The sequence below is a fragment of the Pongo pygmaeus genome, chromosome 1 (genome assembly GCF_028885625.2).
Source record: "Pongo pygmaeus isolate AG05252 chromosome 1, NHGRI_mPonPyg2-v2.0_pri, whole genome shotgun sequence".
Taxonomy (NCBI): Eukaryota; Metazoa; Chordata; class Mammalia; order Primates; family Hominidae; genus Pongo; species Pongo pygmaeus.
In genome coordinates this window covers 47,581,954-48,151,424 of record NC_072373.2, presented here as the reverse complement: position 1 = coordinate 48,151,424, position 569,471 = coordinate 47,581,954, and the positions used below count along the sequence as shown (strand labels likewise).

The 569,471-nt window shown below is 48.5% G+C and overlaps 10 protein-coding genes, 2 long non-coding RNA genes, 1 other non-coding gene and 1 pseudogene across 41 annotated transcripts in view; 6 read left to right on the top strand and 8 right to left on the bottom strand.

The window, feature by feature from the left end:
• Nucleotides 1-8,930: 8,930 nt before the first annotated feature.
• TNNT2 (troponin T2, cardiac type) lies at nt 8,931-34,122 on the bottom strand. Of its 2 annotated transcripts, XM_054462578.2 has the most exons (13): nt 34,114-34,122; nt 21,932-21,948; nt 18,080-18,145; nt 17,689-17,724; nt 16,753-16,786; nt 15,527-15,587; nt 15,107-15,223; nt 14,209-14,286; nt 13,206-13,316; nt 11,822-11,931; nt 11,196-11,286; nt 9,540-9,580; nt 8,931-9,172 (listed from the first exon to the last, which is right to left on the bottom strand). In XM_054462578.2, exons 5-13 carry the CDS (start codon nt 16,776-16,778, stop codon nt 9,127-9,129), a joined length of 681 nt encoding a protein of 226 aa, XP_054318553.1. In that variant the 5' UTR covers nt 16,779-16,786; nt 17,689-17,724; nt 18,080-18,145; nt 21,932-21,948; nt 34,114-34,122; the 3' UTR covers nt 8,931-9,126. The 2 variants fall into 2 exon arrangements, with proteins under 2 accessions (XP_054318553.1, XP_054318543.1); XM_054462568.2 differs by lacking the exons at nt 21,932-21,948; nt 34,114-34,122 and adding an exon at nt 19,720-19,749.
• On the bottom strand, nt 31,179-49,849 carry LAD1 (ladinin 1). Of its 2 annotated transcripts, none has more exons than XM_054462542.2 (10): nt 49,357-49,849; nt 39,092-39,235; nt 36,254-37,097; nt 35,628-35,732; nt 34,718-34,761; nt 33,243-33,315; nt 33,001-33,138; nt 32,577-32,663; nt 32,215-32,289; nt 31,179-31,856 (listed from the first exon to the last, which is right to left on the bottom strand). In XM_054462542.2, exons 1-10 carry the CDS (start codon nt 49,434-49,436, stop codon nt 31,851-31,853), a joined length of 1,596 nt encoding a protein of 531 aa, XP_054318517.1. In that variant the 5' UTR covers nt 49,437-49,849; the 3' UTR covers nt 31,179-31,850. The 2 variants fall into 2 exon arrangements, with proteins under 2 accessions (XP_054318517.1, XP_054318527.1); XM_054462552.2 differs by lacking the exon at nt 49,357-49,849 and adding an exon at nt 49,216-49,346.
• Nucleotides 49,850-59,071: 9,222 nt separating this feature from the next.
• On the bottom strand, nt 59,072-71,629 carry TNNI1 (troponin I1, slow skeletal type). The gene is made up of 9 exons (XM_054462599.2): nt 71,572-71,629; nt 67,715-67,744; nt 67,048-67,051; nt 65,151-65,192; nt 64,451-64,582; nt 62,974-63,063; nt 61,301-61,477; nt 60,267-60,376; nt 59,072-59,201 (listed from the first exon to the last, which is right to left on the bottom strand). Exons 2-8 carry the CDS (start codon nt 67,723-67,725, stop codon nt 60,269-60,271), a joined length of 564 nt encoding a protein of 187 aa, XP_054318574.1. The 5' UTR covers nt 67,726-67,744; nt 71,572-71,629; the 3' UTR covers nt 59,072-59,201; nt 60,267-60,268.
• A 6,903-nt stretch (nt 71,630-78,532) lies between these two features.
• LOC129019601 (peptidyl-prolyl cis-trans isomerase NIMA-interacting 4-like) lies at nt 78,533-78,942 on the top strand (annotated as a pseudogene).
• Nucleotides 78,943-112,549: 33,607 nt separating this feature from the next.
• On the bottom strand, nt 112,550-116,206 carry PHLDA3 (pleckstrin homology like domain family A member 3). Of its 2 annotated transcripts, XM_063647370.1 has the most exons (3): nt 115,335-116,178; nt 114,105-114,197; nt 112,550-113,236 (listed from the first exon to the last, which is right to left on the bottom strand). In XM_063647370.1, exon 1 carries the CDS (start codon nt 115,778-115,780, stop codon nt 115,397-115,399), a length of 384 nt encoding a protein of 127 aa, XP_063503440.1. In that variant the 5' UTR covers nt 115,781-116,178; the 3' UTR covers nt 112,550-113,236; nt 114,105-114,197; nt 115,335-115,396. The 2 variants fall into 2 exon arrangements, with proteins under 2 accessions (XP_063503440.1, XP_054318495.1); XM_054462520.2 differs by lacking the exon at nt 114,105-114,197 and having other exon boundaries at nt 115,335-116,206.
• Nucleotides 116,207-130,246: 14,040 nt separating this feature from the next.
• Nucleotides 130,247-187,119, bottom strand: CSRP1 (cysteine and glycine rich protein 1). 2 transcript variants are annotated; one of them, XM_054462407.2, is made up of 6 exons: nt 186,834-187,119; nt 142,943-143,055; nt 136,914-137,082; nt 135,596-135,725; nt 131,998-132,091; nt 130,247-131,505 (listed from the first exon to the last, which is right to left on the bottom strand). In XM_054462407.2, exons 2-6 carry the CDS (start codon nt 143,052-143,054, stop codon nt 131,429-131,431), a joined length of 582 nt encoding a protein of 193 aa, XP_054318382.1. In that variant the 5' UTR covers nt 143,055; nt 186,834-187,119; the 3' UTR covers nt 130,247-131,428. The 2 variants fall into 2 exon arrangements, with proteins under 2 accessions (XP_054318382.1, XP_054318393.1); XM_054462418.2 differs by lacking the exon at nt 186,834-187,119 and adding an exon at nt 153,813-154,071.
• LOC129019581 (small ribosomal subunit protein eS10-like) lies at nt 164,984-180,233 on the top strand. Of its 2 annotated transcripts, XM_063647358.1 has the most exons (5): nt 164,984-167,379; nt 168,215-168,338; nt 176,067-176,117; nt 176,932-177,013; nt 178,126-180,233. In XM_063647358.1, exon 1 carries the CDS (start codon nt 166,769-166,771, stop codon nt 167,264-167,266), a length of 498 nt encoding a protein of 165 aa, XP_063503428.1. In that variant the 5' UTR covers nt 164,984-166,768; the 3' UTR covers nt 167,267-167,379; nt 168,215-168,338; nt 176,067-176,117; nt 176,932-177,013; nt 178,126-180,233. The 2 variants fall into 2 exon arrangements, with proteins under 2 accessions (XP_063503428.1, XP_054318447.1); XM_054462472.2 differs by lacking the exons at nt 176,067-176,117; nt 176,932-177,013; nt 178,126-180,233 and adding an exon at nt 172,078-172,158.
• NAV1 (neuron navigator 1) lies at nt 185,822-472,226 on the top strand. Of its 20 annotated transcripts, XM_054461881.2 has the most exons (33): nt 185,832-186,156; nt 235,117-235,227; nt 269,938-270,691; nt 276,502-276,605; nt 295,226-296,017; nt 357,766-357,868; nt 363,333-363,698; nt 425,931-426,069; nt 426,522-426,819; nt 427,682-428,375; nt 428,913-429,359; nt 430,828-430,869; nt 431,947-432,095; nt 433,983-434,153; nt 435,256-435,308; nt 436,072-436,095; nt 436,207-436,284; nt 439,312-439,395; nt 439,974-440,085; nt 448,883-449,004; nt 453,267-453,463; nt 453,732-453,924; nt 454,017-454,185; nt 454,477-454,574; nt 454,755-454,850; nt 455,259-455,418; nt 455,835-456,070; nt 456,917-457,071; nt 457,217-457,288; nt 457,779-457,975; nt 458,452-458,570; nt 462,373-462,570; nt 465,091-472,226. In XM_054461881.2, the coding sequence occupies exons 3-33, from the start codon at nt 269,970-269,972 to the stop codon at nt 465,184-465,186; spliced, it is 6,486 nt and encodes a 2,161-aa protein (XP_054317856.1). In that variant the 5' UTR covers nt 185,832-186,156; nt 235,117-235,227; nt 269,938-269,969; the 3' UTR covers nt 465,187-472,226. The 20 variants fall into 20 exon arrangements, with proteins under 20 accessions (XP_054317884.1, XP_054317865.1, XP_054317856.1 ...); XM_063647264.1 differs by lacking the exon at nt 235,117-235,227; XM_054461900.2 differs by lacking the exon at nt 295,226-296,017 and having other exon boundaries at nt 185,844-186,156.
• Nucleotides 378,355-378,457, top strand: LOC129023198 (U6 spliceosomal RNA). The gene has a single exon (XR_008496703.1). It is a non-coding gene; the product is annotated as a U6 spliceosomal RNA (small nuclear RNA).
• LOC134737677 (uncharacterized) lies at nt 402,111-409,319 on the bottom strand. The gene is made up of 3 exons (XR_010122788.1): nt 408,902-409,319; nt 408,386-408,531; nt 402,111-407,049 (listed from the first exon to the last, which is right to left on the bottom strand). It is a non-coding gene; the product is annotated as an uncharacterized LOC134737677 (long non-coding RNA).
• LOC134737676 (uncharacterized) lies at nt 433,116-467,338 on the bottom strand. 2 transcript variants are annotated; one of them, XR_010122787.1, is made up of 3 exons: nt 467,200-467,338; nt 436,366-436,543; nt 433,116-433,198 (listed from the first exon to the last, which is right to left on the bottom strand). It is a non-coding gene; the product is annotated as an uncharacterized LOC134737676 (long non-coding RNA). The 2 variants fall into 2 exon arrangements; XR_010122786.1 differs by lacking the exon at nt 433,116-433,198 and having other exon boundaries at nt 435,857-436,543.
• A 2,152-nt stretch (nt 472,227-474,378) lies between the features above and the next one.
• On the top strand, nt 474,379-535,049 carry IPO9 (importin 9). Of its 3 annotated transcripts, XM_054462081.2 has the most exons (25): nt 478,563-478,675; nt 480,242-480,352; nt 496,759-496,820; nt 497,032-497,118; nt 497,873-498,074; nt 501,592-501,680; nt 502,499-502,585; nt 504,072-504,191; nt 504,300-504,400; nt 504,601-504,659; nt 505,260-505,411; nt 506,575-506,673; nt 507,922-508,028; nt 508,331-508,470; nt 512,921-513,080; nt 517,783-518,009; nt 519,719-519,867; nt 520,829-520,957; nt 521,821-522,096; nt 522,394-522,560; nt 524,062-524,195; nt 525,488-525,610; nt 526,072-526,176; nt 526,391-526,467; nt 527,186-535,049. In XM_054462081.2, exons 5-25 carry the CDS (start codon nt 498,014-498,016, stop codon nt 527,294-527,296), a joined length of 2,673 nt encoding a protein of 890 aa, XP_054318056.1. In that variant the 5' UTR covers nt 478,563-478,675; nt 480,242-480,352; nt 496,759-496,820; nt 497,032-497,118; nt 497,873-498,013; the 3' UTR covers nt 527,297-535,049. The 3 variants fall into 3 exon arrangements, with proteins under 3 accessions (XP_054318018.1, XP_054318036.1, XP_054318056.1); XM_054462043.2 differs by lacking the exons at nt 478,563-478,675; nt 480,242-480,352 and adding an exon at nt 474,379-474,650; XM_054462061.2 differs by lacking the exons at nt 478,563-478,675; nt 480,242-480,352 and adding an exon at nt 474,423-474,601.
• A 4,814-nt stretch (nt 535,050-539,863) lies between these two features.
• Nucleotides 539,864-543,551, top strand: SHISA4 (shisa family member 4). 2 transcript variants are annotated; one of them, XM_054462344.2, is made up of 5 exons: nt 539,864-540,280; nt 540,657-540,828; nt 541,667-541,800; nt 542,647-542,814; nt 543,047-543,551. In XM_054462344.2, exons 1-5 carry the CDS (start codon nt 540,208-540,210, stop codon nt 543,091-543,093), a joined length of 594 nt encoding a protein of 197 aa, XP_054318319.1. In that variant the 5' UTR covers nt 539,864-540,207; the 3' UTR covers nt 543,094-543,551. The 2 variants fall into 2 exon arrangements, with proteins under 2 accessions (XP_054318319.1, XP_054318311.1); XM_054462336.2 differs by lacking the exon at nt 541,667-541,800 and having other exon boundaries at nt 539,866-540,280.
• A 5,331-nt stretch (nt 543,552-548,882) lies between these two features.
• The window catches only part of LMOD1 (leiomodin 1), a 50,208-nt gene continuing 29,619 nt past the window's right edge, over nt 548,883-569,471 (bottom strand). Inside the window, exon 2 of the mRNA XM_054462166.2 lies at nt 548,883-552,003. Within this exon, the coding sequence (XP_054318141.1) occupies nt 550,378-552,003 (1,626 nt within the window). The 3' untranslated portion in view covers nt 548,883-550,377. The remainder of the gene's footprint in view (nt 552,004-569,471) is intronic.

The window sequence follows — 569,471 nt, the reverse complement described above, 5'->3', positions numbered from 1 at the left end:
AGATGGGGTTTCACTGTGTTAGCCAGGAAGGTCTCGATTTCCTGACCTCGTGATCCACCCGCCTCGGCCTCCCATAGTGCTGGGATTACAGGCGTGAGCCACCGCGCCAGGCCTGAAAGGAGGTTATGTAGTCAAACCTCACCCAAGGAGTCAAACCCTAAGTGAGGAGTGTATCACCTTAAGTGAGGTTTGACTACAAAAAGCTTTAATTTTTTCTCAGTTACTGCTACCAACTGGGAAAGCCCCTGCCTTGTGGACAGTGAGTGCTATTAAAGGTTTCAAAACTGTATGGCCACTGCTGATTCCTACAAGGTCACATTTTGGTTATTAAGTCTCTGCCCTCATCCATTTCAAACTCCAATCTCCTATTCAACTCAAAGCTCCCCTTCCCTCCCTTCTCCTGCTCAGCACGGACTAGACTTGGGGACAAACTGGGAACAGGGCTGTGCTCTGCCATCTTATGGGTCCCTGTTCCATGGGCCCCTCTCCTGCTGGGGTGGGCATGGGGCCAGGGAAGGAGCTGACTCCTTCCTCAGTACCCAAGGCTGTCCTGCTGTCTGCCTTGAGTAGGTGTCCCTGCTCCTCCAGCTGATTGTTATTTTATTTTATTATGTCATTGGTTGCAAGACTTTCCTAATGAAGGAAGCAGTGAATTGACCTCTATCCTGGTGCAAACTCCAGGTTTCATGTGGCTTGTCTTCCTGAGTGGCGGGGTCTAGGTGGGCGTGTCCCTGGGACCTGCAGACTCCTTGTCCCTTTGGAAGGAGGGCAACCAGAGGAGAGCCACAGTGGGGCCTTTTAAAGTGTAGGGCCCAACGCCTGACTCCCAGTTGCCAGGGTCTAAGGCTGGTGCTGGAGAGAACGGCGTGGGGTGGGGGTGGGGAGTGGATCAGAACCTGGGGGAGGGAGGGGACTCATGTAAACAAACCCCACCTACAGTGCACTCTCTCCAAGCCCCCACATTCTACCCCTATATTCCAAAACTGCCTTCTGCTGGCATCACCTCAGATCTTCAGTCCCCTCTGTCCTTCTCCCACACTACCAGCCCAGGTCGCCAGCATAACCCCACCGTCCCCATGAGAACAGCCTCCTAACTAGTCTCCCTGTTTCCCCACCTGTGCTCCAACCAACAGGTCACTCCACAGCCAGAGTGATCTTCTAAAAATGTAAGTCAGTGCATCCTCCCCTTGCTTAAAATTATCAAACACTTCCCATCACACTCAGCGTAAAATCCAGTCCCCTTGACATGGCCCCCAAAGCCATGATGCAGCCCTCCCTCGTCCTTTCAGTCCATCCATCACACCAAGTTTTTTGCACCTGCTGTTCCTTCTGCTCCCAGCATCTTCTCACTCGCTTCCTCTGGCCAATGCCTATGAATCCTTTAGTTTTCAACTCAGTGATAGCTTCCACAAGGTTGCTTTCCCTCATCCAACACCTCCATTTAAGTTATGTCCAACCTGTTCTCTTTCACAGCACACTGCTGTTTTCCTCTGGGTTTCTCTTTTTACAATTTGAGACTCAGGCACTGCATATGTATATCTATATCTGTATATACATGTGTCTATGTCTATGCATATATGCATGTATGTGTCTACTTTATCTATCTACCTTCCTCCCATCTATCTACCTATCTCTTTTCTATCTATCTGCTATCTATCTATCCATCTATCCATCTGTCATCTATCTCTATCTCCTATCTATCATCTATCTATCTATCTATCTCTCTATCTATCTATCTATCTATCTATCTATCATCTATCCATCTATCCAGTGATCTAATGTCTCTTTAATACTTTTCTCCTCTTGTTTATGAAGGTAGGAAACAGTCTTGGTCTGTCCTCAGGTATAACCCTGATAACTAGCCAGTACCTGGAATAGAGTATGTGCTCAATAAATATGTGTTGGATTTACACAATGACTGAACCAATGTGTCAGTGACCCCTATTTTCTAATAGAAACATTGGTAATCAAGCAGATTTAATGCTTGCTTCGATATGATGTGAGCGAGGTAAACGTATGACCCTTCCAAGATCAAAGTTCTTCTTTTTCTAAAGTTACCGTCCTATGGACTTGTTACAGTGCTTTGAAAACTGTGAAAGACAATGCAACTCTAATGTGATTAATTTGCCATATTTTCCCTCTCTGACAATATTTGATATTTAAAAGATCAAACCTTAAACAAGATCATCTAATTTGAGAATGATTTTTCTCCTGTATTCATTCCCATGCATGGAGGCCACTGGGATCTACGGATGAACAACCCAGGGCCCCAGGTCCCAAGAAGTGCCCAGGCTAGACGTAGGGGAGAGATGAGGAAACCACCAACCGCTACTGAGTGGGATGAGGGCTAGGTGAATTCACAAGCCACTTTATATGAGCAAGAGGCAGTGGTAAGGTCTTACATTCCTAATTCCAGATTTCCCAGGTGAGTGATCAAATTTTTGCAATAGACAAATTTGAACATTATTTCACACAAGTTTTTCTATGATAAGGATTGATGCACTCGTACTTTGCATTATATAATCAGAAATTATTCAAATATTTCTTGGCTAAAATACAGAAGGGACTTCTTGAAACTATGCTTTTCTTTGTTTCTATCAGATGCCTGACTTAATTTGGTAGGAAGTGTACCATTCAAATAATTTTAACATTGTAATAAAAATACAGTAATCAGGATCCTGCCCTGTATGACCTTGGATGAGTCACGTAACTTCTCTGAGCCTCAGTTTCCTTGTGTATAAAATGGAGTTATTATATAGGACCTAATTTTGCACGTTACTGTAATTAGAGAGTGGACGTAAATTACATAACATAGTCTATGGCACACGATAGGTGCCTAATATATGGAGGCAAATATCATTTGTTAGTATTATCATGTAGCTGGCTTATAAATAATGCCAAGTGTCTCCCAGCAGAAACCACTACTCACCACATCTCCTGGGCCTGAACAGGTGGGAGATGTGGGGCCCGAGGGGTCTCTGTGTGAAGTTCAGAGGGAAAAACTGCTTTGTCCATTGCCCCTAAGTAGAAGTGAAGCGACTTTCTGCCTTTATCTTCATCAACCTGCATTCCTAGCTGGCATCATCTTCTGGGAATTGGCAGGGTACAGATGGGTGGGGAGAGGACGGGGTGAGGCAGCTCATCCTAAACAGGTCTCCCTGTCCTACATTTAGCAAGCCCAGCACAATCTCAGCACCTCTCAGCCTGGGAATCACACCACCTCTCCCACTCCGCCCACCGCTTTCCTGAAGAGCAGCCCCAGCCTAGCCCCAGGCTTCTTCAGGTTTGCATTGCTCAGGCCTGACTTTATGGGGAAAACTGCTTTGGGATTGGGGTGTGCTGCAGGTGTGGCCAGTGTGGCCAAGGCCAGCACTGAGGGCAGGGCCACAGGGCGGAGCTGGGGCTACTGCCCCCAACCCCCGCCGCAGGTCAGGGAGCTCTGCACAAGTATGGAAACATTTTTCTCCTGAGTCTTCATTTGAGAGCAATTTAAATTCCTGTAGATGCTGGGGTGGGAGCTGAGAACCTGGGATGAGCAGGTGGGTGGGGCTGAAGCCCTGGGAACAATGCCAGGCAGGGAGGCCTGGGCTGGGCACCCAGTCCTGGTTTCTGTGAATCACAGGAGGCCCAGAGTGAATGGGCCTTCAATGTGCGGCTCTTAAGGCAGCACCAGAGGCATCGCTGGTGCTCAGGAAGCCACAGGTGCTCAGGAGAGAGTCCCAAAGTCTTCTTGGAGAAACAGGGACTTCACCAAGGCCCTGAGGAAGGGGGAGGGTAGTTGGATAGGCAGAGAGAGAAAGAAGGGCAAGAAAAAGCCATGCAGAGATGGGAGAGCATAGGACATGTTGGAGAAACAAAAATAGCTAACTCCATTTGGCTGAAAACTAAGGCTGGAGGTAGACTGCAGAGGGTCCCTAAAGCAACTCTGCCACCTCCAACAACCGCCAGATAGGCCCTGCTGCCATCTAGACCCAGGATTCTGCCCACCCTGAGGTTTACTCACTATCTTTGCAGAGTCGAGGGGTAACCCACAGACAAGGTAATGACAGGTGCTTCCATGACCCACAGATCCCCCCAACTACTCTGGGACACAGATACGGGGTATAATTACTCCCAAGAAGGAGGAGGCTGGCTGATGATTCTCTTGCACCCTGGGTAAAGCCCCACTCAACCCCACCTCTACTGTTCCCTCCAGAGGCTGCCTCCACGTGCTAGACATAGCACATCTCCTCCTGTCAGGTCCCAGGTGGGCAGCTGGAAGGGAGCAGAGAGGGTCAAGCTCCTGGACTCCTGCCCTGTGCCCTCACCCCAAGTCAGCTCATGGGAGGCTCTGATTCTGGCCCAAGCACTGCAGTCTGGGGAGATTTGGGATGCTCCTCAATCTACAAGATCCACATGTTGGGAAGAATCCTGGCTCTGGCGTCACATGGGCCTGGATTCAAATCCCAGCTTTGCCACTTACTAACTGAATGGCCCTTGGCATGTTGCCTAAACTCTCTGTACCTCGGTTTCCTCATCTGCAACATGCGGTGTGATCTGGGGACTGTGGATGGTTGGCTGGAGAGAACATATGTAAGGTAGCTGGTCCAGTGCCTGCATGGGGGGCGCAGAGCGAGAAACACATGAAGGGTATGTGTGCAGGGGGAGAAGATGAGCTGACCCAGATCAGCAGCATTTTCCCCAAATTCACACTTAGTCTTCCTCCTGGTAGGGATGACAGGGCAGACTGGACTTTCAGAGGAGAAGCCAAGCCCAGAGAAGCAAGTGAGCGTCCGTGGCTACACTGTGGGAACATGGGGTCCAGCCTGGTCTCCCCTGCACCCCCAGCCTGCCCCATACCCAACAGGAGCCTATTGGAGAGCCTGGCCCTGGGACCTATCCCTGAGCCCAGCTATTTCCTCCAACCAGGGCGGGTTCCCTGGAAGCTCAGGCCCTGCCCCACCTTTCCCAGAAATCAAGCTGCAGAGTCGGGAGTGGAGCCTGGCCTGGGAACAAGTTCTGGCACCTCCATCCAGACAGTGGCACACGCTGAACCACCTGCCAGGAGGGACAGTCCGTAGCAGCAACTCCCGCCCACCTTCAACCCCTGGTGGTCTATCTGGTCAGGGAGAAGGCCAGGCCGTGGAAACAAGGAAGAAAGAGGAGCCATTGAAGGGTTCCCTAAAACCACACAGGCAAGGAGGAGCCAGCCCAGACCCAGCATGGGTGAACTCTTCTTCTGCAGACCTTGAGCCCTTGAGAAAGGCTAATAACGTGTTCTCATCCAAAAGGCAGTAGCAGTGGCTCGTGCTGATTACACACTATGCACTAAGCACTATGCTAGTTACTGCATGTTTATTTCATTTAGCCTTCATAACAATCCCCATTGTTTAGATAGGGGAACTTGAGCACAGAGAAGGTAAGGAATTTGACCAAAATCCCAGAGCTGGGAAGGGGCAGAGCCAGAGTTTGATGGGAGAAAGTGAGGCTCTAGCTTCAGAGCATGGGGGCTCCAGCTGGAGGAGCTGGAGTCCCAGGCGAAGGAGCCCTGGGGGAACACCTTGTTCTCTCCCAGTTCTACCTCTAAAGTGGGTATCACATGAACAAGCTCTGCCCAGGATGCGAGCTTGTTTGGAGAACGAATCTGATGACAGGATGGCAGAAGAGTCTTCACCTCTGACTCAGGGCTGAGAAAAGCCTGCAAGTAATTTTCCCTGAGCGTTTGGTGTACACGGGGTGCTGAGAGAGGCCCATGAGGCAATGGGATCATGGATCGAAAGTACAGTGAGATGGGATCTGAGAGGCATAGAGGGAGGTCCCTGTAGGGGACAGTGGAGACAGTGGTGGTCAGGGTGTCTGGGTGGGCATCAACTCACCCCGCTGCATCCAACTCCTCAGTGGTCAGGAGACCCAGGCCGGCTCTGGGCCACTGCTGCACCTTCAGTGTTTGGTTCAGGACCATCATAAGCACAAGAATGACGGAAGTGGTGGGTGAACTGAGGAGGGCGTGTGGAGGCCCTATCTGTGAAGCTATCTCAGTGTATTCTGTGCACACATCCATGATCTTTCTGTTCCCTAGGAATATTATGGGGAGAGCACAGGACCACTTGGTCTGAAGCCCCCACCCTTGCCTTTTGAAATTGGCAGGACTCCCTGCACTGGGCTGATAGACCAAGTGTGCCCCATGCACCCTGACACTCACTTGCTTTCTCCTCTGTCCTGGAATAGGACAAGGTCCCCTTCCCAGGCTCCACTTATGGACTAGTGCTCCAGGTTCCATGCAGACCAGGTGTCTGCAGATCTCCTGCCTAGAGGCAGCGCTTGGGTTAACCTGTGGTGTTCCTCTTAAGATGATGGGATGGGGACCTCAACTGGGTGAGGCCCCCATGGGGGCAGTGTCCGGGACACTCCGAAGTTCTTTCCTGAACACCAGGTGACCTTAGGAGAAAAGAGATTAAGTGGGACCTGGCCTTAGGGGCTGTTCAGAGTCGGAGGGCAAGGGTGTCTCCTGTGCCCACCTCTGGGCACAATTTTTTTTTTTTTGAGCGATTCCCCTGCCTCAGCCTCCCGAGCCCTACTACAGGCGTGCACCACCATGCCCAGCTAATTTCTTTTTTTGAGACGGAGTCTCGTTCTGTCGCCAAGCTGGAGTGCAGTAGAGACAGGGTTTCACCACGTTGCCCAGGATGGTCTTGATCTCCCGACCTCATGATCTGCCTGCCTTGGCCTCGCAAAGTGCTGGGATTACAGGCATGAGCCACTGCGCCCGGCCTGGGCACAATTTTTAAAAGAGAGACCACATCTACTAGAGCAGGGGTCCCCAACCTCTGCACCGCGGACCAGACTCTACCAGTCTACAGCCTGTTACGAACCAGGCTGCACAGCAGGAGGTGAGCTGTGGGTGGGTGAGCATGACAGCCTGAGCTCCACCTCCTGTCAGATCAGCAGCAGCATTAGATTCTCATAGGAGTGCGAACCCTACTGTGAGCCGTGCATGCGAGGGATCTAGGGTGCAAACTCCTTATGAGAATCTATTGCCTGACGATCTGAAGGGGAACAGTTTCATCCTGAAACCACCCCCACCCACCCACCCCTAATTTTCTTCCCCACCCCACCCCCCTGTCCATGGAAAAACAGTCTTCCAAGAAACTGGTCCTTGGTGCCAAAAAGGTTGGGGACCGCTGCACTACAGAAATGATCACAAGGACCCTGCTGGGAGAGGGGGAGCAGGAGACAGGGCCCCAGACACACGGCCCATCATGACCTCCTGTTGCACCAAGGAGACACTGAGGCGAAGGAGGTGGAGCCAAGGCAGCAGGTGGGGGTGGGGTTGCAGTGCCCTTTTATGGGGAGAGGGGCTATGGCACTGCCCCAGCTGTCCTATCCGGCAAACTGGGATAGTAGGGCTGGCACGTGCCAGGAGCTGCCAGTGGGTCTCCCAGAGCCCATGCTGAGAGCCCTCCTTGGGACTGAGGCCTGCATCCTGCTTCCCTGTCCATTTTGGGGGCATTTATGATGGAGCCTTCTTGTCCCCACCAGAAGATGCTTGGATTCTGCTAATAGCTATGTCTCTTCAAACACACCATGCTGGCTCTTGCTTCTCAAACTTTCTGTGTGCCATTCCCAGCCCCACCCCTGACCTCTTCCCCTTGACTTCCCCCCCCCCGCCCCACCCTCTGGTACTCAGCCTAGACACTCTTTCCTCCAGAAAGCCTCCCCACCTGCCAGGGCCAGGTGTGGTGTGTGGCTATGCCTCTCCCCAGCATTGCACCCCCCATCCTCTCCTGTCACCCAGGGCTGGGACCTCTGCTTGCTGTCTCCCTGCTGCTGGATGTGAGCTCTGTGAGCTCCATGAGCGATGAGCTGGCTTAAATCACAGCACCCCACACTCAGCACAGTGTCTAGCACATAGTTGGTGCTCAGGAGGTATTTGAATGGCTGACTGACTGAATGAATGAATGAATAAGAAATGAGGCTGAGACCCCAGGCTAAGCCCCTCCCTGTGGCCCAAGGACCATTTCCTCTTCATCTCTCACTACATGGATCCCAGTGCTTGGCACACAGCACAGGATAACATGTCTGCATTGTCTCCTGGGAGCATGAGAGCCACGCCTGCAGGAAGAGACCCGTCTAACAGAGTGTGGCATTGGATGGCATAGCTGTGACAGCGCATGCTCTAGCAAGCAGAAATGGATTTGCTCTGGCTGGGAGACCACAGGAAGCCTTTCCAGACACAGCTCATGAGGCACTTGCTGATGGGTGGCAAGTGAGGAGCCAAGGGAAGGAATCGGGAATTGGGAGAAAGTCCATGCCTGACAAAGAAATGGAGGGTCAAGAGAATGTGTCGTCTCAGGCTTTCCTCTGGAGAGGAGGATGGTGCCCTCTCATCGTTTCGTTGTCTTTCTGCCAACTGAAATCCATGCCACCAAGCTGTCCTCTTCAGCTCAGGACCCTGTGGTTTAAGCCCTCGAGGATGTGCAGATCATGGGAGGGGAAACTGAGGCACCCAGACTAACCCACACCTCTCAACAACTCAGGCCTGAACAGCTGCCCAATAAAACCAGCCTTTCTTCCTTCCTCAAGAGCTCCCTGTCCCTCAGATGCCTGGTTCCTAGGGCCCTGGCTAGGAGGAGAAAAAGAACGGGAACCATCCAAAGAGGCCTGCATTGTTCTCCAGTGAGTGACTCACACAGGGAACACTCCATCCCCCTCAACAGCATTTTTCCCATGTGCTGTTTTGGTGACTCCCAGGAGCTATGATCAGAAGCCCTTTCCACTGCTCCTGCCTCCTGGGCTGCACCCTGGGCCCTCCACCCTCTCGCCAGCTAGAGGCAAGCAGGGAGACCAGACAGGGGAAAGCTCCTCGGAGCTTGGCAGACACCGGGGACCTGTGAGACCAGGGTCTCGCTTCAGTTTCTCTCTCTCTGAAGGGGATGTGACAGAAATGCCAGTCAGTGTGTGGTGGCTTTTTATTACCGGTGTGGAGTGGGTGTGGGGGCAGGCAGGAGTGGTGGCTCCCACCTAGGCCAGCTCCCCATTTCCAAACAGGAGCTGCCTGGGGTGCCCAGGAGGGCCCGGGAACTGGGGGAGTGCAGGCCGGAGACAGGTGCGAGTGAGGAGCAGATCTTTGGTGAAGGAGACCGGGCTCTATTTCCAGCGCCCGGTGACTTTGGCCTTCCCGCGGGTCTTGGAGCTGCAGGGGAAGCAGGACGCAGTGACATGGAGACATAGGCAGGGTAGTAGGTCACCATGGGGCTGGGGTAGGACTGGGGTGCCAAAGGTGAGAGGAGCAGGCTGGAGCTGCCTCCAGGGGCAGAATAGCGCAGCAGCCTGAGGCTGGAGAGAAGCTTCTCTGCCCCACGTTTCACCCCCACCAGCAAGCAGAGGCCACAGGGAGAGAAGCACGAGGCCCCAGAGGAGCAAGAGAAGGAAACCTGTGGGCTGAAGCAGAGGAGGAAGGGCTGGGAGCCTGGGGCTCTCCAAGGAGGAATGGGATAGCTGGAAGGCAGGGAAGAAGGGGGCAGCGGGTGGGCTAGGCGAGAATGACCTCGGACACTTACACTTTCTGGTTATCATTGATCCTGTTTCGAAGAACATTGATCTGCAAGAAAAGTGGGAAGGACAAAGAGCAACACTGGAGCTGATTGGCTCAGGTCCCAGGTGGCCTGGGGATGGGGAGAAGGGGGCTGAGTGCAGCGGTGCAGGAGCAGAAGGAGAAGCATCAAAGAGTAGGAGGGGTTAGGATAGTTAAGGGTCAGGAGCGGCCCGTGTGCCACAGGCAGAAGCCAAGGAGAAGCTTCCAGGATGCCTCATGGGCCTCTCACTATGGGGTCCCAGGGCCATAGTAGGTTCAGGATATGAGAGTCCCATAAGGAGGGCCTCTGAGAGCCGGGCACAAAGCTGGCGGCTGTGTCATGGAGCTCTCCTAGCAGCCCAGCCCCAGACCCCTCTGGGGCACCCCTGCCCAGCTGCCCACCATCCCGGAAGCTGTGCCCTTTGAGGAGTAGCATCCCCATGCACCACCCCTGCAGGGCGCTGCTCCAAAGTTTGGCAAATCTGTGTCCTGTTGGCCAGTGCAGAGTTCAGTGTGGAACCAAAAGAAAAGAAAAAAGTGGAAGGCACAGGACTAGAGAGGCCATAACAATGGCTGACACCTGCTGAGCATTTAGTGGGTGCCAGGCTCTGTCCTGAGCACCTTCCCAGATATGAACCCATAGGGCTGCTATGAGGGTGTAGTAAGTTAATACATGGGACATGCTTGGAACAGTGGTTGGAATACTATAGTAATAATAACAATTAGTATTATCTCTGTAACCCTCACAATCACCCTCTGAAGTAGATTGTAGTGTTACCTGTGGAAATGGAGGCAAGGAACAGTGGACTAACTCACCCAATGTCACACAGCCAGTGAGGGGCACAGGTAGAAATTCAACCCAGGCATTATGGCTCCAAAGTCCATGCCATTGTCACCAGGCAATATAGCCTCTCTCCGTATTGGGAGGTGGGAGTGCCCTGTAGCCACTGCAGCCTGAGCCTGCCCAGGGAGGGGCTTCTTGCCCAGGGAGGAGTGGTTTGGCAGGAGCAGCAGAGGAGACCCTCCAGGGGAAGCTGAATTCTTCCCTTAGTTAGCAAAGAGGCCCTGGGACCGGGGCTTGGGGGTGGTGGGTAGGGAAGGACTGGCGCCCAGGTCTGAGCTCAGGTATGCAGCATCAGCGTCCTCTAAGCCATTTCCTTGCCTGGTGTCTGTTCGCCTAAGACCCTCATTAGTGCACACAGGACCCCGAAAGACTGTGGGCTTGAGGCTCAGCCTAACTCTGCCCACACCAGAGCCTTGGGTGTATGTGGGGAGAAGCACCTCTCTGTTGGCAGCCTTCCCCTTCCACTGGGGGTCCTGGCTTGGTGCATCCTGGTCCTTGTATCCAGCTCAGATCACTGAGCTGCTGCCTCGACGTGTTGGAGACCCCCAGGTTTGGAACCCCAGGAAAGTGTCTCTGCTCAGCCCCAGCGAGCTCTCAGACACTTCCAGCAAGCAGTCGTCAATGCGGTGGACATGGAACACTGCTGAAGGCCAGGCAGCAGGGGCAGATGCAGGAGCTGAAGGGGGCTGGTGGGGAATAGGGACAGGGACCCAGGGACCTGCAGCAGTATTATGGGACCCAGTGAACCAGGAGGAGCGTGAGATGGAGATGCTGGGCGGGGACAGCATGGCGGCCCACCTCATATTTCTGCTGCTTGAACTTCTCCTGCAGGTCGAACTTCTCTGCCTCCAAGTTATAGATGCTCTGCCACAGCTCCTTGGCCTTCTCCCTGCAGGAGCAAGGGTGGGAATGGGGAGGTCCAGTAAGGAAGGGCCCTCCTGGGCCTCCGTCCTGGTCCCGGCCCAGCCCCCTGGGTCCCAGCCCTCCTTCCCATCTCCAGGCCTGCCAAGGATACCCCAGCCCACCCCCTGGGCCTGACCCAGCCTGGGGACCAGACGGCAGCACCCAGTGCTCAGGAATGGACACCAGGGGCTGCCAGGGCAAAGTTCCAAGAACAAGCGGGGATCAGGAGAAGCCCTTCTGGCGCAGGAGAGCATCTAGTTCAATCCCCTGTCCTGACACCCGTGTGCAGGTGGGTAGATGAAGCTCAGAGGGGTGGGGCACCTGCTCAGCAAAGCCCAGAAAGCCCAGAAAGGAGTTGGCCCCACCTGCTGGGGCCCAGCTCTGGTCCCACCAAACTTGCCATGGGAAAATATGTGAGGCAGTCACGCCCTCTGGTGGCTCACAGCAAGAAGTGCCCACGGCCCGACCCCTCCCAGAGCAGATGCCGGCAGTGCCCCAGGACCACTCCTCCCAGCCCCCACCTCAGCTGATCTTCATTCAGATGATCGATGGCCAGCACCTTCCTCCTCTCGGCCAGAATCTTCTTCTTCTTTTCCCGCTCGGTCTGCCTCTTCCCGCTTTTCCGCTCTGTCTGAAGGGTGTGGGAAGCAGAGAAAACTGGCCAGACTGCCCCCTCCCTGTCCCCTAACCCTCCCCAAACCCTCTGGGGGTGAAGCAAGGCCTGCAGGAGGGCCAGGTTCTTATGCTCTTCTTCCTGCCACACCCCACACTACCAACTACATGTATTCCCTGGGGAAACTGAGGCAGGGGCAAGGAGGATCACGTCAGTCTCTTCCTTCTTTGCCTAACTAATCTCTTTCACCTCTCACCAGCCTTCCCCCTCCCCAGCCAGCCCAATCTCTTCACTCCTCCCCTCCAGTAAGGCACCTTCCCCTCCCAGGGAGCTCCCCAAAACTATGGGGAGGAAGAAGGCTTGAGGTTTTTGGTACCCACCTGGGCCTGCTAAACCGGGAAACCATGAGAGAGAGGCCCAGAGAAAAAGACCCAAGACCGCAACAGAGACACAGAGAGAAGGCGGGAAGACAAAGGCAAGGAGAGACATGGAAGAGAAGATTCAGACACTCGCTGTAGTCAGCTGGGTTTACTAGGACGTGGGTCTGGGGGTTACAGCAGGGGCTGTTTGATAGCATGAAGACTTTGATGCCAAAGTCTTGGCTGGTGTGGTCACCATGGGGGCAGAGGCAGGGGGTGGCCTGGTCCTGAGCTAGGGACTAAGCTGGAAATCCAAGAAAATGTTTTGATTCCTTCACTACCTAGAGAAAATCAATTTCGCATATCCCTCCTCCCTTGAGAATGGAGAATCTAGGAGGAATGGGGCACAAAAGTTAGGGATCGAGAGTGAGTTTCCAGGAACAAACAACCTCACATCCATGTGGCACATAGACACTTCCCATGGTAGCTCATTTGAGCTTCTCAAAGCATCAAGGCAGGCAATATGAGTGCCAGTTGAAGAAACTGAGGCTCAGAGGTTGCAAAAGGTCACACAACTGTGTGTGGCAGAGCTGGGTCTCCAACTAGAGCTCTGACTCTAGGCACAAGGCTCTTCCAGCTGCACCCAGCCTCCTTGGGGGCTCCTGAGCACTGCTGGGGCCAGGCATGGGGGGCACCATTAGTGCCCCAGGCTCTGCCTGTAGCCCCCTACCCCAGCAGGCCCCTCCTAGTGCAAGCCACAGTCGGGCTGAAAACCAGCTCAGGGGCTGGGCATGAGAAGACCTCAGTCTTCCACCCACAGCAGCTGGAAATCTCTTCCTGGGATCTGACCTAAAGTCTACCTGCTGCAGTGGACACCTCATTCCTCAGGGCTATACCAGGATCTCCTGGCGACCCCTGCTGCTCCCCACCTACCTTCTGGATGTAACCCCCAAAATGCATCATGTTGGACAAAGCCTTCTTCTTCCGGGCCTCATCCTCAGCCTTCCTCCTGTTCTCCTCCTCCTCTCGTCGAGCCCTCTCTTCCTGATTTACAGCAAGGAGGAAGAAAGCAAATTAGGGGAAAGGATTGGAAACCCTGATTCTGGGCTGAAGCTTGTGGTCTTTATGGGTGAGTTCAGCTTTCTCTCCGCTGGGCAAGGAGCTTTCTGAGAGGGTAGCTCCCAGCACAGAGCTGGCCCACAGGAGTCCACTGACTGAGAAATGACTGCGTGAATGAATGAGGTCCTGATTCCCAAACCAGAGGTCTCGTCATCCCCTCAAGCTGGGAGTGCCCCTGGAAGACCTGTTGCTCTGGAAATGCCTTCAGCAGCTGCACAGGAAGAGAGCTACAGGGCCTTCAGTTCCCACGAAGTCTGCACTGGGGAAGGGATGAGGGCTGGAGAGTCTTATAAAATAACACGTTCATAAGGACGCAGGCGTTTCTCTCTTGTTTGCTGATGTATTATCAGAGCCAAGACAATGCCCGGCACTTCCTAGGTTGATATTGATATTGTCTCTTTTTTTTTTTTTTTTTTTTTTTGAGATGGAGTTTCACTCTTGTTGCCCAGGCTAGAGTGCAATGGCATGACCTCGGCTCACCACAACCTCCACCTCCCGGGTTCAAGTGATTCTCCTGCCTCAGCCTCCTGAGTAGCTAGGATTACTGGCATGCACCACCACACCTGGCTAATTTTGTATTTTTAGTAGAGACAGGGTTTCTCCATGTTGGTCAGGCTGGTCTCGAACTCCCAACCTCAAGTGATCTGCCTGCCTTGGCCTCCCAAAGTGCTGGGATTACAGGCTTGAGCCACCGCACCCGGCCAATATTGTCTCTTGACTGATTTCATTCATGTCGATGAATAGAGAGGGGCCTGGGGGCCCAGCAGGAGCTGGGAGCATGGGGGACCTCCATGGGCCTGGGCTGGGGGTCACTCACAGCCAGGCGGTTCTGCCGCTCCTTCTCCCGCTCATTCCGGATGCGCTGCTGCTCGGCCCGCTCTGCCCGACGTCTCTCCTAAGGAGAAGAGCAAAGCCCACCCAGGTGTGCATAGGGAGAAGGTGACATCGCAGGTACAGAAACCTGCATGGATGGAGTGGCAAGGGAATTCCTGGGGGGGGGGGTTCCTTCTAGAGTCTTGAAGCAGTGGTGCCCGGCCTCCAAGGGCCTCCACTTTCAACCAGCTCCACGGACGTGCACACCAGGGTACCTGCAGTGACCCACCTCCAACATTCCTCGTGGTGAGACCGCCCTCCACAATTGGGAAACATCAGGCAGGCTCCTCCTGAGCTCTGCCCCCACCTCCATCCCACCCTGCCCTGGCAGCTGCTCTGTGCCATATGCTTGGATAGATGGCCAAGTCATTGCTCCAGCCAGAGCAGCATGTCTGTGGGAAGGCAAGTTTGATGGGGAGAAACAAAAGCAATCAAAGCAGCCTCCACGCTCTGCAGGAGAAGGATGTGGGATTCTGCAGGTCACACTCCCCTTCGTCTGTGGGGGAAGAGAAGGCAAGGGGAGGGGTGGCGCAGCAGGCCTGTGACCAACCAGTCCACAGCCCGGGCCTGGATTAGGCCCTGGGGGAGGCCTGAAACAGATCAGACTCAGCTCTGGCAGTCAAGGAGCATCCAGTCAGATGGGGAGGGAAGGCAGGGACCCAAGAAACCAGTCAGGGCTGCAGGAGCTGTGCAGAGTGCTGGAGGGCCTCTGAAGGAGAGCTCACACCTAGCTGGGTTTGAGACACCGAGGAAGGCTGTCTGGAGGAGGTGGAGCCTCACAAAAGGGAGGGAGGACAGACTGGGCAATCAGAGAACGTTAGGTGGGCAGACTGGACACCTACGATCCTGTCTTTGAGAGAAACGAGCTCCTCCTCCTCCTTCTTCCTGTTCTCAAAGTGAGCCTCGATCAGCGCCTGCAACTCATTCAAGTCCTTCTCCATGCGCTTCCGGTGGATGTCCTGTGGGTGGACCACTGCAGCTCAGAGGCTGCCACTCCAAAGAGTCCAGGGGAGAGATGGGTGGGCTAGACACCCCCGCAACACAGTGCAAAAGACCTCTGGCAGGGCCTGGCATCTGGCCAGGGAAGGGGTAACTATGGCCTGAACCCAGGACCATGCTCATGGGCGGGCACCCAGCCTGGCTGGTGCTGCACCCCATCCCACCTGTGCTCTACCCCAGCCCAAGGTCACAAAATCTCTGTCACTGAGGGCCCTTGGGACTATCCCCAGCCCAGGCCTGCTCAACCCACAGCCACCGCTTACATCAAAGTCCACTCTCTCACCATCGGGGATCTTGGGAGGCACCAAGTTGGGCATGAACGACCTGTTGGAGAGAGGAATAGTCAGTGAGCATCAGCCCCATTCTGGACCCAGGGACTGAGGGTGTCCAGGACAGGCAGGGCCCTGCTCCTTCCTAGAGAATCTTCCAGGACTGCCCCGACCAACCACAGCAATGATAGTAACACTGACGTCAACAATGGCAGTCCTCAGCCTTGCTCAGCACCTGGGAATGCACAAAGGTCTTTCACATATGCTATTTCACTTCATGCTCATGATATGCCCATGAAGTAGGTACCATTAATCTCAGGAGAACTGAGGCTCAGGGAGGTAGAATGACTTGCTCAAAGCCATACAACTTGGAATCAAAGAGGCTGTGACAAGATGGCATGCTTGTTGGACTCCAAATCCCCTGGTGGACCCCGCAGAAACTCGCCATGAACCTGGGAGTCTTGCAGTTTGGTCCTGGTCCCAACACATACTGAGACCCAGGGGGTTCTCTGATTCTTCGTGTCCCCATCTGCCCTCAGGTGTGTGGAGCTGAAATGAGATACCACAGTGCACAAGAGGCCAGGAAGGGAAAAGGCACTGGGCAAATAAATGGATCTGGGATGTCTTGGGCTGATTTCAGAAGGCCCCACTGAAATGGGAAGAGCCTGTGAGTGGGCAGAGGTGCCATGGGTCAACCTCTGCTGGCGGGTTGGCATCACAAAAAGGGAAATGCTCCCTATCCCCCAGTCCCCCCAGCATACACCACCTTCAGGTGGGCTTCACCTGTGTGGCACCAAGCTGCCCTGCCCTCTCTCAGCTCTCTGAAGCCGCCATGCCTATGCTGGCACGGTTTCATTGTTTGGCTCCCCACAATTTGCTTCCCTTTATCCCAAGGTCCCACCTCAGTCATGGAGGAGGGTGTTCTGGCCATACTGTGAGAGAGGAGAGTGTCTGTTCAGGGCCCTTCCTTTAGAAGAACATAGCCCTGTCCCTGCTAGGGTGCACAATTGGTGATGGAGTGTTGGGTGGAATTCAGCCCTCACTCACTCCCTTAGGAAGAGACGCTTGTGCAGTACACAACTTGTACAACTGTACTGTGGTGGTCTGTGCCCACCAAACCCCCAGCCCGTGTCCACTGCCCCATACTGCACCCTGTTCCATCGTCATCCTCTCTCCCTGAGCCTCTGCTCCCGGCTCTACCCAGGTGCATCCCCACTCACCTGGGCTTTGGTTTGGACTCCTCCATTGGGCCATCTGGAGGAGACAGAAGCACACAGCCATGGGTCAGGGGGCCCCAGACATGGTCCCAACTCCACCCTCGATGAGCTAGACCTCTGTGGATTTCCATTTCCCCATCTGCACAGTGAGTCCCTCCCGGCTCCAGGGAGCCCTGATTCCAGGAGCATCCAGGAGAATGAAGGCAGCGGGGGCTGCAGATGCCACACTCCCTCTCCCATAGAGTTCTGCAGGGCACACACTCACGCAGTATGGAACTTCACACAGAGCCTTCTCTCACTCACCAGTTCTGGGCAAAGCAATTTTGCTTCTCTTGTGCTTCACAGTGAGGAGGCCTTTGGAAAGGTCCCCAGGGGTCCTGGCCCTAGAATCCCCTCCCAGGTCTTTGCCTTCTTCGTTACCCCCTGGACTTCCTGGTGGCCACAGGGCAGAAGCTGATGACATGATTCCAAGCCCCAGCTGGTTGTCCCCTCCCCTTTGGAGAAGTGACTGGGACCACCTAGAACCCTAGTGAAGGCTGCAGCATGACTATGACTGCAGCAATGACCCAGCATGACCATCTATGCATTGGGATTTCATCCTACGGACACCACATCCTACAAGTGATTTCACCTAAGCTCTAGGAGCTTCAAGTGTGGATATGACTTCTGGGTCCCATTGCTCTGTCCAGACCAGGGGGCTGGACAATGGTCCCCTCTCCCACTGGGTGCCACCAATGCAGCTTCTCTGGGAGGAGAAGGGGCAAAGTTGAAAGCTCAACATCTAAAACTTTGGAAGTGCCACCAAGTTCTGTCCTCTCCTCTCCCAAACCCTCTCAGTGCACATCCACTTCCCTGGAAAGAGCACTGTGGGCATTCTCCTCCAAAGCTGCTGTGAGGGGTTCTTTTACCTCCCTTGTACCTCTCTCCTGATATCCTTACCTTCAGCCTCCTTCTCTTCCTCTTCTTCTTCATCTTCTAAATGAAACATGAGAAATCAATCAAGGTCCTTGTTCTGAGCTCAAGTCCCCCCCTCCACCACCAGCAAGAGCCTCCCCCACAGATAAGTCCTAGCCAAGATGCACTCTGTTGGTTTTTGGGGCCACAGAGCTGTCTCTCACACACACACTCCCCTGGACCCAAGACTGCCTGACACAAGAGAAGCGCTGGGTCAACGTTTGTTGATTGGGCAATCAATGGTTGAATCTTAGTCGATAGGAGAATCAGGTGCACATGGGAAAGCCTGTTCTGGGGGGTTTCTTACTGCCTCAGGAATGGCTCCAGGGGCTCTCACCACCCCCTGAGGCCCCTGCACCCTCATCCAGAGACTTACCTTCTGCCCTGGTCTCCTCAGTCTCAGCCTCTGCTTCAGCATCCTCTTCCGCTGCCTCCTCCTGCTCTGGAGAAGTGAAGCAGACAGAGTGAAGAAGCAGGCCCCACTCTATCAGGCAGAACCCAGAGCAGAGAATGGGCAGCGAGGAGTGGGGATCGGGGTCAAGACGTCTAGGTCCAGATGAATTTGGGGGCAACCAACGTGCTGGGGGGCTGCCATTCTTGGTTTTGACTGTCGGCTACCTCCCGCCACCCAGCTTAGCCCCACTCATCCCGGCAACCTCCCTGATGATGGGACTCCACCTCATTCCCCAACTTTCCAGCCCAGAAGTTCCACCCTGTGTCTGGCACCACAGAACATGCCCTGCTTAAGCTGAGGTGTCCGGAAGCTCCTGTCCTGAACCTAGTGACTCTAGACACCCTCAATCCACATCTCAAAGAAACCAAAAGAGTACGACTGTGTGGCTGGATGGCACACCCAACATCTGGATCTTCATACTATCCAGACAGTGGGCAGGATTTTTCTATTTTCATCCATTTATTTGGCAGGATGTGGCCCCCATCTCAATCAGGCACTTGGAGTAGACAGACAGACAAACAGATAAGGGAGACAGGATGCCGCCTGGCCTGGGCTGTGCCTGTAGGAAGCGTTCTGTGATGCCTGTTCACCGATGCACTGGGAAGTGGGTGCCTCTTGGCAGAGGGAGAAGAAAAAGCCTCAGGCAGGAGGAAGACACCATCATGGGAGAAGGGTTGGCCTTCATTTCCTCTGTCCTCCCTTCCCAGGTCTGAGTCCTCTCTGAAACCTGGAGATGCCTTTTATTTGATCCCTGCAGGAGTCTTACCTCAGAATGATCCTTCTAGAAAGTGTGAAAGCAGAGGGCTAGCGAGGAAGGATATGGCCATTGTGGGGTCCACCTTTAGGCCACCTCTGCCACCTCATCTGAAGTGTCATTTCTCTGTACAATACACCCCACCCCACCCAGTGGCCCTGCAACATCCCAAGGATGGGAAGCTTACTGCCTCCCCAACCCACCTACTGCATCTTGAGATACAGCTGTCAGAATGCACTTTCTAAAATTAAGCGCTGGTCTCACTCCCTTGCCTTGGTCCTGTGCTCCCCATCAGCAGGGCGCATCTGAAGGCTGACGTCATGTCCTTCCTGCTCTGGCTATTTCCAGTCTCCCCGGCTGCTCTCCAGAGGACTCTGTCCCCAGAACCCCCAACCAACACCTGGCCACCCTGTCTGGCGCTGTCCAGCTCCTAAGGAGGGCCCAGCACGGAACACTGGGATGTGCGCGGGGGCAGGGTGGTGCTGCTGTCTTCCAGATGCTGGACCCCCTCTATGGCCACATTTGGAGCAGCTTGGGAGACCAGCTAGCTTGGGTCCCTCCCACTGCCCAACCCAGGGGAAGGATCCAGGAACCAGGAAGAGGAGCCAGTGACCCTGAAGTTCAGGCATGATGAGCAGCTTGGAACTGTGATCCTGGCCCCTGGGAGGCAGGGGAGGAAACGACTGACCCACTCCATCCCTGCACCCTACTCACACCCCCCAGCCCCCAGAGGAGGGCCCCTGGACAAGGAGGCTGCACTCGGGACAGCAGGCAGCAGAAAGCACCACAGAAGGAAAGGCTGTACTACCGTCTTCGTCCTCTCTCCAGTCCTCCTCTTCTGAGGTTCAGGGAGTGGCCGCAGCAGAGGGGAAAAGCAAGACAGGTTAGTCTGGGAGCAGAGAGCCCGGGGCAGGAGCAGCCGCCCAGCGCAGTGGTTTTAAGAGTGTGGGCTTTGGAGTTAGGCCAGCATTCCAATTCCCAAGCCACTACTTTCCAGCAACAGGGGCAACTCTCAGTTACTTCCCTGAGCCTCAGGTGCCTCATCAGTAAAATGGGAATCATTCTACTCACTTCTCAGCCGTGGTGAGGACTGAATGACCTAGCTTGCATAGAGCGCCCAGCAGGTGCCTGGCACAAGAGGAGCATGCGATCTGTGGTAACTGCAATGCCTCTAGACGACAGAGCCTCGGCCTCCTTCTTACTAAGACAGAGGCCCCTAAAGAGCAGAGAGTGGGGGACAATTCACTTCCATCAAATTTCCTGCCCTCAACGAGCCTGCCCATGTTCCTGCTCTGAATGAGGCTCTTGGGTATCCTGCAAACTATGTCCAGTTTCCAGGAGTCACACTTTAGAAAGCCTCACTGGAGAGCCTGGCCCCAGGGTAGATTTGCCCGGCCTGTTGAGAGGATGCTGCCCCATCTAAGAAGGGTCCAGCATTATAAACCTAAGGAAAGAGGCTGCATCTGCAATAGTTGTTCCATGTACAAATATCTGCCCAAAAAAAACAGTTCTAGCAAGTGGAACAATTCCTCTCCTGGAAGAAGGACACCTGGCATTATCTATCCTGCAGGCTTAGTGGACACCCATCTAGACGTTGCTCTCTCTTGATCATTTGCAGCCAGATCCTCAACTGTGTGGGAAGCGGGTCTCGTCTATTCATGGCAAGCAAGGCAGATGCTACATGGCTCAGGCCCCAGCACAGTGGAGAATGACTCTGTTAACTCACAGCCAAATTCTACTGTGTGTGGCAGGCAGATTGGTCCCAAGTCCAGAGATCTATGTCTCAAACTCCACCACCCCAAACCCATTATAAGGTAGTGGAAAATCCTCCAAAACAAAGGAAGGGCTATCATATCAAGAGTCTGTTCAGGGAACACAGCAGAATTTGGAGCCAGCTAGATTTTTTTATTCAAAAATATATTTCTGATAGCTTCTGAAGTATCTGGTGTTCCTTAAAAACCAAAAAAGACGCCTGTGGCCTCCTTCAGTTTCTCCCATGAATTTCTCTTCTGTCTCCTCTTTGGCCAGACACCCCTGGAACAGCCCTAAATGTGCAAGAGGGTCCCCATTTTCCCTAGGAGCCATGGGGAGCAAGGGCGGGGCCACCTGGGCTCCCTCCTTGGACCTTCATAGAGACCCTTCTCCTAATATCTACACGCCACATGCTGAAGTGATACCTGAGCCACTAAAAGGCAGGGTCCACCTGCCTGGGGTGCAGGGGGAGGACTGGAGTGAAGCCTCTGAATCATTTCCATGTGCCAAGCTCTCAGGAAGAAGGGAAGGTGAGGGCGTTCTTTCAGGGAGATGTGGGACCCACAGCTGAGGAGGGCAATGGGTTAACCGATCAGAACAGGAGCAGCAAGAGGGGCCTCTGCAAGCTCAGAATCATGACAAAGCTTCATGCCGAGATAAGACGTCTCAGATCACTGAGCAATTTCATACTCACAATCGCATTTGAGAAATTACTAAATGGAATCTTTTGGGGCGTATCATGGCATTGTGGTTATGGTTTTTAAGTAGTGCTTATCTCTTAGAGATACTGTGTAGTGAAATCTTGAAGCATGAAATGACATGGTGCCTGGGAACAATTTTGGATGTCTGCTCCAAAATAACTGGTGGAAGGCAGAGTATAGAGGAAAGAAGATTGGCCCTAAGATGATGATTGTTGAAGCTGGTAACGGGTACATTGGGCAGGGGGAGCATTATTATTATTATTGCTACCTTTATATGCATTTAAAATTTCCCATGATAAAAGGGAGAAGAAGCAAAAAAAATTGAGAAAAGTGATCATTGTGTTTAAAGCAAATGGCAGACAGAAGAGACAGGTTTAAATCCTTTGCCTCAAGACCCAAGCAACCCAGGTAGGACTGATTCCCATTTTAGAAGGCACTGTTGTTGGAGGATCTTGCTCAGCTGAGAGTGAGGAGCAGGGACAGATGAGCTGCTTTCCCAGGGCTCCCAGGATTTCCACATTGCTGAGCCTGCCCCTTTATGGCTCTCCACCTGCCTAAGGTACATACCTTCAACAGCTGCTTCTGCTCAGAAGAGAAGTCCAAGCAGCAAGAGAAGAGAGAAGAGGTGGGTCAGTTTCGAACCAGGCTGTCTTTGATCCAAATGAGTACACACGTTTACGCTTACCTTCCTGCTCCCTGAGAGCAACAGGAAACACTGTCAGTAGCTCGCACACAAGCACATGCAAACACACATGCCTGCACACACATGCACACACACGTGCCTGCACACACATGCACACACGCGTGCCTGCACACACATGCACACACAGGCTTGCGCACACTGGCCTTTCCCCAAAGATAATCCCCCTTTTTTTTCCCTTGTTGCCTAGTGGAGTCCACGCTGCTCTGCCCACCTTGCAATGACACCCGCTAGCCTGGCCTGCCCTTCTCATGCAGGACTGCCTCCTACCATTCTCTGCAAGCCTCCGCCCCAGCCAGCTTGGTCTCACCAGCGTTCCCTCACTTACTCTTTCCATCTTTGCCCAAGCTGTACCCCTTTCTAGAAAGTCCTGCCCTCTCCCAAATCTCTTATCTCTCCAAATTCTACACAGGTAGGACCTGCCTTCTCCACACAGCCCCCTGACTATTCCAGCCCCTGATCTCCCTCTCCTCAGAACTCCTGCACTACCAACAGCCCGCCCTCCACACCGGGCCCAATTTGCTAATTTCTTCCCCCAGTTTATGTCTTAACATCTCAACAAGAGAGTAAGTTCTGTAAGGGCAGTAGCCGTGCCTATACCCCTGTCTCCTCCCTGGTGACCACTATCCTCCGTAGTTATCGGATTGGCTGTGTCCCACCCCCTGGTTTCCCTCTGGGACAGGACTGTGGGCAGGGCACTGTCAGGAGAGAGTAGGGATCCAAGACGGGGTGATAACACTGGGTTCTGAGCTGGGGTTTGGGGGGCATAATCAGCTCTGTGCCTCTGGAGAGTCATTGAACCTTCCTCAGTCAGTTTCAGGAGACCCAACATCTCAGCTTCTCTGTTCATGGCCCCTAGCCAAGACTGGCCAAGGACCCTGATGACCCTGGAGCTGAACCTCTGTGCTTCCCAAAGTCCGTCGGCCTGTGCTTTGCCTGGGATCTACCACCCAGGGGTATAGGAGTGGAAAGGAAATGGCTATATCTCTCCTCGGGGTGCCCAAAACACACACAGCTACTTCTACCCAGAATCCTAGGGACAGCTGGGAGGCTCCTGGACCAAGTGTCAGGGCAGCGGGGGGAGAGGGCCCCACTCAGGCAGGATGCTCCAGATACTCACTCCTCCTCGTACTCTTCCACCACCTCTTCCGTGTCAGACATGGTCTCTGCTCTTCCTCCAAAAAGAGAAAAAAGTCAGTGCAGGTACAAAGGGAAGCCTGCCTTCCTCAGAAGAGCTCTGGCCCCCATTGTACAGAGATCAGAGAGGCCTGGGGTGAATCTAGTTCCACCCCTCATGAGCTGTGTGACCTGTAACAAAAAGCCTGTTTCCTCCCCTGCTGGGGGAGATAGTGACACCCACATGGCAGCAAGGCCACCTGCTGATGTCCACTTCATTCTTTGCCCCTGAACAGGCAATACTGCCTGGGATGCTGCATTTCCATTTGTGACACTCAAGACAATGTCTGCAGTTTCTCAACCTTTCCGTCCACTCTGCCTGCCCCCACTCCACAGAATCTGTTTAGCACTGCACAAATCTTCACTGCAAAAAGGCTCACTGCAGCCTCAACCTTCTGGGCTCAAGCGATTCTCCCACCTCAGCCTCCTGAGTTGCTGGGACTATAGTTGTGCACCACCATGCCCAGCTAATTTTTGTATTTTTAATAGAGCTGGGATTTTGCCACATTGCCCAGGCTGTTTCGAACTCCCAGGCTCAAGGGATCCTCCTGCCTCAGCCTCTTGAAGTGCTGAGATTACAGGCGTGAGCCACCGCACCCATTCCATGTGTGCTGGACAAAAGTGAGACCTGGACAAAAGGTCTTTGGGCACCCCAAGAGACCAGCCTGGACAAAAGAGTGAGACCTTGTCTCTAAATAAATAAATAAAAGCACACAGGAGGGATCCTTGTGGTTTGGGATCTTTTCAGTATGTCGACTGTGGCAATGGATACATGAACCTACACAGGTTAAAGTTGTTTAGAGTTTCACGTACACATGGTGCAATTGTGGACAAATCTGAATAAGATCATAGATTGATTGTATTGATGTCCAATCTTGGTTTTGATATTGTAGTAGTTTTGCAAATGTTGCCCTTGGGAGAAACTGGGCATGGTGTGTAAGGGCTCACTATTAAAGAGAACTGTGTATTAGTCTTTAATTATCTCAATGAAAATTCCGATTAAAAAAATGTTCCCCCAGGGAACTCATTCTGAGCTCATCTTCTCACTGCACCGGGAACAGATAATCTAGATTCAGATCCTCTTCCATTAGCTTGCTGAGGGTGTTTAGGCGAGTCTTTTTAACATCTCCAAACCTCAGTCCTTTCTCTGTCTCATGGAGATAAAGTGTACACATCCTGGTTACTCAGGGTCTTTACGAGGCTCCAGTTGACATTAACAAAAGGGGAAGGCATTAGGCAACGTCAGGTGTTACAGTGCGCGTGTAATCACAGGGAGGGGGCAGAGAGCAAGCACTTGAGTGTGAGACTAATCTCGTTTTGAATGCTGGCTCCAGCATGCGTTTGCCTGCGACCTTGGCAAGGTCACTTAACCTCCCTACATCTCAGCTCCCTTTGCTGTGAAATTGCTGCTCTTCTCGGGTAGGTGTGAGGAACAGAGCTGGTGTGAAGTGTAGGCATTCAGCTAATAACTACTATGACCCAACCCTCCTGGGCCATGACAGTGCACTGCTCCAGGGACACAATCATGTTGTTTGAAACGTGAACAGCATCCTCTGTTGTAGTGCAATATGCCAGCCCCACAGCCTTCCTGATGTTGGCTTCCAAGGGAGAGAATAGACAGGGTGATGTGAGAGCGAGGCTAAAGTGAGGCAGGAGAAGAATCCAAATGATGCTCAGGAACACCCTCCAATGCTTCTCCTCTGCTGCCCGCCTCCTGCCCCACTCACACCTGCCAGCGCTGCAGCACCAATTTCAGACCCAAGCCTCAGGATGAGGACAGAGGCACATAGACAATCCTGCTCACTCCCTCAACACCTCTCCCTGCACATCCCCCCATAGTGGTTGAGACCAACCCTAGGCAATCTTCGGTGGACATCCAGCAAGAGTCAGGGCTCTGGTTGGGTGGGGTGATGTCCAGAGGCTGAGCCATTCCAAGGGAGCTGCCACTGCCCAGCTGCCCCTCTAGGTGGAGACTTCCTCAGACTCAGCACCCACTGCAGCCCTGGATTGACTGTCTTTAGACCCTGTTCCCATTATGTCCAGTTCGGCTGGGTTAGAAACAAGCATGGCTGCAGCGGAGTGGTCCTTCCCTTGCTCCCTCTACTGGAGGAGGGTGAGGACAGTGAGGGAGGAGCCTTGCTTACAGGGAGCTCTGGACCGCAGCTCTGAGCCACTTTTTTGCCCCAACCCCCAGGGTGGGGTGGGTGGGTGAGAAGAAGAGACATCAAATGTGTGAGGTGCTATAATGGGGGATCAAGCCTCATTCTGCTGAAAAAAAGACTCAAACCCCAGAGGGTCTCCAAATAGGTCTTAGGACGAGCATGGCCAAAGAGAATAGCCTTCCTAACCCTGGGATGGGTGGGGGTGACAAGTGTTACCCAAAGCCCCAGGGGAGCGGCCAGAACTAGTGACTTGAGAACTTGAGGAGCTCCTACCTGAGCCCCAGGAGGAGCCTGTCCCTCAGTGGGAGGGAGAAAATTCTCAGAGGAACCGTGCATGGCCAGCCTGGGCGCATAGCTTCTAGCTTTCTCTCTCCTCTCCTACCCTCCCCTTCCACCAGTTCAGAGCCACTGGGCATGGTGCTGGGGGCTCACAGGAGGACAGAGCAGCTTGGACTCCTCTGCCTGTTCCTGGGGGCACCATCCAGCTCCCAAAAATAGCATGCAGACATGGAGGATGGAGGAGGGTTTTCAGCCAGCCCAGAGGACACCACCATGCCAGTGGCTCAAAGGCAGGACCTGATGCAGGGGAAAGAGGTGGGCTGAGACTGGGGGCTGCAGAATGGGAGAGAGTCAAGAACCTGGCAGGGCAAGGGACCAGAATGTCCTGAAACACCTGCGTCCTCACACCCAAGTCCCACCCACTTCCACAGGCAGCTTTCTAGCCTAATACGTTCATAGCCAACACGCGTTGGAAGCCTAACATGTTCACAGGGTCACCTTTCTTGGGGAGTAAAGCAAAGACAATAGAAGGCATAAAGCATACTGACCTTGGGGTCAAAAAATCTGGGCTTAAAACCCAGATTTTGCTGTGTGGCCTTATTTAAGTCACCTAGCCTCTCTGACTTCAGTTAACCAACTACAAAACAGAAGAGCCTTGAGTTCTGTCCTTGTAGAAACAGTCTCTGAGTTTCTGAGAAACACAGGCCCCACCCCTCAGTCCTTGTCCCCAGCACTCGACTGGGATTTTCCTAAGCCAACAGCTGTTAGTCCACCAGGAGAGTGGGGGTAAGGGGATGGGGAGAGGGCAGGAGGAGTGGAACTGGGGGTCAGAAAGTAGGAGGCAGCCGGCAACCTGATCCTCTCAGATTCCACTTTTGCAGAGAGAAGGAAGATTTGCCCTCTAAGACATGGGTCAGAAAAGGAATTTGGAAGGGCAGGTAGCTTCCCAGCTACAGCAGGCCAGGAATGTGCTCTGAAATTCCTTACACACCAGGCAACCCCCTCCCTGAATAGTCCTCAGCCTGCCCAGGAGAAACTAGAAACCAAGGGAATCTTTCTCTACCACTGCTGGGCACAGAGCAAGGCCTGTCCCAAGATGGGGTGTTGGGGTGGGATGGGACAAGGGTTACACTTACGGGGACCCAGGTTAAACCCTTTAATGCCAACCAGCTGTGCTCACACCCTAGGACAGGTTCTCCCAGTGGGGCCTTTCCCCATCTGCCCCGCAAGTGCAGCTCAGCTCAGGGTCCTCTCTGGGAGGGAATGGCACTGAGTCAGCGGCATCAAATGGAATTCCCGTGTCGGCCTGGAGAGGCGCTGCAGAGGACCCTGCACATCTGGTCATTCTCAGTGCTTCCAGGACAGTTTCTGGGTTCCTGGCCTTGAGAATATGACCAGGAGACTCACCTGACTGACAGGGCTGCAGTCTCACTCTGCTCTCTGGGGCTCAAGAAGGACCTGCCTGGAAAGGTATAGGTGACCCTCGGCCTGGAACAAGTAATTTAGGGGAGTCTCTGTTGGTTAGAGCCTCATTGTATTTAGAGCAGGCAGAGGCCTAGCAAATATTTAGCCCACTCTACAGATGAGAAAACTGAGGCCTGGGGAGGGAAAGTGAGTCATCCAAGAGTTTACAACTCTACATCTTTAGTGGCAGGTCCAGGACTCCAACCCTAGTCTCCAATGGCTACCATGGGATTCTCTCTTTCTCTCTGCTCTATTGTACCAATCTTGGAGCCCAGTCCTGGCAACCCATCCTCTGAAGTGTGGCCTCCACCGGGAGGGGCCATGGACTTTTGTGGACACGGGTGGACTCTGGGTAAATATGCCAGGGCCCAAGACCCTCACATCTCCCCGTCCATTCTCTGCTGTCCTCTTCCCCAGAGCCCTGCCCGAGACTTACCTCAGAACAGCAGCTGCCGACAGATCCTGGAGGCCTCTGCTCAGCCTCAGCAGGGACTGGGTGAGGCAGAGGATGGAGAGGGCTTTAAGCAGGCATGTGGGCTGGGGCCTGGTGAGCCAGCCCTGCGGAGGGAGGAATGCGAGACAGGGGACGGGTGGGGCAGGGGGATGGCGGTGGGGGTGGGGGTTGTTGGCTGCTATTTTGGCAGGTGCCAGGGACAAGGCTACAGGAACATGTACCCCACACCATATAAGCCCATGTGGTCCTCCAGCTGCTCAGATAAGCTATTTAAAACCAGAGCAGATATGCAGGGAACAGTCATGCAACATAAACCAGCTGTCCCTCTTGAGAATCCTGATAAAACAGAGGCCAGCAACCCAGGCCTGGGAGGGCGGGCTGGGAGCAGGGTTAGGGGGGCAGAAGGCAACCTCCAAGACACTCCATAAGTCTAGGAACCAGAATCTTGGAAGGCAGAGGGCAAGAGCTCTGTGCTGCTCCACTTGAACTGATGCTGGGGGTAAAGACATCTTCCAGGCTACTGGCTCCTAATGGGCTGAGCAGCTTTGGGCAGGTTGCCGGCTCTGCCAGCCTCAGTGAGGACATCTGCAAGGTGGGTCTTCTCCATGACTCCCAAAGCCATGTGGCACACCCTCCTCACAGGGAATGGACTTAAACTGCTACAGGAGGCCAGATACAAGGTAGAACTTCCAGTCAAGAACCTTGAACAGGCGCTCGTTGTGTGAGAGGGGTGATGCAGACTGTCGAAGGTCATCCCCTAACGGCTTTAAAATCAAGCAGTGCAGGACTATGATCTGCTAAACCTACTAGATTGCAGATGCATAGGTCAGGCCCAGGGGTTTTGCCTGCTTGCCTGTGTGTGGCCATGCACATGCACTTGTATGTTCAGGGCTGGCCCATTGCAGGGTTCGGTAGATTATGAAAATGAAACAGACAGGAGGAAAGCAAGCCAGTGGGCAGCTGAGCTGACTCTCCCCTCCATCTCTCTCTCTGAATCTTCGCAGCCTAGGTCCTGCTTGGCTCTGAAGCCGGAATGGTCCTCCTCTGGACCAGGCCCTCCCCTCCCCCATGAACCCCCTGGCACTTAAAGATCTTGCCCATATTCATGATCCATACTCCTCTGTTTCTCCGTGGGCAAAGAAAGCAATCTCGCTATGCTCTGCCCCCTTCTCCCATCACCCAATCATGTGTCCCGCCTTCCCAGTCCTCCAACTCTTCTCTCAATCCCTCTGCCTTGGGAGCTACTATGCTGCCTCCACCACTAATGTCCTTGAAAGGGTCCTCTGCACAAGGGACTTCCATTTGCTCCACACCCATGCTGCTGTCAGACTCTTGTCCCATCACTCAGCTGACTCCATCCCCTCCATAGTTCCCTGTGGCGTCTGAGTCCAGTGGCCTTGATTGCCCTGCCACATGGGCCTCCACACTGCCAGCAGATCTGTGGCAGGGCAAGCTGAAACCAACCACCTGCTGGCCAGCATCGTGGGACTGAGGAGGACCACAGGGAAGCAGGGGGACTTTGTAGAGAGACAGGCAGATGGAGGGGACAGATTCCCGAGGGACAGTGAGGAAGGAGCCAGGCTGTCAAGAAAGTGGGAAGAGCCCCATCACCTCTCTCTCTCCCATTCTAGCCCACGAAGCAGGGCCCAGCCTTGCCTTGGGTCCTGGCCTGGAGTAACGTAGAATTCGGAGTTACTTTTCCCAAACCCTTTTTTAACTTGAGGGTGGGTTACTGTTCCTTGTAAGCCCAATAACCTTTCAAACAGGGCACAGTTTATTTGCATGGATGCCTAGAAGAGGAATCTGGGCACCTAGATCACTACAGAGCCCCATGGGAAAAGCCCAGTAGATCCTTGGTGTCATAGGCCACACGTGTACGGCTTCGAATTGTTCTAAGGCAGGAGCTTCGTTCAGAGTGCTGAGACAGCCATTCAGATAAGGAAATCCAGCCCCCATGCAGCAGCCAGCCATTCCCGGGCATAGTAGGGTTACTCTTAGCCCATTTTATATCCCTGTCCTTGCAAAGGGATGTAAAGAGAAAACAAAGCCAAAGTGGAATGGGAAGCTTATGCTGAAACAGTGCATGTATATTTGAGGATCCACAACAGGACGGGCCACTTGTGGGGCACAGGGCCCCTGTGGCAAGAGAGCAGGAGGGTGCAGCCAGGAGTGGTGAATGGGAGCCCTGTTCTGTCTCCAGAAGGTGCCCAATGTCACCCATCCAGAGGCCTCCCCACCCGCCTGGATGCCCAGTCGCTACCACTCATCTATCCCCAGCTGAGGTCATCTTGGGCACACCCTGGTCTCTCTGTTTACTGGCTGCGTCCCCAGTAGGAACGAAGGCAGGGCCCTCACGTGTTGGATTCACACGGGAGGGGGCTGCGCTGTGGCACCCCCTGACATTTCCCCTAGCAGCCAGCCCTCAATGGGCACCCTGGGGGAGGGGGGGTGCAGGCATAAAGGGCCCTGCTGAGGCTGCAGCTGCAGGAACAGGCCCCTCAGTGTCTTCCTAGGCTCTTACTCCAGAGTAAGGCCCTGCCAGGTGAAGGCCTCCAGGAGCCTCTCCTCTGTGTGGGGACAGTTTTTCTTACTGGAAAAGTTCACCTATCATGGCATGAACATGTGAAAGTCCTCTGAGGTCATCTGCTTGAGGTTCAGAGAAGGAAAGTGGCTCAGGGTCACACCTGAGGTCTGGGCAGAGCCAGAGCTGTTTAGATGTCCCGAGGCTTAGGCAGGACTCAATCCGTTCCTCGGCCCTGCCCCAGCCTTGTCCTCCAACTCTCGGCTGTGAAGTTGGAACACTCACAAAGCCCCAGCACTAGCAGTGGGTGGGAGGTGCTCGGGGCAGGGCCCCCAGGTCCCGATATCCCTCACTCAGGCACAGGACACTCACTGGCCAGAGGTGGGTCAGCCTGGGGCACTGGGACCTCCGCACAGATGGCACTTTGAGGGCCTGTCCCCTGGGGCACAGATCTGAGGAGCCCTCACCCAGAGTCAGAGAGCAGGGGTAGGGCTCATCCCCCACACACTTGGGGAACTGGACCGGTGATACCCTTAGGAGCCGTGTTAAGGGTCATGTTCCAAAAAGACCTGGAGCTTCCCCAGGCATGCAAAGGGGGAGTGGGCAGAGGGCTCTGCACCTGGCCGCATCCCCAGCTGATTCTGGGTAAAATTAGGGCAGTCAATCAAGACGGAGAGGTCTAATGATTTAAATTTTTGAAAAGTTGTAAACCACAGCTTTAAGGGGTTAACAGGGCACCAGGCTGATGTTCCTAGCTTGGTTGGTTCTAGATTCTCTGATGGTTCATCATTCTCCTAGCTTATAGGGGCCATGATGTCCGGAGCATGGGGGTGGGGGTTGGAGGGGGCTTGTCAGGGAGGAGGGTAGGCCTGGCCTTGTATGTGGCAGTTCCCCAGTCACCAAGCTAGGACTGCTGAGTGGCAAGCCACCACCTTAATGTGAGAAGATGTGGGATGAGGAAAATGATCCTCCTCCTCACACACTTCAGATGACGTCTGCTAGAAAGCAAGGCCTCTAGAGAGGAATTCGCTTTTAAGGTCTCATCAGTCACTTACACCTGAGAGTAAATGAGTTTATCAGATCCTTCCTGAGAACAGGTTTTTCAGAGAAAGGGTAAGTGGTTGCACACAAAAAGGCACTTAGCTCCCGGCCACGGCAGCAGGCCAGGGAAGGGAGGGGAGAACCAAGCCAGGGAGACGGGGCACAGGGAAGACGCACGGCAGCTCCTTCTCCATCTGGCCAGAGTGGGCCTCAGTGGCTGGGAGAAGGCCCCAGGGACAAAGATGGATGGGTCCAGGCCTCAGTGAAGGGGGACATCATAGACACAGAGGCACTTGCTGGGAGCTGATGAGACAGATGACTCTGGAGTTCTTGAGGGGTGCCATGCCGTGACCTTGGATGTGAGCAGGAAGGAGCAGAGGTCTCTGGGCAAGACATAGGCCCCATAGTGCTGATGTGCACTTGTGCTGTGCCCTGGGCAGAGGCTGGGTCCCAACAACTGTTGTGCCTGACGTGGGGTAAGAAAGTCCCAGCCCCAAGAGGCTGGGCTAGGAAGGAGCTGGTTGAGTCTTGCAAATATTCCTGACCCCAGGGGCCCTGGCCAAACAGATCCACAGGCAAAAAGGGAACAGGGGCAATGAGAGGAAAGGGTGCTGCTGTGAGAGGCAGGGGCCTGGCATGAGGGAGGTCCCTTGAGACAAAGACTTGCAGGTCTGTCTTGGCAGGGCTTGTCACACCTGTGGGGCAAAGAGCTGTTAGCACAAGGCAATGGGGTATCAGGGATGGAAGGGGAAGGGGGCCACTGGATAGGAAGGCATCCCTTTGCCCAAGCCCCACACCCACAATGAGTCAGAGCCCTGCAATCTACCAGCTGAAGGGGCAGGGGCTCTGCAGAGCTGCAGGCAGCACAACCAGCTGAGGGCTCAACCTTGCTCTCACGGTTGGCTCAGACCAATCTGCATGAGCAGGGATGGGGGCATTCTGCGTGGACTGTGCTATTGCAGGCCAATTAGTGTGTGCACACGGAGGCGATGGGGTCTCCCACAGTACACTATGGCCCTCCGCCGTAGGGCCAGGCTCCTCCCCACCATTCACCTCAGCGTCCAGCGAGGAGTCAGATTTCTGTCCCCACTGAGTCCTCTCGGTAGCGGATGACGCTTTCTGTGCCTCCTGATTGAGGGTATCAGGGTGGAGACCAGAGACTAAGACCAGGCTCCAAAGGGCTCGGGATCCCCCAGGCCCAGCCCCCAGCCCAGGATGCCCTTTCTTTTTCCAGAAGAGAAAAGGAACCCAGACCCAACACTCCTCTCTGCCAGAGTCTGACCCACACGCCCATCTATTCCCCACTGCTTCCACTCCTGAAATGACTCCTCCTCTCCCGGCTGTCCCTCCTGTGTCCCCAGTCATCCCACAGGCAAAGGCTCCACAGTAAGAGATATCAGGGAGGGTGAGGATACCTGGGGGTCCTGATCTCCAGACTCCTGGGTCCTGCTGATCCACAGGTTGAGCCTTGATGTCACAACCCCTGAGAGCCTCAAGTTCTCCTAAAAAGAGAACCTCCCATCTCAGGGTTTAGGGCCCTTGGCAGCAGCGAGGCATGTTCAAAGGCCCTGGAATGGGATAGGACTCTCCCTCACTCCCCTATGCATCCAGCATGTGCCACATATACCTGGGACAGCCCCCTCCCCTTCCCCCAGGGAGCTGTGTGCCCAGCTAAGGAGATGGGCTCAGGAACGTGAATGGGAACTCAAGTGAAGGTTCTGCCAACATTAATTCACACATGAAAACACAGTTTTCTAGCATTGCCACAGCCAAGATTTGGGTTTTGGAGATGTCAGGGCTAATCACCCTAAGGACCCTGGTGGGGCCTGAGCCCCTCACCTTCCGGCTGGAGGCTGGTTCTGCTCGGCTCTGGCCTGCCAGTTCCTTCTCAAAGAGGTGGCGCTTGCTGGCTACACCCACAGGAGCCACAAATAACTCAGTGCAAGGCAAACCCCGAGACTTGACAGATTCTGATCTCTGGGAACCAAGAACACCAACAGCTGACCCATGCTGGGGAGGGGCAAGGGCATGCCCACTACTCATCCTGTACCCTCCACCCCCTGGGAGAAGCCCCCACCCACCCGTATGGCCGTGTGGTATCTCTCCAGCTTCTCTCCCAACTTCACTGTGTTGTCTGGGAGCTTCATGCTGGCACTGCAGGATGGAAGATGAAACAGGCGAGCCAAGTGAGACACCCAGGGAGACCAGGCCTGCCCCCAGGGCCTGAGGAGCAGCCCCATCACATGTTTTCATTGTGGCCAAGAGAACGTGGCCCTCCATCACACAGCAGGCTGTGTTGATTTGGCCAAGGTGAGGAACTTACAGACTCCAGGGATTTCCCTCCACTTCCAAGAAACGTCCCATTCAACAGGACATCGCTTCTCCTCCATACCTTGTCATTTCCACTGCAAAACACCTCCTGAAGCAGGCCCTTCCTTTCCATCTTCCCCATCACAGCAATCGCCACCTACCTGCTCTCCCGGCCTGCCACCGTGAGCTCTCCACATGGCTGCTCCTACCTCAAATCCGATCCTGTCCTTCCAGCTCAGACCCCACAGGCCTTGGCACAGCACACAAGACTGTAGTGATCTGGGCCCTCTCCTTCCCTCCCCCACAGTATGCCTGTGTGCCAGCCAGCTGGACACCATGCTCTTCACTCTGCCTTTTCACATGCTGTTCCCTCTATGTAAAATGCTATTCCTCCAGTTTTACACGAGCAAACTTCCTACTAGTTCATGGAAAATCAATTGCTCCATGACACCTTCCCCAGCTCTCACAGGCTGAGCAGGTGCAGCTACTCCTGAGCTCCTAGCCCTGGGTTCATATTCCCTTGTCCCTGTCCCTCCCTGGTTGGCCAGTATGTAACGGTCTCATGTTTGAGAGAGCTGCTATAGGTTTGCTGGGTGGGTGTGAGTTGCTTGAGGACAGCAGCTGTGTCATTTGTCTTTGTACTCCTGCTCCTCCTCCCCCACCCCAGCCCCCAGGCCTAGCCTAGTGTAGCAGGCTCCAGTAAATGTTCATGGGGAAGATGAATACAGCATGAGTGGATGACATTCCTAACACATAAGCACATCTGCTTCTCAGATCCTATTTCAGTTTTGCTTTTTTTTCAAAGCATAGTCCTCAGGCTACTTGCATCGACACTACCGAGCCCAGGAATCCTTGTTAAACCTGCAGACCCACAGCCCCCCAACCAGGCCTGCTGGAGCAGGGGCTTCCCCTCCCTTACACTATTCATGGTCTCCCTCCCAGAAAGCCCCCTTTCCCTGTCCTAACCTCAAGTTTAAACCCTCATCCCACTTTGGGGCCCCACCCAAGCCCTGCCTCCTCCAAGCAGCTCTCCCTGATCCTTCCCCGTCCTTGTTCCATCTCATCCTGCCTGAGTCCATCCTGTTAATCCCATCCCACTGCCAGATCTGGAGCCCTGGGCAAGGACTGCACCTTCCCCTCATGTGCCCTACTGCACAGCCTGGCACAAGGAGGGCGGGTGCAGGTACTCAGAAAATAGCCTGAACATGGCCAAATAGGAAAGAACCAGAGCCTCCAGGCCTCCCACCTGCGAGTTAGGGTTGTTTCCGAGTTTTCTTTCTTGGGTTTCATCTGAAATGAGAAGGAAAGGCATTGTTGTGTGGGAGTCCCCGGGAAATCGGTGGCCCCCTTGAGTGAGGAGCCCAGCTCTCAAGATATGTCCTCCTCCTCTTCAGACCTCCCACCCCTTCTACCAGGGGTCAGCCCCACTAAAGAAATATGTGGACAAGCCTACGTTAAAGATCCTTGTTTGTATCTGGAAGACACAGGTTCCCACCCACTAATAGGGGTCAGAAGCCTTTCTTCAGGACTTCCTTTGCAGGGCACCTGTAACCACCTGTTTCCTATCTGCCTCCCACTGCCCATGAGTTCTGTGGGGGCACCAGTCACTATCGGGCCACCTCTTCAGGGCCTGGCACACATTAGAGGCATGATACCCAATGATTGAGTGAATGACCCAGTGAACAGAAGAACCAAGAATAAACACCAGGACAAAGCAAGATAAGATTTCCCCAATCCACATAGTTTGTACTATTGGGACAGTGGCAGAGCAGGGAGCAGTAGGAGAGCCTTGCTGCTTTCTGTTCCTCCCCTCCTCTCCTAGACAAGTCTCCTAGGTGAGGCCAGGAACTGATGAAGGCAGGTGTGGACCTCCCTGCAGCCCAGGGCCAGCCCTGCCTGTCCGGTCTTCATGCAGCCCTGGCCTTGCCCACTAGGTGGGGCTGCTCATGCTTACTGGCACCTACCTTCCAGGTCACTAACCTGCTCTCCTCTGCTGAATACAACCTTGTCTGTTCAGGGCCACCCGTGGGAATCCAAAGCTCCTCTCTATCTGGGGGACCTTCCTACCTAACCTACGGCTCCTATGTTGTAATGGACCCGGGCTTCCTCCACTTGCCCTCCAGTGGCTCGCAGACCAGGGTGCCCAGGGCTCTCACCTGAAAGGAGATGGTCCTGGGGCTGGAGCGTTTGAGGGAGCTGCTGTAGGTTCGCTGCGTGGGTGAGGACGTATCTGCCTCTTCCTCCTTGCTGGGGATTTTCACCTGGATGGAGCAGGGGGAGTGTCACATAAGAGGTCTAGGGCCCATCAGGCTGGGGCAGCCATAGACCCCACGGCTCACCCCAGGAGCTGCAGGAAGAGGGGACAATGAGACAGCCCTGTGCCTTCTCTCCTGCATCCCTCATCTGCTGTGGGAGTGGCTCATGGACAAAGTCCCCTGGGGCCAGGGCACCAGGCAGAGCTTTCCAGGGGAGCTTCTAGAAGGATCTGAGGCTCCCCACTAGTCTGCCGGGGTCCTGGAGCTGGATGAGGATATGGCGGGGGGCACCAGGTGCTCCCTGCCCCACAGCTGGTGCCCCTTTAAGCTCCAGCAGCCTGCCCCATCTCAGCCTCCCTGCTCTGACCGTGGCTAGAAGCAGGCAGGGAAAGAAGAGACTTCCAAGGCCAGCATGCAGGTGAGAGGATGGAGGCAGCCAGGGAACCAGGGACTACCTGGGTGGGACTGGTCGGCAGGGCCAGCCAGGTGGCAGAGTAGAAGGGTGGGAGGGACGGGACACTGCCAACCTGGAGTGTGATGGGTGGGAGGCGGGAGGCCACAGTCGGAGGGTCTGAAGCCCCCTGCTCTGCCAAAGAGGGCACGTTCTTCCCAGGGAGGGCCCTTCCTCTCTGCTCCTTGGTGGTGGCTGGGCTTCCCCCAGAGGCTGGCGGCTCCTGCGCCAGAGGCTGCTCTGAGGCTGTGGCCCTCTTTGGGGCCGGCTTGGCGTCTGCAGATGGGCTCTTCTCTGAGGCCAGTGCCTTCTCAAAGATGGATGCTTTCTCAGACACCAGCCTCCTTCCTGAGCCCAGTGCCATCCCTGGGGCCGGCGACTTCTCAGAGACACTGGTTTTTTCTAGAACAGACTTCTTCTCTGAGCTGTTTCTTTTCTCTGACACTGCTATCTTCTCCGATAGAGATGTCTTCTCTGAGGCCAGCACCTTCTCAGAGATGGAGGTTTTCTCGGAGACCAGACTCTTTTCAGGTGCCGTCTTCTGTGGCATGGAGGATTTCTCCAAGACTGGGGACTTCTCTGGAACCCCTTTCTTCCTCCCTTCTGGCTCCCTGCCCATCAAGCTCTCCTCCTCCAGGGCCCAGGGGCCCCGCTGTTCCCGACTCAGTCTCCGGCGAGGTGGGATTTCCAGTTCCTTCATGGGGACTAGGGGTTTCTGTGTGGCCTGCACAGGGCTCAAGCTGTCCCTCCCCTCCTCTGCCTCCAGCCTCTCCTGGATAGGGGCCTGTGCAGCCTCCACCACCTGCCGCCTCTGCCTCCGCTCCTGCCGTGTTCTGAGGATGCTCTGGATGTCCTCATCCTCATCTTTGGAGGCTGGGGGCAGTGGCTTGGGCACCTCTGCTTCTTCCACGCTCGGTAGTCTGAGTCAGAACATGGGAGACAGAATCAGAGGACAGAGGTGGAAGAGACCCTAAGTATACCTAACCCAATGGAGATGCTGCCAGGGCCACCAAGAAGGAGGTGAGGATGTCAGGCCCTGGCATCCCCAGCTCACCACCACCTTTATCCACTCGATATATTGCACTTCCAAGGTATCATCTGAACAAAGCACTCTATGCTTTTTAAAAAGCTTATAAATTCCTATGAAGTCCAATGACTCCATGTTCATAGTCAACAGACTCTGAATAACTACTTTAATATGTGCCAGAGCCTGCGTGGGGCATTGGGGATCAAAAGGAATAAGCACAGTCTCTGCCCCTTAGATCTTAGATCAAGACTAGAGATGTCCAGGGATTTTGTCAAGGTCACACAGCTAATTGGTGGGGGAGCTGGGAGCAGAACCTAAGGCTTCCGATGCACCATTCCACACTCCTGTCAGTCTTGTGGGTGCAGCCGAGACTAGGTGACAGCCACAGGTACTGGTACAGCCCAGCTCTGGACATCCTCCAGAGTCTGCTGCTGGGCAAGGCTGGGGGAGGGGAGGACAGGAGAGGAGAAGGTCATCACAGCCCTGTTCTCCCTTCTCAGGGGACCCAAAGAAACAAAAGTAACATGAGGGAATTGTCCATAACCCACAGCACCTGGCCTCCAGCAAAAGGAGATTATTTTCCTTCCTCACCACCCTGCTCTCCATGTGCTTTCAGGCAAGTTAACTTACTGTTGGAGCCTCAGTTTTCAAATCTGCAAACTGGGCTTGTTAGGAAGCAAAATGAGACTCATGAGGGTGCCCAGCACAGTCCTGGCATGTAGGTGGCATTCAGCAAACCCCAGGCTCTTCCCCCGCCTCATAATCCCAAAATCTAGATGGCAAAACTAGCCCCAAGTTTCTTCTCCTCAGAAGTAAATTATAGGCTGGTGCAGTGGCTCACACCTGTAATACCAGCACTGGGAAGTTGAGGGAGGTGGATCACCTGAGGTCAGGAGTTCAAGACCAGCCTGCCCAACATGGTGAAACCCCGTCTCTACTAAAAATACAAAAATTATCCGGGCGTGGGCAGGTGCCTTTAATCTCAGCTACTCAGGAGGCTGAGGCAGAATAGCTTGAACCTGGGAGGCGGAGGTTGCAGTGAGCCAAGATTGCGCCACTGCACTCCAGCCGGGGTGACAGAGTGAGACCCCATCTCGAAAAAAAAAAAAAAAAAAAAAAAAAAGGCAGCCGGGGGCACCATGGCTCACGCCTGTATTCCCAGCACTTTGGGAGGCCAAGGCAGGTAGATCATGAGGTCAAGAGATCGAGACCATCCTGGCCAACATAGCAAAACCCCATTTCCACTAAAAATACAAAAATTAGCTGGGTGTGGTAGCTGGTGCCTGTAGTCCCAGATACTCGGGAGGCTGAAGCAAAAGAATTGCTTGAACCTGGGAGGCGGAGCTTACAGTGAGCTGAGATTGCGCCACTGCACTCCAGCCTAGCGAGACAGCGAGACTTTGTCTCAAAAAAAAAAAAAAAAAAAGAAGTAAATTATAGAGGGTCAGGGTTAGAGGGAGGCAGCCTAGATAATGGAAGGAGGCAGGAGCTCGACAGATCTGGATGGACATTCTGGCCCTGTCACTGTTGAGGTACGTGATCTCAGCAAGTCACCTAAGTACTTTTCAACCCTGTTTCTTCACCTGTAAAATGGGTTAACAATACCTCTCTCTCAGATACATTGTGTGGATTACGTGAGCTATGGCCATAAAATGTCCAGCACAGTATTGGCTCATGGATGGTCAACAAAAAGTAGCAAGCATTGTTATGAAGAGGATGGAAGCTGGCAGGACTGAGTCTGGGGAAGGTGGGGAACTTGAAGTTCATCATCACACCGTTCAGCCTCATTTCCTGGGCCCCAACTCCCTAAGCAGACTGAATATACTGCACTTAGGATGAGGCAACCAGTTCATCCCCATCAATCAGGATAGAAACCTGAGCACCTACCTCTCAGAAGCAGAGGCCTGCCGGTCTCCATTCTGGCTGAGCCTGGGAGCCTCATCATCCGTGGTGGAGCTCAGGTTGCGGTGCCGCCGCCTGCGCTCACGCTCCTGCTCCTCCTCATCCTCCAGAGTCCTCTGCCGGGCAAGGCTGGGGGAGGGGAGGGGAGGAGAGGGTCAGCACAGCTGGGGAAATCCAGGACCCTCCCGAGGCAGGCTCCTCTAGGGCTGGGAGAAGAGATCAAATGCCCTTCTAGGCCTGCACTGGCTACAAGCAGCTCAGAAGTGCTTGAAACGTGGCTGGTGTGAACCAAGGCATGCTGTGTGAAATACACACTGGATCTTGAAGACCAGTGAAAGGTCTCATTAAAAACTGTGTACATTGGCTAGGCGCGGTGGCTCATGCCTGTGATCCTAGCACTTTAGGAGGCTGAGACAGGCAGATTGCCTGAGCTCAGGAGTTCGAGACCAGCTTGGGCAACATGGCAAACTCCATCTCTACTAAAAATAAAAAAAAATAAAATAAAAAATGAAAAAAAGATTAGCCGGGCGTGGTGGTGCACACCTGTAGTCCCAGCTACTGAGGAGGTTGAGGCATGAGAATCTTTGAACCCAGGAGGCAGAGGTTGCAGTAAGCCGAGATTGTGTCACTGCACTCCAGCATGGGTGACACAACAAGACTCTGTCTCAAAAAAGAAAGAAAAAAATTGTGTATATTGATTGTGTGTTGAAATGGCAATATTGTGGATATACTGGGGTAAATGAGCTATAATATTAAAATTAATTTTGTTTTTTCCTTTTTTTTGAAAGAGGGTCTTGATCTATTGCTCAGATTGGAGTGCAGGGGCACAATCACAGCTCACTGCAGCCCCAACCTCCCAGGCTCAAGTGATCCTCCCACCTCAGCCTCCCGAGTAGCTAGGACTACAGGTGTGCACCACTACACCTGGTTAATCTTTAAATTTTTTGTAGAAATGAGGTCTCACAATGTTGCTCAGGCTGGTCCTAGACTCCTGGGCTCAAGCAATCCTCCCACCTTGGCCTCCCAAAGTGCTGGGATTACAGGTGTGAGCCACTGCACTGGGCTGCTTTTTACTTTTTTTAATGTGACTACTCAAAAACTTAACATTTTAGGCCAGGCACGGTGGCTCACACCTGTAATCCCAGCATTTTGGGAGGCTAAGGATGGTGGATCACCAGAGATCAAGACTTGGTGAAACCCTGTCTCTACTAAAAATACAAAAAAAAAAAGAAAAATTAGCTGGGCGTGGTGGCACATGCCTGTAATCCCAGCTACTCAGGAGGCTGAGGCCAGAGAATCACTTCAACCTGGGAGGCAGAGGTTGCAGTGAGCCGAGATAGTGCCATTGCACTCCAGCCTGGGCAAGAGTGAAACTCTATCTCAAAAAAAAGTAACATTTTAAATGTAGGTCAAATTATACGTCTATTAAATTCCTAGTAAAGCTGCAGGCTTTGGATTAGACTGGGGTTTCTCCAGCTCAGCACTGTTGACACTGGCCAGACAATTCTGTGGCCAGGGTTGTCCTGGATCACAAGGATGTTTAGCAGCATCCCTAGCCTCTACCTGCTGGGTGCCAGTAGTACATTCCCCAGCTGGGACAACCAAAATGTTTCCTGACATTGCCATATGTCTCCTGGGGGGCAAAGTCACCCCAGAGAGGAACCACTGGGTTGAACTGTACTCTGGACCCCAGGATGGGAATGGGGGGCCCTCCATCCCCATTCCCACCTGGGGGTGACCAGGAACGTGGAAGGGTGGGCCTGGTCCTGCCTGAAGGAGACAGATGAACTTGCCAAGTGCCTTTCTCTTTTTGGTCCTGGGATTCTTAGGTAATATCCATCAGTGGACAGTCATGGAGATATTTCCTCACTCAATTCCCCATGGAATTTCTTAGCTTTGGGGAAGGGAAGACTTACAAACAAAACCATTTACACATGGAAAAAACTCCAATATCGCCTTCCCTTCACTTCCCAGGGGCTCTTGGAGCCTCCCTCACCTTTCAGATGGAAAGAGCTTCACGGAAAGAGTTGAGCCACGGAGCTCCACAGATCTGGATGAAAATCCAGACAACTTTCGCTTCTCTGGGGAGCAAGGGGACCCCACACCCTACTTTTGGTTCCTGCCCCAGTCACCCTTCATTCATGGGGCCACGCAGGCATTCTACAGCCAGCCAGCCAACCCCACCAGTCTATCCATCTACTACTCGCCCACACACCCATGTACTCAGCCACCCACCTGTTTCCACCATCTTTATCCACCTGCCCTACCTACCACCTCCCACCAGCCCATCTTCCATCCGCCCCACCCCTTCCAGTCCAACCAAAGAGCAAATGAAAACTGAATGACTATGACAAGCCAGCACCATGTCAGGAACTGTGTGGGCGTCACAGAACATGGCAGGGTCTCTGCCCTGGAGATATTGACAATCCAGTGAAAAAGATAAGTGTGTCCACCAATAACTCCCCCAACCAAAGTACAGAAGTTGTTCTGCAGAGAGAACAAATGCTATAGGCCAAGATTATCAGAAAAGGCTCATGAAGAGATGAACTGGGCTGTATCTCAGTGAACAAACAGGCTTTCGATGGGGTGGGGCTGGCAGTCCAGGCAGAGGGAAGGTACCGAGGTTCAGGGTTTGCTGGGGACAGGAGGCTGAGCTTCACCCCGGGAGACAGGAGCGGGTGTGAGCAGGGGAGTACCAGGCTGTGAAAGTCAGCGGGGGGAGCCCTTCTCTGTGGTTCCCCCTGCATTGTCTGCAAATCAGGTTAAAAGGTTCTAGAAAAGGCCTCTGTCTTCCCTCCCAGAGTTATAGCAACGACTGCAAGGCTTCCCCTTGCCACTGCCAGATGCCAAACTCTCTACCCTTTGCTGTCCCAGCCTCTCCTGCTGCCCAGCCCTAGTTCCTACTGAGCCTGTCTCCTCTGCAGGGAGTCTTTGGTAAGGCAAGGTCAGGTGATCTGGTTTCTAGTCCTCCTGTCCTTTGGCAAGTTACTTCCTTTTCTCTTCCTCAGTTTTCCCTCCTAAAATGAGAAGGATGAACCACATGAACCGCTCCGATTTTTTTCTAGGTCCAGCATCCCCTGGATTGAGCCAATATTCACTAAAAAATTACTTTTGAGGACCTACTATGGGCCAGGCATGATTCCAGGGGCTGGGAACAGCTGGGAATGAGATCAACAGGGTCTTCCCCTTCACAGAGCACACATCCAGCATGGGGGAGTCAGACCATGAGCAAGGAAACGAACCCATGAACAAAATGACACCAGCTAAGTGTCACTAGGACAAGGGAACAAAGTAAGTGACATGAGAGAAGGTGGCTGGGTGGGGAAGCCCCCTCGGAGAGTCCTGGTTCATGAGGAGGAGGCAGCAGAGCCAGATCCGGCAGCCAGTGTTCCAGGAGGAGGATCCAGCCAGTGCAGAGCCTGCATGTGGGTATTCAGGGGAAGACAGGAAGCCAGGGCCAGAGTGGCCCACAGGGAAGTTGGAGAGGGAGGCAAGGCCAGAGCAGAGGGCCTTGGAGACCAGGGAAAGGACTTGGGTTTTATTCCAGGTGTGCTGGAGAGTCCTGGAGAGTGGTACACAGAGAAACAACATGATGGGATCGCTCTATTTTTAATCTCTCTGGCTGCTGCATGAAAAAAAAAAAACATTGAAAGGGCCAGGGGAGAGGGGAAACAGAGGACCCATCAGAAGGCACCTGCAATCGCACAGGCGAGAGCTTCAACCGTGGTGGCTTGAACTGGGGTGGGGACAGAAAATATGGGGAAAAGTGATAGATTCGGGACATGTTCTGAAGATACAGCCACCAGGGTTGGCTGTTGGATTGGATGTTGGGTGGGAGGAGGGGGAGGGAAAGAGAAAAATCAAGAACTGCTAGATTTTGGGCCCAAGCTATTTCTGGAGCTGCCATTAATAACATGGGGAAGACCGGGGAGGAAGGAGTGTGGTGGGCTGTTGGGTGGTAGTGGGGAGGGACAAGAAGGAGATGAAGAGCTGTGCTTCTGGCTTGTTCCAAAGGAGAAGAAACCAGTGAAAAGCAAAGATCAAGACGCTGCAGCCCGGGAGCTGGAAGGAAACCAGAGGAGGGTATTGGCATTTACAGGGGAGTGGGGGCCCCCGTCAGATGCTGCTGCGAGGGGAATGAGACCAACACAGAATTGTGAGCAGAGAGGCACCAGATACCACAGGAAAAGCAGATGCCAGGGCTGTGCCAGAGCCTGAGCAGGCTGCTGGGGGTAAATGGAAACCAAAAAAGGAATTAGTGAGTATCAACAACTCTTTTGAGAAGCAAATAGCATGGGACAGTAGTGGCTGGGCGCAGTGGCTCATGCCTGTAATCCTAGCACTTTGAGAGGCTGAGGCAGGTGGATCACCCGAGGTCAGGAATTCAAGACCAACCTGGCCAATATGGCGAAACCCTGTCTCTCCTAAAAATACAAAAATTAGCCGGGCATGGTGGCAGACTCCTATAATCCCAGCTACTGGGGAAGCTGAGGCAGGAAAATGGCTAGAACCCAGGAGGTAGAGGTTGCAATGAGCCAAGATCACGCCACTGCACTCCAGCCTGGATGACAGAGTAAGACTCCATCTCAAAAAAAAAAAAAAAGATGGGACAGTAGCTAGAGGAGGATGTGGGCTCAAAGAATGCTTTAAGTTAAGGTATAATTTACATAAATGTACAGATCTTAAGTTTTTCTTTTTTTTTTTTTTTTTTTTGATGAGCAAACAAAGGAGAGAGTGGAGAAGGTCTGAGAGGGTTGAAAAGAGTGTGACTGGCTGGGCATGGTGGCTCACGCCTGTAATCCCAGCACTTTGGGAGGCCAAGGTGGGAGGATCACTTGAGCCCAGGAGTTTGAGACCAGCTTGGGCAACAAAGTGAGACCCCCATCTCTATATAAGCGAAGAGTGATTGAGTTGTCCTGCAGTGAGAGAAACAACTGCAGGATAAGGTGTCTCATCTCTAGTGCCCAGCACGGTGCCTGGCACCCAGCAGGTGCTCACAAATGTGGAAGAGCAAGTAAGTGTCAATTTCAGGGGTGCTGGGCTCTCCTCCTCCCTAGAAATTACAAAACTTCTGCCTCGATGCCGAGGCACACAAAGGGGGAACAAAGCCCACTCCTCCCCCAAAGGCAATCTGCCCAGCTGTCTGCCCAGGGAAGGCGAGTGCCTGCCCATCACCCCAAGGGGAAAGGAGGTGCCTTTGGAGGAGAACCTTCCAGACCCTCCCAATTCTGCCAGCAGGGCAGCTCTTCCTGGTGAGAACCTCAATCCCTCCTCTGTTAGTCACACCTCTACTTCCTCAGGGGAGATGGAGAGGGGCCCAAATCAAACTTTCCCCCTATGGCCTTGGCCACGGAACTTAAACAAGACTCCCCTGGGCCTCTGCATGACTCCTGTGAGCTCTGGGTATTTGTAGATTGAACATTCGTCATTCATTCATCCTTCATTCACTACACACAAACAGATGCTCTCTTATGAGGCAGGCTCCAAAGTCCCATCTCTCCTCGGTTTTCTTATTCAGATTTAGAAATGCCAACTTCTGCTGGCTTACACGTGAGGCCACATCTCCATCTCCCTCCCCTGGATGCACCCCGTCCCTTGTCCACAGCCTGGAAACAGCTCTTGCCCTCCAAAGCTGAGGGATCCAAATACTGGGGAAAGTGACCCACAAAGCCCAGAGTGCCTCTCCCCTGACCACACCCACAGCTGGCTGAGCTGGAGCCTCCAGGATTCCTGGGTCTTGAGCCACACAGCTCCCACATGCCACCCTCAGCCCTTGGGGAAGTGGCCTATTTGTCTATCCTCCTGTGGGGCCCTGGATGGTGCATGAGCACTCAGAGCCTGGTCTCCTGGGGGTCTCCAGGGCTCAGCTGCAGGACTCAGAACCCAGGGATCCTTGAGTGTCCCCAAGCTTTACACTAAGACCCCACAGCTCACCCAAGGTGACGTGGCCACCACCCCTGCTGCTTGGGAATCATGGGGCTGCCTTCAACCCTGACACCTGGCAAAACATGAGTCCCTTCAGCAGCACCACCCCACCCTGGGGAGAAATGTTATCTCCAATAAGCACAAGTTATGAGGATAAAAATGGAAGGGAGGGAAGGGCAAAGGCCAGTCCCCAGGAGGGGACTCAGTGGGTACAGCTGTTGAAACCCCAGTAATAAATAAAAAACTGAGGGCTCAAAACAGTGTTGGGCACTTCTTGAACATGGTGAATATGAATAAACCCATAACTAAAGGAATAAGGGGGGAAGTGAGCACACTAACATGGAAGTGCTTACTCTAACACCAATCACTGTTCTAATACCCCTGGCATTCATCTTTACAACAGCCACTGGGTGCGGTGGCTCATGCTTGTAATCCCACCAATTTGGGAGGCCAAGGCGGCCGGATCACTTGAGGCCAGGAGTTCGAGACCAGCCTGGCCAACATGGTGAAACCCCATCTCTACTAAAAATAGAAAAAAAATAGCTGGGTGTGGTGGCAGGCACCTGTAATCCCAGCTACTCAAGAGACTGAGGCATGAGAATCACTTAGAACCCAGGAGGCGGAGGTTGCAGTGAGCCGAGATCATGCCACTGCACTCCAGCCTGGGTGATAGAGCGAGACTCTGTCCATCTCGTATATAAAGAAACTGAGGCTCAAAAGAGTTAACAACCTTCCCACGATCGCACAGCTACTAAAAACAAGAAACCAAGATTTAAACCTAGGTCAGCCTCTCAAAAGCATCTACCCTTAACCATTATACCAAGTGCCAGAAAAGGTATGGCCAGGGAGGGCTGGCCCTAACCCAGAGTGAGCTCAACAGCTGAACCTTCAAGGGAGGGAACAGAGGCCCAAGAGGGCATCTGAAGGTGTGGTATTCCCTACCCCAGGACAGGCTGGGGCCCAGGGCAAAGCCTGGGAGGGCAGAGGTTTGGGGAAACCCCGTGGCCCATGCAACATTGACCTTCAAGCCCCAGAGCCAGGCCCAGGGTGAAACCTGCAGGCCCGAACAGCTGCGGAGGCTCAGCTGCTCCTACTAGCTGAGGCCACAGCCCCAGGCAGCTGCCTTCCACTCCTTTCCTCTTGACAACCCTTTCCCCCACCTCCTGGCCTTCATCTGGGGACACACATCCCTCTCGGTGTCTCCATGTAATGCTGCTATCCTCCTCCCCACTCCAGACTTCAACTCCATCCTTTGGGGATGGGGGTCCTCCTTTTCTCTTAAATAATTCTAAAGGACATTCTGCCCTGTTACTCACGAGAGGTTGTTTTGACCTCTCCCCTGGGAATTTTCTTCCTGAAGTCTAACTTCCATCTATTCTGCAGCAACTGATGGCAGGGATTTAAGTGAAGTGGTTATCAAGTCATGTTTAGCAGTAGAACCCATTTTCCCAAATTGAATCATAGATAGAAGCCCATTATACAACAGATCAAGCCTCAGCTGCTCTGCTTAAAGCTGGGAGAAGGAGAAAAGGCTGCCCCAGATGCATTTTGTGGAACCCTGGGGCTCAAGGAGTATAATTTGCAAATCTTGGGGGCTGGGGTTAGGGAAGGGTGGACAGAGGAGGGATGGGGGGTCATGACCATGACCTTGGCCAGTGTCCTGCACCTGAGCAGGGCAGGCCTTAAGTTCCCCTTCTGCATGGTCACTGTGGGGGGTAACTCACGTCTCTTCCAGCCCCAAATGTCTAGCGAGCGGTGTCTGGAGAACCCAGGGCAGCGATTGGAAGTAGGAGGGCGGCTCAAGGCCCAGGCAGGGAAATGATTAACCACTGGCTGTTCAGTCCCAGGCACTCTCAGATCCACCCCTCACCCCCTGCAGACAGGCCTGGCCCAGCCTCACTGGTCACCAGGCCAGTCCAGGGAGAAAAGGACAAGGCCTCTGACCAGGGCACCCAGCCAGCCAGCTCACCACTGCCCCCGTATCCCAGGGCTGGAGGACTTGAATCTCTGCTCCATGCCAAGGATGGGCTGCAGGCTGGCCCCCAGCTACCCACCCACCTCTCCATCTACCTCCCCACCTGGGACCATGCTGTCACACCCTAGCACGGTCCTCCCCAGCCCAGGAGGCTCTGTTGACAGTGACTCACAGCCCTTTCCTGCCTGCCCGCTGAGGCTTGTTCACCCAGGGAGCGGAGCGGGAGCGGTCCTCTGTTCCAGGTGCCTCATCAGGGTGACTGTTGGCAGCAGCTGCGTCTGCCCACAGGGCTCTATGAGGGCTGGGACCCGGCAGGGAGGGCAGGCCAGGGGCCCCTGTGGCAGGACTGGTTCCCCAGAGCTTCCCTGGCACTTACCCTGGACATCTTGTGGGAACTTGGCTGTAACCACATGAGTCCATGTCCATCTGAACAGTGGACAAGCTTAGGCCAGACCTTGCTCCCATTTTCAAAGTTCCAGTGCCCCAGCTGCCTCCCCACACACACACACACACACACCCCCATGCATATCCAGGCATGCTTTCAGACACAAAATCACATATATCCCACCAGACTATGAATTTCTGAAGGAGTGTCTGGTTTGTATTTTTAACCCAATGCACAGTACTGAGGTCTTCAATAAACAATTCAACTGAACATATGCAGACTGACAAGCTCAAGACTCAGCAACATAAGAACCAACTCCCCACACAGATGTGTCATCTCTTCATAGGCCATAAACACACTTGTCCACAAGTATGCCACACACACACACATAAGCATACATTCATAGGCACAGGTAGGCCCACATCTAGAAGCAAAGACACTCCCACATCAACCCCCAGGCACACTGACCCACATGCAAAGTCCAAGACCTTGACTCCTCAGCCGCACCCTCAGCACAGACCTTCCTCTATAGCAGCCTGGGTTTCTTTTCCAGAGCACTGAGTTCCCTCCATTCGTGGGGCTTACCTTTTCCCCTCTCTAGAGCCCATGGGCTGCCCACAGTGCTTCAGAGCACTGTGAGGTCTTGAGGATCTGGGGAGGTGGCCCCCCAGTCCCAGGCGATGAGCCGCTATGGAGAGGCTAAGCCTGAGACAATGAGGTAGTTCTGGAGCCCTTATTAAGGGAGGGCAGGAGGGGGGTAGAGGACATACTAGAGCACTGGAAAAACCTGTGAAAGATGCCTTGATGGGGAAAGCCTACAGGACCCAAATGGCTGGAGGGTCTGCACCTGGCAGAGATAGCCCTGGCTCAGGAAAGGCCAAGACCCAAATGCCCACCTGGGAGGAGCCAAGAGGCTAATATCTACCTGGCTAGAAAGGGATCAAAAGAGCAGGCTCCAGCTCTGGGCTACCGCAGGAGCCTCAGTTTCCTTAGGGACAAGATGGGGGAGGGGGGCGCCCAGTGGAGGAATGAGGTGAAAATGCTCACAGGGGGCCTTCTTGGGAGAGGTGCAGGGTCGCTCCAAGAGAAGTCGCTAGAGGTCACCAATCTCCATGAGGGGTGCTGCCTTCTGAACACCCACCTTCCCCAGGCCTCTCGGACCCTGATGGGAAGTCCAGCAGGCAGGGATAGGATGCCTCATTCCTTGACCCTTTAGGAGACCAGTGTACAAGTAAAGATTGCAGCAGTAAAGATTGCAGCAGCACAGATGAGGATGGCAACTATCTTAAGGTTCCCAGCCCAGATGCCACCCCAAAATGCCATGCTGAGATTTTGAGTGTCCTTAGTGGGAGATGGGTCTGCTTCCCTCCAGTCCTCTTCACTGACCCCTCCAAGACGGCTCTCCCTGCTCCCCCTCCCAAGAGGGGCTGTGGGACACCTCCCAGGGGTCCTCTCCGCAGGAGACATACGGGGGCAGTGAGAGAGGCTTCTCTCAGAAATGAGGCTTGGAGGTTACTCCTGAACACCTCCACAATCCCCCAAAACGTTCCTTCCGGCTTCCACTTTCCACAGGGGGGCCATACCCCAGGGGGCGTCCAGACTGGGGACCAGCCTTCCCCCAAGCACCCCCAGGGGAGAAGACCCACCCTGTAACCTCAGGGGTCCCGAGGTTGGCCCCAGTCCTGTCTCCCGCGAGTCGCAGCAAGACCAGGGTCCAGCCTCAGTGTCAGGGTCCCAGGCGGGGAGGAGGCCGGTGCCGGGGGAGAGGAGACCCAAAGGCTCCCCGCGGACCCCGCTCCCCTCCCGGCTCCCTCCGGCGCTCACCTGGACAGCGCGGACCAGTCCTTCCTGCTGACAGCCATGCTGCAGGAGCCCCGCGTGGCCGCCCGCGCCCCGCCGGCCGCCGCCTCACCTGGCGCCCCTCCCCTGCCAGCCCAGGTGGGGTCACATGGCCGCTTATCTCACCCCCGCGCGCCCCGGCCGCGCTCCGATTTGCCGACCCGGGAGCGGCCTCTGGGATGTGGGCGTCCCAGACAAAGCCGCATTGATTGCAGTCCAGGCTGGCCCGGCCGCGAGGCCGCAAGCGCTGGGTGGACCGTCGGACGGATCGCGGGACCGACCGACGGACGCCCCGGGCCGGCGTGGGGCTGGTCGGCTGCCCGGGGCGAGGGCGGGAGACTTCCTGCTCAGAACCAGTCCGACCAGCTTGGCGCTGGGCCGCCTCCCCGCGCTGTGTCGCGGCCCGGGGTGCCGGGGAGCTGGGCTGCGGGGCGGGGACCCCTGCCGGGAACCCGACTTAGCCCGGAGAAGCTCCAGAGCAGGAAGCCGAGGGGAAAAGTTAGCGCAGGTACTGTAATCTCGGGTCTAGAGCGCCCGCGCCTTCTGGGCCCCTTCCCGGGGAGCGCCCTCCCCACTCCCAGGCTTCAGAACCCACCCTGGCCCACCGCCCCAGTAGGCCTCGCTGAGATGCACACGAAACACACCCCTGGTAGAGCCAGCCCCACCCAAAGGGAGAATCTTAGACTCAATTCAGCAAACGTCTGTGAAAGCACAAATATGTCAAAGGCACTGTCCTTGCTCCCTGATACTGGACTTTGGGCTAGAGGGGCAGGGTTTATAATAAGGGCAGACGAAGCTCAGTTTTTCTTCCCCGAGGAAAGATTAAACACAGATATCTAGGACTCGAATTCTGGAGCACAGTGAGACATCTCTGGCACCCCAGGCACCACCTGGCTCCCTTTAGGTGCCCATCTGGGCTGGTGCGGGGCCAGGTGCTTTCTATCCAGGAACCAGCCTCAGGTGGGCTAAGAGAGGGTCAGGCGTTGAGCATGGGGAATCTTATCTTCCCTGATGGATCTGAACTGCAGGGTCAGCGCACAGTTGCAGTTCCTGCCCTGAGAGGAAGGAGGCACAGCCCCAGCGCCAGGATGAGAATATCAAAAGGGAGCCTGAGCCGGAGCCAGAACTGCCCTCATGCTCCTGGGCCTCGCTGCCCAGCCTCAGCCTCTCTTTGTTGCTCATCTCAGGCCTTCCAGCTCTGAGATCTCACGGCAAAGGGCAAGCTAGCTGCTGGGCAGAAGCCTGGAAACACAGACACAGCCAGCCTGTTGAAATTTCCCCCTCCCAAAGTACCCCCTCCTCCAGGAAGTCTTCCTTCTTGGCAAGGGCGGGACGAGGTCCAGGACATGAGAACTGGACTGGTAACTTGCACACTTGAGCTCTAATTCTGACATTTGTGAACTGTGTGACTTGGGACAAACTCCCTCTGTTTCCTCATCTGTGGAGTGGATGTTATGATACCTTGCTCTGCTTCCTTCCAGGTTGTGGAAATCATATGAGTTCCCTGCTAGTGACATCGGGGTGCACAGATGAATGTCGACAAGGCCCCAGGGAGTTCTGAACAGAGGCCAAGGCAGGCCCTGGAGCTGTTTGCTGTTTACAGGAAAAGAGAAAGAGGGGACCCCAATAGTCTAGGTCCCTGGATTCTCTGACCGGGGGCCTGACACTGTCAGGGAAGCGGCTGTCTCCCTGGGGACCTATTGAACGTTCTTCCCATGGCTGCTCAGTGCTGACACCTCAACACAGGAAGAAAAATACTCCTATGAAGTCATTTGAAGCCTGGTCATGCCAGGGACACTTCATGAAGCCAGGGAACAGTCCTGTCTCTAAAAGCCCAAAATCTAATAGCCTCTCTACAGATATAAAAGCCCAAAGACATGGAAAGTTTGTATGCAGACAACCCTAAAAAGTAAGGAAAAGTGAATGACATATATGTTAGTGCCCAGAAAGTCCCTTGAGATCAGACATTGTACATTTATGGGATACTTTCTAAGTACCAGCTACTGTACTTGGTGCTGGATCAGTGCATCCATTTCCTAGGGCTCCCGTGACAAAGTGCCACAAACTGGATGGCTTTAAACAACAGAAATTTACTCTCTCACAGTTCTGAAGGTTAGAAGTCTGCCATCAAGATGTGAGCAGAGCCAGGCTCTCTCCAAAGGCTCCAGAGGAGAATCCTTCCTTGCTTCTTCCTAGAGCTCCTTGGCATACAGCTGCATTACTCCATGCTTTGCCTCTCTTGTCACACAGCATTCTGCCTGTGTCTCTTGTTTGTGTTCAAGTATCCCTCTACCCTAATTTAGTATGACCTCATTTTAGCTTGATTATGCCTGCAAAGACCCTATTTCCAAATAAGGTCACATTCACAGGTACCAGAAGTTATGAATTGAACGCATCTTTTTTGGGATGTGTTCTACCCATCATCATTCATTCTACCCACTATAATCAACAAGCGGCTTTGACATTCAGTGACACAAAGATAAGGACTGGGTTCCTGACCTCAGGACATTCTCAGTCTGTCAGTGAAGACACACACATGCTGGTGAACACACACACGTACACAAGCACACATATACCCCAAGCCTCATTCAAGTCAGACTGTGATTAAAAATGGAAATTGTGTCATCAGGAGGGACTGGGGAAGTCTTCACACAAGAAAGAACATCTAAGTTGGGCCTTGAAGGGTAAGTGGAATTCAATTGTCAGAAAGGGCGTATGGGCATCCAGCTGTAGGACACAGCATAAACAAAGACATTGGGACATAAACATGAAAGGTGTGTGTGGAACAGAGAGAAAACTAGGCTGTGTGAAGCACTGAGCCCCTTCCAAGGCTGAAAGGAAAGGTTGGAGACAGGTAGTAAGGACTTTGTGTGTTGTGCTGAAGAGTCAGTCAGTCTTGGCCGGGTATGGTGACTCACGCCTGTAATCCCAGCATTTTGGGAGGCTGAGAGGCGGGCAGATCACTTGAGGTCAGGAGTTCAAGATCAGCCTGGGCAACATGGCAAAACCCCATCTCTGCTAAAAATACAAAAAATGAGCTGGGCATGGTGGCACATACCTGTAATCCCAGCTACTTGGGAGGCTGAGGCAAAAGAATCACTTGAACCTAGGAGGCAGAGATTGCAGTGTGCCAAGATCATACCACTGAACTGCACTGCACTCCAGCCTTGGCAACAGAGCAAGACTCTGTCTCAAAAAAAAAAAAAAAAAAGCCTTTATCCTGTGGAATAAAGTTGAATATAGAAAATGAGAAGGATTTGGAGGCAGTGTGGCAAGAGGTCACACTGGAAGGGAGACTGCTTAGGGCGCTATTTTTTATAGTCAACAAAAGAAATGAAGGCCCTGAGCAAGGGCACCAGGAGGATGGGGAGGAGAAGGTGTTGGCAGGAGTTTTGGAAGGCTAGATGGCCAGGACTGAGTTGATTGACTATGGCTTGTGAGGGAGGAGAAATCTAGGTGACTCCCATCTCCCTGCTGGAGGAACTGGGTGAATGAGGTGCCATTGATGGGACAGGGATGTGAGAGCAGGAGATCTGGGGAGGGGTGACTTTAGACCACCAAGAGTTTCTCAGTCTCAGCATTATGGCCATTTCAGCCTGATAATTCCTTGTCGGGGGCTGTCTGTGCATTGTGAGATGGTCACCAGCATCCTTGGCCTCTACTCATTCGAATTTAAGGTCCCTGAAGACAGCTGGATGGAGCTGCCCAATAGATGGTTGGGTGTTGGAGCGGGGGAGCTCAGGAGACAGCTTTGCATTGTGTTTTCCGTAGCACGCAAGGGCCCTTGCTGAGTAGGAAGGAGGGAATGACTCCTTGTGAGTGGAGAGGTTGGAGTTCAAGTTATCTGTGCCCATGCCCTGGCTCCCCAAGCATCTTGTGGGTGCCTTGAGAAGAAAAAGAATGTCTTATTTGCCTCAGTATCCCCTCAACACTATGCCTGGCAGAGTTGGTGCTTAATAAAGGTTTAGAGAATTGCACTAACTTGATTTGGAAAGAACAGGAAAACCCAAATAGCCTGAGAGCCTCTGCCAAGGGTAACATTAGGAGGCTGGGTCAGGAAGAAGCTGATATCAGGTGAGGTTAAGTATCCAGGATCTCTGGTCTCCAGGATCTGCCGAAACCAGGATGTGGAGCATCAGCAACTGTCGTAGTTGTTGATGGGAGTGTAAGTGGTACAACTAGCAAAGGTGGGGATGTCATTCTTGTTGACCCAACAGTTGCACTCTTGGGTAGAGAAGCTCTTGAACATGAGCGTCAGAAGTGAGACTCATGAATATTCAAATCAGCACAATTGGTAGTGGCAGAAATCTAAATGTCTATCAGCAGGAAAGGGAATGAATGGTGTTTTCATCATTTCATCATGTCATGGCGGTGAAAATGAATGAACTACAATTATCAATAGGGATGAATTTACAACCTTAACATTGAAGGGGAAAAAGCAAAATGCATGCACTTAAGTAAGGTTTACAAAAAGATCCAAAACTCAATGATGTATTAGGAATTCATAAATATGTAGTAACATTATGAAGAGAACCAAGAGAATAACAAACACAAATTGAGGATTGTATTTACCTTTGTGGAGAGGAAGGGGTTGTGATTGGGGAGGGACGCATAAGGGCTTCAAAAGTATCTGCGATAATCTAGTTCTTAAAATGAGTGGTTGGCAGATGGGTGTTCACTTTACGATTCTTTATACGTACATTAAAAACGTATGCATGTGCTGGTTACTTCCTCCAGGGACATTCCACCAGGCAGGGCTTAGCACAACTGGGAATTCCCTGGTCAAAGTCAGGGAATTTCAAGATTTTTCAGCCAGTGGTTGGGCAAGGGGTCATCTCTCTCGTCCCCTCCCTCGAGGTTCTGAGGAGCCTCAGAACAGACGTTCAATCTCTGGAATCCCCCAGAAAAAAGACTCATAGGGCAGCTTCCCCTTTCTCGGACAGGACAGAGTGGAGATCCAGGGGGATCCCCAGCCCCAACCAGCTGGCTCGAGGTCACATCCTGATATTTCAGTTCTGTTCCCATTCAAGTGTCTCAGCTGAGCAACTGCCATGCTTGTGGCACTCTTAGGGGAAGGGAAGAAATGAATGAAGTGATAAGACCCACGCCCTAAAGAATCCAGGGCAGTAAGCTCCCTGGCTTTCGGTTTTTACAAACTAATAATATTGTTTAATATAAATACTGACATTGTGCTGCCACCATTTTATTTTGTGAAGTAAGAGCATTAGAAAACAATTGCCACCTACTGTCCTCCTATTCCATAAGTAAGGGCTAATTTAATACTCCAGTAATAAAACAAAGGCATGCACGCTTTCAGATCAGAGGAGGGTCGTTTCCACTGAATACATTTAGCTTTATGAAAATCTCACTACATTTGTGGCCTTGGTTTCCTCCTTATGGGGTGGAGCAGTTGAAATTTGGGTCACAAAGAGCCAGTCAGGAGAAGAGCATCTGGGAGGCACTAGTACAGGAGACAGACAGGTGTCTGTGACACTCAGGGCGGCAGACAGGTCATCACCCTGCATTCTGCATGCCCACGCACACACACCACGCTCACCCCTTCTGATGAACAGGCACAAGCTTTCACACACACACTCCTCCCCCAGGGGCTCCCAGGTTGTAACGCCTCCCCTGACTGCCAGGCAAAGCCATACCTCTCTCCTGAACCCAGGGCAAAGGGCCAGGCTCACCCAGCCTGCGTCAACCAGTGAGAGAGGCCAATGGTTGGCACTGGAGCCAGTTGGGGTGCTGAGTTGAGGCCAGAGATGGGCAGCCTGTTCAGATCCCTGGGCCTTTGCCTCTGGCCAGGAGACCAAAGCCCTGTCCACATCCAATTTTCTCAGACTGGAAGTCTGGGGACCTACTTCCTAGCTCCAGTTAGGTTTGTGACCTTGAGCAAGTCACCCTCCCTCTCTGGTCCTTCAGACATTGACCACAGTGCTCTGGGCCAGTGCTATGGGGTTTTCGAGGCTCACCCTGCTCAGCCTTGGTCTCAGGGGACCCACAAGCCAGCCTAGAAGTGTGTCTTGGAAGGAAGAGAAAGCCCTTGCCCCTCACCTTTGATGAAGGACCCGCAGGCAGACAAGCTTTGGGGATGTCTGAGGGAAGAGACCTGATGGCGGTCAGGAGAAGAAACTGCCATTAGCACTGGTCCCAGTGAACTGTCCTGGGCTTCCGCAGCTTGGTCACCCACCTGGAACGAAGCTACCCCCCCCGCCCCCGGCTGCCCAGCCCACAGCCTTGTGGGGAGCATGACTCACTTCGTGGGGGGCCATTGTGGCTAATGTTTAACTCTGCCTCTCCTTCAGCAAGGCACTTTAGCCCCAGCAGCCCTTAGTGCTGGGCCCCGCCCTGATCACGCCTGCTGCTGAGTGGGCTCAGACACACAGCTGAGCTTGGCTTCCTTGCCCCGTGGGGACCGGGCACCTCGTGGGGAAAGGTGGGGGCAACAGCTGGTCTCCCAAGGGCTCTGGGACAGGCAAGGGTGTAGCAGGTGGCATCCTGCCCTGGTCATTCCTACCAAGCAGAGAGGAGCACCAGACCCATCTCCACCAGCTGCAGAGAGAGGGGGTGCCCACCCAGCCATTGTGTGCTGATTAGTAGTAGATATCCCCCAAGTAGCACCCCATCTCTCTACCCTCAGCCAGGGCCCCATGTTGGAGGAAGGCCTCACCTTAGCCCATCTGTATGTCACTTGCATCTCCTTTTAATGTTTCCCCTTCGGTGGGGATGTGGGGACTCCCCGGGTGCATATGCAGGACCCTCGACCCCCAGCTGTGTCCTTCAAGAAAGTGGCTGGTTGGGCTCTGTTAAGGCCAGTCTGATCTCAGAAAAGGGCAACCCCAAGGCAGAGTGACCTAGGATCCAGTCTCCAGTCTGCAGCTAGCAAACCCTGTAACTTAGAGTGAGCTACTTGAACTCTCCAGGCCTCCATTTCCTCATCTGTAAATTTGAGCTAACAAATGTACCATTTTTGTGAGAATGCAATGATATAACTCAGATAAAGCATTTAACATCACATATTACTATTATTGAAATGCTGTTATTAAAATAGTCGATAAGAGTATGGATTCTAACAGACTTCTTGGGTTGAATCCTGGGCCCACCTCTTATTAGCTGTGTGATCATGAAAAGTCCCTAATCTCTCTGTGCCTCAGTTTTCCCTACTGTACCATGAGAATAGTAGCCGCACCTTTCTCCTAGGGTTGTTGTGAAGGTTAAATGAATTAAGGTGCACACACTGGTGCCTGACACATAAGTGTGCTACATGTGTGAGCTGTTACTCATGGCAGGCCCCAGCTCCCAGCTCTAGTGGCGTTGTGTCCAGGCTGGGTGGTGTCGACCCTCCATGGTAAGAGAAGACTGGAGTAGAATCAGGGCTCTCCAGAGGCCAGGCCTCTCACCCCCAGGCCCCATTCTTGGCTACAACAGCCCCTTCCATAGATCCCTCTCCCACCCCCAAGCTCTCCTTCCCCTTGTCCACAGGGCCTCTCAATCCTTGCACTCCAGATGTGTCTATGCCTATATTTGCCCTTGCTCCATCCTCACAGGAGATGATTAGGTCTGTTGCTGCCTGGAAGCAGAAGGAGGAACCCGATGACCTCCAGGAACCCTCCGGTTGGTTCTTCTGCCCCTCCTAGAGGGCCACAGGCTTAGGTGTGTTGAGTGGGCCCCACCTCCTCCTCCCATGGGTCTTCTGCACCCACGTGTTTGCTTTGAGTCAGGCCCAGAGCAGGTCTCCTGCCTTTACGTGACTGAGTGGATACCCCAATCTGCCAGGGCCCCAGGTTAATAGTTGACTGCAAAACTGTGATTTGACTCTGGAACTTGGGGCCAGGCTCTAGGGAAGGGCTGGAAAGAGGTGAAACAAGGAGACCGCTTTGGACCCAGGCCAACCGGAGGAGCCCTGTGAGGCGGGGAAGAGTGGGTTTCTGTGGCTGCCTGGGCATGAAGGCATGAAGCCTAACCCCATCCTCTGTGGCCTGGACCAGCCCTGTCAGGTTCTCCAACTTCGTGCATTGAGGCTGGGTGTGTCCGTGCCTACGGGTTTCTGTGTGTGATTGGGGTTGTGCTTTTTGCACATGTCTGCCTCTCTGCCCACTGACCTATTTATAGCAAGAACCCTGGGCAGAGTGCTGCTTCCCCTAAGGTAGCCCAAGTTGCTGGTTCCCAGTGCCATGCTTTCTGAAAGGGGCTGGCAGGCCAGCAGCCCAGAGAACCAGACCATGCCCTGGGGAGTAGCTGGCACTGCACTTTATACCAATTTCTGGCATTTATGGCAGATAGTACATGGGATTCGGGGGCAGAATGGGGACTCAGTAGGGTGGGTAAAAGGGTTGCTGCTCTGATAACTCAGCCCTTCCTAGGGCCAGTGCTAGGGTGGACGAAAAGCCAAGGGACCCCAGGTCTGGGACCAGCCACTTCCCTTGCAGGCTTAGCTCAGAAGTCACCATCCCACTGCCCTGAAAAGTCAGAACTTGACCGGATGAAGTTGCTCACGTCTGTAATCCCAGCACTTTGGGAGGCCGAGGTGGGTGGATTATGAGGTCAGGAGTTCGAGACCAGCCTGACCAACATGGTGAAACCCTGTCTTTACTAAAAATACAAAAATTAGCGGGGTGTGGTGGCGCGCACCTATAATCCCAGCTACTCAGGAGGTTGAGGCAGGAGCATCGCTTGAACCTGGGAGGCAGAGGTTGCAGTGAGTCGAGATCGCGTCACTGCACTCCACCCTGGGTGACACAGCGAGACTCCATCTCAAAAAAAAAAAAAAAAAGAAAGGAAAAAAGAAAAGTCAGAACTTTGGTCTCTGCTTCACAGGAGCCACTCTCATGAGTAAGCTGGGGGAAGAGGAGCTGCCCCAGACGCCCATTCCACCCCAGAAGGCCCTATGCTCTCACCAGGCTTTGGACCCAGAAGTTAGTGGGATAGAGAAAGGACCTGATCCAGAGGACAGATAAGTGGCCACCCCATCTCCGGGGAAGAATCAGTCCTGGGGGATAGGACCAGTGCAGGAGTGTGAAGGGGAAACAATTGGGAGGAGGGTGGGTGAAGGTGGGGAGAGCAGAGGCCGGAGGGACAGGAGAGCCCAGGAGAGAAGGAAGGAGTCACCTGGTGGCCAGGCCTGGAACTGCAAGTATCTCTTCTGTGAGGCCTCCTGCCCTGTGCAGCAGGACTAGGTGAGGGATTGAAAGTGCCCTGACCTCTCAACCCAGCAGACATCAGGGAGAGTTAATCCAGGTTTGCAGAGGAAGGAGAGTATGAAACCCAGCAGGAGAAGCGGCTCTTAATGGACAGGCCTTTTCTGATGGCCAGAGTCAGGGGCAGGACGGGGTCATTTCTCGGAGGTCAGGGCTCTGGTGAGCTGAGCATCCTGGGTGGTGAGTGTGTGCTGTGTGACGTCACAGGGACTGGGCAGAAGGGGCCCCAGGGGACCCTGGCAAGCAGCCACCAATTCCTTAGCCCTCCCTTCAGATCCCGAGCTCCGGACTGCAGACAGGGTGACTGGAGCCCAGCACAGCCCTCTCTTCACAAGCCCCAAGTCTTCCCTTTCTTCTCAGTGCTCACAGCCAGAGCTGCAGAAATGACCAGGAAACTGGGTTTTTAATGAAGAAGCTGTGATGCCTGTGGACACTGTACACACATAGAAGGGGTGTGGCACAGGGCTGGAGGAAAGGTGTTCTCACTCCCTCCTCCTCCTCCACTTGTTACACCACAGGGTGGCTGAGAAGCCCCAGGTGCCTCATGGGTGGGTGGAAGCCCACCCTGCCAGGGTGAGGTCTTCAGACACGCATTTTTCCTGACTCTTGGATATCTGTTTAATCCCAGTTCCAGAGAAGGGCATACAGGCTGGAGGGAAGAAGTGGGGGAAAGGGGGGAAGGGATGCTCCAGACACAGGCAGAGAGATGAGTGAGCTGGGTTGGAGAAGAAGCACGAAGCAGGAGCTCAGAGCGCAGCACAGCAAGCTGGCCTGTAGGGACAAAGAGGTGAAGCCATCAGTTCCCGGGGACCTGTGTGCAGCACATGAACCCCTGACTTACCTACAGCACATGCAGTCCCCAGGGCTTCTCAGCCCTAGCGCACCCCTGACTGGATCTTCATTCATAAGGGCTCCTATAAAACCTCAGCTTCTCCGCCCTCGGGCACAGTTCCTCCCCTTTTGGGACCCCTCACACTGCTCCTCCACACTGCAGCCCTCAGCTCTTACCTAGCCTTGCCGTGCTACTCTGTGGCTGGTTAATTCCCACCTCCATGCTTCTGTTGCACCATCAGCCCTTCAACGTGCCCTTCGCTTTATCAGCTAACACTCGCCCATCACGTCCTCAGAGAGCTGCTCCTCTCCAGAAAGCCTGCTCTGACCAGTGCTGTCTGGTGGATGCCTGCCCTATTGCATTCTCTCAGCACTTCCGTAGAGGGTTTTACATGGCCTGATTTCCTTGCTTTGCCCAGTTTCTCCAGCTGTTTCCTCAGTTGGTGGGAAGTCTTAGCTTCTGTGAGTGGTAGTTCCTTGGGAACAGGTACTGTGAGTGCTGGGTACTTCGCAGGGAGCACAAATAAAGGACATCGCCAGGAGGTATTTAAAAGTGCATAGATTCTCAGAAAGTCAGAGATGAAGGGATCCCAGGAACCCTCTAACCTAGTGGTTCTCAAACTCTCATGTGCATCAGAATCACCTAGAAGTCTGGCCTCACCCCAGAGTTTCCAATTTAGTGGATCTGGGGTGGGGGCTGATCATTTGCATCTCAGGTGATGTAGATGCTGCTGGTCCCAGGGCCACACTTGGAGAACCACTGATTTGATAGAGCCCCCAATTTCATAGATAATGGGAACAAAAAGGGCCGCCAAACAGAAATGACATGCCCAAGTATCACGGTGCTGGAGCCAGGACTGAGCCCAGGAGAGCCGACTCAAATCAGTCTCATCGGTGCCTTTGTCCCTGCACCACACTAAGTACAACCCGCCTGCCCGTTGTGGACTCCCTCATTATCCTCTAGACTCTGATGGACCCCAGAGAAGGGAGATGGTCTCTAGGTACCTCTATTGTGAGGTCGGAGACTTGGCGGCATCAAACATCTTCTTCCGGCCTTCCATGCCAGACATGGCCTCCACGTTCTTCCTCCAGTCACCCACCTCCACAGGCCGCTCCTGTGGACAAGTGGCACACACATCAGGGACTTACCAGGCTGGACGGCCCCCCAGCTCAAGAGAAGCTGGGTGATAGAAAACCAGTCTCCTCGGATGATAAGAAATCCTGACGCCCCTCCCCAGCTGGTAAGGTCCTAGGACTCAGCCAGGCAGGTGGACCACGGGCCAAGCTGAGGCCCCACAGGAAAAAGGAAGCTGTGTGGCTTGGGAGCACTGGGTGAGAGTGGCAGCTATGGGGCTAGTTCCCACCTCAGTGCACCTCAGCAAAACCTCCTCCAAGGCTCCATGCCACCCTCCTGGTCTGGCACTCAGCAGGCTCAAGGCCACCTCTTCCAAGAAGCCTTCCCCTGAGAATGCGGCTGCTTTTCCATTTCCTCAGTATACTGTCTGGCTTATCTCTTCTCCTCTGAAGCTTCTTGGGCCAGAAACTATGTTCCTTCATCCCTGTTCCTTATAGAGCCTATCAATTTGGGGCACATATACTGTGAATTCAACCAACTTTGAATAATTTGTTGCTTGGTGGTTGAACTCAGTTCTCTAATGTCTGTGCTCGTGTGTGGCTACAACCAAGATGAGCTGCTGTCTCCTTTCCCTGTGGTGACCAGGCAGTCATCTCCACCATTACCCTAAATCTCCACATTATCTTCACACTGGGAACAAGATTTTTACTTCATTTCTCAGTCTGGGGTCTACCTTTCTTTATGTCCTAGTTTCTTTGTCAGACTGGGAACAGCCTGAAGGAAGGGAGCAAATCTTCTTTCTTTCTTCCCACACTGGTCTCCCAAAGCATTCTAGAACGTTCTGTCTGTCAAGCTGACTGGTCTCCAACAGGAGCTCCTGGGCCCGCCTGAGGCCATGTGAGGGGTTGACAAGGGGAAAGCTGGTAGGGCAGAGGGTGGAAGGTTCTGAGGAAAGGAACCTCACCTTCTCTGTGTCTTCCTTCTTCACAGACTTGAGGTTGGCCCGCAGATCCATGGACACCTTGTGCTTGGAGCCCAGCAGAGCCCGGAGCATGGCGTCAGCCGAGACACGGACCCGACGCAGGGGCGGGCGCTTGAACTTCCCACGGAGGTCCATCACCTTCAGCTTCAGGTCCTTAATCTGCAGGTGAGAAGCGCCCGGGGCTCACTGGAGAGGGAGCTAGCCACAGGGCACCCTTCCTGAGGACCTCAGACTGCTAGGGTTCCAGCCAGAGATACACCTTAAATTGTCCACCCTTGAAGCCAGACCTATCAGCAGTCACCAACCTTTTTGTCACCAGGGACTGGTTTTGTGGAAGACACTTTTTCCACGGAGAGGTGGGGGGTTGGTTTCAGGATGAAACTGTTCCACCTCAGATCATCAGGCATGAGTTTGATTCTCATAAGGAGCGTGCAACCTAGATCCCTCTCATGCACAGTTCACAATAGGGTTCATACTCCTGTGAGAATGTAATGCCACCGCTGATCTGACAGGAGGCGGAGCTCAGGCGGGAATGCTCACTGCCCACTGCTTACCTCCTGCTGTGTGGCCCAGTTTCTAATAGGCCACGGACAGGTACTTGTCCACAGCCCAAGACTTGGAGATCCCTGCTCTAGGACAGTCAGACCCACCCATCCCTTTGCAAATAACCACTGCACATTTGCTGATAAACGGATGGTTAAGTGGACAGATAAAGCCTATTAGCCGTTGCTAACACTGTAGCCTTGAATAAAAGGGGCAGCTCCACCAGACTGAGACTTGTCTGGTTTGGAAGCCCTATTTGGAGTGCAGGGCTGCTTCCTCTTGTTCCTGCAGCCTCATCTCTACTTCTAACTTATTCCTCCCCAGTGAGCCTTCAAAGCAGCTCACAGCCTTGATCCAGCAGGGTGATAAACTTACAGGTCCTAGACCCCTGGAGGAATTCCCGGGGTGTGATCTCTAGGGGGAATTCTTAGGAGCTTGATGACCCCGCATATCATTCCTGGTGGGCAGAAGTGGGAAGGAGGGAAGTGCTTGTGTTCCCTCCCTGCCCCCTCCTCACTGCTTGGACAAATGCCCCAAAGGAGCCCTGTCCTTCCCCGCTCTGCCCCTCCCCACTGGAGCAGGGTCTGGATGGAGCTAATCCTCCCACACCCCATGCTAAGGGAGCACAGAGCACTGGAGTGGAAGCCAGAGACCAGCACTGGTCCCAGGACCACCACTGTGCAACCTAGGACAAGTCCTTGGCCTCTCTGATCCTGAGTGTTCTCCTCTGCAAGGTGCAGATAATAGCCCCTACTTCATCCACAGGCCTACAGGGAGGATCAAAGGCTATAACACACATGAAAGCACTTCACAAAGGTAAGATGTTATTAACAGGCATATGATTATTTGTGTGGGTGGATAAAGAAAGCAGCTTCTGTTAGGCTGATGAGCCCACATGGCAGGTAGGGAGGAAGTTTGTACTTTTCACGTGTGATTATCCACTCTACCCATCTCCAGCCCTATGGGGCTAGGACGGAGAAACCAAAGCTTCCTGCTTAAGTGGCCCCTTCCCAGGCCCTGTGGAAGGAGGGGACCTCCCATGGCAGCTGCATCCGTGCCCATGCCCCTGCCCAACCCATTATGGCCATGCCCCTTCCATTCCTTAGACTCACCTCCCTGGTGTTGTGGAGGCATTTGGCCTCAATGTCGTATCGCTCCTCATCCACCACCTCCACCTTGGCGTGCAGCTCCCGGCACAGGTCCTGGGGGCCGAAGATGGATCATGCAGGTGTGAAGAAGAGGGGAAGAGACATCAGTTTCCAACCCTTGACCCTCTCCCCAGCCCCTTTGCAAGACCTGGGATCCAGAGAGGAGCTGACAGTCTCCTCCACTCTGAGGCTCATGACGGGCAATAGCTCAAAGGGTATGCCCTCTGTTCTCCTGTCTGAAAGTCATGGTTTCTTAAAAAATAGTATTCCTTCGCTTGAACCCAGGAGGTGGAGGTTGCGGTGAGCTGAGATCACACCACTGCACTCCAGCCTGGTGACAGAGCGAGACTCCGTCTCAAAAAAAAAAAAAAGAAAAAAACTAGTATTCTTGGCTGGACACAGTGGCTCATGCCTGTAATCCCAGCACTTTGGGAGGCCAAGGTGGGTGGACTACCTGAAGTCAGGAGTTCAAGACCAGCCTGACCAATATGGTGAAACCCTGTCTCTACTAAAAATACAAAAATTAGCCAGGCATGGTGGTGTGCACCTATAGTCCTAGCTACTTAGGAGATTGAGACAGGAGAATCACTTGAACCTAAGACGCAGAGGTTGCAGTGAGCCAAGATCATGCCACTGCACTCCAGCCTGGGTAACAGAGTGAGACTCTGTCTCAAAAAAAAAAAGTATTCTTTCATCATGGCTCATTGCAGCCTCAACCTCCTGGGCTCAAGTGACCCTCCCATCTCATTTTTTTAAATTTTGTGTAGAGACAAGGTCTCACACTATGTTGCCCAGGCTGGTCTCAAACTCCTGGGTTCAAGTGATGCTCCTGCCTCAGCCTCTCAAAATGCTGGGATTACAGGCATGAGCCGCTGTGCCCAGCAAAATAAAATAGTTTTCTTATGATAAAAGTAATGCTTTAATTTTAGACATTTTGAAAACTATGTATTAAACAAAAATAATAAAAATTAAAATACCTAGTAATGCCACCACCCAGGGATACTTAGTAACATTCTGATATATTTCCTTCCAGTCTCTTTTCTCTATAATCACTGGTATTTAAACAATTCACCAGTGATCTGAAAACATTAAAGACCAAACTCTAGAAAAGGATAAAGTCCTTGGAGAAGTGGGGCTTCTCCCAACCCCGGCTGCTTCCCCACTCCATGTCACCACACTGGCTGATTGTGAAGCTGGGCCACCCAGCCCAGGCAAGTCACGCCTCCCCTCTGAGGCTCAGTTCAGTGCCCGTAAAATGGAATCTAATGTTCCCACCTCACAGGTGGTTGTGAAGATTAAATGAGACCATGTAAGAGAGGAGTGCCCTGTAAATTATGGAGCCTTGAGCTGGTGTTAGTTCAGGCTCCTGCCGCCTGGTCCTTGGAGCCACCCACACAGCGCCTCCAGCCCCGCCCTGCCCCGCCCCGCCTGCCAGGCTCACCTGCAGGGCGCTGAGGGACAGGCCACGGGTCTGCAGCGTGGGGATGCGCTCTGCCAGGTAGCGCACCTTCTCAGCCTCGCGCTCCTCATGTTCCTGCTCCCAGCATTCCTTGGCCTTGGCCAGCATCAGGCTCTGGACAGGACACACCTGCTGAGCTGGGGGGCCTCACATCTCCCACCCGGCATCAGGGAATGAGAGGAGGGCAGCCACAGCCTGGGCCAACTCTGAGACCACTGTCCAGTGTAGAAGTGTATGCAGCAGCCATGGACAGGCCATGCATGAGGGTACACCAAGTGGCTGCACACAATGTTCCTCAAGCCCTGGAACTTGTTTTCCCTGGACAGTCTTCCTCTTACCCACTTACTGTCTGTTTTGACCCACAAAGCTCCAAAGAGAGAAACACATATGAAAATAAAGGAAGTTCCTCTGCCTGCACGAGTAGCTTCCCACTCTGAAGCTGGTCACCACCTACTCTAGGGACCACAGGCGGGTGCCAGAATCCATACTCGAGGATCCCACCTACTGACCACCTGAGCCTGGCACTGGCTCCAGCAATGCTGGACTCCTTCTGCTCCTCATCATCCTCACTCTGGCCTCTTTCCTTTCTCCTTTCCATAACCCTCCACATCTCTTCAGAGTCTGCTCTGCTGTCCCTCTGCCTCCCACTGGGCATCCCCCTGCAGCCAGCCCCCAGCCTCACCTTCAGCAAGAGTTTGCGGGAGGCAGTGATCTTGGGTTTTCTCTGTGGGCAAGAAGAGAGAGAGACAGGTGGTGAGGCAGAGGCTGCAGAACAGGAATTCTGGTCTAGGACAAGACAAGTGCCAGCCAGGATTCTCTATCTTTATCCAGAATCCTCTGCTCACCCTATGGTGCCTTAAAAGCTCATCTTTGTGATTTAACCTCTGCAGTTCAGAGAAGGCTGCAGTCAGCTACCTTGACCTAGGGGCTGAAGCCTTAACTTCCCACTCTGATTCTGCTGCTGCTGAAATCTTGTATGATACTATGAGGGCCACATGGCTTCTACAGGCACCTCCTTCCTCATCTGTAAATAAGGATATTAGGACCCCCTCCTTACTTAGTTCACAGAGTTATTGCAGATGAAATGAGATCATGGATGTGCAAATCCTTTGAAAATCGTAAAAGCTATGTATGTTTTCACACTCCAGGTAGTAATAGGGCAATACCTTGATGATCTGTCATGCTGCATAAATAAGCTGTGAATTTCCCAAATAAATGAAACGTATCTATGTAGACCACAATACTTTAAAAAATGTTAACACCACCCATACAAATCTTTCTAAGATATAAAACCACGGTTTTATCTTCTTATCAAAAATCCTAAACATGTTCTTGCTTACTAGTCCTGGCCCTGTGACGGTGGTCCCTCAGGGTTGGCAAAGGTGAGTAGGGCTGCTTGGCCCCCAACTAATGAGACTGTTATGCCTTTTGAGCACTAGCGTATCTTCTGGGCCATAGGCGGTCACTTCTCATTGCCAGCAGGAAGCATCCTACCTAGACTTAATGTGCTGCGAGCTGGGAGAGCATGGCTCTGAAACGTTATTCCAGGGTGTAAAGCAGAAGTGATTAGGCTTTGAGAGGGAAGTTCTCATGAGAGACAATGGATGAGTTTCAGCAAATGGAATGTGTAACTTCTATTCTGACTGTTCAGAGTGGTTGGTTTGTCTTTTCCTCTCCTAAAGATTTTTGTTACATTTCAGATAAGTGCAATTTCAAAAGAAAGAGCCTATGACTCTAAGCATTACTAGCATGGTTTACACACTGTAATGTACACATGGCAAATGTTTGACTGCGATCTTGTTTCCCCACCAGTTGGTGAGCCAATGGCCACCTCGTTTGACCATCAGTGAGGACTCACTTTAATATGAGCCTCAGCAAAACTTAAAAATTCATATGAATGTTGAAAAGTAACATGTTCAATTCTTACTGAGAATCTCTGTACCAAATGTCCCCTCCATCAATACTGCTAATTCTCACTGTTGCCATCCCTGGGCCTACATCCCTATCCCTGCCATCCCCATCCTTGGACTATACATAGGCTGTGATCTCAGTAGCCTGGTAAGTCTAGAGTGTATAGAATGGCCAATGTCAGGGTTTTCTAACACCTGAGGGATTTAAGGACATCTCTTTGCTCCTCACTCAATGTTCAGCCATTGGGCAAGGGCGGAATAACCCAATGACTATCCCTTACCCTTCCAATATAGCTTTGCACAGGATCAGCTCTGCATGGAATAGGATGGTCCCCCCAGGACTGGACCAGCTCTCAGAATGGGTGAGGAAGAGCTTGTACTCAGCAAGGATGCAGAGTCACACCCAACCCTGCTGCAATACCAGTCCTTCCAGTGACATGGTACACTGGCACAACAACTCCCTGGACACTAGGAAGACCCACATCCAGAATCTTCGCCTGACGTTTCCATCTCCTGGGAATTTGTTCAGCCACTAAGTACCCTACACCCCCTGGACTCCCACCAGGCCTTAACACAAGCTCTCCCCTCTCCTTAGATGCCAACCCCACCTTCCCACTTTTACCAGTCATTAGAGTTAACCAAGACAGAGATACCCCAAATATCACTTACCTCGCTTCAGGAATCCATCACAGGAAGGACAGGGAAAGAGCAGAACACAGAGTGAGTACGAACAATGAGGATTACATGTGCAGCTGCGGAACCTCACAGAACAGCTTAGGGGAGGAGGGGGCCGGTGACAACAATGAGCCAGAAAGTCATCAGGCATCAGGCAAGGGGAGCGGTTTCAGTTCCGGCAGAATAAAATAAAAATCCAACAGCCCTTTGAACTACGGGGCATTCTTATTGAGAGGTACTGGGCATCGTAAGTTGGGGACAAGTGGTGGAAGGGGAGGGAAGCCTTAACATAGGGTTCCAGTAATGTGAAAGCATCCATCCATTGGGAATTTGGGTAAATTCCCAAAGCTTTGTTCACCTACTGCGCCAGTGTTAAGTGGTGGCCTGGTACATGCAATTCATGTGCTAGATCAAGGCAGGAAAACTCTGAGGCACAGGCCAAAAAGGCACTCCCAGGGCAACCTGGGAGTGAGTTCTGCTCAATGGCTGGGAGGACACAGGCAGCACGGGGGAAACCATCAAGTGCTGTCCCTGTTTGAGGACCTGGTCTCTTAGGGAAAAGCTTTGGGGGTTGAAAACATGGTGCCTCCACTGTGGGGCTGAAGTCTGTGGCAAAGGGACTTGCCTTCCTGGGGCCCCAGATGGCGGTGAGACTACTTACACTTCCGGCATGGTGGCAGTGGGACAGCACCTAGGGGGCACAGAGGAATCATTCATGAAGGAAAGTGGAACCCCTGCCCCCGCCCAGCTGGGCCTTGGGAGCCCAGCCTAGGAGACAGAGTCAGAACACAAAAGGAAGAAATCAGACACATTGGATTCCAGCAGGTCAAGATGGGACAGGGTTGGAGGGCAGGGGTCAGCCAACTACAGCCCATAAGCGTAACCTGGCCCCCAGCCTGTTTTTGCTTAAAGAGTTGTAAGCTTTTTTTTAAGAATTTGCAACAGAAACCTTATGTGAGCTACAAAGCTATCTGGCCCTTTCCGGATAAAGCTTGTCAATCCCGGTGGAGAACAGAATGGAGTCCATAGGAAATATGTTTGGAAAGTGACAGCAGCTGGGCGCAGTGGCTCATGCCTGTAATCCCAGCACTTTGGGAGGCCAAGGCGGGCAGATAATGAGGTCAGGAGTTCAAGACCAGCCTGGCCAATATGGTGAAACCCCGTCTCTACCAATAATACAAAAATTAGCCAGCGTGGTGGTGCATGCCTGTAGTCCCAGCTACTCAGGAGGCTGAGGCAGAAGAATTGGTTGAACCCAGGAGGCGGAGGTTGCAGTGAGCTGAGATCGCGCCACTGCACTCCAGCCTGGGTAACAGAATGAGTCTCCTTCTCAAAAAAAAAGTAATCATAATAATAAGTGAGAGTGTAGCTCACTCATGAGGGCCTTGAAGGACAGGCTGAGTTTACACTTTATCCTGTGGAATAAGGGTAGTCATTGAAGGGCTCAGAGAGAGGAAGGCCTAGAAAGTGAACGAACAGAGTGGATGCTGGAAAACGGGTAGCTGCCACATGGCACAACTCCATCCACAGATGGCAATGCAACTGGCACCCCCAGGGTGGGGCAGTGGGAGGCCCTGAGTGGGAGAGGATAAGCCTCGAGGCAGGGGAAATCCTGTGTTCACCCTAGTCTGTCTTTCCCCTCTCTGGGTTGGTTTTCCTCTCTGCAAAATTAGGGGTTAAATCAGTGGATTTCCTCTTGATGTTTATTATTAATTAATAATAATTAATTAAAATAATATTTAATTAATATTATTTGGTTGAATCCTTTGTTCTAACCAAATCTTACTTGGAAGTAAAATAAATTCAATCAGTAAAAGCAAAATGGCATTTTGCCTATCGGAAGGTGGAGGGTGGGAGAAGGGAGAGGATCAGGAAAAATAACTAATGGGTATGTCTCTCATACCTGAGTGATGAAATAATTGATACAACAAACCTCCATGACATGTTTACCTGTGTAACAAACCTGCACATCCTGCACATGTACCCCTGAACTTAAAATAAAAGTCAAACGAACAAAAAGACCCAAATGGCACTGGTTGAAGGGGGCTCCCATAGCAGCCCTGCGGTCTTCTGTGAGGACGCTTGGCTGTGGAATACAATTTGAAGCCCCCTGACCAGGTGATCCTGGGGCCCAGGCCAAAGAGGGGGTCCGTGAGGCTGCAGAGGGAGATGTTCCAAAACCAGACATAATTCACCGTCTTGCCTGGGCCTGGACACAGAGCATTCCAATGCACGGGAAGGGAGGGATAGTGCAAAAGCTCAGGGAAAGGAAGGGGAGAGCTGAGGTGGAGAGCAGGTGTGCAGGGGCACACAGGAGCCCTGAGCCAGGCTGTGAAGTGAAGGATGGGAGAGCCTAGTATGTGTGGAGTGGGCAGGAGTTTGGACTTGGTTCAAGAACCTGGTTGGGGGCTCTGGGAAGTGGGGAATTAAAAGACACTTGTAAAGTGCCTGCCAATAATTGTATCCCAGAGCCACCCTTTCCTCTGCCCTAATTCTCTCCTTTCCCTTTATGCCCATGAAGCACTGTCCCGACCCCAGTGAACACAGCTTTGGCCACCTCCCCTGAATCTCCCAACGGGTCAGAAAGCCTTCTGGGCCTCCCTCCACCTCTGCCTCCACCACCAGGGGAGGGTAAGGCTGGGGTGGAGGAGGTGGAGGGGTACTGTGACCCCAGAGTCTCAGCTGTCATGCTGGGGCACAGAGGGAGGGGTATGGGGACAATCCATGAATTCCTGAGATGCTTGGCTGGAATTAGATTTTATAGGCAGCTGCTTATTCTGAGGGCTCTGCTTCTCCGAAGACACTGAGGAAGTCCAAAGGAAACACCAGCTGGCGAACAGCCACCTCCAGGCCCATCTGTCCATCATCAGCCTCCAGGAATGCCAGTGTCCAGAGGGCACCAGGTCTGCGTCTGTCTCCCTGGGATATGCCTTGTCCTTGGTGGGCATTAGGCAGTGATCATGCCTCCCTGTCTCCCTCAGAGAACCAACTGTCCCCAGTGTGGGGCCCTACCTTCCAAGGCCAGTTTACACCTCCTGCCAAGCTCCGGGGCCTGCCCCCAGCCTGCCTCACTGACAAATGCCAGACCAAGGGGTCCCACGTCAGGCAAGAGGCCTCAGCCTGTGCTCTGACACCCACCAGACGGGGGCCCTTGCCAGGCTCTGTGGAAGACAAGCAAGGACTGATAAATCAGGATGAAGATAGCAGCCACTGGAAGGCTTGGAGAGCCAGGATTCCATCTCCTCCACAAGCAGCAAGCAAGGAGATAATGAGAAAATCCTCCACCCGAGGGAGGGAGCAAAGAGTCTCTGGTGGTTGCCTCAGAGCTGGGTTTCCCCTTCCTTGAGGCTTTGCAGCGTGGAAGGGACTATCAGACTATGAGATTGAGTCTGTGTGTATAAATGTGTGTAAGTGACTGTGTGAGAGCGTGTGTGTGTGAGAGACAGAGTATATGTGTAGGGGAAATAACTGATCTCTTTGCACATCCAATGATCACGTCCACAAGTATCTAGTTAGTCTCATGTGCTTCCCCCTGCTCCCCGCCCCCTGACCTTGGACCCCCGTTCAAGGGCATCCCTGTCTTCCTTGACTGACGGTTAACACTCCCAAGCCCATGGTACTGGGCTGCCCCCATCTTGAGCTCTGAACAGCAAAGCCTAATCTCGGAGCTGCTGTGGGACTGTGACTCCCAAACCTGGTGGCAGGTGCTGCCTTCAGCCTCCACCTGAGTCAGGGACCGCCACACGGCCCCCTGCCCCAAGCCTTGGGTTGCCCTGTACATACTGCTCTGGCTTAGGTGTTTACTGGCTCTTGTGCCTCAACCCAAAATGCTGCCACCATTGCCTTCCTTCAAGAGGATCCCCAGTATCTACTGCTGCTCCTCAGAGCCAGGAGCTCCGAGCAGGAGCGGTCAAGAGGGGTTGCCGGTCTGCCCTCCCCTGCTCTTGTGCTACAGTACAGAGGGATGGGCAAAGGGAGCTAACAGCGTTGCTCAAAGACAAAGAACACAGAAGCAAGATGGTTTCCTTGGTCAGCAGGGAGCTCTGGCCCTGCCTTCTAGGCTCCCTGGGAGTCCTGCGCGCCAGGCACCCTCCTTCTCTTCCGCTGCAGGCATTGCTGACTTTGAGCACTCACCCGGCTCTCTGATCCCAGGGGCACCCCTTCCCCTGGGTGCTCTCTCCCTCCCACACCCTGCTGGGCATCCTGTGTGAAAACATCATCCCTTAGGCTCTGCCTTGGGGCTCCTAAGGAACCTCATGGAAGATTCTGCTCCTTGCTCGCAGCCTCCAAATGGCCAGGAAAAGGTTTCACCTCTCACAACAGTTTTGCAGGAGAGATGCCATTCTGTGGGACAAAATGCTGTGGGAGTATTTTAGGAATGTTCTACCAACAAACCAACTGCACAGGCAAGAAACGGTTTTCTCCAGCTCCAAGACCTCGCTTTCTCCTTAAACAAAAGCCCCAGGTTCTCTGCCTGGGATCAACCTACATCTGAAGTTCTGGGCTGCAGACGCTTACCTTGTTCAGTCCTCGTGGAGCTGGGCTGGCCTGTGCCTCACCGTAGACTGCAGACTGTGAGGGGCAGAGCCGAGGGGAGGCTATGAAAACTGTGTCCAGCGGCAACTGGCCGGTAAAAATAGAACAGACCCACTGCCCCCTCCTGCTGCCCCTCCTCCCTCCCACCCCTCCCACCACACACACACGCACCTCACAGGGCATACGCGTGCTGCGATGCACACAACAGGCACATAGGCGGAAAGCCATGTGAATTTGTGGCTCAGGAGCAGAGGCAAATCCTGTGCACATAGTTGCCACCAACTGAGTGAAACCAGCACCCACCTGGGGAGACTCGAGCTGCAGAAGGGGAGAGAATGAACAGCCAGACCAGGTGTGGGGACTGAGCAGAGATGGGACCGGGATGGGGAATGAGGGAGAGCAAAGGGCCACAGTGAAGGCCCAGAGGGGCAAGTAGCAGCTGGGGAAACAGGACCACTGGGCTAACCCTGCATCTCTTGTAAGGCAATATGGAAATGAGGCCCCCGAACCCATGCCCCAAAAGCCCAAGAGGGCTAAAGACTCAGCTTTCAGGGATTTTTCAGTGGCTCTGGTGCACCTGGGACAGGAGGGTGCCTGGCTGTGGGGAGTGATGTGAGCAGTGTTACAGGCTGACCCCAGTGAGTGTTTCCAGGGCTGAGCAGAATGGCAGTGGCAGCAGGGCCCACCTTTACGCTCAGGGAGGTCTGAGGGTCTGCAGACACTCTGCATCCCCCTCCAGATGGGTTTCCTGGAATCTAGATTTCCCAGGTTCCAAAAGACGCCCGAGTCTCATGCCTGGAGCTCAGTGAGACTAATTCACCTCTCCCCTGCCATAATCTTCATCTCCAGCCAGAAGCCAACAGATCCCAGGGGACTGGAGCCACAGGGGCTGCACCTGTTTACTGGGTATTTTTAGGATGGTTGATGAACACATAATACCCACCCTATAGTCAGAGAAAGACAATGCCTGCTATGTTAATCCTGTGGCTATTATAGTCTGTCATCTCATGGGTTGGGGCAGGACACCGACCCTCTCAGAGGCCAGAGAGAGGCCTCGCAAGTAGGAGGTTAGGGAGCCCCAGCCATGCTCCCCATATGAATAGGGAGAGAGTAATGGGCAGGGGTGTCCTAAGGAGACACACCCCAGTGCCCACAGAGGTAAAGGCCCTGCCCTCTCTACACCGACATTCTGCTGCCTAATAGAGGTTGCTCTAATTCTGTTCTGGTTGGGTCAACTTTGAGGCCTCTATGTGAGAAGGCTGCCAGGGAGAAATGACAGGGTCTGGGGAGGCATAGGGGTTGGGGACATAGGATTCCAAGTGGAGAGGCTGGGATGGATAATGAAGGCGGGCTCCAGCCAAAAGGAGCAGCTAGAGGGAAGAAGGAATTTAGGGGCTTTGCAGATGAGCCTACTGGAGTTTATTGCCTTGGCTTATTATAATTTATACAATAACTTTCCATTTATTTATTTATTTACTTTTTGAGACAGAGTCTCGCTCTGTCACCCAGGCTGGAGTACAGGGGCTCTGTCACCCAGGCTGAAGTACAGTGGCTCACTGCAACCTCCACCTCCCGGGTTCAAGTGATTCTCCTGCCTCAGCCTCCTGAGTAGCTGGAACTACAGGCGTGCCACCATGCCTGGCTATTTTTTGTATTTTTAGTAGAGATGGGGTTTCGCCATGTTGGCCAGGCTGGTCTCAAACTCTTGGCCTTGAGCGATGCACCTGCCTTGGCCTCCCAAAGTGCTGGGATTACAGACATGAGCTACCATGAGCAGCCTATACAATAACTTTCTTAAAAGGCCTTGATATTCTCAAAAAATGAATTCTCTGCATGAATTATCCTGCTTTTTGAAAAGGAAAAATAAAAGAGGACAGTTCAACAAATAGAAGAACAAAGCAGGGTGAACACAAGCCAAGAAAGTAGGTGGCCCGATGTCTGCAGCAAGACGTGGAGAACATAATGCAGCCAGGGGCCCTCCCTGGGCAGGAGCCATGGAGAATCTTAGACTCGGAGTGATTCATCTTCACACTCTGTTGGACAGCATGGGGCCAGGACCCCTCACCCCAGTGTCCCAATTCCATCCCCACCATCCCTGCACACCACGTGGAATCCAGCTTCCAGCTCACCCTCTCAGATCCACCCTGACCTTCAGCCCCAGTTCACACACTGACTTCTCTAGCGTCTCTCTCCTGCAGTCTCCCAAAGGTGGCCTTCAAAAGCAAGAATGCAGTGCCCTGTTGTCCTTGCCCCTGACCCCCATCTTCCTTCATGTATGGAGTGGGTGCAGAGCAGGCCCCAATGATTCAGGCCACCCACACCCAGTTGAGGGGCCGCCACTGGAGGTCTCAGCCCTGTGGCCCACTCGCTGCCCCAGCCAAGTGCGCCTCCGCAGCCTTTCTCCTCCCCTCCTTGCCTACAGAAAAGGTCACCGCTTCTCAGTGCACATCTGCCCTGGGGCCAGGCTTCCTATTCTCCCTGCAGAGCAGGCACAGCTGTCCCAGAGCTGAGGTTCTGTCTGACACAGATGCTCACTGGTCAGGGAGGACCCTTCCTAGACACAGAGCCAGAGAGAGTGCTCCTGGCCCTGGAGAGCCCCAGGCAGCACCCTTTGCGCTAGGCTGAATAATGGCCCCCATAGGTGCCCATGCCCTAATGCAAATGTGAATCTGTTACCTTATATGGCAAAGGGACTTTGCAGATGTGATTACATTAAGACACTTGAGATGGGGAGATTATCCTGGATTATCTTGGTGGGCCCAATCTAATCACAAGTGTCCTTCTCAGCTGAGTGAGGCATGAGGAGCAGGGTTGAGAGAAGGAAAAGTGATGAAGGAAGCAGACGTCAGAAAAGATGCTATGCTGCTGGCCTTGATCATGGAGGGAGGCTATGAGCCAAGGAATGCAGGCAGCCTGTAGAAGCCAAAAAAGGCCAGGGAACGGTTTCTCCCCTAGAGCCTGCAGGAGGAAGCAGGCCTCCCACCACCTTGCCTTGCAGCCCAGGGAGACTGACTTCAGACTTCTGCCCTCCAGAGCTGTAAGATAATAAACTTGGGTTATTTGTGCTGACTTGTCACAGCAGCAATGAGAAACTAATACATTCTTCAGTGCCTTGATGGGCCCTGGACTTCACGGTTCCAGCTGTGCTTGGGACCAGTCAGGAAAACGGTGAGCCTGGGAGGGTCAGTGAAACAAACCAGCCCAGGTTTCACAGCAAGGCAGCCCAGGTTTCACAGCAAGGCAGCCCTGAGGAAGAGTGGGCCAGAATCCAGCCCCACCATGGCCTGGCCTTCCAGAAAGCCAGCTCTGATCTTGCCGAGAGCATCGCAGGACGCCAGAGCAGGAAGACTGTCCAGTCCAATCCATGTACCCGTGGGGAAATCCAGGCCCCATGAGGAGAGGCCACAGGGTGAGGGGTTAGGTCTCCTAACTCCCAGCCCAGTGCTCTGTCATGCTGCCCACAAAGCAGAGACACTTCCCTAACCTTAACTTTAGCCCAATTCTAATCCTAACACTAACCCTCCTTTTAACCCCAATATAATCCCTGTCCCTGTCTTTATCCCTAACCTACTAGAACCTTCACCTTCTTGCTCTCTACTCTCTTGCTTGGTTTACTGAGGTGGCCGCTTGCCCTCTCAATCCATTCTGCACACAGCATGCAAAATGCTAAAACTGACCTTGTTCTAATTCCTAATCCAGCTTCATCTCCAAGCCCTACTCTAGACCACATAAGTTTCCCCTCCTGGCATTGGCCCTAGCCTTATTGCAGGCCTTCTAGACACTAAGCTGAATTCAGGTTCGCTGCAGAATTGATCCAGCTATGCAGCATCTTCTCTGAACCTTGGCTTCCTTATTTGTAAAGTGGGTTAAGGGTGTGCAGGGACCTGAGGCTGAGCCTGGCTTCCACGGGGTCCCCCTCCCTGGGACAAGGCTGCTGGCTTTCCCTTAACTTCTTTTTAAAAATATTTTTTAATTTTTTATAGAGGTGGCATCTCCTTATATTGCCCAGGTTGGTCTTGAACACCTGGGCACAAGCAATCCTCCTGCCTTGGCCTCCCAAAGTGCTGGGATTACAGGCATGAGCCACCATGTCTGGCCCCTTTATCCTCTTTTAAAGTCCAGGGAGAGGCTGAGGAAGCCTTGACCAGAATCCAGGCCTCAGGAGAATGGCCTCTGTGGTGGGTACCCTCTCAGATCTTCTGTGACCGCCCAGCTCAGTGGAAATGGATGGAAGAATTGACAGGAGAAGGAATGAGAACCAGAGCTGGCCAGATCGCGGGAGGAAGGGGCAACTCAGGAAAGAGGGATGGTGAGATGGGTGTCGGTGAGAGGAGAAGGCCTGGAGGGGTTTCCAGCCTCTAGTGCCACTGGCTTCCAGTGTCATCCTTGTCCCTTCCAGGGCTGGGGAGGCCACAGGGCAAGGGAAGGAAGTGTCTGGCCAGAGGAGCTAAGCCTTGTAAGGCTGTGGGTTGTGGAGTCAGGGCCTATCACCTCAGAGGCTGACACCTGTCAGCCCTGGCTGCCCTGGCTTGGTTTGGGAAGCACAGAAGCCCAAATTAGCAAGTGACAAAGCCCAGACCATCTGTCTTCCTGGCGGCCCCTCCTGACACGGGCTCTCCCGCCACTACTCAGGGGCATTCGCTTCAGTGACAGCCAACCCCAGGCCCCTCCCCGCCTTCTCCGCCCACCCCCTCTTAAGCCCATCGTGGTTCCAGGGCCAGTTTTCTGTGGCTGAGTTCTGAGAGGGGGCAGGGCTGGGGGCTGAGGGGACTAGAGCAGAAGGAACAAAGAAACCAAAAGCTGTCACCCTCAATTTTTCACCACAAATCAGCCTCACATGAAAGTTTGTGGCATTAGAGACATAGCATAGTGAGGTGAGTCAACACATGACTTTGGAAGTAGACGGCTCTGCCACTCACCAGGAACACTCATAGTGAAGCTTAGCAACGTATCCCTCTGAGCCTCTACTTCCTCATCTATAAAATGGGGATAATAATTGTGTCCACCCCGGAAGTTGCTGTGAGGCTCCAATGAGGTGCTCTGTATAAAGGCCATTGCAAAGGCCTGGCACAAGGCAAATGCTGAACAAATGTTGGTTCTTAGTATATACCCCTTGAGGCCTCACACTAATGTTCTGAGGTAGGCACTATTACTTACCCTACTATACGCTGTGAGGAAACAGGCTCACAGCGGCTCAGCAATCACCCAGGGTCCCACAGCAAGGACGAGGCAGAGCTGAGAGCTGCACCCAGCTCTCTGGTGCCAAAGTCCGTGCTCCCGCAGATAGTAAGTGTTCAGTAAACAGAGGCCGTCGCTATGACTTTAATGTCCTTATCTTCAGCCAACACTGTGGTTCCCACAGGAAACTTGGAATGGACCAGTGTTGTGACCCCAAAGCTGTGTATAATTCATCCCAACATTAAACACAGTAAACGGGCTGAGCATGGTGGCTCGGGCCTGTAATTCCAGCACTTTGGGAGGCTGACGCAGGCAGATGGCTTGGGCTCAGGAGTTTGAGACCAGACTGGGCAACATGGCAAAAGCCCCATCTCTACAAAGAATACAGAAATTAGCCAGGTGTGGTGGCGCAAGCCTGTGCTCCTGGCTACTTGGGAGGCTGAGGTGGGAGGCTTGCTTGAGCCCAGCAGGAGGTCAAGGCTACTATGAGCTGAGATCGCATGCCACTGTACTCCAGCCTGGGAGACAGAGTGAGACCCTGTCTCAAACAAAACAAAAAAAAACATAAGTGATGGTTTGAATGACTGATTCTTGATGTACCTAATTGTAAGAGGTTTGGCTGTGTAGTAACAAATAATATTAGCCACTCTTTTCAGCACCGAGACACCATGAGAGGAGGCTCTTATTCCCCTCCAGGGAAGCCTGGGTAGGGCTAGAGATGGGGTTAGTGGAAGTGAAGGAGAGGCAGGGCACAGGGAAGAGGGTGAGGGTCTTGTGAGTCCCTGCAGGCCCCAGCACTGGGCAGGTGGGTGTGTATCTCTCACACTCTGCACCCTCCACACACCTCCCCATGCCCCTGACCCCCTCCCACACCCACCACCCTCTGCCAAACCTGTTGCTTCACTTCTCTCTTGAACTACCTGCTCCTTGAGCTTAGCATTGCCACACCCTGAATTCTCTTCTGGCCCATGTAGTTTCTCCCATCAGCCCAGTGTTAGAATGAAGGAGGAAGGCCCCAAGACCACCCCACTCCCACCCCAGGTTCCCTTTTCCTGTGCTGCCGCTGAGCCTCCACACCCTGAGCCTGGGACTGGCAGTGCCTTGACAGGTCTCCGCAAAACAGGCTGCCTCTCCAGGAATCCCCATAATAAGTCGGTGGGGCTGACCCTGTATGTCCAGGGATGGGGGGATGTGGAGGACAGTGATGGAGAGTGATCTAGCAAATTGGGTGTAGACCCCTCCCTAGAAACTAATTATTTTCAAGCTGGCACGTGAGCAGTTAGCAACCCTGGGAACTGGGACACCAGGTCACTGCGTCTCTCTCCCAATTCTGCCCCATGCTACCCACCCACCAGGTTCCACCCAGCTCTCCTGCACAGGACCTTCTGTCTCCGATGCTCACTTGGTTCTAGACATTGCCTCCCCTGTGTTTTTGGGTGCACAGTTCTACCTTCCCTCTGAAAAGGCTGTCCCCAGGGGCAGCTGATGGGGCTTCTCCCCTCCATCTATTCGCTCTGGACCCAGCATGGTGTGCAGCAGAACAGGCCCCTCCCCACTCCCCCGCCCACCCTCAGTGGTTTTCAAACCCTTATAGGGCATCCGAATTTTGGGGAGGGCTTGTTAAAACACAGATTCTGGGCCTCACCTCCCCAAATTTCTGATTCAGCAGGTCTGGGATGAAGCCCAGAAATTTGCATTTCTAACAATTTCTCAGGTGGTGGCCTGAGGACCTCCCTCCCTTTAAGAACCACTTAGGCAGCTGAGACTTCAACAGCAAGTTTCCAAGATGCCACCCAAAGGAACAAGTGGCTCTGGAAAAGGGTAAAGTGGGAGCAGCCTCTGGGAATGGCAGTGCTGGCAAGAAGGCTCAGGGTCCCAAAGGCGGTGGCAGTGCAGCTAAGGTCAGACACATTCTGGGTGAACAACATGGCAAAATCACGGCAGTCATGGAAAAGTTAGAGTCTGGGATAAGATTCAACGAAGCGATCTCACAATACAGTGAAGATAAAGCCAGGCAAGGGGGCGACTTGGGTTGGATGACGAGGGTCCATGATGGGGCCATTGCAGGAAGCAGCATTTGTCTTGCCTGTAAGTGGGATGGATAAGCCTGTATAACATCCACCAGTTAAGACAAACTTTGGATATCATATTATTATGGTTAAAGGAAGAAAATAAAATCATAGAAAGACTAAGAAAAAAACACCTAAAAGCACCCCTTCTAGGCAGACACAACACTTTCATCTGTGCTCACCCTCAGCAGGGCCCCTGAACTGGGCATGGGCAGCCCCGGCCCTGATCCATCCCCCATGCTTCCCTCCCCACCCTATGCTTCAGACCCAGAGAGCTCTGGAGCCCCCCAAACACTCTTTGTCAGGCACCAACCCAGGCCCTGGGGTACAATGATGAACCTTGGCTCCTGTCCCCGCCACACTCCTCAGCATGGTGCTGGCCTCTTGGATGGTTTGGGCAGCTGGACACAGCCCCTTGACCTTCCTGATCCCCTCATACCGTGCTCACTCCATTCCCATCTTCCCATGCAGCAGATGGCGAGGGACAGAAATTATTTTCTTCTTTGCCAGAGGAACGCACTTAGTGCCAGGGCTAAGAGAGGAGACTGAGTCCGTGGGGACGGCATCCCAGCCTGCCGTCCTTCCCTGGGGCCTGCTGGGGCAGCCTGGCCCACTCCAGCACCAGGCCCATGTGCCCAGCTGCCTGGGCAACACCCTGGCTCAGGCACCGCCAAGCCCCTCCTCACTCAATGGCCCCACCCTGAACCCCTTCTGCTCCCTCTCTCTTCTCCCTGTCACACAAAGGCCCAGCCACAGCCGCTGAGCCAAACTAGAAATCTGAGGGTCACCCCCTCTGCTCCCTTCCCTTCCTCCTCGCAGCCAGGGGAGCAGCAAGCCCTGTCCTGCTCCCCTTGAAGCCTCCTAACCCGCCCTCCTCCACAGACCCACACCACTGTCTCTGCTTGAGCCACTGCCTTCTGCCAGCTTCATGGCAGCAACCTCCTCACTGCTCCAGCTGACTGCTCCGGAAGCCTCTCCATCCCACTGCCACCCGAACCACCTTCCTTCAATGACAATATGAGGATAAAATGCAAACCTGTGGTCAAGTCACATGCGCTTCTGTGATCACACCCTTACAGCTTCCCTAGCCCCTATGCCCCCTGGTCCCAGCTGCACAGAACTATTCAACATCCCCAGATCACCAGAGGCTTCTCCAAAGGCCCTTCTCTCCCAATCCACCTATCCTCCTACCCTCCTCCAAGTCTCAGTGGAGCACTGACTCATCCAGGAAGTCTACTCTGACCACCCGACTGCATTAGGAGCCGCTCCTCCAGGCCCCATAGCCCTGTATGTCCCTCTTTCTCTACATGGCATCCACAATATCAAAGTCATCTATTTACTCATCTGGGAGAAACTTGAGTGTCAACACTATGTCTTATGCAGTTTTATATCCTCAGTGACCACCACAGTGCCTGACACATAGTAGATGCTCATTAAATAAACGAATGGACAAGTAGCCAACACAGAAAGGCACCTTCTGGCCAGACACAGTGCAGGAAATTGCCTCTCATGGCTCAGGAGGGATCTTTGCTTGTTTCTCAGGGTCCTGAAATAAGGCTAAGGGACTCATGGCTCAGGGTACAGGGAAACGGCCGTCTGAGAAGCCATCTCTTTCAAGTTCTTGGCACCTGGAGTGTCTGGGCACCAGATGCCCCCTCCCCCAGAGAGAAGCAGCCGCAGCCACTCACTGACCTTGATGAAGGTGATGAACTGCTCGCCCCTCCAACAATGTGCTCGGACACACATAGAAACAACAGCTGGGCACTGGGCCTTTATTGATGTTAAACTTAGGCCCTGGGAGGTCACCCTGAACTATGACCACCCCCTCCACCCCGTGCCCAGGCTGGGGCCAGAAATGTCAGGGGGAAGCAGGTGCCAACACAGACAAAGAGCCCTGCCCTTGTTTCTGGTGTGTATCCCCACCTCCCTGGCTGCTTCCTCCTCCCGCTCCATTCTCCTCCAAAGCCCCATACCTCCACAGACCCCAGCCCTCCTTCTTCCCCGCTCTCACGTCCTTGCCCCTACCCCATGACTATTTTGAAGGAGGCTTGGGGAGGAATTGAGCAGGGTGGGACCTTCTCAGTCAGCAGATCTAATGAAGATCCTTCCAGACCCTAGCCAGGATAGGACAACCTCTCCAAAACTCTGAGGCTGGGCTGAGCCTCTTTCTGAGGATAGGGCTTTCATGGGGTCTCACCCTGTTCACACTGGGGCAGGGGGAGGGGCAAGCTGCTACCCTCTTTTCCGTGCAAGAAAGAGGAGGCCTCCCTTTGCTTCCTTATACATGCGGACTCCCAGCCACACTTCCACCCATCTCTTTGCTGCTCATCAGGGCTCAGCTATAGGAAAATTGGTAACACAAAGCCCAGCTCCAAGGTGCTCACTGTCAGTCCAGCGGGGAATGGGACTGCAGACATATAACTACACCCAGAGTGCACCTGCTGCAGCAGAGGCTGGAAACCAAACAGGGGCCTTGGGAGCTGGGGGTGGAATGAATTTCCACAGCCAAAGCAGGAGGTGGAGAGGGATTAGGCCCCCTTAGACAGACCCATCACAGACTATCCTGGGTTTGCGATGTGGTAATGCTTCTTGAAGAGTGGTCCACCGACTCCTGGGGGTACCATGTTTGTCTTTGCATTGGGTTGGCATGTGGGCTGATAGTGTGAAGGCAATGGTGGGTAAAACTGGTGCCTTATTCTTTCCCATGTTGCAGTCATTGGGGCCAAAAAGCCAGTTTTATTTAAGCATCCTTGATGAAACAGAAAAAAAAGTTAATTGTATTAAATTAAATATGTTTAGAATATAGAGCACTTCTAACATAGACCAAAGTATATGGAATACATATCTACATATCTATGTAAGCTATAAGTGCTGTATTCCATCATAAAACATCTTTTTTTTTTTTTGAGACGGAGTTTTGCCTTTGTTGCCCAGGCTGCAGTGCAATGTCACAATCTCGGCTTAACGCAACCTCCACCTCCAGGGTTCAAGCGATTCTCCTGCCTCAGCCTCCCAAGTAGCTGGGATTACAGGCATCCACCACCACACCCGGCTAATTTTGTATTTTTAATAGAGACAGCGTTTCTCCATGTTGGTCAGGCTGGTCTCGATCTCACAACCTCAGGTGATCTGCCCACCTCAGTCTCCCAAAGTGCTGGGATTATAGGCGTGAGCCACTGTGCCCAGCCAAGGCATCATTTTTACTTGAGAAAAGGACTGATTGAAAAACTATTGTCTGGATGCAGTGGCTCACGCTGGTAATTCCAGTACTTTGGGAGGCCGAGGTGGGAGGATTACTTGAGCCCAGGAGTTTGAGACCAGCCTGGGCAACATGTAAGACCCCATTTTTACAAAAAATACAAAAATTAGCCAGTCATAATCGTGTGCACCTGTAGGCTCAGCTACTTGGGAGGCTGAGGCAGGAGGATCACTTGAGCCTGGGAGGTCAAGGCTACAGTGAGCTAAGATAGCACCACTGCACTCCAGCCTGGGCAACAGAATGAAATCCTATATCAAAAAAAAAAAAAAAAAAAAAAAAAAGGAAGGGAAGGGGAGGAGAGGGGAGAGGAGGAAAGGGGAGGGGAGGGGAGGGGACTATTGGCTGGATGCAGTGGCTCATTCCTGTAATCCCAGCACCTTGAGATGCCAAGGTGGAAGGGTCACTTTAGTCCAGGAGTTGGAGACCAGCCTGGGCAACATGGAGAGACATCGTCTTTACAAAAAAGTGCAAAAATTAGCCAGGCGTGATGGCACATGCCTGTAGTCCCAGCTACTCAGAAGGCTAAAGTGAGAGGATCACTTGAGCACAGGTGGTTGAGGCTACAGTAAGCTGAGATCAAGTCACTATACTTCAGTCTGGGCAACAGAGGGCCACCCTGTCTCAAAAAAAAGAGAGAGAGAAGAAAAGAAAAAGAAAAACTGTTAATTGGACTTGACTATTTTCTCAAAAATGAACAAAGTAAGCCTGTAACTTTTTTTTTTTTTGAAACAGAATCTTGCTCTGTCACCCAGGCTGGAATGCAGTCGCCCAATCTCGGCTCACTGCAGCCTCCACCCTCCAGGTTCAAGTGATTCTTGTGCCTCAACCTCCCGAGTAGCTGTGATTACAGGCATGCACCACCACGGCCAGCTAGTTTTTTGTGTTTTTAGTAGAGACGGGGTTTCACCACGTTGGCCAGGCTGGTTTCAAACTCCTCACCTCAGGTGATCCTTCAGATCCTCCCAAAGTGCTGGGATTACAGGCATGAGCCACCGCGCCCAGCCTAAGCCTGTAACTCCAAGGAAAACAGTTCAGAGTACTTGTTGCCAATTATAAAATTCAAGCTTTCCAACAAAAATTTGAATCTTGAAAAGTTCTATCTGCCATCATGAGCTTGACAGGTTCCCAAACGCATAATGACTTTTCAGATAAGATCAATGGTGATATTAAGGATGTAATTGTTTATCATTGTTTAATGTATGAAATGCGTCAACATTTGGAAAATATGCATAACTTGGAACATCAATATCCTCCAAATGACCAAGGCATAATGTCACAAAATCCAGAGTATTAAAACTTTATTGATAGGTTTCAGATTGTACATTGTAGCTAACCCTTAAGAAACTCCCACTTATCGAGTTTTGATGTAGTACCCAAGAATATCCACAATTCTCTGAAAAAGCTATTAAAATACTTCTCTCAGCCAGGCACAGTGGCTCACTCCTGTAGTCCCAGCACTTTGGGAGGCTGAGGTGGGTGGATCACAAGATCAGGAGTTCAAGACCAGCCTGGCCAACATGGTAAAACTTGTCTCTACTAAAATACAAAAATTAGCTGGGCATGGTGGCGTACACCTGTAATCCCAGCTACTCAGTATGCTGAGGCAGGAGAATCACTTGAACCAGGGAGGTGGAGGTTGCAGTGAGCCAAGATCATGCCATTGCACTCCAGCCTGGGCAATTGAATGAGAATCTGTCTTGAAAAAAAAAAACTTCTGTTTTCTGACTACATATCTATGCAAGACTGGATATTTTTTGTTATATTTCTAACAAACATTGATTGCAAAGCAGATATGAGAATCCAACTGTTTTCTATTAGGCCAGACAAGTAAAAGGATTTGTAAAAATGTAATAAAATGCCACTCCTCACTAGGTATTTCTGCTCTGTAATTTTATCACAAAACCTTTTATTTATAATAAATAATAATATTTTATTCGTATTTTTTTACATTATAATGTATAATATATTGTTACACTATTTATGACATATAATAAAATAAGTTAACATGTAAAATGGACTTATTATAATTACTAAATGAATTAATATATTTTAGGCTGGGTACAGTGGCTCACACTTTTAATCCCAGCACTTTGAGAGGCCGAGACGGGCAGATGACTTGAGCTCAGGAGTTCAAGACCAGCCTGGCCAACATGGTGAAACCCCTGTCTCTACTAAAAATACAAAAATTAGCCAGGCATGGTGGCACATGCCTGGAATCCCAGCTACTCAGGAGGCTGAAGCATGAGAATCGCTTGAACCCAGGAAGCAGAGGCTGCAGTGAGCCAAGATTGTGCCACTGCATTCCAGCCTGGGCAACAGGGCAAGACTCTGTCTCAAACATATATATGTTGACCTTTTTTCTCAGTTTTAATTTCTGATATGGAGAATATTGATAGATTTAACTGACTTAAACAAAAGGTCTTTGGAGTCCTTAACAAAGAGTGTAAAGGGGTCCTGGGTCTCCGTCTGTTGCCTAGAGTGTCACAAACTCCTAGGCTCAAGCGATCCTCCCACCTTGAGCACCTAAAGCACTGGGATCCCAGGTGTAAGCCACTGCGCCCGGCCAGGGGTATAAATGTTTCATTCAAAGTTGGTGACCTGGGGCTGCTACATTGAGACCTGACTTTACACCCTTTATTATTAATCTGAGAATCAAATTCTATGTTTTTAGCAGATTATCATTGTTATTATCCTGATTTACATTATCATCTACAAAATAACATAAAAGATGAAATAATCAAGAAAACATAAAGTATGATTTTTAATTATGTCCAATGGCAGCCAATAACAGGATTCAACCAATAATTTTTTTTTTTTTTTTTTTGAGACGGAGTCTCTCTCTCTGTAACCCAGGCTGGACTGCAGTGGCACAACCTTGGCTCACTGCAACCTTTGCCTCCCAGGTTCAAGTGATTCTTCTCCCTCAGCCTCCCAAGTAGCTGGGACTACAGGCGCCAGCCACCATGCCTGGCTAATTTTTGTATTTTTAGTAGAGACAGGGTTTCACCATGTTGACCAGGCTCATCTCAAACTCCTGACCTCAGGTGATCTGCCCACCTCGGCCTCCCAAAGTGCTGGGATTACAGGCATGAGCCACCGCGCCCAGCCCAAGAATTTTTAATATCCAAGTTATTGTGTGTAAGATCAGTCATTGCTAGTGAGCTCCAGGTATTTTGTGGTTTAATAAAATGCCCTGAAGGCACTGCATGAAACAGTGGCATTATAAAACTGTGATTTTTGTTTCAGTCCTCTGTGTGGGTTATGTGAGAAAACCCCGGCATTGGCTGACCTAGTCCCAGGAGCTGTATTTCTATTCCTGGAATAAAGAGATAAGTTCTTCTTCTTGCCACCAGAGGGAGCATTGGTGAGCCTTGGTGCGTGCGTGCATGCGTGTGTGTGTGTGCATGTGTGTGTGTTTGTGTGTGTGTGTGTAGAGAGAGAGAGACAGAGAAACAAAGAGAGAGAGAAAGAGAAAGAACGTGTGGGTGATGCCTGAGATCGCTTGAGTGTGAAACTTTCAGAGTGGCTGATTGTATGTGAATGTCCCTCCTCCCTCCACCCACACGATAAGCAATCAAAAGTGTTTCCAGTCCCAACCTCTTATTCATCACTCCCTGAACCTTCCCTGCACACTTGTTCACAGCTAGGTGATCTGGGTGGATTCCAGGGCTAAAGCTTGGAGAGCAACAAATACAGTTCATCTGAGAGAAGCGTCTTGCAACGCAGTTACTGTAACCCCAACATAGTTGCTTTGGACCTGTCTATCTTTCTTAAAGTGAGGTCTCCCTGTAATCCCAGAATTCCCTTGAGGATCTAAGTGTTCTATGGTTCTTAACTTTTGGAAGGGGGTTCAAGCTTCCTTTGAAAACTTTTGCAGTCCAAAAGCATTCACACACATCATTTTGAAAAGCCAAAAGCTATTCCACACCAATTCCAGCGGGCTCAGAGACCCTCTGGAACCCATTCAAGGACACACATGGGAAGGAGGCCTGACCAGTAGTGTGTGCACAAGTGTCTCTAAAGACTTCAAGCTGCTTCATCCCAAGAAGAGACACCAGCTGCAGTAGCCCCTGCTCCTGTCTGGGCGTGGCCAACAGTGACACTGAGAAGCGGAGAGAGCTTGGAGAGAAGGCAGCTGACCATAGAGGGAGGTGTGGAGCCAGGAGTGAGTGGATGGTCCCTGATGCCTCAGGAGACCGAGGTATGAAGAAAATTCCCGTTTCCACTACTGAAGGTTATTGAGGTTACCAGGGTGCCTTGTGGAGTCCAGGGAGCCAAGAATCTCACAGCCTGTAACAAAATGATATTCACTCCCAACTCCAGGTGCAGCCACCTCAGAATAATTCAGGGGGTTCAGCCTGGAGTGAAGTATACTCTTGCTATACCCTCCCTGGTATCCTCTCCACCTACCTTGATAAATGTGAATTTTTTGTGATTCAGTCTAAAATCCAGACAGAAGGGAAGCCTGCTTTTCCTGCCTTGTTGGCCACATGAATATATAAAAACTCCCCAAACATTTGTAATACGTGCAATAACATGTGTTTTACTGTTATACTGAGAAGGTAGTGATGAATTCTCTCACAGGGGACTCAAGAGAAGATTTGCAGGGGGCATAAGCCCGGAGCCGGGTTTTGTAGGATGTATAGGAGTTCATCAGGCAACCAAGGAAAAAGGGCACTACAGACCCAAGGAACAGCCTGGCCATGGCACGGTGGCATAAGAAAGCATGGCGTGTGGGGAACTCTAGCAAGTTTACTCTTGCTATGGAAGAGACGAAGGTTAAGAATAAGCCCCAAGGGGCATGGATGTGTTCTTTTTTGTTTTGTTTTGTTTTGTTCTTTTGAGACAGAGTCTCACTCTGTCATCCAGGCTGGAGTGCAGTGGTGCGATCTCGGCTCACTGCAACCTCCCCCACCCCAGTTCAAGCAATTCTCCTGCCTCAGCCTCCCGAGTAGCTGGGGCTACAGGTGCCCACCATGCCTGGCTAATTTTTGTATTTTTAGTAGAGATGGGGTTTCACCATGTTGGCCAGGCTGGTCTCGAACTCCCGCCCTCAGGTGATTCACCCTCCTCGGCCTCCCAAAGTGCTGGGATTACAGGTGTGAGCCACCACCCTCAGCCATTGATGTGTTTTAAAGGGAGGCAGAGGAAGAAACTAGAAGAGGAGAGAAAAAGAGACAGGGCTAGAATAAGATTAGTATGATGTCACAGAAGTCAAGGGGAGACAGAGTCCTGAAGGGACTATTAATATAGTTAATTAATGTGATATTATTAATTTTATTAATAATTAATATAACACTAAAGTCCTCAAAACCCTCTCTGGAAAAAAGCATAGGCCACAGATCCTATCTTGGTTTGTGTTTCTTTTTCCTAAGCGTGTCCTCAACCTTGGCAAAATAAACCTCTAAATCGACTGAGATCTGTCTCAGGCACCTGTTGGTTTACAAAACATACAATGCAAACAACAGAACAAAACATCAAAAAACTATGATTAATATTTCCAAAGACAGAGAGATAATATTGCATCCATGAAATGGGAAGAGAATCCATACAAAAAAAGGAAAAAATAACATTCAGAAAACAAAAGGAACTCTTTCTCATTCCTTTTTCTTTTTTTTTTGTTTTTTGAGATGGAGTCTGGCTCTGTCGCCCAGGCTAGAGTGCGGTGGTGCGATCTCGGCTCACTGCAAGCTCCACCTCCCGGGTTCACGCCATTCTCCTGCCTCAGCCTCCCGAGTAGCTGGGACTACAGGCGCCCACCACCACACCCTGCTGATTTTTTGTATTTTTAGTAGAGACGGGGTTTCACCGTGTTAGCCAGGATGGTCTCGATCTCCTGACCTCGTGATCTGCCCGCCTCGGCCTCCCAAAGTGCGGGATTACAGGCGTGAACCACCGCACCCGGCAAGAACTCTTAATAATTAGGAATATGACAACAACAATAACATGTTAATTGGAAGGGCTAGAAAATAAAGTTGAAGAAAGATTCCAGAGGCACAAAAAAAGGATGGAAAATAGATCAAGAAAGATAAGAAAATTCAAGATCATCCAGGAAGTCCAATATTTTACTACTTGGAACTCCAGAAAAACAGAACAAAGAGCTGGAAATGGAGATAGTTACCAAAGAAATTGAACGCACAACGTTCCAGGGGCTAGGGCTCACCAAGTCCCAGCTCTATTAATCACAAAGACCTAAGGCACGGGAGACAAAGAGAAGACATTTGAAACTTCCAGAGAGAAAAAGGGGTCACATACAAAAGATTCAAAGTTGGATAGTTTTAGATTTCGCAAGAGCAACACAGGAAACTAGAATACAATAGAAAAATCTCTTTAAAAAATTTTTTTTTTCTTTTTTTTGAGACTGTCTCCCTCTGTCACCCAGGCTGGAGTGCACTGGAACAACCTCGGCTCACTGCAACCTCCGCCTCCCGAGTTCAAGCAATTCTCCTGCCTCAGCTTCCTGAGTAGGAAGGATTACAAGCACGTGCCACCACGCCCAACTAATTTTTGTATTTTTAGTAGAGATGGGGTTTTGCCACGCTGGCCAGGCTGGTCTCAACTCCTGACCTCAAGTGATATGCCCACCTTGGCCTCCCAAAGTGCTGGGATTACAGGCGTGAGCCACTGCACCTGGCCCAAAAATTCTAAGAGAAAATAATTTTCAACTAGAATTCTATGTATGCCCGCTAAATTATCAATTAACTGTCAAGGTAGAAGACAGATATTTTCTGGCCAGGCATGGTGGCTCATGCTTGTGGTCCCAGCACTTTGAGAGGCTGAGGCAGGTGGATCACTTGAGCTCAGGAGTTCAAGACCAGCCTGGCCAACATGGTGAAACTCCTGTCTCTACTAAAAATACAAAAATTAGCCAGGTATGGTGGCACATGCCTATAATCTCAGCTACTCTGGAGGCTGAAGCAGAAGAATCACTTGAACCAGGAGGCAGAGCTTGCAGTGAGCTGAGATGGTGCCACTGCACTCCAGCCTGGGCAACAGGGTGAGACTCAGTCTCAAAAAAAAAAAAAAAGAAGCAGAAGAAAGATAGTTTCAAATATGCAAAGTTTCTAAATTCTCTTGCCTCTTTTCTCAGGAAGCTACTAGAGATTGGGTTTCACCAAAACGAAGGAGCAAATCACCAAAAGGCAGGCATGGGGTTCAGGGAATTTGGGATCCTGTAGGTAAGAGGCAAAGGGAATTCCCAGGACAATGGCGAGGGAAGCTCCAGGATCACTAACAGCTGTGTATGAGGCCCAATAAGTAACTAGCACAGATTAGAGCGGGAGACTGGGGGCGGGTGAGGGGTATGGAAGAAAAAAAAAAGAAAAGAGAGAAGAGAGAAGAATGCTCATAACTTCCTCACAGGTTTGGATCTACTGAGTCCTCTAGGCCAAGAGGAAAAAGAGGCTAATTTAGTCATGAAACATATATAGACAACTAAGCAAACAAAAACACGGCAAAACTTAACTTCAGAGAAAACCAAAAATCATATAAATAGGGAAGGTTAATCATAATATACTACATGGGATGTAAGAAAATTTATCTAATCAAAGTTATATAACTATTTTTAACTGAACCAAAACTTGAGATGAAACTAAATGTATTGAGAGGATGGGGTATGGGTTTGTATGGGGGCTGGGGTGAGGTTTGCACTGTTCTCGCCTTCTGTCACAAGAAGTCAGTTTAGATAGTATGTATTTATTTTTTTATTTTTATTTATTTATTCATTTATTTATTTATTTATTTATTTATTTATTTATTTTTAAGATGGAGTATCTCGCTCTGTCGCCCAGGCTGGAGTGCAGTGGCGAGATCCCAGCTCACTGCAACCTCCGCCTCCCAGGTTCAAGTGATTCTCCTGCCTCAGCCTCCTGAGTAGCTGGGACTGCAGGGGCCTGCCACCACACCCAGCTAATTTTTGTATTTTCAGGAGAGACAGGGTTTTGCTATGTTGGCCAGGCTGGTCCCAAACTTCTGGCCTCAGGTGATCCCGCCTCGGCCTCCCAAAGTGCTGGGATTACAGGCATGAGCCACCACACCTGGGCTAGATAGTATTTAAACTGAAAAATCTACAAAGAGCACTATCAGGCTGTTGTTGGAAATACACATTGGAATATCAGAAAAATTAAGTGGCTGCCTTTGGGGAGAGTGGGGCACAGGAAACTGCTGTTTTCATTATAAGAAATCTGGCACTTTTTCATCTTTCTAAACTGTGGCCATTCATTGTCTTCATAAAAATTAAAATCAGCTAATAAAAAGAAGCATGTGGGCATATGTGAGGAAGTGAGAGAGTGAGCTTCTTTTTCAAGGAGGTTGGATTTTAAAATATGTAAAGATAAATAGAACAAATATCTGAGGTGGACACGGGGTCAAAGGAATAGTTGTTAGGATGACAAAGAAGTGAGCATGTTTATAGCAAGGAGAAGGTGCCTGTGGAGAAAGAGCTAACAGGAACAGAGGATTCTTCTTTAAAAATAGAAAAATCCATCCTAAAATTTATGTGGAACCTCAAAGGACCCTAAAACCCAAAACAATTGTGAAAAAGAACAGCAAAGCTGGAGGTCTCACAGTTTCTGATTTCAAAACTTAGCTACAAAGCTACAGTCATCAAAACAGTGTGGTACTGGCATAAAGACAGACATATCAACCAATGGAATAGAATAGAGAGTCCAGAAACAAACCCTCACATATATGGTCAAATGATTTTAGACAAGGGTGCCACAACCCTTCAGTGGGAAAAAGGCAGTCATTTCAACAAATGGTGCTGGGAAAAGTGGATATCCACATGAAAAATAATGAAGTTGGACCCTTACGTAACACCATATGCAAAAATTAACTCGCAATGGACCAAAGACCCAAATATAAGAGCTAAAAACTATAAAACACTTAGAAGAAAACGTAGGGCAAAACTTTACGACACTGGATTTGGCAATGACTTCCTGGATATGACACCAAAGGCACAGGCATCAAAAGCAAAAATAGACAAATTGGACTTCATAAAAATTTAAAACTTTTGTGCATTAAAACACACTACCAACAGAGTGAAAAGGCAACCTGCTGAATGGGACAAAATACTTGCAAATCATGTATCTGATAAGATATTAATATCCAGAACATATAGAGAACTACAACTCAACAACAAAAAAACAACCAACCAGATTAAAAAATGGTCAAAGGACTTGAACAGGTATTTTTCCAGAGAGAATATATGAATAGTCAATAAGCACATGAAAAGATGCTCAACTTCACTAATTGATAGGGGAAATGCAAACCAAAACCACATTCCACCTCACACTTATTAGGATGGTTCCCATCAAATACACAGGAAATGACAAGTGTTGGTGAGGATATAGAGAGATTGGCACACTTGTGCACTGTTGTTGGGAATAGAAAATGGTACAGCCACTGTGAAAAACATTATGGCAGTTCCTCAAATATTAAAAACAGAATTATCATACGACCCAGCAATTCCACTTCTGGGTGTAAGAACTGAAAGCGGGATCTTAAAGAGATATTTGTACACCTGTGTTCATAGCATCATTAGTCACAATAGCCAAAAGGTAGAAGCAACCCAAGTGTCCATCAACAAAAGAATGGAGGCTGGGCACGGTGGCTTACACCTGTAATCCCAGCACTTCGGGAGGCCAAAGTGGAAGGATCACTTCAGCCCAGGAGTTCGAGACCAACCTGGGCATCATAGTGAGGTCCCACCTCTACAAGAAATTTAAAAAAAAAATTAGCTAGGCATGGTGGCTTCTGCCTCAGCCTCCCAAGTAGCTGGGACTACTATAGTAGGGAAGCTGAGGCAGCAGGATCATTTGAGCCTGAGAGGTTGAGGCTGTAGTGAGCCATGATTGTGCCACTGCACTCCAGCCTAAGTGACAGAGTGAGACCTTGTCTAAAACAACAAATGAATGGATAAATAAAATGTGATATATACATACAATGGAATACCTGTACACCTGGGCAATAGAAAGAGGCCCCATCTAAAACCAATAAGCGAGTGAATAAACAAAATGTGATATATACATACAATGGAATATTATTCAGCTTTAAAAAGGAAAGAAATTCTCACACATGCTACAACACAGGTGAACTTTGAGAACATTATGCTAAGTGAAATAAATCAGTAACAAAAAGGCAAATGCTGGCCTGGTGTGGTGGCTCATGCCTCTAATCCCAGCACTTTGGGAGGCTGAGGCTGGCAAATCACTTGAGGCCAGGAGTTCGAGACCAGCCTGACCAAAATGGTGAAGCCCGTCTCTACTAAAAATACAAAAAAAAAAAAACCAGCCAGGCGTGATACTGCATGCCTGTAATCTCAGCTATCCAGAAGGCTGAGGCAGGAGAATCGCTTGAACCCAGGAGGCAGAGGTTGCAGTGAGCCAACATCGCATCCCTGCACTCCAGCCTGGGTAACCAGGTGAGATTCAGTCTCAAAAAAAAAAAAAAAAAAATAGAGATAAATGCTCTATGATCTACTTATAGGAGATTCCTAGAGTGGTCAAATTCGTAAGGCAGAAAGTAGAATAGGGGCTGGGGGAGGGGGCATGGGGAGTTATTGTTTAATGGGTACAGAGTTTCAGCTTTGCAAGATGAAAAGAGTTCTGTGGATGGACAGTGGTGATGGTTGCACAACAATGTGAATGTACTTAACACCACCAAACTCTACACTTAAACATGGTTAATATGGAAAATTCTGTTAAGCATACTTGCCATAACAAAGAAAAATTGAAAGAGAAAGGAAAAAAGAAAAGAGTACCAGTGGCCAGATTGGCTTCAACAGGAAAAGAAACATGATCCCTGAGGCAGAAGGGGAATGAGGTGTGGATAGAGAGAAGCCGGGAATTTGCATGGAATCAGGAGGTTAAGCGCATCCAATCCTTGGCTTTCTCAGGGAAAGAAAAGGTAAGGGTGTTTGCTAAAATGCAGGAAAAGTGCGGGCCAGGTCGGGTGGGGTGAGGATGGGGACGCACGCTCACCCATGCCTGTCTTAGGGCTCCTCTGAGTCAGGGATGAACATAAAATATATGTCTGGAAACCAAAAACAACTTAAAAACCATTCAAATCTTAACTAAAGTCCCTTTCCCCTTCTGAAAAAAAAAGTCAAAGAGGCAATTACATTCATGATGCCCAGCCTTCTCTCTGCCTCTGGATCTCACACACCAGAGCAGCTTTCCCTGCATCTTCATCTCATTCCTGCTCCCTGCACCTGGAAGCCTCTCTCCCAGCTGTGCCCCTGCAAACCCTGCTTCCCCAGGCCCAGAGCCCATGAGAGGGAAGGAACGGGCTGAGGCAGGCAAGACCTAGTTCCACAGAGACACTTAGGGCCAGGGAAGGATTTGATGGCTGTCCGGGGCCAGGGAGTCCAGACAGTGACCTTGGTGCAGGCATCTGAAGCCTGAGAGAGGGGAAGGGGCAGGAGGGCAAGAAGCAGCAGGCTCTAGAAGATGAGGGGTCTCACCGCAGAGCAGGCTCTGAGAAGGATAGATTGGATTTGAACAGGCAGACCGGAGGAGTGTGTGAGGACAGGCAGGTGCCATGGACTGAATGTTGTGACCCTGAAACTGTAGAGGATCACTGAAATTGTGACCCTCTACAGTTTTGTTTTGTTTTGTTTTTTTCTGAGATGGAGTTTTGCTGTTGTCACCTAGGCTGGAATGCAATGGCACAATCTTGGCTCACTGCAACCTCCACCTCCCGGGTTCAAGTGATTCTCCTGCCTCAGCCTCCTGAGTAGCTGGGATTACAGAAGCCTGCCACCATGCCCAGCTAAGTTTTGTATTTTTAGTAGAGACGGGGTTTCACCATGTTGCCCAGGCTGGTCTTGAACTCCTGACCTTAGGTGATCCACCCATCTCAGCCTCCCAAAGTGCTGGGATTACAGACATGAGCCACCCCGCCCAGCCTCCCTCTAAAGTTCATATGTTGAAATCCTCACCTGCAATGTGATGGTGTTAGGAGGTGGGGCCTTTGGGAGGTGATGAGGTCATGAAGGTAGAGCCCACATGAATGGAATTAGTGCCCTTTTGAGAAGAAACATGAGACAGATTATTTTTCTCTTGATTATGTAAGGATACAATAAGAAGACAGCCATCTGCAAACAAGGAGGAGAATCCGCACCAGACAAAGAATCTGCCGGCACCTGAAGCTTGGACTTCCCAGCCTCCAGAACTGTGAGAAATAAATTGTTGTTTAAGCCACCGGGTCTATGTTGCTCTGTTCTATCAGCCCCAGCTGACTAAGATAGCAGAGAAAGGCAGAGGGAGCTATGCAAGCAAAAGTTTGAAGGGAAGAAAGCAGAGGCATGGTGAGATCTTGCAATCTCTCTCTGTGGTCAGAGCATAGGAAGCTGGTAGAAAGGGAGGCAAGAGAGGAAGGCTGACGTCATCGGAAAGGCTTTGAATCCCGGCTAAGTGATGTGGACCCACCCTACAGGCAAAGGCACCCTCTGATTGATTTTAGGGGATGCAGGATAATCAAACCTGAGTTTTAGGAAGGTAACTGTGTTGATAGCAGGGCAGGGACTGCAGGCAGAAAGGGAGGTAGGAGGAGTCAGGGTGATTCAGGTAAGCGGCAGTGATCCCTGGCCCAGGGTAGAGGCAGAGGTGTACTTATCAGATATTTATCACCCACCTGATCTCAGTCAATTTCCTTGGGGATCTCAATGCACTCATTCACACTAAAGTGTAAGTAAGAAGACCTGGCTTTTACCTCCCCTGGAGCATTTATGTTTTACCAGGACAGAGTCTCGTGGTGGAAAGACAGTGGAATTTGAAGCTTTCTGACTGTTGTGCTACTAATATGGTTTGGATGTGTGTCTCTGCTCAAATCTCATGTGAAATTGTAATCTCCAGTGTTGGAGGTGGGGCCTGGTGGGAGGTTGGATCATGTGGGTGGATTTCTCATGAATGGTTTAGCACCATCTCCTTGGTGCTATCCTCGTGATAGTGAGTGGGTGATGCGAGTGAGTTATCGCAAGATCTGGTTATTTCACAATAACTCCCTGGTTATTTCACAAATAACTCCCTGAGGCCCAGAGAGGTTGCTGAATCACCTAAGGTTACACAGGTGCTGGGGGCAGTGTGGGTGCTGATCCCAAGCCCTGGATCCATGGACCCCTTTCATCAACTGCCTGACCTGCCTGTGTTGTGCCATCTCCTCTCATAATCTTTCTCTCCGCCTGCACCCAGGGACCCTGGGAACAGTTTAGGGAGTGGGGAGCTGGGGTCGGAAGAGTCATCCTGGGGGATGGAATCTGACTGCTCCTTAAGCAGCTCGGGCAGACATCTGGGTGGGTGAGTGCAGCTTAGGCCACCAGGGGGCGGCCCCACCCTCCCCGCACCCTACATCCGGCAGCTCCCAGCACACACACGGCGCGCCTCGACAGCCAGAGTGGTCCAGGGAAAGGCGAAAGAACAATGGAGTAATTGATGCAAATGCACCATGAAAGACAAATTGTTCAGATGAAGTGCATTCCGGGCTCCTGCCAAACGCCCAGGGTGTGTGGAATTTCAAGGAAAAGCTGAGTACATTTTGGCCGTCTGGCTGGGCCACTGTGCCCCCTGACCCAGCTTCCAGCCTGAGCCACACCTCCCTTCCCTGGAATGTTGCAGGCTTGGCCTGGGCTCCCAGGGGCTGACCCTGGCATGGGGGTGGGGAGGCAGTGGGAAGGGACGGAGCAGGTGGAGTAATGGGAGGACCCTGACCTTTACTGCAAATAGGACCCTGGCACCCACTCTTTCAGATGGCCTTCTGGCCTCTTGAATAAATTCACCACACATACTCCATCCCCACTCCCAGAGCTGCTGTGAATGTTGGCACTTCCTCTTACTCCCTGGGTGGCCTCAGGTAAAGCCTTCCTTCTCTTTGAACCTCTGTTTTCTCATCTGTAAAATAGGGGTAATCATCTTTTGCATTTATACCCCACAGGGTTGTGAGGATCAAATGAGAAAGGTCAGGAAACTTCTGTTCCTTTCTGTTCAAAGAAGACCACTTCTCAAGCTCCACAAGAAGCCATCCAGAGCAGCCAATCTCCTGCCTCCCCCAGACTCCAGAAACCCAAAACTTGCTACCCAGCCCCACCCCTGGCTCCCTGGAGACCTCTGGGTGACCCTGGCCCCAGCACTGGCCCTGTAGAAAGACTCTCAGCCTCCCTCCCACCGCAAGATCTGAACTTCCGACCACCCCCCAACGCAGGGAGGGTGGAGCAGGATCTGAAGCTGAGGCCTGCACAAGGGCCCCTTGTCCTGCTGGGCAGCCTGGCACGATCTGTCCTGTCCCAAGGAGGCTCGCTGGGACTATTGTCTTTGTGTTGTGGCTTGGGGGAGGGGCAGATCACGGTTCATCAGGGCCAGGCCAGAGGGACCAGGCTCACACTCCAGCCCATCTCCTGGAGTGGTAGGTTTTGATACCTTCCTCCCACATCCACAATGGCCAGACATGTGCCAGGATTTGTTCTGGATCCTTCCAGGCTGCTGGGTCCCATTGTTAATCAAGGTGCCTCCGCACCCTGCTTCCTGCCGTTGCCCCCCTGAAAAAGCTCAGTTCCCATCTTCTATCTTGATAATCCCCATCCCATCCTTGTTCCTTCCCTGTCTTTTTTATATGAATTATTTACTAAATCATGCAATGCACCTAACAGAGTACTGACCCACAATTAACTTTCAACAAAATGCTAGTACTGCCCAGCTACCATTCCAAGTCACTCAGGATAAGGACTTGATTTTATTATTATTTTATTTTATTTTATTTTTTTGAGATGGAATCTCGCTCTGTCACCCAGGCTGGAGTGCAGTGGCACTATCTTGGCTCACTGCAACCTCTGCCTCCGGAGTTCAAGTGATTCTCCTGCCTCAGCCTCCTGAGTAGTTGGGATTACAGGCACTTGCCACCATGCCTGGCTAATTTTTGTATTTTTAGTACAGACGGGGTTTCACCTTGTTGGACAGGCTGCTCTCGAATTCCTGGCCTCAAGTGATCTACCCACCTCGGCTTCCAAATGTGCTGGGATTACAGGCGTGAGCCACCACGCCTGGCCGAGGATTTATTAGTAAAACTCCCAAGCCTTTGCTCTGGACCCCATATTCCCATTTTTGCTGCCTTTCCCTCCTGTTGGCCCTACTTCTTCTACAGTGCCTTCAGCGTCTTCCTACAGCTGTGCCGGGGCCAGTTTTCAGGTCCCACAGACCTGAGCTCTGATCCCAGCTCCCACACTACACAATCTGCAATTTTGAGCAAGTTACATATTAAATTTCCCTGATTCTTAATTTCCTTATCCACAAAGTGAGAAAGGAGTATCTCTGCTACGGGGGGCAAGTAAGATCAAATAAGATAGTGGTCATGAAAACCTCATGAAAATTTATTACCAGGCCACACAGCAGAGATTTTATTACAATCATCAACGTGCTAATGGATGGCCTTCCCACCCACCTGGAGATAAGAGTATCCTCTTCTAGCTTCTTGGAGACTATAATAATAATTATCCCTATTATTATTAGGTGTGTAATGACCTAACTTTACTGAGCATTTTCACACCCTTCAAACTATAACAACATTCCCAAAGAGATCCTGTGTTAGAAGAGGTAGGGGAAGAAAAATAATTTTGGAAAGCTGGAAACTTCCAGCATCACTCGGGTCGTTTACAAATAATTTGTTATCTGCCAAAGATAACCAAGGTCCTCACTCCCTGGACACTTACAGTCTAGCGAGGAGAGGGCTCACTAAACAGCTAGATTTCAGTAGCCCCGCCCTGGGGCCAGTGTACAGTTATTTCCAGCGGGTCCAGCGTTCATCCCAAAGCCCAGTATAGTCTGGGGCTGGACAAAGGCCTTTCGGATGCTGGCGACAACCAAAGAGGAGGCTCATGCACCCCAGGCAACACCCTTCCTGCCCTGGTCCTGACAACCACACCAAGGGTTAACTAGACCCAGCCCTTCCTGGCTACTGGCAGGACAGGCAGGCTTAAGTCCCCTCAATAAACAATAGTGGGGCCACTTGCCAGCACCACACACATGAGCAAAAACTCTGCTTGGACCTGAAGAGCCCCCTCACCCCACCCCTTCCCAGCTGCTCAGGCCCAGGGAGGGGTCCGCAGTTCTGGAAAGGGTTAAGTCTGCAGGAGGTGCCTGGGACCCAGCTGTTTCCTGTGGGCAGGGGCGGGGGATTTACAGCCTCCCCCACCGTGGGGCTGCCAAGCGTGTGTTGGGGAAGGATGCCTCTGAGTCCTTGCTCTGAGTCCAGACTCCCCTGTCATGCAGCCAGGGCCTCCCACACAGGCGCCAGCAGAAAAGAGGGGGCAGGAAAGAGGAGCCTCAGGATCCAGGAGAAAGCAGGCTGGGCTCTGCAGAACAAAATGGGCAGATGGGGAGCTGGCCCTGTCAGTCCCGGGCCTCACCTCATTTGGAGACAGTAGCCTGTGGTAGGGAAGTTGGTCTGGGAGTTCAGGCACTAGGCTTCCATTTCAGGTGAAAATGTGATGTTATGCTGCTCTGTGCCTCAGTTTCTCCCCTGCTGGGCACACCCTTGGTGGCAGCCCCCACAAAGTGTCCACTTTCTTTTTTTTTTTTTGAGACAGGGTCTTGCTCTGTCGCCCAGGCTGGAGTACAGTGGCACAATCTCGGCTCACTGCAACTTCCGCCTCCTGGGTTTAAGCACTTCTCCTGCCTCAGCCTCCTGAGTAGCTGGGACTACAGGCGCATGCCACCATGCCCGGTTAATTTTTGTATTTTTAGTAAAGACGGGGCTTCACTATATTGGCCAGGTCTCGAACTCCTGACCTTGTGATCCGCCCGCCTCCGTCTCCCAAAGTGCTGGGATTACAGGAGTGAGCCACCGCGCCCAGCCAGAGTGTGTCCACTTTCTAATCCCGGGAACCTGTGGATGTTACCTCATATGGCAAAGACTTTGCAAATGTGATGATGTTAAGGAACTTGAGATGGGGAGATTATTCTGGATGAGCTGGGTGGGCTGTAAAGTTCATCACATGTCTTTATTAGAGGAAGGCACGTGGAGATTATAGACAGCAGAGGAGAAGACAATGTGACCACAGAGGCAAAGGTGAAAAGTACTATCCCGTAAGCCACAGGACACCTGGAGCCACCCAAAGCTAAAAAAGGAAGACATTATTTCTCACCCAGAACCATTACAGAGAGCACAGCCTTGCCAACACCTTGACTTTGGCCCACTGATTCTGATTCCAGATCTTTGGCTCCAGAACTGCAGGAGAAGGAATTTTTGTTGTTTTAAGCCACCAAGTTTGGGGTAATTTCTTATAGCAGCCCCAGGAATCCAGTACCCCCTCCTCGCCTGATAGAACAGAGGAGAACATGTACCCAGCCCTGGCTCCCTCAGGAAGGGGCTCTTTTTCTATGTTGTGTTGGAGAATTTCCTTTTGAAGGAGTTTATCTGCCCTGCCGTGGGATAGCACTTTTAATTGGTCAAAAATGACACTCCTAGCCGGACTTGGTGGTGGGCGCCTGTAGTCCCAGCTACTCAGGAGGCTGAGGCAGGAGAATGGCGTGAACCTGGGAAGCGGAGCTTGCAGTAAGTGGAGATTGTGCCACTGCACTCCAGCCTGGGCGACAGAGCAAGATTCCATCTCAAAAAAAACAAAAAACAAAAAATGACACTCCAGGCTGGGCGCAGTGGCTCACACCTGTAATCCCAGCACTTTGTGAGGCCCAGGTGGGTCAATGACCTGAGGTCAGGAGTTCAAGACCAACCTACCAACATGGTGAAACCCCATCTCTACTAAAAATACAAAAAAAAAAAAAAATTAGCTGGCATGGTGGTGCATGCCTGTAATCCCAGCAACTTGGGAGGCTGAGGCAGGAGAATTGCTTGAACCTGGGAGGAGGTTCAAGTGTAAGTTGCAGTAAACCGAGATTGCACCATTGCACTCCAGCCTGGGCAACATGAGCGAAACCCGGTCTCAAAACAAAAACAAACAAACAAACAAAAAATGACATTCCAGCCTCAGAGCAGTCCAGGATGCCCTGGGGTAGGAAGGTAGGAAGTCCTATGCTAAGCAGGCCAGCTAGAGAAGGTGCATTGCCCAAACGGGAAGCAGAAAAACCCAGCTCTTCTTCCACCAGCTCTCAGTCTTTTGGTGACTCGTGTGGACTCCAAGACCACGGGGCTGAGCCCTGAGCACCTTCCCTGTGATAGCCTGGCCCCCTCCCACAGCCCAGGGCACTCTGGTGCCTTCTAATAGCCAGTAATCTCAGGGTGACCTGCTCCTATTTTTTGAGAAGGCAAACTGCCAAATCTGGGGAAAGGTGGGGAGGTAAAGAGGAATAGAGATTCTATAATCTCAATCACTCAGCAAACACTGAACTCTTACTGTGTGCCAGGCACAGGGTTAGGCACTAGAGATAAATGGTAAAGAGAAGGTGGTTCCTACCTAGAGAGGGATATAAACAAGTAAACCAAGGCTATACCAGTAAGAGTGTGTAAAGGGTAATGACAGATGTATGCAGAGGAGGGGCACTTGGCTCTGACTAGGGGTAAGAAAAGAACCCTGGCAAGGCTTCCCAAAGAAGATTCCATATTAGTTACTTATTGCTGTGTAACAAATTATTACAAATTTAGTGGCTTAAAACAACACACACATATGGTCTCACAGCTTCTATGGGTCACAAATTAAGGCATGGCTTGACTGGGTCTTCTGCTTCAGGGTCCCTCACAAGGCTGCATTCAAGGTGTCTGCCAGGATGGGGTCTCATCTGAAGGTTCGAGTGAGGAAGGACCTGCTTCCAAGCTCACAAGGTTGTTGGTAGATTCAGTTTCTTGTGGGCTTTGACCAGAGGCCACCCTGGCTACCCTCAGTTCGTTGCCAAGTAGGCCTTTAAAACATGGCAGCTTGAGGCTGGGCATAGTGGCTCAAGCCTGTAATCCCAGCACTTTGGGAGGCTGAGGTGGGCAGATCACGGGGATCAGGAGTTTGAGACCAGCCTGGCCAACACGGTGCAACCCCATCTCTACTAAAAATACAAAAAAAAAATTAGCCAAGCATGTTGGCATGCGCTTGTAATCCCAGCTACTTAGGGGGCTGAGGCAGGAGAATCACTTGAACCCAGGAGGCAGAGGTTGCAGTGAGCCAAGATCATGCCACTGCACTCCAGCCTGGGTGACAGAGTGAGACTCCATCTCAAAGAAAAAAAAAAAAAAAAACGGCTTCATCAAAATGAACAAATGAGAGAGTCAGGATGAGCAAGATGGAAACCACAATCTTATATAGCCTAACCACAGAAGTGGCATCCCATCCCATTCTATTGGTTAGAAGCAAGTCACGAGGCCAGTTCACTCTCAGACGGAAGGGACTACACAAGGGGGTGAATTCTGGGAGACAGAGATTATGGGCAGGGGCATCTTAGAGTCTGCCTGTCACCATGACTCCAGAATTCAGTCTCAAAGGAGCAGGAGGCACTAGCTAGGTAAACACAGGAACAGAAGCTCAAGGAGACCACAGAGTTCTATGGGAAAGACCACAGCAGAGAGGGCTGCCACCACAGAGAGCAGCCCAAGGAAATCAACAATGCTCTATCTGCCTATAGCCCGGGTTTACTTTTTGCTTCATGCTTATTTGTGTTGTATTTTTGACCTTGTTCATGTATATAGCATTCCTGCAGGGAGGGAGGCTAATAGTTCCTATTCTATATTTATGAAAACTGACCCCCAGACCAGTAGAAGTGTGACCAGAAACCAACTGCCCATGGAGCTCTCTTGTCTAGTGAATATTTGGATATGAATGAGACCTACAAAGAAAATCACCAGACAAGCAACAGTCTGAGGAAGACACAGGAAATGGAGGAATGAGGTTGCCCTTGTTGCAGATGGCACTCCCCAGGACCCTGGCATGTGAGGCTAAGTGGATGTGTATAAGCTTGCAGGGCGTGTGTGTGCATGTGTGTGTGCATGTGTGTGTATGTGTAACACCATTCAGCAGGCTTCATTCAATAAATTTCCACCAAGCACCTGCGCCCTAAACCACAGGGACCAGGACAGCAGCCATGGTTTTTCTGTACCCTGAGTTCTTGATGAATATCACTGCCTGAGATCATTAAGCATCCTTCCCTTGGGCTGGCAACTTCAGAATCACTATGGGGACTTATTAAAAATACTGAAACCTAGACCAGCTCCAGAAGTTCAGATTCAGTGGGCTGCAGGTAGTGACAGTGTTCTGTGCTTTTAACAGCCACCCAGGACAGTCTGACCATCTGCAGGATTTGGAACCTACTGACCTACTTCAACCTCTTTGCTTTATAAGTGAGGAAAGTGAGGCCCAACAAGGAGGGAGTTGCCCGAGGTCACAGGGCTGGGTAATGGACAGCCTGAATGAGGGTGCAGGCTGCCGGCATTCCTGCTGAGAGCCACTTAGGTGTCCTCTCAGTGCATTCCCCCCGACTGCATACCTGCCGGATTTCTTCCTGGCTCCACTCATCTGAAGTGTGACAGGAGCTCCCAGGAGCCCAGCTAACATCCACCTACAAACAGAAAACACTTGCCCTCACAGCCGATAAGCCCCCAAGACAGTATACACATACACACACACAGGTGCACACACTCACACTACCCACATGCAGAATTTCATGTTCATTCTTTCCACGAGTCTTTACTGAGCATTCACCCATTATATGCCAGCCACTGGCCTGAGAATCCAGCAGTGAGCACAATAAAAAAAAAAAAAAAAATACAGGACCCTGCCCTCCTGCACCTTCCAGTCTAGGGCAGGGAACCAGGGGGCTGCTTCAAGTCAGTTCCAGAAGCAGGCTCTGCCCAGGCCCATGAGCAGCTGAGCAGAAGAGCAAGGGCTAGGCTGCTGGGGTCAGGGTGGACCCCTCACCAGACTGTGCAGGCAGAAGACCTCTCAGCTTTGGATCTGGAAGCTCAGAAGGCACTGGGAAAAGCAAAGTGGACCCAGGTCCTCCTACATCCTTCCAGGCACCCTGGATTTACTAGTACCTTTATTTTGAAATATCTGTCCAGCAGTGGGCACTAGCAGAGGATCCTGACTGCAAACATGACTTGCAGGCTAAGCTGACAGGAGCTGCCAGATACCTAGCAGAGGCCAGGAGACACAGCAGGGAGGAGATCCCCTCGCTAAATTCCCAACTGGCCAAGATGCCTGCATTCCACAGCCTTCAGCAGAGGGCCCTAGATGGGAACATCTGTCTTTCTTTTTTTTTTTCTTTTTTCTTTTTTTTTTTTGAGACAGGGTCTTGCTCTGTCACCCAGACTGGAGTGCAATAGCATGATTTGGCTCACTGCAACCTCCGCCTCCCGGGTTCAAGCGATTCTTATACCTCACCCTCCTGAGTAGCTAGGACTACAGTGCGTGCTGGGCTAATTTTTGTATTTTTAGTAGAGACGGGGTTTTGCCATGTTGGCCAGGCTGGTCTCGAACTCCTGACCTCAGCCTCCCAAAATGCTGGGATTACAGGCATGAGCCACCACGCCAGGCCAGGAACATTTGTCTTTCTAACTCCAGGCTGGGTAGTGAGATTAGGGACCCCAGCTTAACCATGGGGAAGACACTTTACTTCTCAGAGCCTTAGAATGACCATCCTTAATCTATCAGGAAATACTCCCACCTCTTCCAACCTCACAGGGCTGTTGTGATAATGTGATGAGGTCACACCAGAAGGTTCTTTGAGTCAGAGCTCTGGAAAGAAACACAGCACTGATGAGGAAGCTTACAGAACTGAAAGGTGAAGGTGTGGGGAGGGGTCTTCCAGGAATCTTCCAGGGAGGAGCCTATGTTTTGTCCCACTGGAAAAACAGACCGGGCAGGATCCATGTGGGAGACCACCCAGACTGTGAGAAACATTCGTTGGTTATGTGTGTTTTGGAAATGGGGTAAGAGCACAGAGTGACCTAAAGTCCCCTTTGCATAAATAGCTGACAATTCCAAACCGCAGCCCTGACCACCCCAGTCAAGTCTAATTAATAGATGCTGTTGGCTTTTTAGAGCTATTTTCACAGCTCAGTTCCCCTATCTGCACTGTCTCAGTTAGCATGGAGGCCCACTTTCCTCTCAACAGAGTCAGCCAAGGGTTTTCCAGGGCCAAACTTGTGTGTTCTCCTTCTTGCTTGGTTGGTGACATGCTCTGTGAATGCAGACAAGTTGTGCAACCTACTCTGTCTTCCCTGGCAGGGGAGCAGGGCCTTTGTGTGTGTGTGAAGGGCCATGAGCCATCGGAAAGGAGTGCAATTAGCGGTGAGGAGAATGACAGAGCAGCACCACCCAATGACAAGGGGATCTTGACGAGCCACGCCTGCTCTCTTTATCCTCAGTTTCAACTAGGAAGTTCAAATGCCAGGGAGGTGCCATGAGGTGGTGAGAAGAGCGTTAGGATCCAGCGTCGGGGGCGGGAATCCACTCTAAGCCACTGGCTGGCTGTGGAATCTCAGGCAACTGCTTCAAATTCTCTGAGTTTCAGCTTCATCATCTGTAAAATGAGGACACTTGTGTGGAAGGAACATCAATCTAGCACAGTCTGAAATTTAGACTATTATGCATGAAGGCTAGAATTGGGATTAGGCAAAAGCACTCAGTAAGTGTTACTAATTTAAATTGTTAATTACGCACAGTTTTCTAAATAGGGATTAGGCAAAGCACAGTTACTAGGAGGATGATTATACTACTGTAATAACAAACATTTATTGTGCACTATCTATCTGTGTACTTTATCTACTTTACAGGCATTCTCTCAATTCTCACAATGATCCTAGGAAGTGGGGCTATCATCATTCCCATTTTAATGGCATGCCAAGTAACTTGCCCAAGTCATGTGGTTAGTGTGAGACACCTTGGGGATTCACGCTCAGGTCTGTGATTAGAGCTTAAGTTTTTAACTGCTACTGGCAGGCCTCCTTGTACTTCAGTATCTCTCCCGCAGTGGGCATTTCCTAACTAGTTGCTCTCATTTCCTCCCACCTCCTCTTTCCATTACAGCCTCTGGTCATCAAGCTCTCATTAGCCCTACTCCTAACTCACTTCCTGCCTCCCAGGGTCTCCCTTCTCCATCACTGCCACCAAGGATCACCTCTGCCCACCCCACAGGGGGACCCAGCCATTCCACCTAAAGAATTACCCGGAAGATGGCCGGGTGCAGGCTTACGCCTGTAATCTCAGCACTTTAGGAGGCCAAGGTGGGCAGATCACGAGGTCAGCAGTTCAAGACCAGCCTGGCCAACGTGGTGAAACCCCATCTCTACCAAAAATACAAAAATTAACTGGACGTGGTTGCGGGTGCCTGTAATCCCAGCTACTCGGGAAGCTGAGGCAGGAGAATCGCTTGAACCTGGGAGGCGGAGGTTGCAGTGAGCCGAGATCATGCCACTGCACTCCACTCTGGGTGCCAGAGCAAGACTTCGTCACAAACAAAACAAAACAAAACAAAAACAAAAAGGAATTACCCCCAAAGAAACAACAACCGGAGACAAAAATGGAGATTTAAATATGCAAATGGTCACTGAAACCTCATATGTAAGAGAGAAAGAATGAAAAAGAACATGAATGTCCAACAATAAAGGATTGATTTGCTATATAAATAACAGTAAAGAGAACAGAATAACATACAGGCATTGAGAGGCATGTAATGGTATGGCCTTATAACCACAATATATCGACACATTAAAAACCAGAATATGGGGGCCAGGTGCGATGGCTCACTCCTGTAATTCCAGCACTTTGGGAGGCCGAGGTGGGCAGATCATGAGGTCAGGAGTTCGAGACCAGCCTGGCCAACATGGTGAAATCCTGTCTCTACTAAAAATACAAAAATTAGCCAGGCGTGGTGGCACGTGCCCGTAATCCCAGCTACTCAAGAGGCTGAGGCAGGAGAATCGCTTGAACCCGGGAGGCGGTGGTTGCAGTGAGCTGAGATCACGCCACTGTACTCCAGCCTGGGACAGAGCAAAAAAGCAGAATATAATAGAGTACACAGAGTATGACCCCATGTATGAAAAGCAATTACATATTATATGATTGCATCAAAATAGATGTAGAAGAAAATACACCAAAATGCTAACAAAGACTATCTCTGAGGGATAGAAACATAAATGTGACTGTTCTTTTTCTGTGTTTTCACATTTTTCTTCAATTAACATCTTTTTATAATAAAAATAAGGGGTACATGCATGTCTGTGTGTGTGTCTGTGGGTGTGTGTCTCTGTGTGTGTGTGTCTGTGTGTCTGTGTGCATCTGTGTGTGTGTGTGTCTGTGTGTGTGACAGACCTCTGTGATGGGCTCCCTGTTGCCTACAGAAAGAAGCCCAGACCCCCAGCCCACTTCTTCCGCGGGTGGCTGTTGTTCCTCAGGTTCTGTGCACACCATTTTTGTCTCCTGTCCCACCTCACCTTTTCTGGTCCTGGCACCTTCGCACATGTGATTTCTTCCACTTGGAACACCATCCCTCCTCTCTCTGACGGTCAGAATTATACCCTCCCTTAAAAGGGCCAGCTCAAATGTTCCCTGCACCTCCATCCTACCTCCTATAGTTCTGCCTGCACCTTACTGTCTTCCTCCTTTTGCACGCTGCCCTGTCTCAGTTACCTTGGGAGCTCTTTAAAGCCAGGGTCTGGGTGGGATGGGCTTATGCCCCTGTGCAGCAAATACTCACTCATGTTTAACAAAGCACTGAAGTTGGGTTGAGTTAAAGTGAGTTGTAGTTGGCTTCCAGTAGGGCCCCCAGAGCTGATTGGAGAGCCCCCGAGAGACCCCTGGCTATCTTTCTTCTTTGCAGCTGGGGGCCTGGGTCTCTCCTGAGATGGTAGGAAATGCTGATGATGTCTGAGTCACTGATGGGTGATGATGCCCCAGGGCTGTAGCGCTGTTGCCCACAGGCTTGTACTCTGTATGGTCCCATTCAATGGGGCTGAGTGCTGTGGGCAGAGCTGACTGGTGAGATCATGAGGATGGGTTGTGCAAGGTCTCCTGTCCCTGGGGCAGTGGGTAGGGTGGCCAACTACCACAGTTTGCCTAGGACTGAGATGCTCCTCCGGATGCAGAACTTTCAGTGTTAAAACTGGAGAATTCCAGGCCAACCAGGATGGTTGGCCAGCCAGCAAGCAGGGCATGAGTGCTGCCTCTAGGCCTCTGGGACCAGGATTGCCGCCACACAGGATCACAGCTTCTGATCCCTTGAGCGTTTGTCCCTGCAGCCTAAGGTGACCCTGTGCCCAGGTCCTTAGACAAAGAGCATCTCAGGCCAATACAGCAACAAAGTTCTGAACCTGGAACATCATTCATTCCCCCGGAGTTCTCACTGCTCCTTCCTAACCAGGAACGAGTCCATCTGCTCTTCTAGACTATTTTCACCCCAGGCCTAGCTCTCGTGAGCATGCACAGAGCCTCCCAGCTCATGGGACACATCTCTGGGTCCTTTCCTGTAGTTAATCTCCACCCTTGTTTCAGGACTTGGCTCCAGTCATCCTCTCCATGAAGCCTCCCCTACCCCCAGCCCACAGACCATTCCCTTCTCTGCCCTCTCGGGGCTTGATCCTCGCCAACTCTCTCTCCTCTGACCTCCTTTCTCCCAGCAAAATGCTGGGTTCATTCACTTACTCATTTACTCACAAACAGTAAGAATCTATTTGGTGTTGGGTTAAGAGCACTTACCTAGAGTCCCACTGTCACCACATTGACTCCTGGCTCCCCCACTTAGCTGCTATGTGACCCTGAACCAGCCACTTAACTTCTCTGGGCCTCAGTTTCTTAATGTAAAATATGGGAGTCGTGATAATCGCACCTACCTCACAGGGTTGTTGAAACATTACATGATTTAAGAATTGTACAGGCTGGGCATGGTGGCTCACGTCTGTAATCCCAATACTTTGGAAGGCTGAGGCAGGTGAATCACTTGAGCTCAGGAGTTCAACATGGTGAAACTCCATCTCTACAGAAAATACAAAACCAGCTAAGCATGGTGGTGCATGCCTGTGGTCTCAGCTATTCAAGAGGCTGAGGTGGGAGGATCACTTGAGCCCAGCAGCAGGTCAAGGTTGCAGTGAGCTGAGATCATGCCACTGCAGTCCAGCCTGGGTGACAGAATGAAACCCTGTCTCAAAAAAAAATTTTTTTTTTACAGTTCTTGGGTCAATATCTTGCACAGAGTAAACACTATATACCACTTGTCATTTTTATTATTAGAATCTACTATTTGCCAGATACTCTGAGGCACCAGGAATATACAAATAACAAGTGCAGAAACTGACCAGTCTAGTTGGACAGGCAGACGCATAAACCAGCAATCACAGGGCAGTGTGACTAATGGAGGAGGTATGGCAGCACAGAGAGAAGTGAGCAGTTACTCAGCCTGCCTTGTAGGCAGGGCAGTCAGAGAAGCTTCTCAGAGGTGGTGACATGAGAGAGAGCTGAGCCAGTAATACAGAAGCATGTAGCAAGAGTGGGGGTACACTGGCCTGGCAGTGTGAGGCAGCTTTCCCAGGTCCTGGAATGGGGGTGGATTGCATGCTGGGGCCGGGCGTGGAGCATGTAGAGACAAACATTGGAGAGATAGCCCTGATAGTGGAGAGGAGACCCTTTTGAGGAGTGGGCCTCCTCCCATTGCAGTGGGGAAAGCACTGGCAGTTTTAGCAGAAGAATGAATTGAATTCTGGACAGATCACTTCAGTGAACCATGGTGAACCCACTGAGGCAGGAGACTGAGGGAGGTGAAACCAGGGCTCTCTGTGCAGCCTTACAGTATGTTCCTGCACAGCCAGTCTTGCCACGGTCCTTGGGTCCTGGCCCTGGTGTGACAGCTGCCCACAGTACCTATCCATCCCCAACAGACTTCAGGATTGCACACGGTAACACCCTGTCTATCTGCCCCTACTCCTTCCTGCTGCAATTCCAGCTCATGGACTCTCACTCTGGCTCTCTTCACTGGTCTCCATTCTCACCCTTGCAACAGGCTCACTTTTGCTAAAGCCTTAGCTCCCAACCCCAGCTCACCCTGACCCCAGCAAGCCCATCCCTTCTCCCTCGGTCTCCCCACCCCACCTCATCGGACTCCCAGCTGCCTGGCTGAGACTTGCCCTGTCTCATGTTCCCATGGATGACTCACATATCGGGCGGGGGTGAGGCCACGCTGGGGCTGCCGAAGCACGGGGAGAGTTGGTGGCAACAGCCCTTCCCTGGCCTCACAGGCCCAACTGAGCAAAGGTTTTCCATCTCATGCATGTCTGCTGGCACTATCAGAGCCTTTTTGTGCCCCCAAAGAGGTCTTGACCCTACTCTGAGGTCTAGCCAAGCCTTCCCGGGGTAAGGGCCTTTGCTCCTTCTTGGAAATTCAAAGTCATGAAAACCAGAGCAGTGAGAACACCCATGAACCCAGGAAGCAGGATGGCCCCTCCTCCATCAGAGAGGAAAGACTCCCCAAAGAGGTCATGGATCTTTTTTAAAACCTGGTCTTAGCCGGGCAAGGTGGCTCACGCCTGTAATCCCAGCACTTTCGGGGGCCGAGGCAGGTGGATCACAAGGTCAGGAATTTGAGACCAGCCTGGCCAACATACTGAAACCCCATCTCTACCAAAAATACAAAAAAATTAGCCAGGCCTGGTGGCGGGCACCTGTAATCCCAGCTACTCGGGAGGCTGAGGCAGGAGAATTGCTTGAACCTGGGAGGCAGAGGTTGCAGTGAGCCGAGATCACGCCATTGCACTCCAGCCTGGGCAACAGGGCAAGACTCTGTCTCAAAAAACAAAACAAAACAAACAAAAAAGAAAAAAACCAACAACAACAACAAAAAAACCTGGTCTTGAACCCCAGACCTCTGTGCTGTGAGGGCTGTTAGAATCCTCAGACAGCTCCCAGGCTCTTACAAATGATAGTAAATGATCACCCCATTGCAACCACCAGCCCCTACACTGCTGCATACCTAGAACTGCGTTCTAGGGTCTGTGTCAAGGGCTCTAACAGCAGCAGACTCTTCAAGGGGCTGGGACTCCCCTAGCAAGAGAAACGGAAGCTGGGTTTGGTCAAGAACCAAAGCATACTTTAAACCAACAGGGCTGGTGTTCCAAAAAAGCAGAGTGCCAGAAACTAGAGCCTGCTTCCCCCTCCACCCTCCACCTGCCCTCTGCCCTTGATGTCTCATACTAACTATGCCCTCCACTGCCCTTTGCAGCCAAGCTCTGAGAACGACCCCTAGTGCTGGACAGAGAAAGTATTGCCCAGTGCTCCCCTGGCCCCTGGTGGCCAGTTCTATGGGCACCAGTTAGCACTGACTGATGTCACCAGAACCTGGCTCCTTGAGGCAAGGACTGGATCTTGTCTTTCTCCTCTGCATCCCCAGAGTTGAGTACAGTGCCTAGCCTGTAAAGGCATTTAATTTGCTGGATGTCTTGCCTTTCAATCCCATCTGTTCACTAACACTCCCCTATTTCGTTTTTGTTGTTGTTGTTGTTGTTTTGAGATGGAGTCTCGCTGCCGTCACACAGGCTGGAGTGCAGTGGTGCTATCTCCACTCCCTGCAACCTCCACCTCCTGAGTTCAAGCGATTCTCCTTCCTCAGCCTTCCGAGTAGCTGAGATTACAGTCGTGCACCACCACACCCAGTTAATTTTTGTATTTTTAGTAGAGAGGGGTTTTCGCCTTGTTGGCCAGGCTGGTCTCAAACTCCTGACCTCAGGTGATCCACCCGCCTTGCCCTCCCAAAGTGCTAGGATTACATGTGTGAGCCACCGCGCCCGGCCCACTCCCCTATTTCTGAGTGCCTGGATACGTCTTTTCCTTATGCCTGAACCCCCACCATCAGTTACCCTCCGGTTTGATTGAAGAGCAAAGATGCTATTTTTTTTTTTTTTTTTTTTGAGATGGAGTCTCGCTCTGTTGCCCAGGCTGGAGTGCAGTGGCGCGATCTCGGTTCACTGCAAGCTCCGCCTCCCGGGTTCACGCCATTCTCCTGCCTCAGCCTCCCGAGTAGCTAGGACTATAGGTGCCTGCCACTACGCCCAGCTAATTTTTTTTGTATTTTTAGTAGAGATGGGGTTTCACCGTGTTAGCCAGGATGGTCTCCTGACCTCGTGATCCGCCCGCCTCGGCCTCCCAAAGTGCTGGGATTACAGGCGTGAGCCACCGCGCACCGCCCAAAGATTCTATTTTAGAGCCTATTTAGAGGCTGCTGTTATGTAAGATGGCAACCCACTTCTCTGCAGCCACGCCCACCCCCCAGATAATGCCGCCATTCTCCCCACCTTTTTTCCAAAGCCCATGGCAGGCATCACCAATTGATCACAGCATTCTAGTTGAGCCCTGATCTTTCTCAGCACTGATTAGGGTTGCATAAATAGATGCTATTTGCCTTGGTGGGATTAAGCCACCCACGGACAACTGTACAATTGGATACAATAAGTGATGTATTTATAAAAGTTCTGTTGCAATTATCACATTCTCATTCAACTGTGTGATGTAGTTCACACATCAGATGAGCAAGTTGAACCTCTTGTGGACTCTGAGGGACTGGGGCACAGGACAGGGAAGTTTTTATTGGAAGGCGAGAGAACTCTGAAGGGGAACAAAACAGGTTGGAAGCACAAAACAAAGGGACTTCGAATTGCTGAACTGGGCCACTGAGCCTCCTTGCTCCCTCCAGAGAGACTCTAGTAGGCCACTACTTTGTGACAGAGAAGGTCAGACATGTGAAAACAATGGAGGAAAGGCAGGCAGGGTCAACTGCTGGCCACAGCCTGGAAAGGTCCAGGGTTACCCAATCAAGTTTCTGTATAACTCCGGGCAGCTATTGTCTGTACCTGTTTTCCCGTTTTGTTTGTTTGTTTGTTTTGAGACTGAGTCTTGCTGCTTTGTCACCTAGGCTGGAGTACAGGGGTGCGATCTCAGCTCACTGTAACCTCTGCCTCCCAGGTTCAAGCAATTCTTCTGCCTCAGCCTCCCCCAGTAGCTGGGGCTATAGGTGTGCGCCACCACACCTGGCTAATTTTTGTGTTTTTAGTAGAGACAGGGTTTCACCAAGTTGGCCAGGCTGGTCTCAAATTCCTGACCTCAGGTGATCCACACACCTCAGCCTCCCAAAGTCCTGGGATTACAGTTGTGAGCCACCGTGCCAGGCCTTCACCCTGTTGAAATTATTCCTTTTAACCCTCCAGGAGGGAGAACTTACTGTGTAAATGTATAAAACCTGACAGTATAAATGACAGGGAGACAAGCTCTGCTCAGAAAGCTGAGGCTTCTCCCAGGGTAGCAGGGGCAGGTAGCCTCCTGCAGAAGAGACATCTATAGGGACTGAACTGACCAGCTTGACATCCTTTGGTCCAGAACCTATGGGCCCTCCTTCTTAGGACCACCAAGGCCCTGTCTACTGGGGTTGTAGTGTCTCTGCCCATCCAGGCTGGAGACTTCAGAATGGGTTGCAAATTGGGAGAATAAGGATAAAGAGAGAGATGCCCCAAGCCCTGGGTCTTTGTGGGCAAAGAATTTCACTCAGCAAACTGTGTAGTTACTGCCCTTTGCAGGGCATCTTCATTTGGGGAAAGACATGAAATGCTAATGGCCAAATCCCCCCTCACCCCCACCACCTCCAGGCCGAACACCGCAGTGGGGGGAAGATGCGTAGAGGTGGGGGAAGAAGTGTGCAAAGAAAGGGCCTGGATGGGTGGGGGTCCCAAAAGGACCTAAGCAGCAGGAGACCCCCAGGAGTGGGCTTTAGGCCCAGCAGCTCCCCCTTCTCAAGGTGAGTCCAGAGGCCATTCTGGAGTGGGCGTGGGTGCCAGGCCCTGGGTACTCCTTTTGGTACCAGGCTGGCCTCCTGATTCCTGAGGCATTGGCTCGGCACCCCATGGGGGACTGCCCTCTTCCAGGCCTGGCACAAAGCCAGGGGGCTAAGAGCAGTCTGCAGGACAGAGGGCAGGACCACAGCAGGGAGGGGGCTCTGATGCCAGCTCCCCCTCATGCCATATGAGGCCAGGCCTGTGGCTTGAAGCCCCTGAGCTGGGCATGTCCTGAGAGTCTGGGACCATCCAGGGGCTGAATCTTCATCCTCAGCCCTGCGTAGCCTTCTGCCCTCCTCCCAGGGCCCGTCCATTCCTTCAGCTCCAGCGCCTCCTCCACACGTCCATGCCTTCCACCTTGCCACATGGAACACAGCAATGCCCCCACAAGCCAGAGGGAACAACGAAGCTGGCAAGAAAGAACAGCAGTTAGAGCAGGGGCAACACTGGGGAAAGGAGTATCTATTATGAGCTTGGGCATTTTACACCAGCACTTCCCAGCCTTTTCCATAAACATGGAAAACATTTTTTGCATACATACTGTGGTCAAGGGAATCTGCTTCCTCCCAGGCCCCCAAGACCTGAGGGATCAGTGTGGATCAATCCTCAGCACAGGGGGTCTGCCTTATACCTCACTTCTCAGCTAAACCCTAACTACAATGTGGGAGGGCATTAACAGGACCATCAAAGCGGGGTATGGCACCAGATGGGGCCCCAGGCTCACGAGGACTCTACTGTTGAAGACGTCTGCAGGCGGGTAAGGTCGCCTAGGAGGTGGTAGTGGGGAGAGGAGGATCTAGGTTTCCACTGGAAAAATTAAGGCTAGAAGGAAAGCTAAATCCTTTCTCAGCCCTACTCCTACTTCTCACAAGAAGGGAGCGGCATCTGGGGAAGAGGGCACAGGGCTGAGAGCCAGGGCTTCTAGATTCTATTCCTGGCCCCTCCCCTGGGCCTTCCTGACCACAAATCCGCCCCCCACTCCCTGCCCTACTGCTCATAGAGGATTAAGACATCACAAATAACAACTCATGACCCCATCCTGCACCCACCCACCCTGCCCCAGTGCCCCATGCCCTCCTCCAGCTTCTCCTTCCCTGGCCCAGCCAGGCCTGACTGGCACTCAGGGACAGGTAGACAGCTAGGCCCCCACCCCTTGGCATCAGTGGCCTAGCCTCTGGTGCAGTTGCCCACCCTCCAGCTCCCTTGCTCTCCCAACAGTGAGCCCTAGGGCTCAAAACCCACTGTCAAGAATGGAGACCAGGTGTGGTGGCTCACACCTGTAATCCTAGCACTTTGGGAGGCCAAGGTGGGCAGATTGCTTGAGCTCAGGAGTTTGAAACCAGCAGAGGCAACGTGGGGAAACCCCAAATCTACAACAACAACAACAACAAAAATTAGCCAGGCATGGTGGCGTGTGCCTGTAGTCCCAGCTACCTGGAGGCTGAGGTGGGAGGATCGCTTGAGCCCAGGAGGTTGAAGCTGTTGAGGCTGCAGTGAGCCATGACTATGATACTGCACCAGCCTGGGAGACAGGTAGAGATCCTGTCTCAAAAATATATATATAGGCTGGGTGCAGTGGCTCACACCTGTAATCCCAGCACTTGGGGAGGCCGAGGCAGGCAGATCACCTGAGGTCAGGAGTTCAAGACCAGCCTGGCCAACATGGCGAAACCCCATCTCTACTAAAAATACAAAAATTAGCAGGGTGTGGTGGCAGGCACCTGTAATCCCAGCTACTCTGGAGGCCTGAAGTAGGAGATTTGCTTGAGCCCAGGAGGCAGAGGTTGCAATGAGACACACACACACACACACACACACACACACACACACACACACACACACGAGGAGCTGGATCCCTCAGGCCCAGTCCAGCCAAGCCGGCCCTCAGGCCCAGTCCAGCCAAGCCGGCCCACTGAGGCCCCACCTTGGGAGCCGGACTCCTTGGCTCTATATTCGCAACCCTTGATGGTGCCTTCGCTAACTGGGAGATACTGTCTTTCTACTTTCTACATCAATTCAATGCTCAAACTTTATGACAAGCATTCAACCTAGAGGGAAAGAGGGTCGGTCTCCACGATCTGCGTCCCCACCCTCGGTTGTCCTCACCTGCCAGAAAGCCGAAGTCCAGGAGCCCTGCTCTGCATGGAAAGCAGAGGCCCACAGCCTGGGGCAATGTGCAGGCCAACCTCCCTCTACTTCCTTCCACCTGAGTCAGGGCTGAACCAACTTGCAGGAAGGCTCATCTCACCCAGGGATCCCCCTCCCAGGGCTTCCATCTTCCTCTCAGACACCTGGATCACATTCAGGACCGGCCGGCCTGGTGCCTCAGGGGAAAGTCCGGATCTGCTGGGTTGGCCACTGGCCCAGGCCTCCCATGCCCTCAGTTGGCCCCAGGAACCTCCCCTAAGATGTCCGGCTCTGAAGTAGAATGCTAGTCCTCATTCTCTCTGTAGGGGAAAGAGAAGGGTGGGAAGGAGAGAAGAGGGCCCAGTCCCCTGGGGGCTTACCTGCCTTGACCTCAGCACGGAGGTGGTGGGTAGCATGAAGGAAAGATGGTGCGCCCGGTGGTTTAGGACACGAGGGTCCCGGTCCCGAGGCTCTGCCGGGCCCGCACTGTCTGGATGGCCTGCTGGTTTTTGAACTTGACCAGGCCTAGGGTGATCTGGGCGTTCCAGCCGGGATCTTCCAGGGGGCAGCGGAAGTCGATCTCGCCGCCCCCTTCGGTCACTAGCGTGAAGTAGATGTGGCGCCCGGTGCTCTCCACGCACTCCACGGCCTTGATGCGGGCGAAGCTGAGCTCCTTGGGCCGGCCGCCCGTGCCCTTGGCCTCGAAGAGCTGCAGCCCGCGCTCGGTGAGCACGCAGCGCTTCCGCTTCCACAGCTGCAGCAGCCCGCCGCTGCGCTTCTCCAGCACGCCCTCCTTGAGCACGGTAGCCGTCGCTGCCGCCGTCATGGGCGCCCCGAGGTTCGCGGAAAGCTCCAGGCTGCGGCGGGCGCGGCGCCCCTCTCGGCCCCGCAGCGCAGGATTCTGGCGGCCCGGGCTGGCAGGCCGTGCGCGCTGCCCACCTGCGCCCTGACTGCTCCGCGCGCCCACACCGCGGCCCTCAGCACCCAGCTGCCGGTGAGGTGGTGTCGGTGCCCCCAGCGCGCTCCGCGCCCACCGCCCCGCTTCAGCCGGCACCCGCTCCGCCGCTCTACCCCAGCTGGCCCAGCCCGACCCGCCTCTGCCGGATGCCTCCGCGCCTCCCTAGCCCGTGAGCCCCGCCGCCCGCCCGTTCTCTTGCTCCCCTGGGCTCTGTCTGCGCGCTGGGCGGCAGCTCGCGGGATGTGCCCTTACATGTTCCGCCGCTCGCCTCCTGCGCCGCCCGCCCGCCGCGCATTCCTACCCTGGCCGGCCCTCCCCTCCGCGCCGCGCACCAGCTCTGGCAGGGCCCCGGGGGCGGGGCCGCAGCGGGGGCTCAGTCACTCACTGGAGGCGCAGGGCGCGGGGCGGGGAGGGCCAGGACTGAGAGGGGGCTGCTTACTCAACAGCCCAAGCTTTCTGGCTGCCGTCTGCCGCTTCTCGGAATCGCAGCTCACCGAGGCCTTGAATGAAGGGGGAGATGGCGGGGAGGGGAGGGGGAAGGCGCATCTCCTCGATTGGAGAGAGCGCCGCTAGCAAGGGGGTGGGCTTGCTTGGCGAACGCGCAGTGGCACCAGTTGCATGTTAGGCGTCAGACAGCTGCTGGCTACTTGGCAGGCCATGGGGCCCCCAGCCTCTGCATCAAGCCTATGTTGGGTTCCTCCTCCATCGCCCGATTTCTCTGTGCAGGACCCAAGAGAGGCTGTCCATCGCTGCCTCTGCTTGGACAGTTCACCTGCTCCTACTCCTACTCTCATGCACTGCGCGGGGTGGCCTGTAGAGAGTAGCCAGTGCCAACAAAGGAGAGCTGAGGCTTGAGGTCATTCATGCCCTCCTCGTAGTGGGGGAGGAGGGAACCCCTCCGTAACCTGGGGATGCCACTGTCTGCGGTCCTCTCCACCGCACACTTGCAGGTGCCGACGCTGGACATGGCACAGCCAGTCCCAGGTGTAAGCGCAGCTCCAACCTTGCTCCTTCCGCTCCGCAGATTCTATCCTCCCTCGGCTTTCCCCAAGAATGGACTTCTCCCGCATACAGAGCTGGAAGGGAACGCAGAGGAAGAGGTCTCTTTCTGTTCTGGCTAGAATATTGGGTAAAGACAAGAGCTTTGCAGAGTTGAGTTCAAACCTCTTCTCCCTTGTTTGCTGTGTCCTGCTCACCTGGGGCAACTTTACTGATCTTCGTCAATTTCCTCATCTGTTGAATAGGAGGATTAATTTATTCTCATCTCATGGGGTTGTCCTGATGAATAAGTTAGATAACATTTGTGAAAGACCCAAGACAGGACCTGGCAACTCTGAGTCTCAATAAATGTTCTTCCTCTCCTCTCCCCACTCTTATTCCCTTTAGAGAATGATGGGGGCCCTGAGATTAAGCCAGACACTGGAAGAGGGCTCTCCTAGGTCCTCATTCTGCCCCCATCTTGGTCAGTTCCTCCAAGGCCCACAGTTTCTTAAAGGCCTATTCATCAACGTGTTAATAATAGATTCTTACGGGAGTAATGATATGTAATAATGACAGTAATAAGACCTCTTTGTACTTACACCCTGTGTTGCCATCCTCCTGCCCAAAGAGCAGAGCCTAACAGATACAGGGAAGGTCCTGTTGTGGGGATAGGAGTGCCCTCCTCTGCAGCCCCAAAGTTAGGAGATGAGAGAAGGGAACTGTCAGTGTCTCATCCATAGCTCTTTACACACACACACACACACACACACACACACACACACACGTGTGATGACAACTAACTCCTAACTCCCAGAATGCCCCTCCAGGAGAGGGAGTAGACAGTGGCATAAAAGAAAAGACAAAGACAGGTGTCTCCTGAGGCCCAGAGAGCAGCAGAGGAGGGAGCTCAAGGTGGCCACGGCCCTACCTGAGGGACCCACAAGGTCTCAGCCTGCCTGCCAGCCCTGCCCTCCCATGGCTCCTCCCCACCACTCCACAGGGGTCTCCTGGGTGCACCAACCTGGCACAGTCCTGCCATGATCCAAAGTTCTCTCCCTGAGGAAACAGGGCCCTAGATCAGGCTCTGCCCCAACTCATTTTTTTGTTTTGTTTTGTTTTTGTTTTTGAGATGGAGTTTTGCCCTCGTTGCCCAGGCTGGAGTGCAACGGTGCGATCTCGGCTCACTGCAACCTCTGCTTCCCAGGTTCAAGCGATTCTCCTGCCTCAGCCTCCCAAGTAGCTGGGATTACAGGCATCTGCCACCATGCCTGGCTAATTTTTTTGTATTTTTAGTAGAGTCGGGGTTTCTCCATGTTGGTCAGGCTGGTCTCAAACTCCCCACCTCAGGTGATCTGCCTGCCTTGGCCTCCCAAAGTGCTGGGATTACACGCGTGAGCCACTGCCGTTTTATCTCTACCAGTTCCTCTTCTCCCCACACTGGGTCTGGGACTCACTCATGCTCTTTCCAGTTCCAGGTGGATTCACAGTTGTATGGGCTTTGTACAGAGCCCTCTCACATGTTGTAGATGCTCATGATAGACAGATATTATTATCACTGTGGGCGTTTTACCGATGAGAAAAATGAGACCCAGAGAGGTCAGATAATGTAAATGGGGTCACATGGCTTTGAAAATGGCAAAGTCTAGATGAGAATGCATGGTGGCTAACAGGGCCCAGGATCGTTTGATGATACATACCCGTACTGCCCGTACATGAACATCTGAGTCCACGTAGTTCCTTTAGAAATGATCCAGTCACCCATACTTTTCTCTTCAGCTTACTGAGTTGCGAGGTAGTGGGCTTTTGGACACAGGAGAAGGGAACACTGGACAGCAAGAGTGAGTAGATAAAGAGGGGGCCATTGGAGGAAATTTAGCAGGACATACTCTACTGCTGGAAGGGTCTTCATCAGCTAAGCCTCCAGTTCCCAACACCACAACGTCTTCCTGGAGGCCTGAATGGGTCCTTGGAACCTGGAATCCTGTCCTCCAATCTCATGAGCTCTGGGACTAAGGGAGATAATTCATTCTCAATCTTTCCCTAGAACTGGCATCTTGCCTGGTAGCCACATCTGGGAGAGGCTCAGGCCCAGGCTGGATTATTTGGGCCATCAGAAGGATCAAGAAGAACTCAAAAGCCAGGGGAGCAGCGTGCAGAGAGGGCTGGTGCTGCTCCTCCCTTCCTGCTGAGGTATACCTACCCATCCCCTGGAACAGGAGCTCTGACTTAACCTCCTTGGTTAAGTCACTGGGCTGGAGCAGTGCTGGGCCCTAGAGATACTTACCCAATTCTTTTTTTTTTTTTTTTTTTTTTTGAGATGGAGTCTCACTTTGTCACCCAGGCTGGAGTGCAATGGCACAATCTCAGCTCCCTGCAACCTCCACCTCCCGGGCTCAAGTGATTCTCCTGCCTAAGCCTCCCGAGTAACTGGGATTACAGGTGCCTGCCACCATGCCTGGCTAATTTTTGTATTTTTAGTAGAGATGGGGGTTTCACCATGTTGGCCAGGCTGGTCTCGAACTCCTGACCTCATGATCTGCCCACCTCGGCCTCCCAAAGTCCTGGGACTATAGGCGTGAGCCACCGCGCCCCATCACTTACTCAATTGTCATTGACTTGTTAACTCCACATCGGGCTGATGGACAAAATGTCCCGTGGTAGCAGCCCAGAGCTGGCTCCTCCCTCTGCCCACCCCAAAGGGAAAGCGGATCTGCACCGTCAGTAAATCTAAGTCCGGCTGGAACAGGCTAGACTACAAAATGGCCCCAGGGAAGAATGTGCTGGAAATGGTTCTAGCTAGGGCTGAGCCACACCACCTCCACACCTGTGTGAGAAGGAGGAAGTCCAAGTGGAGAGGAGGGGTCCCTCTGGGTGGCTACCCAGGACAAGGTGGAAAGAAAGATGGGAATAAGGTGGGATAGAGGCAAGAATGAGACCCAGAGAGAGGCAAAAAGTAACATAGCTTTTGTTTTCTATATTTACTTAATTCTTTTTTTTTTTTTTTTTTTTAGATTGAGTTTTGTTCTTGTTGCTCAGGCTGGAGTGCAACGGCGCGACCTCGGCTCACTGCAACCTCCACCTCCCAGGTTCAAGCGATTCTCCTGCCTCAGCCTCCCTAGTAGCTGGGATTACAGGCGCCCGCCATCATGCCCAGCTAATTTTTTGTATTTTTAGTAGAGACGGGGTTTCAGTATGTTGGCCAGCCTAGTCTGGAACTCCTGCCCTTAGGCGATCCACCAGCCTCAGCCTCCCAAAGTGCAGGGATTACAGGCGTGAGCCACCGCGCCTGGCTATCTACTTAATCTTATATAAATTCTTCATAAATTGTTAGACTCAATCTAAAGAAAAGTGTTGAAGACAATTTATTAACAAAACAAGACGTACATTAACACTGCAAAAACTTTAAAACTAAGGATGATATCACTCCTTTGCTCAAAAGCCACCAGAGCCTTCTCATCTCATTCTGAGTAAAGCCAAAGTCATTGATGCTACCTGCAAGGCCCTCTAAGACCTGCTCTTCACTTTCTGATCTTACCTTCTGTGCTTTCATCTCTCCCTGGCTCCAGCCACAGTCCTCACCATCCCTTGAACTTGGCAACCATCCTTCCTCAGGGCCTTTGAACCTGCTGTCCTCACTGTCTGGAATCCTCTCTCCCAGATCACCAAATGGTTCATTTTTTCACCACACTAAGCTCTGTTCACATATTACCTTTTTAATGGGTTCTTCTCCCAACACCCTGTTTAAAGCCACAACCCCCTTCCATAGACATAGATACCCACACTGTATCCCGTCCCTGCACCTACAGGTGCCCGCCACCATGCCCGGCTAATTTTTTGTATTTTTAGTACAGACGGGGTTTCACTGTGTTAGCCAGGATGGTTCCAATCTCCTGACCTCGTGATCCGCCTGCCTTGGCCTCTCAAAGTGCTGGGATTACAGGTGTGAGCCACCGCATCCAGCCTATCTTTTTTTAATCCCTGTGGCTCCAGCACCTGGAACATTGCCTAATACACTGTAGGAACTGAACGAATAATTATCAAATGAGAAAATGAAATGGCAATGTACCTGACAAAAACTGGGAGGTGGAAAAGGATAATGCAGAGGAGGGGAAACAATCAATGCAATCTAGAGTTAATAAACTAATAAAAAGAATGTAACTGCATTATTTAAAACAACAATGGAAACCACTAGATGGTTAAAGGAGATTTTTAGGACAGCAAGACTATTTTGTATGATACTATAATGGTGGATACGTGACATTATGCATCTATCAAAGCCTACAGAACCATACAACAAGAGTGAGTTTAGACTATGAACTTCAGTTAACAGTAAATGTATCAATATTGGCTCATTCATTGTAAAAAATGTAGCACATTAATGCAAGATGTTAATAATAGGAGAAACTATGGGGGAAGGGTAGGTATACAGGAACTCTGTTCTATCTGCTAATTTACTATGCATCCAAAACTATTACAAAAATTAAGTATTTTAATTAAATACCAAAAATAAATGGTTTGCCTGTAATCTCAGCACCTTAGGAGGCTAGGGCATGAGGATCGCTTGAGCCCAGGAGTCTGAGACCAGCCTAGGCAACATAGTAAGATCTTGTTTCTCCAAAATCATTTTTTAAATATAGCCATAGTGGGGTACATGCCTGTAGTCCCAGCTACTCAGGAGTCTGAGGTGGGAGGATGGCTTGAGCCCAGGAGTTTGAGGCTACAGTGAACTATGATCACATCAGTGCACTCCAGCCTGGGCAACAGAGCAAGACCCTGTTTAGAAAAGTAAATAAAATTTAAAATAAATTGTTAACAGTTTCTCTAGGTAACAGTGAAGAAGAAAGATAGAGACTTTTATTTTTTCATTGTTCACCAATCTGTATTGTTTGATTTTTTTAAATCCTGTGCATGCATTGCTTCTCTAAAAATCTAGTTAACTGCACAGTACATAAATGTTCATGTGGTGCAGCTGTTAAAAATAAACAGATCTACAGGTCTTAGTAGGTTGAGATGCCTGAAATATGTTGTTTCGGGGGGAAACATTACAGTACAGTAAGTTAGTAAGGTATATAGCATGGCCACAATGAACAAAGCCCATCTCTGTTGTACAGGTTATATCTAACAGGATTCAATTCACAGTGATATGTTACTTATGGAATGTCCAGGATGGGGATGGGCAGTGTGAGAATGCCTGTCATTTTATGAGCATGCTTCAATATGGTTTGGATGTTATACTCATGTATTAGGCATATTTTTAAAATAAAATAAACACATAGGTATTACATAAGTTCTTGAAGTAGAATTTCAAACACAAGGGCTGGCTTCAGAGCAGGGGTTGATTTAGAGGCTTGAATGGCAGTTGTTGGCCTCCAGGCATTCCCAGGATTCCCCAAGGTGGGCACATAGAGCCTCCTGATGTTGGGTGTGTACACCAGAACCGAGCAAACCCAGAGCTGAGCATGCAGCCCCTCCTGTCTCTGTAGTTCTGGACAGAACTCCCCAACCTTGGGGAACATAAAAAAGGGGCTGTTTCCCCCACAGGACCCTGGGCACCTATTCCATTATCCCCTGGCAACTGGAGTTGGAAGGCTCATCTAGGCTGCCTCAATTTGACCCCCAATCCAGAAAGAGGTGTGTGGCATAGACCAGCACTTCTCAGACTGCAATGTGCAAACGGATCACCTGGGGATCTTGCAAACGCAGATTCCGATGGAATAGGTCTAGGGTAGGACCTGAGATTCTGCACTTCTAGAAGCTTCCAAGTAACACTGATGCTGCTAGTCAACAGAACATACTTTAGATAGCAAGGGTCTAGAGCAGCGGTTCTCAAAATGTAGTCTCAGGCCAGCAGAGTCAGCATCAGCTGGGAACTTGTTAGAAATACAAATTCTAGGCTCCACCCCAGACCTGGGTTTGGAGCCCAGCGATCGGTGTTTTAACAAGCCCTCCAGGTGATTCTGATGCACACGTGTGAGAACCACTGGTGTAGGAGAAGGAGCACTCAGGTAGGAGACAAGACACCCATGTCCTAGCCCAAGCTTGGTGGCACCTTACTTCCTCTCTCTGACCTCAGTTCCCTCATCTGTAAAATGAAGGCTGTCAAGTTCTATCTTGCAGATTTAGTGCATATTTTAAAAAAAAGAAAAAAAAAAAAAAGCCTGGCTAGTTTATGGGAGCTATGGAACCCCTGTATAGGCAAGAAAAGAAAACATCGCTACTCCTTCCTCAACCTGTTCCCTGGATTCCTCAGGCCAGGTAGTGCCTCCTCACCTAGATGGGGCATGAAAATTGGCCTGTTCACAGCCCTGCTCCTCCCGACCCTGCTTCTCCCTTCAGGCTTCTGCACCCACCCTCCAATCCACAGATCCCTCACTGCTCTCCTCTCCCTGGGAGGTGGGGGCTGGGAGACCCACTCCAGCTGACCTCTCCCTCAGACTTCTCCTGACCTGCTCGCACCCCTTTGATGTACAGCCCTTTGTTCCAGGGCTTTGGGGTTTCCTCGGATCTCTATTCTTCTAAAGGGAAACAGAAGGAAAAACCCTACCCAGGTTTCAAGTCTCTGATGACTTGGGTTTTATGGGCACCATTGCGACAGACTTCAAGTGGGCAGCAACTCTGCAGCCGACCTGCCCAGGCTTGCTCCTGGGCCTGGCTCTCTCAGTGGAAATCCCCTCCCACGCTCAGCCCTTTAATCACTTTCCAGCCCAATAACTTTCCTGATTCACCAGGAATCCCTTTCGTCTTGAGAGCACCTACTGCCCCTCTCTGATGGGGCTGAGTCTGGGCTTGAAGGCATTTGATCCCAGCGTAGGTCTTACAGAGAATGGACTTGTGGGCTCATGGTTCAGGTTGGGGCCTGCAGAATTTTCCTTTTTCCCATGCCATCTTGGCATCTGAGTGCCCATGTTGTAGGAAAAAATGGGCTGCCCTGGAATGAATCTCTTCCTTGAGGACACTTGACCAAGGGGCAAGGACACTAGGAGGAGACTGACTGATACCCAGGAAACTAGTGGCCTCAACCAATATGCCAATAATAGCCATGAAACCCTTCACATAAAAGTTGTTTTCTCTTTTCTTCTAGTAATAATGTACTTTAAATGCAAGTAATACTTGAATACATTTTTGTTGCAAAAGATTCAAAACATGACAGTATCTTTTCACCACCCTTCTAGTCCCCCAATCCCAGAGAAAACAATCACTTAGCTTGGTTTGGGTCTTGCCAGACATTTGTTTTTACTTTTCACACATCTGCTCCCAGACTAGTATAAAGCAGCATGCTCAATGGTAATGTAAGGGAGTTGGTTGAAGGATTCATAAGTCCCCTTCCAGCTCTGCCATTTTCTGCATTTGTGGGTGGCTTTTCCCTCTTCTCCTAAATAGGAGACATTCATAGGCTCTCCCTAGAAGTATGGGGGGAGGGGGAATGCACAGAGGAAAATAGGAAAGGAAAGGTCACAGTGTCAACAGCAGTTCCTTCGAGGTGAGGAGATCATGGATGAGTTTTTTACCACTTGCCTCTGATTTTCAAATGTTTCATCATGAGAGTTATAAAGATTATTATTCGTGAGTATGACTTTGATAACAGGGAAGCTCCTATGCAGTGCCATTGTCAAGATCAGGCAGAGAAGGAGGCTGTGAGTTGTCCAGCCTGAGGCTTAGGTCAAGGAGAAATTAACAAATTGCTCAAGGCAGAGGGGCGCGTGGAGGGGCTTAGGGAGGGGAGGAAGGCTCATGGCATATTCTTGGATGTGATCTACAGGAAGATTCATAGAAGGAACTTCAGAGTAAATCCCATTATGTGTGAATTAAGAATTAATTCAGGCCCTGGGCTAGACTTTAGGGACACAATGGCAAATGGGTGAATCAGAGTTCTCTACTTAACAGGGACTAGCAGAAGAAGGGGAGGAAGAGTTCACATCTTTAGGAATCCCACCCTACTTTTGCAAGAAGATATTCCTTCCTACTGAAGAAGATCCCAGACTTAAGCATTAGATCTTTGACAGGCTATGATCCTGACTTTGTAGAAACATGGTCTCCATACTTGACTCGGCCTATCTAAGGTGATATTGGTATGTGTACTAGTTAGGATGGGCTAGGTTATGCTGTGCTAACTAACTCCTCCCAAACCCAATAGCTTAATATAGCAAAGGTCTTCCCACTCATACCATATGTCCTACTTGAGCTGGCAGGGGAGGTTCTGCTCACTGAGATATACACATATCCAGGTTGCTGGAGGTTCCATCACGACACCTACTTCCACACTCTCCACAACAGGGAAAAGGGACATGAAAACTTACACCACGTCTATTAAAGAAGTCTGCTCAGATGGCCAGGCACAGTGGCTCACGCCTGTAATCCCAGCACTTTGGGAGGCCGAGGCAAGTGGATCACCTGAGGTCAGGAGTTCAAGACCAGCCTGGCCAACATGATGAAACTCCATCTCAACTAAAAATACAAAAAAATTAGCTGGGTGTAGTGGCAGGCACCTGTAATCCCCGCTACTTCAGGAGGCTGAGCCAGGAGAATTGCTTGAACCTGGGAGGCAGAGGTTGCAGTGAGCCGAGATCACGCCACTGCACTCCAGCCTGGGCGACAAGAGTGAAACTCCATCTCAAAAAATAAAAAATAAAAAAATAAAAAACAAAGAAGTCTGCTCAGAAGTGACACTTCTGGTCTCAATTAGAGGCCACAGCAAGCCACATCACCACATCAAAATTCAAGGGAGGAGGCCAAATGTAACCCCTAAATGTAAATGTAGATATTACTGTGTGCCCAGGAGTATCTGTGAACATCCCTTAAAGGACTAGACAGTGTGGTTGCCATGGGACTGCTGGGTACCCAGAAGGCAGAGCCACAGAGATACCTCTTCATTCCTCCAGTAGGGAGCAACAATCCCCCTTGGCCTGGGACCAAGCCCTTGAGCTCTCTGGAAGAGTCAGGTTGAGGTCAACAGAGTGGAAATGTAGACGGTTCAGGAGCAGGTCCTTCTGAAAAGGCACTAAGGGCTTGTCCAGGCATGGAAAATGCCCACTAAAGGCTTTATTCATGATAATCTGCTTCCTGAATTTTCATGGCCTTTAGGGTGAGTCTTTCTAGGCCCATAAACTCGGGACATCAGAGTTGGGTGGACCCCCTGAAGCTTGGCTGTTCAAGTGTGGTCCCAGGATCAGCAACATCAGCACCACCTCTCCCTGGGAGCTTGTGAGAGATGTCCAATTTCAGGCCCCACCCAAAACTAGAATCTGCATTTTAACAAGATCCCCAGGAGATTCATATGCACATTAAAGCTTGAGAAGCATTTCCTCAGAACTAATTTAGGCCAACATCTTCACTTCACAAATGAGGAGCCGACACCCAGAGGGGAGGAGGCAGGCCCAAAGTCACACAGCTGGTTCCAATCCTGGCTCCACCACTTGCCAGGTACTTGTGTAAGTCTCTTTAAAATTCACTGAATCTCGGTTTCCTCTTATATAATAAAGGGATAATATAATTACCTCTTAGTGCTTATATGAGGATCAAATAAGAAAACATCCAGACCAGTGCCAGGCACATAGTATGTGCTCAATAACTGTTAGCTATTGCCGTAGTCCTAACTCACCATTCCAGCACCAGGCCTCATACTCCCACTACATAACTGTCTCTTCTTAAGGCAAGGATGTTAGGTGTGGCACTGCAGGGATGGGACCTGGACCCAGCTGCCTGCATTTATATCCTGCTCAATTTGACCTTGAGAGGGTTGCTGAATTGTTCTTTGGTTCTTGGCTTCAGTTTGATCAGTTGTAAGTGGGTAAAATGACAGCACCTACTTCACAGGGCCATTGTGAGAATTAAATGAGTTAATACATTTAAGGTCTTCAGTCTATAGCATATATTAAGCACACAAGATGGATGAGTAATGTGAGAATTAAGTGAGTTAATACATTTAAAGGTCTTCAAACAGTCTATAGCATATAGTAAGCACACAAGTTGGATGAATAATAATGTTTCCAAAACGTCCAAAAGAAGACTAGGTTGGAGGAAGTTGCACCCTAGAAAGGCAGGGGACAGGTGTTTCTCAGGGGGAGCTGCCTCTGTTTTGTCCCTTTGACCTATTTCAAGTCCCCAGTCTGTTTCTCTGGCCACTGGACGGCCCCCAACCCCTGGCTGTGTTTTTCCTCCTCCACTGGACTCACTGGGCTCCCTGGTGCCTCCATCAGGAAGCGCTGAAAGGCCAGGGGATCTCTGGTGGGGAGGGGCGGACTCAGGCAGCCGACAGCTGTCTTCAAATCTCTGAAGCGCTGTCATGCAGGAGACGGATTAGACCTGTTCTGGATGACTCTAGGGGACAGAAATAGGAAGTTCCAGGAAGTCCTCTCTAATCATTAGAACTGTTCAGAGGCAGCCCCGGCTGCGGGGCGGGGCGGGGCGGGGTGCGGAGCTGTTGGCAGCTAAGTGGTTGAGGTTGAGCGGCCGGGTGGAGGCCGGCACCTACTGGGAGGCTGGGCTGGTCCGCAGGTTCTCAAGCCCGACTGAGCCCGGGCGAGCGTCAGAGAATCACCTGAGGAACTTGTCGAATACAGATTCCCAGGCCCCACCCAGGCCAACCGAATCAGAATCTCTAGGGGTGGGACTGGGAATCCATTTTTAAAGGCTTCCCCAAAGATTATCAGAATAAAGGCTGGGCTTGGAGGCGGGGCCAGGGTTGGGCGTGGCACGGGGGCGAGGCGCGGGGAGGGCCGGACCTTCCAGTTGTTAATCCCTGTGTTCCTCACTCCGCCACACTCACCTCCACTGATCTAAGTCGGGGGATCGTTCCTCTCTGGGTGCCCCCCTCACTTGATCTTAGCCAAAAGGTCGAGAAGCGATTGGGTGTCCCCGTCGAATAATTTCTGTGGCCCTTGATTCAGGGATCACTCCCACACTTAATAGCAGCTCTAACGCCCCCCAACCCCCGCTACCCAAGATCTCTATCCTCACCCTCCAGTCGGCCTCCTGGTCTTCCTGTCCCTCCCCAGCCTCTCAGGTGACCCGGACAATTTGCTAAGGCTCTTGGAGAAGGGCAGCCCCAGGAGGCTGGGCCTGCCGCCCATCGGGAGCGGCAGCTATTTTCCATCACATCCTAAAAAGCCCGGGGCTCGACCGCTCCTGCAGCTGGGCATAGCTCCCACCAAATACATTCTCCCGAGGTCGCCCTGGACACCTTGCTCGGAGATGACAGAAACGAGAAAAAAAATACCTAAGTGGACATAAAGACCTTGCTCACCCTGGCCGGGTGCGGTGGCTCATGCCTGTAATCCCAGCACTTTGGGAGGCCGAGGTGGGCAGATCACCTGAGATCGGGAGTTCGAGACCAACTAGCCTGACCAACATGGAGAAACCCCGTCTCTACCCAAAAAAATACAAAAATTAGCCGGGCGGGGTGGCTTATGCCTGTAATCCCAGCTACTCAGAGGCTGAGGCAGGAGAATCGCTTGAGCCCGGGAGGCGGAGGTTGCGGTGAGTCAAGATCGCACCATTGCCCTCCAGCGTGGGCAACAAGAGCACAACTCTGTCTCAAAAAAAAAGTCCTTGCTCACTCTCTGGTGAGGGTTTGGTATTCCACAGGGCCCCGAAGCGCGACAACCCTCAAAGGAGAAGTGAGCGTCGGGGATTAGAGGCGTGCGCTGTCTTGCGCAGGAGCTGAGTCTTCAGGGTCCACGGAGAGAGGAGGAGGGCGTGGGGAGCGCGGAAACGCAGCGCCTGCCTTTTGCCCTGACCCCACAGCACCACCTGGTGTCTCCTGGGACGGCGCAAGCGCCGCGCTTGCGGATGCTGGGCCCCCTCCCCGTCAGCCGACCCTCCTTCCCCAAGTGACTCCCCTGCCTGGTGTTCCTCCTTCCTTGCTGCGCTCCTCTGGCTGGCCCTTCACCGTCCAGTGAGTGCTACCTGGCCTGGCCGCAGCTAGCTTACAACCCACTGCCTTTACCCAGGTCTTATTCCCAGGAGGTGCTTCAGGGTCCCTTGCCCACCGTGGGGCTGCACTGAAAGACAGTGGCCCGGGAGCAAGACAGCTAGTGGTGCAAGGGACAGGAGGGGTCGCCGACAGGCCCTCACGAGCAGCCAGCAGAGGGCAGCCTCTCTCCAGCTTTGGGCCCCAAAGGCGCCCATCCGGGCCACTCCTGTAGGCCCCTCCCAGACAGGAGAGTCCACCTGTGTGTGTGGAACCAGCCGTCCTCCTGGCTGCAGAAACTTGTCCGGAGCACCTTTCGTGGGCCACCCCCTGTGCTGGAGCCAGAGGGGTTACTAAGATGGAGCCCTTGACCCCGATTGCGGAACTCCCAGCCAGAGCCCACCCTGGGCTGACATTCCCTGAACTCCTCCAGCCATCTTGCACTTTTCTATTGCTCTGCACCATTGATGGGTGTTATGCATGCATAGGTGCCTTTCTCAGAGTCAAGGAGGGGGCTCTGTCAAGGCCACTGTTGGAGCTAGTCATCTGGGAAATAGGTACACGAGGCCTTGTTGTTATTAAAGCATCTGCTTTTATTTTGAAAACTTAGTGTGGGCACATTTTCGAGAAGGGCTGAAGCAGAGCAGCATAGCCCCAACGCATCAGGCAGGTATGCCTAAGATGAAGGATGCCGCAACCCCCCACATGAGCCTATTTCCAAAAAAATGTGGCCTTCCACGGACTTGCTGTGGGGGCCCTTAACAGTACAGCAGGCTGAGCCAGGCCCCTCCACCACACCCCTCCTAGGCAGAAGTGAGCTTTCTAGATTTGACGTGAAAGTTCCTCTGGTTGAGTTTCCCTCTTAGGCTGGGGCTTTCCAAGCTGGGAGGAGTTCTGAGCACAGATTTGGGGCCTAGCTGAGCCCCTCCAAGTCCAAAGTCCATGCAATTCCCGGGCCCAGATCTGGGGGTGGAGACCAGAGAGGACAAGCCAGTGGTGTTTGGCTGGTCGAGTCACTTCAGACAGTGTGGTTCAGTTGGCATTGATACTGAGAAGTAATTGGTCCTTAGAAAAAGCAGGAACAAATCCACTTCGATTCATTTCCACCAGGCTGCCTGCTTTTTTTTGAGACAGAGTTTCACATTTGTCACCTAGGCTGGAGTACAATGGTGTGATCTCAGCTCACTGCAACCTCTGCCTCCCAGGTTCAAGCGATTCTCCTGCCTCAGCCTCCCAAGTAGCTGGGATTACAGGCACCTGCCACCACGCCTGGCTAATTTTTTTGTATTTTTAGTTGAGTCAGAATTTCACCATGTTAGCCAGGCTGGTCTCAAACTCCTGACCTCAGGTGATCCTCCTGCCTCGGCCTCCCAAAGCCCCTGCTAATTTGATTGCTCCCATCGAGTTCCCTCCCAGCTCCACAGACACAGGATTGGACACCAGAGTTCTGGTCTAAACAGCTTTATTGACCAGATGAGAAATCGGCTTGGGTACAGCCCATGCCTGCAGCCCTTTCAGTGGGTGGCTCCAGATAGTATTGTCCTTTCAGTTGCTGGGAGCAGTGAGGCCCAGCCCTTTCCCCTTCCTCCCACCACTATTCCTAACCTGGGGCCTGGCAGGGGTGGAGTGATGTGATCTAAGGGTCCCTGGAGAAGGGTGGAGTGGAAGAGGCAGGGTCTTGGGTTAAAGGGAAGATTCTGAGGTCTCAGGGCAAAGGGAAAGGTGTTTGGATGAAGACTGAGGCTGTGCCTACCTCCCTCCACATCTGAGGATCAAGCAGGTGTGGCAAGAACAGAGCCCTGGCCTGGGCTCTGCTGGCCATAGCCTCAGGTCCCAGGGTTAAGGCCAGAGATAAATGAAGATTTGAGCCATTGATAAATGCCAATATATGTTTCAGGTATTTCATTAGGATCCCCCCATCAAGCAGGGAACTAGATGTCTGAGAAGATCAAACAACATCCTGACTTTGGGGTCCTTAGACCTGGGTTATTCTCCTCCCAGTCCTAGTGGGAGGCTATCCATTCCACAAAGACTCAAAGGCAAGAGGCCTGGAGAAGCAGGGGCTCCTAGGACCCCGCCTGCGTGCCTCTCTGCCTCCAATAGTGACTCCCTAAGCTGGGACTCCTCAGGCTTACTCTGAGGGACACCAGGAAGCCCATCCTCTTTCCCACAGAGGAGAATCTCTGAGATCCAAAAAACCCAGACTTCCCCCCTCCTTATCTTGGTCTTGCTTCCCTCTCCCTCCAGCCTGTTGCTGCTGCTCCTCTGGGTGCCAAGATGTGTCCTCAGCTGTCTTGGCCAGCTGATGATGGACATGCAGCTCAGGAGGCTAAGAACAGAGCTCTGTGGGGCGAGGTGTGGGGAGAGGGGCCTGCTCTCACCTAGACCCAAAACACTGAGGTCTCCTACTGGTGATGGTGTCAGATCCCAGGCCTGGGGAGCCCTTTAGTGGGGTGGGACCTCAGGCAGACCCCCAAACCAAAGGGAGCCAGATGCCCAAGTTCAAGTCATTAGAGATATGTGGCAGGGCTGAGAGAGAAATAATCCTGGAGGTCTCCAAAGCTGCTGGGAAGGGAAAGGCGATGAAAAGCGCAGGAGTGGGCAGGGTGTGGTGGGTGATGGTGGCCTCACTCAGAGTGGACCAAGGCCCCAGCTCCTTGCCCAAAACCAAAGCCCTTGGGCCCGAAGTTTTTAGCATAGCATCCTGCAGAGAGAGGAGAGAGATAAGAGCATGTTCTTCCTCCACCCCCAGCCACATCACCCACCCTCCTGCTGAAGATCCCCGACTCCTAGTGCCCAGCCAGACCGCTAGGGAAGGAAGGTCCACTGGCACCCCCTCACCTCCACAGCATCCCAATCTCAATAGTAAAACAGCGAAGAGGCTCTTGGTTCTACCCTGTACCCGTTGCCCCTGCCACCAAAATTATAGAAGCACCATCTGTTGTAAGAACATTGGACTGGGAGTTAGGAAGCCAGGCTCTAGCCCTATGCCTGCCTCAATTTGCCAGATGATGCTGGCCAAGTTGCTTTCCCCCTCTGGTCTTGTTTCGTCATCTGTACAATGAAGGAATCATACTAGATGTTCAGATCTTGGATCCCAAGGCCAGGAATTAGTTTACATTCAGCAAAGGCAAAATTACTTAGCCCCCCTACCCCCTTGGGCCTCCTGACCCTCGATTAAAAGTGAAACACCCACCTTTGCAGTAAATCTCGCCATCCTTGTCTGCCAGGGTGGTTGACTCAAGGCCTTTGCCACACTTGGCACATCGAAAGCAGGCCTTATGCCAGGACTAGGCAGGGAAGGAAACAGTTAATGGCTGCCACCAGTGAATGAGGGTACCTTCCACCCCAGGCCCACTCCCTTTGATATAACCATGGTATAAGGGCTCAAGCCACCTCTGAAGTCTGCTCAGCTCGTGCTGCTGGGAGGACATGGCCCATGGTGCAAGGCAGTAGAGGGATAAGGCCAGGGACCACACGCCACCTCGCACCATCTTCCATGCTATGTTGCAATGGCCTGATGATTAGGGTCACCAGCTATACCACAAAAGGCAGGCGAGCGGGTGGGTTTAACACCAAGGTAGCTGTTTCCCCACTGGCTGGGCCAGATGAGCCTTCTCCAGACCCATCTTGCCAGTAGATCAGTGGTGTGAGCCAGGGCTTTGCGCTCCTCCTGGTACTGTCACTTAGTACTTGAACAGACCTCACCGGGAAGATCTCTGTGCCCTGTGTTGCCTTGGGGCCTCTCATAGAGACACAAAGGGTCTTCTGTGGCCCCTGGAGAAACTATACTCCTTAGGACTTTCCCTGCTGAGTTTAACGCATTTCATAGACTTATTCTCCTTCCAAAGTGATACTAGACAACATTGACTCTGGCTTCCTCTGTGCCAGGCCCTGTGCCAGGCACTTTACACTGGTGAAGTCAGTTAATGTTCACAGCTACCCAGTGAGGGACATACTGCCACCCTCCCCTCCAATAGCTGATAGCCTTTGGGCAAAGGAGGCACCTAATTCTAGAACTTCAGAGGCTGGGCTGGTCCAGGAGAATCCAATTACAAATACCTTCTCTGTGGTCATGTATCATATGTTTAAATATCTAGTCCTCATATCCATTCTGTAACACAGGGCAAACAGCTCTCCCAGAAAAAAAGTGAGGCCCGAGTTTGTACACAGTGATGGGACGTTGCACAGACAGACTTCTCCGCAGCCAGCTCCCATCAACAGCTGGGCAGGCTAACAGGCTGATGTGTAGACAGCTCTGCTTAACCCAGGAAAAGCAAGAGGCAGGCAGCAGTCAGATAAGAAAAAACAAGGCCTTTTAAGGGCAAAGACACTCCCAGTGCCCAGGCTGGCGGATGAGAAAGGAAATTCATCCCCTCAGATTTCCTGGTTGCCTAACCTTGCATATTGGCTTCTCCTCCAAAGAGCTGAAATGGGGGGACCTGGGTCTAGGTCAGTGCTAGTGCAACCTCAATAGTCACCCAGCCTTTGCTGCCTCCTCTATAAAACAGGGGCTGCTACCCCAAGCTCTCTAGGCTGGAGAAAAACAATCACACCTAGACCAACACCTCTCCTCATATTTCCTAGCCACCTCCCTGCCAAAATAAGCTGAATCCCTTTGCTCATTCATAAGCACCCAAAAGTACTCCCAGCTCAACATTTCTTGAGCGAGGCAATAGAAAGGTGGGGCTTCTCCCTACCTTTTCCACTTGAATGCAAAATTCTCTTATCCTACTCCTTAGTACAGCCCTAACTTTACCTTATAGCCTGCCTAAGTAATGGAAATAGTGATTCTTAGCTATTCTTAATAATTTTCTATTCTCATAATGAGATAGAACAAAAAACCCAACTTAATAATAATATTAATGTCTCCTGTTTTAATATCCTTTAGTCAATGGCAAGGATCTTCATTGTGACCTCATAACAATCCCTGAAAATAAACAACAACAATAATAACAATAGCAAAACTGTACTGAGGACATATCAGGCACTACATTGCATGTTACACATGTATTATCTCATTTAATCATTAAAACTGCCTTGTTGTTGGGTGTGGTGGCTTACACCTGTAATCCCAGCACTTTGGGAGGCCGAGGTGGGTGGATTGTGAGGTCCAGGCTGGTTCAAGACCAGCCTGGCCACCATGGTGAAACCCCATCTCTACTAAAAATACAAAAATTAGCTGGGTGTGGTGGCGCGTGCCTGTAGTCCCAGCTACTCGGGAGGCTGAGGCAGGAGAATCACTTGAACCCGGGAGGCGGAGGTTGTAGTGAGCTAAGATTGCGCCACTGTACTCCAGCCTAGGCAACAAAAGTGAAATTCCGCCAAAAAACCCAAAACCCAAAACCAAAACCAAAACAAACAAACAAAAAAACTGCCTGATTTGTCAGGGACCATTACTTTGTCCACTTTGCATTTCGTCCACCATCCAGGCCCACTTCAGAGCTTCAGAACTGAGGCTTAGGAAGGCTAAATTTTCCCAAGGTCACTCAGCCAATAAATGGCAAAACTAGGATTCAAAGCAGGCTGTCTACAGTCCAAGCTCTTAATCACCGTGCTAGGATTAACAATCCCTTCCCATTTTGCAGCCTTGGAAATGTGTTTGAAGAGGCTAAATGGCCCAAAGTAGCATTAACAGTAGTAACAGCAGTAAGAGCAAGGGCTTCACAGTCAGACAAACCTGGGCTTGAATCTGGCTTAGCCCCTTCCTAGCTAGCAGATCCGGGCAAATTATGTAATCCTTCTGACTCCCAGTTTCTTCATCTATACAACAGGGATACTAATCCCCATCTCTGTCTGACCATAACTGTGAGAGTAGAGAGTCTAACCTTGGCCTAAGTGTTAGTTGCTCAACATTTCTTGATCCATTCCCCTATCCCATTCCTCAAGGTCAAAAAGCCTTGAAAGCCAAAACCTGAATCCAGAAGAGCTGAAGATGGGCTCTAGGCCCAGGCATTCCATAACCTTGTTGTGTGATCTTGGCCAAGTCACTTTTCTATCTCAGGCCTCACGTGATGCTCCAGAAATCCTCTCTGGCCTCATAGCTGAAAGACATCTCTTCTGTGAGTTTCTGACTGCTAATCTGACACGGAAAATCCCAGCGGCAAGAGTTCTGCCTCTTCTCTACTGCAGCCTATCTGAAGGAAGTGATCAGCTCAATTGGGAACTGTTGGTTTGCTATGGTGATTCTCATTGTGCATTGGTGATTGGGGGCTACTGTCAGAATATCATGGGGGAAGGGTATGTGTGGCAATTCTAAAAAGTGTGAAAAAAGCCTCCTAGGAGGCTCTGATAGGTCTGAACCTTGAAAATCTCTGCCCTGGGGGTATTTGGATGGGTTTTTGGGAGTCCACTTCCCATCAAACAGAATGTATATTTTTGGGATCACAAATCCTTTGAAAATCTAATAAAAGCTATGGATCTTCTTCTAAGAAACAGACAGGTTCCCATGAAACTTTGCACATAATCTTCAGGGCTTTGTGGACCCTCTGCAGCCCATCCACGTACTCTTACTTTCTGTCCTCCTATATTAGAGATACAGATTGATCATTGCCACTCCCTATGAATTGCCCATTGTCCATCAATGCTGGGGATGTTACTGCTCATGGCTGATATGAGCTCCTTGGAGACTGGAAAGCACAGGTACATGCAACCCGCAGGGACAAAGAGAAGAGGTTAAACCCCAGTGCTCAGGCTGCCCTGAGCAGAGCTAGGTCACCAATTTAAAAGTTCTGGAATCCACATTTCAGGAAGATATCTCCCCCTATCCCTCTCATGCCCAGCAGCCGCCTTACCTTCCCAGCACCAATCACCTTCTCCGCAGCATAGACTGCCTGGCTGCATCGGGGGCAGCGCTCGGAGCCACCAATCTTCTGGGCAAATTTGGATGCATTGGGGTTGGTGGTGGGCCTGTGGCCAGGGGCTCTGCATGGAGAAGGGCATGGGGTGAGGTGACTTACACTGTAAGTACAGGTGGGGCTGGCACTGAGAGGGCATGACCCTACCTTCATCTCATGCCAGAGCAGCGTGCAGTTCTCTCTGCCAAAGTCACAAAGGCTAGGGCCTCTAGTGTCATCTCCCATTTTACAGATGGACAAACCAAGCCACAGCACAATGTTATTTCCATCGTAACATCATACTTCCCTCGGTCACCCAGTTAACCCCAGAATCATTTAACACCCCATTTGCTAAGAATCGCCCTCCTCTGCCCCTCATTCCTGCAGCTGGTCTAGTATCAGATTCTTTACAGGAGAAATCTGCTGATGAATCATTCCCACTGGGGCAATGACCTTGGCTGAAACTTCGTAATTCATGCATCATTTCCGTCCACCTCCCCAGGCCGAGGAGCAAGCCAGGCTGACTGCCAACAGCCACCGTTTACCCAGAGGCCAGGGAGTGCCGTGGGGTGAGGGGGCTGGGGTGGGGCTGATGACACCCTGTGGCATTTCCAAGAAAGGGAAATGACTTCTCCTCGTAGTGAGAGATAGCAGGGCTGAGAGTGAGGCTGGTGTGGCAACGGTGCTGCCCTGAGCCCCTGGTCTGGCTCCGACACCCACTAGCTGTGGGACCCCAGGCAAGTCACTGAGCCTGGGCTGGATTTTCTCATCTATAAAAAGAGGAGGCAACATGGTGAACCCCCATCTCTACAAAATACAGAATTAGCTGGGTGTGGTGGCACACGCCTGTACTCCCAGCTACTTGGGAGGCTGAGGCAAGAGGATCACTTGAGCCCAAGAAGCAGAGGCTGCAGTGAGCCAAGATTGCACCACTGCACTCCAGCCTGGGCGACAGGGCAAGACTCCCTTTCAAAAAAAACAAGAAAAGAGGAAATTGGACTAAGTAATTATTGGGTCCCCTCCCAGCTCTGACCCTTATACAAATATAGAACGCACGCTCCTTGCAGGGAGAAGCCCAGCCTGTTTTAGTCCCTGCTGAATCCCCAGCTCCTGCAGCAGCCTGACACATAGGCACTGCTCTATGACTGCCTTTTAAATAAGTGGTTTTCTGAGCCTTCCATTGCTTACCCAAAAATGATTGTAAATACACATGAGGCCTAATACAGGGTGGGGGAGAGAGCTCAAGAAAAAGGTTGGGAGGGGATCTTTTACTCACTCCTCGTGCTTGATACCCAGCGACTCCCCCTTGTCAGTGCTGAGGGTGCCTGCGCCCTGCCCGTAGCCATAGCCTTTGGGCCCATACTTCTTGCCGTAGCAGGACTTGCAGTAGATCTCCTCACCATGCACAGCCACAGTGGTACTGTCCAGATTCTTCTTGCAGACCACTGTGGAGGAGAAGCAGATGCGGTAAGTTGAAGCGGGGGTGAGCTGCTTGCTCATTGCAAGCTTCCTACAGCTGAAGCTCTCTGGGCTGTTTGCATACATAATATCCTGATCTTTCAGGAACTGTCTAGAAATGGAGGCAGGCGGGATGGCCAATGGGTGGGAGGACAGAGGGATGGGATCTGCATGTCCGACTCTAGAAATGCTGGCCAACACTAATTCCTCTTCCAGGAATCCATGTGTGTCTCCTTTGGTCCTCTGCACCACCAAACTTCCTCAGGCTGCAGTGCAACACAGGGTTCAGAGGCAACAGCCTAGGCTGACCCCAAGCCACAGGATGCCTGTTGAGGTTCCTCACTCTGCCCTCAACAGAGACCATATGTCCCAATGGGGGAGGAGAAAAAAGAAAAGAAGGGCAGAGTTTTCCTGCCTTCAACAGTGGAATCCAGAAGAAACTATCTGTGCATGCTGGCAGGGAGCCAATGGGAGGAGATGCAGGTGATGTGATACCCCGTAAGAAATGTTTAACATTTATTAAGTGTCCACCGTGGTGGGCTTTGAAATGCGATGCGGCTCATGCTAATCACAAGAGGATTTGAAGTTTCTAATCTCAGAAATCACTTTACCACAGGAAGAAGTGAGGGTCAGACACTGAGAAGAACTTCCTGACTCCTGGGGTAAGAGAGAGTGGAATGGGAGGAACTAGGGATTGCAATGGTCTGAGCTGGAAAGGCTGTGGGCCTCATATTTCGTCCTGTTAATCTCAGAGGGGAGCTATGCCCAGCTATCCAGAATAAAACAGTTTGGGCTGGGCGCAGTGGCTCATGCCTGTAGTTCCAGCAGTGGGAGCCCAAGGCTGGAGGATTACTTGAGCCCAGGAGTTCGAGATCAGCCTGGGGAAGATGGCAAAACCCTGTCTCTATTTATTTAAAAATAAATACATAAATAAAACGTTTAAAAATAAAAATAAAGTTAAAGCAGTTCAGAGCCTGGGGTCATGAAGAGTCAGACTGCCCAGAATCAAATCCCAGCTCTCTCCCTTTCCAGCCATTTGCAAGTTATTTTGCCTTTCCAGCCTCTGTGTCCTCATTTGTAAATGAACATAATAATGTCTGCCCCAAAAGCTGGTGGTGAGAATCAAATGAGATCTGACATGTGAAGTACTTGGCACAATACCCTGCATACAACAAGTGCATAATAAATGTTGGCTACTCTGATTAGTATTATATAAAGTTAGTACCATCAGGAGACAAGGAAGTGGGAGGGACAGGCCCTGGCTTCAAGAGCTCATTGCTTCTAACTTTCACATACTCCTCTCAAGAGATTCAACTGCATTCTATTTCTTTACTTGTCCTGTAGTCCTAATTCGGTTTGATCATATTCCTTAAATATTGGAGTTCAGCATCTCAGTTGGACGCATCCTCAAACATGTCCTGAACATAGAAACCGAGGGATACCACTGGAGAAGCCACGCCTCTTACCACCCTCAGAGAAGCTCTCAGCTCCTTTCCTTGCAACTGCCATCCTCTTGCCTTTAAAGTGTCCATCCCTCTGCCAGCTCCTCTCTCACCCTAAGCCCCAGGTTGGAGACTTCAGACTAAATAAGGACCCTCTTGTCCTGCCCTGGAGATCTCCATCTCATTCCAGCACTCTGGGCCATCCAAATATGGAACTTCCCACCATTTCCCCCGGGGCCTAGCTCCCAAGAAGGAGGGAGAGGGAACTACAGGCCAAGGGCTCCAACATTCCCTTCTAGGGTGGGAAGTCAGGAATTGGCCTGGAATTGTTTTCCTGTAAGATCCCAACTGAACTGAAAATTCCAAGACCAGAGAGAAGGCAGAAAGCAGAGATAAGAGTGCTTGGGGGAACAGAGGTGTCTTTTGGCTGATCTCTCCAGGAGGAGACCCAGGAACTCAGCCCAGGGCAGACTTCAGGGCCTGCAAGTTGACATCTTCCAGATGGCTCCCCTGTCGAGGACCTCCCTGCTCCTTTCTGCTTTGCCTTGGCCCTTCTGTTCTCCCAGAGGCCCAATCCTGCCCATCGTGGCCCTCTGCCCCTCTACCTCCATCCAGGTGATGTACTGAGAGACTCTGCAACTCACTTGTAAGATCCACCAAAGACTCAATCAAGGGGAATTTTGAAGGCAGGCCTGAATAAATTTCTACCATGTCATGGTAAGCCAATAAGGGGAAAAGAAAAAAAAAGATTGGATTTATTGGAAACACATACTTCCAGATGCCACTTTGGTGGGCCCTTGTGATGCTGCTTGGAAATACAGGGAAAAGGCAGCCCCAGGGGAGAGGTCAGAGCCCCGTTGCCCCACTCAGAAATGGAGAATGATTCTCTGCTTCTGGAAGGAAAACCAAGGCCCACAAAACAGTTCCAGGTCACGTGTTGGCCAGATGCAGGGCCAGGCCAGAACCCAGCCCCTGACCTCCAGACCTGGTTGTTTTCTGCCAGCCATGGCTCCCCTCCAGTGGGCCACACATGTGGGGCCAAGAGGGTGAAAAGTAGTAAGCCTCAGCCTGCGGGTGAGGAGACGCTGGTGTCAGAACATGTGCAAGGCTTCCATGAGCTTCCCCTGTGTTCTTGGATTCTAGGGAACAGCCCAGGGCCAACCTGTGGGGCCCTGTTCCATCGGCCACCATCACAGAGCTCTTCTTTCCTCAGGGCTGGCTGCTTAACCCACCTTCTCCAGGAGGGAGCTGGGTACAGCTCAGAGATGGGCACATAACCTCAGGGCAGGTTCCCAGCCACGGGGCTGAGCTTTCCCACCAGCCTCTGAACCACCACCTGCTCATAGGATCTGGCAGCCCCTTTCAAGACCATGGGAGTGTACTGTAGGCCCTCTCAGTCCCTGCTCCCAGGCCAAGCCCAGGGTGGAGGTCATTCTCCCCAACTTTGCCTATGACATCATTGTGTCTTCCTCCTGCCCATTCAGACCCTCAGGAAAGGGCACTGATATGGTTTGGCTGTGTTCCCACCCAAATCTCTCCTTGAATTGTAATAATCCCCATGTGTCAAGAGTGGGGCCAAATGGAGATAATTGAATCATGGGGGCAGCTTCCCCCATACTGTTCTTGTGACAGTGAAAAAGTCTTACAAGATCTGATGGTTATATAAATGGGAGTTCTCTTGCACAAGCTCTCTTGCCTGCCACCATGTAAGACATGCCTTTGCTTCTCCTTTGCCTTCTGCCATGATTGTGAGGCCTCCCCAGCCATGTGGAACTGTGAGTCCGTTAAACCTCTTTCCTTTATAAATTACCCAGTCTCAGGTAGGTCTTTATTAGCAGCATGAGAGTAGACTAATACAGGCATGTAGGTGGGCAAGCTGAGCAGAATCTGGAGCCAAGGACCCACATGGTCATGACTGCTTTTGGGGACCATCCAGGCCTGGCCAATGAGGGAGATGGCCCTTACTGCCCTTGGTCCAGACCCGGCTAGCCTCTCCCTTCCTCGGGAGGGAAAGTCCTTTGATTCAGTGGGCACCCTGAATGGGGTGAACACTTATCACCCACTTCACTGGAAAAGAGAAATGATGCTCCTTCCATTCATAAACAAATCTTTGTCAGGAACCCACTTTGTGCCAGGTGCTGTGCTAGGCATGATGAATGAGCAAGTTGTGGAGATGGCTCAGCCTGCTGGGACATGTGCAGTACTAGGGGGTCCACTTGGTGCTCTGATATCCAATAGCTGCACTGGCCCTGAGACCCTAGCGTGACCTGAGACTGCTTCCTGCGGCTGCTCATTGCATAACACCCCCGCACTCCCCCAAGAGCCCTGCTCCCCAGCCTGACTTTCTACAACTGTTTCTCATCCGCAGCGCCCCTCACACCCTGCCCCAGGCCCTGCTCCTTCCTTCCTATGCCACCCCCTGAATTCCTGACTTCCCTCAACCCTCTGACCGACTACTCCTCCATAAACAGGTCTGCAGGCAGGCACTCCCGCCCACAGCTGACCCCTTATGGTCAGTGATTAAGCAACATCCGAGAGCAAAGAGAGGGGCCCTTAGGACCCCAGCAGCCTAGACCCCCTTCCCAGCCAGCACCAAGCTCTCTCTTATTCCCTATGGAAAGATAAACGGCTTGGAAATTCCTAAGAGTAGTGAACTGCTGATAACAAGACGCTGCTGTTTCTGGCCTCCTTTGCAGGCTGGAAGCCAACAAAGCTCCACTAAACCTTGTTTACTCCCCATTCATCAGACGCAGCCCTGGAGCTGTCACTCCAGGCCCAGCTGAGCAGGATGTGGGGCCCCTGCTGCCCTGTGCGGGGTGGCCTCAGGTTGGTCTGTCTAGCGACAGGCAAAGATGCAAACATCCATTGAACAGGTAGCTCTTGGCCCATCTGTATCCTACTCTGGAGCACAAATCATGAAACTTTGCTTCATGTAATGCAGAACAGACAGGACCCCATTCTTGGATCTCCCCATCTTCAGGGGCCTCAGGCCCTGGTGAGGGCTTCTTTGCATCACACCCTCTTGCTATAGATCCCTCAGCAGTGTGCGTGTGTGTGTGTGCGCGCACGCATGTGCATGTGTGTGTGCATATCATTTCTTCAACACTCATAATTATTTTAAGTGCTTTGTTTTACAAGCTTCTTTCATTTTAATTCTTACAACAATCCCATGAGATAACTATTATTACCTCCTCCGTAATAATGAGAAAACTCAACCAGAGAGAAACTGAGTAACTTGTCCATCATCACACAGATAATAAACACCGAATCTTTTTTAACTAAGACATTCTTCTACCATCCATTCTGCTTACCATCATGGGGAATGTACCTTGACGGGCACAGTGGCTCACACCTGTAATCCCAACACTTTGGGAGGCTGAGGTGGGCAGACTGCTTAAACCTAGGAGCTCAAGGCCACCCTGGGTAATATAGGGAGAACTTGTCTCTCTAAAGATTTTTTTTTAAAATTGGCAGAGCATAGTGGCATGCATGTGTAGTCCTAGCTACTCAGGAGGCTGAGGTGAGAGGATCATTTGAGGTGGAGGCTGCAGTGAGACACTGCACTCCAGCCTGGGTGACAGAGTGAGACTCTGTCTTAGGAAAGAAAACGCACCTTGCTGAAGTTGCCTCTTCTTCTAACCCAGACCTTCTGCTCAGATCACAATGAACCAACTCATTTAGGAACCTGAGGAGAGGCTTCTGCAAGTTGCCACATCCTGGAAACATCACCTGGCCCAGGTACCGTGGGTGCAGCATCACGGTATCAGGATCCCTGGGTCGACCTGACCTCTGTCAGTTGCTTGGTATTCTTTTGTCTGATTTCTTACTCATCTAGGCTTGTGACTAGAGCAAATCTTGCTCTGGCTTCTTAGGAGTAGATACCAGGGAACTTTGCACTCCCTCTTCCTCTCATCCCAGGCTGAGTGGGAATGGGAAGTGAAGAATTGAACGGGCCGGCCTGCAAGGGGCTGAGGAAGGAGGAGTCCCACTCTTCCTCCAGACTCAGCTTCACCATGGGGTTGTGGCCTCTGTTGCCTTTGAACAAGAGATAATTAGGGTGCAAAGGGCTGAAAGTGTTTTCCTCTGAAATGGTGAAATCATGGCAGGGAGAGAGAGAAGAGAGAGCTGAGTGGAAAGTTTTCTTAACCAAGTCTTTACAGCTTGGCTTTCAGCCCCTGAACGCCTGCCACCCCGACCCGCTCTGGCCAGTTCATCCCTTAGAAAGAAGCTTCTGAACGGAACAGAGGCCCTAAAGTGCTTCCCTGCCCAGCTGCGCTTCAGCCAAATGTCAAGCTGTTTACATCCCATGGGACCAGTTCCCTAGGGTGTTGACAGGCCCAGCCTGTGGGGGCAGGCCCATCCAGAGTGTCCAAGGCAACAGCAACAGGGCCTGGGGCATACTCACTGCACAGGAAGCAGGATTTATGGAAGCTGTTGCCTTCGCACTGAACCTCTTCGGCAAAGTAAACCGTCTTCTGACACACCCCACATTTCTTGCCTCCTCCCCAGTTCGGCATTCTGAAAAGGGACACAGAAATGGGAATTAATTTTACAGGGAGATGGAAACATCTCAGATTGTCCACGACAGAAATGCAACAGCCAGAGCCAGAAGAGAGAAAGACGAAGGCAGAGTGCCTGGGGGGCCACCAGGCCTGGCAGAGCACTTTCTGCTAGCTGTGGACAGCAGCCTCACACATTCCCGGAGATTTCCTCCCCCCAATCTAATCAACAGGTTTTTACAGAGCAGCTGCTGCATTTTCAGCCCTGTGCTAGGCACTCTAAAGGATGTGGATCAGCAGAAGAAACAGGCTTTATAAAGAAGGCTGCAGCTGCAATAAAAATGGACTGCCTACCCCTACACACGTCAACATGGATGGATCTCAAAGAGAATGTGGAAGGGAAGAAGCAGACAGACCAGAGCTGGGAAAACGCAAGTCCATTTGTATGAAATTCACAAATGGGCTAAACTCATATTATCAAGGGATGGACATATAGGTGGAAAAGTTACTACAGAAAAGCAAGGGAATGATGATCACAAGCTTTTACCTTAGAAGAGTTACCTGTAAGAGAGGGAAGGGACCATGACTGGGTTGGGAGACCAGGGAGGCTGGCAAGGCACTGCTTGGCAATGCTCTCCTTCTTAACCCGGGGTGGTTGTCATATGGGGGCTCACTTTATAATTATTCTTTGAACTGTACATGTAGGTTTTGTGCACACTTTTGTATATAAGCTATAGTTCACCACAAGAAAAAAGTTTTTTTTTTTTGGTTTTGTTTTTTAAATGCAGGGCTGGGCACGGTGGCTCACCCCTGTAATCCCAGCACTTTGGGAGGCTGAGGCGGGCAGATCACCTGAGGTCAGGAGTTCCGGAGTTCCAGATCAGACTGGCCAATGTTGCGAAACCCTGTCTCCACTAAAAATAGAAAAATTAGCCGGATGTGGTGGTGCGCCCCTGTAATCCTAGCTACTCTGGAGGCTGAGGCAGGAGAATCGCTTGAACCTGGGAGGCGGAGGTAGCAGTGAGCCAAGATAGCACCACTGCACTCCAGTCTGGGCAACAGAGCAAGACTCTGTCTCAAAAAAAAAAAAAAAAAAAAAAGCAGGAGGTAGGCACACAGGGCAGAGTTATCAAACTTCAGAGTGAGGGGCTTTTGCAAAATCAGATTTACTAACACCCCCCACATCTAATGAATTATAACCTCTGAGAATGAGGTACTTGAGAGAATGAGGTACTTGAATCTGAATTTTTAACAAGCACCCCAGGCAAACAAAGCAGGTGGCCCAGACCAACTTTGAGATGCTCTAGGTGTTGGTTCAGAGCTGGGGTCCTGATGCCAGGCAGGTTTGGCTCAATCTTGATCCTGCCACTCACTGGCTGTGTGACCTTGGGCAAGATAGTCTTTCCAAACTTTGATTTCTGTATCTGTTAAATAAGGATAAAAGCTGGGTGCAGTGGCTCATGCCTGTAATCCCAGCACTTTGGGAGGCTGAGGCGGGTGGATCACGAGGTCGGGAGTTTGAGACCAGCCTGACCAACATGGTGAAAACCTGTCTCTACTAAAAATAGAAAAATTAGCCAGGCGTGGTGGCACCTGCCTGTAATCCCAGCCACTCAGGAGGCTGAGGCAGGAGAATCGCTTGAACCTGGGAGGCAGAGGTTGCAGTGAATCGAGATCGTGCTATTGCATTCTAGCCCGGGCGACAGAGCAAGACTCCGTCTCAAAAAAAAAAAAAAGGATAAAAATAGCGACTTCACCGAGTATGTCTGGTGATTAAATGAGATATGATATGTCAAAGGGAAGGCACAGTGCCTGGCACATACACGGCACACAGAAGTCCAAGCGGTGCCTCAAGTCAGTGCCCGCATGGCCACAGAGCAGCACAGAAGGTAACACTAGTGAGTGTGGAGAACAGATGGGGCCTGCTTCTCTCCTTCCATTTCACTCGCTCACTCAACAGACGTGGCTGAAGCAGGAAGACCACCCTTCCAGCTCTTTCAACAGAAGTTCATGAGGGAAGGGCTATACAAATCACCACCTACCGTGGGTACAGGCTTGGTGCTGGGGGTTGCCCAGGACTTGGTGAGTAAAGGATGCAGGGAGGTGCTGGGAAATAAAGGGGCTGGGAGTCAGAGGGATCTGTTGCCTCAGGAGGCAAAGGAGCCTAAGGAGAGAGCTCACGGAACCTGTCACATGGAAATGTTGAAAACCAGGATGTGGCAACCAGAGCCCACCCTCCTGGTAACATTGACTCTCCACCAGCAGCTGGAGAGTCAATGTCAAGGGCAGAGGGAGATACAGTCTCCACTACTGGAGAGCTCCCATTTGAGGGCGACACGGGCCTCCGCTCAAGAAGGGATCCAGGTCACGTTCACCACTCTGTCCCCATGTCCTGCATAGCACTTGGCATGTGGCTGTTCATATAGGTGGTCAGGAAATAGCTGAGGAATGAATGAAGGATGCACTAATACTGAAAGCCACGGCTTCTGGGGCCATTTTCTCTGCATGGTGAATCTCTGCAGAGCCTGGCTCCCAGTGGAGGTGCTTGGTAAGCGTGTGCAGGCTGAGAGGCAGAGCTTACTGTGGGGAAGTGGTGTTAGTGATGCTGGGGGATCTAGGTAGACCATGCCTGCTGCATAAGCCCAGTTCTCCCTTTCCCAGGTTCTGGAGCAGCTGCACCTCCTCAGGCTCCCACACATCGCTGACACGCACTGCAGGAATTTCTTTAAGTGCTCACATCCCCATCTCTGTCTTCCTCAGATAACCCATTCAGCCTGAGCCCCCAGATCCAGAGACAGTCCCCATTCCCAGCCTCTGATGTTGCACTGTTCCTTCAGCCTCTTTCTGTACTGAGGACTGCTAGCTGCCCTCGTCAAGCAAAGGTTTGGAGCTGAAAACCGTACAATGTGAAGGACAGTTAGACAGGAACAGCAATCAGCAATGTGTGTTATGGTCAACCTAATCATCGGCCATTTCCCCCTTCTTCCTTGCTACACAACCCCGATTTTATTCAGGCCATTGAATGACTGGGGAGATGCCCCTTCCCCAGATGGAGGAACAGAGCCTCTGTCCCCTAAGCCAACCATGGAGATTCGATTCCCTTGCCAGTGGCTGGATCAGGAACAGGCTGAGACCATTTCTGGCCAGTGAGATGTGAGGGGAGGTCTGCTTGAGAAGCTGTTGTGAATAATGTGTCCAGTTGTACAGACCCACACAGGCTCTCTTCTCCCTCTGATAAGGTGACTCAATGTGACCCTTGGAACTCAGCCACGGCACCCACACTGCCATGGACTGAATGCCTACTATGCATCAGATGGCTCATCTGCATCATCCCATTTCTTTATTTTTTCAAGATGGAGTCTCACTCTGTCACCTAAACTGGACTGCAGTGGCGCAATCTCTGCTCACTGCAAACTCCATCTCCTGAGTTCAAGCAATTCTCATGCCTCAGCCTCCTGAGTAGTTGGGATTATAGGCGCCCGTCGCCACCACCATACCCGGCTAATTTTTGTATTTTTATTAGAGACGGGGTTTCACCATGTTGGCCAGGCTAGTCTTGAACTCCTGACCTCAAGTGATCTGCCTGCCTTGGCCTCCCAATGTGCTGGGATTATAGGCATGAATCACCGCTCCCAGCCGTATCATCTCATTTCATCCTCATCATCCGAAGATAAAGAATGTATGCCCACCTTACAGAGAAGACAAGCAAGGCTCAGAGCGGTTAGGCAAGTTGCTTATAGTCACACAGCTGGAAGAGGTAGACCTGGGATTCTAATGCAAGCTCATCTATTTCTGAGTCCTCCGGGTCCCAGTCACCATGCTGTGGCCCTTGCGTATTGAAGAGGGGCTGCTCATGATAGGCATACAATACATCAATGCTGGCACTCTTCCTCGGCCTTCTCCTTTTCCAACCCCCTGAACCAGCAGGGGACATACTCAGGCCCCTAGGAACACCCCTAAGGGAGGAAAATTCCCCTAGCCACATGGTTGGGAGCCAGTTCCAAGCACTGTTTTGTTACAGACACAAAAGCCCTTCTCCCTCTGGGGGAGACCCACAGCTCCACACAGGCCTCCCCTTGTTTTCCCTGGCTCCGTGTCAGGGGCCCACATCCAGCAGGGCCCCAGGGAATCAGGAACATGGGCGGAGAAATGGGTGAAACCCAAGGACCTGCCAGTAAGGAAAATCTGCTCAGGACATCTCTTAGCTAGGCTGCTCTTTTGAGCCTGGTCATTTAGTTAGGGCGAGGGTAGGGGGTCTCCCCTCAAGAGCCCAGTGAAGGCACAGGGCTCTATTGCCTTGAGATGAAAAGTGATGACTCTATCCCTAGCCAGGAAGGGTTTCAGGCAGTGCCTGTGGATGAGGTCCTGTCCCCCTCTGCCCACAAGAGGACCCCTCCAGGTGACCCTGCCTGTGGGGAAGAGGCTCAGCTGGAGGGAACCCTGGTAACAGGCAGGGCTCAGTCTTCACTCCACCTCCTCCCTTTCTGCCCTTCTCTCCAACAGCCAAATTCTGCCTGTAGGGAGGCCGAATTGCCTTAAAAGGAAACCTGTTTCTCAGAGTTCATGGAGTGCCTTAGAGGGACACTTGGCTCCTTCTTAATTGCCTTCCCAGCTCTCCGGGACAGAGGCCCTGCAGAAGGCTGGGACAAGAGAAGTTCCCGAGGTCAGAGTTCAAGCTGTACAGGTCAATGGTTAGGAAAACAGGAGCTGGGATTCGATCAATACGGATTTACCCCTTCCTAGCTGAATGATCTTGGGCAAGTTACTTTCCTTTCTGAGTGTCAATTTGCTTGTCTCTAAAATGGACCATATATGGACTCCCTAAAATTCAGCTGTAAGGATTAAATGAGGAGGTATGGAAGTGATGGCCAGCACACTGTAAAGCGTCCACCCCTCTGACTACCGCTCACACGACTGGCCCAGTCATACCTCGACTCCACACTGCTAGATGTGGGCCAGCCGTCCACATGTAGCTAGTCCTCATATGGAAGGAGTGAGGCTTAAGAAGTAACATGCCAAACAGGGCCAGGAACTCCTGATTCATCTGCCAGCCCAGCGAAGGAGTCTGGGACAAGTTACTTGCCCTTCTTTGGGGTTTAGCTCCCCCCAGCTGTCTGTGATGTCCCATTTCACTCTGTTTAACATCTCAATGGAGAACAGAGCTTGAATTTTCTACTGAATGGCTGGAAACACCTGGTCAGCTGTTTTCCTGAAACGGCCGGAGGCTAGAAGCCTGTTGTGTCTGCTGCTCCATCTTCCTAGCCTGGCTGTCCCATTAGGACTGTACCCAGATCCCCAGTTAGGACCGTACCCAGATCCTCAGCCTTGAGACGAGAAAGCCAAGGTGGCAGCTCTTACAGCAGCAGCAAAAGGAGAAGAAAAAGGTCACAGACTCTCACAGTCACCCCAAATCTCGTGAAAGTCAGGCTTGGCTGGGTGCGGTGGCTCACGCCTGTAATCCTTGCACTTTGGGAGGCCGAGGCAGGCGGATCACTTGAGGTCAGGAGTTCGAGACCAGCCTGGCCAACGTGGTGAAACCTCATCTTTAATAAAAATACAAAAATTAGCCGGGTATGGTGGTGGGCACCTGTAATCCCAGCTACTCAGGAGGCTGAGGCATGAGAATTGCTTGAAACAGGAGATGGAGGTTGCAGTGAGCAGCAATTGTGCCACTGCACTCCAGCCTGGGCAATAAAGCAATACTCAGTCTCAATAAATAAATAAATAAATAAATAAATAAATAAAGTCTGGCTCAGGTGACAGGTTGAAGGAACCATCGCAGAGATGTAAAATCCCTAACTGCCAGCCACCAGTGTCTGAAGGCAAGCCCCTTCTTATCAAACCCTTCAAAACCATCCCATGTCTTTATTTCTCCAGTGGAAAAATCCCATCTCTCCCATTCCAAAATCACTTATTCCCTAGGGCCAAAGAGTGACTGATGGCACAGGGTTAAAGTCCCCACCCACTTGCTCCAGTAGAAACCTGTCAGATGTTTATCTAGCTCCCTCGCATTAGCTGAGCTGCTTGGTATCTGCCAGGTGGACAGGAGGGCTGTCATCCCTTCCAATCTGCAGCTTGGCTTTTGCCTCCACGCCCCAGTGTCCAGAGAGAAGCTGAGGGCAGAGAGAGAAGGAGGGGTCCCCGCTGGTCAGGGCTCAGAGCCAAGTCTTAGAGGTGACACCTGAGAGCTCAGGAAATCAACCTCTCCTGAAGCTCAGGGTCACGGGTAGGGGGAGAATGGCTGCCATGGAGATGCGGCAGGCTTGGCCTCAGCTTTGCACATCCCACCTCATGTTTCCTTCAGAACCCTGCACATGACCCGCCTCTCTGAGAAGGTAACCAGCATCACTGAGCTACCATCAATCCAGGCCCCATGGGCCTCCAGAACTTGACTGTCATTCTAGGTCAGGGATCCTTCTCTCTATTGAATGAGGTTTCTCTTTTCAAATCCATGTCCAGTGGCCCTTGTGAGACTGTGAGCTGACAAGGGCGGTATATGTCTCTCCCTTTCCCCACCTGCCTCCAATGCCTTCTAGAGCAGAGCTCCCTACTCTTGGAGTTCAGAAGTTTGCAGGGCGCAGTGGCCTATTCCTGTAATCCTAGCACTTGGGGAGGCTGAGGTGGGCGGATCATTTGAGGTCAGGAGTTCAAGACCAGCCTGGCCAACAGCGTGAAACCCCATCTCTACTAAATATACAAAAAAAAAAAAAAAAAAATTAGCCGAGTGCACACCTGTAATCCCAGCTACTCGGGAGGCTGAGGCAGGAGAATCGCTTGAACCCTGGAGGCAGAGGTTGCAGTGAGCCAAGATCGTGCCACCGCACTCCAGCCTGGGGGACAAAAGCGAAACTCTGTCTCAAAAAAAAGAAGTCTGAAGGTAAACACAGGTAGAAATGGAGGTCAATGACTTCTTTGTAGTATTTCAAAACTTCTACAGGAAATCCTGTATTATAATAAAGCCTCACAGACAAATTAACAGATGGGGTTTCCTTGCTTTTATCCAGGTCTGTAATGATGTTGGTTATTCTATGCTGAACAAAATAGTCTGAATGATTTTTCTTTGATTGATTTTTAAAAAGTTAAAAGACATTAGCACTTAGGCCTTAAAAACACAGGTCATTTGCAGCTGACATCCCAGGAAGCACCAACCCACGCCACCCCTGCATAAAGAAAGCCAGGCACACAGTCGGGGGTAGGGGGTGCTGGCTGCCTAGCTGGGGCTGAGCTCCTGCTGCTAATCTTCCATTTCTTCCCCTGTTGTCACCGCTGAAGACTCAGACGCTGCCTTCTGGCCCTGGGGAAGCACTGGAAATACCAGAGTCTGGAAATGCTAGCTGCCCCCGTATTTACACACTTTACCATACATGGGAATTACTCAGTGCTGGCGTCAGACACATTCCTGGGGAGCTGCGTAGTACAGGCATGTCATTACCATATAAATTCTTGACAACTAGAAACAGCAGTCAGAACCCAGGACCCCTCCACCTCACCTTCTCTGCCCTCCCCTCAAGTTTTACTAGCTCTCTCTTTCTCAAGCAAGCTCTTTTCCAGGCTTCTTTTCTTTCTGCAAACCTGGCTCTGAAACTCAAACATGCAGAGCTGGTGAAAGCATATCCATTAGTGGCTGGGAACTAAGTCCCCTCTGCTCCTACCTGGCCATGCAACAGACTGAAAACCCAGAGGTCAGGAGTTCTAACCCTGATCCATCCAAGTGAAAGATATCTTCCCTAAATAGTTTATAAGCCACTGTAAAGCACCTTGTAAAGCTGATGTGTTTCACAAATGGCAGATAGTTCCTTAGTGAGTTGATCTGGAAAAAGGAAACGTAGAGGAGCAAAGAAAAATAATAAGGTAGTGACTGAGCATACGTTTTGGAAACAGTCAGCTTATGTTTGAATGGCAGCTCCACAACTGATCAGCTGTGATCCTGAGCAAGTTTCTTACTACCTCTGAGCCTCAGTTTCTCCATTTGTAAAATGGAGAGCATCAGTAGCTACCTCATAAATTGTCCAAGATAACACATGTGAAGTATTTCTCACACTGTCTGGTACACTGCAAGTGCAGATAACTGGTTATCCTTATCTTAAGGAAAGGCCAACTCTAACACTTCAGGTTTGTGTCTCTTTTGATATTTGACAATATGCCCTGAGTAATGCCAAATGGCTGACTTGGAGGAAAAAGTCTTTTTATTCTCACTAGCACCTCTTTGGATCCCAAAATATTTAACGAATGTGTCTTCATCTAGCAAGCCAACATTTCACAATAAGCTAGGCTTACATAAATATTTAAAACTTTAACAACCTGCCAGAAAAGCCTTCCCAATTTGCTTCCCACACCAGGAGATGGACAGTGAATAAAAACTATGTTGCCAGGTACAGTGGGTCATGCCTGTAATCCCAGCACTTTGGGAGGCCCAGGTGGTGGTGGGAACAGGGAGGGGATCACTTGAGGCCAGGAGTTTGAGACCAGACTAGCCAATATAGTGAGACGCTGTCTCTAAAAAAAAAAAAAAAAACCAGGCCGGGCGCCGTGGCTCATGCCTGTAACCCCAACACTTTGGGAGGCCGAGGCAGGTGGATCACCTGAGGTCAGGAGTTCAAAAACAGCCTGGCCAACATGGCGAAATGCCGTCTCTACTAAAAATACAAACAATTAGCTGGGCGTATTGGCAGACACCTGTAATCCCAGCTACTTGGAAGGCTGAGGCAGGAGAAGCGCTTGAACCCAGGAGGCAGAGGTTGCAGTGAGCCAATGTCACGCCATTGCACTCCAGCCTGGGCGACAGAGCAGGACTGCCTCAAAACAAAAACACACAAAAAAAACCCCCCAAAAAACAAAAAAAACCTATGCCTTTTTTCTCTCACCTGCTTGTCAATCTACCCAAGTGGAAAAACTGGCTAGTAACTGTTTGCAAGGTTTATGAGTATCCAGTAGGTCAATTCAGCTGAAAGACCATTGCTACCCCACTCATTCATCAAATGTTTACTGATCACTCAGTCAAGTGTCACTACACTCCCAGGCTGCAACTCTGGCCCAGTCAGGACTCACTAGCTCCGGAGGCAGATGCACATGTGTGCAATTAAAAGAGCAAACACCTGGGCCAGGTGTCAGCCTCTGGCTAAGACAGACCAGAGGCAAAGAGGCCTCAGCACTCCTGTTTTTCCCATTTTATTAGCAGGCCAATTGCAGAGCTGATGGGCCTACTCTTTAGTTTCTCTCCTGCTTCCCCCCCATACCCTCCATCCTGGGCATCTCAGGCCTTGCAGACAGTTCTCTCCTCCCTCTCCTCTAACCCACACTACACCCTCTGCAGGATAAACTTCCTTCCTCGTCTGACTGCCTCCGCCCCGGATATCCTCTCCAAGGCAAAGAGTCATTCACTGGAAGACCGTGAGCAGGAGGAGGCTGGATTTAGGAAACAATGGGTAAAAGCTGCCCACCAGCAGCTGGAGGCTGAGGACAGTCTCTCTCAAAAGAGGTAGCCAGAAACCAGCTGGAGAGCAGGAGGCAGTAGTTGAGTGACAGCAGGGGAGGCTCAGTACCCATCCCCAAATCCCACCTGGGGAAAGTCCCCAACATGCAGTCTGAGAGGACAGAGGGAGACAACTAGCACCTCCAGCCTCCTTAGCTTCTGGGAGGAAGGGAAGGGATGAGGGCAGGACAAGAAAGACAGTAACTGAGAGATCACTCCTGTGTTGGAGGTTCTGTGTAATACACTCCCCAAGTAGCATCCCTGAAAGAAACTGAGGCATTGAGAAGTTAAATAGTTTGTCCAAGGAAACCTGCGTGTTAAGTGGCAAATCCAAGAGTCAAAACTCTGCCTTCCAAACAATCCCACCAAGACTCCAAGCCACCTCTTCATGATATACTGATATACTTTCTACCAGGGCCCAGTGGATTTCCTCGGGGCCACTGTGATAGTATCCCAGCGTGGGGAGAGCCTGCCCACTCATTCACTCTCAGGGAGCAGCGGGTGGGTGGCTGGAGCCCAGGGCTCTAGGCAGAGCCTGAGCCCACTATCGCTCCAGCAGATTCCTGGGTCCTGGTTAGGTCACAACAGCACCAGAACCAGAAGCATGCAAAATATTCTCTAGTCTGTACCAGTAGATACAATACCTGCCTCAGAGGGCTGATTGTTAGCTAACACATCGTGATTTGCTTTAAATGTGCTCAATACCAGCCCCTTTATCACTCCCCAGCTTTCAAGGACTGAGGCCACAAAACACTGACTACAGGCTCTTTCAGGTTTCAGTAACCATCACCACCTAGCACCAAGATTTGGAGTGGAGAGGTTTCCATGCAGTTCTTTCACAAGAGGGAAAACTCACACCTGCGCTCAGGGACACAGATGTCCAAGGTCTGGCCCAGATGTTTGCCCCACCTCACCCGCGGGCATTTTCTCCCCAGCAGGAGGGTGAGGGAGGGGGTGGCACGGATGCCCTCATCTCTCTGCCACACAATGAGCGTCAGTGGCGCGCAGAATCGCCGATTGTTCTGCCCGACTTGCAGGCGGTTGCGGGGAGCCGGGTCGCCCTGGGTCACGCACACGCGGAAGTCAACTGTGTCCAGGAAGCCCAGGAAAGCCCGGGATGGGGAGGGACCTAGTGCCTCCAGGAAAGAGCAGCACTGCCCGGGCTAACTGCGGTCACTTCTCACAGTTCCCCGCCTGCGACAGCCCCGGGGCCGCGGCGGGGCTGGCAAGACCGGAAGGCGCTGAGTGCGTGCCCAGGCGCCCCTCCGCGGCGGGCAGAGCCGCGCGGCCCAGGGCGCACTCACCTGGCAGCTGGCTCGGCGGCGCACGGGCGGCAGGCGCTCTCGGAAGTGGCGGCTGGGTGCGCCCGGCCTGCGCGCCGTTTTGTTCCGCTCCGGGGAAGGCGTGTCCCGGGCCACGCCAACCAGTGGGCTTTGCACACTGCACCACTCCAGGGCTGATGTCATGGCGCGAAGCCCGGCGGTGCTGCCCTCCCAGGCCCCGGGAAGGCCGGCCGGCAGGGGCGGGGGCAGGAGTCGCCAACTCTGGGGGTGCCCCGAGCTCGTGCTGCGGTCCCACTGTGCGCCCTGTCGCCGCCACCGCGGAAAACGTCTTGCACGTGCGAGGGGCATTTCAGGAGTTTCCTATCTGTCAGGTGAGAAGGCGGAGATGTGACCTTGGAGGTCAGACCCATGATAAACTTGAGCCCCTAACGAAAGGGTGTCTCGAATTTACATGTCCTGGTGGCAGAGGGTAAGGGACACATCTTGGGCGCCAGGGTAAGACAGACCCTTCCAGGGCAGGTTTGATTCTGCCCATCCACTCACTAGCTGGGCCCTGGGCCTAGACAGCCCTTCTGGGTTCAGGGTCATCTGTGAACTGTGTGTAATCTACAGGGATGTGAGGGGCTATAAGGAGATCCTGTAAGACCCGCAGACCTTCAGCAGCACCCGGCATGTAATAGACACTCAATAAATGTAACTCCCTGCTCCAACAGCTCTTGCCCCTCAGTTTTTCCCAGTTTTCCCTGCTACCCTAAGGACAACACCTGGAAAAAGGTGTTCTCCCGCAAAAGCAGCAGTTCTGAAAAGTGGGTGCCTCCATAGAGGCTTTTCTCTGGGGCTCCAACCTTCAGTAGGACAGACACAGGCTCAGGCCACTCAAGCTGCCCCTGGGGCAGTTTGCAGGGGACATTCTGTCCTCACCTCCTCACCCAGTCCCCAGCCCTTCCTGAGTACCCCGTGCAGGCATTTCAGGGAGCAGAGAAGCTTACAGCCTCCAGCTGGTCACTCTACACCCCAGGTGGCCCATAGATGCAGCTGCTACATCTTCCACCCTGGGCAGGTGTCAAGGGTTCAGGCCCCAACCGGCTTCACTTAAAGCCCTGGTTTGCTGAATCAACTTTTTGCCAGGAATAAAGTTAAGCATCTTATGATCTAGAAAATGAAGTATTTGGCCAGGCACTGTGGCTCACACCTATAATCCCAGCACTTTGGGAGGCTGAGGCAGGCAGATTGCTTAAACCCAGGAGTTTGAGACCTGGGGAAACCCTGTTTCTACAAAAAAATTTAAAAAATTAGCCAGGCGTAGTGGTGTGTGCCTGTAATCCAAGCTACTGGAGAGGCTGAGGTAGAAGGATCACTTGAACTCGGGAGGCGGGGTTGCAGTGAGCCAAGATTGCACCACTGCACTCCAGCCTGGGCGACAGAGCAAGAGTGTGCCTCAAAAAAAAAAGTGTTTATCTAGGTTTTTCTTGCTTTCTACTGTAAGTAACATCTTTCCTTTGGCCAGGTCCATCCTATAAACAAGGCCCTCCAAGATTAAAACGTCTATAAGCACACAACCAGTGTTTCTTGCAGATTGGGCCATCTTCATCTGACCCAACCAAGATATAGGAGGAGAAACCAGAAGAATTTCTGGTCATGGCTGCACTGACCAAACTAATAGTTAAACAGGTACATTAAACTGCAGAACCACCATCAGTGTCAGAGACCGAGGGCTTCCGCCCAAAGATGGTGATCCCATGGGATTTCCCCCTCTCCTTTCAATTCTCAGTATCTTGGAGAGATTAGCCTCGGAGTTTTGCCCAGGATTTTACAAAAGGGCAAACTCCTACATTTCCTTCTTTGGTCTGGGTTTGTCCTCTCTGGAGTCGTGGGACTGTTGATAGATTTCCCTGTGAGGACATGCCAACCTGTGCTGTGAAATGGCTTTAGGGTAGATCCAGAAAAAGAAGAGCAGTCACTGCAGTCACACTTGGATTTCTCCCAGATCTTAAAGCACCTTGTAAACAGAGTGGTTGTACAATGTGTCATCTAAACCAGAATGCTTTGGATAGTAAGTGGTATGTGGTAGTATTCATAACTACACTAAGGCAACGGGACTATCTCAGGCAGTCCAGGGCAGATGGTCACCCCGCTTTTCCACCCAGACTGTCAGGTCACTTGTCTTAGGAGCTGTCTATGCAGAGCTACGGATAAAGGAAACCAAGTGGGACCTGCCTTGTTTGGTGTTTTTCCAGAACCTCTCACCTTCTGACTATATTATTCTCCCAGCCTGCTGCCAGTTACTTGGGCTTGGTCTTAGATAGCACATTTGCAGATAAAGAAGACTTGAGGGATGAGGAAGGGCTTTGGGATTGAGTTGAGTCAAAGGTGATGCTGGGGTTACCCACCATGCAAACAGGAACAAGCCTGATGTTGAAATCACAGAAAAATCAGTAAACATCATCAATACTTGGGACATCCTTAAGGCAGAGATTCTCATTCTGCAGAGGTTCTCATTCTGGCTGACCTCATTTATATAACCATATCTAGACTGGCCCGAGCTGGTGAGCAGCACCCACATCTGCAGAGACAATGCAGTCAGAGCTTATCACCAATAAATTATCTGCTAGGGGTTCTAGAAGGAGGCTTGGCACACTTAGGGGCTTACCTGCTTCTCAGGACTCTCACAAATGTCTAACCTTTTCAGTATCCTTATGTTCTCTCTGTGCACTCTATTTCCCAACACCTCTGGGTTGGTATTTGATGGCTGCTAGGAATGAAGTGGGGCCTGTTACAGACAGGAAGTAGGGCCCCTGTCCTCCAGCTTCCAACTTTGTCTGCCACTTCCTCTGGCATCTTTTCTTCTCTTTCCTCCCTCATCAGCATCCTGATGCTACATCTTCTCTCTCCTCTCCTGTGGTGAAACCCTTCTTTTCCACATTGATCTCAAGTGAAGGGGACCTGAGTGTGAGGCTGAGGAAAGAGTAAGGGAATGTGTCTGGCTTAGCTCTGCTCATCATCCCAGAGAAATTAGAGATCCAGTCTGGGCTGGAGATCTTCTTGTCCATCCTTCCATCCATCTGTCCATCCATCCATTCATTCATTCACCCATCCATCCATTTGTTCATCCATCTGTCTCTCCATCCATCCATCCATCCATCCATCCGTCCATCCACCTGTTCATCCATGTATCCATCCAACCATTCACTCAGAAGACATTTATTGGGTCCCCACTCTGTGCTGGTCTCTAGGTTCTGGGAATACAAGGAAGACTATAACTTGGATCCTGACCTCAAGAAGTTTACTCATCTACTGGTCTAAAAAAAGAGAAAAAAAATCCAGCCCTAAACTTGCAGTTTGAGTCTCAGCTCTGTCATCTATGATTTAAAATACTATTGGTGGCTGGCACAGTGGCTCATGCCTTAATCCCAGCACTTTGGGAGGCCAAGGCCAGCAGATCACTTGAGGTCAGGAGTTCAAGACCAGCCTGGTCAACATGGTGAAACCCCATTTCTACTAAAAATAGAAAAATTAGCCAGTTATGATGGCATGTGCCTGTAATCCCAACTACTGTGGAAGCTGAGACAAGAGAATCGCTTGAACCCGGGAGGTGGAGGTTGCAGTGAGGCGAGATCCAACCACTGCACTCCAGCCTGGGTGACAGAGTGAAACTGTATCTCAAAAAGACAAAAAACAAATAAAATACTGTTGATAATGAGGAATAATTATAATTATTAAGCATTTACTACCTGTCAGATACTTTACACAATTGTCCCCTTTAATCTTCATGGTAGCTGTATGAAGTAAGTACTATTTTTACCCCCTGCTTTGCATGTGAGGAGACCAGGGCTTACAGCAGTAACTAACTTAGTAGCTGTGTGACCATGGCCTAGACCTCAGCTTTCCTCATGTGTGAAATGGGAGGTTGGACTAACTCAGTATTCTCCAAAATTTCCACTGAGGTACCTTTGACAGCAAAGAGGTGAATGTAAGGAACCCACAGTGTTGTCAGAATCAATCCACTCCTAGTCCTTGAAGTCTTGGGGTTTATTGTAAAAATTTATTTGAATTTTGCATTCTCCTTGGCACATAACTGTATTTGTCTTCATAAAAAGATAATGTTTAAAATGACTCACTGGCCAGGCACAGTGGCTCACACCTGTAATCCCAACCCTTTGGAAGGCTGAGGCAGGTGGATCATTTGAGTCCAGGAGTTTGAGACCAAGTTTGGCAACATGGTAAAAGTCAATCTCTACAAAATATACATAAATTAGCTGGACATGGTGGCATGCTTGTAGTCCCAGCTACTAGGGAAACTGAGGTGGGAGGATCGCTTGAGCCCAGGAGGTAGAGGTTGCAGTGAGCTGTACTATACTCCACTGTACTCCAGCCTGGGTGATAAAGTGAGACCCTGTCTCAAAAAATAAATGAATAAATAAATAAGATAAAATTACTTACTGTTCAGAGAAATGGAATTCTTAGGAAATGTATCGTGCTTGGTGGGTAGTATCTCTGTGGGCCCCTGGGAATATGACTAGGCCCACCTACCCACGTAGGTGATCTGCAAGGCTCTCCCTGGCTCTGGCGCTGTTTGGCCGTGCCTAGGCTATGATGAGGCAAGTCAAAGGGGGCTTGTGGAATAAGGCCCAGCATTTGCTTTCAGTCCCTGTATTCATGTTTTCTAAGGACGATTCGTAGAATCTCTCAGGGTTTGCTGGAGAAATGAGCTTGGCAGCCAGAGGCAAATGGAAGTCGGAAAAGGCAGTGTATACATGTTATAAAAATAAAATGCTTAGAGGCAAGAAAAGGGTAAATCCATTTAGAAAGGAACAAAATAAAAACTCCAGGGGGTTCCTGATCCAGAAACCTCTTCTGATTTTCAAGCTGAAATTTACACTGTGAAGCACAAAGAACGTTCCAGGGGAGCTTGAAAGGTGATTCAGAAATGCACTGGGGTGGCTCAGGGTTGGGTCCTTAAGGACACTGTGAAACAGTCTAGATAGGTTTTTAAATGACCACTTCCTCTTCCCCTCCCCTTGGCCTGAAATTGATGTAAGGTCACTTCCCTCCTCCTCCCTCTGCAGCCACTGCCTCTGTCCCAAACAGGCAAAACTGTGGAGTGGCTCTCACAGCCAAAGTGTGGGGAGGAGAAAGCAGGAGGAGCTGGGGACTCAGGGCAGGAGCAGGCGGCAGGGAGCTCCCGGGCAGCTGGCTGTGCATGGCTCCACTATTCTGAGCCTGACAGGCTCTAGGGAAGTGCGGCCACAGGGAGCTGGCTGAAGGCTCAGGAGAGGCTTTTCTGATAGGCCCAGTTCCAATCACGCCAGCTCCTAATCTCCTGATCAGTTTGCTTTCCTCCTGCTTTAAAATCTCTTTCTCCCTGTTCTCCTGGTCCCTAGCCACACCACCTTCACTGCTCTGATCTTATCTATGGTCACGTGGCCAATCTACTTAAAACAGTGAAGTAGACTGAAAATAACCAGACTTTCGGCAAAACTCTTTTTTTTTTTTTTTGAGACGGAGTCTCAGTCTGTTGCCCAGGCTGGAGTGCAGTGGGGCGATCTATGCTTACTGCAACCTCCGCCTCCCGGGGTCAAGCGATTCTCATGCCTCAGCCGCCCAGCCTGGGACTACAGGCATGCGCCACCACACTCAGCTAATTTTTGTATTTTTAGTAGAAAGCCTGCAACACGGCATTTCACCATGTTGGCCAGGCTGGTCTCAAACTCCTGGCCTCAGGTGATCCGCCCACTTCGGCCTCCCAAAGTGCTGGGATTACAGGCATCAGCCACTGCACCCGGCCTTGGCAAGACTCTTGACGCCTCTCTTCCATCAGGGTCGATTATATTAAATTACACTGACAGAAGAAAGGATTGGATGACTTTTGAAGAACTATTTCAACCAAAAGACAAGCTAAGGAAACATTGAGTTCACTCGACTGGAGGGTCTTGGAGGGCAGGAATTGTAGCTTACCCTCCTTTGTAGCTCACACAGAGCCTTACATGGAGTAGGTGCTCAGTATTTTATGAATGTGTGCATGGATAAATCCATAGTTTGCAAGAAACCACGAATAAGCTTGCCACCTGCTGGTGAACTTGTGAAAGACACCTCGCCGCGCCTCGGCTCCCCCAAGTGGCCATACACTGTAATCCTAAGAAAACCCTCAGCTTGGACAATCCTTTCTTTCCAAGGAGCACTTTGTTACAGGAAGTCCCAATCCAGACCCCAAGAGAGGGTTCTTGGATCTCACGCAAGAAAGAATTCAGGGCAAGTCCATAGAGTAAAGTGAAAGCAAGTTTATTAGGAAAGTAAAGGAATGAAAGAATGGCTACTCCATAGACAGAGCAGCCCTGAGGGCTGCTTTTTGCCCATTTTTATGCTTATTTCTTGATTATGTGCTAAACAAGGGGTGGATTATTCATGCCTCCCCTTTTAGACCATATAAGGTAACTTCCTGACGTTCCCATGGCATTTGGAAACTGTCATGGCACTGGTGGGAGTGTAGCAGTGAGGACAGGTCACTCTCGTCGCCATCTTGGTTTTGGTGGGTTTTGGCCTTCTTCTTTACTGCAAGCTGTTTTATCAGCAAGGTCTTTATGACGTGTATCTGGTGCTGACCTCCTATCTCATCCTGTGACTTAGAATGCCTTAACCGTCTGGGAATGCAGCCCAGTAGGTCTCAGCCTTATTTTACCCATCCCCTACCCAAGATGTGTTGCTCTGGCTCAAACACCTCTGACAACTTTATACTTATTAATAAATCCTTTTGACTCTAACTCATGATCCTACATTCTTAGCAGAGAAGTCAAAAATGTCCTAGGGCACTAGTCAGAGAAAAAGGCCTTTGAAAGCCCTGGAAGCTGTTTTGCAACTCAGGACCGTCTCTTCTCCACTGGTAGATGTTCTCTCCCCAAGATCCCTTTCCCTATCCTTCACGCATCCAGACAGAGAAAGCCGGTATTGAGCACCCACTATGTGCCAAGCATTGGGCTAGGTGCCGAGAGATATGAATGGAGAATGGAGACTTTACAGGGAGGGAAGAGATCAAGTGTGCACCCAGATGTGGGAGAGGAGACTGGCAGAGGAAGAGAACCGGGAGTTCAGACAGGGAGAGAACTCCACTGTGGGGATCAGAGAAGGCTTACATGGGAGGTGACAGTCTGATTAGCTGGGCCATAAAGGGTGGTTAGGCTCATCATGTATAGAGATGGACAGCATTCTGGTTACCTATTGCTCTGCAACAAACCACCCCAAACTTGGTAGTGTAACAGAGCAGTCATTTGTTTTTCTCTCTCATGGTTCTAGGGTTTTACCAAGCTCAGCTGATTGTTCTTGCTGGGATCTCTCCTGTGATTACAGTCAGATGAGAGCTGGCTGGATTCTGCACTGAGTCTGCCTTATTCCTGTGGCTGGAGGCTGATGCTGGCTGTCAGCTGGGACCTCAGCTGAGGCTGTTAGCCAGAACCCCTACATGTGGTCTCTCCATGGGGCCTGGACTCTCTCACAGCATGGTGGCTGGTTGCAAGGACAAGCATCCCAAGAGAGAGCAGGAGAAAGTTGTCTCGCCTTTTGAAAACTGGCCTCGCAAGGCCCATAGCAGATCTTCCCCTGTGCTCCACTAGTTGAGACAGTCACGAAGCCCCACCCAATTTCAAAGAAGGAGACAGAGACTCCATTTCCTGATGTGTGAGTGGCAAGGTTCTGGAAGAGTATGTGGAATGGAAAGTATTATTGCAACCATTTGGGGAAAATACAACTTGCTGCTGGCAGGAAGGTCATTTCAGGTGGAGATCTTCATTGATGGTACCTTCGGAAATGCATTTTTAGGAAAGAAAGAGGTTTTTACAGACTTGGCATTGCTAAGGGAAAACATAAGGTTTTAGAAGTATTTACTGAGCCATCTTCACCAAGACTTATGAGAAACATTTCTCTGAAGAGAAGATGCTGAGGAAGAGGGAGATGCCTTTTGAAGTGGACTCCAAGGGGCAGACAGGAGGCTGGGATGGATGGCAGCTCACAGCTGGCAAAGGCAGTGGACTAGCAATCATGGGTGAAGGCCTGCCAAGACTGATTTTTAGAGGGGGGAGAATTGATTTTGTGTTCTTATAGCAAGTGGCCAGGAATAACCAGATGCTGTGTCCAAGCTGAGTCCTCAAAAGCAGTAGTAGGAAGGGGCCAAACCAGAAAGCAACAGTTAACAAAAACTGTACTGTAGCAAGAGAGATAAGATAAGCACACAAGTATAACCGCCCGACGGGTTCACCTTGCCTGCTGCCTAGACAGGCCAATTTATCAAGACAGGAGAATAGCAATGGAGAAAGAGTAATTCTCGCAGACCCGGCTGTGTGGGAGACTGGAGTTTTATTATTACTCAAATCAGTCTCTCCGAGCATTCGGGGATCAGAGTTTTAATTTGGCAAGTAGGGGCTTGGAAAGTGGGGAGTGCTAATTGCTCAGGTTGGAGATGGAATCATAGAGGGTTGAAGTGAGTTTTTCGTGCTATTTTCTGTTCCTGGGTGGGATGGCAGAACTGGTTGAGCCAGATTACGGTTCTGGGTTGTGTCAGCTGATCCACCCAGAGTGTAGGGTCTGCAAGATATCTCAAGCACTGATCTTAGGTTTTACAACAGTGGTGTTATCCCTAGGAACAATTTAAGGAGGTTCAGATTCTTGGAGCCAGAGACTGCGTGACCCCTAAACTGTAATTTCGAATCTTGTAGCTAATTTGTTAGCCCTGCAGAGGCAGACTGGTCCCCAGGCAAGAAGAGGGTCTTTTTGGGAAAGGTCTATTATTAATTTTGTTTCAAAGTCAAGTCATGAACTGAATTCCTTCCCAAAGTTATTTCCACCTATGCCCAGGAGTGAACAAGGACAGCTTAAAGGTTAGAAGCAAAATGGTTAGGTAGATCTGATTTCTTTACTGTCATAATTTTCTCAGTTATAATTTTGCAAAGGCAGTTTCACAAGCAACCACAAGGCATAGCAGCTATCATTTGGGGGTAATACAGGGAGGCAGGGAGCAGTCATCATGCATGAGCAAGAGCTGGGTCAGAGATAAGACACAGCCCCAGGTTAGAAGGCAGCTTCACAGAGATGAATAGGGAGTGAGATCAAGGACCACAGCAGAGGTTGAAAGCACAAGGCCCTTGATGGCACCATGACCTGAATGTCCAGGATATTCCATGTCAACCACCAACTTTATAGGAAAGGGTGCACTAGCCAGGAATAATGGTGGTCAAGCTTGGCTGTGTGGGAAATAGGGAGTTTGCCTACCTGGCAGCTGCTGAGTGTCTCAGTAGTGAGCTTCCAGCTACACAATGTCTGGACCCTGAGACCCAAAGAGGAAGGAGACTTTGGCTTCCTTTACTATGGGCATTCTCTGACCCACCCTGGCGATGAGACTAAAGAGCTACAAGATATTAAATCTACCTTACGTTTTTCACTTGCTTATGAGCACTGGAGCTCCGTCACCTGAGCCCCCACTAAGTGCAGATGTATGTGACTTTAGAAAGGTTAGATTTACTCTTCATAGCTCAGGGTATACAGAAGTGGTCCCAATAAAAGTTTCCTTTGCTACAGGGGGCTGAGGACAATCATGAGGTTATGAACTCTTTGAGGACAGGATTAGATCTCGGTCGATATCTGTGTGCTCAGTGGCTAGGGTAGCATCTAGTTCATGCAAGGAAGGAAGGAAGGAAGGAAGGAAAGAAGGAAGGATGGAAGGAAGGAAGGAAAGAAGGAAGGATGGAAGGAAGGAAGGAAGGAAGGAAGGAAAGGAGGGAGGAAGGGAGGGAGGAGAGTCAGATAATGCAGAAAGGCCATACCATGAATTCTTAGTCATACCTGACCTGGCCACTCCAGGAGCGCCAGAAGAGTTGCTGGAAGCCCACATAGACGTATGGTACATGATAACATTTTTTTTAAAGAGATATAATTCACATGTCATATGATTTGCCCATTTAAAGTGTACATTTCAATGGTTTTTGGTATATTTACAGTTTTGTAATCATCACCACAGACCATTTTAGAACATTTTATTAACCTAATAAGAAAGCCTATACCCATTTGCAATCACTCCTTCATTTTCCTGTAACATCCCTAGCAACTGAAACTGTCTTTGCAAAAATTACAGCAATGAGCAAATTATCACAGTGAAAGAGATCCGACCTAACTGACTCCATCTTGCTTCTAATCTCCAAGCTGCCCTTGTTCATTCCTGGGCGGAGGCCAAACTAACTTTGGGAGGAATTTAGCTTATAACTTAACTTTGAAGCAAAGATGAAAACAGCCTTTTGCCTTAACACAGCCCCTTCTTACTTGGGGACCAGACTGCCTGTGTAGCACTAACAAATTAGCCTCAAGATTAATGCAGACAGTCCGGGTGCACAGTGGCTCAGGCCTGTAATCCCAGCACTTTGGGAGGCCGAGGTGGGCAGATCACCTGAGGTCAGGAGTTGGAGACCAGCCTGCCCAACATGGTGAAACCCTGTCTCTACTAAAATTACAAAAATTAGCTGGGAGTGGTGGCGGGGGCCTGTAGTCCCAGCTACTTGGGAGGCTGAGGCAGGAGAATCACTTGAACCCAGGAGGCGGAGGCTGCAGTGAGCCAAGATCGTGCCACTGCATTCCAGCCTGGGCAACAGAGTGAGACTCAGTCTCAAAAGATTAATGCAGACAGGCCACGAGATTTTGAACCTCCCCCATTGCTCCGAAAGATAACATCATTATTGTAAAACCTAAGATCAGTGCTCCAGACATTTTTCACACTGCATTCTGATGCACCAGCTGGCCCCACCCAGATCAGTAATCTAGCTCAACCAGTTCTGGGATCTCACCCAGGAACAGAGGACAGCAAGAAAAATCCCACTTTGACCTCCTGTGATTTCATCGCTGACCCAGCCAATCAGCATTCTCCACTTCCTGGCCCCCTTCCACCAAATTATCCTTAAAAATTCCAGTCTCCACATTTTCCAGGAGACTGGTTTGAGTCATAATAAAACTTCTGTCTCTCCTTCACCAAGCTCTTTGTAAATTAATTAAACTCTTCATTGCAATTCCCCTGTCTTGATAAATCTGCTCTGTCTAGGTATCAGGCAAGGAGAAGCCATTGGGTGGTTACACAAGTGCTTATCCACTTTATGTTTCTATAAATTTGCCTGTTCCCTGTTTCGATTTTTTTTTTTTTTTTTTTGAGACAGGGCCTGGCTCTGTCCCCCAGGCTGGAGCACAGTGGCGCAATCACGGCTTACTGCAGCCTCCACTTCCTGGCCTCTAGCAAGCCTCCTGCCTCAGTACCCTCTACCCCCTTGCCCAGTAGCTGGGACTACAGGTGCAGGCCACCAAGTCTGTCTAATTTTTATGTATTTTTTGTAGAGATGGGGTTTCGCCATGCTGCCCAGGCTGGTCTCAAACTCCTGGACTCAAGCGATCCGCCCATCTAGGCCTCCCAAACTGCTGGGACTACAGGTGTGAGCCACTGCGCCTGGCCTGAACATTTCACATAAATGTAACCATACAATATGTGGTCTTTTGTGTCTAGTTTATTTTATATAACTTAAGGGAAAGCTTCCTCTTTGCCCTCTGAAGGATCACTGAAAAAACAACTGATGAAAGGCAGATTAATTGGAGAAAAGGCATATAAATTTATTAACATGCACGTGGGGGAGTACTGCAGAGTTACCCTAACCTCCCAATGGGGTATAAGAGCTTACATACCATCTTTTTTTTTTTTTTTTTTTTTGAGACAGGGTCTCACTCTGTCACCCAGGCTGGAGTGCAGTGACACAATCTCGGCTCACTGCAACCTCCACCTCCTACATTCAAGCGATCCTCCTGCCTCAGCCTCTTGAGTAGCTAGGACTACAGGTGTGTGCCACCATGCCTGGCTAATTTTTGTAGTTTTTGGTAGAGATGGGGTTTCACCATGTTGGCCAGGCTGGTCTCAAACTCCTGACCTCAGGTGATCCGCCTGCCTCCGCCTCCCAAAGTGCTGGGATTACAAGCATGAGCCACCATTTCTGGCCCATACCATCCTGAGGTTACAAAATGAATGGGGACTCAGAGCATGGCCAAAAACAGGTTATAGTGGTAAGCAGGTTTTAGTGGCAAGACACCTTATGGGAGGGGGAAAAGATGAGGCCTGGCTAGCATAAGTGGTCTTGTTAGGTAGATGAAATCTCACAGGTAGCAGCCCTCAGAGAGAATTGATGGTAAATACTTCTTTTCAACCTTTAAAGGTGTCAGAGTCTCAGTTAATCATTCCTAAATCTAAAGAAGAGAAGCCCCACATCAGTGAAGATTTTATCCACAGATGCAAATCTCTCCCACCAAAGACAGCTTTGCAGGGCTACTTCTGTTTGCAAGGCCCTTTGAACAGCTGTCTCAAAATATGTCAAAGAAGGATATTTTAAGGTGAAATATTTTTATTTCTTTCACTAATGTGTATAAGTATTTCATTCCTTTTTAATTGCCAAATAATATGCACGGACATAGAACATTTTATTTATAAAGTCATTGGTGCTGGGTAAGGTGTCAGAGCCCCGCATCAAAGAGTGGTTGACTCGCTGCTCGCAATGGCGCACGCCTGTAATCCCAGCACTCTGGGAGGCCGAGGCAGGTGGATCGCCTGAGGTCAGGAGTTCCAGAGTTCCAGACCAGTCCAACATGGTGAAAACCCTTCTCTACTAAAAATACAAAAATTAGCCAGGTGTGGTGGTGCGTGGCTGTAATCCCAGCTACTCGGGAGGTGGAGACAGGAGAATCGCTTGAACCCGGGAGGTGGAGGTTGCAGTGGGCCAAGATCGTGCCATTGCACTCCAGCCTGGGCCACAAGAGTGAAACTCCGTCTCAAAAAAAAAAAAAAAAAAAAAAAGGAGTTGACTCATGGGTTGGTAGGAAGAATTTACTGACAACAGTATAGGTTTGAAAAAGGAAAGTTTTATTAGAAAGAAAGAACGCACTTTTCCAGCCCACACCCGGACCCTATAGCCACCGAGATGTTGATGCCTAAGAAGAACTGGATTGCCATTTATGAACTCCTTTTTAAGGAGGGAGTCATGGTGGCCAAGAAGGATGTCCACATGCCTAAGCACCCGGAGCTGGCAGACAAGAATGTGCCCAACCTTCGTGTCATGAAGGCCATGCAGTCTCTCAAGTCCCGAGGCTACGCGAAGGAACAGTTTGCCTGGAGACATTTCTACTGGTACCTTACCAATGAGGGTATCCAGTATCTCTGTGATTACCTTCATCTGCCCTCGGAGATTGTGCCTGCCACCCTACGCCGCAGCGGTCCAGAGACTGGCAGGCCTTGGCCTGAAGGTCTGGAGGGTGAGCAACCTGCAAGACTCACAAGAGGGGAAGCCAACAGAGATACCTACAAACGGAGTGCTGTGCCCCCTGGTGCCAACAAGAAAGCCGAGGCTGGGGCTGGGTCAGCAACCGAATTCCAGTTTAGAGATGGATTTGGTTGTGGACGTGGTCAGCCACCTCAGTAAAATTGGAGAGGATTATTATGCAATGAATAAACTTACAGTCAAAAAAAAAAAAAACTTGAAAGAAAGAAAGAAAGCTGCAGAAGAGTGCAGTGAGGTGCCTCAGCATGAGAAAAGTAAGTGTGCCACGGCAGACTTTTCCTTAGGGGTATTTATGGACCTTAAAGCAGGAGCTTAGGAGTAATGTGGACCATATTAGCCACAGAGGTCGTGATAAGTGATTACATTTGTAGATATTTTGGTGCCTTAATGTCAGCAAGGGCTGCACAACGAGTTTCAACATGCATTCATTTGGGAGATGTACAGAAATTCTAGTTACTTAAAAAATTTTTTTAAAAGCCTGGTACCAGATGCTTGCTTTAGAATAATAGGGACATCTAATTACTTCTAAATTCCTCAGATAAGAAATGTTGCCTCTGGATGGTCGGCTTGATGGTCACCAGGTGATCTTTGCTCTCCTCAATCAGTTTTTTTTTTTTTTTTTTTTTTTTTTTGAGATGGAGTTTCATTCTTGTTGCCCAGGCTGGATTGCGATGGTGCAATCTTGGAGATGGAGTTCCACTCTTGTTGCCCAGGCTGGAGTGCAATGGCGCGATCTTGGCTCACCACAACCTCCGCCTCCCGGGTTCAAGTGATTCTCCTGCCTCAGCCTCCCAAGTAGCTGGGAGTATAGGCGCACACCACCACACCCGCTAATTTTTGTCTTATTAGTAGAGACAGGGTTTCACCATGTTGGCCAGGCTGGTCTTGAACTCCTGACCTCATGATCTGCCCTCCTCGGCCTCCCAAAGTGCTGAGATTACAGGTGTGAGCCACCGCGCCCGGCTATTTAAATCTTTTACTTATTTTATATTTAATTTTTTTCTCATGATGCAGCCCTCAGGAGATCCTGAGAACATGTGCCCCTTTTTACCTATTTTTCTTTCTTTCCTTTTTTTTTTTCTTTTTCAGAGACAGGGTCTCACTCTGCCATCCAGGAGAGAGTGCAGCAGTGTGATCATAGCTCACTGTAACTTGTAACTCCTGGACTCAAGCAATCCTCCCTCCTCAGCCTTCCAAGTAGCTAGAACTACAGGTATGTGTCCCTATGCCCAACTAATTTTTGAACTTTTTGTAGAGACGGGATCTCAATATGTTGCCTAGGCTGCTCTCATACTCCTGGCTTCAAGCAATTCTCCTACCTCAGCTTCCCAAAGTCCTGGGATTACTATGCCTCGACTTTACCTATTTTTAAATTATTTGCCTTTTTGTTATTATATAAAATTTCTTAAACTGATGTTCCACAAATGTAGTATCTGGAGACCTGTGGGTTCTCAGTCAGGTTTGTTTAATGTGGCTCTTTTTTTCCTTCCTTCCTTCCTTCCTTCCTTCCTTCCTTCCTTCCTTCCTTTCTCTCTCTTTTCTTTTCTTTCTTTTTTTTTTTTTTTGACAGTGTCTTGTTCTGTTGCCCAGGCTGGAGTGCAGTGGCGTGATCTTGGCTCACTGCAACCTCCACCCACTGGGTTCCAGCGATTCTTCCACCTTAGCCTCCTGAGTAGGTGGGATTACAGGTGAGTGCCACCACGCCCAGCTAATGTTTGTATTTTTAGTAGAGACAGGGTTTTGCCATGTTGGCCAGGCTGGTCTCCAATTCCTGACCTCAAGTGATCTGCCCCCATTGGCCTCCAAGGTGCTGGGATTACAGGCGTGAGGCACTGCACCCCCGGCCCTGTGGGAGTTTCATTTTAATGGACATCTGCCTCTGGCAAAGATGGAGTAACATGTATCTTCCTGCTTAAAACAACAACAGAGGGCAAAATATATCAAACAACAGTTTTCAGGACACTGGAAATAGGCAATAAAGGAGAGTGGTCTATGAGAGATGAGAAACAAATGAGGTGCCCTCTGATTTTCCCAGCTTTCCACGTGAAAGAGCTTCCAAGCTGTGGCGCAGCAGAAGGAACCTAAGCAAAGCTCGGAGATTTCCTGAGTTGAGAAGGAGCTGAGTCTGGAGAGATCAGAAAGTATAATAAATTAGCGGTTTCTTTCTACAGGGTCAGAAAGTAAGTTCGCAGTTGTTAGGGCTGGGGTGGGGGCACAGAAGAGTGGAGAGTGACTTGTAATGGGTACCAGGTTTCTTTTTGGGGTGATAAATGTTCTAAAATTAGACTGTAGTGATAGTTGCAGAACTGTGTGAATATACTAAAAACTATTGAAATTCATTAAGTTGTATACACTAAATATGTACAGCTTTTTGTATGTCAGTTATATCCCAATTAAGTAGTTTTTTTAAATCATTGAGTTGTACATTTTCTTTTCTGTGGGGGTGGGGCAGGGCAGGTCTCACTCTGTCACCCAGCTGGGAGTGCAGTGGCGCGATCTCGGCTTATTGAAGCCTCAACCTCCTGGGCTCAAGCAATCCTCCCACCTCATTTTTTGGATTTTTTGTAGAAATGAGGTCTCATCCAGCCTGGCCAACATGGTGAAACCCCGTCTCTGCTAAAAATACAAAAATTAGCCATGGTGGCAGGTGCCTGTAATCCCAGCTACTTGGGAGGCTGAGACAGGAGAATCACCTGAACCTTGGAGGCAGAGGTTACAGTGAACCAAGACTGCGCCATGGCACTCCAGCCTGGGCAAGAAGAGCAAAACTCCATCTCAAAAAAAAAAAAAAAAAAGGTCTCATTACATTGCCCAGACTGGTCTCGAACTTCTGGGCTCAAGCAATTCACCTGTCTCAGCCCCGCAAAGTGCTAGGATTATAGGCACGAGCCACTGTGCCCAGCTGAGTTGTATATTTTCAATAGGTGACTTGTTTGGTATGTAAATTGTATACTAATAAAGCTGTTTTAAAAATTAAAAGTGAAATGAAGACATGTTCAGACATGTGAAAGGGGAAATAATTCACAACAAGCAGACCCCAATATAAGAAATATTAAAGTAAGTCCTTAAGGCGGAAGTAAAAAGAAGGAACAGAGATAAAGATGATGTCTTATTTTTCATTGGAAACAATACAAGCAAGAAGACAGCAGAGTAACATTTTTAAGTTCTTTTAAAAAATTGTCAACATAGAATTCTATATCTAGAAAAAATATCTTTTAGAAATAAAGAGTAGAAGAAATGGTAGCTACATGAGTAAAAAATACGATTTTAAAAAAATTATTTAAAACTGGCTGGGTGCGGTGGCTCACGCCTGTAATCCCAGCACATTCGGAGGCCGAGGCAGGCAGATCACTTGAGGTCAGGGGTGAAACCCCATTTCTACTAAAAATACAAAAATTAGCCAGGTGCGGTGGCGGGCGCCTGTAATCCCAGCTATTAGGGAGGCTGAAGCAGGAGAATCACTTGCACCCGGGAGGTGGAGGTTTCAGTGAGCCGAGATAGTGCCACTGCACTCCAGCCTGGGCGACAGAGAAAGATTCCATCTCAAAAAAAAAAAAAGAAAAGAAGAAAATTATTTAATACTTTTAAAAAGATAGCTGACTATTTAAACAAAAATAATAAGAATGTATTTTAGGGTTTATAACATTTGGAAAAGTAAATGCATGGTTATAATAGTATAAAGGTCAGGAGGAGAGAAATGGAAGCACATTATTGCAAGGTTCTTATACTATGCATGAAATGGTATAATATCATTTGAAGGTAGATTTGGGTAAGCTAAAGATAAATGGTATGAATCCTAAAGCAACCACTGAAATAATAAAACAAAGAGTTATAGCTAATAAACCAGCAAAGGAGATAAATGGAATTGTGAAAATAATCAATCTAAAGCAGAAAAAGAGAAAAAATTGAACAAAGAACAGATGGGACAAATAGAAAATAAACAATGGAGCCAGGTGTGGTGACTCAGGCCTGTAATCCCAGCACTTTGGGAGGCCAAGGCGGGCGGATCATTTGAGGTCTGGAGTTTGAGACCAGCCTGGCCAACATGGTGAAACCCTGTCTCTACTAAAAATACAAAAATTAGCCTGGTGTGGTTGCGTGCACCTGTAATCCCAGCTACTCTGGAGGCTGAGGCAGAAGAATCTCTTGAACCCGGGAGGCGGAGGTTGCAGTGGGCCGAGATTGCACCACTGCACTCCAGCCTGGGTGACAGAGTGAGACTCTGTCCCAAAAAAATTAAATAAATAAACAGCAAAGTGATAGACTCAAATCCAACCACATCAATAATCACATTAAATCTAAATGGCCTAAACACTTCATTTTAAAGGCAGAGACTGTTAGATGGATTTTTTTTTTAAAGTAAGACTCAATTATTTGCTATCTACAAGAAATGAACTTTAAATATAAAATCTTTAAAAGGATAGGAAGAATATACTACGCTAACATTAGTCAAAAGAAGGTTGGAGTTGCTGTATTAACACCAGACAAAGTTGATTTCAGACCAGTCTTGGCAATATGGTGAAAGCCTGTCTCTACAAAGAATACAAAAAATTAGCCAGGTGTGGTGGTGCAGGCCTGTAGTCCTAGCTACTTGGGAGGCTGAGATGGGAGGATCACCTGAGCCCAGGAGGCAGAGGTTGCAGTGAGCCGTGGTCGTGCCACTGCACTCCAGCCTAGGTGACAGAGTGAGACCCTGTCTCAAAAAACAAAAATGAAATGAAACAATAACAACAACAAGAGTTGATTTCAGAGCAAATAATATTACCAGAGATAAAGAAGGATATTTCATAATGATTAGGGGTCATTTCACCAAGAGGATGTAATAATCCTATGTTTATGCACTTTAACCACCAAACAGAGGGAAAAGCTTCCACTCCCTGAAAAATGAAAACAAAACACAAAAATTATACTTAAATCTCTACTGCTAACCTCTACTTCTATTTCACACACAGGGTACAGAACACAAATTTTGTGTGACGTATGAAGAAGTAGAAAACTATGACTCATAATCACAAGACAACAAGACCATCAGGTGATCTAGTTATGAGAATCAGCAGACAAAGGCTTTAAAACAACAATTATAAGTATGCTGAAAATTTTAAAGGAAAAAAAAAGACACAATAGGTATAGAGATAAGGTATTTCAAAAGAAATGGAAATTCAAGAACAAACTAAAGGGAAATTACAAAATTGAAAAATACAATGTATGAAGACTTACTGGATGGCTTAACAGCAAATTAGACACTGCAGAAGAAAAAAATAAGTGAATTGAATATAAGCTAATAAAAATTATCTAAATTGAAGTGGAGAGAGGAAAAAATGGTTGAAAAAAATGAACAGAGCATTAGCAAACTGTGGGATAATAGTAAGCAGTCTAACATACATGCAATTAGAGTTCCATAAGGAAAAGAAAGAAACAATAAGGCAGAAAAATATTTAAAGAAACAGTGGCTTAAAAGTTGATGAAAAATAACAATCCACAGGTCCAAAAAGTTCAACTAACCCCAAGCAGGATAAACTTTTTAAAAATCATACTTGGGGCCAGGCGCAGTGGCTTATGCGTGTAATCCCAGCACTTTGGGAGACCAAGGCAGGCAGCTCATTTGAGGTCAGGAATTCAAAACCAGCCTGGACAATTTGGTGAAACCCGGTCTCTACTAAAAATATAAAATTAGCCAGAGCCGGGTGTGGTGACTCACACCTGTAATCCCAGCACTTTGGGAGGCTGAAGTGGACGGATCACCTGAGGTCAGGAGTTTGAGACCAGCATGGCCAACATGGTGAAACCCCATCTCTACTAAAAATACAAAAATTAACCAGGAGTGGTGGTGGGTGCCTGTAATCTCAGTTACTTGGGAGGCTAAGGCAGGAGAATCATTTGAACCCAGGAAGCAGAGGTTTCAGTGAGCTGAAATCACACCATTGCACTCCAGCCTGGGCGACTGAGTGAGACTCTGTCTCAAAAAAAAAAAAAAAAAAAAAGAAAAAAGAAAAAAAAATCACACTTGGTACATCAGAGTAAAATTGCTGAAAACCAAAAATAAAGAGAAAATCTTAAAAGCAGCCATAGGGGGAAAAAGACACATTACATGCAGGTGGTCAAATATAAATGTGAGAGCTATTTCTCGTCAGAGATCATTAAGCCAAAAATCCATTAACTGGTAAATAAAGAAAATGTGCTGTATTCATACAATGAAATACTACTCAGCAATAAAAAGAAAAAAAAACTACTATAGCTATACCAAAATGAACCTTAAAAACATTATTCAAAGGCCAGGCGTGGTGGCTCATGCCTGTAATCCCAGCACTTTGGGAGGCTGAGGTGGGCGGATCACGAGGTCAGGAGATCAAGACCATCCCGGCTAACACGGTGAAACCCCGTCTGTACTAAAGATACAAAAAATTAGCCGGGCATGGTGGCGGGCGCCTGTAGTACCAGCTACTCAGGAGGCTGAGGCAGGAGAATGGCGTGAACCCGGGAGGCAGAGCTTGCAGTGAGCCCAGATCGCACCACTGCACTCCAGCCTAGGCGACAGAGCGAGATTCTGTCTCAAAAAAAAAAAAAAAAAAAAAAATATTCTAAGTGAAAAGAGCCAGATGCAAAAGACCATAAATTAGATTATTTCATTTATATTAAATGTCTAGAAAAGAAAAATCTATAGAGATAGAAAGCACATTAGTGGTTGCCTGTGGCTGAGGGTGAGATTGATTGCAAATGGGTAGGAAGGATTGCTTTGGGATGTTATAAATGTTCTAAAACTAGGCTGTGGTAATAGTTACACAACTCTTTAAATTTACTAAAAATCATTGAATCGTACCTTTACCATGGGTGAATTTTAGGCTATGTTAATTATACCTTAATAAAGCTATTAAAAAGCTGCTGAGACAGAAGCCACCAGTTTGGAAAGGATAAGAGAAAAACATGTAACGGAAAAAGGGCAATTGGCCACACTATAGAATTATTATATATCCAAAAGAAAATAACCAACAATATAATTGGAAAAAGATTAGGAAATAGGAATAGAAGGCAATTCTAATCTGAACAAACTTATGAAAAGATGCTCAATCCTATTAATAGTTGGTGAAATACAAATTAAAATCATGATAATCTACAATCTCACATCCATCTGGTTGTCCAAAAAAACAGTCTGACAATACCAGTGTTAGGATGAATATGGTAAAGTTAAAGTGTCCAGGGTCTGCGGCCATCAGTTTCACTCCTGGGTAGACTACTGGAGAAACACAAATGTACACAATAAGATCTTCACAAGAATTTCCATAGCAGCACGGTTTGTAATTGCAAAAAAACTAGAAACAATAAAATAAATAGGCCAGGCGCAATGGCTCACACCTGTAATCTCAGCACTTTGGAAGGCTGAAGTGGGCAGATCACGAGGTCAGGAGTTCGAGACCAGCCTGGCCAACAAGGTGAAATCCCATCTCTACTAAATATACAAAAATTAGCCAGGTATGGTGGTGGGCACCTGTAATCCCAGCTACTTAGGAGGCTGAGGTAGGAGAATCGCTTGAAACTGGAAAGCAGAGGTTGCAGTGAGCCGAGATTATGCCATTGCACTCCAGCCTGGGCAACAGAGTGAAATTCTGTCTCAAAGAAAAATAAAATAAAATAAATAAATTAGAGTGTAGTTGTACAATGGAATATTATACAGCAGTGAAAATGAGTAAACTAAAGCTATATGCATTAACATGGATGAACTTTACAAATTTGTTGAGTCAAAAAAGAAAATTGTAGAAGAATATACACAGCATGATGTTATTCATATAGTTAAAATGCAATGCATATAGAGTGTATAATATAGTAAAAAAAAAAAATGCATGGGAATAATTAACTCCAAATTCAGAATAACGTTTCCTCTGGGGGGAGAGAAAGGAATGCAATAGAGGAGGAGCTTAAACTATATTTGTAATGCTTTCTTTCTTTTTTTTTTTGAGATGGAGTCTCGCTGTGTCACCCAGGCTGGATGGAGTGCAGTGGCATGATCTCGGCTCACTGCAAGCTCCACCTCCCAGGTTCATGTGGTTCTCCTGCCTCAGCCTCTGGAGTAGCTGGGACTACAGGTGCCCGCCACCACGCCCGGTTAATTTTTTGTATTTTTAGTAGAGACAGGGTTTCACCGTGTTAGCCAGGATGGTCTCGATCTCCTGACCTCATGATCTGCCCGCCTTGGCCTCCCAAAGTGCTGGGATTACAGGCATGAGCCACTGCACCTGGTCATAATGCTTTATTTCTTAAACTCAGGGCATTTACAGGTGTGATGGTTAAATTTTATGTGTCAACTTGTCTGGGCCAAAAGATGCCCAGATATTTGGTAAAATATTATTCTGGATGTTTCTGTGAGGGTGTTTTTGGTTGAGATTAACATTTAAATCAGTAGAATGAGTAAAGCAAATTGCCCTCTCTAATATAGGTGGGCCTTATCCAATCAGTTGATGGCCTAAATAGAACGAAAAAGGCTGACTCTTCCCTAATTAAAAGCGAATTCCTCTTGCCTAACTGCCTTCAAACTGGGACATTGGCTTTTTCCTGCCTTCAGACTTGAACTGAAACACTGGTTCTTCCTGGGTCTAAATTCCTCTTGCCTAACTGCCTTCAAACTGGGACATTGGCTTTTTCCTGCCTTCAGACTTGAACTGAAACACTGGTTCTTCCTGGGTCTCGAACCTGCTGGCCTTTGGATGGGAACTACATCATCAGCCCTTCTGTTTCTAAGGCCTTCAGACTTTGGACTGGAACTAACACGCTATAGACTCTCCTAGGTCTCCAGCTTGCTGACTCACCCTGCAGATCTTGGGACTTGTCAGTTTCTACAATTGCATGAGCCAATTCCTTACAATAAATCTCTTTCTCTCTCCCTCTCTGTCTTTCTCCCTCTCCCTCCCACCTCTCTTTCCCCCTCCATCCCCTCCCTGTCTCTCTATAGTGTACATTCTATTGATTCTGCTTTTCTGGAGAACCCTGACTAATAGAACAGGTATGTTTGTTATATTATTCTCTATACCTTTTGCAGGCCTAAAATAGTTCATAATAAATTTTAAAATAAATAATGAATGAATAGACATTAAAATGTCAGATGCTATAGAGGGCAAGTAAAATGAGAACTGGAATATGTACGTTAGATTAGCTATTAAGAGGCCCATGATTGCCTTTGTAGGAGTGTTCAGAGTGGAGGCCTAATGATGATGGGTTGTAGAGTGATAGGGGGTATACACACCCTTGATGGAGTTTAACAACAAAGTGAAAAAGAGCTCTGGGTCTAGAGTAGGGTGCAAAGGAGAGAAAGGGTTGTGTTGTTGTTGTTGTTGTTTGAGGCAGGGTCTCACACTGTTGCCCAGGCTGGAGTGCGGTGGTGCAGTCTCGACTCACTGCAACCTCCGCCTCCTGGGCTCAGGTGATCCTCCCACCTCAGCCTCCCGAGTAGCTGGAACCACAGACATGCACCACCACAACTGGCTAATTATTTTGTGTTTCTTATAGAGATGGGGTTTTGTCACATTGCCAAGGCTGGTCTTGAACTACAGGACGCAAGCAATCTGCCCGTCTTGGCTTCCCAAAGTGCTGGGATTACAGGGCAAGCCACCATGCCCAGCCAGAGAAAAGAGTTTTAATAATGGAACCACTTCTCTGTGCTGTGGGGCTTCCATACTAATTCTGTTGGAATTATCAGAGTCCTGGTCCTCCTTTGGTTGCTGTGACTATTCCAGTAGAGATTCTGGAAGACTTGAACTTCGTCTCTGTGGGTACAAAGTGATTCTTTTTTTTTTTTATGTTTCACTCTTGTCGCCTAGGCTGCAGTGAAGTGGCACGATCTCGGCTCACTGCAACCTCTGTCTCCCGGGTTCAAGCAATTCTCCTGCCTCAGCCTCCCAGGTAACTGGGATTACAAGCACCCACCACCACGCCCGACTAATTTTTGTACTTTTAGTAGAGCCGGGATTTCGCCATGTTGGCCAGGCTGGTCTCAAACTCCTGACCTCAGATGACCCACCCACCTAGGCCTCCCAAAGTGCTGGGATTACAGTCGTGAGCCACCACGCCTGGCCTTAGTAAAGATTTTTCAAAGAGCACAGCGCCACTCTCTCTCATGGAAAGAAAAGTATTAAACCCATGATGATTACATCTTAGCCTAAGGGGAATATTAAACCCACAATAAATTAAGCTAAAACTTCACAAAGACTCTGCAAGGGGTTGGGGCAGGACAGGGGGTGGGCCAAGGAAGGGGTTGATTGTAACTGGAAAATCTTGGGCTACTTGTGGATGGTGTTTTTTTTCTTTTCTTTTCTTTTTCTTTCTTTCTTACTTTTTTTTTCCTCCTAATGGTTGAGCTTGGCTAAAGGAATGTTGCTAATGGTTTCCCAATTTAGTTTCAAGGGGATTGGCAGCAGGGTTTTCCAGGCCACAAAGGCTGAAGGGGACATACTATTAGTCTGTCTCACTCCTCCCAGAAACTCAGTCTGGGTTTTACTGTAATTTCATCTTAGTCTCGTCAAAGGCACTCCAGATGAGGAGATTCTGAGCTGGGGTATTTCTTCCTACCCCTCCCAGACAGATTGCAAGGTTTTTCCAATATTGCATTCTCCCTGGGGCTCTCCCTGGTTGGCGCAGAGAGAAAAGCGCCAGCAGGGGTCAGCAGTGTCCCACATCTGGCCGGGAGCTGCTTGCCACATGTGCTGTTTCTCCTGGCACTGCCAGAGATACTGGGGAAATTGGCGAGCACCGTTCCATTGAGGCGTTAGCATCATTACGAGCATCACGGGCTCAAGATTCCTCTCCCTGAACGTGGAGTGGGCTGGAGGAGTGGAGGGTGTGTTCTTTATAAGCACTATGTGGGGTGTGGGTGTAGAATCCAGACATCAGCAATGCCAACTCACCATCTGGTTTTCTATCGGGAGGTTTTTATGTGTATTGGCATGAGCAATATATTGTGTCGGTCTGGGTGTCAGAGGACGCGTGTCAGAGTTGCCTTGTTGAAATTTTCCCAGGGACCTGGGATTTCTGGATTCACCCGGTATCCAGGCTCTCCCGGAGCGGCGCTTTGGCTGGCCAAGGCCTGGAGCAGAGTTTGTGCAGCGCTCCCACGGCCACCCGCCCGGGCCTGCCCCCGACACATGCTCAGTGGAATTCTCCCGTGGCAGCCCAGAGTCTCCGGAACGAAGGTCTCCACGGCCAAAGCCACGCAAGAGGCTCTCCTGCTCTCATTTCCAGACGCACGCTCATCCTTGGCCTCTCCCTGCCCCAGTTCTCTTTGACTCCTCCGGTCCTCATTGCTGCTCAGCTCCAGGGCGCCTCCACCACCCAGGACAAGTCCCCTGACTTTACAGCTTACAGGCCCAGAATAACAGATGGCCAGAGGCATCCCATTCAAGACTCCCCGCCTCCTTCCTAGCTCCTCAGTCTCTCCTACCCCAATGTGGTGGTGCCCAGGGAGGGGGTCAGAAAACCACAGAGGGCCTGTGGGAGGCGTACAGCTGGGAACAAGTGTGGGCTGGAAGAGGAGCCCAGTCTGTAGCTGAGACTCCCAGGGCCCCACGACCTTCCAGGCAGCCTCCACCGCTGCTGTGACAGGCAGATGCCCGACTTTCCACCTGCTTTCTGACCTGGCTTTGGCAAGGCCTGGGCACCTGGCCTGCTTTCCCAGGAGTACAGTTACAGCAGCTGATCTAGGGAACAGGTGTGGGTTCCGCGTCACAGCTGCTGCTGAGCACATCTGTACCCACAATGAGGAGGCTGCAGCTGCAGCAGGGCCTGTCAGTCACTCATACTCTCCCCGGAGCTGGGCGGTGGGGACTGAAAGGGCCAGGGGTTGAGAGAATCTGAGATAAGCATTCACAGAGCACCTTGCTCCTAGAGATCCCAAAGTGTGACCCCTGACAAGGTTTTCCCAAAGTCAGCCTCGCTGGCACTAGCAGCGTGGGAATTAGGGCTGGCTTCTCCCCTTCTGCCTTGCTTCCCAGCCCTTGGGCCACAGTCAGCTCCTCCTTCCTGGCTAGCTCAGCTCAGCTTTTGCAGGATGGAACTCTGAATCCTGGCTTCCAGTGGCTCTCCCAGAAAACTAGGAGGGAAGTGCTTGGAAGAATGGCTCTTTATTCATGCAAATGATTTCTTGCCATTTAAGAGCCTCAAACCACAAAATCAATTAAAGAGAAAGGGGGAAGATTTGGGGGTCTGTGCCAGCCACTGGATGCAATGCTTTAGCTCCATCATCTTATTAAATCTTCCCAGCGACCTGCCACATAGCTATTATCAAGATCATTTCTGTTTCCCAGAGGGGAATTCAAGGTTACACAGTTAGGATGCAGTGAATCTGGGATTTGATTGCCATCCTGACTCCAAAGCTTGCCCTCTGACCACTGGGCCACACTGCCTCAAATCTCCCGTTCTCTGGTAAATCCAACATCTGAGCCCCATTCTCTCCCTTGCAGGGGATCACCTGCCTACCTCCACCTCATCCATTTCTCACCACAGCTGGAGTCACCTCTACAGCCTTTACCTCCAGTCATATTTGGCAATTCACCCACTTCCAGCTCCTATCATCCTCCCCTACCCTCACCAAAGTGGACATCGCAGCCTCTAAATCTGAATGGAGCTGACATCTAGCACTCACCCTCTCGCCAGCTACCTCTGGGTTCCCCCACCCGGTATTCCCTTTCCCTTCCTCACATCCAAGCTTGTTCCCCTCAGGCCCTGTCATGGCCTGAAATAGTCTTTGCCTCTGTTTACCACTCTCCAGGGTCCCTCTTCACACCTACTTCTGCTTTCCCCTCTCAAGACACCTTTTCTTGGCATTTTAAGACTATTTACTGACTATTTATTGATACAGGAAAATGCTTACAGAATGTATTAGGAGTATCTTACAATTTTTAAATAATTACGTATGTAATACATGAATAGATTCTCCTTGTAAAAAACAAACTCAAACACACAGAAAAAGCTAATGACTCCCTTGATGACTGCCAGTTTGAAGTGTTTTTCCAGACCTTAAAAAAATATACTTTCATACAAGCATGTGTACATATAGAAAGATATACTTTAATGGGGCATCTTTTGTCATAAATTGGATCATAATGTGCAAATTGTTTCACAACTTTTATTCTCTGTTTGTTTTTAGACAGGGTCTCACTTTGCTGCCCAGGCTGGAGTGCAATGGCACAATCATGGCTCACTGCACCCTCAACCTCCCAGGCTCAAGCCATCCTCCTATCTCAGCCTCTTGAGTAGTTGAGACAACAGGCATGTGCCACCATGTCTGGCTAATATTTTAATAAATTTTTTTGTAAAGGCAGGTTCTCCATATTTTGCCCAGGCTTTGATTCTCCTAATGCTCGGTATTAAGACTCTATGACTATGTATTATACATAGAGTTTACATGTGAGTAAGTTCTGGGTGGAGAGACACTATTCCTTACTAGGGCCTTAAGAGTCTGGCTGCAGCTCTGCTATCACATGGGCAAAACCAGCTACATAATTTACAAGATCCAGTGCAAAATAAAAATGTGACATTTCTTGCTAAAAATCATTATGAATTTCAAGATGGCAACAACAAAGCATTAAACCAAGCAGGGGGCCTTTCTAAGCTTGAGGCCCCGTGTGACTCCACAGGTCATATGCCCATGAAGCTGGCACTGCAGACACTAGCTGACTGTTGGACTGGCTGTGTCCTGGATTCTTTTAGTCAATGCATTCCGTGTTCTGACAATGGACATTCCTGTCTCAGCCTCCACATTGAATCTTGTCCCCTGATTCTGCACCCAGCCTGCCTCAGCCACATTCCCTGCTCCAAAGCCAGAGCGCTATGTATTCCAGCACAAGCAAAGTCCCAGGGTCCATGCCTGCCAGTCAGCATTGATCTGGAGGCACCCACAAAAATGGCAAAGATGGGAGGTGAAGAGGGTATTGGACAATGATATTCCTGTGCCTCGAGTGGAAAGTCTCTCAGGAGATAAGAGAGGACTGAAGTACCAACCAAGAAACCCAGGTTTCATTCCCAGTTCTGCCACTAGATTTACTGTGTCCTTAATTGGCAAGTTGCTTAACATCTTGGCACTGTTATCTCTTTATCTGTTAAAGGAGAGAGTTTGATTAGATTGTCTTCACGACCATTCCCACTTCCAGCTCTAAAAGTCTGTATTTAAGTGACTCTAAGAGACTATAATAATAATAGGTAACATTTGTTGACCATTACCATGTGCCATTTACATGTTGATTTAATGCTCATAACAAACCTGAGGCAGGCACTGTTATTCCCATTTTACAGCTGAGAAAATTGAGACTCAGTTTAAAATACGCACAGGGAACAAGGTAGCTTTTTGGGGTGGTGGAAATGTTCTAAAACTTGGTTCTGGTCATGGTTGCACAACTCTAGATTTAGAGTTGTGTATTTCGAGTGGGTGAATTTTATGGTATGTAAATTGTACCTCAATAAAGCTGTTGAAAAGAAATAAAGAAATGTGCTGAACTAGTACATGATCAAGCTCTCCACACTGCTATGGAGACTATCAAGACTCCTTTCCTCTGCATATATGTAGTATTTGAAAGCATGGACTCAGGAGCCAGACTCCCTCAGTTCAAATCCTACCTCTATCACTTACTAGCTGAGACCCAGACCAGACACTTGACCTCAATTTCTTTACAATTTCTTTACAATTTCTTCTGTAAAATGAAGATAAAAAGTGGTACAGATTTCATAGGGTTGTTGTGGAGATTAAATGGGTTAATATATGTTAAATGCTTAGCATAGCAGTTGGCACACAGCAAATGCTATATAAGTAGGGACTATTATTATCTTCCATACCACAGGATTGCCACAGCCAGAACCAGGCTTCTTAAAGGGGCAGGTTTTCTCCCTGCAAACCCCACCCCTATTCTCCTGGGCCCCTTAAAGAAACACCTCCTCTTCAAAGGCCTTCTTTGGAAAAACACCGCAATGGCTTTCAGTACATCTCACTTCCTGGTAACGGAGAGAGAGTGAGAAACAGCATCTTCCCGATAAGGCAGTGACTCGCTCACTCTCGTAAAACATTCATTACTCTGACAGCTTTTCCCCATGGACTCCTTCTCCCAGGTCCCTGTAAGCTCCAACAGTTAACACAGAGGGCCCTTCTTAAAGGGGGCCCAGGGCCAGTCATGAGGCCCGAGTGGCCAAGGATGGAGATGCCTGTTTTGCCCATGTCCAACCCCATTCCACTAGCATAGGAAACCCCTCACTGGTTAATGAATCAAACTAGAAAGGACAAGGATTGTTAGTGGCCAGTCAGATTTCTATCACTGAAAAATAGGTTTTCAAGCACTGAGCCCATAACCACAGTGAATGTGACTGGGGTGGGTAGGTGGGGTGGGGTTGGGAAAATGAGCTGATGCTTTCTGTTTGATAATCCCACTTCTGCTTATATGTGAGCAGCACTGCAGAAACCATTTTCTCCTTCATGATCTCACTGAATACTCACCACGGCCTTGGTAGGTGGGTATTCTTGTCCTCTGGGTGTCAACACTCCCTTTTACTGATGAGCAAACTGAGGTGATGCACTTTAGCCAGCATCAGAACCAAGGCATGGAGTCAGGTCTTCTGAAGCTGGGCCCAGTGTTTTTCCACTGTGCTTCAGAGGAGGAAGTCAGAAAGTGCCTCGGACTCCACCTCAGAAGCTCCAGTGACGCTTATTAAGTGCTCAAGAAAATAAAGCAATGTGCTATCTTCATATCCCTGCCAAGGACCTTACAAACTGCTCTGGGAGCCCCAAACAAGACAGTCCGAAGGGTAAAGACAGTCTCCCTGTGGGCCACGTGGAACGCAGGAGCTATGAGTGTGTTCAAATCCCCAAAGTCCCATGTCAGATAACCCAAGCAGAGAAACAAATTAGCATTGGTCCACAGACCTCAAGGCAGCAGGAAAACAGGCAAAGCCCCCAAAGAAATCAGGCTGGGGCTGAAAATGTCACTTGCCATACTTCCTGGGGCCCCCAAAACTCTCATCTCGTCCGAGGCCAGGTCTGATACTCTATGGGGGTGACAGCAAGCTACTGGGCTGATTTTTAAAAACCTATTTGTCAGGTTGACATTAATCCTTTTGCTACCCATCTTGTCCCAAAGCAGGATTGGCTGTAAGCTGTGGAGGAGGGGAACAGAGGGGCTGTTGGGTTTTAAGGAGCCTCAGTGAGGCCAGCAGGTCCTGGAGGCCACCTTCTTGGTGGGGAGTGGGGGTACAGGTGACTATGCCAAGGGTCTCCTGCAGTGAACCTGAATCTCCCTCCTTCCATACTCACAAATCATTTCATGCCCCAGCACCTCTCCCACTCTCTCCATCCTCTCCTCCCCACAGCCAGGTCCTTGCCTTTACCTCTTATTGATTTTCATATATAAGGAAAATCCATTTGCTAGACTCAGAGCAACTGAGTCATCACTGTGTTCAGACAAAAACTACTCACAAAGTAGACATTTGGCAGAGGCCACTTCTGGGATGGGCGGGGACCCTGTTTCTTACCCAAACAGTGCTCTGTCCAGAGTCTCTTCTGGCTTCTCCTCCCTGCCGCTCTGTCCTATCCACTTTCTCTTTCAGTAGCTTTCATATCTTTTGCCTGTCACCCCAACCAGACTGGCCCCTTCACTCCTTCCCCCTCAACCTGTCCACATGCTATTATGTTTGCCTACATATACAGGTTCACTGTTGGAAATTTGTGAGTGGGACATTTTTCTGAATTTTTATTTTAGATTCAGGGGGTACATTTGCAGGTTTGTAACCTGGGTATATTGCGTGATGCTGAGGCTTGGGGTGCAAATAATCCCATCACCCAGATTGATTGGGACATTAGGAGCAGAGTGAGGGAGGACTTGTATGAGCAGCCACTCATAAGTGGGAGAGAAATATTGATCCTGTGTACTGATGGAAGAGATCTAACCCTTACAAAATTATAGCTTTGGCTTTCTTTTCCATTCTGGGTAGCACCCAAGGAATGACATCATCCCAGCATTACCAATGTGGATGGGGGCTATGCATCCAGCCTCACAATGGGTCAAGGAGTCATTTCACCTTCTGATAGTCATTTGCATGCCTACTGTGTCCTTGGTCCCTGCGGTCCCACCTTATGAGCTCTCAAGAAAGAACAGTGCTTCTTCTTAAAGGACTAGGCTCCCCTTTGCAGGACTGGGAAGAGCAGAAAAGGATTCTAGCTAGCACATCATTGAATGCCAAATTGGGTGCAAAGTTAGTTAGAGGACTCCAACATCAAAGTAACAGCTAATGTTTACTGAGCATTTACTATGTGCCAAGCACTATTCTAAGTGTGTCACCTATAGTATCTCATTTAATCCTCCCAACACTCTTAGGAGATAGGAACCATTATTATCCCATTTTACAGATGAAGAAACTGAGGTAGCTAGAGGTTAAAGAGTTCAGTAAGTTCCCATGGCTAAAAAATCATTGATCCAGGATTTGAACTCATGCAGTCTGCCTTAAGAGCCCACACTTCTAGTCTTTATACAGAGGGTAAGGGTGTCACTCTGCAGTCCACCCCCTTATCCCATGCCAAAAGGCAGTTCACTCCCTTCATGGACAAAAATCATACAACAAATCTTTTTCCCTGATCAGTTGGGAACTTCTTGAATGTCACTGCTTGTCTGTTGTCTGGTGTCTCATCTCTCCATATTCAAAGCCACTGTGGCCTTACTGACTGGGTGGGGGCGTTCAGGGAGGACTCAAGGGCTCTCATCCTGACTCTGCTCACACTGATTTTGCTGGCAAAGAGCTCTGAGACCTCCCAGGGAGTAGGCAGTTTTGCTTTCTATCCATCAGTCCTCCAACTTGCAACCCCATGGCCCTGGGAATAAATCAGTCCTCTTATTTGCTGGCTGGAGCAGGGGAATCTGCTGGGTCCTTGGCCACAGCTACTCCCTTTCCAAAGCCTGCGTCAAAGCTCAGGTCATCTGACTTCCTTCTGCCTTCTTCCTGCAGACCCTGGAAGCCCCAGGCCAGGAGGCAGGGGGCTTGCACTGCTTCAGAGAGGTTGCAGTAGGTTCTGGCTGAGGGCCTTCGTCCCATTCACTCTCCTCAGGTCCTGTCATCTCCTCTCTCCTCTTCTTCCCCCTCCTCCCATTCCCAAGTCCCTGGAAGAAGGAGGAGGGGCATCGGCCGTCTGGAAGGTGGGGAGAAGCCACTTATTTTACTGAGCACCTACTATTTGCGGGGCACTTGCGGGGCCTCCCCCTCCTCTAAGAGTCCCAGCTCAGACAGCATGACAGTTCAGTGGGGTGGAGAAAGAAAGGAGGTGGGTGCCCGGGGTCAGAAGTCGGGTGGAGAGGCTGGCCCATCCATCTGTCCCCTTCTAAAGAACTGCGGCTGAACCAGCGAGCGGTACCCGGACGACACGTGGGGGAGGGAGGAAACCCGGCCTGGAAGTGGCGGTGGCGGGTCCCCGGGCAAAGGAAAGGCTCAATTGTGCAAAGGCTTCCTGCCCTGCCAGCTCGCGGGTCCGCCACCGAGCAGCCGCCTTTCTGCGGCCAGCCTGGGAGGCGGAACGGGAAGGCGAAGGCAGCAAAGGGTTACGGGAATAGCTTTCCAATGACAAAGTCTGGAAGGGACCCATGCCTCCGCCCCTCTGCGGGTTAAACTGGCACAGTGCAGGGGGAGGAAAGCCAGGGCAATCGGAACGGATTCTCTCCTCCTGCCCGCCCCCCGGCCGCCAGGCACTCCCCTCCTGGGCCCGCCGTGGAGGCAGCCGGCGTGTGCCTGGGGCAGCGGGTCACGAGGCTCCGCCCCGGCCGCCGGGCCCGAGGGGACGGCACTTTGTTCAGGATGCCGCCTCCCTCCTCATTGTGGGGCCGGGGCCGGCGGCTGCCCTAGTGCGGGGCCCGAGGCCGGAGTGCGCGGCGGACGCCAAGCCTGGTGCGAGGGGCCGAGGCGGCCTGGGGAGCCGCGGGAAACTTTGTGCTCGCGAGAAGCGGACCCAGCACCCGCGCTGCCCTGGGGGATGCGCGACTCTGCGCGGCTGCAACGCGGACCCGGAGCCCGGGCGGGCAGGCGCTCCGGTGAGTGGCCGGCGCGGGGCGGTCGCGCGCTCGCGGCGCTGAGGGTCTGCCGCTTCCCGTTTTGCGAGGCTCGGCTGGCAGGTCCTGCGCGGCCGAGACCAAGCCCCGGGGTAGGGGAGGTTGGTGCCCGAGGGAGGCTGTGGGCTGGGCTCGGGAGAGGCGCTGGAATAAATAACAACCAAGATGCTCGCGGCTTCCCGGGAAGGTGTGTGCCCCTTCGACCCCTATGGGACTGACTGCGCGTTTGATTCTAGAGTTGACTCTCCGGGGGGCTGCCTAACTTCAGTCCCTCTGAGCCTCAGTTTCCTTGTTGTGAAATACCCACAATTTAAAGTGCGTTGAGATCATATCATCAGGAGACACCAGGTGCTGCGTTCTTATACTCGCACCCACACGACAAGCACACACCCTACCCGCACCTCTGCCTTTCGTTGAAGCAAGAGTTAACTCCTCCCATCCCAGCAGGAGCCAGCGGAACAGCTGGGGCAGGTGACCTTGCGGGCCGTTCCAGAAAACGTTCCCCGCACCCCCAGGATGCGCCGAGAAGCGCCCTCCCGCCAATCTCCCGGAGGCCGTCCTCTCTGGCGCCCGCCCGTGCGTCTGGGAGCGGAGAAAGTGGTCCCGGAGGAGAGGGGAGGGAGGAGAACGCAGAAATTGGGTGATCACGGGGAGCTCACCTGAGCGCTCCCGAGGCTTGGGCTCTGGTCCCTGCTAATCCTCAGAGCCGATAAAAACTGGTCATAGGATAAAGAAGCAGCCAAGTCTGCAGCGGGCAGAGGGGAGGCAGGAACTGGAGAGGACGCGAGTGGCGGGTGGCGGGGGCGGTGTGTAGGGGTGACGTCCACCCGGCAGAGAGGGTTCCTTGTCCCCCGGAGCCGAACACAGGAAAATCAGCTGGTGAGTCAATGGGACTTTGTTAGGATAGTCACAGGGCGCAGCTGGCGCCGGCTTAAGGGAAGAGCTGGATCCCCCCTTGATAACATGCTGTTTATCTGGCTTCCTGTTTCAATGATTGGGATACCATTGGCTCGTTCAAATTCAATGCTGAGAAGCCTGTGGGCATGTTCGTTCACTGTGCAAAAGCAGAGGGCTTGCCTGGATTTTCATCTGTGGGCTAGCTCTTGTTTCCCCTACATGAAGTCCACGGCAACTCACTTGTAACGGGACTGGAGACTTCGCAAAAAGAATGGCCTCCCCAGGAGGAGGATCTGACGATCTGACACTGCAGAGACCTTGGCTTCCTTTAGGCCAGAGATATACATGATTCCAGCTTGCTTATGACATTTTTTTAAATCCTGCTTTGACTTTTTGTTGGTGTCTTTGGGATTGACTTAAGAAGGGAGACAGAGGGAACAGCTCTATGGATTTTGTCTTCTAAGATGAGCTTCCTAGTAGTATGTACTTTCACCATCAGTTTTTAGGGGAAGTTTTCAATCATCAGTTTGTAGTTCTCTATCTGGCTGTGTTGCTAACCACCTGGATGAGCAGAGAGCAAATAATTCCTCACGTCTCTGTCCTGGTTTTCACTTCTGTAAAGTGAAGCCAGGAAAAAATCGCTACTGTTGGAAGAATGAAGGTTTTTCAGATTTGGGCTCCAGCCCGTAGGGTCTATTTCCCAAACTTTCCAGGTGAAAGAGAACACCAGGTGAAAGGGAACACCATTTCCAGGTGAAAGAGAACAGCCCCTGATCTGAACTTCTTCAGCAGTTTATCTGATTTCCCTTGGGACAGGTCTCACATTCTGCTTTGCATTTTTTGTTTTTGTTGATTGTCAGTGTGCCATGCTTTGTATTTTAGATATTTGGGTGTTTGTGCACATGCCTATCTTCCTGTGAGTACCTTCCAGCCAAACACCCTATCTGACCACCCACAACACTCAGCACACAGTAGGCACTTTACAGATGTTTGCCAAACTAATAGAATTGGGGAGAAAAACTAAGTAGCATTCAAAGGCCTCCTATCTCACTTAAGTGCCATTTATTCATTCTTTGGGAGTTAATTTGCTCCCCCAGACCCCCTCCACCTCTTTTTCCCTCAAAAGCAGTCCATAAAAATGTTGATTTGCCCACGGGTAAGTAGGCAAGCTTTGAATATTTGGGCTTTTTCTGGGATCTGGCTTCTTTGATAAACCTTGGCCTGGGGAAACTGAAAACAAGAATGCTGTTTTGGCCAGGTGCGGTGGCTCACGCCCGTAAGACAGGCAGATCACCTGAGGTCAGGAGTTCGAGACCAGCCTGGACAACATGGTGAAACCGTGTCTCAACTAGAAATATGAAAATTAGCCGGGTGTGGTGGCGGGCACCTGTAATCCCAGCTACTCGTGAGGCTGAGACAGGAGAATTGCTTGAACCCGTGAGGCAGAGGTTGCAGTGAGCCGAGATCATGCCATTGCACTCCAGCCTGGGGGCCAAGAGTGAAACTCCATCTTTTTTTTTTTTTTTTTTTTTTAAAAGAGTGCTGTTTTTCCTTCCTTGCCTAATCTAGCCCCCTCCTGAGTCCCTGTGAACCTCTGGTATCAACTCAGTTTGGGCCCAGTAGAAAGGAGTGGCCTAGAATAGAAAAATCTCCTATCCATCTTTTACAATTTGTCTCTCTTTTTGCCTTCCTATTTCCAATCAGTGTCACTTCCCTCTTCTTTTAAAGTTCTTTTGACTTCTTGAAGGGTTTGGCCTTTAAGAAAAACCAGAATGTCAAAGTTAAAAGGATCTCCACTCCTCCCAACCCCTGCCCTTCTCCCCTTTACAGGCAAGAATCAAGGCCCACTGAAGGGAAGAGATGGGCTCAGAGCTACACAACTAGGGTACTGCAGAAGCCCACCTAGAATGCAGAGCTCCTGGCTTTTAGTTTAGGGCTCATTCCCTTTCAGCAAATCACTGGGAATTTTTATCTTCCTAGCATTTCCATCTCAGCAGATGTTACTTAGCTCTTAGCAAGAGAGAGGAACAGAAACATACTAGGGTCAAGACAGCTATCTCTGTGATGGAACCATCTATCAGCTTTTCGAGTCTCTGGAACATGGAGAGCTAAGAAATATGGCAATACTTGGCAAACACTTTGTCTTTCTGGCCCCTAGTCACACACAAAAAATAATAATTAAAAACACTTTTAGTTCCTTCTTCAACTTAAAAATACCCCTCCAACTAGTGTAGCGAAAAACACCCTCCACAGTAAACTGTTTCCTGGGCCTAATCTGTTCCCTTAACCTCCTGGGAAGGCTGACTCAGGCCTGATTTCCTCTGAGAGGCCTGCGATTTTGCTTCTCAGCTTCCTGTGACTCTTGAGACGTGAAGCGAGGCAGGATGGCTGAGACCCAGGCCACTCTGACCTGCCTGTGGATGTGGTTCAGGTTCTTACACATGTCCTGTGCAGTTCACACTACCATCCCCATCAAATCTATTTGCTCTACTTAATTTTAATATGAGATACACTAATATGCATACAAAATTAAAGGCTCTGATGCATGTGCCTCTGCCAAGGACCGTTACTAACAAGATGATTCCACTTCAAAAGACTTGCAAGACTGTTCTGATATCCAATCCTCAGATGCTCTGAAAGCTTTCATAAATGGAATTGTTTCTTAATTTCCTTTTTGGCTTGTGCATTACTGGTGCGTAGAAACACAGCTGATTTTTGTGTGTCGATCTTGTCCCTTGCAATTTTGCTGAATTTATTAGCTCTAGTAGCTTTTTTGTTTCTGAATTCTTTGGGATCTTCTATACATAGGATCATGTCAACTGTGAATAGAAATAGTTTTACGTCTTTCTTTCCAATTTGAATGATTTTTATTTATTTTTCTTGCCTAATTGCTCTGGCTAGAGCTTTCAGTATAATGTTGAGTAGCAGTGGTGAAAGCAGACATCCTTCTCTTGTTCTTGATCTTAGGAGGATTTCTTGATTTTAGCCTTTCACCAGTGAGTGTGATGTTAGCTGTGGGCTTTTCATAAATGTCCTTTGTGTTGAGGAAATCATCTTCTATTTCTAGCTTTCTAAGCATTTTTTAATCACAAAAGGGTGTTGAATTTTATGTCAAATGCTTGTTTTCTGTATCACTCGAGTTAATCCTGTGGCTTGTTTTTTTGTTTCCTTCATTGTGTTAGTGTGGTGCATTACATTGATTGTTTTTCTTAAGTTGAATCACTCTTTTATTCCTGGGATAAATCCCTCTGAATTTTTTTTTTGTCTGCAAAGTTCCATTTTTTTTTCCTTTAAAAGGACAACAAAATTTGACTAAGTGCTAACATTTTACATTAGGATGGGTTGATGTATTTAATTATACTTTTCATTATAATTAGTGTACTTTAAACATTTAACAATTATATTGTGGTAAATATGTATAACCTACAATTTACCATTTTAGCCTCTTCTAAATGTACAGTTCAGTGGCATTAAATACATTTGCATTATTGTATAACCATCACCAGCAGCCATCTCTGGAACTTTTTTACCTTCCCAAACTTAAACTCTGTACTCATTAAAGAGTAACTCTCCATTCCCCTTCCCTCCTCCCCAAGGCCCTGGCAACCACCATTTTACTTCCCATCTCTATGAATTTGTGAACATTTTTTAATAACTAGAAGTTAGGCATTAAAGGGTTAAAGGGCTTTATCTTCCTGTCTTCCAGTTTCCCACCAACTCCCTCCAGCCGGAGGGGCCACCACTGGCCCTGATGCAGAGATGAACCGATTGCTGGTCATCCTGAGACTCAGAGGGCACCACGCCCAGCCTCAGCGCCGGCTTCATTTCCTCTAGCTCAGGGGTTCTCCGTCTTGGTTGCACATTAGCACCACCTGGGGAGCTTTTAAAAATGACCAATTCCTGGGCCCATCCCCAGAGATTCAGCTTCACTTGGTTTGGAATGTGGCTTCAGTGTCTGTCATTTTTAAAAGTTCCCTAGGTGATTTTGATGCACTGTGAGGGTTAGAACTGCTCAATGGTTGAGCTGATTTACTCCCTGGAACCCTTGACTGGTCACAGCTTTAAATGACGCAATTCCCTCCCCATCTGGTCGGTAATACTGACCCACTTTACATCCCTTCCCTGATTTTAAAATCCATTTGTAAATAGAGTAAATGCCAACTTCCGTAAAATTAAACTTTCAAAGTTGGAAAGAACCTTAAGTGTCATGTAGCTTTTTCTATTCCAGATATATCAAATCCCCTAAAACATCCCCCTCAGAGGTCATCTAGCTTGGACACCTCTGTTGCTGGGGCATTCCCGCAACACTATGTTGAAATCATCTTATTCCATATTTGGACAGCTCTGTCTTTCAGAGTTCCTCCTTGTATTAATCTGTCATGGATATGACTTTCACCCATCAGTGAAAGATCCCAAAAGCTTAGTGGGCTCCACCAAAATGCATCCCTGAATAAAGTGAAGGATATTCAAAATAAGTCATGCAGAATAAGTGATTGCCTACAGAGTGTCAGCCTTTCAATATTTGGGAACAACTACCATGCATCTGTCCCCATCTTTTCTTCTCTGGTCTAAGCAGCCCCACTTCCTTCAGATTTTCACTGGATGTGTCCCCAGGTTTTTTCAAGGAAGGTTGATATATGATGTAATAGCAAGATTTTGGACCGTGACATAACTGAGACTTGAACTCAAGGTTCAGACATTGACTTTGCGCCTGAAGTCCTTAGCAAGATGAGCATTTAGGAAATACTGGCAATTGAAATTATATCCTCCACATGAGCATCATTGCTAAACTCTGTGTGACCTTAGGCAGGCCATGTAATCTCTTAGAGACTCTGTTTCTTCCCCCGGAAAAGTGGAATGAAAATGCCTTACTCCTGGGACAATGTTTTCCAACTTGCCTCAGCTTTCAGTCCTAATCTCTTCCCTCTCCTCCTCGCCACTCCACAACCCCACACCTGCAACAGTGATTCCTATGATCTGGCAATTTCAAAAAATACAGTCAAAGAGTGATTGCATGAATCAAATTAGATCATGTCAGACCTGACTCAGTCTCTGGGATGCTCAATGTGTGTGCCTAATAAATGCCAGATTTAATCTTTTTTCTTTTCTTTTCTTTTTTATTTGAGACAGAATCTCTCTCTGTGTCACCCAGGCATGTAGCTTTTTCTATTCCAGATACATGTTGGCCAGGCTGGTCTCAAACTCTTGGCCTTAAGTGATCTGCCTGCCTCTGCCTCCCAAAGTGTTGAGGATTACAGGCGTGAGCCACTACGCCCAGCCTCATCCTATTTCTTACTCAACTTCCTCATTATATGCATCACCCTTAAAATGCTAATTTCTCTTGTTTGAAGGTGTCGTGTCCAGAATGAGGTGTACCACTCCATTTATGAGCTTACTGGCACAGGTTAGCCATGGGCAGATCACCTATTTATTATTAGATAGACAAAGCAGATTTTCTTTTCAATTTGTAGATTGCCCCGAAAACCAGAGAACTGGGCTGACGCAGACGGGATAAATGAAGGCATAAAGGAATGAGAGTCTGACTGTATCTTTGCTCTTTACTGTTTGTTGTTTAGTTATTTCATCTTGTTTTGGTGTTATCTAATTTTTTGGTAGACTTCAAGCATAGCATAGAATAGGTCCATAATAAATGATTGCAAGAGTCAGTTACTGGTGCCTTTTTCCCAGTTCATTGGTGCAGATAATTGAGTTGACTGGGAAGGAGTATCTGGGTTCTGGGTAATGCCAAGATACCAACTGCTCTCTTCCTGCTTTTCCTTTAACAAAGGAGAGACAGCTGATGAGACACACGGTTAGGGGGCCCCAGCCAGGACCCACACGAAGCAGCTGCCTGCCTTGTCTCTCATCTGGGACCATTCTGTATGGCCCCTCTGGCTCTCCTTCCCCAGAGCTTCAGGAGGAGGGCTGGATTGCACGGCATACCCTGCACTATTGCATGCTGCCCGCTGGACCCCAGCTTTTTGTGCTCTTCATCACCCTCTGGGTATAGTCCGCTTTACCAAGTAGATTTAGAAGGTGTCAGCCACACTTACCCCTACCTCACTGGGTGAGTCTATGGAAGCTGCACCCTCAGGGCCCATGCCTATTTCCCAGGGGGAGGGGAAAGGGCTATATGACAGTTAAGGTGCTTTCCTATGGTGCAAGTTCCCCCCACACACAAGGTTTTATTTTAAAAACCATCAGATAAGTAGAGAAGGTGAAAGACTGACTAGTAAGATGAATGTCTACATTCACTGATTGTTGATATTTTGCTAGATTGCTCTGTATATAGCATTGATCTGTATATAGATCAATCTATATAATATTTTTCTGAGCCATTTAAAAGTAATTTGTTGCCAGGCCCAGTGGCTACACCTGTAATCCCAGCACTTTGGGAGGCCAAGGTGGGTGGGTAACAAGATCAGGAGATCTAGACCATCCTGGTCCAACATGGTAAAACCCTGTCTCTACTAAAAATACAAAAATTAGCTGGGCATGGTGGTGGGTGCCTGTAATCCCAGCTACTCAGGGGGCTGAGGCAGGAGAATCACTTGAACCCGGGAGGCAGAAGTTGCAGTGAGCCGAGATGGCACCACTGCACTCCAGTCTGGGAGATAGAGTGAAACTCTGCCTCAAAAAAAAAAAAAAGTAATTTGTTGACATCATGATACTTAACCCTTCAACACTTCAGCATGTTATTTCCAAAACACAAGGACTTTTTTTTTTTTTTTTTTGAGATGGAGTTTGGCGCTTGTTGCCCAAGCTGGAGTGCAATGGCAGATCTCAGCTCACTGTAACCTCCATCTCCCAGGTTCAAGCGATTCTCCAACCTCAGCCTCCCAAGTAGCTGGGATTACAGGAGCGTGCCACCATGCCTGGCTAATTTTTTTGTAATTTTAGTAGACACGGGGTTTCTGCATGTTGGTTGGTCAGGCTGGTCTCAAACTCCCGACCTCGGGTGATACACCCAACTCGGCCTCCCAAAGTGCTGGGATTACAGGTGTGAGCCACCACACCTGGCCAAACAAGGACATTCTTCTTTGAAGCTACAGTACCACAATCATACCCATTAATACTGGATTTAACAGAATTGTTTAATATATGGCCATAATCAGATTTTCCAGTAGTTTCCCAAATGCCTTTTTGAGAGTGCTGTATACTTTTTCTCAATCCATAGCCTGCTGAGTTAAGGCCTAAATTGAAATTTTCTCTCTCAGCAAAAGGGAAATAAAGTCATGATCCCTAAAATTGGGATAGTGATCCACGGGAGGAGAAGCACTTTGACTTATATCATTTCATGTAATCGTTCCAACAACTTAGCGAGATAGGTACTAGTATTTTCTCCATTTTACTGGTTAGGAAATTGCAGTTCAGAGAGTTATCTAAGTTGTCCAAATAGTACGAGCCATTATTACCACTCCATGCTGCATGTCATATGTAATGATAGAAAAATAAGAGGTTATATTTGTAAAAACCTGTGTCATTCACATTCCACACATTCTGTATCCTCTTCACTAGGTCTTTTTTTTTCAATTATTATTATTTTTTGAGATGGAGTCTTGCTCTGTTGTCCAGGCTAGAGTGCAGTGGCATGATCTCGGCTCACTGCAACCTCCACCTCCCAGGTTCGAGCAATTCTCTGCCTCAGCCTTCTGGGTAGCTGGGATTACAGGCACCTGCCACCATGCCTGGCTAAGTTTTGTATTTTCAGTAGAGACGGGGTTTCACCCTCTTGGCCAGGCTGGTCTGGAACTCCTGACCTTGTGATCTACCCACCTCACCCTCCCAAAGTGCTGAATTTACAGGCGTGAGCCACTGCGCCCGGCCCACTAGGTCTTATGAGGTGTTAGCACATGCTATGTTGTCCCCATTTGACAGAGGAGGAGAGTGAGGCTCTAAGGCTGGGATTTAATAATATTTATGTAGTCATGATCATGTAAATGACATTTACTGATAATCTTTAAGCAGAGCTCAATATACTTAGTTGTAGTTGCTGGGCAGGCTGTAAATAGCTATCAATAAAGGTGTAACTGCCAAGGCAGGAGGATTGCTTGAGGCCAGAATTCAAGACCAGCCTGGGAAACCTAGCAAGACTCACCCCCAATCTATACAAAACATTAAAAAATTAGCCGGGCACGATGGCGCATGCCTATAGTATGGTCCTCCTGCCGCAGCTACTGGGAAGCTGATGCAGGAGGATCGATCTCTTGATCCCAGCCAGGAGTTTGAGGTTGCAGTGAGCTATGATTGCATGACTGCACTCCAGCCTGGGTGACAGAGCAAGATCCCATCTCTTAAAAAAATAAAAATAAATAAATAAGTGAATAAAGGTGTTACTGACTGAAGAAAAGAGGTAGAAGAGGGAAAAGGAGGGTCTCTAATACTCTCCTCTTCCACTGAGGGGATTCAAGAGTCTGTCAAAGTGTTAGAAAACAAGAAACCAAATTTTAAGATCAAAGGTACAAGATAACTCATAAAAGTAACTCAAATCAAATATTAGGAGGAAGAAAAGGAGAAAGAGAGTCGGGTTTAGTGTAAGTGCTCTAAACTTGTCTAACTTCTTTGGTAATGATAGATATTGTCTACAGGTGACAAAACAGGGAATAGTTATTAGTATGTTATCTAGAGTTTACGTGGATAACCACCAAAGGAGCTAATAACAGAAAACTATTTGGACAATAGAATGGAGTTGGGAAGAGGTGGGACAGGAAACTGTTGCTTGTTATTATAAGGTCTTCTGTACAATTTGATGGTGACCACCCAAAACAGTAGTGAGGAAGGCAGGCTTTAGATTCAGATATTCTAGTTTTCTTTGTCTTTCTTTCTTTTTTTTCTTTCTTTCTTCTTTCTCTCTCTCTCTTTCTTTCTTCCTTCTCTTCCTTCCTTCCTGCTTTCTTTCTTTCCTTTCCTTTCCTTTCCTTCTTTCTTTTTTTAGACAAGGTCTCACTCTGTCACCCAGGCTGGAGTGCAGTGGAACAATCACAGCGCATTGCAGCCTCAACCTCCCCAGGCTCAGATGATCCTCCCACCGCAGCCTCCCAAGTAGCTGGTTTTACAGGCATGTACCACCATGCCTGGCTAATTTTTGCATTTTTTATAGAGACGGAGTTTTGCCATGTTGCCCAGGCTGGTCTCAAATTCTTAGGCTCAAGGGATCCACCTGCTTCAACCTCCCAAAGTTCTGGGATTACAGGCACGCACCAAGGCGCCTGGCCTTCTGGTTTCTAAATACACAGAGGTGAGCAGGTCAAAAGGCCTGGCCTTGGAGGAAGTTTTTCTGCAGAGAGAGGACTGTCTTAAGACCTGGGTGCTGGCTGCACTCAGTGGCTCACGCCTGTAATCCCAGCACTTCGGGAGGCTGAAGCGGGCAGATCACGAGGTCAGGAGATCGAGAGCATCCTGGCTAACACGGTGAAACCCCGTCTCTACTAAAAATACAAAAAAATTAGCCGGGTGTGGTGGCAGGCACCTGTAGTCCCAGTTACTCAGGAGGCTGAGGAAGGAGAATGGTGTGAACCCGGGAGGTGGAGCTTACAGTGAGCCAAGATCATGCCACTGCACTCCAGCCTAGGCGACAGAGCAAGACTCCATCACAAAAAAAAAAAAAAAATCTGGGTGCCCACTGGGCATGCTCACCCAGAAAGAGCCCCAGGACGCAGCATGCCCAGAAGGATGCACCCACACCCTACATCCCATGTGAATTGCTAAATTTTTGTTGCAATTTAAAAATATATATATAATTTCACTTTTTTTTTTTTTTTTTTTAAGAGACAGGGTCTCAACCTGTCGCCCAGGCTGGAGTGCAGTGGCACCAATGCAGCTCACTGCAGCCTTGACTTCCAGGGCTCAAGTGATCCTCCTGCCTCAGCCTCCTAAGCAGCTGGGACCACAGGCGCCTGCCACCGCACCTGGCTAATTTATGTATATTTTGTAGAGACAGGGTCTCGCTATGTTGCCCAGGTTGGTCCCAAACTCCTGGCCTCAGGGTTGCTTCCAACCTGGGCCTCCCAAAGCATTCGGATTACAAGTGTAAGCCACCATCCTTGGCCTATAATTTCACTTTTAAAAGTATTTGGTTATCAGCAATTCATTTATTAATAATTTTAAATTGGCTATTTCTTGGTAACCCTGAACATACGCAGAAATTACTGGGTCAGAAGAAAAATTTTACCTATAAGTTATTTTCAAATAGAATGCATTTTTGTGAAAGCTAAAGTTAAGTATTGAAAAAGTTGACGCAATGTTACATGTTATAGATGTTTGAGTAAATTTTGATTAACTTCAATTTTGTAGTTTTATGTTTGTATTTTGGAACCCAGGGCCTCTGAAAAGCTCCTCGGCTCTGCCCCTTCTGTCTTGGGAACATGTGGGGTGGGTGGTCTATGTATAGCCCTGAAGGTGTCTCTCGGCAAATGTTTGAGACCCACACCACTCTGGAGCAGTCACAACCTGACCCTGAGGATGGAGGTTGGCTTGACTGAAGTTCCATGACCTAAATCCCACCCTGCTATCAGAGTTCTTCCTCAGGCCTTCACTGCAAAGGTTCCTCTGGTCTACTCTATGGTCCGTGCTGAATGACTTCATATCCATCCTCTCATTTACTCTTCATGGCAACCTTATGAGGTGGGCAAGACAAATATTTCCCTTTCTATAGATGTCAAAATCGGACTCAGAGAGGCTAAGTAACTTACCCAAAGCCACATAACTTTAGGGAATGGGTTGGGGAACCCAAGTCTTCCGACTCCTGGTCTTTGTCCTTTCCAATACACTCCAGGGTCAGGTATAGCAGAAGGGGCCAGTGGACTGGTATCTTTCTTTTCTTTTTTTTTTTTTCTTGAGAAAGGGTCTTACTTTTTTGCCCAGGCTAGAGTGCAGTGATGCAGTCATAGCTCACTGCAGCCTCAACCTCTCAGGCTCAAGTGATCTTCCCATCTCAGCCTCCTAAGTACCTGGGATTACAGGAGCATACCACCACACTTGACTAACTTTTACATTTTTTGTAGAGACAAGGTCTTGCTATGTTGCCCAGGCTGGTCTGGAACTCAGAGGCTCAAGTGATCTTCCCATCTTGGCCTCCCAAAGTGCTGGGATTACAAACATGAGCCACCTCGCCCAGCGTCACAGTGTCTTTAATGGCTCATAGAACTTAACCACAGACATCATGTCTGTTATACAAATGCAGAAATCGTATTGAGCTTTTACATTTACTTTGCTATCACATTTATTTTGACAAGCCCTTAAGATTTATTTTCTCAATAAAAGCTACTTTAAAGTACATCACCAATTTTATGACTCCTGCTCATTTTTACCCAGTCAAAAAAATAATGTAAAAGTGTTATGTTTTGAGGTTCTGTTTCTCATTTTCTCATCAGAGTTGAAAATTACCATTGTGTATGAATTTAGTCCTGTGTTAGGATGGCAACCCATTAAAACTCCTCTGCTTTTTAGCCGGTCTGGAGCTAATAAGCCAGCCCCTCCCAATTTACACATCTCCTGTGAGATCCAGTGTCTCTCTGTCACTCATTACCAAGCTCCTTACTAAATGTCATCACAAAGATGCCACATCACCCCTCTTAGTCATCTCCCCACTTCCTCTCGCTGGCCATGGCCAGAAAGAAATCAGGGGCCGTAGGGAGGCCTAGAAAGTGACCACAGAATTGGGGGTGGCTGTGGGAAGTGGATGGGAATGGCCACTGCTGAGCTGGCCACAGAGACTGTGACAAAGACAAAGGCCTCTGTGTTTGGGATGGCAGGGAGGGGGCCAGAGGCCGAGTCAGGGCCAGCATACTGATAGTCTGGGAAAGGCCTCCCAGGGCAGAGGGAAGCCCACAAGGCCACTCTGAGTTGGCCGCTCTTAGCACTTGGAAGTAGCTTAGTTGGGTCCTGGTACACAGTAGGGGCTCAGCAAACATTTGTTGATTGATTACTTGGCAGGGTGGCGGGGTTGGGGGTAAGTGATACCTTTAAGCTGAGGTGGGTAAAGGGAATGTCCTTTCCCTTTCTCCTGCCCACAGGAGCGCTGTAGGTGCTGAATTTCCCTGGCTTGTTTAGAGGCTACCTCTTTGCTTCCTCGACCTCTCCCTGACATTGGGCCTCTGATGCATGTGGGATAATGCACAGGCTTTGGAGTCAGCCTGACCCAGGTTCCTACAACCTCCCTGAGCCGCAATTTTCTCGTCTGTAAAATGGGGGCAATAATACTCAGGCCAAGGAATTATGAAGATCATCCTAGAAGGTGTTAAGCACCCTCTGGCCTAGAGCCAATGTTGGTCATTCTCATGGTCCTTAATCTGGATGCCCGTGGCTCGCTGCACCCCCATGTATAAAATAAATCCTTGATCCACTGAACGTACACCGGACAGGCAAAGGGATGGAGCGAAGCCAAGGATGCCTCATTTAGCCCAGCCATGCAGACTATACTTCGGGGTAGATTTATCCCCAAATGGATGTTTACGTATCAGACGGGGGATGCTTCCCCCGTCTGAGGGTCAGATGGACGGGTGGAAGGGTTGTCTGTGGTGCTGGCTCTAAGATATATGGTCCCTCGGGCCCCTCTGGGCTCCAGACTGCAGGCCTCCAGGGGACGAGGGGGGCAGAGTGGCCTGGGGTTTTGTTTGGCAACACTGGCCTATTATCTGGCCCAGGCTGTGCTTCCAGGGCATTATAAATAGCACCCGCTTCGCTCTGGGAGGAGGAGTCGCAGATGTGGCTGAGGCAAAATATATGGGAAGGTGGGAGATTTGAAATGATGAACTCGAGGCTTGTGGGCCAAAATACAGGCTGGGGCCATCTCCATGGCAATAGGACACCAGGGAGGGCTCAGCCTGGATACCTCTGAGGTGAAGGCCTGACTCACAAAGCCAGACAGAGCCTGTGCTCAGTGGCCCATGGGCCAGGGCTGCCGGCTCTGTTTGCTTCCATCTGCCTCTTTGTAGAGAGCGTGGGCTGTTGTCTAAACTCAGCCAGAGGAGTGAACAGAGCTTGAGCCAGATTTCAGGTCTAGAGAGAGAAGCAGGAGAAAATGTGAGGGTCTATTCACCTGCAACTGGCCAGCCACTGTGTGTTCCAACTGAGAAGGAGGGAATCCTTTTCTCTTCTTTTATTCTATTCTCTTCTATTTTAATTGAGGTATAATTTACAAACAGTGGAACACACAGATCGATGTGTTTTTGACAAATGAATACGCCCATGTGACCCACACCCGATCCAGAAAGGGAACATTTCCATCAACCCACAGAATTTCCCTCCTGTCCCTTTTGTCAATGCGCTCCCACCCACTGTCTCCGTGTTCTGATTTGTATCATCATAGATTAGTTTTGCATGCTCTTGAACTTCATGTAAATGGAATCATGTGGTAGGTTCTATTTTGTGTCTGGCTTCTTAGCTCAGCATAATGTTTTTGAGATTCATCCATGTTGAATGATGTATTTTGCTTCTTTTAATTTCTGACGTATGAATGTGCCACAGTTTGTTTATGGGAGGAAACTTGAGATTCCTTTCATTGCAGTAGGATTCACATCTATCCAGCATCAATAGAGTATCTGCCAGGGTTTTGCGAGTTAAGCTGGTCGGTCCTTAGTGGATGTTTAAAGTGTTCAATGTCACCTTCTTTGTTCCCAGACAACTTCCCCATTATGGTCTTGCTGTAAAAGACCATAATGCCTTTTCTTCCCTCCATGGACTGGAGCTGCCTTTATCTCCTGGAGCTGGGAAGTTCAGATCATTTATAGAGGGGCCCCTGGTTTCCCCGTAAGACAGAATGTTATTCTCTAATCTGAATTGAGCTGACACGTGTCAACAGACAGGGGTGTCTGGCCCTGCATGTGGGAAACACAGGTCCACGTGCAAGACTGGAGCCTGTGGTGGGGAGACACTGGTGACCCAGAGCCAAGAAGTGACATGATCAAGCTGTTTTACCAGCAATATGGCCCTAATGGCAGGGACCACGTCTGCTCCGTTCACCGATGGGAAGCCAGCACATAGCACAGAACCTAGCAAGCAGTGGGCATTCCATAAAGAGGTGTGGGACCAACTAATTGCTTGGAAGAGGGAGACTTGGGCCAGCAGATGTACCGTCACATTCCTGATATGCAAAGTCTGGGCTAGGGCGGCCCTGCTGGGGAAGGAAAGGAAGAGCTGTGGGAGAGACTTTTTACAAAGGAAAACCCAACAGGACTGGATGACTGTGGAACATGGGAGGGACACAACAGACAGCAGAATACAAAAGTCGTGCAGTCTTTTCGGAAGGGCACTGGACTGAAAGCTGAGTCCCTCCTGCACCTTGTGGTGTATAACCTGGGTAACTCATTTAACCTGTCTCAGTCTTAGAGTCTGTATCCATCAAATGATCAGTTTGCTAGGGCTGCCGTAACAAAGTACCACTAAGTGGGTGGCTTAATGAAACAGAAATCTATGGTGTCAGTTCTGGAGGCTAGAAGTCTGAAATCGAGGTGTTGGCAGGGTCATGCTCCCTCTGAAATTAGTGGAGAATTTTTCCTTGCCTCTTCTAGTGTCCAGTGTTTGCCGACAATCCTTGTCGTCCCTTGGCGTAGAGACGCATCACTCCGATTTCTGCCTCCACCGCTGCATGGCCATCTCCTCCCTGTGGCCTTCACATCCTCTTCTCTCTGTGTGTGTCGATGTCTAAATTTCCCTCTCCTTATAAATACAGCAGGCATACCAGATTAGGAGCTCACTCTACTCCAGTATGACCTCATCTTCACTAATTACTTCCTCAATGACCCTATTTCCAAATAAGGTCACATTCTGAGACACTGGGAATTAGTACTTCAGTTACTTTTTTGGTGACACAATTCAACCCATAACATGCCACCTGCCATAAGATTGAATGAGGCAGTCCTTTGTCATTGTTACAGGTAAGGCAAGAATCAGGGGAGATTTGGGCTAGAGACTTACTTTTAACATTCTATGCGACCTCGTTCAAATCTCTTCTCCTCTCTGGATCTCAGTTTCCTCATCTACAAAATGAACTGTAATGTCTTCCCTAGATGTAAATCCCACAACTCCTTGACTCTGAAGCTCTGAGGTTTTGAGTCTGGGGGCCAGGGAGAGCTGTGGAGCTACTAACAGATATGGGGAAGTCAGGAGGGAAAGCCAGTCTGGGGGTCAGAAGCTTCCTCTAGGTTCCATCCCTCATTTGGGAACTCAGCCCTCTTCTCCTGGTGGCCAGGACCCTGGAAAGTCCCAAGCATCTTCTATCCCCATCCCCTGTGCCATCGCCCCTACCTTAGTGAGGCTCAGAAGGAGGGAGGGCTGCTATAAATAGCACCTTGGAATCAAAAGGCCCTCTTCCTGTGCAGGAAACACAGCGGCCTAATGGAGGCAGGAAAAAGGTGTTTCCGAAAGAGAGGCCAGAAAAGGGAGGGGCAGTGGGGATTCAGGAGCCAAATGGGTTCCCGGGTGCTGGAGGAAAGGTGCTGTGAAGGCAGATGGGGAGTGGGGGTCGGGGGGAAGATTTAGTGACAGCTTCTGGAGTACTGCTTGAGGTCGGCCTATCTGAAACCCCAAGAGAACAGCCTGTGGAAAAGGCCCAAGAGGTATGTGAGCTGGAAGACTTAGGATTTCAGGTCCGAAAGTGGGGATTGAAAATGCCACATTCATTAATTCACTCATCCATTCGTTCATTCACTAGATATTAGCCACAGCTTAGGACTGTCCTAGGTGCTAAGGACAAACAGTATAACGCTCTTTTATAAAAAATAGTCTGAGACCTGGAGCAGTGGCTCATGCCTGTATAACACTTTAGAAGGCCAAGGTGGGTAGATCGTTTGAGCCCAGGAGTTTGAGACCACCCTGGACAACATACAGAGTCCCCATCTCTACAAAAATAAAAATAAAAAATTAGTTGGGCATGGTGGTGGGTGCCTGTAGTCCCAGCTACTGGGGAGGCTGAGGCAGGAGACTTTCTTGAATCCGGGAGGCAGAGGTTGCAATGAGCTGAGATCGCACCACTGCACTCCAGCCTGGGTGACAGAGGAAGACCCTGTCTCAAAAAAGAAAAAAAAAAAAAGGTCTGGTAAGCAAACCAGTGATTACACCCCAGTTGTAGCAGCTCAGGACAGTGGAGGGACAGTGGAGGGACTGTAACCCCTGGAGGGGCAGGAAGGGCCTCTTGGGAGGTGAATTCCTCCTCCTGGGCTTGCAGGAATTAAGTCAGGCAAAGACTGGGTATGGAGGGGAGGGAACTGGGGGGCTTTCCAGGCAAGGGGAGAAAAATGCTTGGACTCTTCCCCTGTGCTGTCCTAGCCCCAACCTTAGTCCAACCTGGGCCAGCAGCAGAGGTCTAAGGACCAGCCCTGTCCCCTCCATAGAGGCTCGCCACCAGTTCTTGGGTCCCTCTCTGGAGAAATGCCCCTCTCCTCGCCAGCAAGGAGCACCGTCCTCCAAATGCCTGTGTGGAAAACGGGTCTCAAGTGCCCTCTCAATGGAGAGCCCTAGAAAATCATTAGTGTCCCCCCTGTAAAAACAGGGGCTTAATTCTACGGGCAAATATCTCAGGCAAAAGCTCAGACCAGTAGACTCGTCTCTGGTGCAAAGGAGGAAGATGAGTCAGCCAGGGTCCCGGGAACCCTGACTCCATGATCCTGCCAGACCACAGGGCCCCCCCTTAAGGCTTGGAGGGGGCTGAGATGAAAATGATCTACTGTTTCTGTTAGGAAGCCCTAGGGAAGTCCGCTTTGGTGTCAAGTTGGAGATTTCTATGCATTCCCACGGCACCAACCGTGATGGTGAAATGCTACATTTCAGCCCCCATCATTCAGCCAGATTGGATTGTAATTAGTACCTGAGGCAGGATCCCAATGCCCTCCGAGGGGCCTGGGTGAATTTCAACTTCTGTGCTCCTCCTTTTGTGAAACAATGCAAGAGATTCTGGAAGAAAGACAAAGGGTTGGGGGATGTGCTTGTCCAATGTCCTTCAGCACAGCCCACAGGACAGCCTTCAGATGTGTCCTGAGGCTTGTGTGCCCAATCACACATGCAACGAATTAGGGGCCTGCCTTGGGGCTTGATTCCAGGACATTTACTCCCCATGGGGAGATCACTTACAAAGCTGCACTGTGGCCCCAGAGGTTCCCCTGGGTTAGTCTTAGAGAGAATTAAAGTCAGAAACCACCCAGCCTCCTCCAAAACACTTAACTACCACCTCCAAATTAGCACCTTCCTCGGCTGGTAATCAAATTCTAGGAGATAGTTCCTGATCTTCCCAGTTTTCAGGTGGGTTAACTGAGGACCGGCTTGCCCACACCACTTAGGCTAGACAGAACAAGTAATTAAAGCCCAGAAATAGCTGGCTGAGATCCAGCCTGTTTAATGTAATAATGCTGAGAAATGTCAAACGTGGTTTTGTTCCAATAGGAGTGGAAGGGATGAAGAGAGACAGGAAGAAAGCACTCTATGTAGTTTCTGGAGTTGGCTGTAGAAGGACGAAAGGACTCCTCAGGGGCTGCAGAAAGGAAGCCGTCTATGTGCTGGGGGTGACTGAGCTGTGCATGGAACCCTGTGCAAGAGGCTTGGAGGGGCAGGAAGGAGGCCTGGCCTCCAAAAAACAAAAACAGAAACCAGGAATAAGAATAAGGGTGAAACAGAACTGGGTTTCTATCCTGCTGCCTCTTCCTAGCTGTGCGACTTCATGCATATTATTTATCCCCTCAATGTTTTCGTGCTTTGTAGGGGCCAAGGGAAAGCTTTCCCAGCACCCTCTGAAACTTCACTGAAAATAAACTGACGATATGTAGATAAAAGGCAGATAAACTTATTTAACGCGCATAAGCTCATGGGAATCACAGGAGAATGGTCACTCCATAACCCAGTGAGGTCCAGAGGCTTATATACCCTTCTTCATAGGGGAAGGGGAAATGCGGGCCATGTGGCCATTTTGAGGAGTAGGCAGTGATTTTTCGGGGAAATGAATGAGCCCAGTGCTCAGACAATGGTTAGTAAATCATTCTCTTTGGGAATGGAATGGAACCAAAGAACGAACACTGGTTTAGGACAAAATTTGTCTGGGCTCTAGGTGTGGTGTTTTTTGTTTATTTGTTTTGAGATGGAATCTTGCTCTGTCGCCCAGGCTGGAGTGCAGTGGCACAATCTCAGCTCACTGCAACATCTGCCTCGCAGGTTCAAGTGATTCTCCCGTCTCAGCCTCCTGAGTAGCTGGGATTACAGGCGCACAACACCACGCTGGCTACTTTTTGTATTTTTAGTAGAGACGGGGTCTCACCATGTTGCTCAGGCTGGTCTTGGACTCCTGACCTCGTGATCCACCTGCCTCGGCCTCCCAAAGTGCTGGGATTACAGGCGTGAGCCACCGCGCCCAGCACAGGTGTGGTGTTTAATTTTCAGTCTCTTCCTCTGTGATATGAGTTTTAATCTTCTACGGTTAATAAAACTTCAGGGAGGGAATCAAAAGCAATTGTGTTCCTCTCTGGGGCCTGGTTTCTAGGGAGATACGAGAATTCCAGAGAATAGCCTCGTCCTGTGCTTTGAGAAACATGGATGATTGAGAGACAGGAGTTGGGGTGGGGGGAAGTCAGAGACACCTTGAGTCTGCTTCTTTAGTTCAGCATGTCAAAAGGCCATATTACGGGGTACCGTTTTCTGAGCCCCAACACCTTCATCTGTAAAATGGGAATAATTTTAACCTAGCTCATTAGATAACTGAGGATTATCTAATGATAGGATTGAATGAGATAATGCATGTAACACCTTTAGCATAGTGCCAGGCATATGGAAAGGGGTTGTTGATAGCTCTTGGCCTTCCGGAGCCCAAGTTTCCCCTCCGTAAATTGGGGGTTATTTATGGTCCTTACGGGCCTGCTGAGAGGCTTCCATGAATTGTGGTTATAAAGGGCCTGGCTATGAAATAGATACGCAGTAAATGTTTCCTGCCCTTGAGAAGCTCGCCATCCATTTGGAGAGACCAGAAGCACACCCCTGGAGGATCTGACTCTGGGGACTCACACATAAACCACCAGGAACAGTGCTCTTCCAACAGTTGCTGCATTTAAGCCTCTTGTGGGTTGGGGGAGGCTGAGGGTCCTTAGAGTTAGGACTGGGAGCAGGATTTTGATGGAGGTGAGAAGCTTTGTCCGAGATGATGGTCGAGGCGCCCTGCATGTGGGCAGAGGGCAGCAAAATTGTCCATTGAAGCACCGATCGCTGAAGCTGGAGTGTGAGGAAAGGGAAGGCCTGTTAGCCCAGAGCTGTGGAAGGATTAGCCTCCTTTCTCCTGTGCAGGTTTCATTTAGCAGCCTTTAAGAACAGTGCAGTGTCCATCCGCTTCTCTTTGGACAGAACCCCGTGCCATCCGCCAATAGGTGCTTAATAAAGGCGGTGTAGAGGGATTCTGGGAAGGAGGAAGAATCTGGTTCAGCCTTTGTCTGCACGGCCTTGCATCTTCCTGTTGCCACCACGAGAGGGTGCAGTTGCCCAGCAGAACCCAGCCCGATCCCCACGCCCTCCTCTCCTATGCAGGCAGCTCGCAGCTCTGCATCTTGTGGGCTGGGGAAGCAGGCCCCACAGGCACGTGTCCCCTCCTTCTCAGACTGGAAGAAAGTCGGGGTGAGAGGCTCGGGCTGGGGCAGTCCTGCACTGTGCGGGAAGCCAGGCAGGGTAGGGCGGCCGAGGAAGTTCAGAGGATGGGAAGAGCAGAACCGTATTTGTTTCTCTGTGTGTTGTGTTTGCCTCCGCCTTGCTGGGTGGTATCAAAAAACTCTCCTATTCTTGATTTAGGTTCCATCTTCTATAAACCACCCCCCTCCTCACCAAAAACCAAGATTCTTGCTTTCTCTCCTGTGACTTTCATTTTTTCAGGATATAAAACCCATTAAGGATCTTGGGTGATAGGGTATGGGACAGGCTAGAATGCTATTTGATGGCAAGAGCAAAAGGTCAATAATTTTTCAGCCTGGCTGCTGCTTCTTATGGAATCTTCTCCCCTTTGGGTTATGGGCCCCTTAGCCAGCGCCAGCCTCCCCTCCAGCCTCAGCATATCCCTCCTGCCAGGCCAGAACAACTTGCCCCATTGAAGATCCCAAACTACTAGTGGTCTAGCCTTGGCCATCCTGGTGTGGTGACCAACAGGCAAGAGCCCAGTGACCCTGCACCTGGGTGGTTTGGGGTGCCAGAGAGAAGCAGAGGAGGAGCTGGAATTGGCAATGGACCCTAGGTTCCTTGCCAGAGCTCTTGCCCCACAGCAGGCCCTGAGAAACAGGATATTTAATGAAATCCTGTCTCCCAGTCCTTCAATGCCCAAGTCACTGTTCCCGTGGAAAGACACTGATGTTTGTACAGATGTGCATCTCTGTTGCTGTGTGGCAGCATTTTTATCTCCTCTGTCTGCAGAGCCCCTTCTCTGGGGCCGAGGAGCCACAGAAGGCTTTGGGATCTGTGGATCCTTGCCATGAACCGAGACCTCCCAGAGCTCCAGCACAATGACAGGAAGGCCAGGCTGCTGTTCCAGGCCAGCCCTGGGTGCCACAAAGCAGACAGTGGGCTCAGGGAACATAGTCAGCATTTCCATTGCATATGCCACCACCACAGGCTTTCCTGTGGCGTGCAGCCGTCGCTACTCTTTCCACAGGTACCGGGGAGTGTGTTCATCCAGTGACTGGCTTGGGACCAACCTGGAGCGGGGCTTTGATTTCTGAACCTTTTCTCCATGAGACCCCAAAAAGCCCCTGCCTTGACCACAGCTTGCCTCTGTGGTGGGTGGGACCCCTTGCTAGTGGAGGATGGGAGCTCCTTTGTGAGTCCTTCTCTTTGTTTTAAAGGGACAGAGTTGGCAGTCCCTCTTGCTGCTGGGACAGTGGGATATTGTCAGTCAATGAAGTAGTCCTAAGTGTAGTAATTTTTAGTGTTGTGAGAATGGTGATTTGCAACAGGAAACAAGAACTAGCTCCCAGCCTAAAGGGTGATGTGGGAAAAGAAGGTAAACGAATCTGCCCCATCACACATGGTGTTACGCAAAAGCAGGATGTGGGAGCTGCACAGATCTGAGTTCAAATCCTGGTTCTGTTACTTACTTACTTACTAGCTGGGTAACTAACCAGGGTGCTTTAGTTTCCTTGACTGTAAATGAGGTAATTGTGAGAATTAAAGATTAAATCTGTACAGTAGCTGGCATATGCTAGACACTCAATAAAAGTTAGTTTCCTTCACTTCTATTATCCATGTTTCTAGATTTTTCTTCTGAGTCCTTTTTTTCTGGACATTGGAAGCTCCCCATGGATACAGAAGTTTTTCCCTATTAGGCAGTAGGCTTCCTGCGGGCAGGGTTCTGTCTCTTCCATTAGCGTAGGATCTGGTTAAGGACAAGGCTGAGTTTGGCTGTGTTCCCTGCTCAGCCTGGGGCCTCCATGAGATTAGGAACTGTGCCTTGCCCATCAGCCTGGGAACTCCCTGCAGGCGGGGGCTGTGTTCCTCCATCAGATCCCCCATGTTCAGGGCCCTTAGGCAGTAAGCGCTGTCACAGCATGAGATTATCAATGGTTGGAACAAAGGCACCCAGTTAGGTTTAGGTTTGAGAATCAACCAAGGAGACCAAGGAGGTTCTGAAGGTATTTGTCTATTTCTTTATTCTTATTTATTTTTGGTTTTTTAGAGACAAGGTCTTGCTCTGTCACCCAGGCTGGAGTGCAGTGGCACCATCATAGCTCACTGCAGCCTTGAACTCCTGGGCTCAGGCGGTTCTCCCACCTTAGCCTCCCAAGTAGCTAAGACTACAGGCACACACCACCTTGCCTGGCTAATTTTTTTTTTTTTTTTTTTGTAGTGACAGCGGGGTTAAGAAGTCTCACTATGTTGCCTAGGCTGGTCTCGAACTCCTGGGCTCAAGTGATCCTCTGGCCTTTCAGCCCCAAAAGTGCTGGAATTACAGGCATGAGCCACCAAACCCAGCCTGAAGGTATTTTTCTAAGGTCAAGTATGCCCCCCGACCTTGGGTCCTAGTTGGTAGAAAGCATTTCCGAAGTGGAGACATCTGGATGGCAGATGTGAAGTTGGCCGGGATGGGTGAAGGTCTGGAAGGCTTCAGATTCCAGGCTCCATGACTCACTCCTCCATCACAGCAACTCCTCAGCAGCTGGGCCTCCTGAGCCCTGGGCAGGACAGGGTTGGTGGGCCAGGCCCGGGTGGGCAGTGGTCCTTTGCCTTGGACACAGCTGTATGGTCTGAAAGGATCCTGGCAGGGCTGATCACTTTCGAAACTGCTTTCTGAAAGCTCCAAGCTTCCTTCTGAGTGGAGCTTAAGGTGTCATATTAAGCAGGTCATTCTAGGACTGTATGAGAGCAGAATGTGGCATCTCTTTCAGTTTTAGCTTGCAGGGTACTTGTAGGCGGTTGGTGCTCTCTCCTGGGCATAGTGGATGGAGGGGAGCAGGCAGGGAGGGGTGGGGCAGGCCCTGCCTACAGAGCCTGTCAGTAGGGAACCAGTAAGTCACCAAAAGTCCAATACCTCAGTCGAGATCCTGGATGCTGTTGGATCACAGGATCTGTCTGAGCATCAGTTTCCTTTTCTGAAAAGTAGGGATGATAACAGCCTAGGACGGTGGGTGAATCAGTGAGGTAATGCACAGGAACATGCATAGTAAACAGTTTTTGCCAGAGTGAGTGGTTATGAGTATTTAGGGTGGCCTGAACCTCCTGACTGAAATATCCTGGCCTTTTGTCAAGTCCTAAGAGAGGATGTGTGGGGGAAGCTACAGACTAATGAAGAGGTGACCGGATCGTCAGAGGGTGCAGACATGCTTAGCAAGCTGGTGGTGCGACTCAGGGCTAGCTGCCCCTGGTCACGCTCCTCCTGTGCATCCGCAGCAGCAGGAAACATTTGTCCTCAGGAAACAGCCCCTCAAAGAGCGTCCGGACACCGGGACCCAGCCTGGATGGCAGAGGGGGCGTTAACTCGTCCCACAGGTGCCACTGACCCAACACGATTTTTTTTCTGGTGTATCTTTCTGGGAGATGTATCTTTCTGGGAGATGTTGGAACTGGGCCCAGAGAGAAGCATACGAGACCACAATCCCCAAGACACTGCTTGGTGGGATACCCCACATGTCTGCTTCAGGTGCCACAGGTGCAGCAAGGAAAGCCTGCAGGATCCCTCCACATCAGAAGTAAGAAAGAACCCAGAATCTGGAATTGGATGCCAGGAGCTTGAGTTCTGGGCCTGTTGTAACCACCTGGGGGCCCTTTGACTAACACCCCACTTCTCTGAGCCTCAGTTTTCTCATCAGCAAAATGAGGGCATGGATCCCTATTTCAATGTGTTATTGTAGGGATAGAATGAGGTAACGTGTGAAAGACCTGCGAAGGCAGAATGCTGTGGCCCTGACAAGCAGAAGGTTTGCAGGCAGGCAGATCTGGTTGGGATCCAATTCTCTTTGGATCATAAATTCCTGGCCAGGAGTGGTGGCTCACACCTGTAATCCCAACACTTTGTGAGGCCAAGGCAGGAGAATCACATCAGCCAAACAGTTTGAGATCAGTCTGGGCAACATAGCAAGACCCCCGTCTCTACAAGAAATTTAAAAAATTAGCCAGGCATGGTAGTGTGTCCCTGTAGCCCTAACTACGCAGGAGGCTGGAGTGGGAAGATCTCTTGAGTCCTGGAGATTGAGGCTGCAGTGAGCCATGCTAGCACCACTGCACTCCAGCCTGGGTGACAGAGCAAGACTGTGTCTCAAAAAAGAAAGAAAGAAGAAAGGAAGGAAGGAGGGAGGGAGGAAGGAAGGAAGGCAGGCAGGCAGGCAGGCAGGCATCCTCGGCCCTGGCACAGGGTCTGGCTCATTGTAGGTGGTCAGTTTGTAGGTGTGAAAGGAATAGTTCAGTCTCAGCTCCTCCACTTTGTAGCAGTGTGGCTTTAATTTTTCTCACCCTTAACGTCCTTACCTATTAAAGGGGAATGGGGCTGGGCACGGTGGCTCACGCCTGTAATCCCAGCACTTTGGGAGGCCGAGGCGGGCAGAAACCCCGTCTCTACTAAAAATACAAAAATTAGCTGGGTGTGGTGACACACACCTGTAGTCCCAGCTGTTTGGGAGGCTGAGGCAAGAAAATTGCTTGAACCCTTGCACCCAGGAGGCAGAGGTTGCAGTGAGCCAAGATTGTGCCACTGTACTCCAGCCTGGGCAACAGAGTGAGACTCTGTCTCTAAATAAATAAATAAATAAATAAATAGGAATTGATTGGTTTTCTAGGCTGCTGTAACAAATGACCACAAGCTTAGTGTCTTAACACAGATTTATCTTACAGTTCTGTACAGCAGAAGTCTGACAAGGTGTCACTGGGCTAATTTCAAGGTGTCAGCAGGGCTGCGTTCCTACCTGGAGGCTCCAGGGGAGAATCTGTTTCCTTGCCTTTTCCAGCTCCTGGAGGCCACTCTCAATCTTTGGTGTGTGGCCCCTTTTTCCATCTTCAAAGTCAGCAACAGCAGGTCAGGTCCTTCTCATGCTGCCATCTCGCTGCTTCTCTGCAGCTGGGAAAGGTTCTCTGCTTTTAAGGGCTCGTGTGATTAGATGGACCCATTTGCATAATCCAAGATACCCTACCCATTCCAGGGTCCTTAATCTTAATCACATCTGTGAAGATCCTTTTGCCACTTATGGTAACATCTGCAACTTCTAAATAAAAGGGAATGGGCATCTTTGGGGTCCGTTATTCTGCCTACCACAGGGAACACTAATGGTTCCTATCATACTGGATTGTTGGCAGGAATAAACATACGTTTAAAAAAGGTGATAAATGTAAGGTGACTGGCATATACTAAGTGCTCAATAAATATTTAGTGACTGCTATCATCATTACTACATAAACCATGTGGTGCCTTATAAATGCTAGTTATTGATGCCAATTTTCTAAATAAGAAAGTACAGGGCCTGGTTTCTTCTGGGCTCGTTGTCACTCTCCCTTCCTGTGCCTCGGTTTCCTCCGCCATCAGAGGAGAAACTGACCCTGCTCTTGGCAGCTCACACTCCAGGCCTAGGAGGCACACAAAGTTTCCCTTGTGCTATGTGAGGGAGGCTGCCAGCAGCGGGCATGGGGCCCGGCCCATGGCTATCCCAGGGACGTGGTATTCACTGAGATCACAAGGGAACAGAAGGGCCCCTTCTTTGGAGGGCAGAGAGGTTCCAAGTGGATCCCTGCAGGAACTGAGCCCCCTCTGTGGGAAAGAATTGCCTCCGTTGTGAGGCAGTATCGCTATTTGCAAAGCGTTTTACAATCATTTTTATTAGCAGAGCCCCTGAGACCTGAGGATAATAGAAGGGCTATCACCCACCCCCTGCCTCTCTGGGGGAAACTGAGGCCCACACAGTTGAAGGCAGGACCCCAGGCCACGTGATGAGGTGGATTTGACCACCCAGGGGCCTTGTGGCTTCAGACCAGCATTTTATCCCCGGAGGCGCCACACATTCCCCCAACCCCTAGTCACTGAACTGAACCAAAAATTAACACCCAAATGCCCTTTGGCGCCTCCCTCTCAGACTTTTCTTTAAAAGACCAATTTGAAATGCAGCCACCCTCTTGCATGTCAAGGCTGGCGCTGGTCCTTTCTTTCAGATCCTGGCTGCCCCTCCTTCCCTGCCAGCACTGAGCTCTCCCCATCACTTCCAGACTCCTTCCTGTGGGCTCCAGGGGCCTCCCCCACACTCTGCCCCACCTCCCAGCTTCCTCCCGACACTTATACCGTTCTGATGGTGACGCTTGCCCACCTCTTTCAGGGAGAGGCAGGCCACTTCTCCTGGGCATTTCTCTTGCTGGCTCTGAGAACCACTCCTCAGACCCCATGAAATGCCGGCAGCTCCAGCCACACCCCAGTTCACTTTGGAGGCCTGCTTGAGGCTCGCCGCCTCCAGGAAGGCTTCCCCCTGAGCCCACCATTGCCACCCACCCCTGTGCCGTCTCCCCTTGGCTCCACCAGTACCTAGTGATATTGCTCAGGGTGCACACCCTCAGCCGTTACGGGCCTTTCTCCCCTCCCTCAGCACTTAGGTTGTGTTCCCCAGGCAGGGGCTTTGTCTCTCCCATCAGGCGAGAGCTCCCTCGGGAATACTCCAGAACACAGCCCCTCGAGTTCTAGGGCTGTACCAGAACTCAGTACTTTCTCTCCCTGCCTACCTACAACACACACAGAACCCTTCTTCCCTTGGGATGACGCTGTTGGATCACAGGGGGACAGGTGCCCCATCCATGGTTCCTTTTTCTCCCTAAATTTTAACTAGTGTTGTTTTTTTCCTCCTGATTAACAAAGCTTATCGTAGAAAAATAGAAAAACTTGAAGTAGCCATAATCCCCCACTCCAGAAGCAAACACTGTTAACATCTCCTTCTAGGTTTTTTCTTTTTAAAGGCAGGTTTGTCTACCTGAGATCATACTCTGCCTACCATTTTGTATTTTTGCTTTTTTGCTTAATATTATCTCAGATGTTTTTCTGTATTGATCAAATCTCTGTACACATAATTTTAAATATTATTTCATATGTATGTACTATAATTTGCTCAACTATCTGTGATTCCCTCCTCACTTATAATCCCCAAACCACAGGGTGCTGACTTCCTTAGGCGGTGTTTTGGAATAGTTTGTCCCCTCCCACCCCCATCCCCAGCCACCGGAAGACAAAAAAAAATGACCAGCTGCTCTTCACAGGACTCTGATTAGGATCTTGAACTGCGTGGCGGTTGGAAATCAGTATCACACCCTCCCCACACCCTGTCCCTTCCTGCCTGACAAGATGGGGAAGCCATCAGCTGCAGGGGGGAGTGGACAAACATCCCCACCCTCTTCATGGGGAACAGGCTTCTGTTGGTTCAGGGGGTTACCTCTGTTGTTTTTTCTGATGGGGCTGTCCACAGGTACGAGGGCATTGGCTGGGCCAGAGGGGCCTTGTCCTGCCAAGTTACCGGGGTCGGAGCCCGCGCAGTAGGAGCTGGGCCACTGGGTGAAGTGCTCAAGAGGCTTGAGAGCTGCACTGGGATGGAGTCTGCTCAACACCCAGCTGGAGGACTGAGGCGAAGCGAGCCAGAGCTCAGCCACCCCTCTTGGTTCTACCGATAATATTGCTCAGGGAGGCATCTCAGGGATCCATATGGTCTAACTGAATCAGTAATGAGACTCTACTGTGTGTATAGACAATATTGATGTGCCCAAAGCTGTCAGAGGCACAGGGAGATGGAACTCACAGTGCCCTGGGGTCTCTGTTCCAATCCAGTGTGGCCAGGGTCTACCTGCCGCTGCTTTGTGGAAGAAGGTGGAGACTGTCTCTCCAACAGTACAGACATGTCTACTCATGAGAGACTATGGCTTTCTCCCAAGCCATAGGTACCTGCCTCCCCAGTTGTGTCAGTACCCAAAACCCCAAAGTTTCACGTGTATTATATTTGTGAGGCCCCTGGCTGCACATCGAGAATGTCCTTTCTCTATGTGGCACCGAGCAAGGGTAACTGACCCAAATGAAGATCAACCCTAGGAGACAGAGCCTCATGGGTGCTTTAACCAGCTGTGTGTCCAGCTGTGTGCCATCATCTCCCCTTCGCCAAGACCCTGCCATGCAAATCGAGTACATAAACCGTCTCTGAGTGCCTAGGACGACATAGGCATAGGCTGCCTGGGCTGTGTACCTAAGGAGTAACTGGAGTGCGGGCATCCTGGGCTGACAGTAAAAGGAGGCTGTGGGCTAGGGTGAAAAGGCACTGGGGGGCAGCTGTGGAGCGCTTCCCACTGCTCCTCCAGCTTGGTGATGGGCTGGCATCAGAGCAAGCCCCTTGCCCAGTTTTAGTCTTGTGGGCAGCTCTTCTTGTCCCTAGCTGGCAGTTTCCTGTGGGTAGATCTGGGCTGCCAATCCCAGAATCCTCGAACCCTGGCTTGTCTGTTTCCTGTAACACCCAAAGCCTACTTGTTGACGGAGCGTCAGCACTCCATCACCACCGCCATCACTGCTTCCCGGGGCTGCGTCCTGAATTCTTGTTGGGTGCTGTATCTGTTCCCTCTGCGTTTTGGGTGGTGGTCTTTCTGGCCACAACTGGGCCCACTGCAGTTCCTGTGAGGGGTGGTTGCATGTACACACATGACCCCAAACATGCTGGCTGCCTAGTGCCCCCAGGCAGATGTGAGTTTGATACCGACTGTGGCAATTAAGCATGTTGTTTTATCTCCTTGGGCCTCAGTTTCCTCATCTGTAAAATGGAAATGTTAAGCACTCCTACCTCATGAAGTTGTTGTAAGGATTCAATAATATAATATAATATAATATAATATAAACAATGTGTGTTTGCACAGTGCCTGTCCCACAGTATGTGCTCAGGAAAGAGGGCTCCATTGCAAGGGTCTCTTGGTCTTCAGGCTGCTCACTGACTCCCTCTTCTTTCCCAGGGTGTCTCTTTAGTCTAAAAGTTCAGATGTGCCTCATGCATGCGCAGAAGTTTGGGGGGTCCTCTAGGTCAGTGGGCTTGAATGGCAGGTCCTAGGGAGGAAGGTCAGACTGGGAAGGTCAGACTGAGTGGTCCAGGAGCCTGAACCTCTGTGCAAGGTGGAGCCTCCTCAGCTCCCCACTCCTCCCAGCTGCTTCCTGTTAGCAGGACACCCAGGGAGAAGCATGTTTCCTCCCTGCTCTGGGCAAACCCAGGCCACTCCCCCAGCCCCTAGGACTTCTATTCAGAACCACCCAGCAGCCCTGAGGACAGTACAGAGCTGACCAAAGTCTCATCCAGCTGTGAAAAGCCAGCCCCCTCCAGAGGTGCTCAGGCACATGAAGGTCTGGGCTGATCTTGGGCTGGCTCCTGTGGCAGCTTCACTCCAGTGCAAGTCAGCCTGGCCATCTCCTGGTACATGAGGGCAACCAGCAGCTGCAGCAGTTCACGGCTATAGCATGAACTCCCCTGATGCCAGGGCCAGCCCAGAGCTGGCTTCGATTTATGAAGGATTTTAATGTCCAAAATTAACATCATCTTCAGCTCTTGAAACAAATGACTCCGGGGATGTCAAAGCACACTGGTTTAGCCAGCACCAGGGACACTGGAAAGGCGTCATGGACCCAGAGGCTCATCCTTGCATCCTTCACCTCTTCACTTCAGAGGTTCTCAAAGCCATCTTTCTGCCATCCTTCCCAGCTGACATCATATAAGATGCTCCAGGTTGTCAAGGGTATGTCTGCCTTTAAAAAATGACCCAGGGAAGGTACAGTGATTCTGGGAGTGCCCATCTCTCTGCATCACTTTGCTGGGGCCGCACACAGAGAGGGGCCCTGTGATCATGGGACTGCAGGAGCTCAGGATGAAACAGTTAGTAACCCCCTCATGAGGAAGCCCCTCGCAGTATCCTCTGGTCCAGTTCTCTCCCTTTGCTCACCTGGACACCTTCTTCTAAGGCCACAGAGGAGTGAGGAGAACAAAGGCTCTGGAAGCAGACATCCAGCTCTTAGGCTTCTGACTGGTGTGTGATCATTGACAAGTCAATTTACTTCTCAGTTGCTGTTTTACTTGTGAAATAATGAGAAAGACACCACCCGCCCTGTCCAGCTCCTGGGGTTATTGTGAGGATCAAATGAGATGACGGATGTGGAAATATTTTAACTGTAGAACACCATTTTCATTTTATTTATTATGATTAAGAAGAGGCACTACAGCCATCCAGGGTGAGCGCTTCTCTGGCCTCTTGTGTGCCCTGATTAGGCTGACCTGAAAAACACCAAACAAAAAAATCGGAGCAGGTGGAAGGAAGCAGGCTCTCTCCCCACCTGGTTGGAGCCCATGGCCCACATGTAGGCTGTGCCCAGGGCTGCTCTTCCTTCCCTTCTAGGGCAAACTCAGCAGACCCAAAGATCAAGCAACTGCCAGGGTCAGGCCCCTCCTTCCAGCCGTCAGGAGAATACTTGGCAAGACAGCCCTGAATTCTGTTCCTCTCTGGTTCCAGGGGCATCTGGTCACCACCCCCAACCCTTGCCTCTCGCTCTGCAGGCCCAGCCAATGAGAAGTACAGGTCTGCAGATGGGAAAGGGCTGTCCAGCCAGCCAGCAAGCAGGTCTGCCCTGGGAGTCCCTGTCCTTACGTGAGAATAGAGGATAATAGATCCTCAGGGCTGGGTGTGGTGAAACCACCAGAGAGGTCAAGGAGATGCCTGCCTGGTGTCCCACCAGTGAGAAAGAAAAGCTCTTTCTCCCTGATACAGCCTGGCCTATACTGGAGGGTCTTCCTGAGCTGGCTGAGGGCTATGACCAGGGCCAGGGCCAGGGTATGGAGGAAGCCCAGCAGGCGTTCTCCCTTTTCTGCTCAGAAGTGGCACCAAGCACATTGAGTCTTCCTCACTTGGGATCTATTCTCTCAATGGAGGAGGCCTGTTCCCAGAAGCCTTGGTCTAGGAAGAAGGCTGCCTCCGCACATTCTCCATCTCTGGAACCTCAGGCCTGACAACATGGCCTATTTTCTACCATTAGCCCTGCAGCTGCCTCTGCTCTGCCACTGACCCTGGTCACTCATTGCTAAGGCAACAAAGCCATCTCATTTCCTGAGCTTCATCGAATCTCAGCACCCATTTCCGCTGTGTCCGCATCCACCCCTGCCAGGGTCGAGGTGTCCTGTGATTGCTTTTGTCCCTGCCGAGGGCTGTATCAGCCCTGCCAGGTCTGGTGGCCATTGATTTTGAAAGAGCAGAGTAGTCAGCATCCACTGTGAGCTGTGTGGACTCGCAGGCCCTGGCTCCTGGATCTCTGGGTTAGTCAGTGGGACTAAGCACAATTGCCATCATGGTGTGATGAAGAAGTCAGACTGACCTCTCTGAGCCTCATTTTCATCAGAAAGGGGAGGTAGTGTTGGGAGTTGCTGTGAGAATGACATGAGATAATGGATGTGATCATGTATGCAGGGTTCCTAGAGCAGTGCCTGACACATAATTGGTGCCCAATGAATAAATGACAGTTCCCTTTCCTACACAGTCATGGCTTAATATGCCTGCAGGACAGGGTAGAAGATATATATTGAGCACCTTCCACATTTGCTCCAGGGACTGCCAGGCTCCAGGCACTGGGGAATGCAGTCCCTGCTGTCAGGGAGCTTGTCACACAGCTGGGAAACCAGTCCCCCACCATGATGAGATCACAGACAAAGGGGACCACAGAGTGAGCACTCTGGGGCTGTCCCTAGGTCTCTGGCTATGGGTGCCCAGCAGAACTGCAAGGGCCCCTTCAATTATCCACAGTCAAGAACTGGAAGCCTGACTAGGCGTTCTGTTTTGCCTAGAATTGCTTATTATGACCTTTTTTTCTTTTGCAGCAAATTTCCCTTCCTAATTTGGTTCTGTTTATCCCATTATTAAAGTGGGATTACATAGGAATTTAACTGAAGTAAATGATCATCAAATGTGTACAAAGATCTAGCTGCAAGAATGTTCTTGGCAAAATTGTTTATCACAGGGGAAGGGCACAAACAATATGAGTGGGTAACAGTACCACATATGTTAATGATACTCTGGTATAACCATCTATTAATAGTGGAAAAGGGAATACCTAATGTGCCTAATGCACCCATAAGGAATTATTAACAGTTCACTCACTCAATCATTCACTCATCTGATCACTCATTCCACTCACAGTCACTGAGCACCTTCCAGACAAAAGGCCCTATACGAGAGAGTGTTTTACTCAGGTTCCTCAGAGATGAGGATGTGATCACAGATTAAGGGAGAAGTTATGGGATTCATCAAGGGATAGTGAGGAAACTGGGGAGCAGGGGTTTTTGGTCCTCCAGGCTGAGGCATGTGACAAGCGTAGTGGGCTTCTGCAGGGACCACAGCATCTCCAGGCTACAGAACCCTGGATCCTAAGCTGGCTTCCATAGTTCCCTGAAAGCAGCATTGTGTGGTAGGCCAAGTTCAAGATTTGGAGTTAGGAGACTTGGATTCTAATTTATTTTCTTTCTTTCTTTCTTTTTTTTTTTGTTTGAGACAGAGTCTTGCTCTGTCGCCCAGGTTGGAGTGCAGTGGTGCGATCTTGGCTCACTGCAACCTCCACCTCCCAGGTTCAAGCAATTCTTCTGCCTCAGCCTCCTGAGTAGCTGGGACTACAGGCACGCACCACCATGCCCAGCTAATTTTTGTATTTTTAGGAGAGATGGGGTTTCACCATATTAGCCAAGCTGGTCTCGAACTCCTGACCTCATGATCCACCCACCTCGGCCTCCCAAAGTGCTGGGATTACAGGCGTGAGCCACCGCGCCTGGCCAGATTCTAATTTCTTTTAGCCTTTATCACCATCAATGAAATGGGGATAGGAATGACTGTCTTACACCTTACCACCAAGTCATCACAAGACTCAAAGGAGGCAGCTAAGTGGCCCGCTCTAAACCGTGCAGGGGTTGACAACAGAGATTAATCCTCATTGCTCAAGTAGATGCCCTGGTGTAGGGGGTGGTTTCCAGCTGTGCTCTTCTTGGGAATTACTTTTCATTCTGTCCCCATAGCCATCTCCTCCCATGCTGTCCAACCCGGCTCCTTCCTCCTCCATCTTGCCCCTGCCCATCTCACCTCCTAGAAGCCTGAGCCCAGCAACCCAAGGTCAGCTCCACTGAAACTGGTGTCATCACTGGGAAGGTTGCATGGAAGAGCCCTCCTTCAAAAGTAAATAATCAAACTTTGTTTAAAGGCCTGACAATGTTCATTTGTGTTGATCAAGCTCAGATTGAATTATGCATAGGCACAAGGCCTGTCCCTGAGGAATTTACCATCTAGACCAGACACCCTGACTGATTCAAAGGATGCACAGATGGCAGGACATCAAGTCGAGGCAGGCCACAGGGAGCTGACCCTGGAGTGCTGATTTCACGGAACGTGGCTGCTAAGTCCAGATAATGTTTCATCTCCTGATATGTGTGTGTGTGTATGCATGTGTGTGTGTGTGCACACCTGTACCATATTCACACTTTTTCAGGGGAAAGAAGAAAGGAAGGAAGGAAGGAAGGGAGGGGAATAAAAACAAGTCTTTTTGAAGAGGAGCCATGTGACCCCAGGTAAACCCTCAGGGAGCCCCTGCCCTGCCCTGCCTCTGCACCAGTTCTTCCTGACAGAGAGCTTTGTCCCCTCCCCTACATGTCTGTCACACACCCCCTCCCTGCCTCCTGTTTTGCAGTCAGGACCCTCCATCATGATAGAGGGAGGCCCAAATTGTCTTCTGCTCCAGGCCTGCCTGCTGTACCTATCTCCCAGGGGTCTTGTGATGATTAAGAGAGCTAATACATGAAAAATATATAGAATGGTGCCAGGTACCTAGTAAACACTCAACAAATATTATCTATTACTAATTGGTTTGGAGTCATGGACCCTTTTTGGGAATCTGATGAAAGCTGTGGGCATTGTGTCCAAAAAATGCACATTACATTCAGCTCAGGAGGTGCCTGGACCCCAAGTTAAGAATGCCTAGTCCCAACCTGGGCAACATAGAAAGCTCCCGTCTCTCAAACAATTTTAAAAATTAGCCAGGCACGGAGGCACGTGCCTGTAGTCCCAGCTACTTGGGAGGTTGAGGTGGCAGGATCGCTTGAGCCCACGAGTTTGAGGCTACAGTGAGCTATGATAGTGGCGGCACTGCACTCTAGCCTGGACATCAGAGTGCAACCCTGTCTCTAAGAAAAAAAAAAAAAGAACGAGTCTAAATAAACTGTAGAGTTCTATTTATAAGCATTTATTGAGCACTCTTCAGTTTGGAGGACTGGGCTGGGTACAAGGGAGAAAACAAGAGGTGACCTCAGCCTCAGGCGACTCACCATGTAGTAAGGGAGAAAAGTAATGCACAACTTTCTATAATCTAAAGTAAGAAGTGTTAAATCCCCACAGAGAGAGTCAGGTAAAATGCTGGGGAGTGTTGACGAGAGAGACATTCATTCTCTGGAGAGATCCAAGATTGCTCCGTGGAGCAGGTGGCATGAGAATTGGACTTTATAGGATGATGGGTTTGGGTCGAATGGTTGTTAGCTGTGGGAAAGCACCAGGCAGAAGGAGCAGCATGAACCCAGCACTCTGAGTCAGGATGGGCAACCCAGAGCCTGTGGTGATCAGTCCCACCCTGGACCTCAGGTTTCCTGTGAGCAAGCAAAGGAACTCAGCCCTGCTCAACATCACAGAAAAAGAGCTTGTTGGATATCCCAGTAACTTACTGAGCAAGTGGGAAGGCTGCAGAACCAGGCTTGGGAAACCTGCAGCTTCCAAGGAAAGCTGGTAGCCAGAACCACAGCCCAAGTCATGGCACAAGAAGCCTGCTCAGATCAATTCTGTTGCCACTGCCAGAAACTAGCTGGAGCCACCATTGCGCCTGCTACCACCACCATCACCAGCGTTGGGAGCCCTGACCCTCCCTGCCTCTGTTTATCCTCTGCACAGACAGATTCAGTGTCTCGGGTGGAAGGAAGCAGAGCTGCGGGGCTTGTTGCCCCCCCGACACATTGCTCGGCCTCTGCTCAGACTGGGGTGCTCATGGCACTTGGCTAGGAAGGCATGGAAGACAGACAGTGCCAGAGGCCCCACACTCTCTAGCATGGGGAGAGGAAAGCTGCAAAGTGCCCAGGCCATTGTCTAATCCTTGCCTGGAAAAGCCAAAGACTTTCCAGCAGCTGACACAACGGGCCCATGTTCAACCTCGATGGTGCTTTCTCCTTTGAAGTCCTGATGCAGAGTGGAATGGCTGAAAGTGACTTAACTTTTCTTTGTTCCGATGTGTTTCTAACCCCTGGGACTCTCAGTGCTTCCCTTTTCATGGGAATTAGTTTGGGAAGCAGCTGGGGAGAGGACCAGAGACAGAGACCTAGAGAGAGAGAGATGTGTCTTCTTCAGGGTTCCTGGTGGACCCCCAAACCTGGTCCTTACTATCTTTCTACCCTTCTTGCCCTTCTTTCTCCTTGATTCTTTGTCTCTTAGTCTACTGGCCTATGAACTGCTGAGCTGTAGGATCTAGTCCTGTGCATTAGGGAATTTATAGCATGTTCAGTTCAACTCAGCCAGTATTTATTGACATCTATCTTTGGGAACACCTAAATTCACTAGAGTTGGCAGATCTTGTATTGAATTCTGTTGCAGTATTCAGAATTGCATATCTACATCAGGAAGGCATGTCCAATGGGATGATGAAGATGTTTGCCCTTAGGCTGCCCCCAGTCTGTTGGAGGAAATGTTCAGGGGCCCCTTAAATTGGAAGGAAAATCCAAACCCAAACAAGGACAAATACCTAATGTCAAAAATGAACATGAGTCCTGGAGGAGCACGGAGTGGTGACGTAACAACATCCGAGGCCAATTAAGGACAGTTTCTTTGATAAAGTGTTTCTTGAGTTTATTATGAAGGAAGGAGGGAAGGGACAAATTATGAAGAGAGAGAGACTGTAGGCTAGAGCATCTATTTGCATCTTGGTCCTTGATCACCAGGCATGGGGTATTTCTTCCCTAATTTCCTGTGTTCTTTCACTTACTCAATTATTCATTCATGCATGCTTTCCAGAATTGTTGACTTTTATTAAACTTTTAATTCTGAGACATTGTAGATTTGCATGCAATTGTAAGAAACACCACAAAGGGATCTTGGATACCCTTTACCCAGCTTCCCCCAATGTTAACATCTTGCAAAACTGTAGTACAATATCACAACCAGGATATTGGCCTGGCTGCTGTAAAGATACAGAACAGTCCTGTCATCACAGGGATCCCTCATGTTGCCCTTTTAAAGGCACACCCACTTCTCTCCTGCCTCCACCCTTTCTTTGACTCCTGGCAACTACTAATATGTTTGCCATTTCTACACTTTTGCCATTTCAAGAATGTTATATGAATGGAATCATAGAGCATATTCCTTTTGGGAACAGTTATTTTTCACTTAGCATAATTCTGTGGAGATTCATCCAGGTGTGTGTATCAATAGTTCAGTTGTTTCTGTTGCTGAGTAATATTCTATGATATGGATATACCATAGTTTGTTTAATCGTTCATTATTGAAAGACATGGGTTGTCTCCAGTTTGGGGCTATGAAGAATAAGCTGATAAGCTGGGGATGGTGGCATGTGCCTGTAATCTCAACTAATCAAGAGGCTGAGGGAGGAGGATCCCTTGAGCCCGGGAGTTCAAGACCAGTCTGGGCAACACAGCGAGACCCTCTCCGAAAAAAAAATAATAAAGCTAATACATTCATTCTTGTAGAAGTTTTTGTGTGAATATAAGTCTTCATTTCTCTGAGATGTACAGTTGTTGGGTCATGTGTTAGTTGCAAGTTAAATTTTTTAAGAAACTGCCAAATCACTTTCCAAAGTGGGTGTACCATTTTACATTTCTACCAGCAATGTATGAATGATCCAGTTTCTCTGCATCTCACCAACATTTGGTGTTGTCATTGCTTTAAAATTGTAGCCATTCTAATAGGTATGTAGTAATATATCCTCATGGTTTTAATTTGCATTTCTCTAATGGCTAATGATTTTGAATTTCTTTTCATGTGCTTATTTAGACATCTCTTTGGTGCTATATCTCTTCATGTCTTTTGCCTATTTCCTAATTGAATTGTTTGGTTTTTGGCGAGTTTTGTTTTGTTTTGTTTTGTTTTGTTTTGAGACAGAGTTTTGCTCTGTCGTCTAGGCTGGAGTGCAGTGGTGCCATCACAGCTCACAACCTCAACCTCCTGGCCTCAAGCAATCCTCCCACCTTAGCCTCCCAAGTGCTGGGATTATAGGAGTGAACCACTGTGCCTGGCCTGACTGTTGAGTTTTGATTGCTCTTTCTGTATTATAAGTGCTGGTTCTTTGCTGGATATGTGGTTGACAAATATTTTCTCCTACTCTGTATGTCTTTTCAACATTGTAACAGGGTCTTTTACAGAATGAAACATTTTAATTTTGAGGAAGTCTAATTTATCAATTTTTCCTTTTATGGATTGTGCTTTTGTTATCAAGTCTAAGAACTCTCTGCCAAAGATTTTTAAAATATTTTTTCCTCAAAGTTTTATATTTTTATATTTCGCATTTAAACACACAATCCATTTGGGTTAACTTTGGCATAAGGCCTGAGACTTAGATTTTTTTTTTTTTTGGCTATGGATGTCCAATCACTCCAGCACCATTTGTTGGAAAAGCTGTTTTTCCTTTATTGAATTACTTTTGCACCTTTGTCAAAAATCAGTTGGGCATATTTGTGTGGGTCTGTTTCTGGATTCTCTATTCTGTTCCTTTCTGTTTGGAGAACTTCTTTTAGCTATTCTTTTAGAGTAGTCCTTCTGGCAACAAAGTCTCTTAGTTTCTCTTCATCTGAGAATGTTCTTGATTTCCTCTTTATTCCTGAAGAATATTTTTACTGTGTATAGGATTATGAGTTGACAGTTCTTTTTATTTTCCCCCCAGCACTTGAAAAATATTCTGCCACTTCCTCCTGTCCTCCGTGGTTTCCAATGAGAAATCTACTGTCATTTGAACCCTTTCCACCTGTAGATTAAGGTTTCCTGTTTCTCTTCCTGCTTTCAAGATTGTTTCTTTGTCTTTAACTTGCAGATGCTTAATTTGTGCTTTCTTTAGGTCTATCTTGTTTGGCATTTGCTCAGATTCTTGAATCTGTGGGTTTATGTCTCTCGCCAACTTTGCAAAGTTTTCAACTATTTTTTCTTGGAGTACTTTTTCAGCACCATCCTCTTTCTTTTCTCTTACCAGAACTTCAATAACACGAAAGTTAGATCTTTTGTTATAGTCCCACAGGCCCCTAAGAATCTGCTCTGCTTTTTGTTTTGGTCTATTTTCTTTCTGTTGTTCATATTGGTTAATTTCTATTGTTCTATCTTCCAGTTCACTGATTGTTCTCCTTAATTCTACCATTGATCCCATCCACTGAGATCAACACTTTAGTTATTGTATTTTTCAGTTTAAAATTTTCCATTTGGTTCTTCTTTATAGCTTCTATTCTTTGTTCTTCATTACCCCTGGGCTAGGGGTAAGAGTTCCAGCTCCCTACTTGGTTTCCAGGGGAACTGAGCTGAGGGTGGCTTATCTCTGGGTAATGGTGAAAGTTCTGTCTCTCCACTAGGCCTCCTCTTATACCACACTGTGGGAAGCGGGAAGGGTGCCTTATTACTGCTAGGTGGGAGTGGAAGTCCAGACTCCGCATATGGGCTCCACTGATAATGAATGGCCTCATTACCAGGAGGAGGGGATGGAAGTTTGGGCTTGCTACTCAGCCTTCTCTGACACCACCCTAGTGGTGTTGTTGGGCACTTCATCACGGCCTGGTGAAGGTGGACTCTAGGCTCCCCACTTGCCCTTCACTGCCCTGGATGAAAGTGAGAGCACAATTTTTCATATGGCGTTTGGCTGGAGTGAACTATCTATCATCTAAAAGTTTGAACAACTATCATCATTCAAACTTTATCATTGAACAACTACCATCTAAAAAGTTTTCTGGTCCGGGCATGGTGGCTCACACTTCTAATCCCAGCACTTTGGGAGGCCGAGGTGAGTGGATCACCTGAGGTCAGGAGCTTGAGACCAGCCTGGCCAAGATGGTGAAACCGCATCTTTACTAATAATATAAAAATTAGCCAAGCATGATGGCACACGCCTGTAATCCCAGCTACTCAGGAGGCTGAGGCAGCAGAATCGCTCGAACCTGGGAGGCGGAGGTTGCAGTGAGCCAAGATCACACCGTTGCACTCTAGCCTGAGCGACAAGAGCAAAACTCCATCTCAAAAAAAAAAAAAAGTTTTCTGTCTTTCTGGGCTGCCACTTTCCTGGCCTTTGGCTGGAGAAAGCAGGCTTTTGTTGAGGCTTCTTTTATTTGCACCCATTGGCATTTCTGGGTTGATGACTTCTTCAGCTCCAAGTCTGGAATTTATGAAGAAAAAACAAACAAACAAACTCAGAGACCTCATTACCGTGTTGTTCCTTGAGTCCCAAGGTCCCTACTGCATCCACCTTTTTTTTTTTTTTTTGAGACACAGTCTCACTCTATCACCCAAGCTGGAGTACAGTGGCACAATCATGGCCCGCTGCAACCTCTGCCTCTTGGGTTCAAGCAATTCTCGTGCCTCAGCCTCCCAAGTAGCTGGGATTACAGGCATGCACCACCATGCCTGGATAATTTTTGTATTTTTAGTAGAGATGGAGTTTCACCATGTTGGCCAGGCTGGTCTTGAGCTCCTGGTCTCAAGTGATCCGCCCACCTCAGCCTCTCAAAATGCTGGGATTACAGACATGAGCCACTGCGCTTGGCCTCAATCTACCTTTTTATCTCCACCTGTCAGAGTCTTCTTATGTTTGCTTTATATATAATGTCCAGGGTTTTTAGTTGTAAGTACAACTATTGGGAGGAATAAGGAAAAGTACTTATATTAGGGTTCTTCAGAGAAACAGACCGATAGGATATAAAAATAGATACACCAGAGGGGATTTACTATGGGAATTGGCTCATGTGATTTTGGAGGCTGAGAAGTCCCATGATAGGCTGTCTGTAGGCTAAAGAACCAGGGAAGCCAGTAGCATGGCTCAGTCCAAGTCTAAAGGCCTCAGACCCAGGCAAGCCAATGATGTAGTTCTCAGCCCGAGGCCAAAGGCCTGAGAAACTGGGGGGAAGTGTGGTCTCTGGCACAAATCCCAGAATCCAAAAGCCAGAGAAGCTGGAGTTCTTGATGTCCAAGGGCAAGAGGAGAAAATGTCGCAGCTCCAGGAGAGACAGAGTAAATTCACTTTTTTGTTCTGCCTTTTTGTTCAGCCTGGGCCCTTAGCGAATTAGATGGTGGCTGCCCACATTGGGTGAAGACGGATCTTCCTTACTCAGTCCACTGACTCAAATGCCAGTCTCTTCTGGAAACACCATCACAGACATATCCAGAAATAATGTTTACTAGCTATCTGGGTATCCCCTAATCCAATCAAGCTGACAGCTAAAATTAACAATCACAGTACTCCAGCTCCCAGAATTTTTCTTGAACACCTGTTCTGTGCCAGCACATAAAGACAAATAAAATTTTTTTTGGTTCTCAAAGAGTTCAAAGCCTAGCAAACAAATAGATCAAATACCATCCAAGTATTTAGAACATGAGGTTTTCAGCCGGGCGTGCTGGCTCATGCCTGTAATCCCACCACTTTGGGAGGCCGAGGTGGGCGGACCACGTGAAGTCAAGAGTTCGAGACCAGCCTGGCCAACATGGTGAAACCCCATCTCTGCTAAAAATACAAAAATTAGCTGGGCGTGGTGGCACACGCCTGTAATCCTAGCTATTCAGGATGTTGAGGCAGGAGATTGCTTGAACCCAGGAAGAGATTACAGTGAGCCAAGATCCCGCCACTGCACTCCAGCCTAGATGACAGAGCAAGACTGTCTTAAAAAAAAAAAAAAAGAATATGAGATATTCTGGAGGCTTAAAGGAGGTGGGAGCCATCGCCCTACTTGGGATGAGGTGGGAGGAAGAACGGCTTCTTATAGGAGGTAGGTTATGCTTGAGTTAAACTTTGAAAGATAAATGCATTTCTGGATGGATGCGATGGTAAAGGGCATCCCACCAGGCAACACAGCAGCTACAAAGGCATACAGGCATCAGACAGCAGGAGGGGTAGAGTACTCACTGCAGGTTGTTCGTGGGGGCCAGTGAATGGCATAGGGAAAGGAAGACAAAACAGAAGTTAGCAGAGGTAGGGAATGGGGTAGAGACTGGATCACAGAAGGTGTTGTTTGCCATGCTAACCCTTAAAGGGTTTCTGAGCAGTCATCCTGGGATGGACAGGGCAGGGAGCGGAGAGACCAGCGAGCGGGTTTTTGTTATGGTTTGAGTGAGGGTTGAACACAGGCAGTGGTGGTGGAGATGGGTTGCAGGGATAATCTTGAGAGAGATTTGGGAGACAAGATTCACAGGTTGGAAGGAATGTGAGAGAAAGGAGGAGCTTAACGCTTTGGCTTAGTAGCCCCATCTGAGAAGATGAGCATCAGATTTTGAGAGGGAAAGAAAGAAACGGAATTTAGCTGTGTTGACTGTGCAGAGTCTGTGAGCATCCCAGTAAGGATGTCAGGTGGACAAGTGTCTCAGTGGAGAAGTTAAAGCCAGAGAGAGGCAGATTTGAGAGTCATTACATAGAATCAGTAGTTAAAAACATAGATCTCCTGCTGGGCATGGTGGCTCACGCCTATAATCCCAGCACTTTGGGAGGCCGAGGTGGGCAGATCACATGAGGTCAGGAGTCTGAGACCAGCCTGGTCAACATGGAGAAACCCTGTCTCTACTAAAAATACAAAAATTAGCCGGGTGTCGCGGGGAGTACCTGTAATCCCAGCTACTCTGGAGGCTGAGGCACGAGAATTCATTGAACTCAGGAGGTGGAGGTTGCAGTGAGCCGAGATTGCACCACTACACTCGAGCCTCGGCGATATAGCCAGACTCTGTCTCAAAAAAGAAAAAAATAATAAAGCTCCCTGATAAGGTTTCAAGAATTTTTTAAAAAAAGACCAGAAACACCATCCTGGTTAACACGGTGAAACCCCGTATCTACTAAAAATACAAAAAATTAGCCAGGCATGGTGGCGGGCGCCTGTAGTCCCAGCTACTCAGGAGGCTGAGGCAGGAGAATGGCGTGAACCTGGGAGGCGGAGCTTGCAGTGAGCTGAGATCGCGCCACTGCACTCCAGACTGGGTGACAGAGTGAGACTCTGTCTCAAACAAACAGACCAGGAACAGAGCTGCCATGTTTCACAAGTGGTCAGCAAAAGAGGAGCCATGCAGGACACCACACATGAGTCTGAGAAGGGCAAGGAAAGGCCAGTCATGAGTTTGTATCAGTCATTCTTACCAGAAACCACTTTTCATATTTGCAAGAGAGGAAATTTAGTGCTGAGAACAGGCTACGTGAGAGAGAGAAGAGCTGACGAGTCAAACGGGAGGAAGCAGCTGCCACTCCCAGGCAGAGGCAACCAAGATCCTGGGAATCTGGAAGCACACAGGACCAGTATGGGAAGGGCTGGGCCTCCAAGGGGACTTAGATACTGCTATAACACCTCCTGAGGTAGAGGGGAAGAGAGAGGAATCCCCTGGCTTCTCCTTTCCTCCAGTGCCTCCTGTGGGCAGAAGCCAGCCAGAAGCCAGCTGACTCAGGGCCCTGGGACAGTCAGCCTACAGGAATCAGCCAGCCAACTCCCCCATACAGAGAAGAGCTGGGGAATGGTGAGGAATGGATGGGAAGGAAAGGTCCAGGACAGGCCCAGAGGCCAAGGGGCGGGGAAATCCATCAAGGGAGCATGATTCTGCAGTGTCTGGTATCTCAGAGAGGTGGGCTCACGTGAGGAAGCCTGTCCTCGGGAATGGGAGAGTGGGAGAGCACTGGGGACCTAGTGAAGGAAAAGAGCTAAGGTCCAGTCCCAGCCTGGTCAACAGCCCCTGCCTGCTGATTGCAAAGCTGCTGGCTAGGAGCCAGGTCTATGACACACTTCAATAAGCTAGACAGGATCCCAAGCAGACTGCTCTCCTTCTGAGATCCAATCACACCCCACTCTCTGATCTTAACTGTCATCCTTGCTGCTCCCTGTTCCCCTAGTCTTTGGAGAAGCTACAGGAGGCTACCGTGTATACGGGATCCCTCAGCATCTGCTGCCATAGCCCTGAGGGCTGGACCCAAGGCCTGGCATTGTGCAGCTCAGCCCATCTTCTGACTGTCCAGGTGTCTGAGTGGGGCCAACCATGGCGACTCTGCACCCTCTGGGGCTTGGCCCATTTGGTGATTTCTTAGCCTCCTCCCTGCCTGGCTGATTTCTTTGTGTGCCTCGGCCGGGCTCACGCTGCGTCAGGCTCGCCCGTGTTGGTATAATAGCCCTGATCGCTGTGCTTGTTGGAGAGGAGACAGCAGGGGCAAGCCCCAACCAGGGCTCATCAGGCCCTGTACCCCAGCTGTGTTAATTGTCCAAGCCCTCCAACAAGCCAACCCTTTTTCCCATCTGCAATTAAGACAAAAAGCTCGTTATCTCTCCCCCTCCCATTATCTGTAGACTCTGCTAAGGGGCTCTTTCTCAAGAGCAGCACCTGCAGAGGCCAATAGAGGTTGGCATTAACTCCTTTCCTGCTGGAGGTAGGGATCTCTGAGTGGGTGAAGGAGGCAGCTGAAGCTGGTAGGAATGGCTCTGCAACAGAGGGTGGCACTTGGGGCCCTGGCATGGTTCTGTTACAAGCTTGCTGGGTGTCCTTGGGCAAACAATTGACCTTTTTTGAGCCTTTGAAATCCTCTTTCTCCTTTCTTCCCAAGGAAGCCATGGAAATAAATAAGGAGCTGTTGAAGTTGCCAACTCCCTGGAGTAACTGTGTAAACCTCCGGTCTTCTATTCTCATGGCCAATAGTGCTTCCACTGGTCAAAACTCAAGCCTCAAGATAAAGCATGTAAATAGCTTAAGAAGAACAGTGCTGGTGCCTGGGGGAGAGGAGCCAGTCAGGGCCTTCAGCTTCCCAAGGAAACTTGGATTGAGTAGAATGTAGCAATCTCACTTTGCAGCGTGTCCTTCAGCAAGTCACTTACTCTCTCTGTGCTCCAACTTCGTCCTCTGAAAAATTAAAGAATCCAACTGGATCATCTCCAAGATCCTTTCCAATTGAGAAATTCCATCACCTGTGATGATTTTTCTGTACAGTGCAATTTGGGAAGGAAACTAGCATTTATGGAACCACTGATATGTGCCAGATCTTTCACATGTATTGTTATTTCCACTTTAAATGTAAGAACAATATCAAGTTCAGAGACATGAAAGAAGTGGTCCAAGGTCAATCATCCAGTACCTGGAGGACTCTAGATTCAAACCCACATTTATGAGACTATAAAACCATTGCTCTTTTCATGACACCATGTTTTTAGGGACTGCTCATCTAATGGCTCCTTACAAGATAGAGCTGCATATAGACGGGGAAATGTAACCTACTCTATATGCAGCTATAAAAACAAAGAATCTGGATTCTAACCACTTAGATTCTCCAGAGTCATAATGTGTTAGGAAAGAGTGAATGAGAAAGAATTTTATTGCCCCTCTGGTCTCCCATGTGACTAAGAGATTGCCTGAGATGTGTGTGCAGACTCTCAAAGAAAAAGTTGTATAATTGTCAGGCATTGGATCTTCTTGTCATCTTGGTAAACCAAATCCTGGAGATGGAATACAGCTGCTTTCTCAGCAGCTGGTTCCAGCTTGGGATGTGCCTGTGTCCAGCAGAGCCCACGGCAGCCTTATGAAAGCCCTCCTGAGTCTGTTTCTAGAATCTCCTCTGAGTCCATAAGAAACCGCCCAGAGCTTAGCCCATCAGCCCTGCTGACAGGCTGGGCCAGTCCAGATGCTCCACCAAGGCCTGGATTCTGGCTCTTTCACTCAGTTCACTTATCTGCCCCTGAGTCATCCAGAGAAAGGGGTTTGGGGAGAGTCCGGAGCAGACAGCAAAGCAGGGAATCAAGGAAGCTCTTGGCCAACTGGCAGGCAGCCCAAGTCCTGGCATCCCACGGGAGAGGAGAAGGGCCCCTGCCTTTCCAAACCAGAGGCTCACACGAGTGAAGGATGGGCCTAAAATCCTCACTCTGGAAGCAACTGACCAAGGTCCTCTCACCCAGCCCCAACCCCATGCACAACTGATAAGATAAATGCTTCCTGTCTTGAGTTCCCCATTCGGGTAGTTGTCCCAGGGGCCTGATCTTCTCCCCAGTCTCCCAAGCTTTGGGCAGGTCATTGGGCCCTCATCCCTAAAATCAGGCACTGGGCTGGATCTATTCTGGTTTTAGTGTTCTGAATGTGTGATGACTCATCTTCTGCTGAAGGGTTTTTCATGGAGTACTGAAAACCCTTAAAGCAGAACATTTCAGAGTGTGTTCTGTGACTTGCAAATTATTCTGTGAGGAGAATACGATGATGGGGGAGGCACAGAACTAGGTTTCTGTGGTCAGCTAAGTTGTGGAAATGCAGTAAGATCATCTGTCTTTTGGAATCTTGATCTACATGAACATAGGAAAGGCTTTGAGAAGTTCTTCATTCACAGACACACACACACAAATAGACAAATCGGATTTCAACAAAATTAAAAACATTTGTGCCTCAAAGGAAAATACTGAGAAAGTGAAAAGACAACCCACAGATTAGGAAAAAAAATTTGCAAATCATATATCTGATAAGGGTCTAGTATCTGGAAAATATAAAGAACTTCTACAATTTAACAATGACAAAAAAAACTGATTTTTTAAATGGGCAAATGACTTGAATAGACATTTCTTCAAAGAATATATATAAATGGACCACAAGCATATGAAAAGATGCTTAACATCACTAGTTATTAAGAAATGTAAATCAAAACCAAAAGGAGATACTACCTCACACCCAATAGGATGGCTGCTATCAAAAGCACAGAAAGTAACAAGCATTGGCAATGATATGGAGAAATTGGAACAGAATCTGTGTGCAATATTGATAGGAATGTAAATTGGTGCAACAGCTATAGAAAGCAGTATGACAGTTCTTCAAAATATTAAAAATAGAATTGCCATATGATTCAGCAATTCCACGTCTCAGTAGACACCCAAAAGAATTTGCAAGCAGAATCTCAAAGAGATATTTGTACACTCATGTTCATGGCAACATTATTCACCATAGCCAAAGGTAGAAGCAACCCATGTATCTGTTGACAGATGAATAGATAAACAAAATGTGGTATGCAATGAAATATTATTCAGCCTTACAGAGGAAGGAAATTCTCATATATGCTACAACATGGGTGAACCTTGATGAAATGCTAAGTGAAATAAACCAGCCACAAAAAGAGACAGTCTGTGATTCACTTCTCCGGGTTACCTAGAGTGGTCAGATTACTAGAGACAGAAAGTAAAATGGGGGTTGCCAGGGCTGGGGGAGGGAGAAATGGAGAGCTGTTTTTTAATGGGTACAGTTTAAGTTTTGCAACATGATAAGAGTTCTGAAGCTAGATGGTAGTGACGGTTGCACAAAACTTTGAGTGTACTTAATACCACCTGTATTGGCCTGCTTGGGCTGCCATAACAAAGTGCCACAGGCTAGGTGGCTTAAACAACAGAAATTTATTTTCTCACAGTTCTGGAGTCTGGAAGTCCAAAATCAAGGGGCTGAGGTTGGTGCCTGGTGAGGTCTGTCTTCCTGGCTCACAGGTGGCTGCCTTCTCCCTGGGTCCTCACACAGCCTTTTCTCAGTGTGCAGGCACACATGGGGGCGGAAGAAGAAGGGAAGACAGAGAGCAGGGAGAGAAGGAGAGAGGGAGAGGGGGAGAGAGAGAGATCTTTGGTATCTTTTTCTCTTCTTACCCTATTGAATTAGGGTCCCACTGATATGATTTCATTTAACCTTAATTACCTCTTAAGACCCTATCTCCAAATATAACCACACTATAGGTTACGTGGGTTAGACCTTCAAAATACAAATTTGGAGGGTGTGAGATACACATTTCAGTTCATAGCACCTCTGAACTGTGCATCTAAAATGGTTAAGATGGTAAGTTTTACGCTGGGCACAGTAGCTCACGCCTGTAACCCCAGCACTTTGGGAGGCCAAGGCTCACTTGAGCCCAGGAATCTGAGACCAACTCTGGCAATATAGCAAGACCCGCTCCTGCATCTCTACAAAATTACAAAAATTAGCCAGGCATGGTGGTGCGCACCTGTAGTCCCAGCTACACAGGAAGCTGAGGTGGGAAGAAGGCTTGAGCATGGGAAATTGAGGCTGCAGTGAGCCATGGTCGTGCCGCTGCAGTCCTGCCTGGGCAACAGAGCAAAAACCTGTCTCAAAGAAACAAAAACAAAGATGGTAAGCTTTATGTTATGTGTAGTTTACCACATTAAAAAAAACACCTTTTATTTATTTCTTGACAGAAGGTGAATAACTCAACTCAAATAATGAGAAAACATATTTGTAAATCACCTATCTGACAAGGGTCTAGTATCTAGAATACATGAAGAATGATTGCTGGACATGGTGGCTCATGTCTGTAATTCCAGCACTTTAAGAGGCCAAGGTGGGTGGGTTGTTTGAGTCCAGGAGGTTGAGACCATCCTGGGAAACACAGCAAAACCTCATCTTTACAAAAAATGCAAAAATTAGCCAGGCATGGTGGTGTGCCTGTAGTCCTGGCTACTTGGGAGGTTGATGTGGGAGGATAGCTTGAGCCAAGATCTCACCATTGCACTCCAGCCTGGGCAACACAGGGAGACCCTGCCTCAAACAAACAAACGAACGAACAAAAAAGTATGCTTAAAATTCAACAATAAACTCAAATTCAAAGTAGGCAAAATATTTGAATAGACATTTATCCAAAGACAATACACAAATGGAAAATATGCACATGAAAATATGCTCAACATCAGTAATCATCAGGAAAAATGCAAATTGGAACATGAGATACCACTTCCCCCCAACTAGGATGGCTAAAATAAAAAAGACAGGCAGTAACAAGTGTCGACCAGGATGTGGGGAAATTGGAATCCTCAGAGATTGTTAGTGGAAATGTAAAATGGCACAGCAGATTTGGAAAACAGTTTGGCAATTTCTCAAAAAGTTAAACATAGAGATGAGATACACTTGACCCAGCAATTCCACTTCTAGGTATATACTCAAGAGATATACTCAAGAGAGTTGAAGACATATGTACACAAATGTTCATAGCAGCAAAATTCATAATAGCCAAAAAAGTGGAAATAAGCTAATGAGTGATAAATGGATAAACAAAAATGTGATATATCATACAGTGGAATCTTATTCAGCCATAAAAAGGAATGAGGTGCTGACACATGCTCCAACATGGATAAATCTTGAAAACATCTTGCCAAGTGAAAAAAGCCATACACAAAAGCTCACGTATTGTATGATTTTATTTATATGAGTTTTTGTTTGTTTGTTTTTAAGAGATAGGGTCTTGCTCTGCTGCCCAGGCTAGAGTGCAGTGGCGCAATCATAGCTCACGGCAGCCTCAAACTCCCGGGCTCAAGCGATCCTCCCACCTCAGCTTCCTGAGTAGCTAGGACTACAGGTAGGTGCCACCACACCCAGCTGATTAAAATTTTTTTTTTTTTGTAGAGACAGAGTCTTGCTATGTTGCCCAGGCTGGTCTGAACTCCTAGCCTCAAGTGATCCTCCCACCTCAGCCTCCCAAAGTGCTGGGATTACAGCTGTGAGCCACACACCCAGGTATGAGTTTTGGCTAATCCGCAGAGACAGAAAGTAAATTAGTCGTTGGTAGGGCTGGGGACAGGAAAAATAGGGAGTGACTACTATTAGTTATGGGTTTTTTTGGGGGATGGTGAAAATGTTTCGAGATTAGATAGTAGTGGTGGTTGCATACTTAGTGAGTATACTAAAAACAAGTCAATTGTACAATTTAAAAGATTGGATTTTTTTTTTTCTTTTTTGAAATGGAGTCTTGCTCTGTCGCCCAGGCTGGAGTGCAGTGGCATGATCTTGGTTCACTGCAACCTCTGCCCCCTGGGTTCAAGCAATTCTCCTGTCTCAGCCTCCTGAGTAGCTGGGACTACAGGCACACACCACCACGCCCAGCCAATTTTTGTATTTTTAGTAAAGATGGTGTTTCATCATATCGGTCAGGCTGATCTCAAACTCCTGACCTCAGGTGATCCACCCACCTTGGCCTCCCAAAGTGCTGGGATTACAAGTGTGAGCCACCGCACCCAGCCCAAAAGTTTGGATTTTATTATATTTGAATTATATCTCCATTTTTTAGAAAGAAATCTATTCAGCCCCACACTTCTCTAACTTATTTGAATATGGAGCCTTTTTACCCCAGAGCACCCATTGGCATGCAGCAGAAACAGAGTTAAAAATAGAGAAAGGTTGAAAATTCCCATGTTACAGATAGGGAAAAGAGAGGCAAATTGTCATCTTTGCCTCAATTTCCTCATCCATAAAATGGGGATAGTAATATTTAGTACCTTGTAGGGAAATGTTAAATTAAGTTAATATGCGTAAAGCACTTAAGCTAATGCCTGCCCAGTAAATGTTGAATAAAGTGTTTTTTTGTTTTGTTTTTCATTTTTTTGAGAAGAGGTCTTACTCAGTCACCTAGGCTGAAGTGAAGTGGCATGATCTTGGTTCAATGCAGCCTCTGCCTTCTGGGCTTGATTGATCCTCCCACCTCAGCCTCCTGTGTAGCTGGGACCACAGGCGCACACCACCACTCCTGGCTATTTCTTGTATTTTTAGTAGAGACAGAGTTTTGCCATGTTGATCAGGCTCATCTCGAACTCCTGGGCTCAAGTGATCCTCCTGCCTTGGCCTCCCGAAGAGCTGGGATTACAGGCGGGAGCCACCGTGCCCGGCCTGTTATTTGTTATTATCTGAGCACATATTATGGGATGACCCCAAAGTTATGTTATGTAGCTTGATCCTCACAACCATCCCATGAGGAAGACTTTTTTCTTTTTTCTTTTTTTTGAGATGGATTCTCGCTTTGTCACCCTGGTTGGAGTGCAGTGGCATGATCTCAGCTCACTGCAACCTTCAGCTCCCAGGTTCAAGCAATTCTCCTGCCTCAGCCTCCAGAGTGACTGGGATTACAGGTGCGCACCATCATACCCAGCTAATTTTTGTATTTTTAGTGGAGATGGGGTTTCACCCTGTTGGCCAGGCTGTTCTCAAACTCCTGACCTCAAGTGGTCCATCTGCCTTGACCTCCCAAAGTACTGGGATTACAGGCATGAGCCACCGTGCCCGCCCAGGGAAGGCATTTTCTCTATTTCACAGATGCAGAAAGTGAGGTAATCAGGTGAATGGTAAGCATCCAAGGCCATGCCACTAGTAAGGGATGGGGTAGGAAATGTAACCAGGGCCCTCTGATCTCAGCCTATCCCCTTCCAGGGTCCCACCCTCCTCTCAGTTCCATTCCAAAATCTCCCCAGCTAGGTAGTTCCTGCCTTACTGTTTTCCTTTTTTTTGGCAGCTTTATCTAGGTATAATTTACATGAAATGAAATTCAATGAGTTTGACACATGTATATAGTAGTTTAACTACCATCACAATTATGATTTAGAACATTTCCTCTCTCCATAAAGTTTCCATCAATCCTCTGCTTCCTGGTCCCTGGCAACCCCTGGCTTTCTTTTTTGGACACAGGTGTTAATGACTGCATGCTGCGAGGTGCCCAGGCCCAGCTGAGGAAGGGCTGCAGGGGGAAGCTGCTGTTTGGGTGGGTGAGCCTTGTGCGCAGGGCCAGGAGTCGGAGCATCTAGGCCACGAGCCAGTGGGCTGGCTTAGCTGAGTCGGCCAGGCCTCTTGCCCATCTGAGAACTCTTTTTGCCCCATTTTCCAGCCCAGAAAAGCAGATGGGAAGGAGTGGCTGGGTGGAATGGGGTGGGATAGGCGTTAGAAGGGCAGACTGTACCTCTGGTCCTATAACCAGCTTGCCGATGACTGAGGATTGCAGACAGTGAGGTGTCTTTCTAAAGGCCATTTCACCCCAACCTGGTGCTCCTTGCCCCTTCTCTCATTTTATTGTTCAGTATACTTAGCACCATCTAACCTGCTACCTTTCTTTTTTCTTCATGGCCCCTCTCTCCAACGCATGCAGTCAAGCTGTTAGAGGATGACTTGGGGCTATTCTGTCCCCTGCTGAATTCCTGGCCTTTAGAGTGGTGTCTGTCCCAAAGTAGGCAACATGGACAGATTGACTGAATTAACTGAGTGTTCAGCCCTTTCCTTTGCCTCTCCTGTAAAACAACGGTATTGGAGTCAAAGATCCCTAAGGCGTCTCTCCAGCTCCACACAGATTTTCTTCTCATCCTTAAAGTGTGATGGGGTCACCTGGGGTAGATGAGGCAAGGGAGGGAGGCTGCAGTCGTTGTCACCCCTTAGCAGTGACAGGTTGGCACCATAGGAGAGCTGTGCTCAGAGGGCCTCTTTGTCAAGAGGTGAGGAGAGGAAGGGCTGTTCACACAACCTCCCCGAGTTAGGGCCCCTCCCAGGGCTCAGTTGCCTTTGAGTAGCCCCAGGTGCTCCCAGCCAGGTATTGTCCTGCCTGGGCTGCAGGGGCTGAGCAGGCCTGGCACATAGAAGGAGGGTGTGAGGAGCTAGGTTGGCATTGGGACAGAAAATAAGTGTGTGTAAATGTATGCAGATATATGCAAATCTCTGCAGTTCTGCAGCCTGCTGGCTGGCTCTCCTGGTAGGAGACCCATCACTCTACCCTGGGCCCCACCCCAGCTGCAACATCTCCTTCTGGCCTGTGAATTGCTGCTTCTTGAATCTCCCTCTCAAGAGCATCTTCTCCCTCTCAGCGGCATTGTCCCTCTTCTGTGCCCCACAAGAGGTCTGGGGAGGTGAGAAAGCTGAAACAGGGAAAGGAAAGGACATGGACTCAAACTGAGAAGGACAGCACCCGAAATGACAGGAGAGGGCCACCAACCCCGGAGCTCTTGATTGCAGCCCCTACTCAGCCTTAGATATCAAAATTGCCACCTGGATAGAGCAACCCTGCTTAGGGTCTGGAACAATCTAAGGAAGGGCTTAGCGATGTCTTTGATGAGGCCACCTGTGCAAGCTGCAGGCTAGACAATGCGAGGACAGTCTGCAGAGGTGTCTTCTCTCCCTCCCCTCTCAATCCCCCACTCTCCTCTCTTCCTGAAGCAGGGCTCCTGTGGTGTGGGAAGCTGCCCCACCTGCATGGGAAGCACCAGCCACACCTGCATGGGCCGTTAGCATTTTAAAAAGCTGCCTGCCTCTCCTCTCACTGCCTCCTGCTAGCACACACATCCACCTATTTGCCATCAGCAAGTCTTTGTGGAATCAGCAACAGCAGACACAATCCTGAAGCAGAGAGGGAAAGACAGTCCCTGCCCTGGGAAAGCTCATAGTCCCCTGGCAAAGGGTGGGGTGGGACAACAGCTCACAGAACAAGCAGAACTCCATCACCCAAAGGCTCCTAGCACCACCCCTCATTTTGCTGAAGAAACAGATTCAGAGCATGCAAGTGATTTCTCTAGAGTCACACAGCCAGTGTGGCAGTGCTGCGGCTCTAACCAGGGTTTCCTGACTTCCAGGCTGGTGCTCTGTAGGCAGCACTTTGCCCACTTATTCCATGTAAGGTGTAGAGAGTGTCAGTCAGTAAATCGGGGTCATTAATTGAAGAATGGGGGCCCTGGCGCAGAAGGTTTCCTGAAGGAGGTGGTCTTTGGATTGTGCTCTAAAGACTGAGATACATAGAGAGTGACAAGGAGGAGATAATCAATTGTACCCAGCAGGGAATGGGAGAAAAGCACGGGTCCAGGTGGCAAGATGATAGCACCTTGCAGAAAGGGGTGGAAGGCCTCATAGCCAACTGGGAGGGGACCCAGTCTTTACCTCCCAGCTCAGAGCTCTACCCATCAAACCAGGAGCGAGTCCAGGGAGGATTGGGATGCGGTTGGTGGCCCTCTCCTGTCACTCTCAAATACCACCATTCTCAATTTGGGGCTACATCCTTTCCCAGTCACATCTCACTCCCTGTTCCTGATTACTGGGGGCCTCTGTGGACATTGTTCAGTCTGCATGAGGTTCCCATCACCAAAGATGTTGCCAAGCCCTGCCTTAAATTGCCCCAGACACCAAGCAGTGTTGCCCCATCTGGAAGGTGGAAGTTTTGATATCTGGGGCTGAGTAGGGGCTGCAACTGTGAGGTTGGGATGTGGGGTGGGAATAGGGGTATTCGATCACGGCTGCTGCCACTAGCTTCATAAAGCCTTAGGTGACTGATGCCTTTTCCAGCCCCATCGTCTCCAGCTTCAGGCCCTATTCATCTATCAACCCCACAAGCCTGTCAGCAAGTGGGGCTACTTGGGTCCTCGGGCCTCAATCCACTCCTGGCCAGAGACAACTTCCTCTCCCATGGGAAAGGCTAATGCATGCCCATAAATTAAGACATTTGCTCTCCCTCCAAGCCCTGGAAACCTGGGACTCTCTAACATCTACCTCTGTTTTCTTTGGCTGCATTCAACTTTCCTGCAATTAGTCAGGCCCTGGGGCAGCAGTTAGACGACAGATGAGTCAGAGGATTGCAGAACCTAATCCAGAAGGAAGAGTTTATCCAAATGTTGGTGGCCTTTCTCTTTTGGCGCATTCTCTTCTGGTTCTGTCTTTTCTCAGGAGTCCCCTGAGCTTCCGTGTACTGGGCCCGCACGATATGTGCAGTCATTTGTATGTTACAATGATTGCAACATTGTCATGGGGGAAGGGGAAGGGGCAGTTTAGCATGTGTCTGAGTACACATTCTTTTTCCTCTCCCACCATCAGACTGTGGCTCCTATTGGCCTCAGCACAGGCTTCTTCCCAACTCTGAGCCACTCCCTACTTTCAGTACTATCCCTTCTGCTTTTGCTCTAGTTGCAGCTGCAGGGAGGATGGATGAGCCTGGGGCCATTGGAGGCTCACCAGGATGGTGATGAATCAAGAGCAGGTGTTAAGACTCTGCCTTCAGGCCCTGAGGGGTCAGGGTAGTGGGACCACCATCAGTGCAGGTGGAAGGAGGCTGAATGTAGCAAGCCGTCCTGAGAATAGCACCAGCCACGAGCTGAGAGCCAAGAAGTCTGGCAGCAGGCAAGGGAGTGGCACTTTTTTTTTTTTTTGAGTGGCAGCAAGATTTATTGTGAAGAGTGAAAGAACAAAGCTTCCACAACATGGAAGGGGACCGGAGCAGGTTGCCTGGGAGTGGTACTTCTTTGCCCATTAGTAGATCAAAAGGCCATTCTGGGCCCAAGCAGCCCCTACACCTGGGCTATGGGAGTGCATCATGTGGGCAGGGCCTTGTTTTGGCCTCACTTGTTCATTTCATAGCCTCTTGGTCAAGGCAGGGTTGGGGCTCAGGATGACCCAGGAGAAAGGGAGGGGAGGAGGTGGTTGCTGGAATGGAAAGCTTGTGGAGCTCCCAGGCTGCATGGGGTCTGCAGGAACCTGCAGGAGGGAGCCTTAGGAGCCAGCTTGAAGAGAGCCCTGTAATCAGAGGTCTGTGGACTTTGAGTAGCCAGAGGCGAAGCCGGGTTAGTCCTTGGTGGCAGAGCTCCCCATGCAGGCCCCATGAACTCTCTATCAGCATAGTTGAGGACTGGCTCTGCTGGGTTACTCTAAAAGGATGGGGAGAGGAGGACAGACAGGCAGCAAAGTAGCATTATCCCTTGAGGGAGAATCAGAAATAGGTTATCTCTGTGACGCGTGGGTCATGAAGTGAAGTGAGTGAGGGGCCGTGGGGTTTACTGGGAGCTGGCCTTTCTCTGGACAGCCTTATCTGTGTAGAGCCCTGGGGCAGAGCAGCAGGAAGGGCAGGCTCCACCCTGGAACTGGGGCTCTGGGAGCTGTCCAGCACGGGAACCTGCTGAAGCCCCCTCGCTACTCCAGGATTCAGAGACCAGTTTAGAGGGTCAGGCCTGAGAAAGGGAGCATTGAGCAGGGAATATTTGAACCTTCTCTATGCGGGAGGGCATCTGGGCTAAGCATTAGGCAAGGGCAAGGTGCTTTGCTCTTGTGCCTAGCACAGTGAGGAGGCCGTTGAGGGGAGGGACGTGAAAGCAGCTGAGGATTGCTTCATGTCTCTAGTGTGGACCCGCCACACCTGAGGACTGTATCCAAGCACACTCCAAGGCTGAGAGTCTGGGCTGGTCCTGAGGCACTCCCACCACCAGTGGGACCCCAGTCCTCCATACTGATAACCCAGGGAATCTCAGGCCGAGCTAAGGTGTCTGCCTCTGCTGCAAAGCCTGCTTATTTGGGTTCAATTTTGTCAGCTCTTCTGTGGGCCCTGACAGTGTGCTAGGCACAAGGATGTGTAAGGGTAGTATTAGGCACCTCACCCTGATTCATGCTTAGAACTGAAGACTGTGTTGCTTCTCTTCCTTCATTCAACAAATCCCTTCCTTTCAACCGAAGCTTTCTCAATAAGCCAGATCTTCAGAGGCTCCAACCAGCTCTCCCTTTCCCATTCTCTGGCTCAGTGGCTATCCTTTCTTCTCCCCCAAGTGCCAACGGGCGCCGAGTCTGTTTCTCACCTCTGCTCACCAGGTTCCTCCTCTCCAGGCCATACCAGGTTTCTGATCAATCCGAGGCAGGGACTGGGGGCAGAGTGGGGCCAGGGTAGGGGCAGGCAGGCGCAGCAGTGTGCATTGCCACAGCAAGTGGGCTGGGTCTGGGAATTTCAGTTGGGATTAGAAGCTGGCCTCCAACATGGCCACTGTCTTCCAGCCAAGGGACGGGAGAAGAAATTCCATCTCTCTGCCTCTTGGCCGAGTTGAAAGCAGATTTTCCTGTACTGTCTCAGTCATCACTTATGTGTCCCCTGCAACCAAGTTGTCCTCCTGCCTCTTCCACGAAGCCATGTCCTTCCTGATGCAGCATTCTCCTCCTCTAGGATGCTCATTAACTAACTGTGGTTAACTTCACTTCAGAACTGCGTCCTCTTCAGTTATGTGCATCGCTCATACCAGAGATGCTGTGGAGTCATGGTTTAGAATATCGGCTCTGGAGCCAGCAGCCTGGGCTTAAATCTTAGCCACCCCATGTCTTGATTGTGTGATTAAGGCAAGTGCCTTAACCTCACTGCATCTCAGTTTTCTCACCTGTAAAATGAGAACAATAACATTATCTACCCAACGGGGTTTTGTGAAAATGAAATGAGCTGATACACATAAAATGCTGGAAGCAATGCCTGGCACGTGGTACGTGTCCGTCAGTGTTTGCTGTTGTTATTATTTCTCTCTTGAGCCTCTGTCCACCTGTAGACCCCATCTCTCCCATCAGGCTGGGAAATTGCCAAGGGCACCTTCATGTATCTCTCATTAGTCCAAGGGCTTCCTGATGACAGGGACTCTCTTCCCTTCTTTGGGGTACCTAACCCCAGCCCTGAGGTTAGCTCGTTAGCCCAGGGCTTTGGATGCACTGAAGAGGGAGCTTGATCAAGCCAGTCCTGTTACAGCCTGGGCTCATGTGAAAGAACCACAGCAGCTCATGGGCTGGACTTTCAAAGAACTCCTCAGGATTTTTGTTTGTTTGTTTGTGGATCAGGAAAGGGCAGACACTGTCACTCTCTGGCTCTGTCTTTGGCCCAGACTTAGTGCCTGGTCATGAGATTCCCATTTCCATCATTCTCCAGTTACTTCCTGTGGCCACCTATTCCACCATATTTATTGAGCATCTACTATGTTTACAGGACTGCACTAGGTGTGGGAGATAGAGTGGTGAATGAAATATGGTCCCTGCCCCAACAGAGTTTCCAGCCCAGTGGGAAGATGTTGGACAAGCAGGGTGGGGTTTTTTTTGTTTGTTTTTTGTTTGTTTGTTTGTTTCTGAGATGGAGTTTTGCTCTTGTTGCCCAGGGTGGAGTGCAATGGCGCAATCTCGGCTCACTGCAACCTCCGCCTCCTGGGTTCAAGCGATTCTCCTGCCTCAGCCTCCCGAGTAGCTAAGATCACAGGTGCCTACCACCATACCCAGCTAATTTTTGTGTTTTCAGTAGAGACGGAGTTTCATCATGTTGGCCAGGCTGGTCTCAAACTCCTAACCTCAAGTGATCCTCCTGCCTGGGCCTCCCAAAATGCTGGGATTACAGACATGAGCCACCACGCCTGGCCTAGCAGGGTAGGTTTTAACAAGGGAGAAGCAACGGGAACATTGGTCTAGTCTGGGAGGTTAGGGAAATGGTCACTGAGGAAGCGATCTTGTGATGGGAAGTTAAGGACGAAGAGGAGAATCGGTGAAGGGGGTTGAGGAGAAGGAGTGTTCTAGGCCTTCTGCAGGCCCATCTGGCTTCCCAGCCTTCACCCACCTAAGGCACCCAGCATTTCTCAGGATTCACACACATTGGCCTTGGCCAAATACCCCCCTACACTCTCCCTCTCCCCCTCCGGCCTCACTCTGAAGACAGCTGTGCTGTCTTCCTGGGGGTTTCCTGGTCAAGGCTCACTGTGCAAACCACAGACTATCATATAACCTCCTAACACGCCCCTGGGGCCCACGGGTTAAAGCCTGAGAAGGGGATCTGCAAAGACCCCTTCTCACAGGCTGCAGAGCCCGTGCTCCACTGGGCTGAGGGCCAAGCTGGGAGTACACAAGGACCCCTTCCCACAGGCTGCAGAGCCCCTGCTCCACCAGGCTGAGGGCCGAGCTGGGAGGACCTGAGGCACAGGAGCTGGGTTTCCTCCCTCACACTCCTGCAGAAGCTCAGCCCCCATGCTCCACCCTGCTTCCTGTTCCGCGGGGAAGATTTCCTGGTCTGTTTCCTTGCCAGCTGTGTCTCATTTCCTCCTGCTGTGCCCGTGATGTCCTGGCCCAGTGTGACGAGGTGAGGCAGGCCCCTCCCCTGTGAGGTGTGCCATCTCCTGCCCAACTCCATTCCCCCAGATTCCAGAAAGCAGAGTCAGGGAAGTAGGCCCCACCCACCTTGGCCAGGGAGCAAGGAGAGGGAGTTCAGCTGCAGCATGCCTGGGTGTCAAGATGTCGTCAATGCCTCCAATATATACTGAGTGTCTACTACGTGCCAGGCATGATACCAGGTGCCAGGTGGCCAAAGCTAAGTGTTCTTCAAGAAGGCAGCTTTGGAGATGAGCCAGGTATACATGGTGACTGAGCAGCCAGCGCTATGTACACAGTGCTCTGGCAGCTCAGGGCCACTTACAGAAGGTCAGAGAGGCCTTCCTGGAAGGGATGACGTCTGAGCTCAGCTTGGAGGATGAATAGAAATTAGCTAAGGATAAGCTTGAAACCTCGTGGTGTGTGGATAAATGATAAACTATTTAGTAAAACTTGAAGACAAAGAATGAGGCAGGGAGGGCAGAGAGATGAGTCTGGGAAATAGGGAGGAATCAAGTGGTGGAGGGTCTTAGAGGACCCCCAAGAAACTTGATTTTACCCCATAGGAGGGTTGTTATCAGAACCACAATTCGATCAGGTCTTTTTGGCCTCAGGGTGGAAATGGTGTGAGTGGGCGACGCAGCATGGGGCCAGGAGAACAAAGGTGTGTCCTGGTGAGGAAGCGGAACTGCCTGAGTTAGGGTGGTAAGACCAGAGAGCAAGGGTCAAGAAAACTGGCAGGACCACAGGACCAACTGGACGTGCTTCGCCTGGAATAGGAGCAGGGGGTGGAGCTGTGACCTTGGACAATCTCTCACACTCTCCAAACCTCAAGTTCATCATCTGTCAATTGCCTTCCCCCCACTAGAAGGAACTGAACTAATGGATGCAGTAAAAGCAGTGGGTGAGGGCAGTCCTCATGTTGCCATTTTAAAAAGGCTGTGAAACTACAGGCTGGTAGGGTCCCGGCCATGAGGAGCCTGAGTCTTCAGTTTGGGGACAGAAGTAAGTGGGAGGAGGTGTTATTGTTTTCTGTGGCTTACCCTGGAGCTGATAGGCTATACAGGGGCCATGACATCTCTCCCCCTGCCTCTGGACAGATGATCATTATCAGGTGGGGCATTGGCATCAGGAAGGAGCTGCCTGTCATTCAGAAAACATTTCTGGAGCCTTTAGTGGGGACAGGACTTTTGTTGGCCCCACTTAGCATATGAGGAGGCATAAGGCCAGATCTCTGCCTGCTGGCAGTCACCCACCCTGACAGCCTCCCCACTTGGGCTTAGCTGGCCAGGTTGGGACCCCCAGGAGGAAAAACCCTACAAGGAGGACCCTCTGGGACAATGAGGTCACACTCTCTTTGGATCACATGATTCAAGGTTCCCAGCTCCTCCTCACGTCATTTTCTTGTATCCAACCCCAATCTTTATGGCTAGAGGAGGACTTCCTTTTGCAAGGGCCTGTTTTCAGTGGGAACAGAGAACAAAGGCATTATATCTGCAAGGTCCATGAGCCAGCCTCCCTTTGACCTTCACTCTGGAATCAGCCACCCTAGTCCATTAACCTCTCCTTGGATGGCCCCTTCCATCCCTTTTTCCCAGATGCAATTCCAGTTCCCTGTGTGCCTTGTAAGCACAGAGCACAAAATGAATTTGTTAAGGGTTTCATGAGGTCCTGACCCACAGGTGGTACAGAAGAATGGATTCTCTGGCAGTTCAGAGTCTGTGGCAGGCAGCCAGTGAAATCCAGGACTTAGAGCCCACTTCGATGCTCAAGTCCTGGGAGCTTCTCTCCATGAATCTTGCGTCTGTCATGAGCCCCTCTTACTAGGAGGGGGAACCATCAGGCAGGCTTCCGAGTGCCTGCTCTGATTCTCTTCAGCGCCACTCACGCAATTGCTATAAAAGAGACCAGGCTCAGGGACAGGGGGAGGGAGGGATGGCGTCTGTGTCATAAACAAGGAGAGATGTTTAGTGGTTTTTAAGCACCATAGGCATCTCCAGGGAGAGTTTGAGGGGGAAAAAACAACACTTTATTTGGAAACAATTCTGCTGAGATACAGTCTTGTCTCAGCTTCACTTTCTCTGCTGTTTATTATGAAGTGTTATGTGCTCAAAAATAGGGGCTGAGTTTTAAAGTCACAGGCCAAGTTCTGGGCTCTGAACCAAGGAGACAGCTTGGGCCTGGTTATCTGCCCTAGAGAGGAAGGGTCTTAAGCAAAGAAACTCATCTGTGACTCTGGAGACCTCATTCTTCCAGCTCCTGGGACGTAGGCCCCAGTCATCCCTGAAAGCCTTTGTACAGTGAATGACCTCTGTACCAGAGGGGTCCCCAAGGCTGGAGCAGAGAAAAGCCCCAAAGGAGAGACTCTCCAGGTCTCTCCAGGTTGCTGAGCGAGCCTCCTCCCTTGACTCGCTTTCTCTGTGACTTTCTCTTCCTTTTACTCCTGCCCCATGCCCTGTGTGGTGCTATCCTGCTCTGAACCAAAGGTGGACAATAACCCGAATGACTTCTCCTTTTCCCCTGAAGCATGGTGGAGACAGGCTGGAGTTTTCCAAAGGAAGCTTTGGTTTCAAAAGGTGGAGGGAAGCTATATGCCATGGAATATCCCAGACTGAATCCTGGAACAGAAAAAGAACAATAGTGGAAGAACTGGTGGACTCCAAATACAGTCCATACTTTAGTTAATAGTAATGTGCCAGTGTTGATTTCTTAGTTTTAGCAAATGTACCATGGTTATGTAAATTCTAAAATTAGGGGAAACTGGGTGAAGGGTGGATGGGAACTCTGTACTATCTTTGCAACTTTTCTGTAAATCTAAAATTACTTCAAAATAAAAACTCAAAAAAATGGGTGAGGGAGTGACAAAAAAAGTGGACCAAGATGAGTCAGAAATTTCAAGCCTAGGGAGGCTTACAACACTAAGGTATCTGATCCCTCAGTCCTAGTAAAAGAGCAAAGGACTCTCCTGAGCCAAAAAGCCCTCAAGGTCGAGTTTGTCCTGGGATCACAATCCTCTAGCACTTGAGAGATTCCCTACCTGAAGTCTAGCTCTGGAAAGTTCATTTCCTTAGTTCTAGGAGCCATCTCCTGGGGAGGTTTGCCCTTCCCTAGGTCTCTGCCAAAGCTGTTCAGTAAAGCTGCTGTTCTCTTTTCCTCTTCCCAACCTCTCAGATACTCCAGGTTGTCTCCTGCTCTGGCTTCTGCTCAGAGACAGACTTATGGCAGCCATAGCGGTCACCCATCTCATCCAGCTCCAGGGAGCTACTCAGCTGGAGGAGTCTTCAGACTTGTTTCATCTGGAGACCACATAATTTACCTCAGCTCTAACATGGAGAGCTGCTCTTGTCTGCATGTTTGTGTCTCTTCAACATTCATGTTGGAATCCTGGCTGGGTGTAGTGGCTCATGCCTGTAATCCCAGCACTTTGGGAGGCTGAGGCAGGAGGACCACTTGAGTCCAGGATTTCAAAACCAGCCTGAGCAACATAGTGAGATCCTGACTCTATCATACACCCAAAAAATTAGCTGGGCTTGGTGGCATGCACCTGTAGTCCCAGTTACTTGGGAGACTAAGGTGGGAGGATTGCTGGAGCCTGGGAGGTTGAGGCTGCAGTGAGCTGTGATCACACCACTGTACTCCAGCCTCTGTGAGAGAGTGAGACCTTGTCTAAAAAAAATGTCCTAACCTCCAGGGTGATGGTATTAGACAGTGGGGCCTTTAGGGGTGATTTGGTCATGAGGGCAGAGCCTTCTTTGTGAATGGGATTAGGGCCCTTATGAAGGAGACCTTAGAGAGACTCTTCACTCTTTCCAACGTGTGAGGACAGGGCAGGAAGGTGCCATATATGAACCAAAAAGCAGGTGCTCACCAGATACTGCATCTCCTGGCACCTTGAATTTGGGCTTCCACCCTGCGGAACTTTGTGAGAAGTATAGTTCTATTGTTAAAAGCCACCCAGTCTGCAAAATTTTGTTAAAGCAGCTAGAACAGACTAAGAGAAGGGCCGATATTTAAAAGAGTTGAACTTGAAGCTAGATAAAGCAGGAGAGTCCCCCCAGCCCAGCACCCCTTTCTACTCACTCATGGCAGCCGCGGTGGTGGTGTCAAGTGGGGGATCCACAGGCCCTTTGGAAACCTCTGAGTTCCAGCCAGCTCAGGTTATCAGCTGCCCCCTCTCTGGAGCACCTCAGGATGGGTTCCGCAGGTATATTTCCCATACCCACCCTTCCACTGACCCACCAGAGAGAATGGTTTTTCAGAAGTCCACCTTTTAATGGTCTAAAATGATTAAAAAAAAAACACCAATCCAATTAGAACATGCCACCAGCATCAGAGGACTTCTTTCTCCACCCAATCACTGTCAAGGCCGCCTCCTAAAGTCTTTCCTAAGTCTTTCTTGCTGCTGCAGTTTCAAGCTCTTTTCTTTATGCTTCTTCCCAGTGCAGGAGAAAAAGAATTGGACCCCATTGGGCCTAAAAAAACTCCTTGTTCTTAAAGTTGCAATTAGGTTCTTCTCTAAGTTTTTTCATTTTTGTTTTTGTTTTTTCTTTTTTGAGACGGAATCTTGCTCTGTCACCCAGGCGGGAGTACAGTGGCACGGTCTCGGCTCACTGGAACCTCTGCCTCCCAAGTTCAACAATTCTCATACCTCACCCTCCTGAGTAGCTGAAATTATAGGTGTGCGCCACCACGCTGGCTAAATTTTTTTGTATTTTTAGTAGAGACAGGGTTTCACCGTGTTGGCCAGGCTGGTCTTGAACTCCTGACCATCTCAGCCTCCCAAAGTGCTGGGATTACAGGCTTGAGCCACTGCACCTAGACTTAAGTTATGGTTTTTGTTTTTTTGTTTGTTTGTTTGTTTGTTTTTTACCATGAACTCATCCAGAGTTCTTCAGCCTTGGGCCACAGAGCCAGGCCTTCTGCACCCCCTGAGAGCTGCTCTTGGCTGGGGGATGCTCCAGGGGGACAGGGCTGGAAACCAGCTACCCCCCAGCTCCTACTCACACTCCTGCTGACTGTCCCCAGTCCCAACTCAGCCCCCTCACCCAGCCTCCCCATCCTGACAAGCCTGGCTCAGGCCAAGCAGAAATGGTAGCAGCATTCCTCTGATGCTGTTGGTATTATTGGAAAAGTCAGCTTCAGAACCACAGAGGGATTTAGAGTACTGGGGGTGAGAGCTCGGGAAGGAGTGTAGACAGTGAGACAGCTGAATTAAACAGTGTCGGCGTGAGTCACTGCTCTCCTGCCTGCCGCCCCAGTCCTGGCATGAACCTAGAAGCTGGTGAAACAGTTATCTTCTCAGCGAGTTAAATTGCTCTCTGAGTACAGAACCAGGGGGACTGGACTGAAAATTACAGCAGGAAAGGTTTAGGCTAGACATCAAAAATAATTCTCTGAACTTCATGGGTCCCAAAAGATTTTACGGTTTCCTGGGAGGCATCCAGTATTTTGCCAAAGCTCCACCTGCTTGCAGTAACTCAAGTCAGTCCTGCCACCTTAAGTATCTCTTCTATGACTTGGTGACTCTCATGTTCTGAAAGGACCTCATATAGTCTCAACATGGAATTGCTGCATCACTGTAAAATTTACAGGAATGGTTGTTGTACGTTTTCATCTGTAACTACGGTCAGGACACCCTACTGCCCTTTGCTTCTGGTAACAGAAGTCATGACTTTGGCAAAATTAATTTGCCTGAAAATTAGCCTGGAGGATGTCCCTTTGCTTTGTCTTCCACGTGCCTGCATTCTCTTTCACTGTCTTCTACGTGGTCACGTAGAATTGGGGTGCTTGGAAGGGCATCCAGGTATCACTGAACCCTTCCCTTCTGTGAAGGAGGAAAGTAGCCCCACTCCAGACAGTAGGCAAGGCGGGGAGTTGGGATGGGAGTATTCAGCATTTAGGACATCTACTGGGTCAGTGAGGGAGAGACTGTTATCCCCATTTTACAGATGAGCAACTGAGACTTAGGTTAATCATTTGCCCATGGCTCAGAGTGGGTGCATTACTCTGGATGGAAGCCAGGTCTTTGGGCATCGGGAACAAGGTTCTTTCCATTTCATCGCACAGCCTTTCAATTCTAGTGATAATAATGGTGATTAAGATAAAAACAAATGGTTGGTCACAGAAGGCCAACAAAAATAACCGTGTGATTGAGCACTTCCTGAGCTCCCACTCTGTGCCCGAGCTCATCACTTCATCTCATTTTTCCTTGAAACAACCCTGTAAGATACATGCTGCTATTCTCATTTTGTTTATTTATTTTGAGATAGGGTCTCGCTTTGTCACCAGGCTGGAGTGCAGTGGTATGATCACTGCTCACTGCAGCCCTGACTTCCCAGGCTGAAGGATCCTCTCACCTCATCCTCCCGAGTAGTTGTGACTAAAGGCATGTGGCACCACGCCTAGGTAATTTTTAATTTTTTTGTAGAGACGGGGGTCTCGTTATGTTGCCCAGGCTGTTCTCGAATTCCTGGACTCAAGTGATCGTCCCGCATTGGCCTCCTAAAGTGCTGGGATTACAGGTGTGAGCCACCGTGCCTGGCTACTATTCTCATTTTACAGATAAGAAAACTGAAGCTTATGGGCCGGGTGTACAGCAGCTCACACCTGTAATCCTAGCACTTTGGGAGGCTGAGGTGGATAGTAGATCACTTGAAGTCAGGAGTTCGAGACAAGCCTAGCCAACATGGTGAAACCCCATCTTTGCTAAAAATACAAAAATTATCTGGGCATGCTAGCATGCACCTATAATCCCAGCTACTCGGGAGGCTGAGGCGGTAGAATCGCTTGCACCTGCGAGGCGGAGGTTGCAGTGAGCTGAGATCGTGCCATTGCACTCCAGCCTGGGTGAAGAGCAAGACTCTGTCAGGAAAAAAAAAAAAAAAAAAAAAGGAGAAAGAAAGAGAAAGAAAGAAGGAAAGAAAGAAGGAAAAAAAGAAAGAAAGAAAGAAAAGAAAAGAAGGAAAGAAGGAAGGAAGCCAAAGCTCAAAGAAGTTATGCCACTTGACTGGGTCACCCATCGAGGAAGGGGTGGAGTGAAGATTCAAACCCAAGTTTTTGACACTAAAGCCCATGCTCTTTCCCCTGTACGTAGTATTTTCTTGTAGAATTTTTCTGCCCTGATATTTAAGAACTTCTTTTTGTCTAAATCTTTATTCATCCTGCTACAATGTAAACACAGCTATGCAAATATATTAATGGATATTTGTTTTGCTTTGTTGTTTTTACTGAGGGCATCCTAGCACATACACAAACGATGACCCAGCACCAGGGAGGTTGCTTGTTTTCTCTTCTGGCTTCTGTTTTTTTTTCTTCCCCTGGTCCTGTCTTCTGCTTCTCTCCCATGCCTTTGTGTTGCCCCTAGGGTGTTTCTCTACTTTCCACCTTCCCTTTCCATCCTCTCTGCTCCTTTAGACCTTGGCAGCCAATCCTGTACCTCCAGCATCTCGTTGCCTAGCAACTGGCTTCCTACCTGCCCCATTGTGTTAGAATCTCCATGACAACAAGTATTGCCAAAAGAGGAAAAAAAAGTTAGGTGGTAGCAGGCAGTGATGAGACCCTTTATTTTAGGACATTTGTGCAGTTTTGCCAGCAATAATTTGCTCACTGCCAGGATTCCCCAGAGGGTGTCACAAATGGACTGAACCCAGACCTCATGAGATAACAAGTCACGAGACTGACAGTCTGTCTGTGTGTGGGGATATAAACTCTAGCATAGAGGCATTCATGTGAGGGGCAAGAATGAGAGCCACGGGCATTTTTTGTTTAGACAGATGGGACTGGGTCACATGATCCCCTTTCTGTGGGTCAGTTCAGGAAGGCAGCCTGAATGAGGGAGGATTTTTTAATAGTTGCACAAGTAAGGTAAAGGAGAATACTTTCCAATAAGCCATAGGTGTGGGTGCATCTGAATTGGGCCATGCCTGGCCAGCTGCATCTAGGGGAGGGCTAAGGAGAGGGGGAATGGGAGATACCATAAACAAGATTTGGGGCGACACAGTCTCCTGCCTAAGCACTGTGGGGGGGGTGTGAGCCCTGTGAGATCCCTGCTCTGTCCATCTCCAGGCTGTGGTTGGCCTCAGCAGCCTCTGCATCCCTTCTGCTTTGCCTAGAGGGAGACTGCAGGGAAAAAGAGGGAAAGAGGAAGTGGGAAAGAAGTCCAGACCATGTTAGATTTCCAGGTGCCTGGGCTTGTGTTCACAGCAGGGACCCTGGCTCTTTCGTTCACAGCCTCTGAAGGCCTGACATATATTCACCACGTGGCTATGGGATCCACCTAGAAAGGGGAAGTCAGGTGATGTCTTAGAAAGGGGAGGCACTGAGAAGAAAGGTGAGACAGCTGGAGCAGGTCAGAGCACTTAGGCACTGCCTTTCTGGACATGTGGCCAGGGATCAACCAGGACCCTTGTGAAGGCAAGGACTTGCACATTGCAAAACCTCTTCTCCTGTGGGCAAAACAGGGGGCTACCTGGTCTGTCTTTATTGTTCAAGGTAGATAGTGCATGGAAGATCTGTCCCCAAGCCAGTGTCTGTCACTTATAGCCACTCAACCTACCCACCCAACCATGCTATTTTGCCGGCACTTTCCTCACTAGTACTGCCGTGTGAACTGTGAGGCTCTCCTAAGGCCACGGGTCATCTTGTCATCCTGTCCATGTACCTGGCCTTGAACTTCACAGGCAGAAGAGCATCTTTGCCCCTCCAAACTCCAAACAGAAGGACTAGAAAGACCCCAGTCCTGGTATTTCGTGTTTCTGTCCTCTTTGTGGACAGAAAGTTCTTTGTAACCTCTAATTTAAATCCCCAAGTAGAGCAGTTCATTTGTTATTATCTGTGTTCACTGTGGAAGGAGAACAGAACAAGATCTGCTGGCTGTGGGGCCACCCCACACACACATTTTCTCCAGCTTTGCTCCCCTACTTGGCCTGACTGTTCAAGGCCCCCAGCAAAGGCTACACCCCCACTGCTGAGCAAGGCCGTTTAGATCCAAGATACTAATTGCTGAAACAGATGTAATGAGTCAAATACCCTTAGACGCTATTGGAGGACAAACAACTTGGTTAATCTTTTTGACAAGCAATCTGCAATTTGTAACCAAGAATCTTTATAAGATTCTCCTCTTGGACCCAGTAATTCTCCTTCGAAGAATTTAGCCTGTGGACATAATCAGAGTCCCAAGCAAAACTATTTTGGATGTTTGTCACACTGTTATACATAATAGTGGAAAATTGGAAACAACCTCAATGGCTAGTGGTGGTAAAGTGGTCAAATAATTTTTATTTATTTATTTTTTGAATAATAAATAAAATAAATATTTTATTTATTTATTTATTTATTCCCTCTGTCACCCTGGCTGGAGTGCAGTGGCAGGATCTCGGCTCACTGCAACCTTCACCTCCCAGGTTTAAGCGATTCTCCTGCCTTAGCCTCCCAAGCAGCTGAGACTACAGGCATCCACCACCACACCCAGCTAATTTTTGTATTTTTGTAGAGATGGGGTTTCACCATGTTGGCCAGGCTGGTCTCTAACTCCTGGCCTCAAGTAATCCGCCCACCTTGGCCTCCCAAAATGCTGGGATTACAGGCGTGAGCTGCTGTGCCAGGCCAAATAATTTTTGTGTAATGCATTCACATAATTGTTTACTATCTAACAAGTATGTTTTTAATAATTTTTGAAGACTTTATTATTATTATTGTTGAGATGGAGTCTTGCTCTGTCTCCAAGGCTGGAGTTCAGTGGCACGATCTCGGCTCACTGCAACCTCTGCCTCCCAGGTTCAAGCAATTCTCCCACCTCAGCCTCCCCAGTAGCTGGGATTAGAGGCATGCACCACCACGCCCAGCTAATTTTTGTATTTTTAGGAGAGACGGGGTTTCGCCATGTTGGCCAGGCTGGTCTCGAACTCCTGACCTCAAGTGATCCACTCACCTTGGCCTCCCAAAGTGCTGGGATTATAGATGTGAGTCACTGCACCTGGCCTGAAGACTTTAAAATGAAAAGTAAAAACGCTTAATATATAGTGAAAAGATATAAAATATATAGTATAATGATAACTTTATTGTGTGCGTGTGTGTGTGTGTGTGTTATGAACAGTAAAAACCCTGGAAGAACCCAAAACCTACAAATGCTAATAGTTGACTTAGTAGAGTGATAACTTTATAGGTGATAGACATTTTCTTTTTTATATGTTTTGAGATTTTCCAAGTTTTTTCTAATGCACATGTTATTTTTATAAGTAATAAGAACCACCCTTTTTAAAGGACTTACCATGTGCTGCTGTGCTAAACATTTTCCACACATTATTCTTTTTAACCTCTACAGCAATTCAGTGATACAGGTATTCTCGTTTTTCAGATGAAACAACCAAAGATTAGAGAGGTTAAGTAACTTTCCCAAAACTGCACAGCTTGTAAGTAGAACCGGATTCTAAACAGAACTCCCCCAAAACTTATAAAAAGTGAATACTGTCATTCAGTGTGGTGATGAGAGCTGATAAGTGGTATTGATCTGCATGGCCTGTGAGTTTCTGATCCAAGTCTATAAATGCCAGTGGACCCCACCTCAGATGCCCCTCTTGCTGTAGCTCTACTTGCTGGGCAGCGTCGGTCTAACCTCCTGATCAGTCCTTCCAGGCAGAGGTGACCCCATTCAGAGATGTTGTGCGGGGACTTACAGGTCAGTGAGGCCCCGAGTGCAGGCAGAACGGAGGCAGTTGCTCTCCTGGGTCTGCCCAGCATGACAGGGAAGCAGAGGGGGTGCTTTTCCAGCTTTGCTGATAGAAGTCTCCCATAAGATCACCTGTCAGCCTCCTGGTTGGATGCTGGGCCTTGGGCAGCTACACCCTGGAGCCTCATAGCTCATGGGACTTTTTTTCTGAGATTGGGGTCAGCTAGGGGAGGAGGGTTTCTCTCCTGCAGCCTGGCGCTGGGACCTTGGGCAGCGGCCAGGCCTGGCCTCTCCCTCCGTGCATGACTACCACATGAATGTGCTGCTGCTGAGAGTGGGGAGTCACCCTGGCCTGGCAGTGTTGTGCTGGCAGGAATGGAGGCTCAAGAATAGTTTTAGCTTGGCTCTGAGGGAGGCTGCTGGAGCCAGCAGGACAGGGGAACTCAGCTTTGCTGGAGAACAGAAACATATAAGCAGCCGATGGAACAAGAGAGGGCAATGGGACTGGAATGATCTTCAGTGCTGGAATTGCTTGCCCCGCTTTTCAGATGGCAAAGCTAAGGCCTAGGGACTGAGTAACTCGGGAAGATGCTTAGCGCTGGAGTCCTGTCCAGTGTTCTGACTCCTGGGCTGCACGTGACTGCTGGGCCTGCTGCCAGACCCTAGCTCAAGTTTCTGATCCCCCAACCCTACCCCTCACACATTCTGAGCTGTTGGGAAGAGCTTATTGCTAGTGTAGGAAGAGCTTATTGTTATTGAAGGAAGAGCTTATTGCTAGTGTAGCCAGCCTGGTGCTGCCTTCACTTGGCAAGAGGTCTGGTCTGCACCTCACAACATAGTCCCACTAACAGGTTTGACTGTAGGTCCAGCCCTCTCCAAATGCCAGGCTCTGCTGTTCCAGGCAGGGAACCAGCCCACACACTGCAAATTGGCCTGGGCCTCTGGGCTGGAGGGCTTTAGGAACAGTCCGTAATCCCCAAGATCTCTTCTGCCCCGGCACCAAGGAACCTTCATCCCTTGCCCCAGACCAGTGGCCCTGGAAGTATGTGGGATTTGTTGAGTGATACTACCTCCATCTGCCTGGCTGGAAAACCCATCCATGCAGAAATACTGGAAGTTTTAAGATGGGGGAGAAAAATAATAATAAAGCAAGTGTGAGAAAGATGGAGCTGACAGGTCTGGTGGGAGACATGGCCATCTGGCTAGCGGCTTGGGGGTCTTCATAGGCTCAAGTTTCTGTGTCTGCACTGAGCTCCCCCAACCCCAAGGCTCTGCTTACCTCTGCTCCTCCCCATTCAGCAGCTCCAGTGTCCATCAGGATTCTAAGCTATTGTTAGGGAAGCCAGACTTCTAGTAACTCTGGCCTGGAGGAAAGTGTGTATATATATATATGTGGAGGGAGGAGGGAGAGAGGGAAACCTGGATGGATCAGGGATTGTCTTCAGGGCACTTCCCCAATGACCTAGATATTTATACCCTTGTGGCTTAGAACTCTAAGCTCTGATCTGCATTGCAGGGGAGCATGCCAATTGTTTGGGTGTTTGGAGCTGGGGCCTGTGTAGCAGGAGGTATCCTGGAACAGAAGAAGGATCAGAGAGAAGGGAGGGCACCTTCTCTGCTCTACTCAGGGTGAAGGAAGCTGTGTGCCGGCTGCACCTGCTTCCCATGCCAGCTCAACTTCCTGGGAAGTATTTATAACTGAGGCCTCCAGCCCCCTGTGATTTGTGGGACAGTTTTAAACCATTGATTTTCATTAGCACTAAGTCATTTCTCTTGGCTAATTGAAAAGGAACTGGGGATACTGAAAGTGGAGCCATTCACATGGACCAAATCAGTGAAAGATGTCAATATGCTGAAACAGCACAAGTCTTCAGTTGGACGGCTCTGAGTTCCCTCCCTGAAGCTCAATATTCACTTCTCTCTCAGAGGTCAGAGGTTGTGAGAAACAAGCCCCTAGAATGGAGAACCAGGAAGTGAACTTGGATTCTTAGCAGGAGGGATGGAGGTTAGACACTTGGAAGAACTTCCAGCCTAGGGTGATGGGATGAGAGATTCTGAGGGAGATGTTGGAGGAATACAGTGAACATCTCTGCAGAGGTGTGTTTGAGATTTCCATGTCTTGCCTCTGTCCACAGGCACAGGTGCAGGACGCCCTGTCTGGGGAAGAGCATTTGTCCTTCTCTAGACACAGGCTGAGGTGGTGGAGTTGCTCTGGGAATGTCAAGTCTGGGCAGTATGGTGTTCAGAAGCCTCTCCTGGGGAATGGCTGGGCTAGGCTTGGAGTAAGAGGTGAGATCTTGGCTATTGCTTGATCACTTAACTATAAATAACAGGAAGCTTAACAATCTGATCTTACCTGAAAGTAACACAGCCAGCCCCATCTTTCGTCTGTAAGAACACATTGCCATCTGGCCAGAAAGGAGGCCATGCCACAGTCTAAGGGTAAGGACACTTCTGGAGGTGTTGGCAGAGCCCTGGGCCCTGGGGGTGGCGAAGGGGAGGGGAATGATGAGTCCCACAGCTTGAGGACAATCCTAATCCCCATTCAGAGCCAGGAGCCAGCCAGGCCGGCGCTGGGGATACTGAGCCCCACCCCCTCCACTAGCGAGTCCCAGCCAGTAGACCTCAGCTTTCCCTGCTTCCTGCCAAGGCTCTGCCCACTCTGCTCATGCCCACTCTGATGAGACGCTACCACTGGCTGCCCATCCTTGTCTTTCTCTTGACACAGACTGGGGTGATTGCATTCTCTGCCAAGGACCAGGCCCAGCTGAATGGTCCCCAGCTGGTTAGATGAAGCCTGAAGCCTGGGTCTACAGGCAAGAGCTTGGGGAAGGAGGATGGGCTCAAATCCTTTTACTATGGCCCACCACCCACATCTCAGCTCTTCCTCCATTTCTGTCCTGAGAGGTTGGCAGAGATTAGAGGCTGCACAAGAAGGATAAACATTTAGTAAATGACTATTGCGGTCCTGCCCCCAGCCCTGGGACCTCCTTGCAATGCCCAGTCTGGAAACACTGGGGCCTTATGCGGAGAGGGGGCCCTGTGGTGTGGGGTAAGAGAACTGGAGTGGGGGAGTCACCCCAGGCTCTCCTGTTGCTCAGTGGTGTGACTCGGGACAAGTTATTTCCTCTCAAGCGTAGGAATATTGTGATTTGCCTTTATACCTTCACCCCTAGCTCCATGTGTGAGCTGAACAAGGTCTGTAACCCACAAATATTGGAAGTCGTGTGCCCAAGATAGGGGTGTTGGGGCTTATTTTTCCAGGGAAGCCTGTGAGCACACTGCTGGAGGCCTGGAGCCTCTGAGATGAGCAAGGATGGGAGGACACAGAGCACCTCCTCACCCTGGGCTGGGTGGGAAATCGGCCAAAGGGGAGGGACAGCAAGGGACAGGGAGGACAGGTGGGAAAGGAAGCTGGAGATGTGTGTGTTTGTGTGTTTAAGAATAAGCGTGAGTGTGAGTTGCATGTATGATGTGTGCGGTGCAAGTGAGTGTGTATGTTTGTGTCAGTGTGTGAGCACGTACCTGTGTGTCTCTGTGTGAATGTGTATATCTGTGTGTATCAGTGTGTATATGTATTTGTAGGTTGTGTGTGCATATGTCTATCTCTGTGTGTCAGAATGCGTGTGTGTGTGAGTGTGTGTGTCTTAGTCCATTCAGGTTGCTATAACAAAATACTTTAGACTGGGCAATTTGTAAACAACAGGCCAGGCATGGTGGCTCATACCTATAATCCCAGCACTTTGGGAGGCTGAAGCAGGAGGATTGCTTGAGTCCAGATGGAGACCAGCCTGGTCAATATAGTGAGAACCTCGTCTCTACAAAAAATTAAAAAACAAAATTATGAGGCATGGTGGCCTGTGCCTGTGGTGCCAGCTACTCAGCAGGCTGAAGTGGGAGGATTGCTTGAGCCCAGGAGGCTGAGGATGCAGTTAGCAGTGATAACGCCACTGCACTCCAGCCTGGGTGACAGAGCTGCGACCCTGTCTCTAAAAATATAAGAATTAAAATGAAACATCAGAAATTTATTGCTCACAGTTCTGGAGGATGGAAGTCCAAGATCAAGGTGCCAGCAGATTTGGTGTCTGGTGAAGGCCTATTCCCCATAGATGGTAACATCTGTGTGTCCTCACATGGTGGAAGAAAGGGGCAAACAGGTTCCTTCATGTCTCTTTTATGAAGGGACTTAACCCATTCACAAAGGTGGAGCCCTCATGACCTAACCTCCTCCCAAAGGCCCACCTCTTAATACTATTGCACTGGAGATTAGTTTTCAACATAGGAATTTTGGAGAGGACACAAGCATTCAGAGCGTGGCAGTGTGTATCTTGTGTCTTGATGTGTGAGTGTGCTTGTGTGGGAGGGTGTGAGTGAGTGTGTGTATGTCTGCGTGTGTGAGTGTCACTATGTGTGTATGGTGTTGGCCTGAGGGGTGCAGCAGTATGAGTCATATCTTCGGAGTGGCACCAAGGGACACACTTCTCTCTTGCCTGAGATGAAGCCCAAGTTGAGATTTGGCCCTGGGAGGAACTAACCAGGATTTCCAGGGCAGAGGGAGGGTACGTGTCAGATGTTGTAAGAAAGCTTGGAAAGAGGCCTGTGTGGGGTCCGGGGGTTCTGTCTGTGGCTTCTGGACTCATGCAGGTCATTCTGTCCATTTCCTGTCTCTGAACAGGTTGCATCTAAGTCATCTTCATGTGCTCAGGAGTGCCTCAATTCAGAAGGACCTCCATGAAAAGAGATCTCCCCATCTTTCTTACTAACCCATGCCACGGTCTTAAACGTATTTATTTTGGAAACTTGGCCTGCTGTGTAATTTGGTTACCCTCTCCCCGCCTCCCCCCGCCACCAACCCCATATAAATTGACTGTCCTATTTGTACTCAAATAAGAAAACATAAATTTACGTTAAAGGTGAAACATTCTGGTGACAATGTTTGTGCTATTCTGACTGAAATGGCTGACAAAAGGTACTAATTGGAAATTTGGGGCAGAACAGAGAAGGGAGATACAAGCTGTGCTAATGACTTGACTTAATGATAACTAGCTAGTATTCAGTGTTTATTATGGACCAGGAACTGTCTTCCATGATTTTCCTCTCATAATTCACTTAGTCTTGGCTAGGTGTGGTGGCTCACGCCTGTAATCCCAGCACTTTGGGAGGCTGAGGTAGGCGGATCACCGGAGGTCGGGAGTTCAAGACCAGCCTGACCAACATGGAGAAACCCCATCTCTAACAAAAATACAAAATTAGCCGGGCACGGTGGCGCATGCCTGTAATCCTGGCTACGTGGGAGGCTGAGGCAGGAGAATCGCTTGAACCTGGGAGGCAGAGGTTGCAGTGAGCCGAGATCACGCCACTGCACTCCAGCCTGGGCAACAGAGCAAGGCTCAATAATAATAATAATAAATAATTCACTTAGTCTTTATAGCAACACTTGAAGGTAGATAGTGTTATCATCCCCATTTCAAAGATGAGGAAATAGGCCAAGGAGGTTAAGTAATTTGCTCAGGACTACAAAGCAGGAAGCAGCAATACCGAGATTTGTACAGGGGGCTGAGGGGACTGGGTTGGGGGTGGGAAGATGGGGCTGGAGGCAAGTGGGGAGAGGGGGTGGTTCTGGCTCCAGGACCTCTGTTTTTAGCCAACACTCTGTGCTGTGCAGTGTCCGTATCTGTGTTTGAGTTCAGAGATACTCCAGCCCTTTACTGTAAATATTTTCCTTGTCCTCTTTCTTTCTTTTTTTGGCATATCCAACCCCTAGATGCTCTGGTTAAAATGTTCTGACCTTTTCGAAATGGGTGTATTCAGTGCATTCCCAAACGCAATCGCGGCCCCTTTAACACGGCCACTGCAGGAGGAGCTGTCCTATCAGCACCACGGCCGCCGCCCCGTGTGCCCCCAACCCCGGCAGTTGCGGCGGGCGCCTCAAGGGCAGGAAGGGCGGTGGAGAGCGGGGCCGGGAACTTGCGACTGGCCAGTTCTCCAGACCGGGGAGAGAGGGACCGCCGCCGAATACTAGTGCTCGCCTTCCTTTCCCCTCGCCCCGCCCCTGGGAGATCAGAGGGAGCTGGTGCTTAGGCTCTCACCACCCTCTGAGTCAGAGTGAAATATTTACAGGCCCAAAACACTTCATTGCTCTGGGGTTTGCCGAGCTTTAATGGCCAGGTAGCCTCCATTTGTCCTGATGGGGCGGGGCCTGGCGCTGGAATGAGGCTGAAAGGCTGGAAGATTGGGGTGGAAAGGAGTCAGGGCTGAGGCCTGGATTTAGGCTGTAGAGTAAGAAGCACCATCTCTGGAGCTAGACTGTTTGAATCTAATCTTGACTCTGCCATTTACTAGCTGTGTGATCGCGAGAAAGTTCCTTAGCCTCTCTGTGCTTCAGCGTCCTTGCCTCTGAAGTGGGAATGATAATAATAGCACCAACTTATAGAACAATTACAAGCTAATATAGGCAAAGCACTTAGAACAGTGTCTGACAGGCAGTCAGCAAATGCAACTAAAAAGTGTTTGATTTAAAAATAAAGTACCAGGGTTAGACTTAGACAGCAGACAGCTGTGGGATGTAGACTGGAAAGGGAGGAGAGAGAAAAGTGTGTTGGATGTGGCTGATACATCATGTTCAGGGGCAGGGACTGTCCCACTTTGCCTGGGAAGCCACCAGCCTCTCAACTCACCTGCCATCCACCAGACTGTCCCATTCTGTGTCTGAATTTGGCAACTTCCCTTTGGGAGAAGGGAGGAGGTGTGGCTGTTCTCCTTAACATAATTTCTGCCATTTCTTTCTTTCTCTTTCTCTTTCTTTCTTTCTTTCCTTCTTTCCTTCTTTCCTTCTTTCCTTCCTTCTCTCTTTCTTTCTTTCTCTCTTTCTTTCTTTCTTCTTTTCTTTTCTTTTTTTGAAATGGAGTCTCACTCTGTCGCCCAGGCTGGAGTGCAGTAGTGCGACCTCAGCTCACTGCAACCTCTGCCACCTGGGTTCAGGCGATTCTCCTGCTTCAGCCTCCCGAATAGCTGGGATTTCAGGCACCTGCCACCACGCCTGGCTAATTTTTATAGTTTTAGTAGAGATGGGGTTTCACCATCTTGGCTAGGCTGGTCTTGAACTCCTGACCTCGTGATCCACCCACCTTGGCCTCCCAAAGTGCTGGGATTACAGGCATGAGCCACCATTCTTGGCCAATTTCTGCCATTTCTTGAGCACTTCCTATGTGCCAGTCACCATGCTAGGTGCCTTATCTTTACTCTTTCATTGCTTCTTTATAAAACCCCATGACTACTTATTGCAGATGCGGACTCTGGACGCAGAAAACTTAACTTTTCTAAAGCCACATAGCAGGAAGTAGCAGAGCTAGGATTTGAACCCAGATCTTCCGGATTCAAAAGCCTTTACTCTTTCCAAGACACATTTTTCGAGCTGTCTCGTTTCCTGCCCTTTCCACTGTGGGCACTTGGGTGTTATTGTATGAAGCATGGACAGTGTTGTTCCTGTTGATGCTCCAGGTTTCTGATCCAGATCTGGCAGGTGGTCTTATCCTCTTCTGCTCTGCTGGAAGCTCAGGAGAATGAGGCAGCTCAGCCTCTATCCCTGGGTACGTGGGATGGAGGGACACTTGAAAAAGAAGTTGTTTTTTTTTTTGTCTCTGTGATCATAATAACAGAAATACTTGTTGAGTCCTTACTATATGCCAGACACTGTTCTAAGCACTTTCTGTTCATTAACTAACTTACTCTTCACAGCAATCCTGTGAGTAGATCCTGTCTCGATCTCATTTTACAGAGGAGAAAACTCAGAGGTTCCGCAATTTGCCTTAGGTCACACCACCAGCAAATGACAGAGCCACGCTTTGGACCCAGGCATTCTGACTCCAGAGTTTATTCTTTAACCACTGTACCACAGAGACTCTTTAAAGAGCAGGAGTCTGTATTGGGGCAATGATGGATAGACCCAGGGGCATGAGGAGTTCTACCATCAAATCCACTACTTCCCAGACCTCAAACCACCAACTACCAACCTGACTGCTCTTCCTAAAAGCCTCCCCAGATCCTGCCTCACTGACAGACCATGACAACTAAATCCCCATGGTACTCTGTTTTGTCTCTCTCTCTCTCTTTTTTTTTTCTTGAGATGAAGTTTCACTGTTGTTGCCCAGGCTGGAGTGCAATAGTGCAATCTCGGCTCACTGCAACCTCCGCCTCCCAGGTTCAAGCGATTCTCCTGCCTCAGCCTCCTGAGTAGCTGGGATTACAGGCATGCGCCACCACGCCCAGCTAATTTTGTATTTTTAGTAAAGACAGGGTTTCTCCATGTTTGTCAGGCTGGTCTCGAACTCCCGACCTCAGATGATCCACCTGCCTCGGCCTCCCAAAGTGCTGGGATTACAGGCATAAGCCACCATGCCTGGCCTGTTTTGTCTCTCTTGATGCATGCACTGCCTGCACATGTTACTTGTCACGAGTGTGCATGTGTTTCTTCCCCACCAGATTGCTAGCTCCCAGAGAGCAGAACCTGGGTCTCAGCCATTGCAATTGCCACAGCACCTGGTACATGGAAGGTGCCCAGCCCAGGTGTGTGGTTGTTGAACAAAGGGATCCTGCCATGAATCCCTTTGTAAGTGCAATGTTCTTTTGTAACAGGGAGTACTAACTCCCTAGTGTAATTTATTGAGGACTGGGATCCCCAGGATGAGGGAACTAAAGAGCACTGAGGCCCTCCTCTTGTTCACTGAGGTTAAATGAAATTTCAGATCAGGGCACTTAGAAGGAGAAAGAACAAAGAGAGCATGTTTGGAGGTGGAGGATCTGATAAGATTCCCCAATCTCTCTCTCTCTCTCTCTCTCTCTGTCACACACACACACACACACAAACACACACACACTCCCATAAGAAAGAAACACTCTCCTTGCTTGCACCTCCAACTCTACCCCTAAACTTCTGCCCTTGAGACTCCCCAGACACATTGCAAAGTTATCACAAAGGATGATTGATACTGACAGCCAAGCTCTTTGGCTTGAACAGACCCTTGTTTAAGAGACATAAGCCGGGCATGGGAGCTCATGCCTGTAATCCCAGCACTCTGGGAGGCCAAGGAGGCAGGAGGATCACTTGAGCTCAGGAGTTTGAGACCAGCCAGGGAAACATAGCAAGACCTCATTTCTACTAAAAATAAAAATAAAAAAATTAGCCCAGTGTGGTGGTGTGTGTCCTTATAGTTTCAGCTACTCAAGAGGCTGAGGTGGGAGGATCACTTAAGCCTGGGAGATTGAGACTGCAGTGAGCTATTATTGCACCACTGCTCTCCAGCCTGGGCCCTGTCTCAAGAACAAATAAAATGAAAGAGATGTAGATTGTCCTGCTTCTCAGACACATTTTTGTCTAACACTGAGATGCAGGAGATGAGGGCCATTGTAGCTAACATTATGCATCTCAAGAGAGCAAACATTTTCCCGACATTATTTTATTCAGTCTGCTCAGACAGAACATGAGGCAGCAGAGAGTGAGATGGGGCAGAAAAAGTTCCCCTCATTTCAGAGGAAGGGAAACAGAGCCTCAGAGCAAGCATGATGTCTCCCAAATCATTTGGTCCATTAAGAATGTAAACTGGTTGCTGTAGCCAGCAGGCATGTCTAGGCCCCAGGAGAGATGACCTGTGCAGAGGCCTCACCTTTCAGCTTCGGAGGCATCCTCGTCCATGGGCCTCAGCTCAAATCCCACTTCCCATGTGTATTCTCTCCCCTTTCTTCCCCAGCCACCCCGCCCCTGCTGCCAGAGACCTGAAATTCCAGTCTTCCTCCTCAATCCCCACCCCAACCAAGTTGGTGCCACTTGCCGCCAACTAGGCATATTAAAGCTGCAGCTGGGCTGGATGAGGCCTATCTTCTCCCCCTCCCATGCATGTTGCCTACAGTCTCACATGGGCAATGCCCCTGTACCATGCTGACCTGCAGTACCACCGAAGGCAAACAGCATATAAGGTGGTTGGGGAAAACTAGCTAGATCTCCAGCATGTTGGGAGAATAAGAGAAGGAAAAGAGGCCTCCCCAGAGCTGCCTATGACTGATTTTCTTCTCTTCTGGTTTCCACCCTGTAAATCGGATCCCCGCTCCCCACCCCCAACTCTATCTCTGGAAGGCCCCAAGCTCCAATCAGAGCAAGGTCAGAATTGATCGTGGAGGTTGGGGGTGTGTAGGCAGAGCCTGGATATGCTCTTGGTGGGTGTGGCCAAGGGGATCCACCCTTGAGCCTCAGAGTCCTGTCCATCTGCATTTGGGTCTCACCACTCTGCCACTTTTTAGCTGTGTGTGTCCTTGGGCAGCTCACTTAACCTTCCCCGCCTAATTTTCTTTACCTGTGAAAGGGGTACTAAAACTTACTTTGTAAGGTTGTTGTTAAGAACTAGAAACAATGTCTCAATACAAGGGACTGTTACTCTGTCTAGGGCAGAATCATTTGCCAGGTGTCCTTAAAGATGCTGAGTACCTGTGGGTTCTCACTCCGAAGGCAAACCAGGAAAGCTCCTTCATGACCCCTTTCCCACCCAGGCTAAAATAACTCACTGTTGGGGGAGCCCTCCTCCACCCCCCCAAAGATGGTCTGACCCTCCCAGGCTCCCACCTGGGGGCAATGGTTGTCACATCCTGTGTGCATCCTCCTCCCAGTCTAAGTGAGGGCTATCAAGTTGCAGAAGGAGGAGAGAGCAGGGCCCCAACTGCAGTCGAGAGGGAGGGGTAGGGCTCTTGTGACCTACCATGGGAATGTTTTAAATCCTCCTCCCATCGAGCTTTTGAAAAAATGATGATCCAGGAAAAGCAGCAACTGCGTCTGCTCCATTAGCAAGTGAGGGAGACAGAGCCTCCTCAGCCTTAGGGCTCTTTTAGCTGGAAATCCAGCCAGCCCTAACCATAGGGACAGGGGGAAGTCTCAGCCAAGGGGCTGGGAGCCCAGGGATGCATGGAGGACAACGTAGGTGAGTTGGGCTCTTGGTTGGGGGCAGTTATTGGGCAACACAACCTGAGATGGGGAGGGACTCCCAGGAGAGATGAAGGTAGAGTTGAGATTTAGTTCTGGATTCTCTCACCAATGTAGCTCCCAGAAGGGATGGTCTAGGGTGCGTAATTGGCTTTGGTCCCCACAGTGGGATTTGGTGGGGATTGTAGCAGAGGGCAGAAGCACAAGGGCCATGTGGCACATTGTCAGTGCAGGGAATTGAACCTGGGAATGCTGAAATCTCAGGGGTGTGGCTGCAATGGGTCAGTGGTCTAAGGCCCTTCTCATGGGTAGCAAGCTGGTTAGCTATACAGTCAGTGTACAGCCTATCTCAGGGTTATAGGCCAAGGTCGGCAGCTTGGGGCCCACATGAGTCTCTGAATAGGTCCTGCTTGGCATTGTCACAGATGCACATGACTGACCAGTAGAGGGGTGGCTAGATAGAAGGAGGGTAACAAAGTCAATCCACTCTCATCTCTACTGGAAAATAATTCTGACTGCTGGCCTGAAGCCAGGATTAAGCATGGTGCTCTCTTCTGGTCTTAAAGAGTACTTGCTTCTCCATCTAACTGCAGTTCCTAGATTTTGTCCTATCATTTTGCAGACTGGACATGGAAAGGTTGAATAATTTACCCGGATTCTCTCAGCTGCAGGTAGTACCTGTTTACACTTTCTGAGTTTCCTTTATGAAAGTCCTTTTCTGTCCCTTCTGTGGGGTTGTCCTTGGCATGCTGGGGCTGGGAGCTGGATAGGATACCCTTCGTGGGAGACTGTGGGCAAGTAGAGGGTGACTCACAGGGTCTCCCAGTCTGTGTCCTGGTGGGTGGGCAGAGAATGGCATGAGCTAGATGAGGAAGAGGCAGGAGGCAGGCAAGCCCTGGGTGTGGCCCTCCAGGCCTAGGCCATGGGCAGCCACTGGAGAAGCAGAGGCGAGCTGGTGATAATTCCTTGGGCACACATGGCTTTCCTGCCCTTCTTCTGCTGGGTAGGATGGGGGTTGCTTTAGCTTATCAAATAACGGTAGCAAGTCATTAAAGTACAAATTAGAGAAAAAGATGAGGGAGTCATAGCAATTCCCTTGTAGAATAATTTCTTGTGGAAATTATTTCATTTATTGCAGAGCAATCCAGTAAGTCCTGGCTCCCATGGTCACTTCAAACTGGAGTTTTAGAAATCCATCAATGCTTAAGGGTCTACATTGACTTCTTATAGCTTAGGCTGTAACTGGTCCCAGACCACAGTCAAAGGTCAGGGAAAGGTCAGCAACAGCCATAAACAATTCCGTGTGGTTGCTTACAGCTTTCTCCACAGTATGGAAGGGTGGATCCCAGGAATCTCAAGGGAACTGGCCATGCTTTGGTGGTCTTTTCTGCCCAGAATGTCTTTTGTCTTCATCTTCATCCAATGCCAATTCACCCTTTGAGAATCAAACTGAGTATTTACATTGTACATAAATCTTTGCTCCCATCTGTAATCATTTTCCTAGCATACATTTTTAGATTTGGCATTGTTCCCACAGCAGTGTATGGGGGCCATATCCTCTTTTTTTTTTTTTTTTTTTTTGAGACAGTCTCACTCTCTCCTTCAGGCTGGAGTGCAGTGGTGCAATCTTGGTGCACTGCAACCTCTGCCCCCCAGGTTCAGGCAATTCTCCTGCCTCAGCTTTTTGAGTAGCTGGGACTACAGGCATGTGCCACCATGCCCAGCTATTTAGTGTGTGTGTGTGTGTGTGTGTGTATTTTTAGTAGAGATGAGGTTTTGCCATGTTGGTCAGGCTGGTCTCAAACTCCTGACCTCAGTTGATCCGCCTGCCTCAGTCTCCCAAAGTGCTGGGATTACAGGTGTGAGCCACCGCACCCAGCCTCATGGCCATATACTCTTACCAACACTGGATATTTTAATTTTCTGCAATATAGTATATTTGATAGCAACAAATGATAACTTATTTAATTTGCATCTCTTCAATTTCTAATAGTCTTTGGTTTTTGTTTTGTTTTGGCCAGTTGTATTTATTCTTTTGCAGATTTCTTGTTCACAGGGTCTCACTCTGTCGCCTAGGCTAGAGTACAGTGGCATGATCTCAGCTCACTGCAACCTCCACCTCCCAGGCTCAAGCCATCCTCCTGCCTCAGCCTCCCAGGTAGTGGGACTACAGGCACACACTACCATGCCTAGCTAATTTTGTTTTTGTTTTTTTAATTTTTTGTAGAGATAAGTTTTCACCATGTTGCCCAGGCTGGTGTCACCATGTTGCCCAGACTCAAGGGATCCTTCCCCCTTGGCCTCCCAAAGTGCTAGGATTACTGGTGTGAGCCACCGTGCCCCGCCTGCCCTTTATTCCATGGGGTGTTTGCTTTCAAATATTGATTTGGTAGAACTCCCTATATGTAAAGGTATTAATTCCTTGTTTTTCATACGTGTTGCAAGTTTTCTTTTTTTTTCTTTTTTGAGACAGTTTTGCTCTTGTCACCCAGGCTGGAGTGCAGTGGTGCAATCTCAGCTCACTGCAACCTCCAGCTCCCAGGTTCAAGCGATTCTCCTGCTTCAGCCTCCCGAGTAGGTGGGATTACAGGCGTGCCACCATGCCTGGCTAATTTTTGTATTTTTAGTAGAGACGGGGTTTCATCATGTTGGCCAGGCTGGTCTCAATCTCCTGACTTCAGGTGATCCATCCGCCTCGGCCTCCCAAAGTGCAGGGATTACAGGCGTGAGCCACTGCGCCCAGTCTGTTGCAAGTATTTTTACAGTTTATTGATGTCTCAAACCTTTTGAAAAGGTTTTTTGCCCATATAAAGATTTTAATTTTTATGCATTCACATCTATCAGTGTTTTACTTTATGATTTCTGCCTTTGATGTGGTACTTAGAAAGGCCTCTCCCACAACAAAATTATGGAAACGTTCATGCATGTGTTCTGAACATTTTTTATGGCTTCATTTTTTAACCTTTAACTCTTTAATCTATCTAGAATTGATTGTATGTATCTTTGTAAACTGCTTTAAATTCCCTTTGAAATGGAAGTGATTAATTCATTAATTAACATGGCAAGGAAGGGAAGCTGGTGGAGGGGGAAGGGTTGAAGATACAAGAGAGAAGGGGGTAATTAATGAATCAAGGTCTGGAAAAGAAGAGATCAAGTGCTGTTGACAGGGCCTGCACAAGGAACCGCCTTGAACCAAAGGTGGGACACTCAGTCTCTTTTAGACAAGGGTGGCAGGAGGTGGCAGAGGTCAGCTTTGCCAGGGGGGAGGTGGGTAGGGAATGGGCTAGAGAGGAAGACTGTGAGCCAAGTGACAAATGTCCAGTGACTATGGGGGTGGGGACAGTAGGGAGGGCCCAGAGAATGGCAGGAGCCTCAAGGGGCAGCATTTGCCAATTTACAAGTTTATGATCTGGCCCTCCCACCCTTGGGCCCCAACAGCACGTGGAAGAAGTTTGCACTGCACTGGAGAGTGTCCTATGAAGAGAGCCAGGGGTCGGCTGCAGTGATGAGAGGAGGAACATGCAGGGCAGAGGCCGAGAGCATAAGGAAACTTGCTTAGTGTGGAGGACATTCTAGACTCGGGGTACTAGGAAAGGCCTGAAGGGGAGGAGCTGTGAGAAGGAGAGTCTGTCCCTGATCAGTGAACAGGAACAGAGTCAAAGAAAGTTAAATGAAGCCCATTTGTACAGCACATTGCAATTCACAAAGCACTTTCCCATATGTGCTTGCAGATGAGCCTCATAACAGCTTTTCAGAGCAGAGAGGGAAAGGGATTTGCCCAGAGTCCAGCGGGTAGCCAGTGACCCAATCACAATGTGAACCAGGAGTGCCAGTGCCCAGCCTGGGTGCTCGAACCTCCCCACAGACCCCAACATCCTCTTTCTACACTCAAGGAGGGAAGCTTGTGGGGATGTGCCTGACGGTCTTTTTTTGCACTCTCCCCCTGCAGGACAGTAGCCCACCCTTCCAGCCTTGCAGACCATGAATGGGATGGCCAATGTGAATCCCACCAGCCGCCCTCACTACGCCTCCTCCATCCCGGTGCCTCGTGCCTCTTCCCAGACCAGGATTCCTACACCGGGCGCTTCTCCCCAGCTGCGGCCACGCCAGGCCGGCCTGGCCCTGAGCCCACAGAGAGCGGCCTCCCCCAGACTGGGAAAGGCTGCAGGTCCTTCTAGAAACTCCTCTCCTAGGGCCTTCCGGGGGAGAGGCTCTCCCAAGTTTGCTGGGGCGGTGAGGGAGTCAGCTGAGGATGGGGAAGGCCCCTCCAGCTCCCCATGGAATAGTCCCAGGACAACCCCGAAAGCAGCCCTCTCCAGCCGGACTGGATCCGGAAGAATTGCCGAGAGACAAGGCACCCAGGGAAAGAAGAAGAAAGCCCAGGAAGGGACTCCAGTCTGCCAGACCCGGGGCAGAAGCCCTTCTCGGACGAGCTTTCACGGAGAAGCTCAAATACCAGGGACTCCGGAAGGTCGGAAGCCTCCAAGCTGCCCAGGAAAAGACCAAAGAGATATAAACTACAAAAGTTCTGGGACCCCCAGGTCTTTGGAGCCTGATGAGGGGACAGCTTCATGGGCTTCCTCTCCAGTCTGCAGCCCAGTGCAGGGCAAACGCCCCTCTCCCTCTCCGGGGGCCATTAGCTTCTCCTCAGTCCATCAGCAGGGTCAGCCAGTCACAGCCACGGTGGCCCCCTTCCAGTACAGGTGAGCTGGGAAGCAGGCAGGGAGGGAAGGGGGAAGAGCCATGCTGGGACCAAGGGGCAAGCCGGAAGAGGACAGGGACCCTGATGATCAGTGGCTGGTAAAGACCAGAGGGCCCCAGGCGATACAAAAAGAAGTTAGGTAGGTGGAGGCCTACAGAGTTGGGGGCTTGGAGAGCTGAGATGGGATTGGGACCATAAAAGGGGATGCTGACTGAAGCTCTGATCTTTCTCGACTCTGGGGAATCCACAACAAAAAGAGGCTCATAAGGAGGGTACCCCTAAAATGTCCATTTTTGCTCTCTGGAACAATATACAGATTGGGATGTCGTGGAAACTTAAGCAGCTAGATACATAGGCAGTGTCAATCTCACCCAATTCATTGTGGGACATTTGCCAACATTGTGAGTTAGACCAACTCTATTGGCTTGGGCACTGCGCCTTTACTTAGTAAGTAAAATCTACGCTGCTTGTTACACTCATAATACCTTGTACCTGTCTGTCTGTCTCTCTCACTCGCTTGCTCACTCCACTTGCTATAGTGCCTTGTGCATATCTGCTTATGTGCCTGGCATATCAGGAATTAGTAACGCTTCTTAGACAGACAGGTGTTGCCATCATTGCTGGTGGAGGTGGCCAGTCCAGTATTCACAACAAGATGGCCAACAAGCTAGTATCTCTAGCTTTTTTCAGACACTGCAAGTTGATTGCATAGAAAAACAAACGCTTAGTCAACTATGCTTTTTTTTTTTTTTTTTTTGAGATGGAGTCTCACTCTGTCGCCCAGGCTGGACTACAGTGGTGCGATCTCGGCTCACTGCAACCTCCGCCTCCCAGGTTCACGCCATTCTCCTGCCTCAGCCTCCCAAGTAGCTGGGACTACAGGCACCCTCCGCCATGCCCGGCTAATTTTTTTTTTGTATTTTTAGTACAGACAGGGTTTCACTGTGTTAGCCAGGATGGTCTCGATCTCCTGACCTCGTGATCCGCCCACCTCAGCCTCCCAAAGTGCTGGGATTACAGGCGTGAGCCACCGCACCCAGCAAACTATGCTTTTTTTTTTTTTAAATAAAAATATAATTATACTAAAATGACTTCAGTAAGTACACTAAATTTTAATTACTAATTATTATATAGTTTAGAAATGCCCAAATGCAAATTAAGTATCTTCCTGACTAAACTAACTTCCTATATTTTTTCCCCTATGCTAATGGAAGGAGAAATCTCACTTATATTTTGGGCATAGAAAAGCTTGTACATCATCCCCTACACACCAGGGACCTCTGAGGCATCAGAGCAGCTGGAGGTGGGGGTAGGGAACCACTAGGAGCTTTAACCTTCAGCAGAAGGCAACTTGTGTGTCTTAATCTCTGAAAAATTGAATGCAATTTAATATTACAGGACTAGGCCTTTGGAGTTCAGGACAAGGAAGTGAATGGTCCCAATGCACTCTGCACGTGTTTAGGCTTCATTTAGACTGTTACATTCAGTTGTGAACACCACATTTTAAAAGGACATAGACACACAAAAACACATGTAGAGCAAGACTGACTTGTTGCTGGGGGATCAAAAAAGGTGTTATAGGATGATGAAAGGAACTGAAGAAGTTTGCTTTGGAAAGGGAAGGCTTAGAGAGGGTCTGAGCACTGTTTTCAAATATTTGAAGGGCTGTCATGTTGTAAGGTGAATTAGATTTACTTGGTGCAGCTCCAAAGACCTGACTCATCACCATGGTGGTTAGAAGTTAGTTCAAGACAGATTTGAGGCTCAAGAGGAAGAACTTTCCAAAAAGTAGAGAGGATTACAAATTGACAGGAAGGCAGTGAACTCCCTGTTATTGCAAGAATTCTGACTTCACAGCCAAAGGGAGGTCTTACCAGGGTGACCCCTGGCTCTCAAAGCAGATCTTCTGCCTGACTGTACTGCCTGCAAAGTGCACCGATGCTTCTTTTCCTAAGGGGAAATTCACTTATGTCCCCTTGTGACTTTCTTTACTTAGATTCTGAAGCTGATGAGAGAACTCAAGAAACAGAAATGCAGGGCAGGCCTTCCTTTGAATGGCCTTTTTCCAATTAGTAAAATGTTTCCCTGGTGACTCTTTGACTTTCTTCTCCTATCTGATTCCCTTCATTTTGAATTCATTCTTTGGGAAAAGTGTCTAGGCATTAAATTGTTTTAAGATTTTACATTATCTACCTTACAAGTCCCCTAGTATATTCAGAACCTGACATTTTCCAAAGAGGTCAGAATTCTTCATCCAAATATTTTAATGCAGCTTAAACAGAACCATGTTTCCTTCATTCAGCAAACATTTATTGCATGTTTGCATTTTAAACAGAAATGGAAATGTGTCACACCACCCTACCACCTCCTAGACCCTGCCCCTTTCAGGCTCTGGATTAGGGTTGGAGAGAGGGTCATGGCACAAAGACCTGACTCATCACCATGGTGGTTAGAAGTTAGTTCAAGACAGATTCGAGGCTCAAGGGTGAGATTAGGACCAAGGACACTCTGAGATGCTGCAGGCCAATGGGTAGGCACCCAGCACACCCTGCAGGGCCTAGAGCTGCTGCCATGGCAGCTCTGCCAAGGGCCAGGCTGGGCCACACTTCCAAGCTTCATAGCCAAGGAGGTACCATCTGCTCCCTAGAATCCACAGATATTGTGTTTTCGTGGAAATCTCTCCTCCCTCCCTGCCACCCGCCTCAGCACTTCAGCCTTCTGCAAAGCCACAGTGGAATGCAGAAGCCGAGGTCACCTGCTTCCCTCCCCATCTCCAGCCTGGTCATGCCTGACCTGCTTCTCTAGGGAATGAATCTTGCAGCCATCTTCTCCTCTGCCTCATCCTCCACAGCCCTCTCTTTTCAAGGGCCTTGTTGTGGCCTTCCCAGTGAAGCTTATCTCCTCCCATCCATCACTTCCCTTTGGACCTAGAGAAGGTGCAATCCCCTGTCCACTCTCAGGAGACCCTGGTCTCACACATCTAATTCCATCACATCCTCAACCTCATCCCTCTCTGCTATCCTGGAAAACAGCCACAGCAGCTTCACCACAGCCCTTGCTGACTTTTCCCAACTGCCAGTGCACCCTTTACCACCTCCCTAACCCCCAACAGTTCTCTTCTTCCTGCATTGGGTGGGCCTTGGGTTGGACTTCAATTGGAAGTATGGTTAATGGTATCAGGAGCGTAGGGTTACTGGTGTCACTACTGCAATTTTCTTCTCTCTGGTTCAACCTCTGCCTGATTTCTGGCATTCACAGTGCTGTCCACTCAGGCTGAGAAGTGATGGCGGACATGGAGGCCTGGCCATGTTTGGAGAGATGGAGGCAGATGTGGATAAAAATACAGAGCCGACTGAAATTAGAGATAAAGCCTGCCTTCCTCAATGTTTTTGCCGTTGGAGTTTCTGGCCCATATGACTGATGTAACCTCACCCACTCTTGCATCATATTAATGGCAGCAATAATCATGACTGTAACTATTTTTTTTTTATTTTTAGTTTTTAATTTATTTACTGGAGACAGAGTCTTTCTTTGTCCCCCAGGCTGGGGTGCAATGGCACAGTCATAGCTCACTGTAACCTCAAACTTTTCGGCTCAAACAATCTTCCTGCTTCGGCCTTCCGAAGCTCTTGGATTAACAGTTGTGAACCACCACCCTGGCCTATTCCTATTTTTCGTTTTCTTTTTTTTTTTTTTGAAATGGAGTCTCACTCTGTCGCCCAGGCTGGAGTGCAGTAGCACGATCTCGGCTCACTGCAACCTCCACCTCCCTGGTTCAAGCGATCCTCCTGCCTCAGCCTCCCGAGTAGCTGAGATTACAGGCATGCACCACCAAGCCTGGCTAATTTTTGTATTTTTAGTAGAGGCGGGGTTTCGCCATGTTTGCCAGGCTGGTCTCAAACTCCTGACTTCAAGTGATCCACCTGCCTCGGCGCCCCCACCCCAAGTACTGGGATTACAGAAATGAGCCACCATGCCTGTCTGCCTATTCCTATTTTTAACACTGGTTATTGCATACCTGCTGTGGCCCAGACACTGTGCTTAGCTCTTTACATATACGATGTTAATCAATGAAACAGTTGACACATGATATAGAATTCCTTCTCCCCAGTAGAATGTTCTGTTACTTTCTCACCAATATGTTGCATCCCCTACTTCAAAATCCCAGGTCCATTCTAATTTCTTCCAAGAAACCAACCAACCCGTCTTTCTTTATCCCTTGGCACTCGTGTACTTGGACAGACATTTAATTGACAATAAAAGCCTGGTGCAGTGGCTCACACCTGTAATTCCAGCACTTTGAGAGGCCGAGGTGGGCAGATCTCAAGCTCAGGAGTTTGAGACCAGCCTGGATGACATGGCAAAACCCCATCTCTACAAAAAATATGAAAATCAGCTGGGTGTGGTGGCTTGAGCCTGTAGTCCCAGCTACTTGGGAGGCTGAGGTGGGAGGATCACTTAAGCTCAGGAAATCAAGGCTGTAGTGAGCTTTGATCACACCACTGCGCTCCAGCCTGAGTAACAAAGTGAGACCCTGTGTCAAAAAAAAAAAAAAAAAAGAGAGACAGACAGTAGTACAGGGTAATTGTCCCCATCATACCAAGCACCCCTGGGGGCCAGGATGAGGCCTCCTGCTTTCTCTAACGACACCCCACCTTGCCCTATCCCCAGCATTCACCTGAGGGGCCTGAGATACAAAAGAGCTTAGCAGTGCCTAAATAGCTTAGAAAAAGCTGAGCAGAAGCAGCAAACACCTCACAACCCTAGACTGTAAAACTGATCCCAGCCTTGGGGGAGCATCTTTTCACCCCATGATGGAAGCCGGACCCAGACAGGAGAAGAGATCTACTCCAGGTTATACGGTGAGTTAATGGTAAAATTGAGCCCAGAGTCCTGGCCATCTAGGCATTGAAAAAAGTGAAAACTGGAGAGACAGAAAGACAAATCTCAGTGGCACTGGAAACTCTCAGGGTTCCATGGCCCAGCCCTTCAATTTCCCCTCCTGCTTGCACAGCCCTCCCCTCCCCCTCCTGCCAAGCTGCCAAAGGCTCCATTTAGCTGGAGACAGCGGGCGGATGGGTGGGCGGGCCAGCTCCCAGAGCCTAGGGTAATTACCTATAATGAAAGCTCCCACAGCCTTTGTTCCTGGGAGCAACTGTACGGTTGAGGTTGTGCTCAGAGGTCTGTGCGCACTTGGGAGCTGGTGCCCAGAGACCTCACCCTTCCTTCCTGCTACCACAACGGGCCCAGCAAGAGACTTGTCCTCCCAGGAGTCACTGGGATTGCAGCTGAGCCTACTCCTCTTTCTTTCCTGACCTACCAGCTGCCTGGACTACGAGCAAGCCCAAAGCCTGTGTGCCCCCTGAGCTACCAGGAATCAGTGACTTCAGCTTCAGAGGGAGCTCTTCCCTGTGTGTATGTACATGGCTGTACATACAGGCTTATCCTGAGGGCAAGGATCATGGCAAGACAAAGGACCCAAGGCCTGGAGTTGCTAGGGTATCCCTCTGCCCTATAAGTGATAACGTTCCTGGGAAATGGGTAGATTGTAGAACGTCAAGGGGTGACAAGCATCAGGCATCCCAGTGTCCTGTGGGGCTCCCTGCCTGGCGCAGCTTTGCACAGAAGGCCTGCTGCCTGCTGGAGGGCAGGCATGTGCACATACCCATCAGGGAGGGGCTGGCCCTGAGTGGTGCAGGGCACTATCAGAAAAGAAGAACCAAGTTCTAAGAGGGTTTTCTCAGCCCCATGGAGGGGCTTAGAGACCAGGACACCTCTACCATGAGTGACTACCCTTTCTTGGTCCCACAGGTTGCAAACTGACCAGAAACCTGGCCCCCTCTCCCAGGGCAGCTGGGCCCTTGATGGCTATGCTGAGCCCCTCCATGAGACTGAGGAGAGCTTCTCCTGCATGGGTAAGTGATCTGGGGGAGACTTCCTCCTAGGGTCGGGAGACCACTGTGCTAGAGCTGCCTACATGGAAGAAGTGACCTAGGCTGGATGGGTCCATCTCTTGACAAGGAGACGTCAACCTGTGACTTGTACTTTGAGTTTTCATCATGCTTGACTCAACCCAGGGTTGGTCCATCAAACCCAGGAGCCCTTTAGGGGCAGCATAGAGAAGTGGCCAGGGGGTGCCATGTTTATCTGATGCCTAGGCTATGGGAGTCACTGCATGTGTGTGTCATGTGAGAAGTCGTGACACAAAGGTAACAAGCTGGGAGTGACAGCCAGGTTCTGAGTGGTGCCCAGGTTGAGAAATGAAGGTGATGGAATTAGGGAGGCAGGCCAGAGCCATCTGGCTTGCTGCCTGACAATGCTTCCCCTTCCAGGACCACTTTTAACAGGCCACTCCCACACATGTCCCCTTCCCTGTGTCATCCTGTAGTCATGAGATATCACCTGAGCCTCAGGCATGTGAGATTCACCAGGAAGATCCCTAAATTTCAAATACAGCAATATTCCATAAGGGCAGAGACACAGACGGTCTCAGGTGCATCCTCAGGTGCTCAGTGTCTCTGAATAAATGAATGATGCATGGATGAGTGAGTGTCTTGGGTACCATAGGTCAGGCCCTAAGTGGGTCAGATTCAAAACTCAGCAACACTTACGGACGTGTGTTGATTTTCCTACAACATTAAAAAAGTATCTAAAGGATGGCTATGATTCACACCAGGGGTACATGAGGCTGCACACTACAGGGAACCAGGTCAATCCTTTACTTTCCCAGACAAAGGGAAACTTGCCTCAACAAAATAATAAATTTCCTTTTCACAAACCTGAGATTGTCCAGAGGGTTTGTCTCCCAGCTTTGTCTCGGTGCCCTGCTCCAGCGGGCCAAGCTGGGGCTTAGAACACAGCCTGACCCTGAGATCATTGGACAGGATGGTATACTGCTTCTGTCTTCTCTGTGCCCCGCTGGGCAGGTGGCCGGATATCCCTTCTTGGCCTGGGAGCTGGGACCTTTTGAGCCCTTTCTAGGCCTGGTCTATAGCAGTGGTCTTGGAGCCACTGCAACCCTAAAAACAGAGCAGCAACACTCATTCTTCCATGACAAGCCTGTGGAGGAGGGTTATGGGTTAAGGACTCGACATTTGCAAAGCAAGCCATCTCCTTCCACAATAAGTATACATGCAAGAGAACCAGGGCATGGCAGGGGACAAAAGGAAACCAAATTTCTCTGGCACCGAAAAGCCATCAGAATTAGAATGTGGTAACCAGGAAACTATGTGGAGCTCTATTTTTACATTTGCAGTTTTGTTAGCGTAATGGCTTCCTCATGTGGATGCCACATTGTTAGAGCCTAATGATCTCCATGCACCTAACCCAGGGCTCGTTCACGATTATTATCCGATGAGTTGATGAGAGGTCTTTTACTTTTAACGTCTGTTGCAGACTAGCATTAGGAATCCCCCAGGCTTGTCAGCTGGAAGACCACCCTCACTGGTTAGATGTGAAACTGTCTGCTAGATCACGGTTGGGTTCCTCTGGCGGGACAGAGTGCCAGGGAACCTTTGGAGGAGGGTTTTACCAGAAAAGTGAGAAACACTGGCTTTCTCCAAGGCTCTAGGGAAGAGGAGCAGAGTTCACTGCACTGCCTCTGTTCTGGTGCTAGCTAGTTGTCATGGTGACCCATCTCTGCCGAGGATACGCCGAGCTCTTTGATGGGTTGGATGGGGAGATTTCGGATTTGCCTGCCTTGTGGAAGAGGCTGTGCTCTTCTGAGCTTGAAGAAACCAGAGAAGAGAGGAAGAGAGGAGGCAACTGAAGGGTTTCATTTTATGCCTTGCCCTCTCACTCCTAAAGTCACCTGGGGCATGACGTGACTCATTCATTCATGTATTCTTTCATTCAATCTACAAACCATCAGTGAGTGTTTGCCTTGTGCTGAACACTGTGTTTGACACTGGGGTAAAAGACAAATAAGACTTTGACCTGCCTTCAAGACGTTCACAGCCCAGGGATTCACTCCAGTAAGACTTATCCAGAGAATTTGTTGGGATCCCAGAAGCTGTGCCCAGTGACCTACCCCTATAGGGGTTGACAAGGCAGCCAGTCAGTCCTGCCTCCCTTGCTAGGCCCCATGGCATGAGGAGGGCACCGAGCTTATTATCCCATTTTATAGAAGGAGAATTGGGTGCTTTGGAAAGTACTCCATCAAATATTTATATAATTCACAGAATCCAGCATAGTTATTTCACAGTTATTGATCATGTTATTTCCATATCAATTTGTAGATGGCTGGGGGTTTGGGGCCTTTTTTTGAAGCTCATGTATCTTCCCTTCCTGACCATGAACTCATCTTGCCCCCCATCACCTAGCACAGTGCCTGGTGGTCAGGGTTTGGTGAAGGTATGATTTGAATGAATGAGTAAGGAATCCAATGTAAGTGGTTGTAGAGCTCTAAAATTTATCCTCTATGAGCCTGTTTCTTCTCTACCAGCTGAGAAAGACCAACCAGTCTTTCTCTGCTCCTTTCCCAATATGCTTCTCTCTGTCCTCCAAGCTCACTGAATGGGTTTGGAGGGTGAGTGCAGAGTCTTTGAGGGGAGCAGGAGAAGGCCAAAGAGCTTTCTCAGCCTTGTGCCACTTTCTTAATCTGCCTGGACTCTGGGCATAGAGTCCAAACAAGGCTTTCTAGTATTTATATAGCAGGAGGAGAATTTCCCATGATGACTTGCCTCCAGCCTGGGGCACTAGGGATGTTCTTCATATATCCTGAAGGCCATCCACCAGCAGCTGCTCCTTCTGCCTCTGCCCTGGGGCAAATGTGGAAATGCCCAGCCCACCAATGTTTGTACATGTGCCCTGACCCTCCCTGGCTCATCTGATTCTGTTGGTGACAACCCAGCGCTGGTCCCATCTGCTCACTCTCCCTTTGGTTGCAGTCAGCACTGGGTAGTGCACAGACCACCATCAGATCTTAATTTGGACAGCCAAGAGAAGCCAAGGCTGACATTACCGCGTGCCCATGTGTGTGAGGCTGTGTGCAGGAGGACTGGCAAAGGTTGCCCCAATGCTTATGCAGATTCTTTAATGACTTCCACTTTGTGGCATGTTTGAATGAGCACTAAGTGGACCCACAATGAAGGGATTTTTTTCTCATCATAGCATGTGTCATCGGGAACAAGCCAGAGCCTCCTCCCTGCCTCCTTCTCACACAAGGGTTGATATATATAGAGAATGGGTGGGGCAGTGTGGAGTATGGCCTCATACTAGGGCTGTTTTGTTTTTCTTCTTTCTTCTCCCTCATTGAGCTGGCTCCATCTTTAAGCCACAGTGAGGTTTTTCATGCCTTATGGATTTGAAATAGAGAGAGCAGGGATAGAGTCTTCGTTCTAAGAGAACTTGCAAAGCTAGCGGGCCCGGGGCAGGAGCAAGGAATGGTAACTACTCTCTGGGAGAGGAGTTTGTTCTGGGGGTTTCAAACCAAATCCAAGTATTCCTGGACTACAAATGACTTGCATCAAAGAACATAGGAAGTCAAAGCTCTAACAAACTTTATAGATCTCCCAAATTTGGCCTCATTTTCAATGAGGGAGAGATGAGACTCAGAGAAGAGAAGTGACTTGCTCAGGACTGCATAGGAAGTTAGCAGGTGAACTAAACCAGGACCACTGCTTTCTGACTCCTTAAACACTAAAAAGAACTAAATGGTAATAATGACTATCACTTATTGAATACCCTACTATGTGCAGGGCATAGTGCCAAGTGCTTTACATAAAGTCCTTAATGAATACCTTATACAATCCTTTGAAGGTGTTATTATTACTCTGTGTTATGGATAGGAAACTCAGGCTCAGAAGGGTTATATAAAACCTGTCTGAGGACATCCAACTAGGAGGCTGTGCCAGGATTCCATCCCAGGCTTGTCAAAAGGCCACACTCTTCTCTTACTCCCTGCCTTCCCAACTGCCGCCAGTACTCACTCAGTCGCACACTGTCCAAGCTCAACTCAGCCTCCCTTAGCCTCTGCCAAGCAATGAGGAAGGAAATGGGATCAGTGAGCCACAGTCCCTGCTCACATCTCCCTCAATCTGAGCAGGTCCCAGGATGCCACTGGCATCCCTGTCACTCCAAACCTTCATTTCATGCTGAGTTCACACTGCTGTGTTCTTTGCTCTCTGGGGACCTCCAGGCCAAGATGAGCCTTATGTCCCAGCCATCCGTGGAGAGAAGACATGCAGACAATTGACTAGAAAGTAGAATAAGTTCAGGGGCAGATAATATTAGCCGTGTTCTCAGAGCTTGAGCAGGTTGGTGCTGTTGTGGGGCAGAGGTGGCTTGGGAGTGCGAGGGTCTCTGGAGACCCTGTTGGATAAACAAAGCGGCAATCTAGGACCTGGTAGGCTTCCAGGAACTGGGACGGGAGGTCATAATAGCACTTGTAGCAGCAGCCGACACTTACCATGGCTTACTGTGAACCAGGCATTGTTATAAGCACCTTTAATCCTTCTAACAACTGCATGAGGTTTGGAATCTAACTCCCTACTTGCCTTGCATCGCAGCTTCCTCACTTGCTAGCTGTGCAGCCTTGGGGAACTTATTTAGTCTCTCTGTGCCCCTGTGTCCTTGGTTGTAACCAGGGATGACAACAGTGCTTTCCTCATAGGGTTTTGTGAGAATTAAATGCATGGATATTGGTAAAGCACTTAGAAGAATGGCTGATACATAAGAACTGCTCAATACGTGTTTGGTGTTATTTGTTATTGAGGCAAGTGATGTTATTATCACATTCACTTTGCAGATGAGGAAACTGGGATAGACAGGTTAAGTGGCTTGCCCAAGGTGGTCCAGCCAGGATTTGAACCCATGCAGCTGGTCTTCAGAGGTCATGCTCTTAACCATACGTTCCATGACCTCACTGGAGGGGAAGATGACTCAAGTCTGGGAGTTCTCCCAGGGAGGCCAGGAGAGGCAGTGGGATCACCAGCCTGGCTCTGGAAGGGGCCAGGAAGGAAGAGACCAGATAAGTAAGGTCATCCGAGGTACCTGCTGGAGGGATTTGAAATAGAAACTTCAGGAGTCTGGATGCTATTTCTTTAGAAGAGTACAGGGGGAGGGAGGAGATTGACTTTTCAAGACAATATTTGGCTGGGAAGGGGACTTATCTCAAGGCAGTGGATTTGACCCAATGTTAGCCATTTCAGTGGATTGGGAAGAATAGCAGAAGCTGGTCAGCTTGGAGCCTCTTTTCCCCATGGCTACCTTGGACTCAGGCCCTCCCACTCTAAAAGGTGTGTGAGTGATTCTACGTGGTTTTTGCAACTATGAGTGCTCCACATACAGTACAAATCCCTTGCTCTCCAGATCCTGATTGTGGTCCCAGAAATCAAGAAATCTTGTCAAGACCCAGCTTCCCTGTTTCTTGCTGCACCAAGAAAACCGGGACCTCTGCATTGCCCAACTCCAGAGGAAATTCATATCCATTTGACAATTTGTTTTGTTTTTGTTTTGTTTTTTGTTTTTTTGAGACAGAGTCTCACTCTGTCACCCAGGCTGGAGTGCAGTGGCATGATCTCAGCTCACTGCAAGCTCCGTCTCCTGGGTTGATGCCATTCTCCTACCTAACCCTCCCGAGTAGCTGGGACTATAGGCGCCCACCACCACGCCCGGCTATTTTGTGTGTGTGTGTTTTTAGTAGAGACGGGGTTTCACTGTGTTAGCCAGGATGGTCTCGACCTCCTGACCTCACGATCCACCTGCCTCAGCCTCCCAAAGTGCCAGGATTACAGGCGTGAACCACTGTACCCGACCCATTTGCCAATTTTTTATAAAGCACTTACTGTGTTCCAGTTGCTATTCTAGAAGCTTGGGATACGTTTGTGGACAAAATAGGCAAAGACTTCTGCACTTGTGGGCCCTTTATGATGTAGACTAGAGCTGTGCAGTGTACAACCTGTGCAGCTGTACATGATCTACATGGTGGCCCTGGAGAAGCCCCAGCTCTGGAATATGTCTCCCACCCTAAAGAGCAGGAGCAGAGCTTTGGCCTCATGACACTCCTGGGACTATAATTAGCGACAGCAGTCTGTGGGCCACCCCCCTTTGCCCTGAGTGCTTGAATAGATGAGGAAGGTGATAAACTTTCCCCTGTAGTTTTCCTAGAGAATTACCCCCTATACCCAATACCTACCTGTCCTGGACTTGGCAGCCTCTTAGCAGATTTTTAGAGACTCCACTCTCCAACCTGCAGTGATCTGCTTCAGCTCCTCCTAGGAAATCCCAACCCCTTGTTTAGTTCTCCATGTGTCTATGAGCCATGGAAAGGTTCTGGGAAAATGGACACTTAAGGAGAGGTGGCCTGGTTGACAGGAATCTCTCCAGCTCAGACTGCTCCATACAACTTTAGAGGTTGTTATCCAGGGAGCTGTGGAGCAGTTACAAATTTCAGCCGTGGGAGGCGGAACTATTTGCTAAACTTCCCCCACTGCTGCTCCCTACTTCTCTGGCCAATCCAGGTAAGCCTCACCTCCAGTGCAGCTCTGAAGATCTGGCCCCTCAGATCTTTGCCCCATGCCTGGGCAAAGATTGGCCAGCCCTCCTTATAACTCTGAACTATGGTCTCCCTGGGAAGGCCCAGGGCAGACAGAGAGCCTGCAGAGGGGGGCTTTATCTCAAGAAGTGCTGGCTCCATGCCAGTCTCGGCCAAGGCTGAAGTCTCCCTCCAGCACTACTGAATGGGCAGAAACTGGAACACACCATCCCATGCCCCCCCAAACCCCTTTGTAAGAGGATTAGGGTCCCCTGGTGAGAGACTTCCCTCCCCACTATAAGGCTGCGGGCAGGCTTACACAGAAGGAGCTCTGGAGGGAGGCAGTTGAAGAGAGTGAGGTGACACGGACACAATAGCCAGAGAGATTAAGTGCTGAGAATTACCCCAGCCACAATATTCATCCTTTAAAAGGGCGGAAGGAATAAAAAACCTGCCTTCCTGGGTGGTGGGAGTCCCAGGCTTCAGAGGGAGCTGAAGATAATCAAAGGTCAGGACATAGGAAGGGTCAGCAAGTGTGGAGTCATCCACGTCAGACCAGATGAGCTCAGGGAGGAGGGGAGAGCGGAGAAATGCTCAGTTGTCCCTTCTCTCAAGAAAATCCTTCCAGGAGAAGGAAATGAGAGTGTCCTGCAGTATGAATGACTGAGGTCAGATAAATAAGAGAACTTCCTGGCAGGAGGAAAGCTCAGCCCCAGTGGAAGTAGAAGTGGAAGGAGAGCAGCCTGAGGTTCATATAAACACTGGCACAGTCCAGGGGCAAAAGCTGACCTCATGAGCTCACAGCATCCTTCCTGCTGAAGAATCTGAGGTTGCATGCAGGCAGGAGGGAGCACAGAGGTGGCAAGCCCTTTGTGATGACATCAGGCCCTGTGAAAGGCAACGTTCTCATCATGGCATTGGAACTCCCACCTATCACACCAATGAAAACTCTTAACATTTGCAGAGCAATTTTTATATGCCAAGTAATTGCCAGTGATTATTCTATTAAAATTCATTGAAATATGAGTCCATGGCATTCCTCTGTTAGGTTTAATGCCTCATTCAAAAACCTAACAAAACTCTAATAAAGCACAGAAGTGCCAACTGAGAAAATGAGTGCAGCTACAAAATGGGAATATCTTTCTCTCTAGGGTAGTAAGAGGGCCGGGTTTCTTTAAACCATCTGTCCCAGCTGGTTCAGACTAAGATGGGTAAAAGCTTCTCCTTACCTTTGCAGTTGCCTTTACTTTTTTAGAGTCAAGAATCTCTTTAAGAATTTGACTGATATTACAATATATCCCTCCAGATAAATGGACATATTCACAGTATTTGGCTTATGTTTGATGGCTGGTACTGAGGACCCCAGAATCCAGTCTGTGAACATAGATTAAGAAGTTCTGTTCTAGGGTAATGATGTCACCACTGTCTTGACAAGGTCACCACAGGTTTGGGCCTTGTGCTTTTCCTCATCAAGTTTTTGGGTTTGTGTGGCCCACAGTGAATTAAGAGGATTTATTACAGAGTAAGATTATCTCCAAGGTCCCTCTTAGTGTTGTGATTAAAACAACAAATTTTTCATGGACAGGTCAAATTAAACTCTAGATTTGCCCATCCCGAAGGACACATGCTCACACAAGGAGTTTGCTTGTCCCCATCCAACACATGGGCACAGCCATAGGTACACACCCTACCCTCTCCTTCCTTTGCCCGCCTGGAGTTCTCCCTCACAGGCCTGCAGTTGCCATGACAACTGATCTGGGTGGGTCATGGTCTAAGGGCGATGTACCTGGGTGGTGCAGAGCTCTGCTGAGGCCCAGTGTGCAATATCCACCCCAGTGGTGTGTATGGGACAGTTGCCATGGCAACATACAGGAAAAGCACATGTGGGAAACATCTGGACTTCTTATCCTGGGCTCTTTATTAGCCTGAGGAGCACAGGGATCTGATTTTAAATGAGTACGGTTTCAGACAGAGTACCCTAGATTAGGTGTTCTTCTGCCTTTCCCTACTAGAAGCCCCTGAGCAGAGGGAGCAGAGATTCTCTAGCTCCTTCCCCCACCCAATTTCTTAGATGACCAGCTGTATATATTCTCTTAAGGCCACATAGCAAATCAAGAAGACAACCCAGCACCCCCAAGACTTGAGCTTAGGGAAGTCCTCAGAAGATCCTGACTTGTTGGGACTGTCAGGTCCACTAAAAGTGGACCAGGACCCCAGGACACAGGTCATGGTGCTGAGCTATGAAGCGACTGGTGTTGCTACAGACCACCAGCTCTGTCTGAAGGATTCTCCTCTGCCACATTCTCACTCCCAGGATTCTGTGGGGCAGTCTTAATGTGACTGCAGTCCTAGACTCATGCAGACTTCAGGTGCAGCAGCTGTCTGGGTTACAGGAGCTCCTCAGCAGGACAGGCAGGAGAGTCAGGGCCCTCCTTCCCATTCTTCACTCCCCCTTCTAATACCCAGTCCCCCTTTCTCTGCCAGGATCCCAGACTTTCCTGCTGTTGGGTTCTATATGTCTTGGAATCACATGCGGTTATTATATTAAGCAAGTCTCTAGAAATAGCTGCATTGTAATAGCATGAAGTTACGGGAAGATGTGGAACACACACAAACCTATATTCAAATTCTGATTCCACCAGCAGCCTGCTGTGTGGTCTTGGGCAAGTGTATGTCTCTGTAAAATGAAGATAATGATAGCCCCTGCTTCAAAGGTTTTTATGAAATGATGAACATTACATGTCTAAGAGGGTCCCTGGCAATAGGAGGTGCTTAGTAACTGTAAGATCCCCTGTCCTTCAGTTCAGCAAGCATCAGTGAGCCCTTACTAACTAACCTATGTAGGGCACTTACAATTCAGCTGGCAGAAGAGGATATCTCCCTGGGATATAAGTAGGCAGAATGTGGGTACCCAGCCCCTGACTATAATCAGTGGGTAGGAAAGGCAGAGCAGTGTGCGATGGGGTAGTCGGAGAAGGCCTCCTGGAGGAGGTGGCTCTGAAGCTGGGGTTGAGGGGAGAATTGGACTTGAATTCATGTAAGAGAAGGCATTCAGGAAAAGGGCAGAGCAAAGCAAAGGTGAAAGGGTGGGGTCAGGCGTGGAGCAGGGGCATTTAGAGGAAAGCATTAGAGGGCAAGGTTGTCAGCAGGTGAAGCCAGAGTGGGGAAGGGCTTGAGTACTGTGTGTTGGCCAGCACTGGCCTCTAAGGCAGCCAGATAGCAGAGGCCAGGGGATTGTCCTTCCCTGGGATAGTGAGGTCATCAGGTCAGAGATATGCTTCTCTGCAGGAGATCATGGAGTTCTGGCTTTAAAAGAAGGAAGGTCTCAATGCTTGGAGATCTGGACCCCACTCCCCAAGGAGAGCAAGGAGAAACCCCGTGCCTTGTTGTGCACTGCCAGGGCTCCTCTGCTGAGAAACCAGTCACGAGAAATAGAAGTCCCGTGTTCTAGCCTGGGGGCCAGGACACTTGGGAGAAGCCAACAGCCCAGCCCTGAGTCAGACCTCCCTAGCCCCTGACTTTCTAGCTGAGAAACCCTTGGCTGAAGGAGGGGCCAGTTTTTTGGATTCCAGCCCCTATCCTCCCCTCCCACGTCTGGAACAGGCCCTCCCAGGAGCCTTCAACCAGTTTCCACTCCCTCCAGGGTTACACAGCCCCGAGAACCCTGCCTCTGAAGGGAGAGCCTGTGCCCCGTCCCTGTCCCAGCTTCGGGGGCCCAGCCTCCAGCTGGGGACATGGGCTTCAGGCTCTGGTCTTGTTTACTTGTGTGACTAGAGGTGACTTGTTTTCCTTCTAAGGGACCTCATTTCTGCCCCGGTCCTTTCACACGGCAGGCAGGCTCATCCCTGCTCTACCCTTGCCCTGTTGGTGTAGAAATTTGTGTCCAGGCAGCTGTGAGCTCCAAGGAATGTGAGTTGTAGCTTAGAATTTCTCGGCATTTCCACCCTTCTGGAAGCTCCCCCGAGACGGTTGAGCTAGAGGGCAGACCGAGGCCCATGACCTCTGGCTCCACTCCCAGCCTCTAGTTTTCTCTGCCTCATTTTCCCCAATAGACAGGAAGACAATAAATCTCTCTCTGGAGCCCACACACCTGATCTGTAGCCCAGAGGAAAAATCCCCAACCACTGAACTTAGGGAGTCTTCTGGGGCCAGAGAGGGTGAGCCGGGGACCTACAGTGTCCACAGAAATATCTCAACTACCAATGCCCTGGAGAAGCAAAGGCAGTGGCTGGGCTAATGGACCAATCTAGGAAGGCTTCCTGGATGAGGTCCTGGAGGTGTGAGCCACTCAGAGCATCCATATTGTACCACTGTGTCTAGTGTCTCCTTTTTTTTCAGCAAGTGGGAGTGGGGGATGGGGCTGAAGTCCCAGCTGGGATTACTGCCTGGGCTGTGAGGATACTTTGCCCACTTTTCCCCCTGTCTCCCAGAGGTGTGGTGAAACTATCCCCATGCCTCTGGACAGAGCAGAGATTTAGGGGCAGAAGAGGGTCTCAGCCCTGAATGCCCCAAAGTCATTCCTCTGAAGAACTGGAGCTTCCTTCAAAGGAGCAAGGCAAGGGTCCACTGGCCTACTCGGGCCCAGGGCTTCAGGGAAGGGAGAAAAGATGCTGCTGGGCCACCATCCCAGAAGCTTGGCGTCCATTCCACACACCAGCTGCACTGTGTCTTGCCACGGGGTATTAAGAGGTCACTGCTGTTTACAATTCCCCACACATCTGTTCCGAGTCACGCATTCATTCATTTAATCAATCGTCATTCACCAAATATTTTTGAGAGCCCACTATGTGCACAGAGCTGGGATGGGTTTTGAGAAAAAGTTCAACCGAAGATGAATCCCTGGGAAACACCAATGGGTGAATGACAAATGACAGCCCTGAACATTAGGAAATGATTAAAGTGGCTGCAGTGAACTGCGTGGGGAGAGTCAGGGAAGGCGGCCTAGAGGAGGCGGATTTGGCCTCAAGAGGGGCCAGGGAGAAGAGAGGACTCTAATGCTACCTCCAAAACCAGCTCCTCCTGAAGCCTTCCCATTTTGCTTGATGGCGACTCCAATCTTAGAGTTGTGCAGGCCCAAATCCTTGGGGGACATTCTTGGTTCCTCTCTTTCCCACACACCCACATTTGGCCAATAGCAAATTCTAACAGCTTCAAAATATATGCAGAGCCTGACCACTTCTCACTACCACCACAGTCACCACCCAGTTCCAAGCCACCATCATCTCTCAGTTGGGTGACTGCAACTGCTTCTGCCCTTGAGCCCAGCAATTTGCTCCCCAAACAGCAGCCAAAGTGGCCTTTTCAAGAGGGAGGCCAGGTCACGTCACTCTCTGCTCCCAGCCTACCAAGGCTCCCATCTCACTGGGAGTAAAGTTTTGGGTTGCTTAAGAAGTCCCATGTTTTGGGTGCTCAAAAATTCCCTGCTGATAGCTGGAAAGACATGAGGGAATGACAAGGTGGAGAAAAGGACAAAAAGAAGTGGGGAGCAATGGCTAGAGGGCTTTCCACAAAGGCGGGGTGTTGGCATCTGCTAGGGAGGTGATGAGGAGACCTCATGGTAGGCATCTAAGCAGAGAAAACGTATAGAAAATGCTTGTCACTCAGCTGGGCAGTGACAACTCCATGCTGGTCCAGAGTGAGTGGGCTAGGCTTGAGGAGCCATGTGGCTGGGTTCCTTGCCCTTGCTCTCCAGATCCTGACTATGGTCCCAGAAATCAAGAAAAACCTCCCCAGCTCTGCCCTTAACCCTGGAGGAAGCCAAGTATGGGCTCATGTGCCCCCTTCTCCCTCCCGCAGATCTCCCCTTCTCCCAAGGTCTCCTTCCTTCCTTCCTTCCTTCCTTCCCTCTTTCTTTCCTTCCTTCCTTCCTTCCCTCCCTCCTTTCTTTCTTTCTCTCTTTCTTTTTCTTCCCTTCCTTCCTTCCTTTCTCTCTCTCTTTCTCTTTTTCTCTTTCTTCCTTTCCTTCTCTCTTTTTCTTTCTCTTCCTTCCTCCTTCCTTCCCTTCCTTCTCTTCCTTCCCTTCCCTTCCTTCCCTTTTCTTTCTTTCTTTCCTTCCTTCCTTCCTCCCTCCCTCCTTCCCTCCCTCTCTTTCTTTCTTCCCTTCCTTCTCTCTCTTTCTTTCTTCCCTTCCTTCTCTCCCATACTTCCTTCCCTCTCTTCCTTCCTTCCTTCTTTCTTTCTTTCTTTCTTCCCTTTCTCTCTCTCTCTTTCTCTCTTTCTTTTCTTTCTTTTTGAGATGTAGTCTTGGTCTGTTGCCCAGGCTGGAGTGCAGTGGCGCGATCTCGGCTCATTGCAGGCTCCACCTCCCGGATTCACACCATTCTCCTGCCTCAGCCTCCCAAGTAGCTGGGATTACAGGCGCCCGCCACCACGCCCGGCTAATTTTTTGTGTTTGTTTGTTTGTTTTCAGTAGAGACGGGGTTTCACTGTGTTAGCCAGGATGGTCTCAATCTCCTGACCTTGTGATCCGCCTGCCTCAGCCTCCCAAAGTGCTGGGATTACAGGTGTGAGCCACCACGCCCAGCCTCTCTCTTTCTTTTTTTCTTTCTTAATTTCTTTCTTTCTTTCTTCCCTTCTTTCCTTCCTCTCTCTCCCTTTCTTCCCTTTCTTCCCTTCCTTCTCTCTTTCTTCCTTCCTTCCTCCTTCCTTCCCTTCTTTCTCTTCCTTCCCTTCCCTTCCTTCCCTTCTTTCTCTTTCCTTCCTTCCTTCCTCCCTCCTTCCTTCCCTCCTTCTTTCTTTCTTCCCTTCCTTCTCTCTTTCTTTCTTCCCTTCTTTCTCTCTCTCTTCTTTCTTTCTCTTTCTTTCTTTCTCTCTCTCTCTCTTTCTTTCTCCTCTCCCTTCCCTTCCCTTCCCTTCCCTCCTTCCTTCTTTCTCTTTTTTTCTTTTTTTTTGAGACAGGGTCTCACTCTGTGGCACAGTAGTGCAATCTCAGCTCACCACAACCTCCGCCTCCCAGGCTTAAGTGATTCTCCTCCCAAGTAGCTGGAATTACAGGCACGTGCCACTATCACCCAGCTAATTTTTGTATTTTTAATAGGGACGGGGTTCCACCATGTTGGCCAGGCTAGTCTCGAACTCCCGACCTCAAATGATCCACCCACCTCAGCCTCCCAAAGCACTGGGATTACAGGCGTGAGCCACCACACCAGGCCCCAAGGTCACCTTTCAAGGTCAATGAGCTGGGGACAGCCTGGCCTACCTTCCCACCCTCTCCTCTCTTTGGCTCTCCCTAACCCCCAGTTCTCCTAACACAGTCCCAACTGACAGATTCCCCAGACCCCCCACAGACACCTGGGTTACATCCGTTTCTAATCCCAGGGGTGTGAGAATGTGAAATCACACAGCATGCGTCTCCTTGGCTGTATGCCTACATCTTCATTCCTCAAATTGCTTTAAGTTATCTGTCAACAGAAATCACTCATCCTATCGCCATTCCAGAAACTACCAATGACTTTGGAAAGAGAGGATTGGGGTGATGAGCTGGTCTTTGGGGCACTGGGGATTGGGGACTTTCATGTTCCAAACCAGCCTCTTTCTGCACCTCTCCTTTAGAAACTTGGTTACTGACATCACCAGCACCCACTGCCTGCCCAGACAGGCCTCTCCCTCATCACATAACCTCTTCATTGACCATTGATGGTAGGATCTCTCTTCAGAGGACAATTTGAAGCCTGTCATTCTAGAGAAGGGGTAAATGGCCGAGTGGGAGGGGCTCAGGGCTGGGTTTGGAGATAATGTGACAGGGCAGGTCCTTCTCTTTTTAGGAATCACTCGAGGAACCATTCTGCACATACTGGTTTTATCGACTGATGCTGGAATGGCTGTTGCCACGGCAGCAGAGTGCTGCCACTGCATTAGAGGATAGTGGGAAACTCATGGGATGTGAAAAGAATCAAAAAAGAGCCAGATAGAGGGAGAGGTCACATTAGGGAGTGTCAGAAACTTCCTGGATGCCAAGATGGCCATTTAAAGGGACCACCACCTGGCCATAGCAAGACCCTTTAAAGAATGACAGTGCACAGAGACTGGCACTCAAGGGGATTGGCACTGAATTAACCCATGAGATGTGCATAGAAGGTGTCTTCCATTTTATAAACTGACAGGTGACATTTCATGCAGGATGGAGTGTGGAGCACTAAGTTTAGATGGTAGGGAGGAGGCTTCTCTTATTGACAACACTTCTTTCTCTTCTCAAAAGAAGCAGAATTTCAGGAGCCGTTTATTGAAGGAAGGGAAAGGACTTGGGATTTGGGGAATAGGATATCCCATGAGAGCATGAGACAAGGTACACAGGAACAAAGAGGAATAAAGACAGGGGGAAGGGACCAGGCCAAAACACCAGATCAAATGGGAGAGCAAGATAACCAGGAAGGAAGGAAGGAAGATCTGGCCCTGGGGAGGGGGCATAAGGTGACAAGCAAATGCAAGTGGACAGAGCAACAAGTGGAATCGTGTTTCCTAGCAGTACTAAAGAATTTAAGAGCCCATTACTGGGTATATACCCAAAGGATTATAAATCATGCTGCTATAGAGACACATGCACACATATGTTTATAGTGGCACTATTCACAGTAGCAAAGACTTGGAACCAACCCAAATGTCCAACGATAGACTGGATTAAGAAAATGTGGCACATATACACCATGGAATACTATGCAGCCATAAAAAATGATGAGTTCATGTCCTTTGTAGGGACATGGATGAAACTGGAAACCATCATTCTCAGCAAACTATCGCAAGGATAAAAAACCAAACACTGCGTGTTCTCACTCATAGGTGGGAATTGAACAATGAGAACACATGGACACAGGAAGGGGAACATCACACACCGGGGACTGTTGTGGGGTGGGGGGAGGGGGGAGGGATAGCATTAGGAGATATACCTAATGCTAAATGACAAGTTAATGGGTGCAGCACACCAACATGGCACATTATACATATGTAACAAACCTGCACCCTAAAACTTAAAGTATAATAAAATAAAAGAAAAGAATTTGAGAGGGACTAACCTACAGACATGGGTGTCAGAGATGAGGGACCAAATTAAACCACGGAAGAGGGCACCAGGTTTTGCTCACAGCAGAATACACTGGGTGGAATGTGTCACATTGAAAATATACACAGTGAAAATAAGCTTTCTCAGCCAGGATGGTAGCCAGTGAATTTCCCTTTGTCTGCTAAGGAGAAGATGAATTTACATGCAGAAAGGATATAGAGACAGCAAGTAAGAACAACTGTAACCTAGTAAGTCAGAGAATAGGTGTTGTCGGATTCTCAAATTGCTGTTTTTAGGAAAGGTGTGGTTCTCATGTGATTGAATTAGGGACATCTTGTGTAAATTAGAGAATGACCAATGAGTAAGGATGAGGACTGTAGAAGTGATGGCTTGTCACTTCATTACAAGTACCCTGAAGGATGGGGTAGGAAGAGCATGGTCATGCTTACTCAAAGATTTGGCACCAAAGGTGGGGCTTGATTCCTTGCTTGAGCTGGGACCTCATGTTTGGACATAAGCATGGGTACTTCGTGTGTGCCCAGAAAAGAAAGTCCCATGATTGGCCTCATCCTTTGGGCACTCTCTGTGCCTTGGCCAAATTCTGGCATGATACCACTCACATTCCTTTAACCAGTTCTTCACTGCTTGTCATTTCCTATCTGGAACCACGAACCCTGGTTCCACCCCTGAGTTTCCTAATGCTAGACATAAGCCTCTGAAGCCAATCTGCATTGTGCATTGCAGATGGTACAGAATCCTCTTGTAAACCTTTGTACCAACTCCTGTCCTCCACTCCTCTTGTTATTCTTATAATTGGAATATATACACCCATGTCTGTCTACCTGAGATGAATGTGTTGATGTGTGTGACATTGCACTTTTCACAAGGACAGGATTATTATTTTCCCAAGTCTTGTAGTGTCTACCTTGTATTCCCTGCCAGACAGGAAATACAAGAGTCCAGAGTTCCTCAAGGACAGAATCGCCACCTTTTTCTGTGTCTCCAAGACAGCCAAGAGTCCATGCTTCTTACCAAACACTTCTCTGCTCGAGAACTCTATATTCTCAGTGCCACTTATCCTTTCTGCTATGATCCCTGTCATGGCAGATTTTATGGCATCTCAATCTGGAAGGCAGAGAGTCCTGAGATAACACCAGAACCCAAGAGTCATGCAGGGTACAGACCCAGCGTACAGTGCTCAGGCCTCCAAATCCATTTAACCAACAGAGTTGCAACACCTGCTCCATGCAAGGTGCTGAGTGACACAGTTCTACACCTGGAGAGATCCTGCGCTGGCGGGGGAGACAGACAGAGACACAAATACATTTCACACCAGGCAGCAGGTGATGATTAGTGTTAGGAGAGCGTGTGAACCATGAGACTCACACACAGAGTTCTTCAGATTATAGGAGAAAGGGAGGAAAGGAGCTAGAGAGATGGAGGTTGGGTTTGGGGTAGGGAGATAATCTGATGGTTAGACATTCTGGCAAAAAGTTCTTAGGGCTTTATAATCCCTAGAGTGTGGCTCCATCTGGGCCTAACCCTCCTGGAGCAAGCTTCGCTTTCAGAGAATTCCCTTCCACTTTCTCCTAAGAGCCTTTTGCTCAGGCAACCTGGCCGTGACTTGGGAGGCCATTCAAGGATGGGCAGTGTCCCCTCTACTGAGGTACAGTCCTAGGCAAACTCCATCTGGCTCTTGTTCTCCCTCCACCTCATCCCTGTCCCCTGGGTCCAGTTAGGAGGAAAGGAAGAAGGGCTTGGGAAACATCTTTTAAAAGCACTCTGCTGCTCTGCTTAACTCTGGCAGGCAGGGGACCCAGTGCAAAGCCTCCTCTTGATTCCCTAGGTTTGACACAGGCCTTTACAGTTCCAAAGCCCTTCTACCTGTGAAGCTGGTATTATAACCACTACAAAAGAAAACAGAACCAGAGGGGTTCAATGACTTTGACAAGGTCATGTTGTTAATTGGAACAGAAACCCAGTCTCCTGATCTCAAGAGTTACTCCTTCCCCTACAAAGCCCTCAGCCCCCTCTCCAGTCAACCCTAGGCCCCTTCTCTCCAAGCCACCCGTGTCCTACCCCCATCCCCTACCTCCTGGGCTCAGGAGGGCAACCTTGGGCCTCAGAGACTGAAGTAGGGTGGGACTGGGAGTTTCCTGGGGGAAAACCAAAGACGGTTTGGGGTTGGGGAGGGGAACGAGCACCCTGGATACCATTCCTCCACCCCTCTCCCGACATCTCTCTCAGGCCCACGGGCCCACTTTCCCTCCCGCATTCTGAGCCGCCCTCCCTCCGTCTCTTTTACCTGCACCTCCACACCTCCTCAACAGATCTTTATCCTGGACACGGCAGGGGGTCACCCGTGCCCTCCGAGAATCCAAGAACCCGCCCCGCTTCTACGCGGAAAGCTGGGAGAAAAACTGGTCCGATCCTTTATCTCCCCCCTAACCCCCACTCATTCGCCCCTGGAGCTCCGCTCGCAGATACCTCCCCCTCCCGAGCCAGAAATAGACACACTATCTCTCCCCCACCTCCCTCCCCGTGCGCACACTCGCTCCCCTCCTCCTGTTTGCTCCCCGCCTTCCCCTTCCCTCCTTCCTCTGCTCGGAGCTGCAGCCTGCAGCCTCGACTCGGGCTGACTGGCTGGCTGAGTGCGGCCGGGGCGCTGCCGGGCAGTGCAGTGTCCACGGGACTGACAGGCAGGCAGGCCGCGGGCTGGGATCCGGACACCAAAGCACCGCTGGGCGCCGGAGGAGCCGCGGGGCTTCCATCCTTCCTTTGACTGATTTTTAAATTTTAATTTGTATTTTCCCCGCCGCCCCGCCCCTTTTCCTCCGACCCCGCCCTATCGCTCTCCGGCTTCCCTGCTCTTTCCTTTTTCCTGGCTTCCTTCCTCGCGTTTCTTTCCCCTGCGCCCTCGGCTTGCCTCCCTCCTTCCTCCCTCGCTCCCTCCCCCTTCCTCTCCCCTTCTTCCTCGGTTTCTTCCGTCCTCTCTCTCCCCCTCCTCCTCCCCCGCCTCCTCCTCCTGCGCTCCCGCCCCCTGCCCCCTCCCCCCGTGCCTGCAGACGCGCGGATCGTCCATGCGCTCCTCGCGGGCAGAATGCTGGGCAGCAGCGTCAAGAGCGTGCAGCCCGAGGTGGAGCTGAGCGGCGGCGGCGGCGACGAGGGCGCGGACGAGCCGCGGGGCGCCGGCAGGAAGGCGGCGGCGGCGGACGGCAAAGGCATGCTGCCCAAGCGCGCCAAGGCGCCCGGCGGCGGCGGCGGCATGGCCAAGGCCAGCGCGGCTGAGCTGAAGGTCTTCAAGTCCGGCAGCGTGGACAGCCGTGTCCCCGGAGGGCCGCCCGCCTCCAACCTGCGCAAGCAGAAGTCACTCACCAACCTCTCTTTTCTCACGGACTCCGAGAAAAAGCTGCAGCTTTATGAGCCCGAATGGAGCGACGATATGGCCAAGGCGCCCAAAGGCTTAGGCAAGGTGGGGTCCAAGGGCCGTGAAGCTCCGCTGATGTCCAAGACGCTGTCCAAGTCGGAGCACTCGCTCTTCCAGGCCAAGGGCAGCCCGGCGGGCGGCGCCAAGACCCCCTTGGCTCCGCTCGCGCCCAGCCTGGGAAAGCCGAGCCGGATCCCTCGAGGACCCTATGCGGAGGTCAAGCCGCTCAGCAAGGCGCCTGAAGCGGCCGTGAGCGAAGATGGCAAATCGGATGACGAGCTGCTCTCCAGCAAGGCCAAGGCGCAAAAGAGCTCTGGGCCCGTCCCCTCCGCCAAAGGCCAGGAGGAGCGCGCCTTCCTCAAGGTGGACCCGGAGCTGGTGGTGACCGTGCTGGGAGACCTGGAGCAGCTGCTCTTCAGCCAGATGCTGGGTAAGTCCTGCCGCCCCGCCCCGCCCCGCCCCTGGCTTTCTCCTAACCAGCTGCTGGGGAAGGTGTGGGGAAAGCGAAGCCCCCTCCCCTTGCGCCTTCCCGGAGGGCCCTCCTGTTCACGATCAGGCTGTGATGGGCATTGCGCCCAGATGTGCTGAGCTGGCCCACCTCCAGATGCGCATGGCTCAAGTGTACCTTCTTAAAGACATTAGAGGCGGGAACCCGGGCTCGACTCTGGCCTGCCCGAGGTGAGGCTGGACAATGGGGTGGGGGGTGGGGGGGTTACAGGCTCTCAGAAATAGAGCCAGAATCCCAATATGGCAAAACCTGGGACTGGTGGAAACCTCCGTTGTGGTGTGGCCTGCGCTTGACAGGAGCATCCCGCATTGCAAGGGGAGCGTCCAGCGAGAGCCCGGATCTAGAGGACAGATGTGGGAGAGCAGATGTGAGGGCTGATTGGCCCCGGAACACAGCTGAGGCTCCACTTCCTCTGTGGATCCCGAGTGGGAGCGCAAGTCGGATTTCCCCGCGGTGTGAGGATTCTGGCTAAGAGAAGCGTCTAGGGCCGGGGGCGGGCGGGCTGCCAGCTGCGCGCATCTAGGCGCATGTCCTATACCTCAGCCCCGGCTCTGGCCCCAACCCCTACACCCGCAGGCCTTTTAGGGCGTGTGGAAAGCTCTGTGCTTTAGCTCCGAGATTCCTGTTTGACCGGGAAGGCTTTGCCCTGTGGCTAATGGAAGCCGAGCAGGCGGGAAGGGAGGAACAAAGCTTGCTCGAGTGGAGGAAGCGCGCAGAGCTCTTCCATTGTTCTCCGTGCCTGAAGAGTCTATGCAAAAAAACCCGAAGCGGGCCCTGGAACTGCTCTTTCTCTCCCTGGAGAGCCCCTGCCCTCAGAGAGGAATAGATCTGGGATGTGCCGGACGCCAGGCGGCCATGCTTCGGGAACTGGCACGGGCCCTGTTGGGGCCACGGAACAAGGACGATGGGGCCTGGAGCCCAGGCGAGCTGCTTTGGCTGCGCGGACTTGTTGCGGTGGCTGGGATGTGGGTCCTCCGGCGCCGAGGGACCCGAGCTTCCTGGGTACCCGGCAGGCTGCCCGCCCGCTGGGGGCTGGGAAGGGGCGTGCCAATGCGCGTGTGAAGGGGCGGGGCCGAGTGACGGGCTTGGCGGGTGGGGAACATGCAAGAGCTCGCCGGGCGGCCCTGGAGAATGCGAAGCCGGAGGAGACCGATTCGGCCTGCTGCGGTCTTCCTAGGGACCCTCGACTCCTGTGTGGGCTAGGATGAGGGTCCTCTGACAGGGGCAAGGATTTGGGCCTTTGGAGAACCGATCCTCACGCAGGAGGCCGCAAATGGGCTTTGCAGAGGCAATCAGGAGACTGGACAAGGGCAAAAGAAGAGCAGCCTTTTCCCCTGGGAGCCCCTCCTGAAGGTGGGGATGGCTGGGTGGGTGCAGAAGCTGACCAGGCAGCCTCACTCTGCAAAGGGAATGTGCCACCCGGTCCTCAGCGTGGGGCTGAGCCTGTCAAAGGCCCTGCCCCAGTGAATGGGGCAAGAGAGACAATAAGGGAAAAAATTAAATTTTTGGCAGGCACCAAGGAGGGATATGGACAAAATGCAACTGGCCCATGTGATAGAGAGCCCTGCTGAGGGACTGAAAGCAGGGTGAGAGAGGAAGGGACCGTGTGTGTGTGTGTGTGTGTGTGTGTGTGTGTGTGTGTGTATGTGTGTATGTCAGACTGAGAGAGGGACTTGGCGAGGGAGGGCAAGGGAGTATCAGGGCATAGAATAGCAGAAGGCACAGAACCCTTTTCAAGGTCAAGGCTTTACTTGTTGGGGATGACTTAGCTGGTCTGGGTCCTCTCCAGACCTGGAAGCCCTCACACTGTCCCAGAAGCTGACTGCCCATTGAAGCCCTGTTAGTTGCTCCTCAAGAGGAGCCAAACAGTCCTGAGCTGGCTAGGGAGGTGGGTGGAGGGGTAGGAGTGCGGAGGAGGGCAGGTGCAGGGAGGGCGAGAGAGGAGGAGAAGCTGAGCTGTGGTCCCTTATTCCTGCTTAGCAGTTGTCACTTCTCAAAGCACACTGACACTTTCAGCAACCTTGGAAGTGAGGAGAGAACACCTCCACTTCCCAGTTGGGGAAATGCAGAGTCAAAAGCATTGAGGGCCTTAAAGGCATCTATGAGTTCATGGTGGAAGGGAGATTCTGCATTGATCTCCTGAGGCCTAAGTCGCAGCTCTTCCTAGGAGAACTGATTGAGAAAGGAAGAGTCAGCAGGCAGAGGGACCTGCCCAAGGCTGTGTCTACTGGGCATGGGCCACCAGAGCTGCCTCGATGATCCTACAGAGGGCTGTGGGGCTTAGCTCTCTGGAGTGGGGAGAGAAGGGTGGAAACTCCCAAACCTGCCTGTCTCCAGCTGAGAGGACCCAAAGTTGGGGGGTGGGGAGTTGGTTCAGGCTGTAGCAAGGCAGAGCCTGGTGTCAAAAGGTGGTAGGGAGGAAAGGAGGGGAGCTGGTGACCTCCAGACTAAGCGTTTGTTTCCCTGTGTGAAGGGCGGAGGGCAGACTGCCTGGGGGAGGGGTAGAGGGAGAGGAACTACGGAGGGAATCCATCTTCCAGAGCCAATGAAGGTGGTGTTCAGGTATCAGACAGGCCCTCAGTGTAGAGCAGGGTGGCCTCTAGGGAGAAGAATGGTGCCTTGATGTTTCAGGATTGTGATGGAAGACACTGAGCATTTGTCCCCACCTCAGTGGGGCTCAGTGTCCAGTTATGTTCACTCCGTAGTACCATCCTAGATCCAAGAGGCTGCCAAGAATCAATTTCTGAGGCGGAGAGAGGGGGTGGGAGCGAGGCAGCTTCAAGTCAGAGCCTTTGTGTAATAAAAGGGAACAACTGAAACCTGATCATCCCCTTCCCAGAAATCAGCCGGGGTCCCAGATGGTCTAGGCAGGCTCCCTGTCCCTTCGCTAACCTTGGAAGCTGCCAAATAACTAGGGCCCCACTGGGGAACCCTAGAAACTTGGAAGAGTGAGGAGTGAGTACCAAGGGCAAATGGGCTAATTCCAGGAATTAGATGCCTCTGGACCCTGGCCCGATACTCACATCAGGCAGTTTGGCTCCAGAAGAAAGGCCACCAGGCCCTTGGCCTGGGTCTGGGGGCTAAGCTGGAGGCTGCATTCCTGAGTTCTCTGTGTAGAAGTCGTAAGCTCTGTGACCCCCTCTGGGACTCAGTTTCCTCATTTGTGAATGGAAGAGACCCTCCCATGGCTCATCCTTACCCCCTAGGGATGGGAAGGGGGTGTAGATTAAGGTGATCAGACCTGGGAAATGTCCCAAGTGGCTTAAAGAGAGCCTGTATTAATACAGAGCAATAAAATACAGATGCACCTCAATTTATGATGGGGTTATGTCCCGTTAAGCCCATTGTAAGTTGCAAATACCGTAAGTCAAAAATGCATTGAATACACCTCACGTACTGAACATCATAGCTCAGCCTAGCCTACCTTAAACGTGCTCAGAACACTTATATTAGCCTACAGTTAAGCAAAATCATCTAATATAAAGCCTATTTCATAATAAAGTTGCATATTTCATGGAATTTATTGAACACTATACTAAAAGTGAAGAACAGAATGGTTGCATGGGCACTAGAAGTATAGTTTCTGCCAAATGTATTACTTCCGTGTGATTACAATGCCAAAAAAGCAGAAGCTGAACAATCACAAGTCGGGGACTATCTGTACTATAGTAACACCCCAAATCTTCCTACCTCATCTTCCCTGGACCTGAGGATCTCAAAGCAAAACCAGTCTTTTGACACTCCAGGTGTTCATGTTCCCTCCTTCCATCCTCCAGGAAAAGGGGGCAAAGTGAGACAGCTAAGACTGCCCAAGGTCAGGGCATTAAAGAACCCAGGAACCTGGACTTCCTAGTCCCTCTTCGTCTCGAAGGTGTCTGGACCCACCCAAGGGGTTGTCATGACAACAGTTAGGCCTTCTGAAGTGCAGGCCAAGTAGAAATGAGGAAGAAAGGCAGGAAGCTATTCATTTCTAAGCCAGTTGATTGATGTGAAGTTTTGGGGGGGGAAGGGGCAGTGCAAGGGGGTCGCTCCAGTGAATGTGCTCTGGGATACTTTGAGTAGCAGGGGAAAGAAATGTGTTCACAAATACTTCGTTTTCCTTTTTATTCAGTGCATTGTGGGGCTGGGGTGGGTAGAGAATTCTCCAAAGAACTGCCACCCAGAACAGATAGGTGATATGTGGAAACTTATCCAGCACCCTCAGATTCCCTGAGGCCTAGCAGGAGAGTGAGGACAAAGCTCACGTCTGCCCTTCCTCTGGGCAGCAGCAGTAGTGATGGAGGATGCTTGTGGAATCACAGGCAGGAGGAAGGGCTGTGGCAAGGTGCAGCAGCCTGCAGGTTTGTGTGTATGTGTGTGGAGAAGGCACTGGCACAAAACCTTGGAGCTGTGAGGCCTCCTGCCTTCCTCCAGGTTAGCACGAAGAATATTTCTTTTCTCACCATGTCCAGAAAGTTTTCTTCCAAGGCTAGGCTTGGGCCCCCACCCAGGTCATGTTCCTCTCCTTTGGGCATTGCCTTGTTCTGACTGCTGCAGTCAAAGCTGTCGGCTTTGACTCACAGCCCATGGCTCTGCCTCTGAGAGTAACGCATGGATGAATAAGTAGGTCCTAGGGGCAGTTCCTCTGCCCTGGGGAGAAGGTACAGATGGAGAAGTGCCCAGAGCTACTCTGGCTCCCTGAAGCTTAAGCCAACCCAGGGGGATACCGTTTACCATCCATCACTGATGGCTCTAACCCCAGGCCACAGGCCCCTTCTAGACCTGGACTGAATGGGTAGCAGGACCAAGTCACCTGGAGTCCTGGGATGTTTCCTGACACTTTCTTCTTGTTTCACCCCTTCCCACTTTCTCTGCCCAATTTGATACTGTGGCTGCAAATGCCCACCCCCTACCACCCACCCCCATCACAAGCTGCCAGCACCAGATCCTTCCCCTTCTGCTGACCTCCAATCTTGCCCTTCTCTGCAGCTATCCTTCCACACACATATACCACACCTCACAGCCTCTGACCCTCAGGGTGAAGGTGCAGCCTGCTCCATGTGGTGCAAGGGAGAGCCAGTGCTGTATTGAGCAGGCTGAGCAGAGCCCTCAGGGTCCATAACTGCAGCTTAGCCACCTCTGCAGCACACTGCAATGTCTTCCTGGATAGCCAAGTCCCTTTCTCTCTGCAGAGCGCTCCACCTCCCTCACCCTTCCCTGAGATTTCATAGGATCCTAGAATGGAAATTGTCTAGTTGAGCCACCTACCTCAAGCCAAAATTAATCCCACTATAACATCATAGGCAGGTGGGTGTTCTGTTTACACTCTCCTAGTGATGGAGGGCTCACTACCTTATTTTCCAGGAAAGCACTCATTGTTAGAAAGATATTTCTTCTGTTGAGCTTTGATTCTGTCTTCTGAGAATTTCTACCCGTGGATCTGAATTTGCTCTCTGGATGCCTACAGATGAAGCTAGCCTGCCTTTCCCAGGATCCCCTTTCTTATATTTGGGGTCAGACACCTATCTATGCTCCATTCGTCTTTTCTGCTTTTGCCTCTTCCTTCCATTTTTCTTCCATCTGTCTTCTTTTGGAACAAGATCTGATAGGAGATGCCTGACCTGTTCACCCTGACTCACGGGCCCAATGGAGTCCAGCTCTCCACCTGTCTGCATCTCAGAGCGGCTCCCTGCCGGGGACCCACAGCACCTGGCTGGTCTTTCTCCTGGCCCAACCAGGAAGCTCTCCTCCCCAAAGCCCAAAGCCCAAAGCCTTCTCCCTCTGCCTGGAAAGCCTGAGCCAGCCAACAAGGGGAAATGGACGCCACATGTTTCTCATTTGCGCTGGCTGACCTCCCCCCACACCCTGTTTGGATTACCCAGATGCGTTTGATGTCCCGGAGCCTGCGGCCTTTTCTCTCATGCACAGGAAGGGCCGGGTGGGGAGGCAGAGGGGGCCAGGCCCAGCTCACTGGCCTTGCGTGGGCAGGTTCCCTCCTATAGGAGGCAGACATCACCTCCCACACCTTCCCCCACACTGCTGCTTCTGGGGACTGGGCCTCCTGAAGGAAGCAGGACACCAGCGCCTTCAGGGTTCAGCTCCACCTTGTTCAGTGAACGCAGGTCTTTGAACAGGGATCGGGGGCAGACATGGAAGATGCCCCAGGAACTGTTTTGATCTCCCATCTGGAAGCTGAGGGAGGAGCAGAGTTGCACTAAAGGTGTGTCTGGCATGGCTGTCCAGTGTGGGCACAGCAGTGTGTGCCTGGGATAAGCAGGGTGACCCGCTTTTCACCACGGTGCTTTGCACCTTGTATAAGTACCTTTTTTTTTTTTTATCAGACTTGATGCCTTTGGAATGTGGAGGGGTGTGTTGCATAGGTGGGAAGCTCCCATTAGGGGAGAATGAGGACCCATTGGGAGTTTCCAGATTGCTCCAGCCCATTCTGGTGCTGAGGTAGGGATGGGAGGGCATGGAGAGCAGCCCGTCTCCAGGTTCACCCCCTAAGAGCTTTGGCTCCAGCAGGCCCCAGGCTCTCCCTGTCAGCGCTGTTGTATGTTGCGTGTTTGACACATACTTCTCCAACTCAGCTCCAGCCAAACCTCAGCAAGGCAGCCAGGGCTCGGCAGGGTCTGGGCCTTGGCCTGAGCCATCCTGGAGTCTATTTTAGACATCTCAATGATATATTTCAGGGCCACTGGAGTGGGTGGTTTCTCCACAGCATCTTCTAATTTCTGGGCGGCAGCTTTCACTCTGGGCTTCTCAGGGTGCTTTCTCCTGTGAGTTAGAGGTGTGGAAAGCAGAGACAAGGGCAGCCCCAAGCCCCGGTATGCTGTGTGTGCTCCCAGTGTTGGTCCTCGTGGAATCCCAGAGTTGTCGAGGTTATCCAGTTGGGGTGTTGTTTGATATTGTCTGGTCTGGAAGGTTGAATGTTATAAGCTCCAGGTGTTTCCATGGAGAGCTGGGCTCATAAACTACTACCTTGGGCTGAGCAGGAAGATAGCAAATGTTGAGAAAGCAAGACTTAGGCAAGTATGATGAGAGCTATTGGGTTAATAGGTTGTACGGCACATGGCACAAACCCCTAGAACTCGGGTGAGGTTGGGTGTCAGGGTGTGAAGACTAAGTGTGCAGTGAATGGTATGTGTTCACATGGATCAGTGCATATAAACAAACTCACCGGCTTGCAACACATATGCACATACTGAAGGGACATTTGCGTGCATGTATATGTAACAGCTGGGCAGGTTTAAAAGAGTCTGAAATATGACCCTGGTGGAACAGCTTCCCCCAAACAGACCTCTAGGCAGAGCCCGCTGGGGTTTGGACTCCTTGGCTTCTTTCCCAGAAAAGCACTGTAAGTGCTGGTTACTCCTCAGACTGAGGACACAGGCCCCCTTTGCCCTTGGTGACCCATTAACCAGGCCCTTCCCTTTTGGGGAAACTGGCAGCCATCCAGCAGGCCCTGCCTTCTCTCTGCAGGATCCCTAAACTGTCATGGGGTCTAGGATTCCAACATCCCCAGACTGAGGCTGCTTCCTAGGAGCTCCTGGGACCTGATTATCCCAGGGGGGAAATGAAAAGCTCAAGAATCAAAAGAATCAATAATCTAATAGTTATCAATAACATGTATCAATCACTTGGTAAGTGAAAGTCATTGTTCTTGTTCCTCAAGCCAAAATTAATCCCACTATAGCATCATGGGCAGGTGGGTGTTCTGTTTACACTCTCCTAGTGACAGAGGGCTCACTACCTTATTTTCCAGGAAAGCACTCATTATTAGAAAGATATTTCTTCTGTTGAGCTTTGATTCTGTCTTCTGAGAATTTCTACCCATGAGTCTGAATTTGCTCTCTGGATGCTTACAGATGAAGCTACCCTGTCTTTCCCAGGATCCCCTTTCTTATATTTGGGGTCAGACACCTATCTATGCTCCACTCGTCTTTTCTGCTTTTGCCTCTTCCTTCCACTTTTCTTCCATTTCTCTTCTTTTGGAACAAGACCTGATAGGAGATGTCTGACCTGTTCACCCTGACTCACGGGCCCAGTGGAGTCCAGCTCTTCACCTGGACCCCACTGTCTGCATCTCAGAGCGGTTCCCTGCCGGGGACCCACAGCACCTGGTGGGGCTTTCTCCTGGCCCATCACTTAATACTCACAATAATTCTATGATCCTGGCACTTACAAGTGAGGAAACTGAGGCACTGAAACACAGGTAATCTGGCCAGGCAAAGTGGTTCACACCTGTAATCCCAGCACTTTGGGAGGCCGAGGCAGGTGGATCACTTGAGCTCAGGAGTTTGAGACCAGCTTGGGCAACATTGCGAAACCCTGTCTCTACTAAAAATACAAAAAAATTAGCCAGGAGTGGTGGCTCACACCTGTAGTCCCAGCTACTTGGGAGGCTGAGGTGGAAGGATCACTTGAGCCCGGGAGGTGGAGGTTGCAGTGATCTGAGATCATGCACTGCACTCCAGCCTGGGTGATAGATCAAGACCCTGTGTGAATACAGGTAATCTGCCCAAAGCCAGTAAAGCAAGTTAGCAACAGAGCTAGGATTTAAACTTAACCCCTATGGTAACCTGCCTCCAGGAGCCTCAAGACTCCCTCAAACATTGAGTCTGATTCCATTTAATTCAGGAGCAACTTGTCAAGCAGTTACTGTTGGCAGAGCACTGTGCTTCCTGAGACTGAAGTTCTGGGCCCTGCTTGCTAGGTTCTGAAAGGCTGGATGAGGAGTTAGAAGTGTCCAGGCTCATTCCAGTACAAGCAGAATGCAGCATGCTGTGAAGAAGCCAAAAAGGGCAACTGAGGGCTCGGCCACCTGGAATTGGCATTGGTGCATAGGGTGTGTGGGGGCACATGTGAGATGGGTGGGGAGGGGGATATGCTACAGAAGTGATGTGAGTTTTGATAGAAGGGTGAGATTCTGGCAGTAGAGGCAAGAAAAACTAGAAAAGGAAGGGAGGAGGAACTTTGGGCTTGATGGCAGGTAGTGAAGAGTCCTATCTGGCTTAGAGAGGTGGAAAAGGTTGTGAAAGAGGAGATGTGATCAGAAAAACAGGTTGGGGTGGGATCATGGCTGATCTGACATGGAGTGCACTGGGACTCAACTGTAGGCTCTGAGCAGACATTTGAGTGGAAGAGACCAATCAAAGTTCATCCCCAAAGGATCCCCAAAAGAGTCCTGTGCCCACTGGTCCTTGGAGATGTTGCTGATCGATGAGATCAGCCAGCCAGGGCCTCTCAAGTTTCACATCTGTCTGCTCCAGGGAAGATTATTCTTGCAGCCTATGCAGTGCCCACATGGGATGGATGGAGGGAGAGGACTCCTTCAGCCTCCATGCCCAGAGGTTGGCCCTCTGAGAGGGTAGGGGCACCCCTTATCCTAACTCTTAGCCTAAACTCAAGTCTTCATCTTCCTCTGTTCCTTTGGTATGCCACCAGGCTGTTCCGGTTGCCATGCTCTGGGAATTGATTAGGCCCTACTGTGTGAGGTGCAGTGCTCTGCCCTGACCAGGAATTGTTCCTCCACTGCCCCAGCCCTGGGAAGTGCTCTGCTGAAAACAGTCCCACAACCCACAGCAAAGCTTGAACCAGACTACATATAGCAGAACCAAGACATTAAACCAGTTTGGGACTTGACAGGGGAGCTTTTCAATTGCACACTATTCAGTGGCAGGCGTAAGTGATGTGGTGCCACATACTAGCTCTAGCTTTATTGTTCGATCCAAGAAGCCTTCCTGAAGGAGGTGGAAGTTGGGGAGGAATTTAAAGGAGTTTTAAAGGACTATTTACAGGAATCAGAGGCTGAGCGCAGTGGCTCACACCGGTAATCCCAGCACTTTGGGAGGCCAAGGTTGTAGAATCGCTTGAGCCCAGGAATTCAAGACCAGTGTGGGCAACAAAGCAAGACTACATCCTTACAAAAAAGGTTTTTAAAAATTATCTGGGCATGGTGGCATGTGCCCATGCTTAGGCTTAGGTGGGAGGATCACTTGAGCCTAGGAAGTTGAAACTGCAGTGAGCTATGATTGGGCCACTGCCCTCCAGCCTGGGTGACAGAGCAAGACCCTGTCTCTAAAAATAAATGAATAATAAATAAAATAAATAAAGGAATCCAAGACACTTGGCACAATGGGAGAAGACATTCCAGTTATCCAGCTTTGTTTGTTTGAAGGTAGGAGAACTAGATGGGGACTAGCTGGCTTGGAGCCCTCCGAGCAGATGGTCCTTCAGGGAGTGAAGACAGCCGGCTGCGCTGGGGTAGGAGAGCCTGTGGGGACTGAGGGTTTCCCTTCTCCTAAACTCAAGCCTTCATCTTTCTCTGTTCCTTTAGATGCCACAGGCTGTTCCATTTGCCATGCCCTGGGTGTTGCCATGGGATTCCATTGCTGTAGGAGTGAGAATGTTTTGCCATAGAGGATCTGGTTTTGCCGTGGAGTCCAGGTGTCCCTAGGAGCTATTGTCCTAGAGTTCACATGTTGCCATGGGTGTAGGTACTGTCCTGCTGTCTTCGTGCTCCCACAGGGCCTTGCTGGTGACATGATGTCCAGGGATGGAGCATTTACAGCATGGCCTCCCTGTCATCCTGCCCATGACTGCAGCACTCGGGAAAGAGAGTCACAACAGCAGGGAAGGCAGCAGAGCCTATTTGGGGTGGGGGAGCAGGCAGGCCAGTGCTGTTGCTGCTCCCACTGCCACAGTGGATGGCAGCAGACATGAGGGTGGCCTTCCCCAGCCGTAGTGGCGGAGCTGAGACCCTGCGCTGCCTGACACTCTGCCTGCCCAGTGGGGTTTGCTTGCTGCTCGGCAGGCAGCATGGAGAGGCTGTTGCTGCTCCTGCTGCCACCATCAAGGGACCCACTGGGCTCCTAGGAGCACCAGCGTCAGGCCTCCCTACTTGGCACCCCAGGACTCTCTGAGGTTTCCCAGCCCAGCCTGTAGCTTTGGGACCACTGAGGGCCTGCTGCAGGGTCTGGGCTCCTTGGAAGGGAACACTTAGCCCCTGAGACTCTAATCGAGGCCAGGCACTCTGCAGATAGTTCAGGCATCTTCATCCTGAGGACCCGTGGGGGACCATTTAACACTCACAGACATGTCTGAGTCACTGGAAATCAGCAACAATAAGAACTAACATTTATTGAGCACTCACTGTTTGCCAGCTGTGCTAGCGCTTTGTTTGCGTAAACCCATTTTATCCTCAGACTGAGATATTAATCAAGGATCATACGCAAAATATTTGACAACCCTCACAGGCTTCAGAGCTGGAGGAGTCCTGGGGCCCCCCTGTTAACTGTGGTTGCTGGATTGTGGAGGTCCCAGAGGAAGGGCCCAGGTGGTCAGGGTGGCAGGGGGAGCACATGAGGTCCCAAAAAAGCACTTATTTGACTACTGTAAGGAAGTGTTTCATATTTTTTAGCAACCAATATGGCCTTATTGGTGCATGCTTGTTGACTTGTTGACTTGTTGACACTGTTATATAAGATTTAGGTATAAGGAAACTTAGGAGAGCCTAAAGGAGGCTAAGCAACTTACCCCAAAGGAATGTGGCAAGTTCGTGGTCAAGCTAAGCTTCAAACAAGGCTTGATTCAGGCTCGTCATTCAGCCGCTAGACTCTACTGCCTCTTGCACAAGTAGCAACTCACTGCTCCCCCTGCCCTCTCGATGTTCTAGAACCCTTGCACTACATCAGTCTAGCAATGATCCTGAGAGCCCAGGCCTATAGGAATCGGTTCTCTCCTGCCCTCCTTAGCATTCCTCCAGAGTCAGCTATTTGCCAAGTACCCAAGCTTCTCACCGTCTACTGTAGGAAGCGGACCCACAGAGGGGCGGTTAGGATACAGTATCATGGCTAGTGCTGGACAGAGCAAAGCCCTGCAGCTTCAAGAAGAGCCTCCCCAGATGTACAGGAAGGAATAGGGCCAAAGTGGCTGGGATGAGGATAACTAGAATGGTCTGGAAGAGTGGGGGCCTGAAATAAGCTGTTCATCTGCCTCTTTTTGACTGGGAATGCTGGCTCTGTCACTCGCTAACTGTTGATCTTGAATAAGCCACTTAACTGCCTGGTAAAATAGGGATTAAACTCCCCAGCTCCCAGATCTGGGAGGCTGGATGAGATGCTGCATGGGAAAGGACTGGTGCAGAGGCTGGAACGTGGCTGGTTCCGCAGATGTCAGCCCTATCAGCATTTCAGGGAACGACTTCCCTTTTACTCTCCCCTCCGCTCACCCTCAGCCTGTAGCCCCTGATTTCTAGACTAGATTTCCCAGAGTGCTGCATCTAGTGGAGAAGTTAGCTTCTTCATGGAAGATTTAAGGACTCATCATAATTTCTATCATTTATTATATGTTATGTACCAGGCACTCTTCTAAGCACTTTACATGTATTCATTCATTTAATCATCACAACAACCTAGTGGATTAGGTACTACTCTTATCCCCTTTTTAGCAATGAAGAAACTGAGAGGTTAAGTAATTTCCCCAAGGTCACACAGCCACGAAGTGGAGTCTGGGTATGACCCCCAGGCAGTCTGGCTCCAGTGACCTGCCTCCTTAGCCACTATGCCATAAGGCCTCTCACCAGTGGAGAGCACTGGCATTCTTGCGTCCCACAGGCATCGTAAGCCCTGTTGGGCAGCAGCCCAGATCTTTTATTCTAAACAGGGTGGACCCACTCTGAGGTTTCCTATAAGAGTTTAGTGGCACAGGGAACTGAGCCTAGAACATCCCTGGACCCACTTGGGTACCTGCCGCAGGCTGAGGACAGTTTGTAGGATCTATGGCTGATGCACTTTTAGCACTATCTGTTTTTAATTCTGCACTCTGCACGCCCATCCTTTAGGTCCTAAAGGGCCATTATGTCTGCTACAGGGGATGGGTGTGCACCAAGACTCTGGTGTCTGGCCTTGGCCTGGAGCCCTATGTGTCTCTGAGTCCCTGACTGCCTGGGGCGATAGAAGGAGCACCAGCTTTGGAGTTATGCTTGTGAGGGTTCAGATCAATTCCAGTGCTTACCAGCTGGCTGTCCGTAGCCCTCTTTGCACTTATTCCTCGTCTGTAGAATGGGGCTTGTACCCACAGCAGGGGGGTAATTATATGGATTATCTAGAAGAGTGAGCATAGAGCACCTGGCACACCATAGATGATCAGTAAAGCTAGTTCCATTTCCACTTCTCCTGCAGGCCTGCAGACACCCTGTCCTTCCTCACCGTAACCACCATGGCTTTGCAGACCCTAGGGGCGACTAGTGCTCACAATGGGCTTCATTCACAGAATGGCTCCAGCCACTGACTTTGTTTCAATTCAGCCCTGATACTTTAGCTTAGACTCTTGGTTGTGCATTTACAAGCCCCCGGGAGCCAGTTTAAACAAAAGGGAGAGTTTATTAAAGGACAGAGAGCTGTCTCATAGGGCTGGAGCTCAGGAACGAGCCCTGTTTCCAGGGGAAAGGGACAAAGTTTTCTGTGCCTCTTCACGTGCTCTGCATTCTTGCTCCCTCTGTTTTTCTACACGTCTGATTCTTCTCCTCTTGTACCACAGACTGGCTGCTTCTGCCCCGGGCCAAGTGGTGGAACAGGGATGCCCATGGCTTCATGCCTCCTCTGTCCAAGACATCAGCCAATTCCCCCCCGGGGGGGAAGGGGAACGGTCTCTGATTGACCCACCCATCACAATGAGAGAAGAAAACATTCTCCAGAAGTTGCCTTTGGCAAAGATTTTAAGGTTATATGTCAGCCCAGTGGTTGCTTAGACTGTGACAAAAAGGAAATAGAAGAAACAATATGGAAAAAGTCAACAGACCATGAGATGTGGAGAAGATTATCAAAGGGTAGCACCTTATGTTCGAGCCCATGACCCATTTCCAATCCTTAGCCTGGGCCTGGCTCCTGTTGAGATCAAGGTGAAAACTGGCCATGTCCTCATTTCTGGGCAGGGATGAAGATTCAGGCCTGATCTATAGCTTTACCCTGGATTTGTCACTCGGTCCCGGGTTCAATGAAACCAGCTGTTCTGTTCACAATCTCTCCATTGGCCAACAAGCCCTCTGGTGGTCCTCCATGCTTCCTCCCAGGGCTGAGGCATAAAATCTGCCTCAGTGGCCTGTTATCGCACAGCTGGGAGGACATCTGGGGAGGAACGAGGCCAAGACATCCTGGTTCCTTCTCTTCTCTCACGGGGGAACAGGTGGATGGGCTTGGTGCTGATCCATTATTTCCCACAAGCATGGGGCTGGAGCTAGGGTATTGGGCTGTGGGGAGGGTCCCCTGGTTTTGCCTTACAGGGTGAGATGTTCCATGGGGGAGATGGGAAAAAATTTGCCAAAGAGGATCTAGCCCTGCTTCTGAGCCAGAGGAGCCCAGCCTGGACCTGGGCCTGGGGCAGGGGGTGGATTCCTGCCATTTTCCCACACTCTGCATAGAGATTGGATTTCCTGTTGAAATTGTATCTTTGGATTACAATCGTAAAGTTCCCAGCTTCTCAACTCAAGCTGTTTGCAGCAACTCTGTGTAGCCTAAGTCATCGTCATTACTCTATTGGGTTTTGGGAGGGAAGATCCAGAGTATAGTGGCCAAATGCACAAGCTATGGGGTCAGAGAGACCCGAATTCAAATCCTGATTCTGTTTGAGACCAGCCTGGCCAAGATGGTGAAACCTCGTCTCTACTAAAAATACAAAAATTTGCTGGGCGTGGTGGTGCGCATCTTATAATCCCAGCTGCTCGGGAGGCTGAGGCCGGAGAATCGCTTGAACCCAGGAGGTGGAGGTTGCAGTGAGCTTAGATCGCGTCACTGCATTCCAGCCTGGGAACAGAGTGAGACCATGTCTCAAAACAAATAAACAAATCAAATCCCGGCTCTATATTAACTAGCCATGAGATTCCAAGTCAATTAACCTTCCTGAGCTTCAGGTTCCTTATCTATTAAATGGGTCAAATAATATCTGTCTCATAGAATTGCTATGAAGATTAAATGAGATAATGCGTGTAATACACTGAGCACAGTGCCTAGCAAATGAAAAGCGCCCCAAAATTGGTTGTTTTATATTACTATCTCATTGTTATCTACCCACTCCACTATGTGGGTTTATAGAGGAAGGAGTCATGGCCTCTGCCCTTGGGAGCTCCCTGTCCTGATGGAGGAGACACAGCACAGCGCTGCACTCAACAACCCACTGGTTGGTTGGAGGAAACATGGGTCTTGCCTCAGGGAGCTCCCATTTTAGTGGAGGAGACGAGCCCCAGCCTGTTCTTCCTGAGTCCTCTATTTTCCTGGATCCTTCCTCATGAGCCGTGGTATGCCCTCAGCCTGCCCCTCTGCCACCAGTCTACCCATCTCCTCCCTTTTCCCCTGCAGTCAGGCCTGCCATCTCTAGAAAGCCCCCATCTCTCCTTTCTGTGTCCTTGGGCCCAGGTATCCTTGGGTTACTGGGTGACTTGCTCATCAGGTCCTGCTTGTGTGTGCCAAGCTTGTTCTCAAGAAGCATCTCCCCAGAATGCTAGTTCCTCTCTAAACACCGCCCAAATTGCAGACACAAAAATTAGACCTGTCAGTTTGCACGCTGTCTGCCTTAAATTTGCATTTGATTAAGAAGCACCAGCGTCCTCCCACCCATGCTTCTTCCTTCCTGACCTTCTTCTCTTTGAAGTGCCCCCCCAACCCTGCCCCACCATTCTCCCAGCTCTCTCCCTTTGCTGTGCTCAGGAAATCCTCCAGTTGGGCTCCTCTCCGTTGCCTCAGCCGCTCCCGCAGATCTGCTTGGCATTCTCTGCTTCTGGCCTCTTTTCTGAGGCCAGCTCTGCAGAGTTTGCCTGGGTACAGTGTGTTCTTATTGTGCCTCCAACAGTGTCGGTTCCTGGAGCTCACTGTCAGGAGTCCAGCAGCTGGCTTAGAAATCAGCTGCCTTTGCTGACGGCTCATGGAGATGGGGTGAGGCCCATCCTCCATTTCTGTCCCCACTGGCCACAAGCACTAGCTCATGTGGGAAACCACTAGATGCAGAATAATCTTTGAAAAACCCTCTCCTCTGCTTTTCCCATCTCAGTCTCTCTCCGGAGGGTTGACGGCAAGAGCCACAGGTGGGCAGATAGCACCCCATCCCCCCACCGCCCACCACCCCCTGAGGTCAGCTGGATCACCTTCACTCCTCCCTTGGCTGAAAGACAAAGACAGGGTAAGACCAGGGTGCTTCTTAGAACACCTGGCTCCTTTTCTGCAGACTCACCTTTGGAGAATTATTAAGATGACCGAATTGCCTCTGCCTCCCCGCCCACTCCCGGCCCGACAGTAAACCTGCTGCGGCTTGGAGTTTTTCTACCATCTACGTTGCATCCTCCCTCATCTCTCAATTATCTGTGCTAGTGTTAAAAAAAAAAAAAAAAAAAAAAAAGCCATTCCATCTGCCTCAAACTGCTCTTCTTAAGATTTTGGGATAGCAGTTTTCCTCTTCTGGTTTCCCGTCACTTTTGACTATGACTGGTGCCCATTTTGATTCCTTGAACTCACGTGTAAAGAAGTGAAGGAGCAGGGAGCTCCGAGGGAGTGGGCAGCTGAAGGCCACTCACCCATCGGTAAGTCCCTCTGAGGTCAGAAGGAGCAGGTTGCCAGAAGGAAGGAAATGAGCCCCAGAATCCCACCATTCTCATAAACAGCCCACCTCTCTAATCGCTCCTTCCCCAGCAACACTGGGCCTCCGATCTGCCCATGGAGAAGGCTGGGAAGCCAGCACCTCCTTCTCCATCTCTGCCTCCCTCTTGCTTCTTGGATCCCATATGTTCAGGGAATGCAAACTGACACTAGTATCAGCCTGAGCCAGGCATAATTGGAAAGGGAATCTTTCCCCACCCCCAACCTTGTCTTGCCTCCCTCCTTACAAAAAAAAAAAAAAAAAATCATGTATTATCTCAAGCAGCTCTGTTATGTAGGAAACATAAGCCTGGAAGAAAAGACAGATGGGGTGGGGGATGGTTTATGAGGGCGGTCGAGCAACTGTCCTTTATATCCACTGAGGAGCGATCAGGAGAAAATGATAGTAACAAGAAGAGCAGGAAGGACTGAGGTTAGACTTTAAGAGCTTGCCTTTATGATAACTAAGAGCCAGGAGTGATGGGCAGAGGAAGCCAGGGCTATCTCCCTCCATGCCTAGCTCCCCGGCAGCCCACATCCTTGGCTTACTGCCTGCCTGGAAGATGTTGCCTACCTGTACCCTGGGGGAGAAAGAGCAAGTGGGACAGGGCTGCTGAATATTCTGCCTTTCTCCTGGGTGGGAGCGGCCTTCCCTTACTCTCAGCTCCCTCCTGGCCTGCAATTTCAAGGGCCTGCAGATTCAAGGACTTGGGGTTTCTGGAAGGCAGGGAAGTATGGGGCTCTGTGTGGGCTCCTTGGCAGAACCAGCAGGCAGCCACCCTCTACCATGTTCCGTGGTAGGATTTCTCTCAACGGAATTAAAAAAACAAGAGCCAAGAATAGAGGCAAGGATGCCGTGCTCCCTCTCCCTGAAGCCAGGCCCCCAGAGAGGTTCGAGACACCTCTGGGTCAGAATTCACCTGAGAGTGTGGGCACAGCTGAGGCTGAGGACGTCCCCTCACCTCCGATTTTATGGCAAGCTACAACATCACAGCATCAAAGCTAGATGAGTTCTGAGAGATTAAGTGCAAACTCTTTCATTTTGCAGATGAGGAAACTGAGGCCCAGAGAAGAACAGGAACTTGCTAAGGATCACCTGAGGCTCCCCTGACTCCTGGTGCAGTGATTTCCCCGCTAAAGTTTAATTAAGCCATCCCCTTCCTTAGGCTGTAAAGTTAGGATGCCCTGACTGGGCACACACAGCTGGTTCTTGAAACAAAGGAGTGGGCTAAGTGCTGTTCCCACCCTGGCAGATGTTCTCTGGAGCTGATGGTCTCCTACAGAGAGGGAAGGAGTGGGTGGGACCATGTCAGAGCCAGGTGGGATCATCATCCCATCCCATCTGACAAATGAGGAAACCGACATGCCCAAAAGCAAAATTTGCCCAAGTTCACCCAGCCGGTGAGTGGCAGATCAGAGACCCCAATCCAGGTCTCCTGCCGTCTATTCCTGTCCTGTGATTCTTCTTGGTTCTTCTTATTTTAGACAGTGGACCCGGGGAGGAGGAGGATGCACTGCCTGTCACAGTAGCACCTCAGCAAACAGCTGCTGTTGGCCTGACCCATGAATTTTTAAAACCGTCTGAGGTTTTAGGGTCAAGTAACAAACTCACCTCTCCCTCCCTGTGGCTTTTAAGCCTCATAAATATGCTTTTAAAAGTTACTCCGCAGTTCCTGCCACATACAGAGACTCATATCATCGCTCAGTGAAACCTGAGGGGTGGCCAGAGCTGCTTTCTATGGCTGAGGGTGGTGGCTGAGGGATCCTCTTCTGGAAGATGCCCCAAGTGTAGGGACATGCCCAGCCCTTGATGTTCCAGGGTGGAGGCCCCCACCACGCATCTGATGGGCCAGTCTCACTGGCCAGAGTCTCATCACAGGCCATGGCCATAGGCCCCCAGGAAATTCTGGGTCATTGTTGTCAGCTTGAGGCACTTGAAACCATAGCGCCCATGTCTTCCTTCTGCTGAGGGCTCCTGGGGCCCGGGGACTGCCTCAGGTTTCCCCTTGAGAAAAATTAAGGTGGTGACAGCAGTGGGCAGAGGATGAAGTCATATCTGCCAAAGTCCAAGCCCCTCTCTCAAAGAGCAGGCCAGCAAGGAGGGTTTGGGATTTCAGCCCCAGATCTAGGAGGCTCCCATCCCTCCGCCTCCTGCCACCCCCAACCAGCTTCCTGGCACCCCTACTCTGATGGCTTTAGCAGGCTTTGTACTCAAACGGGAGTGGGCTTTGCTTCCACACCTCTTAAAAGGTGATTTTTTTAAGGATGAAATGTGATGTTCGCTAATGGGCACTTTAAAAGCCTTGGCACAGAGAACCGTGTGCCATGGACTGGGGCATGCCAGCTCCATCCACTCACTCATCACTCCTGTCCACTGCCACCCGTGGCTTTCCTCCTAGGGTCTCTCTGCCTGTGTCCCAGCCCCTCCCCATGGTCTCAGCACCGCTCACTTGTGTGGGGTGCCGCTGTGGAAGGCACCTTCTGGGGACTGAGACTCCAAGGGTAGAGAGGTGCTGGGCATGGGTCGATGCAGCCCCCTACCCCACTGCTTGGAAGGTTGGAGCATGGAAGGGTGAAGGCTGCTAAGAGCCACCTCTGTAGTGTATAAAATTGACACCGGTTCCTAGTCTTGTGGGCTTTTAATGGTCCTGCCTGCCTGTTCCAGACCCCATTGTGTGGACAGAAGGGGGCCTTTGGGATCCTTCCCTCCACCTTCTCACCTCACCTCGCTCCTCTCAGCATCTTCATTAGCTGTGTTGGGGTCACTTGTGCACCTTGCTTCCTTTTCCTAACTCCTCTGTTGAGCAGAGCCATGGGTGGTGTGCTGAAAAACAGAATCAGGTCCTTGGACGGGTTTTCTAGGGAAAATGCGTGACCAATGGCCTAAGCGTGGCTGGACCTAGGGTAGGAAAAGAATGGAAGGTAGCTGAGGATGGAGCTTTGGGACCCTGTGTAGCGTTGTGGTTAACATCCCAGGCATGGTTAGCAACAAATGGCATGGGGATCCTCAACACCTGTCGGGTATCTACTATATGCCAGTCTAGGAATTTCAACAATGAACAAATAGACCCATTCCTTCTCTTCATGGACTTACAACTTTGTGGGGCAAATGGTGTGGAGCAAATGATCACAGAATCCTCAACTCACATTGGGTACATGTTATGTAGGGAAGTAAAGGGTGCAAAGATTTGGATTAGAGAGGCTTGGCCAGGGAGGGCTTCTCTGAGGAGGTGAGCCTTCAGCCAGGGCTCTGAGGCTGAGCACGAGTCAACCAGGCAGAGGGACAGTATGTGTCAGCACAGAGGTCCGAGAAGGCTCAAGTATTTGAGGAAAGTGGAAGAAGGCCACCGAGGTGGCAGTGGTGCAACATGAGGCTGGGAAGATGGGAGGGTGAGAGGGTGGGCTGGGCCAAACAGGGCCTTGTAGATGAGGGTCAGGATTGTGAATTTTATCCCTACATCCAGTGGAAAGACAGGAAAGCTTTTAATTCGGGAAATGACATCAGGTTTGTGTTTTTCCAAAGTCACTGAGGCTGCTGTGGGGAGAGTAAGTGAGAGAAGCAAGAGTGGTGGGTTCCTGGAAGACACTAGAAGCTGTTAGAGCCATCCAGGTGACACCACAGTGGCCTGGGTAGGGAAACATCAGTGCAGATGTGAGGGTTGGAGGGGCAGTAAACAGATTCCTGCAGGCTCCAGGGAGGGAGCTGAAGTGGAGAAGCTGAAGAACTGACCAGGGATTCCCTGGGAAAAGGGACAGGGGCTTGTGGGCCTGGTGCACTATGTTCCCTGAGCCCACAGTGAGGTTTCTGGTGACACCAGGATAAGGCTTCTGAACCCCAGGAGCATCTCTGATCCTGTGCATTGATGGGTTTTTTTTTTTCATTTTTACTTTTTAAAAAAATTAAAGTACTTCATTTTGCCTAAATACAGAAGTTCCTTATGTATAAAGGAAATAAATTTGATAACAAAACCCTTTAGTTTTCTAATAGGGATACCTTTTTAAAAAGGTAAGCTTGGGCCAGGTGCGGTGGCTCACGCTTGTAATCCCAGCACTTTGGGAGGCTGAGGCTGGAGGATCACGAGGTCAGGAGATCGAGACCACGGTGAAACCCTGTCTCTACTAAAAATACAAAAAAAATTAGCCGGGCGTGGTGGTGGTGGGCGCCTGTAGTCCCAGCTACTGGGAGAGGCTGAGCCAGGAGAATGACGTGAACCTGGGAGGCGGAGCTTGCAGTGAGCCGAGATCGCGCCACTGCACTCCAGCCTAGGCAACAGAGCGAGACTCCATCTCAAAAAAAAAAAAAAAAAAGGTAAGCTCATCTCAGCTGTACTTAGGGCACACGAGATTCATATAAATTTTGAACTCAGGAAAGATGGAGGAGCAACTAGAGTGTCCTGAGCAGGCAGATGTGGTGGTGACCATGGCAGCAGCAGTGATGGTGGTAGAGATGATGGTGACGGTTTGATGATAGAGATGATGGTGATTTTTTGTTGATGATGGCAGTGATATGGCGATGTTTTGGTGATGATGATAGAGATGATGTGGTGATGCTTTCTTTGATGAGGGTGGTAGAGATGCTGGTGGTGTCTCGGTGATGCTGGTAGAGATGATGGTGATGTTTTGTTGATGGTGGTGGAGATGCTGGTGGTGTTTTGGTGTTGGTGGTAGAGATTATGGTGATGTTTTGGTGATGGTGGTGGAGATGCTGGTGATGTTTTGGTAATGGTGGTAGAGATGCTGGTGGTATCTTGGTGATGGTGGTAGAGATGATGGTGATGTTTTGGTGATGATGGCAGCAATGATGGTGGTAGAGATGATGGCAATGGTTTTGGTGCTGGTAGCACCAATGGTGATGACTAGAGCAGTCATCCTATCTGCAACTTCAGAGGCAAGGTTAGTAAAGGACACTCACTGTTATGGCAGTTGTGATGCTGGTCATTTCTGCCCCAAGTGTGCCCAGTTATAAGAGCTAAAGGTGATGTCTAAAGGACCTACTTACTTCACTTCTTGAGGCAAACAGTATTACTGAGCCCAGGACCATGCTGGATACTGTGGAGTTCTAGAAGAAGGGTAGAAGTGGTCCCTGCCTTCCGGGAGGGTATTATCTTCCCCAGGATATAACCAAGTGCTAAATCTCAGTGTCCCATCTCCCTGTATGACATTGATTCCTCTTCATATGTCCTTTTTACGGGCTGAACTGAGGAGCTCCAGATATGTTAAGGTGCTCCCTCTTCAAAGCCGACACCTCCCTTCCATACCTGCCTCCTGCCCCACCCCACCTACACATACTTCTGAGCAGGTATGAGACAGGTTACAGTGGGCAAATGGAACTTTGTTGGACCAACAGGGAAAAATGTGGACACTGAGGCTGACAGTGCTACAGTATGACCTTGAGCAAGTCATTCTACCTCCTGGGGCCTCAATTTGTTCATCTCTCCTAAATAGAGAATAATATTTGCTCTACCCTTTCTAGCTCAAAAAGCTGTGGGGAGGACCAGATGAGATCAAGGATGTGAAAACTCCTGCACTCCTAAGCGTTGGGTGGACGTCACTGGGAGATGCAGACCGTGGGCACGCTGGGTCTCTAGGCAGTGGGCATTTCTCATGGAACCTCCTAGCTATCTGGTCAGCAGACCTGGCCATAAGGGGCTCTGGTCTGGGAGTTCCCATTGGGAACCATGCCACTGGTCACAATACCGATGCTGGCTTCTATCTCTCGTAAGTAATGTCAGGCTGTCTCGAGGTTAAACTCTTAAGAGAGGCTCCATTTCTCCAGAAGGAGCAGGCCCAGCTTAGGGTAAAATGTCAGAGATATAAGACTCCCTCTGCCATCCTGATCCCTGGCATCCCGGCCTCTCTCCCACTCCGACTCTATCAGCAGTGTCCTGTCTCTCCTCTTCAGCCTGCCAAAGCTTTCCTCTCTCTTCCTCCTTCTCTACTTTCTCTCAGGACTGAACCAAGAACTCACTCACACTGAGGCCACTGCTAACTGACCACAGCCTAAAGCACTGTATTTGAAATGTTTTTTCTCCCCCCTTGACCCTCCAAGTCAGAAATACATTTTTCAGCAAACTCAGTACACACATACTGAGTCACAATTTTTATGAAACAGTACTATGCACAATACATTTCAGTTTTTTGTATGTGTGATTTCTTGATTGTATCGTATGTGGTCTAATTTTTTTTCAATTGCTGGTTGCAATCCACTACATTGATTTCATGATCCACAATTGAGTTACAACCTGCAATTTGAAAAGTCCCTGGCCTAAAAGAACCTTCTTTCTAAGCACAGAAAGTCCCTGGGAACTGGTTGTCAAGACAGTTTACCCAGATTTTGGATAATAGAGCATTTTCTTTGTGCCAGGCCCTGTTCTGGGTGCTTTATGTATAATAGTTCAGTGAACCCACACAGCCCCTCTGTAAGGTAGATGTTATTGTGATCATCATTCACATTTTATGGGCCAGGAACCTGAGGCAAAGAAAGGTTAAGTTCTTTATCTAAACTCTTACTGCTAGTAAGTGGCAGAACTCAAGATGCCATGTGTTTAACCGTTGGGCTCTGCTGCTTTTCAGGGTGTCATAGAAACAAGGTGGCTTTGCAGAGGGATATATATGATGCTCTAAGAAAGCCTATAAGAAGTCCCTGTGGTCAGAGCAGGACTCAGATGCTTCTGGAAGGCAAGCTTGGTTTGCATGTTGTAAAAAACCTGCCAAACAGACTGGGCTCTGAGAACTTACCGCCCAACAGACGCTTAAGCTCGACTGCCCTGTAGACGCACATAGACTGATGGCGATGCCAGTGGGGACGACTGAAGCCCTTGGGGTGCATGTTAGGCCCACATGTAGAACTCTGCCCACTGGCCAGTCAGCAAGCAGTACCGAAGAAAAGCCTGACTCTGGTCTTTACAAAAAAAAATACTGCCGTTAATTTTAAACACACCTCTTTTTGCAGGCTAAATAGAAAAGTGAGCTTAATCTACACTCTTGCTGTTTTTTAACGAATTATTGTTTTAGGCTCTGTGAGAATGCAATAAAAGTTAAAAATGTATTTCAGAACACAGTGCAAATATGTCTCCGCATTTGATGGATTGCTTTTGAGTCCAACACTTCCGGCCCGTGGGCAGGCAGGCCCCACAGATGGGCCGCGGCATCTACGAGCAGAGCGAGAGTGCGTCTATAAGGGATGGTCGTGGGAGGCACACACTTATCAGATTTCATTTCTGTTCTCTTCTCTTGGCATAGTAGCTGGAGAGTGGTAAAATGGGAGATGGAGAGACAGTGAAACAGCTGAAGTAGCAGCCTCAATTATTTACAGACCAGATTGTCAGCCTCCCAAAAAATGAAAATCGACCTCACATCTTCCTTCTCCTTTTCACAGCTGGGAGGGTCAGGCACATTACTATTGGCCACTCCCAGTATTGGCCATTCTCACCTCCCCATCCCTCTGCATCCTCAGCTAAGCTCAATGCAGAAATTCAAATGCAAGGAACAGGCCCTGCCCTCAGAGAGCCCCCATTCTGATGTGGGAGAGAGGGCAGAAGAGTTCAAGAACCAGATCGTTAACAAGGGAAGGCACAGGCATAGGACAGAATGTATGTAGCCATGGGCACTGTAAGGGGCATAGCAGTTGAATAGCAGCCTTGTCTAGAGCCTAGATGTGGAATATTGCCCAAGAGTTGCACTTTGTAAACTGAGTCTATAAATACCAAGAGAATGTCGAAGAGGAACTATTGAAGCCAGGCAGAGTTAGGAAAGGATTCTTAGAAGAGGTCAAACGTGAAGGGCAGCAGTCACGGAGAAGGTGCTTCATCTGAAGGTAGGGCCCAGTCAGTGCTTGAAGCCGCAACCAAAGACTAGGAAAGCCTAAGCCAACATTTCTCAGTCCTGTTGGGGACTGTGCCAGCCACTGCTCTAAGACCTTGCTGCCAGGCCTGGCAGGTGGCCAGCCCAGGTGTCCAGGTGCCCCACAGCAAGCCAAGGCCTCAATCCTCCCTTCACTTGATTTTCTGTGAGCCTTGCTTGCCAGCTAAGGTGTAGGGCCCTCCTTAGCTGTGGACGCAGAGCCAAGTTAAGTCGCCATGGTAACCCTCTGGCTGATGGGGACTTGGGTTGCCATGGAAACTTGTCTAAAATCAAAAAGTATTTTGGAAGAGGGGTTGCAGCAGAGAGGAAGGGTGGTGGGGGATGTCTGCCGCAGTGCCGCACTACCCATGATTCTGTTCTGTGCCCTTCTTGGGTTCCTCCTGGAATGAGTGTGTGTGTGTGGCAGGGGGGTTGTCCAGGGCCCAGCCCAAGGCTTCTAAAAAATAGTCATTGCTGGTACCAGGAGCCCTCCTGGAGGCCCTCCAGCAAAACATGTGTTAGGCCATTCTTGCATTGCTGTAAAGAAATACCAGAGGCTGGATAATTTATAAACAAAAGAGGTTTAATTGGCTCATGTTTCTACTGGCTGTACAGGAAGCATGGTGCAGGCATCTGCTCAGCCTCCAAAGGAGCCTCAGGGAGCATTTACTCATGGCAGAAGGTGAAGTGGGAGCAGGCTTGTCACATGGTGACAGAGGGAGCAAAAGAGAGAGTTGTGGGGGTAAGTGCCACACAATTTTAAACAACCAGATCTCACGAAAACTGGCTGGGCACAGTGGCTCACACCTGTAATCCCAGCACTCTGGGAGGCTGAGGTGGGCAGATCACTTGAGGCCAGGAGTTTGAGACCAGCCTGGTCAACATGGTGAAACCCCATCTCTACTAAAAATACACACACACAAAAATTAGCCAGGTGTAGTGGCGCGTGCCTGTAATCCCAGCTACTCGGGAGACTGAGGCAGGAGAATTGCCCGAACCTGGGAGGTTGAGGTTGCAGTGAGCGGAAATCGCGTCACTGCCTGGGCAACAGAGTGAGACTCTGTCTCAAAAAAAAAAAAAGAACTCACTATGGCAAGGATGGCACCAAGCCATGAGGGATCCACTCCCATGACCCAAGCACTTCCCATCAGGCCCCACCTCCGACATGAGGATGACCTTTCCACATGAGATTTAGAGGGAACAGCATCCAGACCACCCAGGTACCAACCTGTCCACCACCATGTCACACCAACATGTCCTCCATTTCCTTGGTGAATGCTTGACAGTATCTTTCAGTGCCAAATCTGCTCCTTGACAAAACCGTAAAAGCCACAAAGTTAATGTCCTACTGCTGCCTGTCCCTTGCTCCTGAGACCCCTGCCCCGGGATCCTCCATGCTTATCATCTCCTTTTTGACCGGGCACTTCTTGCAACAAGGCCAGGGCTGGCCAGCCTCTTGTAACCTCAGCTTCCTCTTCATCGTGGTGGAAAGATAAAAGTCCCTACTTTTAGACAGTGCACTTAGCCTGCTCAAAGGAACTGCTCCATAAAGACTACTATTACTTACCATTAACTTACAACAAAAAATGAACCAGGCACTTGGTAAGGTATTTGTATTTTACTCATCCCAAAGGAATTTGCACATTTAAATATTGTCTCTTTCCCTCCATCTTCTTCCCCAAGTTACCTTTCCTGAAAGTGGGATGATGTTTAAAACAAAGCGATGGAATTTGAGGGGTACAACCCCTACAGTTCTGTCCAAATTCACTTCTCTAAACTCATGTTCTCCCTCCACTCCACCCTAAACCCTGGCCTCCTGAGGCAATGAATTTTGCCTATCTGGAACCATTTTCTAAAGCTGGATGGCAGCTGGGGAGCCTCAAGAGGGAAGAAAAGAATGGCAAACTTTTCATTGGTCCAGTGGCCGGCCTCATAAATCATCATTCATAATTAGAATTATTTGTTCCCAAATCACCATCCCGAGCCTCAGTTTCCCCTGTACCTAAAGCTCTTTTCACTTTTAGTTCAAGAGAGTCTTGCCCCCTCTTTGCGTCTCAAAAGTGGTCTCTTCTCTTCCTCTAAACTCACCTGAAGCTTTCACCAAGTATGCTGGCCGGTTCTGCTTCCTACCCTATCGCCTACCAAAAGGAGATAATTCCAGCCCCTCTTTCTGAGATAGGGTGTTGATGAATCCTTACTGGGGCACAGACCTCTGGCCTCCTGCAGAGAGGTCCTCCTGGAAGTGTCCTGGGGACTCTGGAGACCTGGCCCCCCAGCAGCCACTCCCTCTGCTTTTAAGAGGAAGCTTTAGCCTGAGAAAGTTTGACTCCTTCCTGAAAGCTGCACTTATTTCAGCCAGGCTGGGCTCAGGTTTCAGGGCTCAGGGACTCTTTCTCTCCTTTTCTACTTCCCAAGACTGAAATGCAGCTGCCCAGAAGTGCTTAGGAGGACACAGAGTCAGCTTCCTAGGCACAGGCCCAGCTCTGTCCCCTTTCCTTGTGCTGGGACCTTGAGTGGAGGGAGGAATCAGGGAGCCTCAGGGAGGCAAAGCAGGCCACACATCGAGGGAAGCAGCTGGGGAGAGCTGACTCGCAGGAAATAGTTTCACCCGAGTGGTCCAGGCTGGGGTTCCCGGTGGCTCCTCCACCATTCTCCCCGCAATACCCAACCAGCTCTGCTTTTAAAAGGTGAACACAATCTTTCAGAAGCTGCAGCCCAAGCCCTTTCTGGCCCTGGAGAACCTTCCCTATTCCCCTCTTGCCAAACATTTTTATACCAAAATAATTAGATAATTAATAATCATGTCAAATACTGTGTGTCTGGCACTCCATACTTTTTAAGCTTTGGAATCTGTGTGTAATAGATCTAAATAGCAGCCCACAAACTTGGCCAGGCAACAAACATCCCATTCTTGATTGTCTTTAAACCAATGTAATTCTACTTCTGAGCCCCTACCCTCCTGAGTGGCAGGACATTTCAAGTCAGAATTACTGGGGTCTGATTGGGCGCGGTGGCTCATGCCTGTAATCCCAGCACTTTGGGCGGCCAAGGTGGGTGGATCACTTGAGGCCAGGAGTTTGAGACCAGCCTGGCCAACATGGTGAAACCCTGTCTCTATTAAAAATACAAACATTATCTGGGTATGGTGGTGCGTGCCTGTAATCCCAGCTACTCAGAAGGCTGAGGCAGAAGAATCGCTTGAACTTGGGAGGCAGAGGTTGCAGGAGCCGAGATCGTGCCACTACACTCCAGCCTGGGTGACAGATTGAGACTCCGTCTCAAAAAAAAAAAAAGAATTGCTGGCGACTGGCGTTCTTTCCCCCAACCCCAGGCTCACCCCAGGTCCAGAAGGCCTGGGCGAAGCTTGGAAAACAGGAAAGGATCACTATGTTGTGGTCCCTGCAAGTTTCCTCAGTGCCTCTCCAGTTCTGTGCCATGGGACATGGACTTTTTTGCCAAGGCCAGCAGCCTATGCCCAGTGTCCCTTGCTCCCGTTTACCCAACCCCATCCCCCTCAGGGTGTGGGAATGCATCTGACTGCTTGCTCCTGGGACTCACGGTGCTCTTTTCATTTCTAGTTCAGGAGAGCCTTACCCACTCTCTGCTTCTCAAAAGTGGTCTCTTCCCTTCCCCTAAACTCACCATCTTTTTTGTTTGTTTGTTTGTTTGTTTCATTTTTGAGATGGGGTCTTCAGCCCAGGCTGAAGTGCAGTGGCACGATCTCCGCTCACTGCAACCTTCGCCTCCCGGGCATGGGCGACACTCCCACCTCAGCCTTGTGAGTAGCTGGGAACATAGGCGTGCGCCGCCATGCCTGGCTAATTTTTTTTATCTTTTGGTAGAGATGGGGTTTCACCATGTCACCCAGGCTGGTCTCAAACTTCTGAGCTCAAGCAGTTTGCTCACCTCGGCTTCCCAAAGTGCTGAGATTACAGGCGTGACCCACCATACCCGGCCAAATTCACCTTCCTAATACCCTGAAGCTTTCACCAAACATGCTGGCCCATTCTGCTTCCTATCCTGTCCAATGTCCCCGAAGTTTAGAGTTTTGAAACCTGGTGACCTGCTCAGAATGGGAGCTGGGGAGTAGCATTACACAGAGGGAGGCACCATAAATTAAACATCTCAGAAGCGTATCCTGCCAAATGTGATTGCATTTTCGCACCACCCTGATAAAGTAGGTAGGATAAATATTAATATCCCCAAAAGGTAAATGAGGGAGCTACGTTATGAACCGACTTGGCAGTGAGTTTGTGGAAATACTAGAACACAACTCCAGGCCTCCTACCTCTCAACGTAAGCTGCTGCTGCCAAAGCGAGCCTTTCTGAACTTTCCTGAGAGCTTCTGATAGCGCTCCAATGGCTGGTGTGTTTTGAGTGCTTACTGTGTGCAAGAAACTGAACTAAGCACTTTATGAGTAATAGTTCGATCAGTCTTTAACTCTTTGAGGTAGGTGCTCTTGCCCCCATTTTACAGATGAGGGTGTTGAGGCACAGAGAAGGCAAGGACCCTGCTGGAAGTCACAGAATTGATCATTGCCGCAGCCAGGATTTGAAACCTGCACTCTTAACTCCTCTCCTATAGTGAGTTTCCTAGTAACTTCAGCCCCTTCAGCGAAGAAGAAAGGAGTGATAAAGGAGTAACTGTATTAGCAATTTTGTTTCGCCTTCTGACTTCACCCAGCCTCCAACAAAAGAGGCTGCTTTCCAAAGTCCCAGGCTCCATTCATCCCTGCAAATTCATTGTTTCTTACCACCCACTCACCACCACAACGAATCTCCCCACAAGCTCAAACTCAAGGACACACCTCCCTCTGTCTGTCCCCCCTCCCAACCCAAACTCCACAGCATCAGCTCAGAGAGAAAAACTTGAAGGAGGAAGGCTCCCACCAGAGAGCCTGTGAGGCATCCAGCAGGGTGGAGAGGGGTTTGGCAGCCCCTCCCCTCCATCTGCTTCCAGCTGGGACACAGGATGCTAGGGAGGGGAGGCTCCCATGGAGACAAAGGTCGGGGAGCCCAGAAGGGAAGGAGGTGGTTAGGATGCTGGGGGTTGGGGGTGGGGCTATTTACTTGGGGGGAGACAGCAATGTGCAGGAGTTGCCCAAATGAAGCCCCCTCCTGCCTGACTGCAGCGGGGAGCCAACCTCCTGAGCCTGCGGGCAGAGAGGCCACAATTAAGGCAGAGGGAGGCCAGCTGGCCCTCAAAGCACCTTTCTCTTCACAAAAGCGGCAGTGGTCTCATTTACAACTCATCTCCCAAAGGGCTTGGAGGTGCTTGGAGAACCAGAAACCCTGGTCCTCTAATTACCGGTGTGCATCTGGGAAAGTGAGTCAGCCACGTGAAAATGAGCAGCCCAGAGCTCCTTCCACTCCTAAAGGGCAAGGTCCTGATTTTTCCATCTCAGACTGCCTGGCACCCCTGAGGACACCCTCTGCTGAAAGCTGTTTGTATGTAACCTTCTCTGTGGTTTCTATAGACCTCCTCCTTCCTCTCAACATCTCCCTTCTGAACCCCTACAAACCAGTTATTGAAATGCATGATGCCCTTACTATGTACCAGATACTTATTCTATTTAATAACTCTGCACATTGCTGTCTTCCCCCAGTCACCAGATACTTCACGTGTCTTAAGTCCTCATGATAAGCTGACAAAGTTGAAATTATTTTTGTCCTCCTTCTGCAAATGAGGAAACTGAGGCAGAGAGGTTGAGTAACTTGCCTGAAGTCATCCAGCTAGTAAGTTTTGGAAAGGGGTTTTGAACAGGTGTCTGGTTCCTGGCCACTCCACTCTGTGCTCTCTCAGGGAGGCTTTGCTTTGGAGTGGTGCAAAGAGGGATGTGGGGCATGGAGCATAGGTTTGTCACTCCTATATAAATCATAATACTTGTAAATTATTTGGAATTCTCCTGTATGAGAGACTTGTCTGCTCTCCTCCATTTATTCAGTGATTGATTTGTATCACAGTGTACTCATGGGAGTGTTTATCTTATACTCTGAGTTATAATTCAGTACTATGTATGTTAGTCCGTTCTGCATTGCTAAAAAGGAATACCTGAGGCTGGCCAGTTTATAAAGAAAAGAGGCATATTTGGCTCATGGTTCTGCAAGCTGTACAAGCAAGGCACCAGCATCTGCTTGGCTTTTGGTGAGGCCTCAGGAAGCTTTTACTCGTGGCAGAAGGTGAACGGGGAGCGTGTGTGTCACATGGCAAGAGAGACGGGAAGGAAGTTCCAGGCTCCTTTAAAGAACCAAGGCCGGGTGCAGTGGCTCACACCTGTAATCCCAGCACTCTGGGAGGCCAAGGCGGGCGGATCACCTGAGGTCAGGAGTTCAAGACCAGCCTCAACATGGAGAAACCCCATCTCTACTAAAAATACAAAATTAGCCAGGTGTGGTGGCGCATGCCTGTAATCCCAGCTACTCGGGAGGCTGAGGCAGGAGAATCACTTGAACCTGGGAGGCAGAGGTTGTGGTGAGCCGAGATTGTGCCATTGCACTCCAGCCTGGGCAACAAGAGAGAAACTCCGTCTCAAAAAAATAATAATAATAAATAAATAAAATAAAATAAAGAACCAGATCTTGGGTGAGTGAATAGAGTGAGAACTCACCCATTATAGTGAGGACAGCGCTAAGCCATTCATGAGGGATCTGGCCCCATGACTCAAACCCCTCCCACCTCCAACAGTGGGGATCACATTTCAACATGAGATTTGGAGGGGGGACAGAACAGCCAAACCATATCACTATGTTTTTTATTTTGTTGCTCAAATTAAATTTATTTTGTTGCACCCTTCGCCCAGTGGGGGAGTGGAGGGTGCTGCTCTAGCCTTTGGGACAGAGAAAGGAGAATGGTGGGGAGGGCTTCACTGCAGACCAGCTGGCTTGGCCTGTCTCCCCAGCTGTGATCGCAACGCCACTCTTCTTGCACCCATGCTTCTTTACTTCTCTGTACCTGACCCCCACCCTGGCTCAATGGCTCACCGAGTCTTGTTGCTTCTGCCTCTGAAATATTACATTGTCTTTCTTCCCCAGCCATTGTCCTATTCACACCATCATCTCCTTCATGAATGTTTCCTGACTTCCCTCCTTCCCGTTCACCCCCATACACTCCTTTGGGGGTGCCTTCCTAATGCACAGCTGAGACCATGTCACTCCCCAGAACAGAGGCCTTCAGTGGCTTCCACAGAATAATATCCTGATTTCGTATCCCAGCATTTCAGGCCTCCACAATTGCACTTTCTCACCTTTCTAGCTTCTCCTTTCTCTTCCCTACCCAAACCATCTGCCAACATTTCCCTGAGGGAATTCTGTGAAACTTGTTAATTGGCATTACTTAAAAATAAAAGACCCTGTGGTCAAATAAATCTAGGAAACTCTGGGTTGAGAAAGGTTAAACAGATTTTCTGATTTGGAGTCTCTGAGACTTTGTATACTAATGGGGTTCATGAGTCCCCAGGAATGGGTTTAAAATATGCAGAATCTCCCCAGCGTGTTTGTCCATGGGATCCTGCTTTGGCAGAACACTGGTAGGGCCAGCAGTCCACGAGGCCATGTGGGAACATTGCTTCCTGTTCGGTCCAGCTGGACTCCTTGCTCTCTCCCGAGTCAGCCTCACATTTTCTGGCCTCTGTGTCTTGGATTAAGCAATATCCCCAGCCTGGAAACACCTACTTCCTCCATCTTCACCTATAAACATCTTACCCATCCTTTAAGAATATTTTTCCGGCCTGGCGCAGTGGCTCACGCCTGTAATCCTAGCACTTGGGGGGCCGAGGGGGGCGGATCACTTGAGGTCAGGAGTTTGAGACCAGCCTGGCAAATACGGTGAAACCCCATCTCTACTAAAAATACAAAAATTAGCCAGGGGCCGAGCACGGTGGCTCACGCCTATAATCCCAGCACTTTGGGAGGCTGAGGCAGGTGGATCACCTGAGGTCAGGAGTTCCAAGACGAGCCTGGCCAACATGGTGAAACCCCATCTCTACTAAAAATACAAAAATCAGCTGGGTGTGGTGATGCACATCTGTAATCCCAGCTACTTGGGAGGCTGAGGCAGGAGAATTGCTTGAACCCCGAAGGTGGAGGTTGCAGTGAGCCAAGATCGTGCCACTGCACTCCAGCCTGGGTGACAGAGTGAGACTCCATCTCAAAAAAAAAAAAAAAAATTAGCTAGGCATGGTGGCACATGCCTGTAATCCCAGCTACCTGGGAGGCTGAGGCACAAGAACCGCTTGAACCCGGGAGGCGGAGGTTGCAGTGAGCTGAGATGGCGCCATTGCACTCCAACCTGGGCAACAGAGCAAGACTCCATCTCAAAAAAAAAAAAAAAAAAAAGAGAAAAATATGTTCCCCATGGTCCCCCCACCCCTGCCCCAGCCACCAACCTCTTCTGAGGTTCTTTTGAACCTTCGTGACAGTGCCTCTGATGGCATTCACTGGCTGAAAGTATTTATTTTAGCTTTTTTCTCCATTTGTCTGACAGCAGTTCCCCACTCTTCCTGGTCAGGCTCTAATAACCTTGGTGATAAGGGCAATGTCACTCATTATCTTATTTTCTTTAGCATCTACTACAAAGTGTAGTTCTCCTTGGTATATGCAAGGGATTGGTTCCAGGACCACTGACTTATAACCAAATCTGTGCATAGTCAAGACCCGCATTCAGCTCTGCAGAACCTACGTGCTATGAAAAGTTGGCCCTTGGCGTAGGCAGTTTTCACATCCCGGGAATACTTTATTTTCATTACATGCAAGGTTGGAAAAAAAAAAAAAGAAATGTATAAGTGGACCCACTAAGTTCAAGTCCATGGTGTTCAAGGGGCAACTGTGTATCACCCTGGCTGTGCCTCAGAACCATCGATGTAATTTTTAATTTCTTACTAAACTTTTAATATTAGAATAGTTTTAGATTTACAGAAAAGTTGCAAGGATAGTACAGAGGGTTGACATACCTCACCCCCGTTTCCCCTGTTGCTAACATCTTACATTATTAGGGTACCTTTACTGCAATTAATGAACCAATAGTGATAAATTATTATTAACTTGGAAGTCCAGACTTTATTTGGATTTACTTGGGTTTTAGCTCATGTTCTTTTTCTGTTCCAGGATCCCATCTAGGATAACACATTACTCTCAGTCATCAGATTTCCTTAGGCCCCTCTAGGCTGTGACAGTTTCTTAGACTTTCTTTGTTTTTGATGACCTTGACAGTTTTGAAGAGTACTGGTCAGGTATTTTGCAGAATGTCCTGCAGTGGGTGTAACTGATATTTTTCTCATGGTTAAACAGGGATTATGTGTTTGGGGGCTGAAGACCACAGAAGTAAAATGCCATTCTCATGATATCCTATGAAGGGTCTATACCGGCGATCCCCACCCTTTTTGGCAACAGGGACCGGTTTCATGGAATACAATTTTTCCACGGACAGGGGTTGGGGGGATGGGGTAGAGATGGTTTTGAGATGAAACTGTTCCACCTCAGATCATCAGACACTAGATTCTCATAAGGATTGTGCACCCTAGATCCCTAGAATGCGCAGTTCACAGTAGGGTTCACCTTCCTATGAGAATCTAACACCGCTGCTGATCTGACAGGAGGTGGGGCTCAGGCGGTCATGCTTGCCTGCACACTCATCTCCCGCTGTGCGGCCAGGGTTCCTGCTGCGTGGCATACTCACCTCCTGCTGTGTGGCCAGTACTGGTACATGGCCTGGGGATTGGGAACCCCTGGTCCATGCTACCAACGTGACTTATCACTGTTGATGTTGACCTTGATTATCTCGCTAAGGTGGTGTTCATTGAGTTTCTCCACGGTAGTGTCACTGTCCTCTGTCCCCTCCCACCCTCCTCCGTTTCCATAGTGTACTCTTCAGAAGGAAGTCACTGTGTGCAGCCACGTTCAACGAGGGCTTCATCTCCTGGAGGGGGAGCGTTCACCTAAATTCTTCTTTATGGGAGATTTGTCTCTTCTCCCCCATTCATTCATCATTCATTCATTCATTTAGATTAGTATGTTCTCATGGATGTTTATTTCATACTTTGAGTTATAATCCAGTTCTACATTTTTTTTTGTTTTCAAAATTGTTTCAGCTTTGGCTGTTAGGGGAGCACTTTTAACTGGCATCTGTGTCCCTTTGACCTACTCCGATCTTTATTTACGTATTTATTTCCTTGCTTTTCAGTCCTACAAGATGCTCTAGGTTCATTTTGCACATTCCCTGCCCCAGTGCTCCAAGGATCAGCTATTTCTCCAAGGAATCCTAGTTCCTTTAATTGGAGGAGGTTTAGAAACTGAGATCTGAGTGCTGGGTGTGCCTATTGCTATCACTGTGGTGCATAGACCTAGGAATATATGTGTCTATACTAACCCATGTATGTAAACATAACAGTCTATCTCTCCATATATATGTGATATATATGTAAACTGTGTGTGTATAACTAAATATTAGTTAATACTGATGTCTGCAACGCTAACCTAGTAGCACATGGTTCATTCTAAACTTTCTTCCTTTATGCAGCTTTTTTTTTTTTTTTTAAGACAGAGTCTCACTCTTGTCGCCCAGGCTGGAGTGCAATGGCATGATCTCGGCTCACTGCAACCTCCGCCTCCCAGGTTCACGCAATTCTCCTGCCTCAGCCTCCTGAGTAGCTGGGATTACAGGCATCTGCCACCACGCCCGGCTAATTTTTGTATTTTTGTAGAGACGGGGGTTTCACCATGTTGGCCAGGCTGGTCTTGAACTCCTGACCTCAGGTGATCCACTCGCCTCAGCCTCCCAAAGTGCTGGAATTACAAGTGTGAGCCACCGTGCCCGGCCTATGCAGCTTTAAAAAACCCCAATTCTTAATACAAAAAATTAGCCGGGTGTGGTGGTGGGCGCCTGTAGTCCCAGCTACTCGAGAGGCTGAGGCAGAATGACGTGAACCCGGAAGCGGAGGTTGCGGTGAGCCAAGATCATGCTACTACACTCCAGCCTGGGTGACAGAGCGAGACTCTGTCTCAAAAAAAAAAAAAAAAAAACCAACAACCCCAGTTCTGGCCGGGTGCGGTGGCTCATGCCTGTAATCCCAACTCTTTGGGGAGGCCAAGGTGGGTGGATCACTTGAGGTCAGAAATTCGCACCTGGCCAACATGGTGAAACTCCACCTCTACTAAAAATACAAAATTTAGCCTGGCATGGTGGTGAGCACCTGTAATCCCAGCTACTCAGGAGGCAGAGGTTTCAGTGAGCTGGGATTGCGCCACTGCACCTCCAGCCGGGGCAACAGAGTGAGACTCTGTCTCAAAAACAAAACAAAAAAAAACCCGGTTATTTTGAATCACAGTCTTTCAAGGCCCAGCCTTGTAAGGCAAATGAGCTCGCACCTTCCCCCAAGTGACGCTCTGTAGGAAACAGCTTGTAATCATTGTGAAGGTGTCCATTACCCCATGTTTGGGTGTTTCTGCTCATTTCCTCTGTATCTGGTTTCCTGAACACCTGATATTTCCTGATGTGAGGCCAGACTAACTGGGATCCGTTACTGCCTATGGCAGAATCTTCAGTGACAGTCCCTGCCTGTCCCCCTTGGCCTAGCAGCCAGTACATTTTTCCTCCGTGGTGATAATCAGGGCATGTATGTGACTCTAAACCAAGTCCACAAGACTTGAAATGACTTATAGATCATTTACAAATGAAGAGCAGGTCCAGGAAACATAGCCAGCTAGTGGCAGAGCAAGAAGTAGAAGAACCTAAGCTTCCTGTGCTCTTCGTATCCACTCTGAACCCCGTCCATTCTTCTGAATGCCCTGGGCTGGAATTGTGATGATACATGGTGGATATGTGGGAAAACCCTGAGCTGCATGTCTTTAAGACCACTGTGAACTGAAATACCCCTGAATGCAGTCTTGGCTTGCTTTCTGCAGAATGTCCCTGTAAAGGGTACCTGAGACAACTGCAGATTAACTGACAAGATGTTCTCAGCTCACTGCTTTTATTTCACACACACCTGAAGCTCCAGAGCCAGAGAAGAGGCTGTGGAGAGATGCATACCTAATAAGCACCGAGGGACAGCTGCCTAGCCCTTCTAGATGGAAGGGAGTCATGTTGGTCCTCAGAGAAATCAAGGCACCCATCTTTAGCACCTTCACTCCTCCCCCATCTGCATCTGCCCCTCCTCTCAATCCCCCATACTCACTCCCCTCAAGCTGCCCTCTTGCTGCCTTCATCCCTGCCCCCTCAGTATTCCATCCAGACCAGCCCTCCCCCAGGGTACCATGCTCTAAAATTATCTCTCACACCTTCCCCAGGTCCCCATCAAAACACCCATTTCTTTAGTCAAGGTGTTTGGACAGCAGTCTGATTAAACTATAGGACAAGTTGTTTCAGAAATTCAGAGACTTGTCATCCCACTTTGAATAGATGGGGAGCAAGCCCCTGACTCTAGGCATTTGGGTGCCCAGTTGTTAACTGCACTGGTAGATACTTTGTCTCTAGTGTGTCCCAGACATTTCCTGACCACATTTCTTTATGCTGAACTGAAAATCTTGTGATCTTGTTGCAAGGTTGCATTGATTTGCATCTATCTCCTATCCCCCACTCCAACCCATTTGCTTATTTCAATAGCTTCTGTAGGCAGGTTTTCTCTTGCTAGTTATCTTGCCACCTTTGCCTCCTAAAGAGCCCTTAAATTGGCTTCCGGGCAGCAATCTATCCTTTTCTTTCTGGAAAATAGCCCAACCCCTGCAGCCTACCTCTCCTGCCAGCCTCAGACTGTGCTCACCTTCCCCCCGTCCATAGCAGGAAGGACAGATGACAGGAGGAGGCTCACTTTTGCTGCCATTGCAAAAACCTCCAGCAGCAGTTGCTTTGTCACTCAATTCAGAAGCTCCTTCCTAGTGTGAAAGGTATTTTGCAATTATGCATAGTTACCCACAGTCACCCATTAACAGAAACCTTTCAGCTCCTTGCCAGCTTCATCTTAAATGCTTTTTCCTTTCTCCCTTCAGAAGTCTTTATAAGCATACGGTATTTAGGAAGGTCTCCTTTGCCAATATATACAGTATTATATAAATTACAACATGGAGTGACTAACTAGTGGCTCTCCCTCTAAGGATTTTACCACCAAATCCAAATATATTTTACTGATTGCATCTAGGCAGCTACAGGAGGATTTTATAGGTTGCTTTTTTTTTCCCCCCAGGGGGAAGTGGCTGGAAGGTGGAACAGGATATGTTCTCTCTTAAATCATATTACCACTCAACCAAGGATACATCTGTTGTGTATCCAGCCTCCCACCTCCTTTCCTTCAATGGGAGGATTGGTAAGAGCTTAAAGCTGAGGCCCCTCTGGAGACCCCTAGATTCGTAACCAAAAGGGACCAGGATGGATGGGGTTTCCCACTTACGATAATAATAACAACAATAACAACTATGATATGAGTGCCTGCCAGATACTAGGCACTGTGCTAGCACTTAACATAGGTTATCTACTTTAATCTTCCTAATAGCCCTTAGAATATACATAATTATCTCCGTTTTACAGGTGGAAAAAAATGAGACTTTTGAACATAAAGACTCTTACTTAAGTTTACATACTTCATGGTAGAGCCAAGATGCCGACCCAGATCTTTCTGATTTTAAAGCTACCACCCACCTACCCTGGATATTGGTTTGGAGTCAACTAGGGCCCTAAAACTAGTGAACATGGCGCCCCACCGTTTCCTGAAGCCCGGCATTTGTGGCCTGGGAACTGGTGGGAGAGTATGAACATCTGAGGGCGGGCAAGTTTCTCCAAGGCCCTCCCTCAGATGGGGGAAGATGGGGAACCAAAGCTTCTCATTTTCCCTCCAACCACCTCCAGCAGTGTCATCCCAAACACGCCTGATTCTGCTGTATGTAATTAACGAGGAATGACTGCCCAGCCATTTGATTTCTAATTGCCACATAACATGAAAGTGACAATGCAGATGATTACATGTGTCAGATGAACTTGGTTGTAAGTTTTATTTAAACACTAAATTCTTTGGCTGTGCACTCAGCCTTTGTATTACTCATGTAGCAAGGTTGTCGGCTCTTCATTTAAAGAGGGAGAGATGGCAGGGGTACCGTCAACTGTTCTGATGAGAGCAGGTCCTTCCTGGCTCTCCCTGTGTGCCAGGCCTTGGGCCCTGGGATCCTTGGTGGTGTGAGGGTGGTTAGGGAGGGTGGCACTGGAGCAGAGGAGACCATGGCAGGTTAGTGCTTATGGACCAGGTAAACCTCTTCCCAGGAGGGACGTGAATCTGCACAGTTTGTGGTCTCCCTACTCCTGTGGAATCAAGGAGGACTTCCTGGGGAAAATGGGATGTTTTGAAGAATCTGTTGAATGAAAGAGTGAAGAAGATTCTCTGGGATATTAGAAGTGATAATATTTCTCTGAATAAAGGTTTTACACACAAAATATGGGCACCACATAACCTGATCAGAGCTGAAATTTAGCCATCCATGATATTTACATCCTGCCCACTGTTCAAAACCAGGAATCCCTTTCTGCGGGCTTTACATTCAAGGGAAGAGGCTCAGATAACACACAATTATCACTGACACCCGCCCCTATTGAAAATAATTATTCAGGGATTCTGAGAGCCAACGTAATTAGTCCAATTAATCTCTAGCGATGAATTATTCTGTCCGATAATCGTCTTCGGAAGCAAAGGATTCATTAGCGTCTCTGGCTGACAGCAGGGAGTCAAATGTCCTTTTATCTCTCTTCCCTGTCCCTGACATGATAGAATGAAATTGGCTCTCACTTTGATAAATTCTATCTCCATTGAAAAGGAGGTTGGTTAGGGCAGCAGCAGAGGCTGGGACCTGGGTTACTAGATGTGTTGCCTGCTCCACATGCACTGCTGACCTTGAGTTTAAGGCCTCAGTTTGTCCCATGGAAACATGGGGAGACTTGAGTGCAAGCTTTGTGATCAGTTATCAAATTAACCAGGTACCTTCATGGGCTTCCAAGAGGCAGTTAATCCCAGCACACCCCCTGGAAGAACATGTCCTTCTTTGCTGAGCATTCTCAAGGAATTCTAAAGAAGTCCTCCTCCTTTTTGTAGGAACTTACTTTACATAATTTAGTCATATTGAAGGCACTAAGTGATGAGTAGAACCCAAGGTGCCTATTGAGGTGCCCATCAAAATCCCAACTTGTACTGCACAAATTATAGGATACGCATCCAATTATGAATCCAAATGTATTTCACTGATTGCATCTAGGCCACTACAGGAGGGTTTTATAGGTTGCTTCTTTTTTCCCAGGGGGAAGTGGCTGGAAGGTGGGACAGGATATATTCTCTCTTAAATCGTGTCACCACTCAACCAAGGATACATCCATTGTGTATCCAGGCCCCAGCTCCTTTCCTTCAATGAGGTGGAGGATTGGTAACAGCTTAAAGCTGAGGCCCCTCCAGAGACTCCTAGGTTCAAAAGCAAAAGGGACAGGATGGACAGGCTTTCCTACTTACAAGAGTAGCATTCTTGCCTGTTCTGGGAATTGTTTTTAATTGTCTTGCTGGAGCACATATACCCTTTCCTCATGATACATAAGCCCTGACTCTAGGGGTAACACATATGGAGATCTACCTGTCCTGTGGCCGCCCAAGACCACGCTTCTGTCTGTACCTTCCCCTAATAAAGCACCTTTTATTAAATACAACAACAACAACAAAATCTCAACCTAAGCTTTGAGACAGATGTGTTATTGGGGGAGTGCAGTGGAAGCTCTGCTAGGGGCCTCAGAGGAGCTGGGTTGGAGATTCTGCTCCCCAGAGTGTGTCTATTTCCTCCCATGGCCTGTCTGTGGCAGAGCGCTGGCTATTTCCTCCGTGGCCTGTCCGTGGCAGAGTGTGTCTGTTTCCTCCGTGGCCTGTCCGTGGCAGAGTGTGTCTGTTTCCTCCGTGGCCTGTCCGTGGCAGAGCGCTGGCTATTTCCTCCGTGGCCTGTCCGTGGCAGAGTGTGTCTGTTTCCTCCGTGGCCTGTCCATGGCAGAGTGCTGGCTATTTCCTCTGTGGCCTGTCTATGCAGTGTGTGTCTGTTTCCTCTGTGGCCTATCTGTGGCAGAGTGTGTCTGTTTCCTCCGTGGCCTGTCTGTGGCAGAGTGTGATTATTTCCTCCGTGGCCTGTCCGTGGCAGTGTGTGTCTGTTTCCTCCGTGGCTTGTCCATGGCAGAGTGTGTCTATTTCCTCCGTGGCCTGTCCGTGGCAGTGTGTGTCTGTTTCCTCCGGGGCTTGTCCATGGCAGAGTGTGTCTATTTCCTCCATGGCCTGTCCGTGGCAGCCCAGTCCCTGTTCCATGGATAAGGAGCAGAATAGCGGCTTGTGTGACCCTGGCTTAGGACGCTGTGGAATCGCCTTTTCTGGAGATGCTTAAGAAAAGTTCTGCCTGAAGGAAAGGAAAAGGAGTGGTTTATAGAACTGCACACTAATTGATCACAACTCCGTCCTGATAAACATGGCCATGGTCTTGGAATATTTCTCAACATAGCCCTCTAAGAAGTTACTACCAGTCATTTGGAGTTGGAATGCCAGTTGCACCTGTGTAACTCCCTGCCTGTGGTCTGGAGACCTCATGTCAGAACTGGGGGCTGCTGTTCTGCTTGAAGCCAGCCCAGAAAGGGAGGCATTAGCCTCTCTTGGTCATTCTTCACGCTTTGTGTGTGGCTCCATTTTCCAGGCCATATCTCTTTTCCCTTTACCCCGCCCCATTCCTTCTCTGCTGTTGAGCTGCCCTGTGGCTGAGTTCTCATCTCCCTGCTGTCTCACCCATTATTCATTCTTTCACAAACATTTAACGAGGCTGTATTAAGTGCCCTGGAGATATAGCCATGGACACACCAGAGTTGCTGCTTGTCAGGTGTGGATATAGAGAAGCAGGCAGGCAATTACATTACAACATGGTGAATGCTGAGTTGTGGGAAACAGAGCCTGCTGTGGGGCAGAGCAGTGTCACCTAAGAGCTGGTTGAGGGAGGCTTTGGGACCTTTTTAGGAAAAGAACCACTGAAAGTAGGGTGCTCAGGTGGAGTGACAGATAGCTCCAGTTTATAAATCTGGAATGGTGAGTTTTACTGTAGTTTTTTCAATGTGTGTTAAAGAGTTGTGTGTCCAGTAAAATATATATGTCTGCCTTTCCAGGGAAAATCACTGTGACTCCTTGGTAATAGGAGTTTATAATGGTCTGGAAAATGCAGGAAAATCTTTAGAGTGAGTTCCTGGTCTCCATTAAAAGCATTTATGGTGTCTGGGGAGCCATTTCCCCCTGATTTGTGTCTGACAGGGGAGCACTGAGGCTGAGATATCAGGGAGGAAGACAAAGGCTCACATGTGTGACAAGTCAGGTGTTCACTGGGAACATGGCATGGAACAGGGCTGTCTCTAAGTCTGCCTGTAGGTAGGACCAGAGGCAGAGCCCTGCAGTGGGCACCTACAGAGAGAGAAGGATGAAAAACATGGCCTGTGCCTCCAGGGAGTCAAGCCAGACACTTACCGAATCAGGAGAAACTGGCAGAGATAGTAGCTGCTGGTATTTGAGAGGCAGAAGGCAAGGGTTGAGACAATAAGCCAATAGGGAATTGGGGTGAGAGGGATTGCATGAGATTTCCCAAAGGAAGTGAGCTGTAGAGATGGGATGGAATGGGATGGCAGGGCAGGAGAGAGAAGGCTATAGGGTGGCAAATGGAGACATGAGGCTGCCTCCCTGTCCGTCTCTTAACCAGAGGACTGGGAGGCGGGACAAGTATGGCAGGTGAGTGGGCGGAGGAGGTGCCATCTGACTACGTGCCCAGGGGATGCATTTGTTTAGCAGACCTTTATGGAAGGCCTACAACACATCAGGCACTGTGCCAGGTGCTAGGCATTCAAAGATAAATAGCATATGGCCTTTGCCCTGAAGGCAGATGGATGTGTAAAGAGGTGTGGGTGATCAAGTGATACGCAGGCTGTGGTAGAAGTCTGTTACAGGCTGCAGCAGGGACCCTAAGGAAGGAATAGTGATTTCTACCAAGAGGAGGAGCCAGATGAAAGGCAGCCTGCATTCTCCATGGGAGGAGGCTGAATGGAGGCTGCTCACTCACCATCACTCGGGCAGCATTTCCTGGGCAGCTGCTGTGTGCTGCCCAGTGCTGCTAGGGTTTGGATGGGGCTACATAAGGGATGTAGTGTTTAGTGGAGGAGACAAGATCAGCAGGCAACAGGAGTTGTCACTGCAAAGGCAGTATGTGATCGTTGATGTGAGGGGCTCAGAGATCAAATGTTCCAGAGCTTGAAGGGGAGTGATCTCTGGAGTGGCCAAGGAAGGCTTCTTGGAGGAGGTATGACTTGAATTGGGCATGAAGGCTGGGGAGAAGTGCCCCAGCAGGGACGGTCTTTTAGATGGAAGCTGTAGGAGGGATGGAGGAAGCAAAGATGCAGCCAGGCATCGGCCTGAATGGGCAGGAGTATGTGAGACGCTCATGGAAGATTAGGCCAAAAATGTCTGTAGAGGGTCTCGTATGTCAGGTCAAGGACTCAAATGCCATCTGAGAGATGCTGAAGTCTCATGTTGCAGAGACTCAAGTTTGCGTGGATAAGGTGTGCTTTTAGACACCTTGGGGGCTGGGGGCTGGGGGCAGGGCCTGTCTGAAGCCATCTCAGCCATCCCCCGGCCTCCAGCCAGGGCTTGGTGCTGCTGTACAAAATTCTGTCTCCACAGTGTGTCCCCCAGTTTGGTTTCCTGGTGGGGGAGGGGACACACACAGACATCAATTCAGTCAAGACTCTGCTCACGCCTGTCCCCAGGAGCAAAGCCTTGGCCCGCTGTTCCCATGGCAACCGCCAGTCAGTGCTGAGCAAAGGAGGGTGCCAGAACACGGAGAGCTGGAGGGGACCAGCAGCCCCCCAGTCATCACAGTCATCACTGAGGACTCCCCCAGTTGGGGTGTAGAGGCATAGGGGAAGTGAAAGCAATGGCTGGGAAACCTTGAGGGCAAAGGGACTCCCTTTGTTCTTTGAAGGAGGGAAAGGAAGTGCTGAATGGAGCCAGGCAGCTGATTTCCCATCGCTTCTCTCATCCTCCTTCTGAGCCTAGGGTGCCCCCTTTGCGTCCTCTGGCTCATTAAAGATAGATGACCCTGGGGAGGGTGGGGGCAGGGGTCACCAGCTGCTGGGGCTTCTTGCCCTGAGTTAGGCTGGGGATCATTTGCAGGGAGAATGCGGCCAGGACCACCAGCCCTGGCTGCAGAGGGAGGAGGGTAAGTCTGGGAAGCTGGCCCCACTGGGTGATCAGCAACATGTCCCTAAGAATAGGTACATCCTATTGACAAAGATGAGAAGTGAACCGGGAGCCGTAAATAGCCAGGAGCCTGTGTTCTCTGGGCTCTGTGTTCTGTCGGTTGCTTATTCATTGAAAGTCAGGGATGGGCAAGATGCGGTCTCCAGAGTGATGCAGTGGGACGAGCCCTGGAGCTGGAGACAGAGAGGCTGGGTTCTAATCCCAGCCCTGCTGCTTTGTAACTGAGACCTAAATCAAATTGCTTATCAGTCTCTTCAGCTGCCAAACGAACCAAGAAGCTGCCTCACAGGATTACTGAAGGGCTCACACGGCGGGAGGAATGTGAAAGAACCTGGCACTCAGTAGGCATTTGCCTCCTTGCTTCCAAACGTAGAGGGACAGTCGAGATCGTCTGCCAGAGGGGTTCATATATCCAAAAGGCAGGGTTGGCCAGACCCTGAGTGCTCATGTCGCTTGTCCACTGCCTCCTCTGCAGAGCCTCCGGCTGAGCCTAGCTTTGGCCCAGCTCTTAAGTTGCTCCGGGACCAGCCTCTTCCATGCTCAGGCCTCTTGCCCCCCTGGATGGGCTCGGGGCAAAAGGTGAACAGCAAATGCCATCAGGCTTTTCCCTGCGTACCCAGAGCCATGCCCTCCCCATGCCTGCTCCTCCACCGAGGGCTCTCTTAACAGCGTTCTCCTCTCCGGGCCCTTGGCTTAGGGCCTCACTTCACCTTTGCCCTGTGTATAGTTCCGGGTTCAAGCTGAACTTTATTCAGCACACGAGGTGGGGGCTTCCCTCGTCACCCCACCTCTGCCCTTGTCCGAGGGCTCCAGCCATGCTGGGTTCTTCCCAGAACTCCAACACATTTGACCGGCCAGGGGGGAAAGGGGGTGTGGGGAAGGCATTGGGGCTGTGTCCTGGAAAGATGTGTTGTCGCTGAACTCAGGTGTGGCTTTGTAGCTTGGCAGACCTGGAAAATCTCTCTAGGAGATATTTGTTTCCTGGGAATTTGGCTCCATTTACTTGGGAACCATTCCGAAGGTGCCTGGTGACTGCAGCATGGTGCTTGGGCCACCGTGGGCTGGATGCAGGCCCTGGAGGGCTTGGGCAAGGGCTGAGAGAAGGCCTGGCTGCCTCCCAGGCACTCCCAGACCTCCACTCCATTGCCTCTTCTTGTACCTTCCTGGCCTCACTTTGATAGGGGTCCAAAGGCTCCCCAGAGCAGTCCCAGGCCTGAGACCCCACCCTGCCACCGCCCCGGCAGGAGCTCCGGCTGCACCGCTGGTTCTGGAGAAGGCCCAGCACATCTCCTCCTGCTCACTCCCTTCGCTTTCCTCTTCATATCCCTGCCCTGCTCTCAGGAGAGCAGAAATGGGGCTGATTCCTTCTCTAAGAAGGAGAAACTGAAGCCCACAAAGGCTGAGCGGCTTGCTCCTGGGCATGGGAAGATGCGGGGACTGGAATCCAGGGGTCTCTGCATCCAGCCTTGCACTTCCCTTCCAGATACATGGGGGCCACGTAGTGGGGGCAGGGCAGACTCAGGGAGTGGGAGTGGGAGCCTCCAGTCCCATACATGTGTTACCCATGAAAGAGAGGGTGGGAGCCGGAGAGGGTGGGAGCGGGAGAGGGTGGGAGCAGGAGAGGGAGTGGCCCTGAAGCTCTGCTTTTGGCTGCAGCTGGTTCCCAGGCTCCTGCATTGGAATCGGACGGAAGAGGAGGATTCTGAATGATCTGATTAGGCAGTCGAGAGCAGCCATGGATCTTGGCAAGCAGGCGACACAACCTGCCTGCCAGACGCTCTAGGAAGGTTCTTCCGAGGCCAGAAGCTTTACAGGTTTCAGAGCTGGGACAAAGCCCAGTGAGGAGAAAGGGCTCCCTCGAGGAAGCATTGGACAGGAGCAGTGACTGCCAGTGAGGCCTGGACTGGCTGGCAGCCCGATGTCTTGGAGGTGGAGAAATGCTTGGCCTGGCCGGTGGCCCATGACTCCCCGTCTTCTGGCAGTTCTGTATCTCATTCATTGCCTGCAGTGGAGGACAGGCCTCATTCTGTGATCTGTGAGGAGTGTGATTCCAGCATGAGTCAGGAAGGGCCTCCTGGCATCCGCCTCTGTTGTCTTTTTGGTCATGTATCATTCATTTTGGAAAAAGCACGGACTTGGGAGAAGACTGGGATTCAGATCCCTACCCTACAAGCTGTGTGACCTTAGGAAGTTAACTGACCTCTCTGAGCCAAACATCTATAAAATCAGAGTACTCATACTTATCTCAGCCACTGCATTGCAAGGACAGAATACATATTCGTGTTTAGCACCATGCCTGGCGCACACTTGGGAAATACTGTCTTTTTTCCTTTTCCTTCCCTTCTTGCCTCAGAACATTGCCTGCATTTCTCACCTTCTGATGCTCACTAAACAAAAAATTTTTTTAAATGCAAAAACTCTTCAGCACATCTTATTAAGTCTCACTGTAGGATTTCTCTTCCTTCTTAATTGGAAGTCTCCCTAACCTAGCTACTTCTTGTTTCAATTGGTACCCAAGCCCTGGAGGGAGTTCTGGGGCCTTAGTCTAAGCCGAGTCCTTTTGGTGAGCAGTGGAACCGTCCTGGAAATGGGGGGGGGCATGTTGGTGGCAGATGGGCTGAATCACAGGGTCCCCAGCGGTGGGCAGTAGAGGGCTGAAGGGATCAGTGACAGAGCAGGCTTTTCCAGAAATAAGAACCCTCCAGGGAGGCAGCCAGGCGGGGTGGATGTCAGCTCTTTGATGTAGGAGCAGATGCTGTGCAGGCTAAAGTGGGGCAGGGGAAGAGGGAGGTGTGAACGGCAGAGGGAGCACCGCCTTCTGGGCAGCCCTACCTTGCTCATACCTTGCCCCCAGTTTTCTCTCTCAAAATCCTCCTCAAAGCTCGACCTTTTCCTCTTTGTCCTCAAGCCTGGATCTGAGATCAGCAGGCTGTGTCATCTTGACCAAGTCACTGCTATTCCAGTGGGCCTCAGTCTGCTCATCTGTTAAATGACCTCTGAGGCTTGTGCCAGCTCTGACTTTCGATGAGTTTTAACATTCAGCCTTTTCCAGGCTTGCAGTAGGGCTGTCTATACTGGTCCATACACAGGCTGGCCAGACCTTATGCCAGCAGCCCAGTCACCCTGCCATATCTGCTTTGTCTCCCATTCCATCCCATTCCCATCCCCAAACCACACCTCTTCTCCTACGGTGTCACTTTAAAACAATGTGTGGAGCATCCACTGTGTTTGAGGTGTCAGAATGGGATTTGGAATGAATATGCCAGGTCTCTGCCCTCCAGGAGGAGAAAGACATGAAATCTAAACAACAGCTCAACTGTTATTTCATTTTATAGGTGACAGAACTGAGGCCCAGACATTGAACACCTTGCCCAAGGTCACAGGGCATTGAATACGTTGCCCAAGGTCACAGTGGTAAAGCTGGGATTTGACGAAGACTCCCTTGCTCCATGTCCTGTGGCCTCGTGTCGTCTGATGTCCAGAGCCAGTCCTTCCTCTCTTGTGGTTCAGCCTTTGCGTAGGCTCTGTCCTTCCTGAACCTGAGACTTGCCCTGTTGCCTGTGGTCAGATTCACTCTTTCCCTTCCTTTGGTTTCAGATCAGTGGTCACCTCTTCCAGGACCTCCCCTGTGATTCCTCCAACCCACCCACCTTATCACTTTTCTAGTCAGTCCCCAACAGAAGCTCTGGCCCCCATGCACGGACGATGCCTGACCACAGCTGCACATGCCAGCCTCTTGGCTACAAGCTCCCTGAGGGCAGCCCCTATTGTATGGGTGGACTCAGAACCCTCAAGACAGTGGCTAAGTGGAAGCCAGTGGCTGCTGGTCAGGGCACAGCCCGGCATGATCTGGTGGATAATCGGTGCTTCAGAGGCGGTGATGTTCACTCATTTGATGTGTCTCCCATTTGAAATGCAGCCACTTCCAAGGGAATCACGTGGGATTCACATCCTACATAGAAGACTGCAAAGGCCTAGTTTGGAGAACTCAGGAAAGGTCTGTAGCCAGGAGACCTGACCCCTTGAGTTCTGGTGCAGGTAGGGGTGTGATGGGCAGAACTACTCCCATCACAACAGTGGCATCTTCAGATAAGGTGCCTTTTGTCACTTGGCCACTGGTAGGTTCTGCAAAAGGAAGTGATGTCAGGGATTTAGGGACAGGCCTGGGGGTGGAGGACTGCACCGGAGTGGCAGTGGGCAGGTGGGTGAAGCCAAATGACAAAAGCCCGTCCTTACCTTTGCTACTGGTTCTCTTCTGCTGCTAACTCAAATATATATTATCTGGCAAGTCTCTGTCTAACTCATTCTGGGCCTCAGCGGCAGGGCCCCAGAAACCTGAAGATGGGCCCCCTCTGTAAAATGAACTTGAAAGTGTGCCAAAGGCAAACACCTTATAGAAAAAGAGCCAGTGATGGCACAAGACAGGGATGCCCTCTCTCACTGCTCCTATTCAACATAGTGTTGGAAGTTCTGGCCAGGGCAATCAGGCAAGAGAAAGAAATAAAGGGTATTCAATTAGGAAAAGAGGAAGTCAAATTGTCCCTGTTTACAGATGACATGATTGTATATTTAGAAAACCCCATCATCTCAGCCCAAATCTCCTTAAGCTGATAAGCAACTTCAGCAAAGTCTCAGGATACAAAATCAATGTGCAAAAATCACAAGCATTCCTATACACCAATAACAGACAAACAGAGAGCCAAATAGTGAGTGAACTCCCATTCATAATTGCTACAAAGAGAATAAAATACCTAGGAATCCAACTTACAAGGGATGTGAAGGACCTCTTCAAGGAGAACTACAAACCACTGCTCAACAAAATAAAAGACAACACAAACAAATGGAAGAACATTCCATGCTCATGGATAGGAAGAATCAATATCATGAAAATGGCCATACTGCCCAAGGTAATTTATAGATTCATTGCCATCCCACTCTTCACAGAATTAGAAAAAACTACTTTAAAGTTCATATAGAACCAAAAAAGAGCCCACATAGCCAAGACAATCCTAAGCCAAAAGAACAAAGCTGGAGGCATCACGCTACCTGACTTCAAGCTATACTACAAGGCTACAGTAACCAAAACAGCATGGTACTGGTACTAAAACAGAGATATAGACCAATGGAACAGAACAGAGGCCTCAGAAATAATACCCCACATCTACAACCATCTGATCTTTGACAAACCTGACAAAAACAAGGAATGGGGAAAGGATTCCCTATTTAATAAATGGTGCTGGGAAAACTGGCTAGCCATATGTAGAAAGCTGAAACTGAATCCCTTCCTTACACCTTATACAAAAATTAATTCAAGATGGATTAAAGACTTAAATGTTAGACCTAAAACCATAAAAACTCTAGCAGAAAACCTAGGCAATACCATTCAGGACATAGGCATGGGCAAGGACTTAATAACTAAAACACCAAAAGCAATGGCAACAAAAGCCAAAATAGACAAATGGGATCTAATTAAACTAAAGAGCTTCTGCACAGCAAAAGAAACTACCATCAGAGTGAACAGGCAACCTACAGAGTGGGAAAAAATTTTTGCAATCTACCCATCTGACAAAGGGCTAATATCCAGAATCTACAAAGAACTTAAACAAATTTACAAGAAAAATCAAACAACCCCATCAAAAAGTGGGCAAAGCATATGAACAGACACTTCTCAAAAGAAAACATTTGTGCACCCAACAGACACATGAAAAAATGCTCATCATCACTGGGTCATCAGAGAAATGCAAATCAAAACCACAATGAGATACCATCTCACACCAGTTAGAATGGCGGTCATTAAAATGTCAGGAAACGACAGATGCTGGAGAGGATGTGGAGAAATAGGAACACTTTTACACTGTTGGTGGGGTCTAAACTAGTTCAGCCATTGTGGAAGACAGTGTGGCAATTCCTTAAGGATCTAGAACTAGAAATACCATTTGACCCAGCGATCCCATTACTAGGTATATACCCAAAGGATTATAAATCATGCTACTATAAAGACACATGCACACTTATGTTTATTGTGGCACTATTCACAATAGCAAAGACTTGGAACTAACCCAAATGTCCATCAATGATAGACTGGATTAAAAAAATGTGGCACATATACACCATGGAATACTATGCAGCCGTAAAAAATGATGAGTTCATGTCCTTTGCGGGGACATGGATGAAGCTGGAAACCATCATTCTGAGCAAACTATCACAAGGACAGAAAACTAAACACTGCATGTTCTCACTCATAGGTGGGAATTGAACAACAAGAATACTTGGACACAGGGTGGGGAACATCACACACGGGGGCCTGTTGTGGGGTGGGGGGCTGGGGGAGGGATAGTATTAGGAGAAATATCTAATGTAAATGACAAGTTAATGGGTGCAGCAAGCCAACATAGTACATGTATACCTATGTAACAAACCTGCACATTGTGCACATGTACCCAAGAACTTAAAGTATAATAAAAATAAAAATAAAAAAAGAAAAAGAAAAAGAGCCAGTGATATTAGCACAGACCAACTCCAGTGGCTGGAAGAGTGCTCCAAGGTGGTGGAAACTTCTATATCTGTGCTGCAGTAGCTACGAGCTGGTGTAATGATGTGGCCATTGAACACTTGAAATGTGGCTAGTGCAACCCAAGTACTGAATTTCAAACTTCATTAATTTTAGTTAACTTAAATCTAAAAGATGCTCAATATCATTAGTTACTAGGGAAATGTAGATGAAGTCTACAGTGAGGATACCACTTCATACCCACTAGATGGCTATCAGAAAGAGACAATGACAAGTGTCAGTGAAGATGTGGAGAAATCGGAACTCTCATATACTGCTGGTGGGAATGAGAAATGGAGCAGCCACTTTGGAAAACAGTCTGATGGTTCCTCAAAATGTTAACTATAGAATTACCATGAGACCCAGTATTGTACTCGTAGGCATATATTCAAAAGAAATGAAAACATACATCCATATAAAGGCATGGACGTGAATTTCATAGCAGCATTATTCATACTAGGCCAAAAGTTGAGATGACCCAAATGCTTATAAAATGAATAGATAAACTAAATGTGGTATATCCATACAATGGAATATCATTCAGCCATGAAGAGGAATGAAGTAGTGATGCTTGCTACAACATGGAGGAACCTTGAGAACGTTGTGCTAAGTGGAAGAAGCCAGATGCAAAAGGCCACATATTGCATGATTACATTTATATGAAATGTCTAGAATAGGCAAACTCATAGAGACAGAAAGTAGATCGGTGGTTGCCAGGAGTTGGAGCAAGGGGAGAACCGGGAGTGACTGCTAATGGCCACAGGGCTTCTTATTGGGATGATAAAAATATTCTGGATTAGATAGTGATGATGGTTGTACAGCTGTGCAAATATACTAAAAACAATTGAACTGTACAGTTTATTTGTTTATTTTATTTTTTTTTTATTTTTGAGATGGAGTTTCACTCTTGTTGCCCAGGCTGGAGTGCAATGGTGCGATCTCAGCTCGCTGCAACCCCTGCCTCCCAGCTTCAAGTGATTTTCCTGCCTGAGCCTCCCAAGTAGGTAGCTGGGGTTACAGGAGTGCACCACCATGCCCAGCTCATTTTGTATTTTTAGTAGAGATGGGGTTTCATCATGTTGGTCAGGCTGGTCTCGAATTCCTGACCTCAAGTGATCCACCAGCCTCGGCCTCCCAAATGAACTGTACATTTTAAAAGGGTGAATTTTGGTATGTGAACTCCCTCTCTCTCTCTCTCTTTCTCTCCATTCTGGCTAGTGGCGACAATATTAGACTATGCGCTCTAGAGTCAGACTATCTGGATTTGAATTCTGGCTTGGCATTTGCTGTTATATTTCCTTGGACAGCGTACTCAACCTCCCTGGGCTTCCGTTTTCTCAACTGTAAAATGGGGATAATAACTGGGCTCTCTCAAAGAGTTGTCCTGAAGATTAAATGGGCTAATACAGATAAAGCTGCTAGAATAGTGCCTGGTACCCAGCCCTGTAGAAGAGTTAGCCAATACTAATCTTACTAGTGTCACAACCAGAAATCCCCCAGGGCCTCCTCCAATTGTCATCCACACCTGGACTCAGCCCCTCCGCACTCCCGTCCCCATTTGCCTGCAGATGGTTCTCTCTGCTGTGTAAACTGTTGCCATAACAACCACTCCCAGCTCCCAGCAGCAGTGACTTCTTTGGAGCAGGGTGTCACATGAAGGGTCTGGGCAGGATCACTAACGGAAAACATTTTCAGTAAACCTTGAGGTTCACTGGGCAGGAAAGTCAGGGCCTGTTGGGGAACAGAGGGCCACGTCTCCAGGCTGAGACAGGCAGGCCACCTTCTGCAGGAGGCCAGCACTCTGAGCCCAGCCCGGGAGTTCAAGTCTTTAAATGAGAGAAGACAGAATATGTTCGAGAGTCTGCTATCTGATCCTATAACCTAACATTCTGATCCTATAATCTAACATTCACAAGGAAATGGGGCAGGGAGGTGTTTCTCCTGAAGTGGAGAAGGCAGGATAGCAAATTAGCACTCCTTCCAAACAGGGCTCGAGGCCAGGCACCCTCTCCTGGTCCCACAGTCCTCTGCATGGACCACCCTTGACCTTGGCAAGTCCTTTCCTAAGGTGATATTGTTGCTAAATATTAGTGGCTGTGGAGGTATCGCTTTCTCCTGGAACTTTAAGCTCGTCTCCCCGGCCCAAGTTTGCTGCCAAAGGCTGCACTTTTGCACACGGCTGAGCAGGGCTGAGCTGTCCTGTGACAGGCTGTGGCCTGACCTAGCCATCCGCGTGGGGCTGCCCTGTGGTCACTGCCTGCCCTCAGCTCGCTGCAGAGAGAGGCTGCCACTCCCCAGAAAGGGTCAGCCTGGGTGTGGTGGAGGGGGTGGGGTGACTCTCCTCCCAGCTCATCAGGCAGCTCCCAGCCTCAAGAACACTACGGAGGAGCAGAGGTGAGGCCTCAGAGCACAGATCTGAACCCTGATCTATTTAATACTTCCCCAGGGGACTGGAGCAGAAAGGCCAGCTGGAGCCTCTCGGAAACTTTGGCCCTGAATCAGAGCTTGCCAAGTGGGGATCGTGGGTCCCCAGAACCTGCCTGGTGCCCAAGGCTGGTTGGTTAATCCCAGAAGCCAGGCCCTGCTCCCTCTCCCCAAGAACCGGGTGGGCTCCCTGTCATAGATACTGCAAACTCAGGCTGTTCTCCCAGCCTGGCCACGACGCCTGGGGTTGCGGGAAAGATGTCAGCCCTAGGAGTGCAGAGACCCAGGAGGAAAGGAGCTGTGCTAAGCAGGAGACTGAGGGAGAGAGAGACCTGGGCGGCGGCTCCCAAGCCTGAGCGAGACGCTGTCCACGTCGCTGCGCTGCAGCCGCAGCAAGGCCACAGCCGGCTGAGGACCTGTGCTAAGCAGGAGACTGAGGGAGAGAGAGACCTGGGCGGCGGCTCCCAAGCCTGAGCGAGACGCTGTCCACGTCGCTGCGCTGCAGCCGCAGCAAGGCCACAGCCGGCTGAGGACCGACAACGCCCCCTTGTGGCCATTCTCAGCAACAAGCCCCCAGAGAGCCTGGCGGGGGCTGGACTGGGGCTGGGTTCTCTTGCTGCGAGGCTGAGATGGCTAGGTGACTTCTCTTATCCCAAGCCTGGAGATGAAGGAGGCGGCTTTTCCTGAGAACAGACTTGTGCCTGAAGAGTAGACTTGTTCTGAAGGCCAGGGACACTTTGTGTAGCCACTTGGCATCAGGAAGTCAAGCCCTGGTTTTGTAATGGACATCCAATACTGGTGGTGTGCAGTGAGACGTAAGGATTTTCCAAAATGTGGCCTGATGTAGCATACCCTCCACTGTGGGGGTTTGCAAAGACGAGGATTCCTGGGCCCCATCTCCATCCTGTTGAATCAGAAGCTCTGGGGGGTGACACCCTGGTATCTGCCCTTTTAGCATACTCTGAGAGAAAAGATGCTTTTATGGGCTTCAGCCAAGTACAAAACCATAGAACCAGACTGTCAAAGCTGGGTAGGGGCTTGGGTATCCTCTACTCCCACTCCCTTATTTGTAGATAGGGAAACTGAGGCCCAAAGAGGGGAAGTAATTCACCCTAGCTCCCACAGCTAAGTCATGTGTGCCCCCAAGCTAGAACTCTAAAAATTATTATTTTTTATAGTGATGGGCTCTTGCTGTGTTGCCCAGGCTGGTCTTGAACTCCTGGGCTCAAGGTATCCTCCCATCTCTACCTCCCAAAGTGTGATTACAGGCATAAGCCCCCACCCCCCACCCTCTTTACGTGTTCTAAGTTGTCCACCCGGCATGCCCTGCTTTATGATTCGTCTTAGCCCAGTGCCCAGTGGAGACGCATTACTGAGGGTCCCTAATCCAAGCCATCTCACTCAGTGAAAATCAAAATGGTAGGTGATCTGGAAACATACCTGCCTGGCAGTTCCAGGCTGAGATGGTCGTGCATGCTCCTCTCTCTGGCCCCAGATTTGCTTCTATTTCCTAGTTTTTCTTTCCTTGCCTCACACAACCACGTGGCCAACACATTAGTCCTTTAGTCCTGGCTCTTTCTGGGTATGTGTCCCCATGCAGCAAACAACAGGAGTGCCACTGAGCGCTGGGCTCCAGTTCAGCCCACTCGCTGATTGAGATGGTTCCGGATTCTCTGGGGTAAGGATGAAAACCCTGGGAGCTCCCCTGGGGAGCAGGAGCACTCAACTACGAGAAGCATGAGATTTGCCATGCTGCGGGGGTTCGGTGACAACTGCCTCTGACAATATTGTGACTTAAGTGGGGGAATGAGGGAAAGATAGGATTAGTAAGAGAACAAATAGTCCCCTGCCTGCATCCTCCATGGAAATGGGGTGCCTCTGGTGTGGGGGCCTGCCAGCGTCTGTTTTAGAGCCTCTCGGGTCATCAGATGGCGAAGAAAAGGATAGACAGACGGGATGGAGTCACTGTAGGGACAGTTACTTTGCTCTACCTGAAGGCAGAGGGGATTTGCTTGCTGGGTTATCTGTCAGTTTTCCATACCTGCCCCCAGCCACACTGTAGGATGGAGCCTTTGCAGTGAATCAATGCAAGGTCACTGGGTACAAGAACCAGCAGAACCCTCCTAGTCCAGCTCTGAGCAGTGGGCAGAGACCTGGAGTTTATCGTTAGACCGAGGAGTGCACGGAGGTGGGCCTGCAATGCTCTCCCTGGCTGGAGTTTGAAGGTTTGTGTCCTTGAGTGGAAGAGAGGAATAAAAATGATTCCCGAAGAAGTTTGACTCATTGTAAGCACCAGATGATCATCAACAAATGCTGGTTGTGAGATGTGCAGATAAACTCCCACCTACCTGGGCTTCACCCTAGGGATCTCACAGGGTCAGAAAAGATTTTTTTCTCTCTCTCTTTTTGGGAGTTATTAAGAAGGGGTGTGTGTGTGTGTGTGTGCGTGTGTGTTGTGTTGTGTTGCTTATGTTGCTTAATCCTTCTTGTTTCCAGATCATTTAGTCTAGCCTGGATTTGGGACCCAGTCCCAAACCATCCCACATGATTAATTTACATTGCAGTTCACCTCTTCTGGTGATACATCTCCGTGTGTTTCATCCCCAGCCCACAGCATGGAGTGCTGGTCGAAAGATCCCTGGGCCAAGAGTGATAGCTACCATGCCATTCACAACCTGGTGACACTGGGCAGGCCCCTCCCCTCTGGACCTGAGGGATTGTTGTTCCCCCACCACCACCCCTGTAACCACCATGTACAAAATGACATCCTTTCAAGCTCTGAAGTGCCATGACTTGAAAACAATTCTTTCTTTGGCTCACTTCCGTTCCTTCTGTTGGTTCCCACCTCATCCAGCCACTCACAGCAGAAGCCAGTCTAGAAGTCAGGTGCAAATGCAGTCCTCTGTGGCCTCTGCCCTGGGCCAAACCACTAATGTGGGATTTGAAACATTGGTGGAAATAATTAAGATTTCAACAGGCAGTTATTGCAGTTTACTTAATTGTCAGCCAATAATTAAAATTTTATAGAACTTGGGGAAATTTGACTGCCGGGTGATGGATTCCCATGAGTCTCCTTCTTCCTGAACTTCTCTGAATTTTGGGGGGTTATTACCCTCAGTTGAAGGCTCTCTGCCTATTACTACATCAGATTTTAGACTGCAGGCCAGAGGGGACCCCTGAGGTTCACGATACTCCACAGCTAAGATTGGCCCCAAGGGAATGGGATTGAAGATATTGTATTGCCTCACAGCAGTGAGAGAGTGGTAGTCAGGCCTGATGACACAGAAACAAGGTTTTGTTACTACCTCATCCACCCCTAACTCCAGGTATGAGTGAGGGTCTCACCTAGCCAAAGCAAGGTCCCGGAAGAGAATGTCAGGTCCATTGAGCTGCACCCTCCAGGGGTGTGCACCACCCATCAGCAAATGAGAGACAAGGGGCCAGCCTCAGTGCCAGCCCGAGGGTGCACCCGTTGTTCACCCACCTCTTTGTGCCTTCTGACAGATAAGAACCACCATTTATAGAGCACCTACTCTGTGCCAGGCACTGTACTATAAGCATGTTTGTGAATTAGCTCTTTAAGCCTCACAGCAACCCCACCAAGTGGGTATCATTCCCATTTCCCAGAACGGGAAACTGCAGTGAGGTGAGATGACTTGTTCAAACAAGCTGGGAAGGGGGCAGTACCAGGACCTGAAGCACAGATCTTTCTGAATCTAAGGACTATGTTCTTGCCACTACATCACTGTCAGTTTTGCCCCAGGGTCCCAATCTCTTGATGAGCAATTTCGTAGTCCTGCCCTCCTGGGGAAGCCTGTTTCCCCTGTTCTGACACTGGAACAGAGAGAAAGACCCTTTTTACATCATCCTCACAGTGCACCTTGGGCTGTCCCTTAAATTACTTCTCTTCCTCTAGCATCGTTTTAGTCTTCTTGCTTCCTCCCCATACAATGAGAGATGTGTCCACAGAAATCTCTCTATGCATATGTCTGCAGAATTGCAGAATTTTATGAGGGTTTCCACAAACTACAGGCTAGACCACAAGTAGGTGTGTATATCTGGAAGCACGCGCATGTATTTTGAAACACCGTATTGTAATGGAAAGAACAAGGGCTTTGGAGTCAAAAAGACTTGTGATCAGTCTCCTGGCTCAAATTAAATAACATGGAAAATGCCCGTGGTGAACATTGAGTAGCTGGGCATTATTTGATTTGTGTGTGCATGCACCTGTCTGTCAAGTGTATTTGATTGCTAGTCCTTTCCCAAAGACCCTTCACATGGACAGTATGCTCTCTCTGTGGTCTTGTGTAAGAGCCAATAGTGTGTAGAAAGAAACACCATCCTACTCTGCAGATGCCCCAGTGCATGCTGGGACTATGCTGCTGTTTGTGGTAACTGTGAATTGCCGTGGTGATGGCTGGGTTGCGAGAGACTCTTGCATCTGTTCTGAGCCTGAGTAGCACACACATTCTCTCCCCAGTTGCTCCATTTTCAGGGAAAGGCTTGGAGGGGCAGCCCAGGATAACATCATGGGCTCCTCCCCATAGACCTTGGTGTCACCCTGGGGCCTGCTGGGATCCCTACCTGTCCCCTTCCCCCCTCAAACCTTACTTGCACACACACACACACACACATACACACACTTCACTCTTGCAGCTGGACCCTGTTCTGTAGGAGCTAAGACAGCACGCACTCCCAGGCCCCCAGAGTAAGTTTGGGAGGGTGGCATCCTGGCTGGTATCATGTGAAGGAGAACGCTGTACTCTACTAGGACCTGGCTAGAGGTGGGTTGGACTGGAGAGTACCTTGTTCTAATTTGCACAAAGGTGCCACGTAAGATGGGAGTATTCTGAGTACGTCCTTCACTTAGGGGTATTGAGGAAAGGGATGGGGTACCAAGACTCCCTCTCCATCTTTGCCATGTCTGGGCTCTGTTTTGTCCCCAGGCCTGTCCCACACCCAGAGCAAAACATTTGACAGAGACACACGGAGGCAGCCTCCAGGGCATCTCAACTTAGCCAATAAAACAAGCCATTAGCCAGGCACGATGGCACACACCTGTAATCCCAGCACTTTGGGAGGCTGAGTCAGAAGGATCGCTTGAGCTCAGGAGTTCGAGACCAGCTTGGGCAACATGGCAAAACCCCGTCTCTACTAAAAATGCAAAAATTAGCCTGGCGTGGTGGGGCATGCCTGTAGTCCCAGCTACTCAGGAGGCTAAGGTGGGAGAATCGCTCAAAACCAGGGAAGTTGAGCCTGCAGTGAGCCGTGATCATGCCACTCCATCCCGGCAGACAGAGTGAGACCCTGTCTCAAAAAAAAAAAAAAACCATTGAACTTTTAGGTTACTTTTCTCATTATCACAGAGTAGCGGAAGCCCTGGATACCTTCACTCCATCCCTGATGCTCACCCTCACAGGAGATGATGAGAAAGGGGTGAAGCTCAGTTACGGGTTGGTGGTCAGAGGTGGGGTAAGGTGAAGATCCGGAGTGGATGAGGGTTGAGAGATGAAGTAAATTCCCTTGGAAATGTAACTTACTCATATTCTTAAGCTAAAATGTAAAAATTCACCTTCAGGGTCATGGGTGTGAATGTCAGATTGGCACCTCAACCTAGGCCCCCTCTGCAGCCTCTGGAGCTCTGGAGGCCTTTCTTTTATACACAGGTAAGTCCTCTTGGCCTGAGGCTGTGGCTGCACCACCCCAGGAATGTGTCTGTCACCTAGGAATGTGGAGGAAGCCAGACTTACCAGGAGCCCCAACCCTCCAGACCCACCCTGGGCTGAGCCTTGGAGAAGCAGAGCGGCATACCCACGATGGCCACCAGGGGCCACTGCTGGGGCACAGAGGGAGCTGTAGGGCCTCTGCAGGGCCCCTCCAGCCTGGTAGCAGAGACCGGATCCTGGTCATCCCCAAGGAAACCAAACCCTGCCCTAAACTCCTCCCCCGTATGCCCCAAATCTATACCTGTGGGGAAGCTGCCTGGAGTCCAGTGTTCTTCCATTCGCATCTCTGTGATCTCCAGCTAGTCCCTACTTCCTGGACCTCAGCCTCCCACCTCTCCAGAGACACAGCAGGATTAAGCGACTTTCAAGGACCCTTGTGGTTTGGCAAGTCTGGGACACTCTGAAATAGTCCCACCACACTCTGCTGATGTGGAATTGAGGAAGGGGGCTAGGATGGAGGTCTTTGAGGGAAGAGATATGGAGAAAGAGGGTCAAACCTGTGACCTAGATGTCTATGACTCCCATCTGGAGCATCTGGGGCATTAGGGAATGCAGCATGACTCTCCTGAGGCTACTATGTGGTTTAAACATTTTTCCTTAAAAAAAAAAAAAAAGATATTTTCCTAATGTGACATGTATGTATCCCTTTACTTTTTTTCATGGGCTTTTGGAAATTTTAAAAAATTGTGGTAGCATCCATTCTTGAAATGTTCATTAAGCATCTTCTTCTTTGTTTTTTTTTTGAAACAGGGTCTCACTCTGTTGCCCGGGCTAGAGTACATTGGTATGATCGTAGTTCATTACAGCATTGAACTCTTGGGCTCAAGTGATCTTCCTGCCTCAGCCTCCTAAGTAGCTAGTATTAGAGGCATGAGCCACCCGGCCAATTTTTTTATTTTTATTTTTTATGGAGACAGGATCTCCCTGTGTTGCCCAGGCTGGTCTCAAACTCCTGGCCTGAAGCGATCCTCTGGCCTCGGCCTCCCACAGTGCTGGGATTACAGGCATGAGCCACTGCTTGCAGCCTAAGCACCTTCTATACAACAGTCACCATGCTTGATGCTAGTGGTGCAGAGATGCCCTGTGATATATCAAGACAAGTATGAGTTTCTTCCTGGGCCCAACTCTGCCTTGTGCTATGTGCTAGGTGTGTGATCTTGGGTAGTTTACTTGTTCTCTCTGAGTCTCAGTTTTCTCATCTGTTAAATAGGGCAGTAGCACAAATCTCCCAGAAATGTTGCAAGGATTCAAGTAGATAATGCATGCAAGGGGTCTGGCACACACAGAAGTCTCTGAGTAACTCTTGATCACCTTCCTCTTTGGGAATACACACCCCTTGGAGATGTGTGTGCCTGTCCCTCATCTCTGCCAAGCCCATAAAAAGGCATCACCCTGGGCCAGAAACCCACACCTTGGCACCATGTTCTTAGTCCCCACATAGGCATTTTAGAATTCAACTTCATTTCTTGGCGAGTCTAAAAAATTGACCCTGTCTGTGTTTCATGCCAAGCCATCAATTAAAGCCATGGAGCAGCTTACAAGATGACACTTGCCAGGATAAATAGGCATTGGCGGCCAAGGAAGTGATGCCAGGACTGGGGATAGAGCTTAGGCCACTGGCATGGTGACCTGCCATTTGTCCCTGATCCTTGCCACCAACATGGAGGCCTGGATTCATGGTGCTGACCATGAGAGGATGTGGGGGTGGAGAAGCTCCCCCTGGGAGGGGAAAGGAGGGATGGCTGGGCTTGGGTGTGGAGCTAGTTCTCAGAAAAGGTGCCCAAAAGGCTCTGGAGAGGGCAATGCAGGCTCCCTGCCCGCCCCACCCAGCCTCCCCTGACAAGACAGTCAAGCAGCTGCCTGCCAGCCGGCCTGAGCTTAGTCTTGGGGGAATAAAAACCTCTTGAAGAGATTCAGAAACGTTCCCTTTGGCAGCTGAAAAAAACCTTACACTTCTGCTCAGTCTGTGGGCTGAGGAGGGACTGAGGGGGCGTTTGGCCTCTGCAGCAGTGGCAGAAGGCTTGCGGATGGAGGGGAAAAGGGAGCAGCCTGGAGAGCCAGTTCTTGGGTTTTCTCTGTTGTTTTGCCATCATCTTTCTGTCACTCCCTGACTGTCTCCTGCAGATTGTCTTTTAGGGAGGTATGGGGGGACTTGGTTCCATTCATGACTTTAGGTCCCAAAATGAAAGATAAGCCATGGGGCAGGGCCAGCTTCTCTTCGTTATACTGTCCTCAGGGCCCAGGGTGGGGCCTGACATGAAGTAAGTGCTTGATAAAGATTCACTGTATGAATTGAAGGAAGGAAGAACATTCTTTGAGTTCCTTCATGCTCAAGCACCTCTCAGTCATTTGGACGTCATTTTCACCCTGTTTGCTGTTGTAGATTCTCATCTGTCCAGGCTAGTATCTGCACACCAGGGTTGAATACAATGGCTCTTGGTGATTTGGGATTCTGAGGACTGGGCCACACCCGTGCATCCTCCTCACTCGGGATTGCACCACTTGTGTGGGGACTGCCCAGAGCTCACTTCAAGCTCCAGAAAATGACTGCTCATCCCTTCTACCTCCCAGCAGCCACCTCACCTTTAGGAGACTATATCTGAACTAACTTCCTGGGACCCCATAGAGCAACCCCAGATATTACCAGTCAGTGCCTGGGCTTAGGTGTGCTGAAGCCAGCTTGTACCAGTTCCCCAGAGCCAATTGTTAGCACCTCTTCCTAACTCTGTGGTCAGTGACATCAGATTGGTAGACTGAAAGTGGCCGTGATAGGAGGCTTTATACCAGGGAAATTGGCAAACACTACACATCGGTGTCCCCTTCCTCCGAGAGCCAGTTGTTAAACATTTACCAGCACAACCCTGGAGAGGGGGTTTCAGGCAGATGTTCCAGCTCATCTCAACCATGAGAAATCTTGCCCAGGACCTCTGCTGTGAGAAGCAGGGCCTCCCCAAAACAAAGCCAGAGGTAGAGGCAGTTCTTTGGGGGCTCTGAAAGCAGTGCACAGACACAGAAAGCCATGCCTGTACCCCCTGCCAGGGTCTGGGGTTCAGAGGGCTCAATGGCACATGTCCAGGGCCTTTGAGAGGGCCAATTCTGTTGGTTGTCTTTGGGAAAGGGAGGAGGGAGGTGACTATCATGGCCCAGGGACTAGCCTCCTGGGGACACTGTCAATCTCTACTCCCTAACCCCCAGGATCCCAGCACTAAGTCCTCTTCACTCACCCAGCTCTTCCTTCTCTCCCTCCTAGACCCAGAGTCCCAGAGAAAGAGGACAGTGCAGAATGTCCTGGATCTCCGGCAGAACCTGGAAGAGACCATGTCCAGCCTGCGAGGGTCCCAGGTGACTCACAGGTAAGCTCGAGCTGCAGAGAGGGTCATGCCCTCCGCCTTCCTGGCTCTCCACCCTATTCTGGAGGTCAGGGCCCCCGGGGCCCTCCACACCTCTGCCAGGTCAGCCAGGTGGCCTGATGCGTGGAGCTGCTGCAGAAGCAGGAGGAAATCCATTTATCTCAACAAGAGAAGCTTGGCTTTGTCTTCTATCTGCTTGTACCTGAGCATTTCATTTCATTTCAGCAAATCAGCTTGAAAATCACCAGCCTAGGAGCCAGGAAGTGGAAGCCATTACACAGCTCAATGTGTGATCTTTGGTAGTCAGTCTCCTTCATTAGACCTCTGTCTCCTCAATCTGTCAAGAGAAGGTTTACCAAATGTTCTCTTCCTGTTCCTAAGTCTCCATCAAACTAGAGGTCTAGAATCAATTCCCTTCCCAACACCTGGGTCTTTTCACTCTTGTGTCAGTTAGGTGCCCCCGGCCTCTTCTACCAGTCACTGAGGGAGACTTGAGTGCTCAAAAGGGCCCACACAGTGTCACCCAGCTCCATGCCCTGTTAGATGTGTCCCCCTAGCTCACTCCCCGCAGAGACCTCATAGCCTCCAGCTGCATGGGGCACTCAGCCTTCCCACGGCACCTCTCTCTGGAGCAAAGTCCTGGCCACAGGCTCTGCTGTGACTCAGAATTTCCCTTGCTGGCTCCTTGGACTGCCCAGATGAGCTCATGCTGTCAGCTCCAAGTAGGGCAGAGGGCTGGGCTAAGCTCTGGGGACAGCGGGAGGGAGAACAGACAGCCAGATTGGGAAATCGTGGGGGGTGTGGGGCAGGAAGGCTGTGTGAGGGCTAGGAAGCCTCCCCAGTTAGACTGGAAGTAGATTCCTCTCCAACTCCTGAGGCTGGAAAATTAAGAGCAAAGTTGGGACACAGGGGCAGTGGAAAAGGACTTTGTTTAGCCCAGGGTGTGGCCGTTTGGGATTCTGAGGATGGGACCACACCCATGGACATATTTACATACCACCAATGACAAAGAACTCATTACCTTTCTTTTTTTTATTTTTGACATAGGCTTTTTATTTTATTTTATTATTATTTTTAAAGACAGAGTCTCACTCTGTCGCCCACTGCCTCAGCCTCCCGAGTAGCTGGGATTACAGCCATGTGCCATCACGCCCAGCTAATTTTTGTATTTTTAGTAGAGATGGGGTTTCACCATGTTGTCCAGGCCAGTCTCGAACTCCTGGCCTCAAGTGATCCACCCGCCTTGGCCTTCCAAAGTGCTGGGATTACAGGCGTGAGCCACCACGCCCAGCCAACTCACTACCTTTCAGTTACCCCAGTGCATTGTGGGATTGCAGCGACTCTGATGTGGAACTGCACTCAGTCTTCAGTAGCTTTCAGCCATTGGCTCTAGTTCTTCCTACTTAGATGACCCTTCTCCTTCTCCTTCCTTGTACTACTCCTCCCCCATCCCCAGCCCATGCCCGCATCTTGGACACTCAGCCCTTTACTCCCAGACATCTCGAGTATTTTACATGGTAAGATAAATCAAAACTCTCTGGGGATTACCTCTGCTCAGGCCAGCAGAACCCTGACTACTGAAAGGGAGGTGACCAAGGAAGTCCTGGAAAAGGTGGATAGTGGGGGCTCCAGTGCCCCCTTACATCTGTCCCTTACCGCCATCCCTCATAGCCCCAAGCCTCCAGCAGGAACCCAAGTGAAACAGGGGTCTGGCAGAGCTTGGCTCATCAGTTTAGGACCCAGCGGATGAAATCTTGGACATCTGCCTTCCCCCATCCAAGGAAATTGTTGAAACATCTCTCAGCACCAAGTCACCCACTAGCCTCATGCCAAAGACACCAGAAAGTGCTTAGTTGCTGAGAGGGCCACACCCCAAATGACTCACTCACAGGAGTAGGAGAGAAGTAGCAGCTCCAGCCTCCTGGTGCCACTGACTCAGAGCAGCCAGCCCCCAGCCCCTCCGTTAAGCCAGACGGCTTGACCCTAGGCAGGCGCTATTGGTTTTCTGCTTCTAGTGGGAAAGGGGAGGCTTCAATCAAGGCTTTTGCATAATGCTGACTGGTTTAGGGGGAGAGTCTAGGGCCTCTGGCTTCTGCCTCCCTTTATAGGAAAGGAACCAAGAGCCCCGGAGCTGGTTTTTCTGTTTACTGAGGACCTAGAGCCACTTCCTCTCTTAGGCTTTGGTTTATATTATTCCTGTTCCACACTGATAGCCAAAACAATGTTTCCCTGACTTTTTATGGCTCTTTTTTTTTTTCTGAGACAGAGTCTCACTCTGTCTCCCAGGCTGGAGTGCCTTGGCATGATCTCAGCTCACTGCAACCTCTGTCTCCCAGGTCAAGCGATTCTTCTGCCTCAGCCTCCGAGATAGCTGGGACTACAGGTGCGTGCCACCACACCTGGCTAATTTTTGTATTTTTAGTAGAGACGGGGTTTCACCATGTTGGCCAGGCTGGTCTAGAACTCCTGACCTCAGGTAATCCACCCTCCTCGCCCACCGAAAGTGCTGGGATTACAGGTGTGAGCCACCACGCCCTGCCGGCTCTTTTACTTTTTAAAGGGCTTTCTATCAATGAGCCCTTCCCTTAGCCCTGGAAGTAGACAGGATATATACATGCTCCCTGGGTTAGAGAATGAGGCTGGGGGCAGGGAGGCACCTGCCAGAGTCATGCTGGCTGATGAGGGTGGGTTCTGTACTCAGCATGCTCTGAACCCATGCCAGCTGTGTGCCAGGCACAGCACTGGGCACTGGCTCCCCAGAACACACACAAGCTTCATCCTCGGAGCTTATAGTCCAGTGTGTGCTTCCTGCAAGGCTGTTTTCACCCAGGAACTCCCAGGATAACTGGATTCCATTCCTTTTCAGAAGCCTTTACTCCTGTGCTGCTTCCTCTATTTCTATTGGTTCATTTCCCCCAGCGAGGAGAGTCTGGGTCAGACTGTGGCTGGAGAGGAAATGAAACTGTGTCCTCCCCAGAGATAGCCAAGCCTGAAGGGTGGGTGCAGGGCTGGAATTCAAGAACTGAGGATCTGAGCTAGAATCCCCCTCACCAGCTTAGGTCTAGAGATGTCTAGAGATGTGTTTGGGGGAACTGAAAAAAAAAGAGAGAGCTGTGGAATAGGGGAAGAGGCACTTTTAGTACAAAGAACTAAACAGGGGCAGGCCAGGAATAGAATTGAGGAACCCAGTTGCTGAGTGCAGCCCTCACTCCCACACTAGTATATAACCATGGTGTAGGCTAACTACCCAAACCAGCTCCCCTGGAGATCCCCGCCACCCTCTTGGTATGGTTAGCATCATCCTCTTTCTCCTGTGTCTCATCCCGTGGTCAAGGTCAGCTTGCTTTTATCAAGCACTTACTGCATAGGGCGCTGGACTGAGTTTTCTGATGAGAACTTCCTTGCTTTTTACTCACACATCCATCGCGGGTCTGCTCCTCTTTGATTCATTCTTGAGCACCAGCTGCAGGCCAGGTGCCATGCAAAGTGCTGAAATACAGTAGTGAGTGAGCAAGGCAGGCAAAGTCGCACCATCACTACAGTCTCTGGCTTCAGGGAACGTCGGTTTCTGTCCAAGGAGATGTGATGTCTAGGTCCACGGTAATTAGAAGCCGAAACAAGACACTGTATGAGGCAGAGCTGCAGAACACAAAGGGGTTCCTAAACGGCTGCCAGAAGCAGGGTGCAGTGGCTCACGCCAGTAACCCCAGCACTGTGGGAGGCTGAGGTGGGAGGATTGCTTGAGTTCAGGAGTTCGAGACCAGCCTGGACAACATGGCAAAACCCCATCTCTATAAAAAATACAAAAATTAGCCGGATGTGATCATGTGTGCCTGTCGTCCCTGCTACTTTGGGGCTGAGGCAGGAGGGTCACTTGAGCTCGGGAGGTCAAGGCTGCAGTGAGCCGTGTTTGCACCACTACACTCCAGCCTAGGCAACAGAGTGAGACCCTGTCTCAAAAATAAATAAATAAGTAAAAAGAGTTGGCAGGGCCAGGAGGGGGGCCGCTGGGCATGGACCCGGTCAGGAAGCCCTCCAGAGGGCCAGAAGCAGCTGCCACTGGTTGCCCTGACTGGCCAGGGCCTCCCCCATCTTGCCCACAGGACTACTGCCAGGACCCCAGTACACTCAGTTTCAAGAGCGTTTGGATCCCTCAAGTTCTGCTGGTTAGAAAATAAGACCGTATTTTCTCAGGTCCCATAGAGACAACTTTGGAAATTTTCCTTCTTTTCAAGGAACTTGATAGAAACTAGAATGGAAAAATCAATGTCCCACTCCCATTCCAGCCCCCAAAGTGGCTAAGCAATGAATGTGTTCACAGAGCAATGATTGCTTGGGCTCATGTAACTCATGTCCAGCCACAGATTGCCTCAGTTGCCCCAGCTTTCTTGGCCACCAAACCCCGTTTCGCTTACTTAGTCCTGTCTGGCTTAAGTTAGGATAAGTTATGGAGACCCTGGCTAAGGCTGATTTGGGCTGGCCCCACTTCTAGGCTAGATGGAATTATGGGTCTCAGCCTGAACCCAAGTCCAAGCCACCCCTTCAACCAGATTCCAGTTGTATTTCCTCTCTGCAGCCCACCTGGCCCTATCTCCTTCCCTAGGCCCCCAGGCTCCCCTAGTCTCAGGCCATCCAGCACTCGCCTGGGCATTGCTCCCTTGGCCTGGTCTAGCAGGGCCTGAGGCTTGAGACTCCGGACATTTGGCTTCACCCCCATGTCCGGTTCCTTGTGTCCTCTCCTTTGTCCAGTTAAGGCTGCTCCTATTCTCTGGGGAGGCTCTACTTCCCCTGCTGCCCTAGGCCTGTGGCTTGGACCAGTCTTACTGGGGACCTGCCATACATCCCAGATTCCCAAAGCTTTTCCTATACTCTCTGCACTCTACTTCAGCTTTCCTATATCTGATGTTTGGGAATCAGCTAGCCCTCAGCTAATTAATAGAAGAGAGGTGATGGACACACTATTAACAAAATGATCAAGGCCTTCTAAGCTCAAGTGACCAGTCTCTCCCACTTGCCTCCAGATCTGTTGACCCCTTCCATATACCAGGCACTGTGTTCTGTCTGTATGTATGTGATCCTTACAACTCTATAAGGTAGATGTTATGCCATTATCCCCATTGTACAGATGGGGAAACTGAAGCTTTAGTTATTTACTTTCCTTGAGCTCATTTACTAACAAATAGCAAAAAAGAATTCAAACCCAGGTCATATTACACAATCTAGGCTCTTACCAGTATACAGGATTTCTTCCCTAGCCACTTAAGATCATTTCCTTTGTCAAACAGATAACATATCACAAAGGCAACACACAGTCAGAGGCCTCATGGAGGAGGTGGAGCTTCGGCAGGTGGGGAGGAGGTGACAGGGCCTGTGGGTGGAGGGGATGCATTGCTGGGGTGCTTGTGAGGGGACAGGGCACACAGTGGCTGTGCCAAGGACTAAGTAGTGCCTTCTGCTCTCCACCCAGCTCCCTGGAGATGACCTGCTACGACAGCGATGACGCCAACCCACGCAGCGTGTCCAGCCTCTCCAACCGCTCGTCCCCTCTGTCATGGCGCTATGGCCAGTCCAGTCCGCGGCTGCAGGCTGGTGACGCGCCCTCTGTGGGTGGGAGCTGCCGCTCAGAGGGAACGCCCGCCTGGTACATGCACGGGGAGCGGGCCCACTACTCCCACACCATGCCCATGCGCAGCCCCAGCAAGCTCAGCCATATCTCCCGCCTGGAGCTGGTCGAATCCCTGGACTCGGATGAGGTGGACCTCAAGTCCGGCTACATGAGCGACAGTGACCTCATGGGCAAGACCATGACGGAGGATGACGACATCACTACCGGGTAAGTGCAGGGGCTTGTTGGATGGCGGGGGAGGATGGTGGAAAGACCACTGGGATGGGATGCCTTAAAAGTGGAGTGGAACCCAAAACATGGGTTTTGGTTTGCTGTGCTGCGACGAAAGCACACAAAAGTGTGCTGTGTACACTTTGTGATTGCCTCTGAAATTCGATGTGGTTTATTCTAGACTTGGGTGTGGTGTGGGCAGGGCCTACATCCGAGGAGCTGATTGGTCAATGAAGGCGCCTCCCTCTCATTGGTCTCTGTGGCTGTTATTCTGTCACCCTCCTCCTTGGCTCTTTGCCCTCAATAAACTGCCTCAAAGAGCCTTGGAAAAGCATTTTATTCCCAGCTCTTATGCGAACTCTGTGTGGACCCTGGACAACTAAATCTGCTTTCCCATTTGCAAAAAAACAAAAAACAAAACACAAAACAAAACAAAACAAAAAAACCAAAAGGTTATTAACATCGTATCTGTCTACCTAAGAAGAGAAAATGAGAGCTTGTGGGTGAAATCGCTAGTCAAACAGTGAGTAGCAGCAGTGGCTCCACTTCCTTTGCCAGGGGTTCCTAACCCCTCAGTTCCCTGTCTGACCCCTGTGGTCCTCAGTCTCTGCTCCTTGGGTTTCTTCCTGTGCAAACCTTCTACCAATCATGCAACTTCCTAATCCCTACCCAGCATGTCAAATCCTTCTTTCCTGCCTTTTGCCCTGCAGGGACCCTCATCTTCTTCTATTTTTCTGCCTTAATTAACAGAGTTGTGCCTATGCCTTCCAACCTTGGAAGAGTTGGCCAGGACCCCAAGCCCCCAGCACTTCATTCTTGCTGTCCTCTCCTGGTCTGGGAAGATAGAAGAGAGGATAGGAAGAATGAAGTGCTGGGGGCTTAGGGGGATCCTGGCCAACTCTTCCAAGCCCAGAGACAGGAGAGAGAGGCAGTGGTTCTGGAAACTTCTCTGGAGCACCTCTCAGCCGACTGCCACTTCTACCCTTCTTGGTTTGCTGGTACCCTCGTCTGCCAAGGGTTCATACAAGTAGCAGCAGCACCCCTTCCCTTCCTTCTCAGGGACTTAATATCTTACTGCCAGGGCCTGCCTCTCCCCAGTAAAAATCCCAGGCTTCAAGGGAGTGGAAAGTAGCCTCTCCTCGGAAAAGACGAGAGCCAAGCTCCAGGCCATCTACTGTTCCCCACCCCCATCTCCACCCCTGCGGAGAACTTGGAGGGATCTGGTTAGGGCTTGTCCAGCTGATGAGGCTGCTCTGAAGCAAAACAACTGACGCATGAATGGAGTTGTTTACTGCCTGTTAAATCCCAGGGGCCAGCCCAACCTCACGCTCACACTCAGATCCGCCAGCCTGGAGCTGGGACCGGAGAAAAGCCATGCAATGCACAGATCCTGAACTCCTTCTGTGGTCAGAGGCCTGTGCTGGGCAGGAAGGAGAGCCAAGGTGTATGAGGAGCTGCTCCACACAGCCTCTGCCCTAGGAAGCTGCCAGGGACTGCCTGAGGAAGTATCAGGTCACTGCCCTCCTCTGAGAATCCCAGGAGGGTGCAGAGGGTGGCACAAGCCCTGTGGGGCTGAGTCTTTAGAAAGTCCCCCATGTGTTAGAAGGACCATAGCCCCAGACCCTAGGGAGCTTCCAGACAGGGGAAGTGATAGGACCCCTGCCCAGCACAGCTCCCAGACTGATGGAGGTGATGGGACCCCTGCCCAGCACAGCTCCCAAACTGACAGAAACAAGATCCCTCTGAGAGCCCTTCACCCCACCAACCCACCTGATGGCCATGGCAGAAAATACCCCAAGTGTTGGAAGGTACAGGACCCCTGCTTGGAGACGTCCCAGTCTGAGGAAGGTGGCAGGAGTTCCGGCTCTTAACTAGCTGTATGAGCTTGAGCAAACTAGTTCACCTCCCCAGGCTTTCTTTCATTTGTCTATCTGTCAAATGCAGATAATAGTAGAACTTATGTCAGGGTTCTGATGAGGATTCAATGGGTTAATATATGTAAAGTACTTAGAATAATTCCTGGCTCATTATAAATGCTCTCACTAAATGACAGCTATTATTTTTGTTGCTATTATTATTTTTGTTGTTATTAGAGTCCCAGACTGATGGAGAGACATGATTCTTACCGTCAGGGGTGTGTAGTCTGACCAGAGTCCCACTCACTCAGAATCAGCAGCAAAGACAGATCTAGTAGCAGCTGGTCAATCCCAGGGGCATAGATAATAGGGTGTGGGGGCATGGAATGCAGGGGGAAAGGGTAGGAAAGACCCCCTTTATCCCCCCTCTAACACCCTTGCTTTATCCTCTTTCCTCTGGACAGGATGTGTGTTCCCGAATCCATTTTTTAAAAATTGGAGTTCACCGAGACTAGCATGAATAAGAACTTGCCTTCCCTGCACAGCCCCCAGCTGTAAGCCCTGGGAAGCCTGGAGTTTGCATGGGGAACACAGAGTCAATTGTTGGCATGGCAATATCCATAAAGTGGACCTTACTGTAAACTGTGATGCTAGTTTACAAGATCATTTCACATGCATTTGTTATGGTCAACCTTCAGTTAGCAGTAACCCTTAACACGAGTTTGTTAACTTCCCTGCCGGGACTGTAAACACGGCCATCTGAGAAGTCAGAGTTGAAGGGAATCAACTTATAATCCCCAGTAATTTAATGTAAACAGTCACTCCTCAATTATGTGTTTTCATGGTTAAGTGTTGTTGTTGTTTTAATTAGTAACAGGGCAACCTGGATTCCAGCGACTCTTTAAGTGAACATGCAAACCTGAGCTGTCGTTGCTCAGCCTCCTGTTGGCCTTCTCATCCCCATTGTGGTTTCCATCTAGATGTTATAATTTAGAAAATGTCCTATTTCTTAAAAAACTGTTTTTCTAGTCATAAAAGGGGTAGGACTGTTCCCTGTAGGGATAGCTTCAGCGCTTCCCTCCTCAGCCACACGGCGACACCCCTGCCCACCCATCAGCCTCGGCCCACTGCAATTTACTTTCCTACCTCCCAAGAGCTCCCAGCACTGGGCCAGCAGAAAAGCTGATCTTTCCCCACTGGGTGACATAATCGGCTCCAAGCTATCCGAGTGAGCCATAAAAGATGACAGTAATTCTGGCGCTTTCTCCACACTCTGTTTATCTGCGGGGGGATCATCCCTTTGACGGCTCTTCCCAAGACCCTGTTCAGTCTCAAGTCAGTTCTCCCTACTCCCTCCAGTGACCAGGCCCCTTTCAGGTCATTAGTCAGCAAACCAAAGAAGGCAAATTCTTCAAACTGAAGTCAGCAAACTAGAAGGAAGAAAGTGACTCTGATGCTGCTACCAGAATAATCATACATGTTTTTTAAAAACGATTTATTTTTAAAAACTGTGGTAATATATATATAACATAAAATTTACCATTTTATGTTAACCATTTTAAAGTGTACAGTTTAGTGGCATTCAGTACATTGACACTGCTGTGTAACCATCATCATGTCCATCTCCAGAATTCTGTCTTCTCCCCAAAGAGAAACTCTGTACCCATTAAACAGTAGCTTCCCTTTCCTCCTCCCTTCAGCTCCTGGGAGCCACCATTCTACTTTTTGTCTCTATGAATTTGACTACTCTAGGTAACCCATATAAGTGGAATCATACAGTCTTTGTTGTTGTTGTTGTTGAATGACTGGCTTATTTACTTAGCATAATGTCATCAGGGAGCATTTATGTTGTAGCGTTAGAATTTCATTCTTTTTTCAGGTTGAACTCTATTCTGTTGTATGTATACACCACACTTTGTTTACCCATTCATCTGTTCATGGGTTGTTACCACCTTTTGGCTATTGTGAAGAATGTTGCTCTGAACATTAGTGTCCAAATATTATTCAAGTCCCTGCTTTCAGTTTTTTTTTGGGTATATACCTGGAAATGGAATTGCTGTATCATATGGTAATTCTATGTGTTTTTTGTTTGTTTGTTTTGAGGAACCACCATACCGTTTTCCACAATGGCTGCACCATTTGACATTTCTACCAGCAATGAATGAGGGTTCTAATTTCTCTGCATTCTCCCCAACATTTACTATTTTCTGTTTTGTTTGTATTTATAATAGCCATCCTGGCTAGGCTCGGTGGCTCACACCTGTAATCCCAGCACTTTGGGAGGCTGAGGTGGGCAGATCACTTGAGACCAGGAGTTGGAGACCAGTCCGGCCAGCTGGTCTGGGGTGAAACCCAATCTCTACCAAAACTACAAAAACTAGCTGGCGTGCGGGTGCGTGCCTGTAATACCAGCTATTCGGGAGGCTGAGGCAGGAGAATTGCTTTAACCCAGGAGGTGGGGAGGTTGCAGAGAGTCAAGATTGCGCCACTGCACTCCATCCTGGGCGACAGAGCGAGACTCCGACTCAAAAAAAGAAAAAACCCATCCTGATGGAGGTGAAGTGGTTATCTCATTGTGGTTTTGATTTCTGTAGTGATTAGTAATATGGAGCATCTTTATGTACTTATTAGCTATTTGTACATCTTCTTTGGAGAGATATCTATTCAAGTCCTTTGCCCATTTTTAAATTGTGTTGTTTAATTTCTTTTTGAGTGTTAAGAGTTCTTTATATATGCTAGATATGAGCCTTTTATCACATGTATGATTTGGAGATATTTTCTTTCATTCTGTGTGTTGGGTTTCCTTTTCAATTCTGTAGATGTATCCTTTGATGCACAAAAGCTTTTTATTTAGATGAAATCCAGTTTATCTATTTTTTTCTTTTGTTGGCTATGCTTTGAGTGTCATATCTAAGAAATCATTGCAAAATCTAATGCCATGCAGCTTTTCCCCTATGTTTTCTTCTGAGAGTTTTATAGCTGATGGGGTTTTTTAGAAATACAAATTCTAAGCCTCAGACTTACCAGTGCAGAATCTCTGCTACCCAGAAAGCCACATTTTTCTAAAGCTTCTCAGTAATTTTAGACTAGTCCATGTTCCTATCTAGTACAATAATCTTCTCTACAGTATCCCTGACAGACAGTCGTTCATCCTTGGCTTGCATAGGCACAGTGATGGGAAGCTTATTCCATATCATACAGAATTAAGTTATAAGAAAGTTTCTAAATATTCAGCTGAAATCTGCTTCGCTGTAACTTCTACCTATTGATTCAAATTCTGTCATCTGGGAAAAACAGAATAAGGGTGTAACTCTTCATCCAAATATTTCAACATGTTCTTAATATAGCTCAAATATTCTCTAGACCAAAAAGAAAAAGAAAAAGTCCCTAGCTTATTTCAGTACTTTCTTAAATGACCCAGTTTTTCGAACCTTTCATTGTCCTGGTCACCCTCCTCTGGAAGCTCTCAAGACGTCAATGATCCTCTTAAAATTTGGCACCTAGACTGATCACCCGCTTGACACCAGAAGTAGTCTCGCCAGGGTAATATCCAAATCATGACACTGCAGACAACTTCGAGTTGGCTGCTGACTGTCCTAGATGACAGCTCGGGCCATTTTTACTACTTGGAAATACAAAAGGAATTTGTTTTTCTAAAAATAGGAAGGTCTAGAATTTAATCTAAATAAGAAGATAAGTTTCACAGCCATCTGTCTTTCCATCCCTGGCATCCATTGGAGTGGGAGGGGAATAGAGGATGGGTACCCATACAGAGGTGGATGCAGGCACTGAGTATAGGAGGCACACGTGCCTGGTGGGAGGAGGTCAGAGGGCCCTCCATCTTCTCCCTACTTTAATGTGGGTTTCCTTCTCAATGTGTCCATTTGTGTGTGTGTGAATGGGTGAGCTGTGTCTGAGCTGGGTGGCAGTAATGGATGGGGACTTGCAGGCCAATGCAGTAACACTACTGCCGAGTCCCACAACTCCAGAGGGTGCCCTTCACGTTACATAGAGGTGTGAGGTCCACAGCCCTGAGAGGACTGCTGTCCCACAACCTATGCCAAGGGCCACAGGGCCTTAGACAGAGTCAGCAGGCTCCATCTTGAGTGAGCGCTGTGAGCGTGTGTCGGGAACAGAAGGGATTCCTTGGCGACTTCTGCCACACCCTGGCTCTCTCATCAGGTTGCTTCTTGCCCTCCGTGTGTGGCTGGATGTTCCAGTCTTCTTATTTTTCTCTTCACCGCCCCTTCCTCCACTCCCCAGCCTGTCCTCTTGAACTGTGCTTGGGGGCTCAGAACAGATGGGATTCGTTTCCTCTTTGGCTCTGAAGTGCCCTGACGTTGAAAAATGTCAAATAAAATAAACTGTAGGCCCCTGCCTTCTCCCAGGCTGGCTCTGTGCTCCCAGAATCAGCGAGCTCAAGCCTTAAAGAGACACTTCCAGCCTTGCTGACAGGGCCCCAGCCTTTGCAGCTACCGTCCTGAGAAGGAGCTGCATTCACTGCCCTCTCACTGGGCTCATGTCTGACTCTCAGACCTCAAGATACCCAACCCAGCCACCCTCATTGATAAGAATTCTCTTGCAATGAGCCCTGGGTTTATGTGGTTTGTACAAAGAAGAGACCCCTTTTGAATTTGAATGGACAAGGAGTAGAGTTGTCCCACTTCTTATGTCTTCTTCTGCCTTTGCCTTCTCTGTTTCCTGGTAGGTCTTTAGGAATCCCGCCTAGCGCGACAGCTGGGCCAGGCCTAGTTTTTGCTCATGGAACCCAAGGATAGAAGCAGAGAGCAGTAGGGGGCCATCCTCGGGAGGACCCAACATTCAAGTTCAGGAAGGAAACTCAGTTTCTCTCCTGAAAGGATTTCAAATCTAAAAGGGAGGTAGGCAGCCTGGGCAACAAAGTGAGACCCCGGGCATGGCAGCACATGCCTATGGATAGTCTCAACTACTTGGGAGGCTGAGACAAGAGGATCACTTGAGCCCAGGAGTTGGGGGCTACAGTGAGCTATGATTGTGCCACTGCACTTCAGCCCGGGTGACAGAGCAAGACTCCGTCTCTTAAAAAAAAAAACATGAACAAGTGGGCTAGGCGCAGTGGCTTATGTCTGTAATCCCAGCAGTTTGGGAGTCCAAGGTGAGAGGATCACTTGAGACCAGGAGTTCAAGACTAGCCTGGGCAACATAGCAAGACACTGTCTCTACAAAAAAAATTAAAACTTAGCTGGGCATGGTGGCATGTGCCTGTGGTCCCAGCTACTCAGGAGGCTGAGAAGGCAGAATCCCTTGAGCCCAGGAGTTGAGGTTGCAGTGAGCTATGATCACACCCATGCACACCAGCCTGGGCGACAAAGAACCTGTCTCTAGAAAGTTAAATAAATTTTAAAAATTAAAATAAAATAGAAAGGTAGGGTACTTATTGGGTCCACAGTAAAGGAAGCAGTATGTAGTTGAAGTAGACGATAGCTGTTGCTTCGTTGAAGATAATACCTAACAATTAGAATGCTGACTCCAGATTCATACACATAGCCTTGGCTGATGCTTCTCTGTGGTGTAGGGAAGAAGCACTGGGCTAATTCTGAGATCTGGAGTTCAATCCTAAGCACACCTCTAACTTGCTGTGGCACTGAGCAAGCCACCTAGCCTCTCTGAGTCTTAGTTTGTTCATTTGTAAAAATGGTAATCATTTTTGCCTTAAGAGGATCAAATGGAAAAGAATAGTAAGAGTGCTTTGAAAAGTATAAAGAGCTGTCAGTTTGAATTCTATTATTCTGGTTGGGCGCGGTGGCTCATGTCTGTAATCCCAGCACTTTGGGAGGCCGAGGTGGGTGGATCACCTAAGGTCAGGAGTTCGAGACCACCCTGACCAACAACAACATGATGAAACTCTGTCTCTACTAAAAATACAAAACTAGCCAGCATGGTGGTGCGCACCTGTAATCCCAGCTACTCGGGAGGCTGAGGCAGGAGAATTGCTTGAACCCAGGAGGTGGAGGTTGCAGTGAGCCAAGATTGCACCATTGCACTCCAGCCTGGGCAACAAGAGCAAAACTCCATCTCAAAAAAAAAAAAAAAATAGAAATCTATTATTCTGATCTCAGCGTAATGTTCTCTTCATTTAGCTGATGGCTTCTGTCTTAATTGGGGGTTGCTAGAGTATCAAAATAAGATTTCTTAAACTTGGAAGATGAGGACATTAAATTTGGGCTTTGACTTAGGTTTCAAAGAATGCTTCGCAACACAGTCTTGATATTCTTTTAATCCTGTAGCATGCAGTTAAATAAACAGACTTTTGAGAACAGGCTTATTAACACAGGCATACCACAGATGGGCAGAGCCATAGCATGGTTTAGAGTGAAGGCTCACAGCTAGGCTGCCTGTGTTTGTATCCTGTCTGTTTTCCTTCCTAGCTCTGTGAGTTTGGATGAGTTTTTCACCTCCCTCTGCTTGTTTCCTCAGCCGAAAACTGTGGAGAGAAGTGGTGCCTACTCTGTAAGATTGATGTGAGGATTAAATTAGTTAATACTCTTACATTAGATATCTTAAATGCTCTCTTATGTTAGATATCATAAATGCTCAACAAATGCTGGCTGTCTTTCATCAGCCATTTGATGATAGACATTAGCAAGCTGCTGGACCTAAGTTGTCACAGACACATTCTAGATGATAATACATTCTTTGACAAAGAATGTATTAACCTTCATGCTTGAAAATGATCTTTCTGATCCTCACAGGAAGAATGACATAATAAGTTGTTTGCCAAGAAAGATGGATTTGTCTTGACCCATTTTTACCTGTTCACACAATGTTCTCTTGCAGCAAATGGTGCCCATCTGTGGTTTGGGGTCTGGGCTGAGTATAGCATGTGCTTGTTGTGCAAATAGCTAAGCTCACTGCACACAGAGTCACACAAGTGGCCATGACCTCTTTCCCATCATGACTTGGCTAATTGGGCTGTCAGTCCCTCACTCAAACATGTTTCTTGCTTATGAAGAATGTCTTGGGCCGGGCATCCCCAGAAGCTGACCTTGAGACAAGGATTTGGGTGCAAGTGGTTTATTTGGCAGGTGCCCAGAAAGTGCTGACAGGAGTGGGAAAGTGAGTTAGGGAAGAGAAGGAAGCCGCTACAGGCTATGTTCATGTGCAGGTTACTGCTGTGGGCAACTGGGGCTTACGGATTTCTAGGAGATGACGTGGAATACACCTCAGTGTTGCCCCAGCAGAAGGGCAAGGAAGCATGGGTATTTATATGTCAGCTCCCATTCATTATTGGCTGAGGGCAGCTCCTAGAGGGCACTGGGTCTGCGTTTCAAGCCTGCTGCACATAGGCCGAGAGGAATCCCTGAGTTCGAGTCACAGGCGCCCACAGTCGTGCTCAGACAGCACGTACAGGAACAGTGACTGCAGAGGGGCATAGGTGGGACACAAACACCACCAGTTATAAAGAGGAAAGATGGGAAGGAAAGACGAGAGGAAGGTGTGGAGTTAGATTCCTGGGTCAGATGTGACCCCTGGCTCTCAAAACACTCCTTTTTTTTTCTTTTTCTTTTTCTTTTTTTTTTTTTTGAGACAGGATCTCACTCTGTTGCACAGGCTAGAGTTCAGTGGTGTAATCACGGCTCATGGCAGCCTCTACTCCCTAAGCTCACATGATCCTCCCACCTCAGCCTCCTGAGTAGCTGGGACTACAGGCACACATCACCACACTTGGCTAGTATTTAAATTTCTCTGTAGAAGTCCAGGCGTGGTGGCTCATGCCTGTAATCCCAGCACTTTGGGAGGCTGAGGCAGGTGGATCACCTGAGGTCAGGAGTTTGAGACCAGCCTGGCCAACATGGTGAAACCCCACCTCTACTAAAAATACAAAAAAAATTAGCCTGGTGTGGTGGCAGCCTCCTGGAATCCCGGCTCCTTGGGAGGCTGAGGTAGGAGAATCACTTGTACCCGGAATGTGGAGCTTGCAGTGAGCTGAGATCATGCCATTACACTCCAGCATGGGCAAGAAGAGTGAAACTCCATCGCAAAAAGAAATCTGTAGAGACAGGGTCTCACTGTGTTGCGCAGGCTGGTCTCAAACTCCTGGGCTCAAGCAATCCCCAATCCCCCCTGGACCTCCCAAAGTGCTAAGATTACAGGTGTGAGCCACTGCACCCAGCCTCCTTAATTCTTAAAATAGTGGGCAGCACCCCTCAGTCTGTGCAGCGTTAATCTGGATAACAGTGTCTGTTCAAACCCAGCAGGGTTGGTGAAAGGTTGGCGTAAGCCAGGTATTCCAGAGGGGCTGCTGGAGGTATTCTAGTTGCTATGGCAACTAATGCTAGCTAAGGAGTGCTCCTCACTCTAGTGTGTCCTAGTAACCTACAATTGAGCTGCTGGAGTTTTCACCTAGTGTGATGACATGCAATTTGGTTGACAATCAGGATGGGTAAGGATCAAGGAAGCTGTTGAGATGAGCTTGGCTTTTCCCCCACCAGCTCTGCCCACCTGTCTACCTGTCCACTGTCTCCCCTCTTTAATTGTCAACCTTCTCCTTATGTTCTGTGATAAGCCAGCTGAGCTTGTGTGGTGCCTGGAAATTCCATGTAGTCTGATATTACAGAAAGAACACAAGTTTGGAAGTATGACAGGCCTGGTGTTCAGATCCCAGCTCTGAGTCTTTGTGAAAGCTGTTTATCTATTTTAAGCGAGAATACGAATATGGCAATAGGATTGTTCTTAGCATGTAGTGAAATATAGTGTATGTAATACACTTGGTGGCCAGGCACAGTGGCTCACACCTGTAATCCCAACACTTTGGGAGGCCAAGGTGGATCACTTGAGGTCAGGAGTTCGAGACCAGCCTGGCCAACATGGTGAAACCCCGTCTCTACTAAAAATACAAAAATTAGCTGGGCGTGGTGGCAGGCTCCTGTAGTCCCAGCTACTTGGGAGGCTGAGGCACGAGAATTGCTTGAACCTGGGAGATGGAGGGTGTAGTGAGCCGAGATCGGACTCCATCTTAAAAAATAACACTTGGTGGCCGGGTGCGGTGACTCACACCTGTAATCCCAGCACTTCGGGAGGCCAAGGCGGGCAGATCACGAGGTCAGGAGATCGAGACCACCCTGGCTAACACGGTGAAACCCTGTCTCTGAAAAAATTAGTCAGGTGTGGTGGCGGGCGCCTGTAGTCCCAGCTACTTGGGAGGCTGAGGCAGGAGAATGGCGTGAACCCGGGAGGCGGAGCTTGCAGTGAGCCAAGATCGTGCCACTGCACTCCAGCCTGGGAGACAGAGCAAGACTCTGTCTTAAAAAATAATAATAAAATAAAAATAACATTTGGCATGCAGCAGATGTCAGTAAATGTTACCTCCATCTCTTCTCTTGGTTGCTTCTAGAAAACCAAAGCTATAAAGGCCATCATCTATGGCCAACTATTCCACCTGGGTGGTGATGTCCAGTTGCCCACCCATCTTTGCAAAATCCCCTCCCTCCAGGGAGCCTTTCCTGATTCGTCGCACTGGACTCCGGGTTGTCCTGGAACTTGTGTGCATAATTCATACTGCAAGTAATTTGCACTTCTATGATTCTCTCGCAATTGCATAGCATGCACGGTTTGCACACACTAATATGGCATTATCTTATTTAATGTTAACAACCCTATGAATTAGATATTCTTCCCCCCTCCAATTTACAAGTGAAGAAATTGGAACTCGGATTAACTGGCTTGGGAGGATCACATAACTCAAAGTGGCCCCACCAGAACAGAACCCAGGCCTCTGCGTCTGATATTCTGTGCACGTTCCAGTACACCTACTGCCTCACCATGTACTCCTTGAAGCCTTTCCCTCTGTGTGCAGCCCTTGTGTCCCTGAAGCCTGTGAGCATGTCAGGGGCAGGGATCACAGGGCTTCCACTGGAGTAGGAGCTTCCCAAGGACAGAAACTCTATCTTCTCTCTCTCTGTTTCCCCTCAACACCTAGCAGTGTAGGTTCTCAGGCCATGCTGTCGACTGACCAATGAATCATTGTTAGAGACCCCCTCCTGGAATGCCCTTACATGACCTCCCCATCTTCCAGGATAGAGTCTTGCTTTGGGGAGCCACAAAGTGGCCACAGTCAGGAATTCTGGTCCAAGGGCAGAAGGAGCAACCCAAGCCTCTGTGAATACAAGTCCTTGTTTGACTCCAGCTCAAAGGCTGAGCTGTCCCAGGATGTTCATGAGGGGCCAGCTCTGGCCTCTGGGCTATCAGATGTCTCTGGCCAGGCAGTAAAAGGCCATTCACTGCAGCTGAAGAAAGGCCAGCAGGCCAGGCAGAGGGGCTTACCTACTGAAGTGTTCAGGGTTGGGGGTCCAAAGATGCTGAAGGACTGAATGGTGGTCATCTATATATCAGTGTGACAATGGAACAAGTACAGGAAAAGGCATAAAAGTATAGATTTGCAAAGCAGGCCAAAGGAAAGAGTCAGGCCCATAGAGACCGAAAGCACATAGCTACATTGGAGGCGGATCAACACTCACTGAATATGCAGGGCAGGATCACAGAGAGACAAGGTAGGAGAGGCTGACACAGGGCCATGTGCGGTAGAAAAACAGAGTCAGCACGTTTGTGATGTGCACGCCAAGCAGTGGAAATGAGAGACAGACAGATACTGTGTGAGACCCATCCAAACGTGTGTGAGAGGTGGCTGGATACAAAGAGGCTGTGTGTGCACAAGATCGACTGTTTGAGGACATAGGCCCGCCGATGTGCAGGGAGTGTGTGGCAACCAGACAGGCACAGAGAGTGTCTGAGAGGTGGAGGGACCCCTCCAGAGAAAGATGAGTGACCTTGTGCTCAGCCTGAGGGTTGGGGGATGACCCAGAGCAGGGCGAGTATATTCTTACCAGCCTACCCCCTTCTCCTTTGGCCAGCTCCTACTAAAAGGGGTCTGTGTCGTGCCTTGTCTCTTTCTTGTGGGGCATCTCCAGCTTAGGAGACAGAAACAAATCTCTGACCTAGTCCCTGCCCTCTTTGACTCTTCACCCTCTTCCAGCCCCTCTACCCAGCCTCAATCTCTCATTCTTCCTCTACTTTGAAGTCTGGCTTCTGTCTTGGCCCCTGTGGGTTTGATGACAAAGGGCAGTTCAGGAATGACACTATCTATACATACATGGCCATATGGACAATTTCAGGTGGTGGGACTTGCAGCAGCTGGGGTTCCCAGGACTGCTGACATTCTGCTGAGTGTTATTAGAAGATCAGGGACAGAGCTTATCATCTGGCTGTCACTGCCCCTTTCCAAGCCACAGCGAGCCTCCACAGAGGGGCCCTGGGGGATAGCCAGCTGCCTTGTGCCCATGCTGGAGTGAACTTTCCTCCAATGTTCCCTGTTTTCTGGATTTAGCCAGGGAAAATACAAGGGAGCTCCTTGCTCCCTGTGTGAGGTTCCAACTAAGAGATCCCACCCTTCCCAGCTCTGATCAGATACCCCTGAAGTTTGGAAGGCAACAGCTATACAATCTCTCTCTCTCTCTCTTTTTTTTTTTTCCTGAGACAAGCATCACTCTGTCACCCAGGCTGGAGTGCAGCGGCACAATCATGATTCACTGCAGCTTTGACTTCTTGGGCCCAAGCAATCCTCCCACCTCAGCCGCCCAAGTAGCTGGGACTACAGGCAAGTGCCACCATGCTATTTTTAATCCATGCTAAGTTTAAAATGTAATACAGGCTAATTCTTATATTTTAAAATACACACTAATTTTTGTATTTTTTTTAAATTTTGGTAGAGGCAGGGTTTAAACTACCATGCTGCCCAGGCTGGTCTCAAACTCCTGGGCTCAAGCTATCCACCCACCTTGGCCTCCCAAAGTGCTGGGATTACAGGCATGAGTCACCATGGCTGGCTTATACACTCTCTTATAGCTCCACAAGTCCTTGTGGAGTTTCCTGCTCTTGGGAAGCAGAGTAACAAAGTAGATGGAACATTCTGGAGCGCAACTGGTCTGGTATAATTTTCAGTTTGCTACTCACTACCTATGTGCATTACTTAGCCTCTTTGTGCTTCGGTGTCATTATCTGAAAGGAATGCCCACCTTGTGATATTTGCTCATACATTCGATAAACACTTGTAGACCACCTAATATATACCAGACACTGCAGATGTGGCAGGAGGAAAAATAGGCATTGCTCTTAAACTCATGTATGAAAAGAAATGGCAGGGTGTGGTGGGTCACGCCTGTAATCCCAGCACTTTGGGAGGCCAAGGCAGGTGGATCACTTGAGGTCAGGAGTTCAAAACCAGCCTGGTCAACATGGCGAAACCCTGTCTCTACTAAAAATACAAAAATTAGCTGGGCATGGTGGCGCGTGCCTGTAATCCCAGCTCTTCAGGAGGCTGAGACATGAGAATCGCTTGAACCCAGGAGGTGGAGGTTGCAGTGAGCCGAGATCATACCACTGTACTCCAGCCTGGGCAACAAAGCGAGACTCTGTCTCAAAAAACAAAACGAAAAAGAAATGGCAGGGCCAGGTGTGGTGGCTCATGCCTGTAATCCCAGCACTTTGGGAGGCCAAGGCGGGTGGATCACGAGGTCAAGAGATCGAGACCATCCTGGCCAACATGGTGAAACCCCATTTCTACTAAAAATACAAAAAATTAGCTGGGCATGGTGGTGCGTGCCTATAGTCCCAGCTACTCGGGAGGCTGAGGCAAGAGAATGGCATGAACCCGGGAGGCAGAGCTTGCAGTGAGCTGAGATCGCGCCACTGCACTCCAGCCTGGGCGACAGAGCGAGACTCCTTCTCAAAAAATAAAAAAAAAAAGAAAGAAAGTAATGGCAGTGCTCGCCGCTTTGGCAGCACATATACTAAAATTGGAACAATACAGAGAAGATTAGCATGTGCAAGGATGACACCCAAATTTGTGAAGCCTTCTATGTTTAAAAAAAAATTTATTAAATTAAAAAAGGAGAGAAAAAGAAATGGCAAACAAGCCAACAAATAAACATGCAATAGGTTAGGTGGTGCTGTGTGTCATAAAGAAAAATAAAGCAGGGTAAGGGGCAGAGAGTGATGGGGTAGCGGGTATTTGAGAGTGGGCAGTCAGGGAAGCCTTCTTTGATAAACTATGCAGATAACTGGGGAGAGAGCTGTCCAGGCAGACAGAAGAGTATATGCAAAGGCCCAGAGGCAGGAATTGGCATAAGTTCAAGGAACTGCAGGGAGGTCAGTGTGGCTGAAGCAGAGTTAGCAAGGGGGCGAGTGGCCAGAAATGAGGTCACAGGTAGCCAGAGGCCATGTGTGCCATGCTGAGGACTTTGGCTTTTCTTCCAAGAGAGAGGAAGCCACTGGAGGACTTCAGGGAGAGGGATGATGTGATCCAACATGTTTTGCAAAGGGTCTGTCTGGCTACTATGAGGACAGCAGACCACAGGGACACCAGGGGAACCAGGAAGCATGGAAGGGAGACTGCTGCAGTTAGCTAGGTGAGAACGGATGGTGGCTTACACCAGGGATAGAAGTGGAGGTGGGGAGAAGGTTTTGAAGATTAAAGAAGATAACATTGTCCAGGTGTGATGGCTCACACCTGTCATCCTAGCCCTTTGGAAGGCTTAGGCGGGTGGATTGCTTGAGCCCAGGAGTTCGAGACCAGCCTGGGAAACACAGCGAGACTCCGTCTTTACAAAAAATTTTAAAATTAGCTGGTTATGATGGCTTGCACCTGTGGTCCCAGCAACTCGGGAGGCTGAGGTGGGAGGATCGCTTGAGTGATTGGAGATTGAGGCTGGAGTGAGCCGTGTTCATGCCACTGCACTCCAGCCTGGGTGACAGAGTAAGACCCTGTCTCAAAAAAGAAAAAAAGAAGAAGAAGAGGAAGAAGAAGAAGAAGAGGAGGAGGAGGAAGAGGAAGAGGAGGAGGAGGAGGAAGAGGAAGAGGAGGAGGAGGAGGAAGAGGAAGAGGAGGAGGAGGAGGAAGAGGAAGAGGACGAGGAGGAAGGAGAAGGAGAAGAAGAAGAAGAGGAAGAGGAAGAGGAAGAGGAAGAAGAAGAAGTAGAAGAAGAAGTAGAAGAAGAAGATCATTTACAGTACTTTCTCAATACATTGTATGAGGTTTCATTTCTGTTTCCCAGAGGTTTGGGATCCAAATTAGCAATGGAGAACCACTGGAGTGCAGTAGCACGGGTGCTTAAGCTGATCTGAAATGATTGCTCCTGGCCTCTTGAGGTGGAGAGTTTGTACACACACATACACACACACTCATACACACCCTGGCATCTGCCCAGTGACCCCAGGTGAGGGTCCATCAGCCCCTTACTGGAGAGGCAGCCCCTCTCCCCTACCCCTTCCTATGGTCCTCTGTCTCATGTTCTCAGAAGCACACAAAGCCACTGATGTGTTGGGATACTGGAAGCAAGATAATCAGCTAGGATTACTGAGACGGTAGCTCACTATACAAGATCTGGAGGGTCTACCCTCTCTCCTGCCCCTCCCAACTGTGGGGGTGGTGAGAAAGGCAGGTCTCCTCGAAGGTTATATAAATATTTGTTGAACAGTAACACAGCTGGGAGCAGGACCCCTTCCTCCAGCTGTCTGATTTGCTGCCCCAGAGAAATCTCAGCTGGGATTAGGGCTGAGCTCTGGAACACTCCACTGTGCATCTGCTGACCCCCAGTGCCCCCAGTTCAAACTCTCCCATCTACCCTCCAAACCTGTCAATCTGAGCCCCACACCAGGGAGGGAGTTGGCAAGAAGTGGTGCCATTGACCGGTAAAGAGAAGCCTGCTCCAGGCATCAAGACACCTGGATTGTGTGGAAGGATCTTGAGCTAGTCACTTGCCCTGTCTGGGCCTAATTTTCTCCTCTGTGAAAATGAGGGGTTTGAACTAGGTGCTCTCTAAAGTCCTTTTTGGCTCAAACGTTCTGGATTTTCTGATCACATGAACTGGGTCTGATCCAGTGTACCTGGCATTTCCTGCAGGAAGGGCCTGGAGGTTGAGGAGGAAAGACAGCAGCCATGCTGGTCTAGGAAAGGAGAGAAGCGCCCCACATTCATGCATGAAGAACTCTGGAAGACACAGGCATTGCTAATGGTAAAGAAATCCGTTGCCTGGACCTGGACCCAATGTCACTGTGGCTTCTAAACCTGTGGCCAAACAAGGCCACTCTATTATTAATCTTTCTTGCTGTTAATGTTCTAAAGCAAGTATAATAATACCTGCCTCACCTTAGATCACTAGGTTATTTGAAAATAGAATACACTCATAGATGTGAAAATGCTTTGAAAACTTCTCCTACACAGAGACTGGAAATTATTTTCTTAGACATCTGTCAAGGTCACAACAGATGATTCCCTCAGGATTCAGTAGGGTCACTGGGGGATCTGGGAGTAGGTGTTTGAAAGCTGGGATTAAGGATGTGGCCAGATAATTCCCCATTGATCCTGCCACAGTATGGAAAGGGTTAATTCACTGACGTCCCTCTCCCAATTCTTTTCTCTTTCCTTTCCCTGCCCCTCCATTCTGGTTTAATTCTTTCTCTTTTTAATCACTCTGCTGTAAAATGCCCATTGTCCTGCTTCTGCCACTATGCTATCAACTAGACCTGGCTAGGATGCAGAGGAGTCACAGGCCCAGCTATCACCCAGAAGCCCAGAGGGACATTCTCTGACTGGCCAAAACTTGTGCAAGGACAGGCTTTTCCATCTGAGGAATGAAATAGCCTTATGATTGATGGGAACGAGAAGACATGAGGGCAGGTCAGTGGACAGAGTTGTGGATACCTACCTTGGGACCCTAATCCTCTCAAGGGTCTCATTTCTGGGGCTCACCAGGAAATCGGGTATGTGATCAGGCCCCAGGCAGGTGACCCTGGAACCCAGAAACCCTCAGGCAAGTGACACTGGAATTTAGAGCACACCAAACTGCCTCTCAAGTCTTTCACTTTTTTTCTTACCCCATTCTAACCAACCACATCAACCTCTGAGATTATTGTCTGGGAGACAAGGAGAGCCTCCCATAAACTATCTTTCGATGTCTCTGTTGGAAATGAAACTTCAGCCAAAAGAACCTTGGGCCTCAGCCAAGGTGACTCCAGAGATCCTTTGAGGTGGGGAAGGTGTGGGAAGGAAGAGAGACTTACCCCCTCCCAGGAATCTGGCTGAGGGACCTCATGCATATTAGCCTGCATTCTGCCCTCTGCTTTGGACATTTCCTGGACTTTCTATGCCTCAGTTTCCCCCTTGTAAAGAGCTGCTGTGAGAGTGCTGGCAAGGGAGACAAATGAGATCATGGCTCCTAAGGGCTCTTTGAAGAGAAGCCCCACAGGAGCACAGAGGAAGCCTATGTGAGATAGACAGGCCTTTTTCCACTCTCCCTCTTTGGCTGGGTTTTCTTTCTGGACAAGTGCCTGACTCCCAGCTCCCTTTCAGCAGGTGTCATCCCCCTCTACCATGTGTCCCTCAGCTGCCCCCCACTCCCTGCACCCCAGGCTACAGTCATGCTCAGAGTCACCCCTTCATTGCCCGTCCCCCACCCTCCACCCCCACTGTAGTCAAGGCAACCATGCCACCATGTCCCTTCTACTCTGCCACACCCTCACGACAGGCAAGGTCAGGGCCCCTTCAAGGGCAGGAGCTCCCCATTGACAGGGGAGGCTGTGTTTTCATATTTTCACAGAAAACTCCCAGACAGCATTTCTCTTCAGGGCTGCTGCCAATTACCCAAAGTGCCTTGACCTGTGGGCTGAAAATAGCAGGTGCTGATTTGCATGTTACTTATTTAAGTAGCAACGCTTCTGGGATCCTGCTCCTTCCCCTATAAAAGCCCACCATAACCTCCACAAAGCAGTAAGGTAGACACTACTGTGGGACTTACCCTCCTCATCAAGAAGGAAAGAGGAACTTATAGCAGGAAACTTGCCTTCTGTCGGGTTCTGGCAGCTCAGGAATCAATCCCAAGAAGGAGGTGATTTAGAGACCCTATACCCCAGAATGCTCAATGGGGACTCAGCTGAGAGCCTCTCCCCTGAGCTGAGCTACTGGCTGAGACTTGTTCTCTTTATGGTTTGCTTCTCCAGTCCCTGTGTGAGGTGAGACACACGGGGAGGAGGGTGGAAGGAAGGGTGGGCAGGCCTCCAGGTCTGAGGATGAGGGATCGAGCCACATGGTCTCTGGGGGGCTGCGAGGGAATGTTCAGGAACAGCTCAGCTCCATGCACAAGACCCCTGTCCCTCCAAGTAAACCCCTGTGTCTACCCCTTTCAGGCCTCAGATCTCCCTCCTTCCAGGCCCTCCCTGCTGAGAAAACCACGAAGGAGGAAACCTTATGGAAAGCTTACAGCTAGATCTGGAGAAAAACATCCCCTGCTGATGACATTCCTTTGGCTGAGACAAAGTCATTTTCCTCAGGATTCCATGCTGGCTGAGGCTAAAGAGAATCCCTTATGGCACGTCACTGTAAGCTGTTCCCCAGATGACCCAGGCCAGCTCCAGCACAGCTGCATGGACAGAGCCTCCCTAGAGAACTCATTGTGCTCACCCTGTTTCGGATGGTGGTGAGGATGGGAGGCTCAGGACATTACCAGAACAGGAGAGCCAAGATAGGCCTTGGCCAGGGACATCATCCTGGAATGAAATGGAAGAATATGTGAGAGAGAACTATCTGCCTTGCTCTGATTCCCCCTCAGAGCTGGTCTGCTTGGGAGCTGGTGCATCTTTTCTAAGTCTTACCACCCAAACCACTTAGAACAGAGTAAAGGGAATAAAAATCTGTCTGCCCCCCATGCTAGGGGGAAGTCTGAAGGATTGGTGCTAGGATCACTGCAGCTCTTTACTCCCCTTTGATCTCAAAGCATATTTGGAAATCTTGGCCACAATATGCAACCTCAGAAACAAAGACCCTTCCTCCAACTTAAACTGTTCCATTCTCTAGAAACAGAGGTCCCCCTGTTGCGGTTTTCTGCCCTCTAAGAACTGTGGTTCATCACTCCAGAGCTGCAGCCCCAGGTCAATGGCATTGGGCAGCCAGAGTAGTAGGGGCAGATGGGCTGTGCAGTTACCCAAAGTGCATTGACCTGTGGGCCGAAAATAGTAGGGGCAGCCTGCATTGCTGGGGGACTTGGGAAAGGACTATTCCTAGGACTCAAAGCACCACCCAGACCTCTTTAAACGCAGTGAGAGCGAGGAGGAGGACTTCACGAGTGCAAACCTCTCCCTTAACATCTGTAAAAACTGAGGCCTGGAAAGATAGGCTTAAGAGAACACGTGACCTGAATCTGTATGTGCGGCTCAGTCACATCAAACTGCCCAAACACTAGAGACTACTGCTCTGTGGTCCCAAGTCATCTTAGTTCAGCACTTTAGGGGGCTTAAAAAAATGCTGCTGTTGTTTTTGTCGCTTAAAGAAACTGTAGGTATAATTTGTCCATTTATAAAATGTAGGCTTCCCAGTTTGCCCAGTTCACATTGGGATCGGGACCCAACCATAGACACTTAGCCCCTTCCAGGAGCCAAGAGTGAGAACTGGAGGAAGCAAGGGTGAGGGCAGCAGGCTAATTCCCCCACAGGTCTCCTTTCTCTGGAACCAGGAGACTGAAGTTACCAGGAGGACCCTCCGGGGGGAGGAACCAAATGGGAGGGCCCTGCTACTGGATCCCACTATTTTTTTTCCTAACCAGTCAGCTGAAAATGCATCCTGGATAAAGACACAGATCCTTGGGTGGCGTGACCTGTTGTTTCTCTCCCACAATCTTCCCCCAGCAAGCACACCTCACCTAATCTGTGGTCTCCTGAATGCTGGAGAGATGTTAGGCCCCACCACGTGAGGTTGTTAGGACATCGGAAGGTCGCACCACCCTACTTGGCTCCTGGATGTGAGCAGAAGGGTCCTGAGCCAACCTGTGGCAATATGTACCCCTATCGGACCTTCGTTTCCCACCACACCCCACGGACCTTGTTTTAGGCGATGCACTGACCCCATGCTCCGATTTTTAGAAATTTCTAAAAGCCTGGAAAGGAGCCAGGAGGAGGCCGGGAGGAAGCCCTCTGTGGAGAAGGTTTTGCCCAGGCCTCCCCAACTCCTTACCCACCCGTGCCCCAGAGGGAAGTGGCTCGCTGCTCACACCCCCTCCTGCCAGTGCAGCGCGAGTAAGAGCGCCCAGGGGACCGCAGCTGGCATCCCAGGGGTTAATTCCGGAGCAGCCCAGGTGGAGGTCGAGCCCTCAGCCCCGTCGGCACCTCCAGGCTTCCGAGGCCACCGGAACGGAGGAAGCAGCGGTGGCTCTTTGTCTACCTGCTCTGGGTGTTAAAGAGCCCGCTCGCAGCCTGCATCGCCGGGGCTCGGGACAGAAGTCAGCGGCGGGGAAATGGGGCTCTGTCACTTTAAGTACAGCTGGAGCCGTAAGTACAAGCCCGGGTGGTGGGGAGAGAACGGAGCGGAGGGCAGGCGAGGGTTCGGTTTCCGACCCTCCGCGTGGCCCACAGCTCATACCTTCTCGGGTGTCCCCGGGTGTCGGGCGAGAGCGGTCCTGGGGGGCGCTGGGTGCCCACCCAGTGAATGGCCGCCTGAGCCGGGGAAGATGCTTCATCTGCCCCTGCCCAGATCCGGAAGAACGGTGAATTTCCCCCGCAGGTAAGCGCCCCCACGCGCCCCCCCGGCCTCACCGCCAGACCGCAGAGCTGGGGTCGGGTTTGTGGCACCCCCCGCCCAGCCGCAGCCCCCCAGTTCCGCCGCAGCTGCAGTCTCAGGGACAGTGGGTGTGGGGTCCGCAAGAAGGAGGGTCTTGGCCGCGCTCGCTTTTCCGCCAGAGAGAGGAGTGCCTGCGCCGCCGGAGCCTCCGAGCTCCTGGACGTTTGGCTTATGGGCATTTGGGGCTGGGAGTGGGTGTGTGGAGGGCTCTAGGGAGTGGAAAGGGAAGGAAAGGAGCTTAGGCGCCCGGGAGACCTGGACGGAGCTGAGACAATAGCGCAACTTGATTGAACTTCGATGGTTGCGGCTGTGGCGCGTGGGGGCCCGGGCTATGAGGGTCGGGGGTCCTGGGGACCAGGCGGGTGGAAGGAGGAGGGGCTTGCAGCCCCAGGCCGGCCCTGCCAAGGTCACCCTAGTTCCGGAAGCTCCGGGGGTCGTCCTGGGGTGAAAGGAGGTGGTGGGAGGCGGAAGGATGAAACGGGGGAGGCAGGGGACGTTGAATTTGTGACCGTACTGCTGGCTGGATCCTTCCGAGAGAGAGTGAAGCCTGGTGCTCTACCCTGGGAAGGGGTGGAAAATCGGAGAGCCGGGTAATTTGGGGAGACGCACAGTGAGGGACTGGTCTTGTAAGGTGAGGGCAAGGCACAGAGGCTCCTTCATAAAGGGGAAGTGAGTGTAACCACAGCTGGCCCTGGGACTCTCTGAGCTGACTTGGAAACTGCACTTCCAAGGGAGAATTAGGAAATTCCACCGGCCTGAGAAAGGGGGCTGGGGTTTCTGGGTTTTTTTAAAGGGGTGGGCCGGGGAGGCTTCCCACCTCACTATTCTCACCCCATATACACACTCCTTCCCCTCAGCCTCCCGCAGACCTGGGAAGTTGGAGGTTGGGCCCTATGCCTGGTGCTGTGGCCACTCCCACCTCAAATCTCACGCAGCCCAGACCTGCACCCTGTAACATGCTCCTGCTTCCTCATATTGCTCGAAGGGAGCCCCAAGTGCCCTCCAGGGGCTCAATTGCAATTGTGCACACAAAGGTCTAGGGTAAAAGCAAAGAATTGGGCAAGGCTTGAAAAGAGAGGCATCTTCTGCCTCCGTTCCTGCCCCGCAAGACCGTGGGCACCAGGAGCCCCTTGGAAGCCAGAGGCCCGCTGACCCCAAACTTTTTTCCCCTACCACAGTATGACAGAATGCAGCCCTGAAGCCCCCCTGGAATGTGACTTGGGTCCTTGGGGTCACTTTGCCAAAATGACTGGTAGATATGGTGGTGTCATAAAAGGAACCAGTTTATGAGCAGAGAATAGACCCATGTAGGGACCTCTTACTTCAGGTGAGATCCTGGGCTGAGTCCTGGACAGCTCACTGGGACCTGGAGAAGGTGAAGGGAAGGAACTGTTCATAACCTCCTCTCCTCCCTCCACCTCTGCCACCCCAACTAGAGCCTACTTCAGATCCACATAGGGTGTGCCCAAGGAAAATTATAATTGCCACCCAAACAATATTTGCACTGCTTCTACTCTTAAATTCTTTGCTTCCCCAATGCCTGGAGGGTGTGCAAGTCTTCTAAGTGACCCCAGTGCCCTTTCTCTGAGCCTATCACTCCTTCCTACTCAACAGCCTTTTCTAGGCTACCTCATTCTTTTGAATTGATATTCTCCCCGCCTCCTTCCTCTACCCAACTCCATCTCACGGGAACCTGCCCTTATAAAGAGAGCTTAGTGCCCTATCCTGGGGCCATAGCTATTGAATACTCACCTAGCTCCTTACCAGAAACAGACTTCTGGGCAGGTGTGCCAGGGCGGGTACCTCTCTGCCATAGCCCAGGTTGAGGAGCAGGTCATGTTACACCTACCCAGCCTACTAGGGTGGAGCTGGGTTAGGCCTGTGGTTTCCTTTCCATCCAAGCCCAAGACTTTCAGGTCAATTGCTATTGGTAGGCAAGGAGACAGGGGATGTTGTAAAGTGGAGGTCATTCCTCGAACTGCCACACTTCACATATAAAATTTAACTAGTCTGGCTCCAATTCACAGAGGGGGAGCTTAGCCCAAGCCTTTGCTCTGGGGAGGGCTCAAAACTTTCCCTGTAAATGATGTTTGGCTGAGGCCAGCAGGGATCAAAGAGATGCTTACCCTCCAGGATCAGGTTTCCCTTAAACTCCAAAGGAGGCAGCACTGGGAAGATGTGAGGGTATTTGGGTGAATGACTTAATTGGCCCTCAGATATCTCCATGACCAGCTTTTGATGAGTGAGCCGTGATCAGTCCATGGCCTCTTCATTGTTTCAGAGCAGATGTATTTCTTCTCTGGATGCCTGGGATTCTTCCATCTATCATGGAAGGCTGTGCCCACAAGCACTGTTCTTGCGTATCTCAAACCTTATGGTCTCTCCTGGAGACTCCTTCTCTTCCTGTCCCAGCAAACACTGTTCTTCAGTGTCTTCCAAGCGTGAAGTCCAGGCATCTATCCCATTCAGCACTCCTAGACTCCCTCCTGGAAAGAACCCTTAGCTAGAGCCTGGGGATCAGTGGGAACAAGACTCGCTCACTACGGTTGCCTCACTCAACCCACAGAGACTCCCTGGGGCAGAAGGCTTCGGCTTGGCACAAACGCAGCCTCTGCGAGAGGACAGAATGCCTAGGGACAGCCAAGCCAATGAGCTGCTTCTTGTTAGAGGGTTTTATGGGACTAGGCACACACACCACAGGCAAACCACACTTGGTGGATTAACCTCTTCCTGCAAAGCCCCTGCCCTGAGCTTGGGAGGAATGAAGGAGGGACTTAATGAGCAGAAGGCATCTTAATAGGGGGGACAGTCCATGTCTAACATCTCAGCTAATCACCTTTTCTCATTTTAACATGAGGCTGTAAAACACAACCTGTACTAAGTGCTTTGTAACCATTTTTTCGTTTAATCTTCACAACAACCATATGAGGTATATATTATTATCATCCCATTTCACAGATGAAGAAACTGAGGCACAAGGAGGTTAAGTAAACATACTAAAGATCACAGTAGTGGGATTTGTCCTCATACCTAGGTCTGTCTGACTCTAAAGCCAACCCCTAACTACTATGCTATAAGGAGACTATTCTTACCAATACCAGTTGAGGCCTCAGGAATACTAAATGCTGAAGATGCAGAAGTTGAGAGTAATTGGAGGCTTCAGCAAAGGTTTAGAGTTGGCCTGGAACTCTAGTTGGAATGAAGTGAAAATTATAATTGCCATCCAACCAGTGGGGAGTGGGAAGATTACTAAACTTGGAGTCAGCTGACCTGATTTAGAACTTACTCCACTACTAATTAGCTTTGTGACCTTACAGAGATTGCATAGCCTCTAGCCTCAGTTTTCCTCTCTATAAAATGGGTATAGCTCCTGATTGATCTACCTTACTGGGATGTAATGACAATGAGAAAATATGAAGAGCAGAATGCTTTAAACATGTGGGCTTTGATAAGTGAAATTATGACCACGTGAAGTCATTCCCAGAAGCAAGAGTCTCTCCCAAATTCTTTAAATATTTTTTTTAGCATCTTTTTCTTCCGTCTTACTAAGACTCTAATGAGGATGCCTATGAGTATAATACATGGAACAGTTCCCAGCTTAGAATATATCTCTGATTTTTACTTAAATTCTTCATTGTCCATATTCAGGTTTCTATTTGGTCCAAATTCTATGCTAATGAGGATGGCATATTTATACATTCCTGGTTCGGATAGCAATTTACATAAAAATAGACCACTTTTTAAAACTTAAAAGATGATTTTTTTTTTTTTTTTTTGAGATGGAGTTTCGAGCCCAGGCTGGAGTGCAATGGTGTGATCTCAGCTCACTGCAACCTCCGCCTCCCAGATTCAAGCCATTCTCCTGCCTCAGCCTCCCGAGTAGCTGGGATTACAGGCATGCGCCACCATGCCTGGCTAATTTTGTATTTTTAGTAGAGACAGGGTTTCTCTATGTTGGTCAGGCTGGTCTGGAACTTCTGACCTCAGGTGATCCACCTGCCTCGGCCTCCCAAAGTGCTGGGATTACAGGCATGAGCCACCATGCCCGGTCAAAAGATGATTTTTTAAAAAGCAATTTTGTTCATTTAACCTTTCCTCCCTGACAACTTTGTGCCAGCCACTATGCTTGGTGCTGGAGAAACAGACAGAACCCTAAGGAGCTGACCTCTATTTATTTATTTATTTATTTATTTATTCATTCATTCATTTATTCAACAAACTCTAGTGAGCACTTCCCAGATGCCAGGCAAAGTTCTGGCTACTGGGGTAGAACAGTGAGCAGTAAGGCAGACCGTAGTCCCTGCGTTTAGGAGCTGTTTTCTTACAATGAAAACAGATCAATCAATGTTAGCAAATACTTTAAATATGTTATTTCAAACCATGAGAAATATGAAAGGGGATAATGCAGGAGGATGCAGTCTGGTGGAGGAGGCAGAAGGCAGCAAGTAACTGTGATACCAGGTCATATGTGCAGTAACTGAAAGCAAGCAAGCAGGGGCCATACTTGGAGTGGTCCTGGAGAGCTTCCTAGAGGAGGCAGCATTTTCTTTAGGGCTTTGAAGAGAAACTAAGAGTTTTCCAGAGGGACAAGAGCTTATTTGAGGAAAGAGGGGGAAGTTTTTCCCAATTGAGAGGTTCTGTGTCATCTTCTAACTTCTCTGCCTAGACCCACCATCACTATGCCTTCATCAGTCACACAGACTTCATATCTAAGACAGAATCCTCTGAGACAAAACAACTGAATGAATTTTTCACTGCTATCTGGAGGAATCCTATCTGGAGGTCTTTGATAGTGCCACTGGCTTGTTTCCTCTGGACCTGGGTGTCAGTGTCAGCTCACGTTTAGTTCATGGAATAATAGACTGTCCTTAGGCTGTCCTTGCCCTTGCCATTGAAGCACAATCGAATAATTCTACACTTGTGGAGCATGTGTAGGATCTGACAATTCATCCTCAGCCTAACTTTCTTGAGATGCTTCAGGAATTTCCTAGAAATGCTCAATTCTTGGACGTTTACATCTTAGGAAGCCTTTATCCCATAAAGGCTCTGACTCATGATTGGCTGAGAAATATTGAAAAAGAAAGAATATCAAATATCCCTCCCACACACATGCATATGTACACACATACACAACAGTCTGGCCACTGGTCCTTAAGTATTGAGCATAACCAAGGAATGCTTGATGTAACCCATGGACTTACAAAGGATATATAGCAAGTATGAATTTCCTCACGAACCAGTTTTCCTACTTAGTGTATTGTTGCAGGTGCCATTTGAATAATGGATGAGTTATTCAAAAGAGGGGAGAAGAGGAAAGTTGTGTACCCATCTCTGATTTCCTGGGTACTGAGCTGGGTGCTTTACAGGTATTTTCTTTGTTATCTTATTTACTCTGCCAGTTACCCTGAAAGGCTGATGGTGACATGACCATTTTTCTGATGTGCGCATATGTTCAGGGAGGGAAAGTGCCTGTCCTAAGTCAGTCAGTAAGTAGTGGAGCAGAAATTCAAACCCAGCTCTGGCTGGCTATACAGCCATTCCTCCCTAGACTAAATGTAAATCTAAAGAGCTGGGTACTTTCTACAAGCTTGAAAATCAAGTTCCCTTTTGGGATGGTCATTTCCTATAAAGAAGAGCTGCTAATGAGGTTCCCCAGCCTCCAGGGAAGTTAATTTTATTGTATTTATTTATTTATTTATTTTGAGAGGGTCTGGCTTTGTCACTCATGTTAGAGTTCAGTGGCGCGATCTCCGCTCATTGCCACCTCTGCCTCCCAGCCTCAAGCAATCCTCCCACCTCAGCCTCCAAGTAGCTGGGACTGCAGGTGCATGCCACCATGCTCAGCTAATTTTTTTTTTTTTGTAGAGGCAGGGTTTCGCCATGTTGTCCAGGCTGTTCTCTAACTCCTGGGCTCAAGCAATCCACCCACCTCAGCCTCCCAAACTGCTGGGACTACAGGTGTGGGACTACAGGTGTGAGCCACCATGCCTAGTCTTGCTTTTAGACATATCTATACATATTTTCCCCATATTTACTCATCATGTGGTGATAGTTTTGTCCAATTATAAGTTTCTAGGGGCCAGGGGATTTTATCCAAGTGCTGCATATGTGGAACTTAGTAATGATCTTTTGATGATGACAAAAAATAGCTGATAAGATACCATTGTAAGAGCTAATATAGCAGTACAGCTTTGGACATACCATATTTATGCTGTGTCGTGTCACACACAGAGCCCTTCAGATTAGGTTAAATCATGTCACCTGAAACATAACAGGTACATAAAATGGAAGCAAATCCACCAGCAAGTATTTATTCATTGCCTACTATGTGCCAAGAAATTCTGTTAATCACTAAAAACATAACAAAAGACAACCTATTCCCATTCCACACTATGATTAACTTGTAATAGAATTGGGTATTTAACAGTTATTGGGGAATAACAGTAGCTGGAAATAGGAAGCAAGCAAGTCAGAAATGTAAGGGAAGATTTATGCCCAGGTCAAGGAGCAGCGCATTAGGAGTGCAGTGAGTGTGGGAAACTCATGGAAGTTCAAATGTAGACTGCATCGAAATCTGGAGAGAATGACCAGGTGCGGTGTCTCATGCCTGTAATCCCAGCACTTCGGGAGGCTGAGGCAGGTGGATAGCTTGAGCCTAGGAGTTCAAGACCAGCCTGGGAAACATAGGGAAACCTCCATCTCTACAAAAAATTAGCCGAGCCTGGTGGCACATGCCTGTAGTTCCAGCTACTCGGGAGGCTGAGGTGGGAGGGTCGCTTGAGCCCAGGAGGTCGAGGCTGCAGTGAGCTCTAATCATGCCAATGCACTCCAGCCTGTGACCCTGTCTCAAAAAAATAAAAGAAAATGAAGAAATTTGGAGACACTATTCAGGAAGAAGGGAGACTTTCAGGTATGAAGGAAGAAGGAGAAGAGCCCTGGGCCTGAGATAAGTCTTAAAGAGAATTGATGGGGCAGTGGATCAATAGGTAATGTATAAAGAAATCGGAACATATGGCCCATTCCCACTCTGTCATCTTCACCATCCTCCTGGGCCCCCATTCTCGTGGCTGTGCAGGCAGTTGCCCCAGTGCACACACACACGGTCCTGCCTGTGTGCGTGTGTGCGTGTGTGAAAGTGTTATTTTTCAGGCTTGGAACATTTTCCCATGGATTATTTTAAATTCTTCTATAAGACTATACTAGACTATCAAGTTTTGATTTTGGTGATCTGCCAACTGTACGATTTTAAAAATAGGTTTTTAACAGCTTTAAAACAGAAGTAGTATTTCTGCCAGCAGGTGGAATTGTGGCTCAAAGGCCCTGAAGGAGAACACATACTTGGGATTTATTCCTGGGTGCCATGGGTTTCTGGAATTTTGCCCCTAGACACAGCGGCGAAGACAGCAGAGGGTGTTCCAGGGTACACATCCTGGACCCTGCTCCTATTTATTCCCTCTGATACGTGGTTGAAAAGCAGTGCTTGAGTGGTTAATCAGATCCCTGGAAATGGATGCCTCACTCTTGTCTGGAAAAAGTTCCCTAATGAAATCTCTTGTTTACATTATGCTATACCTTCATGTTCTGGAAGTTTTTGCCATTTTTTCCCATTTCCTATATTATATATGTATTTGGTGCCCATAATTGGTGCTGTTTTTCTGCCATTTAAGCTTCTGTCTTCATAAATTCTAGGTAAACATCCTTGTCGTTTCCAGGCTCTGGGTTGCCAACTCAGATTCCCATGCCTGCTGTCACTGAGTGCTTATCCTGAGATCCTTCTTCCATGAACCCAGAGCTCCTTATGGCAACCCCACCGGAGTGGGTCCCCAATATATGGGATTCATGCCAAACAACTTTGCAGACACCTTCTAGGCTAGTGTTGAGCTGACCCTGGGAAAGATTGTAGATTGCCTTTCCCTGGAAAGGCGGCTCTCTGAGTGAGAAAACTTCACAAAGACTACTCTTCTCAGTGCTCACAATGTGTTTTGGAATTATTACCTTTGCAGTATATGAGCAGTATGTTAATTTATTAATTTTCCTTGCCCCATTATTAAAAGGGTCCTCCTGTCTCACTCTTACGAATTAAGTGTGAAGGAGGAGGTATATGTAATAACACCAGCTTTTTCACGTGGTTTATAGCAATTGCTTTCATCTTTTATGGGTGCATCTCATGTTTGCCATGATATTTCAAGTTGTTTCTTTTCTGGGGTTCTCATATGGAAATCCCTGGCAAAGCTGTGCTCCTCCAGCATTAGCATGTATGGAGTGTTTAGAAAGGGAGATGGAATCTGGGCTGCTGCACTTCAGTTACCTCAGCAGGGAACCTACCAGCCTCCAGCAAGCTCTACCCCTGGCCTCAGAACCTCAGGGGGCAAAAGTGGCCAGTCACGTCCTCTGTCTGAGAAACTAGCCGTGAGTCTCTTGCAGGAGGGAGGAAATCATTGCTTACTCATGCGCAACCTGGTTTAGGAGCATTCCTGCTATCTGAGAAACTAATTCTGGGAATTTGCACAGAGCTATTCATTGTAAAAGCAGCTTTGATCCCCAGAGAGTCCACAAGACCTTGGAAAAAAATTTACTGTGCCAGGGAGACAGTGGAGCCTATAGGAGCCCCCTAAAGAAGTTGGGACCCCTGGGTTTGGTGTCTGGTTTTGACATAGTAGTCTGCTCAGGTAAGGCTCTTAGCTACCCCATGTTCCTTTTATAAAGTTGAACTAAGACTCTCTCTGGCCCAGCGTGGTGGTTCACACCTGTAATCCTAGCACTTTGGGAGGCCGAGGCAGGCAGATCACTTGAGGTCAAGAGTTCGAGACCAGCCTGGCCAACATGATGAAACCCAATCTCTACTAAAAATACAAAAGTTAGCCAGGCATGGTGGCAGATGCCTACAATCCCAGCTACTCGAGAGGCTGAGGCAGGAGAATTGCTTGAAACCAGGAGATGGAGGTTGCAGTGAGCTGAAATCATGCCACTGCACTCCAGCCTGGGCAACAGAGTGAGACTCTGTTTCAAAAAAAGAAAAAGACTCTCTCTAACTGAGAACAATTCTACCAGTGAAATAACGTCTTAAAGTTAAATAATGCTGGCCATGTGATTTCAGCCCAATGATTCAGCAATAACGATTATTAGCCTCACTTCCTCATCCCCATTTAGCAAAAAAATTCAGAGGTGAAGCAAAGAGAAATATATTGAAAAGCAGCAAAAGTCAGAAGGGGAGCTGCGTTGATGTCTTCAGCCTTGTGAATTTCACTTTTGTCTTTCCAAAATGGTTCTGGGCATCAGACAGAGCACAACCCTTGCACCAACTTGCTCACTATTCCCTCTGACTGTGTGCCTTCTGCACACGGAGCACAGGTTGCCAACAGGCTGCTCTCAAGTGTGCCTGCATCCTTCTGCTCCACCAATCAAGTTGAATGCTTTCCTAGAATTGCATTTGCTCCCAAACCTGTTTATGCCAGTTGAACTTGGATAATATAATTATTACATAAATTGATGAAATATGAGCATAAAAAGAAAATTGTTTCCATAAAGACTATATTGGAAGTTTCAAAAGGGAAATTGCTAGCCTGGGCAACATGGCAAGACCCAGTCTCTCCAGAAAAGGAACAGCAAAATTAGCCAGGCATGGTGACACATACCTGTGGTCCTGGCTACTCAGGAGGCTGAGGTTGGAGGATCACTTGAGCCTAGGACATCGAGGCTGCTGCATTGAGCCATGTTCACGCCACTGCACTCCAGCTGAGCAACAGAGCAATTCTGTCTCCAAAATGAAAAGAAAAGAAAAGAAAGAAAAGGCATATTGCTGAGTTATATGTAGGACTTGAAAGGTTAGAGGAGATTATAAAACTCCAGAGGATTTTGCTTTCAGATTGCTTTATGTTGTTAAAATTTTCCTCTACCTTAAAGAAACTGACATTAGACTTGATAATGCACTGTAGATATGGGTGTGAAGCCTCAAGTTGGAAAAGCAGAAGTGTATCAGGAAAAATTCTATTGGTCTTAGTACTTTGAATGACGCTGAGGTTCACTGGCAACTTTCTGTGTAATTTTTTATAACAAAGACCTACTGCTGCAAGGATTTTACATGTAATGAGTGCCTAAGGAAGGTATGAAAAACCCTTCCCCGGAAGTCTCCCAAAGCAGAAAAACACCCATCTGCGTGGATGACTTGGTGTATCAGTGATAGGGTAGGAATGACTGAGGTAAACTGTTCATGGTATGAGAGTTGACCAAGTCAGGGTGGGGAGTGGAGGAAGCAGGGCAGGTGGACTTGGTGCCTCTGCCTCCCTTTGAAACAGAGCAGCCCTGTGTTTACCTGTTTCATACATTGAGGACTTCTGGTTAAAATGTTAGTAAAAACGATTGCTCTTCTTAAAAAAGGGCTTGCAAGCTACCAGATTAGGTCTTTTCTATTTCTTTCTCCGAATCTATATGAGATCTAAATAAGCTCTCCCCAAGTCAGACAGAGGACATATTTTTAGTGCCTAAGTCATAGCTTGTATTTACTCATTTTCAACTTTTTGGAGTAATAATTGATGAAATTTATATTTACTCACACCTACCACTTGGTTGATGCCCAAAGGTGCTGTCACCTCCCAATCTCAGAAAGGCAGGCAGGAATTTTTGGCCTGCCTGCCTTTCTGAGATTGGAGGAGGGCTGGAGGGTGGGGTGAAGTTGTGAGGACCCCTTTTCTAAATTGAGAAGTGGTCTGGATCTACCCTATATCAGAACAGGATGGAAGAAAGAGCAGGATGTTTTTATTTCTGTCTATTGCCTGAAGGCATCTCCTCTAGAAACAAAACCAGTTTGATTTTGATTAACTTTCTCTTCTTTTAATTTCAATCTTCCTTCTTTTGACTTCTTTAAGGATTATGCCAAAAGTCCTAGACTGATCATAAAGCCTCAGAACAGGAATTTCAACTCATAGTTGCCCAAGAAAAGCATGTTATACCAAAAGTAATTTCCTAGCCAGTCATTTCCTGTGTTCTCAAAATTGTTATTTTTCTCTAAGATAGGTATCTTTAGATAACAAAAACTGTTCTGCCTCCCAACCTGGGGGAGGTGATGTGGCAAGAGGCATCTTGAGGAAAGCATATGTAAAAGAACATGTCAGAGAAGCCAGGAAAAGGATTGATGTCCTGCTAAGTATATGTTTGATATCCAGCCCAGGTTGGAGCACATTTTTAGCACTGAAGAGATAAAGCACCTAAAAATCTAATGCTGACTTTGTCACTGATTTGTTCCACGACTGAGGACAAATCTTCCAGCCTTAGTTTCCCTCCTTTGAAGAAGAATGAAGTTCACTGGCAGTTGAGAGGCACATAATGGGTATGAGACAGTTTAGAGAGAATGGAATTTTGTCTGAGTGGAAAGTGCATCAGTAAGGATTTGTTACAGAAATATGGCAATCCAATCTCATGGGGTGTTGAAAGCAATAACTGGTTATGAAAATTGTCAGGTATTAATATTTGCAAAGCACTATAGATACTTCAATACCTGATTCTGTAAAAACTGAGTAGAACATCTGCCTTTCAAAAATGTTTGGTAAAGCTGGCATTTACAGGTTAAGGTTTGAGAAGTTTAAATCCTTTCAGTTCCCTGTTATTCTTTCCTCCATTCATTCTTCATCTGTAAGTGGGCAGGATGTCATGCCTGGGGCATGTCATGAGTGGCTTTTTACCTTGCCTGAACACCTGTGTATGGTTTGTTTCTCTGGAATAAGATCTTTACTTCATCCACTTATTGTTTAAGAATTAAGATTCCTTTTTCTTTTCGTTCTTTTTTTGTTCAAAGCTTTGTAATAGGTGAGAGATGTGCTTACTTTCACATGCATGGAAAACTCACCCATAAAAACGAAGGTCTTTCACAATGCATTAGCTGGGTTTTCTCTCCAGTGCTGACCTTTGACCTCCATGCACAATGTGGTATTCAGCTGTCCTGTTCTCTGAAGTGAAAACCTTCAGAGCCCTCAACAAAGATATTTCACCAAGAGTAAGCAGTCCATGAACTAAATGACTTAAGATAAGAAGGCGGTTAATTCTGAAATAAAGATGAAGGCAAGAGGTCTATAAAAATTACAAAGCCCTCCAAGGCCGGATCACTGATCCCCCCCATGGTGAGGGTGACAACTCAACCTTCCTTAAGACCTGAATTAAAGAGACAAGTGAACTTTCTATTCCATGGAATTTCTAAATGGATTTCTTTGGACAAACCTGCCCAGTGTTCCTTGGTAGTATTAATAAAAAGAGTAGAGAATCTTAGTGGGGGAGGAAGCTATTCAGAATGTATGAATTAAGAGGGCCTCTTGGGAGCACTTCTTTTGAAATCCTTAACAAGCACTCTTATTCTAAGGATCTCAAGCCTATTTATGAGCTGGTTGGCAAGAAAGAAAACTTCACAAATAACACATGGTCCCAGTCATCACCTTAGACAAAGTGCTAAGAAGGTAACGGATTACAGCTTTGCCTTTTTTTTTTTTTTTTTTTTAAATTGCTCTGTAGAAATGTAAAGAAAGACTTAGGCTTAGGAACAAGCTTTGGGTGTTTAATTGTAAGGTTCGTTGAGGAGAAGGAGACAGAGAGGCGAGGTAGGGAAAAGTCATAATTTGGTTTACACAAAAAAAATCATTTCTAAGGGCTGTGTTCAGAATATTTGTCTGCCAATTGTGCAAAGACATCCAGATTTCCATGGTGTGAGGAAACTGTTCTTTACTGCATCTACCTCACAGTGGTAACTTGCAAATTTTTCCCCCATGAAGCTTTATTTTTGGAGACCACTGTAATTTACATGTTGGGACCTATTATTAACTGCTAGTTTTGCACCGTTATTGGAAATCTTTACATTAGGAAAGAATGTAGGGGTTGTTTTGGGGGGAAAGAGGGACTCAAATTAAAGGTTACCTTGTATAGTATCTCAGCTCTGTCTGGGATCCGAGAATGAATTAGAAACTCACATCCCCTAAGCAAAGAAAGCTTTGGAAGGAAGCTTCCCAAAGGAAACTTCTCTAAGGAAGAGCATTCACATATCTTAGAAGTGGCTTTTCAGAGAAAAAACTATCACATAAATACTTTTAAAATGGTCTATTTTGGAGCCACTGTGGCATACATACTGCAGTTTATCCTAGGAGACAGGATTGATGAGCCCCTGTAAGAACTACATTGCATATTTCATAAATGGAAAAAGCAGAGGCAATTGTGCTATATTAAATTTCAGCCTATAATTGGGTAACTAGAGAAGCCCCCTATTTAATTAAATTCCACTATCCACTGTATGATAGGAAAATTTGGTGACCTTATGTTTGACTACTGTCTGGGATTGAAGAGTGGTTAAAGTTGGTATAAGAATGTATAGTGTATCTTTCAAATGTCCTTATTAGAGAAATGGATTGGGGGTAATGTTTTACCTTAATAGTGCTTCTCCAGTGATTCCTTCAAAATGACAGTGCTCAACTCAAACACCGTGTGTTTTCATTGGCTAGGATAAATGTTTTCCACAGAAATGACAAGGCTTCAGGCTCTCAAGAAGCTCTCATCATGAGAGGTCAAACGATTTTACACACAAACAATTCCACAGCACATTCTGCATCCTCCTTGCAATTTTTAAGCTGTGCTAGGCAAACTCCACGTAGGAGGACATTCCAGAAACACACTGGGGGTTACATAAAGGGCTGGCTTCTGTTTGGTGGGTAAATGTGCATATGATTATTGTTGTTACACAAAAGAAGGGACCAATAAAGTCCTGATGTGACTTTCCCAACTACAGAAACCCAAGAAAATTCTTTGCCAGAAGTAGATACATTGTCATTCTGACGGCAGATGACTACCCAAAGAAGGGGAAAGTGAAGGAAAACTGGAATCTGGGAACTTGCAATGGGATAAAGTTGCTTTGAAGAAAGCACTTAGCAAATGTTGTTTTTCCATATTGCCTTCTTTCCTGCCGCAGACCCTAAGATTCTCTAATCACGTCTGTTCTGGGGAAAATATTTTAATATAACCCCTTGATTTGTTCAACAAGTATTTATTGAGAATCTGCTCTGTACCAGACCCTTCCACCCAACCTCTCATACGCTATACAGGAAGATACTCTGCCATCACGTTTGCCAATGGGACAGGACTCCCAAGGGAATAGGTAGAAGAGGAACACCAGTAAGTCAAGAGCCACATATAATGAAAGACCAACGTGTAAAAGTTAGGCAGAGGAAGAAGAAGGAATCGGGATAAGCAGGAACAGAGAATGCTGTCACTGAGGCTGACAGAGGGAAGAATTTCAAGGAGTGACTGACAGTGTTAAATGCAACGCAGAAGTCAGAAAGGATGAAAAAGTCCTAGTTGAATTAGCAATATAGAGATCTTTGGTAACCCTTGCCAAAGAGATTTCAGTGAAGCAGTGGAAATGAAAGCCAAGTTCCAATGAGTGGGGGAGTAAATGTGAGGTAAGGTGGAGAGGCGATGAGTGTAGTAGTTGAAAGGAGAGACAGCTGGTAGCCTACAAATGCAGGCGAAAAGTTCTCTCCATGTGGCTCATGAGTGATGAGGCAGCAGGATCAGACTAGACATAACTATCTCCTGCTCTATCTGCTTTTACCTTTTTAATCCTATGATCTATGCTAGAAAATTTTATATTTTATGTTATTTGTACCATAGGATATGATTTTATTTTGTCCTGTTATATTAACTAAACCAGTTTTTAAAAATAGGGAAATAATGCGTTTCATTCAATATGTACAATGGACCCTCCCAATAAATTAGCAATAAACCCATATACATAATTTGTCTCAAACAATGGAATTATGCTACAATGTTAAAGAATATGTAATATCAGGTATAATGTTTAAAAATGCCAGTCAGGAACTGAGGAATGACTTTAGATAATTTGAGATACAACTTTAGAGAAATTAGTGCCTTTAGACATCAGTAATAAGAATTCAGAGTAAAGACAACGTTACTTAATACCTTGCCTTAAATATGCCCCAGTTGACATTTTATACACATTTCAACATTTTTCAGCAACACTAGAAAGAATCAACAAATACTCTCTTATCTCTAAAATAACAATTAAATATTTTGCATAAAAACATTTAAAAACTTAAGATAATATCTTATTTCCCCTGCCTGGGCAACAAATTGAGGCCCCCTCTCTACAAAAAACTTAAAAATTAGCCAGGCATGGTGGCACAGGCCTGTGGTCCCAGTTACTTGCCTGAGGCAAGAGGATCACTTGAGCCCAGGAGGTCAAGCTGCACTGAGCCGTGATTACACTACTGCACTCCAGCCTGGGCAACAGAGTGAGACTCTTGTCTCAAAAAAAAGAAGAGAAGAGGAGGAGGAGGAGGAAGAAGAGAAAGAGGAGGAGGAGGAAGAGGAAGAAGATATACTTATTTTAGCTTAACTTAGTTTTTATTGTTATTTGAAAGGGCAGTAGTGATTGGCTATCAACATTGCTACAGGATAGGAACTAAACTGGTTTCCATGACCAGATATAGGCTAGGAAAACTTGCATTGTTAGTTCAATTTTAGTTAGAGGCTGCAAGACAAGAATCATAGCAGTGTGGCTTGTGAGATTTGGCAATTAATGCACTTACACGTTAGTTCCTTTATGTCTGGAAAGACCTGGAAGGTGAAAGTCATTAAAATAAACCTCCTCCTTATGCCTGGCATGGAGAAGAGGCTCCTAGAAGAAAAACAGCTTTAAAAAAAGTTGTGGGCCGGGCACAGTGGCTCACACCTGTAATCCCAGCACTTTGGGAGGCTGAGGTGGGTGGATCACAAGGTCAGGAGATTGAGACCAGCCTGGCCAACATGGTGAAACCCCATCTCTACTAAAAATACAAAAAAATTAGCTGCGCGTGGTGGTGCATGCCTGTAATCCCAGCTACTCGGGAGGCTGAGGCAGGAGAATTGCTTGAACCAGGGAGTCAGAGGTTGCAGTGAGCTGAGGTTGTGCCATTGCACTCCAGCCTGGTGACTGAGTGAAACTCTGTCTCAAAAAAAAAAAAAATGGTGTAGGGTGGGCAGAATAGATCCAGCATGAAAAAGTTGCCACTTAACAGTTTAATTACTACTAAGGAGCAGTGTTCCAAGTAACAGACTGAAAATTAGGGAAAAAAATAAACAAATATGGGCATAATGCAGAGCCTATATAAAAATATTTAAATCTTCAGTTCTCATGTGTTTTTCTAGATTTTCTGTAGTCTGTAGCACTATAATCATATTTTCAGACATTTAAAAAGCTTAGTTCCCTGAATGCTTCATACTTCCTTGCTAATTCTGGAGCAAAACCATTTTACCAACTCTTCATATTGTTTTATATCTCCCTACAAAGTATCAACACAGGGCACAAGAAGTGTCTCAGGGTCCTCTACGTTTCATAACTAAACATTTGATCTCTCTGGCCAAATAGGCTGATGATGTCCTGGGTTGCTGCCAAGTAGGGAAGACTCTGCAGTCTCCTTCATAATGCCTTAAAATCCCTACTTCCTTGCTGCTTAGCTTTTTAGTCAATATTTTGCCTTCATATGACTCAATATGTAGAAATTCTCTGCATTTTCACCCTGAAGAAAAATTCCTTCTGCAGACCAATAGGTTTTCTTCTCCAACACATCCCACATTTTTTATAGTTCCTTCTCCAGGTATCTGAAAAAGGGCAAAGAACTAATGAGCAATTCTTTCCTTCCTTCCTTCCTTCCTTCCTTCCTTCCTTCCTTCCGTCCTTCCTTCCTTCCTTCCTTTTCTTTCTTTCTTTCTTTCTTCCTTTTCTTTTCTTTTCTTTTTCTTTCTCCCCACTACTTTGGCCTTCTTTGTGATTGATCAGAAAATGATTCACTCTTAGCCCCAAAAGTTTCCTTCTGTGGTCACAATAATAGTGGCAGGTCTGGCATAGGAGTTTGTTAAAGTAGGCTGTCCACAAGAGCCCTACTGTTATACGGACCTACGCAGCACTTACGGTTCTAGCCATCCCACAGTGTCATAATGTTCGGACAAAGAAGCAATCCCCATTAACTCTCTGTTCAACAATCCCCATTAACTCTGCAGCTTGACTTTCGTGTGGTACGTGCCATTGAACATCTGAAAAAACAGTCTCTCTTCAAGATCTCTGAAGGCAAGAAGTTTTTAGAGGCTTCTTTCAGTTTCTTTCTTTTTTCTTTTTCTTTTTTCTTTCGACTGTCTTGCTCTGTCGCCCAGGCTAGAGTGGAGCACAGTGGCACAATCCATAAATCACAGCTCACTGTGACCTCTTAACTTCTGGGCTCAAGCTGTCTTCCTTCCTCACCTTCCTGAACAGCTGGGACTATAGGTGCTCGCCACCACGCACGGCTAATTTTTTAGTAGAGATGAGGTCTCACTAGGGCTGGTCTTGAACTCCTAGCCTCAAGCGATTCTTCTGCTTTTGCTGGAATTACAGGCATGAGCTGCTGCATTCTGCCTTCTTTCAGTTTCTATATTTGATATTCTGTCTTGATATAGATTGCACACTATTATAGTTCATACCATACACTACATCTCCAGTGCTGTCATCAAATGACATTCCCCCAAATCAGCTGACCAGGGGCATCTGCCATTAACCTGGGAAACTATTCTGAGTTCATTTTCATCCAGCGAGGCACCAGAGGGTTGACCCCAAAGCCTAAGCTGTGGGGCATCAGAGCACTGACGTCTTTGACTCAGAAGACTAACCCAAGTCTGAAAAGAAAGACAGGGCTGTCCAAAGCAAAAGCATCACTGTTGCTACCTGGCCAGCCTAGTTGCGGTGGAATGAGACATTATGAGGATGATGCAGCTGGTTCCCAGGTGGTTGTGGAAAGCTGTTGGCTGCACCCACGCATAGGACCCCTCTTGGTCCATCCAACGCCCCCAAAAGCCACAGGGCCTCCTGCCCCCATCCATATGTCTCAGTATGGTGGCCCCACTTGTGGGGACTCATCCAGCATTTTTTTTCTTGTCCTCATCATGAGGGATTGATGTTTGGATTCTTGCCCACGAGTTGCATAGACTTCCTTTAAAAAGTAAGGTCTTTGGGGCCAGAAAGGGTCCTTGATAAGTTTTCCTAAAGAGGAAAGATGCTAGAATGGGCAGTCCAAAAAGAGTGCCTGTCCCACCACATGTGAAGTCAGTTATCAGTAGCTGCTCTTCAACTGACACCCTGACATCAATTTCTTTTCTTCCCATTCTACTGCAGGCATGTGATGTTGACATTTTATTTGGTGGTGATCATATTTAAGGAAGTACACTGATTTGCCTTTGGAAACTGTAGGAACCAACCTGAGCAAATATGTAAGCTTTCTGTCAAGCTACATAGCCTATCCTACATTATTCTTTTTGCTAAAGCCCTTCAGATACTTGGAGCGTGTCACTCTTTCAAGCAAATTGTGTTTTGGTTTGCAGGCTTTTTGAGGTCTAGGAACTAAACTCATTTCTTTTTCACAATTCTAAATCCCAAACGTCAGTAACTACTGAGGTGCAAGGTAGAAGTGACGGAGCAGACACAAATTAAATTTGACCTGGAGACTACCTTTTTGTGCAAAGAGTCCCTAGAGATGCATAAGTGATCTTCACCCTCCAGTGGAACACCGTTTGGAAGGCTGCCAAATAATGCACCGCAGAAGTAATCCCATATGGTCCCCAAGTGATCTGAGTGAATGCCTGATTTAGTTTTGCTATTCTGTGACCATCCCTAACTTCATTTCTCTCTCACGATGGAAGTATTTGTAGTATATGTAGTGGTTAAAAACAGTCTTTAGAGTCAGACAGATCTTGATATTACAATGGCTTTGTTTTCTTCTTACTAGCTGTGGACCCTTGGGCATGTAACTTTATCTGTTTTAAGTTTCAGTTCTTGTTGTAAGTAAAATGGAAGCCATATCTAACTTGGAATTAATATGAAGCTTTAAATGAGGTTATACATGTATGTTAAGTGCCCAGCAAAGTGCCTGGCATACATATTTAGGTGCTGAACATATGGTAACTACTGTTGTAATAACAATATCTAGTGATGTTCCCCCCCAAAAAAAAGATTAGATTATTTGCATTGATTAGCCTACATCTGGCAGCTCCACTAGAAGTATAATGTAAAATGCATGCCCTTTTGTGTCATTATAAAAGGCAACACATTAAAGATGCCTTTTAATAGCAAGTATTTAAGAAACACTGGGTTTCCACAGTGCATTAGTTAGTGAAGAAGTAGAGAAACTGCTTTGGTTTGATGCAAGCTTAGAGGCAGATAACAAGCAAACTAGTGAGCTAGATATTGCATCAACTTCACAGACTGTAGGAGGGCCATCACCCAGGCTTCAGCATATCTAATGTCGAAAAGTGTGATGCAGAGGTCGTGAGTGTTCATTAATATCGTTTGGTTGCTTTCTCAGGTTCCTAAATTATTTAAGGTGGTTTTCCAGAGAGCCATGAATCTTTTTAGTAAAACTGCAAATTTTCCTTTGATTTCAGGCAGGACACTGCTGCATGCTTGTCCAGCAATGCAGAGGTTATGTTGGTTATGCTTGACTGGATGGGTATAAGTAATAGCTAATGTTGAGGTGGAACCCAGCCTACCTGATGATTAAGTGAACAGCAACTTTCCACAGAGCAGTCTCAGACTTTTACATGGATTGCTTTGCTACAATGGAAATCTTGACAGTTGAATTCACACAGATTAAAAACTTCAGTAATGAAGTGTGTCCTTAAATTCTCCTGCCTCCTTGTGACCATTTCTTTTGAAATAATGATATCAGGGTGCTAGCTGAGGAATTGAATAAACTCCCTCAGTAACAAATTGGTAAGTTTCCCTTGCAATACACTGAAGCTCCTTCAAGTCCTGAGGTTATTGTTCTTTGTGGACAAGTAAAAAGAGAAAACTTATCATCTGGTACTCCTGCCCCTGTGGCTGCTTCCACCTATATCATTGCTATTTTTAGTTTTGAACTTAAATGAGGATGGGGCATCAAAAAGAGTTACAAAAGTTACTGGAATTAGGAAATCTAGCCAAGCCACTGAGATCAAAACTTCGAAATAATCCTACTAGGGATTGCTGAAGCTATATCAAAAGTTTATATAACCTGGTGGCTGGACATGGTGGTTCACGCCTGTAATCCCAGCACTTTGGGAGGCCCAGGCGGGTGGATCGCTTAAGGCCAAGGGGTTCGAGACTAGCCTTGGCAACACGGTGAAACCCCGTTTCCACCAAAAATACAAAAATTAACCCGTCTCATAACCTGGTCTCAAAATAAATAAATAAATAGATTAAACTTTTTAAAAAGAAAATTATGTTTTAAAAGTTTATATAACCTGGAAAACAGCCTCATCTTTTACCTTATTGATGACTCTCCACAACCAGCCTCAAGTATTTCTTTTCCTCTGCATTTAGTGTAGGGACAAGAGTTATTTTTGTGTGGTGACCCTGCTTTGATTTGTATTAGAGTAACATTCTTCATCCAGAGTTGTTCACTGAATTTCTCCCTGGGGACCTCAATAGGGTGTGAATTCCTGAGAGAAATGTTTGCATTCTGTGGTGAGTTGGTTTCTTAGTGTTATTTTTGAAAAGGAAAATAAATCAAGTAGCTTAACTTGCAACAAATACTTCAATAACAGAGTGGTTATGGTGAAACTGTGGATTTGGATGGGAGTCTCTATGTGCATTGCAAAGGGTCATTGTGTCACATACCTTGCCCATATCCTGAATAGATCCTCCCACATGCTCAAGCCTCTGGACCTAGAGAGGCACTTCTCTCTAACTAACATGGTACCATGTAGTACAGTATAGTAGTGTGCAAGCAGACAGACTTGAGGAACTAGCATCCAATATTCTTCTCTTTAGGTTTTAATATTTGGAATTTGTGTTTGTTTCTGTTTTGGTGGCAGCTTTCCTTTCTGATGTTCCCTTTTGTTTGTTTGTTTTTAGTAGATTGAATGTGGACAGCATTAGGGTAATTACAGCAGAAAAGCTTGCTTTTGCCCTCTATCTTGAGTCAGGATTTAAAGATTTTTTTGACTGAATAAAGAGACTGTGAATAGAAAAAAGATGACCTCCTCAGCTTTTGTAGAAACACTAAAGACATTGGAAAGTGGACTTCTTATTTAATAAAGAGAAAAAGAAGGTGATAATGGAAGGCCAGGAATTCTGGAGTGAGAAAACTGAACATGATACAAAGAAGTCAAAAAGCGGGGAGTAATGTGTTCAGAGGGAACGCCTGGCAATTCATTTGGTTTGTGGTAGGAAGCTTCATTCCGCGAAGAGAGAGTAGCTCAGTGGCTGGAGGTGTTTATAGCCAGATCAGCGTTTCACACCAGCAGTCTGGCCTGGGTCTTTTAGAGCTGCCAGAAACTGCTCAGAGTTGCATAGATTTCTCAGCCTAGTAGTATGAATTTGGGGCCTGATTCCTATCCCTTTTACCTCTTTCAATACTCACTTTGCACTCACAGGGTGATCTGAGATCTGAAGATGAATGGCAACGTCTTCGTTTAATAAAGTAGACTTTTATTTGTTGCTTTATGCATCAGGAACACATACAGGCCATATACATTCTATATCACTTCTTCCAACCTGTGTAGAAGAATTTGTGCTTCTGACCAAAAATGGTTTTTGCTTCTGTCAACCCTACATAAGTCATTCCATCCCACTTTAAGGCATCGCCTACTTCCAGAATGGAGGATTGGCAATGATGTACAAGCAATATGAATGCTTCTTTTTTTCTTTTTCTTCTCTATTCTTTTCCAACCTCTTCCTTTTTTCTGAGTCAAAACTAAATCAGAGGCCACGCTCAGTGATTCATGCCTGTAATCCCATCACTTTGGTAAGCCAAGGCGGGAGGATAACTTGAGGACGGGAGTTCAAGACCAGCCTGGGTGACATAGTGAGAACTTGTCTCTACAAAAAAATTAAAAAAAAAAAAAAATTAGCTGGGCATGGTGGCACCCGCATGTAGTCCCACCTACTCAGGAAGCTGAGGTTCAAGGCTGAGGTGCGAGGATCCCTTGAGCTCTGGAGCTTGAGGCTGCAATGAGCTGTGTTCGCACCACTGCATTCCAGTTAGGTGACAGAGTGAGACCCTGTCTCAAAGAAAACAAACAAACAAAAAACCCAAAAAACTGAATCAGTAGTAGAAAAATCTTGTTTTGACTTGAAAATTGAGCAGGTTAGATCAGAAGTAATAAAAGTGGAAATCCAAGAGGTCATTCTTAGCCCAGAGTTGCTTTTTCGCCCAGGACTTGTCAGTTATGGAATTGTTATTTCTTTTCATTTTTAGGGGGTCTTTTTTTGGTCTAGCCCCAGGGCTGGTGACCTTTGGCCTGCTTGGCCAAATCCAGTCCACTGCCTGTTTTTGTATGGCCTGCAAGCTGAGAGTGGATTTCACATTTTTAAATGATTGGAAGGAGCAAAAGAAGAACAATATTTTGTGACACATGAAAATTACGTGCAATTCAAATTTCAGTGTACATAAATAAAGTTCTATTGGAACATAGCTGGATTCATTTGTTTACATACTATCTATGGCTGCTTTTGTGCTACAATGGCAGAATTCAGTAGTTGTGACAGAGACTTTATGGCCTGCAAAGCCTCATAAATATTTACTATCTGGCCAACCCCTACTCTGGACCCTTAAGCCAAACTTTTCCTACTTTTCGGAGTATCGTCAATTATCTCTTACTTCCTTATTGGTTTAGAGAAGGTGCAGAAATGCAGACACTATTCTACATTTCTTTTCAATTAGCTATGGATTTTGGAATTGTGCAGTGGGCTCCTAAGGAAACACTGCAGGAAGAATATGGGTGAGACAGTGGTGAGGAAGTAGGAAGTATCTCATGAAATTTAAAATCAAATATCATTTTCATCCCTTTCCAAAAATCTTTAAAATGGGACATCTATGTGGGTTTTAGAAAGAGAAAAAAAACTGTTGGTTCTGAACAGAATCCTACTGACTATTCGTAGAGCCTCCTTCAGGCCCTCTCCAATAAAAATATGGAAACTCAAAATAAGGTTACTCACATCAATTGACACCTTAATTTTCTGACTTTTTAGTTTTCCTCAAGATGTTTTCTTGACCAAGTTAAGAATCAAAATCATTTTCCTTGATGTTCAAACTTTCTAAAGATTTTGATTAGTGAGTGTTGAATTACCTGTTTATACTTGGGGAAATTGAGGCTAAGACAAGTACACTAACTCAACTGTAGTAATAGCGACTAGTAGAGATAGAAGTACATACTCAGTACTCCAGAGCTTGCTCCAGAGGACTGCCTTTTATCCTTTGAAGGTGAATTTGATGGTATCCCTGAGAATTTTTTGCCTTCCTTGAGATTCTCAGTTATCTTTCACTCTTTGAAGGATTTCAATTTCCTGACTTGGAAACATCTGAAAAAGAGAGGAAGGTGCCTTGTTTTTTCATTCCCACTCCTGTGAAAGAAGTAGAGGAGGGCAAAGGCTTGGGGCAGACAAAAAGGGAAATCTCTGAAACTAGAGAAAACTCAAACAAATTGTGGCCAGCCGAGTCAGCATTCCTCACCCACAGTTGGTCCTAATTAAGGAGACTCCCGTTAAACAGCTCAACTTTCTGCTCTTTCTTCTTGCTCTGGCCCTGCCAGCTGACATGGCAAAGCTTTAACCGACACCTTGGAAACAGTCTCTCATGTCTTTCCTTCTATATTCTCACTTCTCTGTCTCTCCTCTAATACCCTGCAATTACCCTTTCCCACATTAAGATCCCAATAAAATATATTGATACCTCTAATCCAATTGCATCCATTTTGTTCCACAAAGTGCTATCCAAGCTGTTTGCAGGGCTGAATACTTGTGTATCGTATCATTACAGGAGCACATATAGAGCCTGATTTCATCATAGAAAGATGGAATTTCTCCGGGATTATTTCGCTGCCAAGTCCAAGCAGCGATGATAATTCCTTCCACTTTGCCTGACTCCTTGATTTTCTCAATCCATAGCTTCTACTGTGCCTAGCAGATGGATTAGGGTATTTAATTTTGCTATAATAACCTATGATATCATGATAAAAAAATCTGATGGCAGTAAATCTGAATTGAAAACTAGCCTGAATCATAGAGGTGGTCAATATCCAATGTAGTTCAATGGGGGATAGTGACATGTAGATAAAATAAGCTTATTTTCATAACTTAATGGTTGTGGTAGTCTGCTCAAGCTGACATAACAAAATACCACAGGGCGGGTGGCTTAAACAATAGAAGTTTATTTTCTCACAGTTCCGAAGCCCAGCAGTGCAAAATCAAGGTGTCATCTGGGTTGGTTTCTGATGAGGCCTCTCTTCCTGGCTGTAGACAGCCACCTTCTCACTGTGTCCTCGCATGGCCTTAACTCTGTGCACACACAGAAAGAGAGCTCTCTGGTGTCTCCTTTTTCTTATAAGGACACGAGTCCTATCAGATTAGAGCCCCACTCTTATAAGATCATTTAACCTTAATTACCTCCCTAAACACCCCATCTCCAAATACAGTCATTGGGAGTTACAGCTGTAACACATACACTTGGGGGGAACGTAATTTATTCCATAATAATGGTCTAAATTTAAGAAACTCTCTTAACCTTAGGGCAAAAATTAAATGCCAGAATCAAGAAAGCAAAGCCTAAAGCAGGGTGTTAGGAGTCAAGATGATAATTTAAAGAAAATTTTCTGAGTCATAGACACATTTGAGAATCTGAAAGTATGATCAGATACCAGAAGATTGCACATGCATAGAACTTTATATATAACTGCAAGGGCATTCGGTTCTCCAGACGAGTTACTTTTCTTTTGCCACTGGCAAGATGGCGTCTGTGAAGAACAAGCACAGAAATGCATGGCTTTATTTTGACTGAGTGGGGTTCTGCCTAGGTCTAGACCTATGGCCCTATTGCCACCATTAAAAACACTTGGACCTTTATCAGAAAGGAGAGTGAGCTAAAGTGGGTATGCTGAAGGTGGCTAGAACTTCAGCAAGGAAACCTTGAGGTGAACTAAATTTAGAACCAAGCAGACAAGTTTTCACACTTTTCCATTATATTAAGAATCATCAGAAATAACAGAAGTCCTTTCTCTATGGGCACATTAGGGTGGCCTTTTATCACACTTTTCCATTATATTAAGAATCATCAGAAATAACAGAAGTCCTTTCTCTATGGGCACATTAGGGTGGCCTTTTATATTCTTGGAGGTGTCATGTCCCTGTGTTTATTTGCTTTAACTCCTTTCTAAATGCCATAGAGAACTCTGTCAGTCACTATAACTCAGTGACTTAAAAGAAAAAGGCAATGGTGGAAATCCATTATTTCAGCATCAAACAGAATGACCAAGGTACAGTAGGGCATTGGAGTATAATTTTCTTGGATGAGTTTGATCTTCAGGAAATATTCTTTTTTTTTTTTTTTGAGACAGACTCTTGCTCTTTCACCCAGGCTGGAATGCAGTGGTGCCATCTCAGCTCACTGCAACCTCTGCCTCCCAGGCTCAAGCAATTCTTGTGCCTCAGCCCCCTGAGTAGCTGGGACGACAGGTGCGTGCCACCACGCCTGGCTAATTTTTTGTATTTTAGTAGAGACGGGGTTTCACCACGTTGCCCAGGGTGGTCTTGAACTCCTAGGCTCAGAGGATCCTCCCACTTTAGCCTCCCAAAGTGGTAGGATTACAGGCATAAGCCACCACACCCAGCCCAGGAAATATTTACAAAATTCGTGGTAGTAATCTTCATAATCTTCCCAGTTGGGTTTGAGTAAGAATTCATTACCTAGGTATTGCAACAGATACTCTAAAATGGTAGCCTCCAAAATTGTGATGACTATTTTTTCTGATTTTTTAATAATGCCATGTAACCAGTCTGTAGGATTTAAATCTGAATTTGGGCTTCCCTAGCTATGGTCCATTCATTAAATTAGCTTCAGCATTTGAGAATTGAACAAATTAATCAGATAGTTCTGTGATTGAAACTAGAGTTTAGGAAATGTCTTTTAAAAGTTATTGAAACCATTCGTTTTCTTATAGGACTGGAATTTTAAGAGCTTACTGCCAATATATCAAGGGGCCAAATGAATTTTCCTAATTGCACATATCCTCCAATTTCATATAAGACTCTGATTACCTTGTTCTTCAGAGTCCTTTCTTCTTGGTGATTTTTACCCTTGATTAAGACTTGGCAAAGCCTTAACTCAAAAAAATTTACATTGGCTTCTTCTCTGCCCCACCCTCTCTTCCTCTAAATCTCTCACTCTGCGATTCATCCTTTCCCCCCATTGCCTGGCTTTGTTGGCCAGGTCAAGCTAGTTTGCTGTGATCTCTGCCAAACCACAGACATGTAATGAAGCAGACACTGTACTCCCCCTTGCTCTTGGAGTTCTCTAGGGCCACATGGGGATGAGGAGTAGGAGAGGTTACTGACTTTAAGAACTTTGGCAGTACTTGAACAGAATCTTGGTTTCTCTAGATGGTCTTGATTCATTTTCAAAACTGAGCATCACAAAATTGCCCAATTTCACTCTGACTCTTCTATGATATTTTTTTAAAAATCACTTATCCTCTTTAACCTCTTGAATGGTCTCCGAGGACTATGGCTCATAATTCAGTGTTTGCACCTAAAATGTTACCACATTTGTTGCCATCAAAGGGATCAGCTGAAGTTTAACTGCAAACCGTAGCTTTCTCAGGTCATGGAGCAAATGTAACTACTGTAGCAGCTAAAGAACTCCAGGTCTTTAAAGCGGACATTTCATTGACCAAAAGTTTCCTGTTTAGGACAGCGCTTTCCAACAGAAATCTAATGCAAGCCACATACTTTTTTTGTTTTTTTTGTTTTTTTGTGTTTGAGACGGAATCTTGCTATGTCGCCAGGCTGCAGTGCAGTGGCGCGATCTCAGCTCACTGCAACCTCCGTCTCCCCGTTCAAGCAATTCTCCTGCCTCAGCCTCTCGAGTAGTTGGGATTACAGGCATGCACCACCATACCCAGCTAATTTTTGTATTTTTAGTAGAGATGGGGTTTCACGATGTTGGCCAGGATGGTCTCATCTCCTGACCTTGTGATCCACCTGCCTTGCCCTCCCAAAGTGCTGGGATTACAGGTGTGAGCCACCTCGCCTGGCCCACATATGTATTTTTAAATGTTATAGTAGAAACATTTAAAAAAGTAAAACAAAGGCCAAGCATGGTGGCTCACGCCTGTAATCTCAGCACTTTGGGAGGCTGAAGTGAGCAGATCACAAGGTCAGGAGTTTGAGACCAGCCTGGCCAATGTGGTGAAACCCCATCTCTACTAAAAATCCAAAAAAATTAGCTGGGCATGGTGGTGGGCACCTGTAATCCCAGCTACTTGGGAGGCTGAGGCAGGAGAATTGTTTGAATCCAGGAGGTGGAGGTTGCAGTGAGCCAAGATTGCGCCATTGCACTCCAGCCCTGGGTGACAGGGCGAGACTCCGTCTCAAAAAAAAATAAAAATAAAAATAAAAAGTAAAACAGGTAAAATTAATTGTAATATGTCTTATTTAACCCAATGTATTTAAAATATTTTAATATGTAATTAATATAGAAATTACCAAGATAATTAAGATATCTTATATTTTCCTTTCTACTAAGTCTTTGAAAGCTTACTCCACATCTCAATTGGGACTAGCCACATTTCAAGTACTCATTAGCTACATATGGCTAGTGGCTACCATATTAACACAGGTGTAGGTCACCAACGTCTTAACAAAGGAGTCCACTTGCTGCAGGGACCAGAGATGGAACATCACTTGCTAATTTTCTCATTAGGGATCACATCTCTATGACTGTCTGAGTGACCTTTAGGGAAGTATGGATTATGAACTGAGTGGCTCACCTCCAGGAACGGGTCTGAAGAAAGCATAAAAGACCATTGAAGAATGGGATATCTTTGGAACTTTGGATTGAGGAAAGTCCAGAACATATTCCCTTGTTCAGATGTACCAAACTAGTCTTAGACTGGGACAGGTTGTCATTTCTTTCATTTGACTTGGATTTTTGTAACTTGGTCTCTCCCTATTAAGAGTTTAAGTCAGCTGGGCATGGTGGCTCATGCCTGTAATCCTAACACTTTGGGAGGCTGAGGCAGGCGGATCACCTGAGGTCAGGAGTTCGAGACCAGCCTGGACAACATGGTGAAACCCCGTCTGTACTAAAAATACAAAAATTAGTCAGGTGTGGTGGTAATTACATGCCTGTAATCCCAGCTACTCGGGAGGCTGAGGCAGGAGAATCACTTGAACCTGGGAGGCAGAGGTTGTGGTGAGCAAGATTGCGCCATTGCACTGCAGCCTGGGCAACAAGAGTGAAACTCCGTCTCAGAGAAAAAAAAAAAAAAAAAAAGAGTAAGTACAGGCATGGTGGCTCACACCTGTAATCCTAGCATTTTGGGAGTCCAAGGCGGGCATATCACTTGAGCTCAGCAGTTTGGAACCAGCCTGGGCAACATGGTGAAACTCTGTGTCTACAAAAATTTAAAAAATTAGCCAGGCGCCGTGGCGCGCACATGTAGTCCCAGCTACTTGGGGGGCTGAAGCAGGAGGATCACTTGAACCCAGGAGGTCAAGGCTGCAGTAAGCTGAGATCACACCACTGCACTCCAGCCTGGGTGACAAAGTCAGATCTTGTCTCAATTTAAAAAAAAAAGAGTTTAGAATCCACGACCACAGTTTTGTAGCAAACAAGTGCTAAAGCGTAGATCAAACACAAAAATAAATATATTTGATGTTGAATCATATGAAAGTGCCCAGGTTTGACCAATTTTTTACCTATAAGATTGGCAATTTCACATGGTTTAACATAATACATTTTATCATAGATAGCAAGAGTATTCTTAAAGTAGCAAGCAAGGAAAGCTATATCTTAGCTTTAATCTGGTGTAGTTCCAAGAAAGCTATGGAAAATTTCAAGACTAGAGCAAATATTAGGAATGCATTCTGGTCTATAGTAGTGTATTCTTTGAGATCAGCTCAGTCCATTTCTAGCCAATAGGGTTAGCTTCTTCAAGAGGACAGATTCGTTTTGAGTCTGTATGTATTTAATTCTAACTTGGACTGACTCCAGTTCCAGCTTTATGTGCTCTTTGCCCTGTCTCCTTAAAATATCAAGAATAATTTGAGTATCAGCGGCAAATGTCATGAGATATCGCTGGCTGCAGAACCATCTAATGACAGCCTTATCTAAAACACTTGCATTATGAAAAATGTTCTTTTTATTTTGATCCATAGACATTCTAGCCCTTGGCAAACCTAGAACTGGGTTCATCACATTTGCTAGCCTCCTACTTATCTTGGTTATCAGATTACTCTCAGTCCTTGGGTCTAATTCACACTTTGTCACTGTTGTCTATTTCACTGCCTAACCTAGGTCACCATCCATCAACTCTAGCAAGTGAGACAATATCAAGAGTTGTGATTATTGATGCTCTTTTACCCCTCTGCCCCATTCGATGTTTGTATATCTGATAGAATACAGTGCATACCTAGTTGGTATAGTAATGGGGACTGAAAAGCCCTCCAACTCTGAGTCTGGCTTCTTTTCATGATTGATTTGGGGATTTGTTTCCATGAAGTAGGGTACATTTTGTGGCCAAACAGCTTCCTGCTGTCTTGGAACCTGTTTCCAGTTTAGATGATAAAGTTAGTTCTTCTCTTTCCTATATGAGGAAGCAAGGAGTCCTAGGTATCCCCTAGGCTTCCAATTCCATAAACTCTACTGGAAGTAAAAATAATTATAAGAGAAGAAAAAGAAAAAAAGAAAACTCTTAGCTGTTAAAACCAGCCTATTGTACTGCAGATATTTCTCCACTCTCAGAAGAGAAAGTAGAGTTCCATGTATACAGCTCTTATGCATTAAGTAGTAAATAGAGAAACTTAGTTACTGATTCTCAAGGCATATATATTCTGGACAGAAGAACAGATTCAGTGTTCAAGTCTGACTTTTAAGACCCACGCTGTGCTACAGAAGCAATAAGGATTTTTTCCTATGTAGTCACAAGCTGGTCCACTCTTCCAGTTAGTTAGCCCACACCCTTGGCCCTCTGGCTGCCTGCAGGCTCCCTTGGCTATTCAAGTTCCATGGAATAGCTGGGCCTAAAATGTGGGGAGCAGACGGTGTGAGAGAAGTCTGGGAGGGGTAGCCAATCCTAGCCAAGAACTACGTTAGTGTTGGTGCTTTTCCCAGAGGGGAGGAGTGTTTCCTGCCCCATGCATTGCCACGTGTCTGCACAGACACAAACAGAGCAGTGTTCAGTTGAGCTGGCCTCTTCACAGTCCCTCTTTTCATCCTACAGAGGAGATGGATGCACCAGAGTGTTCCTTAGACTATGGTATCAATGCTAGGAAGTGGGCAAGAAAACAAGAGGAGGAATCAGTTGCCATTCTTAACAGCCCTAGATGAAGGGCTTTATTTATTCTAAGAGCACTCAAGGGGCTAATTTATTGAAGGGAATGGTATAGTGTCCTACACTATCACTCTCATCCTAACAACAAGGCTAAGCTGGATAAGCAACAAACATAACTTTTAAAAAATACAGATATCTAAGGATGCAAAGTACTCTAATTGAACTAAATTCCAGAAAGAGAAGAGCCATTCTTAGGAGAGATGGAATACATGGCTGTTTTCCTTCTAGGGGTATGGCTAAGAGGAGCAAACCCACCATAGATGAGGATAAGGAGAAAATAGCTGAATTTCCTACAAACTTTTGAAGGCCACATGTAGGCTGGCCATAAGGAGCCCTAATTATAGAGCAAATAAGTACCCACCTACCCCTAAATCGTTCTCATGAGGCCTTCACTGAGTACACAGTGGCAGCAAACTGATGGCTAAGGGCAGGACAGAAATCTGAGAAAGATCCCTGCCCCCACCCAATGTACACAGGGCCTTCCCTGATTATACAGCAGCAGTACAGTACAGTACAGTACAGTGGAACCTGAGAACAGGGTAGGAGGGTAGGAGGGTAGAGAAAGACCCCCTCCAAAGCACAAAAATCCTTCATTGAATATACAGAAGTGGCTCACCAAGAGTGCAGAGAATTCCACAGCAGCCCAAAGCTGGCAGCTGGGCTGGATGGCATAGAGAGATCTCTGGGGACTCACTATGCTCAGATCTTAAGTGCTACTGAAAGGACAGTCCTGATCCTGCCCTCAGAACATTTGGTGATTTGGGAGGCTGAGGCAGGCAGATCACCTGAGGTCAGGAGTTCAAGACCAGCCTGGCCAACATGGTGAAACCCCGTCTCTACTTAAAATACAAAAATTGGCTGGGCATGGTGGCAGGCACCTGTAATCCCAGCTGAGGCAGGAGAATTGCTTGAACCCGGGAGGCAGAGGTTGCAGTGAGCGAAGACCACACCATTGCACTCCAGCCTGGGGAACAACAGCAAGACTTCGTTTGGGAAAAAAAAAAAAAAATTGGTGAACTGACCTGTAACAGAGCCCAAACCTGGCTCTATGACAGGCTAGACTGACTCAGCTCTCAATCCTAGCAGCCTAACAGCGGAAGGGACATGTCCTTTTCTGGATATACCTATTGCCACACTTTTAAACACAACATCTGGCATAAAATAAAAAGTTACAAGACTCAGGAAGAAGCAAAAAAAATATGACTGAGGGAAAAAATAGTCAATAGAAGCAGATCCACAGATGAGCCATATGTTGAAACTAACAGACAAGGATTGTAAAGTCCTTTTTATAAATATGTTTAAGGATCCAGTAGAAAAGGTGAATTACATTTTTGTATAGATAGGGAATTTCAGCAGAGTACTGAAAGTTCTAAAAAGAGAATGTTAATAAATTCCCCCAACCCCAAAGCAAGGATTACATTTATAAACAAATTACTAGTTATTCTTGGAGAATATATAAATAGCAGCTCCAAAATCATAACCTTTTTCCTGAAGTTATGCATTGTTGTTTTCATATAAGCAATGAGTGAGTGCCCACTGTATACAAGATATTGTATGAGGGGTACGAAGAAGCATAAGATTTAATCCTAATCTTCAGGGAAATATATATGTGTGGACATAACTATTTCAAGGCAGACCACTCTAACAGAAGTATAGGTATGTCTGTAGAAACATAAAAGAGAATGGGATTTTTCTGGCAAGGAGGATCATGGAAAGCCTCATGGAAGACTTGGCATTTGATCTGGAAATGGAAAATGCCTATGTGAAATAAGAACAGATAGGGCTTATGTCCACTGATGTCAGATCCCTGGGATAATGCCAGGACTCCAGAGTCTTCAGCAGCACACAGATCACTGCATAGTGGTGTGAGGACCAGCTCCTCATGCAGGCCTGTATTTCTAAAAGGAAATTAGGCAAGAGAGCTGGTCACCTAATAGGAATCCTGGGAAACATAGGAAGTAGGAGTGGGATGGGAGTGGAGAAAAGTGGATAAAGCATTATGTTTATCAGTATTGTAACATGGTAAAGTCATATTTCTGGATTTTATTGGAGATGAAATCATTCCTTCCTCTGTATTGCTTTATGTATGTTGTCTATACCTCTGTCATGGATTTATTTCATTTATACACCTTTCTCCACCCTTGGGTTATAGGCTCATTCTGGATAGCCACTTATTTTGAATGCCCATAGCAACTGATACCATGCATTATAAATACTAGCAGCTTGGGCCAGGTGTGGTGGTTCACGCCTGTAATCCCAGCACTTTGGGAGGCCAAGGCAGGTGGATCATGAGGTCAGGAGATCGAGACCATCCTGGCTAACACGGTGAAACCCCGTCTGTACTAAAAATACAAAAAATTGGCCAGGCGTGGTGGCGGGCGCTTGTAGTCCTAGCTACTCGGGAGGCTGAGGCAGGAGAATGGCGTGAACCTGGGAGGCGGAGCTTGCAGTGAGCCGAGATCGTGCCACTGCACTCCAGCCTGGGCGACAGAGCAAGATTCCGTCTCAACAAAAAAAAAAAAAAAAAAAAAAATACGAGGAGCTTGATGACTGTTTGCTCGATTGAAGTTGAATTTAACCCTAGGCAGAGTTTATAGGGATTAAACTCAGGTAGTCTGGCTCTAACATCTGTGCTCTTAATCACTGTACTACATTAATGATGGCTCATGAATAATCTTGATAAATGGGCTGTAGAATATTTTTTAAAAAATACAGAGAGACAGGGTCTCACTATGTTGCCCAGGCTGTTCTCAAACTCCTGGCCTTAAGCAATCCTCCCTCTTCAGCCTCCCAAAGTGCTATGATTACTGGTGTAAACCATCATGCCCAGCCAGGCTGCAGAATTTTTATTTTATCATGTCAGTAACAGAGAGCTAATGAAGGTTTTGCTAAATGCCACACTTTTGGGTGATTAGGCTTCTGATTATATTCAGTGCATGTTAGAGGGAGGGAGGATCTCTACAGAGTAGAACTGATAAGAAGTCTTTCACAGTGGCTCAAGTGAGAGGACATTAGGCTCTGAACCAGAGCAAAGGCAGGGGAAAGTTAAAGGAAGAGATAGATTTGAGAGGAAAGTGGTAATACAATCAATGATGTATTACAATCTTGATGAGGAGGGGGAAGAAAAAGGAGTTGAAGACATACCTAAGTTTTTTGATAGAGCAATGAGGGGAAAAGGTGATGCTTTTTAGTGGAAATAGGGAATGAGACGTGTAAATTTTGGAGGGTAGACTAGATGATATGAGGAGAATAATAAGTGGAAAAATAAGTATCCCATGGAGAAAGTTCTTTAATTTACCTCTATAATCTTTTATAGCTCCCTTGAAATATCCGTTGACAAGGTTCTTCATTTTCATTGTCCTGTTATATCTGACTCAATCTCTCATATGCTCATTCAGACTCATTTCCTCTCTGTTCTGGGGGTAGATGAAAATGACAAAGTGCCATTGTTCTTATAAGAACTCGCCCCAAATAAAAACTTTTGACACCATTTCTCTTGTACATCAGTAGCCTGTTGGTGGTTGTTTGGATTTGTAGATTAGATTATACACGTTATTGAGGTCTCTGCATTCTTTGTTGTTTTCACCTCCTCGTGAATTTAGGCCTAGCTTGTTGTTGCCCAGCTCTCTTTTCTGTACTTGAGATCTATGTGAGAAACAAATATAAAGAGAAATGGGAGGGAGACAGCAAAATCCAGCTTAGAGTGAGCAAAGAAATTCTTTCTGCCAAACAACACATGCAGTAGCCCTCCATAACTCTGAGCCCTGTCCTCTTTACTTTATTCTTTTTGATGCCATATTTAAGCTGCCTTCCTTTCTCCCTGCTATCTTGAGTGACCAGGCAGTTGCTTTGCAGTACTCTGACTGATGAACTGATAAAATTTGCAAACTCTCCTAAAGACATTCTATTCTTACACCTTAACCAGTCATATGTTTCAGGATGGACAATGTCCATCCAGCCTTTTTTCTCCCACAGCTCTTGAGTCTTCAAAAAAAAATCACCAGGTGCAATGGCTCATGCCTGTAATTCCAGCTCTTTGGGAGGCTGAGGCAAGAGGATCACTTGAGCCCAGGAGTTCATGACCAGCCTGGGCAACATAGCAAGACCCTGTCTCAAAAAAAAATTATCTAGATGGTTTCTTCTGCGTCTGTGTAATTTCACTTTGGAACTCCAAAGCTAATGTCTCCTCACCTCTCTCTACTCAAAGGCTACCCACCAGGATATCTTATCCAAAAGAGTCACTTAGGATATATTTCATATATTTCACAACTACCACAAAAGTTAAATGAAAATAAAGCGTTTTTCATTTATTTATTTATTTATATATTTATTTATTTTTTATTATTATTATACTTTAAGTTTTAGGGTACATGTGCACAATGTGCAGGTTAGTTACATATGTATACGCGTGCCATGCTGGTGTGCTGTACCCATTAACTCGTCATTTAGCATTAGGTATATCTCCTAATGCTATCTATCCCTCCCCCCTCCCCCCACCCCACAACAGTCCCCAGAGTGTGATGTTCCCCTTCCTGTGTCCATGTGTTCTCACTGTTCAGGGATCTAGAACTAGAAATACCATTTGACCCAGCCATCCCATTACTGGGTATATACCCAAAGGACTATAAATCATGCTGCTATAAAGACACATGCACACGTATGTTTATTGCGGCACTATTCACAATAGCAAAGACTTGGAACCGACCCAAATGTCCAACAATGATAGACTGGATTAAGAAAATGTGGCACATATACACCATGGAACACTATGCAGCGTTTTTCTTTTCATAAGTCATAAAACCACAAAGACAAAGAATAGGAGAAGAAAGAGACAACAGTGATGAGATCATGGGAAGCTGGAAATCAGACTGGCAAGTATGAACTGATGGATCACACTTAAAGTCGAATCCTGAGCCAGCAGTGGAGGAAGTGAGGCAGCAACTCAATTTGCACCCCAGAATCCTCAAAAAGCTTCATAATTGGTGGCATCAGGTAGCTTTAATAGGGGAAGAGGTAAGTCTAAAAACAAGAGGACTGGTTGAAAATTTATATAAAAAACACTTAGACTCTCAGATTCTCTCCTCCCTTCCCCTCCATCTGCTCCCAAAGGGGGAGCCCTTTCCCTCCATTAACAGAAGACTGGAGACATTTTCTGGAGAGAGTAAAACAGGTAGTCTCTGGACTGGTGGACTCTGACACAAGTGAGGGCATAGATTTTGAACTAAAACAAGGGAGAAGGGAATAAATGAAACTTCGCATATTGAATATTGAAAGCTCCAGGCCCTTCTCTAACTCAGCTCGTAGAATGCTGGTCTTACATGCTGCAGGCTGGAGTTTGGAAGATTCACCTCTAGGAAATCTGACCAACCCACGAGAAAAAACTTAAATGAATCAGTCCAATCTCATCTCCCTATACTGAAGCCATAGTTGACAAGTCCTACTGCTTGTGCACAAAGTTTCTCAATAACTTATAATGAGTGTCCCAGTCTTCCATATAAGCAAACAGCCAAGCTTCATCACACATCTCAGAAGGTCTATAACATGAAGTCCCACCAGTACAAACAGAACAAAGCAACTTGGAACCAGAAACTATGCAAGGACATTGGAAACCTGCCCCTCCAAATGAATGAGTGAATGAATGTCTCCGAGAGTTGAAAAAGAGATTGTATCCTTGAAAGAAAGAACAGTATGCTGTTTAAAATTTTTTAAAGAAGCCTTGGAAATTTAAAATATGGTAGAAGCCTGGGCACAGTGGCTCGCAACTGTAATCCCAGCACTTTGGGAGGCTGAGGAGGGAAGATTGCTTGAAGCTAGGAATTTGAGACCAGCCTGAACAACATAGTGAGACCCTGGCTCTACAAAAATTTTAAAGTTAGCTGGGCATGGTAGCACATGCCTATAATCCCAGCTTCTCGGGAAACTGAAGCAGAAAGATCACTTGAGCCCAGGAGTTTGAGGCTGCAGTGAACTATGGTGCATCACCACACTCTAGCCTGGGTAAGAATGCAAGATCCTGTCTCTAAAATATACATATACATATATACAATACCCATACATACATTTATGTGTATATATGTATGTCTATATATTTATATGTGTGTGTACCTATATATGTATGTGTGATAGGAGAAATGAAAAACTTAATAGAAAGGATGGAAGATAAAATTGAGGCCATTGCTCAAAAAGTAGAGTTTAGCAGCCAGGCAGAGTGGCTCAAGCCAGTAATCCCAGCACTTTGGAAGCCCAAGGTGGGAGGATCACTTGAGACCAGCCTGGGCAACATAAGGAGACCCTGACTCCACAAAAAAAAAAAAAAAAAAAAGGTCGGGCACGGTGGCTCACGCTTGTAATCCCAGCACTTTGGGAGGCCGAGGTGGGCAGATGACGAGGTCGAGAGATCGAGACCATTCTGGCTAACACAGTGAAACCCTATCTCTACTAAATATACAAAAAATTAGCCAGGCATGGTGGCACGCGCCTGTAGTCTCAGCTACTTGGGAGGCTGAGGCAGGAGAATTGCTTGAACCCAAGAGGCGGAGGTTGCAGTGAGCCCAGATCCCACCACTGCACTCTAGCCTGGGTGACAGAGCAAGACTCCATCTCAAAAAAAAAAAGAGTTGTTTTTTTTTAATGTTGCTAGAAAATAAGAGAAATGTAGAAAATCAGCCAAAAAATCTATTAACTGAATTACAAATACTCTAGAAGAGAGAACTGAAAAATGAAGAGAAAATCATCAAAAAATTTTTGATAAAATTTCTCAAAACTGAAGGTAATGAGTTTGTAGATTACCTTCAGTAATCTACAAACATCTGGTAAAGTACCCAATGCAATGGATTAAAAAAAACTCCCACACCAAGGCACATCATTAGTGATGTTTCAGTGCACAAGAAGAGGCTAAAAGTTCCAGAGGGGAGACAAAAAAACAGGTCACATACAAGGACAAAGAATCAGAAGGGCAACAATAGAAACAGACATAGAACAATGCCTTTAGATTCTGAAAGAAGATATTTTCAGCTTAGAATTCTGTGGCTACTCAAAATCTCAAGTGTAAAGATGGAATAAAGACATTTTATGACATGTAAGGTCTTACAAAGTTTACTTCCAAAGCACCCCTTTTCAGAAACCTACTGGAAAAGGTACTTCACTAAAACAAGGAGTAAAACAACAAAGAGGAAGACCGAGGTTCCAGTTTAAGTCAGGTATAGAGAATCTCCAGGATAATGAAGTGTGGTCCCATAATGTCAACTATTCAGCAGATCCAGAGAGCAAACAGCTAGAAGATATATGCATAGGGATATTTTTGAAGGATGCACAAAAAACTGTTAATAAAAATGGGAGGGCAAAAAATGAGCACTTTTTCCTTTATATAATATTTGGATCCTTATTATAGCATGTACTATTTCTTTTGTTTTGTTTTGTTTGTAGTGACAGAGGTCTTGCTTTGTTGCCCAGGCTGGTCTTGAACACCCGGCTTCAAGGAGGAGTTTTGCACACAGCCTTTTTTTTTTTTAACAAAAGGTCTTGCTCTGTCACTCTTTAACTTTTATTTTTTTCAAGCCATTCAAATGTAATAGTGGGTTTTTGTTGTTGTTGTTGTTGTTGTTGTTGTTGTTGTTTAAAGAAAGAGGGCTGGGTGCGGTGGCTCACACCCATAATCCCAGCACTTTGGGAGGCCAAGGTGGGAGGATCACTTGAGGCCAGGAGTTGGAGATCTGCCTGGCCAACATGGTGAAACACTGTGTCTAGTAAAAATACAAAAATTGCATACCTGTAATCCCAGCTACTTGGGAGGCCGAGGCACAACAATCAATTGAACCTGGGAGGCGAAGGCTGCAATGAGCTGAGATTGTGCCACTGCCTTCCAGCCTGGGTGACACAGTGAGAGGAAAGAAAGAAAGAGAGAGAGAGAGGAAGAAAAAGAAAGAAAGAAACTATGCTCTCTTCAGTGGAGCATCTCCAGTGGAGATGCTTAACTCTCATGTAATGACAACAGAATTTTCCTTTTCTTCAGAACTTGCAAAAGAATTTTGCTAGGAAGTATTTATATCCTCTAGCCAACCTTCCTTGGTAATTCTAGGCTTATACTTCCTCACTGCAGGAAAAGAGCTTGGGAAGGAATGTCTTTTGAGCAAGGAGGACCCAAACACTCTCCTAGAAGATAAATCCCCTCCCCCATTTCAGTATTAAACTTTTCATAAATGTGGGGCAAAGGAAGGTTTCTTTTGGATTTCTGAGCTGCAGCAATCCTCTTTTTGCGAGGGTCCTTCCATAAGAGCTTTCTTTGCCTCACGAACTTGATTACCAATCATTAATCTCAGATGAAAGATTCAGTGCTACAGGCTTCCTCTGTCTTTGACTTAGAGAACATGCTGAGAATAGTTTGTTTGCTTGCTTGCCAAAGATCTTATCTTGACCCAGAAGAGCTGATAGGATCATAAAACCAGCATTGATCTTTCCTCAGTATTCTTTCTCTACAAAGTGAGGGGGTATGACATCTTAGCCCAGGACAAATGTGAGGTTTAATATATATCACGAGGAGAAGAGGGGAAGAGGTTGACTGTCATTCAATAACGGCTTTATTTCATAGTCATAAAATTTAAAGAACTCTGTAGTGTGTTCTAATCCCCATGCTTTCTTTGCTCTTTCTCAATGTATTTGGATAAATCACTACAGAGCAACAAAGCCAAAATGTCCAAACCACCCACTTTCCTATTCCCAGCACATGAATTAGAGGGAGCCAGCTGAGATCTGGGCCAACCACTTAGATGACTTGTATGTCTGATTTTTGTTCCATGATATGAAACTCAAAATAAATCAAAAAGAAAAATTTTTTCAGATAGCAGCTAATTCACACAAAAAAATCTTCAGCCTTTTAGTCCTTGCACATATGCAATGCTGATAAACAAACCTACTCTGAACACAGATAACAAGGATTTAGAAGTTAATTCCTACCGGCACAAACAGATACTCATGTATAGCAGTCTTACTGAACTTCCGTGTTCAGTTTTAGGCTCTAAAACTTGAGTGAAATCTGAAGAACTTTTTAAGGTCCAAAAGGAATTGAGAAAGACTTGGAAAACAGGACCTTTGAAGAAAGCTTACAGGAGACAGAATGCGAGCTTAGAAAACAATGCATGTGATCGAAAAGAAACATATGAATAGCAAACAAAGATAGAATAGGAGGAAATTAATATAAATGGTAGGGGAGGCTAGTTTTGAGGCTAAGGGTAAACTTTCTGACTGAAACTTGTTAAGCCCAAAAATGAACAGCCAGGCCAGGCATGGTGGCTCACGCCTATAATCCCAGCACTTTGGGAGGCCGAGGCGGGCAGATCACTTGAAGTCAGGGGTTCGAGACCAGCCTGGCCAACATGGTGAAACCCTGTCTCTACTTAAAAAAAAAAAAAAAGTAGCTGGGTGTCATGGCGGGTGCCTGTAATCCCAGCTTCTTGAGAGGCTGAAGCAGGAGAATTGCTTGAAACTGGGAGGCGGAGGTTGCAGCGAGCTGTAATTGTGCCACTGCATTCCAGCCTGGGCGACAGAGCAAGACTCCATCTCAAAAAAAAAAAAAAAAAGAACAGCCAAATGAATGTTTGTAGAGCTCAAGCTACAAAGATATAGAGGTTGTAGTAAGTTCATTTAGTGCATGAAGTAGCGTTTTTGGATACAGATGTTTACAGATAAAGATGTTTAACAGCAGTATCTCCCTAATACCACAGACCTGATATTCCAAGCAATTGGCAGAGAAATGAATCCATTCAGCACAAATTTGGCCCTTCTACATGGCCACAGCACCTTAAATTTGGTTCACTTAACAGAAGAACAGTATGTTCTGTTTAGAAGCAGGACCCGATCCTAGGATAGGATGAACTGCATAAACGGAGGCTCAATGAGAAATGATAAAAGTCTAAGAGGTTCTAGAAAAGAGAAATCTTTTTCTGGGCCTCATTACCAGTTATAGACATTTTTAGAAAAGGAGGGGGAGAACAGATGCAGAACACGTCTAAAAATGAACAAAGATATGTTAATTTTAAGAATGGAGGTTGTTTACAGGGAGAGGAAATTGGTTTGTATAATTAGATTGATCCAAAAATTACCTTGCCTTTATAATATACCTTTCTGTTAAGGAGATACAACGTTTTCTCTTGCCAGATAAAGACAGAGTCTCTTCCTTTTGTAAAAGAACATCACCAAATTACAAGGAAGTTTAAGTCACACTTTGAGTTGCTGACAAACCCAGGACAAACCCCCAGGTTTTCTCCTTTTGGCTAGCCTATATACTGGTGCAGAGCCATTCTTGCATCAATGTGAAACATTTATTTTTTGCCTGGGCTTCTGTTTTAACTGTTGACCTTCATCTCTCCTGTCCTGTAGCTGGGATGAAAGCAGCTCCATCAGTAGTGGACTCAGCGATGCCTCAGACAATCTCAGTTCAGAAGAATTCAATGCCAGCTCCTCACTCAACTCCCTCCCAAGTACTCCCACTGCTTCTCGCAGGAACTCAACAATAGTGGTACGTGAGTTTGCAAACACCCAAGCTTCCATCTCAAGATGAACCACAGGGCAAATGGCATTGTCTGTGTATGGGGTTGCATGTACACACCCACTCCATGGGATTGGTTCTCATAGGCTTTTGGCCAGGTCATTTTAGAGTTGCCCCCACCCCCTCCCAAAAAAAGCTAAGGCTACTCACCCAAGACATTAGATGTTGTCATATTGTCTATACTTAGTGCCTACACCAATCTAGAGTGATACATGTAAGAGCTATTCCAACTGGAGAAAAAGAAACCCCGAGATATATGTCATCTGCTGTTGGAAACCCTAGGGGTATAGGTAGAAACCCTCAGTTTGACTTAATACTCTGAGATGAGCAGCGCCAGGAACTAACTAAAATCAATCCCGTCAGCTATCCAGTCCCCCATCTGCATAGAAATATCTCACTCTGCCTTGTTCTCTTTTCTTTAGCTACGCACAGACTCAGAGAAGCGCTCACTGGCAGAAAGTGGGCTGAGCTGGTTTAGTGAATCAGAGGAGAAAGCCCCTAAAAAACTGGAGTACGACAGTGGTAGCCTGAAGATGGAACCTGGGACTTCTAAGTGGCGGAGGGAGCGGCCTGAGAGCTGTGATGATTCATCCAAGGGTGGAGAACTGAAAAAGCCCATCAGCCTGGGCCACCCTGGTTCCCTGAAGAAGGGCAAGACCCCACCTGTGGCTGTAACTTCCCCCATCACTCACACAGCCCAGAGTGCCCTCAAAGTCGCAGGTGAGCCTGGAATAAAGGAAGGTACAAGGGCAAAGACCTAGTTCTTTGGTTGCTCCTCTTCTTAGTGGTCATTAACCCATAGGATGATAGCAAACATTTGCATAGTGCTTTAACAGAAATTATCTTATCTGGTCTAAGGACAGTCCCATGAGTTAGGAAAGATGGGTGTTATTATTTCCATTTTACAAATGTGGAGGAAATAGAAACTCAAAGAGATTAAGTGGCTGGGCCAAAATTCCAGTTAATATGAGGTACAGGAGGAAGTATATTATGTTTAGAGACTAGTTTGACCTCCTTCCAAACACTTCCAATGCTTGCTTTCTTCTTTCTCCCAAGTTAGTCATTCAAGGCACTTATTTTCATAGGATATGGCTTGACATCTCAGGAAGATCCTAAGAAAACAATAAATAAAATGGCTACAGCAAGAGAATTATAGTGCCCCCAAAGTTGGCTCCTTGGGTAACTTTTAGCCTTAATCAACATTTTCCTGTAGTCTCTAATTACTAAGAGATATTGTCATACTCTATTCCATTTGCTTCCCCACCTTTTTTTTCCCTTCCACAACTAGTTGTTAGACGGATATTCTTGATCAGCTTTGTGTTTGCCTCTGCCATTTTAATCAAAATGGACCATTCTACTCTGGGAGCAAAAAAAAAAAAATTCCTAGCCTCCCCACCCCTCCCAGCTAGAGTCTTTCAGACAAGAAACTTTTATCAGCTTATCTTGTACCTGTTTACCCATATTTAGGCCTCTAAAAGTCTACAATACATGGACAATGTTCCCTTCTCCCATGGAGGGAAAGAAAAGGATGGGTTTTTAAGATATTGGTCAGTTTCAGCTCTCATTTCCTGTCCTCTTGCAGGCAAACCTGAGGGCAAAGCTACAGACAAGGGTAAGCTTGCAGTGAAGAATACTGGGCTCCAACGCTCCTCCTCTGATGCTGGTCGGGACCGCCTGAGTGATGCTAAGAAGCCCCCCTCGGGCATTGCTCGCCCCTCCACTTCAGGATCCTTTGGCTACAAGAAGCCTCCTCCTGCCACAGGCACAGCCACTGTCATGCAAACCGGTGGTTCAGCCACTCTCAGCAAGATCCAGAAGTCCTCAGGCATCCCTGTCAAGCCAGTAAATGGGCGCAAGACTAGCTTAGATGTTTCCAACAGCGCAGAGCCAGGATTCTTGGCTCCTGGAGCCCGTTCTAACATCCAGTACCGCAGCCTGCCCCGGCCAGCCAAGTCAAGTTCTATGAGCGTGACCGGCGGGCGGGGTGGACCTCGCCCTGTGAGCAGCAGCATTGACCCCAGTCTCCTCAGCACCAAGCAGGGAGGCCTTACACCTTCCAGACTGAAGGAGCCTACCAAGGTAGCCAGTGGGCGGACCACTCCAGCCCCTGTCAATCAGACAGATCGGGAAAAGGAGAAGGCCAAAGCCAAGGCAGTGGCCTTGGACTCAGACAACATCTCCTTGAAGAGTATTGGCTCCCCAGAAAGTACTCCCAAGAACCAAGCAAGCCACCCCACAGCCACCAAGCTGGCAGAGCTGCCACCAACCCCTCTCAGGTACCCAATGTGGGCAGCCGCCTCCTTGTCTGTTTGCTTTGTCATTCTTTTGCATATCTCTGCCCTCCTTGGACTAGATGAGGCACGGCCTATCCACCATTGTCTCTAGGCCTTTGCATGGCTCTTTCCCACCTCTCCCCCATATGCCAAGGTTCTGAAAGAATCTGGTTTCTGAAAGTTCTGAAAGACTGAATCCCTCTTTCAAAACTTACCTCATTTGTACTATTCTCTGAAAAAACGCTTACCCTGTCTTCAGCACTTGTATGGGTGATTTTACTGTTTATTTACACATATATACCTATTTGCATAAATTCACTTGTATTTCCCATGTGCATATGCTGGCCCCTTATCTAAGCTGAATGTGCCCCAAGTTGGGTGTCAGATTTCCTTGCATTGTATTTCACAACAGCATTAGGATAAGCCTCTGTGCTTAGCAAATAGGCAGAAAACAAGACTGGATAGGATTTCTTTAAGGTCCTATCTGCCTCTCACTCTGTAATTCTATTATTCTAAATATTTCATTTGATCTTCTCTCAGGGCCACAGCGAAGAGCTTTGTCAAACCACCCTCACTAGCCAATCTTGACAAGGTCAACTCCAACAGTCTGGATCTACCATCATCCAGTGATACCACCCATGCTTCAAAGGTCCCAGATCTGCATGCTACAAGCTCAGCATCTGGGGGCCCTCTCCCTTCCTGCTTCACCCCCAGTCCAGCACCCATCCTCAATATTAACTCAGCCAGCTTCTCCCAGGGCCTGGAGCTAATGAGTGGTTTCAGTGTGCCAAAAGAGACCCGCATGTACCCTAAACTCTCAGGCCTGCACAGGAGCATGGAGTCCCTCCAGATGCCAATGAGCCTGCCCAGTGCCTTCCCCAGCAGTACTCCCGTCCCCACCCCACCTGCTCCCCCTGCTGCTCCCACAGAAGAAGAGACGGAAGAGCTGACTTGGAGTGGAAGCCCCAGAGCTGGGCAACTGGACAGGTAGGTAGAAAAGACAGCAGAACCTCGGCCTGTCTCCGTGTCTTGGCCTCATTTTGCCATTGGCAATACTATCCTGTATTTTATTGCCATTTTGTGACTTTTGACATTTTTTCACATGTATTAAGTAATTTAATTTGCTTCACAACAACTCCATGAGATAGGTAAGATGTGTTTTTGTTTTTAAATTATGATTCTTATATTAAAAATGAAGAAACTTGTGCACAAAAAAGTTAAATGACTCATCCAAGATCTCATAATTAGGTTAACCTGTCATCCAGAGCTTTTGCTTCCTAGTCCAAAATCTTTTTGTTTTGTTTTGTTTTGAGATGGAGTTTTGCTCTTGTTGCCCAGGCTGGAGTGCAGTGGTGCAGTCTTGGCTCACTGCAATCTCTGCCTCCCAGGTTCAAGCAATTCTCCTGTTTCAGCCTGCTAAGTAGCTGGGATTACAGGCACTTGCCACCATGCTCGGCTAATTTTTGTATTTTTAGTAGAGACTGGGTTTCACCATGTTGGCCAGGCTGGTCTTGAACTCCTGACCTCAAGTGATCTGCCTACCTCAGCTTCCCAAAGTGCTGGGATTACAGGCATGAGCCACCACGCCTGGCTGCCCAAAATCTTTTCTTTTATATCACATCCTAGTTTTCCCCTCCCTTCCGCCTATATGCCAAGGTTATCAAACTACCTATATGGTAGTTTTTACCTACCATAATACGATCTATTTTTTTTTTTTTTTGAGATGGGGTCTCACTATGTTGCCCAGACTGGACTCAAAACTCCTTGGCTTAAGCAATCCTCCTGCCTCAGCCTCCCGGGAGCTGCAACTACAGGCTCATGCCACTGTCCCTAGTGCCATAATATGATCTTTTAAATAGCTAACTATGCCTTAATTTCTTTTTTTTGTTTGTTTTTGTTTGTTTGTTTGTTTTTTGTTGTTGTTGTTGTTTTGAGACGGAGTCTTGCTCTGTCGCCCAGGCTGGAGTGCAGTGGTGCAATCTCGGCCCACTGCAAGCTCCGCCTCCTGGGTTCACCCCATTCTCCTGCCTCAGCCTCCCGAGTAGCTGGCCCTACAGGCGCCCGCCACTGCATCCGGCTAATTTTTTGTATTTTTAGTAGAGACGAGGTTTCACTGTGTTAGCCAGGATGGTCTCGATCTCCTGACCTCGTGATCCACCTGCCTCGGCCTGCCAAAGTGCTGGGATTACAGGCATGAGCTACCGTGCCCGGCCTAACCATGACTTAATTTCTAATCAGAGAAATAACATTTAATATTTCAGATAAATTTCCCAAGTTGTAAGCCAAGAAGCAGGCTATAGCTATCTCTTGGTTTCTAGAGCTAAAGGGGGTCATAGTTTGATGTCCTGTGTCTAGGGTCTGCATACCTCACACCAGTGGTCCTAAACTCTAGTTCCTAAGATGGACCCACATGCTTCTCTCTCTCTCTCTTTTTTTTTTTTTTTAATCTCCACAGTAATCAGCGGGATCGGAACACTCTTCCCAAGAAAGGGCTCAGGTAACCCTTTAATGTGTTTTTTCTTCCCTATAAATGGGACTGCTGGTATGTATGAAAAATCACATCTCAACCTGTCCAAGGCTCCAGTCATGAATTTAGTCACCCTTTTAGCTGAATCATTTGTATGTGGTCCCATACAAGTACCACCTAGTACCTTACCCAAGCTTAATATTATGTGAGTCAACTTTTACAGCAAGTGTTCTTTTTTTGGTGACAGGAGAGAAACAAGTTTGCACATGGGAATCATGCACTTACCTGTACTAGCCTATGCCATCCCAATCCTGGCTGAGCTTCATCTCTGTAATTTTCCTCCTTAAAAGTATGAGGGAGAACAGTCTGCTTCTTTGGTCACTCAGCTGGGCTAGGGGCAGGACCTATCTGGTCATCCACTGTTCTGACAGCACTGAGTTGTTCAGTTGGGTGGCAACTATTGCAACTTTTTTTTTTTTTTTTTTTTTTGAGACGGAGTCTCACTCTGTCACCCAGGCTGGAGTGCAGTGGCACAATCTCAGCTCACTGTCACTGCAACCTCCACCTCCCAGATTCAAGCGATTCTCCTGCCTCAGCCTCCCGAGTAGCTGGGGTTACAGGTGTGCACCACCAAGTTTGGCTAAATTTTGTATTTTTAGTAGAGATGGGGTTTCACCATGTTGGCCAGGCTGGTCTCGAACTCCTGACCTCAAGTGATCCACCCGCCTCAGCCTCCCAAAGTGCTGGGATTACAGGCATGAGCCACTGTGTCTGACTGACTCTTGCAACTTGAAAGCCCACATGTGGAATCATAAGTCTCTATCCTGAACTGAGGAGTTCTAACGCCTCCTCCATCACTTCTGCCCCCACCTCAGGAACCCTTACGGGAATACCTACTAGTCCTTCCACACCCTCTGGATGGTCTGGGATGGGAGGCTGAGTCGCCACCTCTTACTCCCTCCTTGGGCAGCCCTGACCACTCCCTCTTTTCCATGTCCTGCTTTCAGAATCTTCTGGCTCCAGCCTAGTTCAGACACCCTCCACACCAACTAAACCTCTGACCGCACTTGCTAGTCCCAGACTGAGTTCTTCTGCTGCCTCCTACAGGTACCAGCTTCAGTCCCAGGAGGAGACCAAGGAGAGGCGACATTCCCATACCATTGGTGGGCTGCCTGAATCTGATGACCAGTCAGAGCTGCCTTCTCCCCCTGCACTTCCCATGTCTTTGAGTGCAAAGGGCCAACTTACCAACATAGGTTAGTGTTTTCAATCACTCACTGTGGCATGGGGTGAAGCAGGGGTCACCCTGCAGGGTGAGGCAAGGCAGGTGGGCTTTGGGTTTCATCTCATATTTGACTCATGCTGTATTGGGTTGTTTCATGGTGCCTCAGTTTATCCACCCAAAGTAAGATTGAAGGTAGAGTACTTTGAGATCCTAAACTGAAAAGTTGCCCCTAGGCACAAGTTGTAGGGTCCTTCTAGCATCAGAGAGCCTGAATGGTGGCATGGAAAAGCTGAAACCCAAAGCCCAGAGATCAAACCGGTGCAAGAGCAGGCACATTGAACTGCCAGAAAGGAGCCACCACACCCAGTGCTACTAGGGCCAGCTAATGAGAGGGCAATACTGAAATGTCAGGCCGACAGGGAGGAAGGAGGGAAAGGTTGTTGATTGCCAAGGACGAGATCTGCCTCCAAACTCAGCCAAGTTCAGATTCCTCAACTGCTCTGGCTGAGCCCAGGCCATCCTAACCCTGAAGGCAGGGCTGACTAAGATGTGTCCTGGCCACACCCTTCCTAAAGCCAAGGGAGAAAGGAGAGCTAGGAAATAAGGAAGTGACTTGGAGACAGGGAGGAGAGGAAGCATCACGTGGAGGGTCTGGCCTAGCACAGAAGCACACCAGCCCCGGTTCTGTGAAGCAGTACACCATGATTGGCCTACTAGGAACCCATTCAGGAACAGTGCCTGGGATAGGCCTGTTATCTGCTTGCTGCATCTCTTTAAATCCATCTCTTCTTTCAGCTGAGTAAAAGAAATCAGTTAATAAAAGACAAGGACCTGTAACACACCCATGCAATGACTGTGGGGAATTTGAGGAAAGACTAGGAATTGGGATCACTTGGCCTAGGGAAAAGAACCATTCTTCAGACAGGATCATCTGCCCTCTGAAGGGCTACTAAATGGAGGATGGGGCCAGCTTGTTCTCTATCTCCATTGAGGACCACATAAGAATTGCATTTATGCTGTAGAATGAGGGGCTGGGCTAAGCAATACTTACCTTAGGAATTTGAAAAGGTCAACAGAGAGGTGTGCCATCTTCTTCTGCACAGGTCTTTATGGACAGATTAGACATCCACCTGCCTGTATGGAGGCAGAAGAATAGACAAGGGAGCTCCTTATGGGTATGAAACCCTGAAAGGCTGTAATCCCAGCAATGGGCAAAGGGGTAAGGCATCTGCAGGTTAACAGGATTCAGCTGAACCCAGCTTCAAAGCACATTCCACAAGCCTTACCTCACACTTTCACCTGCTCTGTCCATCTGACCTTCAAGCCGGGGCAATGCTAGGCAAAGAGGGCCATGTTTCTTGATGCTTTAGAGCCAACCCAGTCACTCAGAGTGACACTACTTTGTGGGGAGATTCTCACGCCCTTCCACAATGCCAAGGCAACTGGATCCCGTAGCCCAGCCCCCTTCTCTAGCTGGTGCTTTTTCATCATTCAGATCTGGGTCTTGGTTTGAATTTTCAGTCCTCCTGAGCTGGCAGTTGTGTTTTAGAGAACCACAGCATCTCATTTTCATCAGCACATCCGAGTGATGTGAAGGTCTCGGAAAAGCTGCCAGGCCCCCAGCCTAACCTTCAAAAGCAACAACTCTGAGGCAGGCAGGGTTAAGGGAAGGTCTTTATTCCAGACAGCAGGGTCCTCCTCCATTAGGGCTTGATCTCCCCAGGAGGGACCCCGCTCCTAACCACCAGCTGCTTGCACACTCCCACCACCGCACCTGCCCTTTCCTCTCCTGCCCTCTCCCCATTTGCCTCTCATGCTCCCGGTGCTCCATCCCCCAAGGGCCCGGAGAGCTGATGACCCTGCCTCTTTTCCTGCCCTCCTGCTCCCTCTCCTGTCCCCCTTCCCTCTGTCCTTCCAGTGAGTCCCACTGCGGCCACCACGCCAAGAATCACCCGCTCCAACAGCATCCCCACCCACGAGGCGGCCTTCGAGCTGTACAGCGGCTCCCAAATGGGGAGCACCCTGTCCCTGGCCGAGAGACCCAAGGGAATGATTCGGTCAGGATCCTTCCGAGACCCCACGGACGATGGTGAGACTTCATGCCAGCGCGGTTCACGCTCATTCCAGCTCTGCTGGGTCCCCTCACCCACCACCTCCACTCCCACCACTCCCACCACCACACACACATATGATTCACAGAACATCAAGTTGGGCCATTTCAGTTTTTTCTCCCCATCCCTTTGAAGGGTCTGGGGGCCCAGAAACCTTGGGTGGCACATCTAGCACTGGGGCATTGGGATGGAGCATCCATCACTGGGGCTGGGGGAGGGAAATTGAGCATGGAAGGGTTAAATGGCACCCCTCAGGATGCTCTGAAAACCACAGCTTCTCTCCTCCTCATTCTAGCCATAGTCTTTCCTCCCCACAGTCTCTCAAATATGTGAAAAGAAAACAGGACATAATAGTAGCTCTTAATAAATCCTTACAAATAATTAGGCATCTCATTTCTCTTTCAAAAATGTTCCAAAGATGAGCATCAGGGAGGGCCATCTGATTGTTGGTGGTGATCTGGGTGTTAGTATTGATCAGAGCTAGAAGACCAGGCTTATGGCAGGTTAGCTCTCCCATTATTATTTTCAAGATGGTCATTCCAGGAGGCATCTGCTGCAGACATGCTTTAGTTCTCACCATAGGTTCTACTGAATAATCAGAATGAGTATTCCTCACTTAAATATTGTTTTCATCTGAATGATCCCCAAGATCTTAAGCACATCCCCCAGTGCTGAGAGGAGGAGGCGCGGGCAGAATTGCAGTATTTGTTCTGAGCAACTCTGATGAGAAACTCCCCTCTCCTGTGGCTAAAGTGTTTTCCTGACTGGGAAGATAAGATGATGACTATCCATGAAAGTCTCCTTTCCCTTCTCTGAAACCCCGTGCCCCTCAGAGCAGGCTGAGCAAGGGACTGCCATACCCAGGCTGCCAGAGAATGTAGGCTGAAAGAGGAGGCTAGCTCGACTCAAGACCTTGGTTTGGGCTGTTTTGATACCAGTTGGGTTCCCTACTCTGTTCTTTCTGTTTGCTCCAGATGCCCTCCAGAATCACAATCCAAACTCCTGCCTTAGGGGGGTCTTCCAAAAACCCCCTGTCCGTGGAACCCACTGTTAACTCTTTGTGTTCTCCTTCTCTTTCAGTTCATGGCTCAGTGCTGTCCTTGGCCTCCAGTGCCTCCTCCACCTACTCCTCAGTAAGAGCATTAACTTCTCTTCCCCTCTCATCCCCTCTCCTCTACCATCCCATGCTCCCTAGAACCTCCTTGGAGTTGGGTAACTGGGCGGGGGATGGGGGCACTGCTGGCTTTTCACTGTACCCATTGGGATGGGAGTGGGGGAGGCACCTAGAGCTTGAAGCACTCACTTGGGTGCCTCAGGTCCTCAGTGGTCTTTCTGGCCCCACCACCAGCTCCTGAGCAACTCTGGTGATTTTTGTTCCCCTCCTTTGAAAAATGGAGAATCCCCATGTTAGCAAGCCCTTTCTGTGCCATAGTAGATGGGAAGCATTTATGGGAAGGTGAGATTAATAGATTTCTAGGACCCGGACTCCAGAACCCTAGAAGTGACCAAGTGTTTATTGTGGGGCACCAGCCACAGCATTTGGCTATTAGGCATTTCTTGATTCTTAGATTTGTTTTGCCCCTAATTCTTTACTCCAAGTTGCTGGCAATAACCGTTAGTTCTCAAACCAACCAAAGTCTCATTTCCTAGCCTTTTTGGCAATGACAAAGTTTGCTGGAGATGAGCTCCAAAGAAATCTTTTATTGAAACCCTAGTATAGATCTGAGCCATGTCCTGTGAGGAGCCAGGGCCAGGAAACAAGAGTTTCAGCCTCTCTGCACCTCTGAGTCATGCTTCTTCACATTTCCTACCCTGCCACTGGGACCTGACTTCTTCACCTCCATAGTAACTACTTCCTTTCTCTCTCTTTCTCTCCTTCTGTGCTCCCTTCTTCAGGCTGAGGAGAGGATGCAATCTGAGGTAGGGTGGAAAGCCTTTGTCTCTGCTTGTTAACATCACTGCACCTCATTTTCCTTCCAAATCTTATACAGCTTCTGCAGCCAGTAGTTTGTATTTCTCTTCCTTTTACAGCAAATCCGGAAGCTTCGTAGGGAACTGGAATCATCCCAGGAAAAAGTGGCCACCTTGACGTCTCAGCTTTCTGCCAATGTGAGTGCCACGAAGTACGGAAAGATCAAGGCAGTTATTTTGACTATAGTTAGACAAGTTCAGCCAAGGGAGGAAAATTACCTGGTAAGGTATCCCCTGGACTGAGACTTCAAGGGCAGGGGTCTTCTTCACAGCTCTACAATAGAAGACTAGGGGATTGTTCTTCCCCTTCTCTGAGCCTCAACTTTTATGAAGAACCACTTTGCTTCTACTCTAATTAATAGGTATGGATGAGTTCATGTCTGATGGGCTGAGCTCCCTAGAGAAAGAGAAGAAGATTGATTATCAGTGGTTCTGCATGGAGGCAGAAACAACCTTGCCATTGGCCACGGACAAAAGCAGTTATGGATTATAATTATAGGGCTCTTAGAGCCTTTCCACTGCCCTGGGGGGTGTTCATGTCTTTGTTCATGCCACATAACTGCGCAGGCACATAATTGGTCATTAGAATTCTGTCTGGTGACCACGACACTACTGAGAAACCTAACTCCCATTCTTGTCTGACTCCTTCATTCCCAACTGCCTTTTCTGAGTAGTCTCCTTGGGCAGATGGTAGAAACAATCTGAGATTCAGGTTGAGAGCTAGAATTCTTTGTTTCTACCCTCAGTACCTCTATTTAGAATGAGTCTATTTCTTTAAGCCTTAGTTTTTCTACCCTGTGACATGGGGAGAAATGAAGCCACCTCCTCTAACCAGGCTGTGGTACTTTCTCCCCTGTGACTGAGTTGCAAACAGAGAACATAAGAGCCATTTTCCCCCAAAGCTGTAAACAACAGCTGAGCCGGATCTGCAGGAGCTTTCCAAGTGTTTGCACAAAAGTAACCATGTCTGCAATTTCCGCAGTAGTTTCTGGTTTTCTCTCTGCCCTTCCTCTCTGGGGAACCCAGCTGTCAGGCCTGGGGTCTATCCCTCGGAATTAGGTAGAAGAATCTCCACCAAGATTCTGAATGTTTCCAACACATTTCAGCAGCAGTTCCCTCACCACACTAGTTATTCTCTCGATTCTCTTTTCCCAAACCCTCAATTCATAAGTTGTACCAGTTTGTTTGAAGCTCATGTTAAGCACTTTTTCCCACTCTTGGGGGACCCATAAGAATTGTAACATAAACAAGAACCATCTTTTCTCTCCCTTGTGCCACACCCACCAAAGCAAATGGCCTGGGTCACGTCCTGCACACCCCAGGAAATTCATGTCTGGGAGATGCTGGGGGGGAGAGGCGCCAGGGAGGCAGAGAACGTTATTATGTCTGATTCATTTACACTGCAATCTGTCAGCCACCATGCTGTCAAGGCTGGGCTGAAGCCAAGAAATTGAATTTAGAGGGTGATTTTTCTTAGAACAGGAAGTTCCATTTGGCTAAGAGAGAACAAACTAAACACCCAGACACGGTGGGTTCTGCAATCTTGAAGGCAGATTTTTGCCAAGGGTCAGAACCCTGCCCTCAAGCAGGAGATGGGGTGCTGGGACTCTAGGAAGGTTCCACAGCTCTCTTCAGGATTCCGTGACTCCAAACCAAACTTCTGTCATGTTCCATGGAACTTCCTAGCTACTAAAGCTGAGGTCACACCCTAGATAGAGGGGCCCAGACCACTTTACCCCTCTCAAATGCTAGCCTTTCTGCAGCACCATTGCTTAGCCCTGAGGTCTTACAGGTACCCTAGTCTGGGGTTGGGATTAGGGGAAGGGTCAATGTAGGGAGAGGAAGTGTAGGGGAGAGGGGGCAGGCAGCCCAGCCAGAGCAAAAGGGGTCCCCTGGATGGGGAAAGGCAGCACAGAAGAGCATACAGGGGTTCTCGAGGCCTCTCATGAGTAGTCTTCCAGGGACTACAAGGAGTCTACAAGCAGACATGCAGGGATGTCGAGAAGCAAACCAGAGAAGACCTGAGGTCAAGAAGACAGATGTTCCCTGCACAGTGGGTGAAAGGAAACTGCTCAGGTTGTGACATATTATAATCTCCTCAGAGCCCAGGCCTTGACAGATTTATAGTAAAAGTGCAAGAGGAGGCTCTAACTGGACTAAAGGGATTGCCTCCAGCCCTGGTCCTATGAAGTAGGCTCCAGACATGCAGGGCAGTGGATGAAAACTAGAGTTGACCCAACAGGGAGGGAGAATTGTAAGCCAGCAGGAGCCATGAGAGTGCCGTCGATTTCCTAGAGCTCTGCATGAAGGAGCTGCCCAGAGTATGCCCACTTCTTGCTAGGGTCACCAACTTGCTCAGATAGTCTCACGATGGCTGTTTCTCCATCCCCAAGTGCTCCCCTTTCTAGCCCCCGGCCTCATTCCCTTTACCTTGCCTATACATCTTGCAGCCAATTGGCCAGCTAGAGGTCAAACTATGCCAAACCAAGTGGCCTTAGCTCCTCCACTCAGCACCTTTCCGAACTAGCCTGCCTCTTATCCAAACAGCCCTTTGGTATTCTTCACTCCTCATGAAACAGACCTGACACCTAGTGGCCAAACAGTGGAATGCCTCTGCAGTTTCCTTCCAGCCTTGCAAACCTGGAGAATCCGGGAACAAGGAGCAGCTGCAAAGCAAGAAAGGGTGAAGCAGTGGAGTAGCAGAGGAGGAAGAGATGCACCAAATAGTTTCTGCCAGGAGATTATTTGGTCCCCTGGAGGCCGGCCCACTCCACAATGCAGGAGTTAAACCAAAATAATAGGAACGACCCCAGAGGCTATGGCCTGCCTAGCAAGTTGGCCACACCAAATATCACATAGAGCAGAGGGATATTCCTACCTCTGGTAGATGATGGGTTTTAGATCTCAAGTCTCCAAGAGCCTCCAAAAACCTGCCCTACCCCCAACCTGGCTTCATTATTCAAGAAGCTGGTTCCCACCAGAAAATTTCTTTGATTTCCCCTTTGTCTGCTCAGGGAAATCAATATTTTTTTAACCACCAAGAGGTTTGCTGGCATTGGTCAGCTGTGAGATACAGGAAATCAGTTAAAACTATTTCCCATTGTCAGTTATCGCCTTTCCCCCAGCCTTATGCAACTTAGCAATCTCTTTCTGTGTTTGTTTCAGGCTAATCTAGTGGCTGCTTTCGAGCAGAGCCTGGTGAATATGACATCCCGCCTGCGACACCTGGCAGAGACGGCCGAGGAGAAGGTGAGAGGCCTGGGAAGGGGAGGGAGGGGTGGGTGTGGCGAGGGGGTTCTCCTGGACAGAGGGGCCGAGGCTGACCTCCTCTTCTTGCTCATGAATGCCAGTTTCTCCCCACCTCACTGTCACCCTGGATTCTCAATCTGCCCCCAGTACAGTGTGAGCATATTCCTTATCCCAATTCCCTGCCCTTCTCTATCAAGTTTTGTAGAATTCCAATGCCTCGCCCATTGCCTGGCACATCATAAGGGCTCCTGCTAATCCCAACTAATGACGCTGTTTTCTTTCTTTCTTTTTTTTTTTTTTTGAGACGGAGTTTCGTTCTTGTCGCCCAGGCTGGAGTGCGCACTCACTTCAACCTCTGCCTCCCGGGTTCAAGCGATTCTCCTGCTTCAGCCCCCCAAGTAGCTGGGATTTACAGGTGCCCGCCACCACGCCCAGCTAATTTTTGTATTTTTAGCAGAGACCAGGTGGCCAGGCTGGTCTTGAACTCAGGTGATCCGCCCGCCTCGGCCTCCCAAAGTGCTGGGATTATAGGTGTGAGCCACTGTGCCCAGCCAACGCTATTTTCATTTCTCTCTTAGGACACAGAGCTGCTGGATTTGCGAGAAACTATAGACTTTCTGAAGAAAAAGAACTCTGAGGCCCAGGCAGTCATTCAGGGAGCCCTTAATGCCTCAGAAACCACACCCAAAGGTAGGACATCCAGCCACAGATTGAGAGGGAACAGGGATGGCAGGAAAGGAAGAGTATTACAGATTTTTATCTGGGCCCATAGTATTCCAGGTCCTATATCAAATCTCTAGAAGGTGAGGGCCTTTAGATACCCTTTAGTGTGATGTCTGGACTGGTCAGTGAGGAGTACCAGGGGCATGACCCCAGTTTCCTAGGGCATGAAGGCAAGTAGAGGAGACCTGTAAGCCCCGGGGGTCCTCTCCTTAACCTTTACGTCAGGGCCAAAGAGCCATCAAAGACCATCGTTAAAATAGCCCTTTACATTTTTATGCAAATGTGTTGTGTGTCCACATGCACACACACAAACACACACACAATCTTATTTGATCCTCACTTTAGTTCTCCAACGGAGATGCAATCTACTCTTCCAATGAAACAACCAAAGCTCACATAAGTTTACGGTACTGAAATGGCAAGTTAGCCTGGACGTTTAGTAACCAGTCAAGCTTTCCTACAGAAGTCAAGATGGATGGGAGTCTGATGCCACAAAAATCTGTGATCTCTAACTCCAATCAGGTCTTCAAGATACCTTGGCAGTCCTCTTACTTGTCCACAGTCAGTTTTCTTTTTTATTCCACTATCAGTGATTCCCAGCTTTCATTGCTTTTTTCAAGCTCCTCATTCCACCACTGACTTGCCTTACTCTGAACATAGCCTTGGCCCCCGACTTAGTTAAGAAAATGAACATTTTCAGAAGAGAACTCCATTGACTCTTCCCCACTCCATGCATTTATATTCATCCAATACTTATTTATTTGTCTCCATTTTGTTGGAAGGATCCATCCCTTCTGGCCAAGAGTGACCACTTATCTAATGTTTTGGGATGCCCTCTTTAGCAACCATACAAACCTCCTCCACCCCACACATGCCCTTTTCTACCTGTCTGATCTCTTATGCTCTATTCATTCCTTCTCTGCTTATAAACCTGCCAAAGGCTTTTGTATCTTAAAGGGGAAAGATGTATCAATCTATGTTCTAACTATAATCTTACTTCTTTCCTTCCTCCAGTCGATCCTACCTTTCCACCTCCCTTTCACACCTAACCCCACTATAATCACGCTTCTGTCACCATCATTCTACCAAAAACACTTTCACTAAAGTCACCAGTGACTCCCATTTTTCCAAAATCCAACTTACAATTTTTAGTACTTATTTTACCTTTTTTTTTTTTTTTTTTTTAGTCGGAGTCTCACTTTGTTGCCCAGGCTGGAGTGCAGTGGCGCGATCTCAGCTCACCACAACCTCCGCCTCTCGGGTTCAGGCGATTCTCCTGCCTCAGCCTCCCGAGTAGCTGGGACTACAGGCGCCTGCCACCATGCCTGGCTAATTTTTGTATTTTTAGTAGAGATGGGGTTTCACCATGTTAGCGAAGTGTTTTCAAGACTCATTCATGTTGTGTCATGTATCCGCACATCATTCCTTTTTGTGACTGAATAATATTCCATTGCGTGGATATACCAAAGTTTGTTTAGCCATTCATCAGTTGATAGGTAGGCATTGAGTTGTTTTCACTTTTTGCCTATTATGAATAATGCTGCCATGAACATTCATGTACAAGTTTGTGTGTGGACATATGTTTTTAGTTCTCTGGGGTATATACCTAGAAGTGGAATTGCTGGGTCATATGGTAACTCTGTGTTTGACTTTTTGAGGAATTGGCAAGCTGTTTTCCAGAGCAGCTGCACCATTTTACATTCCTGTCAGCAGCATATGAGGGTGCCGATATCGCCACATTCTTTGTTTTTGTTTTTTTGAGATAGTGTCTCACTCTGTTGGCCAGGCTGGAGTGCGATGGTGCATCTTGGCTCACTGCAACCTCTGCCTCCCAGGTTCAAGTAATTCTCCTGCCTCAGCCTCCTGAGAAGCTGGGATTACAGGTGCTCGCCACCATACCCAGCTAATTATTTTTTGTATTTTTAGTAGAGACAGGGTTTCACCATGTTGGCCAGACTGGTCTCAAACTCCTGACCTCCAGTGATCTGCCCACCTCGGCGTCCCAAAGTGCTGGGATTACAGGCGTGAGCCACAACACTCAGCCCTATAGCTCCACATTCTTGCTAACACTTACTGACCTCTTTTTTGTAATAGCTAGCTTAGTGGGTGTGAGGTGGTATCTCACTGTGGTTTTGATTTTCATTTTCTTTATGGCTAAGAATACCGAGCATCTTTTCATGTGCTTATTTGCTATTTGTATGTCTTCATGGAGAAATGTCTATTCAAATCCTTGGCCCATTTTTAAAATCAGGTTATTTGTCTTTTGTTGTTGAGCTTTAAGAGTTTTTTAATAATTCTGAATATTAGACCCTTATCAGATATATGATTTGAAAAATAGTTTCTCTCATTGTATGAGTTGCTGTTTTGCTTCCTTGAAAATATTCTTGAAGAACAAAAGTTTTCCATTTTCATGAGGTATAATTTATCTATTTTTTTCCTTTGGCTGCTTGTGCTTTATGTGCTGTATCTAAGAAATTATTGCCTAATCCAGGGTCATGAAGACTTATTCCTAGGATTCCTTCTAAAATTTTTTTTAGTTTTAGGTCTTTGTTCCATTTTTAGTAAATTTTTGTACATGCTATGAGGTAGGCAGTCCAACTTCATTCTTTTACACGAGGATATCTAGTTGTTCCAGCATCATTTGCTGAAAAGACTATTTTTTCCCCCATTGAATTGTCTTGGCACTCTAGGAAATCAATTGACCATACATACATGGGTTTCTTTCTAGACTTTCAGTTCTATTCCATTCTTCTATATGTCTATCCTTGGCCAGTACCACATTGTTTTGATTACTGTAGCTTTGTAGTAAGTTTGGAAATTGGGAAGTGTGAGTCCTCCAACTTTGTTCTTTTTCAAGGTTGTTTTGGCTACTCTGTGTCCTTTGCATTTCCATGTGAATTTTGGGATTCATTTGTTAATCTCAGATTGAATTTTGCTAGGGATTGCATTGAATCTGTATGTGAATTTAGAGAGTATTGCCTCTTAACAATGGTAAGTCTTCCAATCCATGAAAAGGCATGCCTTTATCCATATATTCTTTCATTTCTTTCAGTGATATTTTGCAGTTTTTCAGCATATGAACCTTGCACTTATTTTGTTAAACTTAGTTTTTATGCTGTTCTAAACTGAATTGTTTTCTTAATTTCTCTTTTGAGTTATAGATTACTAGTGTATAAAAATACAATTGATTTTTTGCACATGATCTTATATCCTGCAGACTTGCTGGGCTCCCTTATCAGCTCAATTGGTTTTACAATCTCTTCTTAATCTGTATTTCTATCCATATCAGTCTCCTGAGTTCCATACCTTTACTTCCAACCATGTTTGGATGTTTCCACTTAGTTGACCTCATAGAGATATCTCTAACTTAATATGTCCAAAATTAAAGTCATCCCCTTCACCCCTTACAAACACACAAGCCAACCTTTCCCTTCTGCAGTTTGCCCATCTCAGGTATTATCATTTGCCTGGTTGCCCAAGCCTCTTCTACGAGAATCATCTTTGATTCCTCACTGTTTCACCCTGTATAGTCAGTTAGTTCTAACTCCTACGTAGATCTCAATTCTATCCCTCTTCTGTGTTGTCACTACCCTGGCTCAGGTTTTTATCGTTCTTCTCCTGGAATATTTCAATAATTTCCTTACTGGTCTTGCTGTGCTCGTTCTTCCAGTGCTTTCCTTGCCCCCAGAGTAATCCAGTTATGTCAGTTAAGATCAGAAATTACTCCAGGCCAGGCACAGCGGCCCACACTATAATCCCAGAACTTCAGAAGGCCAAGAAAGGAGGTTCACTTTAGGCCAGGAGTTCAAGACCAGCCTGGGCAACATAGTGAGACCTCATTCTTAAAATATTAGCCTGTAGTCCTAGCTACTCCAGAGGCTGAGTCTGGAGGACTGCTTAAGCCCAGGAGGTAGAAGCTGCAGTGAGCCACAGTGGTTGCACTGACTCCAGCCTGGGTGAGAGAGAGACCCTGTGTCAAAAAAAAAAAAAAAAAAAAAAAGAAATCATTCCAATTTGAATATGGACTAGATACTACATGAAAAGAATTACTGTTCATTTTCTCTCTTTTTTTTTTTTTGAGACGGAGTCTCACTCTGTTACCCAGACTGGAGTGCAGTGGTACAATCGTGGCTCACTGTAACCTCTACCTCCCAGGTTCAAGTGATTCTCCTGCCTCAGCCTCCCGAGTAGCTGGGACTACAGGTGTGTGCCACCACGCCTGGCTAATTTTTGTATTTTTAGTAGAGACGGGGTCTCACCATGTTGGCCAGGCTGTCTCGAACTCCTGGCCTCAGGTGATCCACCCACCTAGGCCTCCCAAAGTGTTGGGATTATAGGCATGAGCCACTGTGTCCGGCCACTGTTCATTTTCTTAGGTGTGATAATAGTACTGTGGGTGAATGTTCTTATTCTTAGAAAGTACATCCATCTCCAGAAAAAAAAAAAGAAAGAAAGAAAGAATATTCTGAAGTCTTTAGTGTCAAAAGATGTGTTCTCTGTAACTTATTTTCAAATTGTTCAAGAAACTGTGTGTGTGTGTGTGTGTGTGTGTGTGTGTGTAGAGAGAGAGACAGAAAGCAAATAAAACAAAATATTAATAATTGTTGAATTAGGTGGAGGGCATATGGGTTTTTCTGTGTGTAATCTGCTCTTCAAACATATATTTGCTGAATGAAAGAATTGTGCTTTTTGCTATGAGTTTTCATGTTATCCTCAGTTCATGTTGATCCAGGCTCAACTTGGTAAGGAGGATTTCTAGGAACATTCAAAGAATCAATGCTTAGGCAATAATACCTATCTTTATTTTATTTTATTTTATTTATCAATAGATAATAAATATACATGGTACAAAATTCAAAATGCACAAAGAGGTTTCTTAACTTTTTGAAGATTGCTTGATTCTGCAATGTATCATTTGCTCTTAAAAGTACTATATAGGGTCAGGTGCGGTGGCTCACGCCTATAATCCCAGCACTTTGGGAGGCCATGGCGGGTGGATCACCTGAGGTCAGGAGCTCAAGACCAGCCTGGTCAACATGGTGAAACCCTGTCTCTACTAAAAATACAAAAATTAGCTGGTCATGGTGGCACATGCCTGTAATCCCAGCTACTCGGGAGGCTGAGACAGAAGAATTGCTTGAACCTGGGAGGCAGAGGTTGCAGTGAGGCGAGATCGCCCCATTACACTCCAGCCTGGGCAACAAGAGTGAAACTTTGTCTCAAAAAAAAAAAAGTACTATATAGTGTATTTTTTAAATGTAACTGATATATCCCAACTAATTGAAACCTCCAAATATCTGATAGACGGATGCACGTACTTTGCTACCCTTTATTTTTTATTTTTTATTTTTATTTTTATTTATTTATTTTTTTGAGAGAGGGTCTCACTCTGTTGCCCAGGCTGGAACACAGTGGTGCTATCTCAGCTCACTGCAGTCTCAATCCCTGGGACTCATGTGATTTTCCCACCTAAGCCTCCAGAGTATCTGTGATTAGAGGTGCGCACCACCATGCCCAGCTAACTTTTTGTATTTTTCGTAGAGACGGGGTTTGGCTATGTTGCCCAGGCTAGTCGCAAACTCCTGGACTCAAGCAATCCACCCACCTGGGCCTCCCAGAGTGCTGGAATTATAGGCATGGGCCACCACACCCAGCCCCTTTATTTTATTTTTAATTAACTAGTTTCAATTAAACTAATTTTTATCATAAAAACAATGCATGTTCTGAGGGGGAATGTAAACCAGGGGTTGGCAAATCATGGCCCATCAGCCAAATCTGGCTCACCACTCTGTTTGTAAATAAAGTTTTATTGGAAACACAGCCACACTCATTAATTTACATAATGTCTGTGGCTGCTTTCATGCTACAACAGCAGAACTGAGGAGTTGTGACCAAGACCCTATGGCCACAAAGCATAAAATATTTACTATCTGGCCCTTTACAGTAAATGTTTTCCAAACACTGAGATAAACTATATAGAAGGGTATATGGTGAAATATGAAATCCCTCTCCCTGAGTCACCCCTTCAAATCCCAGTCCCCAGAGGTAAGAACTGCTAATAGTTTTAATCTTTCCAGAAATAAATATCTATGTATATACAAACAAACATATATGGATACGTATATTCATTTTTACACAAATGAAGATTTTTTTTAACTTCAACTTGGCGTATCTTTTTTTTTTTTTTTTTTTTTTAGACAGGGTCTCGCACTCATTCTGTTGGCCTGGATGGAATGTAGTTATGCAATCTCAGTCCACTACAACCTCCACCTCCTGGGTTCAAGCGATCCTCCTGCCTCAGCCACCCAAGTAGCTGGGACCACAGGCATGTGCCACCACACTCGGCTAATTTTGTAATTATCTGTAGAGATGGGGTTTCTCTATGTTACCCAGGTTGGTCTTGAACTGCTGGCTCAAGCCATCCTCCCGCCTTGGCCTCCCAAAGTGCTGGGATTACAGGCATGAACCACCACACCCAGCCTCAGCATATCCTCTTGAGAATTTCCCACGCCTTTTAAAATAACTGAAGTACTCTGTAGTATCATTAACTGGGTATGATAATCGTTGTACAAAGGGTTTTCCAAATGCTTTATGAGCTTTATAGTTACAGCATCAGATCCTAGGATCTTGTTTTCCCTGTAGTATCAAGGGAAAATGAGAGTTTAAAAGATCCATTTCTGGTCATGGTGAGAGTGAGAAAAATAACCAAACCTTACCCACATCTCCTTTATCTAACAGGTTTTGTTTCTAGGAAGACAATCGCAAATAGCCACTTTACCCCTTCCTCTAGTTTAGTTTCCCTCCATTTCATCTTTCTCACTGTTAACACAGTAAGCTCTATTTTTAAAATATTTTTTTAAATAGAGATGAGGGCCTCACTGTGTTGCCCGGGCTGGTCTCAAACTCCTGGGCTTAAGTGATCTTCCTGCCTTGGCCTCCCTGAGTGCTGGGGTTACAGTTGTGAGCCACTGAGCCAAGCCTAAAAAATCTTTGACATTGCACCATAGTTAGGCAAGATGTTTGCATTGGAGGAGGTTAAGTGAAATGTGCAGAGGACCTCCCTGTGCATTTCTTTTCAACTTCCTATGAATCTACAATTATTTTAAAATAAAAAGGATTTTAAAAATCAGATAATATTTTGCCTTTGCTTCAGAATTTCTGTTCTCCATTATCTATGGCACAAAGGCAAATTTCATTTAAAAGACATTGAGGGGGCCAAGCATGGTGGCTCACCCCCTGTAATCCCAGCACTTTGGGAGGCTGAGGCAAGTGGATCACCTGAGGTCAGGAGTTCGAGACCAGCCTGGCCAACATGGCAAAACCCCATCTCTACTAAAAATACAAAAATTAGCCGGGCGTGGTGGCAGGAGCCTGTAATCTCAGCTACTCGAGAAGCTGAGGCAGGAGAATCGCTTGAACCCGGGAGGCGGAGGTTGCAGTGAGCCAAGATCGCGCCACTGCACTCTAGCCTGGGCAAGAAGAGTGAAACGCCTTCTCAAAGAAAAAAAAAAAAAAGACATTGAGGGGCTGAGCATGTTGGCTCATGCCTATGATCCCAGCACTTTGGGAAGACATGGCAAGAGGATCACTTGAACCCAGGAGTTCAAGACCACCCTGGGCAACACAGCAAGACCCTGTCTCATTAAAAAAAAAAAAGAAAAGAAAAGAAAAAGGAGGCCAGGCGCGGTGGCTCGTGCCTATAATCCCAGCACTTTGGGAGGCTGAGGCGAGTGGATCATGAGGTCAGAAGTTCAAGACCAGCTTAGTCAACATGGTGAAACCCTGTCTCTACTAAAAATACGAAAAAATTAGTGGGCCTGGTGGTGGGTGCCTGTAATCCCAGCTACTCAGGAGGCTGAGGCAGAGAACTGCTTGAACCCAGGAAGCAGAGGTTGCAGTGAGCCGAGATCACGCCACTGCACTCCAGCCTGGGTGACAGAGCGAGACTCCGTCTCAAAAAAAAAAAGAAAGAAAAAGGAAAAAAGACATTGAGGGCTGTGCCTGATCTGGCCTGAGCCTCATCTCCACCCTCACTTTTTTCTGTACCCCCACACGTGCCCTCTGCTGCTTCCATTCCAGACTACCCACAGTTCCTCAAAGCAAAGCCAGTTCCCTGGACAGTGCCTTTGCGTGTACCTTTTCTTCAGCCCTAAATATGTTTTCTAAAGTTCCCATCTGAAAAATTTCTATTCTTTCAGTACTCAAACATCTCCTTTGTTAACCCCTTCCTCCCCTGTTGTAGAAAAGTAGATTATTTTTTGTGCCATCACAAACCTTCTCAGAAAGCGAAGATTTTCTACCCACCAGATGAAAAAACTGAAGCTCTTTCAGGTGGAATGCAGAGTACATGCCTAGTGATGTACTTGGCTAGTACATGGCTAGTTCTTGGCCTTGGACCACCAGATAGCTAAGTATTGCTAGAAAAATCATGAAAAATGGTAGGTTGATGTCTCCATAAAACTGTAGAGGGCTGGCTTTAGTTAAGTTCTTAGACTGATTCAAGCTGAGTCCATGACTCCATGCTAACTTCTGGTTCTTAAAGGAATCATTTCTTATTTAATTCTTACCTGTTGCACTTTTTCTATGTTGAAACATGATTGGGACTCAATAAATGTTTGCTGAATGAATGATCCAAAAAAATGAATAATGTGATTGAGGAGTTGGTTGGTTCTCCTTTCTCTTATCTTCTGCCACTAGACTTGCCTGAAGTCTCATATCCTCTCTAAATCTGTTCTATGTTTTTCCCACTTGTACTTGGCCCTAGAACTTCGGATCAAGAGACAAAACTCCTCAGATAGCATCTCAAGCCTCAACAGCATCACTAGCCATTCCAGCATCGGCAGCAGCAAGGATGCTGATGCGAAAAAGAAGAAAAAAAAGAGTTGGGTAGGTAAAGGTTTGGGGGGTGGGGAAGTAGGTAGAACCGTGGTGGACCGCCTTCACCTCAGCATAAGGATCGAATTCTTCCAGGATTAACCGAGGTGTAGTCCCGTCTAACACTGAGCCCTAGTGTGATGTCCGCTCAGAGCATGGTCTCCCAAATTCTCCCTTCCCTCAATCATTCCCTACTTGTCCCCAAGGCCACCCCTCTGACCTTTATATGCATCTGCTTTCTTTGGGCTCTCCATACTGGTTAGGCCAAGATGTATTTGGCAACAGAAGGATGCTGAGGACATACTCAGAAGGAAACATCTTATCAGTTCTGTCCCCCCCACACCCCCACTCCCTTCTATACTATGGAGAGATTTTATGAATAAAGCTGTTCATTCTAGACTCCTGGAGGTCATTTCTTTAATTTTTGGAGATGTTTTGTGGAGCTTTCCAGATTACTTCAAAGGACTCTTTATTATTACCTTTGGTAGATCCAGAAGTCATTTTTGTGCGTGTGGTTTTTTTCCCTTGCATAATCCTAAACTGACTTCCTATGACCTTTCTGAAATTCTTCAGACAGGTCTAGACACTCTCAGCCCCTCTTGCTGACTGTGGTAAGAAAGCATCCCCAGGTGGACATGTCCTGCTCCTCTGTCCCCTGTTCAGTAAGACACGCCCCCAGACCTTTGTATAATGCAGACAGGTACCAGCTGTGTGAAATGAGTGATTAAGTGTTGATTCTTTTTTTTTTTTCCTTCAAAATGCTGACTCCAAATCCCTATTTTTTTCCAGGTCTATGAGGTAAGAGACCCAGTTCCTATCCCCTTATTTTCTCTTTCCCTTTGCCATACCTTCCCTATTTCCAGAGCAACTCTCTTCCCCCAAACAAAAAAAAAAAAAAAAAAAAAAAAGAATGACCACTCATAACACTAACTGTAACAACCACCCAGAGTTCCTAACTCACTCCACTGCATGGTCCATCCACAGCTGCCCCATGTGAGGACAGAGGAGTGGTCTGGTTGGGGGCCAAATGGGAAAGTCAAACGAAATTCAAATATATTCCCTATTATCTTCCCCTGTTACAAAATTGGCCTGTTATAAAAAGCAGTCAAATTGAGCTCCTCCTATCCAGAAAATGAACCTTCTTCTTTTTGGTTCCATAATACCTAGAGACCCAACATGGAAGACAGTCACTGGATGAAAGTTATATTGACCACAGTTTCCACAGGCCAGTTCAGCCTGGGCCTAACCTGAAGATTTAGCTCTAGAGTAGGATGAACCAGAGATAGGTGAGGGATAGAGACCAGGAGGGCACACTCAAGTCACCCCAAAGCCTAAAACTGTCTAAGCATCCATGGAGTTCCCAAAGACATTTCAGGGATGAGGGTATAGTCTAAGATGAACAGAAAATGCATACAGAATTTCTGTTACGAACCAGATACCTGAGGTCCACTCTAACCCTACCCCAACATTGTGCTAGGTGTTGGGAAGGATATGAAAAATGGAATCTATAATCTCATCATTAAGGAGCCTGCAGTATTACTGGGGAGACCAAAAAAATTATACATATAAAATTAATAGCAATCCAACAGTGCCACAATGCTTATTCGGGCAGTAAGTGCTAAAGGAGTTCACAGATGATGAGACAGTGATTACTATAGGCAGGGAAGACTTCTCAAAGGAGGTAAAAGTTAAACTGAGATGGAATTGTGATGGGTAGAGAGGAATGTGTTGGGATGCTTTCTACATAGACACTGTCTGTGCAGAAGAGAAGCAGAGGGAGATGGAGAAGGCCAGCTTAGCTAGAGCACTGACTGAGTAGGGTATAGCACACATAGGAAGAGCCTGATACTTATTTAAATTTGATTTTTTAGATTAACATTTCCCAAAGTGTGTTCCACTGATTGCCAGCCCATTGAGATGCTCCTTAAAATGTGATACCATTGACTGGGTGCGGTGGCTCAGGCCTGTAATCCCAGAACTTTGGGAGGCTGAGGTGGGTGGATCACTTGAGCTCAGGAGTTCAAGATCAGCCTGGGCAACATGGTGAAACCCCACCTCTACTAAAAATGCAACAATTTGCTGGGTGTGGTGATGCGTGCCTGTGGTCCCAGCTACTTGGGGGCTGAGGTGGGAGGATAGCTTTGAGCCTGGGAGGTGGAGGTTGAGTGAGCCAAGATTGCATCACTGCACTGTAGCCTGGGTGATAGAGTGAGATCCTGTCTCCAAAAAAAGAAAAAAGTGATACCATTGTCAAATAAATTTGAGAAGTACTGCATTTTCTCTCTCTCTCTTTTTTTTTTTTTTTTTTTTTTGAGGCAGAGTCTCACTGGGTCACCCAGGCTGGAATGCAGTGGTGCAATCTTGGCTCACTGCAACCTTGGCCTCGCGGGTTCAAGCAATTCTCCTGCCTCAGCCTCCCGAGTAGCTGGGATTACAGGCATGCACCACCATGTCCAGCTAATTTTTGTATTTTTAGTAGAGACGGGGTTTCACCATCTTGGCCAGGCTAATCTCAAACTCCTGACCTCAGCTGATTCACCCACCTCCGCCTCTGAAAGTGCAGGAATTACAGGCATGAGTCACTGCGCCCAGCCTGAGTACTGCATTTTCTACATCTGCACAGAAAAATTTGTGAGATATCCCCCAGCAAATAATCTTGTTTCATTTTGCTTAATCCATTGTTCCCTAAACTCATTTAACCATGGAACCATTAGCCACACAACACCAAACATCTCCGAACAGTTCTGGCTTTGGGAATACTGAACTACACATATTCTCACTTAGGATCTTATTGATCTTAGGGGCATATGCTTCAGGCAGCTTGTCATAGGATCTCTTTACACACACACACACACACACACACAGAGCAGCCCATGAGGTAGTACTATGGAGAAAACTACACTGGATTGAAAATTAGGAAGCCTGAGTTCTAGTCCTAAGTCTTATGTCAATTATGCAATTTCAAGCAAGTCAACTCTGGCCTTTTCAGGCTCGGTTCTTCATCTCTACAGAGAACTGAGCATTATGGTACTTTTGAGCCCTGACTGCTCAGTGATAAGAAGTCACCTGGAGCCAGCCAGCTGCACACATACTCACTCATTCATGTCTCCACCACAGCCAAGTTGGTCCTTCTTTACGTCTTGCCTGGTGGAAACCCCAAGATGCACCACCCACCAGCTCCATCCATCACCTGACGGCCTTCCTATGTTCCAGGAGAGATGCTTAGAAAGTGTACCCTCAAATTTTTCCTTCTTTTTTCTCACTGTCCCAAAGATCTGGTTTGCCTTTGTCCCCTATAACCTTTGACCCCTCCTTTACTCTCTGCCTCTTGCTGCCATTTCATATCTGTGTCCCTGTGTGTGTGTGTGTATGTGTGTGTGTGTGGTGTGTGGTGTGTGCATGCTGTATGGATGCATGTGGATGGGTATGGGACAGGACCCTGGTTTGCATCTCTGGCTCACATCCCTAACACCCAAGCTCATCAACACCAAGATCAAACAAGCTATGGTCAGATTATAATGCCCCAAGTAGGCTAAGGAAATGCTGGGAAATAGCCCTTCTTCTAGGACATTGGAAATCATAGAAAACGCTGTCTGGCCGTTTTAACCATTCTGTGATGTCCTGGGCACAAGAAATACTAAAAGAAGCTTGAGCCCACTGCCTTCTTGTGTTCTCCACAGAATCCTATTGTCAGTTTCTGGTTGACAGATGACTAGATGAACAGATTCTGGGCTGATGAGCCCTAGTCAGAGGCATCATGAGGTGGCCTCTGAGGCCCACAGTGAGCTAGGTTCTAGACTGAGCGGTTATTGTTCTGCTGCAGAAGGTGGGATTGGATCACTGAGCTGTATACCATGTGACCTCTGGGACCTTCTCTCTGTCCCCATCAGGGGCACAATTCCCCCTATGAGCAAGAGAACACCCAGGAAGTTCCCATAGCCTACAACATCAGCAAGCTAGAAGATTCTGTTCTTTCTCTCGGTCCTAATTTTCTTTCTTTCTTTCTTTCTTTTGAGATGGAGTCTCACTCTGTTGCCAGGCTGGAGTGCAGTGGCTCGATCTCAGCTCACTGCAACCTCCGCCTCCACGGTCCTAATTTCTAGGCAACTCTTCTGTCCGTATTCTATGAATCAAGTGAAGTGTTATAGAGGGTGGCTTAATTAAAGTAAATCCCCTGCCTCCAGCTCTCTCTGTCTCAGAAGTCCCAATCCAGTCCTCTCCCATCCCAGTAGTGGAGTCCTGATGTCCCTCTACCTGGATCTGCTTTTTTCTAGCTTCGAAGTTCCTTCAACAAAGCGTTCAGTATAAAAAAGGGGCCCAAGTCAGCTTCCTCATACTCGGATATAGAGGAGATTGCTACACCCGACTCCTCAGCCCCCTCATCCCCCAAACTACAGCATGGTTCTACGGAGACTGCTTCACCCTCCATCAAGTCCTCCACCTCGTCCTCCGTGGGCACTGATGTCACCGAGTAAGTGCTCTCTGGCTCCCTGCCACCCAGCCTGTTACCAGTATAAGCTGCGGGCTAGAGTTGACAGGAGGCCATTAGACCTTAGACAAGCAGTACTTATTACTGACCCCTCCCTGGGCATATGAGACCAATAGATGGACCTTTCTTCTCATGCTGATTGAATATCTATGGGCAGGAGGAGCCAAGATCACCAACTATGCCTCTCAATATTCTCTAGTGACTCAAGTGCTTCTTCATGTAGCCTGGCTTGACTCTTGCTATCTTACAGGGGCCCTGCTCACCCAGCCTCCCACACTAGGCTGTTCCATGCGAATGAGGAGGAGGAGCCAGAGAAGAAGGAGGTATCGGAGCTGCGCTCTGAGCTATGGGAGAAGGAAATGAAGCTTACAGACATCCGCTTGGAGGCCCTCAACTCTGCCCACCAACTGGATCAGCTTCGGGAGACCATGCACAACATGCAGGTCAGTGTCTGGGTGGACAGCTGCAGGAAAGGGAAGACAAAGGCTTGCTGTCTGTCCAATCTGCCACCCTACCCTGTCTGTTCTTGCCACAGTTGGAGGTGGACCTGCTGAAAGCAGAGAATGACCGACTGAAGGTAGCCCCAGGCCCCTCATCAGGCTCCACTCCAGGGCAGGTCCCTGGATCATCTGCATTATCTTCCCCGCGCCGCTCCCTAGGCCTGGCACTCACCCATTCCTTCAGCCCCAGTCTTGCAGACACAGGTACCTGTGTGGGAGAAGAATCTATAAGGGTGAAGGGAAGAAAAGGGCTTATTTCACTGTTACACCATTCCACTTGCTCTGGTCAGGGCAGTAACAATGCCGAAGCCAAGCAGATGCCAGTGTCCTAAGACACTGAGTTGTAATGGTCCTTCAACCTGAACTACTTTTGAGTTTGGGACCTCCATTCCGTCTCTGTGGCAAATAGAGTTATTTGGAAAGGATAATGATGAGAAAGTTTAGGAAAGGCTGCGGGTACTCCTAATACCAGTTGGTTCTTTTCAATCCCCACAGACCTGTCACCCATGGATGGCATCAGTACTTGTGGTCCAAAGGAGGAAGTGACCCTTCGGGTGGTGGTGAGGATGCCCCCGCAGCACATCATCAAAGGGGTAAGGAACTTCAGGGAGAGCCACAGTGGGAACAAACAAATACTGTTACATTTATCCAAGAAAATCTGGACCCTGGGTACCTCCAAAACCAAAGAACTCAACTCCTAAGGCCTTTAGGACCCCGGTTCATGGAGTCATCTGCAGTGAAGCTCAAGAGCTTTTCCTTCCTTGGCCTTACAGGACTTGAAGCAGCAGGAATTCTTCCTGGGCTGTAGCAAGGTCAGTGGAAAAGTTGACTGGAAGATGCTGGATGAAGCTGTTTTCCAAGTGTTCAAGGTAAGGGGATACCTGTACTCAAAAAGGCTGCTCATCCTCTTGTGGAATATATATACTTTTTTAGAGACGGGGTCTCACTCTTGTCACCTAGGCTGGAGGGCAGTGGCGTGATCACAGCTCACTGCAGCCTTGAACTCCTGGGCTTAAGTAATTCTCCTGTCGCAGCCTCCTGAGTAGCTGGGATTACAAGCATGTGCCACCATGCATGGCTTCTCATGGGATATTAAACCATCCAGGCACTGGGATCCTGGGGACCTTTGAGGCTTTATGGAGAAATGCTACCTAGGAAAAGTATATGCTCTGCACTTTCTCCATCTATTTCTGTTTCCTCTGATAGACATTCTTTGTTGTGGCTTTTACACCTGTGTTTGCATATTTTCTTCTTCTTCTGCCTGTCTTTTCTGTCAGGACTATATTTCTAAAATGGACCCAGCCTCTACCCTGGGACTAAGCACTGAGTCCATCCATGGCTACAGCATCAGCCACGTGAAACGAGTGTTGGATGCAGAGCCCCCCGAGATGCCTCCTTGCCGTCGAGGTGTCAATAACATATCAGTCTCCCTCAAAGGTCAGTCTTTGTCTCTTGGGGTGAGGTGGTGTGGCATGAAGACAGGGACAGGATCATCAAATAATCCATCATGCATTCATTCACCAAGAGCTCACTGAGAAGGTATAATATGAAGATGCTTAAGTAATGTGAGATATAAAAAGATGAGTAAGACCCAATCCTAACTTTGGCTCCCAGGGACACTTTTGCTAAGCCTTGGCTTCTTACTTCACTCCTCACCCCCAGCTCACAGCATGTCCCTAAAAAGAAGATCTAAGTTTTCAAAACTAGGGGTTAAGGGACTCTTATGGAACCATGGGGCAAGTGGCTCTGAGTTTCTTCAGGGGCTCCTAGATAAAGAAAGAAAAGCCCTTTAGGATCCCTTGCTATCCTCAAGACCCTAGTCAATACTCGTGCTTTCTGGGGTGGGGGTTCAGGTCTGAAGGAGAAATGCGTCGACAGCCTGGTGTTTGAGACACTGATCCCCAAGCCGATGATGCAGCACTACATAAGCCTCCTGCTGAAGCACCGGCGCCTCGTCCTCTCGGGCCCCAGCGGCACGGGCAAGACCTACCTGACCAATCGCTTGGCCGAGTACCTGGTGGAGCGCTCTGGCCGTGAGGTCACGGAGGGCATCGTCAGCACCTTCAACATGCACCAGCAGTCTTGCAAGGTGGCTGCCCCCCGACGCCCCTGCCAGCCTTTGTTCATGCCTCAGCCTTCCCTAAGACCTTTCCTCAGCCCCTTCCTGCCTCATTTTCCCTTTTCCTCACCTCTGTCTTCATCTTTCTTCTCCTCTTCTGTGTTCATTTCCTTCCCTCTCTATCTATCCCCTTTTCCAGTCTTCTCCTTTCCCTCCCCACAATTTCTTTCCAGCCTCTTGCCTTTAACTTGTTTCTCCACACTTTCCCTTGCCTTTGTGGAAGAAAGGCTTTCCTCTCCACACTTTTCCTTGCTTTGTGCACCTTCCTCCTCAGTTGGTCATTGATGAAACTGCATTCTCCTCATTTCTACCCCACTCTCTACCAACCCTGTCAATCCCATCCCTTCTCTTTTGTTCTCTTCCTTCTACTTTTCTTTTCAGTATTACTCTCTGACCTTAGGCTTTCTGGGAAGAAGCACTTGGAATTAAATGGTACATATTGCACCCTCCCCTGCCAAAACCTGGTGTCTCTTGAGCATACCCTAATACTATGGAGTTGGTTCAGATCTTTGCTCTTCCCAGCTCGGGGAGGCATGCCCATTAATAGTAGTCCATGGTACCAGTGAAAATCCATCTAGGAAATAGCATATGTTCCCCACCTTTGGGGAATTTAGGGGCTGCTGCTTAAGAGGGTTGCTTTAGAGCCTTTGGAACCACTGCTTATCACTCTGTGGTAATCTGCTATAATCAAATTTGCAAGGAACTAAAGGCCCCAGGGGAATCTAGATCTAGTAAAACTTCTTCAAAATCCTGATTTCCAAGGCTGATCCTGCTGCTTATTCCCAAGTGTTGACCCACAGCCTTCTTTTATTCCAGGATCTGCAACTGTATCTTTCCAACCTAGCCAACCAGATAGACCGGGAAACAGGAATTGGGGATGTGCCCCTGGTGATCCTATTGGATGACCTGAGTGAAGCAGGCTCCATCAGTGAGTTGGTCAATGGGGCCCTCACCTGCAAGTATCATAAATGGTAAGAAAGCTGGGGTCAAGACAAAACTCATCAAAGTGGGAGGAGGGAGAACCCAGTCCAGGACAACCTATGAGTTGTGTGCACGTGGCAGAAAGCAAGTGTGAAGGCAAGTCTAAGTGAATCTTTTTCCCCTTTCTCCCTACAGTCCCTATATTATAGGTACCACCAATCAGCCTATAAAAATGACACCCAACCATGGCTTGCACTTGAGCTTCAGGTAAGAACTCTGGCTCTGGATGAACCTTCTGACCCTACCCAAGAGTCTTCAATCCTGGACTCTGGCCAGGAGGCAGTAGATAGGAGAAGGAAAGAGAAGTATCCAGAGCTTTTTGGGCTGGAAATAGAAAGTAGATGTATTTGTCATGTCAGTTACAAGGTGAAGGAGGACACTTGAGGAGAGAAAAGGACTGCTAAGCTAAGAGAGAGCCAGGTAGGTTGCTCTAAGCAGAATTAGGATTCTCTGCCCGCACACTCTGATCTGGGTCAGTGATGTCAGAAGGTTATCTGAAGAGGGCTACCGATTTGAAAATCAGCTCTACCACCCCAGGGCTGCTGCTCTGAGTTCAGATGTCCCCACTATTACTTGAAAAGAAACCAAGTAGGCATTAGTGAGAAGCAGGCAGAAGGAGGGACAGACTGGCAGGGGCTGAACCCTGACAAAGTGCCCATTGCCACTCTGACCCCACTTTCCCCATCCTTGGTGGCAGGATGTTGACCTTCTCCAACAACGTGGAGCCAGCCAATGGCTTCCTGGTTCGTTACCTGAGGAGGAAGCTGGTAGAGTCAGACAGCGACATCAATGCCAACAAGGAAGAGCTGCTTCGGGTGCTCGACTGGGTACCCAAGTTGTGGTATCATCTCCACACCTTCCTTGAGAAGCACAGCACCTCAGACTTCCTCATCGGTACTGGGGTCCAGCTTCCCCCTGGGGGTCAGGAGGTGGCTTCCCTTTTCCACTGTACCACCTGGAGGGATGCTCCCTTTCCTTCCTGGAGTCTTCAGCATATAAAGGAGCTGCAAGCCTTGTGGCTTCAGAATTAGAAACACTTAACAAGCCTTCCCAACACAGCACCACTTCAATCACCAGAAAGCTAACCCCTCTCCTTGTTTTTTCCCCACACTTAACAGAAAAAAGGAGGGCACATATGTAGGAAGGAATTAAACAGCTTTCCTCACTCCCTTATCTCACTTCTACCTTGTGAAGCAGGACTTATGAGATTGCCGTCTAGGCAGTCAGCACCCAGTAGTCTTGACAACTCTAAATTTCCTTTAATCCTTTGACTGTCAGACCCCTCTGCCTGGTACTAAGGAGTAAAAGAGGCACACAACCGGGAAGATCTAAGTTCCCAGCCATCTTCATGGCCCCATCCTCTTCCCTAGGCCCTTGTTTCTTTCTGTCCTGTCCCATTGGCATTGAGGACTTCCGGACCTGGTTCATTGACCTGTGGAACAACTCTATCATTCCCTATCTACAGGAAGGAGCCAAGGATGGGATAAAGGTGAGCCCCTACCCACTTCACTCAAACCCTAAGATCAGGCTGTCCTACCTAACAAAGTAGAAACGTTTCTTTAATGTTAGGCATGGGACTACTAGGATTAGTTAGGTTCTCTTTCTAACAGGTGGAGCAAGGCACTGGGTAGACTAAGCTGCTTTCCTGCCTCCAGCTGCCATTCAGCAAATGGTACAGTGACCACTGCCTCTGGGGCCATCTCTCCAGCCCTAGGCCTTCTGGCTCTAAGCCCAATTTAAACCACTCTCTAGGGGTCAGAGCAAACAGAAAAATAATTGAGCTAGAATTAAGTAAAACCGTAATTAAAACAAACAAACAAAACCTTAGCTACTTACTAACTACTACTAAGTATGTTATATTAACCAAGTTACTTGACCTTTTTAAATACCCTCATATGTAAAAAAAAAAAAGGAGACATCACCTTCTACTCTACCTAAATCACTGGAGTCTTTTGAAGATAAAATGAAATATGTGAAAAGATTTTTAAAAGTTAGAATAAGGAGGCCGGGCATGGTGCCTCACGCCTGTAATCCCAGCACTTTGGGAGGCCGAGGTGGGCAGATCACTAGGTCAGGAGATCAGACCATCCTGGTTAACATGGTGAAACCCCCTCTCTACTAAAAATACAAAAAATTAGCCAGGCATGGTGGTGAGTGCCTGTAGTCCCAGCTGCTTGGAAGGCTGAGGCAGGAGAATGGCGTGAACTTGGGAGGCACAGCTTGCAGTGAGCTGAGATCACGCCACTGCACTCCAGCCTGGGCAACAGAGCGAGACTCTGTCTCAAAAAAAAAAAAAAAAAACAAAACTTAGAATAAGGCTGGGCCCGGTAGCTCTCGCCTGTAATCCCAGCATGTTAGAAGGCTGAGGCGAGAGGACTGCTTGAGCCCAGGAGCTTGGGCAACATGGGAGATCCTGTCTCTACAAAAAATAAAAAAAATTAGCCAGGCATGCTGGTGGACACCTGTAGTCCCAGCTACTCTGGAGGGTGAGGCCAGAAGATCACTTGAGGCCAGGATATACAGGCTACAGTGAGCCATGTTCTCACCACTACACTCCAGCCTGGGCAACAGAGTGAGACCCTGTCTCAAAAAAAATAACAATTAAAATTAAAAGTTAGAATAAAAACTTAGTGCAAAAGGAACATGTCATTTTTTTAAAACCACCTCAGTTTTCTTACCTATAAATTAGGGTATGATGATCACTAAAGTCCATTCCAGCACTAATAAACTGTGATGTAATGGCTAGACCCATTGGTCATATATTATCTGTAAAAGTAACTTGTTATTGAGATAGATATCTCCTGGTGATATAGTAAATTTCTAAAGGTGCTGTCAGACTGATGCCAGAAATCATTATTTCATTTATAAATTATGTTATTTTAAGGAAATGTTGCATTATTATTAGTAGCTTTTCAATTTGAAAGCATTTTCACACAGATAGTATTTGTTTTCAAGAAAGTAAAAAAAAAAAAAAAAAAACCGGGCGTGGTGGCTCACGCCTGTAATCCCAGCACTTTGGGAGGCCAAGGCGGGCAGATCACAAGGTCAGGAGATCAAGACCATCGTGGCTAACAAAGTGAGACCCCGTCTCTACTAAAAATACAAAAAATTAGCCAGGCGTGATGGTGGGCGCCTGTAGTCCCAGCTACTAGGGAGGCTGAGGCAGAAGAATGGCATGAACCTGGGAGGGGGAGCTTGCAGTGAGCCGAGATCACCGCCACCGCACTCCAGCCTGGGTGACAGAGGGAGACTCTGTCTCAAAAAAACAAGAAAGTAAAAAAAAATTAAGTGTTATGACTAAAGTGGAAACATTTCCTACTTGAAAAATGAAATTGCAGGGTCATGAGATTTGTGCATGTTAAGTTTTAATGCAACCTAGGCATCCATCAGTAGATGAATGGATAAAGAAAATGTGGTATATATACACACGATGGAAAATTATTCAGTTGTAAAAAAGGAGGAAATTCAAAGCCAGGCAGGATGATGCATGCCTGTAGTCCCAGCAGCTACTCTGGAAGCTGAGGCGAGAAGATCTCTTGAGACCAGGAGTTAAAGTCTAGCCTAGGCAGCATAACGAGACCTTGTCTCTTAAAAAAAGGTCGGGTGGCTGGGGGATGGAGAGGAAATTCTGTCATTTGCAACAACATGGATAAACCTGGAGGACATTATGTTAAGTGAAATAAGCCAGGCACGGAAAGACAAATACTGCACAATCTCACTTATACATGGAATCTAATGAAGTCAAACTCAGAGCAGCAGAAAGTAGAATGGTGGTTACCAGAGACTGGGCAGGGGAGTAGGTGAATAGGAGTGGTTGAGGAGATGTTAGTCAAAGGATACAAAATTTCAGTTAGGAGGAATAAGTTTAAGAGACATATTGTACAATATGGCGACTATAGTTAATAACAATGTATCATATACTTGAAAATCACTAAGCGAATGGTTTTTATTTATTTATTTATTTTTTGAGACGGAGTTTCACTCTTGTTGCCCAGGCTGGAGTGCAATGGCGGGATCTCGGCTCACTGCAACCTCCACCTCCCAGGTTCAAGCTATTCTCCTGCCTCAGCCTCCCAAGTAGCTGGGATTACGGGCATGTGCCACCACGCATGGCTAATTTTGTATTTTTAGTAGAGAAGGAGTTTCTCCTTGTTGGTCAGGCTGGTCTCGAACTTCCAGCCTCAGGTGATCTGCGCACCTTGGCCTCCCAAAGTGCTGGGATTATAGGTGTGAGCCACCGCGCCCGGCCGAGAATAGATTTTAAGTGTTCTCACCACACACACACACAAATATGTGAGGTAAAGCCGGGTGCAGTGATTCACGCCTGTTAATCCCAGCACTTTGGTAGGCCAAGGTGGGTGGATCATCTGGGGTCAGGAGTTCAAGACCAGTCTGACCAACATGATGAAACCCCATCTCTACTAAATACAAAAAATTAGCCGAATGTGGTGGCGCATGCCTGTAATCCCAGCTAGTTGGCAGGCTGAAGCAGGAGAATCGCTTGAACCCAGAAGGCAGAGATTGCAGCGAGCCAAGATTGCACCATTGCACTCCAGCCTGGGCAACAAAAGCGAAACTCCCTCTGGGAAAAAATATATATATAAGGTAATATATACGTTAATTAGCTTGATTTAGCCATCCCATGGCAAATACATATTTCATAACATCATGTTATACATCATAAATGCATATAATTTTTGTTGATTAAAAATAAAATAAATTGAAAAAATAAAAATTAAATATTTTTTAAAGTTTTAATACAATCTGCTAAATTATCCTCCAAAATTATTTTACAATTTATACCAACTTATTTCCTTGTTTGGAAACTCAGGAAAACTCCACAGAAATCAGAGCCTCGAGGATTTACATTTGAGGAAGTGCACTTTTTTTGTTTTTTGAGGCAGAGTCTTGCTCTGTCATCCAGGCTGGAGTGCAGTGGCTCACTGCAACCTCTGCAGGTTCAAGTGATTCTCCTGCCTCAGCCTCCCAAGTAGGTAGGATTATATAGGCACGCACCGCCATGCGTGGCTAATTTTTATTTTTATTTTTTATTTTTAGTAGAAACAGGGTTTCATCACGTTGGCCAGGCTGGTCTTGAACTTCTGACCTCAAGTGATCTGCCCGCCTTGGCCTCCCTAAATGCTGGGATTACAGGTGTGAGCCACTGCACCCAGCCAGGAAGTGCACATTTTTAAGGAGCCTATTTTTTGTAGGAACTACCAAAAGACCGCATGAACAAGCCTCTAATCTGTTAATTCCCCCACAGTAATCATATTTCGCCTTCTTTCCAGGTCCACGGACAGAAAGCTGCTTGGGAGGACCCAGTGGAATGGGTCCGGGACACACTTCCCTGGCCATCAGCCCAACAAGACCAATCAAAGCTGTACCACCTGCCCCCACCCACCGTGGGCCCTCACAGCATTGCCTCACCTCCCGAGGATAGGACAGTCAAAGACAGCACCCCAAGTTCTCTGGACTCAGATCCTCTGGTGAGTAGAAGCCATTCTAGAGTAAAAATAAGACTATTATAGAACTGAATTATTGACCAGCAGGGTGGCTCACACCTGTAATCCCAGCACTTTGAGAGGCTGAGGTGGGAGGATTGTTTGAGTTCAAAACCACCCTGGGCAACATAATGAGACCCTGTCTGTATTTCAAAAAAGAAAAAAATAAGTTTAAAAAAACCCTGAATTCTTCGCACTTTTCATACATACACTGATGGGGGCCTGGAGAGTAAAGAGTGAGCACTAGCAAGGCCAGGACCAGGCTGAGGCCAGTGAGGAGCTCTGAATATCAGAATCTGGGGTTATAAAGATCATATGCCTGAGACCTGGCTTAAGCTAAATAATAATGCATCCCAGCAAGATGTATTCTAGCAAAGACCCAAATCTCAGGTAGATCTCATGATGTAGGAATATCAACCAAAGAAGTAGAGCAGTAGGGCACACTAGAACTCTCTCTACTTCTGCTTCTCCTCTGACGCTATCCTGAAGACTACTTCAGCTAAATGAGTTCATGGAACTCCTGTAGAAAGCAGTCTAAGCCAAGTACAAACTGGGGGGAAAGACTGGTATCTAAAATATCTAAAATTTCCAAACAGAAGAATGGATAAAATATATAAACAGCTGGGCACAGTGGCTCACACCTGTAATTCCAGCACTTTGGGAGGCTGAGACAGGAGGATGGCTTGAGGCCAGGAGTGCAAGACCAACCTGGGCAACATACTGAGACCCCATCTCTAGAAAAACAAAAAAATTAGCTGGGTGTGATAGCACATGCCTACAGTCGCAACTACTCAGGAGGCTGAGGTGGGAAGATTACTTGAGCCTGGGAAGTTGAGGCTACAGTGAGCCGTGATTGCACCACTGCACTCCAGCCCAGGTGACAGAGCAAGACCCCATCTCTTAGGAAAAAGATATGAAGGCCGGGTGTGGTGGCTCACGCCTGGAATCCAAGCACTTTGAGAGGCCAAGGCGGGCAGATGATGAGGTCAAGAGATTGAGATCATCCTGGCCAACATGGTGAAACCCCGTCTCTACTAAAAATACAAAAAATTAGCCAGGCGTGGTGGCAGGCACCTGTAGTCCCAGCTACTCAGGAGGCTGAGGAAGGAGAATCACTTGAACCCGGGAGGTGGAGGTTGCAGTGAGCCGAGATGACATCACTGCACACTCCAGCCTGGCGACAGAGCGAGACTCTGTCTCAAAAAAAAAACAAAAGATATGAGTAGGCATTTGACTAGAGGAAATGCAAATGGCCAATAAAAACATAAAAGGATCCTCTGCCTCTCCAATAATTGAGGAAATGCAAATTAAAACAAGAGATACCACTTCACATTGGCAAAAGTAGTATGTATGGAAGCATAGATTTTTATACTCCACTGGTGGGAGTGGTTGTTGATAAAACCATTTTGGAAGATAATTTGGCAGATTATATTAAAACTTAACATGCGCAAATCCTGTGACCTTACAATTCTATCTTTCCCATAGGAAATACTTCCAATAATCATAATACATTTTTATTAAAATTTTGACTTTCTTAAAAACAGATGCTATCTGTATAAAAATGCTTTTAAATTGCAAGATTATTAATAATCATGTAGACAGAAGAGAATGTGGAGAGCAGATTCAACAGAAAATGCACCAGGTTTACTTAGCTGAAATGGAAGTACCAATCTGGATGTGTCCAGGGAAAAAAGTAAGTAAAGAGAAGGAAGTGAGTACACAGAGGTGTTTGACTTGACATGAAGCAACACGGCTGGTAAGCTGGAGAGAAATAGGTTCATAATAATAGTGTCTAGCTGCTGGTTTATACTCTATCAGAAGGGGAAATTGTTATTTTATAGCATTTCTCACATTCCTCCCAGTATTCGTTGGTATGTTCAGGGCTTCCCTCCTCTCCTGGAGTGCAAGCACCCTGCAGGCAGAAGTGGTCTCATTCTTTTTTGGTATTCCTCCATAAATGGTACTTTGTCCCTTGTATAACAGGCATACTCCCAAGTAATTGTTATACATACACGTGTCACAGTTATCACTGAAGCAATCCTCATTGCCTTTTCACAAACCACTCTAAACTCTGAGCTCTTCATCACTGAGAAACCAAGGATCAGACCCATGATCTAGATTTTTTTTTGTTTTTATTTTTGGAGACAGAGTCTTGCTCTTTCATCCAGGCTGGAATGCAGTGATGATATCAAAGCTCACTGCTGCCTCAAACTCCTAGGCTCATAGGCTCGAGTCATCCTCCCACTTGGGCTTGGCATCCTGAGTAGCTGGGACTGTAGTTGTGTGCCACCATGCTTGGCCGATTTTTTTTTTTTTTTTTTTTTTTTTGTAGAGTCAGGGTCTCTCTTTGTTTTCAAAGCTGGTTGCAAACTCCTGGCTTCAAGCTATCCTTCCACCTTGGCCTCCCAAAGTGTTGGGATTTTGTTGTTGTTGTTGTTGTTTCCCTTCTGTGGGCAGGACCCAGAGTCCCAACTCTTATAAATCCATCCTTTTGTCCTCCTTTAGATGGCCATGCTGCTGAAACTTCAAGAAGCTGCCAACTACATTGAGTCTCCAGATCGAGAAACCATCCTGGACCCCAACCTTCAGGCAACACTTTAAGGGTTCAGCAATCACTGTCACCCCCGGACAGCAGAACGCTGGCATCAGCTATCTTAGCTCCTCCTCTCCCCTCTCCTCTTTCAGAGCACTAGCTCTCCAGCCCCAGGAGGAGAACAGGAGGGAGGAGGAGATGAAAGAGGAGGGACAGGTTCTTGGTGCTGTACCTTTGAGAACTTCCTAGGAAGGAATGGTGGGGTGGCATTTGGGAACTTGTGCCCCCTAAACACATTTACTGGCCTCCTCTAATGACTTTGGGGAAAAGATGATTCTGGGTCTTTCCCTTGACTTCTTGTTTCAATTACAAACTCCTGGGCTTTCTGGGGAGGGGTTCAGAAAACATCAAAACACTGCAGCAGTTCCTAAATGATTCTCACAAGCAACCCTGAGAGAGACAGTCATGTGAGGGGGATCTGGGGGAGGCAGGAAGCTCCTCAGATTTTCTCACAGACCCTTCCCAATTCCATCACCACTGCCAACAACTCCTCCCCCAGAGATCTGGCTGGAGCCCAGAAAAAGAAGCATGTGGTTTAAAAAATGTTTAAATCAATCTGTAAAAGGTAAAAACAAAACAAGCAAACAAACAAAAAACAATGGAAAAGATGAAGCTGGAGAGAGAGGAACCAGTTGCCAAGGTAGAGAGCTGCCCGCTCCTGCCCTCTGGATGACATAGGGGACATCAACAAGACGGCTGCCAACCTGAGAAGTCACCAAACCACAAAAATAACCTTACAGCCTTCAGAGAAAGACTACCAGCTCTGTCTTTCTACCCTCTAATTTAACAATGCATGAGAGTCAATAAACCCTACTTTTTTATTTTTGGTTTTTATTTTGTTTTCATTTTTTTCTCCCATTTGCCTATTTATTTTTTTGTTTCCCTTTTTTTTTTCTTTTTCCATTTTTCCATTTCCTCACATGTCCACGAGATGCTTGGGTTGCTTTTCCAGGGGCTAGTTTGGCTTTTCCAAGTGGGTTTTCTTTGGAGAATCTGATGCCATGCAATTGGCATGACACCTGCCATGCCACTATCTTTGGCATCCATGGGGCTTATATGAGTCATGAAGCATTGGCTTGGAAGTAGAGGGAGAAGAGGAACCCAGTTCCCTTGACTTCCCTTTTGAGAAAGCACACGTTCTGCTGGGTAGCTCAGTTGCCAGCCTCTGTCATGAGAAGGTATAGCCCCATCTTGATAAAGAGTTACTCTGAGCTTTATCATGGACCAGAGGAAAACCAGGAAATTGAAAACATTCCTCTGTCTTGTGGCCAGTTTGGCCTTTCACTGCACTATTCTGATAGTGCCTGACTGAATCCAAATATCCTAGCTGGCTCTTACTATTTTTCACAAGTGAGTATTCACATATAAGAGACCGAACATCCATGTGAGATCATCCCAATCAGAATATAAGACTCAAGGAGTTTGACTTGGTGGCCAATACCTGCCTTCCAAAGAGATCCTACCTTTGCAGATTTGCTCCTTTCCCATTACCTCCAAGGTCTGGCAATCCCTGTTCTTTCATTTGACAAGTACTTACTGAGAACTCACTATGTACAAATCATTAGGTTAAAACAGACACACACACACACACACACACACACACACACACAAAAGACTTGGGCCCTTAAGTTTACAGTCCAGTAGGAAATGTTAACCTCCATTAAGCTACGCCCCCTTGTTATCTAGACCTTTGGGATCATCTAAGAAATGTAGCTGAAACCCAAGGAGCCAGCTAGAAAGAAGCTTTTGATTAGATGTACAATACATTGGGGGGCAGAAGATTTGGGATCAATTAAGATGGAGCCTGAAGGACTATGGAATCTTGCTTGTCAGGAGTGGGCAAGTCTACTTCCTGCCATTTCTGAAAGCCCCGCGGGACCAGCTTCTAGGCTGAGCTGCCTAGCAGGCTAAAGCTTCAGGACTCTGCAGGTCAAGGATATGTGATGAGCACCGGCCTAAGTGTTTGCTCTTCAGATTCCTAAGTAGCACAAGACTTTATCAGAATCTATAGGCATACCAACCTGGATCACTCTGTTCCACCCAGCCGAGGAGTAGATGCATCTGAATCTTCATATCAGTATATTTTCATTTAAGTCCAAAAGATGGTCCAGGCTGCCCCTCACAAAAGTGTCTGCATTCACGTGGTAAGCTCCCATGGATGACAGGGTTCTGTATGATGGAAACTATTATTGCTATTGCTGCTAATTCCATGAGCTGTGAAGATCCCTAACCAACTCAGCTGTAACATATGCAATTCTGTGGTGGGAAGAGGCTGTGTGTCCAAGGATGGTGCTGAAATCACTGCCTTAAGGTCTCTGCTGTGCAGAATGAGGAGGCCCCCGAGCTGGCTGTTCTAACTTAGAAGGAAGAGAAGACTGGATGGGCCTGCTTGGGATCTAGGCCTTTTCTAAACCCTATCCTAAGCTCCAGTTCCATGGCAAGGCTCAGACTTTTAATGCCATCTTAATCTGATGGTTGAGCGCTTCACTCTATTTTCTGGTGCTGCCCAGCCAGTGCCTTCTGCCATGGATGTTACTGGCTACTTGAGAAAAAGGAGAGGGGAGAACCCCTTCTTTCGTTCCAACTGCCTCTGACCCCAAAGGGATTCTTGGCTCTCTGGTAACCATGGATACCACCGTGAATTTTATTTGGATCCTCAGCAGGTTGATTCTGGAGGCCTCATGCTATGACTTTTTATTTCTCTTCCTGAGATCCACCACCCTCTACTCTCAGCTGACTGCTGCATTTAGCCCAGGTCTCCAATTGCTTTCCTCCAGAAAGTGTGTTCCCATCTAGTGAGGTGGTATTGAAGCCTCGGCTTTCCCTCTGGAGCCTGGGACCCTGTTTACAGTTGCACATCTGGGCCCCTCACTGTGGGGATTGATCATTCTCATGAAGGAATCACAGTTATATGGCAACTGCAGAAGGCTGAGCCTCCTCATGGTGCTATAACCCCTTGGGACACTCATCCAGACTTCTCTGAAGCAGAAAACCTGAGCTCCCCACTCACTGCCCTAGAATTTATGGCAAGGAGCAAATCCACAGCATTCTCTCCCACCTACGTCCTGCTTCTTGGTTGAGACTACCGGGATCCTTCAGAAAAGAAACACTGGGTCCCATAGCTAAATTCTCAACTGCCAGGCACCTTCAGAAGAATCCAGCCTAATACTGGAATTTGTGCTATTATCTTCCTCTCCAGCCCCCCAACTCCATCCCTCACCACAGTTGTCTAGGAAATGACATGAATTCAATATCTAATGTCAACCAATGGGGAGAGCCACAACTCCAGGAGAGGTTCCTGAGCTGAGTCCCTTAATTTCTGGATGAAGAAAACCAACAAGTTTTGTCCAATGTACTTGTTTCTCAGACCTTGCCTAGGCACTAAAAATAAAATACTAGGTCATCGGAGGCTAATGTGGGACCTGATGTCTGTGTGTGTGTGTGTGTGTGTGTGTGTCTCCCTCTCTCACACACACAAGAGCAGTTTGCTGTTGCTGTTTCCTACCTTCTGAGGCTTCAAAGTATTTTTTAAAATCTATACTTTGTGGCAGCTCTACGGTGCTTATCTCTGTCTTTATGTCAATCCTTAAGTACCCATGTCTTTTGCATGTCTAACCATTGGGAAGGTAGAGGCTGGCAGGGAAGACAAATCTGCTGCAAGTCCGTGGGAAGACCCTACAATGAAATCCTTATTGGTTGGTATACTGTTTTGGTCTTGAATTGCCAGCCTTGCAACTGATCTATCCATATTCCTTAAGTACTAAAGACAAAACAGAGGGCTTCTTTTTCTCTCTTAATGTCTTGCCTTCTGGTTTTCCTGGTTTGCAAGACTAGTGTACCTAATCTCACCATCTCTTCATTTCTAGCTCTCTGAAACAAGGGTCACACTGCTCAGAGGGATAACCCCTTACAGTGGTCTGAGGAGTAACTATTTCCTAAAGTATTCTAAAAGAGTAGGAAGAGAGAAATGGTAGCCTGCTGCTTCTCACAGACACCTCACATCCTCACTTGGGATGGCATCCACATAGAAACCCTGCATTTAGGTAAAATTTGCCTGACTGAAGAGGACTCAGTCCTCCAAATCAAGATCAAGGAGATATCTGCATGAGACCTTAAGAACTCTTTACTGCCATTATTTGGAGAGGGCGGGGGAATTGTCCTAATCACACATTTAACACAGGGAATAAGTGCTGAAGTGACCCAGATCACCAAGCGCAGTTCCTCATCATACTTTATTTTTGCTTTCCTTATTCCTTGGCACTGACTAAGCTAAAGTTAAGAAGCAGACTTCATAAGCCAACCCGTGATGGGATGGAAAAATGGGCTTTTGCAGAGGGTTTATTAATAGAGATGGATATACTACTCACAAGTTCTGGCTCGTGGCTCCACTGAGAAGGCCATAGTAATAAAATGATCTTACGAGCACTGTTCCCCAAAGGCCAAAGCCTAGAGATATCGCCCCTTATGATCCAATCAGCCTTATATTTTAATGAGTCCTGAATCAACCTGACTACGGATATATGGGGCCACCAACTTGACACTCCCCACTGCCCAGGGTGCATGGGTGCATGTCTGCTCAGCCTAGCCCTGGAAGCGAGCACTGCCAGCCACAGATCCTGGGAAAGGTGGTAGTAACCCAGAAGATGTAGCCTTGAAGGGAGGATACCTATCAAAATGCCAAAGCTGCAGGGACACGAAGACGGTTGAAAATTCAACCTATGTATACTAGATCCTTCCAGTTTGATGGTTTGGTCATTCTTCTTCATGATTATACCGTGGAGAATTTTCTGTGACAAGAGTGGTCGTGGAAGTAAGTGAGTGATCCCCTGGTTTCTCATTCCTTAAAGCAGTGGTTCTCAAAGTATGGCACAAGACCAGCAGCATCAGCAGCATTTGGGAACGTGTTAGAAACGAAATTCTCAGTCCCATCCCAGATCTGCTGAATCAGAAACTCTAATGAGAGGACCCAGCAATCCATGTTTTAATAAACCCTCCTGGTGATTCTGATGCACACTAAATTCAACTGTTTTAAAGGGAAAGCCCTTTAAAGTAGTAGAGTTCCCACACTGAGAGGCTTTGGGGCCCAAAATAAGAAGGTTCTAGGTTGTAATTCAGACTTTAACGTTAATTTCAAAGTCACCTTTCTCATGCTTCCTTGTGTTTCTGTTTTTCCATTTATTTTAACAAAGAAAGGTATGTCTGCTTTTGGGTGGAAGTTAGGAGAATGTTTGCATCTTTCCTAGTTGAATACAGCCTTCAGAGAAAAACCTTATGCCTTGGAAATTACTACCTGGCACACTAAGGGGCTTCAACAAGGAAAAGCAGTTGGAGGTCTCTTCCAGATTGCTCTTCTGCCGAATTATTTGTATCTATTCCAAGCTGATTATGTAATAGGATGGAAAAAGTAAAAAAAAAAAAAAAAATCTAATTTGTATGTCCATGACAACGTGTTCTCCCAGCAACATCCCTCTCCTTTATTTGAGTTATAAAAAAGGGCACTGCTGGGCCTGAGAACCGGGCCAGAACCTCCTTCTGTATGGCAGCTAACAGTGTAGGGCTCCAGTAGCCCAGGAAGGCCCCTTATCCACACTCCACTCAGCTCATAGGAGACTCTTGCATAATGAAGACACAGCCCTGGGCACTTCAGTCCTTGTGCTCCTCCTCTCTTTTCCCCACAGCAGGACCTGGATACAGAAGTACTCAGCCAAGGTGATAGAATAAAATCCTTTTTTTGTTGTTTTTTTTTTGGTTGTTTGTTTTGGAGAAGGAGTCTCACTTTGTCACCCAGGCTGGAGTGCAGTGGCACGATCTCGGCTCACTGCAACCTCCGCCTCCCGGGTTCAAGCGATTCTCCTGCCTCAGCCTCCTGAGTAGCTGGGATTACAGACGTGCCATCATGCCCAGCTAATTTTTGTATTTTTAGTGGAGACGGAGTTTTGCCTTGTTGGCCAGGCTGGGCTCGATCTCCTGACCTCAGGTGATTCACCCGCCACAGCCTCCCAAAGTGCTGGGATTATAGGCATGAGCCACAGCGCCCTGCCAAATAAGATCCTTTTTTAAAAAAAATCTGAAAAAAGCTTCATATCTTTACAAACTCATAAAATAGCTGATTGGGCCATGGCGGAGACGAGGCTGTTTAGAACTGGTTTTGTTTCAAGTTTGTCAATTTTCCCTGTATGAGAACTTGGGTAAAGCACAAAGAAACATACAGTGCTAGTAATAGGTCTCCTGAGCTCTGGAACTGTGTTTGGAGGAAGGACTAAAGCCCGGGGGAGGTGAGTATAAAATAATTCCACTAAGATCACCTCCTCAGTCCCCAGAAGGCTGATGGTGGATCCTCTGGCCATCTCCTGTGGGGTCTTCCTGCTTCTCTGCCGTTTCTCTATGCCTGAAGACACAAAGATGATATCAAGGCAGAGCTACCATATCACAGCCAGTCTCTGGGCTACTGCTGTGCAGTGGCTCCCACTTTCTAATGCTTTTTTGTTTTTGCTTTTTCTAACAAAACAATCTTTTTTCAAAATGAATTCCAACCCCTGCTAGCTTCCTTCCCCGCCTCCATACTGTTTTAGGCAGCACCGTTTATGTGACAGAGTCCGTGTTTCTCAAATGCATAGTGTTCCTCAGGGGGAGAGTGAACAGAAATTTTTGCAACACTTTTTTTTTAAGTTATTGGGTACAAAATCCCAAACCAGGATATGTGTATGTCTGTGTGTTTATGTTTTTTATTTGACCCTCCCCTCTTTCAACCTATACCCTTTTATATCCAATGTAGAAAAAGCGAAACTGAATCTGGAAAGCAAATTGTTGTATATAGTTGCGGTAACAATCATGAAGAGAGAGCTGGGCTGTCCCCTCAGTAATTCATTTTAAATAACAAATTATTTAAAAATAAAATTCATGCCAGAGCCAGCTGAAAAGGCCTTCCTTCATCACCACTGAGGCCACCCCCAATCTGGGCCCTCTGTCCATCTGGCATGTCTCCTCCCAGCAAGATTCATCTGTTCAATGCCATTTGCGTTTCAATAAAGTTATCTCCTGTACTGTCCACTGTTTCTCTAGCTCCCTCTCTGCCTGGTTTCTGTCTCCATTTATCTTGTGGCCCATTCCTTGATTGGCAAGGCCAGACTGCTTGTGGTCATTTGCCTAACCCAGAAGTAAACCGAAACCCTAAGCTAGAGTCTCCTGACTCCCATGGTTGGGGGTGGGAGGAACCCCTGCTCGCACATTATGGACATAGAATCCTTCACTGGATCTCAAAACATCCAGCCCAAACATCAAGGAGTCCTCCTTGGTGTCCTCCATCTGGGTTGCTGCAGTGTTTGAAAACATACCACCCTCTTGACTTTGCTAAATTTTCTTCTTGGGGTAAAAGTGAACTGACCTATTAGAAGCTGTTGTAATCAAGTTCAACTTCTCTTGGCCACTTCAAGAAAGTAAATAGGCTTACTATTCCCCATTGCAAAACTGAAGGGTCCAAGAAGCAATCTTCTCCCTATGAAATTGTAGTAACATAACTCATCTCTGCCCTCTTAACATGGGAGGTGACAAGCGTGTTGAGAACTCTCTTCAAGCCAGTTGCAGTGGGTGTACCTGTAGCTCTAGCTACTCTGGAGGCTGAGGTGGGAGGATCACCTGTCCAGCCTGGGCAACATAGCAAGACCCCCCCCAATTCAAAAATAAATAAATAAATAATTAAGAAAGCCTTCTTTTGAAGTAATCTTCTGATGAGATGACTTAATCCCTGATTGTTACCAGTCCAGCATCCACAGTCTTGGAAGTGACCTAGGATTTGGTAACTGGTTTCCTTTGCCATGTGAGAATGAACTCACTTGATAAGGGTTCCTGGGAACCATTTTGAAGGCACATAACCTGAACAGCTCACTAAAAAATACCTGTTCCTGTTTGCTCTAGAACCTCCCGTTCCAACGACATTCTATCCTTTCTGCCACTACATGCTTGCCACTCTGCCCTGCATTTTTTTTTTAATTTTTATTTTTTTTATAGACAGAGTCTGTATATCTTGCCCAGACTGGAATGCAGTAGCTATTCATAGGCATGTTGACAGCACACTACAGCCTGGAACTCCTGGGCTCAAGTGATCCTCCTGCCTTGGCTTACATCTTGCTTTTTCTTTTTTTTCTGAGACAAGATGTCACTCTGTCGCCCAGGCTGGAGTGCAATGGCGCAATCACTGCTCACTGCAGCCTCGTCCTCCTGGGCTCAAGTGATCTGCCCACCTCCACCTCCCGAACAGCCGGGACTACAGGGCGCACGCCACCACGCCTGGGCAATTTTTATATTTTTTTTGTAGAGACGAAGTCTCGCTATGTTGCCCAGGCTGTTCTCGAACTCCTGGGCTCAAGCGATCCTCCTGCCTCGGCCTCCCAAAGTGCTAGGATTAGAGGCGTGAGCCACTGCGCCTGGCCACACCCTGCATTTTTAACGCCTCACTGGAGCGCTCATCCTCTCCACCTGCTCCACTATTTAGGAGCGGCTCTGCACCGTGGGCCATTTCCTACGACCAGCCGCTGACAACCATATGATCAAACTGCTCTTGTTCCCGCACCCCTTAAATGTCCAGCCATAATTTCTCAGGGAAAAACATTTATACATTTTCAACAAATAGGATTCATTCTCAAATAGTCACATACAGCACTCACTCTGGAGGAAACTCCCTTTCACATGCCAGTGTCTCCCCTGCCCAGCCACTTCCCAGCTTTGAGGTTGGGCTCATCTAGGCTGGAAAACCAAGGGACTGGGCCGTGGTTTTCCCACTTCCACTTCCCAGTTTGCTTTAGTTTATTTTCCCCCCTCTTTGGATTCCTGAGGCTAAGATGAAGAGAGTCACCTGAGCCAATTTTTTTTCAGTGTTCGGGGGGAAAAGAGTGTGGTTTAAAATAGGAGCTATTTGTGACCCAGACCTCTCTCCTTAAAGCCCTCTACATCTATTCCCATCCCGCCTCCTCTCTCCTAACACCTGAAAGATGCATGAATATAAAGTCATATATCATGAACTTTATTCCAAATGAGATTGCTAACTTACTGTGCAACTTTAGGAAAGCCCCTTAACCTGTCTGGGGCTCAGTTTTCACGTAAATCCAGTGATCCTTGCAGAGAAAGGTGCAGTTCTCGTTCAGGCAGCAGGAGGCACTGTCTCAGGAGGCTTAGATTCATTCCCCGCCCTCCGCCCGCTCCCGCCCGCCCGCCTCTGGTGCGCAGGCGCGGCTTCGCGGATTGGCCGCGCGCGGGGGCCGTCATTCGGTGGCGGGTCCCGGCCGCGGGGCTGGCGGGCTGAGGGGAGAAAAGATGGCGGCGGCTGCGGCAGCTGGTGCGGCCTCCGGGCTGCCGGGTCCAGTGGCACAAGGATTGAAGGAGGCGTTAGTGGATACGCTCACCGGGATCCTATCCCCAGTACAGGAGGTGCGGGCGGCTGCTGAAGAACAGATTAAGGTGCTGGAGGTGACGGAGGGTGAGTGAGGCGGGACCGTCACGAGGATGGCTCAGCCGCACAATCCGCTGACCGCAGCTCCGTACCGGCTGGGGACATGGGGAGCCTGAGCCAGTTGGAGAGCTGGGCGCCGAGAAGTGGAGCAGGAAGCGAGAGATTGATGTCGCTGGTGGTTGTGAAAGTCCGAGAGAGGAGAGGCGCGCCTGAAGGATAGGGTCGAGGGAGGTGGAGCCTGGGAGTGGGGGAGGGAGGGTGGAGACTTGAAAAGATAGATGGAGCCTAGAATCTGCAGGGGACGGAGATGGAGCTAGACTTGGTGCTGCTGGAGGAAGTAGCGCGGTCGGGGAAATATTTTTTGAGTCTAGGACCAAGGTCTTTTGCTGTTTTCTTCATCAGCTCGATTGTACTGGGCTAAGAGTAGGGGGAGCTATTAGTAGAAGTGGTGAAGGGTAGGGCCTCGAAAAGGCGGCTATCAAAGCTTAATAGATGTCATCAAACAAGTTTCTGCCTCTGAGTTATAAACCTAGCTAGTTGTTTGTACTCTTCATGTTTTCCCAGAAATTAAATGCATATGCGATTGCTTCACTGTCCTGAACATACTTCCGTTTATTTTAAAAATAATTTGCCCTTATTAAATACCTTTGTGCATTTCTATTTGGAGGAACTGATCATCCTTTGTTTTTGATTCTTTGTCTCCATCCTCTATTGTGTGCTTTAAAGTGATGGAGAAGAAAATAAACTATTGGTTCGAGATTTTCTATCAATTTCCTGCCGCGTGAGCCTTTCACCAGGTCCCGGGTCCAGTGTAGCTACCACAAAGAACAATTTAATCCAGAAACAGGAGGAAAAATCTTCTTGGTCTTTGTGTAAGAAATATATCTGGTCAGAGCTTCACTGGAACTCCAAATCCTCAGAATCTCCCAACTCAGGAATATTTCCACCACCACTTAAATACCTCATCAGAGATATGGGAAATTGTCCCATCACACACCCATCACATTCAAAACCTTCAGTTAACTCTCCTACTGGACGTATTTTTATTGAAAAGAATTTAGAACAAATCTCTCTTAAATTTAGTTTACATTCTCTCACAGTATGAAAGAGCTGTTGAAAACAAATTTTCTTCTGTTGGAAATATGTTGAGATTTGGGATCTAACAGGCTAAGGACCATTTTGAAGGCCCACTTGTAATTGTCATTGTTTTATAAAATATCAGATCTACAAGAGGAGAAACCACTGGTTAGGAGAAAGCTGTTTGAGAACCATGTATAAACTAATCTAAAAGAGTTTTTAGCGGCTTCTAAATAAAATTCCTTTATGCACATTAATGTCTGTCTGCCTTGAGTATGAGGAAGGAAGAGTGACAAAGCAAAGGAACCTCATCACATTCAAGTTGCCACCTGAATAAAACTTGAGAGTCTGGTGCAAATTCATCTTAACTAAACCTTCCCTGAGTGGTACCCAGTGCTCCTGGTGCTCCAAATGCATGTCTGCACCTTTGTATGAAAGGTGGACCTTGACTTGTATTTCAGCTGTCTTGCAACAACCCCACTTTTGCTCTGATCTTTTCAACTTTAGCCAAATGCCATGGTCTCATCTGGGCAAAGTCAATTATAAAGTTCTCGAGGTCTTTTTTGAAACTCTGATTCCTCACTTTATTCATCTTTTTTTATTTTCTTGAGACTGGGTCTCGCTCTATCGTGTAGACTTTGGAGCAGTGATGCCATCATGGCTCACTGCAGCCTCAAACTTTTGGACTCAAGCGATCCTCCCACCTAGGCCTCCTAAAGTGCTGGGATTACAGGCCTGAGCCACCACACCTGGCATCTTTTTGGGCCTTTAAGTGAAAAATTAAATTTCAGAAGTACAGAATTTTGATCTAAGTCACTGATGAGAAATAGATCGACTGCCCCCCGACCCCCGTAACTTACTGGTAATGTGCTGTTGGGCAGACTGTGAGAATGAAAAGTATGGAAAGGCATTGATGCAGTGACCTGATATTGGTGGTCTAGTAACAGAGCATATGACTCAGGGTTTGGATGTGGTGGGAGGGTTGGATCAGTCTCTGGAGTTTAGTGCAGTGCTTCAGACCCTTTGGAGGCTGCTTGTGTCTTTTAAGTAGTCTGGCTCCTTATGTTTATCAAAAAAACTATAGAGATTTACCCCCTTCTGTACCTGTTTTTAGGTGGAGAATGGTGGTCCATTCCCTCAGATGCGGTCTGCTTTTTTCCTCTTGTGGCCTTTAACAAGTTATCTTTGACGCTGGGTTCAGAGTACCTCCCACCTTATACTCTGTCTGAATCTCTCAGATGTTTTCTGAACATGGTGCAATATAGTAGCTTCTTCTTTACCAGCCTCAACCCTTCTTTACATGAAAACATAGCACCCAGCTTTCCAGCCGGGATTTAGCCAACTATCTGGCCTGATGAAACTGGCAGGACATTGTTCCTCCTATTAGAATGCCCTACAGAGCAAGATGAGCCATTCTTGCAAACTACTTTCCACTTCTTTGGTGTTGCTTCACATTTTAGTGTTTTTTGGTTTTGTTGTTGTTGTTGTTGTTGTTGTTTTGAGACAGAGTCTCAGTCTGTTGCCCAGGCTGGAGTGCAGTGGTGTGATCTCGGCTCACTGCAACCTCCGCCTCCTGGGTTCAAGCGATTCTCCTGCCTCAGCCTCCCGAGTAGCTGGGATTACAGGCACCTGCCACCACGCCTGGCTAATTTTTATATTTTTAGTAGAGACGAGATTTCACCATGTTGGCCAGGTTGTCTCGAACTCCTGACCTCAGGTGATCCACCCGCCTCGGCCTCCCAAAGTGCTGGGATTACAGCCGTGAGTCACTGCACCCAGCCCACATTTTAGTTTTATCCTAGTAGAAGGAACCTTGTTTTCTGGTTCTAGGAAACACTTTTTTTTTTTTTTTTTTTTTTTGAGATAGAGTCTCACTGTGTGGTCCAGGGCCTAGGCTGGAGTGCGATGGCATGATCTTGGCTCACTGCAACCTCCACCTCCCAGGTTCAAGCGATTCTCGTGCCTCAGCCTCCCAAGTAGCTGGGATTACAGGCATGCACCACCATGCCTGGCTAATTTTTGTATTTTTAGTAGAGGCGGGGTTTAGCCATGTTGCCCAGGCTGACCTTGAACTCCTGAGCTCAAGCAGTCTGCCCACCTCGGCCTCCCAAAATGCTGAGATTACAGGCATGAGCCAACCGGCCAGGCTGGAAACACTCTTAAAACTTGACGTTAATGAGAAATCTGGGATTTGGTGTCTATTATTATTTGTGTTCTGGTAATCTTTTGATCATTTTTTGGTTCCATGGGGCCCAGGATCAGGTGACAACCAGATCTAGTCCTCCCTCTGTCCTCTCAAATAACCACACTGTCTTTGTGAGCTGTTTATTAGTCCATCGCATAGGAGACTGATACCACATGGTCTTTAAGATTAACTGGTCTGTTCCCTTTGCCAAAAAGATTCGTTACCTTCCTTGGCTACCAAGTGATGATCCCTAGTCTTGAAGATTAAATGGGAGAATATCTAATTTGTGGGGAAAGGACACAGGTCGATTGTCAACTCCCTGTTAAAAGGACAGGCAAGAGAAGTTGACATGCTGTGACCAAATTGTACTGTAGATGAGATTTTAAGAAGCAGTTATCTTAGAAAATAAAGGTTGCTGGAGCCTAGAGTAGTCCTGATCATTTAGTGTACCAGCTGATATTTTCTGATAAATAAATTGCCTGTAATTAATTATCACATTTTCCAGAATGGGCACCTGTTCTCTTAAGCCAAAGAAGTGTGTGTATGTGAGAGATCCACTTGATTCATGTAGCGTGTCAATCTGAAAAGGATAAGATAGGTTACTTCATCAGCCTGGTGTCCTGGAATGATTTATCTTTTTTATTTTTTATTTATTTTTATTTTTTGAGACAGAGTCTCTCTCTGTCACCCAGGCTGGAGTGCATTGGCATGATCTCGGCTCACTGCAACATCCGCCTCCTAGATTCAAGTGATTCTCCTGCCTAAGCCTCCCAAGTAGCTGGGATTACAGGTGCGTACCAACATGCCAGGCTAATTTTTGTATTTTTAGTAGAGGTGGAGTTTCACCATGTTAGCCAGGCTGGTCTCGAACTCCTGACCTCAGGTGATTCACCCACCTTGCCCTCCCAAAGTGCTAGGATTACAGGCGTGAGCCACTGCGCCCGGCTGGAATGATTTTCTTGAGCCCCTGTGCTTGCTATTTTCGCTAGTCACTTGGAATCTGGAAGAAACCCAGCAAACCTCTCTGAATATGTAAAGTCTATTTAACAGGGCTAATTAGATAAGGAGATGATGCCAGTAACCACCTTCATCAGATAGCACTCCCATCCTGAATTGAGAAGAACATTGCTTGAAAGTTTGGAAGTTATTATGGTATACGGTATTCTGCAGATAATTGTTAACCTTTCATTTTTCTTTCTTTTTTTTAAGATACAGAGTTTTGCTCTGTCACCCAGGCTAGAGTGCAGTGGTGTGATCATAGCTTACTGCAGCTTCTAACTCCTGGGCTTACGCAGTCCTCCCAACCTCAGCCTCCCAAATGGCTGTGACTACAAGCACATGCCCATACTTGGCTGATTTTTTTAGTTTTTTTGTGGAGATGGGGTCTTGCTGTGTTGACCAGGCTGGTCTTGAACTCCTGCCCTCAAGTGATCCTCCTAAAGTGCTGAGATTATAGGCATGAGCAACCACACCTGGCCCCTTTCATTTTTCTTAGGAGGATTGAGATTTTGAGTTTGCTCAGGTTTGTAGGAAATTTACTTCTACCTAAATAGGGTAAAAAAAAATTTTTTTTAAGTTTTTTTATTCGTCAGAGACTTTTTTCTTTCTTTTTTTTTTTTTTGGTTCCACTGCTAAGAGTCTAAAGCATGCTTTCTAATTCTGTTTTGTTTAATAGGCAGGTTCATATTAAGCACTTAACGAACATAGTAGTTAAAAAGACTGGAGAGGTTATGAACCACCGAAGATCTCTTATGTCAAAGTCTCATATTCTGTACTCAGCTTCATCAACTCTTTTTCTTTTGTTTTTCTCTGACTTACGGTGAGATCATGAGAATTACCATCTTTTGAGAATGTCAGCCTTTTATTTTTGGTGTATTCATGCTTTATTTTTTTGTATCTTAAAATGAAGTTCTTTCCCTCTTTTTCTACTTCTTTCTCTACTTTTCCTCTAAGAATGGCATTACCCAAGTGGTGGAATGGGTTGCTTTCATTCAGAAGCTTTAATTCTTCATGCCAGCATGCACAGACTTTCTTACATAACTAGATTTAGACCCTAGGACATTTTCTTCTTTGCTTATTTCTTTTTTGCCTATTACAAATGATGATATTTCCCCTATCATTTGGCCTTGTCTAGTTCCCAGTAGATAAGTCACAGAGAATACATTTTTCTTCCCTTCTACCACGATTATGTTGAACAGGGGAGGGGGGAAATTATCTCTCCCTCACCTTTCCTGGCATTCAGATGCTGCCTAGATACCTGTATTGATTTCCCCATCTTAGATGCCTAGAGAGATGATCCTGCTGGCTGGAAGTTTGCTTTCTGGTTCTCATGGGCACTTTTCTGGCTCTTTTGCAGTATAGCGTAAGCACTGTCCACCTGCGAAGGGCGCCCCTCAAGGATCCAGACGCACTCCTGGGCATGTGGCGGGCACTGAGCCGAGCGGAAGGCGGCCACGCTCGGAAAAAGGCCAGTGGTGGAGTTTTCTTTTTCCTTTCAGCTGTGGTTTTGTGGTGCTTACCAACTCCCATGAGAAATAGGGGGCTTGTCCAAGAGTCTACTCAAAACCCCATCCTTCTCCAACAATCCCTTTTCACAATTCTTATTAGTTGACTGTCAAAGTACTGCCAAGTCTTGTCTCTCTAGGAGACCCTTCAGACCAATAGCATGTATTTCTTAAACGATCCTTTATCCTCCATGCTCTCCTTTGGATTTTCCCTTCCAAACCAAGTTTTAGATAGATAATGTTTTTGCCATATGGGGTGATAAGAGAGAAAGGGGAGCAAGGATAACGAGAGGGAAGCAAAAGACTAAAAGAGAATGAGACTAGAGAATGAAAGAGGGCAGAGGATTTCTTAGGAAGTCAAAGGATGCCATTTTGGATAGGAATAAAGGTATAATTAAGGAGAATCTAGAGTCAGGGTGAAAAATCAGATTAACAGAATGAACTGTCCTTATTTCACCATGGGAAAGGGAACTAGAGAAATTAAATTCCTAACAAAAATCGCTTTAGAAAACAACTTCATATAGCCCTCTTGGCAATGTTGCCCTTTGGCTCAACTTCATAGATTGAATCTTAGTTTAATCTCAAACAGTCGTTTCCAAGCAAAGCAAAATAAAGTGGATATATATGTCTGTGTTTCTTATATTTTCCCTGCCTTCATCATCCCAGAGTAAGTTATTAGGCTATTCTTTCTCATATTGTTAAAGACATTATGTTAAAGACACCAGGCCGGGCACGGTGTGGCTCACGCCTGTAATCCCAGCACTTTGGGAGGCCGAGGCGGGCGGATCACAAGGTCAGGAGATCAAGACTGTTCTGGCTAACGTGGTGAAACCCCATCTCTACTAAAAATACAAAAAATTAGCCAGGCGTGGTGGTGGGCGCCTGTAGTCCCAGCTATTGTGGAGGCTGAGGTAGGAGAATGGCCTGAACCCGGGAGGCGGAGCTTGCAGTGAGCCAAGATTGCACCACTGCACTCCAGCCCTCCAGCCTGGGTGACAGAGCAAGACTCCATCTCAAAAAAAAAAAAAGGACACCAATCAGTAAAACCAGAAGTCCCCCAACACGCACACACACGTACTTTTTTTTAACAGATATACTTAGTTGTATTTCAAAAAATATTGTGTCTCTGTTAAGTGAAAAATCTGTAAGTAGGGTTTTACTACTTAACAGAAACCAATGGATAGGAGCAAATGTGTTGATCAGATTTAAAATAAGGCAAAGAGCTTTAGGATTATTTTCTGGCTTTTCCTTCTTTGCATAGTTTGTTTCTTAGTTTGTTTTTTGATTGAGACAAGGTCTTGCTCTGTCATCCAGGCTGGAGTGCAGTGGTGTGATCATAGCTCACGGCAGCCTCAAACTCCTGGGCTCAAGTGATCCTTCCACGTTAGCCTCCTTCATAGCTGGGACTACAGGTGCGCATCACCACACCCAGTTAATTTTGCATCAGTTTTATAGCACAGAGTTTACCATCAACATCATACTCCTTGGAAACAATTATTTATATAGCTTTTAAGTAAACTAAAGTATTATGGGTATGACACTCTTAAATGGTGAGTGATATCCTTGTATTTCTAGTAGGTATATGGTCTAGACAGAATAAATTGGATTAAGTAAAAGAATTTTGTGTTTTCCCTCTTTCATCCACCTATAACCTAATGCAAATAAGCTCTTTGTCTTTGAATTTTTCAGGCTTTGAAACATGTGGTCATGTTGGACATGTGGTCATAATTTTTGAAACTCTAGGGGTCTGTAGAGAAGAAAATCTGTTTATTTTATTTTAAAATTTGTCTTTAGTTAACGATGGTGTTATTTGAAGATTTTCTTTGCCATCATATATCTGCTTTTGAGCAAATATATGTTACTTGAACTTTAATGCTGCTTCTTTCGTGCGTGAAAGAAATTAGCTTTTAGAAGGAGTCCATCTTAAAATACTTGTTGTAGGTACAGATCCCTTGGTTAACTTGGGTTTTTGGCCCCTACGTGGGTCTTAATCTTCTGATGATCTCTTATTCTCACCATCCCTTCCAGTCTCAGTGACGTGTGAAGCAAGGTGGTTAGTGGAATTTTGTATATGATCTTTGATAGGTTACCAGACATGATTAACTTATTACTGTATTAGAGTGAAGAGCTTCTAACTACTGTGATCATCACTGGAGTGCATCCTTCTGGCAGGGATATGGAAAAAATATATTCATGCTAAGCTTTTCTCTTCAGAGAAAAGACTTGGAATTCTCCGGCTGATGAGAAAGGACCCCTAAACTGTGACAGGACCTATGTGTAAAGTTTGCCTGGTCTTCATGCTCTAATGACTCCTGTGATCAGTGCCAGAGTGAACTGATGGAAAATGTGTGGTTCTTTTTCCCTTTTGTGAGCTGTGAGCCTCGATATTACCCTACAGCTATATGAATATCAGTGCTGTCATTGGAAGGACAGTTGTTCAGATTTGTTTAAGCTTAAAGTCTTAAGTTTCAAACCCTTCTCAAAAAGTCTTGTTCGTCAATATCTTTTCACACTGTATATTGAAGAATTTCTTCATTTTGATCTTGTTTTGGTTTGTCCCTGTAGTAATGTTCCAAAAATTATGCTCTTGCTAGGAACATTAAAAGTCCAAATCATAATGACCTATGGAAAAATTATTTAAATAGTGCTTTAAAAGAAAATACTAGGCCAGGCACAGTGGCTCACGCCTGTAATCCCAGCACTTTGGGAGGCTGAGGCGGGCAGATCACCTGAGGTTGGGAGTTTGAGACCAGCCTGACCAACATGGAGAAACCCCATTTCTACTAAAACTACAAAATTAGCTGGGCGTGGTTGCACATGCCTGTAATCCCAGCTACTCGGGAGGCTGAGGCAGGAGGATTGCTTGAACTCAGGAGGTGGAGGTTGCAGTGAGCTGAGATTGCGCCATTGCACTCCAGTCTGGGCAACAAGAGTGCAACTCTGTCTCAAAAAAAAAAAAGAAAATGCTGTATGTCCCAGATAATTTGTGAATGTGCTTGTAGATTATTGTGAAGGAAGTTACATAAGGCACACCAGAATTGGTTCACCATGTCCAGGGAGGCCAATCCTGGGTGGACAGTGACATTCTAAGCAGACTTGAGGCCATGAAGTTAGCATCCATTATCACACTAAGTATCTGAACTCAAAGGAATTGTGGATGCCCTTACTAGTTGTCTTCTCCTTTAAATGGGTTTCACATGTGCATTTTAGAGTGCTTTTTTCCATTGAACTTGAACATTGCTATCTAAGAGATGTTCCTGAATTATCTGACTCATCTGTGTTTTAGAATCAGTTCTGATAGTTGACTCCCATATCTTTGGGTTGTAGATACCTGTTGTTTCTTCTCTTGCTACAAATGGGTTTTATAGATTTAACCAGAGTCTGTACTAAGCAAATTAATCCTAAGAATTAGAATGGATTGCAGTATCTGTAGGGGGATTGTGCGAGTTTCAAGTGTTTGCTTGTGATTTAATCATTTAATAACTCTTTCAGAAAGAAAGTGGCTTCTTCTGTGGTGGTCATGCCAAAAAAAAAAAAAAATCCACTTTCCTAAGTGAAACGATAGGTGCCATAGGAGTGGATCAAAAACTGCAGCTTAAAGGTATGATAAGAATGAATTAAGAATCTAAGAATTCAGTAAAACAGGACATAAAATATAAAAAACAATAGCTTTCACATACACAAACCATAAAAGGTTAGAGGACGTAATGGTTTTTTAAAAACCAAAACCAATTTACAGTATCAACAAAAAAGTAAATGCTTAGGAAATGTGTAGGAACCTATTAGAGGAAACTTTTTTTTTTTTTTTTTTTTTGAGATGGAGCCTTGCTGTGTCACCCAGGCTGGAGTGCAGTGGCATGATCTTGGCTCACTGCAACCTCTGCCTCCTGGATTCAAGTAATTCTCCTGCCTCAGCCTCCCAAGTAGCTGGGACTACAGGCGCCCACCACCACGCCTGGCTAATTTTTGTATTTTTAGTAGAGATGGGGTTTCACCATGTTGGCCAAGCTGGTCTCGAACTCCTGACCTCAGGTTATCCACCTGCCTTGTCCTCCCAAAGTGTTGGGATTACAGGCGTGAGCCACCGCACCCGGCCTAGAGGAAACTTTCTGAGACAAGATTTTGCTGTGTCACCCAGGCTGGAGTGCAGTGGCTCAGTCTCAGCTCACTGCAACGTCTGCCTCCCAGGCCCAAGTGATTCTCGTGCCTCAGCCTCCCGAGTAGCTGGGACTTCAGTCACGCACCACCACGCCCAGCTAATTTTTGTATTTTTGGTAGAGACGGGGTTTCACCATGTTGTTCAGGCTGGTGCCTGTAGTCCCAACTACTCGGGAGGCTAAGGCAGGAGAATGGCGGGAACCTGGGAGGCAGAGCTTGCAGTGATCCGAGATCGTGACACTGCACTCCAGCCTGGACGACAGAGCGAGACTCCGTCTCAAAAAAAAAAAAAAGGTGCTGCTATGACTGTATAGCCGTTTGGAATTAGACCCATATCTCACACTAGATTTTTTAAAAATAAACTCTAAAATGATTAGGAGTCTAAATAGAAAAAATTAAATCATACAAGTACTAGAGGAAAACATGGGTGATTTTATCTTTAAACTTGACATAGGAAAAGGGATTCTAAATATGACTCGAGATCCAGAGGCAATAAAAGAAAATATTTTATTGATAAATTTGACTACATAAAATTTTTTTACAATTTACATGGGAAAAACACCACATAAAAAATCAAGAGACAACTGACAAACTGGGAGAAATTTTTTTCCCCACAATGTATACTACAGACAAAAGGATAATACCTTTAATATATAAAGAATTCTTAAAAATTGAGGAACAAAGGACCAAAACAACACTCAGACATACAAAAAGTGTTTAAACTCACTTGTGGTTAGAGAAATATAATCTAAAACAACATCGAATTAATCATTTCTCACCTGTCAGGCTGATAAAAAAATTTTATTTACTTTTGAGACAGAGTGTCACTGTTGCCCAGGCTGGAGTGCAGTGGCACAGTCCCTCCTCACTGTAGCCTCAACCTCCCTGGCTCAGGTGACCCTCCCACCTCAGCCTGCCAAGTAGCTGAGGCTACAGGCATGAGCCACCATGCCCAGCTATTTTGGTGATTCACCATGTTGCCCAAGCTGGCCTTGAATTCCTGGGCTCAAGTGAACTGCTTGCCTTAGCCTCCCAAAGTGCTGGGATTGCAGGTGTTAGCCACCACACCTGGCCAAAAAATTTTAAATATGATAACACATTCTGTTGGCAAGACTGGAAAGATGCTCCTATGTATTGCTGGTAGGAGTACAAATTGGTGCAATCCTTCTGAAGGAAAATTTGATCACACCCAGTAGCTCCACAAATGCACTTACCTCTTGACCCACAATCCCACTTCTGAAAATCTATGCTGAAGACATCTTCAACATTTCAAAAATACATATTCACAATATTATTCACTGCAGCATTGTTTATAAAAACAAAATATTAGAAAAAAACTAACTTTCCATACAGAGGAGAGCACATGAATAACATGAATAACATGTGCTCTCTATATCTACATATATTATGCAGCTGTAGAGAAGAACTTCAGGAATCTCTGTGAACTGATTTGGAAATCCAAAGATACAATGTTAGCTGAAAAAAAAGCAAAGTGCAAAAGAGTGTCTATAATATACTCTTTTTCATGTAAACAAGAAGGGAATATTTTTAAAAATGTGTCTGCTCATTTGTGTAAAAGAAATACAGGAAAGAAAATCAGAAACTGATTTTGGTTACCTGCCTGCATGGAGTGGGTGGGGAAGGGTTGTAAAGAAGTGAGTAATGAAAACAAGGTAATAGGGATGAGGAAGAAGTGACACTTCTTGGAATATTCCTTTTTATATAGCTTTGACTCTGAGAATCATGGTAATGTTTCACATACCAAAAATAAATAAATAATTAAAATTAAAATCAAACAATAGAGAGGCACTAAAAATGGAGCAGAAGTAGTAACAAATGAACCTAAATGTTTTACAAATGAATAACATAACTTTTTAGGTGAGAGGAAGAACTAACCTAAGTAACTTTGTAAAATAGTATTTACAAATAGTAAAATAGTATTTGACTGCATCATGTAGGTTACAGTTAAAAAAATTATACACCAAAATTGTACTTCAGTTAATAGGTGTGTTTTTCACAAAGGTATGGATTAATACTTCTGTAATTGCTTTATATTTTAAGATTGAAAAAATAAGTGTAGATGATGAGAGCCAAGTGTATCACTGTTGGAGAAAGAAGTTACAAATAAGTGAAGAGTAGAATGAACCTCGAGGTTTGGATTGGCATCTGGGCTATCAATCAGTATGATAAATGAATGGATGGCTAGATGGTTAGGTATACTGTACTTCCTAGCTCTGTTCTCTGAGAACACCTAGGAATAGTGATACTCCTGTAGCAATGAACATACCTAGTGCTCACATCTTGGTTTCTAAATATAATTCTCCACTAAAAGGCAGCAGGGTTCCTTGGAGGAGAAGTTGATATCTTGGCTTGGACAGAGAAAATACAAGAAAAGTATAGAATATCTTGTGTATAAAAAAAATAAGGAAGTGCTTGATAAAGGTTGGGGACGTATAGAAGTACACAGGAGTTAATTGGAAGGAGTTCCAGTGGCCAAAGCTGGAACAATTTGAGCAACAAAAGAAATAAGATAGTATTGGATTAAAACTCATAGAATAAAATAAATACTTATGAGTTTATATAGGTATAAATAAATATTAGGAAAAACAAACCATTTTTCCTCTGCTCTCACACTACAACAGTCAACACAGAAGACTTCTGTGATCTGAAAAATATGTGGAGATTTCTCCCCACCAGCAAACAAGCAGTCAGTTCTGTAGTGGACACCAGCTGGGTGTCCTCCAGTTCAATTCCAACCTTTCTACCTGGAGATAGCATCAGATCCTACAGATTGAAAGCTCAGTCCCCAAAACTGCCCCCACCCACTTGGATACCAGTTGCAAGTCTAGGCCTCTGGAACTTCTAACAGACCAGCTTCAAGTTGGGGTTCCCAGGACTCCCCTTTTTGGGTTTGATTAATTTGCTAGAGCAGCTCACAGAACTCAGGGAAATGCTTTTACAGATTTTTCTACAAAGGATATTCTAAACGATACAAATAAACAGCCAGGTGAAGAGATACATACGATGAGGTCTGGAAGGGTCCGGAATGCAGGAGTGTGTTCTTTGGCATTTTTATGGAGGTTTCATTACCCTACCATGATTGATTGAGCCACTGACCATTGATGATCAACTTAACCTTCAGCCCCTCTACCCTGTCAGAGGGTGGGGTGGGGGGATGAAAGTCCCAACCCTCTAAGCCTGCCTAGATACTTCCAGTGACCAACCCCCATCCTGAAGCTACCTAGGAGCTGCCAGCTATCAAGTCAGCTTATTAGCATACAAAAAGACATAACTTTGGAGTTTCTGAGGATTTTAGGAGCTGTTTGCGAGGAAATGAAGTCGAAGACCAAATACATATTTCACAATATCACAGTCCGCCCTTGGGTCTTCGAACCCTGATCCCTTACATCAAAAGGATATCCAACTCAAAAGATACTGCCACATTACTAGAATCCCATTCAATAATTAATAGTCTAGTTCATCATATTGTATGAATGTCTCCCAGGGTGAGGCTGCTCAGATTGGCAGGCTTCCTTTTATTCTTGTGAGGTTGCAAAAGCAGAAGTAGTCTCAGCAAACACAGAACTTTACCATTTCATGCATTTGATATAATTGAACTAAGAAGCAATGTCATCTCTTGCTCTGAGCCTCTTTTGAGGTGTTAATGTGATATTGGAATCCTCTCAGTTCATAATCCACTTACTCATTTCTTTCCTCTGAGCTACTGTTTCTTCTCTCTTAATAAGTACCCGAACTTTTCCATCTTTGGAAGGGGCATTACAATCAGCCACTGTGATGGTCTAGATTGCAGGCAACAATACTAGTCTAGCAAGTACCTCTTCCCCAGTGCACCCCATTCAGATAGGGTTAGGTTACAGAGGTGCAGAACTAGTGGGCTATTTTTACTGTCAGGCAATATAGCTGTATTAACTGTTAGCCCCAATTTTGCTGGATGGGGTGAAGGCATAACCCATTCCCATCGGTCCATTAGGAATTCTGACCTAAGTTACAATACATAGTTACAATTTCTTGCTTAGGAATCATTCCTGCTTCCAGCACATGTAGTTGCAGACCTGGTCCTAAGACCATTGCATCAGGTAGGGGAATGGGGGGAAAAAAAAAAGAAAAGGAAAGTTGAGGTGATAATGCGGGAAAAAAGACAGAAAAAAGTATCTTGTAAGTAAGAAAAGACTGTCTTTCACCTTTATCCTTCAGGAGCTACTTCAGGAACCAAGGACAAAAGCCAAATACTTTTTAAGAAAAGATATTCGGCTATTATAAACAATGCCCCTCTCCCTCTCCCTCTCCCTCTCCCTCTCCCTCTCCCTCTCCCTCTCCCTCTCCCTCTCCCTCTCCCTCTCCCTCTCCCTCTCCCTCTCCCTCTCCCTCTCCCTCTCCCTCTCCCTCTCCCTCTCCCTCTCCCTCTCCCTCTCCCTCTCCCTCTCCCTCTCCCTCTCCCTCTCCCTCTCCCTCTCCCTCTCCCTCTCCCTCTCCCTCTCCCTCTCCCTCTCCCTCTCCCTCTCCCTCTCCCTCTCCCTCTCCCTCTCCCTCTCCCTCTCCCTCTCCCTCTCCCTCTCCCTCTCCCTCTCCCTCTCCCTCTCCCTCTCCCTCTCCCTCTCCCTCTCCCTCTCCCTCTCCCTCTCCCTCTCCCTCTCCCTCTCCCTCTCCCTCTCCCTCTCCCTCTCCCTCTCCCTCTCCCTCTCCCTCTCCCTCTCCCTCTCCCTCTCCCTCTCCCTCTCCCTCTCCCTCTCCCTCTCCCTCTCCCTCTCCCTCTCCCTCTCCCTCTCCCTCTCCCTCTCCCTCTCCCTCTCCCTCTCCCTCTCCCTCTCCCTCTCCCTCTCCCTCTCCCTCTCCCTCTCCCTCTCCCTCTCCCTCTCCCTCTCCCTCTCCCTCTCCCTCTCCCTCTCCCTCTCCCTCTCCCTCTCCCTCTCCCTCTCCCTCTCCCTCCCCTTTCTTCGGTCTCCCTCTCCTTCTTTTTTCGGTCTCCCGCTGTTATCGAAGCTGGACTGTACTGCCATGATCTCGGCTCGCTGCAACCTCCCTGCCTCGGGCTCCTGTGACTCTCCTGCCTCGGCCTGCCGAGTGCCTGGGATTGCAGGCGCGCGCCGCCACGCCTGAATGGTTTTTGTATTTTTGGTGGAGACGGGGTTTCACCGTGTTGACCGGGCTGGTCTCCAGCTCCTGGCCTCGAGTGATCTGCCTGCCTCGGCCTCCCGAGGTGCTGGGATTGCAGACGGAGTCTCGCTAACTCAATGCTCAATGGTGCTCAGGCTGGAGTGCAGTGGTGTGATCTCGGCTCGCTGCAACCTCCACCTACCAGCCTCCTGCCTTGGCCTCTTAAAGTGCTAAGATTACAGCCTCTGCCCCGCCGCCACCCCGTCTAGGAAGTGAGGAGCATCTCTGCCTGGCCGCCCATCGTCTGGGATGTGAGGAGCCCCTCTGCCCGGCCGCCCTATCTGGGAAGTGAGGAGCGCCTCTGCCCGGCCGCCCATCGTCTGGGATGTGAGGAGCGCCTCTGCCCGGCTGCCACCCCGTCTGGGAGGAAGTGAGGAGCGCCTCTGCCCGGCTGCCCCGTCTGGGAGATGAGGAGCACCTCTGCCCGGCCGCCCCGTCTGGGAGGTGAGGAGCGCCTCTGCCTGGCCGCCACCCCGTCTGGGAGGAAGTGAGGAGCGCCTCTGCCCGGTTGCCCCATCTGGGAAGTGAGGAGCGCCTCTGCCTGGCCGCCACCCCGTCTGGGAAGTGAGGAGCGCCTCTGCCCGGCTGCCACCCCATATGGGAAGTGAGGAGCGCCTCTGCCCAGCCGCCCCTTCTGGGAGGTGAGGAGCGCCTCTGCCCAGCCGCCCCGTCTGGGAGGTGAGGAGTGCCTCTGCCCGGCCGCCCCGTCTGGGAGGTGAGGAGCGCCTCTGCCTGGCCGCCGCCCCGTCTGGGAGGTGAGGAGCGCCTCTGCCTGGCCGCCATCCCGTCTGGGAGGAAGTGAGGAGCACCTCTGCCCAGCTGCCCCATCTGGGAAGTGAGGAGCGCCTCTACCCGGCTCCCACCCCGTATGGGAAGTGAGGAGCGCCTCTGCCAGGCCGCCCACTCTGGGAAGTGAGGAGCGCCTCTGCCTGGCCACTCCGGCTGGGAAGGGAGGAGCGCCCCTGCCCGGCCACCCCGTCTGGGAGGTGAGGAGCGCCTCTGCCCGGCCGCCACCCCGTCTGGGAGGAAGTGAGGAGCACCTCTGCCCGGCCGCCCCGTCTGGGAAGTGAGGAGCGCCTCTGCCCGGCCGCCACCCCGTCTGGGAGGAAGTGAGGAGCGCCTCTGCCCGGCTGCCCCATCTGGGAAGTGAGGAACGCCTCTGCCTGGCTGCCACCCCGTATGGGAAGTGAGGAGCGCCTCTGCCCGGCCGCCCCGTCTGGGAGGTGAGGAGTGCCTCTGCCCGGCCACCCCGTCTGGGAAGTGAGGAGCGCCTCTGCCCGGCCACCCCGTCTGGGAAGTGAGGAGCGCCTCTGCCTGGCCACCACCCCGTCTGGGAGGAAGTGAGGAGCGCCTCTGCCCGGCCGCCACCCCGTATGGGAAGTGAGGAGCGCCTCCGCCCGGCCGCCCCCTCTGGGAAGTGAGGAGCGCCTCTGCCCGGCTGCCACCCCGTCTGGGAGGAAGTGAGGAGCACCTATGCCCGGCTGCCCCATCTGGGAGATGAGGAGCACCTCTGCCCGGCCGCCCCGTCTGGGAGGTGAGGAGTGCCTCTGCCTGGCCGCCACCCCGTCTGGAAGGAAGTGAGGAGCGCCTCTGCCCGGCTGCCCCATCTGGGAAGTGAGGAGCGCCTCTGCCCGGCCGCCACCCCATATGGGAAGTGAGGAGCGCCTCTGCCTGACCACTCTGTCTGGGAGGTGAGGAGCGCCTCTGCCCGGCCGTCACCCCGTCTGGGAGGAAGTGAGGAGCACCTCTGCCCGGCTGCCCCGTCTGGGAGATGAGGAGCACCTCTGCCCGGCCGCCCCGTCTGGGAGATGAGGAGCACCTCTGCCCGGCCACCCCGTCTGGGAGGTGAGGAGCGCCTCTGCCTGGCCGCCACCCCGTCTGGGAGGAAGTGAGGAGCGCCTCTGCCCGGCTGCCCCATCTGGGAAGTGAGGAGCGCCTCTGCCCGGCCGCCACCCCATATGGGAAGTGAGGAGCGCCTCTGCCTGGCCACTCCGTCTGGGAGGTGAGGAGCGCCTCTGCCCGGCCGCCCCGTCTGGGAGGTGAGGAGTGCCTCTGCCCGGCCGTCACCCCGTCTGAGAGGAAGTGAGGAGCACCTCTGCCCGGCCGCCCCGTCTGAGAGGTGAGGAGTGCCTCTGCCCGGCCACCACCCCATCTGGGAGGAAGTGAGGAGCACCTCTGCCCGGCCGCCCCCTCTGGGAAGTGAGGAGCGCCTCTGCCTGGCCGCCACACCGTCTGGGAAGTGAGGAGCGCCTCTGCCTGGCCACCCCGTCTAGGAGGTGAGGAGCGCCTCTGCCCGGCCGCCCAGTCTGGGAAGTGAGGAGCGCCTCTGCCCGGCCGCCCAGTCTGGGAAGTGAGGAGCGCCTCTGCCCGGCCGCCCTGTCTGGGAGGTGAGGAGCGCCTCTGCCTGGCCGCCACCCCGTCTGGGAGGAAGTGAGGAGCGTCTCTGCCCGGCCACCCCGTCTGGGAAGTGAGGAGCGCCTCTGCCCGGCCGCCCGGTCTGGGAAGTGAGGAGCGCCTCTGCCCAGCCGCCCCCTCTGGGAAGTGAGGAGCGCCTCTGCTCGGCCGCCCCGTCTGGGAGGTGAGGAGCGCCTCCGCCCGGCTGCCACCCGGTATGGGAGGAAGTGAGGAGCGCCTCTGCCTGGGCGGCCCCGTCTGGGAAGTGAGGAGCGCCTCTGCCCGGCCGCCCTGTCTGGGAGGTGAGGAGCGCCTCTGCCCGGCTGCCCTGTCTGGGAGGTGTACCCAACAGCTCCGAAGAGACAGCGACCATCGGGAGCGGGCCATGAGGACGATGGCGGTTTTGTTGAAGAGAAGGGGGGGAAGTGTGGGGAAAGGAAGGAGAGATCAGATTGTTGCTGTGTCTGTGTAGAAAGAGGTGGGCATAGGAGACTCCATTTTGTTCTGACTAGGAGAAATTCTTCTGCCTTGGGATGCTGTTGATCTATGGCCTTTCCCCCAGCCCCATGCTCTCTGAAACATATGCTGTGTCAACTCAGGGTTAAATGGATTAAGGGCGGTGCAAGATGTGCTTTGTTAAACAGATGCTTGAAGGCAGCATGCTCTTTAAGAGTCATCACCACTCCCTAATCTCAAGTACCCAGGGGCAGAAACACTGCAGAAGGCCGCAGGGTCCTCTGCCTAGGAAAACCAGAGACCTTTATTCATGTGTTTATCTCCTGACCTTCTCTCCACTATTATCCTATGACCCTCCCATATCCCCCTCTCCGAGAAACACCCAAGAATGATCAATAAATACTTCATAAATTAAAAAAAAAAAAAAGAAAAGATATTCTTGGTCAGGTGTGGTGGCCCACGCCTGTAATCCCAGCACTTTGGGAGGCTGAGGCAAGCGGACTTGAGGTCAAGAGTTCAAGACCAGCCTGGCCAACATGGCAAAACCCAGTCTCTATGAAAAATACAAAAATTAGCTGGGCGTGGTGGTACACTCCTGCAATTCCAGCTATTCTGGAGGCTGAGGAACAAGAATCGCTTGAACCCAGGAGGCAGAGGTTGCAGTGAGCTGAGATAGTGCCACTGCACTGTAGTCTGGGTGACAGAGTGAGACTCTGTCTCAAAAAAAAAAAAAAAAGGTTCTTATTACTCTAGTCAGTTAGGAAAGAATAAGGCTTACAGGAGCTGAGAACCAGGAATCATGGATGAAAACCAAAATATATCTTTTATAATATTGTAATAAATAAATGAGAAGGGACAGTACTTCCTTATAAAAGAATTCCAATTTTAATAAAGTGAAGAGAATAAAAGAAATACAAAATCACCATTAGGCAGGTAACACCCACAGATGGATGCTAAAATCAGTGGGTGAGACTTTGAAAAGAAACAGGATAATAGCAAAATGTCAAAATATTTCTCCCAAGATTTGGATCAATTACAAAGGGAAAAACATTACCTTTAAGTAGAGAAACCCAGCAGACCTTGCCATGTAATCAAGATTACCATAACGAGTAATAAAATTTTTATCAACATTATGTACTCCCTAATATGATATACTGAGAAGGACACAGCATCACTTTCTGGTATTCTTGCCAAAAATGTATAACCTCAATCTAAAACATGAGGAAACTTTAGTCAAACCCAAATTGAGACACGTTCTACAAAATAACTGATCGATATTCACCAAAAGTGTTCTGGTCACAAAAGACAAGAATGAAGACCTGTCACACTTTAGAAGAAACTAAGGAGACATGGCAGCCAGATACAACGTGGGATCCTGAAGGAAAAAGGACAATAAGGAAAAAAACTGGTGAAGTTCTTATCAAGTCTAGTTAGTTAATAGTATTGTACCCATGTTAATTTCCTGATTTTTGATCACTGAACCGTGGTTATGTAAGAGGAAAATGGATGAATGATATCCATGAACTCTCTGTACTGTTCAGCTTTTCTGTAAGTCTTTAAAAATTATTTTGTAAAATATGGACATAGATCATTTTCAGCAGTTTTTAACCTGGTTACTTGGATAAGCCCTGAACCTGAAACATTGCATGTAACGACTCTTTCTTGGTATTAAGCTTTTCTATTATATAAATGCCCTTTGGATGGCTATTTCAGTAGAATCCAGTTAAGGTGGAACTTTACATGAAAAGCGACTTTACTTACATACATGGGAAAGCCAAACAGTGTATTCATGATAGACAATAAAAAAATAATAGCAAAATGACTTATTTTTGTCTTCAAGTTTTTACCACTATGGCAGATATTGTGCAAAGCATTTTACATACGTTATATTATTCAGTCTTAAAAGGATTGCTTGATATGTTGATACCAGTATTTTTTTTGGTGGGGACAGAGTTTCCCTCTTGTTGCCCAGGCTGGAGTGCAATGGCACAATCTCGGCTCATCGCAACCTCTGCCTCCTGGGTTCAATTAATTCTCCTGCCTCAGCCTCTCGAGTAGCTGGGATTACGGGCATGTTCCACCATACCCGGCTAATTTTGTATTTTTAGTAGAGACGGGATTTCTCCATGTTGGTCAGGCTGGACTCGAACTCCTGACCTCAGGTGATCCGCCCGCCGCCACCTCCCAAAGTGCTGGGATTACAGGCGTGAGCCACCTTGCCCGGCCCTGATACCAATATTCTTATTTTGTGGGTGAGGAAGCTGAGGTTTAGAAAGGAAACTTACCTAAGGACAGGCATGGTGGCTTCAGGATTTGAACCTAAACAGCCTGTTCTCTTAATCACACCAATCCGTAGCTCCCTCCAAATGGGAGTGATGAGCCTAATGTGACCTATGTATCTACCAATCGTAAGCAAGTCTAGAAAACTGCTGTTCATTCTTTAGCATAGTGCTGTCCAACAGAAATATAGTATGAGTCATGTGTGAAATTTTAAATTTTCTAGTGGCTACATTAAAAAGGCAAAAAGAAACATAAAATTAAATTTTAACTCTATATTCATTTAACCTGATATAGACAAAGTATTATTGCAACATTTGATCAATATAAAAAGATATTTTCCTCTTTTTTTCACACTGTTTGAAACCTAGTGAGTATTACATTTATAGGCATCTCAAGTCTCACCAGCCACATTACAGGTACTTAGCAGCCATTGTGACTAATACCTACTGCATTGGATAGCACAGCCCTACAATGTGAGATGTAAAAATTATGATGCACTGTTGGTTTTACATTCTTCCTCCTCTTTTCACAAACAAATATTTGACAGTTGACTCCTTTGCAAGTATATATTAGATCTAAGTTTTAATTTGGAGCCAGGCACGGTGGCGTGCATCTGTAGTCTCAGCTACTCGGGAGACTGAGGCAGGAAGTACATTTGAGCCTAGGAGTTCGACACTGCAGTGAGCTGTTATTGTGCCACTGCACTCCAGCCTGGATGACAGAGTGAGACCCTGTCTCTAAAACAAAATTTATTTTAGTAATCATTTTTTAAAGAGAAATTTTAATTTGGAAGTAAGAGTTACTTACAGCCTCCCAATATGCAGTTCAAGTTCCATTGCTTATTGGAAACTACTCATTTTTAGGACTAAGTTTGTTGAAGCCAGGTTTTCTTGGACTTAATCAGCTCATAATTGGTGGCATATATCTGGACAACTCGTGAAATCTCACCTTTTAAGTTGTCCTCAGGAATAGATGGTCCCATGTTTTTTTGTTTTTGTTTTGTTTTGTTTGTTTTTTGAGATGGAGTCTCGCTCTGTAGCCCAGGCTGGAATGCAGCGGCGCGATCTCAGCTCACTGCAACCTCTGCCTCCCAGGTTCAAGCAATTCTGTGCTTCAGCCTCGCAAGTAGCTGGGATTCAGGTGCCCGCCACCATGCCTGACTAATTTTTTTTGTATTTTTAGTAGAGACGGGGTTTTCACCATCTTGGCCAGGCTGGTCTTAAACTCCTGACCTTGTGATCCACCTGCCTTGGCCTCCCAAAGTGCTAGGATTACAGGCGTGAGCCACTGCGCCCAGCCTGTTTTGTTTTTTTTGAGACAGAGTTTTGCTCTTGTCTCCCAGGCTGGAGTGCAGTGGTGCGATCTCAGCTCACTGCAACCTCCTCCTCCTGGGTTCAAGTGATTCTCCTGCCTCCGCCTCCCGAGTAGCTGGGATTACAGCAATGCATCACCAAGCCTGGCTAATTTTGTATTTTTAGTAGAGATGGGGTTTCACCATGTTGGCCAGGGTGATCTCAAACTCCTGACCTCAAGTGATCCACCCACCTCGGCCTCCCAAAGTGCTGGGATTATAGGCGTGAGCCACCACGCCAGGCTCCATGTTTCAATTACCACATTAATTGGTCTAAGAGGAAGGTGGTGTCATCTTGGAAGGGAAGATGGCTGGAAGGTGCTACGCAGTGATTGGAAGAAGTGTAAGGGTGTTGAAACTTCATTGTAACAAGGCCTGTCCTGCAAACCAACTTGTTTCTTTTACTTGGAGGAATCAGTCTTAGCAGTTATCAGCTCTTCTTGAAACAACAGATTAAGTTTCTTTCTGGAATCTTGTTGGCATCAGGGTTAGAGCTTAGTAAATTGCTATGGCTTTCCTGGGTGCTCTTAGACTCAATAAAATTTTCTCTTTCAGAATTTGGTGTTCACTTGGCAGAACTGACTGTAGATCCCCAGGGGGCACTGGCAATCCGTCAGGTAAGTCCAGACTGGCCCAATTTATAAGTAGTTTCCCTTTCCTTGGTAATGAAACTTTCTTATGGGAAAGAAAAATAAGGCCAATGTATAAATAACCTAGGATGTTGTGCCAGATTTAGGTATACTTCAGATGTATCAGGGCACGTATATAGTTTTTATGTGTGAAAAAAATCTTTTTCTTGCTGTACTACTTGGCTTATTCTCTTCACAGCTGGCATCAGTCATCTTGAAACAATATGTGGAGACTCACTGGTGTGCCCAATCAGAGAAATTTAGGCCTCCTGAAACTACAGAAAGGGTAAGTCAGTTACTTGATTAGTCTACCTGAGGAGATTTGAGGGTCCATTTTAAGAGATTAGACTATCAACATTCTTTGACAGCATGGAGCAATCAAAAGACTAGGCAGAAAAGGAGATTGGTGGCTGGCATTGCGGGCATAGGGCTATACATTAAAGAGCTCAAGTATCAGGCTGGTCTGTGTTCAAATTCCAGTTTTGCTTTTTACAAGCTATGAGATCATTGGAAATGTAGTTAACACCTAAGCCTCAATTTCCTAAATCTCCAAAGTGAGAATAAAAATACCAACTAAGGGTTTAAGAATTAAATGAAATAATGTTTGTACTTAGTGCAGTACTGTGCAGTCATCCTGAGTCCCCAAGAAATTTTGAGGTACGAGGTCTGGAGGAGTGTTTTCCACTGGAACTTGTGCAGTTATGGAAATATCCTGTGTCTGTGCTGCCTAAAACAATAGCTACTAGCAGCATATGGCTTTTGAGCACTTAAAACGGGGCCAGTGCAACTGAGGAACTGAATTGTAAATGTTTTAAAATGTTAATAGCCATGTGTAGCTAGTGGCTACTGTAACGGACGGCATCAGTTTAGAGATCACAGATGAACCCTCCAAATGAATGGTCAAGTTTATGTATAGGAGTTTTCTATAGACATGCAGTACCTTGTACTCATTGTTTTTCCAACACAGTTCCCAACTGAACTGGGCTCTGCCAGTCACTTATAACCTGATCTAATAGCAGGTGGACTTTTATCCCTTACAGGCAAAAATTGTTATCCGGGAGCTATTGCCTAATGGGTTGAGAGAATCGATAAGCAAAGTGCGCTCCAGTGTGGCCTATGCAGTGTCAGCCATTGCCCACTGGGACTGGCCTGAAGCTTGGCCCCAACTCTTCAACCTGCTCATGGAGATGTTGGTGAGCGGAGACTTAAATGCCGTCCATGGAGCCATGCGTGTGCTGACAGGTACCAGAAGCCCTTTTCCCTGGTATTGGTACTTGGATCTCAAGCGACAGGAGTATTACCAGAAGCTATGTGATATAATGGCCTGGACCAGTAGGAATTGCTGCTGATGTTATTCCTCCCTCCTAGTTTTTATCTCTCCATCTACCCTCCAGCTCTATTGTTTTTTTCTAGGGAATTAAGTTTGTATAGTATTACTTCTACTCCCAAACCTACCACTTACAGATACAGTATTAGCATAGTGATGGAGTGTTCAGATTTTGGATTTTTGTAGTGGCTTCACCTTGATCCTTCACTTACCTTCTGTGAGCCTGAGTTTCCTTTTATATAAAATTAAGATGATAGTAGTGTCTGCATCAAAGGAGCTTTTGGTATAGTTCAAATGAGCTAATCTATCTTTACTGACTTGTTCAGTAAAGTTTAGTTACTATGATTATAATTACTACTATATATTATTTCTCCACTTAGTTCAACCAAAGCAAAGTTAAGAATTGTAAAATGGATTTTTATAGGAATATTTAAAAAGAAGATAAAAGCAGTATAGCCATGTAATCCTGACCTTCATTTAGCCAGTTAGAGAATATGTAGTCTCAGTATCTTTTCCTTCTCTCTGTTCTGAGAAGTTGATAAAAATACTTCAACTTTTAGTTCAAAGAGATTTGATGGATAGTTCTTCTAAACCTGATTAAGCTATCAATCCCTCCCAGAATCTGCTTTCATATATCCTTAGGGATGGCCTGAGTTTCCCAGTCCTTTGCAAGTTCCTCCCTGCTTCTTATTCCCTAGATGAAGTCACTACTCTGTTTTGCCTTCAAGAAATTCTTACCTGGACTTTAGTCGTCCTGTACTGATCCTTTAGAAATCATCTTTCTCCTTCGTTCATATAGGTTTGTAGAAGTCCCACCAATATCTTATCTCTTTTTCTATGACCTGCTAGCTTACCTGAAATGTATTCTTGCCTAGTTGTGAATGCCAATTCTATTCTATCTCAATCTCAGTTTACTGAACTTGGCACATAGGCCCAATTTTGCTAGTCCATGTGATGTTAATGGTAGATAATATCAACTCTTTGTCAAATGCAAATCTTTCTTCTCCTTTTGTTTCAAAATGACCTCTTCCCAGGCCCCAGCTGCCTTTTTGAATTAGCCACTATATTCGTATTGATTGCCTGTGACAAAGCTTCAGTTTTTAGCTCAGATACAGAACAGACTTACCAAAAAGATCAGAATGTTCCTTGCTCAGATTTTCACTTCTCTGCTTATTGCCCTTGCTTCTCCTTTATGATTCATTCATTATTCAGGTGATTTCACACACCCCTCTCCATGGAATTGGCCTTTTAGGATTCTTTATTCACCACTTCATAGTGCCAGGATGTCAATTAACAGAAACATGTTCTACCAAGGAAAGGAAGCCTGTTCCCTCTCAGTCTTCCAACATGAAATTCAGGTTCTTTTGACAAACCTAGAGAGAAAGGTTTTGTACATTTATCTTGATTTGGATGCTGAAGAGCTCTTATTGTGTTTGACTAAGGAAATTACTGTTCAGTGAGATCACTTTTCTGCCAGCCACAGGGAAAGAACTGTTGGGGAAATTTGTCTCCTTTTGTAATGGAGTCACCAGACATGGAGTGGCTAGCAGCCAAGCACCATTCCCAAATACTTGCTCCAAATATTTTCAAACGAGAGTAGACTGTACTCTGACAACAAAAACTTAGGCATGCATGAAGATAGCAGGACATTGGTGGTTGGACAGAGGCCCATTAGGAGAATGGGACTGATTCTTTTCAGAGTTTTTCAAGATACTATACCAGTTTCCCTTTAATGAGGCTTCCTATTAAACTTATCTATTTATAGATGAGAACCAACTAAGGCTCATGGTGTAAAGGAAATGCAAATATAGCAGCTAAGGATTAGAAGATTTGATCCACCAGATACACCTTTTTCTTTGTTCTCAAAGAAGTTTGGAGATTGAGGTGTTGCTGGAGTCCTAGAATTTTTCTGACTTGCTGAATCACCTCAGAAAACTTTTGGAATTAAACCTATAAAGTATTAATAAATTGATACCAGGGAAGAGTATAGGAGAGTAAAAAGCAGTCAAGCACTTTATTAGCAGAATTAAATTATACTGTATTTTTCATAAAAACTTGTTATTATGCCATCTATCATATTTGTTTGGACTAATTTCCTTGAATTTCTAAATAAAATAGAACACTCACCATTCAAAGCTCAGACTTGATTCTTGAGGAGGAAATTACAGCTGTAAAGAAAATTCAACCTTGATCTTCATTTGACTCGTTGGGATTGATATTGTTCAGAATTGTGGAGTGCCTTCATCTTGAAAATGCCAGCTTGCGTTTCTAGCTGTGTATCTTCCTCCAGAATGTCCCAAGTGGTTAGCTTTATTTTTAGTTTTATTTATTTATTTATTTATTTGAGACATGGTCTCACTCTGTCACCCAGGCTCAGGTACAGTGGCACTGTTGTAGCTCACTGTAACCTTGACCTCCTGGGCTCAAGCGAGCCTCCTGCCTCAGCATCCTAAGTAGCTGGGACTGCAGACACATGCCACCACATGCAGCTTTTTTTTTTTTTTTTTTTTTTTTTTTTAAATGTACTGGCAGATCTTGCTGTGTTCAGGCTGGTCTTGAACTCCTGGCCTCAAGTGATCCTCCCACCTCAGCCTCCCAAAGCTCTGGGATTACAGGCATAAGCCACTGTTCCCGGCCCGTATGTCCATTTTTATAGTGATAACGTGGAAAAGCATCAGGTAAAGTGGATAGTTACTGGAACTCAAGAGCTTTTATTCTGCTGCTTCATAACATGAATCCAGGGTCCTTTGTGCTGTCTCAGTGCCTTGTGTGTGATGTATTTGGTTTTTTGTTTTTTTTTTTTGAGACGTGAAGGGAAAGATACAACCCATATTTCCGTCACCTTCAAGTCTCATTCTGTGTATAGGTTGCTTTTTGTCACATTTATATAGAAAATTCCCATTTGTTCCAGTTAGCAGCAGCCTCTGACTTTTAGGTCAATAAAATCTGAGAAGAGTAACGTATACAAAGAGGAGTTGAGGCCTAGTAAGTCTGTACATATTTTGTTACATGCATCAAACCAGCTTGCCAAGCGAAAGTACTGAAAACAGAACCAAAGGTAAGAAACCTCGAAGTGTAACTGAATGTTGACAGATGGGCACAAGATAAATTAATACAGAATTTTCCCAAGTTGACCTCACAAGGACTTTTATGCAGTTCTATTACAGATTTTCTTTCAGTATTTATATTAAAGTTTTCTTTTTTAATCTCTTGTATTTTTCTCTATTTCCATATTATTCTTTCTCCTTCTAACAAATAATCAGTAACTCTTGCTACTTTTGCTTTCACAGAATGAGACCACCAGGCCAGTGTCTTTACCTGTGTGCTGTCTGTTTGGGAACTGCCACCTAGAAGCAGTTCAGAAAATATCACACTTAATATCTTTATGAAGCAGTATTTTTTTTTTTAACAGTACTACTTTTTTCTTTGTAGAATTCACTCGCGAAGTGACAGACACACAGATGCCACTTGTTGCTCCTGTCATTCTCCCAGAGATGTATAAGATCTTCACCATGGCTGAGGTATGAAATCTCAGCTCCAAGATTATAGTGAGTTCAGGCTCTCTTCAGCCCCCAGCCTTTCAGTGGGAGATTATGGTGTTTGCAACTGATCTCAATACCTAAAAACTAGAACTGACAAAGATCTGGATCTGAATCTGCATTAACCTTAGACCTTTCACTCAACTACAAGGGCAAGCCTTTGATAAAGGAGTGAAATAGCTGAAATATTTCTTCACAGATCGTACTTCCTGGCATCCAGTAGCCCCTAAGTAGATAAATAGTGCCTTCCTTCATGCTACTTCCAGCCTCTTACTGAGTTATCCCACCTACGCTTGCCTACCTCAGCTAAGTAATTGGAAGCAATCTATCACTGCATTGCACATAATAGACCCTTAATATATTGCATATATATTTGATTAGTGTGTATATGAATGATAACTCATTTATAGTAAGGTATAAATACGTGATGGATAATGTTTTAACTTCCCTATTCCCCTCTGCCCCTAACCAATGGTCTGCATTTTAAAGGAAATATATTGGCTGTGTTGGGATTTTAAGCACTACGCAGTCTGGTATTTTTTAATCAAATGAACCCACAGAGGCCCTTATATAAGGTTCATTCCAGTAAGTTCCAACATTATGATTCTGCTACCTTTCATTCTCTGAATTACAGAAGTCTGCCTCCTGGACATAAATGAATTACATTTCCCATTTCTTGAGGGCATCCAATCTCATGTGAGGATTCATTAGTCATAGTTTTACTTCTAGTCCGAGATACATGCATACCTACACACTCCAGTCTCGTGGCTGTGCTGTTATGCTGTAACCTTTTTTTCCAGGTGTATGGTATTCGAACCCGTTCCCGAGCCGTGGAGATTTTTACCACTTGTGCCCATATGATCTGTAACATGGAGGAGCTGGAAAAGGTAAGCAGGTCTTTGGATCAATAACAGACTTCTTGCTTAAAAGTTTTATTCATGCAGAGCAGTGAGTCATTTCATGATAGCAGCACGAAAAAGCACACTAACCAGTATTAGGATAGATTTAACATTTTTATTAAATTATTATTGTTATTTTTCCAGACAGGGTCTTGTTCTGTCACCCAGGCTGGACTACAGTGGCGCAATCATGGCTCACTACAGCCTTGAACTCCTGGGCTTAAGTGATCCCCCAACCCTCCGTAGGAACTACAGGTGTGGTGTGCACCACCACACATGGCTGATTTTCTTTTTTAAATTTTTGTAGAGATAGGGTCTCACTGCATTGCCCAGGCTGGTCTTGAACTTCTGGGCTCAAGCAGTCTTCCCCCATCAGCCTCCCAAAGTGCTGGGATTATAAGCATGAACCACAACACTCAGCTATATTTTTATTTTTTTATTTATTTGGGTTTTTTTTGAGACAAGATCTTGCTCTGTCACCCAGGCTGGAATGCAGTGTCATGATCATAGCTCACTGCAGCCTCAACCTCCCAGGTTCAAGCAATCCTCTCACCTCAGCCTCCCAAGTAGCTGAGACCACCAGCATGTGCTACCACTCCCGGCTAATGAATGAACGAATGAATTTATTTATTTATTTAGAGATGGAGTCTCGCTCTGTCGCCAGGCTGGAGTGCAGTGGTGCAGTCTCAGCTCACTGCAACGTCAGCCTCCCAGGTTCAAGTGATTCTTCTGCCTCAGCCTCCCGAGTAGCTGGGACTACAGGCGTGCGCCATCATGCCCAGCTAATTTTTGTTTTGCAGTAGAGACAGGGTTTCATCATGTTGGCCAGGATGGTCTCAATATCTTGACCTCGTGATCCACCCACCTCGGCCTCCCAAAGTGCTGGGATTACAGGCATGAGCCACCGCGCCCAGCCTAATGAATTTATATTTGTAGAGACAGGATCTCTCCCTATGTTGCCCAGGCTCATCTTGAACTCCTAGGCTCAAGTGATCCTGCCACCTTGGCCTCCCAAAGTGCTAGGATTATAGGTGTGAGCCACCACACCTGGCCTGATTGAATTTTCAACTTGTAAAAAGCTTGGTCTTCTTTTGAGTCTTACTTCTTCAAACACCTTATCCTATATCCTTTTCATAGTAGTCATCCATTAGAACTTTCCTCCTCTTTTATGGCCCTCTTGTGTGAAGCAAAGCTAGCTGAAAAATACCAATTCCTGTGATTCAGAAGCAGTTAGGGGGACAGTTGGTCTTACATAATAGTTTTTAAGAGGGCTTTGATGAAGAACTGCAAGTGCTGGTTAAGGAAAAATGAAATCTTAGGTAACACCTCATTGACTTTATAGCTATTCTCTTCTGGTCAGGCTTGGAGCCTGAAGAGAGCTTTAGGTGCCTTTCAAATATCAGTGTTTGATATATATGTGTTGAGGCCATGGATTAGGGATTTGTCCAGTATTGACTTTGGTTTCTGTTATCAGGGTGCAGCCAAAGTCCTGATCTTTCCCGTGGTACAGCAGTTCACAGAGGCCTTTGTTCAGGCCCTCCAGATACCAGATGGCCCCACATCTGACAGTGGGTTTAAGATGGAGGTCCTAAAGGTAAACACTTACTACCAATGAAATATTTGGAGTTTGAGGGGCTGGTCTGAAATCATTTATTTCTTATATATCACTCATAACTTGGGTCCTTTTCTCTTAACTTCTTAGGCAGTGACAGCCCTAGTGAAAAACTTCCCAAAGCACATGGTGTCCTCCATGCAGCAGATTCTGCCTATTGTTTGGAACACCCTAACCGAGAGTGCAGCTTTATATCCTTTCTTGAAAGTTTAAGGGAGCTACTACCACCTATAGTTAGGAATCTCGCACTGGGTTTCACATTCATATGGTTCCACTCTTCTTACAGAGGCTTTTTTAAGGTGTCTACTTTTAGTGTTGGAATATGTAACATTTCCTTGTAGATTATATGTAAAGCAGACTCCAAATTCTATTTCTTTACTCTTCATCATACTTATGTGAGGACAGAAGTAAATTACACAGAAGAAGTCGAAGATCCTGTGGATTCTGATGGTATGTAGTTTATTTGATCTTTATAGAAATACCAGTTAGTGGGAAAAGAAAAAGAAGCCAGAGATGGGGGGGAAAAACAGTAACTAGAGAGGCTTCACTCTATTAAGTGTTTTCTAATTCAGTTTATTTTCAATGTATTAGATGTGGGGAAATGAGAATTGACAATCTTTAATCTGTTCCTCATAGGTAGTTGCATAAATCTAATAAAATCGTAGAATTTCTGCGTTGGAAGAGATACTTTTAAGGCCATTTAATCTAGCCTACTTCTGGCATTTTGTTGTGTTTCATTTGGGGGTCCCAGATCGTGAATCTTTCATTTCTGTTTTAATATTTCTCATTATTTCAGATTAGAACAATAGACATACTGGAAAATATATCCAGTGTTTCTGATTCTTTTACTTGAAAAACCAAAGAATATTTAATATCCTCAAAATTGCGTTTTGTGACTTCTGAGCCCTATCTCCCAATTCCTCAGGAATAATCATTAGCAAGTACTTTAAATATTCAATAATTTACAAAGGTTATGTAGTTCATTTTCTGCATATGTGCTTTCCTTTTGCTTTCTTGTCATTAATTTCTTCTCTTGTATATTTCCTGCAGGTGAAGTCCTGGGTTTTGAAAATCTCGTCTTTAGCATTTTTGAATTTGTCCATGCTCTACTAGAAAATAGCAAATTCAAAAGCACTGTTAAGAAAGCCTTGCCTGAATTGATTTATTATATTATCCTGTACATGCAAATCACTGAGGAGCAGGTAAATAATATTTGAGAGACAGTTACCATCTTGTATTTGGAAAGTGCAACTTGAAGAATGTGAGGTCTTGGTCAGGTGAATACTTTATTTCTAAAAATAGACATAAGAATAATTTCATGTGAAGTTCTGGGAAAGGTTTGACATCATTTTATTGCCAAATCCAAGATTTTGGAGTTCACCACCATACCTAGCTTTTTTTTTTTTTTCTTCCAGAAAAGTACTATACTATGTTGCCCAGGCTAGTAGTCTCTAACTCCTGGGCTCAAGCAATCTGCCCACCTTGGCCTCTCAAAGTGCTGGGATTACAGGCATGAGTCACTGTGCCTGGCCCACTTTCGCCATTAGAAAATCTCACAGGACCACTAACCTAAGACCCTGATTTTTAGGAGAATCTATTCCTTCCCTAAAGTAAAATGTAATGATCAGACCATTAGCCTGATGGTGGGTCATCAAAAGCAGCAAAGAACGTTCAAAAATTAGATAACGCCTCGTTTAAAACAGCACAAGAATTGACATAATTTTCACAATAAATAGTCCATCAGACTTAATCTATTCAGAAAATCGATCTGTCAAAGGGTAACAGCAGGTTGACATTGGCAGAGAGCTAGTAATCAGCCAGATTCTAAAAGAGAGCAATAGCCATTGCTACCTACCTTGCTACTTGATAGTATTTGTTTCTCTACATCAAAAAGAAAAGATTTTTTTAAGCTAGAGTTTTTGTTTCAGTTTTTGTTGTTGTTGTTGTTGTTGTTTTGTTTTGTTTGTTTTTTTGGGACAGGGTCTTGCTGTGTTGCTCAGGCTGGAGTGCAGTGGTATAGACACAGCTCACCGCAGCCTTGACCTCCCAGGCTCAAGCCATCCTCCTGCCTCAGCCTCCCGAGTAGCTGAGACCACAGGCATATGCCACCATGCCGAGTTGACTTTTTTATTTTTTGTAGAGGTAGGGTCTCACTATGTTGCCCAGGCTGGTCTCAAACTCCTGGGCTCAAGCAGTCCTCCCACCTTGGCCTCCCAAAGTGTCAGGATTACAGTTGTGAGCCATTGCATCCGGCAAAAGGCTAGAGTTTTGTTCAGGATGATAGGTTGAAATCTTCCTGTATCTGTTGATGAAAAGCTATAAATCAGATTGGCAGCATCACAAAGACATAACTTGATCTTTTCAGATTAAAGTATGGACAGCCAACCCCCAACAATTTGTAGAAGATGAAGATGATGATACATTCTCCTATACAGTTAGAATAGCAGCTCAAGACTTGTTGCTGGTAAGTTTACCTTGATACTTCAGCCACATAATTTCTATCAGTCACTTGCGCATTTCTTTTTTCTAGACAACTAATCCAAGGTGAGCAGTGTTGTTGGGTGGCTTTATCTCCGACTTTATTGGGGATGCAGGAGAGTTTCTGAAATGAAGTTCAAGACTCAGAAATTCTAAAATCATTGCTACTGGTTCTAACTTATAACTAAATATTAGATAAAATAATTGTGCGGACCATAGGGCCAGGGTGTGGGGGAGAATTGTATAGAGGATAAAGTGTTCCATGGAGTAAGGGTAGTTGAATCAAGAACATTTCAGTTTATGGCTGGGCGTGGTGACTCACACCTGTAATCCCAGCACTTGGGGAGGCCGAGGCGGGCAGATCACCTGAGGTCCAGAGTTTGAGACTAGCCTGACCAACATGGAGAAACCCCATCTCTACTAAAAATATAAAAATTAGCCGGGCATGATGACGCATGCCTGTAATCCCAGCTACTCGGGAGGCTGACGCAGGAGAATTGCTTGAACCCAGGAGGTGGAGGTTGTGGTGAGCCAAGATTACACCATTGCACTCCAGCCTGGGCGACGAGTGAAACTTGGTCTCAAAAAAAAAAAAAAAAACCATTTCAGTTTAATTCACTCTTCAACAAGAATCTATAGCACAGACAAAAGGTTGGCAAACCCAACAAAACAGAACAGATTGCTGAAAGATGAACACCCAAATACCTGCTCATGTTTTCTTTGCCTCGTCTGACTAGAGCATAGAGTTGTCTCTAGGCTGAAATACTAAGAAGAAACTGCCACTTGCTTCTTGTTGGGTAGGAGATTTGTTCTCTGTTGATGAATCACTTCTCATTATCATTTAGTATTTCTAAAGAGCTGTGAAAGATTATATTCAGTTCCAATTAGTAGATTAGACTTATTTTTCTATGATCAGGCTCCAAGAGAGCAAATATTTGGTCCATTGTCATCCAAAGCTAGATCTATTATTGCTCACTTATACTCTGCTGAATATAGCCAAAGGAGCCAACTGGTTAGCCTTACAATGCCTAGGCACTACAGAAATACAGATACTACTTTAATTTCATTAGAGACCCTGACCTACTGGTATAACATTTTCAGTACAGTTAGGGGTTTGCACATGTATGTGAAAGACCTTGAACCAATCACTTCTAACAGTCATAACTGAAGCGGTTTACAATTAAAATGCATTTAATGGGCACAAACAGATTTATTAGCTCTTCTCTCTCTATAGGCTGTGGCCACAGATTTCCAGAATGAAAGTGCAGCAGCCCTGGCTGCTGCAGCCACTCGACATTTACAAGAAGCTGAGCAAACCAAAAACAGTGGCACTGAGCACTGGTAAGAGTGAGCCACTAATTGGTTAAGATGCTTTTGTTTACCCCTTCTTAAAAAGTCTTGAAAGGATGGATTTATTTTTATCTTAATTTGAAAATCTGGTTTTAATTTAATAACAGATTTAATCTCTTATTATTAAAATTTCACTCTGTTTTCAGCTATAGGTTAGAATGGAAGGGCTTAAGGTAAATGACTCTTTTGGAAGAGATTGTGCTGGAGTGCCCTTTTCTGAATCTTCTTTCCTCAAATATTTATCTTTTTTGGCAGTGTAGTATGTTTTACTAGGCTGTAGTATCCTTTCACAGGTGGAAGATCCATGAGGCATGCATGCTTGCCCTAGGCTCAGTGAAGGCCATCATCACTGACAGTGTGAAAAATGGCAGGATTCATTTTGACATGCATGGGTTCCTGACCAATGTCATCCTTGCAGACCTCAACCTCTCAGGTATGTTTCAGCATGTGCCAGGTTTCTAGAAACTCTTTAAACCTGTTGTGGGATGGAGGGAGGGATTAGCATTAGGAGATATACCTGATGTAAGTGATGAGTTAATGGGTGCAGCACACCAACATGGCACATGTATACATATGTAACCTGCACGTTGTGTACATGTACCCTAGAACTCAAAAGTATAATAAATATATATACATAAAAAAAAAAAGAAACTCTTTAAACCTGTCATTAACTTGGTTATATTGTTCACTTAGACTGGTAGGCCAGATATTCTTGTGTCCTTTGAGTGAAAATTGTTTGCACCCTACAGCTTGAACTCATCCCAACCTCTAAAACAGCCCAGAGGCCGATTCAAGCTTCACCTAATAACAATCTAATATTGGCTAGTTCATAATTCTTCCATGATGTTTGTTTCTTCCCAAATTGGCGTTCCCATTCATGGTTGTTTTTGGCATTTGAATGGAATCCAAATCTGGTTGCTGTACCTTGAGAATTATTGAGTTCTGCTCCCATTGTTAAGTCCAGAATGCCCTCAGGCATTCTGTATCAAGCACATTCTTCCTGTTTGTTTCCTGTCATTTTTCTCAAACTTTATTTTTGGCCAATATCCAAATAATTAAAATGTTCCATTCTCATACCCATGTTAGCTGTCTGTCTTAAAAAGAAAAAAGTAGGCCAGGCGCGATGGCTCACGCCTCTAATCCCAGCACTTTGGGAGGCTAAGGCAGGTAACTCACCTGAGGTCAGGAGTTCAAGACCAGCCTGGCCAACTTGGCGAAACCCCATCTCTACTAAAAATATAAAAATTAGCGGGTATGGTAGCAGGAGCCTGTAGTCCCAGCTACTCAAGAGGCTGAGGCAGGAGTATCACTTGAACCCAGGAGGCAGAGGTTGCAGTGAACTGAGATCACACCACTGTACTCCACCCTGGGCGACAGAGCGAGACTTGGTTAAAAAAAAAAAAAGAGTAGCCCTTTACTATTAGACCAATTTCTTCCGCAATACAGAGCAGTAGCTAAGAATCATTGTTGTCTATGTGGCATTTTCTGCTACTTGCTTCTGCCATGCCATGCCTTTTCTCATCCTTGGAGCCAGATCCCCATCCAAAAACACTGCCTTTGCTTTCTCTCTCAGTACTTAAAATCATGGAATGTTTGGTATTGTTTGCTCCATTTTCAGTCCATTTACTTCCTCTCCATAGGATAGTTCTGGGAGTAGCTTATGTCATTTGAAAATGTTCTGCTCTGTGATTTTAAATAGGTAATCTATTATCGGGTGTCTCACTCCGTCATTTCCATTCTCTGAATCACAAATTAAAATGGCTGTACATCCAGAGCTCAGATCCATTGGGAATATCCTGTTTCACTCTGTACTTATCATATGCTGCATTGTTGAATATGTTTTCTTACTCCTACTAGTAAGGTCTCTGAGAGTAGAAATCATGTCTAATCTTTGTATCCTACAAGTGTCTTGAGTAGGCATCCCATACTTACACATTGAATGATTTCTGAAGCCCATCAACACATTTCTTATAGAGTTTACCCTAGCAAAGATTTTTCAAAAACTTTGGAAATTTTAGAATATTTGTTATTTAGTCTGGAAAAAGGCTCAATATATATCATTTGTTAATCCTGCCTGTAGTTAAAACCTTTTCTACGCCAACCATTCTGAAACTTTTTGGTTACAAATTATCAATAATTCAAAAGACATTTTTATGTGGCTTTAATTTATTAATATATAACATACTAAAGATTAAAACTGAGGTGTTTTTAAAATAAAAGAAATGGAAACATGTATTCCCCTTGCTGTCAGAGCCATGATATCACATATCATATAACCTCTGGAAAACTCCACTGTATACTTCTGAAAGAATGAAAGTGAGGCCGGGCATGGTGGCTCATGCCTGTAACCCCAGCACTTTGGGAGGCTGAGGTGGGTGGATCATGAGGTCAGGAGTTCGAGACCAGCCTGGCTAAAATGGCCTAACCCCGTCTCTACTAAAAATACAAAAATTAGCTGGGCGTGGTGGCACGCGTCTGTAATCCCAGCTACTCAGGAGGCTGAGGTAGGAGAATTGCTTGAACCCAGGAGGCGGAGGTTGCAGTGAGCCGAGATCGTGCCAGTGCGCTCCAGCCTGGGCAACAGAGCGTGACTCCGTCTCAAAAAAAAGAAAGAATGAAAGTGAAAAAAATAATGTCTCTGTATTACTGTGAAAATAGTTTTAACTTTAGGGAATTTCCGGACCATCCTTTGGGAACTGCTTCTGTACATTATATAAAATTATAAACAGTTTCTCACAGTGGTTGGACTTACAATTTTTCAACTTTACAGTGATGACAAAGCAATATGCATTTAGTAGAAACCATATTTCAAGTACCCTTACAACCATTCTGTTTTCACTTTCAGTACAGTATTCAATAAATTATATGAGATATTCAACACTTTATTATAAAATAGACTTTGTGTTAGATGAGTTTGCCCAACTTTACGCTAATGTAAGTGTTCTGAGCATGTTTAAGGTAGGCTCGGCTAAGCTGTGATGTTCAGTATTAAATTTAAATGCATTTTTAACTTACAGTATTTTCAACTTACGATGGGTTTATCAGGAAGTAACCCCATCATAAGCAGAGGAGCATCTGTATTGCGTAATTTGACTGGCACAGTTTATTAGGTTCTGTTCAGTGTTTTCTGTCAACAAGATGTTTATTGTGTGAGTAAACAAGTTAAGCCTTGTGACAAGCTGAATAAGAATAGTCTCTCCTCAACAGCTTATAGTAAACAAGGGTAGTAATCCTTACATTAGTGGCTAGACTATCAAACGAAATATAACATGTAAGAACACTAAAGACAGAATTACTGTGGCACAGAGATAGTTAGAATTGCTTCAGCCTAAGAGATGAATTAGGTAATGCAAGGAGGTGAATATGTTGGCTTGCAATATGAACAAGGCAGAGAGCTGGGAGAGTAAGATGTAAGTTGCTAAGGAGGGATGTGTACTTGAGTTTGGAAACCATAAAGGGAAATCATAGGTAATGCTAGAGTCGCTGATCTTAGGGAGCCTTGAATAACGTGATGACTAAGGTAATCTTTATTTGGTGGACTATGGAATTCATTGACAGATTTTAAATAGAAGAATGACATGATCAGAGCTATAATTTATGTTTTAAGAGTGGTCCAAGGCTGCACGCGGTGGCTCATGCCTGTAATCCCAGCACTTTGGGAGGCCGAGCTGAGTGGATTGCTTGAGTTCAGGAGTTCAAGACCAGCCTGGCCAACATGGTGAAACCCCGTCTCTACTAAAAATACAAAAATTAGCCAGGCTTGGTGGCACACACCTGTAATCCCAGCTGCTCGGGAGGCTGAGGCAGGAGAATCGCTCGAACCCGGGAAGCAGAGGTTACAGTGAGCTGAGATTGCACCACTACACTCCAGCCTGGGCGACAGAGCAAGACTCCATCTCAAAAAAAAAAAAAAAGAGTGGTCCAAAAGTGGGAATAAACTAGCAATGGAGATGGCAATTTAGAAGATTAAGTGGGCGGGTACCATGGCTCACACCTGTAATCCCAGCACTTTTGGAGGCCAAGGCAGGAGTTTGAGACCAGCCTGACCAACGTGGAGAAACCCCATCTCTACTAAAAATACAAAATTAGCTGGGCGTGGTGGCGCATGCCTGTAATCCCAGCTACTGGGGAGGCTGAGGCAGGAGAGTCGCTTGAACCAGGGAGATGGAGGTTGTGGTGAGCCGAGATCTCAGTATTGCATTCCAGCCTGGACAACAATAATGAAACTCTATCTCAAAAAAAAAAAAAAAAAAAGATTAACTAGTAGTACAGGTAAGGAATAATGAGAGCTGGGGGTGAGGACTGGGTGGTAAAGTCTTTTTAGTCTAGTAATATTCAAGATCTACTTTGCTCAGAAGAGACAAGGGAAAACTGGGAAATTTATTTTGTACCACAGGTCACACATTTGCTTTCATCATACAAGGTTATGCTTTTTCTCTCAAATAAGTTGTACATATTATGTAGCATCTATTTACTTCTAAAAAATTGAGGAATGGAGGGCCGGGTGCAGTGGCTCATGCCTGTAATCCCAGCACTCTGGGAGGCCGAGGCAGGCAGATCACTTGAGGTCCAGAGTTTGAGACCAGCCTGGCCAACATGGCAAAACGCCATCTCTACTAAAAATACAAAAAATTAGCCAGGCGTGGTGGCAGGCGCCTGTGATCCCAGCTACTCAGGAGGCTGAGGCAGGACAATTGCTTGAACCCAGGGAGGCGGAGGTTGCAGTGAGCCGAGATCACGCCATTGCACTCCAGCCTGGGTGACAGAATGAGACTCCATCTCAAAAAAAAAAAAAAAAATTGAGGAATGAATGTGGGAAAGAGAAAGAACAAGTAAAAGAAATTTTCATTTTCCAGCCACTAATTGTTCTGTCTTTCTCCCAGTGTCTCCTTTCCTCTTGGGCCGGGCACTTTGGGCTGCCAGTCGGTTCACTGTTGCTATGTCCCCTGAACTGATCCAGCAGTTCCTACAGGCAACAGTTAGTGGTCTTCACGAGACACAGCCCCCATCAGTTCGAATTTCTGCAGTGAGAGCCATCTGGGGGTGAGTATGCTACCCTAGGGTGATAATTATCTTAAGGGAAAGTTGCTCAGGTTAGATATACCAAATCACAGTTTTCCAGTGTATTATGTTACTTGGAAATCCCTGCTAATGATCTCCTTCAGGGTGAATGTTGGAAGACAGGGAAAGAAACCATGCTAGAGACATGGCTTTTATGAGTCCAGAAGATGTCCTGTTCCTTTCTGCTCCTCTTCCTCTTTAAATTTGCTCCAGTTCTGGAATCATCTAGGCAACTCCCTTTCTCTCAATGGTGAAGAACCTGAGGTTTGGAGAGAAAAATGTTTTGCACGGGGTTGCACAATTGATGAATGATAGAAGCAGGATTAGAGTCCACATCATTTTGTTGGTTGATTATATTAGAAACCAAATCTGGAATAATGTGACCTAGAAACACTGCTTATTTTTTCCCAGTTTTACCTATCTTTTTTAAGGCTAGTGTTACTTATGGATCAAAAGTCATTTATTTATATTCTTATGCAGACTAGAAGGACCATTGTTGTTTTAAGGAGTATCTTAGGCTCAAATTTAAACATCTCAACTGAATCCTAAAACTACTAACACAAAATTTATTTTCCATGTGCCTGCCCTGTCTTATCTTTTGAGGCAGAGGAGTCTTTTTTGAGATGCTGTGTGTTATATGTCATTAGAAAGCATTCAAGAACTGCTTGTTTTAATTAAATGGTTAATGTTATGACCATAAACACAGTCCCATCTTTTTCTGCTTCAATCTAGGTGAAGCAGATCTTTGGCTCTAAAATAATTAAAAGTATCATCTTAAGAGGCAAACTAAGTATAGCTTTTTCAGAAAGCTGTAAGACCATTGTAAATGTCTGAGAAGAGAGAGCCCTAACCTGCTTAAGGCATGAATGTTATTTTAAGGGTTTTTCTGAGTTTGTACCTGTGGTCACTGCCTGTATAGCTTCTGACCTTTGTGAAACTTGATTTCATTGGAGAATTATCCACTTTGTGTTGTGATTTTATGGAAATGTTTGCAGCTGCAAGCTGTGAGAGGAGTTTGGTATGAATGTGAAAGTACTTTGGGTAAAATAAGCCCATTACTTTCCAGAGTGTTTTAGGTAGACAGCAGTACCTATCAGGCATACTTACCAACATTGATTCTCTCTGGGGGAGATTAGAGTACAAAGAACTTTCATTCTCTGTTATATATATAAAATATTTTGTTTGTTTGTTTGTTTCAACAAGTTTATATTACTTTTATAATCAGAAGAACTGTGAAGAAAACTTTATTTTTAATATTCATATCTCTTGGACCACATGGGTAGTGGTTTAATGATTTTCTTGAGAGATGTAACAGATATCTCTGTAGGATGACAAAAGCTGTGGATATGCAGGCCAGAGAAATAGACACTCATATATGTTGACAAAATTTTATATTCATTGTCAAACACTGGATTCCTTGAAGCCTATCTGTGGATCCCGATTAAGAACTGTCCTATGAATGGATCATTAGCTATCTTTCTTTCAGTCAAGAGTTTCTCTTTGGTCATTTCCTATTTAGTTTACCAGCCAATTGCAGACTGGCTTATGTCCCTGTCACACTATTGGAACTATTTTTCTTTTTTCTTTTTTTTTTTTTTTTCCTGAGACAGAGTCTTGCTGTCGCCCAGGCTGGAGTGCAGTGGTGCGATCTCGGCTTACCACAACCTCTGCCTCCTGGGTTCAAGCAATTCTCCTGCTTCAGCCTCCCCAGCAGCTGGGATTACAGGCATGTGCCACCACACCCAGCTAATTTTGTATTTTTAGTAGAGACAGGGTTTCTCCATGTTGGTCAGGCTCGTCTCAAACTCCTGACCTCAGGTGATCTGCCCGCCCCCACCTCCCAAAGTGCTGGGATTACAGACATGAGCCACCGCACCTGGCCTGCAGCTGTCTTTTCTAATGTCACTAGTAACCTTTTAATTATCAGCATTCCACCGTTGCTTTTCTTTTTTTCCTTAGCCCCAGTTTTAATTTATTCCTTCATGTCATAGTTTATGTATCATTGCAAACTCCCTTAGATAATCTCTGAAACAAGACACTGATTGACAAATAATTATACTTGTTTCACATTTTTCAACTCAAATTTATGTCAGACTTTCTCCTGAACTACAAACTAATGTATCCATTGCTTACTATCCATACCAGGATGGATATCTTAAAAGTACCTGAAAATCAACACATTTACTACTAAGCTTACCATTTACCACCTTCAGGCCTGTCCTACCTGTATTTTCTTTTTTATTAAAGGTAGAAATCTTGTAACTTTAGATCTTGAACTTAAAGATCTTGTATTCCCTGTTTTAATGAAAGGTAGAGATCCCAGATATTTGCCTTTTAGATCTTGGTTCCTTGGCCTCTCATCTCTTCCTTCCCATCTTCCCCTGCTACTACCCTGATTGTACTCTCTACTTCTCTTCCTTGAATTAATGCAGCAGCTTCCTGGTTGTCTGCAGCCTCACACTTCTGCAGTCCATATTATTTGAGCTGTCAAGTTGATCTTTCTAAAATAGAAAACTGAGTTTATTGCTCCTGCTGTTAAAATCATTCATTGCAGCCGGGCATGCTCACACCTGTAATCCCAGCACTTTGGGAGGCCGAGGCAGGTGGATCACAAGGTCAGGAGATCGAAACCATCCTGGCCAACATGGTGAAACCCCATCTCTACTAAAAATACAAAAAAAAAATTAGCTAGCTAGGTGCACGCCTGTAGTCCCAGCTACTCAGGAGGCTGAGGCAGGAGCATCACTTGAACCCGGGAGGTGGAGGTTGCAGTGAGCCAAGATCATGGCACTGCGCTCCAGCCTGGCAACAGAGCGAGACTCCATCTCAAAAAAAAAAAAAAGAAAAAAAAATTAATGGCTCCCAGCTGTTCTCTTCAAACTTGAGATAGAGGTACTTCAGAAGAAAGTCATATTATGTCAGGCAGTATAGGAAGCCACAGGATATATGTATAATATTTTCGTGGGACATCAGTTTCCCCTGGAGACTTTAGGGTAAAGAGAAGATTAGGTGTTAGGAGTAATACAAGTTAAAGAAACACCGACTTCCAAAATAAAGTCCAACCTCTTTTAGCATGGCATTTAAGATCCAGTATGATGTAGACAGATGATGCAAACTCTGTGATCTACCATACTTTACAGTTTCAAGTTCATTAGAGGGGCAAAGTAACTATAAACCCTTAGAATAGAAGTGGGAAATGGAGGGAGGGAGAAGACAGATAAATGCTGGTCGAGGGATGGATCCAAAAGCTAGTCTAGGGAGTTGAGAGCTGACCAAAGCCAGGTTCCACATCAGCTCTTTAGGAGAAGTTTGGTCAGAGCAGGGTAGTATTGGAATCAAACATTATGAACCAAAAATCAAAAAGTCTGTGGACAGATCTGAGATTAAAGCCCACAGTTTCACTGGTCATTGTGGATCTTTGAAAGCTGACACAAATATTACAGTTATAAGACATTTTTAAAATAAAGCATTTAAGTTAAAAACCATTTATTGGCCAGGCACAGTGGCTCACACCTGTAATCTCAGCACTTTGGGAGGCCAAGGCAGGCAGATCACCTGAGGTCAGGAGTACAGGACCACCTGGCCAACATGGTGAAACCCCATCTCTACTAAAAATACAAAAATTAGCTGGGCGTGGTGGTGCATGCCTGTATTCCCAGTATTCCCAGCTACTCAGGAGGCTGAGGCAGGAGAATCGCTTGAACCTCAGAGGCGAAGGTTGCAGGGAGCCGAGATCGTGCCACTGCACTCCAGCCTGGGGAAGAGAGTGAGACTCTGTCTCAAAAAAAAGAAAAAAGAAAGAAAGAAAAACCAGTTATTGAATACTGCTAAATGCCTTGTTTCTGTACTAGGTTCTTTTAACACAGAGAAACAATGTTTTTATTGTTTTAACTTATTGCCATTCTAAAGATAAACAAAAGTAAAGACTTAGACAGTTTTTGTTGTTGTTGTGTTTTTGTTTCTTTGTTTGAGACAGTCTCGCTCTGTCACCCAGGCTGGAGTGCAGTGGCATGATCTCGGCTCACTGCAACCTCCGCCTCCCAGGTTCAAATGATTCTCATGGCTCAGTCTCTTGAGTGTCTGAGATTACAGGTGTGCAACACCATGCTTAGCTAATTTTTGCATTTTTAGTAGAGACGGTGTTCTGTCATGTTGGCCAGGCTGGTCTGGAACTCCTGACCTCAGGTGCTCCACCTGCCTTGGCCCCCCAAAGTGCTGGGATCACAGGTGTGAGCCACCATGCCTGGTCCTAGACAATGTATTTTTAACAATTGTATCATATTGGACATGGTAAGCATCATTCAGGAAATATTTGTTGATTGAAAAGAGGCTAATACAGTAAAACTATAGAGGGAACTTTAAATCCTACAGCTAATAGGCTGATTTTGAAAGTGTACATAAAATGTTTATATAAATTAAGCTTGTTTCAGGATGCAAAAAAAAAAACCTCAAAAAGCAGAAGTTTTTAAAGAAAATAGCAAAAGTCAAAGAAATAAATTACAGAACATAGAAATGGTGGTGTTGATATTTATGTAATACATCCAGAAAGAAGTAGAAACTTAAACCTAACTTTAGAATTAGTTTTATAAAGCTACACATACAAATGCTATAATATGTGAGATTGATTGGGAAAACCAGGAATTGAATTTTTTTTAATAATTCTTGCTTATCTATCTCTCTCTAGTTATTGTGACCAACTGAAAGTCTCAGAGAGTACCCACGTGCTCCAGCCCTTCCTCCCCAGCATCCTTGATGGCTTAATTCACCTAGCAGCCCAGTTCAGCTCAGAGGTCCTCAACCTGGTGATGGAGACCCTGTGCATCGTTTGTACAGTAGACCCCGAATTCACAGCAAGCATGGAAAGCAAAATCTGCCCCTTCACCATCGCCATTTTCCTAAAGTACAGTAATGGTATGCCGCCAGGGAGGATGTGTTATGAGGGGCACCAAAGAAAAGGTGGTGGCTGGTGAATTTAAATGAAAGATTCCCTAGGTCTGGTCTTAGCTATGAAGCTATGGTTTTAACATCGTAAGCAAAGAATCTGGCTTTCAATTAGCAAAAAATAGAATTGTGCTGTAAATGTAGCAGCATTAAAAAATAGAGTACCTATTTCCGTAACACTTACTTTCTAGTAAGGACTTAGGGATAAAGATAATAAATAAAGAGCTAATAAGCAAGAGACATAATTCAGAACTTTGATGATAGAATAGGAAATTGGGCAAATGAAAAGCCTCCTAAAAGAAAAGGGCTAGGACTATAATTTAGAAAAGGAGATACTAAAGAAAGATACATGTAAAAGTTTATAAACAAAGGTATTCACTAGATATTTTTTACAGTAGTAAAAATTTGGAAATTATAAAAAGACATTAGTTAATTATATGCATAAAATGAAATACTGTGCAGCCATTAAAAATCAAGCTTAAAAGGAGTATCTAAAACCATGGGAAAGAGCTTACATTATAATAAATGAAAAGATACTTTTCCCCAAAAATCCATAGAATATGATCCCAAGTTTTGATTTTTCTTTTAGAAAAGCATGTATGTATAGATAGGTGTGTTTTAAAAAAAAAAATACATCAAAATGTTGAGTGTTTATCTCTAGGTAGTGGAATTACAGGTGTTTTCATTATTACTTTTCTGCATTTTAAGATTTTTTTTTCCTGTAGTGAATGTATTTATTAATAACTTATTACTAGTAAAATATTAAGGATTTTTTTTGTAAAAGAGAGAGCTCCAATATTGAAGCTCAGAAAGATGTACAGGATAAGGATTATTTATATAATGTAATATACTGAACATGTTATTTGATAGCTTTTTCACTGAAAAATGTGTACTGAGGAGCTTTCCACATTGTGTTCTTGGATATATCTCATTTTTTTCAGCCATTACTAATATTCCATAAAATGGGTATATCATAATTTACCCATTCTGTTAATGGACATCTAGGGTATTCCCAATTTTTTTCTATTACAAACAATGCTGCAGTGATCTTTTAAGGTATACTTTAATGCACATCGCCTATATTTTTCCATACTAAATAGAGGAGGATGTTTTGTTCTATAGATAAAGAAGATTGAGCTAAAGTTCCCTTTCTTCATAAGGCTCTGCTTTTTAGGAGTTTTGCCTTTTGCCCCAGAAGTAGCTTTGAGAGTTCTTCATGTCTACCATGGCTACCCCATAGGAGATATGTATAATTTCTCTCATGCATCAAAGTCAGTGTTTTGGCAATTTTTGCAACTTTCATGTCTTCTTAAAGTATCAGTTGGGCTTTTTTTTTTTTTTTTTTTTTTAAGCATTTTGTTTTATAACGTAGGTTTCTTTTCACAAGAATAAAAACTTTAAAGATTTTTCTCTAGAAAAAGCCACATTTTGTTTTGGGAGTAGCTGTTAATGACTAGTCCCTACTTTAATGAAACCATACAAAGTGTACCTCTTGGAGATTTAGGATCTCTCCTGTTCTTTCAGGTTATTCATGTGGCCCCACTAGGTCCCGAGTATGTGATAAGTAATCAATGCAGAAGTTGTTAACTTAGGTTAGGGCCAAACAACAGGCATCATTAAGCGAGAAGCAGATGCAGACCATCAGGCAGGGGGATTCCGTGTTGCCTTATCCACTTCAGATCCCGTCGTCGCCTCACTGGCTCAGGACATCTTCAAGGAGCTGTCCCAGATTGAAGCCTGTCAGGGCCCAATGCAAATGAGGCTGATTCCCACTCTGGTCAGCATAATGCAGGCCCCAGCAGACAAGATTCCTGCAGGGCTTTGTGCGGTAAGTGGCTCTGTGTGTGTGTGTCAGGGCTTTGTGTGGTAAGTGGCTGTGTGTGTGTGTGTGTGTGTGTCAGGGCTTTGTGCGGTAAGTGGCCGTGTGTGTGTGTGTGTGTGTGTGTGTGTGTGTGTGTGTGTGTGTGTCAGGGCTATGTGCGGTAAGTGGCCGTGTGTGTGTGTGTGTGTGTGTGTGTGTGTGTGTGTGAGAGATCTACAAGTGCCACCCACAGATGGATCTAGCTGACAAGAACCTAACAGCATTAGAGATTCACGGGGTGATTTTGCTGAGCTCTTTTGCCCGCAAGGACAGTGGGTGATTCTCTGAAGCTTTAAGAAAATGGCTTGGCTTGGCGCGGTGGCTCATGCCTGTAATCGCAGCACTTTGGGAGGCCGAGGTGGGTGGATCACAAGGTCAGGAGTTCGAGACCAGCCTGGCCAATATGGTGAAACCCTGTCTCTACTAAAAATACAAAAATTAGCCGGGCGTGGTGGCAGGCACCTGCAGTACCAGCTACTCGGGAGGCTGAGGCAGGAGAATCACTTGAACCCAGGAGGCAGAGGTTGCAGTGAGTGGAGAGCGTGCCACTGCACTCCAGCCTGGGTGACAGAGCGAGACTCTGCCTCAAAAAGAAAGAAAGAAAGAAAATGGCTCTTCTTGTTCCAGAGGTAACCTCAGTGAATTGAACACAGTGCCACCATTACACCGTGCCACTAAGTATGTCACCTGGTTATCCAATCCACTACCATGTACTACTGCCCACCCCTGTGGCTAATTAATTAGTAAGCTATTAGGAGGAGGCTGAGAGCACTACCCATTTAATTATTCCTTTTATTTTGGAAATTTGCCTTTCATTAATAAGCTTTCTCTGGGTTGCTATGTAATACCCATCCAGTAAGGATCTTGGTTGTTGGGCACCCCCCACCCCAGAGGCAATTCTGACTTTTCTTTTTCTTCTCTCTTTCAGACAGCCATTGATATCCTGACAACAGTAGTACGAAATACAAAGCCTCCCCTTTCCCAGCTTCTCATCTGCCAAGCTTTCCCTGCTGTGGCACAGTGTACCCTTCACACAGATGACAATGCCACCATGCAGGTATCTGAGACATGGAGAGTAGAATAGGGAAGATAGCTCCCCAGCCATGGGCTTATACTATGCTGAGAAATCTGACATGGTTTTATGCTTTTGAAATACGGAATTCTCAACTCCATATTTACTTAGCAGATTCAGGAAGGGTTCAGGCTGCAAAAGCCAAGCATTTTTGGTGCTTTGGAGCATGTTACAGTTTTTAAAAATATGGATACCAAGCACCCTGCCCATCTGTATTGGGTATTGCTACTGTGAAAGAGATTACAGACATCTAGACTTGGGGCCATAAGAAAGTCTTTCTGCATATTTCTTCTAGTAATAAAGTCAGCAGAGTAATGGGCCTCTAGAGAGGGGAGACATGCCTGAATATTTTTTCTCTTTTTGTTTCTTTGGTGAATTGATTACCTTTTCAGGTGTGTGCTACTGTGATTGATTAGAAAGGTTATAGTAACTTGCCAGTGAATATTGATCAGCTTGGAAATCCCTAGGCAACTAGTGGTTTGTGTAAGACCTATATAAAGACCTACAGTATCCCCAGTTATTGCAAGATTGTAAGCATATTTTTTTAGTACCAGAGGTAAACCTTTATGATTAAAATTCATTTTGCTTGGCCATTGTCCCTTGTGATTAAAAATATATATATACACATTTGTGAGATAGCTGATTAGGTAAAGGGGGAATTATGTAATGCACGTCAATGTCTGTAACAGTAAATTCCTGACTCCAGTGGTATGAGCCCACCACAAACATTACAGACTCACCGCTTTTATGAGGCATAGGCCTCTGGGAACATTTGTTTATACAGACTGAGGGCCTTCTGGCATCTGTCCCTCGATTACTAATCTTGCTTGCCACCCCTGTCTCCCCAGAATGGCGGAGAGTGCTTGCGGGCCTATGTGTCAGTGACCCTGGAACAAGTAGCCCAGTGGCATGATGAGCAAGGCCACAATGGACTGTGGTATGTGATGCAAGTGGTGAGCCAGCTCCTGGACCCCCGCACCTCAGAGTTCACTGCGGCCTTTGTGGGCCGCCTTGTTTCCACCCTCATCTCCAAGGCAGGGCGGGAACTCGGGGAGAATCTAGACCAGATTCTTCGTGCCATCCTCAGTAAGATGCAGCAGGCAGAGACGCTCAGTGTCATGCAGGTAAGAGAACAGTGGGGAGTGGGCTTCCTACTCCCTGGCTGATAGAAATGAAAATTAGTGTTTTGGTCCTGAGTTATTTTACCCTCTTACTAGCCTTGTCGGACAGTTAAGTAAAATGGGATCTGTCTGATCTGTTTGGCCTAAGAAACATGGACAAGGAAATCTCCCATGTTTTCTTGTCCTGTGGATAATACCCTCAGCGTAGACTCTATTTCTTATCTGACTGGCCAGTTCCCTCTCATCTCCTATGTCCCTGAAATTGATTTCCCTGAAGCAAATGTCCTTATTTTCTCCTAGTCCCTGATCATGGTGTTCGCTCATCTGGTGCACACTCAGCTAGAACCTCTCTTGGAGTTCCTATGTAGCCTCCCAGGACCTACTGGCAAACCTGCTCTAGAGTTTGTGATGGCTGAGTGGACAAGCCGACAGCACCTGTTCTATGGACAGTATGAAGGCAAAGTCAGGTAGAACCCCATCTTTCTTTTCTGGGCATTCTGCCACCACTCACATTTCTTTTTTTCTTTTTTTTTTTTTTTTTTTTTTTTGAGACAGAGTCTCGCTCTGTCGCCCAGGCTGGAATGCAGTGGCACAATCTTGGCTCACTGCAACCTCCACCTCCTAGGTTCAAGCAATTCTCCTGCTTCAGCCTTCCGAATATTACACACATGCACCACCATACCCAGAGAATTCTTTTTTTTTTTTTTTTTTTTTTTGTATTTTTAGTAGAGACAGGGTTTCACCATGTTGGCCAGGCTGGTCTTGGAACTCCTGACCTCAAGTGATCCGCCCACCTCGGCCTCCCAAAGTGCTGGGATTACAGATGTGAGCCACTGCTCCTGACCCATATTTCTTTTTTTTCCTGATTTGCTCCATTGATTTTTGTTTGACATTTCAAATGTCTCTCTGTATTCCCTTTTCCCTGTCTTTCTTTATTGCTAATGCACATATGTGAATAGCTGCCATCTTGAAATCCCCAAAAGACAGTCAACACAGGTAGACTATATATTTCTGATCTCTGTTTACAAGAGATCCCTTCTATACCACAGACTTCACACAGCTAAGTGCTGCTAGTGGCTTGTTTTCCTTTATAAGCCCAAGCCTTGGCCAGGCACAGTGGCTCACACCTATAATCCCAGCACTTTAGGAGGCTGAGGCTAGCAGATCACTGAAGGTCAGGAGTTCAAGATCAGCCTGGCCAACATGGTGAAACCCTGTCTCTACTATAAATACAAAAAATAGCTGAATGTGGTTGTGGGTGCCTGTAATCCCAGCTACTCGGGAGGCTAAGGCAGGAGAATCGCTTGAACCAAGGAGGCAGATCACGCCGTTGCACTCCAGCCTGGGCGACGAGCGAAACTGTCTCAAAAAAATAAAAATAAAAAACCCAACCTTCTAACCCTGGCTTCCTAACTTTTTATCCTGGACTTTTATACCACTGATTCTTATCACCTCATTGCATCTTACAATATGGCGCAACCTTAGCTTTGTTCAAGAAGAACAGGTCACCTGTAATCCCAGCACTTTGGAAGACTGAGGTGGGCAAATTGCTTGAGACCCATCTGGGCAACATGGTGAAACCTGTCTCTACCAAAAAAATACAAAAATTAGCCAGGCATGGTGGCGCGTGCCTATAGTCCCAGCTACTTGGGAGGCTGAGGTGGGAGGATCACCTGAACCCAGGGAGGTCAGGGCTGCAGTGAACCATGATCACACCATTGCACTCAGCCTGGGTGACAGAATGAGACCCTATCTCAAAAAAAAACAACAACAAAAAAAGAACATCTCAGTAGACCATCTCATGAACTCTAAAATCTCATTTTCAGCTGAACTCTCTTAGCTCTCCTAGTTAGTTGTTAACGGAATTTTCACTATCAAATAGAGGGTCTTAGGACATAATTGCTTATCTCCTTGGAATAAACTCTACATGGGCAGCTGATTGACCTTTTTTTGGATCTTCCTTGCCAGCTCTGTGGCACTCTGTAAGCTGCTCCAGCATGGCATCAATGCAGATGACAAACGGCTACAGGATATCCGTGTGAAGGGAGAGGAGATCTACAGCATGGATGAGGGCATCCGCACCCGCTCTAAGTCAGCCAAAAGTGGGTGCTGCTGCGATTCTTCCAGTCCTCTCCTTATTAGAAGGGGCTAAGGATACCTGGGTGAAGGGAAGGATTGCACTGTGGTGTATATTTTTAAAACAATTGTTGGTGATGGGTTTGATAAAGAAGAAGCAGGAAACTTAGGTAAAAGGGATCAGAACATATGGTTTCTTCCTGTTGTGGAAAATGGACAAAAATAGGCCGGGCGTGGTGGCTCACGCCTGTAATCCCAGTACTTGGTGGGAGGCCAGAGTGGATGGATCACTTGAAGTCAGGAGTTTGAGACCAGCCTGACCAACATGGTGAAATCCCGTCTCTACTAAAAATACAAAAATTAGCCAGGCGTGGTGGCGGGCGCCTGTAATCCCAGCTACTTGGGAGGCTGAGGCAGGAGAATCGCTTGAACCTGGGAGGCAGAGGTTGCGGTGAGCCAAGATCGTGCCACTGCATTCCAGCCTGGACAACCAAATGAGACTCCGTCTCAAAAAAAAAAAGAAAAAAATGCAGGCACGGTGGCTCACACCTGTAATCCCAGCACTTTGGGAGGCCGAGGCAGGCGGATCGCCTGAGGCCGGGAGTTTGAGACCAGCCTGACCAACATAGAGAAACCCTGTCTCTACTAAAAATACAAAGTTAGCCAGGCATGGTGGCGCATGCCTGTAATCCCAGCTACTCGGGAGGCTGAGGCAGGAGAATCGCTTGAACCCGGGAGGCGGAGGTTGCAGTGAGCCAAGATCACGCCATTGCACTCCAGCCTGGGCAACAAGAGCGAAACTCTGTCTGAAGGAAAAAAAAAAAAGACAAAAATAGTCTCAGGTACCAAGCATCCCAGCTTCCAGCTTCATTCAGACAGAAGCTTGGGCACAGAGTCAGCATGTCTTTGTTACTGAGTTGCCTTTGGCCTGTAACTCCAATGATTTGCAGGTAGGGAGTATAGAGCTGCTATCTTTAATGTAGATTTATAATTACCTCCGCTGTCTCTCAAATTGTAAGTCATTGGGACTGGAGTACTGGCTGTATACAGTTCCTTGGTTTCAGAGCTTTATTACTAACAAGACTCTATCTCCTTTAATCCCTGAACTCTCATCTCTCCCAGCTTCTGAACTGTTACAATACCAAACAGAATAAAGTTATTTAACTTTAAATCACTCTTTGGAGACTGGATATAGTCAGGGACAGTGAAAGTCTGAGGGGTGGTGAACTCTGGTGAGTGGCACTGAGGAGAGGACAGGGATACTTCCAGAAGTAAGCTCAGTGACACTCTGACTTGAAGCCTTTTTCTTCCTTCCCAGACCCAGAACGCTGGACAAACATTCCTTTGCTGGTCAAGATCCTAAAGCTGATCATCAACGAGCTCTCCAACGTCATGGAGGCTAATGCCGCTCGCCAGGCCACTCCTGCAGAGTGGAGTCAAGGTGCACCAGGCCCTTACTCCCAGGAGACTTTTAGCCTGGCAGATCAAGTTACAAATTGTCAAATTATCAACTTGGTTTGTTGAGTCACTAACTGAAAAAAAAAAAGTTGATGGAATGGCTGCTCTGTGGCTGGCACCATGCTAGGCACTAGGCATGTAGAGCTGCCTCTCCAGTCTGCCATATGAAATCTCACAGAGGCTGGGGTGGGAGGCAGCCAGGAGGCAAGCTAACATAGCCCTTCTTTGGTTTGATTCTTCTTAAGAGCCTCCCAACCCTTATATCTCCAGGTTCTTTCATTGAGACTAACCAGGAGGGTTTGGCCATTTCTGGTTCTCTTTCACTGGGGACTACAAGCCACATTGCAGAAGCCTTTGGGGCCCTTCTATTCTGGCCTATTTGGATTTGGGGAGGGAAAATGCATGAATGTGCTCTAGCTCTAGCTGCTTTTCATCTCCAAGTAGATGACTCCAATGATATGTGGGAGGACCAGGAGGAGGAAGAGGAGGAGGAGGAGGATGGTTTAGCTGGCCAGCTTTTATCTGACATTCTTGCTACAAGTAAATATGGTAAGCTGTTTGTAAGAGGACAGCCATGGTAAATACCTTTTCTTTGCACACTGATCCCAAGAATGGGGTACCCAAGAAAGGGGAGAGGTGGGCCCACAGGGACATTTCTTGGGCTTTTGCACCTTCCGCCTCAGTCATGTGGTAGTATATCACCACTCAGGGCCTGATCATGGGCCTTTGTCCTGACCCGCCCTGTGTTGGCTGTGTCTAACAGAGGAGGATTACTACGAGGATGATGAGGAAGATGACCCTGATGCCCTGAAGGATCCTCTCTATCAGATTGATCTGCAGGTGAGGGTGTCCAGAGATGTCTTGCAAATGACAGTGTCCCAGGTCATGGAAACAGGAATATGGGCTCAAATCCATTTATAGCCAGGCACGGTGGCTCATGCCTGTAATCCCAACACTTTGGGAGGTCAAGGCAGGAGGACTGCTTAAGCCCAGGAGTTCAAGACCAGTCTGAGCAACGCAGGGACACCCTGTCTCTACAAATAATTTAAAAATTATCTGGGCATAGTGGCACACCCCTGTGGTCCCAGCTACTTGGGAGGGTGAGGTGGGAGGATCGCTTAAGGCCAAGAGGTCAAGGCTGCAGTGAGCTGTGATCATACCACTGCACTGGAGCCTGGGCGACAAAGCAAGACCCTGTGTTCAAAAAAAAAAAAAAAAAAAAATCCATTTATAATTTAACATGGGATCCTCATGGGAAAGAGTTCCTGTCTTGTTGAGTGGTCCAGGGTTTTGGGTGGGCTGGAACTTTGCACTTGATGTGTTGTAATTCATCTTCTAGAGGCTATGTTGTGAAGGTCCTTGGGGTGATACAGCCTTGGAAAAATGTTTCCCTGTGGATTACCTAAACTAGATCCAAGAACGTGAAAGACCATCCCTCAGGGAGCTGGCATTTGTCTAAAAACCAGCATTCCCCGTGCCATTTGATTGTGGTTCTTGCTCCACTGCAAATGGGTGACTTGCAACATCTCACTAATGCCACTCTTACTCTTTCCTCCAGGCATATCTCACAGATTTCCTCTGCCAGTTTGCTCAGCAGCCCTGCTACATAATGTTTTCAGGCCACCTTAATGACAACGAGAGGCGAGTTCTACAGACCATCGGCATCTAAAAAGGGGAGCCTTTCTACATTTGCTCCTTCTGGCCCAGCCGCAAACCATTTTGCAGCCCTCACTGGCCTTGAGATGCACTTTCTTCTCAACCTAAAGTGGCATCTTGACCCTTGGCCCTTGGCCTCGGCAGTGACACTGATGACAATTCAGACCAGGCTCACCAGTGCCATCACTTAGGAATGCTGGAACAAAGGACATTTCTCAAAGTTCCCCTGAAGACATCCCGTCTCTAGAACCTTTTTTCTCCCCGACTCTACCCCCACCTCTGTTCCTAGAGCCCTCTGCTGGCGAGTCCAGAAACATTATTGCCCAGAAGGATTATGTGTTTATGGATTATTTTGCCCCGCCTCAGGAGCACAGGAAGTCACTACCATTTATATTCTAAAACAGACCTATCTATGTTCATAGGACTTCTGATGTGTTCAGATAGGAATCCTCGTGAGAGATCATTATGCTTTGTGCCCTGGACCACTGCTGCTCTGGGTTCTCAGGAGGAACAGGCAGGAGCAGCTTCATTCTAAGCCTTTCCAGTGACCTCAGCCTTGCTTCTCTTCTACAACACTAAGGCTCCTCTGTCAGAGGAGGTCGTCTTGTTTTTGCCTCATTGCATGACATAACCCTTCCCCTCAAGCTGTTCCTATATATACATGCACACACAAAATAAGCCAGACAGATGGCAATTTGATCTTCCTTTTTTAGAAAAAAAAAAAAAATGGGGAAAAGGGATTTTTTTTAAATCCACCTGACCCAACTATATTTAATATGCCTCTCCCACACATTACCACAGAGTCTGATATTCAAAGGTTATCCCCTTTCCCTCAGGAAGCCTCTAAAGTGGTTAAGTTGTAGCCCTCAAATTTGCAACATGTATTTTTCTAGGACAGTAAAGTAATCTTTACAGATGAATTTAGTTGCATGGTATAAGGTGTCTCAGCACCTGTTTGCCTTCTATTACCTTTAGAAGGTAAGTAAAAGTAATGGGGGAAAGGATTAGGTGGAGCCTGTCTAAACATTCTAGTGTGTCTTGGCAAACATAGCCTGAAATGATTCTTACAGAACTGGCATTGTTTAATCAAATAATTTTTAAGGGAGATTCCTTAATTGGGAAGTTTAGTCTGTTTGGGGTTCAAAGAGTAAATGAGGATTAGAAAATCATGGAGAGAGGCTGGGCTCGGTGGCTAACGCCTGTAATCCCAGTACTTTGGGAGGCTGAGGTGGGCGGATCACTTGAGGTCAGGAGTTTGAGGCTAGCCTGGCCAACACAGTGAAGCCCGCATTTCTACTAAAAATACAAAAACTAGCTGGGCATGGTGGTGCATGCCTGTAATCCCAGTTAACTTGAGATGCTGAGGCAGGAGAATCGCTTGAACTTGGGAAGCAGAGGTTGCAGTGAACCGATATCACACCATTGCATTCCAGGGCGAGACACACACACACACACACACACACACACTCAAACACACACGCACACACACCACACACACACACACACACACACACACCCCATGGGGAGAAAGATGAAATCTGTGTTCCCCTTTTTTTGGTAGTGCCCACATCTGGTGCCCCATTTTTAATAGCCACAGAATATTTCTTTAGATTGATATTCTCACAAAGAAGAAATAGAATATAGGCTGGGCGCGGTGCGTCACACCTGTAATCCGAGCACTTTCGGAGGCCAAAGCCAGCGGATCACCAGAGGTCAGGAGTTCGAGACCAGCCTGACCAACATGATGAAACCCTGTCTCTACTAAAAATACAAAAATTAGCCAGGCATGGTGGCATGTGCTTGTAATTCCAGCTACTCGGGAGGCTGAGACAGGAGAATCGCTTGAACCTGGGAGGCAGAGGTTGCGGTAAGCCAAGATCGCACCATTGCACTACAGCCTGGGCAACAAGAGGAGCGAAACTCTCTCAAAAAAAAAAAGAGAAAGAATATAAAGTGAATCTGAATCTCCACTCAAGGGGATGGCCCCAAGGATATTGTAGCTAGTAATGTCTTCATGCCACTAGGTGTCCCCAGTGTTCAACCTCCATGACTGAGATTGGAAGAAGTAGAGTTAAAAGTTTTTACTACCTTTGAGAAGCCTGTGGGCATGTTCACAGTCGTCCCCTGCCAGCCAGGTTCTGAGGCTAACTGCTTGTGCCCCTGCTGCTTCTCCACATGGCATTGTGGGAGTTGCTGATACTGGGGAAATGATGTCAGATCTGACCAAGTGGTGCTCAGAAAACCACCCTCGGCCTTGCAGACTCCATAGTTTATCTCAAGGCAGTGCCAGTGGGATTTGGTGCTAAAGGCATAAGGCCAAGTCGGCCTCTGATTTTGGCACAAAAGAATGGTCTCATGCCAGTAGCATTGAACTGCTGAGCTTGGGAAGGCTTAAGGCTCCCACACATAGACTGAGAATGATGGGGGTCCCTCTGGGTCTGCTAATTAGACAAACATTCTATATCTCGTGCCAAAAGTAGTCCTAAATCCTTTGGCAAGGGTCCTTTCTGCTCTCATGCTGATTTGGGGGAGGACTGGGCATCCTGCCTCAGGAGAACTTGAGTCCTGAGGAAAGGGCCCTAGTATCACTTAAGGGCTGCCCCTGGCTAACAGCTACTCGGCTGTGGGTGAGAGCAGAAGGTCTTGGACCCCTCAGTGTGCAGGTACTTAATTGTGTTTCCAGTGCATTTTCATATACATTATCCCATTTAACCTCTATAACAGGTTCACAGAGTGGATATTCCCATTCTGTTGATGAGAAAAAGAGTGGAGAGACTGTGTCCAGTGTCAGCAGGAAGAAAAAAGATCTGTTGGAGGCCAGTACGTGTTGACAGAAACTCTAGACCATATTTTGTCTCCTGTCTTTGGCCAAAGAGAACTAGCTTCAGTCTGAAAAGGGCAGGGCTAAGTGGTTACAAGGAACTAAAAAGTTCAAGGTAAGACAAATGAGGTAAAAATAAAAAAGAGCACTTAGCTGCTCTGAGACATTTTAGTCTCCTGACTCTGGTAAACAGCAGCTGGGGCACCAAGGGGTTCCCAGGAGTTTGTCGAGCTTTTATTGGAGTGAACTGAAAGGAAAATGGAAGGAACACTATAAGACTGAAAAGAAGTTAAAACCCCAGGGAGGAAGCTGATAACACAAGTTACAGACGTATAAGTGACATTGATTTGGGAGAATGAACCTACAACAGATGACCCAAAAGCAGCTAAATAAGAGTGATGAGAGTTTGTAACAGACATTCATTATGGACTTCAGAGAAAATGATGCTAAACTGACCTTAGAGTCTTCTTTAATTTTGTTAACTAGGTAAAATAATCTGGACATTTTAGTCAAAGCATTAGAGAGAGAGAGAAGTTGGTAACTGACCACTAACTAACAAACTATAAATTCACCCATTGTGGGTTGACCTGGTAAGTTCCCCCAGGGCTGTGTCCTTGGCCCCTCCTTTGATATGAGTGACAGATGACTTTTTTTATGCCTTACCCATTCCACAAAAGAATTTGAAGCCATTTACACAAGAAATAGTACTAGTAAATTAGGAATGCTGATGAAATTTTTAGATAATAAGAAACCCTTAGAAAGGATGACAATTTAGAATCCAAATTTAGGATCCAAACAAATACCATTACAACCTATAAAAATGAGCAGAATCTAAATGTAACATTTCAATAAATGCAGATTGATAATAACATCTGTGGAAAGAGTTGAGGACTATAGAGTACTGTGCTCTCACAGTATTGCGTGCTGCTAAGAGTTTAATGGCCGGGTGTGGTGGCTCACACCTGTAATCCCAGCACTTTGGGAGGCCTAGGTGGGTAAATCACCTGAGATCAGGAGTTCGAGACCAGCCTGGCCAATGTGATGAAACCCCACCTCTACTAAAAATACAAAAATTAGCTGGGCATGGTGGCACGTGCCTGTAATCCCAGCTACTCGGGAGGCTGAGGCAGGAGAATCACTTGAACCTGAGAGACAGAGGTTGCAGTAAGTCGAGATCACACCATTGCACTCCAGCCTGGGCAACAGAGCAAGACTCTGTCTCAAAAAATAAAGTTTATTATGCCAAGAGGGCCAGGTGTGGTGCCACACCCGTGTAATCCCAGCACTTGAGGAGGCTGAGGAGGGCAGATGACTTAAGCCCAAGAGTTTGAGACCAGTCTGGGCAATGTAGCAAGACATGGTCTATTAAAATTTAAAATAAAAGTTTATTATGCCAGGAACTGTTAATGTGTCCAAAAAACTCCAGTGTGGTTCTGGGGTGAGATAATAAAAACAGGTAGTTTGGGGTAGTGTGGAAGGTCCTTTCAGTCTTCCTGTGCCTATCAGTGATCCTGATTGCTATGTTCCCTTCTGCTGCTCAACTGGAGGCTCCCTGACAGATGAGTCCTCTGCCAGAGGAAAGCTAAGATGTAGAGGACAAATCGTGTCAAGGAAAAGAAGCTTGAAGGAGCTAAGAATGCTTAGCTTAAGAGAAGACAAGAGGAAACAGGACATGGCTTTGGGAAGTTCAAGGATGGTCCAGTGAAATACATACTATACTTTTGCACCCCAGCTAAGCTGACCCATGATCAATAAGTAGGAAATAAAAGGTCAATTTCTGGCTACTCTTCCCCCCGACCCCATTTCAGTGAATGTTGAACCTCTGTTAGATATGCAAGGCCAGTGCTAAATGCTGGAGGACTTTGGCCCTTTCCCTCAAGGAGCTAGTCTAGTAGGGGGTCAGAAATACAGATGGGCCTGAACATAATGATGGTTTGACTTCCAGTTTTTCAACTTTAGGATTGTGCAAAAGCTATACACATTCCGTAGAAACAGCACTTCAAGTATCCATACAATCAGTACAGTATTCAATAAATTACATGAGACATTCAACACTTTATTATAAAATAGGCTTTGTGTTAGATGAGTTTGCCCAACTGTAAGCTAATGTAAGTGATCTGAGTAGGTTTAAGGTAGGCTAGGTGTATTAAATGCATTTTTCACTTAACAGTATTTTCAACTTTTGTTGGGTTTATTAGGATATAGCCCCATTATAAGCTGAAAGGCATCTGTAGTATAATAAATGTGGGGAGTGCTGTGAGAGAAATAAGTGTACTGGGTTTAGTTCCCACTGCCCAAAAAAGGAACTGGCTAATGGTAACCTGGGGGAAGAAGTTGGGTAAGTTGCATGGAGAAGGCAACCCTTGAACACTTGCAAGGAGCTAACAATATCTGCTTCTGGAGTATTTAAACGCCAGTGGGTATGCTAAATACTTTTACTTCACTCAGACCACCTACTAACCTTACAAAGTAGTCCACTTTGCTCACCCAGTTTTACAGATTGATGAAACTGAAGCAGACAGATTGTTAACCTATCGAAGGTCACACTGCAAGTGTGATTATAGTCCAAGCAGCTTGTACTTGTTGCCTATTTGTTTTGCCTTTCCTGTGCATTTGCCAGGCAGATGAGAGTAGGGTAAGACATTGCAGAGAAAAAGTAAGAAAAGGCTGTCATGAAACAATTTCATCTTCAGACCTTATAAGCACATTAGAAGTACTGATATTTATGCATAAGTTCATGGGAGTCCTGGCCAGAAATAAAGTTGGAAGGATAAGTGGGGACCAGATTGTGAAGGATCCTGCAAGACCTGCTTCCTCTAGAGAATGGGAGACTACCCAAGAGTACTAAACAGGGAGGTGACATGATCAGGTTTTGTGTCTTAGAAAAGTGTTGCAGTGTTGATCCAAATGTGACTAGAAGGGTGACTTGGAACCTGGATTGAAGGGGTGGGAGATGGGAGAAAGGAATGCAGACTGGCAGCAGCTACAACAGTCCAGGTGGGAAAACCCAGAGCCTGGACTAAGGTTGTAACTAGAGGGGATAGGGTGGAAGAGCTGGATTAGAGATGTTGACAAGATAAAGTCAGTAGGACTTAAAGACTGACAAGTAAGGATTTTCCAAAAGTGAGAGCTGTGGAATGAATTGTCTTAAAATGTTGCAGTGAGTTCCTCCTCATCAATCCAAGTGCTCAATCAGAGGCTAGACCTTTAGTTAGCAGTCACGGGAAAACTTCCCCATTCTCACGGGGATTTAGACCAGGTCTTAACCATACTTCACCAAGATTCCAGTAGCAAAGCACCCAAAAGTAATTGCAATAAAATTCCAATTTTTGTAGGCCGGGCATGGTGGCTCACACCTGTAATCCCAGCACTTCGGGAGGCCGAGGCAGGCGGATCACGAGATCAAGAGTTCGAGACCAGCCTGGCCAGCATGGTGAAACCCCGTCTGTACTAAAAATACAAAAAAATTAGTTGGGCATGGTGGCGCATGCCTGTAATCCTAGCTACTCAGGCAGCTGAAGCAGGAGAATTGCTTGAACCCGGGAGGCGGAAGTTGCAGTGAGCCAAGATCATGCCACTACACTCCAGCCTGGGCGACAGAGCGAGATTCTGTCTCAAAAAAAAAACAACCCAATTTTTGTGAATTTAAGTTTCTCTAATGGATGGTGCAGGTCAACATTTGCCATCTAATGACACTTACATTCCAATTTTTTCTTTTTTTGAGTAACTGGGAAAAGGGTGGCATTACTGCTGGCTTCCTAAAATTGAAAATTATACTAGGGTTTTTAAACCTGTGTGGAATACATGATACGGTAGTAAATGTGCTGTAGGAAGAAGAGCAATGAGGAACTACTGGCCTGACTAGGAGGCCTAGAAGTCCCTTCCAGGCTTGAGTTGTTCTGACTTGGCATGATTACACAGCTGCGGCAAGTGACATTTCCTTCAAGCCTTGGTTCCCTCATCTGTAAAATAGGGAACTAATACCTACCTCACAGGATTGTAGTTAGAATTAAGGATGACTTCATTAAAGCACCTCTAGTGGTGGAAGATGTCCCATCCTATCCCCCACCCATAGCTGGGAGCTATGTTTGTCTCATTCTCCCTGACTCACTGGATTACACTGTGACTCAGTTCAATTTCACACATGCTGCTGCTAAATTAGGGTCTTGGTGAGCCTTTGGGAGGACAGCTCTGAAGAATGAATTGTAGCACTGCAGCCCTGCCTGAGGAACAGGATAGAAACAGGTGGTAGGCCCAGCTCTTGCCTTCCACCTACTAAGCAGTTTTTCTGTGGTTAGCTGTGTGACATAAACTATCGGTGTATTTATTTGCTTTCGCTAGATTTCCCCCCCCAACTTAGTCCAAGAACATACCTGAATTCTTTGCATTTCCTGGCTTTAGTTGCTTTTGTAGGGTGGACAGCAGGACTGCATGAGAATAGCTGTGCTTCTGGACCCTATGGTGAAAGCTCTAGTGAACTGCAATTAGGCCCAGGGTCCCAGAGGAAGAAGGGGAGAGAAAAAGGGGGGTAGTTTTCCAAAAGATAAGTAGGGGACAAAAAAGTCCATGGGGCCTATGAGTGGTGATAATCCTGCCCTGATTGCGGCAAAGCACCTGGAGATGATAGAACTTCCTAGGGAAAAGGCTGCATGGAGTCCCAGGGATGCTGGACCCTGGTCACCAAGGCTCCCTGGGAAGGTCTCTTGTACCTGGGGCACACAGACCAACACTTCTGAATTTGCAAGCTTAAGAGCATGTATGAGCAGAACCTGTGCAGACCAAGGCTTAGAGGGCTCACCTCAGTGTTTTGCACTGTGTGAGACCCCAGGACCTTTTCGTGATTCTGGAGAGGGGAACAAACCATAATAACAACAAACCAGGTAGCAGGATAGAGACTCATTCTCATCTATTTTGGTTAAAAGAAAATAAATGTATTTCTTCCACACCTGATTTTGTGATTGTAAATTCATAACTAATATCCCTCGTCAGCTCCCTTGACTCATCCCTGCCACAAGGAGGTTCACAGCAAGAGCACAGAAACTAGTGCCAGTGCCCCGTTGTGTGACCTTGAGTAAGTTCTTTTTCCCTTGAACAGGGAGAGAGACACAATGGATCAGTGTCTCCGCCACTTCTAACTTGGGGATTCTAGTGGGTTGAACCGAACGGTAGTCCGTTTCCAAAAGAGGAAGCCAAGACCAAAGGGGGAGTGGTTCCTTCAAGTTTGCAGAACCAGTAAGTGGCAGGGCAGGATTCATATCTAATTAGTGGTTCAGAGCATGGGCTCCGGAGCTAGACTGCCTGGATTTGAACCCTGGCTTTGCCACTTGCCTGTTGGGTGACTTTGGACAAGCTGCTTAAATTATGTCTCCATTTCCTAATCCACAGAACAAGTATAATACTAGTATCTGTTTCATGGAGTGATTGTGAGGATTAAATAAAGTTAATATAACACAAAGCACTTCATAGTGCTGCCTCATAGTAAGTGTTAATGTTACCTATTATTAGTCTAATCCCAAGTCTAATGCAGTTGTCACCACCTAAACCTGCCTTTACAGAGCTGGCCTTTCTGAGAAACCCTGTGCCTCTGTAGATTCAACACTCCCATCTGTGCAGATGGCTAACAGCTAGGCTGAAAACAGAAACCTTAGGTTGGAAAGGGTCAGCTGGAGGGCTGAGGCCCATGGCCCCAAATCCTCCCCAGGAGAGAGAGTAGGTTCAGAAAGGAGAGAGCTATAAACAGAGCCTTCCTCCCTTGCCCTCAGATCCCAAAATAACACTAGTCTACCCCCAGCCTGCCCAGCTGGCAGAGTGGCAGGCTGAGTAAGGTGCCATTTAAAGATAACCTGGCCCTCCCATCTGCCCCACTGGCTGAGCTGGGCTGCTGAGGCCAGGCCTTGGCTGCCTGGGACTGCTGCTGCTCCCACAGCCACCCAGAGTGTGTCTGAGTAGGGGGCTGCTCACAGCTGCCATCCAAGCCAGCCTGGCTACACCCCCTTCTTTGCTGAGGCCCAGGCTGTCCTGGGCACTCTACAAACAAGCAGAAGCCTGGCGTTCTGGGAGAGGCAATCCTACTAAGGCATTGGTAAAAAGTCCTTCTGGAGAAGAGTGCTCTATATATATATAAATGTATAGGATACTTGTGCAACTTTGTTACATGGAAGAGTGCTCCTTACCAGTAGCTTGGCAGCAGTGAGGCTCATCCTCACTGTCCTTCACCCACCCTCCACTTGCAAATCCCTCCCACCAAGAGGACAAACACAGGAGACAGTCTTTTATTTACAGCAAGAAAGATTAAAGCTAGACGCCAAGAAAAGCATTCTGATTTAAGAGAGATGTTTGTTTATTCCGGGGCAGTGGGAGCCAAAAGACCTGGTTCCCCAACTAAGCCATGAGACTTGCCCAAGTCCTGGTGCTGTCCTAGGCCTTACTCTCCCTAGCTGTGGACTGCAAGGAGAATTAGTGTGTCCGAGACTCTCCAGGAAGGGTCTGACATTAAATCAGAGGAAAGAACTCAGGGTCCTATGGAGTGGGGGAATGTATAATTACCTGTCTGCAGGAGTTGGGTTGTCAGAGGCTGGGCAGGGAGGAATAGAAAAAAGGGCAGAGTAATGTAGAGTGCATTCCTGGAGAGCACTGACTGAACAGAGGCAGGAATTAGGAAAGGAATGGAGTTTCCCTTATCTTGGAATGGCTCAACAAACCACTGGCCAGACAAAAGTGGAGGCAGGGGCCTCCACGGCCAAACAGCATGGGTGGGGTAGGACCAGGGTGGGATGGAGCATCCAGGGCTCACGGCCCAGGAAAGTAAGGAAGGCCTCAGGAATGCCTGTGTCAGTCTGCTCTGATAGAAAGAGGAGCATGGAAGAGGTTGGGAGGAGCCCTGGGCTGGTAATTCAGCCCAGGAGTGAGGTGACTCAGCAGAGCACTCCTACCACAGCCCCCAGCCAAGCCCAAACTGGGTCACAGGAAGGGTCCCAGCCCTTCCCCTCCTCCTGCCTTTCACCACTCCAGATATCCCTGGCTACCTTCTCACCACATGCAGAGGCCTGCTAGAGATAAGGGCTGGGCATCAAAGTTTCCCTGAATACATGCTTTTTATGCCAGGCATAGCACTGAGCATTTTAGACTTGTTTTTTTGTTTGAGACGGAGTTTCACTCTTGTTGCCCAGGCTGGAATGCAATGGCGCATTCCCGGGTTCAAGCCTCCCGGGTACAAGCGATTCTCCTGCCTCAGCCTCCCGAGCAGCTAGGATTACAGGCATGTGCCACCACACCCGGCTAATTTTGTATTTTTAGTAGAGACGGGGTTTCTCCATGTTGATCAGGCTGGTCTCCAACTCCCGACCTCAGGTGATCTGCCTGCCTCGGCCTCCCAAAGTGTTGGGATTACAAGCGTGAGCCACCGCGCCTGGCCCTTTAGACTTGTTTAAAGAGAAGCAGGTGGTGAAGCGGAAGGGCCTGGGCTTTGAAGCCACAAAAGTCCAACTGCAAATCCCAGCAGTGTGAGCTGGGGGAATTGAAGTTCTTCCAACTTCAGTTTCCTTATCTGTACAATGGGATGAGCTCATCGGCAATGTTTGCTGCTGGTGTTATCATTACCATCGTATTCCAGACACCCTGAGGAGAACCTCCTACTGCCAAAGCCTATGTTTTGTCTCATCTGATCACAAATTACTCTGCCTCCTCTTTTCCAGGAAAGCGTTTCTTTCCCTTGCTGGGGATTAAGAGACTAGCTTGGTGAGGGGAGGGTATTCCTGCCTGCCCTTACCTAGAGAAGGTGTAGTGAAGCCCCTCCAGGCCTGAAGATTTAGACAACTTCTTCCAGGGCCCCCAGTCCTCCTACCCAAGCCCCTCCTCACTCCTGGCCAATCTATAGACTCTTTCAAGACCCAGGTTCATTATGGCGACATAAGCTAGCCCCAGCTCTCCATCTCCAGGCTCCAGCATCCCTTGTCAAGGTGAGAAGTGCCAGTTCTCCCAGTGCAGCCAGTTCTCCCCTCTGGTTGGCCCACAGCCCCCTCTCTTCACTCTCTGTCGTAGTCTAGTCACCTCCCATCCCATGAACTGAAACACATTCTTAGAATTTTGCAATTAGAAAATCACTGATGATGTTGGTGCGTGCTAGGTGTCATTGCAAGCTGGAAGTGTCAACTAGGGGTATACACTTTGAGGAGGGCTAGTTGGAGAAAAAAGCAGGAAAGTAGCTAGAGAGGGATGAGTTTCAAGAAGGATGTGGTTTGGTTTGGTTTGCTTTAAATAGGAAAGACTTGAGATTTCCTAGGGAAAAGAAGCTGGTGAGGTGTGAGAAGCTAAAGACACTAAAGAGATGGGATAATGAAGAGACAAATCAGCAGGGGTCAAGGGTACACATGGGAGATTCAGCCCTGGGCAGGAAAGACAGCCCCTTATCTGAAGATGATTCAACCAACAATGACAGCACTGATGGCTAGGGATGGATGGCAACATTGAACACAGCCACGTGGTCCCTGCAGTCATGGAGCTTTTAGTGTAGGAAAGAGGAGATGGATGGCAATGGGCACACTGAGTAGGTGGTGCTAGATTCAGAGGCGTCTCTCTTTGTCCCTGCTGCTACATTTATGACTGTGTCCTGCGTGAGGACATGCTCTTGCCCATCAGGCTACCAGCAACTTTCTGGGGCAGGAGCCTATCCTCTCCTATTCCAGCTCTCTTGGGTAGGTGTGCCAGCACCCACAGGGGCCCAGGATGGGGTAGCTCCTCTTTCAGCTGTCCTTCCCTAACCTACTAAGATTCTACTGGGCCTTCCATGGACCTGCCCTGATTCTCTTACCCCAGAACACAAGAAATACTCGCTATCTACACTGTCTGCTGTTGCGGCTGAGGATCAACCCTGATTTAGATTTGGGTCTTCCTGATGCCTCTACCATTTACTGGCTGTATTACCTTGAACAAGTTCTTTAACCTCCATGAGTCCTAGTTTCTCAGTCTGTGAAATGGGATTGATAACACTGACGAACCTTGCTTAGTTCATGGAGTTGTGGAAAGATTCCAGTGAGGTAGATGTGGAAGCCCAGAAGTGCGTGTAAAGGGTGTACATGGCAGGGGATTAAGGTAGGCTTTCGATGATCTCCCTGGCTTAATTTGCAGTTCCTCGGAGGGTACCTTGTGTAGCATGGGGCATAGTCACTGGCACTCAGTATAAACCTGTGAAGACTGACCTCTCCCATCCTAAAACACTGTCTCCACCTGGGATTAACTGTTGCCCACCTGAAATTAACTGTTGCCCTCCCTATGCTCCAGTGGCTATTGCAGTACAGGCTTGCTCTGTGAAGGGCTTTCACTGTGAAGAGTGTTTAACTGGATGGGACCCAGGTGGCCTCAGCAGCCTGCCTTCCCTGCTAGTGAGGCCATGGGCTGGTGCATGCCAGCTCTGTCCACTTGAAGGGGGAAGGGTCCATCGTAGGGAGCCAGTGCAGCTGGCAGGGTCCAGGCCTGTGGGCACCGCTAGGGACAAAGCCACTCTGAATGCCTCTCAATGAGTGCTTGTGTTCTGGGAATGAGGGCGGGGTGACATCCAGCCTCTTTCCCTCTCCGCCCCCGACAGGATGTCCCAGGCTGGACGCGGCAGAGGAGGTCCCCCACAAGTGAAGGTCCAGCCCTGCCCCTCCAGGGTTGGCTCATGTGTCTGGGCATTCGGAGGTGGCACCAGGATCAGGGCTTCTGGAGTCCAGCATAGTGATTGGGCCCAGGCCGGGGGCGGGTCCAGGACACAGCCAGGCTTCCCTGGCCGCAGTGCCCAACTGCCAGCAGTGCCCATGGTGGCTTGGACGGGAGGAACCACCGCGGAGCCGGGGACAGGGGGAGCAGGGCAGTGCTCTGCTGGGTGAGGGGCACCCAGCTCCAGAGGCTAGGTGGGCGTCGCTGGTGGGTGGACTCCTGGGCGCTGCGCGGAGCCGCGCCAGCTGGGTTAGCGCGGGCGGGGCGCTTAGTCCCACCCCCAGAGGAGGCGGAAGAGGAGCCCGAGCCTGGCCGCGGGCTGGGCCCCGCCGCAGCCCCAGCTGGCCGGCTTGGTCCTGCGGTCCCTTCTCTGGGAGGCCCGACCCCGGCCGCGCCCAGCCCCCACCATGCCACCCGCGGGGCTCCGCCGGGCCGCGCCGCTCACCGCAATCGCTCTGTTGGTGCTGGGGGCTCCCCTGGGTAAGGGGATGGGGAGTGATGCGGCAGGGGTGGGATGGGGGCGGAGGAAGGGGAGGGGCCGATCCGAAGGGCTTGGGCTCGGGGCTTCTCCGAGACCCTCCGGCTGCCACGGGAGCCTTGGGTGTTGCTGGGTCCTCAAGAAGCGGGAAGAGGGAGCGCCAGGATGCTGGGCCATGGGAGGCTGATCCCGGGGTGCAGGGTCAGCTTCAGGCAGAGGCCTCTGGGGCCCTGGGGCTGAGACCCTCAGGGTGGAGATAAGGGGCAACCCTCAGTGTTCGGGAGCCAGCAGGCTGGGGACCGCCGGGGGAGTGGGGCCGAGCGCGGCTGGGGATGAACTGGCCTGGTGGCCACTGGGCACCCCCAATCCCTGCCGCAGCGCTGGCCGGCGAGGACTGCCTGTGGTACCTGGACCGGAATGGCTCCTGGCATCCGGGGTTTAACTGCGAGTTCTTCACCTTCTGCTGCGGGACCTGCTACCATCGGTACTGCTGCAGGGACCTGACCTTGCTCATCACCGAGAGGCAGCAGAAGCACTGCCTGGCCTTCAGGTGGGTTCCTGCCTCCTCACCCTCACCCCCTCCTCCATCCTTTTCTCCAGAGGCCTCCCCTTCCTCCCTCCCGGACTCCTGCCTCCTCCACTGTCGACCTCCACATTCTTAGCTGAATAGAGTCACCAGGACTCAAGCTTGGCGGCGGAGCTAGGTGCTTAGGTTCTGGTGCCTGGGAGTTCCAGAAAAGGCATGTTAGTTACCTTCATAGGCTTTGGCTGGGCCAGGGGTTTCCAGGTTCTTTCTGGAGCCCTCCCTTTGGTCCTGCCAGGTCATGGGAAGGGAGGGTTCAAGGTTAACACCCGGACGACAGTGTAGCTTTGTGGAAGAAGCTCTGGCACAAAGGCAGGAGACTTGGGTTTGATTCCCAAGTCCACTTCTTACTAGCTGTGTGATCTTGGAGAAGACATTTGCCTTCTATGGGTCATTGCTTGCCAAATTAGTGGTTGTCAAACTTTTTTTTTAATATATCATATATAAAATAGATATAGAGACTTCTGATTGAAGTGGGGTTTGGAAAAAATGGCTCTAGATTATTTCTAAGGCTCCTTTCAGTGTTATGCTGTATGTCTAATCATTTAAGTTGTAGATATAAAAGCAATGGTTGGGGGCGCACTGCAAATCCCCGTATGCTTCACACTAGCCAGCCAGGCAGCATAGCCTTCTGGGAAGTGGAGGTCCTCTAAGATCTCCTTCACAGGGACTGGGCAGAGCCCCACAAGGAACCCCAAATCTCAGCATGCCATGGCCCCCCTGCTGGCCAGGAGTTGGAGCCAGCATAATGAGGACTCCGTCCTATGAGTGTTGGAAGGTGAGAGGACCTGTTCTTTGTCTAAAGTCCCAAGACCATAGCAGGCATCGCCTCAGCTGTGATCCTCTTTGTTGCTGTGGTTGCCACCACCATCTGCTGCTTCCTCTGTTCCTGTTGCTACCTGTACCGCCGGCGCCAGCGGCTCCAGAGCCCATTTGAAGGTACACCCAGTACTGGGCAAGATGGGCCTCAGATGGGCTGGGCTAAGTCCCATAATGGGCAGCAGAGAGTTCATGGATTGGGTAAATTCTGTAGTAGTATGTGCTTCTGTATACACACACCTGCCAGCATGAAAACCCAGAAAAACGCTTGTAAACCCGTGAATATTAGAATGTGCCTAGGGGTATATGGAACATCAGACTGTGTGTGCATTTCTGTGCATACACATGAAGATTCAAATGTGTACAGGAGTGCAGTCTGTCAACAATAGTGGGTGCAGTGGGTGTATGCATGCACATGACTCTTAGTAAGTACACAAGGTCAGGTCTGTAGTGATGAACATTAATTGAGAATGCTCCAGTGGATGGCAAAACATGTGCCTGAGTGTTGGCGTGGATGGCAAAATATGTGCCTGAGTGTTGGCATGTGAGGCACATATGCCACAACCTGATGGACATGGGGACAGTGATGCCATACGGGAGATCAGTGTGGGAAGGAAGGGCTAGGAGAAGACCCTCTTAGTGGCAGCTCTGCTGGATTACAGGATACCAGCCCTGAGCTGTCCCCTCCTTGCCCAAGTGAGATATTCCCTGGGCTGTGCTCCCTGGTTCATGAGGTCTCTGAAACCTGCTGAGGGGAGCAAACTTGCTAAACACAGATTGACCAGCTGGGGCCACGTGCACAGCTCCCTGCTTAACTCTGCCAAGCAGGGTGTGGGAGGCAAAGATGGCCAGCCTGGAGCTTGCCAGAGGCCAGCACCAGGGTGCTTACCTTGGTTTCCTGGGCAGGAGGAGGAGGCTTCGCATAGGAGATGGGTCTCTCAATGCTGATCCTTCTCCCCCATCTAGGCCAGGAGATTCCAATGACAGGCATCCCAGTGCAGCCAGTATACCCATACCCCCAGGACCCCAAAGCTGGCCCTGCACCCCCACAGCCTGGCTTCATGTACCCACCTACTGGTCCTGCTCCCCAATATCCACTCTACCCAGCTGGGCCCCCAGTCTACAACCCTGCAGGTAAGTAAGCAATCTGGAGCCCCTTGCTGCTGCCTTCCCCACACCCCTTGCCCTGCGACCTCCCCTGTGCCTCTCTCATTCTCAGATTCCCTCTCCCAGACTTCCTCCACCTCTAGCCCAAAACCTCCAGGCCCACTCTTCCCTATGGGTCCTGTCTGCCCCGGGGGTAGAGGGGTTACTTTTCGTCCACCTATGTCACCACTCACCCTCATCCTGTCTCTTTGGCTTCCAGCTCCTCCTCCCTATATGCCACCACAGCCCTCTTACCCGGGAGCCTGAGGAACCAGCCATGTCTCTGCTGCCCCTTCAGCGATGCCAACCTTGGGAGATGCCCTCATCCTGTACCTGCATCTGGTCCTGGGGGTGGCAGGAGTCCTCCAGCCACCAGGCCCCAGACCAAGCCAAGCCCTGGGCCCTACTGGGGACAGAGCCCCAGGGAAATGGAACAGGAGCTGAACTAGAACTATGAGGGGTTGGGGGAGGACTTGGAATTATGGGCTATTTTTACTGGGGCAAGGGAGGGAGATGACTGCCTGGGTCACAGTGCCTGTTTTCAAATAGTCCCTCTGCTCCCAAGATCCCAGCCAGGAAGGCTGGGGCCCTACTGTTTGTCCCCTCTGGGCTGGGGTGGGGGGAGGAAGGAGGTTCCATCAGCAGCTGGCAGTAGCCCTCCTCTCTGGCTGCCCCACTGGCCAGATCTCTGGCCTGCTGGATTAAAGCTGTAAAGACATAACTCATATCAGTCGCATCATTGGACCCATCCACACCTTCCAGGAACACCGCCTTCAGCTGGGCCCAGACTGTTGCCCACTCCATATTCCAAAGGTAGGGGAGGGCCAGCACCAGCACCGGAGAACAGCACCATCCTCACCCTCATCCACAAGCAGACCAAGGTGGACTGTTCCTGGCTTCCTAAAGGCTTCCTAAAGACAATGAGGTGAATTTCGCCACAGATCTGAAGAGATCCTCATTTGCACTACAGATATTCCCTGCTAGGGTTCAACAGCTCTACAACAGCTGAGGCACTGCTGACTGTACAAAGGCAGTTCCCGTTCAGGTACCCTTAGATTCATTCTGGGCCCCACCACTTTCTGACCTTGGCCATGTCTCCAAAGGTTCCCAAGCCTCAGTGTCCTCATCTATAGAATGGAGATAGGACGGGCGTGGTAGCTCATGCGTGTAATCTCAGTACTTTGAGAGGCTGAGGCGGGTGGATCGCCTGAGGTCAGGAGTTCAAGACCAGCCTGGCCAACATGGTGAATCCCTGTCTCTGCTAATATACAAAAAAAAAATTAGCCAGGCATTGTGGCAGGCGCTGTAATCCCAGCTACTCAGGAGGCTAAGGCAGGAGAATCGCTTGAACCCAGGAGGCTGGGGTTACAGTGAGCCGAGATTGCGCCACTGTACTCCAGCCTGGGCGACAGAACCAGGATCTGTCTCTAAATAAATAAATAAAAATAAATAAATAAATAAATAAATAAATCAAATGGGGATAATACCCCATGGCTGTCAGGAGGGTGAAATAGTATGTACGTGAAACTGTCAGTCCTGTAGTTTCCTTCCTGATTAGAGATCCTAGAACTAGGAGCCAGATAGAGACACTGGGTGACCCAAGAATCTGGTGCAAGGTGCTTCTGTCAGCTGCTTGGATCGCCAGTCCCCAGGCCCATGTCTGTGACCCCCACTGAGCCACACAGTGGGGGATATGACCTTTTCTCCCCCTCCTCCCACAAATATTGCCTAGAAGAGCCCCCCACCTCTGGAGCTGCCTGGCTGTCTTCCTTCTCCTTGTTCCCTGGGGTCATGGTCCTTGTGCTCTCAGGACTTGTCTGGTGACAGATCCAGGGAAGGAAGTTTTATTGTTTTTAATTCAAGTGGGAAAAGTGTCAGCTCAGCTTGGCAAAGCCCCACCAATGAAGAGCCCCTCCCCTCTCCAAGCCCCTTATCCAAGTATCCTGTAAGCCCAGCCCTCCTTTTCTCCCCATCCACAGGTACTCCAGCCCCACTGCAGCCTCAGGCCCTGCTCTCCTGCCCTGCCCCCTCAGACCTCTGCGCTCCTGCAGCCCAGCTTGGTTCTGGATATGGCCATTGTGCTGACCATGCCCCCAGGGCCTTCTGCCACCCACATACTCTTGAGGATTATCTCTTGTCACGCAGCCAGGAAGGCAAGAGCTCCTGGGCCAGGGTTTTGGGGCCAGGGTCAGAAATTCCCCTGGGCAGAGCTCTGCCCCTAGATTCACAACTTTCCCCTTCCCAGTGAAATCTTCATGGGGCCCACATGTCTGCCCCTGGATCAGACCCAGACAGGGAGGGGCTGCTGATGCTGGTAGAGACAGAGCTGAGACCACAGGTACAAATCCTCTTTCTCTTTGAGGGTGGGGACAAGAGGTGGGAGCTGGAGCCCTGGAGTGCCTGGCTTCACAATTTAGGAAAGAGGGTTTCCAAGTCATCTGAGGTTTGGAGTCCAGTCTCCTCTCTCCTGAAGCTGGGAGCTGGAAGAGATCTACATATTAAGGTTTTTTAGTTTCTCCGAGAAATGATGTGTAAATGTATGCAAGGTGATGCCAGTCAGAATTAATTATCCTTGAATCAACAACCTGGTGCCAATGAAAAAATGCTTTGTAGTCTGGGATAGGAGGCAGGTTTACCCTAGCCATAGCTGAGACTGGAAGAGTGGAGTTGCCCCATTTCCAGTCAACTAACCCTGCCAAACACTGAAGAGAATTCTAAGAAAAGGAGCAAAACTGTGACAGAGTAGGACCTTCACGTGCTCTGAGCAGTGAAGAGGTCTCTCACATATCCTGGAGTTCTTTAAATGGAGGCAATCACCCCTACATCTCTTCCCAAACCACTGCAGTCTCCTCTGACCCCACCTCATCTGACTCATTATCTGGGAAACAAGGGGAGCCCAGCAGGGCCAGGGGAGTACAAAGCTGTAGTTGCCCCTCCCGGATCACCTTGTTCCTCAACTAGCACCCCTGAAAGCCAATCAGGCACCCTATAAGGGCAGACAGGATTGAGGGTGGGAGGGGCAGTGTCCCTCAAAGATTGGGGGACCTCAGTAGTGTCAGTAGGGTCCTGCTAGGCTGGGAGGGAATGGTGAATCCCCCAAGGGGCGGTCTGGAAGGCACATGTGGAGAAGAGGGGCATTTTTAGACAAAAGCAAGAGGAGTGCATTCTTAGGGCAGGAATCTTGCCAGGCTGGACCTGCTCAGGGGGAAGCAGATCTCACAGGTGGATGGGAGGGGTCAGGTGCAGGGGAAGGAGCTAGGGCAAGGACACATGGAAATACAATGGGAAGGGGGGGAAAGGTTGGCAAGAAAGGAGAGACACCTTGAGTGAGGGGAGAAGGGGAGCCCCCCCAAGAGGTGAACAGAAGGGAGGCACTTCAGGCAAAGAGTAAAGGAGGGAGGAGCAAGTAAGGGAAGGGCCCTAGAGGGCTGGAGGAAGGAGGGAGGGAGGGGTAGGAGGAGCATAGACAGGATGAGTGGGAGGTGCTGGGGGAAGGATGCTGAGGGGGGCCACACTCTCTTGGCCACTCTTAGGCCAGCAGCCTAGCCCAGCACCCCAGCAACACAGGCCCTAGTCAGGCCAAACTCAGAGGTCAGGACCCCCAGCCTGGCCATGCAGGGTGCAGAGTAGGGGGCAGCACATTGCACTCCCGACTTGGTGGTCCAGAAGCTCATGGGTGACCTGCATCCAGATCTCATGTTTTTTGAAGAGTGCTACATGTGTGACACAGTATCTAGGCCTAGAGCCCCTTGCTCACCTGCAGGTTGAGCTTCTGTGAGGACAAGTGAGGCCAGCACCTTGGCAGCTGCTGGTGCCTGCCATCCCACCCACAGTCAGCACCAGGGCCTAGGTCCCAGTGCTGGGAAAGTGGAGGGAAAGACGCTTTTCCCATCTGGATAGGACCAGGAGGCAAGAAGCTTGGGGTGCAACAGCTGGGCCCTGCGGGCCAGGAGAGCTGAGAGGTGAAGCCTCCCTTCCTTGCAGGTAGGAGCTAGGGAATGTGATTCTCCAGGAAGTGATGGAGGGTGGGGGGGCAGAGTGGAGGGTATGACAGTGGGGGCTGCAGGCAGAGACCATGGAGGTCAGACCGTGGCTTCATCTAGGTTGCTAGATGAACCCAGAAGTAGGAGACTTGGGTTCAAATCCTGATTCATCAACTTCGACAAGTCATTTGCTGTCTTCGAACCTCTTTTTTTGTCCCTGTACAGTACGGGCACCAGACAAGGATAGAGCCTTTCTGGATTTCCCCCTCTAAGTTTTAGGAAAGGAAGCTGGATAGATGGGTGACTGCCAGTGCTGGTGGGGCAGGTGGGCGGCAGTGGGTGCGTGGCCCAGCAGAAACACAGCCTCCGGAGTTTGGGCCCCATTTCCAAAGCTCACCAGGCTATCTGCCCATCTTTTCCTCCCCCTCCCTCGAACTGCCTCCCTCCCGTGGTCCCTAGCACAGCTCCAGGGCACCCCTGGAGCAGCTGGAGAATCTGGGTTGCGGTCCACCCCCAGGTGGCGCTGCGCTCCCGCACCAGGTTCAAGTGCACTAGAGGAGTGATGACATCATCCAGGGTGGAAACAGCATCCCCACCGCAGGAGCACCAAGGAAGAGGGCAGCTCACTTGTTGCTTGGGACAGTAGGGAGTGGTTTTTCTCTCTGGCTAAATCATGTTTGAAGTTTGGTAGAAAGGGCTTCCTAAGGTGACAGGTTCTATTGGAGCCTTAAGATTTGGAGGCAGGTTGTTTGGGTCCAGGTGAGCGTCCAGTGCTTTCCTGCCGCACCGTCACAGCCTTATTTCAGTGAGGGAAGGAAGGGGAGCTGTTAATGAGAAGCAGTTCTATGGCCTGAAGACCTGGGCTCAAAACAAAACCAACAAACAAAAAAGACCTGAGCTCTGACTTTTATTAGCTGTGTGATCATGGATATATTAGTTAACCTCTCTGGGCCAAATTCTATCTGCAAAATAGAATATTGGTATCCACCTCACAGAGTTGAAGGATCAGCTGAAGCAACCTAAAGCCTCTAGCTAGCGCCCAGTGCCCAGCAGGCACAGGGGGGTGCAGTGGGGCTGACAGTGAGGGCTGACAGTGGAAGCTCTAGCTGGCCTTAGCTCCAGCTCATACCCTTTAGGTCCAGGAGCCAGTGTGTGTCTGTCTCCTCTCCTCTGGGCCCAGTGATTGCTTAGGTGACTGGGGTGACAGGCAAGTGGGTGGAGGGAATGGAGGAGAGTGTGCCCTGGGATCTGAGGGCTTTATCCCCAGGACTAGACTGCCCTCTGGTTTTGGTCAGACCTAGCACAGCGATCTTGCTTCCTAGCTGGGGCACCCCACCCTCACCTCAAAGATGGTGAAACTGCTGTGCCTCCTGCTGTTGAGCCAACCTGGAGCCAGAGAAACCTACAAGTGACACAGACCCAAGGTGGCAGTTCCACAGTGCCAAGGGGTGCCAGCATCTTCAAGAGAATGAAATTCAGAAAGATGCCTTTCATCTACCCCCGATGGTGGGCGTGGCAGCATTGTCAGCACTCCTGCAGTTGGGGCAGGAAGTGGAATTGGTGAGTAGGTGGGGAGGGCTGGGGAAGATGAGGCCCCTCTGAGCCCTAGGGCACACAGGTATGGGTGCTATTCTCCAAATAGTCACTCCACTTCTCTGCCTGCCGCCTTCCTGGGCCTGTGACTGCTGTGAGGACCTGGCCCTGAGCCCATGGTTAGGCAGAGTCATGGAATGAGCATCCCTGAATATGCCTAATATAGCCATCCCAGCACCCTGGGCTCCACTCTGCCCCAGCACCCCTGAGAACAACTCTGGCTACTGACTCCAGGCAGCAGGACTGGTTCAGGAGCAGACCTAGTAGAGGCCTGGCCTTCTAGACCTGGACAACCAGGTCAGTGGAGAGTCTTCTGCTCAGAGTTCAGATTTTCCTCCATGCTGCACTTTCTGAGGATGTGAATTTATTTCGTGGCCAACTCAAATAGTGTGGCAGGGAACCTGAGCTTCTAGAGTCCTCCAGGGAGTCCAGGGTTAGGATCAGGACTCGCAGTTCAGGACAACAGGTGGGGCACAGTCATTCACAGCTAAAGGTTTGTATATATTATCAAAATCTTATGGAAAAACAGATACACAGCCATTCATACAGCAGCAGGTGGATGTGAGGAAAATGTCTACTTTGGCATCAAACCTTCAAGTCCAGCTGCTGTCTGTCCCACTCCTCCTGTCTGAAGCCTACTCCCATCAGGCACTGTGCATCCAGGCCACTGCCCCTGCCACGTCCTCTGATTAGCCTGGACTTTGGGGTATCCTCAGCCCCTCCCCACGCTCCCCATTGGGCCCCCATGCCTCTCCATCTTTCTGCCATTTTCCCACACAGAGTGCCACTGGCCCAGCAGCTTTGCCCCATAGGCTCCTCAGAGGCCTGAATCCTGGCCCTGGAGGGCAGTGGGGCTGGGGTGGATGTGGTCCCTGTGGGACATCTTTCCTGGATCACAGGCCTTTTGCAGCTTGCCAGCTACATGGGCCCTGGACAGTGCCATCTTCTCAGCGATGTGCTAAAAGGACTCTTCTTGTCTGGAAACCTGAGCTCCAGGTATTAAAGCAAAATTTGGAGAGCCTCAGAGACAAGAAAAGGAAAGTGAGAAGAGATAAGGCATCCTTCCTTGAGCATGACCCAGGCCTTGACTCTCCCATGGCAGAATAGGGACATCCACAGCAGGTCAGCCAGGGACGGGGTGGGCAGGGTCTGCATAGCCCTGGGAGGTGAGGCCTGAGCAGTCATGGCATTGGCAGATGGTGCCTGGCAGCCTGGTCCTACTGAAGCAGTTTGGGCACTTCCACCTGTAGGGGCAAAGTAGAGACAGGTTAGAGAAGGGAGCTCAGCCACCTCACCTCCCTCCCTACTGGAAGGACACACAAGACACTGCGATATGTTATGTCTGTGGAATGTGAATGAGGTGTTGACACTGAGGGAGCATTTTTCATTGTCTGTAAAAATTGGATGTCATCGAGTGACCCCTGGAATTACAATTGAGATTTTCCTTTATCTCATGATATCTTGTCCCAGATGATGTTGTGGGGGTTGGGTATCCAACCAAATGGACAAACGATCATGGACTTTGTCACCCAGCCAGACTTCCAGGGGAGGCAGGGCTTGGAGAAGTAGGGTGTCCAGGGATGGCTCCTGTGTCCATGGCACTGGCTAGGCAAAGGTAGACTCTCCTGAGAGGTGAATCTCCCAGAGACCTTTCGGATGGACTGACCTGTAGGACTCGGCTGGTCCTGAGAGGAGGCTAAGTAAAACATGGATCATTTTTGTTTGGGGAAATGGAGAAGAGAAGACTTAAAGGAAGGACCCGAGGCAAAACTACTCTGTAGAGGCCATTTCTCCATTTTAAGGAGAAACAGGCTTCATTGCAGAATGAAAGAGAAGCATGGAGTGAGGGGCTAAAGGAAGCTCCTTAAAGGAAGGGTGGAGTCTCAGCTCTAGGGGATGTACAGGTGTGACCTGCCTGCAGGCAGGAGGATGCATGAGATGACCTGAAGTCCCCTATAGGCCCTGGGAGTCTATATCATCTGCAGTCGACATGAGCTCCTCTGCATGCCTTCCCTTTTGCAGTCCTGCCCTCTCCTCCAGCCCCTACCCAGCCCCGCCCTGTTGGCTCATGCCCACAACTACTTAACTTCTTGAGCTGCTTGAGGTTGCTGGAGCGGATGGCGGCCAATAGCTGGTCACGGGAGTTCTTCTCCTGGGCAGGGAGGACTTTGTCTCCCATCTTCCTCTGCGTAGCTGGTGAGAGTGAATTCTTCAGATTCTCCATGATAAGGGGTGGAGCCAAGGGAGGGGGAGGGGGAGGTGGGGCAGCTGGAGCACCCCCTTTTTTGGGTGAGTTCTTTGGAGAGGGCTTTGGAGATGGTTGAGGTGAAGGTTTTGGGGAGCCCTTAGCCACGGCCCCAGCCTTGGGTACCTCCAGCAGATCCTTCTTCTCTCCCTTGGCTTCCTGTGCCTGCCTTTGCTCCTGCAGCCGCTTTTGTCTCTGCTTGTCCATGTTGCGGCTGAGCAGATTGGTGACGGTCATTCGGGGCCCGGCCAGCTCAAAATGGTAGCCCAGCTTGAGCAGGGTAGTATTCTCCTTCAGCAGCTTGGCGATCTCCATCTCCGTCTTACCTCCACAGATGTGTCGCTGGTTGTGGAAGCGGAGCTCGGTCAGCGTGTTGTTCTGGAGGAGGGCCCGGAAAATGGCCAGGATGCCTTTGCCTGTGATGTGGTTGGAGTCCAGGTTGAGGCTGGTGATGGTCTTGTTGGCCTTGAGCATGATGGCAATGGCAAAGGCCACGTGGTCATCGGCTCGCGTGTTGGCCAAGGCGAACACCTTAACCACAGTGTTGAACTCCAGAGCCTCAGTAAACCGGACCAAGATCTCATTTGTGATGCAGTCTGAGTTGTTGACGTTCACCTCAGTCATCTCGGGGTCGTTGTTCTTCACTCTCTCCAGAGGCTCATCAAATATGCTGGGAGCTGCCTCCTCCTCCGCCTTGGCCGGTCCTTCAGAGGGCTTGGTGGGGCCACTGGGCGTCTGTTTCTCGGGTGTTTTGGTCTTGCTGTCTTCCTTGGCTTCCTTTTCATGTAAGGGTTCATTCTTCTTGACTTTTTCATCCTCCTTTTTGGTGTCTGTGTTCCCAGTTCCTCTTTTTACCTTCTCATCCTCCTTTTTCATGTCTGTGTTCCCACCTGCTCTTTTCATCTTCTCACCCTCTTTTCTGGTGTCTGTGTTCCTACGCTCCCCTTTTACCTTCTCATCATCCTCTTTCTTGGCCACCTCCTTCATCTCCTCTCTCTTTTTATCCTTGTCCCTGCTCAAGCCTGTGTTCCTGTCACTCCCTTTCTTCTCCTCTTCCTTCTTGGTGGCCACTGCCCTCTCCTCTCCTCTCCCATCCTTCCCTGCCTCCTTCTTATCCACTGCAGCCCTGACCCGGCCCTTGTCAATGCCCCGGATGATCTTCTCCTCCTTGGGCTTCTCGACACTCTTGCCATCAGCTTCATCTCTGTCTCTAGAGAAGCTTTTCTTTAAACCACCCCTCTTTGGCTCCTTCCCCAGATCTGAGTCCCGTCTGGGGCCCAGGGCTTTTTTGCTGGCATCTCTGCCCCTTTCCTCTCCATTCTTGGCATCTGTCTTGGTCTCCACTTGCTTGCTTTCCTAAGAATTCAGAAAAGAAAAATAAACATGAAGAGCTGGCTACAGAGGGAGAGGAATGAGTATGGGGATGTGTGGGGGAGCGCTTACATAACTGCCCTTGAGCCTCTGAAGGACAGTTGTGCTGTTTGGGAGAGTGGGGTGGATGTCTCCATTGAGGGCAGCAAAAGAGGCACTCAGGTTTAAGCTGCAGAAATGGGATGACATCAGACTCAAGGCCTCAGGGTTGTGAGACAACCAAACAAACACCTGCAAAGGTTGTGGCAGTTCCTTTTATGGAGTATTCTCAGGCCCAGAATTGCCCTTTCCTATCATGGGTGATTTAGAAGGACTGCTTCCAAGCAGTACCCTGCCAAGCACATTGGAACCTGAGGCAAAAGGAGAAATACTAACACTGATCCTGTCTTTAAAATTTTGCATTGGTGTTTATTGTGGACTTTTTGCATTAGTTTTATTTTTAAAAATATACATGAAGTCCGGGCGCGGTGGCTCATGCCTGTAATCCCAACACTTTGGGAGGCCGAGGCAGGTGGATCACCTGAGGTCGGGAGTTCGAGACCAGCCTGGCCAACATGGAGAAACCCGTCTCTACTAAAATACAAAATTAGCCAGGCATGGTGGTGCATACCTGTTATCTTGCTCACTGAGTTTTTGGCATCCGCTTATATTCTGTGCCCAAGGTGAGTGCCTCACATCCCTTCACCTTAGTCCTGGCCCCTGCTTTTAAGGAGTAGGTCAATAGTTCTAAGATACAGAAATTTTATAAGGCAATACATTTCCAAAGGAAAAAAAAGCTATGCTAACATATGCTAACATTTTATTTTGCCAATTAAGGATATTTGTAAATTATTATTATTATTATTGTTGTTATTTTTTTTTTTTAGAGATAGGGGTCTTGTTATATTGCTCAGGCTAGACTCAAAATCCTACTATCCTCAAGCAGTCCTCACCTCAGCCTCCCAAAGTGCTGAGATTACAGGTGTGAGCTGCCATGCCTGTCCGATATTTTAAAATTCTGTCTACCATCATCATCTCATTAAAATAAGAAGGAGCTAATTTTAAAGAAGGTAGGCATAACAGAGTAAAGAATATACCTTAACAGCAAATATGTGTATTTTTTTAAATTCACAGTATTGTCCTTATTTTTAGTAAAAACTTAGCTAAGGACAAGCACCTCTCTGTGGAGAGCCCTGGAATTCATTGGGTCAGCTGATCTCTGGAAGACTCTGCCAGATTCTAGATCTTGGATTCTGTGACTCAATTTTGACCCCTGAGACACTGAGAAGTTTGTGAGAGAGGCCATGGGACCGGGTCAGTTGAGCTGCGATGGGGGCTTGAGGTTTTTTTTGGTTTGTTTGTTTGTTTTTGACAGAGTCTTGCTCTGTCACCCAGGGTGGAGTGTGATGGCACGATCTTGACTCATGGCAACCTCTGCCTCCTGGGTTCAAGTGATTCTCCTGCCTCAGCCTCCTGAGTAGCTGGGATTACAGGTGCACGCTACCATGCCCAGCTAATTTTTGTATTTTTAGTAGAGATGGGGTTTCACCATGTTGGTCAGGCTGGGTCTCGAACTCCTGACCTCATGATCCACCCACCTCAGCCTCCCAAAGTGCTGAGATTACAGGCGTGAGTCACCGTGCCAGGCCGGGGGCTTGAGTTTTGTACACAGCATAAGCTACCCACACCTCCATGGATCCCTGTTTCTTCCTCCGTAAGGTTGCACCGAGCCTGAGCCCTGTTTTAAGAGCACTTGCTTCTCATCTTCATCAGAGAAGCAGAGGAAGTGGCAGAGTTATACATTAGACATAGAGTAGACATTAGACTTAACTGTCCAACTGTGACCCCAGAGCAACTGGGACTTAAAGGGAGGCTGTGATGTCCTCCCCTAAAGGTTTTTCAAGAGGAAGAGATTACGGTTTGAATATTTAAAAAGTTTTCTTTCAAGAGTGCCAGGTTGGGGTGTGGGGAGAGGGCGGGGAAGAAAGGAAAGCAGCTCTCTATCGCACTCTCGGGCCCAAGTAGCATTTCTTCAACCTCCACTCTTCGCCGAGGGAATGGAAAGAAAAGTGAGTCCTATGGAAACGGTTTATACCTGCACCACAAACACATGCCATTGGGGACCAGCCCCTGGGTTTTTTTTAGCAGCGAGAGTCCTTGGCTCCTCTGCTAGAATCACAATAAGCAGCCAAGGGGCACAGGGCCTAGTGAGACAGGGCCTTGGAATGTATCCGTTCTAGCCTCCTGCCCTGCAGGCCCCAAGGTCCAGCTGCACTGGAGGCTCCACTGGGGCTATGGTGATAGAGCAAGAGGCAGAGAGCTCCCCCTCACACTCACTCAGGCCCCCAGGGAACTGGGTTTGATCCTCAGATCAACTGGGTTTGACCCCGGCGCAGAAGTGATGGTGACCTTACTGAGCCTTGATTTGAAAGGCACAGAAGGAGAGGAGTATGCAAATAGAATGGAAACAAGGAAACCCAATGGATCAGCCCTTTTAGGATCTGCCCATAATTTGGCCAGGAAATTCCCTCTCCTATTCCCTGATCCCATCAAGTTGAGAGCAGTTCCATCACTGATTCTGTCCACTTTTGGAGCTTCGAGGTGAGAGCTGGAGGGACCAGCCTCTCTAGGCCCATGGTCTAGAGATTAGGCCTCCAGGGCAAAGACTCCTGCCCTCCCCTCTTCCTTCCCTTCCCAAAATGTGCACATTTCAGGAGTTCTCAGAGCCCACTGTGCACTGCGTAGCTTCCCTTTCCAGAGTTCCCATGCCGCTTGTAGGCTTCACTTGGAGAGAAACTGGGGATCCAGAGAGATGATGACTTAACTGACTTCACCTAGCAAGTTCGGGAAAAGCTGGGTTTCAGACCTGACTGTCTCACTAACAGCAACCAAGTCAATGTAACCATCTCTAATCTTCCCCATCAGGGGCCAAAGCAGCTCCTCTCGGCCCACCCAGCATCCCTGGAGTGCCCAAGTGCCCAGCTGCCCACGGAGCCTCATCCACCAGCCTCCTCTTTTCACGCAGCCCCCTTCAGAGCTAGGACTCCCATTCAGACCCTTCCCTCTCACCCCTAGCCAGGACTCAATTTAACCTTCTTTCTTTCTTTTCTTTTCTTCTTTTTTTTCTTTGAGATGGAGTTTCACTGTTGTTGCCCAGGCTGGAGTGCAATGCCGCAATCTCGGCTCACTGCAACCTCTGCCTTCTGAGTTCAAGTGATTCTCCTGCCTCAGCCTCCCAAGTAGCTGGGATTACAGGCATGTGCCACCACGCCTAGCTAATTTTGTATTTTTGGTAGAGACGGGGTTTCTCCATGTTGATCAGGCTGGTCCCGAACTCCCGACCTCAGGTGATCCACCCGCCTCGGCCTCCCAAAGTGCTGGGATTACAGGCATGAGCCACCACGCCCAGCCTCAATTTAACCTTCTTTCTTCCCTGACACCCCACATCCTGACTTCTCCCCTTTATCCTAATCCAGGACTACTCCCCACTCCCTCCTAGTTACCTCCCCTACACTAGGGTCCTAGTTGGCAAGGATCTGCCAAGTGTCTGTTCTTGAGGAGGTGTGCCAACACTTTAAAAAGAACCTAATGAAAAACAGGCTGGGGGTGGGAGGGAAAGGGTTGATTAATCATCAGTTTCCTCCAAATAGCCAGGAATGAGAGGGGCTGGGGCTTGTTGCCGCTTGTGTAGCCCTGAGCACTCAAACGTTGCCTTAAAAGGAGAAGGAGCCCAGAGTCCTCCCAGGGCTGGGATTTCTGTTGAGCTGAGCTCCTCGGAGCCGGCACATAGCAGAGCTGCTTCCTTCGTGCTAATCTGAAAGGGAGGCTAGGAAAACTTCTTCTTGCTTCCAGAATTGATGGTACATCCCGGTGACCTCCAGAGGTTATTTTTGCCTGTGTTTCTGTCGCTAGACCTTACTTAACTGTCTATCCCTTATAGCAGGAGGAGTTTAGGTTAGATATAACAAAGAACTTCCATGCAGTAAAGGTCCACAGGCCTCTTGATGAGAAAACTAGGTAGCAACAGTTATTTTTTCCCTTTGTGAAAAGCATTAGGGTTAGGGGAAGCCCTCAAGGGTGGTTTGGGAGTCCCTGGATGGAGGCAGGGAAATGGAAAGGATGACCTCTGAAAGCCTGTACTGACCTGTGACACACTGAGGTACCTAGTGATCAGGCTCAGAGGTAAGAAACGGCTCCTTGCCCCCATCTCCTCCAGGGCTATGGTGACATGATGTTGCTCTGTGTCTGCCACGTGCATTAGGATCCGAGTTTAATGCCCTTGATAGGTTCAGATGGGCAGAGCACAGCATTTTCTCCCTTACCTTGGCCCTTCTGGTGCTGCTTTCTTTAGAAGTCTTATCTGATTAAACAGAGGAGAGAACATTTCACCACCTCCTTTGGCAAAAGATGAGAGGAAAAGGATTATTTGTCTACCCAGAAAGTTTAAAATGAGAACTTGCTGAGAGCAAGAGACAGCGGCTCTGTCTGCTGCATTCAGCAACCACAGCCCACTGATACCTTGCCAGCCCACACTGTCCCCCACCGAGGTCACCTCTTTCCTTCCTGTGACCCATCACCTGAGGAGGAGGCAAATCCCTCTCTGCAGAGTCATTTGGCCCCACGTAGCTGCAAGGGAGGAAGTCTGCAGACAGACCCTGGGGAGAACGGCTCCAGCAGGAGGTTGGAAGATACGGGTCTGCCTGTGCTTGCAGAGGTCACTTTCCAGCCACTCGCCTAGGAGAGGGCAGAGCCAAGGAGGGCAGGGCTGACTAGCAATGACCACACCTCACAGGTGATACCACTGCCATGAATTCAGAAGTATTCCTTTCCCAAAGCAAGACTGAGGTGATGGCAGTTCCGACGGTTTGATGCCACCCTTGCTACCTCCCCTCAAGGCGGCCTGGTGATATCTGTGTAGTCTTTTCATCTGGAGGCATCCGGAATGCCCCTAGCTCGAGCTCCAGGCTGAGGGTAGGATCTATGGGGTCTCCAAACTCTGCTTCTAGGAGACATTTTCTAGGCCTTGGCTAAAGTCCCCTAGGATATTGAAAGCCGCAGTCTATGTGGATCTGGAGCTCATTAGAAGACAGCATTTTTACCTCGGCCTAGGCTGTGGCCTACTGCTGGTTTCTCCTTGACCAAAGTTATATTTACCAGGAAAGCCCCAGGGAAATATGTGACATCTCCAGTCCCACTCTCACGCACAAACTCCTTACCGCCTGTCCATCCGCGTCCTGCATCAGTCTCCCCACCCGCCTCCACCATGTCTCGGAGCCCCTTGAACATTCCCCTGCATTTCCCATGAAGCTGTCCCAGCAAGAGCTGGGGCTCTGGCCCACTCCCTCCAGCCACCTGGGAACTTCCTGATACCAGGCACTGCAGCTGCCAGTCTCATCTATCTTTACAAAGGAGGGCAGGAAAGAGCTGACCATGGGCTGGAGGGCCTGTCAAAGGTCCCCTGGGAGAGCGGATGCCTTACAGGGCTGGTGTGCTGGGCAGGGCAGGCAGCAGGGCCCAGGGCTGGAAGGGACCGGGGGAGTTCACCCACTGCAGTCTCCTGCCGCATTCCATGTGGAGTGCCAAATCTTTTATTGTTTTCCACCAAAAAGAAAGATTCTAGAGTCTCCGGAAAAGAAGTTTAAGGAGGGGCCAGGCACAGTGGCTGACTCCTGTAATCCTGTCACTTTGGGAGGCTGAGGCAGGAGGATTGCTTGAGCCCAGAAGTTCAGGATTAGCCTGGGCAACATAGTGAGTGAGACTCTGTCTCTATTTAAAATAAATAAATAAATAGACAAGTTTAAGGGAGGTCCATTGTCCTATGGGGAAAGTTGGATTCCTGGCACCAGCTATCCTGGGTAGGGGCTGTAATGCCGGTTTCCCTTGGTGGAATGTGGGGCAGGAGTCCTCTACTGAGGCTAGGCCTAGCTCATTAGACATTAAAGATTCAGATCTTGTAACAACTGATATTGCCCCTAGAAAACTACAGGTTCCCTTTACGGCTGCCAGGAAAACTGGGGGCTGTTCCGGAAAAGTTCTGCCCATAGTGGCATATGAGCCCACTGGGTCTTTAGACAGTTGGCCTGTGTGCAAATCCCAGCTCTGCCCCTAACTAGCTCCGTGACCTTGGCTGAGACACTTAGCACCTCTGAACCTGTTGTCTCATATGTACAATGGGACTGATCCCGCTGGGGATCCTCACTGGGTTGTAAGTGGTAGAACCAGGACTCAAACCTAGATCCCGATGACAAGAAAGCCTTGACTAGGAGATAGGCTGTAAAAATCTGGGTCCTTCTGAGAAGTGATTAAGCCTCGAGGGCAGGTAGTAGGGTTGAGCCCCTGCCTCCTTTGCTTAGTATCTTGGTATTGCTTAGCAGGGTGAAATTTGTTCTTACCCAGAATGGAACTACATTGTGTGCTTTTCCATGGAAAATGAAATGACCACGTATTAAGCCCTGGAGACCTGCCTGGAGGGCTACAAGCTGGGAAGGGATGAGGCTGCTTTGAGAAGCCTCCCCCAAACCCACCCCAGTCCTGTGGTGACAGAGGCCAGGGTGGAGTGGGACAGGCACAGGTATTATCCCCACCAACAATAGCAACTAGCACTTGTAGGGAGCTATACTTGTTGGGCCCTGTGGGTGCCAGGACTCTGTTCTCTCAAGCCATTCCACCAAGAATCCTGCTGCGGGCCTTGCTCGTTCATCCATTCATGGCCCCATTCACCAAGAGGCTTCTGTCAACACTGTATGAGGGACACAGTGCTACATGAGAAACAGTCTTGCCCTCACAGCTTAGGGGACGTGGCCGACCAGGGGACAAGTTCACATCAAAGTGTATGTAGCAGAGGGTGTTGAGGGCATGCCCCCCACCATAGAGCAGGCCTCCCCCCTGCTGAAGAGTTACCACTTCAGCCAACAGCATTCCTTCAGGCCAGCCACAGACTCACTGCAGCCTCCCCCAAAAGGCCAGCAGCCCCTTTCTTAGCCATTCTCAGACTGAAGTTCAACTCCTGTTCTGGCAGTGGCTCAGGGACTAGGTCTCAGCACCTGCCAGCAACCCTCTTTTTTGGTTATCCCAGCTCTGACCCTTCCCAGCCCATCCCATACCTGCTTCCGCTACTTCAAAGCCCCCGCTCCGGGGAAACATTGGCTGTCTCCACTGGCCTTTGCTGGATGAGTTCTAAGGGAACCCTTCCATCCACCCCTCCTAGTTATAAGAGACCTGTGGGGAAACTGTGACCCAGAAATGGGGTTGGAGAAGGGAGGAGAAAATGACAAGTGAGGATGGAGTGCAAGTATAACTTCACCCCCTTAGGTTAACATCTCTGGAAACATACTTTTGAGAATGTTCAAGGGCTTATACACAAAAACCCAAACAGACACTCAGCTCCTGCCCATACTGGAGCACAGTTAATCCCCTGAAAAACAGGGGCTCAACACAGAATTCCTAATTTGGGGTTGGGGGCTTTGGTGTATGGTGGGGGGTGCTACAGGGCAGCCTTCTTGTGTACTTTCTGAGACTACTGACAGCGCTGCATAGCTGGAGCTCCCAGCCCCTGACCAAGGCAGGAGAGAGTAAGAACGCTCAGCAAGGTGGTTTACACACCGCAGGTACTCTGGAGATGCTTGGTGATGACAGCAAAGTGCACCATCCCCAAATAACCCACATGGAAACTGTCCAAAATGGAAGGGAGTCAGGCTCTTCCCACATGGCCCCAGCATGGCCCCTCAACTCCAGAGCCCGCAGAGTTCTCAGCTGTTCCCTGCTCCCAACCTTAGGCCCTGCTGATAGACAGCATGCGACTCAATCCGCACCCAATAAACCTGACAAGCAACGCTGGAGGCTTGTGCTCTCATTCCCCAGAAGAATACTGGCCATGTGGGCACAGCCTCCCACATGCTCAGGGCTTCAGAAGGGTCATCAAGGGCACCCCCCAGGGGAACATGTATACCTGGTAAAATGTGGGCTGAGAAGCCAAGGCCCATGCAGTCATGAAGCTAAGAAAAGCTGTGCTCCTGCAGGCATCCCAGACGCCCCTACTGCTCCACTCCCACCCTGCCTGACCTCTTGGTGGCTTCTCACTGCACTCTAGGAGCCAACCCACTTGCGAGTGTGTGAGGCAACTCGTGGGGGTGAGGCGCAGCGTGCAGCCCCCTGGCAAAATGTCTGCAGATGATAGGGTCTCAGGTGTGAGAATGGCCACCCCTTCCATCCAGTGAAGAAACTAGAGAAATTCTAACACTGGAGGAGCTCATTTCATAGCTTTGAGCCCATATTTCTTTCTTTCTTTTTCTTTTTTTGGGAGGAAGAGACGGAGTCTTATGTTGCAGGCTGGTCTCAAACTCCTGGCCTCAAGCAATCCTCCCGCCTTGGCCTCTCAAGTGCTGGGATCACAGGTATGAGCCGCCACACCTGGCCTTGAGCCCATATTTCTGAATGGCATGGTCCCCATCCCTGGTTGCCAGTCCACCTGAGAAGTCAAGTTCCACAACCTGAGTTCAATCCTTTTCCCCAAATCCTTAGTCCAGGGAGTACCCAAGAGCTTCCTAATACCTCACTTTTCCAGCATAACAGTAGCTAACCGTGGTGAGTGCTGGCTGCCATGCCGACCCAGGTGCCTCTCATCCAGTTATGCACTCATGCAGTCCTCAGATGACTCTACAACGCATCCTCATTTTACAGAAGAAGAAAGTGAAGCCCAAGATTATGCAGCTATTACACGATAAAGCAAGGATTCAAGTTCAGGTTCTTAGGCTCTAGAGTCTTAACTTTTAACCTCTATATTGTGCTCTTTGCATTAGTGGGGCTATGTACTAAGCCACTCTTTCATCTGAATGCCTGGTCCAGACACAGCCCTTCACCCCCAGCCACCCAACACTGAAATAAGAATGTTAATCACAATATCCACAGCCATCACTTAGTGTTTACAAGGTGCAAGACACCGTGCTAATAAGTGCTTTACTTAAGTCACTGATGTAATTGACTCCTCAGCACTGCCATCTGAAGTGGGCAGAGTTTGGTGAGGCTCCAGTCTCAGCAAGAGGAGGCTTGAGGGAGGAGCCCTTTTGGGCTGCTGGGAGCCAGGGCCCTTCACATGTGCCCACCTTTACTTCTACCTTGAGGTCTTCCTTTCCCACTGTTTCCTATAAGCTTTTTTTTTTTTTTTTTTTTTTTTTTGAGACAGGGTTTCACCCTGTTGCCTAGGTTGGCGTACAGTGGCGCAATCATGGCTCACAGCAGCCTCCATCTCCCAGGCTCAAGCGATCCTCCCACCTCAGGCTTCTGAGTAGCTGGGACTACAAGCGTGCATGACAACACCTGGCTAATTTTTGTTTTGTTATGTTTTGTTTTGTTTTCCAGAGATGCATTTCACCATGTTGCCCAGTCTGGTCTCGAACTCCTGTGCTCAAGCGATCCTCCTGCCTCAGCCTCCCAAAGTGCTGGGATTACAGGTGTGAGCCACCGCACCCAGCCTATATGCTTTTATCATCATGGTCTTAACAACCATCACATTACTGTGGTGCCTAAGAGATTAACTGCTGCAAATTCGCTACCTCTCGACAGTGTGCTCAGGGGGAGTTACAGTTTCTGGGAGTCGGTGTTAACATTTTCCCCTTTTGCAGATGGTGTCATTCTTTTTTTTTTTTTTGAGACGGAGTCTCACTCTGTCACCCAGACTGAAGTGCAGTGGCACAATCTCAGCTCACTGTAACCTCCATCTCCTGGTTTCAAGCGATTCTCCTGCCTCAGCCTCCCCAATAGCTGGGATTACAGGTGTCCACCAGCTTGCACAGCTAGTGTCATTCTTAAACTATATCAGTAGTAAGTGGGAGGACTGGAGTTCACACTCAGATCTCTTGGGTTATAGCACATATACTCTTAACTACTATGCTGTGCTCCCCACGGTCACAGTGATACACTAAGGAGTGAATGCCACACTCCTGCCAGGAGCTCCCTGCAAAGCACACAACACAAACCCAAAGAGAGCCATCTGGGCGTGTGATCATTTGGCCAGATGCACTCAAGTGCCAAGGACTGGGCTCAGCTCTGGGGACACAGGGATAGATAAGGTATGAATCTCTGCAGAGAGATGGTGAATTGAATGTCACCCCTAAAGGTTCTCCAGCATTCCCTTGGATTTCATACCAGACTGAGAGGAGGGACCACCTGGAGGAAACGGTCCAGATGGCTTTTGCTAAGGCAGAGTTAGGGAGAAGGCAGCCTCAAGAAACTAAAAGCCAAGGTCAGAAACCCATTGGGGGCTGGGGGCAGTGGCTCACACCTGTAATCCCAGAACTTTGGGAGACCAATGTGTGCGGATCACTTGAGGTCAGGAGTTTGAGACCAGCCTGGCTGACATGGTGAAACCCCACCTGTACTAAAAATACAAAAATTAGCCGGGCGTGGTGGTGGCTGCCTCGGGAGGCTGAAGCAGGAGAATCCCTTGAACCCGGGAGGTGAAGGTTGCAGTGAGCCAAGATCATGCCACTGCACTCTAGCCTGGGTGACAGAGTGAAACCACCCTGTCTTGAAACAAACAAACAAACCCATTGGGTTTCTAATTTTCACACCATCAGGAGTCAGGGTTTATGGCCTAGGGACCTCCACTGTATGCCACCTTACTCTGTGACTTCCCTGTGTTGCTTTTCCCAGTGCTTGGCAATGAGACTTAAATGAAAAGGCCTGTGCTTAACTTTGAGGCCAAAAAGGAAATAAATGGAGGTAGGAAAACTATGCCCTACACCATAATAAGGCTGGGAAGAGGCAACCCGAAGAATACATGAATGGCACTAACTACAGGGAGCTTGGGGCACAGAGCAGGGCCTGTGGAGGAGGCCTGGCTGAGCACTAACAAGATCCACACGGGGTTTCTGGCAGAAGCAAACAGTAAGCCTGAGAAAGCCCTTCCAGGCTGCTAATGTATGTGGAGCACAGAGCCAGGAGGTTGCACCTGGAAGGAGTGGAGGAAGGTTCCGTGCAGGCAGAGACATTTGAGCTGGTTCCTGAAGGAGGAGTGGGAGTTTGGTAAATGGACAGAGCAGAGCATGTAGAGGAAGAGGCTTCCCTCTGCAGCCTCATCTACTTCCTTATTCCCAAGCTTCATCCTACAACATTGTCCCTTCGCACAGGCATTGCTCCACCCCATTTTTACCCAGCCTCACTCTACTCATGGTCCAGGATCAACGTCAGCATCAAGCACGGTGTGCTTTGGGAAGTGACTCCTGACCCCCGAGCCCTTCTCCTCCTCCTCCCCCACAGCTCCCTTCACTCCCTCCCTTATCTTGGCCCCTATCACTCTGTTTCTTTGTCCATCTCCCCTGCAGGATCAGGGGCATGAAATATGGTTTATTACTGACTCGATGCCTGGCACACAGTACGATGCCTTGGCACATAGTAGATGCTGAGAATTGCTGAATGAATGAATAAGAAAATGGTGTCATCCAGGTGTGGTGGCTCATGCCTGTAATCCCAGCGCTTTGGGAGGCCGAGGTGGGTGGATCACCTGAGGTCGGGAGTTCGAGACCAGCCTGACCAACATGGTGCAACCCCATCTCTATTAAAAATACAAAAATTAGCCGGGCGTGGTGGCAGGCGCCTGTAATCCCAGCTACTCCGGAGGCTGAGGCAGGAGAATCACTTGAACCTGGGAGGCAGAGGTTGCAGTGAGCCGAGATGGCATCACTGCACTCCCAGCCTAGAGGTGACAGTGTGGGTGACAGAGTGAGACTCCATCTCAGAAAAAACAAAAACAAACTTCCTGGAGTCCACACTGAGAAGTACACCAGGGTCTTTGGCTACCTGCTAAGGCCTGCAACCTTGAGGATGTCCAGAGCTGTGAGGAAGGAGGTGGGAGCTGAGAGGCAGTGAGGCAAGGCAGGCCAGCTCCCAGAGCCTGCCCACCACTGATGTTCCCTAAAGGAATGTAGTAAACAAGGAGAAGCCCAGCCCCACTGGGCCAGAGGTGGGAAGCTGGGACCAGGGCGGGGGACTGACAGCCATTTTATTCTCCAGCTTCACCCTTTCTCCCAAAGGACTGAGCAGCTGGAAAGAAGTCGAGTTTGTTTTAGCAAACAAGAGACTTGTTAGCGTCAAGCTAAGATGCAACTCCCAGAACTGTCCTCTGTTAGCTACTTTCTTTAGTGGCTTTTCCTTGGATCACCACTCAAAAAGTGATGTTTCAGGCTGGGCACAGTGGCTCATGCATGTAATCCCAGCACTTTGGGAGGCCGAGGCGGGCTGATCACTTGAGGTCACGAGCTCGAGACCAGCCTGGGCAATATGGTGAAACCCCAACTCTACTAAAACTACAAAAAATTAGCCAGGCATGGTGGTCAGCGCCTGTAATCTCAGCTACTCAGGAGGCTGAAGCAGGAGAATCACCCGAAGTTGGGAGGCAGAGGTTGCAGTGAGCTGAGATTGTACGACTGCACTCCAGCCTGAGCGACAGAGACAGACTCTGTCTCAAAAGAAAAAAAAATAAAAACTATGCTGTTCCAGGACAAGGCTCGCCTCCTTAATCCTAAATTCTCATCTAGATCATTGCTAACCCTTTTGCTGCTGAGGAAGGTATGTGGACAAGAGTGAGGCTTAAGCCCTGCCAAATGGAGGCTGCTACCTGTGAAATGGGGACACCTCCAAAATTTGATTTCAGAGTTTCCTTCCTTTTTAAGGCTGAATAGTATTCCATTGTATGTATATACCTTGATAATTTTAGCATTTTATGTATATACACAGCTTGTTTATCTATTCATCCATTGATAGACACTTGGGCTGTTTTTGGCTATTGTGAATAATGCTGCTATGAACATATCTGTGTGGGTCCTTGCTTTCAACTCTTTGGGAGTGTAGATGGACCCAAAAGTGGAACTGCTGGCCATGAGACCCAAATTCTGACTTCTCTGCACCACCCACCTTGACTGCTTCACCTCTTGTTCTATCCAGCACGTCAGTCATCACCTTGTCAGTATCCTCAACCCCAGTCACATGTGCCAGCCAAAGCCCCAACCCTACAACCAAAGCACCGACTGCAGGCCTGTGTGGCTCCTCCTCCCAGGTGCTGGGCTATCTGGGGAGAGTAGCCCATACCCCACGTGGTGCTGTCCACTGTCTGCAGCCCCTGTGAACCCTCACGCTCACAAGTGGAGCCAATGCTGAGGACCAGCTTGAGAGTCAGAAGGCCAGGGTTCCACACTTTGCTCTTATGTCAACATGGACAGGTTAATTTGCCTTCCTCATCTGTAAAACGGGGATCACATCTGGTACGGGGCGGTATTAAGGCTTCATTGAGGTGAGTGGATAACACATCCACTTCCTGTGGATGCACAGGAAGCTTTCAATAAAAGGTAACTGTCATTATGGGTCCAGCTGTCTCCTGATTCTTCATAGCATCTATCTGAATTCTTCTCCCTTCTCTTAGTATCTCTCGTCCCACTCCACCGCTATTCTTGGCAGACAATCCCCTCTAATTTCTTCCCAGGCAGACAGAGGAAACAACCCATGGCAATTCTCCAGCTTCCTGCCACCTCTCCTACAAACTCACCTCCAGGCTCATCTTTCACCCTTCCCTCTCCTCCTGCCCAGGCTCACCCCTCCCCACGCGCTCTGGTGCCCACCCCTCCCCGCCACATTGCACTCCCACACCCTCTCCCACAGCCTTAGCCTCTCCCTCTTTCCTGGCCCCTTCCCACCACCCTTTAAACCTGCCTATCTCTCCCAGTTAATCAGATCCTCCTTCTGTCCACAGTCCCTTCCAGCTGTAGCGCCAGCCTTCCCGTTTACCCAAACTTCCTCAAAAAGCTCTGCTTTTTGATCCCTATTCATTCCTCAGTCCAACACACTCTTGCCTCACCCCCAACATTCCATGGAAATTAGTTTCATCCAGATCACTTCTGACCCTCCTGTCACTAAGTCGGATTTATCTTTTATTTCTTATGTTGCTCAAACTGCGTGGGAAGCATCTGGCGCTATTGGCCAGGTCCTCCCTTCAAAACGCTTCCCCATTGGTTTCCACCACAGCCTTCATGGCTTTCCTTCTAGCTTTCTGACAGCTCCTTTAGGCCTCCTTCAAGGCCCCCTTCCTTGAGAAATGTGGGTGTTGGCAAGGTCTTATTTTAGGCCTCCTTTGTTTTCACCTTTAGAGCCTCTCCCTGGATTATCTCATCCATTCTGATGGCATCAGCTGCATTCTACATACTGATGTCTCTCAAAGCTGGATCTCTGGGCCAGACACTACTAGGAAGGTAGTACTGTCTAATGAATATCTTGGTTTGTGTGCCCCAAAGTACCTCAAAAACTGGACTCCTTATCTCCCCCCACTGCCTTGCCAACTCCTGCACTATTCCCTATCTTGGCAAGTGGCTCTTCTAAACACCCAGTGGCTCCAATCAGAACCCTGCTGGGAAGAGGAAACGAGGAATCTGTGGGGAGGCAACGTAGACCCCTCTGCACCTCCCTCTGCACTCACTTACCCTTCCCTACCAGTAGCCCAAGTGATTTTGGGGGAAGGCTGGGAAATCGACCTATTCTATACTCCCTCATTACCTGCACACAGATACTACAGCCTGAACCCCACTCAAATCAATCCCTCTCCTCCATCCTCACAGATGTTCTCTTGGTCCAGGCCACTGTCACCTCTCATGGGGTTATAGCAATAACCTCCTCCCGGTTTCGCTGACCTCCTCCAGGGCGATCCTTGCACGGCAGCCCCAGGGACCTTGCTGAAGGGCAGACCCATCCATGAAGGCTTTCAGTGGCTCTCCAGTAGCCTCAGCGTGAAGTCCAGACTCACAAGCCCTTTGTGACCTGGCCGCTGGCCTCCCTCTGTCAATGCCTTCTCCTGGCCTTCCTCCGTGCGTCTCCATGCAGCCACCCTCCTCTCTCAGGTGCTAGAAGGAGCCCGGCCTCTGGGCCGTTGCAGTGATGTTCTCACCACTTGGAAAGCTCTACTTCCTCTTATCCTGATACACTCTTACCCTATATCTAGAGAAGTTTTAGCTTAGATCTTTAATTCTTCTGGATTTTACCCTGGGACATGATGTGAGGTGACAATTTTACTTTTTTTCCCAAACAGGTATCTAATGTCTGAACTTTTTTTTTTTTTTTTTTTTTTTTGATACAAGGTCTCACTCCCTCCTCTGGGCTGCAGTGCAGTGGTGTGACACGGCTCACTGCAGCCTTGATCTCCTCCGGCTTGTGATCCTCCCACCTCAGCCTCCTAGGTAGCTGCTACTACGGGCATGCACCACCACACCCAGCGGATTTTTGTATTTTTTGTAGAGACAGGGTTTCGCCATGTTGCCCAGGCTGGTCTTAAACTTCTGGGCTCAGGCGATCCACACACCTTGACCTCTCAGAGTGCTGAGATTACGGTGTGAGCCACCACACCTGGCTTGAACTACTTTTATGATCAGAAAAATACAATAAAGGCACATCTATTCCAGGACTTTGGAAGGTCAGGGCGAGGGGATGGTGGAGCCCAGGAGTTCAAGACTGTCCTGGGCAACATGGTGAAACTCCATCTCTACAAAAAAATACAAACATTAGCCAGGCGTAGTGGCATGTGCTTGTAGCCCTAGCTACCTGGGAGGCTGAGGTGAGAGGATCACCTGAGCCAAGGGAGGTCGAGGTTGCAGTGAGCCGTGATCATGCCACTGCACTGCAGCCTGAGCAACAGAGAGAGACCCTGTCTCAAAAAACAAAATAAAACAAAAACCAACAAAGGCTGTTTTATGAAAAAGAAACAAAAAAATTTGTCTTTAAATAACTGAGTTTCACAGCAAAAACAAAACAAAACTAAAAACCAAGAGGCATCAGGCCGTGGTGTGGGGAGGAGGGATGGATGGGGCCAGAGGTGGGAGGGAGGGGATTCCCCGTCACTGTGCTCAGTCTTCAGCCCAGCTGTGCTGTCCCCAGGACCTGCCTCGCAGCCTGACCTTCGCCTGGCTCTGTTCCAGCAATTACAAATCAGCCCCGGTGATAAACATCAGTGCTGAGCAGAGGGCCAAAGGGTCTCAGGCACTGCCTCCAGCTCCAGCATAAACAGAAACACCATGATTCATTTTTACCTCCCAAGATGATCTCCAGGGGTCGGAGTGGCGCAATGGTAGCCCAGAAAAGGGCAGCGGTTTGTGAACCTGGGAAAAAAAGGACATTTTCTGATGCAGTCCTGCGGGAGACCAGGCTTTACAAGAGGAGTGAATGCCACCATCTCAGGGCCTGCTCTGTCTTTGCAGGGAAGGGGAGTAAAGAAACCTTCTAGAAAAGACAAGGATAATGTGCAGATGTGGGTGGTTGGGCACTTACACTGCATGTGTCACCAAACTCTGCCAAGGCTGCGAGGGTTCTTACCTGCCTTGAGTCTTTAAGGACCAGGGTTTCTAGTGAAAGGGATGGTAAATGGGGATGGTGGCCTGACCTCAAAAGCCTGCCAAGAGCCATCAAGAGGCACCAGAAAGGAAGGCAGGGTGAGCAGTGTCTGCGTTTCACCTAGGCCCTGACTCTTACCACCAAGGCTTCTGCATTTACTGCAAGTAGAGAAAGAGGTGTTTTGAGGTGAGGGCATACATTACAGCTTGCAATAGCTAAGACTTCACAGTCAGCACCATTCTGGCTTCTGTTTGGGGGTTATGCAGAACCCATCATTAGGGGGATGAAGGTTCTTGTGGCAGATCTTCTCGGCCAGTGAAGGGTCAACTCCATTGCTCTCAGCAGAACTAAAAGCTTTGCCAACTGGTCTGGTGACTCATACTGGGAAGCTTGTAGCAAACCCCATTTTTGGAGAAACCAGGAAATCTCTTTGGGGAGATAAACAAGTCACTGTAGCACTCTGCTCTCTGAAGTGCCTGGCTAGTACTTTCTGCTTCTTCATTTTATCCCAGCACCAAGGAAAACCCAAGCAAGTCTGGGAAATGTTGTAAAGATCTACACAAATGCAAGCTATTTGTCCCAGGCTTCTGGGTCCCACATAGGTCCCGGAGGGTGGCAGAAGGAACATGCTGTTCTTTTGCTGCCTGGGGCTGTGAGCAGGAGGCCTGGCTTTCATACAGCCCCCCTCCTGTCCCTTTTAAACAGAAAAGGGTACATTGGCTGAAGCAGGAGCAGCTTTATGGTGTCTGACCTCTGCAGTCCTACAGGGCCCCATGCTCAGAGGGCCCTGCGCTTGGTTTAATTCTCTGCTGTCATCGTCTTGAAAGTTTTAGTAATTCTTGAACACATTTTCATTTTGCACTAGGTCTTGCAAATTCTGTAGCCAGTCCTAGGCCTAAGAGGTCAGGGATCAGGGGTGGCGCAGCTCTCTGTCTTCCTGCCTTCTCCCTCTTCAGGAATGACTCTCCCACCCCACAGACACTGGGACATCAGCCTTGACTCTTCCTGTTCCCTCGCCACGTTCCCTTCATCCCACCTTCCTAACATAGCTCAGATTAGCTTCCTCACATCCCCTCACCATTGCTGTGGTTGCAGCCTCCATCATCTCTTGC

Coding starts and splice junctions, on each gene's coding strand:
- PHLDA3 (XM_054462520.2), bottom strand. CDS start 115,780: ATGACGGCGGCAGCGACGGCTACCGTGCTCAAGGAGGGCGTGCTGGAG.
- CSRP1 (XM_054462407.2), bottom strand. CDS start 143,054: ATGCCGAACTGGGGAGGAGGCAAGAAATGTGGGGTGTGTCAGAAGACG. Junction 135,726..136,913: donor CTGGGTATCAAGCACGAGGA/GTGAGTAAAAGA, acceptor TTCTCCATGCAG/AGCCCCTGGCCACAGGCCCA. Junction 132,092..135,595: donor AGGTGATTGGTGCTGGGAAG/GTAAGGCGGCTG, acceptor TTCCCTGCCTAG/TCCTGGCATAAGGCCTGCTT.
- TNNI1 (XM_054462599.2), bottom strand. Junction 64,583..65,150: donor CCCGCAAACTCTTGCTGAAG/GTGAGGCTGGGG, acceptor TGTCCTGTCCAG/AGCCTGATGCTGGCCAAGGC. Junction 61,478..62,973: donor GCCTCCACAACACCAGGGAG/GTGAGTCTAAGG, acceptor TCTCACCTGCAG/ATTAAGGACCTGAAGCTGAA.
- LOC129019581 (XM_063647358.1), top strand. CDS start 166,769: ATGTTGATGCCTAAGAAGAACTGGATTGCCATTTATGAACTCCTTTTT.
- LAD1 (XM_054462542.2), bottom strand. CDS start 49,436: ATGCGGCTTTGTCTGGGACGCCCACATCCCAGAGGCCGCTCCCGGGTC. Junction 33,316..34,717: donor GAAACAACCCTAACTCGCAG/GTGGGAGGCCTG, acceptor TCCATCCTGCAG/TGCCAGCATGAAGCTCCCAG. Junction 32,664..33,000: donor AACCAGCCTCCAGCCGGAAG/GTGAGGGGCTCA, acceptor TTCTCTTTTTAG/GAGAACTTGAGGCTCTCAGG.
- IPO9 (XM_054462043.2), top strand. CDS start 474,488: ATGGCGGCGGCTGCGGCAGCTGGTGCGGCCTCCGGGCTGCCGGGTCCA. Junction 504,192..504,299: donor TTAAGATGGAGGTCCTAAAG/GTAAACACTTAC, acceptor TTAACTTCTTAG/GCAGTGACAGCCCTAGTGAA. Junction 506,674..507,921: donor CAGCTCAAGACTTGTTGCTG/GTAAGTTTACCT, acceptor CTCTCTCTATAG/GCTGTGGCCACAGATTTCCA.
- NAV1 (XM_063647264.1), top strand. CDS start 269,970: ATGAATGGGATGGCCAATGTGAATCCCACCAGCCGCCCTCACTACGCC. Junction 429,360..430,827: donor AGAGCTGGGCAACTGGACAG/GTAGGTAGAAAA, acceptor TAATCTCCACAG/TAATCAGCGGGATCGGAACA. Junction 432,096..433,982: donor GGGCCAACTTACCAACATAG/GTTAGTGTTTTC, acceptor CTGTCCTTCCAG/TGAGTCCCACTGCGGCCACC.
- SHISA4 (XM_054462336.2), top strand. CDS start 540,208: ATGCCACCCGCGGGGCTCCGCCGGGCCGCGCCGCTCACCGCAATCGCT. Junction 540,281..540,656: donor GGTGCTGGGGGCTCCCCTGG/GTAAGGGGATGG, acceptor TCCCTGCCGCAG/CGCTGGCCGGCGAGGACTGC. Junction 540,829..542,646: donor AAGCACTGCCTGGCCTTCAG/GTGGGTTCCTGC, acceptor TCCCCCATCTAG/GCCAGGAGATTCCAATGACA.
- TNNT2 (XM_054462578.2), bottom strand. CDS start 16,778: ATGGAGGAGTCCAAACCAAAGCCCAG. Junction 14,287..15,106: donor TTTCTCTCAAAGACAGGATC/GTAGGTGTCCAG, acceptor TCTTCTCCTTAG/GAGAGACGTCGGGCAGAGCG. Junction 13,317..14,208: donor AGCGGCAGAACCGCCTGGCT/GTGAGTGACCCC, acceptor GCTGTAAATCAG/GAAGAGAGGGCTCGACGAGA.